Source organism: Peromyscus maniculatus, chromosome 1, assembly GCF_049852395.1.
Source record: "Peromyscus maniculatus bairdii isolate BWxNUB_F1_BW_parent chromosome 1, HU_Pman_BW_mat_3.1, whole genome shotgun sequence".
NCBI classification, from domain to species: domain Eukaryota; kingdom Metazoa; phylum Chordata; class Mammalia; order Rodentia; family Cricetidae; genus Peromyscus; species Peromyscus maniculatus.
Genome location: NC_134852.1, coordinates 129,836,651 through 130,319,112, shown reverse-complemented (window position 1 = coordinate 130,319,112; position 482,462 = coordinate 129,836,651). Strand labels below are relative to the sequence as shown.

Here is a 482,462-nt window from a genome sequence, read left to right as displayed (position 1 = left end):
CAGCGTTGGCTACGTAGGGATTTTGAAGCCAGTCTACTGTGAAGAGCTCTTACTGCTCTTCCAGAGGTCCCGGTTCTGTCCATAGCACCCATGTATGGTGGCGGCTTACAGCAGCCTGTAACCTCCACTTCCAGGAGATCAGATGCCCTCTTTTGTTCTCCTTGGATAACCTGCACACATGACACACACACACACACACACACACACACACCAAATGAAGCCTACCTGCTGCTGACTCTTTGGACGACCTTGGACAGATCCCAGAGCCTAAAATAATAAGGCTACCAATAGCACCTCCAGGCCTCAGCTGCTTTTGATGTAGTCAAATGAGACAGCTGTTGTTGCTGCTATTATTCTTTCGAACCCTAGCTTCTTTGCTCCTTCCTGACACCTTACCACCTGGGTTAGAATAGTCCCTTTTCTTTGACTTCCCGAAAGCACTTCCTCCACCACTGTTTGAGGGTTAGGCATCTGTACTCCATCAACGGTGGAGGGTTAGCTGTCACGGTCGTGGCTGATTCCCTTCCATTTTATGCATGTTGTCTGTTCTTCAAATACAACATGAACTTAAAAAAAAAAAAAAAAAAAAACCATTTGGCTCTTTATGTGACTGAGTTACTCTTGCCTGAGACTTTAAGGTGAAGGTTGTTTTGTTTAACCTGAGTCAACTATGTGTTTAAAACATCAGCTAATGTCTAGGTGTGGTTGTGGGAGAGAGATTGGGAATAGAAGAAACTCCAGAAGGCGTTAAAAGTATGACATAACCCTCCAAGCCTTTTTTCACCGGAGCAAGCACCAAGAGCGCCCTGTCATCTCTCCAGTCTTTCTCACAATACCAACCCCAGTGGAGCTGGTGTGGAGGGACGAAGGTGGAACCCCAAAGTCCTCTCCACACACACAGCGTGCCCAGGGGTGTGGCGATGGCTAATTACAGGAACGGAACAGTAGATTCAAGAATTATCACTGCAGCCTGCTGCCTTGATTCCAATCTGGGGAGAAGTGTCCGGGAAACCTAGGAGTTGGGGGTGGGTGGCGGGGGCGGGGCCGGGCCCGAGGGGCGGGGCCACGATGCTCCGCCCCGGGAAGCCTGCCCAGCGCTGCTGCGCTGCCCGTGCGCTCATTTAGGGGCTCGCCTCCGGGAAGGTGGAGTGAGTCTCGGACCCGGGTTCGAAGGCAGGTGGCGAGATGAGGCGGGCGCCAGCGTTCCTGAGCGCAGCCGAAGTGCAGGACCACCTCCGCAGCTCCAGCCTCCTCATCCCGCCTTTGGAGACCGCTCTGGCCAACTTCTCCAGAGGTCCCGATGGAGGAGTCATGCAGCCGGTGCGCACCGTGGTACCGGTGGCCAAGCACCGAGGGTGAGTGAAGAAGGGACCAAAAGGGAATGGGAGAAAGGGTTTCGAAAGAAAGACGTGGAGGAACACCAAGGGAAGAGGTAGGAGAAGGGAGGAGAGGTCTTGCTTGATCTCTGCTAATGACAGCTGCTGCTTATGGAGCACTACCCTCCGGCCCTGTGCCAAGAAGTCGCTTTACAGGTGCCACCTGCTGTCATTCAACTGGCCCGCCGTCCTTACTTAGCAGGGGAGGAGGTCCTGGGGTAGTCACTCTGCTAGCTGAAAACTGGGACTCAGAGAGGTAACGTGATTTACTGAAGCTTACACAGCTCAGAAGTGGCAGAGCTGTGATGGCTTTCTGGTCCGGAGCCAGGCTGGAAGTCCTGCCCCAGAGAAGGGCAGAAGGGCAGAGGAATGAGGGCACAGGGAGCGCCGTGCCAGCAGTGATGGAGGAAGGCAGATGAATGAGACTTTATAGATCACTTAGCATTGACTGGAAGGAGCTGAAACTTCTCTCTCTCTCTCTCTCTCTCTCTCTCTCTCTCTCTCTCTCTCTCTCTCTCTCTCTCTCTCTCTCTCTCTCTCTCTCTCTCCTTCAGCTTCCTGGGAGTCATGCCAGCCTACAGTGCTGCTGAGGATGCACTCACCACCAAGTTAGTCACCTTCTACGAGGGCCACAGCAACACATCCACCGTCCCCTCCCACCAGGCTTCAGTGCTTCTCTTTGATCCCAGCAATGGCTCCCTGCTGGCGGTGAGCAACCTTTTCTCCCTTGGGGCAGAGTGGGTAGAGCAAGTACCCCCTGGAGTAGAGAGGGTCCCTTAGGTCGAGAATTAAGCCTAAAAGCTAGTTATCCGTGAGGAGTAACATATGATTACAAGTGATCAGATGTGAAAATGCAAAGGTGACCTACAGCAGCGTCTGTTTCTAGGACTGCTTTGAGCCCACAGAGGCTGCAAGCGTGTGGCTGTGGAGATAACAATCCTGTTATTCGTGTTTGTGTTCTTGTTGCACACTCAGACACTCCAAACTCACAGCTTGAACTAAAGCAGTAGCAGAGGAAACATTTTTTTCATTGAACCCCACCCCCAGAGGACATCCCCTATCCTGTGGGTGTCTTTCTGACATCTGTTTTTAGCAAGGTGTGAAAAGAGCAGAAGCTCACATTTGTGTGTGTGTGTGTGTGTGTGTGTGTGTGTGTGTGTGTGTGTGTGTGTGTGTGTGTGTGTGTTTGAGGGAGAGAGAGAGAGAAAGAGAGAGAGAGAGAGAGAGAGAGAGAGAGAGAGAGAGAGAGAAAGAGAGAGAGAGAGAGAGACAGGATTCTACACATTACCTGTATAAATAAAACCAGCCAGGAAGTACATAATATTGTTCCCCCACTTTGGAGACTAGGAGTGAGTCACAGCCACTGTGCTCAACTTACCCTCCTACTAGGCAAGGCTGGCCTTCAAACCTCTTCGATCTAAGACAATGGTGTATCAAGTCCTAGGCTATGTTCTACTGCCCTGTCTGTCTGTTTACTATGTGTCCCAGGCCAGCCTCACACACATAATCTTCCTGCCTCAGCCTGCCAAGTGGTAAGTGTGAATAAGGTGTTTCCCCTTTAATTTTTGTGGAGGTCCCTGAGGCTCAGGTTAGTAGGGATCCTTGGCTTGAGGTCAGACAGCTGGTAAGTGAAGAGCACTCCTAGGTCCATCTGACTAACACTGGCGTGATACTCTAACTCTTAGCGGGCTTCAAGCAGGGTCTCGGACCCGCGACCCCTTTCCTTCTCCTCTGGATGTCCGAAGCCCTAAGGAGTCCAGCCGGACTAGCTCTTCTTTCCCAACCTGTGTTCCCCTGGTGGCAGTGGCATCTATGCTGCCTATGACAGTGAAGTCCCACTTCTGGAATCCCCACCTTTCACACTCGATGGCAGGGCTTTGGGGCTCTGCTGAATATTCTGTAGCTACCAGATTCGGATTCGTGCCTGTAAAATGAGAATAATAACACTTGCTTTTTGAGAGTCAGCTGAGGTGAATGAAAGGGTGGCAGTTATTGTTAGCCAGGCAAAATGTTCAGCCCTCCTTGGGCATCAGAACCTCCTGGGGAGCCTTGGAAACCAAGGATAGCTGGATCCCACCCCTGGGGACTCAATTGTCTTGGTTCTCCTTGTGCCAGGAATGGGTCCCGAGACCTTGACCACTGAGCTGCATACCCCAAGCCAGAGAGTCAGCCTGAGTCATTCTGAAGCCCGTGGGTTCTGGGAATAGTGTCTTTCCAAAGCTCCTGAGATGTGAAGTGACAATAATATCTCTGAAGTTTCACCTCGGCTTGGAGATCTGAGAATCCCAGGGCAAGAACACAAGAGGGGTGATGCTTGAGTGTTTCGAATACACAACGGCTTCCCCGTATGCAGATGGGTTTAGCGCTCACTCTCAGTACCCTCTGCGCTGTAGGCATCCTTTGTTTTTGCAGGTGAAGGGTACAATGCATAGAGATTAGTGCTCAAAGCCGCAGGGCTCCTAAGTGGAGGAATGCATCTGAGCTGACCCCAAGTCTCATATGCACTGTAGCTCTACAGAGCTGCCCGGAGCTGCCTTCAGGGCGGCTCCTCTGGGTTGCAGTCCCAGGAGGACACCTTCCTCACTGTCTGTCCTTCCTCCAAGGTCATGGACGGCAACGTCATAACTGCAAAGAGAACAGCAGCCGTGTCTGCCATCGCCACGAAGGTAAGAAGACCAGTGGCTGCACTGCGCTAGCCAGATTAGATCTGGAGAGGGGAGGAGTGTGGAACGTACTGCTGCCTCTGTTCATAGCTGGAACTCTGTGTACCAAATACGAGTTATGAAGAGAGCACAGTAATTCACAAAGTTACTGATTGTGTGCCACGTAATTCCAAATACCTCCAATGCTCAGTTCCCTATCTTCCCATCTCAAAAAGTCAAGTGGAAAGTGATTTGACTTTTTAAAAAAATTAAATGGCTCTTTAATATATTATATACTAATTATTAATAAATGTCACTATATGTTTAACTATTTCATAATTTTTTACTAATTGGTAGTATGTTTAGAGTTTGCTGAAAAAAATTATACCCTTCAAAATCTACATTGTATGTTAGAAAAATGAAATGAAACAAAATTAAAAATATTAGCATGGAAGTGACTTTTTATTTTTTGAAATGGAGTCTCACTATATTGCCCAGGTTGGACTTGAATATTTAGGCTCAGATGGCTCACTTGCCTCAACCTCCCACATAGCTAAGTCTACAGGTACACACTGCTATTTCTGACTAGAGAGAAGACATTTTCAGACATGACCTCACTGACAGGGTGACATTTCAGAGAGGACTGAAATCAGCGAGTGAAGCCCTGGAGGACCACACTAGCAGAAGGCCAAGCAAGTGGCACTGGTGATGTTCTCAGCAGTGTAGAGGCACCCTGTGAGAAGATGGAGGGTTTGTAGAGAGATAGTAAGGAAAGGAACTTTAGAATAGAGTATTAATCTAGGGTAACGGCGCAACTACAATCCCAGCAGTTGGAGATGAGGCAGGAGGATCACCATGAGTTATAGGACAGCCTGGACTACATAATGAGACCATATCTCAAAAGAGGACATGGAGGAAAATGGGGTTCTGTGGGAATGATTACAATTTGTTTTTGTTTTCATTAAGAAGGACAAGGGCTTAGAATGCTGCTTTTCCTAGGTATAACAGAAGTGCCATGGCCCAAGGGAGGGTCGGCATGGCAACTCAGGTGTCTAGGTTATTTAGAAGGTGGATGGCTCCTGAGTAACAACACCTAAGGTTAACCTGTTCTCCACAGGCATGTGCACACATACACACACACACACACACACACACACACACACATACACACACCAAATGAGATCATGTGAGTTGAGAACTGGCACACAGTAGGTCCTCAGTGAAGGCTCCTTCCTCTGCAGAGGGCAAATGGAAACAAAGTGATATCCCTGTGGTCAAGCCCACCAGCTCCTGAGGGTGGCTGAAGCCTCCTGGCCCCCTGACGTTCCGCTGTGTTTGCTTTCACCCGCTGACCTTTGCCACCCTGTTTCCTCTCAGTTTCTGAAACCCTCAGACAGTGACGTGCTATGCATCCTTGGGGCTGGGGTCCAGGCGTACAGTCATTATGAGATCTTCACAGAGCAGTTCTCCTTCAAGGAGGTGAGTGACAGTGGGGTCTGGGGAGGGAGGGGATGGGCCGGGGGCCTCTGGGTATACCACCCAGCACAGGCAAACAGCGGGGTGAGTCCGGTGTAGATCCCCTTTACATTTATGACTTCCCCATGGAGACAAGAACTGGGACGCCTGACCACCTCTTTTCAGACTCACGGCTCACAGGACACACACCTGGGCATGCCACCAGCCACCCAAGTGATTCTGTGACACTCCTTGGGTGTCAGCTGCACTTCCAGCCCCTCCCCGTGCGTCTCGTAAAAGGCTCTGAGAGGCTTTAAGAATTTAGGGCCGTGGATCCAGAATCAGATCGAGGCCTGGTGAGCAGAGGACGCAGCTTCCTTCTGCTGCTGTCAGCAGATCTCGCCACCTCCCACCTGCTGTGGCCCTCGCTTCGCTGGAAATGTTCAATGATATATATTTTTTTTTCATTTTAACGTTTGCCTGTGAGAGTGGTGGAAGTGATGTGAAGTGTGCATTTTTATGATAAAAATAATCCTGCTGTCTTGAGAAATATAGATGGTGAAGAAGAAAAAAAAGAAAATAACCACTTACCTGCTTGCAAAGACTGGCAAGCAGTTTCCAGGCTTCTCTCATCTGCGTCTTCCAGCAGCTTTAACCTTGCTGGCGGCACACAGTGTGTATCCCACGTTTCCGTCAATGGTTCCAACATCACTGTTGCAGATTACCTAAATTTTGCATAATATTTGCACATATCAGAAAATATGACATAGCAGTGACTTATTACTGGGTGTGTTGAGTCATTCATCCTACTTGATGAGCTTAGATGTAAAGCTAATTTTTCCATATTTCCTGATGAGAGAGTCTTGGGGCCTTATTTTTAGTTGAAGACTGGCAGCCTCTGACCCAGACTTTGAAACTCATTAGTAAACTCGCAAGAACACTGCTCTTGATGCTGCCAGCATCCATCTACCTCCAGCCCAGCACCTTCCAGGATTCTGTGGCTTTCATAATTGGTCTGTTTGTCAGTTACACCATTCACCTAAAATATGTTCGCTTTTTGATCCTTCCCTATACGTCATTGATCAAGCTCTTTCATGACAAAGCATGCTTTTCATGAGTCTTGTATCTGCTGACACTCCAATGCAGGGCTTCAAACATAGACTAGGTTCCACACTGTCTTTGCCCAGTTATCATTTCCATTTCACAGATGTGGAAACTGAGGCTGAATGGGAGGGGAAATCATTGCAGAGATAGCATAAAGGAAGAGTTGGTGCCAAGCCTGCATGGCTCTAGACCCTTCTTTGTAATCATTAAGCCATCAAGGCTGTGTCCTGGCCCAAGACTGGGAAGTACCCACTCTCTTTAAAGGAGAGGTCATTTTCATTTGTCTGAGCAGATATCGGTTCAAATTAATACTGTGTTCTTGATCAAATGTCCAGTCTTTAAAGACAGCTTTGTCACCACCTCAGAGCAGTGTCAGTTGGTGTGGCATACGCAGTAAAGAAATGCATCAGTGTGTCCCTTTTGTTACCCACTCTAAGGTGAGAATATGGAACCGCACTAGGGAAAACGCAGAGAAGTTTGCAAGCACAGTGCAAGGAGATGTTCGGGTCTGTTCATCGGTTCAGGAGGCTGTGGCGGGTGCTGATGTCATCATCACAGTCACCATGGCAACAGAGCCCATTTTATTTGGTGAATGGGTGAAGCCTGGGGCTCACATCAATGGTAAGTAGAAAGGCTTCGTGTTTGCAAACTGGACCCAGGCTCTGTTTGTAGAAGTGCTTTCTCCATCATACAGAATGCTCAAATCTTTTAGTTTTTCTCTGAGTCAGGGTCTCGCTATACATCTTGACTAGCTTTAAACTTGCTATCCTCCTGCCTCAGCCTCCCGAGTGTTTAGATTATAGTGTCTATCCCCAGTCCTGTCTATGCCTGCTTTTTTAAGGGTATCAGAAGTATATAAGCCTACACTGCAGTGCAAAGCGGCAAGATGGAGAATTGAAGGCTAGCCTAGGCAACTTACAGAGAATCTGTTTCAGAACCTAAAGGTGAGAGAAAGATGGGATAGGCCCAGAAAACTGTCTCAAAATGTGAAAGGAAAATTAAATGTAAAACTGATGAATAGTTCACTAATTAATGTCCTGTGGAATGGAACATTGCCACAAATGGTCAACTATAACTTCGTTCTTAAATGTGACAACATACAAATCCTAATGGACAAACAGTGTTTCATTTTGGTTTGTTTGGATGGACTATTCGAGACAAAGTCCCTCTGTGTGGCCTTGAACTTGTAATCTTCCATCCTGTGCCTCCCAAGACTTGCACGACAGGCCTGATCCACCACTCTGGTCTGAATAGTTTGTTCTTAACATATAGAACTATAAACAATTTCCAAAAATAACTACAGCACAAAAAGGATTTAACATATGGTGTTTTAAATATGTGTAATAGGAGGTGGAGTGGAGAGGGTATTCTAAACATAAGGACACTTGGGGCCTCTGAAGATCTTCAAATAACCTTAGAGATTATTGAAAGAAATGGCCTCTATAAAATACTTAACTATTGTAGATGTCTGTCGTGTGTGTGTGTGTGTGTGTGTGTGTGTGTGTGTGTGTGTGTGTGTGCATGTGAACCCTTAAGGGTTTGTAGTGTGTGTATGTGTGTGTGTTGATGTTGGATGTTCTACAGTTACTCTCCATCTTATTTTTGAGACATGTTTCTCACAGCATCCAACACTCACTAATTATCTAGACTGGCTGGCCAGAGAACTGCAGGAACCACCTACTTCTGTCTAGTGCCCACCCACCCAACAGTGTCACAGATATGAATAACCATGACCACAGTTTTTACATGGATGCTGGGTACATAATTCCACAGCAGGTACTTTACTGTTTGATCTACCTCCCAAACCCTCTTGATTGTGATATATAAATATTTCGTATGTATATATAATATATATATATGTTATATATAGTTACTTAATCCTTAGAGCAACCTTTTAAGATAAGAGACAATGATTATTATAACCCCTAGTTTATAGGTGAGTAAACCAAGGCAGGGAGACATTCAGTAACTTTCAAGAGTCAGAGACTCTTGGGGACAAAGTTGGGTTTGAACTGAGGTAGTCTGTCCTCAGAGCTGGCTCTGGGCTCTTGAACAGTACTCAACATTATCTTCCAATAAGAAGTCTGGCTTCGATTGCCAGGCAGCCATCCAGCCAATGACTGAGGATTCTAGCAGTGCCCCACCATGTAATGACAAGAACATGGTGTCATCTCAGAAGCAGAGCGCTCTGCACACATGGGCAGATGAGCAGCCAGGAATCAAGTCGAGAGATTGTGTGTTCATTCATAAATGTTTACTGGCTCTAGTCGAGAGATTGTGTGTTCATTCATAAATGTTTACTGACTCTACACCATGTGACAGCCATTGTTCTAGCTGCTGGGGGAATGCCACAGTAAATGGAGCATCTGAGGTCATGGCTTTCCTCTTGGCTTTATTCTGCTTGTGAGGAGGCTGTACAACAAACAGGATGCTGTAAGAGCCTGACAATGGAAGCAGAAGGGAGAAGTTGAGGTGGATCCTTTTGATCCACTTACCAGAAAAGCTACCTGGGGAGGTGACTTGGGGCTGTGACCCAAATGATAAGGAAGAGCAAGTCATGTCAAGGACTGAAGAGAGGGTGTTCTAGGCAGACAGAAGACTACAAGCAAGGGCTCTGAGAGGGTGTGAACACAGCAATTTGAGGACTAGGCCAAAGTGAAGTCAAGGTCTCAGTCTGCAGGGAACTGATGCCATGATACAGGTCCAGGAAGAAGCTAAGAGGTGGCTTAGTTGGCAGGTAAAAGGTGGATCGAGGTGTGCTTCTTGGAACAAAACTGTCTGGAAGGACTTGAGGAATCCAGAGGGACAGTTCTTGGTGAAATGTGTTCCCAAGGGCAGAACTGAAGCTGCAGCTGACTGACTTGGTTTTTATTTTGTTTTCAAACTTAACACAACCAGTGAGAATCCATTCAAGGTTAGGCTGGTCCTCTGCTTAAAGTCTCACAAGGATGAAATCTGTGTTCTCTGGGTTATAACCTCATCTAGTATCAAAGGTCCTCTTCCAGGTTCTTGTGGTAGCAGGGTCCAGCCCATATGCTATAGACAGAGGACCTGTTTCTGGAGGTTACTTTTAGTTCCTAAGCACCTTCTACCATCCCCAAAGCCAGCTACAATGAGTTCTTTAAATTCATTGTCTGTCTGTCTATCTATCTATCTATCTATCTATCTATCTATCTATCTATCTATCTACATATCTATTTCAATATGTATATATTTCTAGAAGGGGATGGTCTGATATGGAGTCAAGATACTTCTTTGTTCCCTTGACCTAGGGACAAAGTTTCTTTGTGTGTTCACAGATCTTTCAAATATGCTTTATTAAAGTGTGTCTCAGTGATAACAGTGAAACACCAAAGACATATTTTAGTTGTTTATAGCCCCGCTAAAGGGCAGGCCTGGCTCTAACCTCCCCCCCACATCACACTTCTTTACTCCTAGACCCACATCCCATTCGTTTCATCAGCAAGTCTTCCAAGATCTTTACTCTTTCTAGCCCCGCTGAAGCAAGGCCAAGTTCTGATCTGGGTCAGACTGCTGATTTGCTGTTTGGTCCACTTGCGTCTTCCTGAGTGGCCTCACACAGCCCTTTGGGAATTCATCCTGCTGGAGGCAGGGGCTGTCTGTAAAAAGCAGGGAAGGGGCAGCCCCAGAAACTGGGAGTTTTTCCCACCACCTTATGATTTATTTACAAGCTTCATTAGTGAGTACTGTTCTTCTATAGAATCCCTCACCAACAGCCTTCAAGATGAGCATTGTAACACTGCTCTCTGGAAATCAGAGCTCATAATGACAGGAAAGAGAACACATTAGGACATGGACAGCACTCTAAGGAGGCACATAAATGCTGCCTTGTATTTGGATAAAATTTTATAATATTTCAAAGACCACCTAGCTACCCTGGCGCTGGCTCCAGCCAGCAGCTGCTTGGTTTGGATGACAGAGTAATAAGAAATAACATATGCAAATAGATTTCCTGCTCCTCTTCATAAACAGTGGGGATGGAGGGCAGTCTGGTAACAGAGGATATGCACTCATACATAATAGTCATTAGCTGGAGCTGGATATGACTGTCCCCTGGAGAAATACGCACTCTCTTCTGTGTGACCAGGACTACAATATTTCCAGTCCCTCTGTTGGCTTTGTTCCTGTTCATTTCTTCCTGGCTCCGCAGGCATTTGGTTACAGCCTGTGCATTATCCTATGTCCTTGTAACAGGAGACATGATGCAATGGATTCATTGCTCCTGTCTGCAGAAGGACAAGGTCAATAACCAAGGCCTAACAGCCCGTTTGTGTTTTGTGGGGTGTTTAGTCTGTTTGGTTTTTTCTTCCTCCTCCCCGACCCTCCTTTTCATCCTCCTTATCCTCCTCTTCCTGTTTTTTTCTTTTAAAAAACATATGTGTACACGTGCATGACCCCCCCACACACACACACACATATGGAAGTCAGAGGACAAACTCTGCTATCGGTTCTGGCTCCTACTTTGTTTGAGACAGCATCTCTTGCTGTTCACCTGTGTGTTCTCCAAGCTAACTGGCCGCAGAGGTTCCAGGGATTCTCCTGTTTCTGCCTCCCACTGGGATGTGCACTATGGCATTGAGCTTTCTGCAGATTCTGGAGAGTTCAGTTCAGGTGGTCACATTTGCATGCTATGTGCTTTACCCACAGGGTCATTCCCCCATCATTGCTCTTCTTTTTGTCAAGACCATCTCAAGTCCAGGTTTTCTCTCTTCTCCCCCTTCTGCCAGTACTGGGGATTGATCTTAGGGGCTCACACATGCGGGGCAGGTGCTGTGCCACGGAGCTACAGTTACAGCCCTCCCGACTGTCTTTTTCTTATGGCTTCTTTGTGGCCTTAACACTGGCCTCTTTGTCAAGACTACAGAAAAAACAGTTTCGGGGGAGGAACAGGGATGACTGAGGAGCAAACCCACTGAAGATGAGGAGCAGTTGGTCTCGGTTGTGTGGCTTCTGCAGTTAGTGCCAGTCCTGGCAAGAGGAGACCCTTGAGTGAAAGCCTAGCTCTCTCTGACCCAGATTCATTGATGACTTGGGTAGCAGGCCCCTTCACTCTTCACAGCTTCAATGTGTGCATCTATGAATGGAATCAGACACTGAAGACTACGTGAGGTCCATAAATAGCATATCTGGAAAATACAACATGGACAGCATTTGCTTTAGAAGTGAGTGCTGTGCTGGAGAGATGGCTCAGTGGTTAGGAATGTGTACTGCTCTTGCAGAGGACCTGAGTTCAGCTCCTTCCATCCATGTTGGGTGGCCTATAAATCCAGTTCTAAAGAGCATCTGACCTCTGACCTACTCAGGCACCTGCACTCACATGCACATACCCACACCAGACACACACACACACACATAAATTTAAAATAATGAAAGTAAATCTTTAAAAAAAAAACAATGAGTGCTGCTAAGTGATCTTAAAATCTTGCAGGAATGAAGTAGGGTGTGAGATAGAAAAAAAGAGCTTTGGAGATGGCTCAGTTCATAACGGGCTCACCATGAGCATCAGAGCCTGAGTTTAATTCCCAGGCATGGAGGTGTGCACTTGTAATCCCAGTGTTGGGAAAGTGGAGATGGAAAAATCTCCACTGGGGCTCACTAGCCAGCCAGCTTGGCCTGACAGCAAGCTTTGTGTCTCAGTGAGGGGTTCTGTCTCACAAAACGAGATAGACAGCCATCTTGAGGACCAACACCCTTAATCTCTGACTTTCAGATGCACCTGTACATATATGCACATGTGCCTGCACACACACACACACACACACACACACACACACACACACACACACACGTAATTTTTAAAAGAATAAGGAAAAATTGTAGGTGTTTTGTTTTTTTTTAAACAAGTATTCTATCTTACTGATTGGAAAAAGCTTGGTCTAAGAGATGAGAAGGAATTCTGGTCTAAATATCCCAACTGGTCCCCTGCTCAACTCTTTCTGTTAATGCGTCCTAGGATTTTCCTGGGCTCAGAGTCTGTTTTGCTATCTTGTAGCCGTTGGGGCCAGCAGACCTGACTGGCGAGAACTGGATGACGAGCTCATGAAGCAAGCCGTGCTGTATGTGGACTCCCGGGAGGCCGCCCTGAAGGAGTCAGGGGACGTTCTGTTGTCAGGGGTGAGCCACTCATGGGCAGAACATTGACTGGCCCTGGCCTGCTTCCCAGGGTTTCACTGCTTTCCCCTTGGACCTTGGTCATCTCACCTTCTGGTGCGGAAGACATTCCTAAACATCTTGCAGCGCTTTGTAATCCCATTCTAGAAAAACATAGCCATATGGCTATGACATGTGTCTTCTTGTCCTTCTGCTTGGAGGGAGAGTTGATTTTTTTTTTCCAGTTTGCTGTGTGATCAGGCGGTGGGATGGGAAGTCTGTTGCAGCCTGGAAACCTTTCTAATATGACAGCACAGTAAGACTGTGTATCCCCTGGCTGCCTATGCCCACTTATAATCGGGATATGGAAGCAAGAAGAGGTGTCAAAGTGCATGGTCAGATACTAGCACACCAACTTCTTCACAGACAGGGACTTGGCAGGCAGCCTCCAGACACAATGATCTCTGTGTCCACGGAATAAAAAAAACACAAGTGCTGCCCCAAAAGGATACCAGAGGGCAGATGCTTCCTAACACCGTCCAGTTCACAGATGGCCTTTTCAAAAATTGCTTTTGTCCTCTCCTACTCAGGAAGGTCGTGTGCTGGCCTAGGGTGGTGGCTTCTGCCCTGGTTAGCATGCGTCTGTTTCACAGGCTGACATCTTCGCTGAGCTTGGAGAAGTGATATCAGGAGTGAAGCCTGCACACTGTGAGAAGACCACGGTGTTCAAATCCTTGGGTAAGACCAACAGATTGCCCCCTGGGCACAAATACAACCAGAGCACAAGGCAGATGAAAGGAGAAACGAATGGGTCACCAGGCTCTGTGGGTGAATGGTTGGGAAATCATGGCAGAGTCCATCATTTGGATCAATCATTTACATGTTCTGGTGGAGTAGGTGAGCCTATGAACTCTGGAGTTGGGCAGTCCTGGATTAGATTCCTTCTATAGCATGCACTGGGTATGTGACCTTAGGCAAGTGATCTAAGGTCACATATCCAGTGCACGCTATAGAAGGCCATAGTTTATTCACCACCTGTTACCTTGAGTTCTTGTGACATCAGTGAGCTATACAAGGAAAAATTTGCACACCGCCAGTGTTGTACTAAATCGCTCAGGTTAGACATAAATGGATTTAGAAGTCGATATCCCTCAGAGGAAGAGAGCAAGGAACAAAGCTGTTAACAGCTAGAGGGAAGTGATAGAGGCACCTGACCCAGCCGAATCAGTAAGCTCAGTGAGAGACCCTGTCTCAGAACAAGATGAAAGACAAATAAGATGAAGAACAATTTAGTTGAGGAAGATAGCTAACATCAGCCTACAGCCATCAACCACACAGACAGGGAAGGGCATGGAGTGTGTGTGTGTGGGGGGGGGGAATTCAAGTTGTGGTGTCCATAAAAAAAAAAATCTTATCAAAACACAGACAGACTCATTCGCTTACCTGTGACCTATGGGTACTTTTCCACTATAAGGACAGAACTGAACCGTTGTAACATAGACCATATGACTTATAGAGATTAGACTATTCACTGAGCCTCTACTGAAATGTTGCTGACCTCTGAACTAGACCTTGGAGGTTATAAAATGTGGGTATTTCTTGCTTAGTATCACATTTCTTTTCTTAACCAGCCCTTTGTATACCGAGTCTGAGTGCACCTCTGGATAGCAGTTGCTATTATCCCTATGGGCTTTAGCAGTATCCCCACACAGGGTATCAGAAGACAGCCAGGGTTCTTTGGGGCAAAGTTGTTCTGGAAGAAGAAGTGAATCAAATTTCTGTCCATTGCAGGGATGGCAGTGGAAGACTTGGTGGCAGCCAAACTCGTGTATGATTCCTGGTCATCTGGCAAGTGAGAGGAAGGAGCTGTGCACTGACCGCCATTACAGCTCAAAGGCTGTCTCATGATGGATGTCCAGATCAAAGAGGGAGCTTAGTCCCCGTGAACTGCAGTGGTTTTCATCTTTGAGTGCCGACATCCCTACTCGTGTTTGTAGTTGGGTAGCTAAACCAGGTAACTATTTCTTCTGTTACAAGGTGATGTCATCATTGCCTACTCTCCATCTCACTAGCTTTGTCTGTCTATGAAATAAAGCATTTCCATTTCTCCAGTGTGTCCTTTGATAACTTCCTGTGAAAGGGAAATGAAGGGGCCAAACGCTCACTCAATCCTTAGAGGAGGTGGAATAATATTTTCTCCATTTTAATTGAGTAGAACTTATTATAAAACGTGTGTGTGTGTGTGTGTGTGTGTGTGTGTGTGTGTGTGTGTGTGTTACCATGCTGGGAATCAGACCCAGAGACTCACACATGCTAGGCAAACACACTTCCTTATGACTTTAAGGTATATCATTCAATGGGTTTGGGTGAGGTTTGTACGGCCAAGTCCAGAATGATCCCATCCCCTGAAGAAACCTGGTTCTCACAGAATCATTGCCTGCTTCTTCCCAGTCTCTGGTTTATACTACTACAGATTTGCCTCTTCAAGAAATGTCACATACATCCAATCATATGTTACATAGCTTTATGTGTCTATTTTAAATGTTTAAAGAAACATAGGTAAGGAGGCTCCTTTGGTCAAAGGTAGCAGAAACCACAACATCATGTGATTCACTTGAACCTAGTGAATCCATGGTGAAAACAATCCATTGGTTCTTTATAACTGAGAGACCAGTGGCTCCATAAAGAGACCATGTCTCATGATCAATAGATTAAAAAAAAAAGTATCAGGAGTCTTCTATTTAGGTTCATTCCCCCAATCTGACTGATGAACTCTCCTTACTATGTAAGCTGTTGTAGGATATGGAGACAGTGTCTCAGGTGGTTTCTAGGGAACCAGAGGGGATCCAGGCATCTAGATGATAGGAGACAGAGGCAGGCTCAGAATTCCTTCCTATGACAGCTGCTCTTGTGCCCATTATTGAAGTCAAGTACAGCTTTAGTCCATAACAAAACACAGTATTTGTAAACAACTACCCCCTAATGTAACATATCCAATATGACATATGCTCCCTGAATCCACTCACAGAAGGAATGAGTGAGTTCATCACCTTTGAGCATCTGTATCATGCATGGAGCCTCCTGAAGTAACTCAGATGTGGATGGGAAATCAGCTGGCCAAAAAAGCTTTTCTAATATTACACATACAGTCAATGGTAAATTCTACCTGGTGGTCGTCTGGCTACAGAATTCCAATAAAACTTAGCTATGGCTTAGGAGTGGTTTCAATTTGAGACTGCCTTTTAACAACTGTCAGTATAAAAAAAAATGCAAGATTTTGGAGAGAGGATCTGTATACATTGCTGGTGGGAAGGAAAGTGAACCATGGAAATCAGGGTGGCAGCATCTCCAAAAACTGAAAACAGAGCTCTCATGTGACCCAGCTATCCCAGTCAACGTATCACACAGACCTGCACATCCACAGTTACTGCTGCACTGTTCACAGTAGCCAGGAAATGGGAGCAGCTGAGATGACCATCAACAGATGAATGGAAAAAGAAAATGTAGCACATTACACAATGGACTTTTATTCAGCTGTAGAGAATGAAATTAATATATTTTCAGGAACCAACCAAGGATTGTTAAGGAAAATAAGCCTCACTCAGAAAGACTAGTATCCATTATTTTCTTCTCATATGCACAATCTAGATGTGTGTGTGAGAGAGAGGGGGGGGGTATTTAAAGAGGTGTAGAGTGAAGAGAAACAATAGAGTAAAATGGAATATAGGTGTGTGCAACTATTACACACACACATTTATACATTGTGTAATATATAGAGATTATATAACCATCGTGTAGCTGCTTCCTCTGAATTGAAACATTACCTGTTGGAGGGAGGAGAGAGTCTCAGAAGACTCGAAGCTATAGAGAATCTGCCAGGCTCAGGAAGCTTATGAAAATGATAAGATTCACAAGCCCCCTCCCAAGGTTGTGAAAGCAGTTACTCGGGAGAAAAGGTTCTCTTTGGCAGAGCTGCCTACAACCTAAGGCAGGAGCTCCAGGACGCTCCCAGGACGGGAATCATCACTCAGGGTAGAACTGTTTCTCTGGTCTGTCATTGGTGCCCTATCCCGCGGGGAATAGACATTTGTTCATGATTAAGACAGAATGGTTTGTTTCACTTTTATCACTTCAGAGGCTTTGCTTGGACCTGTGGCAAGGGGATCCATTAGAAGCATGTGGCAGAAGAACCCGTTCACTTACGGTGGTTGGAAAGAAAAGAAAGGGAATATTTGAAATCTCAATATCCACTTCAAGGGCATGCCTCAATGACCTAACTTCCTTCTACTATGCCCTGCCTGGGGGATGGATGTCTACCTCTTCCCCATAGCTCCACAGGCAGATGGCAAAGCCATTAGCACCTGAGTCTTGGGGCTACATCTAAGATCTACACTATAACATGCACTGACCTAGAGAACAGCACCTCTGGTACACACTAACAGTGAAGGCATGCATGGCAAGCATGGGTATGTAAAACTAACTTTGGTCATCAATCTTCCTGAAAACTGAACTTTTTCTCTCCCTTTTTAAATCTCAGAAGGTGTTTAACCTCTAGAAAGACTGTGAAATGGGACAGGCATTGTTTTCCTGAATCCTTCTTGCTCTCTCTCCCTTTTCTACCCTCTTGTTTACACGCCACACTTGTCTGCCCAGGCTGCCATAACAAAACCCTGCAGGCAGATTGGCTCAAACAACAGAAATTGATTTTTCGCATCTCAGGAGGCTGGAAGTCCAAACTATTGTCAAGTTTGACTTCCCTGGGAGGTGGGGGCTGGGGGTGCTCTCATTGGCTGATTGACAGCTGTCTTCCTGTGGTTCTCTTTTCTTCCTATGTGAGCACACCCTTGATTTATCTTCCTTTTCTTTTAAGTCACGTGGAATTAAGAGCCCACCCTTATAACCTCACATAACCTTAATCACCTCTTTAAAGTACTAGTTCCAAAAATACTCAGAGGTTAGGGCTTCCATACATGAACTTTAGAAATTCATTCCACAATAGGCACCCCACATTTTCTTTCTGCCATCCCCCCACCTGCTACACTCTCCTGATTCTTAGACAGGAGTACTAGAAACCTAACCCTGTTGCTTGTAAATATCTGTTAGATTAGATCCATTTAAGTTGGGCTTTGCACTTTAGACCAGTGAGAGCCTTTGGTCTAGACAGACTGTAAACTCATGAAAAGAAACACTGTTTTCTTGTTCCAAGGTCTCCTGACTTTTATTTTTTAACTGATGGTTTGCTTGAATACAGACTATCTCCCAGAGTCTGGGCCTCTGTTTTGAAGGTCCTCTTTAAAACTTTAACACCTATACCCAGAGGTCTTTCACTGGACAAAGATCAGGTCCAGGGTGCTTCCTGTGGTCCTCCCAAGGGAACTCAGCATGACCACATGCTCAGGTCACCCTGCTCACCAGTGGCCTCCATCAGAGGCTGGTGTCCACCAGCTGCCCAGGCTGCTGGAGTGTCTGCTTCCTCTTGTCTATGGCGTTGAGGACTTTCTTTCTGGGGCCCAGCTGCATGTGGATATTCTGAAGGTCCTCGTCAGAGCAAAGCAGCAGGGCTTCTAGGTCCATCTGCTCTCTCATGAACATGGGAAGGAATTCCTCTAGTTGCTGAGACTGCAAGAACACTTCCAGCGGGGTGGCGTCCACCACATCCTCCTCCCATTCTACTTCTTCGTCCCAAGGAAGGTCACCTGCAGTACTGTTTGCCTCCCCCTCTTCATCCTCCTCTTCATCAGCTGCTCCTGGTCTTTGGAACAAGTCACTGGGTATTTTAAACCCCAGCTCCCTCTTGCTGTCTGCGATGTCCTCAAGGTCCAGTACTCTGTTCCTTCTAAAAACAATACTCCCTAGCCCTGGGCGGTTGAGAATAGACTCGTGTTGTCCGTCCCTGGCTTTCTCTGCTGACAACTGGAGCTTCTCTCTGACGTCCTCTGGAAATGAGTCTTCCTCCTCCTCTCTGAACACTTCCATTACATGCCTCTGCCCATTCCTGCCTTCCTTCTCCACCTGCTCTGCGGTATCTTTGTTCTTCTTAAATTTTATCTTAAAGGTATCTTTGATGCCTTTAGACAGTGACCCAAATCCACCAGCAGAAGCCTTGGAAAGCGACGAGCTGGGGAAGGTGCCATGGAAAGAAGAAAGAGTCCCCGAGTCCTCCTTGCTGTAGGTGCGGGCCATCTTGTTTTGGTGCCTCTCCTGAAGTCGCTCACATTCTTTCATCTGCCTCCTGGCATTCCTCAGAGCCTGCTCCTTCAGTCGGGTGACCTTCTTGGGGTTCGTGGTGTTCTGTATGGTGGCAGCCTTATCCAGGAGAGCAACACATTCCTTCTGCTCCCTGCTGGCAGCAGCATCCAATGGGGACTTCAGGTCATTATCTAGGGCAAAGATGTTGGCACCAAAGTTGACTAGAAATGAGATGCAGTGGGTGTGGCCATTGGAGGCTGCATAATGTAGAGGAGTATTTCCCCAGATGTCGCACTTATCAGGATCCCCACTAGAGATGAAAATACGAAAGATGTATGTTAAATTACTTTTTCACTGAACATGAGGTCTATAAAGAAAAACAAAAACAACCAACAAAATGCATGTTTATCCTGCCTTGACACTGACATATGATGGCTACTGAGTTTAGCTGTGTCAGAGCCAGATACCAGATGGCCAGAAGTAGAGAGCCATCTCCATGCTAGGCCTTCCTTTTAGAAGAAGAAAAAAATAAAAAATAAAAAACTTCCCAAAAAACTTCCTGGCAGAGTCACTTTCATATCACATTGGCCAGCGTTGGATCACATGACTCAGAGAAAGGAAATATAGTGTCATGCCTAATTCTAATTGAGCTCAGTTAGAAGCCCTGAAACCAAGAATAATATCACCCAATGGTATACTCTTGAATGTTTGGCAGTGGGCTCATTCATGGAAAAAACATCAAAGCCCTGATTTATAGCATGTATGATAATGTATGTCTGCCCACCATGAGAATCTTCATGTTGCCACATCACCTCACTGGATACAGAGATTAGAAGAGACAAGCAGTAGTATGCTATTTTACTTCCACCATAAAAATTTATAGAAATCTGTAACTTCAGAGCACACACACAAGAAAAATACTGAACTAACTATGAAGTGGTGAGTTTCAAGTGCTACATTTTAATAAAATGTGTTCAATTGTATGTTTAAATAATTTCAATGATTTCTGTGTTTTATTGGCTTTCAATTATCCTGACAACTTAGCAGTATTCTTGGAGGACTTGGAGAGAGCTGATTCTAGCCAATACATCAGCCCTCCCATGAGTCAAAAGCAGAAAACAAAAGAACAACAACAACAAAAAAATCAATCAGAAAAAAAGAGCTTCTATTTCCTGTGAAACCCTGAGATACAAGTACAGATCCTACTGAAGGAGAGCAGGGAGATGAATTGAAATAGCTCTCACCACTGCTGGTGGGAAACTAACACAGAAGCAGAAAAGATCTACACCCTTGCAGAGGATGCTAAGGTACCATACTGATTCTACTCTGAGGAGTGTTTTGACCCAAACATACTGGCAGCAGCAGCAACAGATTACCCATGGTGTCAATGAAATGCAGAATTTGGAGCCTAACCCAGACCTACCGAATCAGAAACTAGAGCTTGACAAGATCTTCAGGTGATTCACAGGCTCCCTATGTATTAACATATGTTTTACATATGTGTTAACATATATGTTTTACATATGTTAATACAAATATTAGCACGTATGTTAATACAAATGTCCCTATGTGGCACAACCTATAATTTGATAACTCAGACTTGGGTCGCCTCCCTGTAAACCCCTGGCTACCTCAGTTCTGAACCAACCACCATCCCAGGAGTAAAGTAAGACTCTTGGAGGGTGCAGTTGTTTTGAATGATGGTAATAGGCAGCACACTTCCATTTTTACTTTTGCAGCACTAAGGGTAGAGTCCAGGGCCTCATATGTGCCCGCCACGTGTTCTACCATGGAGCTATATCCCCAGTCCAACAGGTGGCATCCCTTGGATCAGGCCTGTCTCATGTTTAACCATCTGTGTCATAATAAAAGTCTTACATGAATATAACCCAGCTTGTCCACTTAACCAGCCACAAGTGTTCCATCCTGTTTATGGAGAATAATAATAATGCCTCTGATAGAGTTTTTGTGTGAATTTAAACACATACGTAACACAGAACAATGCTCGGTAAACTATGCATATATACATTCAATATACATTATCATCATTGCCCTTTTCACCACACTCATATATTTATCTTTTCTCGTGGCCACTTGGTCAGTTTCTACCACTATAACACTCTTTGGGGGTTTTTAATTTTTAATTTTTTTTTCAGAAATTAAGTGCGTTTGTTTCCTGTGTGCATAGGTGTGGGCACGAATGTCCCACAATGTGCATATGGAGGTCAGAGGGCAATTTTACAGTAGTTAGTTCTCTCCTTTCACCATGTGGGACCCAGGGGTCAATCTCGGGTCACCAGGCTCAGCAGCAAACACCGTTCCCCACAGAGCCATCTCCCCCGTCATGTGTTTGTTTATTTTTGAGGTAGCACCTTGCTCTGTGTCTCAGACACGCTGGAACTCACTATGCAGTCCAAGCTTGCCTCAGACTTGTGCTGATCCCTCACAGCAGCTTCCCCAGTACCAGGACTACAGGTGCAAACCACCATGCTGGCCTAAGTATTTACAGGGTTATTTTATTTATCAAGTTGATGTGCTCCATTTACCCAATTAATTTTCCCAAGAGGGAAAAGCCTGCATTATGTTTCTCCTTTTATCATCCATAGTTTCTAGCAGAAATCTCAAAATCTGCCCCAAGAGGACACACACCTGGGTTTCTCAGCAAAGACCGAGATATGCTCACGCTCCTAGAAACCTCAGCAGCAGAGCAGCTCGGGCTATGCCCTACTGAAGCAGAAACGGTGTTACCACGTCCACTTTTCAAATGAAGGCTCAACTCCAGAACTTCGTGGAATGTATTTAAATGTTGGCTCAATTTTAAAAGGAAACCACAGTGAAATCTAAGTAAAGCTATATCCAGCCACAGGCCAGCCTCCTGTTTCACACAGAGAACAGCATGGGCACAGACAAGAATGGATGATATCACATGGCATATTTGGGGAACCCAAAGTGTACATCAGTGTGACCAGACAGCATGGAGTTATGGGTAAAGGAATGGATACAGGATGGAAAGGAAATGAAATTGAATCTAAGGAAAGCAAATGTTAAATAATGCTGTTCTGTCAGGGAGCCTCTGTTAAGAGGGCCCTAGCCAGTTAGCCCAATTTAATTATTTTGGATCAAAGGAGACCCCCCTTCCAGCCTTGGCACATTCGAATCTTTGGGGAGCACAGTTCCTCATCCCCAAACACGTGGTTTCACTTTTTATTTACTTAACTGAACACCATATTCAAAGGACCCCTTAAGTACCCTAGACATCAAAGCAGAGCTGGAAAAGAGCCAAGATGAGAGTATGGTATAAACAAAAACACACTGATTAAATTTGCCTGAATTATCCTTGGATTGGCTACACTAAAGAAAAAGTACTGGGCAGGGTGGGTTGTAGCGGGAAGTAACAGGGTGCTAAGAGTCTGGGTTAAATCCATACACTTCAGGCAGAATGGAGTGAATGTTCCCAACTCAGTGGGTCTTCCGTGATGCTTTTAAGATACAAAGAGGCCTGAGATGGGGCAGAGGTGGATCTTCTTTAGAGACAATTTCAAATGCAAAATTCCAATGAAATTGCCAGGAAGATGATCCATTGGTTTCCCTAGTGCATCTAAACCCTAAGGACAGGTTTTCAATTGATATGAAAATGTATTAATGTCAAGCTTCATGAAGTCTTTCTAAATCTAATCACACTCTCCCCTGCCTCTATCTGTTTGTAAGGAGTCTTTCTATGTAACTAAAGCTGACTTTCAAGGCTGAATCCTCCTACCTCAGTTTCCTGGGATTTTTCTGGGATTACAGGCATGCACCACCATGCCTGACTCACACGTCTCTGTGTGTGTGTGAGTGTGAGTGTGTGTGTTCCAGTGTGTACACATAGAGGGCAGAGGTTAACCTGGTTGTCTTTCTCAACTGCTTCTCCATCTTTGTTGTTTTTGAAACAGGGTCTTTCACTGAAAGCAGAACTCACCAACCATCTAGACTGAGCGACCAGTGAGCCCCCAAGATGTCCTCTCCCTGCCTTTCCAGAGCTGGGACTCCAGTGCATTTTATTAAATGCAGCTTTCTGGCTCACAATTCTTAGCAGCACCATGCAGATACCTGCCCAGCCATCTAAAACCAGCACCTTTGTTGGATGGACTAAATCTAATGCTAATATCCTATGGATTCTTTAGGACAGATTCAATCTAGTGTTAGTATTTTTTCCCAAAAGAGAAACTCTCTGAGAAGCAATTTAAAATAAGCTATATTTTGCCCTTGATTTTTTAGTAAGCAATCATTTTGATCAATAATTTTTAAATCAGCTTGTTATTGTTGCTAAGTGGGTAATTTGCTTAAATTACAACACTCTAGGCATCTGCTCCATTCCAATTTCTTCTTTTGAAGCTGATTTTAAATATGTGTAAAGCTGTTCTCAGAAAATAGTAATTCCATCAAAAATGGTTTTTCTACATAAAAAGGAATTATTTGGACTTATAATAATGAAGGAAATGCCAATTAAAACCATACACTGCCAGTGTTTGCCTATCCAACAGGAAACGATTGAAAACTGTCAGTTGTTTGGTTTTAGTGGGATCACAAGGAGAGGACCGTGCTGGGAAAAGCATTATCTGGCTCAGATTTCTTGGCAGGATATACATCAAAAGACCAGGGCACCCCTAGAATCTACTGTTCTACTTTGAAGACTTTATCCCAAGGAAATGTGAGGCCTTGGACAAAGCTGAATGAGCAAGGTTGTTCCTTTCAACTCTACTTGTAACAGCCAAAAAGACAAAAAGTTAAGTCTCTGCACTGAATTGAGACGGAATAAAATGTTATGAATGGGCAGCTAATTGAATAAATTACAGAATCAATTTGCCTGAACCAGTAAATGAATGAAAAAAGTGTATATGTGTGTGCACATATGTGCACATATGGAATACTATTTTGCCTTAAGGAAAAAGAAAATCCTACATTTGGAAACATGGATGAGCCTGGGGGACATTATGTTCAGTGAAATAAGCTAGGCACAAAAAGACAAACACCTCATAATTTCACTTAAATGTGGATTCTAAAAAATATGGGACCTATAGAAGTCTCTTGAGTAGACAGCAGTTGGGGGTAGGAAGAGAAGTACAGTGATAGAGACTTAAAGATACAAAATGTCCATTAAGAAGGAAGAGTTCAAGCAATTCACTCTATAATGTGGTGAGGACATAAAAAAGACAATGCTTTACATACTTGAAAATTGTTAAGAAGATATATTTTAAATATCCTCACCACAAAAATGATAAGTGTGCAAGTTATCATATAATTAGCATGATCCAATCATTTCATAATACAAATGTATTTAAAATACCATATTGTATATCATAAATACATGCACAATTTTGGATCCAGGGACTTGCTATGAAGTCTGGGCTGGCATCAGTCTCACAACCTTCTTGACTCAAGGTGCTGGGAATATAGGCATGCACTATCATCATGTGTGGCTGTGCAATTTTTGATAGTTTAAAATAAATAAATAATGATAAAAACAATAGAATATCATGTAGTCATGAAAAACAGTGGTATGCATGTCAACTTTTAAGTGCACAATGTTAACGATATATTGTTATTTTATCATTATGCACTATATGATTGCCTTTTTAAAGAAAACAATACACTTGTGAAGGTGTGCAAAAGAAAATTTTGGAAGATCATATTTATCAGCTAATATTTTGGAATGAATGACCTTCAAGTTAGAATTATGTAGCAGAGATTGACACATTTATACATACAAAATATGTAACATATTCCTGTATCCCATAAGTATATATAACATATTATATATGTGTACATTTATACTTTATTTATAGTTAAAGTATCAATTGTTAAAATACTAATTGTAAGCATATTTATAAAATACATATATATTATATATGACAAATGGTTCAGATTGTTAGCTGTAAAAGCATTTTGAAGGCTGTGGGGATGGCTCAGTGGGTAAATTAGTTGCCCTACCAGCATAAGGCCCCAAGTTCAGATCCCCAGAACTGACATAAAGCCGGATGCAGAGGCATATCTGATGCCAGGGCTCCTCCGGCAAGATGGGAGGCTCATGGGCAGCTAGCCTGTGAGTAACAAGAGACTGCAGAAAACTCAAACACGGTAGAAAATGAGGACGGACACACGAAGCTCTGACCTCCACGTGTGCACGGTGGCATGCTGGCACCATCACTCACGCTTTACACACACACACCTTTGAAAATCAATGTTATAAACCAATGTTGAAGACCCCATTATAAAAGTGGGGCAGGGTTACAGATACACAGCTTGCGAAGGTGGAAATGCAATGGCGGTTCAGCGCTGGACTTTTCATCCTCACCAGGAACCCCACCTTTCACCTTGTGGAAGGGGTTCCTTATCAAGGGAGGGAATTTGCTTTTTCATTTTGTGTGTGTGTGTGTGTGTGTGTGTGTGTACCCCTTCTTCAGTCTCTTCTACTGTGTGAGGACTCCACCTTTCTCCCCTCCAGAGGCGGCAGCGCTAAGGAGCCATCTTGGAGGCAGAGACTGGGTCTCTCTAGGCACTGAACTTCTTGCCAACTTGATCTTGGACTTCTGTGCTGCTCTTAGAACTATGAGAATAAGTTCTATCCTCTAGAAATTACCTTGCCTGAGGCATTCTGTTATCATAACAGAAGTACTGATTAAAAAACTTCAGTTCTGCCGGGCGGTGGTGGCGCACGCCTTTAATCCCAGCACTCGGGAGGCAGAGCCAGACGGATCTCTGTGAGTTCGAGGCCAGCCTGGGCTACCAAGTGAGTCCCAGGAAAGGCACAAAAGCTACACAGAGAAACCCTGTCTCGAAAACAAAAAAAAAAAAAAAAAACTTCAGTTCTGAGAGTTGGACAAAGATTATATAGAAAAATAATCATCACAACACTGAAAATTAGAAAAAAAATGTGTATCCAACATAGGGATAACCTAGGAAGCAAATTTGCTGATTATAAAACTAAAGTGTCCCTATAAATTAAATTAAGGAAGTGTGTTCGATATTTTATTGCTGTAACAAATAACTGAAGCATTGACTGAAAAGAGGAAAGATTTATCTTGACTTAAGCTTTCAGAAGATGTAGTGTAGACAGTGGGCATGCTTTTTCTGACATGTCCCTCGATTCAATGAGGTGCCCATATCTACGATCTGTTTAATGAAAACATGGATGTTGAGCCTCTTCCCCTTTATTCGCCCACATCTAATCACCAGCCATTCGGCATCCAAACTGCCACTGGAACCTGCCTGTGTCTACCTATACCCATTGTCACCATGTGAGTTCAGTTCACCTTGAATGTCCTTAAACATTCTCTGTAACCACTGTGTAATCACTGGAACAATATTTATAAGCATAAATCTATCTGAAGGCTTCCTCTGTAAATACAGGGTGTGGTTTCCTGGCACTCAGGATGAGGTTCAAGTCCTTAACAGAAATTCAAGACTCCTGTTGTCTGGTTTTATCACTTAGGCTTGTCCTGTCGCTGTGCAAGTCAAGTCCAGCCAAACTCAACGTCTTCCATTCGTGGGGTGCACCGTGCTCTGTCTTAGAGGAAAGATGCTTCCTTCAGTCCTTGGTCATCTGCTTGTCTTTCTAATACAAGCTTCACTTCCCCTCTCTGGAACAGGCTCTGTTATGTCTGCCATAAGCCACCTGTTTGTCTTTCCCTTTCAAATCTGATTTCCACGACAGAAACCAGGACATTCTGTTGATCAGTGTCCTCTAGACAGCACCACAAATGAAGGGGAGAAGAATCAGAGGAGGAGGAAGAAAGAGGAAGAGGAGGGAGAGGGGGAGGAGGGAGGGAGGACTGTCACCTACCAGACACTAACTGTACGGAATGCATTCACTTGGCTCCCTTACCCCTCCCCTCCTCTTCCTCTTGCTCTTCCTCACTCCCTCCCTCAGATTTCTCTCTTGCTCCATCTCTCCCTTTCTTAAGGCACAGCTGCCAACCCTGACTAACTAGCCTTCTGATCATGGGCAGGACAAGCAGAATAAAAGAGTTAGCAAAGGCTTGAATTAAAATTTAGGGGTGGGGTGTGTCTGTCTGTCTGTCTATTTCTATTTCTCACTCTCTCTCTCCCTCTCCCCCTCCTCCCTCTGTGTGTGTCTGTTTCTCTTTCTCCTCTTCCTCTCTTCCATCTCTGTGTGTGTCTATCTGTCTGTGTTTCTCTCTCTCTCCCTCTCCCAGCTGACCCCTGTGTGTGTGTGTGTGTGTGTGTGTGTGTGTGTGTGTGTGTGTGTGTGTGTGTGTGTTGCCCACAAATAAAATTTAAAGTAAAGATGGACTGGAGATCCCTCTTACAGCTTGTAAAGCCAGAAATTTCATTCAAAAATTAGGGACTTACACAAAACTGAGGCCTCATAAAAGGTAGATTTTAATGACACAATTGAAAAAGTCAAATGAAAACAGGTCCTAACCAAGGAGGATGACTGAACTGAGTAGAATGGTGACCTCTTTTTAAAGAGTCAACATTTAAATCCATGGAAATGATTTTCAATGCATACAATTACAATACCCACCCAACCCCTGGCTGAGTAACCCCCAGGTGGCTGTTCTTATAGGGAAAGAAACCATGCCTAGGTTAGTCTTGTCTTTCCCTAAAAGCCAACTACTTAGGGAGCCTAGAAGGAGGCAAAACGTGTCCTCGGACTTCCCCGCCTCTTGCTGCTACTTGGGAGGACCCCAGGCTGCCCTGACAGAAATCACTCACCCTCTGCTGCAGATTATCTCCAGAGCCTCCAGGTTGCCGTGGTAGGCTGCCAAGAGAGTGGGTGTCATGCCATCGTCATCCGAGAGATTCAGATCGCGCTTGGTGGCCTCCTTCAGAAGTTCCAGGTAGCTGTCACTCGCTGCTTGGTGATAGCGGGTCGACATTTTTTTGGCCGCCCAGGACTCGGCCAGGTGTCTTTGTGTGGGGAGTGCTGGTGGTGCAGCCTTCCAACAAGGCTGGTTAATCAGTGACAGGGACCATCGCCCCAGGACAAAGCTCATTCCAGCCTCTCTCCCTGGAAGGCAGCCAGGAAGGCCCTGGACTTGGACCTTTCCTTTCAGAACCAGTCCTGACAATGAACACATCGTGTGCGTCATGAGGGTAGTGAAGCACATTTAATCTTTGGTGTCCATTGTGTCAGATGTGATACTGGTCACCTAGGCACAGAATGTAGAAAATACTCTCAATAAACTCAGAACTGTTCAAGTTGACTGGTGTGGGAGGATGGGATGTTTCCGTAGATTTGTACAGGTATAATTTGTATAACTTGAAACATAGCCATTTGAAGTATAAATAGAATGATTTTAGTAAATTTACAGTTGTAAAACCTTTACCATAGTGTGGAGAGAGGCAAACTGACAGACCAGAAAACAAAGAGGTCACCATCCGGGAAATGCCACAATACAAGCCTGGTCTAGAAAATGCCACAAAAAGGAAACAGAGCACTTTCTGGCTACAGAATGATGTAACCAAGTGCAACCAATCTAAACCAAGTACAACCCTGACCAGAGGCTGCACCATGTGAACCCAGAGGCCCCTGGGAATAAAATATCAACCAATCAGGATGCCCCTCATTTGCATGGTGGAGATTGCTGTGGGTCACCCTAACCACAGACGACAGCTTCAACGTATCCCCCTCCCATGCACCACTGTTTCATGTGGGTGATCTTTCTGTTGATGCTGCGATTGTCTGTTGAGTACTTGCAGCACAGTTAATAAATTCATTTTTTTCCTAGTCTTGTGAATTCAGATGCTGGCTAATTGCCCTCTTACAATTCAGTTTTGCAACATTTTCTCCACACTAAAACATCCCTTATGAGCCTATAATCTTAGAATTCATATCAACTCAGACTCTTACAGTCTAAATAAACAAATGTAAAAATAAAACTTTTAAAATATATCTTTTGTGTTTATTAGCAATGAATTCCTACTCTAAACCTTAGGAAACCATGAATCGATTTTCTGTCTATATAGCTGCATTTGTGAGCATTTCATATCAATGGAATCCTGGGCTACATAGCTTTTTGGGGGGCAGGGCTTTATTTAAAAGAAATATGTTTTGAAGTTCATTCTTTTTATTGCTGAATATTATTTCTCTATATTAGCATTTCAAATATCATTTATCCATTTAATACATGCACACACACACACATACACACATTCTCTGTCTCTCTCTCTCTCACACACACACACACTCACAGAGAGAGGAAGAGAGAAAGAGAGAGAAGTTGCCATTTTCCAAAGCGACTGGACCATTTCACATCATAGGAGGGTATTACACATGAGGGTTCCAATTTCTTCACATCCTTGCCAGCTCTCGCTATAACCTGTTTTTTCCGTGGCCATCTTAGTGGGTGTGAAATGACATTATTATGGCTTTCATTTGCATTTTTCCAACAAGCACCTTTCAAGTGCTATTTAGCCATTCTTATATCTGGTATTCAAATCTTTTCCCCATGTTTTCACTCTGTCATTCTATTACCAATGGCTTGTGAGAATCCTTTATATATTCTCTATGTAAGTTCTCTGTTAACTATTTGGAACAGAATGAAAGGCGAAACAGATCAAAATTTACAAGATGGTAGTTGGAGCAGAGTTTAGGAGAACATTTGTGGGTTTTATAACACCTAAATTGCAAATTTTTCTGTAACCAACCTAAAATTAAATGACTCAAATTCCTCAGTTACAAGACTCAACCATGTTTTATATTAATAGACAAAGCTAAGACATAAAATTGTCAAAAGACTGAAAAGAAAAATTATATCAAGCAAATACCAATAAAATGATATAGATAAACTTGTATCAAAAAACAAAGCCAAAAAGTTTGTACAGCTACCAAGACGTGGTACTAAATAGGGAAAGAAAATTAATTTAAAATAATAATTTGGAGCTTTTATATACCTAATGTGATGTTTTCAATGAGGTGTTCCTCATAACCTCACAAGTCTCAGGCATTGGAATACTTGGTCCCCAGTAGTGGCTGTTTGGGGAGCATTAGAAGGTGTGTTCCTGTTGAAGACAGTATGTCACTGGGAGTGGGGTTTTGAGGTTTCAAAAGACTCATGCCATTTCAAGTTAGATGCTTGTTTGTGGTTCAAGATGTGAACTCTCAGCTGCTGTTCAGCCTCATGGACTGAGCAACTGTAAGGCCAGAATAAACTCTTTCTTCTGTAAATTGTCTTGGTGATGGTGTTTTATCACAGAAATAGAAAAGTAACTAAGACACTCAATAACAAAGACTGTGGACGTGGGTCAGCAGGGAGAGGCCCTTGCTGCCAAGCCCGAAAACCTGATCCCTGGGACCCACAGGCTGGAGAGAACCAACTCCTACCTGTTGTTCTCTGACTTCCACACACACACAGCATGGCACATGCACACCATACACAAAGAAACATGCCGGTGGCCAGGTCAGAGGAGCAGCAGGTTGCAATTGAAGTTCAAGGTGTCAGCCCACCAGGAGGAAACTCTCTGATGGGTGAATCTCGGATGGGCAAGACCCCGAGACCAAAGACCCTGGAATGTCTTTTGCTTCTGCTGTGCCTTTACATGTTTGCTGCTGCCATCTATCTCTGGTATCTGGTATGGTGTAAATGGGTGTGGGGAGATCCCCACTGCCTGTAATGTAGTGTGTTTATTTCATAGAAACATCCAGTTCTACTGGGCATTTTTACCTGTAGATTATTATGAAGATGATTCCTTCCTAAGCTGTACTGTCTAACTAATAATAATAATAATGTTAGTTTATACAGAGTTTTGATGAATAAAATTAAGTACAAGGAAGTGCCACACAGCTAGAACACGAGTTTCTACTGAGGAGCCCTATAGACTGTGGCTTAGGTTAATAATTAGAAAAGCAATTGAGACCCAGTAGCCCAGCTAGCTTAAATTCCTTTAATTTCAATGTCAGGAGATGTGCATAGCTGAAACAAAGCTTTGAAAATAACTAAGTTAGACTAAGATGTTTTCATCAAATAGCTTTGAGGTGAAAAACTCTAGAAGATAATCTAGAGTTTTAGAAAGGCACATAGTTGAATGAGGAACTCGTTAAGGTCGGGGATTAAGAACAAAGCAGTCCAATTATTATTAGCTGACAAGCCTTTCTTGCTAGGATTGGTTGATGACCAAAGGAGATGATTCCTTGTGTCCATTCCTGTGGTCGTATTGTGTTCCCCAAAATATTGTGTACCTTAATAAACTTATCTGGGGTCAGAGAATAGAAAAGCCACTAGATACTTAGGATAGGCATTTATTTAGGACATGCCTTTAATCCTAGCATTCCAGAGGCAGAAATCCATGTGTTCAAGTATACAGCCAAGCATGGTGACTCACACATTTAATCCCAGAAAGCGAGCCTTTAATTCCAGGGAGTGATGGTAGAAAGCAGAAAGGCATATAAGGTGTGAGGACTAGAAACTAGAATCATTTGGCTGCTTAAGCTTTCAGGCTTCTAGCAGCACAGTTCAGCTGAGAGCCATTTGGATATGAGGACACAGAGGCTTCCAGCTTGAGGAAACAAGATCAGCTGAGAAGTTGGCCAGATGAGGTTAGCTATGGCTTGTTCTGTCTCTCTGATCTTCCAGTGAGACCCCAATAACTGGCCTCAGGCTTGATTTTATGAATAAGAACTTTTAAGATTCATGCTAAACATTCCTGCCCTCAATCTTCCGATATAAGAAACTATTGATGACTGGGTATGCACCCTAAAGGTTTAAAATAGAGCTGATTGATTTTTTTCATATATAAAAGTTTAGGTTTGTGATTCCTTGTAAGATTATCTTTCAAGATAAGTAATAAAGCAATTGGCCCTTTCTTTATAACTGCAAAATTCAGCCTGCCAGTAAAAGACCTGACTGAGAAGAATATCTTGCTTGCCTATATGATTAATCTATAACAAGTTGCTTGAGTATAAATGTATGTGGGTTCTTGAGATAATTGGTTTTTCACCTGTAACACAGAACATGTTTAATCATATAAGGGAGATGGAAAACATGATTTTACCTGTATTCATTATAATCATTCACTTGAAAATAGAATGTAATCACATAGTAATTCCTATGTTGCTTGAAAAATTTTATTGGGGTGGATAAGCTATAGGGAAAAAAGTATACAGTAGAAAGATCATAGAAGAAAATAGAATAAAGAAGGAAACCATCAAGGGAGAATATATGAGTGTCTTTTTCCTTAACCCCTCCAGATATAAAAGTCTAATACATTTTTGTGGAACCTGCATGGGACCAGACTAGGCCCTCTACACATGGGAGACAGTTGTGTAGCTTGGTCTGTTTGAGGGGCCCTTGGCAGTGGGATCAGGATCTATCCTTGGTGCATGAGCTGGCTTTCTGGAGCCCATTTCCTGATGGTGGGATGTCTTGCTCAGCCTAGATGCAGGGGGGAAGGCTTGGACCTGCCTCTACTGAATGTACCAAGCTTTGCTGACTTCCATGGGAGGCCTTACCCTTTTAGAGGAGGGGATAGAGGTGGGTCAGGGTGTGGGGAGTGAGAGGAGGGATGAGAGGGGGATCTGTGGTTGGTATATAAAATGAATTTTTAAAATTTCTTAAATAGAAAACAAAAAGTCTAGTATGCTGGACTCAGCAAATTTCCCTTTGAGGCCTTGCAACTGGAGGCTGGCCCCCCAGGCAGTGAGAGAAACAAAGAAACAAGTGTAATATATCTACCTAGTAACACAGCTTCCAAATAGAAGGTGGAATTAAGCAGAATTTAAAGAGAAAAAACTAATATACTCTAATACAGCAATAAATATTAGTGGTGATATAAAAGATTTTAATGCAATTGCCAAGCTTTATCAATAATTACATTTAGGGTCATATACCCAATAAAATGCCTATATGTTTACATACACGATATTTATAAAATAAAAATTGATCAAACAAAAAGTTTTATAAATACACATTCTCTGAAGATACAAGTAGCAATCTAGGCATATATATATTCCCTTATATATTTTCATTCTAAAATGTACTATTTATCATTTCCCCCTCTTTTACACACTGAAGTATTTTCCCACGTTGTTGAAAAAAGTCTTCATGAAACTGATGTGAAGATGATCTGTGTCTGTTTTTTAAATCAATAATTGTGCATTCTGCTTAACTCTTTTTGTTCAAGCCTTTATTCCAAGAGAATGTATTTGTTGCCCTACTCTGCAAGAGTGCACAACTTCCATCTACAAGTTCTTCACAGTAATAAGTGCTCCGATGGTCACTAGAGTTTCTTCCCTTTTCCCATTTCTTTGTGAACAGCAAGCTACCTGAGGGTAGCGCTATTCAGTTATAAGAAACAAGCTTTGTTTTCAGCAGAGAGAGAGGGGGGAGGGGGAGAGAGAGGGAGAGGGAGAGAGGGAGAGGAAGAGGGAGAGAGAGAACATTTTTAGGAAAAAGGAGAAAGAAAAGGTCAGATTGTTTTTCAATTCAGTTTCATATGAGCCTCTGTAATTTAGACACAGTTGTGTTGTTAGTGCAGTGTAGCATAGAAAAAAAATAACCAGAGAAAAAAATCTTCTCAAAAATGAATTATTTATGATGCAATCTTAAGTGTCAATCTTCTAAGACTTGGCTGTCAGAAGATGATGCTGACGATAACAAAGAAGAAAATGAGAGGATGCAGATGAGGATGCAGGCAGAGGATGAAGAGGACAGAGTGAGGGCTGGTGAGATGGTTCAGTGGGTCAAGATGCTTGCTACCAAACCTGATGTCCTGGGTTCAATCTCCAGGACCCACTGGTGGAAGGAAAGAACTGACTTCCTCCAGTTGTCCTCTGACCTCAACAAATATGACAGGACATGTATATGTACACATACACAATAAATAATTATTATCAAAGGAAGAAGAGGAGGAAGAAGAGGAGGAGGGAGAGGAGGAGGGAGAGAAGGAGAGGGAAGATGAAGAGTGAGAGCAGGAGGAGAAAGTAATTATAGAGGAGAAAGTTGAAAAGGTGAAGAGAAGTAGGAGAAATGTTTGGCTTCAGACACCCTTACAATTTGAATATAAACTCACTTGTAAATGGTAAAATGCTGGGGTCCAGCCTCAGCTTGGGTTCAGGTCCTGAGGTGGGGAAGGGTGTTGCCACAAGGAAAACTTCTGACCACCAAGTGGATCGCACTCAAGTGGCCCCAACTAGCTCGAGCTGTCTTTATTTATACTTAAATGGAGTTTTTCTTGCCAGGGTTACATGAACAGCTTCTATTTTTTACTTTAAGAAATACACCACAATTTAAGGAATACATCGTGATCACTATGAAAGTCCCCATTGTTCCCCTTTATGCTTTCCCAAATATACCTTCCCACCTCCTGTATAACCTTATTCTAGACATAGGGTTCAGCATTTTTGCAGGCTTAAATAAATATTAAGCCAGACACAGCCTACTCTTGCAGCACTTATATCAGCTGGCAGCTACTTGTGGTTAAAAAGTTAAAAAATAATAGACATGGGCACAGTGCTTTAAGGACAATATTCAAACCCAGACAATTCTTTTGTGTCTGCAAGATATGCTTTTATACAGTTCCTTTTTCTGCAAGAGGGTCTCATGTCTCAATCTCTTTGTAAAAGGCAGACTTTTCCCATCTCACTACACCATACTTCTTCTACCAATAAAAGCTCCTAAGTATGGTAAAGATGGATCTACCCATCCCACATTTTACATTGTATTTTTTCCTCTTGGAGCATACCAGATCCTACCAATGATTCTATGCTTGGTGTCCAGGGAACTTACTCTCAATAGTTGGCACTGTGAATTCCTAAAGCTTTTTTCCTATTCTGTGTATGCATGCCTTACTCTCCTTTCCAAAACTATGAGACATGGTTAATGTTTTATAAGTGTTGTTTTCTCATATATACTTAACTATCTCTATTGAATCAGAAAAGTTTCCAAGCTGGGCGGTGGTGGTGCACGCCTTTAATCCCAGCACTTGGGAGGCAGAGGCAGGCGGATCTCTGTGAGTTCGAGGCCAGCCTGGGCTACCAAGTGAGTTCCAGGAAAGGCGCAAAGCTACACAAGAGAAACCCTGTCTCAAAAAAATAAAAAAAAAAAAAAATCAAAAAAAAAAAAACCAAAACAGAAAAGTTTCCAAGGATTGGGAGCTATAATCAGTAATTCCAGATAAGAGATTTGAGAAACATTAGCCTCCTGTTGAATCTTAGGGGGAAATATTCAAGGAAGAGCAGAATTTCTAGGGAAAATTACAGCTATTGCATGTGTGACTGATAAAGTTAAACTAAAAACTACCCAAAGAATCACCAATATAATGAGAGAGAAAAGAGCCTGCAAGCTGCACAAATTTTGCAAATTCCTACACTGTCCCATGGACTACTGGTCCTAACTAAGTGAGAGTCCATTTCCACAGGTGCCTCACCCTGAGGAAACCCACTGGACAGTGTAGTCATATGCTGATCCAAGACTAGGCTGCACAGCTCCCAACAGTAGAACATTTGAACTCATGTTTTAAATGACCAAGATCCTGGTACCCTCTGACATTTCCTTGGGCAAATGTCCTTGTGAGATTGGGTGGGGATGAAAAAGAAACAGAAACACATCCTGCCGAAGGTGAAGCTGCTTCTCAGTCTCTCTCCTCGAGGTGAGGCTGAGAAGGAAGACTGAACTCAGAACTAGAAGAGTTGTGGCTTTGAGATCTGTGGTGAGGTAGCCATCTGAGTCTTCATTTTCTTGTGTATGAAATTGGAAGATGTCACTAATAATCATACCACCAGCAAACAACTTTACAGTACTAAGAACAGAAGGAGAATGAACAATCCCTTACAAAATATAAAGTATGGTTTTACATATTATGAGCAGGCAGAAAGATGAGAAGTATAGTCTAGGGATTGGTGCATTTTCTTATTCCCTGGAGGAAATAAAATGAATGGGAAATAGAAAATTTTGTAGGGAAATTAAGTGTGCAGAAGTTAATTAAAAAACAAAACAAAGCACAAACATAGACTTTCATATCATGCAGACATCACTCCTGAGGAGCATTTGCAACAGTGAGCAACTGTGGATTCTGGGCACATTTGGCTGCCCTGATCTTGTGGAAATGCAACATCTTTCCTCCCCAACAATGAGCTACAGGGCTCTGGGAAAGCTGGAGAAGAATATTTCCTATACACACACAGTAGAGAGAGTTGAGCATCACACTTGAGTGGCAGTGACCTCTGTCACAGGCCTCTTCTATTTTCTCACTGTAGCCACACCCTGTTACACCTCTTTATGAAGGTGTGACACAGCTCACCTCAGGGAAGTGCCCTGCCTGCCAGTGTCTTGTGCCCCCTTTGTTGTCACTGCCCTGTGTCTCCGGAACATTCTTGGGAGGTGGCCTGTTATCCAGAAGCCCTACCACTGAGTTATTTTATGTGAAAGACTTACCCAGACACTGTTTCATTTTGCCAACAACCAGAAGAAATGGGGTTAATAGACTCCCTGCCAGGCAACACCTGCTCCCACCCTCCACAGAACAACCATTGGCTACAGTCAACTGCCATTGTGTGTATGCTTTGGCTGCCTTGCCCAGGACACCAGCAGCTGCCTGACAGTGACAGTGGCTTGTGCTGATTGGGCATTCCACCTACCATGGAGTCCAACCCTGGCCAAGACGAGCCAGTACACAGATGAAGAATTTACCTAGCCTTCTGTCTATGAAACAGAGTCCCAGTGTCCCTGTGCATGGGAGAGAAGGAAAGCAAAGATGAGTGGTATTTGGCACTTCCAATCTATTCATAAGATGAAGCAATGCTACAAATGTAAATCGAACATCTTTGTTATTTTGAAAACCTATTCATGGCTAATTGGGAGAGAAATTAAATGGACTGTGTGGCCCAGAAACACATATTTTCAGTAACAAGTTTGGCCTCTGTATCTAAGAAATTTGGTTTCCAAAGCAGATTGTTCTTTGAGGCTATTCATGACTAATTACTATTCATGACTAATTACAGAAGAAATGGGTTTTGGTGGGAAGCACATTCGTGTGAAATAAAGAGGAAGAAAGATCGGAGGAACACACAGCTTTTAACAAGATTAGCCCACCTAATGAGGATCTTATGAATTGTAATGGAAATAAAAGCAATAACAAAAAAAAAAAAAGGTGATTAAAAAGGATAACAAAAGTGCTGTTGTTACATGGAAAACCCACAGGAACCCGTAAGGGCAAAGGAAGGCATCACCAGCAGCTTCTTATACAAACTTGGCTTTTGAGAAATCTTGAGAAAAAGATAGCCGATGCCTTGCCCAGAAAAATGGATGGTTTTCTCTATAGGATAGTAATAAAACTGTTTGAACTATTTGGTGGAAAGGATTTCCCTTTTCAAAAGAGATTTCAACATCTCTGCTTCGGATCTAAACACATACATCCCATGCAGCGAAGGTCACTGGCGATGTTTTCCTTAGAAACATTGCCTTTAAAAACACAGACATGAGCAATCAAGAGGAAACATTGTCTGCACTTTTGTTTTTTCTTCTGCAAATAAAAACACTGATGAAAATATTTAGGTGGGTAAGTTGCCTATTGAAATTGTAATGTCCCTGAAGTATTGATTGGGCTTAATTTAGTCCCATAAGATTCAAGCTACTGAAGCCCTATTTTTCTGCCACAAAAAATAAAGACAGAATTGTTATTATACCATCTGGTTTACATGAGGAATCTCTTGGCATTTCTTAACAGCACATTTTATAAATGCCAAATCCCAGATGGCATGCATTGTAACAGTGGGAAATTTTATAAAGGCTTCAAAAAACAAATTCTTTACAATTTGAATACCGGCTAGTCTAAGCAAGGGCTATCAATACAAATCTAATGAATGAGCTGGCTTTGTCAGCAGGGCATGGTTCCCCTTTCCCTTCAGACTTCTCTCCTTCCTCCCTTGTCACCTGCCCTATGACCTAGAGATTTCCATCAACAGAATTCTTCCCTGAGTGAGTCACCTGTATAAATCAATGACTTGAGTCCTCACCCAAAACCCAAACTCTAAACAAGCTTCGGGAACAATGGTTATTAAGAAAAACCAATATTAACTGCCAAATTAGTTCAAGATGGCAGAATTTACCACAGTGGAGATATTCCAACACCCTTTAGCAAACCACCAAATAATATTCAAACCCATCAACGCTCTCAAAGCTCGACTGGGGAAGGTGGGCAACCTTATACTGAGCACTGTGCTGAAATAAAGCCAGGCTGGAGCAGTGGTCAGGAACACCAACTCTAAAGTCGGAATTTGGTGGACGTTGAGGCCCCCAGATTGGATGTTACCATACACTTGAGCAAATTACTTCTCTGGGAGCCTCAGTTTCCTTCTCAATAATGAGAACAATTTTCCAGCTGTTCACAAGTTTATTGCAAGTAATTACTGAATCGATTTTAAATACTGAGCACTGTGTAGCATCTGTGGTGAGTGCTCACTGAGTATAAACGAACAAAAGAAGTACCTCTCCCCCATTTAGCCAATCACAACCCACAGCATTTGCTTCAGCATTTTCTTTCCTCTGCAGTTTTCTTCTCAATAACTACTTATTGAGATAGAAAATAACTATCTTACAGTCGTAGAGTTAGTCTCATTTGGGGCTTTGTGTTCACTTTGCTAGGGCTTCTGTGATAAAGTACCAGAGCCCGGGCTGTTTTAACAACAGAGAGTAACTTTCTCGCTATTCTGGAGGCTGAGATCAAGGTCCACAGAGCTGGTTCCTTCTGAAACAGAGAGCGAGCTGTTCTGTGCCCCTCCCCTTGGCTCAGAGAGCCCCCTTCTGTGCTCTGTGTACACACCCAGGTCCGAATGCCTTTGTCTCCTAAGGACACCAGTCATTGGATGTGGGGCTCACTGTAGACTCTGTTTTAATGCAGTCACCCCTGTAAAGATTGCATCTCTGTCATGAACTTGGCAAGGGGAGGCACATCCAGCCCATACTGGTTTTCTTGTGAGCGAGCTACCAAACTGAGGGGTTCATCTCAAGGAGGCTGGAGCTGCCATTCTGATTCCTCCCTTGATCATTTGTGGGTCAGTGTAAGCACAAGACCCACATGGGCCTTCAGAAAAATGCCCTGCTTCTTCCTACATTCACAAGCTCTCATGGTTTCTGAGAACTGCTTACTCACACCCAACCTGCTGTGTGAGATGGTCCTGGCTCAAATATGGCTCACAAAACTTACTGGAGACCCGAAGAGAAAGGGCTGGATCATAGAACTGTTGAAAGATCTTAACAGAACTCTGCTGTTACTTGAATACCAGGGTAAACCTCTGTGTGTGTGTGTGTGTATGTGTGTGTGTGTGTGTGTGTGTGTGTGTGTGTGTGTGTGTGTGTGTGTGCGTGCGTGCGTGCGTGCGCGCGCGCGCGCGCGCGCACGCGCGCTCGCGCGCATGTAAAAGATGTTTTAAAGGTAATACAAATGTGAGAATCAGCTTCTTTAAACAGAGGGAGCAGAGGAAGAGGCATGCAGATGGAGAGACTGCATTTCTGAGTGTCTGGAGGCCTCACACCTGTAATGTAGGGCTCACAAACATTCCCCCGAAGCCACGTGCACAGATGCAGAGCTGTTCTGGGAGAAAACGGGACAGGATTTATTCTCGGGATTAGATTTACACAATTACAGCAGTCGCCATATAAAACTGTTTGTTCTTCACCTGGTATCAGACCTGACTGAAGTCGGCCACTAGGAAGGGAAATGAACGGGAAACAATGAAGAGAACAGAGAGCTCCGAACCTGAACCAACCAGAACCTGGGAGAAAACGAAGCCCGGGTCTCACCTGCCACTGTGTTGACTGATGACGCTGGTGTGGGACCCAGCTGCCCTTTGGGATCCAGCTTACAGGCACCTGACTCAGAACTTAAAAGCTGAAAGGACCAGGAGGGGGTTGCAGCTGCTAACAATACACGTGGTCTCCATAGCGTTGGGAATCAAATGCCCTCGGTTGGTGGTGTAAATACGGCCTGTGGGCGTGTTTGGTGTGATGGGTGCAGGATTTTAAAGCTATTATGCAAGCAAAACACTAATCCTTAAATTGAAGAAATTTAATAGACTCTGGGTGTCCGGCTTTAAGATTAAAAAGCTGGAGGTCATAGCGATGACCTTCACCTGAGTGGAGCTTTGAGAACACCTGGGCTTCCCAGGCCCTTTCAGCCTCCACTGTCCTGGGCTGTGATCCCACTCTGGTGGGGCAGTTAGTGCACTGTCATTTTTCAGCATATGGAAGCTGTTACCTTACACCAAGCCCACTTCGTATCAGACTCTAGCCGGCATCAGGAAGCACAGTCAGATGCCTTTTTGAAGAGTTGTTTTATTTAGGGGATGGGAAGATGGCTCATTGTTTAACAGCAACTGGGTGCTCAACTAGAGGACCGGGGTTTCATTCCAAGCACCCACATGGCAGCTACAACTGTAGGTATTTCCAGTCCCAGGGGACTTGAAACCCTCCTCTGGCCTCTAAGGGCATCGGGCATGCACATGGTGCACACACACACGTGCAGGCAAAACATTCATATAAAAAGAAGTAAATGAAAATGTAAAGCATTTTTAAATTATTATTATTGTGTATGTGATGAGTGTGAGTGCACACTGGAGGTCAGAGTAAACCTTGCAATAGTCAGTTCTGTCCTTCCGCAGTCCCAAGGACTGAACTCTGGTAACCAGGCTTTCATGGCAAGCACGTCTGCCCACTGAGCCATCTTGCCACAACGTAATTGTTGCTTTTGTTTTTCTGGTGGTGCTGAGGTTTGAACCAAGGGCCTGGTGAATGCTAGACAAATTCTCTGCCACTGTGCTACCTGCAAGCACCAGGTGACTTCTGTGGCTGTTGTTTTGTGTTGGGTGTGGGGGTGATGGTGTGTGTGTATGTGTGCATAAGGAGGTCAGAGGTCAACCTTGAGTGTCCGTCCTCAGGAACCATCCACCTCATTTTTTTTTTTCTTTTTTGAGACAGGATCTCTCACTGAGACTGGAGCTCAACGATTAGGCTAGGCTGGCTGATCTCGGAGCTCCAGGGCTCCACCTGTCCCCTCCTCCCTGGCACTAGGGTTATAAGGATGTACTATATACCTAGCTTTATACCTGGGTTCTGAAAATTGGACTCAGGTTCTTTGGTTTGCCAGGGAAGCTCTTTACCAACGGAACCAGCTCCCCAAGTGTCTCAGATGACTTTTGAATGTTACCCCCTCAATACCTCTAACACCAGTTACATCCTACCTGCTCTGCATTTCCCTAGGTGCCAGTCCATTAGCAAATATGTGTTTATTATTCACTGGAGTAAAAATGCCTGTAGTTACCATTGACTGCATTGCCCAAATCCCAGACATAATAATGCTTGTCCTCCATGGGACAAGATGGTGTTGATACACACACTCACAGAAATGGGAGACTTGTATATCATACAACTGCAGGTGAGTCACTGTATAAGGAGCTGAGCTTGAACAACTGAAGATTTGTTTATCTTTGGGGACATACAAAGGGTAAGCAGGAGGTCCCTGAACTAATCCCTCATAGATACCCAGGGAAAACTGTATTTTATAGTCTATAAACTAAAAGAAATATGCTGCATTGCTAAGAAAACCTTGCCTCTGTTACTTTAATAACCATCACATCACTAACTACTAGCAACAGTGTAGTCTATGTTAATATTTATTATGTAAATTATTTAGTTAACCTTTGTTTATAAATGATTTTTAAGGGGGCTGCATACACATGCACATACATGTATGCCAGGGTGTTCCAAGGCACAAGTGTGGAGGTCAGAGGACAATTTGCAGAATTCATTCTCTTCTATCATATCCAGGGATTGAACTCACATCTTCAGGCTTGGCTGCAAGCACCTTTACCCACCAAGCCATCTCATTGGCCCTATAATTGAGCTTTTGTGAAGAAGACTAAACCTTCTCTGACATCTACTTATCAAAACTATCCTCCCTTTAATTTAGAGGGTGATCAACTTTTGTCCTGTTTGTTTCTGAATCCACACGGTCAGAAGGTTGATTCAACTTAGACCTACTAAACTTCCCACATAGACCCTGAATTAACATCCCATACCAGGCTGCTGGGGGAGCTGCCATAGGATGTGAAAGAACGTTCTCACTGCCGTTGGCTTATTTTCCAAGTTAAATTCATATTTGATATTTGAAAGCTATTTTAATCTGTATTAGCATAACTATATTTTTAATTTATCTTATGCTGCTAAGTTTTAATTAATGTCATCTTGTACTTTTAAAACTACATGAACTATAAGAAAAACTCATGTGGAGAAAGAAAGGGAGAGAGGGAGAGAGAAAGAGGGAGAGGGAGAGAGAGGTGGGGGAGAAAGAGAAACAAAAATCCAAAATGAATGAGAAGGAACAGAATATGGAGACCAGGCTTCTCCTGCAGCTCCTTCTGATACTAGCATGGGTAGATGACCTTAGGCCAGTCACCAAACCTCTTCAGACTCATTACCTTCATTTTATGGTAGGCAGCTAGACTTGTTTGGAAGCCTCGAGTCTACAGCCACTCTCTTGGGCGTTACACCATCTTACTGTTGAACTCCCACCCATGAGGCCCTGGTTCTCTCCCCTGCTCAGATGGAAACCAGACTTTAAAGTTGAAGATGGCCACCTTGGCAAACGAGCCAGTCTGAAAAGAAAGGAGGAGAGGGGTCCCCCATTCTTCTGGACGCCTTTTCCTATCCCCAGGGGGGAACATTACATATATTTAAAACCTGGAGAGGGCCAGGTGTGCTGGCTGCACATCTGTGAACATCACTCGGAGGCTGAGGGAAGAGGACCCAGAGTTCAAAGGGACCCTGAGCTACATAGTAGCCTCCTGACCAGCCTGATGTAGAGAGCAAGACCCTCTCTCAAGACAACAACAAAACAGATGAACAAAAACAGTCCCATCTCCCAAACCTGGAAAATCAGGAACACGAAACATGTCAGAGCTGATTAGTTGCAAACACCCAGTCAAGCCACATGAGCTGCCTAACCAAACTCCTACGCTGCCTCCTCCCTCAGGTGACACTTCACTCTGGCAGACCCTTCTAGACGTTTCTGCAAGTACACAGCTGTGTACCCACAGACTTTAAAAGGGAGAATCAGGGCCGGGCGGTGGTGGCGCATGCCTTTAATCCCAGCACTTGGGAGGCAGAGGCAGGCGGATCTCTGTGAGTTCGAGGCCAGCCTGGGCTACCAAGTGAGTTCCAGGAAAGGCGCAAAGCTACATAGAGAAACCCTGTCTCGAAAAACCAAAAAAAAAAAAAAAAAAAAAAAGGGAGAATCATAGGTTTCCTATTTCTCTTTTAAAAAGCAAATCAGAGAAACGTGCTAAGTAGGTACCTCAAAAACTCCACTTTTCATGTCATCTTTCATGGTTCTGACAAAGTCAAAGAATCACTCTTGGTAACTGAAGTCGCTGTCTCCTTCAGGCTGTCTGCAATGAATAATTTAATGATTGTAGAAAGTGTGACAAAAGATTCAATACTCAAGTGTTAGAAACTATTGCATATACAAATTATAACAAGGAGGGCTTCAGCCCAGGTATGGGAACAGTAAAACTAACGACATCCTCACTTGCATAGGACCAACTTAAAACACCCTCAAGAAAAAGTGATGGAGGGCTTCATGATACTCAAACGGAAACCAAGGCCTTCAGAGGTGAAGACTCCGGGGACATGAATAGCAATTTTTAGAAAACTCATTGTAGGCCAGGCAGTGGCACATGCCTTTAATTCCAGCACTGTCGAGGCAGAGCCAGGCAAATCTCTGTGAGTTCGAGGCCAGCCTGGTCTACAGAGCAAGATCCAGGACAGGCACCAAAACTAAAAAACAAACAAACAAACAAACAAACAAACCTCATTGGAAAGAGCATGGAAAATTCACTCTTGAAAGAGACCTCCCTGCTTTGTGAACTGTTAGGAATCTTTAGTTTTGTAAAGACTTTAGAGTTTCTGGACTACAGGAACATCTTCTTACTGTGGCACAGCCACCTCCTCCCAAACCTGTCTGCCCCGAACACATGTGCTTCCTTGTGTACAGATGCAAGGCTTTTCCAGAGCAAAATCCTAGATATTGGTTCCCAGGCCCAGGGACAGTTCAGCAGCTGTCCCAGGTGGGCACAGCATCAGTCTGAGTCAAGTGAGGCAGACAAATTTACTCTCTGGCCACTCACCATCTCCACAAAAATTCACAGTCGGACCCTTTCTCTGGCCCTCTAGACAGCCTCTCCATCGCCTAACAGTTCCCAGGTGCAGTCTCTTTCTAAGGCAAAACCCTCCCACTCTGGAGAAAGGCTGCAGTCCTGGGAAAGTGGGAGGCCTGGGGTGGTGGAGGAAACATACTGACCCTTCACCTCCTGACTGGCTTCTCCACAGAGCTGAGTCCAGGTCCTTTCATTGTCTCATCACAGTCTTAGCCTTCATGGGACCCAGTCACCTTCACACTTGTGATAAAGATGCCACATGAGGGAAAACACACTCAGGATGGGTTGCTAGTGCTATCAAGCATCTGCCCTTAGACAAAACCCTTTCCCCATCTCTGACGGTCTAACCCTGATTGTTCACATGTTGCTCCACCTCACCTCCTCCACCAGCACATAATCCGCTCTATTCATTCCCACACAGAGATCAACCACTGTAACTGTTCATTTCCATGCTTACCTCCCTCCAGGTATTTTCCTGATTTTTCTAATTATAACAAGCACCTGTGGCATTTGGTGAGCTACGCCACCCGGCCTCCACCCACCGGGATCTGATTCAGTGGCTGTTGGGCGGCCCCCAAAAATGATGTTAATGAGATGTCTACATGGGTCTTTTGATCAAAGGCACTGGGACCATGTGATTATAACCTGTACTGGTACTTTAGATGGACAAATAGAGATTACCCTTAAAATCACACTGGGAAAGGAACACAGACATCAGTAATTTCAAATGCCACACCATGATTGCCCAGAGTTTGCCCACTATATTCACCTGTTAGGGAACACAAGCTGAATATGTTTAGATGTCTCAAAGAGCAACAAGAGGTACCAAAAAGACCCGTCAACCAGGTTTCTGGAAATCTGAATTCTCCACTGACATTAAATTCTCAAAGCTCAGACAGGCTGTTCGGCCTCAGTTTCCTGACCTGTAAATGCCAAAGTGTTGCAAGATAGTCTGCTCTTATTTAGATTACTATACTCTTTGACCCATGAGATGCACTTTTAGGAATTATGCTAAGGGTTCGCCAGGCAAACGTAGAAAAATATCCATCATGTTAATCGTACCATGTGGGAGGTGGGGGCTGTAAGAGCTCTAATTCCAAACTAGCCTGGGTTACATAGCAAGACTGTCTCAAAAAATGAATTCACCATCTTGCTTAAAATGATGAAAAACTGAAAACCCCTTAACATCTATCAGTAAGGAACAGTTAAATAAGTACTGGTTATCTAAACACTGACTATATAACCCTTAAAATGAGTATGCAGTGATATGAGAATGAGTATATGTGATACAACCACATACAAGACTATATGTTATATGTGATGTGTGACTATACAAGCCTAAAAAAGTGACTACATGTCATATGTGAGTGTTGTAAATGGTAACAGGAGGTTACAAAACAGTGTTTAAACTATATCTGTAGGTCTGGTTTTTGTTTAAATTATATAATATTATGGAGCTTGTGACCCTTGGGAAAAGACCATAGATACAATCCAATTATAATTAAAGGAGTTCTTGATTAGCTGCTAGCAGGGTGTCAGCCTTAAAGCCAAATCTCAGGCATGTCATACAGGAAGAATATGGGGAAGGTTGTTTTAAAGGTGAAAACCACAAGAAAATCTTCGATTCCTACACAAGCTAACGAAAACCGGTCTGTTCTGCCACGTTAAGTGGTCAAGGTGATCCCAAACAATCTTTGGGTGTCTGCATAAGCAAGTTACAAAAGCCAAAAAAGCAGTTAGTCATATCATAATGGGTAGATGACCATGGCTGTTCATTTCAGGGAGTAGGGGGGTGGGGGTCACTGAATCAGGGTAACTGAGAACTTACCTTCCAGGGACTGGAGTCAGAGACAAATGGCTGGTGGGTGCCAAGATGGATGCCCAGCAAAAATGGAGTTTCTTTGGCCATCACTTGTGATATTTGCAGAAAAGGTCTGTGGCATTTTATAATGTGAATACTATCAGGAGCAAGTTTAAAAGTTACTGTCTCTTTTCTCTCTTTGGGAAGGATTGTTTTCCAGAGTAGGATGTCACGGTATAGATGACCTTCAGCCTTCTGCTTCAGCCTCTGAGTGCTGGAATTACAGAAGAATTACTCCAGGCTTCTGCACTCTTAAGCATCTTTTAAGCACCAGTAAGCTTAAATTTTTATATGTGGGCACGAGTCCATATTCTTTTTTTTTTAAATCCACTTTTTAAAAGTACCTCATGAGCATCATTGGAGTGACCTCTGGCTTCCACAGCAGTCATGCACTCTGGGAGCAAGGGTAAGGATGCAATGGCCTTATTTGCTTGAATTTATTCTTTCTTAAACTCTCTCCCATGCAGCACCTACAGCAAAGCTTTAGTGGTATGAACAAGTGCCATTCCTTAATGAACTCAAACCTCCTCCACTACTCTGGAATTGTAAATATCTTGCATAAAAGATCTGAAACCTCCCCCACCCCAAACCATGGCAATAGGCCACTAATTTACTCACCTGGGGCCAATTTCAGGGAACCCTGGTTTTACTTATTCCCCTCAAAAGCCGCTGGCAGAACATGGAGGCAAGTGTAAGGGAGGGCAGGTGGCACTTTTTCCCCAAATACCTCCTTCTCAGCTGGGCTGGGAGATCCAGGTGCCCCCAATGGTGAGAGGGTGGGGTCACATCCTACCTTCTGCTATAACAGCACAGAGCTGCCCACACAGCCTCAGCCCCGTGCTCTGGTGGTCTCTTCCAACATGGTGTGGAGGCGGAGGACAGAGTCTGTCAGCCCTCCATGCTGCGGGAGGTGAGGCATTCTGGGAATGAGGGTAGGGAGTGCAATGGCTTTATTTGTTTCAAGTTCACTTTTCCTTAATTCACTCTCTCTCTCCCCCATCTAGCATCTCCAGGTCGCTTTCTCTCTTATTTGCCCTTGTGGCTTCAATAAACTCAGTAAGTCTTCCTCAGCCGAAGGATCCTGCCTTCCCAGGTACGTCTCTGGTGAGAGAACCCTCCTACTGAAGGGTGCAGGCTGAAGAGGAGGAATAGTTCTTCACCCCTTCCTCCCTACTCTCTCCCCTGTTCTCTCCCCACCCCTCCCAACAGGGACTTGCTATGTAGCCCAGTCTGGCCTCAATCCAATGTCTCACCCCCCTCCCCGCCCCGACCTCCCTGATGCTGGTTTTCCGGTGTGTGCCTCTGTGCCTCGCTTCATTCCCTTCGTTCTTTCATCAAGCCATTAAAGAATTTCCCCTGCGCATCTGTGGGCTTGCTATGTCAGGCAGAGGCAAGGGCTCAAAACAACATCTGTGCTACTTGCCAGCCCCTTAGTGTTAGCACTTTCTGGTACCTAGTACAAGCCATGTGCTAGCTCTGTCTTCATAGATGGAGAGCAAGAGTCTCCATCTACGCCCCAAGCCTGAGCTATCGGAACCAGAACTCTTCTTGTGAAACAAAGTGCCCTGAGCCAGAGGCTGCAGAAAGACTGGTCACAGGCGAAGTTTGGTCTTAGGAAAAAAAAATCCCTGGGACTTAACCCAGGGTTTTCTTTCTAAAGCTTTAATTTGGAGGACAGCAGTAGAGCAACCTCCTGCTCTTGCGACCTACCATCCCCACAGCCGGCAGCTCCTGTGAAGGTTTCTGAACCTAGTCTACTAGCACTAAGCTGGGGCTCTCCGTGGAGCCCTGAGTGTTGAATAGGAACATCCTTAAAGCTCTAGTTTCTTGTGTTGGGTTTGTAAGTCGCAATCTGTGAGTTCCCTGAAGAGTGCTCTCCCTTCTCAACGGGCAGTGTTCCTTCATGCTGTTAAGGAAGATGGTGTTTCCACACTTACCTGTAGAAACAGTGTCCCCTCTAACTCGAAAGTCTTCCAAAGGCTCAATCTGTTCTCCAGGCGCCGTCATTTGTGATGAAAACCAAGTGAGAGTTGAGTTTCCCAGCAGGTTCGACATGGAAAAATGGCGACCTTCTGTGCCGGGTATGTTATATGTAATATTTAATCTCTTTTAAAATTCTTTAATGACCCCTTTTTTATGTGCATTCATGTTTTGCCTGCATGTATGTTTGTGTGAAGGTGTTTTATCCCTTGGAATTGGAGTTACAGACAGTTGTGAGCTGCCATGTGGGTGCTGGGAATTGAACCAGGGTCCTCGAAAAGAGCAGACACTGCTTAGTCTCTGAGCCATCTCTCTCTCCCCTGTACTGTTCAATCTTAATTTCAATTTGTAGAAATCAGGACCACCTCTACTTGGGTACACAAGAGTCCAACCCTTGGAACAACTGGCATTCATCTCCCCTGGTGCTGTGGGGGTCCCTGACTTGCCCAATGCCACATAAAGGGGAACACCAGTCTTTTCCTGGGTTGTATGACTTATTTGGGATCCACTTGGAAACTTCTGGGTGTAAGTCACAGCACACAAACAAATGAGTGTTTGGATCACATCACCAAGTTGTGTCAAAAGTGATAGAAGTGCCTTAAATGTGTTTGGATCACATCACCAAGTTGTGTCAAAAGTGATAGAAGTGCCTTAGATGTGGATGAGGAGTTCTGGCTCAGAGCCTGCATTTGGTTCTGACGCTGGAATGTATTTCTTATCTGTCTTCTGTAGATGCCTCTGGGGTTGACATTTTGAACTGCACTTATGCCCTGGACTCAGAAAAGCTCATTATGAAGTTCCCTTATGAAACCTGTACTACAAGAGTGGTGAGTAATTGCTTTTAAGGAGTAATTTGGGGAGTAGGAGCATAATCATTTCCTGGTATTCGACTTGATGGCTGAGGATTTAGATTTTGAAATAGAACTTTAGTCCTCAATCGGATTGGCTTGTTCTTTTGGGTTACTAACATACCCAGAGGACACTTTGATTATGCCTAGAAACATTCTGGAGATGGGATGGACTCTACTACTGACATCAATGTGGGTACAAGTCAAGGATCTTGTCAAATAGCTTATAATGCCCAGGGGAGGTGAAAAGGTCTAAAATATCAGTGTTGGAGAAGCCCGGTGCTTGAGCTATTAGTCCCGGGTTCGACTTGAAGTAAGCTCCCTAACCTTGCTAAGCCTCTATTTGCTTGTTGGAAAACTGAAAAGATGCTGCCATCTCCACAGGGTATAAAGACTGATACTGGGCACATGACTTAGACAGAGCGAATGCTTCAGCGTGGAGCTATTTTAACATAACCCCTCTGAGACTGAAGGCTATTTTTGGTGTTAGCAGAAAGAACCAGCTTAAGAACAGGTGGTAAAAAACAAACAGTTGCTAAGCAGTAAGTGCTACTCTATTGCCAAGAACCAGGATTGCCCAATCAGGGTCATTAGGTGCAATAAAGACCTGCCACATGGCAGAAGTTCTCAAGCTTCCTTGTGCAGACTCACCGAGGGGTTCTGGGCGTGTTTAAGGATTTCAGTTGATGTGGGTGTGGGGTGGGTACTGGGAATCAAATGTTTAGCAGGCCACATCATCTGGCCCTAACGCTGGAGCCTACAGTGTAAGCTTTGTGTATTCACAGACTCTGCTTTCTGAGCAGTCCCCTGGCCTACTAAGACCCTCTGTGATGGCCCAGAAAAGCAATCCTATCTTTTGTGAAAATCTGTACTGATGTAAACTTTACTGTTTATTCTTTAAAGTTTCATACAGGCATACAGTGTGTTTATCATATCTACCCCACACTCACCCCTTCCATCTTCTCCCAGGACTTCCCATTACATATCCCTTCCAACTTGATGTCTTCCTCCTATGAATACAGGCCTTCCCAACTTCAAGGAGCTTAGAACTGCATTCCCCAGGGCCTAGTTTCTGCTAACTACAAGCTGTGAATGGCCAAATCTAGTGTTATACCCTTAATGTGATCTATGAATTGAGAACAGTTTTTAAAGTTAAAATGACATAAATTCTAAGAGTTACTATCTGACATTTAGCATAAAATTGTTAGATAACAATTATCTTTCCTTAGACTAAGTTCTAAGGTCAGAGGTAACAAAGATAGCTCCACCCAGCTCTAGGGCATCTGCTTAGTTGCTGAGTGGGTATATTTGAAGAATAACCTGTGTAGATGTCGGGAAGATGACCGTGATTCCCAACATAAGACAATAGAACATAATGAAAATGTAACAGGAAAGCAGACTCTATCTCTAATGTTTGAACTCTCCTCTCCACCTGTAAGCCTTAGAAGGATATCTCATAGAGCTAGCTAAAGTGTCTTGGCAAAGGAATGAAGTACCTCCAGGAACTTGTATTGCCTAACTGAAATATGCTGCCTCTCTAATGGTCAGATTCACGGTCTTCTGGAGTTGCCTGTCCCACTGAGGAGCCAACTTCCTCACTTGTACTATGTTTGCACACAGGTTGGTGGCTACCAGGTGAACATCAGAGTCCAGGACAACACTACTGATGGACAATATAAAGATGGCGTGTATCATTTCTTCTGTCCAGCTATTCAAACTGAGATCTTTGAGTTTTCAGAAGCCGTAGTCTGCACGAAGGATTTTGTGTATGTAAGTGACATGGGATGACAACTTCTTGTACGGTTTTAGCAGGGGAAACAAAATGGGGTTGTGGACATGGCTGGACTTAGTAGCTGGGTGGATTTCAATTTCATTTTTACTGTATTTGCTTTGTGACTATGATGCATTTTCTCAAGCACACTTAGCCTTTGTTTCTAAGGCTAAAGTGGAAGAACATCATCATTTACCTGACAGGGTAGCTCTAAGAACTGAGTACACAGTACTGAGCACACCATGCCTAGCAATAAAAAAGGCTCAAATGATCTACAATTACACTGATAGTCATAGGATTGACTGATAACACATTCCAGGCCTTGTCTCCAAACTAAAACATAGTAAATAGACAAAACAGCCTCTTGCTTTTATGTTTATATTCAATAGGCTCAAGTTGACATTGTTGACACGGACCACTAAATAATAACCATACTTTTATCATGGCAGCAATGGCTTGATGTACTTGGTTCTGCGGGTATAATAAAGATTGTGTGTCTAAGAACCTAGTGTTTCAACTTGTAATTGGACCTAGTCTATCTCTTCCAATGCCTTTTGATACTGGAAACCCAAAGGGGTAAAATCCAAGGACAGAATGGGAAGATACATCTGGCCAAGTGCTCTTTCTACTGTGTGGCAGCAGCCAGACTTCTTGGAAGAATGGCATTAATTAACTTATGTCAATTAAACGGGGTGATTCTGCAACATCGCAGGTGGTGGAACTTCAGAAACTTTCTCCTAAATCTTTTTTTTTTTTCTTTCCAGTTTTCCTTCCCACACATTTTCTCTAGGTTTGCTGATGATAATGAGGTAAGAGTTTGGTCTTGGTTTTTTTGTTTTGTTTTGTTTCTGTGTGTGTGTGTGTGTGTGTGTGTGTGTGTGTGTGTGTGTGTGTGTGTGTGTGTGTGTGTGTGCGCGCATGCATTCATGAGTAGGTGTGCTGTTAGCATGCACATGTTGGTCAGAGGACCACTTGGAATTATCTCCATGTCTTTTGACTTAAGAATGCATCGGAGACGGGCTGGATCATTAAGCTTGGCAATGGTACAAGAGCCCACACCCTGCCCCTGAAGGATGCCTTAAGACAAGGATTTAATCTTCTGATTGACAGCCAGAAAATAACCCTCGATGTGCCAGTCAATGCTACTGGAGTTGCTCACTATGTGGTAGGTGTGAAAACCTTTATATTACCATCAGGAATTGGCCAGTTTTCTTAAGCCTAAGCATGGTCCCAACAATGTCTTCAAATGGGCTATATTGCCAATTAAAGAAGTATATTTAGCTGAGCATATACTTTGTAGTTCTAGTACATGGGACGCTGATGCAGGAGGCTTGTGAGTTTGAGGATAGCCTAGACTACATCATGAGAATCTGTCACAAACAACCTGTAAGTTCTGTTACCAAGTACTTCATCAGATGGTGGGAATGCAATGGTGAAGAAGAGACACAAGCCTTGCTATGTGTTCTTCCCTCTTTATAGTCTTATATTCAAGTTATAATGTAGAACAGGGATATTCTTGTGAGTCTTAGGAGTTAAGGTGTTCTGTTTGGGTAACACTATTTACTACTTTGCCTTTCAGGCCATCTGTGAGACATTAAATTGATATAGTCATGTTCTGTAAAATATTTAAGCCAGTATTGGACCATATGACAGTAGTCACACGAGACTGTAGTAGAGCTGAATTAGCCTGTTTTTGGTAGCTGTAGAAACATTATAGGGCAATGCCTTGTTCATGTTTGTAGTGGTGCTATATGAACCTATACTGACCACTGGATAAAGATTTCACACATACAATTGCATGTTAGGGGGATAATGGCAAAAGTGGGTGTTGTGTGACTACGCTCTACTGTGCAAGAACAATTGTCTGATGGTGCATTTCCTAGGATCTATCCCACTGTTAAGTCATGCATGACAGCGCTTGAGACAGGTCCTGGCAAGTGTTCAAACACTGGCTACTTTAATAAAGACAGTTTTGTTTTACCTTGAGCATCATAGGATTGTTGGTCTCTGTAAGCACTCTGTCCAGTGCTATATGATAGTCATAGAATATGGCCAGTTCTTGCTCCTGTCTCCTAGAAATGGGTCAGCTATTGGTCATCCTCACAGATAGCACTAGTCTTCCAGGCATTCTAGAAGACAAGGTTAAGACCAGAGCACCTTGGCAGTGGTTGGATAAAATACCTACATCTCATTTATGCCAAAGGGATGCCCAATGCTTGAGCATATTGGCTCTTATTGGTTAGAGACTCAAACTGATATCTTCCAAATCCTGACCCCCGCCCCCAGCAAGGGAGCAGTCATCTCTACACTGTGCAGCTGAAGCTTTTGTTCTCATCTCCTGGGCAGAAGATCACCTTCTCCTCACAAGCTGTCTGTGCATCAGGTGAGGCCTGAGAGACCACAGCTTCAGCAGTGGGAAACATGGTTCTTAGGGCTTAACCAAAGCTGATCGTGGGTATTCTATCCATTATTTTCTGCAGATCTTTCTGTGGCTTGTAATGCTACACACATGACTCTCACCATACCAGAATTTCCTGGGAAGCTAAAGTCTGTGGGCTTTGGAAAAAGGACCATCCCCGAGAGGCAATGGCATGCCAGTGGGATCGACAAAGAAGCAACAAATGGCTTGAGATTGCATTTCCAAAAACCTCTCCTGAAAACAAAAGTATGTTATTCCCTGAATGCCTCAAGAGCCTTCTGAAGTACTCTGTGGGTAATATGATATAACTCATGACTTGTCCGTAGTCTATTTGCTATAATGATGGATTTAAATGGTGCAAGGCGCCTCTTGATTACTTTACACAAATGAATTAAGGAAAGTTCTCTCCAATACCATCTCTTTAACTTCTGCATATGGACACTTTCTACATTTTTCACTTCATTTGAGAAGAACAAAGTACCTATCAACCATCTAATGATGAACCTTAGCTATGCTCTGTGTATATAACAGGGCAACTTGGTCTTTTTTTGTTTCAACCTTTTAAGGGTCTCCTGTTGTCCCAAGGCTAGTCTTGATGGATACAGTTGCCAGGGATAGAATGTCAGGGTGTGTGTAGCAATAACATTTCTTAACATCTGGAGTCCGTTTGAGCCCTTCTGGGGCTTGGCGAGGGACTCCACTATCATACTTTGATTTAATTCCAGCTTTAGTGACTAACGGTACAGAGAGCATGAAGTACTGGGCATTTTAGGACATGAGTTCAAAGCAATAAAGCTCATGCCTCGAGAAGCATCCTGATCTGAGGAGGTGACAGATTTTGTTTTGGCTTAGAAGGAAACTAAGTCTGAAGTGTGTTCTGCAAGTGTTGGGGACTAACTCCTACTTCCTGCTTCTGGAGAAGGCTAGTTGACATTCTCTCATTTCAGCCCTCTGAAAAATGTCCACCCTATCAGTTCTACATCTCTTCACTCAAGCTGACCTTTTACCTCCAACCGGACATGGTATCCATGGTGATTGATCCTGAGTGCCACTGTGAGTCACCAGTCTCTATAGGTAAAGATTTCTTTTTTAAATCGAAACTATCTGGGTTTTTGTCAGTGTTCCCCCCCCCCCTTAATGCATGTAGAAAAATGTAACAGAAGTTGAGATTCTGATTCATAGTTGTGGCTCAGAGACTGAAGATGAGCCATGTAGGAAACAGCAGTCTCTAAGTTATAGGATGGGGGCCTATGTGTGCTACCATTCTCAAACACTCATGCAGGTCATTGTGGAACTGCTGAATTTAAGTAGCCTGGGTATACAGAGTTATGAGGGTCCCACCACATATCTAACTCGGGTCCGGGGACAATGGCTTCAAGCTTCTAGTTTGAGTTTCCTGAGACTCCTACGCATCCTGGAAAGGAACCCTGAGTGGGCACCTTCTCTAGATGAGCCTTGCTCTCTTTGCTCCTCAGGCCAAGGTCAGGCCAATAATAAAAGCTACCTTCTCAATTCTCCTCAAATTGTCTGTGAGTCCAGACTGAGTATCCCCCACCAAAGTGTGGAACCCTCAGGTTTAGGTTTCAGAGTTCCGTTGGATTATTTTAATACTTGTGTGGCATCCTATATGGGCTTCCTTAGTTTAAAAACATTCTGGAACCCAAACCTTGAGAAAGGGACACAATGAAACCTGGCACTTGATAGCCAACCCAGATTGAATCCTTAAGACGGTCTAATCACTTATCAGGGTGTGGCCTCATCACCTAGTGATCTTTCTTCCCGTGTCTCCCGGTCTGTATGTTGATGACACTGATCATGGTAACTTCCGTCCCTCTTGTAACTAAAGGTGTTTTATCAGTGTTTGCTCAAACAGACTGAAGATGAATCAAGCCTAGCTGCTCGATGGATCTAAGACTTCAAGGCTGAAGGGTAATGTCACAGGGTGGGCTTAGTTTTTCTAAACCTTGACTGCTGTCCAGTTACAGATGAACTGTGTACACAGGATGGGTTTATGGACTTCGAGGTCTACAGCCACCAAACAAAACCTGCTCTGAACCTGGACACCCTCCTGGTGGGAAACTCGTCCTGTCAGCCTATCCTCAAGGCTCAGTCACAGGGGCTCGCACGGTTCCATATACCTCTGAATGGATGTGGAACACGTCAGAAAGTGAGTAGCAGCCAAGGCTAAGAAGTTAAGACTTATTTTTGAAGTAAGTGCTTTGTTGACCAACTTTATCTAACTTCTAAGTTTGAAGGTGATAAAGTCATCTATGAGAATGAAATACATGCTCTCTGGAAAAATCTACCACCAAGCATCATATTCAGGGATAGTGAGTTCAGGTGTGATAATTTCTACTTGGTTTTTTAAGCTTTTGTTTAAATTACAGGGATTTTGTTAACATAATTCTTATCTCTCTACCCACAATTTTCCAGAATGACAGTGAAGTGTCATTATATGCGAGACAGTATGCTACTAAATGCCAATATCAAAAGCCTTCTTTCTCCAGTGGCCTCTGTAAAGCCAGGTCCACTAATGTTGGTCCTACAAACCTACCCAGGTGAGGTGTTGCAACTTGAGCTGATGAATAATAACAGTGCATTTTAGGGGAAAATCCCCCATCCAACGCTGCCATCCAATGTTGCAGCCAGTTTGTACCTCAGTGCTGAAGAAATTTCTGTTAATTGCAGACAAATCCTACCAACGACCTTATGGGAAGGATGAGTACCCTCTAGTGAGATACCTCCGCCAGCCCATCTACATGGAAGTGACTGTCTTGAACAGGAATGATCCCAATATCAAGCTGGTCTTGGATGACTGCTGGGCAACATCTTCTAGGGACCCATCCTCTGTCCCCCAGTGGTATATTGTCGTGGATGGGTATGTATTCCTTGTACCGCAGGGTTGCCCAGGGAAAACATTAAAACTTAGAGTGATTAAAAATAATCCTCCTGGGACTTAAAGGAGCCCTTGGTCATGAATTCCCTGAAATAATCCTTATTCCATAGTCATCAGTCCTTGGTCTAATCAGGTGGCTCATGCTGCTTTTCTATTACCCTGAGCTCTTAAGAATGGGCTCCTGTCCAAAATGTCTGGCTCAGTTGCATCTTTATCATGAGAGGGAGCACTCTAGTGTCTACTGAACACCTACCATATGCCAGGCTGTCACGTATCCTGTCACATTACCTGAGAAACACTAGCCACCTACGGGAGGGAAGGCAAGTTTACTAAGTGTGGCTTTAGGTGAGTTACTTCAACAGTAAGTGATGGAGCTGGGATCAGAACTCCCATTCTAACCCTAATGGGACAGTGCTTTTGGCAATAGGTGTTTGTCCTCTCATCTCTACCTGAAGTGTCCCCGCCAGGGTTCCTTAACTGCAAAGAGCTATACTTTAGCTTTCTTGGCTCTGGGGGAATATGCCACAAGGCTCCAAACCCCAGCTAGACTTCGACAGACTCCTGCTTCAAAGAGTACATACAACCCCATTCAATTACACTACCCATTTCTTTACCTTTGGAGATTTGCCTGAGTATTCCTTCTGAGACCAGCCCTGACCAGCCTTGATCCCCCTATCCATCTATATAATTCTTCAGAGCTTTGTTCTTTTCCATTCTTAATGCCATCATTACCTATTAGTGTGTAAAGCAGAATGGCAACAATTCTCTACCTCTGTTGCAAACATTTACTACCTAGGACGTAATAGAAACCCATTTTAGTGAAATGATTAAGCTGGTATCTTAAGGCGCTCTCTCTCTCTCTCTCTCTCTCTCTCTCTCTCTCTCTCTCAGTGATCACAATTTGAATCTCTTTGAATTTTGGTAAACAAACACATACCCACATTATATAGTTCAATGCAGGTGTTATGCATAGGACTTCATGAATATTGATGACTAGATCCAGTCAGAAAGATATAAGTAAAGCAGAGGTGCTGTTAGGATGTAGACATAGTTGTAGCATAGGTATCACGTGACTCGACTTGTCCAAATGTACATGTACGGGTTCCTGTGACTGATACCCCCATCCTGGTGCCTGTTTCCTAGCTGTGAATATGAACTGGACAACTACCACACTACCTTCCATCCAGCTGGCTCCTCAGTGGTCCATCCTGCTCACTACCAGAGGTTTGATGTGAAGACCTTTGCCTTCGTGTCAGAGGCACAGGCGCTCTCTAGCCTGGTATGTGGTCAAGGAGTCACCTGGGGCAGGTTGACACTGAGTGCATTGGTTCCACCTGACTCTCTTCCTCCTCTTCAGATCTACTTCCACTGCAGTGCCTTGATCTGCAACCAAGGGTCCCTTGACTCCCCTCTGTGCTCTGTGACTTGCCCTGTACCACTGAGGAGAAAACGAGGTAATAATTCAATCCCTGCTCTTTTTGTTCAAAGCAAGTCTCAATTTTCTAGAATTGAGTAATTTTTAGGATAATAACTTAGTCCCGAGAAACATCTTCCTTTACCAATGTGGTGAGCCCGAGATGCACAGGTTCTCATTTAGGCCAATGAATCCATCCTTTGAGAATCTATCCATGACAGACAGAATTCACATCACAGGATACTCCATGGAGCATCTAGGGACTCTGGTAGTGCCTCTGGCACACTACTCCCGAGGTCAAAACACAACCTTGATTATCTGTCTCCCACCACAGAGGCCATCAAAGAAGACACAATGACAGTCAGCCTTCCAGGACCCATTCTCTTGCTGTCCGATGGCTCTTCACTTAAAGGTATAGATTTAAAGTCTGGGGTACTTCAGAATGCAAATTTTTGGCCAAAAATTTAATGTGCTTAATGACAAACCTAAATAAGAGCAAAGGAAAGTAAGCTCCCCTCCCACGGAGCCTTGAACTTCTTGTATGTGCTCCTGAAAATCTTGACACCAGCAAGATCATGTACAGTACCTACTGACAGACTTACTTTATTGTTTTGGTCTCTGTTAGAACCATGTAGGATGCGTGGGGCTCTTGGCCATGGTCTTGTTATGACCCATTCTGTTCTCACAGTTCTACTCTTGTGCTGGATGTTGTAATGTGTTCTTAATGTCACACTAGATCTTTAAGAGGATTGCCTACCATACCAAGAAATTCAGTGTGTATTGCTAGCAGATTGGTAGGTTGGCAAGCATGAGTATCCCTTTAACTTCTGCCAAACTGAAATCATAGGAGATTATGCTCCTATAATCATCGCATAGCCTCACCCAGAGGGCCTCAACTCCAGGCCTAGAGTGTAAAATTAAGTTATCTTAAATCTCTAGCCAATCTTCCTGTGACATCACACTTCCAGGGATAGCTAAGCATCATGGCATTGCATTAGTTAGGCTGAGAGGCTGGGGCTTTCTCCAGGTATCAGCCCATCTGGCTTGAGAGAGAGAGAGGGGGCAAATGGTGATAACAGTGGGGAGAGGAGGTGTGGAATGGGAGGGTAAAGGTGGCAGAGGAAGAGGGTGAGGCTGTATCCTATTACAGACTCCCAAGATCAAGTGATTGAGGCCTAACCTCTGTAGAGGGCCTCAGCACAACCATGACTTGAAAACCTGCTTTCTTTGTAGATGCTACCGTTCCCAAAAGGCACGAGATTGCCAAGGACACTATTTCTAAAGCAGTAGCTGCTGTGGCTGCGTTAGTGGGTTCAGTGGTGATTGTAGGCTTCATCTGTTACCTGAATAAGGCAAGAACTGGGAGGCTGGATCACTGATTGGACTTGCAAATAAAGAGGCTGCAGGAAAATTCTTGTCTTGTGTTTATCTGTGGTCTTGTGTGCATACACAGGTGAGGCCAGAGGAAAACCTTGAGTCAGTCCTCAGGTACCATCTACTTTTTTCTTTTGGGAAGAGGAAGAAAAGTGGTCTCACGGGTCTGGAACTTGCCAATTAGGCTAGACTGGTTGTCCAGGAGCCATAAGGATATGCCTGTCTGACTCCCTAGTACTGGTAATACAGTGTGTGCCACTGTGACTTGCCTTTAAAACACAAACCATGTGGAGCTCAAACTCAGATCCTCATGCTTGCCAGGCAAGCGCTTTCCTGGCTAAGCCATCTCCATTTTTCTAGCCCTTTGCCTTGTGTTTTAAGACTAGAAATTACTTAAGAACTGTTTCCTTTAGTCATTACTCCTTAGAACAGATCTGAGAGCTGTTCACAATCCCCTGTGTAGGACAGGAATAGGTAAATTTACAACCTGTTTCCTATGTGGGATTTTGTGACTTCCTTAGTCCTATCCCTGACACAATGTCACTTATGTTCAATAGGGCTTGGCAGCCCACCTGAAGGAGTACTCTTAGGTGAGTCCTTTGTGTTTGAGTCCCTCATTCAAAGACACAGGATTAGGGTTGGGGATAGGAAACCACTTGTGTCTAACTTGATCCCAGTGAAATACCAAATGTGGGGTACTTCAAGAGGCTTTGGGGATTGTTTCCACCTCCTAGTTGTAGAAGCTCAAGTCTAAGGCTGGATGGTCCCATGGTGTAGGGTGATGGTGGGAGTATGTGCCAGCAAGTGATCACATCTGGTCCTGTGGTGTAGAGTGGTGTTTGTGTCAGCAAGTGATCCACATCTGGAGCCAGGAAGACATCCCTCACAGGCCCTGGAGTGGCACATCCTCCATGGCCTAATGACCTCTTAAATGTCTATAGCATCTCTCAGGGCCACCACTCTGGAGGCCAAAATTTTAACACCAGTATCTTTGAAGGATGCTCAAATCAAAATACACCATCCTTAATCATTGACCAAAACTATTCCTTTCATGAAATTGTTCACAGCAGAGTATTTCCTAACTCAACTCCCTCAAATAAGACTTCTGAGACTTGAAAGTGATTGAGTCGCATCTCTGTAGCCCAGTTTAAAGATCATCTCCATATGCAGGAAAAATGCTGGGAGTTCCATCTTCGGGGCAGTCACAACATCCCTGTCTCCCAGCTCTGACCCTGAGCCTTGCTGACCATCTTGACTTGTGCTCACTTCCTGCGGGCCTAGTCTTCCCTAGACTGTCTGGAAGGATTCATCCACATGACCAGTCCACAACAACCAATCTAATGTTCAGACACCTCTCATATATCTAATATAAAAATTCATTTGTATCTTTTGACTAGAAAACACATGTCTTTTTTTAAAAAGCTTAATCTCCATATAGGGTTGATGTTCGAATAAAAATACAATTATTGGGGGGGGGGGAGTGGATTTGGCTTACATTTCCTAATCAGTCCATCATTGAGGAAAGCCAGGACAAGAACTGAAGCAGAGACCCTGGAAGAACAGTGCTTACTGAATTGCTTCCCATAGCTTGCTCAGTCGGCTTTCTTACAGTACCCAGGACCACCAGCCCTGGGGTGGCACTGTCTGTAGTGGGCTGGGCTCTCACACGTCAATCAAGAAAACGACCCCACAGACTTGCCTACAGGCCAGCCTGACAGAAGCAACCTCTCTAGTAAGGATCTCTCTTCCCAGATGACTTTGTGTCAAGTTGACATAAAACTAACCAACACAGTGAGTAAGGAAATAGTCCATGATCTACTTGTTTCTAGCCAGGAAGTACAATTTTTAACTATCCATTATGCTGTGGAAAATTTCAAACCTAACCTGGAGGTCAAAGCACGTATCTATTATATTGTAGCACACAGTGCGTCTCCAGTATTATGCTGACTTGTCCTTTTTCAACATGCCCTGTGTTAGACTCTACATGGCCATGACAACACTCCTGGGGAGACAGAGGACAGACATGTTTGGGCTCAGTTTCCAAAGTTAAAGTTGGTGCTTGGGCAGGAGGTCATGGCAGTGGAGGCCAGAGGAAGAGCTGGCCTGGCAGAGGACAGCGAAGGAACCCGGGACCAGGTGTAGCCTTTGAAGGCATGCTCCTTGGAGCCCTACTCTGTTCAGCAAGGCCTCACATCCCAGAGTTTTCCCAACCTACAAAAACCGTGCTACCAGCGGGGGATGAGGAGTTCACAGGAGCCTGTGAACTCTTAGACCACACCGCAGCCTTTCTTTTCCAGTCGTGTTAAGAGTTTTGCAGGGTCAAAATCCTGGCCTGTGGAATGACTGTCATAGACTGTGTGGAAGGTCTGGTGTGTCCAGAGTAATAGGGGTTAAAAGCTCAAGTCATCAAAGCCATTCTTTGCACCTGGCTTTACAAGGGTATAAGGAGTTACTTTACTGATAAAGCAAGAGTCTAATTTGAATTCCGCCTTTCCTGTATAGAACTTTATATCTCTGCCGCACATTTGAACCAGAAATAAAACTTTTATGTGCTGTGCCCTTGAAGTGACATTAAAACAAACACTGATTTAATAGCAGCCTGTACTACAAATGCAAAAATAAGTTGGTTGCTTAAGTGGTTCCGGCACCTCATGTCCACATCCTAATCCTAAAAGCACATCCGTATGTATCAGCATTGGTAGCTTCCCATGGAGACATGGACTGTAGTTGTGATAGATGGTCTTGATATGGTTAGATGATACCAGTGGGCCAGTCACAGAGGTCCTATTAAAACAGACACAGGAGACCTGGACTCTAAGATGTGACACTGGTAGTCAAAATCTGAGTGGTGCAGGGTCACAAGCCAAGGAGCCCAGGCAGCCACTAAGAGAGGAACAGGTAAGGCGACATTGATAGAGCCTCCCAAGGCACACAGCTCTACTGCCCCAGTTTGGACTTCGGACCTCCAGACTTGTAACTGCAATACTCTTTTATGGTGCTGAGTTTGTGTTCAGTTGTTGGAGCAGCCAAGGGAAACCAATCCATCCTCTAATGACTCATGTGCCACAAACTGGAAAAATACATCACTGAAAATGCTCGTTATCCATGAGTTACTCAAGCCCTACTATAGGTCAGGATGTCAGTCCCCTAAGCTCTTGTTAGACCCTCATCTGCAAGTTGGTACATGTGTGTGGGGATCAAGACCGCCTGGGCTTCTAGACTTCTCTATAGCACAACTCCCTTCTGAGTTGTTTGCCACAAGCCCCGAAGCAGAACTTGGAGGGCGGAAAGCAGAACTTGCCTGGAGCAGCTGCCGGGATGAACACTTGTTGCCATGGTAGCCTGGAACAAGTACAGTGAGCAGTAGATTCAAGTCGGGTTCTCAACTTCTGAAAGTACACATCCTACGGTATGTGGGGGAGGCAGCCTATTCAGAGAGGAACTGTGTGGGCTAGGAATCGGGTTCAAACCCCTAGAGGCTGCTCCCTCATCTGCACTGGGTTTGTGACCTTCCACAGTGGGTAGAGAAGGGTTGTAATTGTGAAACGGGTGTCAGGAATAGCATGAAGGCTCTTGGGTGGGTCTGAAGATGAAGGGTGCAGGGGCTGGGAACGGGCTTGTATACTGTGGAAAGAGACCTCTAACTTAACTTTTCTTCCCTGACCTGTTCTGTGGCTAGAGTAGTTTTTTTGAGTACACGGGATTTCAAAATAGGAAGGTTTGGATTCTGGATGTATATCACACTAGCTGTATGGCCTTGAGCAGACAGAACAATCTCTGTGCCTGTTTCCCACACTCCAATCCATGTCACTGTCCTAATCTCATGGCAGGGAAGCAGGGACGAATTCAATGAAATAATCAGTGCCCTGATACAAAGCTGCATGGTCAGTCCTGAAGTATCTAACCACAATACTACAAAACACTCTAAATGAAACCTCAGAGATCAATGAACCATTACTACAGGATGAACAAAGCCATAAACGCAATACTAAAACACTCTAAGTGAAGCCTCAGATCAGACAATGAACCATTACGACAGGATGAATAAAGCCAAGTGCTACACCAGAGGTCCTCAGATGCATATTTTACCAAGTACACATGCTCTAACCTTACCCTCTAAGTGAATAATGAAAGAGTGGGTAAATGATGGCCCCAGTGATATTTGCGTGCTAATCCCTGGGACCTGTGAATGTTCCCTACATGGCAAGAATGACTTTACTGTCATGATAAACTTAAGACAGTTGAGATGGGGAAATTATCTGGATTATTGAAGCAAGACATGAATACATATCCCTATAAAAGGGAAATCTGGCTGAGGAAAAAGGCAAGCTGAGGGGAGCAGAGATGGGAGTGGTCCATTTTGAAGATGGAGGAAGAGGAAGGTCTTGGATTGTCTCAGCTTGTCCTTTTAGGTAAGAGATCTACTAGGACAGTAATTAGTACCACAAACATTCAGGTGGTGTGATGGGAGGACTAAAGAGACGAATCAGGCTCCCTTCTTACAGGTTCAGAATATGGGGAAGGAAACAGACCAGATGTCTAAGCCTTAGGACTCTCCTAGGTCCTTCAACACACAGCCCTTAAAACTCCTCACTTTGTGAATAAACATAAGCAAACACGAGAGCCCTGGGGCAGATAGTATAGGGTTTAATCAAAACAGATCTTGCCTTTTCTTTTCCTCTTTCCTTCCTGCCAGACTCTCCTGCTAAGAGAACTTCGCCTTTCCTCTGGCACAGCTCTGCATCCCTCAGGGGACATTTCCTGACTAGCCTAAGATAACCAAAATAAAGCCCCCCTTCCCCCTGCCCATGGTTTAGAGGTGGGTGAGATCCATGGTTTCCGGTAATGAGATTTAAAAGGAAAGTGGTGGGGCCATCTCTGTCTTTCCCTATGTCCCTTTCAGCTAGCCCTTTCTTCTGTCTGCTTTTGGATGTGATTATGGGACCCTGGGATTCCTGAAACTGGAGCAGCCCTCTCGTGCCCAAGAGGAAATAAACCTTGGGACACTCTGGGAATGAGAGAGCAGAAACACAGAGAGCTTAGATCCTTAGTGAGTTCCTTGTATGGCCTGAATCAACCCATGAAGCACTCATCTCTGGAGCTCATGTTTTTTAATGGCATATTAAGGGGTCTTAATTTTTAAAGGAAGCCCAGTCCTTTTTACAAGTAATAGCATTCACACCGAGTCAGGCTTAACAAGCTCCCGGATGCAGAGAGATTAACTATTCCTTCTGCTTCTCTTGTCTTTTTCTTTCAGATGCTGGTCGGAACCTAAGTGTGCTTTTTTTGGTACTTCGGGCTTTCTCACTTTTCTAAAGCCCCCTCCCTGCCAAGTGGCTGCTTGTCCACCATGTGGGTGACTTCCATTCTGCCTTAACTCCATCAGTCAGGCTCTCCTGGCCCCTGGCCGCGTCCTACTCCTCCAGGATGAGATTTACAGCTAGCCCACCTTGTTGCTTTTCTTTAAACTCTAATAAAATTGCCCTCAGACTTAAACAAAGAACTCCTATTTTTATAATAAATCCTACATAACACATCTTTTAAAATACATATAACACCAAGTTTTGGGGTTTCCTCTGATTAATAAGCAGACATATATACCAAAAGTCAGAGTAGCTTTTGCTTTTGGTCCAGCCTGTCCAAAGCCTGGAAGGACCAGATCTAGCTGTGCTCATCTTTCTATTCCCATAGACATTTCTGCAGGGAAGTGGTTTAAGGGAAATGTGTCACAGTTGTCCTTTCCTAGAGGAAGTTAAAGGAAACTCAGAAAGTTACGACCACACAAGGCCCCTTCCCAAGGCTGTACAATCTATAACGATTGCCCGGGGGGAGGAGACACTCTTGTGGGAGATGACGGTTTGGGCAGGGAGCTCCAGGGAAACAGATTTCGTGAATCACTGGGATGGACTTTTCAGTGATGAAGTGGCCTGAGTCGTCCATGCTCTTGTAAATTATGGCTTGCCCTTGCTCCTGTCAGTAACCCCAGTAAATTCGTGGGTTCACCAAGCATGGCTATTTTAATCATTGATCTTGGTCTGTCATTGTCAGGGACTAGGAGTTAGACAGACGGGGGGTGGGGGGGCACAGATAAATGATAAAGATGGCAAACTTCTGGCCTCTTCCTTACCTTCTTGACCTGAGGAAAGGGTCTGGCAGCTTGAGACAAAAGCCTAGAGGTTTTTTCCTCTGGCCAGTAAGGCCCCCACCTCCATGACACACACATACCAGCAGACCAGTCCTATAAGTTCAAGGCATGGTTAGGAAAGGTTGTGGGCCTATCAGCATCCCTTTCTTTGTTTAAACCAACCAACCTTAAATTAAGGAAAGAATACTCGGCCCCATTCCAGCTAACCAAAGACCCTTAAAGGCCCCAGCCCTTCAGGAGAGGCAAGGATTTAGCACCCGACTGCCCCCCTCTGCTTTACAAAGGGTCTTCTGTCTGTGAGCCTTACTGTGATTGTACAGGTGCATGCACATGCATGCGTGCACGTGTGCTCTCTCTCTCTCTCTCTCTCTCTCTCTCTCTCTCTCACACACACACACACACACACACACACATACACACACACACACACAAACACACACACACACACACACACACACACACACACACACGTTTTCTCACCTTTAATAAAATTCTTTCTTCATTGACTGATTCTGCCTGCTATGTCTGAAATTTCCCCTGCTGCAACTGTTGAGCTCAAGATTTTTTCCTGCCTTCTAATTCTTTAACTGGCAGAGAAAATGAGCCCAATCCAGACCCCTAGAATGTAAGTTGTGTCCTAGCTGGAGGAATAGGCATTTGCTCATATCTCTCCAGAAAAAGTCGCACAACACCCTTATATAAAAAGGCATATTAGTATAAAACCTACACATACCTCCCTCCACTGCTTTAACACCTAAAAAATGTGAGTGCTATGTAAAGGCTTCGTGTATTGATTAGGAAATAACAATAAAAAGCCTGTGCATGTTCAGCACAGACGTGTTTGTTTTTCAAATATTTTTCATTCGTGGTTGGTTGAATTCAAGGACCAACTATGAAAAGAAGCTTGGTTCAGAACCGACAGTATCACAGTTTCTTACTTCTTGCCCACATTTATTAGAAGTCATCTTCCCTGAATACAGGAGATAGGAAACATGCCACAAAGTCAAAGCTGGATACAGGAGTCCAGGTTTCCAGATTGGCCATTGCAGACTCACAGCATGGCTCTGGGTAAGACGCTGTCCTCTCTGGGCCTCAGGTTTGCTGTCGACAATAGTGATTTTGGAGAAGATGCCTATTCCTGGCTGCTCAGAGTGTGTTTGGTGGAAAGCCTTATCTGGAAGCTCTAGTGCTGTCTGCCATGCTTAAAGAAGCAAGGTTCTGATGCTTGGTTTCTGTGCTGGGGAGTTTCTGATCTGCAGGCTTCAGTTGGCCTGGGTGTTGGCGCCCTCTACTGGCTCAAAAACAAACTTTTTGGTGGGACGAGGGGGGCATGACTGGAGTTCATTCCCTTCCGTGGTTTTTGTTGTTGTAACATTTCCAGGTGTGGCTGGAAGCTCCTGCACCCAATTGTCACAGGGACTCCCATTCCTCATGGCTTCAATAGAAGTCACAAGGATTTTGTGTTTGACACACTGCCATTATAGATACTACTCCATCTGAAGCTGAACATTTGCAATATGACACCAGTGACCCCTAGAGTCATCCTGCACAACCACAAAGGCCACGGGTACTCTGCTGCCTGGGAACCTCACAGCCCTGGGAACAGGGCTGACCCCAGAAGGTCTCACCGGCAGGTAGAGGAACTCATACTGAACAACATACTGGTTACAGGGTGAGTTTTTCAAATGCGTGACCTGGGTTTGAGTCCCACCTCCCAAACTGCCCTCATGCAGTTTAAGCTCTCAATCTTTCCACCTCCTCACCTTTAAAATGGACAAGAGTTTGGACTGACTGGAAGCACAGACTACAGACTGAAGACAGCACCTAGCACACGGCAAGTCCTCAAAAGGAAAGGAAACAAAGTTTTCTGGACAGCAAGATAAGCAAAATGTATTACCGCACAAAGCTACAGTTTTCATGGTGTGGTGCCAGTTACCTTTCCAATGAGCTATCCTTTGGACTGTGTCTAAGTAGCTTCTGTGGCATGAGGCTAAATCAACCTAGCCTTGATTTAGATATCATGCTTCCTGGCTGAATTCAGCAAGCATTTAATCTCCAAACCTTGGCTTCCTTTCTGCGATCTAGAAGCTGATGCTTAAGAACGTAAGCAGGTAGAGAAACTAATTGGTCTACCCATGAACAGAAGGGCCTAGTGCTTCTTCTAAGTGCTGTGGGAAAGCACTTTGCACTTGGCTGAGTTTGAAGCAAGAGTGTTTATGTAATCAGAACTATGTTTTGAAAAGCTCTTGCCTAGGAGCTGAAAAGCCTCCCCAGAAGAGTTGCGCAAAGCCCTGCAAATACTCCCAAATCTTGTGTCCCAGCTGAGACCCTCCTCCAAGCCAACTATCTACTTGACACATCCTCTTGGTGTCAAATGGCACAGCTGGACTCAGCAATTCAGGATGTGGATTTTTCCAGGCCCCATCTCCAGAAATAGCATCAGTGCCCCCCCTACTGGTTGAAGGTAAATATCTAGGGGTCAACTTTGTGTTCCCCTTTCCTTCTCTACCTACACCAACCCACCAACAAATGTCCACACAAGGTCTTCATCCCCTCCAACCTGGTTTCTGTCAAAGCCACAACCATCCTGTGTCCCCAGCCTCTGCAGACCTCTTAAGTGGCCTGCCTGCTCCCAACCCTTTGACTGTGAGCCAAAAAAAAATCCTCAATCTGATTGGGCAGATTATGGCCTCTAATCCAAACCCTTGGGAGGCTGGGGCAGAACACAGAGTTCCAAGTAAATTAGAGCAGTGCCCTATCAGGAAGGGGAAGAGAGAAAAGGGAGGGAGGAGGGGAGGAGGCAGGCAAACAGAAAGGAAAATACAGAAATGAAAACCCCGAAGTCTGGCCATGACTCTTCTCCATGTAAGATCCTGCATTACCCACACCCCATGTGTTGGTATAAACCATGTGCCTTACCGGGCCAGCCACACTAAGTTCCTTCTGGTTTTCAAGACTTTGGGACATTGTGCCCTCCTCTGGGAACACCTTCCTCCACAGTCACAACCTGTCCTTCTGCTGATCATAGAGTAGTCCCCAATCTGTAGCTGTAGTGGCCCTCATATATTTATCACTTTCACTTTTCTTCTGTGTACTTACCACAGTTTAAGACCTTACAGACTCTAGGGGAGCCCATGATCCATCTGTGGTTCCCATGCCCTTGTGTGATATATATATATATATATATCTGTGTGTATGTGTGTGTGTGTGTGTGTGTGTGTGTGTGTGTGTGTGTGTGTGTGTATACGTGGCTGTGTTACTCAAAATGTAATACCCGTCTCGTTAAGTCTCTTCCTTGGTAGCTTTGAAGACAGAGACTGCCACTTTGTTAGCTGTCACAAGGAGAGGTACGTGAAGCAGGGAACCAGGGTCTCTTCCATCTGTTGCCCTCAAGGAGGTAAATGTGACCCATGACCATGTGTGCTTAGATGTAGATCCTTTCCCAGACACACCTCAGAGAAGAACCCCCACCCAACCCTGTTAATATTGCTATGTCCTTTTATGCCAGTAGTTGCTGCAGATTGTCAATCAGTAATAAATAAATCACAAATACAACTGCTAATTGATCCCTAGTAGACAGTAAATCTTGAGAACAAGGCTGGGGACCTCTGTGTTGCCCAAAACTGAAGTCTCAGAACCCAGCAAACTGGACAGCAGGATACACAGGTCAGACCCTTGCATGAAGTAAAGAGCTGTTCAATAAACAGTAACTGCTACTACTACTTCATGGCGTGGGCAGCCTTGGACAATTCTTGTTCTCTAATGGATGGATCCCTTTTAGGGTCGGGTGAAGTGGAATAGCATAGGATGCAGGAAAGTTGAGAACTTTACATCCCGCTGGCCAGTGGCATCATGTCTCACCATTTGTTTCTCCCCAGCAAACTTCCTTTTCTTCTGGTATTCCTGTGGGGGCTCCTTCGTTCTCTCCAGCCCCACCCAACTGTGGGGCCAAAGCTGCTGATCTAGACCCTCTCCCAGCTCTTCCATATATACACATGCCATTTGAGCAAATGCTATTATACTGGCCACTGTGATTGGGGGCAATGTTGGTCACATGACCCAGATCCATCCAATCAGAGCCAAGCCTAAAATTTGCACGTACTACTGGTATAGAGCAGCTTCCTTGTGAAGCACAGGGTGCAAGGAGAGGTTCAGAAACCTCTTTGTGGGACAGACATGCCGGGAAAGCGGCTCGGTCAGGAAAGCCGGGTGAAATCACATGTGCTCCAGATCTTTATAATGCGCCAAGATCTTGCAGCCAGCCTGGACTACAGGGAGACCCTGTCTCAAACACAATAGCAAAGATCTCCGCACTAGGTTTTGGTTGATGAAATGATTACCTCTCCAAATTGCTCCAATCCTTTTGGAAACAGTTTTGAGATGGATGTTGTCTCTAGCAACTAAATAAGCTGTGCTTTGTAGTATAAATGTGAGAAGTCCTCCATAGACTCATGTGTTCAGTTCCTGGTACCTGCCAGGGGCAGGCCCTGAGGTTTTCAACTGGGCTCAATTTCCAGTCCTCTAAATGCTTCCTGACTACGTGTGCAACGTGACTTGCTGCCATTCCATCCCCACCATGATGGGCTGCAGCCCCATTAACTATAAGCCAGATGAACCTTTCCACCCTGAAGTTGCTACTTGTTGCGCATTTGATCACAATAAGAAAAGTAACTAATGCCCCACATTACACAGGATGGGCTGTGAAATCAACAGAGAACTTGCTTTGTTTTGTATGGCTTCCCCAAGGTCCACATGTCAGAGCCTTAGTCACCAGACCATGGTGTTAATGGGATAGAAGGAATGAGGAGGAATTCTTTAGAGAATGGGGCCTAATGGAAAGAAGTTAGGTCATTGGGGGCTGCCCTTAAAGGGACTGCTGGGACCCCAGGCTCTTCTTTCTGCTCCCTAGCCACCATGAGGTGAGCAGGCCCCCATCAGGAACTCCAGCCATGTACTATGCCATCTCAGGCCCAAATCAACAGGACTAAGGGGCTCTGTGCTGAAACCTCTAAAAGCACAAGCTGTGTTTTTTCCTTTATAAAGACAATTAGCTCTGGTATTTTGTCATGATAGCTGACAGAAATCTGATTAATGCATGTCTGACATATGAGAATGGGTAGGAAAGAGAACATAACAAGAACCAAATAAATATTTAATAGAATACCATAGTAAATGAAGAGGAAATCACACAGGCTTTTTTTTTTCTTTGTAGTCTTCAGTATGTGTTTGGTTGGTTTGTTTGTTAAGAAATTGCTTGATACTGCAAGCTCTTTTAAAAAACAATATAAACATATCAAGTGCAAATATGTCAAAGATCAAGGCACTCAACAACTAAGCCTTGAGACTTTTTCTAAAGGACTCCTGGCTGCAAGGTTAAGATTGCTTTTCAAGTTTAAAAAGGCCACGATTCCCAGATGTTGCTGCTCTTTCTGAGAAAAAAAAGTGATAAAAGGTAGAAGAGCTGGCTCTCTTTGGGTTCTTTCTTTTTACCTCTTATTTCAAACAACTAGGGGGAAACCCCTCTTCTTCATCCCCGCCCCCCCCCCAATAAAATGAAACTAAATTTCACAAACAAATCTACCTTACTCCCAGTTGGGGCCTGGGTCTCAACCCACAGTCCCTAGTGGTCAAGCTTCCCGGTTCAAGAAGCCTAGGACTCTGCGAAGGTCAGGACTGCATCCTGGGGAGCAGGGAGGGGTGGGGAGGCGGCCACTGCAGAACTTTAGACACAGTGAGTGGCGAAGCAGAGCAAGTCTCCAGCCCTCTCTCTGAGCTATGACGCAAGCGGTGACCGGAAGAGCTTTCCCGGCATGCTTAGAACGCAACCTCTGCTTCCGTTCGGCCCGTCATTCCTGGTAGAGGCCCTCGAAGTCCGTGGACTTCATAGCCAGCTGACAGTCGGTGTTGGCACTTTGCTGGGTCAGTGGCCTGTGGGGTGAAAACACAAAATGATTCGCTTAGGAGCAACATCGAGAATGGCCCAGCCACATGGGCAGCACTCTCGGCTCTGATCACAGCAGCTAAGAAAGAAAGCTGAACCTCCCTCCAAGCTGATTGACATCTAAGTTCTAGCTAACGATGTGTCTTTGGGGAGAAGGAAGAGCAGCTCGAAGGAGAGACTTTACTTGGTAGGAAGGGTCTCTTGTGCTCAGGAGCTCTCTCACCGTGCCCCAGCACCACCCCACCGAACAATGGTCTCCCATTGGCCTGGAACTCTCTGAATAGGCTGGGCTGGCTGGCCAGCAAGCCACAGCAACCCAGCTATCTCTGTCTCGCCAGTGCTGAGATTACAAGTGAATACCATGCCTGGCATGTTCATGTGGGTTCTGGGGTTCCAAACTCGGATCCTCACTCTCGGGACTTCCACCAGAGCTGTCTCTGGAGCACCTCATTAGGTTACCTTCTGCAGTATGATCTCTAAGCACGCAGCCTAATTAAAGCAGAGTTCAAGGATGGGGAGGGATTTTAGCTCCACAGCATTGGAGGAGTAAGCCAAATAGGACACCATGTGTCCTTTAAAACTGATAGTGATCAAAGCAACTTATGAGAATTTGGCTATGACTCCAGGGATTATCACTTAAGCAATCGTGTGAGAACAACCCCTGAGCGATTTAAGATCACAGATGCATCAACAGAAGATAAGAACAGGATAAACTTTTTGAGGGGAAGGGGAAGGCTGGGGGTCAGACCCAGAACCTTGACCAAGCTAGACAAGTGACAAGACAGCCTTTTGTGCTCAGGGTCTTAATGGTTTTTTTAGAGAGTGGACTGGCAATTCACTCATGGCCATAGATTTGAAGCCATCTGTTTTTGTAAAGTCTGAATAAAGTTTCACTGGAACACAGCCAGACCGGCTTATTTGCTTATTACCTGCTCTCATGGTACAGCAGCAGGGCTGAGAGGCTGGCCACGGGTTAAATGCCCTAGAGTATTTACTGTCGTCCCTTTCCAGAGATTGTTGATTATCTATGCTTTATAGCCACTTTATGTTTGGCTGAGAGTTTTACCAGACTCAGCTGACCTGGATTTAAGTCCCTTCTCAGCTAGTCTCAGCTTGTGCACTTGGTTTTCACGTCCCAATCACAGAATGAGGCTCACCCCAAGAGTTAAATGAGATGAGGCTGGAATGTGCTCAACAGAGACTCTGGCACTAAGCAATACGGGAAGCAAGTACCTTAGCCACAGTCATCAAATCAGCGAAAACTCAAGTACAAGAGAGACTCAGTACATGGGAACTTAGAATCTAAAATCTATACGCAGCACAAAAATCGAGTATCAAAACAGTGGCCTTTGAAAACCCCTTGAGTAGCAGGAGGTAGCACATTATGAAAGATTGTCTCCCAAGCACTCCAGCACCGCTGGGTCTCCCTCCAGCATCTAAAAAGGTCACTGTTCCTCCAGACCCAGGAACCACACTATGGGGGCAAAAACTCCACATAGTAAACATGAGCCACATTCACCATGCGGAGAAGCTCATACTGTGACAAGCAGAGGAGACCGAGGTAGACTGTGGGGATAGCTACTTCCCAGCTCCTGTACCACCCTGGGAGGTAGGCATGGCAACCTGACGAACAAGCCTCCTGTTGTTCACCTGCCTCCCAAACCACCTAAACTCTGCCCCCATTTGGCCTTTGTACATTAAAGATATCTTTTTAAAAGAGTAAGTAACTGCCTCACAGGCTACTACAGCCATGAGATGAGCTCTGTGGGTGATGGACGAGGGGAGTGATGTTTGTATGTATGTGTGTGACACTCTACTGTGAACATGGAGCTGACATCTAATGTCTACAGGCAGCTGTGAAGAACACCCATCTCTTATAATTTGGCTGCTAGACACCAAGAGGGAGCAGAGAGTTAATCTGTGTGAACCCCTCAAATGCCCAAGATTGAGTTGTTCCATTGGCGTGTATTTACCTGGGAGAAAACCAGTAGCTCATGAGGCAGGACACGACCACATAGGACACCATGGTTATCCCTGACATGGCAAGCGATACGAAGCCCAAGCCACAGAGGATGCAGAGCAGTGAGAGACCGCACACAGAGATGATCAGTCCTAGGAGGAGAGCATGGTTAGGAGGTGCCTTCATCTGAAACGGACTGAAAATGAGAAGACCCTGGGCTTTTAAAAGGGGATTTCAAATATTGGCAGCTAACCCGGATTTTTGAAGTCAGGAGGTTTCCCATAAAAATTCACATTTCTGACATCATTTATAATGGCAGGAAGTTCAACACCTAGGTCGGCCTCAGCTTCTGGTATCAACCGGCTGGGCCTCTGGTTGCCTCCATCCCCTACTGTTCACAAACCGTATTACACGTGGGGTCTCTTTGCTTATCTTGTTGTCTAATTTAAGGCTCAGAAGGAGTAAGTCACATCCCAAATCACAATGGTGGTAATGGATGGCTGATAGAACATAAGAGCCTGTGTTTTAATTACTCTGACAAGCTGCCTTGGACCAGAAAGACTTATCTTTGATAAGAATGGCAGATGTTCAATAAAAGCTGTCCACTCTATTGAGTTACTTCCCAATAACCTTGGACAGAGTACCTTCCAGTATTATGGCCCCCATAAGGGCACCCAGGGAGGTGAGCACCACGATGAGCAGGAAGAAGCCGACAGGGATGGCTGACATGCTAACAAACATCAGCACGGTGAGAGCCAGGAAAGGATGCTTGTCCAGGTACCGACCCACTGGGGACTTCATGAAGGCAACCACCTGCAGGCAAAGGACAAAAAGCCAGGGTTAAGCACTGGGTCCAAATCTCAGACTGAGCTGATCTGCCCCAGCTGTGGGAAGTACAGCCAGAGGCAGAGGCCTCTGGCAAGTCAGAGGCTCACATACATCAGTACAAAACATCTCCCAAGACATGAGGCACCTGGCAGCAACATAAGGAAGCTGTGGGGAGGGGGGCAAGTGTGAGGTTCCCACCCAGTGTCAAGTCCTGTGAGAGGAGGAAAGGTCAGGTTACCGCTCTCTTGCCTAACACACACCCTCTCTGAATAACACCCTCTTATGTGTGCAATGTGCCTACTGCTCTGCAGACAAGGTTGTCATGACTAAGGTCACCAAGGAACAGAAGAGTTAAGTCCTAGCTACTCAGCATCACTCACAGGCTTATTGGAGATGAAGAGCATTAGGCTCCACCTGACACCTACTGCATCCAATTCTGCTTTTCAACAAGAACCCAGGTGCTTCATGTACACATTAAAGTTTGAGATGCGATGGGCTAAATGGCTTCTTTGGAGTCACCCAGTTTCCTAGGGACAAAGCCTAGATATTCAAACTTTGGATCTTTGACTCCAAATGCCAAATGCATACAATGACTTGCAATCTCAATGCTTCCATGGTACCAAGCCGGATGCTATAGTTGGCCACAGACTGATGACGGCAACCATATAATGCTTTAATAAACAGATTGCCCTCCTTCACCAGGCTAAGGGATGGGGGAACCACACTCTATGGAGAAGGCTGCTCTCGTGCAGAGTTGGTCTTAGTCAACCTCACAAGGATGAGCATCCCCCTCAGTTTTCAGGTCTCAGGGTTTCACCCTCCTCATTACCGGCATTGGAGCCCATTCGCTGAAAGATCCCATCATTCAGACACCTTCCCGTAGAAAAGTAACCACCAACCCAGCTACCAACTCTGCAGTCTGCAGCAATGACTTGACCACATGTGCAGCAGCAGCAGCAGGAATTAGATTTAAGGCCCATGCCACAAAATGGAACCCATGCATGCTTCCCACTGCTCCCATGGCCAAGAATCTAGACTAGACGGGCCTAGGGGAAGCCAAATACTATTGTTCTGCTGGAGAAACAGTGATAAAATGACTCCTACTACATTCTGCTCTGCTTATAGATCAGTGCCTCACTCAGCCGTCAGCAGACGCTTCTTCTTGCAGTAGACAGGACGAATGCAGAGACACCCAGCCGGAAAACTGTACAGAGAATGAGAGATTTGGGAATATTCAGTCCTAAATGGGATGTCTTCATCAAACCCCTCCCCTTAGGGTTCACAGCGGGAAAGAGGAAGCAGAAAGATCTAAGAGTCAAGGGGAATGGAAGACTCCAAGGAAACAGCATCTTCCAGACACAACAGGACTACTGCACATCTGAACTCACAGAGACTGTGGCAGCATGCACAGGGCCTGCACGATTTCAAGGTGGACATCTTCCCAGCACTGAGAGGGTCAAATGCACATGGGCTTCCATCCCTAACTAAGACGCTATCCACTTGCAAAGGAAAAAATGAGTTTCTTTAAATGGAGTCTCACTGGCTTATGAGTAGGCTCCATGCCTAGCAGTAGATGGCCAACACGAAATTAACTCAATGGTATTTTTGTAGACTTTTTGTCTCATAGTGCTCTGTTTGGACATTTTTTTTTTTTTTTGTCTTACTGGCCTTTTGCTTGTATATTATGGTTTCCAATTTTGTGTTTTTATGGATTTTGTATGTGTATGTTTCTTGTGTTGTTTTCTTTTTGTTTATTATGCTTTGTTTTTTTGTTTGCCTGTTTTAGGATTGGTTGTTTTTTGTTTGTTTGTCTGTTTCTTGTTTTTGTTTGTTTGTTTGTTTGTTTTGTTTGTGTAGCCCTGGAACTCGCTCTGTAGCCCAGGCTGGCCTCAAACTCAAAGACCCACCTGCCTCTGCCTCCCAAATGCTGGGATTAAAGGTGTGTGCCACCACTGTCCAGTGTGCCTGTTTGTTTTGAAGAGAGAGAAAGAAAGGACATGGAGTTGGGTGGGTGCCGACTATCTGGGAGGAGAAAGAGGAAGAGGAGGAAACCAGGATGGAATATATTGTATAAAAATTACTTTTTTTCAAAAACATAACAGTGAATAAAAAGAAAAAAAAAAGCTGGGGGCAGGGAGCACTTCCTCCAAAGGAAAAACTGGTCTTTCCTTTGTCTCATTCCTTAGGACCTTGGAGGCCAGTGGCTGAAATGAAGTGCCATTATCAGAAGTGCCTTTTTCCAAATCACATACTTCTCCTGGAAACAGATTTCCATCTAAGTAATCCTATGGGTGGGAATTTGGAGGCAAGTTAGAAAGAGGAGGGTTTACAGGTCAGGTGATGGCAACCAGGCATGGCTCACCCTGCTTAAACAGAGGAGGCCATTGAGAGCAGCCACAGACACTGTCCTGGGCTTCAACACTGCCTCCTAAAACATGACAAACGTCACTTCCTGGCACACCACACAATGTCTTCTAGCCATGCTGCCTCCTGCCTTCCAAGATCTTGTGGTTTAGCTGTCTAGTAACCTGTAAGCACACCAGGAACCACCTCTGAGACCGTCCTACGTTAGGGCACTGAAGGAGAGGGAGGCGGATAAAGTTTGTGAATGCTGAAGAAATGGAAATCCGGCATCTGAATGAGATACGCTCTATGTGTTTGAGGGGAAAAAAAATCAAGGCTATCTCATTAATGGTTTCTTAAAATAACCACATACTTAAATCATAGTTTAGGCTATATTCGGTTTCATTTCATGGCTTCCTTTTTTATTGTTTATTTTTAATTTGAGATAGAGTGTCACTATTGCCTTGAACTTATAATTCACCTGCCTCATAACTGGAGTGCTAGGATGATAAGTAAGACTCACCACCCCTGGCTCATTTTGTTTTAAAATAAAAACATTTAAATTACGTATGTGACTCAGATTTGTCTATTGTACTATGTAAGTTTTATCGCAGGAAAAAATAAACAAAATAAGGGGTAAATTGAGAGCACGTGGCTGGGGCTGTGACATACACAAAGGAGAAATTTAAGTAAGATGAACCTGGGATGGGTATGCAAGAGGCAATTAGGGAGATTTACAGGAAACCAGGCAAGAGTATGAGTGAATGGCCAAATCTGGGCCAGTGTGGCAGGGGAAGGATGTAGCCTGCAGATTAAATGACAAAGGAGAAACCAATAGGACCTGGGGACAGTTTTGGCATGGGGAATCCAAGAAGCAAAAGGTAAGAATGTCCTACTTCCAGTCCTCAGAGAACCACCCTCTTTCAGAACCTCTTCTGAGTGTGGCCTCTAAACACCCCCCAAACAGATCATTCAGAAATGCAAAGACACTATTTAAAGAGTGTGCCAGTTAAAGCAGGAATGGTGGCACATAGATATAGCTAATTCCAGCACTTGGGAGGATTGAGGCCAGCTTGGGCTGTCTATCAAGATCTCACATTAGGAGGAAGGGAGGAAGGGAGGAAGGAAGGAAAGGAGGAAGTGAGGGAGGAAGGGAGGATGAGGGAGGGAGGGAGACAGGAAGGAAGGAGGGAAGGAAGGAAGGAAGGAAGGAAGGAAGGAAGGAAGGAAGGAAGGAAGGAAGGAAGGAAGGAAGGAAGGCAGGCAGTCGGGCAGGCAGGCAGGCTGGCAAACCATCCCCATCACCCATACATTAAACCACGTGGTGGTTTGAATGAGAATGGCCCCATAGGCTCAGATATTGGAGTAACTGGTCCCCAGCCAGTGGTGCTGACTGGGTAGGTTTATGAGCTGTGACCTTGCTGGAGGAAGCCTGTCACACTGAGGGCGGGTTTTGAGAGTTTAAAGACTTACACCATCATGAGGTTGTTCTCTGCTTCCTGCTTGGGGTTGAGGTGTGAGCTCTCAGCTATTCCTGCCACCATTCCTGGTGCTTGCTACCACGCTTCCCCGATGTGATGGTGAAGGACTCTTAGCCCTCTGGAGCCATCAACCCAAAATAAACCCTTCCTTCTGTAAGTTGCTTTGATCACAGCAATAGAAAAGTAACTAAGACAAAACAGTCAACCCAGGAATTGCTTTCTCTGGGAAAGAATGACCTTCATCAGGACAGAAAGTCGTGGAGACAGCATGGTTCATGTGTACCTAACGATTACACTCATTAAATACAGGTTCCAGGCACCTTTTTAATAGTCTAACCAATGGGCTTGCATCTTGCCAAGTGCAAAGCCAAAATAAGCAGGGCCACGAAGACTCCCTACCTGCAGCAGGTAAGGAGATTGCAGGGGTCATTCCCAAAGTAACACCCTCGAGCAAGGGAAGGGGGGGGGATCATCCAGAGAGCTACACATATCCACATAGGAAAACACTTTTTTTTTTTTTTTTTTTTTTTTTTTTTTGGTTTTTCAAGACAGGGTTTCTCTGTGTAGCTTTGCGCCTTTCCTGGAGCTCACTTGGTAGCCCAGGCTGGCCTCGAACTCACAGAGATCCGCCTGCCTCCGCCTCCCGAGTGCTGGGATTAAAGGCGTGCGCCACCAACGCCCGGCAGGAAAACACTTTAGAGGTTAGCACATTCCCCAGCATGTTCAGTTCGAGAAGGAAAGATTTGGGAACATGCTTGACTCAAGATCATAATGCACATGTTCAAAAGGTAAAAACAGCATGCAGGAGTACTTTAGGGCACTCTAAGCTCATGCTACTAAAAATAGTGATGTGAACTCCTCTGGAAACACCCAGTTCTCTCTCTCTCTCTCTCTCTCTCTCTCTCTCTCTCTCTCTCTCTCTCTCTCTCTGTGTGTGTGTGCTCACTTGGGTGCACATGTGTGTGGAACACATTTGAAGGCCAAAGGATACCCTCAAGTGTTGTTCCTCAGGCACTATCTATCTACCTGTCTCTCACTTCACTGGCCTGGAACTCACCAAGTAGGCTAGACTGGCAGGCCACCAAACCCCAGAGATCCACCTGTCTCCACCTCCCCAATACTGGCATCTAAGTATAAGCCATCACTCCTGTATTCTTTTTTAGTGACGGTTCTGAGAACTGAACTCACTTCCTCAGGCACCTTACCTGCTGACCATCCCTCCCCCCAAGCCACTTTTAACAGAAGAGAAACAAAGGCTACTTTGAAAGTATGCAGTAAGGCCTTCTCCCCTAAAGGTGCCTGGCTAGCTTAGCCGCTAACATGTCAGGCCCTCCATACACGTCTTCATGTATTTTCCCCTACAAAGTTGCAGGGCAGATATTGAAGAGCAACTTAACAATACCCAAGACCAAAGTCTTCAAACATCACCATGTTTCGCTTTCCTGGCAACAGACAGAATGTCACAATAGGAAGAAAGAGAGAGAGGTTAGCATGTTGTGGCATGCCCTGCAATTTTCCATTGCTAACCTGAACAACCCAGGATGCCAGACTTCGAGCAAATGGCACCATCGTAGCCAGGCTAGTGCAAGAGCCTTCTCCAATGGCATCCCAGATAATCCTCCCAGCAGCCCAAGGCCTGGTGTTGCTCATTCCAGATAAGAGGAGCTGGAAACGAACTGAATTAATGTACCCAAGGTCAGACAAGAGCATTTATTTATAAATGCACTCTGGCATGAGAGCTACTAGAATCAGGCCCATGTGGTCAGGATGTGTGACAAGATGGTTCCACCTGAGGCTATTCACAGCCAGGAAAACTCTCTACTGTGAGAATGTAAGACAATCGACTCACTGTTTCTCACTGCCTTAGAGGAGAAGGACCTGGTGGACAGAGGACAACGACAGCAGTAAGGATCACGACACAGTGATAACAAATCAGAGGCACTGTGCTACAACAGCCTCTCCTGGATTAGGCTCTGGGTGCCTGCTGGTACATGATCCAGGTACGGCATGTGGATTCCTGGGAGGTGGCCCTAAAATCTTCCTCATGCCAAGGAAGGTCTGACATGAGAAGAAAATCATCTGTCACAGAAAATTCACATCAGGAGATGCCAACCTGGTCACCCACCTACTGGTGTTCTACCTGTGTTCCGCTTCCCTGAAAATGGCTCCTTCCCCCATCAGGAGGGCACCCCTGACATGTGCATTTCAAACAAAATCCAAGGTCCCAGTCCAATGGGCCACAGGTGAATGAATGTACCAGCAACACTCGTGTTTCCACGGATAGGAAACTGAAACTCCTAGATCTTCAACAGGTGCTAAAGGAGACATGAGGAGAGAAGGGTACCAGCCTGGACAACCATGTTTGCCCATGTGAATGGAAACACCAAGGGAAGTAGGCTGCAGAGTCTGGGGATGAAGGGAATACACAAGGAGCTAATGTGAGAAGCTACACAGCCAAGGAAGAGGCATGCTGAGAGCGACTTCTGGCACCAGCCACCAGCTTGACCCTGGTTCTAGTCCAGAGACAGCCATGCTTTACTCCACCCACGGCTCCTGGGGACGTCTTAAAGTCTCTTAAAGCCATGGAAGGTCCCACCTGTCCACTTGCTTAAACTATTTTAAGCAAGTTCCTGTCTCTTGAATTCTGGAAGTAAGACAATTAAGACCTGGACAAGCACTACAGACAGGGTGGAACAATTTCATACCCATTCCATCTAGAGGCCTATGTAGCCTCATCTGAAGTTCAAAGAGCTCATTAAACCGTGAGAAAAGAGCACAAATTACATGAGGGAAAGAAGCAATCTACATTTCCCAGAGACAAGGGGTGGCTATATAAATTATGGTATGTCAATCTGATATCCTTTGTTTGATGTTCTAGTGATACGTGTAAACTATTCTGAAGTCCCGTGTAAATTATTCTGAAGTCCCACACTTCGGCATGTAAAAACAGCACCCCACCAAGTGAAAATAAAAATACATAATTACATCTGCTGTGGTTACACTCACTAGTATGTAAACATTACACACTGAAGGGTCTTACTGCTCACTGGGGTTACCACCACTGTTTGTAAGTGATGGCTTTTGTTACGATTTGAATATAAAGCAGCTCCTGCTGATTCACATGCTGTGAAGAAGCCTAGGTCCCCAGCTGATCCCGCTTGTTTGGATGGTTGTGGAAATTACAGGAGATAGAGCCTAGCTGTAGGAAGAGGGTCACTGGGGACATGTCCTTGGGGCTACATTTTACCCTATGTATTCCTGAAGCAACGTGTGTGTGTGTGTGTGTGTGTGTGTGTGTGTGTGTGTGTGTGTGTGTGTGTGTGTGTGTGTGTTGTCTGTCTGTCTATCCCCATCCCATCCCCCTGCTTACTGGCTACCATGATGTGAGCTACTCTGTTCTATGCTGCCCTCTGCCCCAGGATGATCTAAAACAGAGAATCTGACTGACACAGTTCAGAGGTGTTTTGTTCTCCTTTTTCTTTCAAAGTCACTTTACACTAATGTAACCTGTGGGCTGGAGAGGTGGCTGGGTGGTTAAGAGCACTCACTGCTTTTGAAGAGCATTTGAGTTCAGTTCCCAGAACCCACATAGGTGGCTGTAATTCCAGTTCCAAGGATCCAATGCCCTCTTCTGGCCTCTGCAGGGACTGCATGTAGGTGATGCACATACATGCATTCAGGCACAACCCATGTAGCACACACATGCACATACAATGAATATTTTTAAAAGGACAAGTAACATGACTTAATATACTAAAAACTTGTAAGAGACATAATTCCATCTCAAGACTACCTGAGAACCTCAGGCCATAGAGAACTGACAAGTTCCCCACCTTTCTGAGTGGAGCTAGCTGGGGAATTATCTCGCCCAAACCTACTCTGGTGTGCACAGCTGAGCTGTCAAAAGGAAAGAAGAAGAAGAAAGTTCATCTGCTTTGAAATGCCTACTTCAGAAGGTAGGTATAAATATTAACTAAGATGTGCTAGATGCCTGGTAAAAGGTTGGAGTTTAGTAAGGCCTCAATAAGGTTAATAAACACACAATCCTTATCATCTGCAATCCCATGTTTGAGGATTTTTCTACTCACTTAAATTTACTTGGAACTTAAAATGAGTCCTCTGAGCATCTTTGATGTCAAGACTGAGTCATCTGACAAGCACATCCCCAGCTTGTTTGGTTTGAGCCTGAAATTCAATGAAGTCTGAAGAGTCTACCTCCCCATAACCATGCCCTTGGCCAAGCCTTTAGCATGTGGGCCTCTCTGGGACACTGAAGAACCAAACTATAGCATCATGGCCTATTTAATGCCACAAAGTTTATATTTTTGATTTCTGGTTGGCAATCCCAACATTTTTTAATGCACATTGCCATGACAACCACCAGTATCTTTCTGTTATAGTTCCTTATGAAGAAGATGTGTATGTTTGTTTGAGACATGAATCAGCCTGCTGCTGGCCCAGCATTCAATGTCAACAATCAACAGTGTACATTATATACATTAATGCATCTTTCCAGAAATACACATAAGATAAGGACCATATCATCTGTTGTGACTAGAAGCTTGAAGGACCTGAGTTCCTTATTTCCTAGAGAACCAGTGGTCTGTTTGGTATTTTTGAATCCAGTGTCTGTTGATGCCTTTACAGAGAACATCTCCCAGAAGTCATGAGAATGAACTGTAAATGTGCAAAGGCCATGAGGACCTTTGTAACTGAGCCAACTCATTAAATAGAGTCTCGGCCAACTAACTAAAAGGCTGCTTGTCCATTTTAAAAATAGACTGGTACGTCAGCAATATGCCAAATGCATTCTGAAGCATGTCCCACAGAAGACTTCCGTGAAGCATATGACTTTAGATGGCAATGGATCTGTTTTATAGATGCTGGTGAAATGTGCTGTCTAATAGGAAAAAAATTACAAAAGAGTTCCCATCACTTTATATACATACATACTTTAAGTATACATGGCATAGAAGTCCAGAAAGACAAAATGATAATAGTATTAGCTAGCTAGCACTTTTTTAAAAAAAATCTTTTTGTATATATGTATATACAATGTAAGTGAATGTGTGTGTTTTCATGTATGTGAGTGCATACATGTAATGGTACCCATGTGGAAGTCTGAGGACAGCCTCAGGTGTGGGCCCTTGCCTCCTACCTGTTCTTTGTAACAGGGTCTCCTTGGGATTTCGTTTTATTTTGCCACTGAATAAGACAGGCTAGCTGGCCCACAAGCTTCCCAGGACCCTCCTATCTCCACCTCCCATGTTGCTATAGAAACACTGGGATAATAGAGATGTGCTTCTGCACCCATCTTTATGTGGGTATGGGAATTAAAACCTACGTGCTTATGATAGCCAGACAAGAGTTTCACCCACTCAACCTAGATTTCAGAGTCAGTACAAAAAGGAATGTAAAATATTTTCTTTTCTGTTAATTTTTTATAATGACTACATGCTGAAACAATACTATTTTTGATATATTAACTAAGAGATATTCTTAAAATTAACCCATTGCTTCTTTGTACTTAAGATTAGGTACCAAAAAATTTTAGTGCACATGTGGCTAAAATCACATTTCTGTCGGATGATGGATTTCTAATGAAATACAAAACACAGATCTTAAACTAGGTATTGGCTGGCCCCTTTCTTAGGGGAATAGATGAACCAAACTTTTCAAAGAAAAGAGTAGTGTCTGCCATGTGGACTAAGAGTGGCCTCTTTCAATCCAGGGGAAGTTGGCAGTCGCCATGACGGGTGACTATCCAACCAAAGTCTGCATTCTGTGGGGTGTAACTGGAAGTGGTCTGCAATTCTCTGTGACTTCCAGGAACCTTCCTTAGTTTGGAGGTGGCTTGAAAACAATTGTTCTTCCCGCTCCCCTGCTGTCCTGTCGCCTCGAATGTCAGTATGGTCGCTGATGCTCTAGCAGCCGCAGTGAACATGGCCACAACCCAGACATAGCAAGGAACTATGAGAAAGACTCCTGACTTTCCTGTAGATTCCTATTAGAGGAAGAAACAGCATTCTGTCTTGTTCAGCCCAGTGTTAACTTCCCATTATACATGGCATTGGAGACTGACCTTTGAGTTATTCTGGAAGGACTCCAGCAGCAAACACAGCTTCCTCTGCAGCTCCTGTAAGTCTCTGGAGACACTCGGGGGCTCTTCTTTGGCCATCTTGAAATGTCCTTCAGTTTCGCTCTAGATTATTTCTTCTACCAGTAAGTTCACTGATGCAGCATGTAGCCCAATCTCTCATGTCGCCTGTCTCTTGCTATCACTGAAAAAAACAAAAAGTTTCTTGAATCATTAGCAGTCTCCAAGGAGCTTGTACCATCCCCTACATACTGATGGTGGGCATGCGGATGGACATATCTTGATAATATTTATCAAAATTTTAAGCTGCACACACTTTGATTCAGCAATTTATTTATCATGAACCTAAATGAAGATAATAGATATATGAAAATATACCCAAAGGTATGTAAACAGAAAATCACATTCCTGTTTATAATATATAATGACCAGCAAGCTAGAAGGAAGAAGTTAAATCTATATATTATAAACACTTCACTGTTTTACACACACACACACACACACACACACACACACACACACACACACACACGGTATAGAAAAAGAGCTAGGAAGACATGTATATCTTTTAGCCTAAAGTTGAAAGAACATTTGACAAACAAGAAAACTGAATTACTCTCTTTTCTCCTCCAATGGGGACTTGGGATGCTCTCTCTTCTTTATTTGGCCCCTAGGCACATGACACAATGCCACCCTTTATTTATGTATGGTGAGGTCCTCACTAACACTACTCATCCTCAAGGCTGTGGCACAATTATTTTCTGTCACTCAACAGCCTAGAATTTGCAAGACTTCCCATTGTTTATGTTTTTCATGAAGGCAATGAGCCAAATTAGATACACCTTTAGCCCTGGTTGAGTTTTCAAATTAAAAAAAAATATATTATTCTTATTTTCTGTTTCCCAGAACATCTGTCTGGGTTGGACAGAACGGGATCTCTGCCTGTCTCCTGGCAGACAATAATCTCCTGATCTCACATAATTGTGTCAGTAGATTCTGTCTCGGTGCAAAAGGTAACTGAGAGGGCATCACATCACGCTTATTTACCATATTGAATACCCCACTTGCCTGTCCTGTGTTACAGTGAGGAAGCATACCTTACCACTGTCTACACTACAGTCTAGTGTGCACGGTTTCATCACACCAGCTGAAAAGAGATTCTCTCCTCTTGGCCAGGGGAGAACCAACTCCTGCACCCATATTTATGTCGTTATTGCAGCAGCTGGCACTGATGTTGAATTTAGGATGGTCCCAGCCTTCAGTTCACCTAATCTCATCTCTACAGCGGGCTAAAACAAGCCCAGCTGCCCCCTTACAAGTCTTCTTTGCCCTGGGAAAGAAGTGCTATCCAGACCTGTCTGGGGAGTCTGATAGAGGCAAGCGTGGGAAGAAGGCGGAGGACCACAGTTGGCACACGCATTTACCTAGCCACCAACCAATTCCCAGGCCCTCTACTCCTTCTAGGGTCCCTGTGCAGACAGGAAGCAGCGAAGCAGCGTCTTGGGGAAGGACAGAAGGCGCCACCCCAACTAGCCTAGGGCGCCCCGCCTACTCTGAGCTTGGGGGCCTCGTCAGGTTCTCAGAGAACAGGCCCCGCCCCCTTACAAGGCTCCAAATAAAGCCTTGCCTCCCGACTCCAGCGTCCCACGAGCAAACCGCCACCGTGAACGTTCCAGCTGCGGGTTGGGTCGAATCCCCAAGCTGTGGACAGGGCCTTCCGGACGCCTGGAAACCTATCCCGGTCCCCCTTTCCGAAGAGTGTTGAGACTTTCAATCTAAGGGCGGAGATCCAGAGAGAAGGAAAGGGTGTGATGCAGATGTAAATCTGACCCCTGACCATCCGGCCCCAAAACTAAGAAACGGAACTCAGGGTAGTTGGGCACCCTGTCACTGATCTTCTGGGCAAACCCACCTTTGATACCTGCAGCTCCCTCCTACTGTGGCGCATGGCCAGCCCTATTGACCAGTCCTAGAGAGAAGCTGTGGATGCCCAAGCAAGACTCCAAGTCTTCCCATTCAGGTTTCCCAAAAAGGAGGCAGGGCCTCGTTCGCGGATTGGCACTGGCGCCCCCCGCCCCTTTTCTAACCAGATCTAGCTGCCGGTGTGTAAGCGCGGGGATGGCTGGAAATGGATCGCCCCGTGACCTCCCATCCGCATCAGGTACCTTCAAGACCAACCCAGAGGCCAACAGCTGCAGGCGGAGGAAGCTAGTGCACTCTCCCTTGGTGGCCCCTGAACTCCTCCACTTCCCAGGGCCGAGCTTGGGGGATTCAGCCAGTCGAGGTCCCCTAAACTCCACACCCCACAGCTTTGCTCTCTCACCTGGTGCTAGCTGCCCCGACACCCAGCTCTGCAGCCACCGAGGGCGAGAAGCGAAGTGGGAGGAAGAAGAGACCCGACTCAGGCCTGATCGTGGACCGGAGCTAGACTTGACTTGCTCCTCCCCACCCCCAGCGCTCTTCCTTCAACTAGGCCGAAGCCACGCCCTTCTACCACGCCCCTCTCCCAGGCCCCGCCCCTCAGCCAGGATTGGCACTGGTCCTCCGCCCAGGCACAGGTCCCTGCCGTGCCTTTCCAGCCAGAACAGGAAGGATCGGGTATCCTGGCACCCAGCTGCGCGGCTGCCAGCTTTGCCAGGCTCATTCGCTTCTTCCCACACACTCTAAGAACAACCCCTACAAACTTCTAGACTCTAGAGGCTGACTAATGAGGAAATGAACGCTTGGAGACAGTCACTTCCTACAGCAGTGGCTTGGAGTGAAAGTTCTGGGGCCACGTCTCAGGTGGACTGGCAGCCAAATGTGGGTTTTTAGAGGAATTTAGGGTTTCCCCTTCTCCATACAGATCCAGTTCTGGATTCACCCCCGGAGTTCAAGTCACACAAGTCGGTGTGTGGAAAGTCTAGGCGTTACGTAAATGCAAATGTTGGCAGCCATGGAATCTTAGAGATGGATTATCTCCATTTTACGGATTTAAAAACAAAAACAACAACAACAACAACAACAAAGAAAAAAATGGAGAGCCAGAGGGATAAGTGTTGCTGGAGGGCTTCTCTCCAGGTTCCCCAAGGCCTGCAGTCCCACAATCCACTTATAAAATAATCACTCAGACGCTTATATCACTTATAAACTGTATGGCCGTGGCAGGCTTCTTGTTAACTGTTCTTTTATCTTAAATTAACCCATTTCTATAAATCTATACCTTGCCACGTGGCTGGTGGCTTACCAGTACTTTATCTTCCTTGTCCTGGCAGTGGCTGCAGTGTCTCTCCCCTCAGCCTTCCGCTTCCCAGAATTCTCCTCTCTCCTTGTCTCACCTACTTCCTGCCTGGCCACCTACTTCCTGCCTGGTCACTGGCCATCAGTGTTTTATTTATATAGAACGATATCCACAGCAGATAAGGTTTATGAATAAACTCAGATTCTCTTCTCAAGGATCCATGGTAGAGAAACCTATGTTTCCTGGTTCCAAATCCAGGCCTGAGAAGCACAATTACTCAATGGCAGTACTATTAGCATTTGAGTTGCGATGAGTCTGTTTCTGAGATGTCCTGAGAGCACTGAGGGGTGCCTAGAAGCATTCCTGGGTTCTACCCACGAAATGAATACAAATATGGTAACATCCCCTCCCAGCTGCGATGGCTGAAAATGTTTCCAAGGGACTGGGGGATGGGGTGCAATCATCCGGTATTCAGAAGCACGGCCTTTGAGCTTACAGTGAGAAACTATGGGCTGGGACTCTGGAGTCCCCATCTCAGGGCCCAAGTCTAGCTGTGGCTGTGTGATGTTGGTGACTTTACCTCTCATAGGGGAGCATGGGGAGACAAGGGTGTGTCTCTGAAGTTTTTAATTTCAGGCACTCTTGTCTGGCTGCATGCACTTTCTGTAGCTGCAGTATGACACATTTCCCACCCCAGGGGTGGGGGTGAGGGGTGGAATGGGCTTGTTTTCCTTAGACCATCAGGTCCTGGTAGATACTGCTGTGGAAAATGGGGACTTCTTTGGGATTTCAGCTTAAGGGTGCCATCTAGGGGCACCTCTTTGAATCCTCTGCCTCCTCCCAACTCCAGCGTTTATTTATTTATTTATTTTATTTTACAATACTATTCAGTTCTACATAACAGCCACAGATTCCCTTGTTCTCCCCCTTCCTGCCCCCCTCCCCTTCCCCCCAGCCCACCCCCCATTCCCACCACCTCCAGATCAAGGCCACCCCCAAGGACTGAGATCGACCTGATAGACTCAGTCCAGGCAGGTCCAGTCCCCTCCTCCCAGATTGAGCCAAGTGTCCCTGTATAAGTCCCAGGTTTCAAACAGCTATCTCATGCAGCGAGCCCAGGACCTGGTACCACTGCCTAAATGCCTCCCAAACAGATCAAGCCAATCAACTGTCTCACCTATTCAGAGGGCCTGATCCAGTTGGGGGCCCCTCAGCCTTTGGTTCATAGTTCATGTGTTTCCATTCGTTTGGCTATTTGTCCCTGTGCTTTATCCAACCTTGGTTTCAACAATTCTCACTCATATAAACCCTCCTCTTTCTCGCTATTTAGACTCCCAGCGCTCCACCCAGGGGCCTAGCTGTGGATCTCTGCATCCAGGTTCCTCAGTCCTTGGATGGGGTTTCTGGCACAACTATTAGGGTGTTTGGCCATCCCATCACCAGAGTAGGTCAGTCCTGGCTGTCTCTCGGCCATTGCTAGCAGTCTTTTGTGGGGGTATCTTTGTGGATTTCTGTGGGCCTCTTTAGCACTTTGTTTCTTCCTTTTCTCGTGTGGTCTTCGTTTACCATGATCTCCTATTCCTTGTTCTCCCTCTCTGTTCTTGATCCAGCTAGGATCTCCCATTCTCTTTCCCTCGACCCTCGCTGTTCATTGCTCCCACTCATGTCCAGGCTGTTCATGTAGATCTCATCCATTTCTCCGTCATTGGGTGATCCCCGTGTCTTTCTTGGGGTCCTGTTTTCCAGGTAGCCTCACTGGTGATGTAAGTAGCAGTACAGTCATCCTTGTTCCACATCTAGTATCCTCCTATGAGTGAGTACATACCATATTTGTCTTTCTGAGTCTGGGTTACCTCACTCAGGATGATTTTTTCTAGATCCATCCATTTGCCTGCAAACCTCATGATCGTTCAAAGGATTAATCCAATAAAGCCTTATGAAGCTTCTCCTAGGCTTTCCCAGAGTTTTCTACAGCAATGGACTGAATATTTTTATCCCTTTGTCCCTCAATGTGATGGTATTAGGAGGTGAGGGCCTTTGGGAAGCCATTAGGTAAGAAGATGAATAAGATTAATGCCTTATAAAGGGAGGAGAGGGGGAGAGTTTTCTTGCCTCTCTCTACTAGGGGAGAGCAGAATAAAAATCTGGCAGTCTAGAATCCTCCCTGTAATCTCGCCATGCTGACATTAAAACTTCTATCCTTTTGAACTATGAGAAATAGTTTCTTGTTTTTCTTTGTTTTGTTTTGTTTTGTTTTACGGTTGTTTATTTGAATAAGCCACTCAGACTTCAGCCCTTTGTGATAGTAACCCCAATGAGCTAACACACTTGTCCTGGTTAAGCAATTCTTCCTCAGTCCTCTAAGATCTGCTCTGACTGCTGCTCTGAAGAATAGGAAATGGGGTGGGGGGAGCAATTCTTTAGCAGTGAATTGACTCTGTTACTAGTCAGAGCCAGAACATGACCTAAATCCAGCTGACCTCTCCTCCATAGGTTGCCAGATTTAGAAATTTACCTGAAACTATAAGACTTTCAGTTCAATTCCTTTATGAGGCAAACAACCTATAACTTTTTGCTATAAGCATGTCTTATATGTACTTGGGATATACTTATTTTAAAAGGTATTTTTGCCTTAAAAATGCTTACCTGAAATTCTGAGTCACCTGGTCATCTTGAGTTTCATCTGGCAACCCTGGGGATTTGGAGCTGAGGACAATGAGGGTCTTAAGGCTGACATCATTTCTTAAAAATAAACAGACAAGTGCCCTGAGAGATTAGTTCTCTCTCTCTCCCTCTTCCTTCCCCTGCCCCTTTTTCCATTTCTCTCTCTCTCTCTCTCTCTCTCTCTCTCTCTCTCTCTCTCTCTCTCTCTCTCTCTCTCTCTCTCTCTCCCTTTCCCATCTCTCTTTTCTCTCTTTGGAGACAGGGTCTCACTTTTAGCCCAGCCTGGCTCTCATTGTTCCTCAGTCTACACATAAGTTTTTAACTAAAGCCATGATCAGTTTTCATAACCACATTCAAGTCCCAATTTTGCTGTTGACCTATTGGAGTGACTGTAGGCCGGTTGCTTGGTTAGTGAGTTGGTTGGGTGGTTGGTTAGTTTAGTGTCTACATTCCCAAACCAAAAAAAAAAAAAAATGGGAAAATGAGACTTTCTCTTATATTGTTAAGAAGATGCCCTTAATGTAGTGGGCATGAATATTAGCCAATCACGTGTCAGTAAACAGAAGGTCTTCTTGTTTTAATGCTCATGAACATAACTAGTTTTTAAAGCACATTGAATTTCAGATGGAGCCTATCTTGCTCCACAGGAGGCCATGGACTCATTAGTAACATGCTCTTCTCTTTCCATTCCTCACATACATGGATGAGAGTCTCTCAGACATGCAATCCACTGATACAAAGGGCTGACTCTATACACTCTATGTTTGTGTGTGTGCTGGGCATCAAATCCAGACCTTGTGTGTGATAAGCAAGTGTTCTACTACACTTGAGCCACAGCCCAGACCCTCTACATACTTTATGGTAAGAAATATGAGCATAAGGGACGAAGACAGTCAGGTTATGTGGTGATATTGTGTCCCCCAATATATTGTGCACCCTAATAAACTTATCTGGGGTCAGAGAACAGAACAGCCACTAGACAGACATAGAGGCCAGAAAATGGTGGCACACACATCTTTAATCCTAGCGTTCTGGAGGCAGAGATCCATCTGGATCTCTGTAAGTTCAAAGCCACACTGGAAACAGCCAGGCATGGTGACTCACACCTTTAATCCCAGGAAGTGATGTCAGGAAGCAGAAAGGTTTATAAAGCATGAGAACCAGGAACTAGAGCCTGGTTAAGCTTTTAGCAGCAGTTTAGCTGAGATCCATTCGGATGAGGACACAGAGGCTTTCAGTCTGAGGAAACAGGATCAGCTGAGGAATTGGCAAGGTGAGGCTAGCTGTAGCTGGTTCTGTTTCTCTGATCATTCAGTGTTTACCCAATACCTGGCTCCGGGTTTGTTTTTATTAATAAGACCTTTTAAGATTCGTGTTACAAGGTTATTTTAAAGTATGGAGAGCCAAGTCTTGACTGTAAAGTGAGAACAAAGAAACCGAAGTGTTTGGTGCTTTTAAAAGGGACTGCAAATGTTTGTGCCCTGGGCAGCTGCTCCATAGAAAGAACAGTAAAAAAGCTTCGTTCTGTAGCTGCTCTGATTAGGACAAGCTAAGGTTGGAACACTATGCATCTCTGCATTGGTTTCCTCCCTATGAAATGGGAGCATCATGGAGGAGGAAACCGGATGAAGAAACAGACAGGCACCATAGCATAGTGAAAGAGCTTGACAAGTCTAACTTGGTTTTCAGAGAATTTTGAAAGCAACCATGTGATAAGTGATCTGAATGTTGAGGCTGTGGTGGTTCTTAGGTACTCATGTGTGAGAGTATATGTGCTTGGGTGCCTGTAACTATAATATTGGTGCTAGTTACAACATTCACAAAGAACCTATTGCATTGAGTGACAAGAGTATCCCAACCTGCTCTGGACAGACAGCTACACCTGCTGGGGGTGTAGGTCAGTCAGTAGAGTGTTGTTAGCCTAGCAGGCACTGGGGCTGATCTTCAGTCCTACATAAACTAAGTACGGGGGGGGGGGGTCACACCTGTAATCACAGCTCTAAGGAGATGGAAGCAAATGATCAGAAGTTCAAGGTTATCTTCAGACTCTGTCTCGGAGTGTGTGTGTGTGTGTGTGAAAATCAGGGTGAATTTACAGTGTGCAAACTGTTAGATGTATTAGCTCATTAAACTTGCAAACAAACCTGATGAGGTGGGTACTGACAATGCTACCAGAAAATGGTAGGGAATTTGTGCATGAAAGCTGACACATTCACTTGACACAAGCTGCACATTACTTAATGGGAAGCTCAGGTTAGATCTGAGTTAGACCACTCCAACTCTAGATGTCAGGGACTCAGTCACCAGCCTGTGTGCCTTTAGACCTCTCCAAGATTGTGGTCTCTTATTGCTACATTGCAGGGCCATTACTAAACACCTTCTCAAATTCCCTTCTGTCACTACAAAGAATGACAGCCTCCTAAAGAGAGCCAGCAGGTCAAGCCCAGTCTTGTGCTGAAGCATGGAAGAGGCCCCTCCTCTTAGCAACGGACGCTAAAGCCTGGTTACCCACCACAGGGCCTGGGGACACACTTCATTACTGTTAAAACTGCTCAGGGAAGAGGGGCAAGAGTCTAGGCTCCCAGGGGTGTTATTTGGGATAGCAAGCTTCCTCTTTTGTATATTAATATGTGACGGTGCTTCAGTTTTGTCCTCTGTCCTCTACAGAGACTTCAGGCTGTTCTAGGAAGTTCCAAGAAACCTACTGAAAAGAAACGAAGACCAAATTCTGCAAGGAGTGGGGACTGAAGGAGGACTCCTGGAGAATGCCATGCTACCTTTCATTCCATGTCTTTCCTTCTCTCCCTTTCTGCCAGGGAACTCCCTGGGATACCAACATCTATGACCTCAGAGAAGCAGCTCTGTGTCAGAGCTTCCAGAGTGTATGAAAATTCTGCTGCCAGCATTGTCCCCATTCTGCTCTAAGGAATCACAGATTTCAAAGCAGCTGGATGGGAGAGACTGATCCTCGGAGAAACTGAGAACTCCTTAGTCTTTCTTTAATAGGTACAATTAGAACAGGCACCATGAGCTACACTGATTGCTCATCTCAGAAGGTGGGTGTGACATTTAAAGTGTGTTTTTCTGTACTTGTGTCTTCAACATGAAGGGAACTGAGAATGTGGGGGAGGAGGGACATTTCACACAGAGAGATTGCCATGTTAGATTCCTTTGACCTAGAAAGTGTGTTGATCACATTTTTCAATTTTACTCTGAAATTTTGCAGGTAGAACTCGTTGTGCATTTCCCTTCCAATGCCATCAGGCCACACACTCCAGTAGGCAGGTACCACCTTTGAGTGCGCATTCTGGAGTATACTCTAACATAGTCTTAGGGCTGGGCACATGATGGCTCAGTGGATAAGAGCGCTTACTGCACAGCTTGAGGACTTGAATTCATCCCCCAGACCTGTGCTTAAATAGGTGTGGATGCATGGAGCTTTAAACCCTGCACTGGGTGGGGGTTAGGGTCAGAGGCAGTCATTGCTGGGGCTTACTGGCCACCAGCTTAGTTCCAGGTTCAGTGATAAACCTGGTCTCAAGGGAATAAGATAGAAAGGGACAGAGCAAGATATTTGACACCTGCTCTGGCTTCTGCCTATACATGGGCATGCACACCCTCACATACATTACTAATTTAAAAAAAATGTTTAATTTTAAAAGTCTCAGATAGGCATGGAAGTACCTTGTAATCTTACCACTTGGGAGACTGAGGCAAGAGGATTGTGTATTCCAAGGCAGTCTGGACGATGTGGTCTCAAAACAAGAACAACCTTATGAGAAATCAGAGTCTTGGCCCTGATTTGGAGTGTCATGGCAGAGAGCCATGAGAGCTCTATTTTTAAGCTGGGGTAGAATGGTTCTGGTATAGCAGGTCCACGGACGCCATCATGTGCAATCTGAAATAAACTGTCTGAACTGGGTGTGCTGGATTATGCCAGTAGTCTCTGTACTTGGGAAGCCAAGCAGCTGAGAGACCAGCCTGAGGCGCATAGCAGACTCCACCTTAAAAATGAACAAATAAGCAAACAGACTGCCCCAGAGTAACAGTTCTGCCCAATCCACATGCAAGAATCTTGGATAAAAAAAAGCCAGGAAGCCAAGACTTGAAGTACCCAGAGGAGCACTTAAAGTAGGAACCTTATAAAATTAGATCTGTTACATATCCAAGCCCATGGTCTCAAATGAAAACTCCCCAAAACTTATCAAAGACGACACTGGGACATTCATGCTGTTAGCACACCATTTTGCATAGCTAGGAAGCTGTGACGGTACTCCCCATTTCCTCCCATCAAGAGTGCTCCCTCAGAGAATTCCTAGCCAGAAACAGTCGAGAAAACGCTCCATTGTGTTGTGGAATTGATTCCTTCCTACGTGTGCTGTCCTGTTCATCATGTTTCTGTCCCACGGGCTTCTCTGTGGATGTCTTGGTCTGAGCCCATGAACTAGCTTAAAGATGAACATGTTTCTGCAGAGGTTCTCATCTTCTGCCAACTGCCTCATATTTGCTTTTTTTCATAAGCCCAAGAATGGCTTCTCTGTCTGCTTGTGGGATGTGGTGTCTCTCTTCTCTGTCCCGAGCTTTCTGAGTCAGCTGTCTTCGTGTCTACCTCTAGACTGGCCCTTTCTCAGGATGGGAAGATAGAAGTATAGTTCAGTGTGCGTCACACCTCAGAGGATCTCTGGGTTCAGGCAACCAAGAAGTCAAGTTAAACTCCGGGTTTCCACTGACGTCACCAAGATGCTTCTCATCTGGTGATTTTGCCAGCTTCTATTTTGCATTATTTTAAAGCACATTTTCTCCATGTGAGGCGGAAATGACTGTGGGAGTTCTGAGCATAAGCTGCCTCTCAATGAATAACACGAACGAAAGAAGGTGTGGCTTTCTCTGGAGCTCTGACAAAAGTCTGAGGAAATACTCTGGTCAGATGCTTGGCTCACATGCTGCCCTCTAGCCAGTCACCATGGATAGGAAAATGGAGCCATCTGATTGGTCTCATGCCCAGAGCCAGAGGCTAGGACCAGCCACATTGTGCCACATGGATTGAAATTGGAGTAGACCAGGTTTTCCCACCAGGACTGCATTCTACTTCTGGTGGGAGGATTAACTTTCCCAAGTACTATTAGCACTGAAATCAGGTTTACTCCACAGTGAACAGAAACACAATTACCAAGACCCCTCCCAGATAATGGTAACATTCTCCCTGACTCCACAAGGTCAGGGCTTTTGCATTCAATTGCTCCTTCCTGCTCTTGTGACTTACTCAAGATGTTCGGGTTTGCTGGTGTTTGTTGCTCTTTGAATGAAGATTTTTATTTAAAATGGATTTTAAAATCTAGGCCAAAGGAGAGGTTGCCACTGACCACAAATTCCTCTTGCTTGCAATGACACAATGCAGACAGCCCTGTCGATACATGTCTTCTAGCTGGGACCTTGAAAGAAATAATGAATGCCTTCATAGCCTTGAAAGTGCCCTGACCAGACTCTTCTTTGGTTGGTACTGTACCTGCTTTGGATGACCAGATTCGTTTCCAGTTGACTCTGGAGCTTTTCCTGTTTTGTTTGCCTTGTTGATCAGATCTGGCATGGATTTCAGTCATCAAGGAGGGAATTCGTGGAGAAAACTGCTTAGCTCTCAGGTCCTTGAGGTTGAGGTTGAGAACAAAGAGGCTGCTGTGATTTAGACCATCATATTAAAGCTGGGTATGACAGTTCATGACTGAAATCCCAACACTTCAGAGGCTGAGACAGGAGGATTTTGAGTTTGTGGCCAGCCTGAGTTATGAGTCCCTATCTCAAATAAATAAATAAATAAATAAACAATAAAAAAATCAGTATACTAAATTCTGTAAGATGAAAATAACAAGGTCATTGGTTCTCAAGAGCATCAGGCTTGCAGTGGGGACCAAGCAGCTCTACTCTGAATAAGTATCCATTGGCTAACCACTGGTAATAAATAGTCTTTGAGAAACACTGAATTGGGCTGTGACATCAGTGAACCCGTTCCATGTTTTCAAAGATCTCAAGCTAAAAGTACCTCTATGATCATGGCTTTGCCTGTTATCATTTCATTTTTGGTCCCATGACCAAAGTCCTAGTAATTTGCCATGTAAGGGGTTCTTGCCATTCCTGATATTTCTGGGGTGAAGGGTGATGCATGTTTAAAAGCTACTGCCCTAGAAGGCAAGTCTGCCTCTTGGTGTCTGGGATGTGTTACATACCATTCTGGCTCTTGATTCGATCACATTCTAGGGCTAAAGTCAGAACCAACATTGGCCTTGAAAGTAAAGAACAGCAGAACCTCTCCATAAATACAGCGGCGTCTCTACCACAGCCTCAGATACAACGCTGAGTCTTCAGACCAAAATCTCACACAATGCTGGGCAGCCTACAGCCACTTTCAGCTCTGTTCAGGGGAGGCACGTGGGCACTGTGGCTGTTCATCCCCGTCTGAGGCTCACACCCAAATGTACACTGACTGATGAAGGGGACTCTCACACCCATGTTTTCAGAGGAAATCACAGAGAGTTGCTTACATGCTTGTTAAACATGCAAAAGATGACAAGCTATTGGCTGAATTTTAATCAAAACATTGAATATGTGAAATGCAAGAGTCAACTTTTAAAAGCTATTCACTTTGGGGGCCCAACAAGATGGCTCAGTAGGTCAAGGAGCTTGTCCTGCAAGCTTGGTGACATGGGTTCAATCCCTAGAACTCACATAAAAGTGGAAGGAGAGAATCAATTCCACAAAGTTGTCCACTGATTTCCAACACACAACAAACATGCCATGGCACACACACCCACATCATGCACACATACACACACACACACACACACACACACACACACACATACATACATACACACCATGCACACACTCAATACTACTACTACTACTACTACTACTAATAATAATAATAATAATAATAATAAATGAATGAATGAATAAAATTAAAAGGAAGGTCACTTTTAATCCTACCCAGGGTTGGATAGGAGGCACACTCAAAGCTTGAGGTTTTCCTGAAGGGTAGGGAAAATAAACAGATTGTCTGTAAAAGAAAAGCCAGAGAGGAGATGCTGTAGAACAGACAGATTGATGATTTAAAAACACAAATGTTCCTGTATAACGGATGGAGGAGCCTGAGCAGCACTGTGTGCATAAGACTTCTGGGGACCTCTGCAGTTCTCACCCTCTCCAGAGGCCCAGAAATCTCTCCCAATTCCTGAAGAGAGCCTTTGTTCCCATTTCCCACAGCTTGCCAAAAATGACTCCATACATCATATGAGCCACTCCCAGGCTCGGCCAGAGCTGCCCCCTCTGCCTGTGTCTGCAAATGAGGAGCCATCTGAACTTTATGAGGTGAGTACCCACGGCTGCCTGCTCTTCTGCTGAGGAAGAAGATCCGGGGAACATACCTCATCTGTGTAGGTATTCATTTGGGTTCTAGTGAATGCAAACAGTTTTGGCAAGTGGGACTAATAGCTCTCATCACTTTGTCATCAGAAGACGCTGCAGCAGCATGAGAAGAGAGGTTTGTGTTAGGATGAAAGTGTATTTGCATCTGGCCTTGCCATTTTCCCACCATGTTGCAGAGATCTACTTCAGGATCTTCACTTGTAAAGTGGGAGTGGTTACATGCCCCTCGCTACCATGTCCATGAAGAATAAAAGCTTATTGTCCCCTAGGTCTTGGGTATTGAACGCCAGCTGTTTTCCTTGGCTTCATAAATCTTCCACTGGGCAGAGAAGTATCCATGCACTATGTGTTTCCCCAGATGTGCAGAAGGTAGAAACACAGCACACAGCATGTGAAACTCCATCTTAGCGGGAGCAGAGCCCAGGCTCACAGAGATGTCTCTGACTGTGTCTCCTTTACATTATTCTCCTTGCAGACTGTCATGTCTCACAGTTTTTATCCCCCCTTGATGCAACGTACATCCTGGACCCTGGCTGTGCCCTTCAAAGAGCAGGACTGCCACCGTGGACCCAGTGACTCCATTGGCAACAACTATTCCTTGACGGCCCGGGACATGAAACTGAAAGACCTGCTGAAGGTCTACCAACCAGTCACCATCAATGTCCCTAGGGACAAGACCAGTCAGGGGCTACCATTAGGTACTTTTGACAATATGCTGTATTTTGTGCAGAATGGGGCTTTGAAGTGAAGCTTCTGCTCCTGGGTTTTCATCCTGGCTCTGCCCTTAGTTGAACCTAATAGCTTTATAGAGCCTCACTCTTGCCATCTATGAAGTGGAAATTACTGTAATAGCTATGGTTTATGCATTGTTTGCAGACACCAGTACTGTTTAATGTACTTAAACTACCGATGTCTGCATCACAGATTACCCCAAAATGTCATGACTTAAATCAAATCCTATTCATCATCTCTCTGTGTCTCTCAGGTGAGATCTTGGTGTTTGGTTTAGTTGAGTAGTTCAAGCTCAAGATCTCTCACAATCATGTGATCAAGGTGCAACCAAGACCATAGTCATCAAAATACACAGAAAGGCTTCTCCTCCAGGCTTGCATTCTTGAGTTCTTGTTGACTGTTGGCCATGATCAGTGCTGTGCCACATGGCCTCTCCAGAGGGTAGCTTACACCATGGCTTCTGACTTCCACTGGAGTCAGTAAAAGAGGGAGCAAGACAGAGCCAGTACCTCAGATACCACAGAAAATTTTTGAAAATTAACCTTAGAACTGACACTTTTACCATAGTCTGTTTGTTAAAAATGAATCACCAGGTCCAGCTTCACATCAAAGTCATATTATGGAGTGGGGATTATAGGAGGGGGTCCATTTTGGAAGCTGTTTACCACATATATTTGCTTACAGAACCCTTTTGTGATTTTTATTAGGTATATTTTGGAGCCACTCATTCTGTTCTGTTTCAAACCCTTTCATATTTTCCACTTTTCCCTCTGTGATATAAGTGAATTCCTCAGCTGTGACCTTCCAACTCACTAATTTTCTCTTCAGCTCTGCTCAATATTGAATACATGTCTAAAAAGTGCTGTTGAGTTTTTTTTCTTGTTTCTTTTTGTGCATGTGTCTGTGTGTATGTCTCTGTGTGTGTTTGTGTGTGTATCTATGTGTGTCTGTGTGTGTATCTATGTGTGTCTGTGTGTGTTTGTGTGTGTATCTGTGTGTTTGTGTGTGTGTCCTAGTTTTATTTCTGTTGCTATGATAAAAACACCCCAACCAAAGAACTCAGGGGAAGAAAGGGCTAATTTGGCTCATAACTCCAGATTACAGTCCATTATGACAGGGAGGTCAAAGCAGTAACTAAGAGCGTCACATTCACAGTCAGAACAAAGGGAGACTGAAACATGAGTCTGCTGCATCCTCAGCGAGCTTTCTCGACTCGTAAACAATCTGGACCAGCCCTCGAATTGGTGCTATCCACCTTCAGAGCTGGTCTTCCCACCCCTGTTAACAATCAAGACAGTCCCCCACAGACAAGTCCACAGGCCAGCCTGATCCAGAAAATTCCTTGTTAAGACTGTCCTCCAGGTGATTCTAGGCAGTATCACCTTGGTGGTTAAAACTAACCAGCAGAGATTGCAGCATCTTTCCATTTTCAGATTTCTAACAGGTTCTGTTGTGATTTCCCCCTAATTTCTTATTCTGTTTTTATGGCACTAGGCCTAAGGACATCATGTGGAGGATTCCTTGAAGTAGTCCTCATCAGTGTTATTCATTGCTCGAATACACACTCATGTCTCTAGGATGTCAACTTTGCAGATTACTGCTTCAAGGACACAGAGCAAACATTAAATACCCTGGGTAGGAGAGCTCACCTGGAAACTTAGACTTAATGTTCTAATTGCTAATACTATGATTCTTGTTTAAGCCTGTTTGAGTTTTCATAACAAAGTGCATAGTCTGGGTAGCTTAGAAACAACAGAAGTATTTTAATCACATTCTGGAAACAGGAAAGTCTAAGGCCAAAAGAGCAACAAATTCAATATGTGAAGAGGGCTTATCCTGGTTTAGAAATGCTATATCCTTTTTTTCTTTTTATTAAAAAATTTTCATACAATATATTTTGATCATTCCCTTCCCCATCCTCCCAGATACTCCCTACCTCCCTACCCATCCAACTCTTTATATCCGCCCCCTCTCTCAAAAGAATCAAAACAAGGGGCTGGAGAGATGGCTCAGAGGTTAAGAGCACTGGCTGTTCTTCCAGAGGTCCTGAGTTCAATTCCCAGCAACCACATGGTGGCTCACAACCATCTGTAATGAGATCTGGCACCCTCTTCTGGCCTGAAGGGATATATGCAAGCAGAAGCAGAACACTGTATACATAATAAACAAATAAATAAATAAATCTTTAAAAAAAAAAAAAAGAATCAAAACAAGGGCTGGAGAGAAGGCTCAGAGGTTAAGAGTACTGACTGCTCTTCCAGAGGTCCTGAGTTCAATTCCCAGCACCTACATGGTGGCTCACAACCATCTGTAATGAGATCTGGCACCCTCTTCTGTATACATAATAAATAAATAAATCTTAAAAAATCAAAACAATAAAAACAATAATAAACAAAAATAACAAAACAAAACAAAACAAAAAAAAAAAAACCCTGCACCCTGCCCCACCTTGTCCACCCCTCTTAATAGTCTCCCAGACATCATTGCAGAGAATGGCTCAAGGCTTCTCATCCCTGATGTCTTTCTTTTTCCAATCTCACAGTATCTAAAACCTCATCAGAGCCCACCAAGAAGAAAATGAAGTTCTCCTTCAAAGTCAAGGAGGATGCTACTGGGTAAGGTGTCACTGTGGGTGCCATGGAACAGAGAAGACTGGATTGAGCCAAGTCATATTCTGAAAAGCTGGGCAGTGGTGGCACATGTCTTTAATCCTAGCACTCTGGAGGCAGAGGCAGGTGGATCTCTGTGAGTTAAAGGCCCAGCCTGGTCTACATAGTGAGTTCCAGGACAGCCAGGTCTGCATGGAGAAACTCTGTCTCAAAAAAATCTAAAGAAAAAAAAAGTCATATTCTGCTTCTTGGCTTGAAGGCATTATCAGACAGACAGTAGTTCATTTCCCCCACCCATCTTTCAAGCCTCTATAGAGAGTACGTTAATGAACTGAGTAAAGCCAGTGTTCACAGCATGGGAAGTGTTACATATCTGGGTCACCCAAGGTGCATACATTAGATGTCACTAGACACAGGGAGAAGGGATTCCCTTACAATCCTAAGAGCAGAACTGTACCAACCTTTCAGGATGCCCTTGACCTCCAAACACCCGTCATCCTTGCCCACGAAGTGTAACATGGACACGTGGTCGATCCACCCAGGAAGCAGACCAATGAGTCCAGAACAACAGATGGATGTGATGTTGCAAGGGGAGATGGAAATAGAACGTAAAGAGAAAAAACCATCTGAGTTAGACCTGGAGGTACTTTCTTACTGGGACCCTCAACTTGATAAATATTAGCTTGGCATCTGAGTGATTCAAAGCAGTGAATGGCAGAGTCACCTGGGGAATGTTAAAAGAATCCAGAAGCCCAGATTCCACTACAGAACACTGACTGAGGATTTGTATGTGTGTATGTTTGTTTCCTCTATTGGAGGGGGAGGGGCATGTGGCGATGCAGATCTTTGGAACTGGTGGCTTGTGAGTCCCTAGCACATAGCTTCCTATATGGCAGCCCATGGGGTGGGGGGTGGCCAAATTTCTTCAAAACAAGGACACTCAATTAAATCTGAATTTCAGATAAACAATGAAGACGGTTTTTTGGTATGAGTAAACTACTGTGTTCTGTAGTGTTTCCGGCAACCCTGTCGATCATAAGCAGAATGCAGCCTGTGAATGTGTTTTGAAAATGGGGAAAATCCCTAATGAGTTAGCTGTGCAACTCCTCTCAGGAAAACTAAAATACTCAGAGCCGAGCAGTTGTCTTCTCCTTCAGTGAGGAGCACCTGCCCGGTGCAGGTGACCTTGTCACATGCGGTGTGTGTGAAGTGACTGGCCTTGGAAGCATGGTGGCAGGGGACCAAAGGCATGGGTGGCTGCTGTGTGAACTGGGGCTGTGTGAACTCCGCTGCTTGGCAGCCGCTTGGCTGGTGCGGGGAACGGGTGCCCACAGCCACGCGGTCGTGATCTTTCCTTGCTTTGTTTATGGAAGAGATATTATTACTACTTGACCAACGGCATCCGAAAAGACATGATTGCCCCCGAGGACGAGGAGGTCATGGTGCGAATTTACAAGCTGATCCCGAAGGTGCTGCTGTCAATCCCATCCCTGGAACCCCTGCAGGTCGCACTCAGGTCCGAGAAGGAGAATGACTACTACTGTAGCCTCATGAAAAGCATCGGTAAGGTTGGGCTTCCGTGGGCACGGGGCTCCTAAGGAGGGCACTGCCCTGGCGCTGTGTGTCGGTCACTTTGTTGTTGCTGAGACAGCTGGAAAAATCAGCTCGGAGGAGGAAGGGTTTCATTTTGTCTCGTGGTTTCAGAGGTCTGGGGACACGATCAGCTGCCTCTATTGCCTTTAGGTGGTGATAGAGCAGAGTGTCACACAGGGGCACATGGTGCCATCTGTGCGCTGCTCCCTCATCCCATCCAGGAAGCAGAGAGAGAAAGAGCATGCGTGTGCTAACAGGCTTCTTCCTTCGGCTTCTAGTAGGAGGCTCTATGGCCTATATCTGCATCCTCAGTTACTGGCTCGCGCGTGCCAACCACCTCTGGAAACATTCTCCCAGACACACTCAGGAGTGCACCGTACTCATCTCTCAGGCATCATTCAGTCCAATCAAACTGCCAATCAAGATCAATTCTTGCATGGCCAATTTCTTTTTAATCAGCCACCATCCTGATTTCACTGAACTCACCCCAAAATAACCATGTAACTTTTAATTCAAATGTCTCTCCAAGCTAGCCACCGTCACTAATGTCTCCTTTTGAACTAACCGCCTTTGCACAGGCATGCTCGTGCAGACCTTGCTAAAAAAAAAATTAAAAAAAAAATAAAAAAATAAAAGGCAGCTTCTGGTTTAGAATAAGTGCATCTTGGGTAATATCCAAGATTCAGCATGAATGACAAGCTTCAGGTGGCTCGGATGTGACAGGCATTGCAATGCAGACACCCACACTTCAAAACGTGGCTCCAGGCCTGCCCCCCTCCCCTACATGGCACTTCTCTGCTCCCCTTAGCTGTCCCCTCCTCTGCAGTCCTGGTGCCTCCACTTTCAGCTCATCCTGGCTCACCAGTCCTCCCCGCCCCCAACTCTGCACTGTGCCTTTGTTTCTCTGCTGCTGTCCTCTCCTATTGGTAGCTTTGGACTCCCTTTTCGGACCCTTAGCTTTTGTATAGTGATGGGTGTATCACTGCTCCTCCTCTGTCCTAAGCCCAGTGTCTTGTACGTCCAGTAGATCACACTAGGAGGCATTTAAGGGCAGGTGATATGAGAGAGAAAGGGGAAGGGTGATCCTGTTATTTTTCTGCCTCGTTGTCACACCTTTACCAAATGTCTAGCTGTTTCTGTTTTCCTCACTTTCTGATGAGGTCAGTGTAACAGCTCTTTGTCTGTTGTCGCACAGAACCCGTCTCTAAGAATAAACCTATAAGGTCTTTTGCTTCTAGCTCCAACTTGCTTGTCTAGCCATATAGCTTCTTCAGCATCACCACTTGCACTTGATGTGTCTACCAGAGCATAGCTCACAGCCCCTTGAGCAGACTGTCTGACACCTTACCTCCACACACAACATTCCCCTGTCCTCAGTGTTCTTCCGATACTAAGCTCGTATTCGTTCTTCATGGTGCAGCATAACTGTGACCCTACCAAGATTCCACCAGTCTTTCTTTCCTAACAGAACACATTTGCTAATCTAAATTTCCATTTGTAAGTGTCTGGTGCTGTTCACTGTATTGATTTATGTTTGTGTAATTATCTTGGCGAGAGAAATCAATTAATCACTAATGGAGTACCAGCAGGTGCTAATGCACTGTCGCAGAAAAAGGAGGACTCATCCTCAGAATCCAAGTGCTGGACACTGTGAAGTCACACTCCTTCCGGTGAAGTATCTTCAGGAAGAAAACAGCTTATACCAACAGAATGTCCTCTCCCACTCAAGTCACACTCAATGGATTACCCCTGTCCTGGCCAAGGAGGATGCATTTCCAGGTGTAAACGGACAGAGACTCATCTCCGTTCTAAGTGTATGAAAGTTAGGAGCACAGGGTGTTTAAAGACCCTGCCTGATAGGGTGACCTCTCTCTCCACTCTAGTTGACTACATCCTCATGGACCCAATGGAGAAGAAAAGGCTGTTCATCGAGAGCATCCCTCGCTTGTTTCCTCACAGAGTGATCCGGGCCCCTGTGCCCTGGCACAACGTCTACCAGAGCGCCAAGAAGTGGAATGAGGAGCATTTGCACACAGTGAACCCCATGATGTACAACCTCAAAGAACTGTGGTTTGCAGAGTAAGACATGGCCCTTGGCCTTTGGGTCCTTTTCTTTACTCTTCTGCACATAAGTGAACCTCTTCAGTATGGCACGGTGACAGGAGCCCTTGTTCTACAGTGGCGTGGGCCCATCAAAGATCCTAGACAGAAAGTGTGTGGGTTGTGAATGGGAACCTGTCTACAGGTCTAAGGAGCCCTCCTTTGCCTTCCCAAAATACATTTCCCCATCTGTAAGTGCTGGAGCATGGTGGGTATACATTTTGAGCCATTAAGTTCCTGTCCAAATCTTAGCTCTGCTTTGTAGGTAGATGGCTGTGCTACTTCCCACCTCTGGGCTTTGCTTTCTTGGTCTCCAAGGTTGAAATAATAAGAGTTCCTACTTTAGAGGGATGTTAAGAGGAATTAGTAACTCAGCATGAAGTACTTAGTACCTGATAAAACTTAAGTCCCCAAGAGGAATCACTTCCCCATCACCTTCACTGTAGCGCCTGTCACCCTCAATTACAATGCCATGCTTCCTTCTGTCTCTCCTTTCGAGAAGGATGAAGGTTTGGGTCTGTTTTTACTTTATGGAGTTCTTTTGGAAAGCTATGATCTCTCGGTTGTATTTATCAATAATTATATTCACTGCCAGAGTTACAGGAATCAAGATGAGATGGAAGAAGACACCTTTTTCTTTTCAAATTTCAAAACTTGAGATATGAAGTTGACTCTTGTTACACATAGAGATTGTTTCCAGGACCCCGGATACTATGGTCCATGAACTCTCAAGTCCCTTAGATAGAATATTCTAGTATTTTCATATAGTCCTATACTTTCCCGTATACTAAAACCATGTCTAGACCAACCAGGCTGTCTAGTACAGTGGAAGTGCTCTGTGAGTAGTTGTCATAAAGGGTTGCTTAGGAAATAATTTCAAGAATAAATTCTGTACCTGTTTAGTACAAAAGCAGGGTTTTTTTTTTCTCAGAATATTTCCCACATGCAATTGGTTGAATCCAAGTGGGCAGAACCCACAGAGCTGAAAGACCAACTATAAAGCTCACTGTATTGGCTACTTTGCTGTTGCCATGGCAGATGCCATGACTAAAAGCAACCTCAGAAGGACAGAGTTTATTATGGCAGTAAAGACAGGGCAACAGTCAAAGACAGCATGGCAGCGGGATCAGGAAGCTACCTGATCACATTTCACCTACACACAGGGAACAGAGGGAAGAGAAAATGGGGTGAGGCTAGACCTCTCAAGAGTCTCCATAGTGACTGTCTTAGTCAGGGTTTCTACTGCTACAGTGATACACCATGATCAAAAAGCAAGCTGGGGAAGAAAAGCTTTACTGGGTTTACACTTCCATAATATGATATCACTGTTCATCATCAAAGGAAGTCAGAACCAAAGGAGGGCAGGAAACTGAAGGCAGGAGCTGATGCAGAGGCTATGGAGGAGTGCTGCTTACTGGCTTGCTCCTCATGACTTGCTCAGCCTGCTTTCTTATAGAATCCAGGACTACCTGTCCAGCAATGGCACCACCCACAATGGGCTAGGCCCTCCCCCTTCAGTCACTAATTAAGAAAATGCCCTACAGTTAGATATGATAGAGGCATTTTCCTTTTTTTTTTTTTTTTTTTTTTTTTTTTGGTTTTTCGAGACAGGGTTTCTCTGTGTAGTTTTGGTACCTGTCCTGGATCTCGCTCTGTAGACCAGGCTAGCCTCGAACTCACAGAGATCTGCCTGCCTCTGCCTCCCAAGTGCTAGGATTAAAGGCATGCGCCTGTCTAGAGGCATTTTCTTTTTTCTTTTTTTCTTTTTTTTTTTTCTTTTTTTTTTTTTTTGGTTTTTCGAGGCAGGGTTTCTCTGTGTAGCTTTGCGCCTTTCCTGGAACTCACTTGGTAGCCCAGGCTGGCCTTGAACTCACAAAGATCCGCCTGGCTCTGCCTCCCAAGTGCTGGGATTAAAGGCGTGCGCCACCACCGCCCAGCCGCTCACAAACAAAAATATAAGAGGCATTTTCTTAATTGAGGTTCCCTCCTCTCAGATGACTTCAGCTTGGATCAAGTCCAGCACACTGATGAACTTTCTCTAGCAATTCTCCACCTCCTCAGTATTCCACATACTTCCAAATGGTGGCACCAACTGGGGAGCAAGTGTTTAAATACATGAGCCTATAGAGGAAATTCTCATTCAAACCACCACACTGACCCCTTTAAAGTGCATGGACAGGAAGTAGTTTTTAGGCTCTTCACAAGTTTGGCCGCGTGCACCACTCTAATTCAAGGATTTTTTTGTCATTCACACTCAGCACCTGGCAACCATAATCTTCTTTGCCTCAGTAGATCTGCAGATTATGGATGTGTAACATATACTGAATCATACATTATATGGTCCTTTGTGTCCATACATAAATACAATATTCTCAACATCTGTTCACAACGAAGCAAATATCAGTAACCAACATTTCTTCTTATGACTGAATAATATTCCATAGTTTGGCTATACCATATTTTGTTTATCCATTCTATTAGTTATTTGCGGGGAGAGGAGAGCATGTGATTTTTTTTTTAATAGGCTCCTCAAGAAAAGCATGAATCAGAAGGGAAAGTTCACTGAAAGGTCAGGCTAATGACTCACTGCAGCTCATTAGAAAGTCAAGGGCACAAAGTCATCATGGAGAAAGATTTGTCAAGGAAACAACATCATGGTTGTCCTGTGTGATACAAACTCATTCTAAGAGGACAGAGATAACCTAAGATGTCTTTGTGATTGGTAAAGTTTGTGGATTTGGAGGCTATAATGAGATTGGTCTGAGGGAAAAGTGGAGAACCTGGTTCTATCCATGTGAGAAGTTTTTCAGGATTCAAGTAAAGATGAGTGAAGTGGAGATGTGTTGGATGTCTGTGTGATGAGGAAGACTCTCAGGTCCACCGTTCCCTAGAAGTGCTTTGTGCTCAGTTACACACAAATACAACTAAATTCACTACCCTGGCCCAAAAGGACCATAGGCAGTGGCATTTTAGAAGGAAGCAAGTCTGGTGGATCATTAAAACAGATGATGGCATCTAGAGGCAAGCACTGGGGTGAGCTTAGGAAACTGGGCAAAGATACAGTTTGAGAAGTAACTGTGATGACTTAAAGGACTAACCTATGGAAGAGGGGATGCTGGGAAGATGAATAGTGGACCTTGTGGGGTTGGGAAGTGGCAGAGCTTCCCTGGATCTAGAGAAGTGGATTGGGACTGGTGGGGGGAGCAATGTAGGGAGGATGGTGAGTCATCCATTCATTCCACAAATATTCAGAGTGTCTACATGGTATAAGCACAGAAATATAAGGGGTGCCTGGTAAACCTGCCCACAGGGGGAGTGGTTTGGTTCAAGGTGAAGTCAGTCAGTTCCACCTAACTCATCATAAGAATTCCAGGCAGCAAGGCTGGGTTAGCCAGCAAAGTCCACACACAGCATAAGGACCAGAGTTCATCCTTCAGTGCTCATGTAAAAAGATAGCATACAGGTACATGCTTACAATCCTAGGAATGGCGTGGGGGGTGGTGGTCGTGGATTGGGGGAGAGGAAGTTCCCTGGTGCTTGCCTAACTCAGTTAGCCTAGCCTACTGAGTGAGTTCTAGGTCAATGAAAGACCTTGTCTTAAAAATCAAGATGTCATCCAAGGGAAGATACCCAAGGTTGACCTCTGATTTACACACACACACACACACACACACACACACACACACACACACACACACACACGAGAGAGACAGAGACAGAGACAGAGAGAGAGACAGAGAGAGAGGAGAGAGGAAATAGAAAAGAAAAAATTTCAAAGAGCTTCATCAAAGCTGTCATGAAGCCTTGGGTTTAATTGACTGCTGGACTGGAGCAGGGAGGAATCAGAAGTGGTCCATCAACATGCATGTTCTGATTCTCACATGTTGCTCGACTCCAGGGCACACCATCACATAGAACAGAATGTGAACAGTGCCCTCTGTCACTGTTCCGTGCAGCAACAGTGGGCAGTTGTGCTCTTAGTTAACCAACATCAGTGTTTTATTTTTATTTTAATTGCAAAAGGAATGGAGGGCTGCAGGTGCTGTTCATTACTTTGCTCTTCTCTACCCACCCCACTATCCATTCCCTGAAATCGCCCAGCATCACTATTTCTAGAAGGTGCTACTCTAACTTAAGAGTTAGAATTATGGGGGTTGGGGATTCAGCTCAGTGGTAGAGTGCTTACCTAGCAAGCACAAGGCCCTGGGTTTGGTCCTCAGCTCTGAAAAAGAAAAAAAAAAGTTAGAATTATGAGAACAAATCATGAGAACCCATGTCCTTTGACTTTGCCCCACAGGATGGATTGGTCTTTCACTCTGGCATTTCTCCCTCCCTTCTGGCAGATTTAAAGACCTCAGATTTGTTCGGACAGCAGACTTACTGGCTGGAAAACTGCCCCTGCTGCCTAATGAGTACCAGGAAGTGATCCAGAAGCACTGCCAGGAGGCACGGCAGGTTCTTCTCAACAAGTCAGTATCTCCGGCAGAACACTGGAAAGATTGAGAACTCCCACATCTGAGAGCCCATTTCTATCTGGGAAGGACAGGAAGTGTGTTGACTTCCTATGATACCTTCTGTCCCTGTCACGTGCCTATCCTCTAGCAACCTCATAGCCAATTGCTCTCTCTACCCCTCCCTCCCACACGCCCTCTGCCTTTTTCAGAACCGTGTTTTGTTATAACATCATTCTCATGTGTTTCTCCCTTGTGATTCTTTCTATCTATGGGTGCTATGAGACAATGTACACAAATAACTTGTATTGAAATGACCCAAAATGAATAGCCTCAAAGTCCAAAGTTTGGAGATTGCCAGACATTAGGCAACTTCCTTTCCTTTAGTGAGTGCATATAGGACTATTTTCAGAACAAAGAAATTACTGAGTGGCAAGTTTACTAATCAGATTATCTTTTGCTGTAACAAATTCAACTTAGGAAGAAAAGATTTCAGCTCACGCTTTCAGAGGTTTCTGTCCATCATGATGGGGTGGGTCTGCTTGAGCCCAGTGGCTCACAACATGGTGGCCAGGAAGCAGAGAGGGAGAATGTGCTAGCAGGCTTCTTCCTTGCTCTGTGAACTGAGCCTCCAGGCTGTGGGACTATGCAGCCCACATTCCAGCTCAGAAAGCCACTTCCTTGGCGTTCTCCTGTCTCTGCAGGTGGATCCCCACCTGTGCCCAGCTGTTTGTCTCCCAGAAGGAACACTGGGTCCACTTCGCTCCCAAGAGTGACTACGACTCCTCTAGAAGCATCGAGGAGTACTTTGCTTCGGTTGCCTCCTTCATGTCACTTCAGCTGAGGGAGTTGGTCATTAAGTCCCTGAAGGACCTGGTCTCTTTCTTCATGATACACAAGGTATGGAGGAGAGTCCATAGCCAGCCCTCTGGAGGGAAGACAGCCTGGTTAGAGCTCACCTACATCCTCAGCAGGGAACCAGGCCAGAAGGTGAAATTCTGAATTGAATACACACTGGTGACTATGACTTTACCTTTTTTAAATGCATGGCAAACTTTTGTCATATCATTACCCACTACTAAATTTATGGAAAAAAAATCTCTGGAAGCAAATTTTCAGGGACTTTTCTTAAGAAAATTAAAGAATGGTTACACAAGATAGAACATGTACCTCGTTCAGGGTGAGGAAAGGCCACTAGGAAGTTTTCAACTTCCCTAGTAAAAAGATGGAGGTGAGACTATTTGCTTTCAACCTTCGGCTTAACACTTGGGAGCTGTTAGATTGTTGTATGCATTTGTTGCTAGTAGCGATTTGTTGTTTGGTCTTTGAGAGGGAACCTCCAAGAATAAAAAGCTTAGTTGGGTCTAGTTAACAGCCTCATGGAACTGCTTCAGTAAAGTGGAAGGAAAAGCATAAAGCATGAAGCCCTGATTTTCAAAGCATTAAAGGCTCCCCTAGATTTAGACAGCCCAAAGATCAAGGGAGAGTGTCTGAAATTTTAGGCTGTGGACATATTTCACCTTTAAAAGTATAGTGATGGTACTGGAGAGATGGCTCAGCAGTTAAGAGAACTGACTGTTCTTCCAGAGGACCTGGGTTCAATTCCCAGCACCCACATGGCAGCTCACAGCTGTCTGTAACTTCAGTTCCAGGGTACCCAACAAACTCATGCAGGCAAAAACCAATGCACATAAATAAAAATAATAATAAAAGTATAGTGAATATTTTTTAATTTCCTGATTATAAAAAGGTCCAATTCTTAGCATTTTTCCAAATAAAGTAAAAGTGGTGACTCATACCTTTTATTCCGTGACTCAGGAAGTAGAGGTATAGGCAGGCAGACTTCTGTTAGTTGCTCCAAAAATATAAAAGCCAGTGCTGCTGAATTTGGACTCCAATGACACCCTGAGAGGACTACTCTATGGCAGTCATCTATGGTTCTACTTTGTGAGGAACAAAGGGACCCTTTACTTGATTCCATGTGTGGAATGAAATCTCACTGTAAAATTCCACACAAAGAAAGGAGTAACATATTTGTTTGAAGTAAGCAGAAATTTGTGTCTGATACACTTCCAGTCTTACCTTAGACAGTCTAAAAAGCTATCAAGCCAACCACTTGGACAAGTTTTTACAGCTGCCCTCCAAGGACCACACTGAGCACTGTAGTTATGAAAGGGATCTTGTGTTGCTTGGTTTCACAGAGGCTTAAGGATATCTCCTCATCAATATTTCTGTTGTAGGGAAGTTGACATTTTGGGTGAAATGCACCATGTCCTCAAAGAAATTGTCATTTGAAGTATACAGATATTCATTCTTTTGGATTTGGTCAATATGTTTTTATTAAGCACCTACTAGGTATTAATGACTGTCCTAGATATTTTGAAGCAAAGAGATGAATAAGACATAGATCCTGCCCTCCAGTTTATAACAGATGAAGTAAGGGGAGGAAAGATAAAATAACACGACGGAAGCAGAAATATGGAAATTAAAAAGTGAGAGAAACAAGGAGACTTCCTAAGGAAGGCATCTTTTGAGCTAGTTTTGAAGGTCAGGAAGGATTTGGAAGTTGGAATACAGGTGGCATTGATTAAAATAAGCTGTTCTGCCGGGCGGTGGTGGTGCATGCCTTTAACCCCAGCATTTGGGAGGCAGAGGCAGGAGGATCTCTGTGAGTTCAAGGCCAGCCTGGTCTACAAAGCGAGTTTCAGGAAAGGTGCAAAGCTACACAAAGAAAACTTGTCTCCAAAAACACCAAAAAAAAAAAAAAAAAAAGTGTTCTGTTCCGTTCTGTGGGAAGGCCTTGGGAACTAGAGAAAACATAAGCTCCCAATAGGATAGACTCAGTTTTAAGTATGCTGATATCCTTTCTCGTGCTCAGGTAGCACTATGAATGGATAACAGTGCTCCTGTGGTGTCCTGAAGCTGAGTTGTGTGAGGCCTGATGTTTCTTCTGTCTCCCATAGGATGGGAATGACTTTAAGGAGCCTTACCAAGAGATGGATTTCTTCATACCTCAGCTAATCATGATTAAACTTGAAGTCCTTGAACCTGCTATTGTCTTCAACCCAACCTTTGATGACTGCTGGGAATTAGTAAAGAATTCCTTCTTGGAAATCATTAGGAATTCTGATGGGATCCCCAAGGTACAGTAGTTGCCTAATCATGCATTTATATTTTTGTTCCATACTGAATAAACAATCAAGTGGCTGGTTGCACAATCGCAGTACATGTGGTATCCAGTTAGGCAGTTTCACCTTGGGATGCACCCTTAATGCACCCCCTTGTCCTCAGGAAGATTATTTAGGTCTTTCCTGTGTCTCCCCCTAATTCCCTGCCTTTGTCTCAAAAGAGACAGATGATTCCCAAGGCATCCGATGTGGGTTAATAATTCATTGAAGATGAACTGGCATGAATCAGCCAAAGATTTTTGCAAAAATGTATTTCATTTTGTTTTGAGGTTCAATGGGTTTATTCACCACTATAGGGTTCTAGGGAAAGAAAAACAACACACACACATACACACACACACACACACACACACACACACAAAACCAAAAAACCTTCCTGTCCCAGCTCAAGCTCTTCACAGTTTCCTTTCCAGGGAGAATTACTTATTAGAGACATAAAAGTAAACTTTGTCTACCAGGCAGGATAGTCACATGACCTAACATCTTTTGGGTGGGTGACGTGACAAGACGGCTAACATTTAGTTCCACAAAGGGAATGAACCTATGAGATTCTCTCTCTCTCTCTCTGTCTCTCTCTCTCTGTCTCTCTGTCTCTCTCTCTCTCTCTCTCTCTCTCTCTCTCTCTCTCTCTCACACACACACACACACACACACACACACACACACACACACACAGAGCTTAGGTTTGTAGAAAGCCTGTGACCCAAAGGCTCTATCTTCACCACTAATCCCAATGCTTGGAGTTTTGCTGTCAGCCAAGCTTGGTTTAACATGAAAATGAGTGTGTAGAAGGGGAAGGAAGTGGGCACCTCTCCTACAAGCAAGATCCCTAGGAAGGAAATGAAAGAGAAGACTATAGTGTGAAGAGATAAGTGTGGGGCTAGGGACACATGAAGTACATATGCCTTGAGTCTGTCTCTGCTGTTGACTGGCAGTGTTAACAAGCAGCTGGAGCTCCAGGACTGCAGGCAGTGCAGAGAGCCCAGCAGGAACTGGCACTGGAGTGAGTGCATTATTATAATGCCAAGATGGCACACTCACTCACGGGTCACAGTTTGTACCAGGTTGGAAAGCTAGCCCTGTTTACATACCAATAGTGTTACCAGACTATGGGAAGAGACCACAGGTGCTGAGTTCTCATCAAAGAATGGCCGCAGCACTACCTTCCTTCCAGAACCTCAGGCTTGCCTCTCTGAACTGAGTTGTGAAAATTTAATTATAGTCCCTCAGATTAAATGTCTAAGGCATATGTGTATGACTAGAAGCAGATGAATAGTCTCCAACATCTTACCTCATCATGGTAGCAATAAGTTGAAAACACATGAAGGTAAAATTCAGCTGCAAATGTGGTGTGTATGTGTGTGTGTGTGTGTGTGTGTGTGTGTGTGTGTGTGTTGCATGCATTTGTTCGTGTGAGGATGTACACATATCTGTATAAGTACACATGCATGTGTGTGCATGTCTGTGGAGGACAGAGGTAAATGTCAGCTGTCTCCCTAATCTCTCTCCACATTATTTTTGGGGGACGGAGTCTCTCACTGCATCTGGAGCGCTCCAGTTCAGCTAGGCTGGTTGGCCAATGAGCTCTACCTGTCTGTCTCCCCAGGACTGGAATTACAGGTGCATCACTGTGCCCAGCTTATCCATGGTGCTGGGGAGTCAAACCCAGGCCCTCGTGCTTGTGTGGACAGCATTTTACCCACTGAGCCATCTCCCCAGGCCCCAGCAAGAACTTAAAAAATAAATAGCATTCAAGCTTTAAAAAAAAAAAAAAAAAAAAAAAAAGGAAGCCTGTCAACGAGAAAGAGTTACTGAAGGAAACCAAAATAAATACTATGTATGGGCATTGGTCTTATCAGTACAATCCAGGAGGACAAGGCTGATGTAATCCAGACTGAAATAAAGGCAGTGAAGGAGATGCAGAAATCAAAGTTGAATAAAATGAGAGAGGAGATGTAATACACAGAATTTCAATGGGTGTTTTAACCATGTCACCACGTTACTTTTACTTTTTTTTTTATTCCTTGAGAATTCTGTGTATGTATACAACGAAATATGACTTACCCACCTCCAGGTACCCCTCCTAGTCCCCCTGAATCTCTCCTGCATTCCTTTCATAATGAGGAGAGCGTATATGTGACTATGGACAGGGACCGTGGGGCCAGCCTTTCCCCTGATGGAAGAATCCACTCACTCAGCATTGCAGGGCACACAATGACAGAGGAGGACATGGGAGAAAGCCTTGAACACGGTGGGGAGACCAAGGAGTGCAGAGGAGTCAGAAAGCCAGGAGGATGGGTAGAAAATGGCAGTTCCCTGGATAGGACAGGATCATTCTTGTTCCCACCTCACGGTGTCTGTCACACGGCATAGGAGAACCTCCACATTCAACCCTGCAAGAATTTCTTTTCCCTTTTGACGAGAGACTTCTTCCCAACGCAGGCTCGAAAGTCCTGCTCACATGGGATTGATCTATTGAAGGCCTGGGGATACCAGCTGTGCTTCCCCCAGGCCCTTTTACCCAGGCCCTGGACCAATGGCGGGCTTGTCTCTTGCTTCTAAACTTTGTCTCCAAACACAGTCACAGCAAAGCAGTTGCCCTCCACCAGTCTAAAGCTGTCAGGTCACCCAAAGAGGACCGAGGTCCTTTGCACTTGTTTGCACCCTTCCCAAACTGCTGCTCCCCCAGCAAAGGCAGGTGTGTCGTCTATAAGGCATGGGACCTAGGAGAGCAGTCTGGAGATCTTTGCTGAGGCCAGTCGATAAACATTTTCAAAGCAGGGAAGAAGGCCCTGAGATATGGTAGTGGGTCCCCAGGAGGGACTCTGCAGTCTGCAGGAGCCAAGCACATGAAAATACTCTTGGACACACACACACACACACACTATTAAAGAGTTGGAGAGTGGGCTGGAGAGGTGGCTCATTTATAAAGTGTTTGCCCTACAGAGCTGGGGAGGGAGTGTACAAACACAAGTGGTTCCCTAAAACTCATTGGTCGGCTATCTTACCTGATGACTGAGCTCCAGATTCAGAGACCCTGACTCAAAAAAGAACCCCGTCTCGGGCTGTGTAGTGGCACATGCCTGAATTCCCAGCACAAAAGCAGTGGATTGCTGAGTTCCAGGCTAGCCGGGGCTACAGAACAAAAACAACCCTGTCTCAAAAGATAAAGCTGAGAGTGATCAAGAAAAATATTCAGTATTGACCTCTGACCTCTGTGAACGTATCCTATACCCAGTGCACACCCACACAAGTGCATATATACTCCAGAGAGAGAGAGAGAGAGAGAGAGAGAGAGAGAGAGAGAGAGAGAGAGAGAGAGGAGAGAGCGCATAGATTTGTTTGTTTGCTTTTGAGCTAAGATTATACAATCTAGCACATCTCTCTGTTTTTTAGAGACTGTGGAAGTTCAGTGAGTAGCAATTTCCTAGCAGTGCAGTGTTGGTTAGTGACAGAGTCAGGGTTAGAACCCAGTCCTCGGCTCTCATTATAGGAGTAAAGGAAATAGTGGGGGAGGGAGCAGTACGAATAGACTGGTCATTTATCCTCATGCTGTTTATTGAGCACTTCTTACTAAGTACCAAGCTCAGTCTAGGCCCTGAGATTACAGCAATGAAGATGTCAAAGAAAAACAGCCGCTTGAGTTGGAGAGATAGCTTAATTTGTAGAGTGTTTGCTGCACAAGTGTGAGGACTGGAGCTGGAGGCCCAGAACCCATGCAAAACTCAAGGCATGTTGATACAAGGGGTGGGGGTGGGTTGCAAAGACAAGAGGATCACCTGAGTTTTCTGGCTAGCCAGTGGAGCCTAATAGGCAGCCCAGGTGCCAAAAAACAAGGTAGATGGCTCCTGAGTAATGACACCCAAGGTTGACCTCTGGCTTCCACAGACACACACACACACACACACACACACACACACACACACACACACACACACATAAACATGCACACACTTGCATAAACATGAACACACATAAACACACATGAATCAGCCCCTTACAATATTTATACTCTAGGGGTCACCTAAAATAGCTCATTACATAGTCATTTAATTGCAAGAATTGATGAGTGTCAAACAGAATATCAGATAGTGAACATCAAACACAGAAACCCACACCTCTTGGGAGCCCAGAGGATCTTAAGACTTGAAAGGAGCAGAGACTGAGAAGACAACAACCCAGGAGGGAGGGAGGGAGGGAGGGAGGGAGGGAGGGAGGGAGGGAGAGAGAGAGAGAGAGAGAGAGAGAGAGAGAGAGAGAGAGAGAGAGAGAGAGGAGAGAGAGGAGAGAGAGGAGAGAGAGAGGAGAGAGAGAGAGAGGAGGGAGAGAGAGAGAGGTGATGTAGAGGGGATAACAGCGGGGTGGTTCTTCCACTAGCCAAGATAAAATAAAGTAAAAACACAAGTGGTATCCCTGGAAATGAGTCCATTGCAAGAACCTGTGTTTGATGCCTTCCGCCTTCCCACTTCTGCGTGTGTCTTACAACACCTAAGAGTGACTTCTGCTCTTTAGGTGGAATCTATACTATTTCCAGAGTTGAAAGGCTATAGCATGATCCTTGGAACCGTTGATCCTGAAGAAAGCCTTGTTTCGGATTTTGTGAATGAGACTTTTGAGGTATTTAAGAAAAATCAAGTTGGACCTCACAAGTAAGTGGGTTTAGTTCTAGCTTTATAGCCCGGTTGGGCTTTTAATGTTGGTCCTTGGCTATCCCTGTCCCCACACACCCGAAACACACACAGCAATGGCCAGTGCTTACCTGCACAGGACTTCATCGCCATCTTACAGACAGGAGAGTGTAACTTTCCTGGTGCTAGGCTGCAGTAAATATGAAAGCCAGGATTCAAATTCAGGTGCAGAGCTTGCTCTGTTCTCTGGAAGCCACAGGACCAGCTATATTTAGACATTTCTGGAATTTAGAAAAATAAAATTCTGCAATATCTAGGACAACAAAGTCATATTTCTGCTGTGAAACTTGTATTTCAGGCATTTTTTTTTGTTTGATTTTGAGTCAGATTTTCACTATGTCTCAACTTGGCCCCCAAATCAAGATCTTTCTGCCTCAGCCTCTCTTTGTAGCAGGATTGCAGGTGTGTACCACCACACAGAGAGAAATCTGAGAACTGTCTCACTCAATAGTCTCATGCCGGTATAAGGACAGTTTTCAACATGAAATGCTTCCCTCTAAAAGCACCTTCCATTTTGAACTCACATTGTGAGATCACCCTAAACTAGTGATCATTCACCGTTTGCCACCAAATGACTTTGATGCAAATGTATTTACTTCACATTTTCAGTGGGAAGAATTCAACGTTGTGGGGATGAGGACTGCCCTGTGTATGGTGGGATATGTGGCAGACTCCCTAGCTTTACCACAATACGCCAGGAGGAATTGCCCCACTGCGACAACTGGACAGTCTTTCCAGATGTGGCCAAAACCTCCTGCAGGGCAAAACCATGTCCATTGAGAACATCAATCCATCCATGGGGAAATTAGCCTTGTGTTTGGAAACCCACCTCAGTGCATCTTATTTGAGAGTGTCCCTGCTGATGGGTCTTATACATACACTTCTTTCCAGACTGACAGTGTCCTGGCTTCTCTGCTTTCTCAGAATGTTTGTGGGGTTGCCTGTGTACCTTGGGGCCCCACCAAGGCACTCTGCACACTTACCTTAATGTTAATTCAGACTTATTTTTAGTCAAACCATCTTAGATGCATCTTCCAGTTGGGAGAAAATTATCCAACCATTTCTGCATGATCTGAAAACAGATGGGCCTCATTTCATATGCCATAGGTTACTTACTTCCAAATATCCATCTTAAAACTAAGCATAGAATTTGGGGGTTAGAAGGAAGGCTGGGTGCTGATGCTCATTTCACTTTACTATAAGTCAGCATAGTAATAATTGTTCTACATATTTTACTATAGCTAAGGTTTATGATAACCTTATAAAATTAGGTTTATTATAGCCACTTAAAATAAAAACACAACAGTGGTTAAAACAACAACAACAACAAAAAAATACCAGGCAGTGGTGGCACATGCCTTTAATCCAACATTTGGGAGGCAGAGGCAGGTGGATCTTTGTGAGTTTGAGGCCAGCCTGGGCTACACAGAGAAACTCTGTCTCAAACAACTAACTAAGTATCTTCTCTGAGTCTGTGCCACAAGGGAGTCACAAAATTGAAATTAGAAGCCCAAATCCTGAATTTCCAGTTGTATTTCTATTATAGTTCTCTTTCTTGGTTTGAGTTCATGTTTTAAATGCTATTAACTGTTTTTAGCTGCACCCTTGCCCATCCAACTCACTGACTTATGTTTGTGTGCTTTGTTTTATGTTCTTCAACATGAAAGATACTTAAATGTATACAAAAAGTATGATGACTTGCTGGATAACACGGCAGAGCAAGCCATCACCGAATTCCTGAAGGAAAACCATGAGATTGAGGACTTTGTGATGGTAGGAGATGCCACTCAGAGTTTCATGCCCTGGTAACATGAGCTACAGTCAATCCACTGAGCAATCGATGGATTGCTATGAGCACCAAGCTCAGTATTGGACTAGTGCTGACCAAGGGGAAGGCTGGGGCAATGGGTAGAGCTCAAATACCAATTGAACTATGAACGTACTTCATTCTACAGAGTATCAATCTCATAAAAAAGAGGAGAAAGGAAATTGCATCGATGCACATCACTGTGCCTCTGGCCATGTTCTGTCTTGATGCCATCTTCCTAAATCATGACCTCTGTGAGAGAGCCCAAAATCTTATAGACCGTCTGATTCAGTATCAAGTGGATGTAAACCGGGAAACCAATACCAGGTATAAAAATTCTGGGGGGAAATTTGGGCTGTAGAGATGGCTTAGTGGTTAAGTTCTTGCCACACAAGTATGAGGACTAGAGTTTGGATCCCTGGAACCCACATAAATGCCAACTGGGTGTGGTATCCCACCTGTATTTTTAGTCTGGGAAGGCAGACAAGCTGTAGAGGATGATTCCTCACATCAACCTAAGGCCTCCAGGTTGATGCAAATCCAGATGTGCATGTGGTGGTGGTGGTGATGGTGGTGATGATGATGGTGGTGATGGTGGTGGTGGTGATGGTGGTGGTGGTGGTGGTGGTGGTGGTGATGGTGGTGATGGTGGTGGTAGTGGTGGTGGTGGTGGTGGTGGTGATGGTGGTGGTGATGGTGGTGGTGGTGGTGGTGGTGGTGGTGGTGGTGGTGGTGGTGGTGATGGTGGTGATGGTGGTGATGGTGGTGGTGGTGGTGGTGGTGGTGATGGTGGTGATGGTGGTTGTTGTGACTATTTCTTTCTCCACAGTATTTGTAATCAGTACAACACCATCGCTGAAAAAGTCAGTGAGATTCCTGCCAACACCTCGGAGCTAGTGGCCCTCATTGAATACTTAAAGAAATCCAGTGATGTCACTGTGTTCAAACTCAGGAGGCAACTTAGAGATGCAAGTGAGAGGCTTGAATTCCTGATGGATTACGCGGACTTGCCCTGTAAGTCTGCACCATATGTGTGCACAAGCATATTTGTGTTCCTATGTAAATATTAAAATGTGCTGTTTGTTTATATTCTAGAAATAAAAACCTTGGAGAAAGTAGGTTAATAGCACCCCACTATGCACTATTGGGAAAGCTTCTTTCCAAATGCCCCAAGTACGAGAGGCACTAATTTACACTCTTAGACACAAGAATTTGAATCACACAAAAGGAATCTTGTTAGATTACGTATCCAGAGGCCTGGTTCTTAGCATACTATACTGGCATCTAATGCCTGATGTTCATGGACAGTTAGTTCTAAATGCAGAATCTTTTGATAAATGGGTAGGTTTCACTTGTCTATAATCTTAATAAGTCCCACCTTTGAGGGGCTAGAACTTGTTTCTGTATACTTTAGAAGGAAAAAATGTTCCAGGTCATTTAGACCCCTTCAAGTCTTCTTAGATCAAGTTGGACTTTTGAAGTAAGAACTAGATTATAAGGAGAAAATTCCTCTGTTCTTCACAAATCATTTCCCAGCTGAAAACACTTATGAACTACATGGGTCAAACTATGTTATGTTGGGGAGCATTGATAGAGACTGGGAATGCAAAGTGATTGGCTAGGCAGCCACCCTTACATTCAGGAGCCATGCCCTTGACTACATGGAGACATGCTAGACTTTCAGTTTGTCTCTACCTGTTCACTGGCCAGAGTTATAACGGACAGGGTGTATGTGTTACCGCCATTATTGCAGATGAGATGAAGTGGTGAGAGGTATGGAAGAGGAACTCCATCCTGCGTTTCTGACACTCTTTAGAAGCCATTAAAACAGGTTGACGAGAACATAGGCTCTGGGGTTGGTTGGGCTTGGAACTGGTCTGACCTCCAACAATGCAACGTTGACCATGTAGCTCCACTGTGTTCCCCATTTGTGAGAATAAGGATGATAATGCTGTCTGTGTATTAACATGGTCTCTAGTAACTGCCCAGTGAACTCTGGCTTTCATTCATCTATATGAATCCATTCATTAACTGCCCCCCCCCCCCCGCTGCCATCTACCTACTAGTGTTGGCTCTAGTAAATGTCCAGTGAGCACTGGCTTTCATTCATCCATGGGATTCCATTTATTTACTATCACCCCACAGAGGCGAGACTTCTGCTGACCCTTTCCCTGCTAAACTGATTCCCCACATCCTGAACTGTGCCCGGCAGCAGACTCCATATGTTTTGCAGATGAGGATATCAAACTTAACAGCACCCTGTTCCTCTGGCCTGACCAGATAGAAGATGTCTTTGAAAACAGCCGAAATCTGCTCCTTAGCAAGAGGGATCAGGCAGAGATGGACTTAATCAAAAGGTACAGGGAGCATCTGGGGTAACTTGGGGAATGAGGCCAGGCTTTCTGAACAACCACCCACTCTGCAGATCCTGGTTCTGTCTAGATCCTGTCACAGCAGTGTGGGGGCAATGGTTGAAGTCATTGGTGGAGAAGGGACTTCTTTTGATCCTTCTATGTGGCGTCACTGTAGTCAACCCCTCCTCCCAGGTTTGAACAGTGAGAATGTAATGGTACAGAGAGAAAACGGTAAAAACACTTGTAATAACAGCCTCCACAGTAATGACAGCAGAAGTGTCTGCCTTCCACTGGAGAGCAGATGCTGGAGGACATCAGGACAGGGAGAATAAAGGCATGGTAGGGGCTGGGCCACTGCCTCTTCTGCAGCTGCTCCTCAGTGCTAATGAGCTGTGAAACGTGTGTTCCTTCATTAGGTGTTACAGGTACTCATCATGGACTTTACTATGTGCTGTGCTCTGTTCTAGACATGAACGTGTATATGTCTTCAAAATTAATACTTTAGCCCAGTGACAGAGAAATACAGAAAACTAAGAATAGGCATATTTTTCTATCTAAAACCTTGTCCCTACCTAACTAGATACCATCTTCCAGATCCTAAAACCTAGCCTGCTGGATGGACTGATTTCTTTTTAAGTCATATTCAATGCAGTTTAGATTTTCAGAAAAATTGAGCCACAAATACAAGGAATTCCAGTACCCCCCCCACACACACACACACATATATACTTATGCAGCCTCTCCAGCCTGGGAAGTTAAGGCTAATCAGAAAGCAAATCCAGTTTTCAATAGTCAAATGAAAAACTCAAGCATGTTTTGTCATTTCTTTGAGCATCACATCTGTCACCTGGAAAGCAGGCTACAGTAGAGTCTACCTCACCGTGCTGAAGGGATGAAATGAGACGTTCTGATTGTGCCCACATCATATCCGTGCATAGGGTGGACATTCCAACACTGCATGCTTCCCCCTCCCGTAACAGCAACCTCTCTGGCCTGAGAAACGCTTCCTAATCTCCAAAGCATGATGGGTGTGCTGTTAGAATATTCCTGTCATAGCTGGGCATGGTGGCACAGGCCTTTAATCTCACCACTCAGCAGACAGAAGCAGGCAGAATCTCTGTGAGTCAGAGGCCAGCCTGCTCTCCATAGTGAGTTCCAGGACAGTCGGAGATACATAGAGGGACCCTGTCCTTAAAAAGATAGATTGTTACTGTAAGTATAAGTGTGAATGGAGGCAGTGCATATGCAGGGACTGGCTGTTGGAGAAAGAAGGGCTGCCGCTCGCAGCGTGGGAGGAGTGCAGGTTTCTTCTCCCTGGGCAGGGACTCTCAGTTGGACTCATCACCTAGTGCCTGAGCTCTAGCACCAGAGGCTCAGTGAGGCAGCCCTGGCTCGGCCTCCCTTTGGTAAATGTCGACTGCCCATTGTTCCACATGAGTGAGGAAGGCTGAGCAATGGCCATGTGTTCATCTATCTTCTTTGGAAACAATCTTGTTTTCTCTCCAAAGTAGTAGACCTCATTTTCCCAATTCACCTCAGTTCTGGGGTTCAGTGTCAAGTATTCTCCATTAGTTTCCCCAAGTCCTACTGCGGTCCATTCTTCTCTCACAGTGTCTAAGAGGCTGACTTCCAACCTACAGCCCCTAATTCCATGGTCTGTTGGATCCAGGCTGGGCTCCGGCAATGGTGAGTCCTGCAGGAGGCTGGAGCATGATTGAATTCAGTCTCTTCCTCCCTTGCCGTGTTTGGCCCGAGGCACCAGCGTCAGCATCCCTCTGAATGGCAATGCTTGATCTTTCATGGTTCCAGTGGATGAATGCAATTTGTTCACCATTAGGGTACTTTAAATGCCTCCCAGGGTCTCAAATAACAGCTTATTACAAAGCAAAACTAAGCAAAGGCTGTGAAGAGGAACCAAAGAGAAAGAAACAAAGGCAGGACGCCTCTCCCAGTAGCTCAGACAACCAGGCAAAGACCAGAGTGGCAAAGGCCCCTGTCTTTCTTCCCTTTCGTGGTCCCATTGACATTCCTCAGAGTCCTGTTCTCTTGTGGATGGCAGGCGGGGGTGGGGAGGTGGGGATGGGGGTGGAAGGCAGAGTGGGGATGTGTAGAAGCTCTACTGAAGAGAACGAGCTGGAACCAGCATGGTGGTTGTGCCTGATGCACGTCAGAGGACGGCTCACATCTGAAGAGACTTGAGAAGGAGCTGGGTGAGTGAGGATATGGAGAAGGAGAGAGCAGCTGGGTACAACCTAGACAGCATGGGAAAAGGCTCCCTAGTGGGAAGATCTCTACTAGGAAGATGGCTCTTCACCTGAGGTCATAAAGTCAGAGGATTGGATGCTTAAGGTCACAGTGATGAGTGTGCATTTTATTTCCATGGTAGGGAGTTATTGAAAACTTTTAACCTGGAACCAGAAAGGGTCTAATGTTTTCTTTTTATGTTCTACTTACTTGAATCAGAACCTGAATAATGAATGGCTCCAACATTGCATTCTATTGTTTCCCTCCAATTTCTTTTATTCTGTAAGTTTCCTGGCCCCCTTCAACTCCTATTTTTCCCCTTCCCATTTATTTTTTTTTAAAGAAACTGTGTTGTTTGGCACAACTCTAGAGCTCTCTAATTGCACCTCTAAAATGTTTTTTACTATGTTCTTCCACCCTCTTGCGTTTCCCATAAATTCTTAAAAATTGATTTAATCTTGATACTAATATGGTTTCTGTTCCTATCGATATCAGGGAAACTTAAGCTGTCTATAACCAAGACTATCACATGCCATACAAAGAAAAAATGGCCTGGCAGGATGGGTCAGTGGGTAAGAGTGTTTGTCACACAAAACCAATGACTTGAGCTCAGCACCCAGAACACACAGCTGAAAAACAGAACCAACTCCTAAAAGTTGTCCTCTGATGCCCACATGCACCTGCAGTTCTCTCTCTCTCTCTCTCTCTCTCTCTCTCTCTCTCTCTCAAACACACACACACACACACACACACACACACACACACACACATTTTTAAAAATGCTGAGGCTAGAGAGCTGTCTCAGTGGTTAAAATGCTTGCTGACATTTGGATCTCAAGAAGCCATATAAAATGTCAGGTGGGTGTGGGTGGCAGCCACCTTTAATTTCAGCCTCAGAGGTCTCCAGAACAAGCTAGCTATATTGTCAAACTCTGAGTTTGATTAAGAAACCTAGCTTGGAAAGGTGGGTGAGCACAGACGAGCTTCTGGTTTCCTGGACTAGGCCCTCTGGATATGGAAGATGGTTGTTTGGCTCAAACTGTTGGGGAGGCACCCAGGCAGGGGGATCAGGATCTGTCCCTGGTCTATGGGCAGGTTTCTGGAACCCAGTGCCTGTGGTGTGACACCTTGCACAGCCTTGGTGCAGTGGGAAGGGGTTTGGACCTGTCTTAGGCTCAGTGTGCTGGGCTCTGCTGACTCCCCATGGGAGACCTCAATTTGGGGAATGTGGGAATGTGTGGTGGCTTGGGAAAGAGGGCTGGGGGTAGGAGAAGGGAGGAGGGGGGATCTGTGGATAGTATGTGGAGTGAGTAGAAAATTTCTTAATAAAGAACAATGAAAGAAAAAAATTTTTAAAAAAAAGAAACCTAGCTTGATGAATAAGGTGAAAGAGCAACCAAGGATAATTCCTCACATCAATTTTGGCTTCCACATACATGGGCACACACACACACACACACACACACTTGTGTACATGCACATATATGCTGACATGCATATACGATACATAGAGGAAAATGGAAAATAAAAATAATACAAAGAAAAACAAAATGTTAATCAGTTAGAGCAGTGGTTCTCAGCCTATGGGTGAGACCCCCTTGTGGTTTTATGACCTTTTCACAGGGGTTGCATATCAACTATCCTGCATATCAGATATTTACATTATGATCATAACAGCAGCAAAATTACAGTTATGAAATACAAATGAAAATTTTACAGTTGGGGGTCACCATAACATGAGGAACTGTATTAAAAAGTCACAGCACTAGGAAGGTTGAGAACCATTGAGTTAGAGAAAAAAATATTAGTGGGGACCAAGATAGTAGTTTTGTCATAAAACCTATGTGACCCCATGCAGACCCTTTGAGAAATTGTATCTCAATCAGAAACTGAAGCTGATAGGCAAATATGGCCTACAAAGGTGAGGTCTGGAGGGTCAAATTTACCTTGGCCAAGACCCACAAGGCCACCCAGAAGCTGCTGACACTGGACTAATTAATAGGAAACCATGGCATCTTCTTGAAGGCAATGTCCTTCTGAAGCAACTCATTAGCACTGGCGTGCTGGATGAGGAAAGATGAAACTGGATTATATTTTGGCCTGAAGATTGGGGATTTCTTGGAGAGGCAGCTTCAGGCCTAGGTCTGATGGGCCTGGCCAAGTCTATTCACTGTACCTGAGTGCTCATCCGCCAGTACCATACCAGGGTCCACAATAGGTGGTGAACATCCTGTGGTGGTTTGAAAGGAAATGGCCCCTAAAGGGAGTAGCACTATTAGGAGGTGTGGCCTTGTTGGAGTAAGTGTGTCACTGTAGGGATGGGCTTTGAGGTCTCTCTTGCTCAAGCTTTTCTCAGTATGAATGTCAGTTGACTTCCTGTTGCCCTCAAGATGTAGGACTATAAGATATTCCTCCAGCACCACGTCTGCCTGCATGCTGCATGCCCCTGTCATGATGATAATTGACTGAACTCTAAGCAAATCACCTCAATTAAATGTTTTCCTTATAAGAGTTGCTGTGGTCATGGTGTCTCTCCACAGCAATAGAAACCCTAACTAAGACACATCCCATCTTTTGTTGTCTATCTGGACTCCGAGAAGATAGACTTCTCCCTCTGCTCTCCTTATGGTAATGGCCACCCAGGCCATGTGAAGAGGAAGAATGACAAGAAAGGACCAAAGTGGCCGGGCGGTGGTAGCACACACCTTTAATCCCAGCACTCGGGAGGCAGAGGCAGGAGGATCTCTGTGAGTTCGAGGCCAGCCTGGACTACAGAGTGAGTTCCAGGAAAGGCGCAAAGCTACACAGAGAAACCCTGTCTCTAAAAATCAAACAAACAAACAAAAAAGAAAAGAAAAGAAAAAAGAAAAAAAAAGGGACCAAAGTGGCACAAGAGCTGTGATGATGAGGAAGAGGATGAAGCCATACCTCCCGGGGCTGGAGATTGTCTAGTTTTCCAGTTGGCTAATAACACTTCGGGGGAATCAGTGAATCAAAGATGGTTACTTAGATAAGTAAAAGAAAATTAAGTCAGACATCAATTCTTATATATAAATTACATAAACTAGTGCATAATTCAAATAGAAGAGTAACTTGAATGAAGAGATAATGGAATAAAGAGTAATCTTGACTCATTGGTGGGGTGTGTCTCCCACTCTGTCTCCATATTGATAATGTGAACATGAAAACACAGCTTCTACCTCTCAGGGGATAAGACGAGTTTATTCTGGAACCCAAAGTGAGTGCCCGTGGCTAGGGAGCACAGACTGGGGTTACCCCAGACTCCATGTTCCCATGTGATAACAGTCTGATGAAGCTTTACAGCAGCAGAGAAAAGCAAGTTATAAATCAAGGCATTTTTCGGATATGCTGGTGGAAACATCAGGTGGTTACAGCAAGAGTAGAGAAATCTGTGCTGTTGGTCCAGGTGCTGACAACGGTCTTAGCATTTTGGATAGTGAACGTTAGTGATCTGCTAAGCTAATGCATTCCAAAAGGCCTAGTTACAGGATGTTAGGTCAGACACAGAGGTGAGCAGAGAACTAACGATAGCCCAGGAGAAATTATAATTAGACTTTAGACCTGCAATATCTCAACCTCTCCACCATTGCTGAGATTTCAATCAGTTAATCAGCTTTGCAGAGAAGGTTCAGCAAAAGGTAAGGCTCTTTCCAGGGGCTTCCATTCATGATTGCACATCAAAAACTTGACCCTGCAATGTAAAATATCTATTCTTAAATGCCCATAGATATTCATTAAAAAACTGACCATGTTTCAGGACTCATAAAAATAAGGAGCAGAAATTATATAATTGTGTATATTAGCTATCTATTGTGACATAATACAACATAGCATCTTAAAGCAATGGAGATTTCTCACAGTGTCTTTGGATTAGAACTCCCAAGAGCCACTTAGCTGTATGTCTCTGATAACAAGTCTCCTGTGAAGCTTGAGTCAGAATGCTAGCCCAAGCTGTAGGCTGGTCTGGGGGTCCCACTAGCTGATGATCCACTTCTGGGCTTGATCCCATGGTTATTAGTAGGGTTGAGCACTTTGCTGGCCCTTGGCTTCCTTCTGGCCACATGAACCTCCCCTCATGGGAGCTGTTTTCCTTCAAAGTAGGACTGAAAGAGTGAGTAAAAGAGATAGAAATTGGCCTTTCTGTGAACTTTCTTGGAGGGGACAACTCATCCTTTTGCCATATTTTGTTTATAAGAAGTGAATTACCATGTCTAGGCCAAACTCGAGGGAGCCAATTATATAGAATTTGAACCAGGAGGCAGGGATCATATCATACACTGTCTCCCACATGGTGCAATTAGAGATAAAATCCAAACCAAATCACTTGGAAAGTAACTCTCTTAAAGTACCATTAAGAGGAAAAAGAAAGAACATTTAAAATTGTTATAGTAGAATTAAGAATCTAAGAAGATAAGAGCAAAATTTATGGGCTATCACTAACGCTGTACTTGGTGACAAGAACTCTTGCTCATTCAATGAATATTGATTGTTGTCTGTATGTCAGACAATCTGCAACTGCTGGTAACGTGGAATTAATGAAGAAAATACATATATTTGCATCAATGAGAACAAATTCTTGTACAGTGATTGTGATAAACCAAGCTCAATTTGGGACAATTTTATATTAACTTCTACTTAGTTATTTAGCTATTAAGTTCATACTTTCTCTTTGTATATATTGACATACAGAGAATTTAAGTGATGTGCCCAAAGACCACATAGCTAATAAATATCAGTAGACATTTGGGCCAAGCACTCCTGGCTCTACATCCTGTCCACTAAACAGTAGATCATCTACATAAATTGGATAAAGAAACAAATGGAGACCAGATTTGTTGATCACATGGATGAAGTAGACAGATCTAGAAAGATCTCCCTAATCACTCCAGCTAGAGTGGATAACACAAGGCAGTCTGTTCGCTTTTCTCTGTTTTCCTTACAGCATTTGTTACTATCAGAAGTATCTTTATGGATTTATTCATCTATCTATAATCTGGGAATTGAACCATCTACCCATCCATCCATCCACCCACTCACCAATCCATGCTTCTTGTCTAGATTCCCTCCCAACTAAATTTCATGTTCCAATAAGGTATGGAAATTAATAGCATACTTCACAGATCCTTTTCTGGTGCCTAGTTCTGGGATGTATCAGGCCTCGATAATAAATATCTAATGGTGGAATGAATAAACATTGTATAAAATACATAACTGAGCATGTACTTACCTGGACAGGAAAAATTTCTAGGCATGTTCAATCACCAATAGGGTCATAGCAGCCCGTCTCCAATAGATGGATCATAGATGCTTTAACCTGTTTTTTTATTTCTCTTTCTTCGTTTGCTTTTAGATAGATGTAGAGTTTGGGAGTGTCAGAAGAACACATCCCTCCCAGGCTGATAATCTGCAAAGGACAGACAATGGAAATTCAGATGTAACGGGGCTGTCTTCACTTTCAGGTGCTCAGAATTTGAGTCGCGACTCGAAGGCTATGGCAAAGAACTGGACACTTTTAGGAAGCGTGAGGTGATGACCACAGAAGAAATGAAGAACAATGTGGAAAAGCTTAATGAACTCTCCAAGAACCTAGATCTTGCACTGACAGAATTTGAGGTTTGGAACTTGTGATGGGAACTTAGGATTCTAAGGTCTGGTCATTCGGGTTCTTTGCTTATGAACATGACACCTGTCGGGGCACACCATTGTTTGCTTGGCCCATTCTCCCACAAATATGTTCAGCTACCTTTTCCACTTAGTGTTTACATTTTATCAGGTGTTCATAAGTTGTGAAGTTACAGAAAGGTAACTGCTTGTACATGTTGCGTATCCATTATAAGCTGAGTTATATACAAAGGGCTTCATGTGCCCTTTGCATTCATCTCAATGCCTGGAATAAACTTCTGCAGCTTGTTATCCCTATGCATGCCCATGTTAGTGGGATAGAAAAGACGTGGAGCCAGTAAGCTACTTTCCCCAAAGGTCAATTAGCAAGCTGTTTAAACAACAAAACATTGAAGTTCTTCCCTTTGAGGCAAGTTAATGTAAGAAGGCTGGTAAACAGTCATATAAACAAGTAAATTTCACGTAGAAATTATGAAAATGGAGAGGTCTACAGTATGCTGGGAACAAAGATGAAGCAACAAGCATCACATCACAGTTTCCAGTAGCTAGATCTCAAGTACCATGGCCCTCAGAGGCAGCAGAAGGACCTTCCCACTAAGTCTGCCCCATTGAATGAGTGTCTGCCTCCTCCATTTGGCTTTCTCAGTGCTGAGGAAGTTGCCGTGGAGGTTTCCAGGGTTCAAGAGAACCACCTATCCAACAGACTGCCTCCTCTTTTCCTTACAGTTGATCAACAAGGAAGAAGAACTGTTGGAGAAGGAGAAGAGTTCCTTCCCTCTTCTGCAAACCCTGATGATCAACAAAGTGCCCTTTGAGCAGCTGTGGGTAACAGCCTACGAGTTCAGCACCAAGTCAGAGGAGTGGATGAATGGTAGGCCAAGTTCTAACCCTGCCCGGACAAGGAGGGGACGGAGGTGGGGATGATGCCGATCCACCCAGCCAGCTCGGAAATCAGATTTGCTGTTTGGATTCCAGCACTCTGGATTAAGACAGCAACAGTTTATATTTTCTCAATGTAATAACAAGGGGAGACAAGAAACCAAAGAGCGAGATACCTATTTCCAGGTTTAAATCACATCAGCACCCAGAGCCTTTGTCATGGTGATGATTTCAAGAAGAGGAGAGAGACTGAGGACAGCACCTCTGAGATGCTGCATTAAGAAGGGCCAGAGTGCTGCGGACATCTAAAAACTACCCTTCACTCCAGGCTCTGGAGCTAGGGAGGCAATGTGTGGACAGAATCAACAGAGTACAATAGACACATAAGACAAGGAAGATGAAGGAAAAACCCTGGGTGGCTTTTGAGTTTTGGGTTCTGGCAGTTTGGTAGGCCTTGTCTTATTGAACAGAAAAGCAACCAATTTGCTGATGAAATACTCCTTTAACTTGAATACACTGCAGCCATCCATATGGGAATATTAGTTATTCAGTATGGGTCATATTATATTACAATATTATATTGTAAATATATACACAATAGAATATATTATATTATTTTAGTTATTTATACATTATAATTTATATTAGAATATATAATACATAATACGTAGTAAATATGTAATTTATATATTATTGTATTAGGCTATAATATATATTATTATATCAATGTGGATTTTAGGAGATGGGTTTAAAGAAGGTGATTTATTGGGAAATAGTTGATTGGATTCCATCTCTGTGCAAGGTATTAAAAAGATAAAATCTGAAACTTTAATGTTCATTTCTAGGGCTTCAGTACAGTAAGCACAGCTGGATGAATATCTTCACTGAGGTTCTCTGGGGCAATTATGAGTGTTTTCTATTTTAAACCATTTTTTATTCATTCTTTGACAATTTCACATATGAATGTAGTGTGTTTTGGTCAGAATCACTCCTATTCTCCTCTATTACTGTTTTCTTAAGATGGATTCCTAAGTATAAAATGTCAAAGATCCAAAAGGCATGTTGTGAAAATTAATAAGATTCTGGCCGGGCGGTGGTGGCGCACGCCTTTAATCCCAGCACTCAGGAGGCAGAGCCAGGCGGATCTCTGTGAGTTCGAGGCCAGCCTGGGCTACCAAGTGAGCTCCAGGAAAGGCGCAAAGCTACGCAGAGAAACCCTGTCTCGAAAAACCAAAAAAAAAAAAAAAAAAAAAAAAAAAAAAAAAAAATTAATAAGATTTTAAAAATGATTCTTATGGAGGAAAATCTGACTTTCATGATTGTCTTCCAGAAAAGTGATGTTTTAATTCCTTCTTCCAGCAATTTGTGAGAGTGCCCGTTTCTTACTCTTCACAAACCTAAAGAAGACAGCTTTCAAAGTTGTGTTTGCTGATCAGATGTTTAAAATATTATCTTACTTTCATCTTTTTTTCTTTAAAAAGCATTTTTTTTTCCCTGTTTGCCATTGAAGTTGAGTGTGTACCGAGAAGCAGAATTCCTTGTACTACGCCCCCCTGGGAAGCTCTCTGAAAGAAGTCCTCCTCTGTGCCAGACTTTGCACCCTGTGGCCCGAGTCACTGCCTAAGAGAAGAGGGTTGCTTGTGTAGTTGAGAGGGAACAGTAACTTGGTATCTTAGCCTAAAATTCACCCTGCCTCTAAAGTCACCATTAACTCAGTCAACTGCCAGACAACTCCTCGTCCTGGAAGTGGCTTCTGTTCCAAGTATTCTGCCAGCCCCTACTTTTCCTTGTAAGATTTAATTTTTAGTGATTTGACAAAAAACACTGAGTTGCTGAGGCATATTAAGTGAATGGAGTTGCCGTTGGTCTAGGCGGCCCTGGGGAGTTGGAGGGTGTTTATGAGTCAGTTAGCTATACCATAATGTAGGAAGTAATGCTGGTCTAGAACGTTCCAACAGGAAGTAATGCATTACCATGAGAACATGGGGAGATTTGGGCTGAATGTGAAAGCCAATGCTAAAAACTCCCTACCAAAAAAAAAGGAGGAGGGACTAATATTTTGAAGTATTTTTTAAAGTGTCATTTATTTAAAATGTATGTGTTGTGGGGGAGCCTCTCACTGAGCCTGGAGTTCCCCATCTTGACTAGGCTGGCTGGCCAGAGAACCTCCACAATCTACGGTCTCTCCCACCTCAGTGCTGTTACACTCACATACTATTTCCCCAGCTTGGTTTGTTTGTTTTAACATGGTGCTGGGGATCCAAACTCAGGCCCTCAGTTTAGCCACTGAGCCTATACTCTCTATTTCTTTTTCTCTTTCCTTGTTTACTAATTTCAAACTTATGTTAATTATATTATATATTATACTCCCAGAACTCTAGAGGGCTCCCATTCCCGAACTGTTAGGTTACAACGCGTTGAAATCCTTTTAATACTGCTGACATGGCATTCAACACTAGTCAGAAGGACCAATCCCTGAGCGTGCCCACACTCTATGCCCGGTGTGAAGTTTGCTGTTTGGTTTATACCGTCTCACACTGACTCCAGTCACCCTTCCAGGAGTCTGTTGTTGCAGTGTATGGCGGATGACTGTGTGGAGGCCTGGGCAAGGCTCTAGGGCCTAAGCAGAGGCCAGTAGATCCAGGCCCAGTCCCGGAGCCTGAGCTCATTTTCTCAACTGGCACCCACTCTCAAGTCCGGGAAATTAATGCGGGCCGAGACACTCCATCCTCGTCTGAACTTCCCTTTGTTCCAGGCCCGCTCTATTTGCTGAATGCTGAGGAAATCGCGGAGGAGATTGGGAATATGTGGAGGACGACGTACAAGTTGACCAAGACCTTGCTTGATATGCCTGCCCCCAAGCGCTTAGCTGAGAACGTCAAGTTGAAGATTGAGAAGTTCAAGCAGCACATACCCATCCTCAACATCGCCTGCAACCCCGGCATGAAGGATCGGCACTGGCAGCAGGTTCTCGTCACCCCCTGTGTGGTCCGGCCTGCCCCATCCTGGGGACCCTAGGAAAGCAGGAAATGAAAATCTCCTTGAGGCCAAGGAGGTTGTAATTGGCATGTTGGATTTCAGGAAGGGAATAGGTGGATCCCTTCCTGAAATGGGATGAGCTTCCTGTCTCATGACCAGGTCGATCCTTTCGGTTGGACCCCCACTTCTGGTGTGTAAATATTCTAACACAGTGGTTACAGTCACACTGGGAAAGCTTTGATTTGCTCCTCCAGCATCTCCTGTCCCCCCCAGCCCCCCACCCCACCCCACCCCACCCCATGTGCCTCCCCCCTTTCTCTGAGACCTTGCAAATGATCCAAGATGATTCTTGTGCAGGCTGCCTTTGGTGTCGAGTTTTCTGGTCAAACAGGATAGGTTTTTTAAAGAGTTTGGTACATTGGGTGTGGTGACACATTCCCATTAGTCCAGCATTTGAGAAGCTGAGACAGGCTGCATAGTAGATTCCAGGCTAGCCTGGGCTACAGAATGAGGCCTGTCTCAAACAAACAAACAAACAAACAAACACACAAACACACAAACACACAAACACACAAAGAAGTAAGTTGCACTCTTTAAGCTCCGTAAGCCTATAAATTAGAACAGTAAATATTCTCTCTAAAATTAGTTAGGCTTTTCGTAAGCAGGAAAGTGCGAGGGTGAAAAGTGTGGTGTGAACAGGAAGCACGAGAAAGGAAGGCTTGCTGTGTTTCGAAAGAGTTGTCATATTCAAATGGCCTTGAAATGCCCTCTACCAGGGAGCTGCTATGTGGAGTGGCAAGGTGGCCGGCTTGACATGGGCAGATTCCTCTCTAAGGACTATGCATGAGATTGAGGTCACGACCCCTGAAAGAAGCCAGTCTCCCAACACACATCACATTTGGTGAACCCCCAAGCTGGTGGCAAGGAGCATATAGATCGCCACAGGAAGACAGGGTCTTGAGTGGCTCAGGGTCTGCAGGGAGGAGCTGTCTTCAATTCTGCAGTAAAGCAGGAGACCCAGGACCCCAGCAAGGGTTGGGATGCTGTGCAGGAAGGCAGGTGACAGGTCATCACGTGGGCCTCTACCCTAAAGGGAATCTGCAAAGGGCTTCTGGCCTTCTGGATGCCCCTGGGGCTTCTATCCCCATGGATGTTAATAACCTTTGATCTATGTGGGGAGCTAAGAATGTTGGGATTTGGGGATGTTGGGTGGACAGGTGACTTCTTTAAAATCTTTTTTTTTTTTTTTTTTTTGAGACAGGGTTTCTCTGTGTAGCCTTGGAGCCTTTCCTGGAACTCACTCTGTAGCCCAGGCTGGCCTTGAATTTACAGAGATCCACCTGCCTCTGCCTTCCGAGTACTGGGATTAAAGGTATGTGCCACCACCGCCCGGTGACAGGTGACTTCTTATAGGGCCAAGTTCATCCTTGAGATGGCATTATTCAAAGTGTTTTCATCAACATATAAAGAACACTCCTTAGGGCCAAGGGTGTAGCTCAGTCATAGAGTGCTTGTCTAACAGTGCAAGCCTCTAAATTTGAGCCCCAGCAACTTAAAAATATTATCCATAATTTTTTTAAAAATAGCACTGCAGGGGTCTCTATGCCTTCCCTCTGGTGCTTCCTCTGGCATCCTGCTGTCCTCCTGTGTAAGCACTAACACACCCCCACCCCCCAAACCCCCGGCATTCTTAGTTCTCGTCCTTCTTAAATCTTTCCATGGGCCACTTAGACAAATAAGCCCTAGACTTAGAACTGAGTGATGATCTCAGCTCAGGCACAAGCTCCCAGACATTGGGTCGCACACTTTATTTGAATTCTCCCATTTCATCTAACAAAAACTCTTTGAAATAGGGACTGTTGTTATCTCCAGTCCATAGGCAGAAAAACTGAGAATTGGAAAGATGAATTAAGTTGTCCTATAGCCAGTCAGTGGACCAGGAGGGAGCTGGAATCCAGGTCTCTTTGGCTTAAACAGAACAAATGACAGGAGAGCCCCTGAGGAGTGAGGAAGACAACAGGCAGAAGGAACAGTGGATCCAACCCAACGGTAGAATGCAGCCCCCAGGAAGAAGGAAGGAGTCTCTAAAGCATGCATCCAATTGGCCTAGCAGACAAGAAAGGACAGGAGTCACCAGATACACTAGGGGCTGTCCCCACTTCAGGCCCCAGACCTGTGACAGCCCCAAGGCTGGCAAAGCCAAGATCTGCCCTAATGGGTCCCCTCAGGAAACCCATTTACACAGATCCTGTTCTGGTTAAAAGGCTCTAAAAACTAAGCCACCAGTTACCCCTCAAGGCCTGAGGGCAGATCTGGGATCCTAGGACAGCTGGGCTGTGGTTGCCAGCCATTTGAACTGACGCAACAAAAAAAAATGGTGCCTTGTGTTGGGGTCGTAGACTTTACAGATCCCAACAAGGTATTGCTGTTTGGGTTTAAAACAAGATTGGACAAGGAAATGCACAGCCAGTGCTATGGACCCAAGCCGGCCCAAAAGCTCAGAGGGCGCTGTCCCTAAGAACAGAACCAGCTGTACACAAGTGCTAGTGTACACCTGTCCTTTCTTGTCTAGCAGCCACACTTTAGGACTGCAACTTTTTTCTTTGTCTTTGTCTTTGTCTTTTCTTTCCTTTCTTCCCTTCTTCCTTCCTTCCTTCCTTCCTTCCTTCCTTCCTTCCTTCCTTCCTCTCTTCCTTCCTTCCTTCCTTCCTTCCTTCCTTCCTTCCTTCCTTCCTTCCTTCCTTCCTTCCTTCCTTCCTTCCTTCCTTCATCTTTTTTGTGGCAGTGGGGTTTGAGCCTAGGAGCTTGCACGTGTGAGGTGAGTGCCCTTCCATTAAGCTATGTTCCCAGCCCAGCCATATTTTCTAAAGTAAAAGGAAATAAGTAAAATAAGTCTTATAGATATGTGCTGTCTAAACTAGTACACATTATCATTTATGTATCCATCAGCTTTGAAATCAGTAGTGTGAAGTATTTGGTGCTATATTCAGAACATACCTCAATTCATTCGAGCCATGTTTGCGAGGCTTAGAGGCCATAAGGAACGAGTGTCTCCACAGACAGCATTGCTCCAGGATCTTAAAATTAGAGAAACAAATGCCTTGTCAATATTTAATTTTAAAAGAAAAAGAATTAAAAAAATCCTGCCAATCTCCAAGTCCTCGCTGCAAGCCAGTTGCGATGCTGAGGGCTTTGTGTAAGTGTGCTTTAGCCCCAGAGATAGTCAGTGTGTTACTGTATTTTAATGTATAAAAGAATAAACGCACCAGCAAGATGGGTCAGCAGGGACAGGAATTGGCCACCAAGCATGACAGCCTGAGTTCATTCCCCAGAACCCACATGTCAGAAGGAGAGAGGCAATTCCTGCAAGGTTGTCCTCTGACCTCCCCATGTGTGCTATGATATCCAGGTGCCTGTGACACACAGACAGACAGACAGACAGACAGACAGATAGATAGATAAATAGATAGACAGACAGATAGATAAGTAGGTAGTAGATATTTTCAATAATAGTGAAAGGTCAAGGCTGCCACTTGTGCAGCTTGTGTTCTGCAGAATTCTGCCAAATACTACGTTTGTCCAGAACTGTTCAGTATATGACACAGACAGCTGTACATAGAGGACCTGTAAGAGACATTAGAGTTTGGAGAATAATATTTATTAGAGTCGGAATTGGATCCAAATCCCAATTCTGCTATTTCTTAACTTGATGGTCTTAGACAAGATAATGTTTCCAGCTCAGATTCTTTAGCTGTGAAGTGGGATTAACACATAAGTGTGTTCTTTGTGGTACTAGGAGACTAAAATAAGTGTGAGAAGCTCTTGAAACAATATGGTTCTTAGTAAGCCCCAAATAACTGCTCATTATTTTTAGTTTATTACCATACTGATCCTCCAGAGGTCCCCAGAACCCAGATTGGAAGCTATTCAAGTTCTATGATTTAGTCAGGCTTTTCCTCCATGAATACTTATTGATGTCTACCAAATGTCAGGTGCCAAGGACACAAGGTAAGACAGAGTGTAACATGGCACCCACACTCTTTTCTGCTCTGGTGTTTTCTAGTCCTCTGGCAGCCAAATGGAGGTAAAACTCAGCAATAGATTTTTTTTTAATACAGACACTCATTCCTGCTTCAGCCCCCATCTTTAGCGTGGGTGACCCTGGTGCTATCTAGGTCTTTCAGGAGCTTCCCTCAGAGCTTCCTTAGGGGTGTTTGTACTGAAGAGGTGAGCCTGGGCGAGTGTCACACCAGTGGGATGGAGACCCTGACAAGTAGCCCCCTGATGTGGATGGGAGCTCTTCTTTATTCTGTTGTGTTTTGAGCAGTACTGGGAATTAAACCTAGGGACACGCTGTGCCATTAATCACCTTTCACTTTTAATTTTGAGTCTCCTTATGCTGGCCAAGTCGGCCTTGAACTCACTTTGTAGCCTAGGCAGGGCCAGAAATTGATTCTGCTTCCTCAGACTCCTGAGTAGGCAGGATCACAAGCCCAGCATGGGAGCACTTTTGAAGGGGAATCCTTCTTATTCCTCAGCTCAGAGCACTGGAGAGTGTATCTGACAGACAGACAGACAGACAGACAGACAGACAGACACACACACACACACACACACACACACACACACACACACACACTCAGCAAATACTCACTACAGATTGAATCACAGGGGAGCTTTCCATAGGCCCTTGAAGCATAACTGAGGCTCTGTCTGGTCATTGTTATGCTCAGGAATTGATTGGGAGACAAACTTGGAAGAACCAGATACAGTGTGGCCCTGCAACAGCCTTCTGAACCCTCAGATCCACAGTGTCAGACTCAGCAACCATGTGGTCATTTCATTGAGTACTAGTTAGTTAAAACTAATTGAACACAAAAATTCAGTTCATCCCTCGCATTAAACCTGTTTAGCACTCAACTGCCTCCTGGGACTAGTGGCTACAATGCTGGACAGTGCAGACAATGAAATTCCCCATCCTTACCGAGGTTCCGCTGGACAGTGCTACCTTCCACAACTGCCCCTCGTCTTCGTCCTTTCTTTGCAGATCAGTGAGATTGTTGGCTATGAGATAAAGCCCACAGAGACAACGTGCCTCGCGAACATGCTGGAATTTGGATTCGGCAAATTTGTTGAAAGGTAAGGGTTATCCCTCATTCTAGACAGGTTTTGGTTCAGGGGGTCACTGTGATTGAAAATATCAATGACTCCCACTTGGGCTGACATACCCAAGTGGTTATTTCTTTTCCTGCTGTAGAGTTGGAACTAGAAAGAGTTAGGGATGTTATTTCAAAGGGAAACTAAAAACAAATTCTTTCTGGGAACCTGAGACTCTGCCCAACTCTTAGAACTTGGAACAAACCACTCAGCCTTCATGGGCCTGTTTCTTCTTAAACAGCAAACTAGGATGACCTCCAGCTACTAAGATCCATGAAGCACACTGTGATGAACAATCTCTTTGTTTTCTCCATCCCCAAGTGCCCTGGGATTCTAGGGCGATCATTTGTATTATCTGAATGGCTGTGTTTATTTCTGTTTGTTTTGGGGGTGAGCAAGTGTGTTTATGAGTGGGAGGTACAAATGTGGGGTGTGTGTGCATGCATGTGTGTTATGTGAAGTGGAGGACAGATGACACCTTGGCTGTCATTCCTTAGGAGCCAAGTAAGTTAGGCTGCTGAAAACTTATTTTTCATAGTTTTGGGGTCCTGGAGTCCATGACTATGGGCTAGTCTCCTTGAAGGCCTCTCTCCTTGGCATATAGATGGCCACCTTTCCCTTGTGTCTTCACATGATCCTGATTTCTGTGTGATTGCCATCAACTCTTCCTATAAGAACACCAGTCCTGCTGGATTAGGCTCAGCCTCCATGGCTTCATTTTAACATAATCACCTCATTAAACGCCCTTCGAACATAGTCACATTTTGAATGGTTGGGGATTAGAACTTCAGTGGGAATTTTGGAGAAACACTCAACTTATAAACAGCCCCAAAAGACAACAGTACTCAGAACAGGAAATTCATTGGAAGTAGCTGGCAAAGCTTAGAGAAAACATTTTGTTAAAATTAAAGCTTTTGGAAATCTCTTAAGACTGAGCTGAAATTCCTCCTCAGGTATCTGCCACAGCCTGTTGATGTCGGTGTTGGTGTGTTCTCTCCTCAGGCTGGAGCCCATTGGTGCAGCTGCCAGCAAGGAATACTCTCTGGAGAAAAACTTGGAGAAGATGAAGTCAGACTGGGTCAACATGACGTTCAGTTTCGTGAAGTACAGGGACACTGTGAGTCAGTCCAGTGGTAACTCCCTGAAAGCAGCCCTGTGTGTAATGTAGTAGATACAGACATGATTCTATATGCAACAGACCTCATAGAAGAATAACCCTCTGCATGGGTATTGCCTCTGCCTGCCTGTCCTCCATCATCCTTGCTCTCATACTCCACTGGAGCCATATATCTCAAAATCAAAGGGTCTTTTGACCTAGTGCAAAGGAATGGAGTGAGTCTCCTGAATTAACATGTCTCAAGAAGAACACAGGCTTGTGTAACTATGCATACACACACACACACACACACACACACACACACACACACACACCAACTCAGGTCCTTCAGAAGCAGGACAACAACACATTTTACTTCTTAAATGTTAATGCGTACAGGAATTCCTTCAGGACCTCTTTCAACTAATTTGTGGGGATGAGAGTGGGGTCTGGGGTTCTCCAGAACTAGCAAATTCCCAGACACTTACAAATCAGTTTGAATTGTAAGGGTGTGGACTGCTTTATTTTCATGGGTGTTTGCAGATAGACATGAGTTTGTGCAATGAATGTGGAGGTACATTTGCTTGGATAACCCCAGGCTCTAGTTTGGTCTTGTGGTGAAGCATAGGGTAGATATGGGGACTGCTGCCCAGTTCATTGTGGAAGGCACAGGTAGATATTCACATACTGCTCCCCATTCACACCTGGAACAGCATCCCAAATGCTAACTGCACAGCAGAATCATTTGGGATACTTAAAAAGAAAATCACAATAGATTTTCCCCCCTGCTCTCCCACCTGAACATCTGTCTGCACTTGCCTTCCTGGCTTTCTTTTCCGTAGCACTGGAGATTGAACTTGGGGCTCTGTTCTTGTTGGGAAAGCACTCTACCATGTGACCACACCCCCAGTACTCCATTTTTCGAATATTCAACATAGAACCAAAACCCTGGAGATCTGAGTACATCCCTTCTCTCTGAACAATGTATCCTCCTCCTCCTGTGACTTTTTTCTCTCTTTGATTTTGATGGTCATAAGGCCTTGGTTTCACCCTTGGGTAGGAACCATCCAGGAGTCAGTCAGAGGCAGGAGAACTGGAGGCAAATGAGCTCATTACCAGGTCTTTCCCAACAAGGCCAAGTCTCATGTGTTCCTTAAGCTTGGAGCTGTGCATTCTGACTGGGCCAGACACTGCTCTAGAGGCTGCTGGGCTGTGATGAAGAGTTCAGCTATGGGCCTATGAGCAGGTTCATTAGTCCTGATTTACCTTCAAAGTTTATGGCTGAAGTAGCTACCAACAAAAAGCAATAGCGAAATAAAAGTGAAGACTCCAGTCTATGAAGAGCTAGTCGTGCTTTTCAGACACACTGAGAAAAGATAGACAGAAGAATATATCCTAGGCTAGATTCAGTCCATATCTGCAATTACATCGTCTATATCTGTGTCTGCAAGCTTGAAGGAAGTAAAATCAAAGCAAGCAAGACCAGATTTGCTGTAGGTGGCAGACTATCAGCAGTCTATCTGCCACAATGGCTGAGGGAAAGTGTACAGCCCATAGGAACTGACTGCAGATGCAATACTCTTACATGATAGCAAGATAGAACTCACCAAATGTATAAGACAGAAGTTTCCAAGCTGGAGTTACAGGGCTATGTACTTTTATCATGTGACCACACATAGAACAAGCAAGCAAAGCTTTGTTTACAAGGGGATTAAATGTAATTAACTTAATAAGTATGTCCTGTTAGTAGACAGTTAAAGAGAACTCATGAATTGAAATTTAAAAAAATCTTTGAATTTCATCTCAAAATAACTACAAGAACACCTATTATTGGCTACAGTACATGAACCTAGGTAGTATCCATGGATTGGAAGCTGATGTTCCCTGAGGGAGCCAGGAAAGCAAGTGGTCAGAGAGGTAGGAAACTGGGGAAGGGGACTGTCTTTCCCCCAACAGACTCGAGGTCTGGGTTAGGTTGATTTCTGCAAATAAGTCAAACAGTAAAATGTTTCTTTTGTTTTGTTTCATTTTGTTTATTGAGACAGATCTTATGAAGTAGCCCAGGCTGGCCTCAAACTCATGTGTCCCTCCAGCTTCAGCCTTCAGAGTGCTGAGATGACAGACATTCCCCCACTGCTCCTGTCTGACAATGAGTATTTTTAGTAACCAATGTGAACCAGGTGCATTGTGCTTCAGAGGCTGAAGTGGGAACATCTGTATTGAGACCCTGTCTCAAAATAAATAAATAAATATCTTATGATGAAAAAGTCTTATGAGACATAGACACCTTCTGGAACCTTCTCGAATCAGCATGGATAATGGCATAGGCAAGGCAAATGGGTCTCGTGATTTTGACTTTGACTGGGTGGGCATCTTTTTTGGCAGGATACAAGCATCTTGTGTGCGGTTGATGACATTCAACTGCTACTCGATGATCACGTGATAAAGACCCAGACAATGTGTGGCTCTGCATTCATCAAGCCAATAGAAACAGAATGTCGGGTAAGAAAACAGCCATTGTATATCTTGTTGTGGCCTATTAGGTCTCAGTTTCTCAGAGGAGGGGTGGGGTTCTCAAGTTCAATGGAAAAATAAACTTCCCTTTCCCTGAATGGACGAACGAAAGGAGGAATGAACACAAGACAGAGAGCAGTAATGGCATAATTAAGATCATGGCTTCCCGAGCCGCTGGAGCAGTCTGCCGAAGGAGAAGATGAGGCTTGAATATGTCAAACAAAAATGTATTTGCCAAGTATTTTATAGTCTATAGTAATCTAGAATGTAACTAGAGTTTTCCTGCCTTGCCCATAGTCAGGACAAATCTTTGTCACCCGCCAGTCCCACAGCTGCTCAGACCCAACCAAGTAAACACAGAGACTTATATTGCTTACAAACTGTATGGCCGTGGCAGGCTTCTTGCTAACTGTTCTTATAGCTTAAATTAATCCATTTCCATAAATCTATACCTTGCCACGTGGCTTGTGGCTTACCTGCATCTTCACATGCTGCTTGTCATGGCGGCGGCTGGCAGTGACTCCTTCTGCCTTCCTGTTCTTTCTTTTCTCCTCTTTGTTAGTCCTGCCTATACTTCCTGTCTGGCTATTGGCCAATCAGTGTTTATTTATATAGAGCGATATCCACTGCACTAGAATATGAGCCACATGACCCTAAGAGTTTAGCCCCCCTTAATCATTGTCTGTAGAAGTGAGATAGGTTGGGAGGTGGAAAATGTCTTAGGGGTAGAGCTCAAGGGAAAAAGAAAAAGTGGCATAGGCCTCCTGGGTCCAGACCTCTGGGTCTGTATTCTGGTTCTGCCTTCACTGTTAGCTGTGTGACCTTGGGAAGCTATTTGAACTATTGTGTTCAGAGTCTGCATCTGTAAATGTGAGGTTTGTTAATATCTCCATTACATTCTGTGTGTGTGTGTGTGTGTGTGTGTGTGTGTGTGTGTGTGTGTGTGTGTGTCACTTGTGGAAACTAGAGGATAGTCTTGGGCAGCAATCTTCTTGGTTTTGTTTTTGAGACAAGCACTCTCACCAGTCAAGCAGGCTGGGTGGACTGCCAGCCAGCTCCAGAGACCTGCCTGTGTCTCCACCTCTCCAGCACTGGGGTTACAAGCTTATGTCACTACACCCAGTTTGTTGTTGTTGTTTGTTTGTTTTAACCTGAGTTCTGGTCTAGAGGAAAGAACTTTATCAATTTAGCTATCTCTCCAACCCACATAGATTTATTAATATCTCATAAGGTGGTTGAATTAAATTGCTTTCATATATGTATATAATGGTATATATATAAAGTTCCCTGATCATCACTCATCAAAGAATAAGCTTTATTATTGTTATCTAACTAAAATGTGAGCTTCACAAGGCGAAAGACTCTTTGTTTCATTATATCCATATTCCCTGAAACTGTAGCCACATGAGATACATTTCAATAAGTATTTTTTAAACAAGTGAATGGTGAGTCAATGAATCAATGAATCTATCCATCTGTGTGCTCACTCACTGGTGTGTGCTGCAGAGCGGCAGGTTACTGATTCAGATGTGGAATTCTACATTCACAGAAATGGGAAGAAAAGCTAGTTCGGGTACAGGAAAATTTGGATGCCTGGTTAAAATGCCAAGTCACTTGGCTGTACCTGGAACCAATCTTCAGCTCAGAGGACATCATAGCCCAGATGCCAACAGAGGGCAAGAAATTTGGCACTGTGGATTCTTACTGGAAAACACTTATGACTCAGGCGGTGAGTTTTATCTCTTGCATCTCACCAGCAAAAAATATTATCATGGTACATTGTGTCTATGTCCCTTGAAACTACAAGTGAACTTTAAATTTGACATTTTATATCATTGTTGTAATTTATTAAAACTTCAAATATGGAAATATGGGATAGGGAAAGGAGAAAGTTTTTGAAATCTTACCTCCCTGGAGATAACTCTTAGCAGTTGACATTATTTAGCTATCATGTCTAATGAGATAAAAGACCTTGTTAAAGAGTGATGCAGTACCATTTTCATAGGTTGGGAATCCTTTTAGATTTCAAATAGTGGTGCATACTGATACTCAGTTATTTAATGGGGTTTTTTGGTAAATATGATGACTCAGATATGATCTTAGAAGTCAGAAAATATTTGAGAAGAACAACATGATTTCCACTTTTTTACAACTCTGTTATGAGGTGCACAGGCTTGAATAAACAAAAGCTGTCATGTATGCACACGGTGTGTAGACAATAGGGAGCAATACACTTTTCTGGGAGTGTCAAGGAGACCTCCAAAGCAGGTGACAGTAGAACCAAGCCTGGAAGGATGAGTTACACATGTGTAAGGTGTATCTCCTGAGAGGATATATTTTTCCCTTTTTGAAAAACTCAAATTGTGGTACATGATCAGAGAATTTATCTCAATGAAGTATATCTGTTTGGATTACTTGTGGTCTGGATTCTAGGGGTGAGGTATGGGGGGCAGTTATAAGACCCAGCCAGTGGAGCAGATTTTACATTAGTTATCCTTCTTTGGTTGCACATAATAGAAACCTACTAAGTGTAAGCCAAGAAAAATCATTGGGTCATTCATAGAGCACAAGGACAGAAGTGTAGCCAGGCCTCCCAAGGGTCAACAGAGAGCCAAGGAAACCTTCTGGAGCTTACAAGTACTCTTTTTATACTCTTGCTGATACTCCTCTTTCCACTTTGGCCACCTGGGGCTCTCCCTTCAGACTGGCTTGCTCTGCCACAGAGTAGCTGGCAGGAGATGATCCTTGCATGGCCCAAAGCTCCTTGATCAAGGAAGGGTTCAGCACAGGCCAGCACAGACTGCTATGATCTATGTTTTAGACCCCCAAAATGTTCAGATGAAATTGACTCTGAATTTGTGATGCCCAGCCTCTACCCAGCTAGCCATGATTGAAGAAATGCAGTCATGCTTGGTGAGCAGCTAGCCCTGTGGGACTAGGAAAACATCAGGAAGTGGCTACTTGGGTAGGCAGCATCACTAGTTGGTGAGTTGGTCATGACTTCATTATCATGACCAACGTTGAGTACCCATAATGATTCTCAGTGTGTGTGTGTGTGTGTGTGTGTGTGTGTGTGTGTGTGTGTGTGTGTGTCCCAGGTGAAAGATACCAGGGTTCTGGTGGCAGCTGATCAGCCAAGAATGACTGAGAAGCTTCAGGAAGCCAACATTCTGTTGGAAGACATCCAGCGGGGACTGAATGACTACCTGGAAAAGAAGAGGCTCTTTTTCCCCAGGTATCCAGGATGGTTCTTTCATATACCCTTTGAGGGCATATGTAGGTGGAATTAAATTTTTCATGTTAGAGTTGGATTCTATTCCATTCCTGCTTCCCTGGTTCCCAAGGGATGACATCTAGGAGTTAACATGCCTCCACGGCCATCATCTAGAGTGAAGCTAAATGGATTTTGTAAGGATTACATCTTCACTTAGGCCAGCTAATAATATTGTTTCTGTCCAGTAAAGGGCATAGTAGTCATGATTAAGACCTGCTATTTAGAGCTAAAGAGCTCTCTCTTGGGATCTCAGCTTTTCTATTTATTCTCTTGAATACCTTCAGCAAATCTATCTGAGACTTGGGTTCCCTACTATAAAATTGAGATATGATAATATTAATGGCTCTCAGTTCAGAGGTTTTCTGTGCAGATCACTGAGTTACATCTAAATCAGAAATGTTTGAAAACCATCAGCTAATTTTTTGAGCATTAACATTTATAGCTCCAAATACAGCAACTTTCCCACAAAAGCTAATGCTGTACATAAAAGTCAATGTTTAAGAGGGTCACTTCTGAGTTCACTGTGGCTGGTCACTCCACGCCATTCAACTCCATTAGGATGTAGGTTTTCATGCCTATAACCCCAGTATTTGGTAGGTGGAGGCAGGACTACCAAGATTTCAAGGTCATTTTCAGCTACAAAGTTGGAGGCCAACTAGGATTACTTGAGACTATGCCTCAAAAGACGCCAACAAAAACTATAATGTGGCTTTATAGGAAGTTTAGCTCTCTAGTCTCCACCAAGAGAACAGTATAGGCTTTTATAGTCACAGTGGTGATAGTTCGGGGTTTTTCTATGGGAGAAATTCCCTTGGTATCTGTTTAGCACATGATTCTCTGATAAATCTTTTCTCAGTGACCCAAATATTCTTTATTTGTTCTGTCTTATAAAGTAGCCATTGGCCACTTAAGACCATTGTATGTTATTTTTAATTTTATTTTTATTCTATGTGCATGAGTGTTTGGCCTGGATGTACGTCTGGGCACCCTTGCATGCCTAGTGCCCAAGGAGTCCAGAAGAAGGTGTCAGATCCCTGGGAGAGTTGTGAGCTCCTGTGTGGATGCTAGAAATCCAATTGAATTTGGAAGAGCAGCCAATGTTCTTAACTGCTGAGCCATCTCTCCAGACCACCACTGAACATTTTAAAGTGTCTCAGAAAGTGAGACCCTTATGGCCAATGGGTCTTGCTTTAGATAACATGAGCAAACACAAATAGTGGAGGGAATACTAACTTGGAAGCACACCATTGAGAAGAGGTTAAACTCTGGAAACCCCCTGATGGTGGGCTCTTACAAACACTTTCAAATTTTTATTTTATTTATGTGTGTCATGTGTGGAAGCATGTACATGAGTACAGGTGCCCACAGTGGCCAGAAGAAGGGACTGGATCCCCTGGAGGTGGAGCTACAGGCAGTTGTGAGCATCCAGGTCCTCTGCAAGAGTAGGGCACACTCTTAACCACTTAACCATCTCTTCAGCCTCAGGGCCTTTGGCTCTAGCCTTTTGCTGCCATTCCTAGTACTAATAGCGACAGTCGACACTAATACAGCATTTACATCTGGTGCCAGAACACCACACTAAATGCTTTATACTTAGGTAATCCTTAGGATAATCCTGTAACATTGGGATCATTATTATTATCTTGATTTTATAAGTGAGAGAACAATGATGTTCCCCCAGGAAAGACAAAAGTGATATATGTCCAAACTGCAATTCAAACCCAAAGAGTCTTGATGTGATATTCAAATATTTAATCTCTTTGAGCTACATTTCTACCTAAGTTAAACACACATTAAACACTCATATGAATATCTCAAGTTCATGAATTTTTGTAAAATAAAATCAATCAATCTTACTGAATGCTTTGAACTGTTGGTGATTGCCACATAAATTAATTTTACCTTAAAATACAGAATGCTAAAATATTTTACATTGTTACTCTGCCTTTGGGCCTTACACATAATAGAGGTAACATAAGTTAACAGAGATCATCCATTTGAATATTACTTAGAAATGGTAGAAACTGGGTTGGGGATTTAGCTCAGGGGTAGAGTGCTTGCCTAGCAAACACAAGGCCCTGGGTTTGATCCTCAGCTAAAAAAAAAAAAAAAGAAAGAAAGAAAGAAAAAAGAAATGGTAGAAACTAACATCCTCACTAGGTACTGACTATTCAGTCAGCCTAAAAGTAGTTACTGAACTCTTCCTTCTTTCTCAATACTGCAGATAGTATATAAGTTTGTTTTACTACATAACAAACACTCCAAAACTTAGAGGCATAAAACAACAGCTATTTATTTAGCTCATAATTGTATGGTATGGTACATTGGGCTGGGCTTAACTGAATGGTGCTTCTCTTAGGAGCTCACTCAATGTGACTATAATCAACTGGAGTCAGTCCTAATCCTTTGCCTGGTGGTTGGATTCCTTCCTGTTGCTTGGGCACTAGGAAGGTTAGCCTAGGTTTGTTCACATGGTCACAGGAGCATCAGGAGTGTCAATGATAAGGTCTCCTAGAGTCTAAGGCTTGGGACTTGGATATACCTATGTTCACTAGATTCTGCTAGCCAAAGCAAGACAGAGAAATGGCCTAGGATCAAGAAATGCCTAAATCAATTGTTCCTCTTAGCTTGGGCTGGCTCTATGGTCTTCCCTAAACACTATGAGCAACTTGTAATTTATCATATTAAGTAAGACCATAAGCCCTTCTTTATACAATTTTCAGTCTCAGGTTCATGAAAGAGGTTGATACCTTGAACATTTTCTGAAGGTGTGATTTTTGCATCTTTATAGCCTGAGCAAGTGGGGATGTGGCTACTACCTCCACTTAAAAGACAGAATAGGTCTCTGCCTGCACATAGGTTCATTACAAACACATTGTTTTTGTCTGCTGTGCTGGATTACATAAGGGCATTTTTATGCAAGGGTATAACATACTTCACATGCCTTTTCATTTCTACCTTTAACATTTTCTGGCATATCTAGAGACAAAGAAGAGCAATCTCTTTCCTCTTTATCCAGAGGTTCTTGACACTGATTGCATGTTAAGGTCAGCTGGGATTTAAGACATCAAACATTTCCCCAGACCTTATCAGACATCAGATACATGGGACTCTCTGGGTGTTTGGACCTTGGCATTGAAATTCTTAGGAGCTCCCCAGGCAATCCTGAAGTACAAGCAGTGATGACAGCCAAGCTGTCATTCCAGTCCCCACCATATTGAGCTCAGAAATGCCTGCTCCTATTCTTTCTCTTGTTCTCTGAGTCAAAATGATCTTCACGGGTTGGAGAGATGGCTTAGTGGTTAAGAGAACTGGCTGCTCTTCTAGAGGTCCTGAGTTCCATTCCCAGCAACCACATGGTGGCTCACAACCATCTGTAATGCAGTCTGGTGCCCTCTTCTGTCTTGCAGGCAGACATGCAAGCAGAACACTAGATACATAATAAATAAATCTTTAAAAAGAAAAAAGTTCTTCACCTTTTGTGCACCAGGTGGGTGATGGAGGAGAGGAGCCAGGCCTAGAAAAGACCTTGGGATGCAGCTAGTAATCACCCAGGAGGATCCATCTGTCAGGAGCATCTACTTGCTGGAAATTCAGTCCTCAAAAGAGCTCCCTGTGACCACATTTTCTTTACTTTGAAATAGGTTCTTCTTCCTGTCAAATGATGAACTTCTGGAGATCTTGTCCGAGACAAAGGACCCACTCCGTGTGCAGCCACACTTGAAGAAGTGCTTTGAAGGAATCGCCAAGCTGGAGTTCACAGACAATCTGGAAATCCTGGGCATGATCAGCTCAGAAAAAGAAACTGTTCCCTTCATACAGACAATCTACCCAGCAAAAGCCAAAGTAATCCCCCTGTGTGTTTGAGGGGGGAGCTCTTTTCTCCACAGTAGAACAAACCAGAGCAGGGGTTCCCTGGGCTAAGCTTTTGGACTCTAGTTTGGAGTGTGGAACAGTTGGGTTCCATAACTTAATAACTAAATCATTTTGAAGTTACTCCAACTTCTGGGCCTCAGTTTATCCATCTCTAAGATGGGGATTATATTGTAGGCCATGGGACAAATAAAACCATGGAATGATCTTGAATAAAGTTGATGCAGTAGCAGAGATCAGATTCCAGGTGACCTGATGATGCTTTCAGAGCCCAGGTAGACAACAATCCAGTCACACAAAACATAGAATCAATGAGAAATCTCACACACACCCAACCTGGCTTTTCATATGTACATCTTTTGGGGAGGGGAATGCAGGGTCTCACTTATTTAGCCCTGGCTGGCCTTAAGCTTGAGATCCTCTTTTTTTGACTTCCTGGGTGCTGAGATTACAGAGGGTGCTGCCACTTCAAGTCATATGGCCTTTGATAATGAGTAAAATGTAAGTGATTCCCAGCCCTGTGGAAAAGAGGAGCATCCGAAGAGGGCATACTGTTCTTGCAGGGGACCGAATTGCAGTGCCTAGCACCTCTGTCCATCGGCTCACAACTGTCTGTAACTCCATTTCCAAGGGATGTCACGCCTCTGGTCACCTCAGGCATCTGCACTCACATGTACACATCCATGCACAGACATATGTGCATGCAATAAAATATAAAAAGGAGAAACTTATTTTATTAATAAGAATAAAGATTTCATTTGCCTCCTGAGAAGCTGTTGGCTTGAGAAAATTATATGAAGGGACATGTATCAAATATTTCCTAGAGCAGGCCAGGTGGTGGTGGTGCAAGCCTTTAATCCCAGCACTCGGGAGGCAGAGCCAGGCAGATCTCCGTGAGTTCGAGGCCAGCCTGATCTACAGAGTGAGTTCCAGGACAGGCACCAAAACTACACAGAAAAACCCTGTCTTGAAAAACAAACAAACAAACAAAATTTCTAGAGGAAACACACTTCCTAGACAACTGTTAATAAGCATAAAGCAATCAGTCAAAGAATATTGACTTGAAGAGGCGGCAACCCCCGAATCTGGCTCCAGAAAGAGATCTGGATGCCTGCCACAGTCTCTGTCCAGCTTTGATTGACAGTTGCTGCCTCCCGCTGTTGTATTTCCCCCCAGGGCATGGTGGAAAAGTGGCTGCAGCAGGTGGAGAAGGTGATGCTGTCCAGCATGCGGCAAGTTATTGGAAATGGGATTGAAGCTTATGCCCAGGTAAACAGGAATTAGGGTACTACAAAGGAAGCTTTGGGGAGTGGTTTGGATGGGTCAGGTCCCCCTTCCTCTCTGAGCCTCTGGGTCCTTTGCCTGTGAATCTAGGGCAATGGGCAGTTTTCTGGCAGAGTTGGCTGGTAGATGCAGGTAATGGAAGAGAAGGGTTACCTAGAGCCCTCTGGTGATGGGGGTGGGTGGGAGTAGGGGCTTTACTTCCTGTCACATGGGATTTGTGGCTTCATTTAGCTCCCCTTCCAAGTAGGCATTCACTTGGATCACCTGGGAGTGGCAGTCTAGTCCCTAAAGGCCTTAATGGACACAAGGATGACAGAAGGCCTAAGGAAAAACAACCTATCGGGACAAATCTTTGGCTCATCTGGACAGTATCTGAGTTTTGTCTCCTCTTTCAGTGTGTGTCTTACTCCCAGGCTCTACCCCCATGGTTAGAATCCATCTATCAAACAAACATGTGCAACCAATGCCTTTTCACAAAGGTCCTCAAGACCAACCTTGCTGTCCCATGTGGTAGATTTTGAAATCTAAATCAATGCCATTTTCTATTAAAAAAAAAAATTCTGAGTCACAGAGCAAGAGCTACCAGTGTGACATTGGCCATCAGGAGTCCACGCTTTTTCTATACAAGGCCAAGAGAACACACACACACACACACACACACACACACACACACACACACACACACACACACACACACCTCTGTGGGCCACACTCTGGCTGTGGTATCTAACTCTATCTTTTCAGCAGGAAAGCATTGTAGACAGTATATAAATGATAAACATGGCTGTGTTCTGATAAAAACTGTTTACAACCTCCAGCAGACTTGATCCACAAGGTCTCATGAAGCCCAGGCTGACCTCCAACTTGCTATGCAGCCAAGGCCACCCTTGAACCTCTGATCCTCCTGCCTCCAACTCCCACATGCTGGGATTCTAGGCTTGCACCACCATGCCTGGTTTATGTGGTGCTGGGGCTAAACCCTGATCTTAAGTTTAGGAAACAAAAGCTGGGGAGGAGGATTTGGCTAAGAAAGCATGCCGCAACACCACAGTCTAATGCAGCCAGTAAAAGGGGAGGTGTGAGCATGTACTGTCTGAGCATGACCCTGATTATATTTTTAAAAAAATCAGTCTTGATGCAATGAAATAATGCAGAGTTGAGACTGTTTTGTTTTTCTTTTACACAATACTTGAGGGACAAAGACGTAAATCACTAATCCCAAACCTGGCATAGTGCTGCATGCCTTTAATCCCAGGATTCTGGTGGCAGAAGCAAGCAGAAAACTTTGTGAATTTGAGGCCAGCCTGGTCTACACAGTGAGTTCTAGGACTGAGAGAGGACTTTTGTTTTACTATCATGATGAGGTGTGTGTGGTGGGGAAGGGGGAGGGCAGGTAGTTGTAGAAAGCCAGTTTAAAACACACACAAAGAACTGATTCTACAGTAACCCCACTGTTCCTTCCCAGGTCCCTCGTGACAGCTGGGTCTTGCAGTGGCCTGGCCAGGTAGTTATCTGTGTCTCCTCCATCTTCTGGACCAAAGAGGTGTCTGAAGCCCTAGTTGAAGGCACCATGCCAGTAAGTGAGCACACCTTAAAGCTTGCAGAGGAGAACCAACGTGAACTAGGATAGAGTAGCCATTTGGGGCATTTAGAACAGGGATCACAGAAGCCAGAGTTTCCATGGAGACAGTGAAGCAGGAAATCTGGATTTGAGAATCTCTTTGGTGCATACAGCTAGCCTCATGGTTTTTCCTATGTAGAAATTCTGAGCTGCAGGATGCTAAGTGTAACGAGCTCCTGCTTGCAGGAGTTACCTGAGAGACTTTCCAACAATTCTCCTTCCTGGGCCAGGAGGCCATGTTTCATGTTTGCCTCTCCCTCCCTGTATCTCTCTCTCTCTCTCTCTCTCTCTCTCTCTCTCTCTCTCTCTCTCTCTCTCTCTCTCTCTCTCTCTCTCTCCTCTCTCCTACTGCTCTGTTCTTTCCACCCCCAATCCAAACCAAGTCCACCCCCAGCTCTCCCTTCTGTTTTCTCTTGGAGACCTGGTGCACTTCCATCCTGCATATCCTCAGACCCAACCATGCATTTCCAGTTGATGTCAATGCTTCAGAATACAAGACCTGGTGGATGTGACACATAATCCCAGCACATTCACCTCTTGACTGTGTGGCCATGAGCAATTTACCAATCCAAGTGTCAGTCATCTCTCTAAAATTCAAGGAATTGTCACATCGAGTCATAGTCTAAGAGAGACCTAAACTATGACAACTGGCCAAGTAGAAAATACAAGGAGGATTGTTCCAGAGAGGAACTAGAAGGTGCACAGTAGAGTGGGATGTCGTTCAATAGTAGAGCATTTGCCTGGCATACACAAGGTCCTGGATCCATCCCCAGCCTTGGAAAGAGGAAGGAAAGGTGGAGCGCATTGCAGCAACCCTTTTAAACATTATTTTAATATTTGCAATATCATTCCACACAAAAGGAGTAGAAATCCAAGTTTTGACAGGTTTATTTGGAAGGGATATCTATATACATCATAACTTACATCAATAGTGCATGACAAATGAACTGGTTAGCTTTGTCTTCTTTTACAAATCCTTCCACTGCCTCAACTCTGAGTATTATAGATTGCAATCCTATCTTGTGCTAAGCACAAATTCCAAATTAAAACTATATAATTTACATAAAACCCATTAGTATAACAATTCAGTTTAACATGCAGGAACATAATGACTTAACATATTGATAAAACGGCAGAAAACAAGTTGCCACAATGCCATTGGCACTGTGTAAGCCTGAGGATGCTGTCACCTATCTGTAAAAAAAAAGGCTGACTCTGTCTTGAATCCATAACTAACCCATTTGACAAGCACCAAGGAGTCTCAGATTCTTAATGTGAGCCTGTAGTCTGGCTTGGAGGACAACTGTGGAGTGGGTAAGGGAGTTCCAGAGCACTGGGGGGGCATCCCCATCACCAAGGGCCTTTCAAACAGCAATTCATGGACAATGAAGGCTTGAGGAACCTCTTTATTTCTACATGCTGGGCACATTATTACTAACAATAGCACTACTATTTGCAGGGTGCTTTATTCACATCAGACATTGTGTCCATGCTTCTCAAACCCCATCTCAACCCTCAGGAGAGCTTTCTGGCTGAGTTGTAATCATACAGATTTCATACACCTGGACACTCTGAGAAGCTACAAACCACAGTGCTAGAAAACTGATATGGTGGAAGCTGAATTCGGGTGGTCTCCCTTTTTTTAAATTTCTTTTCAAGGTCCATTTTTTACTTTTTAACCTCTTCATTTTGAAATATCAGGCTTTTATATAATATCACAAATATAATACAAAAATTCTCCTATACTGTAGAGGGAAGTTTCTCCCGTCCTGCCTTGCCCAGCAGTCCAGATGAATCTCTCCCACCCCTGATCCAGCAGCTGCTTATAAAATAATCACTCAGAGTCTTATATCAATTACAAACTGTATGGCCTATGGCTTCAGCTTCTTGCTAGCTAGCTCTTTCATTTTAAATTAAACCATTTCTATAAATCTATATGCTGCCTATAGATGTATCAGTCTTATTATTAGATAAGAAACACAGAGCCAAATGCAGAGTCAAAAGCCCAAGAAGTCAGAGCAGTAGTAAGAGCTGATACTAAAAACCCTTCTTCTTACCCTTCTTGCCTCTGCTGTCCTTCGCCTCAGCAAGTGACCTACTTCCTGTGTATCTGGTTTTTTTTTATTGACTTTCTGTTTTGTCTTTTCATTGGTTGTAAACCCAAACACATGACCTCCTTGTCTCTGCCTGTCTATATAGACCTTCAGGTCTTTTATGGTTGGTATTGAGATTAAAGGCATGTGTCTCCATGTTGGCTATATCTTTGAACACACAGAGATCTGTTTGTCATGTGATCGGGATTAAAGGTATGTGCCACCACCCCCTGGCTTCTGTTATGGCTTGGTATTAGCTCTGACCTCTTGGGCTTTTAACTCTGCATTTGGCTCTGTGTTTCTTATTTAATAAGACTGTTCATCAACAGTTGCCACATGGCTGTGGCATTACTCCTTCAGTGGCAGCTCATGTGTCTCTCTCAACTCTGGCCTTCTCTCTGTATCTCTGCTTGGATTTCCTGCCTGGCTGTAAGCTTTCTTGCCACAAGCTCAAACAGTTTTATTTATTATCCAATGGGAGCCACATCATACAGCATACAGAAAGACATCCCACAGCACTGTATCTTTTTTTTTTCTAAGATTTATTTATGTATTATGTATACAGTGTTCTGCCTGCATGTATCCCTTCAGGCCAGAAGAGGGAGCCAGATCTCATTATAGATGGTTGTGAGCCACCATGTGGTTGCAGGGAATTAAACTCAGGACCTCTGGAAGAGCAGCCAGTGCTCTTAACCTCTGAGCCATCTCTGCAGCCCCTATATCCTTTATCTAGATCCTTCAGATGTGACCATCAGGGATAATCAAAATATAATGATCCAAATCAGGAAATCAACAATGATCTATTACTATATAGACCTTTTAACTTTGCCAATTTAATCATTACCCTATTAAAGGTCTAGCCTTTTCCTAGGCCAAGACTCTGTTCAGGGTTACATGCTGCATATTTTTCCTCCTCCTCCTTTTTGTAAGTGAGGTAATGTCTTCCTATGTAGCCCAGGCTATTCCCCTCCTGCCTCAGTCACCCAGGTGCTGTGATTCATGGATAAAGATGAATGTCCTGTCCATCTGTCCAGCATGTCCTATTCCCCGTGTCTTGTTTGATCTGAGAAAGTTTCTTTTTCTCTTTTGCTAATTCAAGATTACTGTACAATATATGTATAGTAAAACTCACAAAGCCGGGCGCCAGTGGCACACACCTTTAATCCCAGCACTGGGGAGGCAGAGGCAGGTGGATCTCTGTGAGTTCAAGGCCAGCCTGGGCTACAGAGTGAGTTCCAGGAAAGGTGTAAAGCTATACAGAGAAACCCTGTCTTGGGGAAAAAAAAAAAAAAAAAAAAAAAAAAAAACCTCACCTATTTTGGCAAACAGTTCTGTTTTGACAAGTGCATGCAATTCTGTAAGCACAGTCACGTGCAAGATGAGGAACAGCTCTTCATCAGCCAAATTGCCTTCACCCCCTCACAGTCAGATTTTCTTTAAGCATCTGCAATTGTACATTTCTGCCCCTAAAGTTTTGTCTTTCCCACAGTGTTACCAAAATAAAACAGGGTGGTGTGGCCTCTTTTGACTAGCAGAAGATTCACTTTGAGGTTAAAGTATGAGACGAGGGAAAGGATGATTTGGAGGATGACATCCAGGTCTGGCTTGGACCTTTGGATGTCAGATGATGTCAGCCTTCAAGATGGAAACTGCTGGAGGAGAATCCACCTTGACTGAACGTTTCTTCCTGTGCCCTGGCCAGGACTTTCTGAAGAAGAGTAATGACCAGATCGCGCAGATTGTCAAGCTGGTGCGAGGGAAGCTGAGCAGTGGGGCGAGGCTCACTCTTGGGGCCCTCACTGTCATCGATGTCCACGGTAAGAATACAGACTCTGGGTGTTGCTCAGTCCAGAAACAGCAGCTGGCTGGGCATGTCTCTTGAGTCTCCGGAATAGGATGCCTCAGGACTTCCCAGTCTGTCTGAGGGTAAGGAGGGCTCGGATGAGAAGCCAGGGCCAAAGGCCCCTCCCACCTCAGCCACTCCCGAAGCAGGCCTCTCATTTCCAAGAGACACCAGCTTGGTGAATGATTGCCTCATCAGCACAGGTGATGATGTTGAATATTCACCGGGTGTTGGGCTTTGTGCTGTTTACGTTTTTCTCATTTTCACAAACATTTCCCAAGCTCAGAAGCAGTTGTTAGAGAGGGCAATAATTTGCTGGCAAACACCACATTTGGAAGCGGTAAAGGCTCCTCTGTCTGCTTCCAAACCCAAGGGGCTGGGAATCGGCAGTGGTGCGGGGAGCGGTGGTGAGAGGAGCGGTGGTGAGAGACTGCCTTTGCGCTCTTCCTTAAACAAAACAGAGGGGGATGAGGAGGAGGAAGAATTGGGGTTTGTATGTAAAACAAACCACCTCCACACCCTTCCTCCGTCATCACCAAGGAAACCGGGGCTGGACCAGGCTGGTTGCCTGGGAACAAGGTCTTTCTTGCTCCTATACCAGCTAACTAGTGTGTCACAGCATCTATTCCCTTAGGACTGGTGTTCACTTCAGTCTGATTCCAGGCAGAGAGATGCCCATGAAATCAGGGAGAGAGGAGGGAGGATCTATTCCTCACATGGCCACAGACCCACCTGGTGGAGGTGATGAACACAGCCATGATTATGGCCTAGTGTCTCCTTGAGTGGCTAGGTTCTCAAATACACGCATGCATGAATGCACATACGTGTACTTGCACACACACGGCCTAGTGAAGATAGCTCCAGGTTGGTCCCTCACGCAGACCTGTAAGAGTCCACTCAGAGATCTCAACAGCTCTCATCCCATGAGCAACTAAAAGCCCACTAATGATTTCCACAAGCCTATGTCTCTCTTTGACTTCATGGATCATCACTGCAACTTAGCTTGGAAATTCTATGAGAGGAAGAAGGAAGCCAATAAATGTATTACCCAGCTGGTTCCTGAGGCTGGAAGGAAAGACGCCTCTAACCATGAATTCATGGGACACTTTCCCATGTGGACTCAGGTCAAGATGACACCAGTGTCCTACGGTATCCTAGAAGCCTGGAATGGGGCCCAAAATGTCATGTGTGACCTGACGTGTGAGCATTCAGGGTGTCTGTATTGCAAGCCTCTGGGTCAGTCCCAGCCCCACCCCCATGAGTTTCAGAACAGTAACATGAAGTAATACTTCTATAATATTTTCTACGTTGGACAGTTCTCTCTGGTGCTGGCCCTCTCTCACTCTCCCTGTATGTCTAGACACACAGTGTGTTTACATCGAGTCCTCCCAGCCATTCCAGGAGACAGAGAAGTTGAATAACTTTCCCAAAGTCACCAAGCTAGTTCATGGTGGAAGCAGAATTCGAACCCAAGTGTATCTGTTCTTTTCCTCACTGTTACAACAAAATATCTGGCCAAAGCAACTGAAGAAGGGAATGTTTATTCTGGCTCACAGTTTCGGGGTTCAGACTGCCCTGGTGGGGAAAGCACACAGCAGCAGGGATGTGGGACATCCACAGCGAAGCAGCAGTGAGCAGCAAGTGCTGGTGCTCAGCTAGCCGGCTCCTTTTTTATGCAGTCTAGGATAGGGCCCATCCCAGGGAGCAGTGCCACTCATGTTTACAGTGGATCTTCCACCTCTCTTAACCTCACCTAGATAATGCTTTTAGGTATGCCCAGAAGCTTGTCTCTTTAGTGGCTCTAGACTCAGTCAAGCTGACAGTATTAACCACTGCACCAGGCCACCTGATTTCAGAGCGCACGTTCAGTACCTCTACTCTACTTCCTGAGAGAAGGCAAAGTCCAGCTTGTGAAAGCTACTGCTGCCTGCAGGATGTTAGAGCCTGAATAGCAGAGACTGAGGACGTGGATAGCATCCTCTTCTGCCCGAGAAGTCGGTGAGGGTGGGTAATTCTGATGACTCCACGTATGGATGTCTCTGCATGGTATCCCATTAGCCCGTGATGTGGTGGCCAAACTGGCAGAGGATCAGGTCTTCAGTCTCAATGATTTCCAGTGGATTTCCCAGCTGCGGTACTACTGGGAGGCAAAGGACGTTCATGTGCAGATGATAACCACAGAAGCCTTGTATGGCTATGAGTACCTGGGCAACTCACCCCGTCTGGTGATCACTCCTCTCACAGACCGCTGCTACAGGTAAGCTCAGGAGTCCCACGCCGAAAGGATGGAAAGAGAATTTAGGAAGGAAAGGCACTGGGCAGGTCACAGTGTCTTAGGTCTGTTTCCTTCTATGTTTCAGTCTCACAGTTCAGAGTTTTTAGTTCTTAGCACCAACCACAAATGGAATTGGCTAGGAATGGGAACCCAGTAGGAACGCCAGTATGGAGAAATTCATTGGAACCAGTTAGCAGAACGCTGGTGTATGAATGAGATAGTCACATGTTGCTTCAGTAGAAAGCTCAGCAATAGCAACTTTCAGTGTGGTACCTGGAGAACACATGGCCATGGGATAGACCATGAAGGTCAAGACATAGAGAAGCAGGACTGGGGATCTGGCTGTGAGGGAGAGCATTTGACTAGCAAGCAGGCAAGGTCATTCTCAGCACTACGAGAAAATAAAACCAACACGATCCCAGGCAGGGCATCTCCAGCCTCTGTGTCCAGTCCGGTGGAGAGGAGGAGTTTCTCTTCACTTAGCGCAGTGCTTGGCCACTTTGCTCACAACTCCTTACATTAGGTACCTGCATTTCATTAACTTCCTAATGTTGTTGTGCTCGGATTTTCTGTGCTTTGTATATTTCCTTATAGTACAAATCTAGATTGTAAACATATTTCAAAGTATTATTCTTTAAGATTATTTAAATTTTTCCAATAATGTGTTTTCTTTTTATTAGCATATATTACTTATAGAATACAATGGTTTTGCGACACTTTCATGCAAAAATATACTGCATTTATAAGCATCCTTTCTTGTCTTTCCACCAACCTTCACTGACCCCTCTCTTCTTCCTAAGTAGTCACTTTTCTACTTTAATGTCTTTTTTTCTCCCAAATCTAAATCCCACACATGGGAGCAAACATGACTTTGTTTTCTCATTCTGTCTTTTTTTTTTTTTTTTTTTTTGCTTAACATGATAATCTCCAGCTCCAATCACTTTCCTACAGTTGACAGAATTTCATTCTTACTTAAGGCTGAATAAAACTCTTTTGTTATATATACTGCATTTTCTTTATCATCTATTCATGGACACCTCTGCTGATTTTTAATTTTGTTCTATAAATAGTATCATAGTAAACATGGATGTGCAAATATCTCTGAGGTACATTGTCTTGATTCTTTCAGGTATATCCCTAGCAATGCCATAGCTCGATTATACAGTAGTACTATTTTCAGTTTTTTTAGGAACCTCCACACTTGTTTCGAGAGTGGCTGCACAGAGTTAACGTTTCCTGCCAATGGTGTACAAATGTTAAATTCCCCACCTTCCCACACTTGTCCTTGTCCACGTTTGTTGTCGTTTGCGTTCTTGATGACAGCCATTCTGACTTGAGTGAATTTGGACTTCCTTAATGACTAAAGGCCCTGACTACCCACCACCTTTTTTTTTAAACATGTGTACCTCTTTTGAGAACTGTCCATTCAATTCATTTCCCCCTTTATTATCAATCCCTTGTTTTCTGATTTTAATTCATCATTCATTTATTCTGCTCATTATCCAGCAATTTCCTTTTGGAAAGACAGTCTATTGCACAGCCTTCAGATCTTCAGCATGATATTATAAATGACACACACGACAGAGTAATTATGACAAATGCCCATCATCTGACATAACCATCCATACTCCCCCTGTGCTGGGAGCAGCTATAATCTACTCATTCATCAAAAACCCTGACTACCACACACTATTATTAGCTATAGTCATAAAGAACAGTAATGGCTTGAACGCACCTGTGCACCATGCATGACATCAGCCAACCCTAAATCTAATTAGAGCTGTGGAAACAAGTTCAGAAAATAACAAGTTACCATGTCACTGAAGTTACAAAGACTCATTCCAAGGACTTTGGGATCAGTTTCCACATCATTCATTTCGAACATCTGCTTTGCACCTGTCGGATGCTGTGTTCTTTCACTGAGGATATGAACTTAACTAAAAGGTGGTTCCTAAGCTCAGGTCATACTCCAGTGGGACACATGTGTTTGTTGTCTCTATTCCATCAGTGCTGGTGAGCTCTGGAATGCAGGATTGAAGTCTTTTTCTCATTTCTGTTTGGTTTATTTAGATCCACCTAAGCATCCCATTATTCATTCAGTCATTCTTCTGGGCAACTGTGTATGGGTGGCCTCTGCCATGCACTAAGCTCTGTGCTAGGCTCTGAAATTGCAATGCTGAGCAAAACCAATTTTTTACAGTGATGATGTATTCATCACGTAATTGAAGGGGACATCTATTTGCAGAAGTCAAAATAAACAAAAGCCAGGACTGTATCTCAAGAGTTGCACACTGAGTTGCTGGTTTGGGTTTCGGTTTTTGTTGTTGTTTGTTTCCCTTTAGGACTCTAATGGGAGCTTTGAAGCTGAACCTTGGAGGTGCTCCAGAGGGTCCAGCAGGGACAGGCAAGACAGAGACCACCAAAGATCTGGCTAAAGCTTTGGCCAAGCAGGTATGGAAGTTCCATCTGTCTCTACCCTTTCTTCCTACCTCTCTCTGGACCCCAAGAGCAAGAAGTTCAAGATGATTTTGCCTAACAATCAAAGTGGGAGCCCAGTTCGCCTGGTAGAGTGGGGGAGGAGCCTTGCTCCTGGCTTCTGGTTCTGATTATTCAGCTATGAGGAAATTTACCCTGAATCCTTCCTCTTTCTAGTGTGTGGTCTTCAACTGCTCTGATGGTTTGGATTATAAAGCCATGGGGAAGTTCTTCAAGGGGCTGGCCCAAGCTGGAGCATGGGCCTGTTTTGATGAATTCAACAGGATTGAGGTAACTCTCCTTCTAGAGGATGTAACAAAGGGGTTGGACATGAAGGGGCCTTTTTCAGAGCTCCCAACTCTTAAGAACAGAGTCTGTGTCTTCTCTGTGGCCCTTGTGTGGAGTAGGTACTTATATACTAAACATAAACAGCTACACGGAGAGAGCATGTGTGTTTGAAACACATCCACCAACCTTCCTATCATATTCATCCATTCACTGATCCTTTCAGAATTTAGTTGGGCAGCTAGTGCATGCCAGTAACTGTATATGTTCATGAGGCAAAGGTGAATAAGATATGATCTTGCCTTTTAGATGGTTGTAACCCAATAAAAGGAATAAAAATTAAACAAAATATAATAGAAGTCTACAGTAGAGGTAAAAAAATAAAAAAAGTATAATTGATTCTATTTAGATAGAGAGTAGAAATCAGAAATATAAGCATGAGATTTGAACTGGTGGACAGTGAATGCCTCTTAGGTACCAGGAACCATGCTAAGATAAAGTACTATAGAAATGTCTTACCCATGCCGGGCGTGGTGGCGCACGCCTTTAATCCCAGCACTCGGGAGGCAGAGCCAGGCGGATCTCTGTGAGTTCGAGGCCAGCCTGGGCTACCAAGTGAGCTCCAGGAAAGGCACAAAGCTACACAGAGAAACCCTGTCTCGAAAAAACCAAAAAAAAAAAAAAAAAAAAAAAGAAAAGAAATGTCTTACCCACACACACTACACCATATATATAGCCAGATAAATCTTTCCCACCTGCTGGTACCCAAATAACCAGTCAGAGGCTTAATATTAATTACAAACTGTTTGGTCTATCACTCAGGATTCTTGATAGCTAGCTCTTTCATCTTAATCTATTTATATTAATCTATGTATTTCCACGTGGCTGTGGCATTACCAGTCTGCTGGCATGTTGCTCCTTGGGCAGCTGCATGGCATCCACCCTGACTCCACCCTCTTCTCTCTGTATCTCTCTTGGATTTCCAACCTGGCTATAGCCTGTCTTGCCATAGGCCAGAGTAGCTTCTTCATTAACCAGTGGTAGCAACACATATTCACAGCATACAGCAAGACCATCCCACAGCACACATATACACACAAACACACATTATTTTCCTTTTCTTTGCCAAAAGCCCCAAATCATACTTGTCATTTTGAGCATAAAAGTCTAGTTCTCAGGTGGCTGAGGTCCTTCCTTGCTGAGTGAGGGGGCATGCTGGCTGAGCACACCTCAGTGAGGTATTCTCTCCATAGGTGGAAGTACTGTCAGTGGTAGCCCAGCAGATTCTCAGCATCCAACAAGCCATTATCCGGAAGCTGAAGGTGTTCATCTTTGAAGGCACTGAGCTCTCACTGAACCCAACCTGTGCCGTCTTCATCACCATGAACCCTGGGTATGCTGGCAGGGCTGAGCTGCCAGATAACCTTAAGGTAAATGTTGGCACTGATTTATATAGCGTAGAAGTATTTATAGCATAGAAGCTTCTAGAAGCATGCTCCCAAAGATCTCATAGAGAGCCCAATAGAAGAAATAGCTAATAGTTCCAGGGTTAACATAATATTTGGTCTCAGAACACCTCCCCAACAAGATCTTACAGCAAGGAAGAATAAATGTATAAAGATGGATGGCAGTCAAGCTATAGTAAGAGTCAGTATTTCAGTTATCTGTGGTGGTCAGACAGCTGATAGACAGAGAAGTAGGCCAGGCATGGTAGAGACTGGTGAATGCTAAGGCACAGCCACCTCTTATCTCCAACCTACTACTGCCAAGAAGGAGTTGTTACATTTCATTGTTTTCTTCCAGGGAGGATAGAAATTAGTACTGTTACATGAAGTCATCTAATTTTTACATCTGGGCTTACAGCAAAAAGACAATTACTGAGGGTCAAACAAAGAGTGTCTATTTATGAGAGAACACCAAGTTTCAATGCAGAGAACTCTGGCAAACCTAGAATGAACATTATTGATCAACCCCTTTATTACTAAACTGATAAAACCCAAGTCATGTCCTTTCTAAAGCATACTGTTCTGACCCACTGGAGAAGAAGCAGAGTATGCATGTACCCAGCAGCTATTGTTGATCTGGCCTGAGCTACAGCCACTGTAACATCTAGAGGCCCTGTTGTTAGTGGAAGAAGGAAAGTGCCTCAGAAGGGGAAGAGAGAGAGAGACAAATAGGCTCTCTTCAATGGTAGATGGTCCTAGCTGGCCTTGGGATGCTGCTTTCATGGAAGCACAAATCCAAAGGATGTAAGATAAGATTAGGTCTTTTATGGAAACAATGTCTGCCACCCAGTTACTTGAAAAGAGTGACCAGAGAGAAAAACTTCTAGAACTGCTTCTTTGTGGATTTATCCACTCCCTTAGATGGAAATGATAAGAGGGATAGGATTGCATCCTCATCACTGACTTTAGTACATGTTGCTCTGTCGATGTAACCAACTGTCTTATTAACTAAGAAACACAGAATCAATGTAAAAGAGAAAGCCGAGAGGTCAGAGCTCAGAGCTAAAACCTTACCCTTCCTCCTGAGGTGCTCCTACCTTTCCGAAAAAGACCTACTTCCTGTGTGTATGTCTTTACATAGTCTTTCTGTTCTGCCTTCTCATTGGTTGTAAACCCAAACACGTGACTGCCTCGTCACTGCCTGTATGTACAGCCCTCCAGGTCTTAAAGCTGTGTGTCTCCAATGCTGGCTGTATCCCTGAACACACAGAGATCCACCTAGCTCTTCTACCAAGTGCTGGGATTAAAGGCATGTGGTGCCACCACCGCGACGCTCTGTCTATGGCTCTAATAGCTCTGACCCCCGGGCAACTTTATTTATTAACATACAATTAAAATCACATTTCAGTACAAAAAAAATACCACCATATTGCTCTACCTGCTAGAAATGCATTGTGATTACAATCCAGGAAATCTTATTCAGATAGACCACTTTTCTCTCAGAGTAGAAAATAGGCAGGAAGATCTTTCAAGTGCTCCTCCCCTGTAGGTTGAGGCCCCAGTTTGCTTTCTTTTACTTCAATAAAACATTGACCAAACCAACTTGTGGGAGTGTGGTGATTTGAAAGAAAATGCCCCACAAAAGGAGTGGTCCTATTAGAAGGTGTGGCCTTGTTGGAGGAAGTGTGTTACTGTGGAGACAGGCTTTAAGGTATCATATGTGCTCAAGCCATGCCCAGTGAGACAGACCACTTCCTGTTACCTGTGAGTCAAGATGTAAGAACTCTCAGCTCCTTCTCTAGCACCATGTCTGCTTGCATACAGCCTTGCTTCCCGCCATGATGATAATGGACTAAAACCTCTGAACTGTAAGTGAGCCACCACAATGAAATGTTTTTCCTTTATGAGATGCCATGGTTATGGTCTCTTCACAGCAATTGAAACCCTAAGACAGGGAGGAAAGGGCTTATTTAGCTTATACCTCCAAGTCATGGTCCATCTTTGAGGGAATTCAGGGCAAAAATTCAATCAAGAAACTGAGGTAGAAATTGAAGCAGAAATCGTTGGAGAAACACTGCTTACTGGCCTCCCTGGCTTACTCAGTTACCTTTCTTTTATAGCTCAGGCTAGGAATGGCCCTCTCACAGTGAACTAGGCCCTTTCATATCAATCAGAAATCAAAAAAATGCCCTCATACACATGCCCATAGGCCAATCTGATAGAGGCAATTCTTAAATTGAGATTCCCCTCTACCAAGGTCTGTCTAGGTTAATTGACATAGGCTAGTGAGTGTCAAATTAGAATTTGGACCTCCATTTCTCTTTTTAATAACCCAGGTGTGGTAGCTACTCTTTGCACTCACCCTAACCAATAGCCATGTTAGACCTGTACAAGAAACTCTCATGAGACAGACATTATAGGAAGTAGAAAGCAATGGTGTGAGGAAACCTGTTAGACCTCTCTCTCTCTCTCTCTCTCTCTCTCTCTCTCTCTCTCTCTCTCTCTCTCTCTCTCTCTCCCTCTCTCTCCCCAGCTGTAAATGTTATATAAGTTCTAAGATAAATATAGAATGGCTATTGTTCATTGGTTACTAACTATGGGTGTCTTAGTTAAGGTTTCCATCGCTGTGAAGAGACACCATGACCATGGCAACTCTTATAGAGGGAAACATTTTTTTTTTTCGAGACAGGGTTTCTCTGTGTAGCTTTGGAGCCTGTCCTGGAACCCACTTTGCAGCCCAGGCTGGCCTTGAACTCACAGAGATCCACCTGCCTCTGCCTCCTGAGTACTGGGATTAAAGGCATGCGCTACCACTTCCTGACAAGGGAAACATTTAATTGTGGTGGCTCACTTACAGTTCAGAGGTTTAGTCCATTATCAGCATGGCGGGAAGCAAGGCAGCATGCAGGCGGATATGGTGCTGGAGAAGGAGCTGAGAGTGCTTACATCTTGATCAGCAGGCAACAGAAGGAAACTGAGATACTGGGCGTGGCTTGAGCATATACAAGATCTCAAAGCCCACCTCCACAGTGGCATACTTTTTCCAACAGGACCACACCCACTCCAACAAGGCCACACCTCCTAATAGTGCCACTCCCTTTGGAGGCCATTTTCCTTCAAACCACCACAATGGGCTACATTTGTTTGTGAACACTTCACTGATACTGTATCATTTGTCCTCAGGATAGTTCTACAAAGGCCTAAAGCTATTAGTTCATTTTGATGAAAAAATATTGAAGTTTCAGATTATGAAACTTGCCCAAACTGGTCTATATCAGAACAGGAATCAAATCCACTTTTGCCTGATTTCAGAATTCTCATGTTGCATGGTGGTCTTACATTCCTAAATGACATCTGATATCTGACGGAATGCTGGGAAGCTAAGTGATGCTATAAGATGTCCTCATTTGATACAGAGTGAAGTATGGTTGTGAAACCAACTTCTAGAACCTTCCACACAGGTCTGAGAGACCCAGGGTAATAGCACATAACTTAGTCAAAGTCAGTGCAGAGGTTGTCTGCATTAACATTTCCTCTGACCCTCCTCCCCTCGAATGTCAATGGGTTGGCTGGATGATCACATGACTTCTCATTGTCTCCGTGGATGGGCCTCCTCTACGTATTCATTTTGTGTGCTCTATTTTAATTGGCTATTTCCTTTTCAGGCCTTATTCCGAACAGTGGCCATGATGGTGCCAGATTACGCTCTCATTGGCGAAATCTCCCTCTATTCTATGGGCTTTCTGGACTCTAGGAGGTGTGTCACATTTGTTTTCCAATAGGTTCTAGATGCCCTTAAAGAGAGACTTTGTGTATGGTAGATTCAAGGTAGATCACCGGGGGAAAGAATAAAAACTCACAAGACCTTATTTTAGCTGATTGGAGAACATATGGCCCTGGCTTTGGTCCTGACCCCGTTCCTGGCTGAGAAAAGGCCCATGAAAGGGCTCTTCTCTGCTTATACACACCCAAACACTGTAAAAACTGTAGCCTCTCATATCCTTCCCACCTCTCACGGTAACACATCTACACCCATATTACTAAATGGCTTAAAACAAGAATATAATGAAATGAGTCTAAAGCTGCAGAGAAAAATGTAGTATTAATTAATGAATTTAACAATTTAGTTAAGTGGCTAGCAATATAACATTTATTTACTCCAATTAATAGTGTTATTTCTGATTCAAGCATCCTCCAGTTTACCAAAACACACAGTAATCACCATCTTTATGTGTGATTGTATATACTCACAACAACACACACACCAGGAATTATGAATCATCATTGTAAAATGGCTTATATTGACCCAGCCCAAGTTTGACATTTTTTGATTTGTGTTTTTTGTGGGTTTTTTTTTTTGGTTTTGTTGTTGTTGTTTTACTTTGTTTTTCCTGCAATCAATAGATTTTGTTGTTGCAATAAGTATCTCTTCAGGGCAGTGTGTAAGTGTTCTTTATTTGTAACCTAAGACAATTTTTCACAGAATTTATCACCTGTCCTTGGCAAGAGGCTTCCTCTGAGCTATAGGGTTATTTTTTTTCCTATGGTAGACCCAGATCGCATGTGTTTGACTATTTTATTCACCATCTGCCTAATGATAAACCCTGTGCTAAAGTGTGATTGGCATGAAGTCTTTGTTTTCAAAGTGAATTCATTTTCTAAAGGGAATCATCACAAGAGCAATGTGCCTAAGTGTATTAGTTAGGGCAACCCTGATGCCCTAATCACAATGGCAGAGCATGACAGACCTTTGCTTTACACCTACTCAAAATCCCAGGTGTATATTTCTGGTCAGCGGGTGAGTCAGGAACCTGGGATAGTTACAGCATGGCTGCAACATGTGGCATGGGATGTGTCATGGAGGAGATTTTTATGGACCAGCCTTGACCTGACATATAGCATGACATATATCACTTGTTCACCCGACACTGGCTAGAACACATTAGTATGGCTTCCTCTAATTATACAGCAGTCTGAGAATTGTGGTTCTCAGCCATGTGTCCAGAAAGACTAAGGAGTAAATGTGCATGCACATATGTGTATAGCATGATGTGTATGTGACACTTTTGAATTAGCTTTCTTGAATTAAAAAGCGAAGCAGACATCACACAATGTTGTAGTATCACAGAAGTGGGGAAGGTAAATATACCCCCAGTAAACCTGACCCTCACTCTTCAGGGATTGACACAGCTAATAGTTAAATGCATTATTTCAAACTTGTGTGCGCCTGCACATGTATACATGCATGCATACACACACATAAAGCATATAATGTAACTTCACTTAAAGTGTATGTTGGCTCTATGTGCTTGCTTGCTTTCATCTTGTCTTTGAAAGAGAGTTGTGTTTCCTTAGCTCTCTATGGTGGGTCCGATCAAAAAACTTGCTCATGAAGTCCATGGGCAAGGCTAGTGTCTGAAGGGGCTGCAGGGAGGACTGAAGACATGTCTTTGCCCTTGTACAGTCTTGCCCAGAAGATTGTTGCCACCTACCGCCTGTGCTCTGAGCAACTCTCTTCCCAGCATCACTATGACTACGGCATGCGGGCTGTCAAGTCTGTGCTCACAGCCGCAGGCAACCTGAAGCTTAAGTATCCCGAGGAGAATGAAAGCGTTTTGCTGCTCCGGGCCTTGCTGGATGTCAACCTGGCCAAGTTCTTGGCTCAAGACGTCCCTCTGTTTCAGGTACACTGTCATGAGGCCTTGGCCAAGGACTCAGGCTCAACTTTGGAGAATGAAGTATTTTCGTCAGCACCTTCCCACATCTTCCCCTTCCTGACACCCTGGCTCATTCCAGCCATCCCACTTTTGAGAGTGGGTATGTCAGTGCATGGAGAGACCAGAGGTTCATCTCAGAGGCCATCATCTATTGCTCTCCTTTTTTTTTTTTTTTTTTTGGTTTTTTGAGACAGGGTTTTCCTGTAGCTTTGAAGCCTGTCCTGGAACTCACTCAGCAGATGAGGCTGGCCTCGAACTCACAGAGATCTACCTATCTCTGCCTCCCAAGTGCTGGAATTAAAGGTGTGTGCCATCACCACCTGGCCATCTTTTCTTTCTTAAGACAGATTCTCACTATGTAGATCATCCTAGCCTCGATCTCACAGAGATCTGCCTGCCTCTGTCTCCTGAGTTCTAGGATTCAAGATATGAATCATCAAGAGAGGCCTTCCACTTTATTTTTTGTAAGAGGGTTTCTCAGTGAACCTGGAGCTCACCCAATCAGCTAGACTGTCTGGCCAGTGAGTTCCAAGACCCCACTGGCCTCTGCCTTCCCAGAGCTGGGATTACTGGCACACGTCACCACACCTAGCTTTTCCCATGGATGTTCAGGATCCAAACCAGGCCCTAACACTTACATAGCAAGTACTTTGGTGACTGAGACTTCTCCCCACCCCATGACATCGTTTGCCCAACCCTTTCCATGTAAATAATAGTAAAATGCAGAAGTCCCTACTTTGGTCCAAATTTTAATAAAAAATCTTTTCACAATTTGCTTTTGATCTAGGACATGGTTTTTACCTAATGAAATTAGTTTCTTTCATAAGTAATTTAAGGCCTCTCTCCCTCATCAGGCTGTGAGCACCATAAAGGTGGGACCTGTCCATCTTGTTAGTCTGGGTCATGACTAGAAAACAGCACTATGGACCTCTTAAAGCTTTTCTGGCTTCTAAAATTATTCAGGAGGGAAATCATGGTTCATAGACTTGGCATATTTCAGTCCAGGGGAAAACAAGCTTTGCAAATTCTCTACCATTTCTTCTGTTTGTAGATCTCCGTTTAGGAAACGGTGAGCTAACCTGTCGGCTATCCCCACCTCCCCCTTTCTCTTGAATTCTTATTGGACAGGGAATTATCTCAGATCTGTTTCCTGGAGTTGTTCTTCCAAAGCCAGACTATGAAGTTTTCCTTGAAGTGCTGAATGACAACATCAAGAAGATGAAGCTGCAGCCAGTGCCTTGGTTTATTGGGAAGATTATCCAGGTTGGTTCCTTGTGCCCACGTGGACTGTACCTACTGTCCGCTGGAGTCAGGAATGAGAGACCTAGGGCAGATGTGAGATGGACTAACAGCAACCATAAAGGCCTGAGTAGCAAGGGCTCTAAAAGACCCACTTGGCAGTCTATCATACCATTAGCCTTTTATCCCTACAAGATAGAGTTTATAATCCAACGTTTGACCTAGGCATGTAATGGTGTGCATGTGTAATTCCCAGGAGGCCAGCCCGGACTACAATATTGAGGATGTGTCTATCTCAATGAAAACAACAAAGTAAAAGAAAATAAACACCGGCACTTTTCCGATGGCCATCTTCTTGGGGAAAAGCCTAGGGAAACACTAGTTCTTCATTACTCTGGACTCACAATTCCAACTCTGTGGAAGGTCAGCTCCCACCTCTTAAAAGGGTTCCTATGAGGAGAAGAAAGGGAAAAGAAAGAAACTTTTAGATAGGAAGATAGCGAAGAGGAGAAAGACAGAAACACGGGATAGGTTGGGGAGGACCTGGATTAAAACCCAACGGTCCCTTCTGTCACCTCAAAATTTTTAAAACAATGCCGAGGGGCAGGGCAAAAGACCTCCCCCTTGCTAGATCAAAGCACACCACACAGCCAAGTGCAGACCCTTCCAAACACCTGGTAACCACGCCCGTGGTCAAATCACCCCTTTATGCAGCCCTGCTGGGTAGAGCAAGCTCAGATTCTCAGACCCTGAGTAAATTCTTACTAGGAAATCTCGGTGGGTCTCTACACAACTCAGACTGCCTTAGCCTTCAGGAACAGGATTTTACTCAGCTAACCTGAAAAGCACAGGAATGTTTTAGCCTCAGGCACAGTGGGATCCAAGTTTCTGGGTAACTTCACTGGGAATGTTGCTCTTTTTGTCTGTGAGCCCAGCCTCCCTCCCTGTGTTTAAAGTTCATTTTCAGTTATCACCCCTCCACCTCAGGAGTTTCAGAATTGATTTTGTCAGAGAAGGGAAAAGATTGCCCCTCCCCAAGTAGCTCCATAAACGTTCAAAGTTGGTGCTGGGGAGGTGATTCTGTGGGTGAAATGCCACTGACAGGCCTAAGGACCAGAGTTCTGTTCCCCAGCACCCACGTAAAAGCCAGACCTGGCCGCAAACATCTGTAACATCAGCAGTGGTGGGGAGCCAGTAGAGATGGGTGGACCTTGGAGCCACTACAGCTGTCTATCTGAATAAGGGAGCTTCTGGTTCCAAAAGACTCCAAAGATAGTGGAGGGCAATAGAAGACACACAATTTCTGTGTCTGGCCTCCACATAAATGTCAACACACTGTACAAATATATACACCATACACACACCAAACTCTCAACATTTGGATGACTCTGATGGTGTCACGTGACCAATTCTGAAGCAATGACAGAGATAAAACCTAGACCATGACCAAGCAGAGATGAAATCAGCCCCACCCCAGTCACATCGGCTAGGATGTCACATCAGTAGGCCACAGACCGGATGTGAGTCAGAAATCATAGACTCTCCTTGTCCCTGACCTTGAGGAGCCTCCACAAAGCTTCATGCGAGTCCTGGAGTTCCTTTCTGGGACCACTCTCTGTGTAAATCTGGCTTATAACTTGTAATAATAAATCCAATGAAATACGCTCAGTAGGTTTCTCTGCAGACTCAAAGCTCAGAGTCACAGAGACCACAAATGCCATCTAAACTAGACCTCTCAAGAGCACTGAGGTCCAGAGAGGAACTGGATTTGGGATTAATACAGACCCAGGTTCAAATCTCACTGCTATAAGATTCTTCTGTGGGATCTGAGGCAAATTATTTTACCTCTCCGGGCCTCAGTTTTCTCACCTGTAAAATGGGAGGAGGAGAAGCTTCCCTATCGAGTAACTTGAGAGAGCACACGTACAAAGCACTAGACAGTGGGTGGAACTGTGTGTGTGTATGTGTCATCTCCTTTATCTGCCCTGTCATTTCTCACAGTGGTGATGTTAATTGAAGCAAAGGTCAAAGTAGGACCCAGGTCTTCAGACTCTAAGATCAGACTGACTTCTTGTAACAATAATTTTTCTCCCCAGTGTATCACCAGTTGAGCTCAGTTTTTGAAAATATATCATTTAATCTGATATTCAATCTGAATTAATTTTTTTATTTTACAGGTGGACTATCCTTTTCACTAGGCCTGGGCTTTCATTTTCAATTTTTTTTTTTTTTTTGGTTTTTTCGAGACAGGGTTTCTCTGTGTAGCTTTGCGCCTTTCCTGGAGCTCACTTGGTAGCCCAGGCTGGCCTCGAACTCACAGAGATCTGCCTGCCTCTGCCTCCCAAGTGCTGGGATTAAAGGCGTGAGCCACCACGCCCGGCTCAATATTTTCTTACGAAATATTTTAAACTTCAAAAAATGAAAAGACTTATTAATACAATACCCCCATCCACCTAGATTTTACAGTGAACATTTTATACTTATTTTATTACTTTTTCACCCATTATCATCCATCCATCTACCCAAGTATATATCTACTCATCCATACATCCACCAGCCAGCCATCTATTCAACCATACATATATCTGCTCATCCATCCATCCACCTAACTCTCCACCTGTCCACCCATCCAACCATATACCCACTTATATCATCTGCCTGTTTATCCATCCACCAACAGAATAACCATTTATACATCTACCCACCCATCCACCCAGGCATCTACCTATTCAACTATATATCCATCCATCCATCCATCCATCCATCCATCCATCCATCCATCCATCCATCCATCTGGCCATTCATCCATCCTGCTTTTAAGCTATTCCAAAGTAATTTGCAAAGGGTGAACTTTTATGTAGTTTAGTGCTGATTTTCACAAATAAAGTTACATCTTCAAAAATAAGGTATCTAGAATTACCTGTCTTTTTATATTTTGATATCTGCATAGTCATTTTTGGGAGGGCAAGAGGCTACTGAGTCATTACTGCCTTCTGTTTTTGCCTCTGTTCACTCAAATGTCTCCCAATCTACTTGAGCATAAAGCTTTCTTGGGGGATGGGAATCTATTGTTTTGTTCTTTCTCTGTCTACAGCACCTAGAGCCTAGTATACAGCAGATGCTCAGTAAATATTTGCTGATGTACATGTTTCTCTCCCTCTATCACCCCCATTATCATTGCCTTCTTTGGTTCTCCTCATTGCTCACCTCCAAAGTGAAACATAATGAGTACTTGACCTTTAAGATACAAAGCTTCTGTGTCTCTTTTCTCTGATGGGCTCAGTCTAAAGGGGAAAATTTTTCACATACATAAAAATGACTGGAGTATTTGTAGTTCAGATATATGAGCTATTCATCACAGGCAGAAAGGAATGGTCAGGAAATGGAAAAAAGGGAGGTGGGCTTCACCAGATAGTGATAGTGCACACCTTTAATCCCAGCACTCAAGAGGCAGGACCAGGCAGATCTCTGTGTGTTCAAGGCCAGCCTCCTCTACAGAGTGAGAGCCAGAACAGGCACCAAAACTACACAGAGAAACCCTGTCTCAAAACACACACACACACACACACACAAAAAAAAAAAAAAAAAAAAAAAAAAAAAAAAAAAAAAACCAAGAGGGGGCCTTCTATGAAAACTGCTGTTGAGGTTTGAATTAGTTCCTTTTCTGTTGCTGTGATAAAGCAACTGGTAGAAGAAGGAGTTTATTTGGGCTTAACAGTTCCAGATGGACAAGAGTCCATCATGGTGGGGAGTTGTGGCAGCAGGCAAGAGGACGAAGAAGCAGAGGTCTTACGTGTCAGCCGTGAGCACTAAACAAAGGGGGTGAACTAGAGGTGGCCCTAGTCTTTCAAGCTTCACTGCCACCTCCAGTGACATACTTCCCCGAGTCAGGCCACACGTAAAACCTCCCCCACTCAGCTCCATCAGCTGGGAACCAAGTGTTCAGACTCCATAGTCTGAGAGGACATTCTCATTCAAACCACTAGAGTTCTTAAGGGGAGGGGCCACATTCACGTGGAATGGGATCAATATGCTGCAGCCTGGCTCAGAAAATACCTTTTCATCAATTGAGAGCTACAGTCAGGTCAGAACAGTCGACCTCGTGAATGGAAATTTCCAGTAGAAAATACAGGTTGCTAAAATGACCCCCATTTCCTTTTCCTCTTTAAAGGTAAATGTCATATCTAAAAATTATTAAGATGGGTGTATATGTAAATGTATTTATAAGAAATAAAGTGTTGTGAACCATAGTTGCCCTGCTCCACTATAAAACACTATAACCTAATTTGGGGGGTGTCAATAATCTAACCTCTCTCTATCCCCCCACTTCTCACTCCCCTTCCTGCCTCTAGTGGCCACCGTCTACTTTTTAATTCTAGTGAGTTCCTAAAAATAATCAATGTCTTGGGAGATAGGAATGTAATCACCCTGATTTGGTCAATATACATTCTGTAAATGTGTCAAATGATTATAATATACCCCAAAAATATGTATAAATATTTCATGTAATTTGAAACTTTAATTTTTTTTATTTTGCTTATTATTTGTGTGTACGTAGGCGTAGGCATGGCAGTATTGAACTCAGAGGATAATTTTCAAAAGTTGGTTCTTTCTTTCCACCATGGGTTGAAGGCGTTCAATGGGATCATCTGAACAATCATGTGATAATTAGCATATAGACAGGTGAAGAACATATAGTACCTCCTATCTAGTAGGCAATCCAGGGCACATCTATTATTTAACTAGGGCATATTTAAACAATAGACCACTAAAAGGTCTGCAGCTCTGAAGAGTTAAGGTGACCTTGAAGATCTGCTATCTGCCCCTCCATGGTCTCTCGGCTGTAGTACAGGTCCATGTGCCAGGATTAACTCCCTGTATGATTTCTCTTCCCAGATCTATGAGATGATGCTGGTAAGACATGGCTACATGATTGTTGGAGATCCAATGGGTGGCAAGACATCAGCTTATAAAGTTCTGGCTGCAGCTCTGGGTGATTTGCATGCAGGTAAAGCTTGCACCCTTGGCTTCCAGGGAGTCAGGACTTCCTGTACAGTTGTCTGACTCTGTGGACACAATGCCAGGCAATGAGTTTTGCCAACTTGGATGTTGCTATATGATTTAAAAGCAGAACACACGTTGATAATCACTAATGTAGGTAAATACATGATGCCAACTTAACAAACAGGAGCTATGTGTTATCACCAAACGAACAGTGTGGGTTTCTTTTCTTCTGTTTCTGTAGAATATGCAAACATATAATTTTGAAAAGCAATCCTATGTTGCACAGTTTATACAAGAACTTGAACTAAAATTATTTTCTTTGGGACTGGATAAATGGCTCAGTAGTTAAGAGTGATTGTCGCTCTTCCAGTGGGCCTAGGTTCCATTTAAAAATATTTTCTTGCTAGGCATGGTGGCACATGCCTTTAATCCCAGCACTTGGGAGGCAGAGGTAGGCAGATCTCTGTGAATTGGAGACCAGCCAGATCTATATAGTGAGTTCCAGGACATCCAGATCTATGAAATAGACCTTTTCTAAAAATAAATAAATAAATAAATAAATAAATAAATAAATAAATAACATAAATAAATAACAAATAAATAACATAAATAAGCAAGTAAATAAATAAAAAAATAAATAAAGCTTTCTTTTCCTCATTATTTATTTTGGGGGTTTAAACTTTTATTTAATTTTTTAAAGACTGGATCTCACTATTATAGCCCAGACTTGTCTTAAAACTCATGATCTCCAGCACTCGGGAGGCAGAGCCAGGCGGATCTTTGTGAGTTCGAGGCCAGCCTGGGCTACCAAGTGAGCTCCAGGAAAGGCGCAAAGCTACACAGAGAAACCCTGTCTCGAAAAAAAAAAAAAACCAAAAAAAAAAAAAAACCTCATGATCTTCCTGCCTCAGTGTCCCAAGTGCTGAGATTATAGGTATGTACCACCCCACCTAGATAAAACTGTTCTCTAATAAACTTTAATGATAAGTTGTTACTGGGTTTTTTGAGCTTTTGATTCGAGGATTGATCTAATCACCTGCTTAATAGTTATTAACAATCTTAATAAATAACTTGGGCATTTCAAATTTAAGTACAGTGCTAGTTTTGGCATTTGAGTGACTCTAAATAGGAGCTGGAGAGATGTCACAGAAGTTGAGAGTGTTTGTCGCTTTCCCAGAGGACCTAAACTGGGTTCCTAACACCCATGTCTGGCTGCTCTCAATCTTCTTGTAACTACAGCTCTGTGGGATATGATGCACCATGTGGTATATACACAGGTGCATACACACACACACACACACACACACACATACACACTAAATAAACAAATAATAAAATTATTTTTAAAAGAGAAAAGAAACTAAGGAGAAAGGAGCCTACATTATTATCTTTGGTTCTTATTGGCATGTGAACTCTAACTTTTCCTTACTTGAAAGATTATGTACAATGAGAAAGTTCTGTATCTAATGCCACTGAACTGCATGCTCCACAGTGGTGATGAAGGAATGTTTTATGTAATATGTTTTTGTCACAGCAAAAATAAATAAAATAATTTTTAAGTTAAAATAACATAAAAAATGTTATTTCCTGTCACTTAATAAATGTGCTATGCCATCTGCCAGCCACTTGGCTTCTGATAACAATAGTGCTTGTTTCTCAAGGACAAATGTCAGTTATGAGCAATTGAGAAGATTGCTTAACTAGTCCTTTGGATGGAGAAACACAGTGATAGTTGCCCAGAATCATTTCACCTCTCAGGGTTTCATCATACCAGGCCAGAAACAAGGGTGGCTATGACACCAGGCACATAAGGAAAGGTGGTGGAGTACTGTTGGTTTATTTATTTGTTTGTTTGTTTGATTGATTGATTGATTGTTTTAATGTTTGAGTTCCCAGTCAAGTCAGTTCCTTTAGTCATGAATCTGACATTTGCCTAGTTTGAAACAAGACTCAGAAGAAAGTATGGTTACAAATTTGATAGCCCAAAATATAAGGCCTAATCTATTTAGATATCCCAATCTTTATAAGGACTGAGCATCATTTTACAGACTCCTTAGTCTGTATATTCACCAAGCTGGTGGTCTTTTGTCTAATGTTCTCTGGTCTCGCCAAAGCCTTTGTAATGGGTTGGACTTTCTCACCCAGCCAACCAGATGGAGGAGTTTGCTGTGGAGTTCAAGATCATCAACCCCAAGGCCATCACAATGGGGCAGCTGTATGGCTGTTTTGATGCAGTGAGCCATGAGTGGACGGATGGTGTCCTTGCCAACGCTTTCCGAGAACAAGCATCTTCCATAACTGATGACCGTAAATGGATTATATTTGATGGGCCAGTGGATGCTGTTTGGATTGAAAATATGAACACTGTCCTGGATGACAATAAAAAGGTAACTACCAAGCCCACCACTTATTCGTGGGTGGGGTGGAAACTCTTTCATGAATAATCGAAACTGTACAAAGTCATGAATTTGTTATCCTAGCATAAATGCCCCCTCCCCGCAAAATGATAGATATCAGTTCATTAACCATGCTTCCATTTGTACTTGTAGTCAGTAAGCTTTTTGAGATTTAAAGTATAAATAGAAAGGCTTGGGGTTGTAGCTCAGTGACAGAGCACTTTGCTCACAGAGCCTGGGTTCTGTCCCCAATGCCACAGAGAAAGAAATAGTATGAAAAGAGCCACAATCATGGAGACTCTAAACAGATAAGTCAAGCTGCAGTCACAGATGTGTCTATTTTATTAGTTATTTAGAGATGACATAAACTGATGGGGTGTCCGTTCTGCCACAGCTGTGACCTCTCTGGCGACACATACAGTGGCATGGGCTGAGGAACACACAGAATGTTTTAACCACACAATTGGATGAACCACAGGAATGACTGGCATTTGCTCTTCTTCCCTGAGTGACCAGGGCTCAGGCTTTGTCTCAAGGTTTAAATGTCTCACTTGTGTCCATGTTGCCCAGTGGCAAGTTAGGCCCTGAGTGGATGTTCTGAGGCTCACTCACCTGTCAGTCTTCATTGCATGCTACAGGGATGTGCCTGCCAAACAGAAGGCCCTCTAGTGGTCTCTCATTCCATCCCCAAAGGGATTTATGGAGCAATTCTTGTCATCCCAGTCACGGGCTAGACCGTGTGGGAGGTGGTAAAACAGCGGTTTGTCAGAGACCTGAGCAAACAAAACAAGCTGAAGATATGCAGGGAAAGATAAGCAGGTCAATGCTGTGTTCAGTTGGGCCTAGTGGTGCTGACCTGTGATCCCAACCACTCAGGAAGCTGAGACAGGAGGATCACCAGTTCAAGGTCTGCCTGGGCTAGAGTGAGTTCAAAGCCAGCAAGGGCAACATGGTAAGATCTGTCTCCAAGTAAAATGTAAAGTAATAATTATTCTGTGTTAAGAGACCAAGACACTTCATAAGCACTAATAATGCCTCACTTTTTACCTCAGGCTGCAATACATTGTGTCCTCCTCCCCTAGAATTACAAGTCTTTCAGCCATGACAGCAGTCCCCAACCCATCTGTTCCAAGTTTCACCAGAGCAATTTCATCACTCTGCATTTTGCTTATTAACCCCAAGAGGACAGGAATTATTGTCTGCTTTATCCTATGCACTTAAAATGATACCTGGCACATAGTAGGTTCTTAACACCTATGTGTAGGATTCATCAAGTCAATTTTGTCTCCCCTGCAACCCTTCATTTGCAGATGGAATTTAAGCCTGCCCCCTGCCCCACCCTTCAGCTGTGTTTAATGAGTAGAGTATCTAACCCTGTGCACCACCCCCACACCCTTGCATTTTCAGCTGTGTTTAATGAGTGGAGAGATCATACAGATGAGCCCCAAGATGAGTCTGATTTTTGAGCCAGCAGACTTGGAGCAGGCCTCCCCCGCCACCGTGAGCAGGTGAGCTGATGCTCTGGCACCTGGGAGGAAGTGGGGGTCCACTCACCCTAAGCAGTAGGGAGGGCGCTAAAAGTCCACAGGTGTGATCATCCATGCACTGTGTTTGTTATTCATTCAGACTGCTATATAGATCCTAAGACTCCTAGATAGTGGGAGTCTAATACCAAACCAGAATTCTGAAAAGAGTGTATCTCCTGAAGTTGAACTTTGATTTGCCTAGAACCCAGCAAATTCTCCCCATCAATTCTCTTCCCTGTCCTTCCATTCCCTCCCTCCTCCTCTTCTCCCTTCCCCCCCCCCATCCCCGCACAAAGCATCATACCTAGGCTTTGAGAATGCTGGGTAAGCACAGCACCCTTGCTATAGTTCAAGGTAGGAAAGCTGAAGGAGCAAGAGCTGCCATGTAGAGTTCCTGTGAAGGGTGGAGAAGCTGGACACTGCACTCATGTTAATTACAACTCCCCTCTGAAGACTATTATCACCCCTACTTTATACATGGGGAAACTGAGGCACAACTACTAGTAATACACTTGGCTTGTCTCGTTTCGAATCTCATAGTCCTTTGAGCAGGACTGTGCACATATGCATGTGTGTGCACCTGTGTGGGCTCACATGTGAGGCTGCAGAGAGGGCCACAGGAAGGTGGAATAGTCTGGCCTTGTTCACTAGGCGGCACATGTCCCCTGAGTATATGCCCCAAGAAGCTTTCACGGATGAGCGATAGGAGGCCTGTCAACAGACACGCAGAGCAGAAAGCTCTCAACAGCAAACGGGTAGAAAGAGCCCAAATGCCCATCAAGAGGAATGATTTAATAAGGCAGATCTGAAATTACAATATTAATATGTATGTCTCAAAATAAACGAGCTGCATTGACAAGCAGCTATAGAAATAAATCTTAATAACTGGATTAAAGATTAAATCTTGGAAACACTAAATACAAAAGTGAGCTGCAGACCAATGAGATGTCTCAGCAGGTAAAGTTTGCTACCCATGCCTGGTGATCTGAGTTGATTTCCCGAACCCGTGTAAAGGGAAAAGGAGAGAACTGACTCCAGAGTTGCCCTCTGGTCTCCACATGTTCCCGTGGCATGTGTGCCCTCACACACATCATATACACACATACAACAGCACATAAACAAATTTTAAAATTGACTATAATATAGTACTTCTGTTAAACGGTTTAAAGACTAAAACACATGCCGGGAGGTGGTGGTGCACACCTTTAATCCCAGTACTTGGAAGGCAGAAGTAGGCAGATCTCTGTGAGTTCAAGGCCAGCCTGGTCTACAGAGTGAGTTCCAGGACAGGCTCCAAAGCTACACAGAGAAACTCTGTCTTGAAAAAAAACCTAAAAAAACAAAACAAAAACAAAACAAAAAGAACTAAAACATTCTGTGCATTGTGTGTGTATATGCATGTTCACACATGAGTGAGTGTGTGTATATGTTACTGTATCAACATTATGACCAAAAGACCTGACAGAAGCAACATAAGGAACTGGACATGAGAAGAAAATGAAATAAAGTGAAATTAAACAGGAGGAGGAAGAGAAAGAGGAGGGCGGAGAAAATAGCTTAGAAAGGAAGGACCGGACTAGAGCATTGGCTCAGTGGTTAAGAGCACTTGCTCCTCTTCCAGAGGACCTGAGTTCAGTTCCCAGCACCCATGTCTAGAGGCTCACAGCTGCCTGTATCCAGGGGACACAACACATGCTCCTGGCCTCTTTGGGCCTCTGCACACACGTGGCACACCCCCAGACACACACAGACACAGAGACATACACACAGACATGTAAGTAAAAACAAAAGTAAATCTTTAAAGATAAGGGAGAGGATGAGGAAGAGGAAGGAGAGATCATTTTGGCCCACAGTTTGTTAGGGTTTTAGTTCTTCATGGCTGGAAGGGAATGGTGGAGCAGTCCTTATCACAGTGGCAGAAATGTGCAGCTGGGTGGTCACATCGTCGAAGTAGAGTAAGGCAGTAACCAGAGATGGGGCCAGAACCGTCAAGGGCTCTCCCTTAGTGACCTCTTTCCTTAGCACCACCAGCTGGGGAACAACATTCAAAACACGATGCTGTGGGGAACATTCAGGTTTAAACGGTGTGTGTGTATACGCACAGATGTGCACTTTATGAGCATATAGAATACTGCATGACTAAGAAGGAAAAAGTCAAGGTTGATGACACTCTATTCTTTCCGTGGGAAGGGTGTTTAACATAGAGAAATAAGAGGAGAGGGGGCCTATGGCTGGATGAAGGGCCCTAGACTACTGCACGAGTGTGTTGATGTCATACATGTCAGCCAGGGTTAGTAATGAGCAGGCGCACACCAAAACCCATTGTCTGTGCCGCCAGGTGTGGGATGATCTACATGGAGGCCCACCAGCTAGGCTGGAAGCCCTTGAAGGACTCATACATGGACACCTTGCCCTCCTGTCTCACCAGTGAGCACAAGGAACTGGTAAGAGTCTGGGACACCCCCGTTTTTCACGCCCATTCCACCCTTCGTTCCCTACTCATCTCACGGACCTTGTAGGCATGCCTCACCGCCGTCATTCCTTTCAACCAGTCCTTCATATTGTTCCCAGGCTGCCTGCCATGTTTTACTTTCTTCTTCACCTGGTGGCGATGGAATGGTACAGCCTATTTTTAATTCCCGTTCCACCTTTGCCCCAGTGGAGAATACCAGAGCCAAAGAACGTTCTTGGTGGTGACCACGGTGTTGGTTTTTTTCTGTTCCATCCCACAGGAAGAAATAACTATAGCTACAATTCTAGAGACAACACCTTAGAAGAGCCATATCCCATTCCACAACCCTGTGTCCACCCTCCAAACCTCCCATGAGGAGGGAGACAGTTAGAAATGTTCTCCTTGTGGGTATGACAAGTGACAGTCACCTTTCCATTTGTCCCATTCTAAAAGAAGTAGGAGAACTAGGAAGTTGGCTCAGCTGGTAAAATCCTTGCTTTAGCAATCATCTTTAAAAAACAAATGAACAGTGGATGCTGTGGCATACAATTATAATCCCAGCATTAGAGAAAGGGGAATTCTTGGAACTTTGCAGCCGGTCTAGTCAGACTGGTGAGTTTCACATTCAGAAAGAGACCCTGTCCAACAAGAAAGTGGAATATGACTGAGGAAGACTTTCAAATTGACCTCTGGCCTCCACATGCCTAAACACACATGTGCACATGTATCTTCACACATGCACCCATAGCATACACATATAAATAAACAAACAAGTATAACAGAAGTAGGAAAGTTCAGGCTATGTAGATAACTGACCACATTGTCAGACCAGGGAAGCCGAAGGAACAGCCTCTATTTCCGGTACCTCTTGTCCTTCTTTGCTGGAGTAAGCCTCCTTAGGAAAATCTCCCATGAAGGAAGTCAAAAAGGGTTGGAGTCCATCCCACTATGGAAATACTCTGGAGAGTTATGTAGGACAGTCCGATGTCTGTCACCATGCATATCCACATATAATATATATGACCACATGCATTTATAGAAGTACATGTTCACATACATCCCCAGGGACCAACACACACACACACACACACACACACACACACACACACACACACACACACACTGGAAGTAGCCAAGACCTCACCCATCAAGTCCTTTGGGGACGCCGCCATGTCCTCAGACCCCTTATCAGAGCCTGTAGTCCACTGTTGTCTAGCCTTGCCTGCCTCTACAGCCTGTGAGCTCCCTCCCCAGCCCTGCCTTGTTCCTGGGCCATCCTGTCTTGTTTCCACCCAGCTTTTGCTACCTGAAAGTACCTGTGCCTGTTATTCCTCATACAGATGTCTTGCCCAATTCAGACTTTTGTCATCCAGGTCTCAGTATATAATCTCCTTGCTGGGCATGTAGCCCACTGACTGAGTGCTTGCCCAGCATGTGAGATCTCCTGGGCTCAATTCCCACTGCCACAGGGAGGAAAAAGCTGTAAGTTTCCTCCTCCAAGAAGTCTTCCCTGAACCATCGTAATCCCTTCCTGTTAGTCACCACTTAAAATTTTTGTTTCCTTCTGAGACTTTCCATGACCTGTAATATATCTGGGTCTTTGGTGATTGTCTGTCTCTCCTCCTCCTAACAGGAGCTGAGTCTATCTTCTCTATTATTCACCCGCAGCACTATTTACCACAATAATATTTGTTCACTAAATGAATACAAATACTCTTCCATTTATGGTGGGGTTATGTCTCAGCAAACGCACTACACATTGAAAAGATTGTAACTTAAAAAGCACATTTAGTCTATCTAATGTACCAAATATCATAGGTTAGCATCACAGTACACTGTCAAGGATGAGCTGCTTGCCTTGGTGGTCATGAGGTAGTTATCAGTCCCTGCTGCAGTCTCGATCTTGAGAGAGCATCACGTGGCTGGCCCAGGAAACAACCAAAACATCGAATTTGAAGTATGTACATTTTGAAACAGCACTCCAAAGTAGCCAGCAATTGCACTAGCATCTCCAGCCTCTGAGGCAGGTCAAGCTCTTTGTCTCCACAGTCTCATGGAGCTTTCTCCTCTCAGGTTGAGGACATGTTCATGTGGCTTGTCCAGCCCTGCCTGGACTTTACTCGCTCCCATGGCAAATTCGTGGTGCAAACATCTCCTATCCACCTTGCCTTTTCAATGATGCGGCTGTACTCCTCTCTGCTTGGTAAGTATCCCCATGACTCTTAATCTGCATGGGCTGGGTATGCCTTGGCTCACGCTTACACTCTCATCCCTCGCTCCCTCCTTGGGTTACAGTGGAGCCAGATGTTCGTCTAGAACAAGAGTGCTTTGAATTGTAGATCGTGGAGTTTATGGACAGAACCTTGTGCTTTGTCTCATATTGATTGGTTGTTATCGCACAAAGTTTATCCCTTCCTTCCTTCTCCTACCTAAAGTTCCTTCCTTATCCACACAGAGAAGCCTCTCCTCCACATGGGGATTTTGATGATGCATTGGAATGTATCTCTGAAAAAAAACTACTTGGAAAAATAGAGAAGTTTTTATTTGTTAAGAAAAAATAGGGGGTCTGGAAGATAGTTCAGCCAATGCTTACTTAAAAATGCTTACCACAATAGCATGAAGTTCTTAGTTGGATCCCCATAAACTACATAAAAAGGTCAGGCATGGTGGTGCACATGTGTAACCCCAGCACTGGGAAGGTTTAGACAGGTGTAGCCACTGGCAGCCAGACTAGCAAAATCGACAACTTCCAGGACAATGAGAGACCCTACCTCAAAAAACAAAGTGGATGGCACCTGAGGAACAACCCCCAGGGTTAGCCTCTGACCTCCATGCACAATCACACACACATGCATGTCCACACATACACATGTGCACCTGCACACAAAGGAACACACACACACACACACACACACACATACACACACACATATACACACACACACACACAAAGAAAGAAAACGTACAAACATATAAATTTACAACACACAAGTGCATTAGAAGAGAACTAATCATATCAGTTTCAAAAGCAGGAAACTTTCAGGAGACAATGGTCCTGTGATGTATGTACTTCTAAGATGTAATCACACATTTCCATAACTGCTGTCACATGAATTAGATTTCACTGACATTTGGAGAACTCTTACTAGATGCCACTTCTTTTTCAAGATAGCAGATAACTCAAAATCAGACGAATTTTCTTTACAACTTTTGATATCTAAACATATTTTCTCATCTTATTTTTCCAAAAAGCGTTTTAAGTGTAAACTAAAAATATAACATAGTTGACAGTGAACTGGGGACTTTCTAAATATTGCTTGATTTTTATAAATTGAACTCTGTGTACTCGAGAGATGGTCAGTGGGTAAAGTACTTGCTGCATAAATATGGAGACCTGAGTTCAAATCCCCAGAACCCACATAAAGCCAGACGTGTAGCACCTGTAATCCCAGTGCTCTTGCACCTAGATGGGAAGTGGAGATGGGAGAATCCATGCATGCTTGTGGGCTGGCTAGACTAGTGTACACACAGGTGAGCAACAAGAGACCCCATGTCAAGGTCAAAGGTGAGGACTGAGGTTGTCCCCGGACCTCCACAGGTACCCTATGGCACATATACACCTGCACTCACACACATGAATATGCACATATGACATATATACACATCACACATAGATTATTTTAAAAACATAAGTTTGAGACTCTCTTTAGAAATATACCAGTTGTATTCAATGCCATAGATTTGCATTTCCCTTGCTAATGTTATATATTTTCTCAAGTTGGGTCTGCTGTCCTTATATAGTTTCTCTTAAGTGAAGAAGCACCAGCATGAGAAATAGACTCATTGTCTCCAGCTCCAAGTGACCTCATCTTTTGCCTTCCCAAATCTGCCACCATGAAACCTCCCTGAAGTACTCAACTACTGAAAACTAGAGACTGGGCCTGCATGTGCATGTAGCTCACTCCAAAACTCTAACTTTCTGTTCTACCAATGTTAAAATGTAAGAACCTGGTAGCTGCGATGAATCATTACCTAATATAAACAAAAATCAACTCAAAATGGATAAAAGATAACAGAAAGCAAAATCTATTATGAATTTTTAAGATAAAAAACATAAGGCAAAAGCTCTTGACTTTTAACTTGGCAATGAATTCTTGGATGTAGCACCAAAGACATGGGCCAAACATAAAAAGAATAAACATGCTGTACATCATTAAAATTTAAAATCTGTCAACATCAAAATGTGTTACCAACAGTAAAAGGTTAACCCACACAGAATAAAAGTTGTTTGCAAATTACATGCCTAATAAAGAATTAATATCAGGTACCAGGCATGATGGCTTACATCTTCAATCCAAGCACTTGGAGGCAGAGGCGGTCTGATTTCTGTGAGTCCAAGGCCAGCCAGGTCTACATATGGAATTCCAGACCAACCAGGGCTATATGATAAGGCTCTGACTCAAAACTTTAAAAAGTCATAAAAGAATCAGTATCAAGGACTGGGGAGATGGCTCAGTCAGTAAACTATTTCCCATACAAACAAGAAGACCTGAGTTCAATCTTCAGACATGATGTGAAAAAGCAGGGCATGGTGGCACAAGCTTGTGATCCCAGCACTGGAGAGGCAGAGACATTGAATATGCAGGACTCGCTGGCTGGCCAGGCCAGCCTCATCAGCGAGCCCAGACCAATAAGAGACCTTGTCTCAAAAAACAAGGTGGGTAGCACCTGAGAAGGGACAACCATGGTTGCCCTCCATCATGCCTGTGCACAAACATCAGAACATATAAGTATATGTCAGAACATAACATATTAGGAACACACAAATGCACATACAAAGAATTAATATAGAGAATATAGAAATAAATACTACTAAAATCACATTCATTCAGCACAAAAATACAAACATAGGTAAAGGACATGAATGGACATTTCTCCAAGAAGCTACACACTGTCAGGAATTACATAAAAAAGCTCATTGTCACTAACCACTGGGGACATGCAATCAAAGTCATGATGATGGAGATACCTTTTCACACCTGTCAGGATGGCTGCAAATAAAAAAAATAGCAAGTGTCTGAAAGGATGAAGAAATTGGAACCCATGTGGACTGTTGCTGGGAATTTAAAGTGATGCAGCTTGTCTGTCAAAATATTTTGGTGGTTTCTTTGAAAAAGAACCATAGACCTTCCATATGTGATCAATATCTTGGCTTCTACATATATACTCAAAATAACTGAAAGCAGGTATTTGACCAGATATTTATATGTCCATACTCATTTGCATTGTCCATCAACAGATGAATGGATAATCAAAGTGGTATAATCATACAATGAAACATAATTCAGTGTCTTATAAAGGAAATATTGGGGGTTGTCTTAGTTAGAATTTCTATTGCTATAAAGAGACAGCATGACCATGGTGACTCTTATAAAGGAAAACATTTAATTGGGGTGGCTTATATTTTCAGAGGTTTAGTCCATTATCATCATGGTGGGACATTGTGGCATGGAGGCTGTCATGGTGTTGGAGAAGGAGCTGAGAGTCCTACATCTTGACCTGCAGGCAACAGGAAGTGGTCTGACGCTGGGCATAGCTTGAAAAAGGAGACTTCAAGGCCCACCCCCAAAGTGATGCACTTCCTCCAATAAGGCCACTCCTCATAATCCTACTACTGCCTATGAGCTTATAGGGGCCAATAACATTCAAACTACCACAGAGTGGAGAGAAGGATCAGCAGTTAAGAGCATTTGTTGCTCTTGCAGGGGACCTGAGTTCAGTTTCCAGCACCCACACAGCAACTCACAACAATCTATAACTTCAGTTATAGGGAATCCAACACCCTCTTCTGACCTCTGAGATCACCAGGCATGTATATTGTGCATATACATACATGGGGGGAAAACATCCATGTAACAGGCTTTCTTGGACCGCCAGCTCCCAAATCATGATATGTAGACTTATTATTATTTATGAATGCTTGGCCTTAGTTTAGGCTTGTCCCACTTACTCTTATAATTTATTTTAACCTGTTTCTCTTCATCTATGTTTTTCCTTGGGGCTTTTTCCTTTCTTTCATTCTATGTGCCCTACTTTCCTACTTCTTCCATGTTTGGCTGGCTGGCTCCCTCTCTTTCTCCCTTGTTCTCTCTTCCAGAGCCTAGTTTCCTCCTACTACTTAGTCCTTCATCTTTTTATTAGACCAATCAGGTGCTTTAGGCTGGCAAGGTGAAACAAATGCAACACATCTTTACATAGTTAAACAATTATTCTGCAACACAACTGTAATACATCTTTACTTAGTTAAACAAATATTCTATTCCACAACATATCTATACACATAAAATAAAACAAATAAGATTATAATTTAATAAATATAAATTAAGGAATCATTGAGAAGTACAAAATTGATGAAGCCTGAAGATACTATGCTAAGTGAAATAAGCCAATCACAAACTATCTGACTTCTATAATGTGCTTAGGGTAGTCACACATGGAGACAAAGTAGGATGCTGGTCATGTAAGAAGTGGAAGATGAGTTATTATTAGTGGTACCAAGCTCCAGTTCTGGATAAAAGAGGACTGGATATGAATAATAATGATGGCTGCCCATGTTAATGTACTGAAAACCACTGAAATGTACACTTTAATGGTTAATATGGCAAACTTTGTTATGTTTAACCACAATAAAAGAATATATAGGGGCCAGGGAGATAGCTCAGTCTATAAAGTGTTTGCCATGCAAGTATGAGGACCTGAGTTCAGATCCCCAGTACCCAGGTAAAAAGCTAAGCATGGTAGGTAGTGCCTATTATTCCAGCACTCAAAAGGTGGAGACAAAAACATCCCTGGGGCCCACTGGCCAGCTAGTCTATCCAAATTAGCAAGCTCCAGGTTCAATGAGAGACCCTGTCTCAAAAAATGAAGTGAAAAGCAGTTGAGGCAGACACCCAGCATCAACCTCTGACCTCCATCTGTACCCTCAGACTTTTTTTTTGTTTGTTTGTTTGTTTTTGGTTTTTGGTTTTTCAAGACAGGGTTTCTTTGTGTAGCTTTGCGCCTTTCCTGGAACTCACTTGGTAGACCAGGCTGGCCTCAAAACTCACAGAGATCCGCCTGCCTCTGCCTCCCGAGTGCTGGGATTAAAGGCGTGTGCCTCCACCGCCCAGCCCCTCAGACTTGTGAACACACACATGATCCTGTATACAGACATACACAGCCAAATTAGCATGTCATCACTATGTGTGTGAATACATGCATATAATAAAGGGTTTGGTGTGGGATGAATGCTCAGCCAACATTGGTTGCCTTCCCAGGCTCTCCAGAGGCATCCCAAGCCAGTTCATCTCTTACATGCTGAGCATTCTGCTCAACCTAAGCCTCCCTCTCTTTCACTTTTAGATGAAATCAGGATGAAAGAGGAGGAGGAAAGCGAGTTATATGAAGGTCTGTCAAGTCAGCAGATCTTCCTCTGGCTGCAAGGGCTGTTTCTCTTCTCCCTGGTGTGGACTGTGGCAGGAACCATCAATGCCGAGAGCAGAAAGAAATTTGATGTGTTTTTCCGAAACCTGATCATGGGCATGGATGATCGTCACCCAAGGCCTAAAAGTGTGAAACTCACCAAAAACAACACCTTTCCAGAAAGAGGTACTTACATCCTGTTATATGAATTTAAATCATGTGCCCCAAACCCAACTTAATGTGTGGGCCATGGAAGTGCTTATCAAAAGCTAAGGGAGCGAGGTGGGTCCCTTCTTCACTGACCCACATAAGACATGAGTGGTTCTAAAATATGGTCTTCTGGGACATTTAATTACTTTTTAAATATAAAACTACAATGACAGTTTATTTTGGGAGGTGTTTGAGGGTGTCATTTTTTTAGGGTTTTATTTTTGTGAAAATTATCCATCATTTCACTACCCAGTAAAAATAAGAAATACCTCCATTTTGGTTTTTCTGTTTTCTAGCCCCATTCTATATGTTTACATGCTTCTTGTTTAGTTTAATTTGCCATTAATACTTCTTTAAACTTTGTATTATGATGTAATATATTGAAGTAGCTACAATTTTGCTATATTATCTTCAAAATAACTACAAATATTCTCTGATGTGAATATTTACTAATAGAGTAGTAAATGCTTAATATTGACTTGATTTTGGGTTAGCGAGATGGGCTCAGTGAATAAAATGCCGTGTTTTTTATTTTAAATTCTACATGTTCACTTCTGATAGATAGGAGAGCATCTATCTTTGTACCTGAAAACCTTGACATACAAGTTCCAGAAGAATTTTCTTTGGGGTCTCTTCCATGTCATCCTTTTATCATGTCATATAGCTTCATTTCTTCCTAAATTTTATCTCCTTATTTCATTCCATTATCTAGAATTTCTAGTATGACTTTGAACAGGAGTGATGAAAGGGGATCTTATAATCCTAGAAGGGAAAAAGCTCCAGCCTGGGAGAGAGATAGCTAGTCCTTGCCTTAAGTATGATGGCGTCTGTTCTTGGTTGGAGCATGGTCCATTTATTCCTAATTTGCTGAGATGTTTTATCACAAGTGAGTGTCTCAGTTACTTTCTGCTGCTGTGATGAAACACCATAACCAAAAGCAACTTGGGGAGGAAAGGGTTTATTTGGTTTACATATCCTGAATCACAGTTGTCTTAGGGTTTACTGTTGCTGTGGAGAGACACCGTGACCATGGCAACTCTTATAAAGCAAACATTCAATTGAGGGTGGTTCAATTACAGTTTCAGAGGTTCAGTACATTATGATCATGAAGGGGAGCATGGCAGTGTACATTCAGGAACACCCCTGACACATGCCTGGCCTCAGTGACTGTCCTTAGGCACAGAGGCAACTTCTATAACCCATTTCTTATGTATATCCTCAACTCTAAAGCCAGAACCATGGTTGAAGCTGCCAAGTTCTGCTGCTTACTGGGACTGGAACTTGGCCCCTTTGTTCAGTTACATCTTTACCAGCTTTCTCTTTTCCCTCAATGCCCAAGATTGGCTGTCCTTGAACTTGATCTGTAGATCAGGCTGGCCTCAAACTCAGAGATCTACCAGCCTCTTCCTTCCCAGTACTGGGATTAAAGGTGTGCACCACCACACTCAGCTCTAAACTTTTCTTTAATTCCTTTCCACAAGTTGGAAACTTAGCTGGACACCATGACCACAGCAACTCTTAAAAGGAAAACATTTAATTGAGGGTGACTCACTTACAATTTAAGAGGTTCAGTCCAGTCTGATCATGAAGCGGAGCATGGCAGTGTGCAGGCAGATGTGGTGCTGGAGCTGAGAGTGCTACATCTTGCAGCAACAGGAAGCTGACTGGCTGTGGCAATGAGGGAAGCTTGAGAAAGAAACCTCAAAGCCTGCCCCCACAATAACACACTTCCTCCAACGAGGCCACACCTCCTAATAGTGCCACTCCCTTTCGGAGCCATTTTCTTTCAAACCACCACAATAGTCCACTGAGATAAACCAAAGCAGGAACTCAAGCAGGGAAGGAACCTGGAGGCAGGAGATAATGTAGAGGCCATGAAGGAGTGGTGCTTAATGGCCTGTTTCTTATGGCTTGCTCAGCCTGCTTTCTTATACAACCCAGGACCACCAGCCCAAAGGTAGCATCAATCACAGTGGGCTGGGTCCTCCCCGATCAATCACTAATTAAGAAAATGCCCTACAGCTGTATCTTATGGAGACATTTTCTTAGTTGAGGCTCCTTCCTCTCTGTTGACTCTAGCTTGTGTCAAGTTGACATAAAACTAACCAGCACAATTGATGCCCTGACAACTTGACACATAAACACACCACTGTTAAGCCATAACCTTTCCTTTCTTGACTATTTCCAAGATCGCACATTAATGTCAACATTATAAGACATTTTACATACTTATAAAGTCCCACAGCCTTGCAAATTCAAATAGTTTAAAAGTTCAGTCCCTTTTAAAATCCAAAGTCACTTTTAAAATCCAAAGACTCAGTAAAACTCCAAAATCTCTTTAAAAGTTCAAAATCTCTCAACTGTGAGCTCCAGTAGAATAAAAAAATATTAAATGCCTTATTGAATGGGGGAAGAACCAGGGCACAATCATAATCTAAACAAAGAAAAACCAAATTCCAACAGTGTGAGTAACACAACGCCCAGTGTCTGTGACCGTGAGTGCATAATCTTTTGGACTTCTCCAAACACACTTTTCTGCCTCTCCTCTCTGTAGTACACACAGCTTTGGACAGCTCTACCTCAGGGCTGCTCCTGTTCTTGGAGGTCTTCCCATGATACTGGCATCTCCGAAATGCTGGGGTCTTTTGCCACAACTGGGCTGCATTTTCACCAATAGCATCTTTCAGGCCATCCTCATGATGCCAAACTTCTAATGCTCTCCAATGACCCCTTCATGTAAAAATGCATACTATCTGTAGGTCTCTTACACATTACCAAATTTGACTGCCAGCACAAGGTACAGCCTAGGCAACCTCTAGAAGAGAGCCTCTCTGCATTGTTCCTGAGCAAACACTTCCCAGGAGATTTCACCTCAATGGTGCTGGTCTCTTAATCACTGCTAATGTCTCAGCTCCAGTAGCCAGAATCAGCTGTCCCAAGAGAACGCAGGTTTCACTTCATGATGCTGGTCTCTTGTTAATCACAGCCCCACTTGACCAGATACCACAGATTCTTTATTCAAAATAGCAATGGCCCTGAGAAAGTTTGTAAACTTCCCTCTGAACTTCACTAGCCAAGTTTCCATCATTTGCATTTCCATCAACATTCTCACTATTATCTAAGCTCCTACAGCACAGCCCACTGAGCTCTCAATACTCAATGGATTTTCTAGCCCAAAGTTCCACAGCCTTTCCACAGTCCTCCTCAAAACAAGATGGTTAGGTCTGTCCCAGCAATACCCAACTCTCCTAGTACCACTATCTCTCAGTTACTTTTCTACTGCTGTGATGAAGCATCATGACTAAAAGTCATTTGAAAAGGAAAGGGTTTATTTCACTCACACTTCCATATAACAGTTCATCATCAAAAGCATTTGGGGCAGGAACTCAAGCAGGGAAGGAACCTGGAGGCAGGAGCTGATGCAGAAGTCATGGAGGAGTGCTCTTACTGGCTTGCCCCTATGGCTTGCGCAGCCTGCTTTCTTATAGAATCCAGGACCACCAGCCCAGGCATAGCACCACCCACAATGATCTTGGCTCTCCTACACCAATCACTAAGAAAATGTCCCATAGACTTGTCTACAGCCTAATATTATGGAGGTGTTTTCTCATTTGGGGTTCCCTCCTCTCAAATGACTCTAGTTTGTGTTGGATTTTATCAAATATTTACAAATACCATCTGACATATGAGTTTTCTTCTTTTTCATGCTAATAACTTGGTTACAGTCAATTTTCAAATGTTGAGCCAGCTTTACATACCTGTAGTCAGTCCCACTTGGTCAATTTGCTAATGTTTTGTGGGGGCTGTGGATGTGGATGTTACCCTTTGTAAGATCTTTGTTTTTGGCATTCGGATAATGTTGACCTCACAGGAAGAGATGTGTTTCCTAGAAGAGAAGATGGATACTTGGCATCCTTTCTGAAATCCTTTGGTAGAGATCACCAATGAACCCATCCTAGCTTGACGCTGGTGTTGGTTTTGTTTGGTTGCTTTTGGTTTTGGAGGCATTGACTGTGGATTCAGTTTCCTTAATGAACGAGGACATATGCAAATTATTTATTTTTCTCTATGTTGATTTTGATAAAGTATCTTTCAAGGAATCAAGCCTATCTTATTTAAAATATCAAATTTATGGGATCCCTTCATTATCCTTTTAATCTCCATGGAGGCAACAATGACCTCTCTTTCATTCCCAATATTAACAGTCTGTCTTTTTCTTTTGTTCTTGGTAACATTGGCCTGAGAGTATATCAATTTTATTAACCTTCCCAAAGATTAACTGCTTTAGGTTTTGTAGATTTTCCTCAAGTAATTTTCTGTTGCCAATTTTGTTTTCTGCTATAATTTTATGATTTATTTTGGATTAAACTCACCCTTATTTTTCTAGTTTCCTAAAATGTACTTCCATTGTTGATTTTTAGGTACCTCTCTCTTTCTGATACATGTAATCATCACTAAAAATCTCCTCTCTGAATCGCTTTCACGACATCCCATAGGTATTGAAACCTATTTTAATTTGTTCTTAGGTCATAATATTTTTAAATTTCTCTTGATACTTTTCTCCTCGTGTGTGTGTGTGTGTGTGTGTGTGTGTGTGTGTGTGTGTGTGTGTGTGTGTGGTGTGTTTATGTGTATACATGTTGACGTGTCTGTGGATACATGTGTGCCTGTGTGTATAGAGACGCACAGTTGATAATGGCTGTGTTCTTCAGTTGCTCTCCACTTTATCCACTGAGGCAGAGTCTCCCGCTTGCTCACAGAGCTTGCCAGTATAGCCAGTCTGTCTAACCTGCTTGCTGTGGGGACCCCATCTCCACCTTCTGAGTGCTGACATTACAGGCAGCCACCACACCCAACCTGGCATTCCATGGGTGCTGGGGATCCGAACTCTGGTCTTCACTGTTACTGGCTGTGCGGCAATGCTTTTAACCTCTAAGCTCCAAGCCATCTCCTCAGACCTTGGAACTTTTTTGATTGGTGTGTCGGCTCCATTTACTCTTGAAGGACTTCAAGATTTTCTAGCCATCTTTCTCTCACCGGTTTCCATTCTAATTCTGTGTTCCAGAAGTGTGTACTGTATGATGCCTATTATTTTAAATGTGTCAAAATGTCTTACAGCAAATAATGTGGGCTGTCTTGGTGAACGTCCCGTGTACGTCTGAGAAGAATGCACTGTCTGCTGTTTTCAGATAAAGTGGTTTATAAGTCCCATTGCGTTCAGTTGGTTTATGATGGTCCTGTTCATTTTAACTGTCTCTGACTCATTTTCTCACTATCGGTGACTAATAGAACTTATCGAATGGCCCCAGTTATAATGTGGATTTGCTCACTTCTTCTTAGCACTCTATCCATTTTTCCTTGTGCGCTTTGTCATTCTAGTCACATTTGAAATGTGAAAACAGAATGTGATTAAAATTTCTTCTCTGTCTAGTTAGAAGTGAGGCTGGATTTTATATATAGTGGTAGCTTGTTTCTCATGTGTTCTTTATTTAATGTTCTATTATAGGTTGTGTTTTGTTTTGTTTTGACAGACTATGTCTAGACATAGGTCTCCTTTTATTTATTCTGCCTGGAATGTGATGCCTCTGTTTAGTCAGCAAGGGAAAACTGTATTCTCAGGCGTCTGTATCTATTATATCAGATTTCCTTGTTTTTGTTGTTTGTCCTTCTAAGGTGGGTTTTTATTTTAATATCAGCCACTCACAAATTCAATTAGTCTCCTGCTCACCTTGAATAATATTTATCAAACCTTTGCCTATTTTGCTCCTGCCCTTTTTTTTTTTTAAGTAACAGTTAAAAACACAGAGTCCAAGCCGGGCGGTGGTGGCGCACGCCTTTAATCCCAGCACTCGGGAGGCAGAGCCAGGCGGATCTCTGTGAGTTCGAGGCCAGCCTGGGCTACCAAGTGAGCTCCAGGAAAGGCGCAAAGCTACACAGAGAAACCCTGTCTCGAAAAACCAAAAAAAAAAAAAAAAAAACACAGAGTCCAGAATGAAACAGTCGAGGCTGGAATTCTGGCTCCCACACTTACTAGTTGGCGGACTTGAAGCAAATTCCTTAGCCCCTCTCCGTTTCCACAGTCTAAGATATGTCCAGCAATAATAGAGCGTGTCTGTGGTGTTCCTGGAAGAATTAAATGAACAAATACATAAAAAATACTTGAGATTCCTTATAGTCTAATGATGTTATATAATATATAGTATAATTGTTACAGTTTCACAGAGATATCATGTAATAGCGTTAACCACGTGTTACCAGTTGTTATATATAATTATCACCATTGTCCTTGTTCCTGTTAGACTGGACATCTCACTTTGGATCTCATCTTTCCATTTCATCTCAGCTTATTTTCTCCTTATGATTTTCTGTTCCTGTTTCATTTTTGTTTAAACTGATACCTTTTGCACCCCCTGAGGATGCCACGTCATTTCCTGATGCCAGTCAGTCACACACTGAACACATTTCAGAGATACACTCCTCAGGTCGGCCTCCACACTGTTCTTTCCACACATTTCCAGATATTGTTCTGCTTTCCTCAGCCCTCAAGGCCAGTCTGTTTATTCTGTGTCTGCAGACATGGTTCATGAGTCTCCTTTGATTCCACTCATGGCCCACTCCTCATGACATCTTCCCTTCCTCTGCATCAAGAAGGCCAGTGACCTAGAGAGTTTCCAATCTTTTCCAAGAACCTCTTCCGTAATGTCCATGTGCACTCTGGTGACCTCCTCTCCTCCTCTTTGTCCCATCAACTGCTGTAACACACAAGAAACCAGAATTGCCAGCATACATGGTCAACTGGCTTCTTCATATACTCCACAGTTGTAACCACCTCATAGTGTTGATTCAGAAAGGGCTTTAGTGGGCAGGGCTATGGCTCAGTGCTTCAAGGATTTGCCACACAAGCAAGAGGACTGAAGCTTGGGTCCCCAGAACTCACATAAAATCCCCAAGTGAATGTGGCAGGTCATCTGTAATTCCAGCCTCAGAGTTGGAAACAGTGGATCACCAGAACGAGCTGGCTAAGAAGACTAGTCATATTGGAAATATCTGGGCTTGATTGAAAGTGTTCCTCAAAACCAGTGAGAAGAAATCAAGTATGATTTTCAATAGCAACTTTGGGCCATAGGCACACACACACACACACACACACACACACACACACACACAAGCACACACATATGTAACACACACATGCATATACACCCCACAAACATATACATAAAAGAAATAAGCAATAAAAAGCTGTTGGTAAAACTAAAATGACCACACACACACACACACACACACACACACACGCCAAGAGAACTGGGGAAATCCTGTCATAATGCTGGAGGGCCTCAGTGGGGGGGGTCAGTTGGCATATCATAAAATCATGCTGAAATGGATGTGAGTTGAACTCGTGGGAGTAGAGTACACTTTAACTAAGGTGGGAAACAATGAGTTCATGACTCAGAATCTGGGTAGGTTTCAGGGGGAAAGTGCAGCACTCAGAGTGTCTAGCAAAGGTGACTGTCTCCCTTAACCTGACCCTTGCAGCAGCCACTGCCACGTATTGATCCTTGAACGATCCCCAAGAAAGTGGGTGAGATGAACTGGTCCCAGGGAAGAGTTTACCTGGTTATATTACAGCAGGGAGATACGGCATTTGGAGGGGGGGGGGGATGGGAGAGAGGGAGAGGATGATCCAAGTTCTGATAGATAGAATGGGACACTGGTAAAAAAGATTATGCAGTTTAGCTGAATGGAACTGAGACCTAATATACACACTCATGTTTATGGTGACTTAATTTTTGACAATGGTGCCCAGATAATTAAATAGGAAAAATAATCTTTCAGCAAATGGTGTTAGCACAACTGAATATATGTGTGTAAAAAAATAAATTTAACCTTTACTTTATTCCATATCAAAATTTAATTAAAAATACACCAGGCCTAAATGCAAGAGGTAAATCTATAGAAATTTTAGAAGGGTCTGAAGAGAGGGCTCAAAGGTTAAGAGAGGGGCTGCTCTTCCAGAGGTCCTGAGTTCAATTCCCAGCAACCACATGGTGGCTCACAACCATCTGTAATGAGATCTGGTGCCCTCTTCTGGCCTGCAGGGACACATGCAGGCGGAACACTGTATACATAATAAATAAATGAATCTTTTTTTTTTTTTTTTTTTTTTGGTTTTTGAGACAGGGTTTCTCTGTGTAGCTTTGCGCCTTTCCTGGAGCTCACTTGGTAGCCCAGGCTGGCCTCGAACTCACAGAGATCCGCCTGGCTCTGCCTCCCGAGTGCTGGGATTAAAGGCGTGCGCCACCACCGCCCGGCTAATAAATGAATCTTTTAAAAAAATTTTTTTAGAAGACTCAAAGAGTGACTTGGATGTCTGGAAGACAGCAGTCGAAATGCCAGAGCAGTATTAGACTTCTCAGGGAGTTCATGGAAAAGTTGGATTGCAGCTATCAGAAGAGGTGGACAATGGCTGAAAATCTTTAACAGCAAAGCAATATAAGAAACTTGACCAAAACAGAACAAGGGGGAAAAAATGAAGTCTATCATAGTGGGGTTAGCATGGTGTGAGGATGCCAGTGAGCAGGAGTTATCAGAGCTGTAATTAAGAAAATAACCTCAGGGGGTTGGGGATTTAGCTCAGTGGTAGAGCGCTTGCCTAGCAGGCGCAAGGCCCTGGGTTCGGTCCTCAGCCCCAAAAAAGAAAAAAAAGAAAGAAAGAAAAGAAAAAGAAAATAACCTCAGAAAGTTGGTGCTAAGTTCTCAGTAACAGACATTTTTAAAATGAAAAAAGTCAAAGAGGAGAAAGAAATAAATGTAGCAGCAACAGAGGGAGAAGAAATGTTAGGAAAACTCTCTCTGCTCAGCACTTGATGAACATGCTAGAAACAGAAAACTGACTTCCATGCATTGTCCTCCAACCTCCATACCCATGCTGTGACATACCCTACCCCACAGGTAATTCAACAAATGCATGTACTTTTAAAAACAAGTTGTAAGCTAGGTTCGGCTACATAGCGAGTCCAAGTCTAATGCAACTGAACATTACTACAGAGCAGATTCCTGTCTCAAAGAATACAAACAAGAAAATTTTACATAATCTTATCTTTACTTCTCATTTTATATGGGTCATATAGACACTGGTCTTTTAAACTTTTCCCCCCAGTTTGTAGTTAGCAGTGACAGGTAAGTGTCACCACACTTCTTCTGGGACTGGTAGTTATGCGTTTTAGATGCCTATAGTTGGAGCAGTCAGATTCTTCAAATATGAAAGTTAACCTTGGTGTGCCAATGACATGTTCTGTTCTTTGGGTGCAGGAAGCATCTATGATTTTTACTTCTTCAAACAAGGTGGTGGACACTGGAGTGGATGGACAGAGTATATCACCAAAGAGGAGGAGACTATCCCTGCAAATGCAAAGGTAAAAGAAATGCTGTGGTTTCTGGAATTTCCCAAGTGCCCTTCCAGGTGGAAGAACTACGAGCTCCCTGGGAGCATTTCCAGGAAATACTTTGCAAAGATCAAACCCTCAAAGCATAGAGTTTAATAGCAGAGAGACCTAGATTCCTTATGGAGGCTTCAAGCTCCTTGCTTCAGTTTACCCAACCATAGATGGAAGAAAAAAAAAAAAGATAAGCAGGACCGAAGGTGGTATACACACCCATGTGGCACATAGTAGGAGTTAGATAGGTGTTTGTCACTATTCTGATTAATGCCATTGTCTATAACATCATAATTACCTCTTGGTCACCTAAGCCTTAAAAGTCCACTTTATATCCTCAGAGAAAGATTTCCTCCACAGACCTCTCAGAAAAACAGATTCTAGTCAATGGATTTTCTGGATAGTGGCTAATTCACATATATTTCAGTCCTACAGAGAATATGCAAAATGAGCACTCTGGTGCCTCCATCAGTATAACCTAGTAGATGTTATTTAATCTTCTGAGGTGAGTGTGCAGCTCTTCTGAATGCAGTCACAGATGGCAGATGGAAATGTGAAGCTATTGTTGGATACCACCCAGATGCTCTCATAAACATGCTTTAGGCAGGGTGACACTCTGCTGCTCTCGGGGCATACACCCTAAGGGCTGGTGTGGAAAGAAAGCCCAGTGCCGAGATCCTCAGCTTTAATTGTCCTTATACAGCTCTGCTGTGTGAATTCCAGGGATTTGAATTTGTACTAAATTCATATGGACAGGAGCCCGGTGTAGAAAGTATTTTCAGCTCCAATGGGTATTTTCCCCTTGTCAAACAATCGTTCAAGTAGCTGAAAATAATACTGGGTGAAAGCCAGCTGGCTTTAAGTTTCTGATCTCAGCTGTAAAATGGGCATCTTGAACATGGTTCTGCATTCAGCATCACTAATGGGGAGTGTGGCTTCATGGAGAATCCTGGCCTGCTTGCAACCTGTTTTATCATGTCTTAAAAGGTTCCAGGGAAGCCTTCAGGATGCTACAGGCATGACTGCATCCTCTTGCTAGACTTGATCATTCTCTTCTCTGCCTTATGACCATATCCATCTGCTTCTTTTCACCTGGCCAAATTGTTTCTCTAAAGAAGCCAAGCTTTTGTTTGCAAAGGCTTCCAAGATTTGTAGATTCGGTGACACCCAAGTCAAGGTCAAGGTTAGTTTTGGGAAGCAACGTGTATTTACAAACCACAGTGTGAATGGTACTCCAACACAGCAGCTCAAGTCCATGACTCCTTTTCAAACCAGACATATGAGACCTCTATGTCTAATAAACATCTTCCAATCCCTTGCCCTGACCCACCAAGGGATCAGTTGTAACAAAATGATTGAAACAGGGTTGGGGCTCAGAAAATTCAATTTAGTCTACCCAAAGTAATAAGGATTCCAGAAGCCATGATGGAGGTCTCCAAATCCACTTAGAATCCTCAGGTCCAGGAAGAATGTGTTCAGTTTTCATATTAAAAACATGAGGGATTCAGTGAGCACAGGTTTTCGGGACCCAGAATCTCAATGTTGGGGAATGTAGGCCAGGTATAAGAAAGGTCTCTGACTCATGTTGCATTAACTTTGTGTCACTGTGGTAGACTGTCTGGGAGAGTCAACTCAGAGGAGGAGGTGCCTATTATTTGGCTGATGGGTTTATGCTGTGCTTTCTTGGTCCCATCGTCACATGGCTGGTGTTAAGGGATAACATTACTGTGCAAGGGCTCAGCAGAGAAAACTTCCTCACTTCATGACACCTAGGCAGCAGAGAGAGAAAAGGAGGAGAGGGACAGGAGATAACCCTGAAAAATGAGCTCCAAAGACCCCCTCTACCCTCCAATAAACCAATGAGTCATGAACCCATCAAGGGATTAATCTACTGATAGGATCGGAGCCCTCAGGATCCACGTACTTCACAAAAACCCACCTCTGAACATTTCTCCTTTGGAAACCAAGCCTTCAGCAATGAGTCTTTTGGAGATATTCCAGGCCTAAACCAAAACATACCTAAACCTCCGAGCCAGAATATGTGGCACATGGAAGGTGGATCTTGCTTGAGACAAGGCAGACTACTTGGTTGAAAGGAAGTCTCAAAGGTAGAAGCTAAACACTGACCCTTATTGTTATTGATTTTTATGCCAGTTTAGAATTAAGAATGTAGACTATGGAATCATACAAGCCAGAATTCAAATCCCTTCCTTTCCACTTATGTCCTATGTCTCTTGGGCAAATTGAAGAAGACTTCTGTACCTCTGCTTCCTCAGGGATAATAGCACTCACCTTTGTGTTTTGGGTCCCATTTGATCTCTGACAACCGTGTATTGAATGCCATGATTATCCCCATTTCAGAACTAAAACTGAGGGCCCTTGAAAGTCATAAAGATAGTAAATGGAGCTATCGTTCAAACCCAGATCCCTTGAATCCCAAGACTCAGTCTTCCTGGTCCAGGACCAAGATTTTCTCATATCTTTGCGACACAGGTATCAGACCTCATCATCCCCACGATGGAAACTGCCCGGCAGTCCTTCTTCTTAAAAACCTACCTGGACCATGAGATCCCGATACTGTTCGTGGGCCCTACAGGCACGGGCAAATCAGCCATCACCAACAACTTCCTCCTCCGCCTTCCCAAAAATGTCTATCTGCCCAACTTCATCAATTTCTCTGCCAGAACTTCAGCCAACCAGACCCAGGATATCATCATGTCCAAGCTGGATCGTCGGCGGAAAGGCCTTTTCGGGCCTCCCATAGGGAAGAAAGCAGTGGTGTTTGTAGGTAAGGCATTGGCTCGGGTCCGGGTAGACCAAGTTCTTGTATCCGAGCTGCAGCAAGCCAGAGCTTCCCCACTCTCCAGCAGATGTTTTAGCCTTTCTTCCATCACCACTTCTCCTTCTCACTTCCTTCTGCCTTCCCTCCCTCTTTCCCTCCTTCCCTCCTTCCTTCTTCCTTCCTTTCTGTCCCTCCTTTCCTCTCTGCTTTTCCTTCTCCTTCTTTGTAGTGAACAGTATTTCTCGGGGACTGTGGTGATGGCAGCTAAAGTCTGACACCTCCAGAAGTAACATCTGTGTCCATTTGCATCAGATAAGTGAGTTATCACTAAGTGACAACAGATAAGTGGCTGTCACTAAGTGAAGGAACCCAATAGTTGCTAAGAAAATGTTTGTGAAGTAAGAACATAGACTTTTTCTCAGCGTTCACTTTGTGCAAAAAACTTCCTCTTCTTCTTTTTTTTTTTTTCTTTTTTTCCCATTTGGGTCTCAGAACCGAAAGAGATTAATCATCATTATGATTGTACTAGCCTGGCTGCTGACTCAGGAGGTACTCATAATGCCCCTGCTGTCTTGGGTCATCCTGTGTTCTGTACTTGAAACTTGTGTATTAATAATACACATTTCATGGCTATATTTATATCTTTATGGGTGCACATCATCTCCTGAAAGGCAGGAATCTTATCTGTTTTATTTTCCTTTCTTTTCTGCCTTTCCTTTTTTTCCTCCATCCAGGTCTCTCACCCTATTTTTATGATGTATCCAAAACCAGCCTAAGCCTTGCAGCTAAACCAAACTGGGTTGCTGTATCTATTTTCAACCCTAGATATAGTTTGACTTAGCCTCACTGATCTGAGGGTCAGTTCTTTACCTCAAACACATGGGTAATGTTTGCATTTAAATGAGCTAATTTGTCTAAAGTTCCTAAAATGTTGACTCACACAAGCTGATCATCCTATCAATAACTGTTGAAGAGAAATGAAGAGGACCTTCACTGGCCCGGTGTTTCTTATGCACCAAGACAGAGCAATGTGTCCCAGGAGGAAAATGTTCTTGCACTTAAGAGAACCTGTAACCCTTTCTTGCCATTTTGAGTCTCATGAGAGGCCCTAGTTCAAAGCCTTGCTCTGACCAGAGTTCAGCTATTGCATGTTGACTTAATGCCCAATCGGGAGAAAAGGTTCTTACTCAATAGTACAGAATTTCCTTAGCGTGTACAGAGGTTCTGGGTTCAATCCCCATCTCACTAAAAATTCTGTGTTAGCTGGCAGACAGCACCTGGCTAGTACCACAAGACTCCATCTCAAGACAGAAAACACAACAAAAGGAAATGTTTGGCAGCCCCTACACTGTTATATGCTTAGCAATTAACAAAATGTCTGTGGTACAGTAGTCAGCGTATGTTGGCTAAGGAAAATGGGGGAAAGTTAAATCCTCATGTGTTGATGTCAGCCCATGTATCCTATAGCATATGGGCAAGGACTTCAATAAGATAGCAAAGTCTAGACCCAAGAAGAGCCTTCCTTTCCCATCTAGTCAGGATATCTACTGACTGGGTCTGGAATGGGGTAGGGTCATTGGAAACAGACTTTCTCATGAAGGTAACAGTCATTGGTTACCCCTGTAAGACCAGACAATCCCATGAACTCACAGTGTGTGTGGCTGTGGCTTCCTTCTACAGATGACCTCAACATGCCAGCCAAAGAGGTGTATGGAGCCCAGCCCCCCATCGAACTGCTGAGACAATGGATTGACCATGGCTACTGGTTTGACAAGAAAGATACCAACAGGCTGGACATTGTGGATGTTCTGCTTGTGACTGCCATGGGCCCTCCTGGGGGAGGAAGGAATGATATCACTGGTATGTCTAGGAAGAGGGTTTATTCCTCTCTCCACTCCCCTACAGAGCTGGCCATTGTGGATGAACTGGTTCAGGGCCATCTGACAGGGGAAAATGTGGGGTATGCCTTTGTGCACAGCTGGGAAGGTTTGGGTTAGCTCCAGACTTCAAGTTGGAAGTTGTGTGCAGTGGGATGGGAAGAAGACAAGAGTCTGTGAGGAAGTCTTCATCTATTCACCTCCATAAGAAGAGGGGAGCTACAGGGCTGCATTTATTTGCCTTGGATCTAAGCACAGCAAAGTCTAGGGAACCTTGAATCCATAAGGTTTTTATATTACTCTTTTCCATGGCTTGTTCAAACAGGAATATGCTTCCAGAACACGTGGCAATGGGCAGTTTCCAAGTTCAACCATAAATAGGAACTCTGAAAAGTGTCTGTCATAAAAGCTAGTTCTCAGCATCTGCCAGGAACATGTCTGTAATCCCATGAGATCAGGTACAACACTGGTTCCAGTGAGAGCATCCACGTTCCATGGGAGCTCAGGGAGTGCCAGGAGGAGGGAGCTAAGTGGGTTTGTGGGGTGAGTTGAGGGAGTAGGGAAGCAGTGTTCTACTCTGGACTGGGTCCTCTTGAGAAGTTAGGGTGATCTGATGATTCAGTGTCTTAATTTTTATCCATAGTCTGGAAAAATAAAGAGAACCCAGTGTTGACACTTGGTAAAGAAGCTGAGTCACTCATATGAGCTGTGAGGGAGGATACCAGGTCATCTTTCATGGCTGGCAAAGCAATCCTGTTTCTATTGTAATCTGCCATTGTCGGGGAATGATGACATTTGACGCTGATGTTTTTAGGAAGATTTATTTTTATTGTATGGGTATGAGTGTTTTGCTTGTGTGTATATCTATATATGTACTGCATGTATGCCTGGGGCCTGAGGAGGCTAGAAGAGGACACCAGATCCTCTGGCACTGAAGTTATATAGACAGTTGTGAGCCTCCACCTGGGTGCTGGGGACCAAACCCGAGTCCTCCCCAAGAGCAGCAAGTACTCTTAACCACTGAGCCATCTCTCTAGCCCCTAATGCTGATGTTTAGTGAAACTGTATTCAGTAGGGAACCAATAACCTAGCCTATGATATCAGTTATTAGTATTCAGATGGAGAAACTGACGTTCAAGGCAATGGATTATGGTTATGGACAGCACAGTGATTGAGAACATGGCAACAAATAGCACATGTCTGGCAAACACAGAGAAAGCATAAACTTGTATTAAGTACTATTCTTTTTATCAAAATAGAGTGATTCACACACCTACCAATCAGCAATATAGAAAATATCAGTCTACCTCCACATGTATCCACATACACATTTACATGTACCAACATGCACATGTATATATACCTCTATGAACAGGTACATACATCACACACACAATAGTATAAAGAGATTTAAAAAAAGAAGATATCCAACATTAACCTCTGGTTTACACACAAATACACACATATACATGCCCACATATGAACACGTGAATACAAAACAGGCCCACATATACTTATTCATGCAAGAACACATTCATACCAGACAAACACACACCCCCATGCATGAATACATACATACCAGACACACATACACATACATATACATGAACACATGCATACTAAGCTCACACAGACACATAAAAATCAATCTACTGTTACTTTTTTAAACAAGAAAAATGTACATATGTGTATTTTAAATTTATTTACTTGTTTATTTATTTATTCTTATATGCATGGGTGTTTTGCCTGCATTTATGCCTGTGTGCCATTTGCATGTAGTGCCCAAGGAGTCCAGAAGAGGGTGTTGGATGCCCTAGGCCTGGAGTTACAGATAGTTGTGAGCTCCATGTAGGTGCTGAATATTGAACCTGGGTCCACTGGTTCAATTATTGAGCCAGTGCTCTAACCACTGAGTCATCTCTCGAGCCCCTCTATGTGCATGTTTCTAAGTATGTCCATATATATATAATTACAATGCATGTGTGTAGGCAAAACACAGAAACTACATATTTTACATACATGTGTGAAAAACTGAAGGAGGAGTTTTGAGAATTGACAGCAGTAATGGCACTCCAAGATTTGGCTCTTCCCAGATCCATAAATAAATGCAGACAATTTACAGAGTCCCGATTCCCAAAATGCTAATGATTAAGAGAAAACCCCTCACGGCTACAGGACCTGCAAGCTCTGCACACCGGCAAGAGAAAGGAGGAGGAAACAGTGGGCTCCACAGGCCTGAGAGGGTAGATTAGGAGACGGTGGTCAGCTCGGGGACAGAGAGGGCAGTGAGCGAGGCACTGTCTACAAATCAATTGTTTGATTGTTTGGCTATTCTACAGTAATCAGGTGTTTCCTTTAGTTTTTAAAAATAATATTGTGAGGCTGAAGAGATGGCTCAGCAGTTAAGAGCATATATTGTTCTTGCAGAAGACCTGGGTTCAATTCCCAGGATCCTTGTTGAGCAGTTCACAACAGCCTGTAACTGCAGCTCCAGGGGACCCTCTTCTGGAGACCTCAGACACCAGCATTCGTACATGCACAAACCCATACATAGACACACACAGAACCATGTAATTAAGAAGTAAGGGACTGGAGCAGTTAAGAACACTGGCTGCTCATACAGAGGATCTGGATTTGATTCCCAGCACCCGCATGATTGCTCACAACTCTCTGTAACTCTAGTTTCTAGGGATCCTGTGCCATTGGTCTCCAGGGCACCCGGTAATGCACATGGTGCACAGACTTACATATAAAATAAAGTAAAACCAATTTTAAAATTCAGTGAATAAAAGTAAAGTCCATCTTGTGTGCCAGAGGAGGCACCATGAGCATCACTTCTGCAAATCATGGAGGCAGTCTCTATCTGCACTGAGCAAACAACATAGCCCCCAGCCACTGAGTACATTTCATGGAGCCAGGAAAATTGAGGAAGCCCATTCTTGATGCTATAGTTAATATGAAGTATGAATAACTGCATGTGGCTAGGCTGACATGTTGGACGGCAGGGTTATAGACCATGAGAGCAGAGGGAAACTGACTCTGCTCTTTCCCAAGGTTATTAGGTCTGGGAAGTATGCATGCAAACTCAAGTGTCTGTGTTTCCAGGACGATTCACTCGCCATCTTAACATCGTTTCCATCAACGCCTTTGAAGATGACATCTTAACCAAGATTTTCAATTCTATCACTGACTGGCACTTTGGGAAAGGGTTTGATGTCCTATTCTTGCGGTAAGAAGCTCCTGTGGCTTCCTGGTTATTAACCTGGGGGTGGGGGATCCTCATTTCTGCTCGACTGTGTGACTGGTCTTCCTCCCAAGGTATGGGAAGATGCTGGTCCAAGCTACTCAGACAATTTATAGAGCTGCAGTGGAGAACTTCTTGCCAACCCCCTCCAAGTCACATTACGTCTTCAACCTTCGGGATTTCTCACGGGTGATTCAGGGGGTACTGCTGTGCCCCCACACCCACCTGCAGGTCAGCCGCTACTATTCCTGCCTTGCAAATCTTTTGGTAATATTCCTGGATGTGTACTAATAGTGTGCCTAATCGGATGGGCTTTTACTAATCACAAACTCTAGTCTCTGAAGTGTGTATGACATAGTAGTTTATATTGTCTTATTTATACCTCACATCAACCCCAAGATTTAAAGACCTTCTAAGAACCATCACCACAAGCACCATCTTTAATACATTCAAATGACTAACTCTGCCTTTAGGATTTGGAAAAATTTATCCGGCTTTGGATCCATGAGGTTTACCGAGTCTTTTATGACCGTCTGATTGACAATGAGGACAGACAGACTTTCTTCAACCTGGTGAAGGAAACCACCTCCAATTGCTTCAAGCAGACCATGGAGAAGGTAAATCTTTTTGGTTTTTCAAGACAGGGTTTCTCTGTATAGCCCTGGATGTCCTGGAACTGGCTCTGTGGACCAGGCTGGCCTCAAACTCACAGAGATCTGCCTGCCTCTATCTCCTGAGTGCTGGGATTAAAGGCATGTGCCACCACTGTCCAGATGACAAATCTTATTCTAGAATCATCTGGCCTCAGAAACAGGCCCACATTAGTCTCAGACTCTAGACTCCATTCCCAGCAAAGACCACTATTCCCCCTGAATCATGGGAAATGACCCATACATAAATTAGTCTTTGATTTGTTATTTTACTTGGTTCAATTTTGTTTCACTTCTGTGATAACATATAAGTTTCAGTACACACAAAATGCTTCATATATGATGCTATTTATTTTAAATGAATTTAAGGGGCTGGAGAAATGGCTCCAGTCATTAAGAGCAGGTATTACTCTTTCAGAGAACCCAGGTTTGGTTCCCAGCTCCCACACTGAGCAGCTTACAATAACCTCTAACAAAAGCTCCAGAGGATACAATGCCCCACCTCAAGCACCTGTACACACCTGCACACACATGCACACACATGCACATACCCACACATAAACACACAGGAATACACATAGTTAAAAACAAAAGTAAATCCTTAAAAATAAAACTAATTTAACTTAAAATACAGTCTAAGACCAATTCATTTGGATTTGGGGAGGAAAACATAAATTTTTATAATTAACCAAGACCCTGATAAAATTCAGCCAAAATATTCAGTGTCACATAGTTGTGAACACTTTCTTCTTCCTATCTTGAAAATGATTTTAAATCTTAATTTGCTTTACCAAGCAGTGACTATTTCCCCAGGAAAAACATAGAATGTCTTGTGCTGCACCTGAAGGCCAAGAACAGAGGAATTGACAGATCCTCATCTCAGGAGGAGGAAGCATCTAAAGCGCCCTATTTTAGGCAGAGTAGAGAGTAGGGATGTCACTCACACCTCTGTTGGGTACAGGACCAAACATGGGGAAACAAGGCCATCCTTCCCATGCCTTCTGTGGGATCTTACAAGCCAACCACCAATATTTATCAACTTAGGGAAGAGCAAATGTGTATATGTAGCACAGACATGTATGTGGGGCTGAGCTTGGTGGCATATTCCTTTAATTTCAGGAGGATCTCTGTGAGTCCATAGACAACCTAATCTGGATAGTTACTCCCAGGCTAGCATTGACTACCCAGAAAGACCCTTCCAACAAGCAAACAAGGAAAAAACGGTAGTCAGGGCTAGGGAATTGGCTCAGTTGTTAAAAGCATTTGCTGCTTTTCCAGTTTGCCTCCCAGCACCCACATGAGAAAATTCACAACTACCTGTAACTACAGCTCCAAGAGACCCGACTCCCTCTCCAGCCTCTGAGGGAGCGTACCCACATACACACGTGGCATACACACACACACACACAAATTTTTTTAATGTTTGTGGGTATATACTTTTGAGTATGGTGCCCTCAGGGGTCAGAAGAGGACATTGGCTCCCCTACAACTGAAGTCACAGGCAATTGTGAGCTGTGTGATGCTGATGCTGGGACCTGATCTTGGGTCCTCTATAGAGTTGTACATGCTCTTAGCCACTCAGCTAGCCCCGCTCACACCTGTACTGTTCTTTTATCCAACCATCACACCCATGTATTGTTTCAAATGTGTCTATTGACAAGCCATGGCTTGGAAGATGTACTCAGGAAAAACAAGCAGGTCTTCCTTTCACTCCCTCCCTCCTATCCACAGACAGCCTGGGCCACAAGCTAAGGGGCCGGGCTGACACTCACCTTTCCCACAGGTGCTCATCCATTTGTCACCTACCGGGAAGATAGTTGACGACAACATCCGTAGCCTCTTCTTTGGGGATTATTTGAAGCCAGAAAGTGACCAAAAAATCTATGATGAGATCACTGACCTGAAACAACTCACAGGGGTCATGGAGTACTATCTGGATGAGTTCAACAGCATCAGCAAGGCCCCCATGTCTTTGGTCATGTTCAAGTTCGCCATTGAGCACATCTCCAGGATCTGTAGAGTCCTGAAGCAGAACAAAGGCCACTTGCTCCTGGTGGGCATTGGGGGCAGTGGGCGGCAGAGTGCCACCAAACTGTCCACATTTATGAACTCATACGAGCTGTACCAGATCGAAATCACCAAGAATTACACAGGCAATGATTGGAGAGAGGATCTAAAAAAGATAATGCTGCAGTCTGGGGTGGCCACCAAGAGTACTGTGTTCCTCTTCTCGGATAACCAGATCAAGGACGAGTCGTTCGTGGAAGACATCAACATGCTTCTGAACACAGGCGATGTGCCCAACATCTTCCCTGCTGATGAGAAGGCTGAACTTGTAGAAAAGATGCAGTCAGCAGCCAGGACAGAGGGAGAGAAGATTGAAGTCACTCCCCTGTCCATGTATAACTTCTTTATTGAGAGAGTGAGGAAGAACCTTCACATTGTCCTTGGTGAGAAGTGGGAAAGTCTACCCACCCTTGGTCCTCTGGAATCTTTAGGGTCTTCCCAATATCTCTAATCCAGTCTCCTTTACTGATTTAACCGAGGCACCAACCAACAGTCACAGTCTGGGCTTCCTCTGGCAATTTTTTTCTCAGTCTTCTCCCAAACAACTGTGTTAAGTCTGTTCCTGTCTCTTCAGCTCTCTGAATTCTTCCAAAAAGATCATAGCTTAGTCATTTACCTGGTGCGGAACACCCGTGTTCTTCATGAAGGATCTAGACAAACTCTCCATGCTCCCAGGAGATGTGCTTACCTGCTCTCTCCTCTTCACCTTTCTCTGTCCGTACACCCCTCATGCTAGCTGAGACACTGTTGTCTCTCTCAGATCTCACCTTTGCACTGTCCTTTCCTGTCTCTGTTCTTGTTAATTCTAGACTTTTCAGATCTATTAATCCAGTGGTTTTTTTCCCCTGCATTGCAGATGGGATGATTGTATAACATAAATTAAAATAATCACTTTCCATTAGGATGAGGATCACAACTTTCTCACATATGCCTTATAAGGTCACCCACCAGAATGTCCCCTATATCCTCTCCCTCATCTTAAGCCATATTCCTCACATGGCCCTCCAGCACACTGATTCTCAGTGCTCCCTCTGAACACTAAATAGCGAATGAAATTTGAGGTGCAGAACCAAGAGTCTGTGACTGAATGGAGATGGGATCAGAAGTAAGCCATCAGCATTCTGTGGGTATCTAAATATGGTGCCTTATATTAAAGCACAGATAGACCTAATGGGACAAAGGGCTATATCCCCACTAAGGGACCCAAAGGCACAATAGTCCATGCAGGAAATTAGTTTTAAAAAAAAATGAAAGAAAAAAAAAGACTACTGTAATACATTGAGACTCCATCATAAAAATATCCCACAGTTCCTCTGTTTCCCGGGCCCTCGTCATGGTTATTTACAACCACATTCCCACAGTACCATCAAGAGGCATTGCTGGGCCCTTGGAAACCTCTCCCTTCCCTTTGCTTCTGTAAGCCTTGGTGGAAGGAAACTAACCAAGCCCATTTGTCTTTAGCCATGAGTCCGATCGGGGATGCCTTCAGAACCCGCCTGAGGATGTTCCCTTCCCTCATCAACTGCTGCACGATTGACTGGTTCCAGGCCTGGCCAACCGATGCCCTGGAGTTGGTGGCCAACAAATTTCTAGAGGATGTGGAGCTTGATGACAACATCCGGATGGAGTGAGTTTCATTTCATTCCGACACCCCCAGGTGTTCCAAGCTGAAGTTCCAGCTGGCTGTTTATGTTGTTTTTAAAGATGTCTCAGTGTACGGGGTAGAGAAGATCTTACCCTTTACAATCAGACAACACTTTTGTCAGCTGTTGAATACAGCACCTTTGCTGGAAAAGAGAAGGAGCAAGGGCCAGTGACATAGCTCAGCAGGTAAAGGCCCCTGACAACCTGGGTTCGAGCCCCAGAACCCACGTGGTGGAAGGAGAGAACTGACTTTTGCAAGTTGTCCTCTGGCTTCCACACGTGTGCTATGGTAAGGCACATGCACACAGAGACACAGAAAATAAATAAAATGTAATGGAAAACTGCTCTGCACTCCAGAAGTTTCTCCAGACGGCCAAAGATTGGAGAGTCCTACAGAAGCCCTGGTGGTTTGTAGAAGGGTCAGATTCATCCCAGTCAACTATTTACCTCCCTCCCTCTTCTCTCCCTCCTCTCTCCTTGGCTCTGTTTACCTGTTGGGTTCTGGTGGGCCAGTCAGTGTGCGCACCTTCTGATGCCCTGGTGGCTGTTACTAAGCATTGCTAGAGCTCCTCTGTAGGAAGCTGGGTCCCGGTTCACTTCTTTGATTTCCTTGGCAGGGTCGTCTCCATGTGCAAATACTTTCAGGAGAGCGTGAAAAAGCTGTCTACTGATTATTACAACACACTTCTCAGACACAACTATGTGACCCCGACCTCTTACCTTGAATTGATCCTGACCTTCAAAACGCTCCTGAATAGCAAGAGACAAGAGGTGGACACGATGCGGAACCGCTACTTGGCAGGCTTGCAGAAACTGGAATTTGCAGCTTCACAAGTGAGCACAGACCAGGGGGCAAAGGGCTGGGTGTGTCGAGATAGAGTGTAAGAGAGCGTCAGACAGGATCCGACCTACACTTGCACAGCTCACCTCATTAATTCACTTTCACCCCAGCTTCAGGTGGTCCTGTCTTTAAGATTTCACTTCTTCATTGTGGGCTTTTTATTTTGGATATTAACTGGGTCTCTTGAAGTACCACAGTAAGGAGGGCATGGTGGCACATGCCTTTAATCCTAGAGCTCTGGCAGCAGAGGTGGATCTCTGTGAGTTCAAGGGCAGCTTAGTCAAGCACAGTAAGTTCCAGACCAGCCAGGACTAACTTGTCTCAAAAGAAAAAAAAAAGAAGTCAGTAAAGTAGCACTCATCCTGAATACTGACACTCCCTGAAAGTTAGGATCTCGACTGTGGCATCTTTGTGAGCCTTGGGCAGGGGGAGGTGGGGCTTTGTAAGGGTAGCCCTGGACTCAGATCACATGGTCTGACCTGTCAGTGTGACACGGGGACAGGTGAGAACGTCCGCAGCTGACTCCTGCTCTGGTCCTAGGGATGCTGGTCCTAACGTTGTAAGCTCGAGTCTCTCTAGACAAGGATGAGAAAGCCATGTTCTTCGAGAGGCAGAAAAGGGACCTGAAATAGTCCAGACCTGGAAAGGGAAAGACAGCACCAGTTGGCACGCTTTGAGCCTTTTATGTCCCGTGCCTGGTGCCGTGTGCCAGAGAGCACTGCCATTGTCCCCTGTTACAAAGAGACCACAACAGAGAGGCCAGGTGACATGCCTGTGGTCCTTCAGCCTGGCGAGCAGTCACCAGAACTAGAACTCAAACAATCTTGACTCTGGGGCCAATTCCCGACCAGGCCAGCCTGCCATGCCCTAGTTTCCACGGGCTCACACGGGTGAACGTGCATGGAGAGAAATTTTAACTCTTCACTGGAAAAATCTAATGAATTTGGTTTTCTGAGAAGTTACAATCCCCTGAAAAGTCCTGAGGCCTCATCACTGAGAGTGCTCAAACACTTGTTAGAAATGTTCCCAAGAGCATTGGCTGGATAAGAGGATGGCTGTCTGGAGGCCTGGAAACAACAAACCTATGTTTTTCATAGTTTTAGGAGCCTGGGAATCAAGCTCAAGGTGTAGCTAGAGTTTTCCTGCCTTGCCCACAGTCAGGACAAATCTTTGTCACCCGCCAGTCCCACAGCTGCTCAGACCCAACCAAGTAAACACAGAGACTTATATTGCTTACAAACTGTATGGCCGTGGCAGGCTTCTTGCTAACTGTTCTTATAGCTTAAATTAATCCATTTCCATAAATCTATACCTTGCCACGTGGCTCATGGCTTACCAGCATCTTCACACGCTGCTTCTCCTGGCGGTGGCTGGCAGTGACTCCTGCCTTCCTGTTCTTTCTTTTCTCCTCTCTGTTAGTCCCACCTATACTTCCTGCCTAGCCACTGGCCAATCAGTGTTTTATTTATTGACCAATCAGAGTAATTTGACATACAGACCATCCCACAGCACTCAAGGTGATAGCAGATCCAATGTTTGGTGGGAGCTCTCCTCCCAGCTAGACAGTAACATTTTGATTTAAAATTTAGGGTTGTTTTGTTTTAGTGTGTGTGTGTGTGTGTGTGTGTGTGTGTGTGTGTGTGTGTTGACATTCACACACCACAGATGCATGTGGAAGTCGATGACAAATGACTGGAATGGGTTTTCTTCTTAACACATAATTTTTTTTTCATTCTTACATTTCCGTGGAGCAGAGAGAAGGTTGTGTGTGCTATAGCACAGGCACAGAAGGCAGAGGGCAGCATGCAGGAATCACTTCTTTCATTGCACCATGCTGGTTCTGGGTCTGAACTCAGGTTGTCAGGCTTGATGGCAAATGATTTTAACCAACATGAGGCATCTTGCCACCCCTTTCCTTCCACTTTCACGTGGATTCTAAGGAATCTAACTCAGCTTGGCAAGCTATAGAACAAACATCCTTGATGTGTCTTTACCTGGTACAAAGGACAGGTCTCTCGTGTCTTCCTCTTCCTAAGAACATTTATCCCATCATGAGCTTCCCACTTTCAGACCCTCATCTAACCATAATGACCTCCAAAAATCCTATTGCCAAATATCAATATCTCTGAATTAAGCTTCAACATATACATTTGAATGAGATAAGCATTCAGCCTGCAGAACTAGAAAAAGCAGCCTTGCAAGTTCCTTCTAGTTTGATCTGCTGGAACCCTCCTGTAATCCCAGGACTCTTGGAGACTGGAGCTGGAGAACTGAGAGCTCAAGAATCTGATTATACTATAAACTGAAGGCCAGCCTGGAATATAGATTGAGTGTGTGAATGTGTGTGTGTGTGTGTGTGTGTGTGTGTGTGTGTGTGTGTGTACAGTGTATCAAATTTAAAGTAGCTATAGGACCCACAGCTGTGGAAATGGATCTGAGATAAAAACACTTGCCATGAAAGTGCAAGGACCTAAGTTCAGTTTCCAAGAATTTGTACAAATGCCACGTGGACATAATGGGCCACCTATAATCCCAGAAGGTAGGAGGCAGAGACAGTGGATCTCTGCAACAAGATGGCTAGCTAGACTAGTCAGATAGGCAGCTCCAGGTTCAACTGTGAGATCTCTCCTCAATATGTTTGTCAAGAAAGAGACCAAACAACAACTTCTGGCCTACACACACACACACACACACACACACACACACACACACACACACACACACACACACACACAGTGGCTTTAAATGACTTTATGACTTGGTCTCTTTCTTCCTGTACCCAATAGTAGAACAGAAACTCAGTAAGGGAAGAAACTATATCTTTAACATTTTCTGCTTGCCATCATATGCCGGTGCTTTGCACAACTCTTGATAACTGCAACATTCAGTGTGGACTCAGTAACTAAGTGTTGAAAGGTTAAGGACATAAAACCAGCCGCGGAGTCTATGCCCAGGGCCAGATCAAAATCAGCCATCCTTCCTTTCTGCATTTGCGCGGTGTTGCAGAACCACGTCCGCTTTGATCAGCTTTTCACTTTCCGCCCTGCCCTGCTGACCCTTTCTCCTCGCTAGGTGGCAGTCATGCAAGTAGAACTCACTGCCCTCCAACCTCAGCTCATCCTTACCTCTGAGGAGACCGCCAAGATGATGGTGAAAATTGAAGAGGAGACCAGAGAAGCAGATGCCAAGAAACTTCTGGTGCAGGCAGATGAAAAGGAAGCTAATGCTGCTGCTGCCATCTCTCAAGCCATCAAGGTACGACCCGCAGAGAGACCCGCTAACACTGTGGAACATATGAGTCTGCCTTGCAGAAGAGACAGAGAAGGCTCAGAAAGGGTGGGGGAGTGTAGACCTCCCTCTTAACTACATGGGGTGGCCTTAATAATTTCGCCAATCGGGGAGTTTTCCAAACCCCCAGTTTGAAATGAATGAAGGAGTCTTTGGGGCCAAATATGCTCCATCCTACTGAGTCAAAACCAAGGCTCAGCACGAGCTGAGCTGATGTGTTAACTTTCCCCTTGTTCACTCTGTCCTGGCTACAGTGGCCTTGTGGCTGTTCCTTCCCCCAGGGCCATTGCACTGGCTGCTCTCTTTGCCTTTAGCTGTCCCCATGCTGTCTTCTTCACCTCTGTCACATTTGTTCAGTTGCGCCTAAAGTGTGTAGATATAGAACAACGACAACAAAAAAGTCTTTTGGATGGCAGAATATTGAACCTAGAGGGCCGCATTTGAAGGTGCTTCTGATACTGGAGAATAAGTCCTGAGAAGGGATGAGCACACATTCAGACAGCAGAAGGTAGCCTCCTTATTGATGTGACATAACAGGTCTCAGAACACCCTTGGTAAATGATTCCATTTGGGGATCACAGCCACCTCATGAGTGACTGCTGTCAGGATCTGAGAGTTGCTAGCATTGGGGTCCGTGGTGAACTGGTCTCACAGAGCAGTGTAGATCGCTAACAGGAATATACACTAAGGCTCAGGGCAGTTAGGCTAAGGCGTTTGTCCCTGTGCCTTAAGTGATTAGGGAGTTCCTTTAGCCATTTTCGAACATGAGTTTGAGCAAGAGGCAGTCTGTCTGGCATCCATCCTAAATAGGTCATGGGTCATTTTCTTGAAAAGTACAGGCCTTCCAATTGGCATTTCTCCAGTGAATCCCGAGACCTGACCTCTGGTAGATGTTTTTCAGAGAGCCTGATCCCTCCCTGTTCTCAGAATTCACAATGAACACCGAGTCCTAGATTGTGAAAGTTGGTTCAGTTGCAGTCTTGGTGGCTTAGACAGAGGACACAATGGAAATCATAAAAGATAGCCACTTCCAGATGCCAGGAACCAGATTCTAGCGGGTGATTCGTCAGTCAGTGGTAAAATGATTACACTAGACACAAATATTTATTAAACAAGTATTTTTAACAAATATTTATTAGACATCTATTATGCGCTGGCACATTCTTAGTCAGGGAAAATAGGAATGAATGGGATAAACCAAATCCTTTCCCTCCTGGAGATTATATTCTCTGATACTCAGTGTCTCAAGTCCTTCTAACAGCTCTACAATACACTACAGCACACACAGAATCATTCCCAGTTGAAATAAAAGGAAATCATGACACAAGATTTTTCCAAAGTTACATGGCCACCAAATGATGTGATCAGCATTCAAACCTAAAGCTCTTTGCCCCCCCCCCCCAGACCCTGGCATTGGACTATGATTTCAGAAGTTGCAAACTGGCAGCTAGGGACCACATGTATCATGGGATGCACAGATTATTCTATCGATTCATTCTGAGACAGGGTCTTGATATGTATCCCAGACTGACCTTGAGCTCAGAATCCTCTTGCCTCAGCCTTCTGGGTGCTAGGATTACAAGTATGCATGTCACAACCACACTCAGCGATGTTTTATTTTAAGTCAGAATTAGTTAACATTTAAAATGCAAACAGTTTCAAGTAAAAATTCTGAAATTTTTGCTTTTCCTTAGAAAATAAAATCGGGACTCTAGCAACATTGGCTCTGCTTTCTTGGGTTGTACTCATCCACAGGCATAAGAACATGCTGTCCTTCTGTGTTCGCTCACTGAGCTCCATTCAGCTCAGTCTCTTCTCTCATCTCAATGGCCTGGTCCCCGAATGTGTGGGACTTTCCTACTCTTCCGTGATTCTGTAATGTAACCAGGCAGCCAGAGCTCAGTGCCAGCTCTGCCCCTTCCTCAGTCTCTACATCAACAGATTGAAGTTACTAAGGAAGCAAACAAACAAACAAACACATGGACCGGAGAGATTTCTCAGTGGTTAAAAGCACCAGATGCTCTTGCACAGGACCTGAATTAGGTTCCCAGGACCTACATGGTGGTATACAACTATTTGGAACTTCAATTCCAGGGGCTCCAACACCCTTCTCTGGCCTCCACCAGGCATGTATATAATGCACATACATACATGCAGCCAAAAGACTCATACAAATAAATAAGTAAATAAACAAATTAGTAAATAGTACGTAAAGTGTGAGCATGTGCCAGAGGTCCACATTAGTTGTTCTCTGAAACAGCTGTTGTTTGTCCTCTGCCCAGTGTGGTAGGTAGTCTAGCTTCTCACCAAGTGTAGGAACCATCTGGCAGGGAATGTCCCAGCCAGGATTCTGCTCTGGAATGTCAGGGGAAGCAGCAAACCTGCTAGGTCAGGAGAGATGAGCAATGGTGTGAGGTTTATGAAGAGCTGAAAGGGACTTCTCACCACACCCTGGGCAATAAACTGCCACCTTGGGTTTCAGTGGGAAGGACAAGGTCTGTTGATGTGCCACCTGAGCTCCGCCGATCCTGCAAGTCCTGGAGGTGAGTCAGGTGGAGGAAACCACCCAGCGGGGAGAAGAAAGAAACCCAGGCTTGCTCCACAGTTTCCCTGAGACATTTTTGCGGCCAGTCTCCTCCTGAGGTTGCCAGGGCTGTGGTCCTTCTCTGTGTGAGGACTGCTAAATTTGTCCACTCTTGTAAACCTCTAAAGATGACATCGTGTGGGAGAATGTGGAACACTGGACCTAACACATACCAGAGGCTCCACATAGCAAGATTTGTACAGAGGAGACTGGGAAACTGCAAGAGGTGGAGATGGGCTCCCAACGCTTGATTCATGAGGACAGCAGTTTCTTGAACTGGCGGGTTCTTGCCAATCATGACACATGCCTGTCTGTCATCCCAGCATTGGAGAGGAAGAGGTAGGCTAGCCTGGACTGCTGCATACACCCATCAAACAAAGAAACAAGGACAACTAGCCAGTTCTTCTAAATCACTTCTTCCCCCTGCGTGAGGGTAATCCTCCAAATTACTGCAGCATGGATTTCCTTTCATCAAAACACACGGGTTGACAGCCTTGATGTTCTGTGCATTGCTGACACTCAAGGGCCATTTTAAACATACAAACACCTGTCATAACAACACATGTGAATTTTTTTTTAAAGAATTTAATTTAGAAACTTTTTCAAGTCTCAGCTCTAATTTGAAATTTCCTCCTCATAGCTGTCCATATGTTACTTGACACAATCACAGTGTGATTGTGATTTTCACAGTACTTTCTTTTATCTTAAGAGCTTACCATGAATGTTATGTCATTTAGACATTGTGTGTAGAGATATGTGTGATACATGTACTTGTTATTGTGGATATGTGTACATTTGTGTGTATGTGTGGTGCTCATTTGAGTGTGTGTGTGTGTGTTGTGTGTGTGGTGTATGTGCTTGTTTTGTGTGTGTGCAATTTGTGTATGTGTGCTTGTTATTGTGTGTGTGATGTGTATGTACTTGTTATTGTGAGTATATACACATCTGTGTGTATGTGTGGTGTATGTACTTATTTGATGGGTGTGTTCTCATTTGTGTGTGTGCATGTGTGTGTGGTGTATGTATTTGTTATTATGGGTATGTGCACATCTGTGTGTGAGTGTGTGGGGGACAAAGGTTGACATTAGCTGTCTTGGCTCAATCAGGCTCCACCTTTATTTTTTTGAGACACAATCTCTCACTGAACCTGGAAGTACCTGATTCAGCCAGGCCTGCTGGCAATGAGTTTGACCCCACTATGCCCAGCTCTGTATGTGGGTGCTGGGGCGTGAACTTGGCTCCTCGTGCTTTCACGGCAGGCACGTTAGCCACTGAGCTGTCATCCCGGCCCCTCACAGAGACAGCTCCGTGACCATGGAGAGGAGGTATGGTACACACCGAGTGACAGCTCCTCTGTTGGGCATGAAGTCCATTCCCTCTGTTCATGAGTTCAAGGCCAGCCTGAGCTACACAGCACATTTGAGGACACTAGGAGATACAGAAAGGGACCATGCCACAAACAACTGAGATTCCCTCGTGAGAGCCTACTTCAGCCATTTGATTTTAGTGTGTTCTGTCATGTCGAGTGGTATTTCTCGACAAAGCCACTGACAGAGTCACCCATGGAGTTAAGAACGCAGATGGCCAGACCCCACCTAGACCGAGTGACTCAGACTCTCTGGTTGGAGATGCTCTCGGTGACGCTTGGTGATGCACAGCCACTGCTGAGAGTCCCCACTGCAGAAATGTCCCAGTGAGAGGTCCTTTAGAGCCACCTGACAAAGCAGCTTGCAGAAAACTGAGCTGCAGGCCAGGCTTTGTCCCCTAGGAAGAGGAGCAGAGGGGCCAGGCCCTGTCACAGTGTGAAGTGTGGCGAGGCCACTGGCTGTGAGGAAGCGAAACCACTTTCATTTTGTTTGCTTACCACAATAAACTCGTGTTACAAAGACTTCAATGCATGCTGCTTTAACTTGCCTAGGAATTGACCTTCTCAGCTTTTAATACAAGTACTCAGGAGACAGAGGCAGAAAGTTCATGAGTTCAAGGCCAACCTGAGCTACATAGCACATTTGAGGACATTAGGGGATGCTGAGAGAGACTGTGCCACAAACAACTGAGATTCCCACGCGAGATCCTACTTCAGCCATAACTGGATGCTCACCCTCAGATTCGGTGAACTAATAGATAATTCATTAAATGAGGAATTATCTAGAAGCCCAGCTCTGTGACTCACCAACTGTATGACCTTAACTAATGCATTTTCACGTCTTGGGAATTTTGTTTTTCCTTAATGGAATTTGAGTTTCTAACTAACCCAAAAGAGCCCTCCTAGCTGTGAAGTCCTATCCTAGCAAGTTTCTTTCTTTTTGAAAGAACTGAGATATAATGCACTTGCCTTTAATGCTCTCCCTTTAAAGTTGTGCAATTCAGTACAATTTTGTACATTCACAGAGTTGTACAAACATTAACACTATGTAATTCTAGAACATTTTTATCACCCCGGAAAGAAATATATTCCCTTTAGCCATTTTCCTCCTCCTCAACTTCAGGTAACTAACTACTAACCTGTCTCTGTAGATCTGCCCATTTTGAACACTTCATAGAAATGGAGCCATGTAACAGATGGCTTTATGTCTGCCTTCTTTCACTTAGCATGGTATTTATACAGTCCATCTATGTTGTAGCAAGCATAGAGGCTTCATTTTATTTAATAGATGCATGCTGTTACATTACATGGATTTTATGTTTAAATTAACAGCGAGAGACTGGTGAGATGACTCAGCAGGTAAAGGTACTTGTTGTCAAGTCTGAGGCCCACATGGAGAGAACTGTAATTCCTATGAGGTCCATGGTACACACACACACACACACACACACACACACACACACACACACACACACACTTAATTAATTAATTTCTATTAATTAATTAGAGATAAATAAATAAATGAAGGATAAAATAAAATTAACAAATAGTAAAAGCCAGATAGGGTTAATGAATAGATCAAGTTTAGCAGACAGTGACCAAAGCGTACACTGTCCCATTTTCCTGACCTCAACCCTTTCTCCAGCTCTGATGCAGCTCTAACTGCCATCTCCATTTCCCATCCTTCGCTTGCCTAACAGTCTACCCTGTTCCCAGGCTTCACTCTATCCCTGACTCCACCATAGCCTATCTGAGGATCTGCAGCCCATTCCAGACCCACCCAAGCCTGACCTCCTGCCCCTCCTACCTCATTTCTTCCCTTACTTTACCCTAAGCTGGATCCCTGTCTCTCAGCCCATCCTGACCAGTAGAAGGGAAACCACCTCCCCTCTCTGGAGAATTTGTTCAAAACCACTGATTAAGTTTTTGCAGAAACAAACTATAGGTTTAAAATGAAAACGACGGATGCAGATTAGATATGCTAATGAGGCAGTAGTGTCAGGGATGTAGCTGGGTGGCAGACGGATTGTCTGAACTCAGTCCCCAACATTAGGAAAAATAAAAATCAAACTAAACAATAAGACCAACCAACATCCCAGATATGTTCAATTTGAATACTCAGGAAGGAGTCTTAAAAAAAAAAAAAAAACAAGAAGAATAAACTTTCCCAAGGCTCCATAAAAACCAGGTGTAGCAGCACTCCCAGCACTCCAGTGGCATGAGGGGAAGTGGAGACAGGAGGATTCCCAGAAGTTCAGGAGCAGATGAACTATAGGAGCCCTTGCTCAAACAAAGTGGGAAATGAGAACTGACCCCAGAGGTTGTCCATTGACCTCCACATGCATGCAGTGGTAAGCCTGCATACCCACAAATGGGAGTGTGCAAAAAACAAAGCACAAACAAAACAATTCCATGTTTTCAGGAATTAGATCCTAGGTACCAAATAGAGTCCAGTAGGAAGAATTGATTCTAGTGCTATACAGTCTAGAAAGGTAACCAGAGTCTATGACAATTTTTACATATTTCACAATGTCTGAAAGGGTTAAACATCTCGCGTCACATAAAAATAAAGTATTTGTAAAGATGTGAAATAAATACTTAATGTCCCAGTTTGAACAGTGCCTCATTTTTTGAGGTCACAAGCAAAGGTTCTCAAATGTCTAGGGCATCCAAACTACAGTCACAAGAGTCTAGGCATCAGCTCCTGTTGCCACTGAAGATCAGGACTTCAGGAACGGAACTCCCAGTGGGAGGCCCGACCCTTAAGGGCATCTGGTCACAGAGAACCTTTCCCCCTTGCCCTGTGTACCAGGCACTGATCACCCTTTCTTTTTGTCCCTATTCTCTACAGAATGAATGTGAGGGGGACCTGGCCGAGGCCATGCCAGCGCTGGAGGCTGCACTCGCTGCCCTTGACACCCTGAACCCAACCGACATCACCCTAGTGAAGTCCATGCAGAACCCACCAGGCCCTGTCAAACTGGTTATGGAGAGCATTTGCGTCATGAAGGGGCTGAAGCCAGAGAGGAAGCCAGATCCCAGTGGCTCCGGTAACTGCTCCCACTCCAAGCCATCTTGTTCCTGTTCCGGGCCTTTGGGTTTAATTTGGAAGAATCAGCATGTGCATATATGTTCAAAGAGCTTAGTGATGCTTCATGTGTGTACATGTGTATATGTGTATGCATGTATGAGTGTGTGTGTGTGTGTGTGTGTGTGTGTGTGTGTGTGTGTGTGTGTGTGTGTAAGCCAGAGGTTAACACTGGGTGTCTTTGATCCATTCTCCACCTTATTTTTTTGAGACAGGATCTCACTGAACCTAGAGCTTACCAGTTCAGCTAGACTGACAGGCCAGCAAGCTCCAGGAATCCTCCTGCCTATATCTGCTTCCCCAGCTGTATGTGGGACTACATGTGTGCACTGCCACACCTGGCTTTTCTCATGGGTGCTGGGATTCCCCCTGCTTTGTACAGCAAGCATTTGGCTGAGTGAGCCATCTCCCCAGCCCCCTTGTTAATGTTTCTTGACCAGTCTTTAGCCACTCAGTCAGTTGAGAAGATGCAGGTATCTGTGTGTGTGGGAATCAAGGCCTCAGATTGCAAATCACTGCAAGAATGGAGGTCAGGCAGTGCAGATATGCAAGTGACCACATACAAGAGAATGTAGGAAACTGAGAGGATAAGACACAGGACACACACAGAAAGGGTGGAGGGAGGAGAGAGAGGAAAAATAGAGACCCAGACATCATTGAAGACATGGTCCTTCACGTACATACATATGCACTGTATAATGTAGGCCCATTGGGCGTGGCTTCTGTGGTCCTCTCCAATGATGAAGGAATCAGAAGTGACATTCATCCAGCTCACAGTGGAGCACTTAGTAGGCTGAGGCACAAATTCAAGGCCAGTCTGGGCTTACATCTTAAGACTCTGTCCGTAACAGATAATCCCTGGAATGCTGGGGCCTATTGTTCATGTACAAGCTTGTCTGCTCCAACTGCACAGGATACGTGCTTGATCACATGTAGGCAAGAAGTACATCAGGATGTATGCTTGCTTCTGATTGGATGAATGTTAGAAGTACATACATAGTATTGTTGGTTTTTACCTGTATAAGCCCCTGACTAATGTAATTTGGTGCCATATTATAGCATGGGTCTTGGATATGGACCTGGCCAGTATCCATAGTACTGGCCAATATTTAATAAAGTGTGCTTCAAATTGGCTCAAGAAAAAAAAGACTCTGTCCATAGATAGATAGATAGATAGATAGATAGATAGATAGATAGATAGTCAACAAGACATAAAGAAGTCCGGTCTGATCTCAACTAGTTGCCACTTATAGCATAGGCAAAGGGCTCATGGGAAAGGACTTGAGATCATGGAGGAATTGAAGGAAAGTCCTTCAAGACCCAAGTCCAGAGAACAGAGTACAGATGAGAAAGATAAGATTTCCTGGATTTCCCTTGCACGGAGCGTAGAATCCTCCCACACCCCCGTATTTAAGTAGCAGCTACTTTAGAATTTTACATCTCAAACAAAATGTCTCAATACATCCCTGTTTCCTACACTGAACAGGTAAGATGATAGAAGATTACTGGGGTGTGTCCAGAAAGATCCTTGGAGATCTAAAGTTCTTGGAAAGTCTTAAGACATACGACAAAGACAACATCCCCTCAGTGATCATGAAGCGAATCCGGGAGAGGTTCATTGATCACCCTGACTTCCAGCCAGCTGTCATTAAAAATGTATCATCTGCCTGTGAGGGCCTGTGCAAGTGGGTGAGGGCCATGGAAGTGTATGATCGAGTGGCCAAGGTGGTGGCTCCCAAAAGGGAGCGACTGAAGGAGGCTGAAGGGAAGCTGGAAATACAGATGCAGAAGCTGAACCAGAAACGGGCAGAGCTGAAGCTGGTGGAGGACAGACTCCAGGCTCTGAATGATGACTTTGAAGAGATGAACATCAAGAAAAAGGTACTAGAGGGAAATATTGAGATCTGCTCCCAGAAGCTGGTCAGGGCAGAGAAACTGATCAGTGGTCTTGGTGGAGAGAAGGACAGATGGACAGAAGCTGCCCGGCTGCTGGGGATCCGATACAATAACCTGACGGGGGACGTGTTGGTGTCCTCTGGGACTGTGGCTTACCTGGGTGCCTTCACAGTGGATTATCGGGCCCAATGCCAGAAGGAATGGTTGGATTGTTGTAAGAACAAGGTCATTCCAGGCTCCACTGACTTCAGCCTCAGCCACACCTTAGGGGATCCCATAAAAATCCGTGCCTGGCAGATAGCTGGGCTTCCTGTTGACTCCTTCTCTGTTGACAATGGCATCATTGTGTCCAACTCCAGACGTTGGCCCTTAATGATTGACCCTCAGGGACAGGCCAATAAGTGGGTGAAGAACATGGAAAAAACAAACAAGCTGTCTGTCATCAAGTTCTCTGATACCAACTACGTGAGGACTCTGGAAAACGCCCTGCAGTTCGGCACCCCGGTCTTACTGGAAAACATTGGAGAGGAGCTGGATGCCTTTATCGAACCCATCTTGCTCAAGGCAACATTCAAACAGCAAGGAGTTGAGTACATGAGACTAGGTGAAAATATCATTGAATACTCGAGGGATTTTAAGTTCTACATAACCACGCGTCTGAGGAACCCACATTATCTCCCTGAAGTTGCTGTCAAAGTCTGTCTCCTCAACTTCATGATCACACCCTTGGGTCTCCAAGATCAACTCCTTGGTATCGTGGCTGCCAAGGAGAAGCCAGAACTAGAAGAGAAAAAGAATGAGTTGATTCTAGAAAGTGCCGAGAATAAGAAGCAACTAAAGGAAATCGAAGATAAGATCCTAGAGGTCCTCTCCCTGTCCGAGGGCAACATCCTGGAAGATGAGACTGCCATCAAGGTTTTGTCCTCTTCCAAAGAGCTGTCTGAGGAAATCTCTGAGAAGCAGAAAATAGCCTCCATGACAGAAACACAAATTGATGAGACCCGGATGGGCTACAAGCCTGTGGCTATCCACTCTGCCACCATCTTCTTCTGTATCTCTGACCTGGCCCACATCGAGCCTATGTACCAGTACTCTCTGACATGGTTCATCAACCTCTACGTGCACTCCCTAGCCAACAGCACCAAGAGTGACGAGCTGGATCTGCGCATCGAGTACATCATTGACCATTTCACCCTGAGCATCTACAACAACGTGTGCCGCTCCCTGTTTGAGAAGGACAAGCTACTTTTCTCCCTCCTCCTGACCATTGGCATCTTGAAGGAAAAAAAGGCGATCAGTGAGGAGGTTTGGTACTTCCTTCTAACTGGAGGTGTGGCCCTGGATAACCCCTTCCCTAACCCAGCTTCTGAGTGGTTATCAGAGAAGTCCTGGGGTGAGATCGTTCGAGCCTCCTCCTTACCGAGACTGAAAGGTCTGATGGATGATTTGGTACAACATACTGAAGAATGGAAGCGTATCTATGACTCAGCCTGGCCCCACGAGGAGGTCCTCCCTCAGCCTTGGAAGTTCCTTCAAGCACTGGAAAGGATGGTGATCCTACGGTGTTTACGGCCTGACAAGATGGTGCCGGCCATTCAGGACTTCATTAGTGAGACCATGGGAAAGGTATACATCGAAGCCCCGACCTTCGATCTCCAGGGATCCTATGGAGATTCCAGTTGTTGCGCACCACTGATTTTCGTACTGTCTCCAGGCGCAGACCCAATGGCAGGTGAGGGCAGAACACAGTATGGAAAATACTGAATGTCCAAACTGTGGTAGTTGACATCAGGTGTCGCTAACCTAGCTGGCCTTGAGTTGAAAGACAACTAACTGTGGTATTTCACCTTTCTTTCCTTCCTCCCTTCCTTCCTCCCTATACACAATCCCTCCTTTTCGTCTTAATATTTAGCCCAGGATAAATAATAATCCTCCTGCCTTAGACTCCCAAGTACTGGGATTACAGACATATGCCACAAGGCCTAGCTCAAGCAAAGCATTTGACTGAATAAAGCAAGTGAAAACTTCATTTCCCTCTTAAGGGAAACAGCCACTCCTCAGTACCCAGGAATCATGACATCTGGGAATATGAGCCCACGCCATAAGATCATCTGATTTTTCAAAAGAATCCATGGATGGAAAACTTAACCATCATTTTTAAATGTTGATAACTCTTTTAAATTTTCCCTAAAATACAATGAGGGTGGGCTGTGGAAACAGCTCAGTGGGTAGAGCACCTGCCATGCATGCATGAGGAACTGAACCTCTTATAAAGCTGGACAGTGCATCGTGTGTCTGTAATTCAGTGTCATTCAGTGCTCTTATGAAGAGGTGGGAGGCAGAGACAGGAGAATGCTCAGTGGCTGACAGGCCACCTGCACTAGAATACACAGTGGTAAACAAGATGGAGGGTAAACCTCTGGTTGTCCTCTGAACTCTGCGCGTGCGTGTGCACACACACACACACACACACACACACACACACACACACACACAGAATTTTTTTAATGTGATAAGGGCCAAGCCCAGGATTACATTATCTCTGAATTTATCTTTATCTTGAACTATTTTCTCTATTGTATCTTTAATTTAAAAAATTAATAATAACACTGCATATAGTATTTAAAAATCAGCAAGGTATAAGACTGATTCAACTGGGGTAGGATTTTGTTTCTCCCAGGCACATTTGACAAGGTATGGAGACATTTTTTTCTGGTTACAGCTAAGATGTGGGATGTTGCATCTTCAAGAAATAGACCAAGGATGCTGCTCACTATTCTACAATACATGGGCCATTTCTTACAACAGAAGGTGGCATAGCCTAGGATGTCAATTATGCTGAGGTTCCGGGTGCCTGGTGTGCAATCTAAGGCCCATCTTCCTGCTTGACATTCCCAGAGCAAACCCCTCTTAGCATTTAGATATATCTTTCCAGAAAGAGTTTGTACAAGTGGACTTGTTAGGCTGCTGACAGGAACCGAGCTGCTTTCTCTCCTGTCAGATTTTCATCCTCTTGTTTTCTCTGCTGCTGAATGAAAAAATAGTGCAAAGGATGCAAACCGCAAAAGAGATGTGTTCTGGGGAGTTTGGCATGTGCCCTTGACAATGAAAAACTTAGCACATCTGACCCTGGAAGGAATAGAGAGGAGGGAGCTGAGGTGAATTGGTTCCAGGTTCCTGGATGGACCAAACATTCATGTCAGCCCCTTCCCTGCAACCTTGCCTTCAGCACCTAAGTCTGTGGTTTTCTTTCCTTTTTGTTCCTTGAGAATTCCATACAATGTGTTTTCATCATCTTCCTTCCTCTTAGGTCCTACCCACCCGACTCTGTGTCCTCTGTCTTTTTAAACAAAACCCATTAAGTCCAACTGTGCTCCCTGTATACTCAGATATATGGCCTTCCGCTGAAGAGTGATTGATTCATTACCAGCTACGCTCTTAAAGAAAACTGACTCTTTTTCTCTCCATGCTGAGGTTTTGTCTGGTCTGAGCTTGCAGAGTTCTTGTGCATGCCATCCCAACTATTGTGAGTTCATGTGTGCCACTGCCCCACTATGTCTAGAAAGTACTATTTCCTTATGGTCATCTACCACCTCTGGGTCTTACAGTCTTTCTGACCTTGCTTCCAAAATGGTCCCTGACCCCCGAAAGGAGGGGATATGATGTAGATGCTTCATTTAGGGGGTGAGTATTCTGCAGTCTTTTAGTCTCTGCTCCTTAACTAGTTGTCTGTTTCAATCACCATTTACTTCAAAAGGAAGCTTCTCTGATGAGAGTTGAGAGATGTATTAATCTATGGGTGTAATGATATATCATTAAGAGTTAGTTTAATACTATGTCCGGATAGCAAAATAATAGTAGTGGGTTCTCCCTTAGGACCCATGATCTGTTCATAGCCTGGTAATGATACAAGGTGTGGGTTTCATTTGTGGAGTGGAACTTAAATACAGATTTTAAAAAGTGGTTGGTTGTGCCCATAATGTTTGTGTCACTGTTGAGCCAGTGGGCCTGCCTTGTCGGTCCAGTCTTCACTGAAGCTTGCAAGATCCATAGCTGGGTACGATTATTATTACTAACTCCCAGCACCTCCCCAGGTATCACAAATAGCACCTTCCAGCACTATTAAAGCCAGCCAGTGGGAATGAAGCTTCCAGGTAAGTACTTGCTTGATTTTTCCATGTTCTATGACCCAATATGTGGTGATTTGAGCAATAGGGTCTCGATGTCAGATTCTAGAGGGTAACCAATAGCATTGGCAGCCTGCAGTGTTTGGGGGTCTGTGGAATCTCACTGGCCAATAACTCCAAAACAGGTAATCCATTCCCAATACTAGGCTGTTTATTTGTTAGCCTGTGGTGTCTAATAGGCTAACATGTAGATCCATTATAGGATGACCCCAGTTAATTTAAAAGTTCTTTATGTGTCATTTTTATAAAAAGAACTAGTAAAGTCAAGAAAAATAAAGCAGAGAAACAGGTCAAAGGTCTACATATGGTCTAATGATGACAGTGACACTGGATGACTCTGGTGGGTGATGTTCTGCAGGTATAGAGGACAGGCTGGTAGTACATGCTGTCTGGTTGTCTTCCCTTTCCTCATTAAAACTATTGGTAGTTGGAGTAGAGCGATGGCTTGACCATTAAGAGCATTCACTGTTCTTACAGAGGGCATGGGTTTGGTTCTCAGCACCAACATGGTGGCTCATTAACCATCTGTACTCCAGTTCCAGGGGATCTGATATCTTCTTCTGACTTCTTTAGATATCAGGTACACATGTGGTACACATACATACATGTAGGCACTCATATGCATCATATATGTGGACTACTGGAAGGCCAGGAATGATCATACAAACTATCCGTGGGCCAGGCATGACCATAGGAGTCAGTTCTCCAAGCCTCCACCTTTTCCCTTATAAAGTCTCCTATCATCTTTTTATCTCATGTAATGGCTCTCAATTTTGGTTGCCCTCGAATTACATGGAGAGTTTTGAGAAATTTTTTGGTGTGACCTAGGCTAAACTGAATTAAAATGTTTAGGGTGAAATCCAGGCATCCTGTTTTATAAAGAAAGCTTTTTGGCTAATTCCATTGTGTGAACCACTGACTTTAATGGCATCAGCAGACTTTCAAAAATCATTTCCAGCATCTGTTATTACATTAGGGGCTGCAACATGGTAACATTTTAATTCTTTCCTTCCCTCCACATTCATTAGCTGAGACTCTTCTTTAGAGAAGCATTTTCCTCTGTCAACTCTCTGGTCTACTCTGAATGTAGTTCCCACGAGGTGAGCAAAACAGATGCTCTATTCTTTCTGTTCTTTTACTAGTGGTCTGGATTCTGAGTTGCTGCTCTGCTGACCTCCAAAGAGAACAGTGGACTAGGAAGAATTGTGGGGGTTTTTGGTGCCATTGTGAATATATAGAATGTAACTAGGTATTTCAGATGTGGTGTTCAACTCTACTTCTGTCATAGTTCTTTTTCTAAGTTGTTCTGTTGTATCTGATGCTCAAATTGGCCCTGTGGCTTATGGGAGTTCCTATTTTTCACATACTTTTCATAGATCTCAATCCTCCTTGCCTTCTAGAACTCCCATACATTCTAGACACATCTGGAACATTTTCTGTCCCAGACCCAGGAACATTTTTTCAGATGGAGTCTCTGTGGCCAGGCTGACCTCAAGCTCACTATGCAGCCCAGGCTGCATGGTCACTCTGTCTCAGCTGTCCCAGTGCTGGGATTGCATGCATACACCACCACACCTGGCTTGGGGGCTAATTCTTGAAGGAACTCCAGATCTTTCCACAGGTGACGGTATGCAGAGACCAACAGTCAGAGTGCCAGAGGTGTTCATGACTCCTGAGAGACCCACCACCTATACACCTTATTGTCCACGCCTTCTTTCATTGACTGTACCTAATGTGAGAAACAATGCTTCACAATGCAAGGTCGGGGTAGCAAAATAAAATATTTACCTTTGTTTCTGGAGAAGCCAAGCATCAGCCTGAACAAAATGGAAAAAAAAAAATAGTGGGCTTTTCCATTCCTAATCACATGTCCCTGACCTCTTAATTCCTCATTAGCTGAGTACTTCAAGGAGGTGTGATTTTTCCCACTTACCTAGTATTGTTCCCACCTCAAATTCCTATCCTTCTGGGGCTCAAATTTTGCCCTTCTCTTTCCTGACATGTTGGCTCAGTCATGCTGCAGACTCTCTGTAACTTTTCAACCCTAACAGAAACATAAATACACCCAGGCACCAGCTGCTGCTAGACAGGGACAACTGGCCTAGAACCTTCTGCTTATCAGTGGTTCAGAGTTGGGCTCTTAATACTGAAAATGGACCATAATGATTTATTTCGTATACTAGTCCACTCTGTCAATCAAAGCTTTGAAACTTTTCCTCAAAATGACTATGCTTTTCTACTTCTAAAAGCTCTATTCGATTTTTGTTTGTTTGGTTGGTTTGGGGTTTGTTTGTTTGTTTACTTGTTTGACTGGCCTGGAATTCAATATGTAGACCAGGCTGTCCTCTAACACACAGAGATCTGCCTAACTCTGCCTTCCCAAAACTGGGATTAAAGGTGTGCACCCCCATGACCAGCCTTATAGTTCCACTTGTTTTGTTCCAAATTTGTACATTACTTATAATAGAATTTTGGGTTTCACTGTGGCCAATACGCCACCTTTATTTATTTTCAGATGTATTTCTTCCATGGTAATTTCCTGAGACTACTCATTTGCTAAGGCTGTGTAACAAAAGTACAATGAGCTGATGGATTAACAACAAAACTTATTTTCTTACAGTTATAGAGGCTCCAAGTGTGAGACCAAGGTGTTTGGAGTGATTTCTTTCAAGGCTTCTCTCTTTAGATCATTGTTTTACTTTTAAAATGTTTTTTGTTTGTTTGGTTGGCTAGTTTGTTGGGTTTGGCTTTTTGAGACAGTTTCTCTGAGTAACAGCACTGGCTATCCTGGAACTCTTTGTAGACCAGGCTGGCCTTGAACTCACAGAGATCCACCTGCCTCCCGAGTGCTGGGATTAAAGGTGTGCATTACCATGTTCAGCGCCTGTTTTTATTTTAAAGTAATGTAATGCATTTAAGATGATATTTGTTTGCCTTTTTAAAATATTATTTTATGTGTGTGGATGTTTTGCCTGCATGCATGGCTGTGTACCACGTGTGTGATGCCTGTGCCCGAGGAGGCTAGAAGAGGACATGGGATCCCCTGGGACTAGAGTTACAGATGGTTATGAGCTGCCGTGTGGATGTTGGGAATTGAACCTGGGTCCTCTAGAAGAGCAACAAGTACTCTTAACTGCTGAACCATTCTCTCTAGGCCTCTGCTTGTTTATTTTTAAGAAAGGGTCTTTCTAGCCTAGGCTGCCTTAGAATTCACTATGTAGCTCAGACTAGCTCTAAGTTTGGGATACTTCTGCCTCAGCCTTCAGACTCCTGGGGTTGCAGGCATGCACAACCATTCTGTTCTCTTTGGCTTATTGATGGCCATCTTCTGCTTTCACAGTCTTCCCTCTGTGTAGCCACGCCCCTACCCTCTGCTCTCATATACTTCTTCTCCGAAGGACGTCAGTCAGTTATATTGGATTAGGGTTTACCTTAAAGATATTATTTTAAACTAGTTGCCTCTATAAAGACCTACCTCCAGTCACAGTCACGCTGTGAGAAACTGAGATTAGCACTTCAATGTATGAGTTGAAGGAGCATCATTTGGCTCACTCAGAGATCACACCTAATCCTTGGAGTATTAATTCTGATTGTTCTATGTGCTGACTATCCCTTATCATGATAAAAGATAGACTTCCTGGTGTGGCTTATACTTTTATAGTGACTTCTCCATAACCAAATTTTTAACCTTGTGGAAACCTCATTGAGTTTTAAGAGTGTCCCAAAAAGAGATGGCCCCAACCTTCACCACAGGCTTGGGAGCATGGGCCTAGGAGAGCTGACCCTGCCCCTCACCTAAGGGGGCGGTTCCAGTGGCCCAGACCAACCAGCCCAGCTGCCACCGAGACCCACATCCTGGGCCTTGGGTTGGCCTACCCTAATATCTGCCCCTTCTATGACCTGCTGGAGTGCATGAAGGAACTGGTCTTACAGAACAATAACCGCAGGATCTCCATGACTCAGGGCAACAGCAGGATGTCCGAGAGGAGTTTCAGTGAGGGTCCAGTGATGATGGTCGTGTGCCATAGGCCAGAGGCCTTGAACCAGACCAATGACTCATTGCAATGAAAATTTTGCGGGTGGGGCTGATTGGACAAAAGGGTATACTGCATGACAAACTGCAGCTCCCAACGGCATTGGGATGAATGAAGAGGTGTTGGAAAGATGGGAGAGTAAGGTGGATTTTTTCTTCATTTTGTTTCATTTTTTAAATTAATTTTATGGGGGCATACTGCAGGAGTGAGGGGCAAAGATGGAGGGTCTGGGAGGAGAGTGGGATTGGGGTGCATGATGTGGAACTTCCAATAATCAATAAAGAATTATGTTTTTAAAAAAGTGTCCCCCCAAACAGAACAAGTTTGCACATGCAGACACTGATGCTCCAGGGATTTAATTTTATGTGAAATTTCTCAGCTAGGGACTCCCCAACTAGAGACTACTGTGGATTCATGCCCCTCATCTCCATGCAGAATGAGCTTGGTGTTTTGATTTCCCACTGCAGATCTATTCACTTTTCCACTCCAGCTCCAGTTCAATAGCTCCCATGAGTTAGGAGCCAGATTTTTGGCCTTTTTAGTCTGAAATCACAGCCCATTGAGGATTTTAGCTTTATACAGAAGTCTTAGTTGCAGCTTCCTGTCCCTTAAGAGTGCAAAGCTAAAGCCAGGCATCAAGGGGCATGTTTGTAAACTCAGCACTTGGGAGGCTGAGGGAGAAGGATCACAGACTTGAGTTAGCCTGGACTACATAGCAGGAAACACTGAATAATAATGATTAATAATAATAATAATAATGATGTGTTTAGAGAAAATGCCAAACAGAAGTCATTGCTGCTCCATTTGCAGACCTCCCAGATCTCTAAACCTTCTCTAAAAGAGATACTGATTTAGGATAGAACATCACTGGAATAAGTTCAAAGAGAAACAACACATGGCTCTTTTGGGTACAAGAACACAATGTATGACTCTTAGAGTTTGGGTCCATGTTTTAAGAATTGAAATGTCTGTGTACTCAACCAATAAAGTCTCAGTGAAGTAGAGAGAGAGAGAGAGAGAGAGAGAGAGAGAGAGAGAGAGAGAGAGAGAGAGAGAGAGGAGAGAGATACTAATTTAGAAATTAACAGAGGCTAATGAATTTATTTCTAAAGCTAAAATATCAATATGTCCCTCCTTTCACATCATAACTATTAACTAGTCTTAGCTGGCTCTTCTTTCAAAAACTTCTTTCTTCCTGGTCTCAGGTCTGCTGAAGTTTGCAGATGATATTGGTATGGGAGGTACCAGAACACAGACCATCTCCCTTGGTCAAGGCCAAGGCCCTATTGCTGCCAAAATGATCCACAAAGCCATCCAAGAAGGGACCTGGGTGGTCCTGCAGAACTGCCACCTGGCTACCAGTTGGATGCCTGCACTGGAGAAGATCTGTGAGGAGGTTATTACCCCTGAGAACACCAACACGGACTTCAGGTGAGATGCTGCCCCAGCTGGGCAAGGCCCTGGGACCCAGCTCAAGCTCTAGACAGCATTCTGATAGCTGGCAGTAAAAAGAGGGAAGGGATGGATATTCCTGCCCTTGAGAAACTCCCAAGCTAGTAGAGAAAGCTCCTGGGAGAATCGTGTTGCGGGCAAGTATTCTTTGCTTTCCTGTTGCTATGATAAACACCATGACCAAAAGTAACTTGGACAAGAAAGCTTTATTTCAGCTTAAACTTCCAGGTAACAGTCCACCATGGAGAGAAGCCAGGGCAGGAATTCTAGGCAGGAACTCTAGGCAGGAACCTGGAGGCAGGAACTGAAGTAGAGGCTGTGGGGGAACATCGCTTATTGGCTTGCTCTCTCTGGCTCATGTTCAGCCAGCTTTTCTATATACCCTAGGTCCCCATGGGAGTAGCCCACAGTGGAAGTGGGGTGCTCCCACATCAATCATCAATCAAGACAATCTCTTACAGGCATAGCCACAGGCCAGTCTGATTGAGGCAGTTCTTCAGTTGAGGTTCACTCTTGCCAGAGCTCTAGACTGTTTCACACTGCCAGGAAAAACTAAGTAGCCCGCCAGGTCATAACTGAACAAGAACCACAGGGCACAGAAAATGGACAGGAGTGTTGGGGCAGGTCTGAAGAACTGATGACAGTCTGGGGTTTTGTAACATGAATAGGAGTTTTCCAACAGGACATTCCAGTCAGAAAGGACAGCATTTCTGAAAGTGAAGAATAGCGAGAAGTTAGCCTGTGAGTCTGGGAGATATAGGGCAGGAAGTTGTTAGAAAACTTGATACAGATGTGTTGGTGAAGGTAGATTGACTGTCAATCTGGGTTTTTTTATTTTTTATTTTAGTAGGATTTAGTAACATTTGTTGTTACATGTCACTGGCATTTGTTTTGGTATAGAAGCCTGAATAGGTCAAAACAGAGCATGACTTCAGATGTTAAAAATGCTTTTGTTCAGGGATGTTCATCATCACAAGATGCTCAGGTCAGACTGAGCTGTGCCAGGCCAGGGCCTGGTCCAGGGACATAGGAGCCACCTTTCTTCCTTCTACTTCATTCTGAATTCCCTCTTAGGGCTTTACTGCCATCAAGGGCCCTGGATCCTGGGGACAGGAAAGTTCAGACTGAGACAGGAGACAAAGTGGGATCCAAGCTGCTTAAGAGGCCGTAGCATATCCCCGTCTAGAGCCAAGCTGCTGCTCACTGGTGGGCTACAGCCCGGACCAAGCCAGGTGTTCCAGAGACAGCAAGCCAGATATGCCCAGAAGGAGGGTGACCACATGGTCTTGTCAAGTCCCCAACAAAGTCCTACATGTGGCCCAAACTCACCTGCAGCTGCTTCTCCCAGGAGAGCACACAGAATGCCTGGGCCATGGAGGCTGCAAGGCAAAGACCACTGGGCAGGCTGGGGTGTTGCGGCTTAAGAATCACATGGTATGAAGGCTGGAGAGGTGGGTCAGCAGTTAAGATCACTGACTTCATTCCCAGAGGATCTAGGTTCAACTCCCAGCACCCACATGGCAGCTCATACCTGTCTTTAACTCCAGTTCCAGGGGATCTGGCATCCTCACACAGACATGCAGGAAAATGCATATTAATAATAATAATAATAATAATAATAATAATAATAATAATGCATATAAAATAAAAATAAAAGTTTTTTTTAAAGAGCATGGTGTGCCTGGCATGGTGGCACATGTCTTTAATCCCAGCACTGGAGGAAAAGAGGTAGGCAAATCTGTGTGAGTTTGAGGCCAGCCTGTTCTACATAGTGAATTCCAGGACAGCCAGAGCTACATAGTGGGACAAATGTCTCAAAACACACAAACAAAAAACAATCACATGATGTTTCACCAAGGCATGTCCCCGTGTTGGGTAGGATGGCACAATACCATTTTACCCTGAAGGTTCCGGCCCTCTATAGGGCTCAGCTAGGGTCCCTGTGTTTGAAATCACAGGCCAGCAAGAGTTAAAGGAGGGTCTTTTTTTTTTTCATAGCATCATGTTTATTTAGGCACTAACTAAACTTTCATTTACAAACAAATATTTTCAGGGCAAAAAAAAAATAACACAAGACGATAATTTCAAAAGTTATACCATTGCATAAAATAAACTTTGTCTGCTCAGAATAAAGGAGGGTCTTTAACAGATGTCCTCAGCAGGAGTGCTGCCAGTTTGGGAGAAAGGAAGCCATAGTTACCAGAGAATTCCCGATTTAATTTTGGTGAAAATGAGAAGTTCTGGGCAAGCTCCAGCCAGCTGTCCTCCCTCCAACAATAGCTAGAGGGATGGGGCACTGAAAAGGTCACACCCCCAAACCCTCCTTCCCTGGGATCCTGCAGATGGTGAACATGTTTTCACTCCAACCTTAGAATGCTTAACTTGGAACTCTTCAGGCCAGACAAAACCCTTGAGCTGTGGGCTGTAGAGGTCAATCAGCCCTTAGAGCTGACACCTGGCAGATAGTCCCTGGAAGATTCAGCAATTGCACAGGGTCTAGAATGGGGGACCGACATGATCCTTGGAGGTTAAAAGAAGAGGCCAGAGTTGAGAGGACAGTACAGGCTTGTTTTCTAAGGGGGAAGCTTGCAGACCAGACACCAAGATGTAAGAGCCTTGCAGTTAACATTGTTCAATAGAGGAGATGGTTTTATATATATATATGAGCAGAAATTCCTATGATGCTCCCTATGAGGAGCTTTACCACCAGCTGCTGTAGTTGAGGAAGAAGGTTCTGGACAGCAAGAAAGGGAGGCCTGGTGTCTGGCCGGTGACCACCCGGAGGTCCTGAATGCTGTGTGTGGCCTCAGATTCACTGGCACAGATTCTCTCACACAGTCCTTCATGACCAGCATCAGACAGATGAAACCAGGTGTCTTGACAAGCTCATATACCAGTGTTTCTCAACCTTCCTAATGCAGTTCCTCATGTTGTGGTGACCCCCAACCATAAAAATATATCATTGCTACTTCATAACTATAATTTTGTTACTGTTATGAAATATAATGTAAATATGTGGTGTGCAGGGTATCTGATATGTGACCCTCTGAGGGGTCGAGACTCACAGGTTGAGAACCATTGTCCTATGCAGGGGACCCAATCAGGCTTACCCATAGGACACCCAAGAAGACCTGTCCTCAGTGATGGGTTCAGGACAGAGACACAATGCTGTGGGTAGTGACTCAGATGGGCTTGTCTATAGATTCAAGCTTGGCAGAACTGACCCAGGTCTCGAGGCAGAAGTTTTTTTTTTTGTTTTTTTTTTTGGTTTTTTCGAGACAGGGTTTCTCTGTGTAGCTTTGCGCCTTTCCTGGAACTCACTTTGGAGACCAGGCTGGCCTCGAACTCACAGAGATCCGCCTGGCTCTGCCTCCCGAGTGCTGGGATTAAAGGCGTGCGCCACCACCGCCCGGCAAGGCAGAAGTTTTACACTCAGCGTGAACAGTGTTCAGTCATGTTTACAATGTCGTTGGCCTTCTCTGGCTCACATACCAGCAGACTCTCTGTGCATGCCCCTGCTGTCCAGCCCACCTAGATAGCAGAGTGCTTCCTGTGGGAGTGTGAGACCCAACCCAGGACCATAGGAACTGGAGAGAAGACACAGAACCTGGTGTCCTTCTGTAGCCAACCCAGGCTCAGGGTCACCTCTTAGAACGCCCACCACCTCTTCCTGGCACAAACGCCTTAGTTCTGCACTGAGGTCCTGAGGACCCGTAGCCTCAGACATAGGTGCAGTGTCCTGTCCTGAGACCGACTCCCCTAGCAATCACATTGGCCTATAAGCCTCCACTCATAAGCAACAGCCCAGAGCATGTCACCTGCACAGCATTAGACAAGTCACTGCTCTGCCTGAGTCCTGGGGCCCATGCTCAACCACCAGATAAGACCGAGCAAGACTGCTCTTAAAATAATTACGTGTTGTCTAGTGCCATTGCTTACTCCTTTAATCGGTATTTCTGGGCTTTACGGAGTTTTCGTCAAACGGAAGTAGCAGTTGCATTCATAGAGTGAAGAGTAGAAGCAGACAGGCTTCCAACTCACTTTCAAATTATTCCAGGCCAGGGAACAAGATTGGCTTGTGAGCTAAATCCAGCCTGTTGCAGTTCTGATATGGCTTGCCATCTAATATTTAAATATCTGAAAAAAACTAAAAAATTAATATTTTATGACACATGGAAATTTATATGAAAATCAAATTTTGTTGCCCATACATAAAGATTTATTGAAAAATGCTCATAAATATTCATTTATTATCTATGTCTAGTTTATTTGAGCAGGCATTATATAAGCCTACCAAGTCTAAAATATGATAATTTGTGATAATTGTCACTTATGATAATGGTTAATAGAGGAAGCTACTATTTTGTTACTATTTATCAATATAACTTATTGCATCACTCTGAAAGCTGGGTCTTTTGTATTTCCAGACTCTGGCTAACTAGCTATCCATCAGAGAAGTTTCCTGTCAGCATTCTCCAGAATGGGATCAAAATGACCAACGAGCCCCCGAAAGGGCTCAGGGCCAACCTTCTTCGTTCCTACCTCAATGACCCGATCTCAGACCCTGTGTTCTTCCAAAGCTGTACAAAGCCAGTTATGTGGCAAAAACTGTTGTTTGGACTTTGCTTCTTCCACGCCATTGTCCAAGAGAGGAGGAACTATGGAGCCCTAGGTAAGACAGCATCTCCAGGTGACCTGGGGAGGGACCACAGGTGGAATCTACAGCTTTGCACTGAGATGGCATGGCCAGAAAGATAATCCACATGCTCTAGGAATGACTTAGCAAATATTTATGCTAAGTATGAATTGTTATTTGCCTGAGATTCAGTTTTGACTCACTATCCTTTTTTCCCTCTCTAAGCCTTATAACCAAGTCAGTGTGGGGTGTGGGGATGGGGAAAGAGTGGTACTTGGAGATGGGAACACAAGGACCTGAGTGCCATCCCAGCACCTACACAAACAGCTGACATGGTGGCATGCATTTGTGATCTGTAATCTCAGTGCTGGGGAGGTGAAGTGCATGACCTGAGCTTGCTGAACAGCCAGCCTAGGGAGCTCCAGGTTCCAGTAAGAGACTTTATCTCAAAAAAATAAGGTGGATGGCATCTGAAGAATAACATCCCATGTTGACCTCTTGCCTCTACATGTGTGCACACAAGTGAGGTTCCAGAATTAGAAGATCTCCACCTAGTGAGGTAGATAATGAGTGGAACATATTCATTTTAGGCATGATCTCCATTCTCCAGAGCTGTCACGGAGGAACCTCCAGCATGTGGGCTAACTGTCTTTACATGTGCATAATTATGAAAGACAGAAATACACCCGGGCACTTGCCTGTACTTTAAAAACTCATAATGCACTTATTTATCAATGGAAATTAACTAGTGAGTAACTAACGTTGTTAGGAGACTATCGGACTGCCATGGTGGATGGCCTGTCTCACCTGTGGGCTGCTTTTGATCTGGGTAGCAGGCTTGGAAGGACCGCTGTGGGGACTCCTAGCAGAAACTGTCCTCGCGGTCGTTCTTTGTGGTTCTTCCTTTCCTTCTTTTTTAAGAAAGTAATTTCTGAAGTTAGTATACACGGTAACTAATGGGTTTCATAATGGCATCTCCACATACATGTCTCATGCTTTGTTCTTGTTTGTTCCCTTCCCCAACGGCCCCACCGACTCCTCTGCATCCTCTTGGTGATTCCCTTCCTCCAACCCCAGGTAGCCCTACAGGCCCTGTGACTGTCCCTGGACGGTGGAAAGGAGGGGACAGCCCTGGGCCTGCCTTTCATGCATCATCTCCTCCACCCCATCCTCCCCCTCCCACCCCTAGCCTCCCTCTTTCACCCCTCCCCCTCTGACCTCATCAAGCCCCTCCCACTTCTACCCCTATCCTCCCCCCATACCATCCTCCTCCTCCCACTCCATCTTCCCTCTTCTACCCCATCCTCCTCCTCACACCAGAACTCCAGAAATCTATGCAACCATTTGTCTCAAAACCAATGATCCCATTGTTCATTTTTCAGCATATGAGTTTTATTAAGTTACATTTTTAATTGGAATTTGATTGTTTAGGAGGGAATTAAATTTCTTTGCAAGAGGCTGGAGAGAGATGGTTCAGTGTTTGATAGCGTTTGTTCCTCTTGCATAGGACCCAGATTTGATTCCTCGCACCCTCATGATGGATCACAAATCTGTAACTTCAATTCCAGGGGTTCCAATGCCTCTAGAATTCTGACCTCTGAAGGCACCAGGCACACACATGGTACACAGACATATATGCAGGCAAAACACTCATGCACATGACATAAAAATTTTTTTTTAGAATTGAAAAGAATTCCTCTGTGAAATCATTGACCCCAGTGCAGTGGCGGTTTCTGTAAGACTGGCCATGCAGTTCTTCCCTGAGTGCAGGAAGAAGCCCCCAGACCAGCTCCACTGGCCGCCCAGCCATAACTCCTGCTCTCAGTTATGCTGCCCATGTTGTTTCTGGAGCCCCAGGCTGTGGTGGTATTGTGTTCCCCCAAAATACTGTGCACCCTAACAAACTTATCTGGGGTCAGAGAACAGAACAGCCACTAGATATAGAGGCCAGAAAATAGTGTCACACACACCTTTAATCCTAGCATTCCAGAGGCAGAGATCCATCTGCCTGGATCTCTGTGAGTTTAAGGCCACACTGGAAACAGCCAGGCATGGTGACACAGGCCTTTAATCCCGGGAACTGATGGCAGAAAGCAGAAAGGTATTTAAGGCGTGAGGATGAGGAACTAGATGCTGGTTAAGCTTTTAGGCTTTTGAGCAGCACAGTTCAGCTGAGAGGCATCCAGTCTGATGAAATAGGATCAGCTGAGGAATTGGCAAGGTGAGGTAGCTGTGGCCCGTTCTGTCTCTCTGATCTTCCAACATTCACCCCAATACCCAGCCCGGATTTGATTTTATTAATAAAAACTTTTAAGATTCGTGCTACAGCATGCTTTACCACAGTCTTCCAGATAGGCTGAGTAAATCCTGTCTCACAGATCCCAGGATGTTAACATCTTCCTTCACAAATGGGGAAATCCATAAGGAAACCAATTTTAGAACGGATGTTTTCTCAGGCAGAATGGCTGCCATATTGGCAATAAATCAAGGCAAATGGTTGGCTGGGTGCTGGATGCTCACAGGGCTGGAAGATGCCCTTGATCCACAATGATGCTTACCTTCCATGCTCAGTCGCTGAGGGGCGATTAAGAGCTCTCGGCTCCTGAGCCTGTAATTCTCTGCCTCTTGCAGGTTGGAACATTCCCTATGAATTCAATGAATCCGACTTGAGGATTAGCATGCGGCAGATCCAGATGTTTCTCAATGATTACAAGGAGGTGCCCTTTGAAGCTCTGACCTACCTGACAGGTATTTATGGACAGAGCTTTGCTGCCCTAATCATCTGGTACCATTTTCCATGCTCTTGCTCTTCAGTCCTTCCTTCCTTAGTCACTCCCTCCCTCATTCATTCAAAAAATACTCATCTTTTGCTAGTGCTTGTTGTCATGTTGGATACAGTAAAAAATAAAACCAGAATTAAGATACAGGCTTCCATAGTCAGGTGGCTCAGTCTAAGAAAATGTAAATAAATAAATGACAATACAGCATTAAGTACACTGATAGAAACATTTATGGGCTGAAGAGATAGCATGGTTGGTCCATCAAGTGCTTACTACACAGGAAGACCTGAGTTCACACATAAAAAGACCCAGAACACACATAAAAAGTTTGGTGCTTTGGCATGTGCTTGTAATCAATCCCAATGCCAGAGAGGCAAAGACAGACAGACAGCTAGAGTTTGCTAGCCAGCAGCCTAGTGTAAATGGCAAATACCAGACCAATGAGAGATGTCTCCTCAAAACAAGGTGGACAGTGCCTGAGCAAGCATGATATCTGAGGTTGACCTCTGACCTTCACATACATATGCACATACATGCACATGTAAAAGAAAGAGGGCCCGAATAGGTGCTGCTCTTTCTCAGTACTGTAGAGGGCACAAGTGCTCACAGCTAAGCATGTGAGAAACCAGGAATGTTAATCACACAGGGTTGTCTTTTCAATAGAAGAAATGTATACCTGTTTTCTACCAGAAGGCTGGGAGGGGATGTTGTTAATGACCCGATGACCTTTGCTATCTGTAGGGCCAGGCCTTACCCAGATCCACCATAATGTTTATCCCAGACTCTCCCTCCCTAGACATTTATCTTTATCTTTGTTTCTCAGGCAACAGGGGAGATGTCACATGTATTTTATAGCCTGGTGACCTCTATGCTATCTCTGTCAGGGACCAGACCAGATCTTAGGCCTTTAAGCTATAGGACCCATCTTCATGGTAGAGGTCACATGTACTTTGCAAGAGTTTTCACACCTGAAGCGTTATTGTGCAGATGGGATATGGATAATTGTTACCAGGAAACTTTTGTCCAAAATTGTAACGGACTTAAATATGTCTAAAATAATCTGGTTTGGTGTCAGACTCCAGAAATTTGAATGAGCACCGGCCTACTTCCTCCTTACCTCACACGGATCATTTGATGCTTTCAGAGACCCTTGCCTCCACAGGACCTGGGTTTGATTCCCAGCACCCACATGGTGGCTGACACCTGTCTGTAACTCCAGTTCCAGGGACCCATTGGCCTCTTCTGGCCTCCTCAAGCACTGCACACAAATGGTGCATAGACATACATGCAGGCAGAACATCCATGAACACAAAGTAAGAATTCTTTAAAATTTTTAGGAAAGAGAAACATCTCTAAAACAGAAAGCCAATGCTATGATTACATCTTGGAGCCGGGGCAGACAATCCTGGAAAACTTCTAAAAGTTTTAAGAAGAGTTTGGGAGTGAGAGTTCAGTAGGAGATTTACAAATGGGAAGAGGAGGAGGAGAAGGCCGAGGGAAGAGGAGTATTTCCAACGTAGGATCTTGAAGTGGGGGTGGCATAGGCTGCTTGGATCAAAGCAATTCCTCAGGGATTTTTACCCTGCTCACCCAATACATACTAGTTCACAATATGGAAGAATTCAGAGGTATAAATTTGCTTGCTGCCCTCAAAGAATACACAATATAATCCTAGGGGCATGAGAGAAAATGAGCTGTATTAACTGATGTAACATGGCCAAAGGTCTACACATAGAAAGACTGTGGCATCTTCAAGATCACACGTGTCCAGATCCTCTCACCAAGTACTAACACAGCCTTTTTGCTCATGCTCCAGACACACCAACGGAAATCTCCAGGTTAGTAACCACATTGTGCAATGAAGGAGGCCAAGGCTTGGAGTAGTAATGCTGAACTCTGGGCATTTCTGCCATACCTCCTTGGATATTTAGCAATATTTGAAGGTGTTTTGGTTTTTCACAATGAATAGGGAAATGCTACTCACATCTAATGACTAGAGGCAAAGGATGTTGCTAAACATTCTATAATGTCTATAGGATAGCCCCCAACACAACACAGAACTGTCCAGACCAACATGTTAGTGCAAAGCTTGAGAACCCTTCATTAGAGTGGTTCAGTAATACAGTGCTACCTTGACTTTAACTCAGTGCCCTAAGACAAAACAGTGGGTCTTGGTTTGGTAAAAGAACTTCTTCAACTGGGAGGTGGTGGCACAGGCCTTTAATCCCAGCACTCGGGAGGTAGAGGCCAGTGGATCTCTGTGAATTCGAGTCCAGCCTGGTCTACGGAGTGAGTTCCAGGACAACTAGAGCTGTTACACAGAGAAACTCTATCTCAAAAAAAAAAAAAAAAAAAGAAGAAAAAAGAAAGAAAGAATAAAAAAAGAACTTCAGAGAAGTGGGCTTTGCAGGGAAGGCTATCCCAGGGTTCCTCACCCATAGAATGAGTGCAGAATTGTCTTGTTGTAAGATGGTCTTGGTAGAACACTGTCTGGGCTCATAAATTAACCTGTCTTCACTGTGCCTGCCGGCTTAGGGGACAGCCCTTTCCAACTGTGCTCTTGAGCATAAGCAGCATAGGCTAGGGAAACCATCCCCAAATCTCAAGGGTGAATGACATCAAAGGTCTACTTCTCGTTCACTCCCATGCACATCAACAGAGGTCTCTGCTGCTAAACTTATGTATTGGCTACACAATTAGTAAAGGCTTTACCAGTGTTGTTTGCTGTCATCTTGATACATATGCTTGTGTGGTCACACTAGCAATTAAGACTCTACCCAACTCCATGGAGCCCAGAAGCTAGTAGCCTTCCTATGGACCTGGATAGAAAAAAGAATAACCACCAGGTATATGAGTGAGCATTGGAATCTGCCACCCATATTAGCTAAAGACGCAGGTTTCATCTACAGAGAAGTTAAGTGAGATGGGTTGAAGTCATCTACGGAATTTAGAGGAGGACTGAGGTATATCCTAGCCCTTCTAGGAGCCTGTGTACTTATTATAAAAAAAAAATGTCGGGCTGGAGAGATGGCTCAGAGGTTAAGAGCACTGGCTGTTCTTCCAGAGGTCCCGAGTTCCATTCCCAGCAACCACATGGTGGCTCACAACCATCTGTAATGAGATCTGGTGCCCTCTTCTGGCCTGCAGGCATACAGGCAGAACACTGTATACATAATAAATAAATAAATCTTTAAAAAAATGTAGTTATAAAGAACTGGACATGCCTTAATCAACGTAAAACCCAGAGCCTGTAAGTGTATCCCAAGCAGGAAAATTCGCTGGTGAAGACATTTGATGAGACCTGGTGCCATGATTACAGGTATATCAAGCACTGAGCATGGGAACAGGAGGATGCTATTCTTGTTTATTTGCAGGAGAGAAGGGGGTTGTTTGTAATAAGACTGGATCTTGCTATGCAACACAGGCTGACATTGAACTTGTGATTTTCCTGACTTAGCCTCCAAAATAAAAAAACGTGTCACCTTACCTGGCTCAAAGACCACCATTCTTTTTAATACTGTATGTAGTTTGAGGTTTGATATAAAGCTCCTTATAGCTGGAACTGCCTGCAGTGTGTTCCAACTGAACTTTACTGCAGGCCTGGAGACACTCACAGAAAGTATAAGAAATCCAGATGGCCGGTGAAGCTGCTCCTGTAGGGCTTACCTTACTTAGTGTGAGTTTCTAGGCCTTTAACTACCTGTCTGGGATTCACCTCCTAGGCACTGAGGCTCTTCCAACTTAGGCCACTTACCTTCCCCTTCAACTTGATTATAATTTCCCCTTCTTGAAATGGTTGAACTTGGAAATAATCCCACCTTTCTGGGTACCCTTGTATGTGCCTGTTTATTTATTTATTTATTTTTTGAGATACAGTCTCTCTGTGTAGCTCTGGTTGTCCTTGAATTCATAATGTAGACCAGACTGGCCTTGAACTCAGAGATCCACCTGCTTCTGCCTCCTGAGTGTTGGGATTAAAGGCATATACCACCATCTTTGGTAAATTATCTAATTCTTTTTTATAGAGATCTGAGTACAGAAATCCAGGTCCCATAGAATGGTGCTTATGAGGAGGGGGTGGCTTAGAGTTGAGAAAGTCATACCTCCCAAGAGTATGTGTAGAAGATAACGTCTTTCTACAGTCTGCATTTCTAATGCCATCTCATCTTATCCACAGCTTTATAAATGTCGTCCTGCAGTTATCACTGCTTCTGACCTAAGAAAAAGCTACTAAGTACCAGGATGGAATTAGAACTCATGACTCTCTCATTCCAAAGTCTTTAGCTTAAATCACATTTCATATATACACATTTAAATACTCAGGGGGAGGTAAACTGTCTGGAAAATTCCTTAACATGAATTGTTATCTTTGGTAGAATTTTTGATGATTTTATCAGTATCTTCCAGATAAACTCTCTTTCTTAATTCTTGATATGGGGAACATGTATTATTTTTGAAAACCACCATGATACACAAACAGCCTTTCCAACCATGCTGAGTATGGTGTCAACAACCCTGTGTTCTTGGACCACCTAAGCTCCAACAGGGCTTCTTAGCTAGAAGAAACCAATGCTCGAAGCTAATGCACATGTTCATGACCACCTTCCCTGTGCTCAGCTCCTTCTGCTGTCTGTTGTCCCCAGGGGAATGTAATTATGGAGGCAGAGTGACAGATGACAAAGACAGGCGTCTCCTGCTGTCCCTCCTGTCCATATTCTACTGTAAGGAAATTGAAGCGGAGCCCTACTACGTTGCTCCTGGAGAGACTTATTACATCCCTCCCCATGGTGCCTACCAGGTAAAGGATACCCTATCTTTGCTCTCAGACTGAAGCTAGGGGCTACAGTATTTCCAAGGAAAGCCCAGCTATTCAGCCTTTGGCTTCCTTATTTGGGTCCATAATCTGTTCCTGCTATTCCATGGAGCCTTCAAGAGAGATGACGTTGTTTGATGAATGCTGGGTATTTGGGGCAGATAGGGTCTTTAAGATTTGGATTCCATCTGGGGTAGTGGGTGGAGTGAGAAAGGGATAGTGAAGATGAAGGCTTGTAGGGATTGGGAGATGCTCAGTGGATGAAGTGTTTGACATGGAAGTGTAAGGATCAGAGTTTGGATCATCCAGAATCTACATACCAAGTTGTACATATACCTATGATCCTAGCACACATATGGCAGGATGGAGGCAGAGATAGGAATATCCCTGGAAGCCTGTGGACCAGCTAGCCTGATGTACACAGTGATGAAGAACAAGAGACTCTGACTCCAAGAGGGTGAAAGTTGAGGACCAACACCCAAGGCTGTCATCTGACCTCCACATGCACTCCATGACACACACATGCCTGCACTCACACACACATGCACATATGTTACACATACTCCATGACCCACACATGCCTGCATTCATACACACGTGCACATATGATACACACACACACACACACACACACACACACACACACACACACACACACGTAAAGGCTTAGTAGTAAACAGGTTGATAAATGCAACTCAAATAATGGTTCAAAAGGTAACTACAGCAGTTGAGGAGAGATATGGAGGGCTTCTGTGACAACCCCTTCCCCCATCTCATCTCTGAGAAAGAGTAGCAGTCTAGACAGGAAGTCATCAAGGGGAACTCTTGAATCAAAATTGTGCTGGGTGTAACTCTCCACAATTGTTGGGGGTGCGGGTGGAGAGGGACTCACTTTTCTTTGGTGGGCTGGTCACTGGGAGCTTGACCATGCTCTAGTGACTATGTGGACAATGCAAGTTGAACATTTTTTAAAATCTTTTTTTGGGAGGAGAGGCTAAAAGGGTGGGGGACTAGACCTGGGATGAATGGGAGGTAAGGGTGGTTGGGGTGCATTATGTGAGGTTTTCAAATCAGTAAAAAATATTATGCTAACAAGAAGAAGAAAATAAAATAAGGTGAAACATAATGCCAAAGAAAAAAGGTGACAACAGAGAAGCTGGGCACGGTGGCATAAAGCCATAGTCCCAGCCCTCAGTGAGCTAAAGCAGGACTTTAGATATGAGGCCTACTTGAGCTACATATTAAGACCCTATCTTTAAAAAAAAAAAAAATGGCTAGGGGCTGGAGAGATGGCTCCGAGGTTAAGAGCACTGGCTGTTCCAGAGATACTGAGTTCAATTCCCAGCAACCACATGGTGGCTCCCAACCATCTGTAATGAGCTCTGGTGCCTTTCTCTGACCTGTAGGGATACATGCAGACAGAACACTGTATACACAATAAATAAATAAATTTTTTAAAAAATGGCTAACAAGAAAGGGCAGAACAACTAGATAAGGAAATAAAAGGAAATATGAAAACAAGAACCATGCAAAACACCCTACTCTTCCCGCTACGGGCCTTCTTTATGAGCTTGTCTCTCTCCCCATTTACAGAATTGGGATTTTAGGTGACTGGCTCCAGGTTACAGTTAGTTTGCAATTGAACTAGGACCCAGACTCAGATCTATGTAATTCTAAAGTCAGTTACTCAGGAACAGAGAGAGAAGGCCAAAGGTGAGAAGGAAAATGCTAAGCCTATCTGCTCTGATACTCTCCAGAAAGCAGTCCGAGGAATAGCCTGGGGTTTACTCACTGTCCTGGCCAGGAAGTGGAGGCAGAGCTACTACTAACACAATGAGATTTCTTTCTCTCTTTCTTTTTTTTTTTTTTTTTTTTTTTTTTGGTTTTTTGAGACAGGGTTTCTCTGTGTAGCTTTGCACCTTTCCTGGATCTCGCTCTGTAGACCAGGCTGTCCTCGAACTCACAAAGATCTACCAGCCTCTGCCTCCCGAGTGCTGGGATTAAAGGCGTGTGCCACCACCGCCCGGCTGAGATTTCTTTTTGAGATGGCTTTAGCCACGCTGAATCGCCTGTAGGACCCCAGGGTCCCTACACTGATAACAATTGAAGATTTCCTTTCCAGACCTACATTGAGTATCTCAGGACCCTTCCCATCATAGCACACCCTGAAGTATTCGGCCTCCATGAGAATGCTGACATTACCAAGGACAACCAGGAAACGAACCAACTCTTCCAAGGGGTGCTGCTGACCCTCCCAAGACAGTCAGGAGGGAGTGGAAAGTCCCCTCAGGTAACCAGGCTTCCAGTTAGTAGGCCTTTGAGACTGTGGGTGGTAACCAGGAAGGCAGGAACACGGAGGCCTGGCATATATCTCTGGGGTGAGGCTCTTTGGTCCTACTGCCAGGTCCTCAAACACAGAACACAAAAGAAGCAGGTCCCAAGCCGGGCGGTGGTGGTGCACGCCTTTAGTCCCAGCACTCAGGGGCAGAGCCAGGCGGATCTCTGTGAGTTCAAGGCCAGCCTGGTCTACAGAGTGAGTTCCAGGAAAAAAAAAAAAAAATCAGGTTCCAAAATGCCAGTTATTTCTGAAAAAAAAAAAAAAATTCATGAACTTTTCTCTATCGTATACTCCCTATATAAATGTACTTTTGCTTAGAAATATTTAACAATTGCAAGTCAAAACCATAAGTGGAGACCTAATATAATTTCCATTAAGCTGTGATTGGGACAGAAGGAAAGAAGTCAAACTATGTTTTAAGTTCTTCCTGAGTGAGATTGCTAGCCAAAGTCCTAGCGCTGAGGCCTTGCTGGCTTCTTGTTAAAGGGAGGGAGGGACCTGCGAGGGTTCGAGAATTGTCAAATTAGCACCACTATGAGGCCTTCTGTTTGAAAGAGTCATTTTCCCACTGTGTAAGTGATCATTGTTTATTCTGTGCTCTGGAGACAACCGCGGTTCTTCTAGAAGTCCCAGTGCAGACTTTGTGAAGCACTGGTCAAGACTATACTATTCAGTGTATAAGTGAGCAAAAAACCCAAAAGCCAAAAAACCACCACCAACAACAAAAACCCAAAAAACCCTCTCAAGTGAGTCTTGAAAGAAGTGACCAGACAGCTTCATGTTCTTCATGAAGTCAATGGGTGAGCCAGACTCAGAAATGTGTCTCCTGTCTGACTCTGAATCAGTCTCTCTCTCTCTCTCTCTCTCTCTCTCTCTCTCTCTCTCTCTCTCTCTCTCTCTCTCTCTCTCTCTCTCTCCTCTATCTGAGCTGCCTCACATCCAACACTTGTCAGGTTTGAACCTTGATGACTGGGTTCATTTACTCTAAGTGGTAATTGGTATGGTCACCAGCCCGGTTGGTGTCCTAATAAAGGGGTAGGAGAGGAAGTAATTTTCAGTCAACCAGCCCCACTGGGTAGGGGAGCTATTTGGCTCTGCCATATTCACAGTCTGTCCTCTTTGGTCCACTGGGTTTGTCCCCTTCCCTACTTGGCTAATCCCAGTGCCACAGGCTTGTCTTGCTCAACAGTAAAGATTGACCTACTACCTTCCCAAGTGCCACTGGCATTGAGAAAGAGCTCCCAACTATGAGAGCTACAGGGGGGGGGGGGATTCTCACTGGGGATGACCTTGACGATAGGGCCAGTGTTCTGTACTGCCCTGGGGCTACCTGAGCAATGAAGGATGCCCTGTCTGGCCACAGCTGCAGGACAGGGCTGTCATTATTACTCATTATTTTCACATTCTGGACAAAGGAGTGATGTCCTCTGCAAGGATGGTGAGTTGATGGGTGCCCTCCTTCCCCTCAAAGGCAGAACTGGCTTCTCTGGAAGAGTCCCCAGGAAGGGCCAATGCTTACATCAAGTGTCCCCAAATAAAGCCCCCTGTCTGCTGGCATTACTTCTCATTCCCTCTCTCTTGTCTGTACTTAAAGGAAGTGGTTGAAGAGCTGGCCCAGGATATACTGTCCAAGCTTCCCAGTGACTTTAACCTGGAGGAGGTAATGAAGTTGTACCCTGTGGTCTATGAGGAGTCTATGAATACCGTCCTAAGGCAGGAACTCATCAGATTCAACAGGTGGGCCTAATGATCTTGCTTGGCTCTTGAAAGTTGGAGCCTATGGGGTAGTAACTAAAAAGGACACTTGATAAGATATTGCTGTGCAGAGAAAGCTGTTTGTCCTACCTGAGGGGAGAGCTATAAAATAGAGTGACCCCAGCATGTGTTGGCCACATATTAAATTACTCCCACTTCTCTCTCCTTCATTCCCATGATTCTATCAAGTTCAAATCAATACCAAGCATAGCTAATAGCGGAAGAAGTCATCAGAGCTCTTTTGAATGAGCCTCTAGTGTAAGGTATGGCTCCAAACACTATTCATAGTTCTCATTAGAACCTTACACAATTAGTGTGGTATGACATTATTCATTTCTACCACTACTTTACAGATGAGAAAACTCAGCAAGATGCGCCAGTCCTCATTGATCCAGACACCAGCTCTAGTGCCTTCCCTTTCATGTTTCAGTCTCCCCTCAGACCACTGGGGCCATTCCTTGATGGTTGCCAGGATCTTCTCTGGCCTTCATCAGTGGCTGTTCTCATAGCAGGGAACAGGCAATAACAAATCTCCATCTTCAGCAGGGTCCTAGCATCCTCCCCCACTACCTGTTTCCATGTCTCTATCCAGTGGCAGGGGAAGTCCAAAATGGTTAGGTGACAGTTTAGCTTCTGATTTAGGGGTCTGTGATTTGTGTCTTCTGGGGCAAGCATGCTTTAGGTATTAAAACCTTGAACTTGGGGCTGGAGAGATAGCTCAGAGGTTAAAAACACTGACTGCTCTTCAGAGGTCCTGAGTTCAAGTCCCAGCAACCACATGGTGGCTCACAACCATCCCTAATGAGATCTGGTTCCCTCTTCTAGCGGGGCAGGCATATATGCAAGCAGAACACTGTATACATAATATAAATAAATCTTTAAAAAAAAAAACCACCCCTTGAACTTAAAAGAGATTTTAGTTGCAAGAACAGAATAGCACAAGACAATAGGAAAGCTGTAATTATGTCTTTTTGGTGTACCAGAGATCTGTGATGCAGTCCCTCAGGCAACAGTTTTACCTCTTCACCTCCTCAGCAAGCATGTGCATCTGATCTGAATCTTGAATTCCTCCTGCTATGAAATTCTACACTTGCTCATCCTCTTCCCCATTGGGTTGAGATTCTACAAGCCCTGGTGGCAGGTGCTTTTTTTATACTCAACTGAGCTCCTCTGGGCTGAGCCAGGTCTCAGAATGGAGAGGTCAGAAAGAGGCAGAAAGAGGCAGGTGGTCTTGCTTACTTGCAGGTTGCCCTTGAGCTGCCCTTTCTCAGGTATACACCTCATAGTGTGTAAAAAGAACAACTCTGCCAATGTGGATTAAAAGTCCTTAACCATAGGTATCCTTTTATCAAAAACCCATTACTAAGTAAGTAAGTAGAAATTCACACAAAAGCAGATATAAATGGACTTTTCTAGCAATGTTGTTTATAAATGATAACAACCTACAAATAATCCTTTTATCTCTTCCTTTCCCCCCCCTCTTTCTCTCTTTCCTTCCTTCTTTGTTCTTTCTTCCTTTCTACAGTATCTCACTATGTACCTCTGGTTGCCTGAAACTCACTCTGTAGACCAGGCTGGCTTTGAGCTCACAGAGATCCACCTGCCTCTGCCTTCAGAGTCCATGGATTAAAGATGTGTGCCCCCATGCCCAGCTTAAAAATAATATTTCAATAATAATAATAATAACAATAATATTTTAATGGTAAGGAAATAGTTGAATAAAATAGAATGTTGTACAGTCATTGAAAAGGACAATTTAGCTGGGCATGGTGGTGCATGCCTTTAATCCCAGCAGTTGGGAGGCAGAGGCAGGAGGATCTCTGTAAGTTTGAGGCCAGCCTGGTCTACAAAGTGAATTCTAGGACAGCCAGGGCTGTTACAAAAAAAAAAAAAACCCTTGTCTTGAAAAACAAAAATAAAACAAACAAAAAAGGATAATTTGGGGGCTGGGGAGATAGCTCAGTGGTAAAGTGCTTTCTATGCCAATATGGAGACTGATGTTTGGATTCTCAGTACCCACAGAAGTGGGCCTGGTGATAGATAGCTGTAATACCAGCACAGGGAAGCAGAGAATTTCTGTGCTCAATGACCAGTCTAGGCAATCAATGAGCTCCGGGTTTAGTGAGAGACCCTGTCTCAAAAATATAAGGTGGACAATGATAGAGGAAGACACCTGAAGTCCACCTCTGGCTTCTACACGTGTGCACACTCACAAGTGCATGTATCACATGCACACAAAACAGCAACAGGACAATCTAGAATTGTGTTGTAGTGGTGCATGCCTGCAATTCCAGCACTTGAGAGGCTGAGGCAGGACTCACTGAACTGGAAAGATTTCATAATGTGCTCAGAAAGAAAGACAGATTCCAAAAAGGTGATACAGAATGACTTCATTAAAAATACGATTTCTAAAGAAAACAAGAAAGATATACATGAATGTTATTTTTAGGTGGCAATGTTATGCGTGATTGAATTTTCCTCTTTATCGTTGACTCTGAAAGGGGGGAAAGATAAAAAGGGACATGTTTGTTGTACTCGGGGAGAAGAGACCCCTGTAAAGCCAGGCTCAACCTGCTCCTTTATCCTTGCAGGCTGACCAAAGTGGTTCGCAGAAGCCTTATTGATCTTGGCCGGGCCATCAAAGGGCAAGTCCTAATGTCCTCAGAGCTGGAGGAAGTCTTCAGTAGTATGCTTGTGGGTAAAGTGCCAGCCATGTGGGCAGCCAAATCCTACCCATCACTGAAGCCACTGGGGGGCTACGTGGCTGACCTATTGGCCCGCCTGGCTTTCTTCCAGGTACCTGGGAGTCTGGGTAATTGGATACCTGGTGTGCTCACTCAGGTGGAGATGACATTCTGAGATAGCAGAATAGAAGTTGGGAAGGAGGGCTGGCAGCTGTGTAGCACCCTGGGTTGGGTATTTGAGAATGGCCTTTCTAGACCTGGGTCAATGGGGAGAGAGAGACTTTTCAGAGTCCTTGGAGACATTAATCTATAAAGGTAGGAGTAAAAACTAGAAAAAAAATGTCATAAGCTGGAGGTCTAGGGGGCATAACTGGCCAATGGATATACTTATTAAGACTGTTCAGTAATGTGAAATTTTTTGAGCTGATACATAGACATTGGATTTTTACACATAGGGGCTGGGCTATAGCTCTATGGTAGAGCACTTGCTTAGCATTTTTGAGGTCTAAATTCAACCTCTAGTATGAGAAAACTAAAGAAAAACAAACAAACAAAAAAACCCAGACTGGGGGTGGAGGAATAAATCTACATGTTTGTCTTGCAAGACGTAGAAGGCCTGAGCAATGGACCAGCATCAGCATCTCTGCAGGGCCACTTTTGCTGGGGATGGCAGCTGTTGCTCAGTACAGAGGAGACATGCATTGCCGGCTGTGGTCTTTACTGCTCCCTGCTGTGTTTCCAGGATCAGCTTGGCACCCGTGCTTAGAGTAGAGAGATACATCGTTTGTACCTCCATTTCAAAAGTAGGAAAGTGCAAGCCAAGAGGACTCTGCTTCAAGAAAAATGAAAAAGCAAAGAATATATTTTTTTTAATGAGGCTCATTTCCATATCCTTCTTAGTTCTTTTAAGATGTATTTTATTGGGCTGGAGAGATGGCTCAGCAGTTAAGAACACCAGTTGCTCTTCCAGGCGATTCAGATTCAATGCTTAGTACCCACATAGTGGCTCACAATAGTCAGTTACTCCAGTGCCAGGGAATCTGACACGTTCTCCAGCCTCTTCAAGCACCAGTCATGTATATGTGGGACACAAATAGATATACACACAGTCAAAAAACCCATACACATAAAATGTTGCCAGCGGAGGTGGCACATGCCTTTAATTTCCTTATTTGGGAGGCAGAGGCAGGTGGATTTCTGAGTTCAAGGCTAGTGTGGTCTACAGAGTGAGTTTCAGGACAGCCAGAGCTACACAGAGAAACCTTATCTTGAAGAAGAAAGAAAGAGAGAAAGAAAAAAAGAAAAGGGAAAAAAGAATTTATTACTTGTGTGTGTGTGTGTGTGTGTGTGTGTGTGTGTGTGTGTGTGTGTGTGTGTGAGTGAGTGTCTGTCTGTTATACCCATGTGTGTGCAGGTGCCTGAAGACAGAACTGGCCCCCCACAGACAGTTGTGAGCTACCTGACATGGGTGTTAGGAATTAACCTCTGGTCCTATGCAGGGGCATCAAGTGCTCTTCACCACTGAGCTCTCTCTCCAGTCCCATGCTCACCTTGATTTAACCTATTATTGATGTGTTGTAGATTCTCAATTTTGATTTCTATGGCTCTACAGGAATGGATCATGAAAGGGCCCCCTGTGGTCTTTTGGATCTCTGGATTCTACTTTACACAGTCTTTTTTGACGGGAGTGTCTCAGAATTATGCCAGGAAATACACCATCCCCATAGACCACATCGGATTTGAATTTGAGGTAGGGAACTTGTGAACTGGGACAGCTCAGGGAACCAACCTACGAAAATGGTTTTGCTCATTTCCTTCTGCCTGCAAACACTGGGACGGATGCTTCTGAAGTGGAACAAGGAAAGAAGTTGGCAGGGCTTCCAGCAGCTCCAGAGCCATTTTTGACACAATCACCGCACTCCCAAGCCTTTGTTCCTGTACACAGAGAAAGGAATTTGGTGCCAGTGAGATGGCTCAGCAGACAAAGGCTTGCATGCAAACCTGGTAACCTGTTTGATCCCTGGAGACCCAATGAATGTAACAGGAGAGAATCGACTCAGCAAAGTTGGCCTTTGATATTCACATTGATACACATTCACACACACACACACACACACACACACACACACACACACACACACACACACACACACACTAATAAATACATGTTTAAAAAATTCATCTTTCCAAGGGAAAATTCTGTCACCATCTATTGGTGGAAGTATTAAGACTACTCTACGTAGTTGAAAGGGAGGTTTATTTTGTGGGGTAACTTACAAGTAAAGGGATAGGTTACAAGGTCTGGGAGAGGTGAAGTGCAGTCCAATGGTGTTCTCTGGAGAACTCTGCTCCGTCTACATCCAGCATCCAGGATCCAGGAACCAAGAGAGCCGGCATATCCAGATCTTGGGTCTTAAGGGCTCCTGTCTCGGCCTGCCTCATAGGTATCACAGTTACTGGAAGCCTTAGTGAGGGTAGTACTTGCCGGTCAAAGCTGGAACAGCTACCTACTACAACCATCATGGAAGGAAAAATGAAAATATTCCTGTCCACCACCACCCACCCACCCCCGCCCCCATCCTGCATCTTTACTTTGAAGAATGCTAATGTCTTTGGATGGTCCTTATAAATGGAAAAACCATTCCATTCAAAAAAAAAAAAGATTTAGAATAATGATGAATGGAGCTTGCAACCCTTTGGTCCATCATGATCTCCATCACTCCCTACTGTCCTTAGACCATTTTTGGCTTTATAGGGAGGAATCCAAGGAATCACCTCTCTACCATTGCTGTTGCTGTGACAAAACACCCTGAGCAACAGCAGCTTTTAGGGAAGTCAAGGCAGGAGCTTAAGGCAGTGGTTCTCAGCCTTCCTAATGCTGTGACCCTTTAATACAGTGCCTCATGTTGTGGTGACCCCCAACCACACAATTATTTTTGTTGCTACTTCATAACTGCAATGTTGCTACTGTTAGGAATCGCAATGTAAATCTCTGTGTTTTCTGATGGTCTTAGGTGACCACTGTGAAAGGGTTGTTTGACAACCCCCTGCCCCCGGAAGGGGTCCCCACCGACAGGATGAGCACCTCTGATTTACAGCAGGCATCACATCCACAGTCAAGTGCGGAAAGAAACACATGGATCCTTGCCTGCTTGCTAGTACTCAGGTCCTTCGCTACTCTTTTTTTCCCCTACAAGACAGGGTTTCTCTATGTAGCCCTGGCTGTCCTGGAACTCACTCTACAGACCAGGCTGGCCTCAAACTACTCCCAGCACTTGGGAGGCAGAGGCAGGTGGATCTCTGAGTTCGAGGCATTCTCTACTCTTACACAGTCCAGGACTCAGCCCATGAAGTGGTGCTACATACATTCAGTGGCCTTCCCACCTCACTTAAGACAAGACAGTCCCTCACCGACAAGCTCACAGGCCAGCCCAACGTAGCAACCCTTCACTGAGGCATGGTTGACATTTAAAACTAACCAGCACACCAGCTCATCAGAGCCATGCCCTTGCATTTTCAGGTATTCTGAAATGAGCTGGTTCTTAGTCAGGGCAAGTCTCTAAACCACAGAAACTGGGTTTTTAAAAAAGTACATCAAAAATTTATTCCTCTACTTCACCTCTCACCCCAGAACTGTTTCATCAACTTGCCCTGATTCAGAATCTAACCTTTTACTTCCTAGATATAAAGTGTCTCCAAAAGGGAGATGCTACAGTCGGTGTGGCCTCCTGACTCCTACTTTATTGCATTCTCTGTGCCTACCACATATAACTGCAGGCAGCTGCCTAGGAACCAGACTTGGCTCACATCTGAAGATCCATCACAGAAGCTCCAGTTCTAAGGAGAGGCGGACCTGGCAGCCAGGTGGTGCCTATTCTTACCACGTGCAGGGAAACTAACAGATTATGAAACTCATAGCTTTCCATTCTTTCAGGTAACCACACAAGAAATGACTATGGAGAATAGCCCAGAAGATGGGGCCTATATCAAAGGGCTTTTCCTTGAAGGTGCCCGTTGGGACAGGAAAACGATGCAGATTGGAGAATCTCTCCCCAAAATCCTCTATGACCCATTGCCCATCATTTGGCTGAAACCTGGGGACAGTTCATTATTCCTGCATCAGGACATTTACGTGTGTCCAGTGTATAAGACAAGTGCCCGGAGGGGCACCCTTTCTACCACTGGCCACTCTACCAACTATGTCCTGTCCATTGAACTTCCGACAGACATGCCCCAGAAGCACTGGATAAACCGAGGCGTGGCTTCATTGTGCCAACTGGATAACTGATGGCGGGTGTCTCAAAACTGGGAGTAATGTAATGGCATTTCATTCTCCATTGCAACATAGCCTTTCTTTCCTGAGTTAAGTGTATGAAGGTGATGATGATGATGATGCAATGATTACATCAATAGAGCCAAACATTTCACAGCAACCCTACAGAACAGGTTACTATTGTTACTGTCACCATGTTATGGCTGCAGAAACCATGAGAAGATAGGTAATACCCCCAGATCAGATAGCTACTAAATTGGAACACAGGTAGTGTGACTTTCCACCTAGACTTGTGGTCATTTGACTTAGCTTGCTTGGGGTTATTTTCTTTATCTTGTGTTTTGCTGTAACTGTCACAGAATTTCAGTCACCACTTCCCCTGACTGACACACTTGTACAGCCATCAAAGCCCCATCCGAGGTTTAGAAGAGATTAGATTCTTTTTTTTTAAGGCTCTTGGTATATTTTATTAAGACTTTTGGTGTGTATGTGTCTGAATGTGGGTATGTATATGTGAGAACAGGTGCCCAAGAAGGTCCGAAGAGGGCATTAGATCTCTGGAAATAGAGTTACAAATAGTTGTGAGCCACTATATTCGTTCTGAGAACTGAACCCAGGTCCTCTGCAGGAGCAACAAGTGCTCTTAACCACTGAGCCACCCCAGCCTTTGCTTAATTTATTTTAACCACACATTTTACAGCACCCTTAGGTGGTAAGGATTATCATCACTACTTTACTGGTGCTAATTAGGTTCCAGTCAGTCAGTGGCAGAACTTCAGCTACTGTTTGGTGCCAAGGACTGAGCCCATGGCCTTAATCACTGGAGGGAGCACTCCACTAAACTGCAATTCCCAGATAGGCTTCAGTTGCTTTTCTATCAGTCACATGAGTGGGCTAACTTCTCTCATCTCTCCATCTTGGAGTAGCCTATTTTTTGTTTGTCTCTTGTTTGCAGGTTTTGTGCCCAAACCTTTGGCTAACTTGCTCACACCCACGGGCTGGGAATAACTGTCCCCACCATCTGGTTGCTCAGGGCAAGGAAAGAGTCTGCCTAAGAGTACCACCCAGCTCTTCCCATTGCACACCAGGTGGAGGTTCTCTGGCTCTTGAATCCGTGTGTGTTTCATGGCCACATGCTGCCTCCTGGCCAAGGACTTGGCTCTTCGGATGCTGACTCCTGGAAGAGACTATAGTTCTAGCCACATGATTATGTCCAAGGAATTTCCATCTCTTGTTTCTCGCCAGAAAATCCACAGAGAGACAAAAACATCAAATTCCTGAGGTATTCTTCTCTGCCTCTCTCATGGAGCTTTAGGCTCCAAGTGGCTTTTTGAGTCTTAGTGTGTATGGTCTGGCTTCTCTGCCTCTTTGCTAGAAACAAATGCCTTGATTTAGGACCTGTGACTTTCCCTGAATGTGGCAAGCCTCAGAGAATGAAATAGAGGTATTCCAGAAAACTTTAGTTTCAATTTCTTCACAGTGCCAAGTAAATTCTGAGATGAGGAAGCTACCCAAGTGTCCAGAAAGAGTGAGTGCATGGGAATAGAGCCGGTGAGAAAATACACTCCTACTCAAAGTAGGTCACTAAAGGTATTTTTTAAAAAAAAAGAAATATAACTTTTTCCGATATGTAGATAAACAGAATGAACTGATAGCTAGGACTGTATCATTCCAAATCAGATCATCAGTCACGTGAGATAGAAAGATGGTTAGGATCCAAACCCATAACTCTCAGGATGGTAGGTCAGTCATATTGCAGGCTGTTGAAGAGCCGGCCTGAGGGGGCTGCTAGGAGAACAGATGAATTTTCATTATAGTTATCTAACTCCAACTTCATTCAGCACCAGAACGCTGAGAGAGGCAAGGGTTGTCTCATTCCTCAAGGGTCAAGGGACAGAATGTTTTTGTATGATGGATTACATTTTTGAAATTTAAAATATTTCCTCTACTTTGAAAATAAAGATTGCCCTAAATTTGAAGTCACTTTCAGTTGGAGTCAATGTGGTAATGATGTTTCCTCCTGGGAAAGGGATAATGTTCTTCAGAAATCATGGGGAATTAGAGGCTAGAGTCTTGGGCAAAGATGGCCAGAATTCAACTGAGTGAGAAGCAGCAAGCTCTGCTTATAAATAGCTAGCAGATGACATCAGGCAAACCTGGTATATTAGTCAGGGTTCTCTAGAGGAACAGCCCTGATAGAATGAAAATCTCTCTCTCTCTCTCTCTCTCTCTCTCTCTCTCTCTCTCTCTCTCTCTCTCTCTCTCTCTCTCTCTCCATATATCTATCAATAGTAAATACACACACACACACACACACACACACACACACACACACACACACACACACACACAATGATTTATTAGAGTGGCTTACAGGCTGTAGGCCAGCTAGTCCAACAATAGCTGTCTCCAACGGAAAGTCTGAGAATCCAGTAACTATTCAGTCCACAAAGCTGGATGGTTGTCTCAGCTGGTCTTCAGTGTACGCTGGAATCCCAGACAAGCAGGCTGTAATGCCAGCAAATCAAGAGTGAGGGCAAGCAGGCAAAGAGTAAAAGCTCTCTTCTTCTATGTCCTTTATATAGGTGCCACCAGATTAAAGGATCTTCCTACCTCAAAAGGTGTGTCTTTCTACTTCAAATGATTTAATTAAGACAAATCCCTCAGCTGGGTATGGTGGCCCATGCCTTTAATCCTAGCACTTGGGAGGCAGAGCCAGGCAGATCTGAGTTCAAGGCCAGCCTGGTCTACAGAGTGAGTTCCAGGACAGCCAGGGTAACACAGAAAAACCCTGTCTCAAAAAACCAAAGAAAAGAAAGAAAAAACTCCCTCACAGATACCCAGATGTTTGGGCTTAGTTAATTCCAGATGTGGTCAAGTTGACACCAAGAATGACCATCAGACCCGATCACCCAGCTAGTCCTTGACCTTAAAATTTTTTTAGCTATTGAGCAGTTGTGTTCAATTCTTGTTAGTGACAGAAAAAAATTTCATTGAGGGAGGGGACATAGGAAAGTATTTTCTGTTTTTAGGAGACAGAATACAAGAATTTAATGGACTTGAAGAGAAAGTGGGGAAATGATATTAAGAACAAGAATAATATAAGCTGGACATGGTAGTGCACATCTGTAATCCTAGCATTCAAAACAGGCATGAGAACCTTGAGTTCAGTAAAGGCCAGCCTGGACTCCTTGAGTTCAGTAAAGGCCAGCCTGGACTACAAAGTGAACCCACCTCAGATTCCATCCACCCATCCATCCATCCATCCATCCATCCATCCATCCATCCATCCATCCAAACATGTTATATAGTTTAGCAGCAAATTGATGTTTTATGTAATAGTATATACATCTTTGCAAAAGAAGCTAGTCATAGAAAAAAAGTTACATTAAAGCTTACTGTCATGTAGAAGGTTCTCAAAGGTTGGCATAGCAATTAATCAGTCTTCCACTATGAAAAAGGCTGGTGGGAAGAGTAATTCTTAATGGTCAATAGACTAAGGCAAAATTGGACATAGTCAAAATCACTTTGTCTCCTTGAGCCACTTAGAAAGGGAGCATGATGGAGATGGGCAAGCTGGGTCTCACCTGGTTCAGCACACCCAGCTTTCTTCTTATGTCCCACTGGCTGATTACCACATGAAGCTGAGTTGCTTGAGTTCACACATCCCATCTTCAATGGGAGATACTTAAACATTAAGTCATCCTCCATCAGGGTAATGCTTCTACACTGAGACTTACTGGAAGAAGAGGAACCAAGCAGATGGCAGGTTGTTCTCTTCCAGTTCAAGCTAGCCTAGGATATGTCCTCACAGAATAGTCATGAAATAGTCAATATGCCTGCTAACACATTGACATTTCTTCCCTCACCAAGGCCTATCATCACATTTGTATCAAATATGCATATACTATTTATGACCTCACTGATTGTCACGGTATACAATTTGTTACCTCCACTATTGACAGTCCCTGAAGTACTTTCCCTGAACATGAGAAGGATGCTTTGCACACACGGCACAGCCCTTCTGCTGTTCCTAAGGCCACAAGACCATTATGGAAAAGAACAGAAAAAGGCCCAAATAAGTGGGGATTTATCTTTATTAGTGAGGGCCACGCTCTGCTGATGTGCAAACAGCTTGCTGTGAACTCCCACCTGACTCCACACATGCTCACTTTGTCCCATTTCCGTTTGGATATAACTTGGAAGTCAGCTTGGACCTTGTGCTTTTCAATTAGGTTAAAGTAGAACAAAGTGAGTGCAGTATAAATGCCAAGGAAGCTGTTTAGATCCTAAGTGCATCTTAAACAATCGCATTTAAGATAAATGTGATGTATCAGTCATGCACTTCCATTTATCAATAGGGAGAAGAAGGGTGTCATACCATATTTCCATTAAAAAGACCACATGATCAGCTGGGTATAGTGGCTCAGGTCTGTAATTCCAGCACTTGAGTAGCTGAAGCAGGAGGATCCACACAAGTTCAAGGCCAGTCTGGTCTACATAGAGAATTCTAGCCCAGCAAGTGTTACATAGGAAAACCCTGTCTCAAAACAACACCCCTCCCCACCAAAAAACCCAACAAAACAAAACAAGGTATGATGAGTCCAAAGATGCCCTTATATTATAATGGAGTATATCTGGAAATTACAAGAGTCAGGAGGCCACAAAAAAGCCTGTACAGAAATCACGTTTAAGCAAATGCATAACTTGTGGATAAACCTCTATTCGGTATTTTGGAAGCAACACAGTTTGGTAGGCATGCAAACCGGCAGCCATCAGCTAAGCCCTTCTCATGGGTTGATGTGTGCTAAAGGGCCGTCCCAGGAACTGCCTCAGTCTTCCCCAAGCCTCAGACCTGCTTCCAAGGATGACTTCAGTGAAGATGCAGTGTGATCCATGACCTCTAGGGCCAATGTCATCAACTCAGGCAGCAGCAGGACCCTGAAAAACCCAAGGGATGCTTGCAGCTGTGTGTCATCAGTGAGGACCAACTCTGGAGCTCTAAAGGAAGTGTTCTTTTTGTTTCTAATCAAGAAGGGCAGGTTGCCTGGTTTACATTCCAAATTGAGTCAGCTCACCAGTCTCAAAAGTCAACTGTCCTCTCCCTTAAGAAACTTCGTCATGAGACTGCAGATATACTGGTTTGGAAAGTTTTCTCAGTTTCTCCTGGCTTTGAAGTCTCCGGCCTCGTAGTGGGGTGAGAGCCATTGGAGGCAGATGAATCTGAGTGAGAATAATGACATGAGGAATCAATCATTAGTGCATCTTATATTCATCGAGGATTTACTGTTTCCAACCACAGACTCAGTGTTTATACGTCTGCATTCATTGATCTAGCCTTATGATAGCCTCTTAAGGAATTATAATTTTTTTGTTTTTTGTTTTTTTGAGACAAGGTTTCTCTTTGTAGCCCCACTGTCCTAGAACTTGCTCTGCAGACCAGGCTGGCCTACAACTCACAAAGATCCTCCTGTCTCTGCCTCCCAAGTGTTGGGATGAAAGGCATTTGCTACCACTGCCTGGCTAGGAATTATAATTTTTTTTTTTTTTTTTTTTTTTTGGTTTTTCGAGACAGGGTTTCTCTGTGTAGCTTTGCACCTTTCCTGGAACTCACTTGGTAGCCCAGGCTGGCCTCGAACTCACAGAGATCCACCTGGCTCTGCCTCCCGAGTGCTGGGATTAAAGGCGTGCGCCACCACCGCCCGGCGGAATTATAATTTTTATAGTTGAAAAAAAAATGGAGGCTCAGAGAAATTAAACACTGACTTGTTCGAGGTTATACATTAAGTGGTGGAACTAGATCTGAAACCAGAATCTGGTTTAGAGCTTGTACCCATCTATGCCATTGTGTCCAGACACAGGAAAAGAACTACAGATCCATTCAGCAAAATGGGCACCCAAAAAAGAAAGAAGTGAAAAGAAAAGCTGCTTGCGTACTAAGATATTTAGTGCATGATGGGCATTGGTGCCAACTCAAATGCCTACCAAGGTAGAAAGCCCCTACATTATGGCTGTGACTGCTAATTATATGAGTAAATACGACTGACCAGCATTAATAATCATTTCTGGGGGCTGGAGAGATGGCTCAGAGGTTAAGAGCACTGGCTGCTCTTCCAGAGGTCCTGAGTTCAATTCCCAGCAACCACATGGTGGCTCACAACCATCTATAATGAGGTCTAGTTCCCTCTTCTAGCCTGCAAGTCTGCATGTAGACAGAACACTGTTACATAATAAATAAAACTCTAAAAAATATTTATAAAAAAATAATTTCTGGGTGTATGTGTGAGGGTATTTCCCGATAAGATCAGTATATGAATTATTGGAGTCAATAGACTGCCTTCCCCACTGTGGAGGGGCATCATCCATCCTCGGAAGGCTTGAAAAGAGAAGAGGCAAAGGATAAATTCCCTCCTTTTGCTTTTTGCTCACCTTATTTGAGCTGAGATACCTCATCTTCCCCTGCCTCCACCCCAGATTTCTACCATCAGTCCCCTTAGTTCTCAGGCTTTCAGGCTCAGACTGGATTGTGCCACTGACTTTCTCCTGGGTTTAAAGCCTCCACAGCTGTATGAGCCAATTCCTTACAAGAAACATCCTTTATATATATCCAGATTTGTCTGTCTGTCTTTCTCTATCCATCCACCTGCCCACCCACTCCCCACCCTACCCACTCATCCATCCATCCATCCATCCATCCATCCATCCATCCATCCATCCATCCATCCATCCGTATCTTCTGATCTCCTTTCTACTGGTTCTGTTTCTCTGAGGAACCCTGACTTGCACGATGATGGCACATTCTTACAATAGCATTCACTGTAAACATTTTGGAATGAGGTAGAGTTGTATACAAAGATGCTCAGAAGAGAGGAAATAAGTAGGTAATAAAAACAGCATACCTAGAGTTCCATGTATGAAGGAATGTGTGTACACATGTGTGTGTAAAACTAATATTACCAGATAATTAGCTTGAATTGATAAAGTATCTAATTGCTGCTTTTCTAAGTCAAAGAGTTGAAAACTGGTAATTTAAAAATTACAATGCTCTCTTCCATGAGGTGAGAATTTTTGACAATTTTCACTTTCTACTTTCTGTAACCTTTAAATATTTTAACTTTACTTTTTTAGTATTTAAAAGTTTGCCTCTTATAATAAGAAAAAGAAAAGCATTTCATAAAAATGGGTAAAGGCCCAAAGTAAAGCTTTATAACCATGAGCTGGTTTTCTCTTCCAGCTACAGGGAAGCTGCCCAAGAAGAGACCAGGTATTCACTGACATAGTGATTTATTGTGATAGGTTGGTGGCATACAAGGATAACTTACTTCCAACATGCTTCCCACAGTGGCTCTTGGCTCCTCAGCCAGTATTAGCCCCCATGGTAGCCATTCTTAGAAATAACTGGGTTGACAAGGCTAAGTGCCCAATACCTGTTCAGCACAGTCACACTTACTGGTCTTGGATAAGGAATCTGGTAATGCAGTCCGATCTCGATCCTGGCTGTGCATTCATCTATACACTGTTTAATCAGGTCTGGGTCTGTGAGCTATATAAGGGGAAAATAAATGTGGCATTTAGTATCTTTATAATAGTATATAAAATATAGTACAGATTTTCTTAAACTTTTCAGTTCACTACCCAGAAAACTCAGTATTGGTAAAGAAAAGTCTCTCCTTCTCTTATCTTCCAGTTAACCTTCTTAAGTGTCCCTCCAAAGTTACTCTGTGAATACATAAACCCAAACACAGAGAATTAGCCTTTTGAAATTATTTCTCCTTTTACTTATTGTTTTGTGTGTATGGTGGGGGGTGTGCATGTGCCATGGAATACGTACATACCATGGTGCTTGTATGGAGGTCACATGGAGATGACAAGTTTGTGGAGCTGGTGTTCTCCTTTGGTCTTTCTGTGGGTTCTAGGGACTGAACTCAGTTGTCAGGTTTCAGTGCTAAACACCTTTACCCATGAGCCGTCTCACTGACCCTCGCTTTTTCTTATACAGATATCTTAATCTATAAGTTTTGCTTTTTAATTAACATTATTTGAAGCTCTTTTGGTATTCAGGCATCAAGAGCCAATCTTCCTGAGAACAATCAAAACCCCAGCATAAGGCTTTATTATAATTTAACCACTTTGCTACTGATGGGCATTCCAGGTATTTCCAGCCTGTTGTCATCTTAAACAATTCTGCTACAGATCTCTATGCAATTATTTGCTCACATGTCGATGTATCTAAGATGAATTCTCAGAGTGAGAATGCTAAGACAAACAGGCTACCTAGGTTAATGCATGTTTAATTCTCACAATATTCCCAGGTTACTTTCTATAGTTTACACTAATTTATATCCCCACCAACAATCTGCAAACTTACATCCCCACCCATACCAAACAAGAGATACTTCACACCCTCCCTACACTGACTCTAAAGCAGTGGTTCTCAACATGTAGGTTGCGACCCCCTTGGGGGTTGCATGTCATATTACGATTCATAACAGTAGCAAAATTACAGTTAAGAAGTGGCAACGAAATCATTTAATGAGATCACCACAGCAGGAGGAAGTGTGTTAAAGAACCACTGCTTTAAAGGAACCTGGCTTTTCAGTAAGAGTAAGACACTGGAGAAGGAGCTACCTAGTATTTTAAACTGTAAATTGTCTTCTCATTAGTAAAGGAGGAAAAAAGGAAGTTTTGAAATCCCAAATCAGGCCAATTGTGATCATGTACTTTCAAGTTAAAAAGTGAGATGTTTAACGCCAGGCGGTGGTGGCGCATGCCTTTAATTTCAGCACTTGGGAGGCAGAGGCAGGCAGATCTATGAGTTTGAGGCCAGCCTGGGCTACCAAGTGAGTTCCAGGAAAGGCGCAAAGCTACACAGAGAAACCCTGTCTCGAAAAACCAAAAAAAAAAAAAAAAAAAAAAAAAGTGAGATGTTTATTTGGAGGTGGGGGGAGGACACAGACAGACGGACACAAAAACAAAACCCAGAAAGCCAAATCAGAGAAGGGAAAAAACTTTCATTTAGAGGGTGTAAAAAAAATCAGCACCTGGATCTTCTAAGTTTGTGAGAGTGCTTCAAGGTAGCGCCAGAATTGCATCAGCCTCAGATGATACCCAGGGTGAAGTCTGGGCCCAGATGGCTTGGAAATTCCAAGAGAGTTCTTGTCCCCTGGTGCTTCTTGGAGTTCCAGGAACAGCAGCACAGAGAACTCGGCTGGGTCCCTTAGGGCAGAGGCTCAGCTCCCTGACCTGTGGCCTCAGAAGCTATTGCGCTACTGTCCACACTGGGACCACATAGTCATGTTGCCATTGGCCTGCTGGGATTCAGAGCAATTACCAAGATAGCTTTGGATTATTAAATTTTTAGTGCAGCTAGGGTTAGAACAAAATGTTTATGCCTACATGAGGAACTAGGGGAAAAGAAAAGCCCCCCGACAAAGATGTGGCTAAAGGAGTTGGGCTTCTAGAACTCCAGCCATCATATAAACGAGCTTGGGCTAGAGTTCTCCAAATTCAGCCATTCACAGCTACTGCATGATGGTGTGACATGCACACACCACCCTCTGTCTCATCCTTGGCCAATCCAGGTCGAAGCTCAAGAATGACTTTGAAATAAACAAAGACCTAGTCTTGAGTAGTTACCAGACAAGTGTGCCTTCACAGGTGTACTGGGTACATGCCACAATATCCCCAGCACCAGGCCAGACCCATTGGGTTATGATCTCTGCCTTCAGCTATCAAAGACATTTTCTGAGCAGATACGTGATACGTGAAGACACAAAAAAGGCATAATGGGAAGCTCAATGGGTGGCACATGCCTATAATTTCAGCACTCAGAAGTAGAGGCAAGAGGATTTTGAGTTCAAATACAGTGTCTTCTGGATATGACAGGCCTGCTGCATTCATGAGCTCACTGCGGCTGTCCTTGCCTGTATAAGACCTACACCAGATCAAGCCAGTCAACATTCCAGCATAGATGGGAGAGGCGTTCACAAGGCTCCGCCCCAGCTGAGGAGCTATTGGCAGCTGAGGGCGACTAGGAGACTGTGAGTCACTTCTCTTTAAGGGTGTGGTCCTGTAGGTCAGACATGCTCAGGTGGACAGCCCCACACCCACGAGTCCATGGGCAGCACAAACTGGGCTCAAGTTTATTGAAAAAAAAAAAAAAGACATGAGGTTGGGGTGGGTACGGTAAATCTGGGAAAAGTTTAGGGGTGAATATTGTCAAAATATATTGTGTACATGTATGGGAGTTTTAAAAGTACACACACCTTTAACCCTATCACTGGGAGAAGAGGCTGGCTGGTGGTTGGATGTCTGTGAGTCATAGGACAGCCATATATATGTATTAAATATAAAATTACATAAAAATATATTTAAAAACTAAATACAAAACAATAAAGCATGGAGCCTTCAGGCATTCCTAGAAGAGAAGTTACTTTAGAATATGAGGGTTTCTTTGGTGGCTTTTGTCTTTATTTTAATTCTATTTCTTTCCATCTAACTGAAATCTATCCGACGGACCTTATTTTGATATATATATATATATATATATATATATATATATATATATATATATATATATATACCAAATGTCTAGTCTAGTATTAGGACGTATTGAACGAGGACTAAGAACAAAGAATTTCCGAGTGACAGCAGATGACAGGAACTACAAGAAAAGAAAAAAGGTGGGGGGAGGGAGATAGGGGACAGGGTTTGTAAATGGATGACTAGACCCAGGTGAGGTCCTTCAGGTGGGTGGTCAGAAACAGAGGCTGGGCCAGGCCTGGCGGAGCACGCCTTTAATCCCAGCATGAAGAAGGCAGAGACAGGGGAATCTCTGAGTTCGAGGCCAGCCTGGTCTACATAATGACTTCCAGGACATCCGACACTATTTCCAAAAAAAAAAAGAAAATAAAAAAAAAAAGAAAAGAAAAACAAAACCAAAAGAAAATAACCAAGTCTGGGCATTCAAAAGTGGCTTCAGCACAGAGGCTACCCTTTAGTCGGCATGCAGGTAGTAGAAGGTGGTGTAGAAAAAACACAACCAGAAAGACATAGGACACTAAATTGTTTGAAAGACACCAAGCAGAAGTGGGCAAAGAGGAGCTGAGTGCTGACAGTCACCTTCCGTCCTTGGTCAGGCAGTTCTCCCAAGGGGATGGCAGCCAGTGCTGGATGATTTGTCAGGGTGACTCGAAACTGGATGGCTGGTGTCTGGGTGATTGGTTCTCTTAACTAGGTAGTAGAAGCCCTGTTTTCAGTGCTACCACGCTGTTGGCCAAAGAGTATGTAGCTAAGTTATGGAAGGAGCCCTGTGTCTTTTTCCACATTATAAATGGGTTTATAGTCAGAAGGCTTTGATTGGTTTTTGGATTGAGAAAAAACATTTTACTGCATACCACCTCTGGGAGTGGCTGGCCATCTGTATGTGAGGACCAGCTCTCACTGGCATGACTTCTGTCACCTGGCTCACAGCGTCTTCTGAGGATGCTTAAGCTATTTACTGGCTGGACTGAGACCTGGTTCATCCAAAAGAGAGAAACGCTGGCTGGGCTTGACTTTCTAGGAGTCGGCTGAACTGGCAAGCCTACCCAAGCTGCATGATGGACCCTTCCCAGCTCTGGGAGTTGGATGAGTCTTCTTCAGTTAAGGTAGGAAAGAAATGAACAAATACCACAAGAAGATTCTCTGCTCCTTGCCACCTCCAGATGGGCCCTACTTACATTTTTGTTTTTCTGGAACAGGGTTCTGGCTTCACTTAGTATGTACTGTTTTTCTTTGACGGTGTCCTCCATCTGCCCTGATGCTGCCCGCCACTTCCGTGCAAGCCTGAAAATGCTCCGGTAGAGGCCAAGGACTTCTTGTCGTGTTGCTGTTGTCATCTTCAGACCTTCCCGAAGAGGAGGAGGAAAAGCTGCATACAAACGCAGTTTGAAGGAGTAGGCAATGAGATGTACAGTTCTGGAATCAAGATTTTAGAAGAGTCTAGACATAGCTGCTCCTTCTCAACAGGTCTGTGGGTAGCATTACCAGAATGACATAGTAGAAACATCAATGAGACATCTCCTTTGCTCTCTCCTCCCGGCTTTATGACTTTGAGACAGTCTCACAAGCTAGTCCTGTTTGGCCTGGAATGCCATATGTAAGCCAGATTGGCTTCAAACCATCCGTCTCAACCCCCTGAGTCCTAGGATTGCAGACCTGTACCTGAAGTTGAGGGCTGCCTAGTTTGCTGTCTGCTATGAACCCATTTTTACAATCATGGCAAGACCAAATTCACATTTATTATTTTTTAAAAACCAGGCTGACCAGAATACCTCGGAAATGATTTTAGTTTCTGTTCTGGGAAATTTACATCACTAACCTGAATGCCTGGAAGGCATATTTTAGTTTGTTTTGTTGAGACAGGGTCTCACTGTGTGGCCCTGGCTGGCCCAGAACTTGTTCTGTTTGGTTGTAGAGATGGAGGCTCGTGACTTCTAACTCCAGATCCTCCTCTCTCCACCAAGCAAGTAAAGGTAGTATTTGGTAGTCAGCGCTGAGCAGCAGCAGCCACCAGGAAAGGAGGGCCTGGAGATGGCAGCCCTTCTGTCGTGTAGGCAGCAGGACCAGGCAGGGGAGCACAGGCCTGTAGTGTAATCTCAGCACTTAGAAGGCCGAGGAAGATCGTGAGTTCCAGCTAGCTCGGGATACATCTTTAAAAACAGTGGCATTTCATGCTTCTATAACATGAAATCCTAAAATGACAGTTATCATTTTTAAAATTGTGGTTACCAAATAAGTCAAATAGGGTCAGTCTCAAGTCTCAGCTTTACCCAGACATTGCAATTTCTCTTAGTTTAGAAAACATTTCTCAAAACTACCTTCTTGACCAATAAGAACTGTACAACTAAAGATCTTTCTCATGGCTGAAGATCTTCTGACCCCTCTGGCTTTTTCTACGAACACCAATTTTAGTTCCAGTGGGTGTTGCCAAATGAGAACTGAGTAACTGAGTACTTTTATTTTTATGAAATATTTCATAGAATATGAATGGACACAAAAATACAAGAGAATAACATGATAGCTACATACAATAAGCCTTGAAAAACAAATTATGGAAACCCATATCATCATGTGTCATGTCCTGTCCCGTGCCCCACCCCCACCCCCCACCTCCAGACTCTTTCTAAATCAATTCTCTCTCTCTCTCTCTCTCTCTCTCTCTCTCTCTCTTTCTCTCTCTCTCAATCTCTCTGTCTCTCTTGAGACAGTATCTCATTATTTAGCCTTGGCTGGCCTGGGAGACTCTATATGGATCAGGCTGGCCTTGAACTCACAAAGAACTGCCCCTCTCTGCTTCCAGGGTGCTAAGATTAAAGGCATGTATTATCATGTGCAGCCCTCTCTTTTTCTTTTGTTCAAAGTACTATTCTCTTGTTTACCATTGTCATGAATCCTTTACATTTATTATACAAGACAGTTTTACAAGTTTAGAACTTCATATAGGTTCTTCAAGTTTGGGTGTCCATTGTCGTCCCCCCCCACCATCCCCGCACCCCCCATCCTTCAGTTGAATTTGCAGGACTCATCCACACTGAACTCTAGTTCTGACATCACTGCTGCAGGTCACTTGACTCTACCAAGAAATCCCAAATGCACTTGTCTATTCTGTTGATGGACATTTTGTTTGTTTGTTTGTTTGTTTTATTGAGACAGGGTTTCTGTTTACCTTTGGCTGTGCCAGACCCCTCTCTGTAGACTAGGTTGGCCCTGAACTCAGAAATTTGCCTGCCTCTGCCTCCCGAGTGCCGAGATTAAAGGCATGCGCCACCACCGCCCGGCTTTTGATGGGCATTTTTATAGCTTATGCAAAACTTAAGCCTATTTCTTCATATTTCTGTTTGTAAAAATTGAGAGAAAATACCAAGAAAAAAAAAAAAAGACAAGTCCTTGGAGTTCTCAGTCTGATTTAGAATGATGACTATTATGCTGTCTTAGACAGGAGGACAGGCTGCGAAGACAGATCTGGAGAGTAAGCAGCAGAGCCAGGTACTCCGACACATCTGTAAGTCCAGAGATTTTTTTTTTTTTTTCAAACAAGCTTATCAGGATCAGGGAGGAGGCTGAAGGCTGCCATTTAGGAACATAATCCATTTCCAACTCCCTACCTGGGGCTGAAATGCTAGAGGGATGGTCCTTAGCTTATGAGAATCCCAGCTATACAATGATGGGAACAGGATTGGGTATGTACATCTAGAAATCCCAAGTGCCTTCAAGGAATCCACCTTATAGAGAATTTCTTCTTTGAAGATGACTGCCCCTCCTATTTACTGGACCCTGGTGACTTTTCTTGAGCAACAAGGAGTGAACCAATGCTTACCCATTTGATGGAAAGCTTGAAAGCACCACTTCCCCCACCCAAGTGTTTAAAGAATCAAAGTTATACTAACACCATCAATGATGCTTCACAGAAAAAATGCTTAAAAGGAATTCATAAAAACCAAGTGAGAACATCGTGGGTAATAAAAAGCCAGATGAGATGATGACATTTTTCCTGGTAAGGAAACAGGTTTCTGAGTTTCTGGCTCTCCCTAAAACTCCACAGTTTCATCTGAAAATATGTGAGTCAGTTCCTGTGAGGGGCAGTCGCATCAGTTAGTGATTGCTTCACTTCCCTGTCATTAACAGATGAAACTTCCTTGGCTTTCAGGTACTGGCAGAGGAAATCGAAGGTCAAACGTATTAAAACCCTAGCAAATTTCTCAAAGCCTGACTTTAATTGGTTTTCTTATACTACTTTAAGAACTCTGATCATAGGCCTTAACATGACACACAAGACCTACAATTAGGTTACCCAATGAGTGCTAACAATTGACACTTAATAAGACTATTTTGAAAAGACTTTAATTAGTGTGTGTTTTGAAAACTAATCCAAAGAGGAAGATAGGTGATGATTCTCCAACATCAGGTGACCCAGAAAACTCAAGTAACAAAGACTGCCAGAGAGAAAAGTCAAAAGCTATCTTTACTACCAAGCACATGAGCAGGTCTAGCCTATCACTTCTATGTCTTGAAAGAAAAGTCAAGAAAAGAGAAAAACATCTTTCATCATTTTCTGTTTTCTTACTGGGTTTCTTTTTTTTTTGGTTTTCGAGACAGGGTTTCTCTGTGTAGCTTTGCGCCTTTCCTGGAACTCACTTGGTAGCCCAGGCTGGCCTCGAACTCACAGAGATCCGCCTGGCTCTACCTCCCGAGTGCTGGGACTAAAGGCGTGCGCCACCACCGCCCGGCTTCTTATTGGGTTTCTATCAGTTCTTGGGGTGGAGGTGGGACTATGATCTTCTTGACTTGGGGTGCACACCCATATTGTTCCCTCTTTACTACCCCCCCCCTCTCTTTTTTAAAAATTAAAGACAAGGTTTCAGTATACAGCTTTTGAGAGAAAATACCAAGAAAAAAATGCCCTAGGTAGACCTGGCTGGCATGAGATTCACAGAGCTCTACCTACCTCTGCTTCCTAAGTGCTGAGATTAAAGGTGTGAGCTACAACACCTGACCTGATCTTTTTTTTTTTTTTTTAAACTTGACCAATTTCTATTCATCCTTTAGCTCCTCATGAAAACATAGATGTCTCAGAAAATTCTTCACACTCCGTAGTCTCTCCTTAACCACACACTCTGGGTTAGGAATCAAATGAATCTTGATAGTTGTTCTTTATAGGGCCCATCACTCAAGTTCTAGTTTGTTAGTGTCTATAGTCCTCCAATAGACTCTCATTTTTATGGGGACAGTTATTACATCTATCTTATTTACTGCTGGATTCTCTGCACCTAGAAAGGTTACATACTAGGAATTCAACAAATGTTTCCTGAAAACATGAAATATCTCTCATGCTACAGAAAGCTTCAGATTCTCAAACTGAACCAGTCATGCATAAAAATTTTATTAAAGTGCTTTTCTTTTTGGGTTTTTCTTGTTGGTCTTAGAAAGCAACTTATTTACAAAAGTTGCCATTTCCTGAAGGTTTCCTTACCCAAGGATTTGATGGCTTGGGACCAACATTCTTCTCATGATTAATGCAATACAGCTTTTATCCTTATTTATGGTTGGTCAAGGGCTGATCTGATACAGTAGTGAGGTCTGCTGGGAGTTCCCCTTTGGCAAAATAAGGGATATTCAGCTTAGAAGTCAGAATTTGAATCTAAAATGGTCATGAAGTCTATTCTTAAGGAATTTCTTCAAAGTTCTATGATATTTATTCTTGATACTACTTGAAATATTTGTTCCTTTTCATCTCTTTAACTTCCAAATCCAAGGATGAAAGAAGAAAATGTAGGTGTGACAGAAATAATTGTGACTGGAAGGTGACTCCTTTTTCAAAAGTTCCACTGCTTGTATAAGCAGAGTACTAAGATGAAATTTATCATTGAGTACATATTTTATATAAGTCTGGCACATTTTGCTGCTAGTGTCTTGGCCTCTAGTGCTCAGTTGAGAGAGGTCCCTAATGCACATATCTCAAAATTTGATTGTAGAGGTGATTTTAGATACATAACACTCATATTCATTAGTTGACTTACTTTAATATATACTGGAATGACCCATTACACCCATGATATAGATTTTTGTGTGATGTAGGTGTAATGATACAGCGTGCAAGCCTTGGCACTTAGAGCCAAGGTGCCCTGAAGTGGGTGAAACATGCCATGCAGACACAGTGGCTGGTGGCGGGCATGATGAAAGTTACTCACACCCAGGCACATGTCCACGTGGAGAAGAATTTATTACAATAGAAAGAGAGAGAGAGAGAGAAAGGAAAGGAGAGAGAGAGGAAGAGAAAGGGAGGGAAAGCGGAGGTGTGTAAACCTAATGGCAGGGAAGGAAGGAAGCGGGGAAGAGGAAGGAGGGAGGGGCTTTTCCTTAAAAGAGGCTTTACATCAGGACTCAGGGTGGGTCCCTAAGGGGAGGGTCAGAATGCTAACAGTAGGTAGGCTAGGAATAAATGTATTCAGAAAATTTCTAACCAGAGCATTGTGCTCAAACCTGTAATCCCGACATTCAGAAGGCTGAAGTAGGAGGATTGCCACAAGTCTGGGGCCAGCCTGGGCTACAATGTGAGTACCAGGTCAGCCAAAGGTACATAGTAAGACTGTCTCACTGTCAAGTCTATGCTTGTCTTGGCTCACCCTTCCACTCAGAGAGCCTCTTCTAGTCCTCTCTGCTCATGAGAGGTACCTCTTCCCTACCAAGTACCCCAGGCACTCTCTCCCTAGGGCCCAGCATAAACCACCTATTGCTCTTTGCAGTTGTTTTGGGTCTTTTTCTTCCTAGATTTTTCTGCTAACTCCTAGAGAGCAGGAACTTTGTCCTGCCATTACAATAACAATAGCTACATTTGCTTTGCATTTACCATGGGCTTTACACTCTACAAGGTACTTTACATACAACTCTGTAAACATCACAGCAATTCTATTGACAGGTGCTACTTTTATCCTCATTCTACAAAGGAAGACCCTGATAAAAAGAGAAATTAAAAGGTGGCGCACGCCTTTAATCCCAGCACTCGGGAGGCAGAGCCAGGTGGATCTCTGTGAGTTCGAGGCCAGCCTGGGCTACCAAGTGAGCTCCAGGAAAGGCGCAAAGCTACACAGAGAAACCCTGTCTCAAAAGAAACCAAAAAAAAAAAAAAAAAAAAAAAAAAAAAAAAAAAGAAATTAAATGTGTCCAAAGTCAAAGTCACACAGCTAGAAATAGGCAGGGCCAGTATTCAAACCCTATAATCTAGAGTCAGAGCCCAAGTTGTTAGTAAGTAAATAAACTGCTTGATCTTGATAAATGTTGTTGAATATCTGTTGCATGCTCTAAAGGGCTTAGTCATTACAACAAAGGAAGCTAAATAATTCTATTAAAAGAAGCCATAGAATTCTATTATCTTCCCATACAACGAGTCAAGTGAATGTTCTGCACCTTGGTATGTTTTATCAAATCTCCACTTGCCCCGGTTACTTCTTCAAAAAGCATTTTATACACCAATACCCTTAAAAGGAGGCCGTGACCCTGGCTGGCATGCTCTGCTCTTCAGTCCTCTGTGATAATCCTTCTGACTCTAAGGGGAGCTGGCATCACAGAAGAGAAAACAAAAGACTCACCACACTGGCAACACAGAAGAGAAAAACAAAAGACTCACCACACTGTTACAACCCTGTAGACCTTAAGTCTCCTTCGCCAGGGATCCCATCTATTGACCCATTCAGCATTTATTGGCTATGCCTACCATGTCCAAGACCATGTGGGTCTGGGGAAAGCTTATCTTCTAGTGGTAGAGACATGATATACAAGAAAACCAAAGAATTTCATATAGTAATATGTTCTGAATGAAACAAACAAAAACGGAAGCTATTTTGGGGTCAATATATTTGACCCGGGCTCTGAATGAAATGAAGGAGACTAATAATGGGAAGTGAAGAGGAGGGTGGTGCAGGGAAGTGGGCAGCAGAAGCAAAGCTGTGGGGCAGGTCAAGAGCAAAGAGAAATGTGAATTCAAGTGAGGACTTGTCAGGGAGGCCACAGGTCAACACAATCCAGCACTGACGGGAGAGGAGGCCTGGAGGAGAAAAGGAAGACACTAACACACGTGAAGCAAGTGGGAGCAACATGTTCTGCTTTACATTGTTACAAATGTGCTGGAGCCAAACGATATCATCACTGCTTATGATTCCATCTCTCTTATAGAGGAGGAAATGTGAGATTGGTCTAGCGTCACCTAGCTAACAGGAAGAGTCAAGATGAAGAGCCTCAAAAGTTGAGTGATTATTTCCTTGTCTGATCACAAGCCTTTGTTTTCATTTTGGAGTCAGTATGGGGACTTATCATGGGCAGTGATCAATCAAGAAACAGATAAAACAAAAGCCGTGAAAACATGCACTCATCTTGCTGTTGGCTGTGAAGGATTTGAGTATAGTGGAAGGATCTGGGGAGGCTCCAAAAACATATTCTATCAGGAATGCTTAGGGCCTTGGTATGTCCCAATCTAGGTTTACAGGAGGCCAACAGACAGATTTGCTAGCACTAGGAGCCTCATCAACTTCCCTGTTTTCTTCATCTCTGGAGTACTTTGGAAAGCTCACTGCAGCATGAACATGTAAGAGTTTATAAAAAGTGTGTGTGTGTGTGCACCTGAGTGTATATATGTGCATGGTGTGAGCGCAGGAGCCCAAGGTCAGAAGAGGATTCAGATCCCCGGGAACTAGATTTAAAGGTGGTTGTGCGTCATGTGTGGGTGCTGGGTCCTCTGAAGAGAAATGCTTTTAACCCCTGAGTCATCTCTCCAGTTCCCATTTAGGAGTTTAAAAGACAATTCCCCTTCTGCAGATGAAGTTTATAGAAGTGTGACTCTGGTCTCAAGAATGTCAAACTTCCAGCTGCTGGATGAGGCTTTGCTTTCTCCTGAATAAAAAGTACTGAGGTAACAAACAGGAACAAAAATGGAAAGGGGAAAGGGCAAATTAACCCGACTTTCAAGCCTAGGAGGTAAAGAGAAAAAAAAATCCATTCCTTTTATGAAAGATCTGACTCTAGTATTTTTTTTTTCCTTCATCACATTGCACTATAGTCAAAATTTCACTCTGGAGTACTCCATGATTTAGGGTGGGTGTAGGTGTGGGCGCCATGGGCCCTGGCCCCCGACTGGGAGTGGCTGTGGCCTTGCTTGCTGACCTCGATCAGATGTCCTCCCTATTCAGATTCCCTGCCGGTATCCACCCTTCTGAATGCTTAAGGGAAGTTCCTTGTTTGTGTATTACTTTTAGATGCAAGAATGTAGAACATTGGGTCTGGAATGTAGACCATTGGTAGAGAACTTCTGCCCTCCAGGGGTTCCTCCATTTGTGCTGTAAGCCTGTATGTATTTAAGGTTTCTTCCATCTTTCAATAAACGGCATTCGACATCCAAACGTACGAATGACTCGCTGTCTCTTGTCTCTATTTTTTAATCCGCAGCCCTTCGCTCGGACATGGTGAACGGGTATTGGTAATGCGGGCATTACCGCTACATGTAGGAGACCAGCTCTCACTTTTTCCCAAGGGTACTCTTGAGGAAGGAGAAGAGGGAAATATTTAGATAGAAATATGGAGGGAGAGAGACAGATAGAAACCCACCAGCCCTTTCTGTCTCTACTAAAGGGCTTTTAAAGGAATGCCAAGGGGTGGAGCAAAAGACCTCTGTGGTGATATATTGTGTCCCCCAATATATTGTGCATCCTAATAAACTTATCTGGGGTCAGAGGACAGAACAGCCACTAGATAGACATAGAGGCCAGAAAATGGTGGCACACATACCTTTAATCTTAGCATTCTGGAGGCAGAGATCCATCTGGATCTCTGTGAGTTCAAAGCCACACTGGAAACAGCCAGGCATGGTGACACACACCTTTAATCCCAGGAAGTAATGGCAGGAGGTAGAAAGGTATATAAGGCTTGAGGACCAGAACTAGAGCTGGTTAAGCTTTTAGGCTTTTGAGCAGCAGTTCAGCTGAGATTCACTACGGATGAGGACTCAAAGGCTTTCAGTTTGAGGAAACAAGATCAGCTGAGGAACTGGCGAGGTGAGGTTAGCTGTGGCTGGTTCTGTTTCTCTGATCTTTTGGCGTTCACCCCTATGCCTGATTCTAGGTTGTTTTTATTAATAAGACCTTTTAAGATTCGTGCTACAGACCTCCACCCAGCACAGCCAAGTGCAGACCATCCTAAACACCTGGTAACCACGCATGTGGTCAAGCCATCCTCTAATGCAGCCCTGCTGTGTAAAACAAGCTTGGAACCCACTAGGAAGCCTCTGTGGGTTCCCACAGGTGGGGATGGGGAAGACTGTGAAATTCACCCAGACAAAATCAGTCCTGCTGCTCTGCCTCTTTGGCTATGGCATCCCTTCTTTCCTTGTGAAGCCCCCAAATCACACGGGCAAAATATTCTTTGCCCACCTGCTGCTTTCTCCGCCTATCTCTTAGCCGGGTATCATTGCATCTTTTTAATGCAGGGACGATGGCAGTGTCCCTGTGTGCATCCCTCGCACCTCCACCTTACCCCATACATTACACGCTAATTTTTTTTAGTTTTTGATGCCTGTCCTGGATCTCACTGTGTAGATCAGGCTGGCCTTGAACTTACAGAGATCCGCCTGCCTCTGCCTTCTGAGTGCTGGGATTAAAGGCATGCGCCACCACTGCCCGGTGGCTTATGGTTCTTAAGAGAGTTAAGTCTCACACCTGTGACACAACCCTCACTTTTTTTTTTTTCTGAGACAAGGTTTCTCTGTATAGCCCTGGCTGTCCTGGAACTCACCCTTTAGATCAAGTTGTTTTAGAATTCAGAAATCTACCTACCTCTGCCTCCTGAGTGCTGGGATTAAAGTCATGCACCTGCCTGGCTACAACCTCACTTCTTTTAAGGTCAGTCATGGTTTGTCACTAGCCCCAAAGGCCCTATTTCCAGGAAGCTTAGTCAATGAAATGGTACATTGCATCCAATGATCTAATTTTAAAAACAACCCAGAAACCTCTACTTTAAAGTACTTGTCATTTGGGGAACTGAAATGCTGGGTTTTGTTCGCGGGTTTTGAGACAGGATCTCTCTATTATGTAGCTCTGGGTGTCCTGGAACTTGTTATGTAGACCAGGCTGGCTGCAAATTCACACAGATCCCCCTGCCTCTGCCTGCCTCCTGAGTGCTGGGGTCAAAGGTGTGCACCACCACTCCCAACCCTGAAATGCTTTTGATAATGCCCAAATAATCACTTTCACTGAGCCTGTGCCTCAGTTTCCAGGAGTGTTGAAGTTTCTTCTTTGGCAGCACTGGGGATCGCACATGCAAGGCTTTGTGCGTGTAGGGCACACACTTCAGTACTGAACTATATCCCCCAATGTCCTTTGACTTTTCATTCTGAGATACGGTCTCACCAAGTTGCCCAAACTGGTCTTGAACCCAAGAAGAGCCTTAACTTCTTGCTCCTCAAGAGCAGCTGGGATTCTAGGTTTGTATCACCAAGCTTTACTGGTGCCTCAGTTTCTTAAAATGTAATATACAACCACAGAACAGTTTTCAGAGTTGGAAGGATTATTTATGGGCTACTCCATTAAAATACTTAGCACTGGGAAGTGAACACATAAGCTACCTGAATAGGAGGAAATGAGAGTAGTGAGGCCTTTTATCTATGGTAAGCTTTGTCTGTAGAGAATGGAAAAGTATGTAGCCTGTTGGTGAATTTGCTGCTTTGTGGTAATAATGGATTTTCCTAAAGCTACTTCCCTCTGATCATTAATAATCCCCGTGCAGTAAAGGGCTATTGTTCTTCAGCATGAGTAAATAACCCTGCTGGAGACACCGCTTATCTTCAGACCACAATGCGTGCTTCTTACTGGAAATATAACACAGGTGCCAACACTAAGCTTTCCTTCCTATGTCTCTTCCTTGATCTCGTTCTCTTTACCATCGATGCTCTTTTCTCCTACAGCTTTTCTAGTCACTGCTTTTTGTCAGACACTGGCTGGTACACCGAATGATTTTATTGTTATAAATGAACAATCTTCAAGTCAAACTGTGCCCCACAGGTCCCTGGTCCCCAGGCTTCACACACACACACACACACACACACACACACACACACACACACACACACACGACGGTTTCCTGTCCTACATTTAGTTTTTTGTTATTTGAATCTGAAGAGGGAAGTGATACCACACAGTTGTGCAATTCTCAGGATACGTTCATTGTACTTCATACCACAACGATTCTCTGAAACGGCATTTTTTATACAAAAAATTACAAGAATATGGTGTATAAGAGATGGACCCAGGGAAGGAACTAGATAATACATTTATCAAAGGGAAAATGAAAACAGGTTAGATCCTGAAACATGGGAAGTCATCAGAACAAAGGGGAAATTCAAACTACCCACACCAGAAGGATTTTTAAAATAACTATCCCAAGGAATGCAATAGAGGCAAACGTGCATCCTACTGCAGGTGTTCCCAGACTTGCAGGTAGTGCTAGGTCCTGACTGTCCTGACTGGGCGCTGGGCCTGGAAGCTGCCGAAACATCGGGACTATATCCAGCTCAGGAAAAGATTAAAATTCAAAGTATAGTCTCTAGTGAATGTATCATTTTCACATCATTGAAAAGTTGAAATTATTTTTATGTTGGGAACCATTAGTGGTTCATGACAGCACTGGAGCACCCATCAAGATTATACGCATACATGAGACCGACCCAGAATTGCAAGAGAGATATATCAATCAACCAGTCAATTTATACTTTCCTATTCAAGGCAGAAATTCTAAGTGGAAATCCATTTATGGTTTCTCAATTCAAAATAAATGGGTACAGTATTCCTCACCAGAATGCTACATCCTGAATGCTGGGATTATAGGCATGTGCCAGCACATTTTAAGAAACAAAGACAATGGTTAGCCAGAGATGTTCAAAACCAGTTACCCAAAGTCAGCTGTGTGAGAGATATATGGAAGTACTGGGAACATGTCAATGTTAGAGGCTCATTCAAAATTCTCCAGCCAGTATCTTCAACCCTTCATAGCAAGTAGGGAAGTCAGAGAGCCCAAACACTAACTTAAATTCCTGCTTTGTGACATTCTTCTAAGAGACTGGATTAGAAACGTGCAAAAAAGGCTTTGGTGGATGTAGGGCATGGTGGTGCACACCTTTAATCCCAGCACTCAGGAATTCAAGGCCAGCCTTTACAGAGCACATCATAGGACAGCCAAGACCACACAGAGAAACCCTGTCTTGAAACAAAACAAAACAAAACAAGTGGGTTTTGTCGACAACATTGGGCACAGTTGGAGATCTCTTGCACCTGACTCTACATCCAACTATTAGAAAGACAACAGCATTATGCATTGGGAACCATGTTTTCAGAACATTCTCCAAGGACTCTTTAGTTATCAAATGAGTAACTTTATATGTAGGGCCCAAGAGCTCCTTACTAGACTATCCTGAGATCAAGAACAATGGCTGCCTGGCTTTATTTGTGAGGAATGATTGGCACCCAGGGTCCTTAAATCCTTTGGTGCTTCAATCCAACACTGAACAAAACAACTTTCTATGATAATACTTTTTTGTCTGTTCTATCCAATAGGGCAGAGACTAACCACATGCAGCTACTGGACATCTGGAATATGTGTCTAAGGAACTGTTATTTAAATTTAGTTACATGTGACTAATCACTACCTATGGATAGCACAGTTCTTAAGTCAATTACAAATGAGTGTCAGTTTGGGAGTGGGAGTAAGGAGAGATGCTCTAGCTGACTTGGGACATAAGCCACATACAAAATGCAAGCAACTCTTCGGCTTTGGCTGCTGCTGTGTAGGTATCTCTAGTAACTTCAGACTGGTGTTGTTAGACTGTCCAATTTTTCAAACAAAGCCAAAAATCTCGATTCTGATGCTCACGTTTTAACAACTGGCAAGCAGATTTAAAAAAAAATAATTTAAATCATGTTGTGTGGACTGAACAATAATATGCTTGCTGGCATTATCTGTCAGCTTTTAATCTAGGCCAACCCTATCAGCTCGAAGAGAAGGAACTTTTCCAAGGCCAACCTATTAGTTGCAGATCCAAGAATGAAACCGAGGCCTTCTGATTCTGCTGATAGCCTTTCCATTGAGATTCACTATAATGGTAGTGCCATCTGCAGCAGCAGGGACAAAACTCCCTTTATAAGAATTCCAAGGCTGTGAACCAGCCATCTCCTGGAACCAGGCAGGACTTCCAGTGGAGGGACTAACCCTTCGACCTACAATTTGTCCTGCCTACAAAATGTGCTAAGGTAAAGACAGCACAGAAACTGTGGGAGTGACCAACTGAAGACTGGCACAGCTGGGGACCCGTACCCTGAAGGAAGCTCCCCCCAGAGGGCTAGGACCCAGAGGCAGGATACCGAGAGACCTAGGATAGAACCACACATAAATGGTAAAAAAAAAAAAAAATAAAAAATAAATAAAATAAATAAAAAAAAAAGTCAATGAAATGATCTCTAGGGATATTCTGCTATATTCATAGATTGGTGTCTGGCCCAACTGTCATCAGAGGGGCTTCACCCAGCAACTGATGGAAACAGATGCAGACCCACAGCCAAACATAGGAGGAATTCAGGGAAACCTGCAGAAGATGGGGAGGCAAGATTGCAGGACCCAGTGGTGTCAAGGGCACCACAAGAAAATCCACAGGACCTACTAATATGGGCTCACAGAGACTGAACCAACAACCCGGGAGCCTGCATGGGACTGACCTAGGCCTTCTGCCTATGTTACAGTTGTGTAGCTTGGTCTTGTGAGACTCCCTAATAGTGAGAGTAGGGGATATCTCTGACTGTGGTTTCTTTTTTTTTCTTTTTTCTTTTTTTTGGTTTTTTAGAGACAGGGTTTCTCTGTGTTGTTTTGGTGCCTGTCTAGGATTTTGCTCTGTAGACCAGGCTGGCCTCGAACTCAGAGATCTGCCTGGCTCTGCCTCCTGAGTGCTGGGATTCAAGGCATGTGCCACCACCGCCCAGCCTCATCCATCCTTAATAGAGGAGGTGCCTAGTCTCACTACAACTTGATATACCATGGCTGGCTGATATCCATAGGAGGCCCTCCTGTATCTGAAGAGAAACAGAGGAAAGGGAGTAGGTGGGGTGTGTGGGGGAAGTTGGGAGGGGGAGGAAATAGAAAAAGGGGGAAGAGGGGAAACAAAAAAAGAAAAAGAAAAAAGAATTCCAAGGTTGAGCAGAGCCATGTGTGGTGGCCCATGCCTTTAATCCCAGCACTCTGGAGGCAGGGGTATGTGGACTTCTTGAGTTTGAAGCTAGTCTGGTCTACAGAGTGAGTTAAGTTCCAGGACAGCCAGGGCTGTTACACAGAGAACTCTGTCTCAAAAAAACAAAACATAAGGCTGGTATCTTATAAGGTGTTCCTATCCAGATACAGCAAAACTGTTGGACCCCATGGGCAAGTCTCTGTATTAGGAGCCACAGAGACACAAAGAGGAAGCAGTATTTTTGGAAGACAGACGTGTAAACCAACATTTATCAAGAAATCGGGTAAAGCACACAGATTACTTGTATATCAAGAAATCAGGTAATGCACACAGACTACTTGTATACAAATCCCAAAGCACTGACAGCTGAGAGAGCAGGAAGATAAAAGTCAGGGCTTCATGGGACGATCATGAGAGCTGATCCTATTGTTTAAGGATATCAAGCGAACCTCCTCATCTTTGAGGTGTTATTCTTGTTGAGCTTTCCTATCGGCTTCTACCCCTTCTGGGTGGTCTTTAAATGTGAGGAGACCTAAGGAATTCGTGAACTTTCCTGTCTACTCCCCATTCCTAGCTCTAGGAATAAAGTCTACATTTATTATCTCCACCCATGACTTTTCTTCCAACTTGTCTACTTCATTTCTGGACATCTTCATTCGGGCTGTAAAATAACTTCTGACATACCTTCAAGAGAACTTAAGACTATTCCTTTCCAAACTGTTTTCTCTAGGGAAACATCTCTGGTTCCACCCTCTTCCACACACTTCCTATCCAGCTCAGCAGTCAGCCCGGTATGCCCAAGCTCCCCAATATTCTGAGTCAATTTTCTTCTTCCAGCACTGCTGTCCCTCTCCTATGGCATCAGCAAACAGCCTCTTCAGAGGTTGAACTACCTTCTCTATCCAGCAGCAATTTTAAAAAAATGTAAATAAGGTCTGGTCAATCTATACTTCAGGAAGTAGTAATACAAAGGCCAAACCCTTGTATTTCTGCAACTCCAAGCCTTCAATCTCTTCGGTCTTTTGTTCCCAACGTTATCCCTTTAGCACTTTTTCCCACCAAGACAGTTCTTCCCTTCTCCCGTCCTCTCTCTTAAACTCCGGAGAGGCTTTCTTTCCACTCCATCCAGCCTTTGGGGCAGCTGTATCTTCTGCACTCATTTACTTATTAATGACAAGTTCACGATCAAGGCTTCCTTCTTTTTCTCGTTTGCTCATCGGTAAATGAAACTAGCCTTCATGGTCCCCTGAAGGCTGACTACTACATCCGGGTTCGTTTGGGTGGCCCTTCTCAAGGCAGGAACCTCTCCAGCCTCCCAGAACTGCCCCGGTCGCCTTCCATTTACATTCGAAAAGTCTGAAGGGTCCCATGCCAGGGCTCGCCCACGTGCCACTTCCCTTAGGCAGGTCTCCCGAGGCCAGCAGCGAGGCCAGCGAGCCGCCCTCGCGAGGCTGGGGTCACACAGGCGCGTCTCCTAGCAACCCCACACCCTCACCTCATCCCTGCCCCAGGGGAGCCAACCCCTTTCCCCAGTCCCCCGCGACCGGAGCCGGCGTCTCCATCCTTACACTCACTCTGCGTCAGTCCTGCCTTCCCCCACCCACAGGAGCCGGCTGGGAGGAGGCGGTGCCAGGAGCTCTGCCGAGCCTTGGCTACACCGAGCTCCATCCAGCAGGTCCGGTAGGCCAGGCCGGGCCAAACCACCGGGGCGGACCGCTGTGGAAGCATGAGACCCAGGTCAGAGGTCTTCTCCAGCCTCCTCAAACTTCCAGCTCCAGCCCACTCCTCGCCGCACTCAACAACAGCCGACCTCCCTCTCCCCCTGCTTTCCCTTCACCCTTTCGTTATCCCCTTCCCCCATTTCCAGTTAGAAAATGGCCCGGCCCAGCTCCTCGTAGCCCACCCTCCGCCGCTCCTCTCCTTGCCCTTACTTGGAGACGGCTTCGGACGTCCGCGCGTGCGTCGTGACGTCACCCTCCTCGCTCCCGTCCCCGCCCCTCTCCCATTCTCTCCCTCCTGGAGCCAGCGGCCGGCGGGGTTACCGGAAGTGATGATGCAGGAGCCGATGGAGGGGGCGGGGCTTCGGGGCGGCCGCCGCCGGTGGGCCGCAGATGAGGAGGAGGCGGCGGCCGCGGTGGCAGAAAAGGCGGCGGCGGCGGGGATAGGGAGCCTGGAAACGCAAGCGGGGATGGTAGGTGGTTTGGACCCGCCGGGCCGCCGTCGTTTCCAGAAAGGGTTTGACTGGAGGAACCTCTGGAGCAGCTGTGAGTTTGGATGGGGGGGAGGGAGTTGAGGAAAAGGGGGGAGCATTGAGAGATGAAGGGGCGGGGGTTCGGTTCCTTCGAGAAAGGGGGTGGTGGTGGAAGGGGAGGAGTGCAAATCAGCGCCTTGTCTGGACTGGTCCCTCTGGAAGAAGAGGCTGTGAGGGGAGCCTGTGGCGTGTCAAGCGCAAGGCTCAGAAAACTTACCTACTGTCCCCGCCTGCCCATCGCCAGCACCCCTCAATCCCGGGCCTGGGGACCTGGGGCCGTGGATGCCCGGGGAGAGGCTGCAGACTCTGAACTGAAAGTCCAGGGTAAGAGCCGTGAGGTAGGAGCCCAAGGGGGAGGTGGCGGGTGAATCTCCAGCTCCCTCCCTGATTTTCCTCCCCACCCCCATTCTTCTCTATAATCGTTAACAGCCCTGGAATTAAGGGGCTCAGACCTGAAGGCCTTTCTATGCACCTTTGCAACAAACGATAACCATCTGTGTCTGAGGTAAATGGGGTCGGAGGCTTTGCCTATATCCTGTTTAGGAAGTGGGACGGGGTGACAAATGTATTGTTTTTTCCATTCCCACCTCTTATCCTCCCCTATACACACCCCTGGGTCTACTTTAATTCTCTGAGGTTGGGTGACAGTCGTGGTCACCCTCTCCCCTTTGTGGCACTTAGTGCCTTGGTTACCTCTTTTGAATTTTGTGTTCAGCCTCTATCCCAGCTCCGAACTGCAAGCTTTGTAGTACTTCAGTTATGGTCTGTGTCACATTGGGGAGTACCTCACAACGCCGCCTGGCTCCTGATTATAATGAGCATTTTCTTTTATGAATACTGGAATTCCAGAGCTCTTGCAAGGATTCATAAATGGCATCATAGCCCAGGAATCAAGGTCTCTCGCTCTAAATACTTTATGTGTGAGGAATTTACATGTTGTCAACTCTTTCCAAAAATGATTTGATGTTAGGCTAATTCTGGATTTCTGTGTTTCTCTCCACCCACACTTCATGATGCACTTCTGAGAACAGAAAACCCCATATTACTTTTTTTGTTTCTACAATTGGACAATAGCTCTTTTATCTCCTTCTTGATCTGTGTGTCTGGCACACTTGTCTTTAGTGACAATGGACTTGTACTGATTTTTATCTTATTTAACTAATGCTTTGTGTATAGGTGGTCTTATAGGAGACAGTGTGATGTATAGTTTTGTTTTTAGCAGAATGCAAATCCATAATGGTATGGAAATGTTTGAAGAAAGAAAGAATAATTGGAAAGATTTATTGTTTATATTGTTTAAAAAACAAATAAAAAACCACCGAGTAAGTAGTGCCTCCTCTAGCCTCTCATAGGGATCTCAGAGTAAAGTGTTAATGATTCTTATTTTACACTTGATACATTTAAAAAAAAATCCTGTTGATTATGGAACTGTCTTATAAGAAACTTTATGCTTTAAAAATAGTGCTAAATTTTTGACTAGAAAGTGCATACATTTTGCTCTGTCACTGAATTTGATGTGTAGTATCACTAGGATTATCATAACAGATGTTCTTCTGATTCTGGGAAGAGAGTCCCATCATATTTGAGGGCCTTCAGGCCTGATAAAACAGAGTACTTAATGCCTTGATTGTGCAGTTATAGTGTTTAGATGGTTTACAGGAATAAAAGAATTACCTCTAGTTGCACTTTAATTCATTTGGAACCTAGTTTGCCATTGAATGAAAAGTCCAAAATTCATCCATTTAAGACTGGCTATTAAGTACTAGTCAGTGTTTCAGATGCTGGGTGTACAAAGATGAACACAAGGAAAGGGTGCACTCTCATGAAGTTTATCAGAGTGGGAGGTGGGGACAGAGATAATAAATAAGCAAATCTGATTTTGATTAAATGCTGAAGGAAGTGAGTGATGGGATGGAAAGTGTGACTGGGATGCAGTTGTGAAGGGAAACCTTCCTGTCAAGTGACACTTAACAGAACTTGAAGTGCAAAGGAGCCAGCCATGCAGAGATGAAGGGAGGACTCTTGGAGGTGTAGGGAACAGCTTGTGCAGAAACTTGCTGGAATGAACTTGGCAAGTTTTAGGGACTGGGGAGAAGAGAGTGGGGGTGGAGTGTAAGTTTAGTGAGTAAAAGGTTGAATGAAGTAGGGTCAGAGAAGCGGAGTTGGGACTCAGGTAGACAAAATATGAGTAAGTAGGAGGAAGAAATAGAAAAACTATTTTTTGGCTAATTCTGTTGCCTTTCCTAGGGCCTTTATCATTATTTTTGCAGGTTCTGCTGGACTATTGTAATTAAAAACAAAGGCAGCTCACCCAGCTGAGAGCAGTCGAGAGGTGCAGCAGTGGTCACTTGGGCTGTGTGTTTAGGAATAAGCAGGATGTTTAATTGAGGGCACACCTGTTCCCATCAAATATTTTGCTGTATATGTGACTGTTTAAAATTGCATAATAAGTACTCTGAATGTGTGCTGGTATTGACCTCTTCCATCTCTGTGTGAAATCAAGGTTGAAGGATTGGGCATGTGTTAATAATATGTTGATCTACAAATGACCATCCGGAGCTAAGTTTCATTTTTTTTTTTTTTTTTTTTTTTTTTGTGGGGAGGCAGGATTTGTGTTGCAATAGTTCCGCTCTTGCCTGGGCCTCCTGGTGAGTAATAATATTCCGAGAGGTAGGTTGGTGCTAAAAGTTCACTCAGGATCACATTAGATAAAGACCATTGTGGGGCCCATTTCCCTGTGGCACCATCTTTGGGTTGGCATATATAGCTGAGGGATGTAACGTACTTTTGCCTTCATTTGGGGGCATTCATCTTCAATTTAACCTTATCTTGGACAGATTGTCCACTTACTTGAGAGGCTTAAGATATCACCTTGAGCCGGGCGGTGGTGGCGCACGCCTTTAGTCCCAGCACTCGGGAGGCAGAGGCAGGCGGATCTCTGTGAGTTCGAGGCCAGCCTGGTCTACCAAGTGAGTTCCAGGAAAGGCGCAAAGCTACACAAAGAAACCCTGTCTCAAAAAAACAAAAAACAAAAAACAAACAAAAAAAAAGATATCACCTTGATTTAGCCCTCTTGAGCTGTATCACAGTAGGCTAAAATGGAAAGAGTATTTTTTCCTTCTCAACATCACAAAAGTGAGGGGAGTGTTAATCAGTCTTTTGAGCTAGGCAGTTGAGAGACATAAATGTTGCTTAGGCTGTAGTAAACTCAGTCTTATAAATGCTAAATAAAACCTTTTGATGTTCGGTAAAGGCAAATCAGAAACGGTGGACTTGGTTTAGGTTCTAGTACTGTAATACTACCTGCAGGTGGCTCCTCAGAACTAACTTGGGTAGAGCTTTCTGTGTTGTCCTGGGTTAAGGAAGGTACACAGCTTGTTACCGGAATGCTAACAGCAAATCTTCGTTTGTAAGTAGGTGACTAATGTGAGCTGTGAGGACGTGGCAGATGAGAGAGGCCTGTACATCTCTATGACTTAGGCCAGGCTGAAGAGCTTGCCCCTGACTTCCGTGTCCGACTGCCGGCATGCAGTGCTCATTTGGTAGTAAGCAGTCTACTGTTTCTCTTCATTTCAATGGTTTATTACAACTCAAGTATGAAAACATTGTCTAGGCTGACATTTCATCAACCAGTTTGGAGTCTACCTTTTTGTTTTTGTTTTTTTGTTGTTGTTTTTCGAGACAGGGTTTCTCTGTGTAGCTTTGGCTGCCACCTTTCCTGGAACTCACTCTGCTCTGTAGCCCAGGCTGGCCTCGACCTCACAAAGATCCGCCTGCCTCTGCTTCCCAAGTGCTGGGATTAAAGGTGTGCCCCACCCGCTCAGTTGGAGTCTACCCTTTGGAAGGGGATAGAGATGGGTAGGAAGGGACGTGAACACTGGGAGAAGCCCTTAATCCCTACATTGAACAGTAATTGTGTTTGGGAAATGAATCCAAATCTAAGTGAATTTGGAGTCTTGGAGCTGAGTTGGCCTTTTGACCTATGGTGCCAGTCAATTTGTTTCTTAAGGTTTGGGAGGCTTTTAGACACATTCCAGTGAAAGGCGAAAACCTAAAAAACAGCTGGTGCCACTTGCCTTTGAATTTGTGAGTAAGTTGTTTTGCATTGCCTTAGATGGTTTAAAGTTAATCTGACTTTACTACTGTCTTGATACGTGTTCTGTGGTGAGGAGAGTTAATTGTACACTGGCTGCCAGTTGTTTTGAGGTGAAGAAGTAGTAACTCAGATTGAAACAATGGTCATTATGTGGTGACTACCATTTCTCTAACTCTTGATAACTTACAATTACTCTTTGTGTCTGTTTACAGATGTTCAGACCAGTGTACCAGGATCAGTTCTTCCTAATGTTGGAACAGTGTTCTTAGCTCTTCCCACAACAGACCAGGTCGATTGACTTGAGTCGATGGTCCCTTAGTTCACATCTAGTATCACGAGTTCTTGTACTTCTTTTTCTGACAATGAAAGGTTTTATTTCTTTGGGGGCCAAAAAGGAGATTTGAGTGAGAGTAACATCAAAAAGTGATGCAAACTGATTCTTTGGAATCATGCTATGTCGAAAGAGGGAAAAATGTCCAGTCTGTAAGATATATGCAAATGCGACCTTATTTAAACACCATACATTGGAACATGTGGATGATGACGTCTACTTCCTTGAGAGTTTGGCCTTGCCCACATCTTGAAGTTGTGAGTTGAATTGTTGGGTTTGGGGCTGAGATGTAGATAGCACAGGAGCCTACATTGTACAGCAGTGTAAGCGTCATTGGTAAGCATCATCATGTTCCCTTTCCGTCCTGCTGCACATTGCTGAAGCATTCAACCTCAGGACCTGTTGACTGGAAATAATGCTGTCACTGAGACTGTTAGATCTAGACCAGCTCTGATGACTGGCCGATCTCTGATAGTACTCTGCAGGAGGGCAGGACTTCATTTCCAGGGGCTATTTAGCATCTTGTCGCCGTTGTTGGTCTTTCTGCCTGTCAATCCAGGAGACAGTGTGTTGGAGAGATCTGCCCCTTGTTGTAGTTGTCAGAGCATGTACTGTATTGAATGCAGTTAATTCTACTTCATCTAGTCTGGGAAGATGAAAGAAAAAGTGAGACCCCTGCAAAACCTTAGAGTATCTGGTGTAGCTCTGGCTTGGCCTGGATCTCTGTGCAGCCCAGGCTGTCCTGGAACTTACAGGGATCTATCTGCCTGCTTCTGCCTCCTGCCTCCTGAATACTGAGATTTAAAAAAAAAGCATGCACCACCTGGCTACCACAATGCCCCTCCCTGCTTTTTTTCCCTAGCTGAGGTTTGAGGAGACCCCCTGGAGCAGGAGCATGTGGGCATTTTGCTCTTCTTTTTCCCTTGCCCCAAAGTTTCATTTTACAAAAAGTTCCTATGAGACTGTTGGGCTTCCATATGCGATTTCATGGTCTGAGGATGAAATAAGTGAAAAGCAATGATTTTAGTTGGAAAACAGAAATTGAGAAAATTAGAGCAAAGAATGGGAAGCAGAATTCACTCACTCTGGTCTTAGTTGGCTTCACAGTTTCTTTTAGGTCCTTATAGGCATTAAGTAGAATTTGAGTCTAATTAAATTCTTGATATTTGGTCTTCTGTATTCCTTAGTTCTAAGCATTTTGTTACCAATTCTTTTTTTTTTAAAGATTTATTATTTTATGCATACGAGTGTCTTGCCTACATGTGTGTATGTGTACTACCTCCATGCCTTGTGTCTGAGGAGGCCAGAAGAGGTTGTCAGATATCCTGGGATTGGAGTTTCAGCCCATTGTGAGCCATTATATGGGTGCTGGGAACTAAACCTGGGTCCTCTGCAAGAGAACCAAGTGCTCTCAACCAGTGAGCCAACTCTCCAGCCCCTTGTTAACCAGTTCTTAACTCTTTCTTCAAGAATGCCTTATAATGTGGCATATATGAAGCAGGATTCAGTAGTGAAATGAGAGTACCCGACTGTAGCAGAGGGTATGGGTGTGCAAATGGAAAGCGGGAGTTTCCTCAGAGTGTGTTCTGAAGGCACCAAATTATATTCCAGTAGGAGTGGAATTCAGCACCCTGAATTCTTTCAGTTTACTGAGACAGGGTCTTCATATGTAGCCCAGGCTGGCCTCAAACTCAAAGATCTCCTCTCTCACCCTCCTAAGTGATGTTGGAATTGTATGGTATCACCATGCCTTGCTTCTAAGCTCTTAGATAACTAGTGGGCATGGTTTAATAATAGCTGTGCAAAATGCTGAATTGTATATGGTTGTATTCCTAGTGAGCTGCTGAAGAATCCAAGGAAAGCCCAAGCATCCTTATTGACAGCAGTTTGATGTTAATAGCCATAGTATTTACACAAGCCATCGTTTCTTGTTAAGAAGTGCTGGCTTCAGCTGGACATTTGCTTTAACCAGACATAGTATCACACACTTGTAGTCCCCATGCTCATGGGGCTGAGGCAGGATTGTTACAAATTTGATCCAGCCTGGAGGCAGAGCTCTATAGCATGACTCTGTTCCAACCCACACTTGTAGTTCTGTACTCTTCAGTACTCAACTTAGGTGGAGGCAGGAGGATCAGAAGTTCAGGGTCATCCTCAGCTACAAAGAGCTTTTGAGGCCAGCCTGGGCTATGTGAAATCTTATCACAAAAACCAAACACACCTCCACTCCTTCACATTTGCTTTATATCCACTGGGTACTGTTTAAACAAGAGGAGAAAGTCAGGACACCTCAGAGAAGATGCTGAGACTAGCAGCATAGGTCCTAGGAGGCAGGACCAGGGATATGATAATACTCTTAGTCCCTTTAAAGGGACAGTTTTTCCTAACTGTGGTGGTAGTTTCAGGAGTGGTGAGTTACATGGTGAAAGCTCTATTAATTTTTAAGAATATTTTCATGGTTCTTTTGACTTTGTAAATCAGTTTTTTGAAATAACTAGTCACTTACCCAATAATCATTTACTCAAAACTGTTGCTGAAAGGCTCATGCTCATGGGAAGAATTCTACTTTAGGCTTCCTAACTTTATGAAGTCTGCAAGCTTTTCTGGAGGCATTGAGTAGTTCAGTTGAGGTGGGTGAAGTAGCCAGAGTTGTAAGTGGGGATATCCTGGAAAGGGTATGGATAGTGGGAAGAGACTTGTCTAACTCCAGGGAGTATCACTCACTAGGAGGGCTGGGGACCTGATCTCCATGAGAACGTGTGTTTCTGCTGTGGAGAAGAGTGTAGGGATGCAGTGGATGGTGTGACCATACTAGTCTGCAGTTGATTGGGCATTTGTGATGGGCTGCTTATGGCTGCTGGAGTCATTTTTTTTCCACTATTTTTTTTTCTTTTTGTCATTTAGGACTTGATATATTTTTTAAAAAGATTTTTATTATTTAAAACTTGAATTCACAAATCAGAAGCTGGTGAGATGAGAAATATAATAATGTCCTTGGACTCGTTAGTCTGGATAAAGTGCATAATGAAAAAGACACTAGGTGTTGGTTATTGTTATTTAACAGCATTGCTGTGGAGGTGGCAACAGTTCCTTGTGAATGCTTGAGATAACTCCTGACTGACCTTTTGGGAACAACTACAAATGTGAAATAACAGCCAAAGCTATTGAAGAAAATCATTTTAAACTCTGTATTTCTACAACATCTGTGTTTTCTTTGGCAGATCCAAATAGTTCTTTAGTGTTTTTACCCCTATGGTTTATTTTCATTTTTGTATGTGTGTCTGTGTAATTGTATTTGTGTGTGTGTGTGTGTGTGTGTGTGTGTGTGTGTGTGTGTGTGTGTGTATGAGTGGGTGAAGAGAGCATCCCTGGAGCTGGTGTTACAGGCAGTTGTGAGTAGCCCAATGTGGGTGTTGGAAATGAACTTAGGTACTGTGGAAGAACAGTATATGCTCTTAAACTACTGAGCCATGTCTCCAGCCCTAGTTTTTCTTCTAAAAGATTTTTATTCTACAGGGTACTTGTGGATCTGACTGAAGGACCTGATTTCCTAGTGTTGAAAATGGCAAACAGTACTCTTGAACTGGTGACAGGCATAGATTCTGTGATTACATCAAGCAGTAAAGTGTCTTGTGAGCTTTGGTGAAGTTGGTTTTAATGTGTGCATCTGTTTCTGAGGTTACTAACTACATTGTTCCAACAGTTTTCTGGCAGTAACTGAGTGTCCAGCAACTCAGCTCTGATACTGTCTGGAATTAGCACAGACCCCACATGCCAATGATTCAGTCTTACAAGATTGTGCCACTTAGATGCTAGCTATGGGTATTCCCAAGTTATCCTAACTTCTTTTAGACTACAAGTTCAGAGGTTCCCACAGCCACTCCCCTGTCAGGTTTCACATTATGCTAGCATGATTCATAGAACTCAAGCAGTGTATGATAATTAGGATTCCTTCTCCTCCTCTTTGTTTTTTTGATATAGGGTTTGTCTGTGTAACAGCTCTGGCTGTCCTGGATCTCGATTTGTAGACCAGGCTGGCCTCGAACTCAGAAATCTGCCTGCCTCTGCCTCCCAAGTGCTGGGATTAAAAAGGTGTGCACCACCACCACTACGACCACTGCCTGGTAGGATTTCAATTTATTTATTTATTTATTTTGATTTTGATTTTTGTTTTTGTTTTTATAAAGTCTGTAACAGCCAATGGCAGCAGGAGCAGTAGCTATAGCCCTGTAGCATCCAGAGAGGTTCTTTTCAGGAGTCTCTGGTCAGGTGAAACCAAGTGCTGTAGAAAAGAATTTCAGGACAAGTTTGTATGAAGCAGATCTAGATTATTAACAAAGAATTTAATATAGACTCAAGAATTGGCATTGAAGAGGGAAGAGGTGTTTGGGGAAAAGATGATATATATACACACACAAGTGTGACCATGGACTTTTCGAGAGTCTCCCCAAAGTGTCAGCAGTAGCTGTATATATAGTTTTAGTGGTTTTGAAATTACATTGTTCAAAAAATTTAAAAATTAAATAAGAATGTTTGGGTATACTTATTCCTAGCCAAGCTTGCAGTTAAAGGGCACTTGTTGCTCTTCTAGAGGACCCAGGTTTGATTCCTAGCATCTTAACAACTGTTTGTAACTCCATTTCCAGGTGATCTGATACCTTCTTTTGCCTCTTGGGCACTAGGCACACATGTGCTCATACATGCATACAGGCAAAACACCTATAAACTTAAACAAATTAAGCAACAACAACAAAACAGGTTAAAAAAAAAAACAGTCAGTGCTGGAGAGGTGGCGCAGTAGTCCAGAGCACTTGTTGCTTTTACAGAGGACCAAGGTTCAGTTCCCAGCATCCATATGGCAGCTCACAACTGTCTTTAACTTCAATTTCGGGGCTCCTCTGCCTCCTTCTGACCTCCACAGGCACACATGTGGTATACAATACATATAATAAGACATATTTTTACTTTAATATGGTTTGTGAGATATTTATTATTATTTTGGTTTTTTTGAGACAGGTTCTCTCTACATAGCACTGGGTGTCCTTGGAACTCACTATGTAGATCAGGCTGGCCTCAAACTCTCATAGAGATACTCCTGGCTCTACCTTTGCCTCTGGAGTACTAGGATTCCAGGCAAGTGCCACCAAGTCCAGCTACTTAATTTTGATTTTCTCAATCCAGGGGCTTGGGGGCCTCTTTTCCTTTCCATATTCCTTTAATGTTTATTGTGTTTCTATTCTGCCTTAATTTGGCTGGGAATGTAGCTTGTGTATGCTTACTCATATAAAGCCTTGGGTTGAACCCATGCTTTCCCTCAACCCTCCAAAAAGAAGGCAGATGCTTTTGGTCTATGTATGTAGTTCTCTTAGGAGACTGAGGCAGAAGGATGACTTGAGCCCCATTGTTCCAGAGCAGCCACATTGATGTAGCGGGCAATAGATGACTTGAAAGTGCACTATCTATTGCTCTCCAGATGTGTGCTGCCTTTATGGACTTAATCATACCCTGTGCCCCAACGAGCTAATAAACTAAATGATCAAAATTAATAGTGAAAAGCAAAATGAAATACACAAACAAACAGGATATTTATTTAGTGTAGCCACATTTGAGAGAGTGAAAAAGATCCAGCAACCTCACACCACCTGCCCTCCTGCAACCCCCATTCAATTGGTCCTGATTTGAGGGTAACCTTTAATTAAAAAGAAGACCAGAGATATGCATAACTAAACAAGTTGTGGTCCCCTCCTCACTGTTTTCACACTCTAGTCAAATGAAGGGTTGTAATCTTCCCTAGAACAAGTTTCTTTTTTTACCTGAAAGTTTTCCCTCTGGCTGCCCTTGGAGCTTCAGATATTACCCCCTTTAAGATTCCTAGGGGAATTCTAATTCCTTGGGATCCAGGCAGACCAGTCACACCACCCTTCCAGCAAGTGTCTGTGCTCACCAACTTGAAAATTCTCAGTCCTCATTGATTGATTGTGCTTCGTAGTTGTTGTTGTTGTTGGTGGTGGTGTGTTTGTGTGTGTGTTTCCTAGCTGGGCATGGTTAGAGACATTACTCTGGGTTTTGAGATTTCATTATATATGCATGGTTATTGGCTCTTGGTGGTTGAATTCTTGTCTCCCACTGCCCATCTCTGAGAAAATAGGACCTAGAATGAGAGTTCATGCTTAAGTTTTCCTGGCTTGACTAGTCCTCCCTTGAAACCTCTGAGGGTCTACCCTGAAATCACCCTGTAAATTCAGGTGTGATCCAAGGTGTCTTTCCTCCATAATGAAAGATATGTCAGGAAATTTCAAGGGTTTGGAAAACTGGAAGAAACCAGAGATAGCCATTTATTATTGTTGTTATTATTATTATTCCACTTTAATTATCCATTTGTGTGTTTTTCTTGTTTTCTGAAACAGAATTTCAAACTGTATCTCAGGCTAGCCTGAGACTCACTATGTAGTCCAGGCTGTCAAGCCTCAATCAGAATAAAACAGAACAATCTTCCTGCTTCATCCTCCCCAGTGCTGGGATTACAGATATGATCCAGCATACCTGGCTTTGATCTCCCATTTTGTAGGCTAAGTAATTCTGGAGTAATGCTAGCTATTCTTTGTTTGGGATTATAAGAAGCAGACTCAGTATAGTATGAAAAGCATTCCTAGAGTGTGCTATATTCCTGAACTTCACAGATGCACTCATGCTAGACCTCCCAATGTCGGAAACAAGGTGACTTGTTAGTACAGCTTTCATCTTACTCTTAATTACATTTATTTGTTTATTTATTTATGTATTTGAGACAAAGTCTCACTATATAGTCCTGGGTTGCCTGGAGCTTACTATTTAGATGAGGCTAGCCTTGAACTCAGAGATCCGCCTGCCTCTTCTTCCCATGTGATAGGATTAAAGGCATGTGTTCCATGTTACTTTTTTTTTTTTTTTTTTTTTTTTGAGACAGGGTTTCTCTGTGTAGCTTTGCGCCTTTCCTGGAACTCACTTTGGAGACCAGGCTGGCCTCGAACTCACAGAGATCCGCCTGCCTCTGCCTCCCGAGTGCTGGGATTAAAGGCGTGCGTCACCACCGCCCGGCCTCCATGTTACTTTTTAATAAGAAAAATGTTTGGATATACATAATCATTGGTTAAAAGCACAAATCTAGAGTTAAGCGCTCTGGTTGTAAATCTGAACTTCCCTTGTCACTTGGAATTTGGGTGAGCCACATCTCTAAGACTCAGGTCTATATGTGTCAAGTGGAATTCATCACAGTAAATAGTTGTAATGATTGTTAGTGCATTCGAATAACATGATACATGTGTCATATAAAAAGCTTTATTATTATTATTATTATTATTATTGCTATATGACATATGTAGCTAATCTTATCTGGATTGCAGTTCCTAAGAAGGGGCTGTATTATTCTATCTCCTATAATTGAGTCTGTAAAGCATTGCTAGGTTAGTAGTTATCTATCACTTGAAAATAAAACCTGTCCTCTGGGTATCTGGAAAATAAATACATGAGTGACTCTAATGGAAACTTCCAACTTGTTTCCAAAGCTGTCCTAAAAATTAGATATGGAAAATCTTTCCCTGAAATCCTATAGAGCAGTGGTTCTCAACCTTCCTAATGATGAGACCCTTTAATATTGTTCCTCATGTTGTGGTGGCCCCCAACCATAAAATTGTTTTCCTTGCTACTTTGTAATTTTGCTACTGTTATGAATCATAATGTAAATATCTGATATACAGGATAATTTTAGGTGACCCCTGTGAAAGGGTCGTTTGACACTCCCCTCCCAACTCCCCGAAAAGGGGTCTCAGCCCATGGGTTGAGAACCATTGCGACAGAGCCTGTGTGAGTCTAGCAGTGGGGACAAAGGTGGAAGATATTGTTGGGTCTAAAATTGGGACGCTGATCCAGGAGACATTTTTATCTTTGGCCATATGCCTTGAAGTTCAGTGAGTTGGACAAGCCTTCTTGAGACTTTGGATGGAAACAGATTTGTTTTAGCCAGTCCAGATTATCTGAGAAGATCAGCTGCTAAGTACCGTGTTGTGCCTGTTGTTTGTAGGGAAAAGTGAAAAGCCCAGGCCTGCTTCAGGCTCACTTATTGGTGAACTGAGTCCAGGTCCCTAAGACTCCTGCAGAGTCTGTCCTAGGAGACCACTGATGTACATAGTGTCCTTTGCTCTGTCTGTACTCTGCTACTAGTTGCTGTGTCTTTATGCAGTCACATCCCTCTGTGCTTTTTTAACTGGGATGCAAAGGATTAGGATTAATTTACTGGTTTTTAAGTGTAGCTTTGGCTATACTTTTTTTAGTTAAAATATTTTTTCAAAATAGTTTTTGTGTGTGCTCAGGGCAGGGTACATGTGTGAAGGTCAGAAGACAACTTGAGGAAACTGGTTGTTTCTTCCCACTCTTGGGAGTTACAGGGATTGAACTCTGATCATTGGGCTTGGAGGCAAGCACCTTCTCTGCTAAGGTTTTGGAAGTCTAGACTCAGCCTCTTTTAAGAGGTGACCTGGTGGTGACTGCATTAAAGGGACACTGTAACTTGTGCCCTAAAATCAAGTCAAATGCCGAAACAGTGTTAAAGCCCTACCTTACTTGTTCTCATAATTCCAGGCAAGGAAGTCCATCTCCAGGGCCCTGGTTGTATATATATGTACATGTACTGTTGATGATTCTGGGGAGTACATGGTGAATGCTTTCAGTTCTACTTTTTAATGTGTAGTGTGAAAATGGAACTAACATGTCACACCTGTGACTACATGGTACTAAGAATAGTCAAAAATCCCCCCCCCTTTAAGACACAGAGGTGCTATGCCACAACCCCAATAAAACTATGAAATAAAGTTTGAATTTCTGTGGAATAATAGAAGGCATATTTTGGCTGGCTTGGAACTCACTATATAGCTAGACCATCCTGGCTTCAAATTCACAGAGATCCACTTGCTCTGTCTCTCATGCTACTATGCCCAGTAGGTCTAATTTTTTTTTTTAAAGCTTTTAAGAAAAATACCAGGTGGTCATTGGTAATGGGCATATAAAAGAATAAGGGTGGGATAGGAATGGCTGCCTTGTAACTTCAGATACTGAGTAAGTGTAGTGCAGAGCCACACCTTACGTCATGGTGTCTTTGTGGAATTGGCAGGTCCAAGTTTGTGCAGATTTAAAAACTTGCCTGACTCAAGCAGACTGACAAATCTGACAAAAATACCCATAGATAGATTGTGTAGAATTTAAAATAAAGATATTGCCCAAATCCCATGGATGCATTGTGTAGAATTTTAAATATCACAGATGTTAGTAAGTGGTACCTTTATTTTTTTTAAACAATGAAACAGTGAATATTGTCATTTTCTCCTCACTTTTAGCAGGTCCCTCACTCTCAGGATTGCTCAGTCCCTCTGATGTTGGGACTCCCTAAGGCAAAAGTTTAGGACCTGGGGAAGGAGAAAAAGCCTGACTATGGATCTGGCAGCCAAATTTAAGGTTTTAGAAGTCTAGACTCGGCCTCTTTTAAGAGGTGACCTGTACATTACTTGTTGGTGGTGACTGCATTAAAGGGACACTGTGCCCTAAAATCAAGTCAAACGCTGAAACAGTGTTAAAGCCCTACCTTACTTGTTCTCATAATTCCACACAGATCTTGAGAGGCAGGGAGGTAGTGATGGGAATCAGCCTGTTGTGGGAGGTGCTGTCCCTTAACCCAGGAAAACCCCATATAAATCTCAAATTTCTGTGAAACAATAGAAGCTGAGAAAGCTGCATCCACATGTAGTCTGTGTTCCTTGCGTTTTGCTTATGCTTTAAAGCCTCAATTACCCATAATCCCTTGACTTTTTCCTGATGTTTTAACACTATCATATTTTATCAGCTGCCTATGGTGGTTGGTTGGTATTTTGCAAATGATCTTGTTCTTTTAAAAAAGTTTACATTTTGTTTGTTTGGTGTGTGTGTGTATGTGTGTGTGTGTGTGTGTGTGTGTGTGTGTGGTGTATTCATGTGCCAAAGTATGTTAAAGTCAGGACAATTTGTGGGAATCAGTTGTCTTTTTCAGGCTTGACAGCAAAGGTATGGTCTAGTTTGCTTTCTGTTGCTGTAATTAAGCAATGACCATAACCAATTTGAGGAGGAAAGGGCTTATTTAATCTTACTCTTTATGTCTGACATCCAGGGAAGCCAAGGCAGGAACCCCTGGAGAAATGACGTGTACTGGCTTGCTCAGTTACCTTTCTTGTACAGACCAGGCCAACTTGCCTAAGAGTGGCACCGCCCCTAGTGAGCTGGGCCCTCCCACATGAACTAGTAATCAAGAAAATGCCACAGGTCAATTTGATAGAGGCAATTCCTCAATTGAGCTTCCTTCTTCCAGGTTTGTCAAGTTGACAAGCAAGATTAGTTATCACATGCACATAACAGCTAAGCTGTCATACAAGAACCCTACCACTGAGCTGTGTCCCCAGCCCTCTGTGTGATTTCATAATGAGAAACTCAGGTGTTTCCCAACTGAGGTGAGAGCTAGTGCTCTGTATCCATTTTCATATAATTTTGATTTTGTCATTCATACTGTTCTGTCTCCTGAAAGGTTGTGACTTGTATTAAGGCAGGCTAGGAAAGGGAAAAGGCTCCAGGCTGTAGTTTTTTGGGGGATTAAAAATTTTAATTTCTACTAAGATCTACTCTAAGCAAGTATCCTTTGAGCAGATTTTAATTTTCTTGGATTCCAAACCAGGCAATGTGCCCTTTTTCTTGGATGTAAAAATCCCAAGACCACCTTTTGAGGGTAGAGATTGCATGTCTGAAATAGGCTATATTCTCTAGGCAGTCATTATATAGAGGTGACAGCTGGTGAGCCTGGATAAATCTGAAAGAGGATGCAGGGGAGTTGTAGTGGTTGCCTTTGCTCTACAGCAAGACTTTTCGAGGCCGAGACACTTGTTCATTTCCTTCTGTTCTTGGAGAAATTGCCATTGGATCAATATGTCTTGATTTCCAGCACCATTTACTACGGTCTTCTCACTTCATCCAGAATCTTTTCATTCTGAGAGAAAGCTTGGGGCTTACTGAGATGCCCAAGTGGGTAAAGCACTTGCCAGCTTGTGGTAGAAGGAGAGAGGCAACTCTAGAAGTTGTCCTCTGACCACCGAGAAGTCAATAAATGAATTAAAAATAAGTCTTTTCGAGATTTTGGAAACTTGAACTTTTGTGGCAGTTTCAAATCAGACAAAAACATTAATTGGAGACTTAACTGTCACTTTGAACTCTTCCTTAGCCAAGAAATAGAGTTGCTTAATTTATCAGAGAATTTGTTTTTGAAGTATCCAGTGCTCCGTCACTGCTTGACCCAGCAGAAAATACTAATAAAGTTATGCAACAGGTGAAAACCTTTCCAGTTGCCTTTTCCCCATTTGTAAGGAAATGTCCCGTCCCATGCCCCCCACCAGTAAGTAACTCATCCTAAGCCCCTCCCCTTCTTACTTGCATATTTACTATTTGCACACAATACTTGGCTCCATACAAATTTAGAAGGACCCTGCATTTAGTGCTTGTCAAAATCTGAGTAAATAGAAGAGATTTTGATGTCACAGCAGTTTAACAAAATAAGACTCTAACAGTGCTTAAGGTTTCCAAACAGATGCAAGATAATTTCTCCTTAAGAAGAAACAGATTTTGTAGTTTTCCAGTTAGAAATATATGAGCAAGGGACTGACTTTCCCAGATGGAATGTGTATCATTCATAGGGGACTTCTGAAACTCAAAACCAATCTTGTAAGCTAGAAAATCTTGGCCTCAAAAATGTTTTTCTCTCACCATTGTGTTCAAGGGAATTATATGTAGCTCACTGTTCTAGTTGACAGGCTCTGTAGTGGTTGAATACTTGGTGTTGGTGTTTCAGGAAGAGAAAGGTGCTCATATGTTGCCAGGTATTTTTCCTAATAGATTCAGTAGATCTTGTTCTCCAAGGACCTTATAGCATGGTAGAAATACCAGACACGGTAACAATTAGACGGTTTGTAAAATCAATGCTCCAAAGACTCAATAATATCAAAGCAGGTGCCAGCGGGTCAGCAGCAAGGAATCCCGTGAGGGGAAAATCTGAGCTAGGGCTGAAGAAACAAGACCAGAGGATCAGGAAGGGGGAGGCATTCCTAGCAATGCTAACAGTAAAGTAAAGCTGTAGAGACAGGTAAGGCCATCGCATCTTGGGGAATACTTTAGTACATTAATATGCCTGAGCAACTGAAATGAAAAGAGGGGAGGAGGATGACAGAAGCTGAGTTTAGGTCCAGAAGAGTCTTGTGTGCCTTCTTGAGTTTAGATGTGAGTCTGTAGTGAACAGGATCTATAATCGGGGGAGGGGAGTACTAGGGATTGTACCCAGTGGCTTGCACATGCAAGGTGAGGACTATATACCAATGAACCATGTCTCTAGCCCTAGTAAATGATTTTAAGCAGGTGCATTGAATGTCTACACTGTTTGTGTGTGATCACTCCTGTGCAGTGTGAGATTGGAAGTAGGTAAAGCCCTTGTGAGAGCACTGCACTCAAGAAGCCTGAAGTTACTGTAGTATTACTGAGGAAGTTTGACATAATCTGACAAAATTTACTACATGTGTGTCCTATAGTCTGTAGGTGAAGCCCCACAGAGACCAGGGCATGCAGAGTCTACTGGCTTGTACTGCACTGTCTGTGTTGTCTTGGTTATTACCTTGGTTCACCCCAGCAGATGATTAGATGGCAGCCGTGACACTTACCAATCCATTGCTTATACCTGAAGAATCCCGCCTGCCTGAACCTCCTTGCATCATTTCTGCTAACAGGCTACTGGCCAGAAAGTAGATGCCTCTCTCTACCTACGTGAAAGGAAGCTGGGGACCAGGGGAACAAATGGAATGTTCGGTTACTGTCCCTGTTCTTGTCACACAATAGGGGCTTATATGAAGTAGTCTGCTTTTCTTCTTCTTCTCCTTCTTCTCCTTCTCCTCCTCCTCCTCCTCCTCCTTCTCCTCCTCTTCCTCCTCCTCCTTCTTCTTCTCCCCCTCCTCCTCTTCTTTCTTCTTCTTTTTAGAAGGCAGTCTCTGTAACCTGGAACTTGAAGTCCTGCGTTAGTCTTCCAAGTGCTCGGATTGTAAGACTGTGCCACCATACCTGGCAAATTGCTTTATTTCTAAGTTTATTTCCTCACCTATGAAATAGAGACAGCAGACACACCCCGTTTATGGGTATCTGGGAAGATGAAATGGTATGGCAACTGGAAATTACTTAACATGTCTAACACATAGGGAAGCTTCAAGCCTGGCCTTGAGATTTTCCAAACTGTGTTATTTCTCCTTGGAGGGTCATAACTGACACATGAAAACAAACTAGAAACAGAAATAATCAGAGCACACCACAGAAGCAAGAGTCAGTCAGTATTGTGTCATGAAAGCATCTTTGTGCTACACATGTATTACATGTGTGTATTAGGTCAGAATATAGAGTATATATGTATGTGTATGAATGCTTGCCTGGATGGTGCTCCTTGTACCCAAGGAGGCCAGAAGAGGGTTGTAAAGTCCTCTGGAACTGGAGTTACAGATAGCTGTGAGCTACCACGTGGGTGCTGGGAATCAAACTTGGGTCCTCTGGAAGAGCAGCCAGTGTTGTTAATCCCTGAGCCATCTCTCCAGCCCCAGAATCCATTTCTTGCTGCAGTTTGCAGTTAAAGTTTGAAAGCTGCTACCCCCCTTTCAAGCTCACCTCAGAGGCTTAGGAACTTAGGTGCCCCAAATAAAAAACAGCTCTTGTTTGGGAGGTTTTTGTTTTGTTTTGTTTTGTTTTGTTTTTAAGACAGGGTCTCACACTGTGTAGCTCAGGCTACCCTGTAACTTACTGTGTATAGCATGCTGGTCCTGAACACACAGAGATCTACCTGCTTCTGCTAGGGTTAAAGGCAGGTGCCACCATACCCAGCTTGTTACTCTTACTTTTGAGAAGCAGTAAAACACAGGTCCTTTGGACAGTTACTTAGAATTCGTACCTCAGTCTTCAGTCTGTGAAGTGGTGAGAATAAAACCCAAGATACTAGTGTTAGTGTTGTATCATTGTTTACTGTGTGTAAAATGTTTTACACACAGTGCTTGGTGCATAGAGAACTTTAGGGAAGTATTTGTGGACAGTTTGGGAGAGTACCTAGAGTCACAAGCCTGAAGACAGATTGTGCAGTGCACCAGATACATAGTAGGTACTTATTTTTCATTTTTTTCTGTAGTTGCTGTCCCTTTTAATTTTGAGTTAGCATGTGAAGTAATGGGTTTCATTATGGCATTTTCATCCATGTTTGTCATTTTACACTTGTTCTTATTTGTCTTCTTCTTAACTGCCCTCCCTCACCCCCTTCTCTTGATCCTCTGTCTCCTCCCAAGTAGTCCTCTTTTGTGTTCATATGTCACATGTGTGAACATACTTCCTATGAAGTATTCTCTTGTTTTCTCTCCCCTACGCCTTCCCCTCTCCAGCTCCCTCAGAGTCTCTGTTGGATTCTTTAGGAACCTATCCTTGGGTGTCAGATGGCTCTGTTCATGTACTACACACACTTCTTCCTTCTTGGGGGTTGCAGTCTAAGACACTGTCACCAAGACAGCAGTGTTCTTTCTCTTCTACGTACTGGGTATGATCTTTTTTTTTTTAAAACAATTTATTTATTTTTATTTTATGTGCATTGGTGTTTTACCTGTATGTATGTCTTTGTGAGGGTATCAGATCTTGGAGTTACAGACAGTTGTTAGCTTAGTTGTTAGACAGTTGTGGGGTGCTGGGAATTGAACCTGGGTCCTCTGGTAGAGCAGTGGGTGCTCTTAATCACTGAGCCATCACTCTAGCCCCTCTTTTTTTGTTTTTGTTTTTGTTTTTGTTTTTTAAAGACAGGATCTCTCTGCATAGTCCTGGAACTTGCCATGTAGACCAGGCTGTCCTCGAACTCACAGTGCCTCGAACTCTGCCTGCCTCTGCCTCCTAAGTGCTGGGCTGATTATGTTTGACTGTCATCATGGGCCATGAATTCCATGAAAGTAAATCATATAAAATGTACCCATCTCTGCACATGTAATAGACATAATCATCTGTTATAGTAAGATGTCATATTACATCCTTAAAAATTCAGTCAGAAAAACTTACTTGGGGTGGGAGGGAGTAATGACATTTTTTTTTAACTTGTAAGATTGATTTTTCTGGCTGAATAGTTAATGTCAGCAAGCTGTTACACACTGAGACCAATCACTGTGTCTTCTTCGCTCAGCTGTGGTGGATAATGAGCCTTCCATTTGATAAGCCCATTGGCAATACTGGGCCGGATGAATGGGAGTTAATCCTGGCTGCCTCACAGAATGGATTTGTTATGTAATTTATGGCACCCACAAACCTTTGGAGGCCTTTATTATCATGATGGTGTCTTTCTGGGTCTTCTGTTGTTCTCCCCAGTTCTGCCAGAGTGATTCTCATACCTGAAGAGCTACCATCTTGCTGTAAAAGCAGGCATTTGGCTTTTGCTTCGACATAAGGTGTGTTGATGAAGAATGGGTGTTAAAACCCAGAAATCAAAAAGTTGGTGAAGTTTAGAAAATTAGTTTAGAAGATACCCCTACCCCCGTTACACTGACTAATTTCTGAAAAATGAGTCGTTTCAAACATTTCTTCTTTGACCAACCTCAAAAAAGGTTTATTAACTTTTTTGTCTTGTAAGTTGCTGCCGAGATTCATTTGTGTCAGCTCCGGCACTGTGGACAAGCACAGGAGGAGTCAGTTTGGTTTCCCATCACCGCACATGGTAGACTTCTCAATTCTGTCCCTGGTGGATATGCACTGTTAAACAAGCCTTACTGTTTGCTGACTCACTGAGGAGCGCTGTGGTGGTGTGACCTCCTCCTCAGCCACCAGCACTTAAACTTGTAATACTTGAAATTTTCGATGTATTGTGTTAAAACAAACTTCTAATTCTGGCTATTTTTCTTTTCAACTTTAGGCCTAAAATTGGAAGCTCTATTTTTATACAACATCTAGAAAAGTCACCAGTGTTGCTATTCTCTTGCTACCCCAAATATCCTAAGTGGGCCTGGGGGTGGGGAGAACAAGAGTCGGCTGTTTCACATGGCTAAGCAGAATGTGTGGGCCTGCCTGCCAGCCAGTGGAGGTGGAATCTGCTCTTTGCTTCTTGGCAAGTATGTCTGGCTTTGGAAGCTTTGTTTAGGACTTTAGTTTTTGGTCTTTTCTTGCTGCCATATACAGCATAGCTCATTGTCTCTAGGGGATCCAAAGAGGTAGAGCTGCATTGCTCTCATCTTTTACTTTGACAAGGTACATGCCATAGTAAGATAAATCAAACGCCACTCTCTCATCAGGGGAAAAATTTTTTTTTGAGACAAGATCTTTCTCTGTAGCCCTGTTTGTCCTGGAACTCACAGTGACCTGCCTGCCTCTTTCTGGACACCACCACGCCCAGCATCAAGGAGTTTTGTGAGGAACATAGTGGCAGCAAGTATCCCAAGAACTGTAAAAGTGGCACTAGTCCTTCCTGTTTTCAGTAGTTGAGTCCCTATTAAAGTAAGTATATACAGTATTCAAAGCCAGGCTCTCGGTCTCGAACTTCTTTAAATAAGATATTTTCACATATGAGCTGGGGAGGGTGGCCAGTCCCTGAAGGTTTCCACCAAATCTTCCTAGAGTGTTGTGTGTCTGTGGCTTCACTTAACCTTTGGCCTTGCACCTTTGGTAAAAGAAGAGGCAGGAATGATTTCTGTGAATACTGTGATACCCTCCCCTCATCCAGGGGAATGAGGTATGTATGGATCAGAAGAGACAGATGGAACTCTGTGTTTTCAGTCTCAAATTCTCTATTTTACTATAAGAGGTGAAAATTAGCTTATGAAGTGAAGAGAGAGATGGAGCCATATTACTACTGGTTAAGAAGCTATTTGTATCACATTATTCGAGAAACTGATGAGGTGGAGAATAATTGGAACAATAAGACAACCACTCCCTCCTTTTTTTCTGAAGGTGATAGAGTACTGGTGGGAAGGGGTCTCAAAGAAATATGACCTTAAGAACCAGCTCTTGACAAGTGAAATTGAATTTTCTATCCATAGGATTCAGTTCTCTTTGTTATTAACATCATTTCGTCAGAATTGGTTTAAATATGATTAGTTGGGCATAACTGTTCTGGGGCAAGAGCTAAGCATGCCTGATTCATCATGAGTGAGTGCAGTAAAGTGACAGACTAGTGCTTTGTGCGTTGTGAACACTCACTATTTGTCTTGGTTACTGTTTTATTGCTGTGAATAGATACCATGATCCATGATCAAGGCAACTTATGAAAAAAAAAGCATTTAATTGGGGGCTTGCTTACAGTTTCAGGGGCTTAATCCCTGATCAGGGAGCACAGCGGCAGGCAAGCATGTTGCTGAGAGCTCACATCTGATCTGTACATTATAGGCAGTGATAGAGACTAGGCCTGGTGTGGGTTTTTGAAGCCTCAAAGCACACCCCTAGTGACACACCTCCTTCAACAAGGCCACACCTCCTAATCCTTCCTAAATAACTCACCAGCTGGGGACCAAGCATTCAAATATATAAGTCTATGGGGGACATTCTTATTCAAACCACTACACTATTAGTGGTTCATCAGCGGGCACACAGCAAACACTTGCTGTGTACCTAGGAACTGAGGTACACAGGATAAAATTTGTTCTGTTTGGAGGATCAGATAAATCAACAACGAGACTCTCAGAGAATGAAACCTGACTGGTGTTGCAGTCCTGTAATCACAGCATTTGGGAAGCTGAGGCAGGAGGATCATGAACTCAATGTCAGCCTGGACTCTAATTATATCTATAAAAGCAAACCAAAAAACCAAAGCAGCTGAGCATGGTGGCACACACCTACAATTAATTCCAGCACTTGTGAGGCAGAGGAAGGCAGAGATCTCTTGAGTTTCAGGCTAGCTAAGGCTACATCATGATACCTTGTCTCAAAAAGCAAAACAAAACAAAAACAAACAACAAAGCAAAACAAATGAAAATCCAAACTATCAAAATGAAGAAAACCAAGACGAAACAAACAAAAGTGTTGTCCCAGATTAGCATACAATGACATATAGATTGATTGAGTCCATCGCAGTATTTGAATTGAGACACATCTGGTATGAAACGATCTTTTGATTTTTCCCAAACTTAAGGTGAGAACATGAGTTGCATGGTGTCTGTGGAGATGTGTAAACCCAGTTATTTTTCATACAAAGCATGTCCTGTTCTTTGTAGAAGGCACAGATAGGACTTCAGGAATGATAGGATTGGATGTGGTTCTTGAAGTACATGCAAACTGATGACAGTTCAGAAAGCTGCATGCAACTCAATGAACCCTCTGTTAGTAGATGCAAAATGTGTGTGCACTCACATATACAATTTATTCTGGGTCTGTAGCTGCCCTTAGGTTGTCCAACATAGTGATGACCAGAAGAGAGAGCCTTTGGTTCTATTGCTTTTTGGAGTTTTCTCATGTTGGATTTTCCTAAAATAGGCCCTGTCAGGGCAACTAAAATAGCATTGCATTGACGCTTAGGTAGGGGTGATTTAGGCAGGAAATAGACAAGAACTGAGTAGCCTCTTTTTGTTTTTGTTTTTGTTTGAGACAGAGTCTCACTATGTATTCTTGGCTAGCCCTGAACTCACAGAGATCCACCAGCCTCTGTCTCCTGAGTGCTGGGATTAAAAGCATGTACCACCATGTCCAGCAAGAGATACCTTACTTTGCAAAGCCTGCAGTACCATGTTGCTTGTTGCTTTCTATCATATGTTAGACTCTCTTGATATAAGTATGTTTATCTCTGCATGTTAATGTATCCATGTGCCACATAAGCATTTGTGAAAATAAATGTTATAAAAATAAAGCAAAATAGTTTTAACCCGTGTGTGTATATATGTATGTGCACACACACACACACACACACAGCTTTATATAACCCTCATAGGATGGAGGTATATATATATTGTGTGTGTGTGTGTGTGTGTGTATGTGTAAAATAAAGACAGACAAACCACAAGCATTTCTAGTCTCTGTCTTAGAAACCCGAATTCTTCCTAAATTGGCTCTTAGCGTAGGGAAATTGTTTGGGTGATAGTAATTGAAACCAAGAATTCTGGTCTTGTCTGGTTTTTCAGTTTCATAGGATGTGGTTTAGATCAAATACCTTTGAGCTAGAAGAAGATTGGTTATGTCATTATTGTACAGAGGCTTCCAGGAGAGTTTGCTTTACATCCCATTACCTGATGCTTGGATGTTAAGAGGGGTTCTTCCTTAGGAACATGAAGGAGAGAAAATGTTTCTACAGTAGAAGGCAGGAGTAAATACTCTGTAACTTTGTATTTGGAGGAAGGCTAAGATAGTTCTTTTAGCTTGTTAGTCATGCCATCTTATATAAATAGTACCCTAATGGCTCACCTAGTTGTAATGGAATTTGTCAGCTTTCATGGGCCAGGGATCATTGCTCCTGTTGTTCAGCTGAGAGTACCCATGACGTATTGGGTTGAAATTGTGGCCCTGTAAGCTGGTCCAGGAACATTAATCAGGAATCTAAGCATTGGATCTTCCTTTCTGGGCTGCTAAGTAGGAGATCTGAGAAGCATTAAGTGTCTTTGTAAGAACTCTTTCAGTTGTGATACAAGCTGATATCTGGGGAATGTAAAAGGGAATTTACTGACTGGCATGTTCATGAAAGTTAGGCTTTGATCTCCATTCTTGAAGCCATTGGATTCCAGGTGTGAATGATGTTGTTAAAACTCAGTTTGTAATTGCTCAGTATTACTTTCCACCTAAGAATCTCATTCTTGAGTTTTGTATGTGTTAGATTTGAAACTCACCCAGTAAAGAGAGCCTGTTTAATCTTCACATCTACCCTCTTTAATAGACATTTTACTTTCCCTGGTAGCTGTGGTATGGTGACCATTTTCATTGTTTGGCTTGGGTGCCTGTGTACCCCTGGTAATACCAGGAATGTATAAGGCAGTGGTGGGCCTAGGTCACATGCTCCATTATGAATCCCACATATGCACAGTCTTATCCCAGGAGTTAGGGAGAGAGGCAGGGAACTTCTTAGTAGTGAAGCTTGAACAATTATCTGATAAAGACGCTAGGTGGTGGGGAAGCATACATGGTTCTGTTAGGTTCTGTAATGTCCTTTGATTCCATCTATAGCTCAAAAGCCCGTATGACAGGTCTGTGGGCTAAATGCAGCCCACTTTCTGCTTCCAAAGCTCCACAGCCCCATGTCCATAAGAGTCCCTGTGACTCTGGTTAGTCTAAGAGCCAGATTCTCAGCCCAGTGCTAAGAGGACGAGGATGCATTTGACTTTCAGATGGTATCATCTTAACTTTTGGGAGGGTGGAAAGGGTAAGGTTTGTCTAATACTTAAAAAAAAAAATACATTGAGGAAATTGAGATGAAACTGAAGGACGATCATTTGATGAACCTCTTGTTTCTTGTCCCATCATTTAACAAATCTCTTAAGTCCTTGTGCTCACAGTAAAGCTGACGCTTCTTTACTTGCTGCCTGGATGTTTTTCTATAAATATAATATCTTCTATGCTTTCAGCAAAGTTTTTTTTTTTTTTTTTTTGGTTTTTCGAGACAGGGTTTCTCTGTGTAGCTTTGCGCCTTTCCTGGAGCTCACTTGGTAGCCCAGGCTGGCCTCGAACTCACAGAGATCCGCCTGGCTCTGCCTCCCGAGTGCTGGGATTAAAGGCGTGCGCCACCACCGCCCGGCAAAGTTTTTTTTTTTTTTTTTTTTTTTAATCTTTTTTTTTTTAAGGGAAACTGGATTAGTTGGCAAATACAGTATGTTGAAAGTATCCATTGCTAGAATAGACTTTATATAAAATGTTTTTGCATATTCTTTGATCCATTAATTTCCCTTCTTAGAATTTATTCTCAGGAAATAATTATTACTGTTTTGGTTTTTAACTTCATTTTCTAGTATGCCTATAGTAGTGAATTATGGAGAGCAAGTTAACATCTGAGAGTAAGAAATTAAAACAACAAATCATGGTGCCCGTTCATTGAGATACTAAGCTACACAGTGTTTCAACACAGGGAGTCTCAGTCTCTTTGCTCCCTCTGGAGTACAATACAAGAATTTGGACAGATTGAATAGTAGGATATAACTAACCTTATGAGTTATGTGCGGTCTGGAGCATTTGTGGCGATAACAATATTTAAAATTGTTGTTGAGGGGTTAAGGTGGTAGCTTAGTCATTAAAGTTCTTGCTTTTCAAGCTTGGGGACCTGAGTTCAATAACCCCAGAACCCATGTAAAGTTCATTGACTTTCACCAACACACACGTGTGCATACACATGCACAGATTTGTCTCCATTTTCTGGACTTTCTAGAAAATGTATATAGTACTTCTGATTTGGTAGTAGTCAGAGACGTTTCTGACCCGGTTACTCATGTGGTTGAAAGGAAGAATTCTCATGCTGTGCAGGTCTTTTTGTCCCTCTGTCTTCCTGTCTGCTGTGCATTAGCAGCCAGCCTCCATCAGGGGCTTCTAGGAAGAAGTTGGTATGTGTGGTCTTATAATGGATTTAGATTTTCTTTATAAAGAATGAGCAAGCATTAGGAAATTGATCAGTTACCGTGTGATAAACTTGAGGCTTACTTGGAAACCACATGACTCTAGAAACCTCAGCTGTATATTTGTGATCATTCAAGTATTCCTTTAAGGCATTTGCAGGCAGTCATTTATCATTTTTTGTATCAGGTTCTTTCCTCATCTTTTGACTCATTTCACAATTTCCTTTCTTTTCTTTTACTGAATGCAAAAATCTAATCTCATCTTCAGTTAACTACTTTTCAGCTGAACTCCTTAGAAGGTGACCAGAAAGTGAACAGTTCATGTGGTAATTGGATGTTTGAGGACTAATTAGCTATAATATGCCAACCTCCTGGGTGGCAAATATCTGTACGCTATCTGGAAGCGGGGAATGACTGTCTAATCAGCAGTTCACCTTCAGGGAGGTCTACTGAAGTACCATCCCCCGGAAGGAAGGAAACCATCCATAGAGCCAGAGTATAGCAGTTGGGCTATTCTCATTATAGTACCTGGGAGGACAAACTCAAGACAGCCTTCTGCCTTTAAACAAGCAATGCCATTGGGAAAGCAGGGGTGTCGGCAAGGGACACTGATGACAAAGGGTGACTGTTACAGTTGTCCCCCACAGGCTCATGTATTTGAATATGTGGTGCCCAGCAGGTGGCACTGACTAGGGAGGTTGTGGAACCTTTGGGACTGCGGCCTCTCCAGCAGAAGGTGGTCCCTGGGGGCAAGGCTTGAAGGTGATATGTGTTCTGGATTCCAGTCTAACCTCTTTACTTCCTCATCTGCCAACATATGAGGAGCTGCTATCTCACACTCCTACTGCAGTGGTGGACCATATCTTCCGGTACAGTCAAAATAAATCTTTGAGTTCCTTCTTTAGGTATTTGGTAACACCAATTAGAAAGGTAACTAATACAATGGCCACCCTAGAAATCCACTGCCTCCCTGTGCACTTATGGGGGTAGTTAGACCTGCTTTAGAATAGTTGTGTAGGGGGGAGAAACAAAAGACCCAGTTGTGGGCCGGTGACATGAGATGGCCCAGTTTTGGTTATTTTGGGTAAACATGCCACTCAGTTCTAAAGCTTGGAGACCAAAATGCTTCATTATTTCATTTTCGAAAGTTTATGTGGTATGTGTCTATGTTGGCTTGCTTGTATTTGGCAAGTAGCCCTCAGACTAGCTAGTAACACTGGTTTTAGTCTTCAGACCTTAAATAGATATATAGTCTCAGTAGTATCTAGTCATTGGCTGCTAAGGGATGGATTCTGAGTGAGTTTGTCATTGTGTGGATGCCATTGAGTGTCCTTATGCGTAGGTCATATTTCATGTGGTATCTTTTTTTTTTTTTATCTTTTATTTTTTTGTTTTTTTCGAGACAGGGTTTCCCTGTGTAGCTTTGTGCCTTTCCTGGATCTCACTCTGTAGACCAGGCTGGCCTGAATTCACAAAGATCCGCTTGGCTCTGCCTCCTGAGTGCTGGGATTAAAGGCGTGCACCACCACCGCCCGGCTTCATGTGGTATCTTGATGCAGTCAGGGGAGATGGTACATGTGACATGTATGATCTTGCTGCCAGTCACACAACATGCCGTTTTATAGTAATCTTTTAACAACAAAAAGGTAGCATTGTAAATATGTAGCCCAGTAACATAACCTTTTTATTAAATGTTATATACTATACTTAATTGTATGTGCTGTACTTTTTTACAGCTGGCAGTGTAGAGTACTTAATCTATGCCAACATGATCATGAATAAGTGAACACTGTTTCTCCACAGCATTGGGGTGGGTCTTAGGGGACCACCATTGTGACATTGTCCATCACAGATGAAAACATCATTAGACAGTATGATTATATTTCAAGTGTGACACCTAAGGACCAGTGACAAACTAATAAAAATAAGTGACTTTGCCAAGCTGGATGGTGTTAGTCATGTGACCCAGATTATTTACTAGACATATAACTAGTGTGTATGTTTCCTTTTAAAGATATTTTCTCTTTCCTTCCTTCATGCCTCTTCCCTTTTGCACTTTTGAGATTGGTTGATGTCCAGGTCCTCCCAACCCTGACTAGAGCTGCAGTTTGAGTTTGCTAGTGTAGGTCATTTTAGGACAAAGACACGTTTAAAACACGAACATAGAAACAAACAGGTTCTGTTTGTTTGGGCGGAGGAAACTGCTTTCCCCACTAAGTGGCTCTGGTAAGACCTAATCTCTGAAGGTGATCTTCCTTCAAGCCCCAATTTCCTAGTGCGAGGAGCAGTCCCCTCAGTCTTTCCTCATTATCTCTGCAAGTTTCTAGAAGTCATTTACAATTGGACAGTGCCCACTTTTCAGTCTTTTTTGAAAAGGTCACTCGAAACCTGTAGCTGCCAGGTGGGACTAAGAGTCTGTCTCCTGTAGTCTTGTCTAGAGACTCCCTAGGGCTTAGAGGATGGCTCACATTCTTTTCTTCAGTGTCTGGCATGTTCAGTGAGAAGTAAGACCATGGGCCCAGCTAGCTCTCCAAACTAGATAGAAGTTGGAAACATGAATTTCGTATTGCTTACGTGGGAATGCCGGTGTGTACTGGTAGCTTCTGGCTGTAGAATAGACTGACTCTAGGTGGGAACAAAATGGGGAAGGGCATTGCGTTGTTCCCTTCTGTCAAGGCAGTCTTAGGGCAGGGCTGACACACCTTGCTGACACTGTTTTTTGGTATAGGTTCACCTCCTGTTTTTTTAGCTCCTCATTTCACAGGCTCCCTATGAGCAGCCAACACTTCCTCTGAGCAGGCTTTCTGACCCAATCAACTACATCAAAGAGACAGTTTGCTCTGGGCTGTTTACCATGGAGAATACTGACCCTGAAGAGTTAGTTCAAACAAAAGTGATGAGGGAAGGGAAGGCTGCAAACTCCAGATGTCTGTCACCCCATTGTTCAGATTGGAGTCACCTATTCTTCTTTTGGGCTTGACTCTGAGAGTATGAACAAGAAGAAGCAAGGGAGCCATTCATTAAGGAGGACAAGTTCTTGTCTTCAGAAGGTTCCAGATTTTCAACTTCAGTCTCTTTTAAATGCTAAAAAAGACAAAGGTAGCCCCAAAATATTATACTTTGAAAAGACAAATTTAGACCCCTTATTTTAATGTCAGAGTCACAGAGAGGCCAAGTGATTTGTTGAAGGGATGCATTGTTTATGGGAGTCTTGGATGAGTCTCCAAGGTGTCCTCAACCCCTGGAATCCACTCACGTGTTGATAAAGAACATTTTCCTCTCGGGGCATTGTCATTGCCCTGGCACACATCATATCAGAGAAGAGTAAGCAAGGCCAGGAGAGGGATCAGGATAGAGATCGAGAGCCTGGAGTCAGACTGGTTACCTCAAGCCTACTCCCTGAATTTTATTTACTTCTTTTATAGAATGAAGAAAATGTTATCTAACTTACAGAGATATAATGAGTTAAATGTAACGGTTCATATCATTCTTAATAAATACATGCAGTGCTTTGTGTAAGTGTGGGTGATGTATATGTGCATGTGTAAAGGTCAGAGGTCAGTGTCAGGTGTCAGGTGTCATTCTCCACCATATTTTCTGAGATAAGGTCCATCATTGAACCTGGAGCTTATTGATTCACTTAGGCTGGCTGGCCTGGAAGCCCCAGGAAGTTTCCCTGTCTTTATCCCCCAACACAGGGGTTAGACATGGACTACCATGCCCAGCTTTTACATGGGTACTGGGAATCCAAACTGAAGTCCTCATGTTTTTGTGACTGTCACTTTACTGATGGGCCAATCTTTCCAGCTCCCTGGAATAATTTTTTCCCCCATTTTTCGAGATAGGTTTTCTCGGTGTAGTTTTGGTTCCTGTCCTGGATCTTGCTCTGTAGACCAGGCTGGCCTTGAACTCACAGAGATCCACCTGCCTCTGCCTCCCCCACATGTTGGGATTAAAGGCATGCACCACCAACGTCCAGCATGATTTTTAAAATATAGTTATTATTCTATGTTAATTACACAGAATAACCATATTGGTCTTCTCTCTTCCCATTTCCTGCCTATCGCTATTTAAGAACCCAAACAAGATCTGCCTCTCTGTGAAATCCCAGTGAAGTCTGGCAGATTGGTTTTATTTTGTAGTCCTATTGTGTAGCAATTAAGAAGCCTTAGTTTCCTAATATAAAAGTTTTAGCAGTTTACTTCTTAGGCGTGTTATAAAAGTGCAACTGTTGCCGGGCGGTGGTGGCGCACGCCTTTAATCCCAGCACTCGGGAGGCAGAGCCAGGCGGATCTCTGTGAGTTCGAGGCCAGCCTGGACTACCAAGTGAGTTCCAGGAAAGGCGCAAAGCTACACAGAGAAACCCTGTCTCGAAAAACCAAAAAAAAAAAAAAAAGTGCAACTGTAGCCCCAGGCCCACAATTACTATCTTTCTGAGTCTCTCTCAAGTTTTCTTTGTAGTTCTTTTATCTCTCCTTTTTTCCTGTCTCCATCTGTGGGTTGGTCTTCACTGTGGGTCGGCTCAACAACCAAGAGTAAGTCACTTGAAGACGCTTGCCTGGTTCTTACCTCATGGAACTACCAAAGAGATAGGCACAGCTGGAGCTAGAGCACTCCAGGGACCCAGGCCTCTGAGGATTGCCCTTGGGGCCTAGTAGTGTCTGCTTCACGCCTGGGGCTGGGACTGAACTGGGCAGGCAGCCAAGCCTTTCCTCAGGAACAGCAGCCAGGGCTGGCACAGAGGGAGGAGGATTCTGGAGGCTGATGTGGAGAGAAGGGAGGGAAGGAGTCAGAAACAGCTGGAGCTAAGACTGAAGGAGAAAAGCTGGGGACTGATCTTGATCAAGTGTGAGCTGAACCCAGTTCTTGTCTGGTAAATAAATACCCAAAAGAGTATAAAGGCTTCAACTAGGTTCCCCAGTTAGTGCATGTGTGAACCGTTCCTCCACCTCCACTTCTTCTTCCAGCCCTGCTCCCACCTCTCCTTGTCCTTGGCTCTGGTTGACCCATTTGTGCCACAATAGCTCAAGCAGGAGAGCAGCCACTTATGAGACACACTTGACTTGCCATAGTAGAGCTGGGCTGGCTACTGAAGAATACTTCCTGTGGTAAGGGAAGCTTGAGTCTGTCAGTGACTTTGTGATAGCAGTAATAATAATGATTACAGAGAGAGGCGGACACTTCATTGAATGCTTCTATGTACCAAATACATGGATTATCTCATTTCCTCTGCTCAACAGTCCTCTGAAGTGCAGTGGAATGAGCTGCTGACAGGTTTGGTTAATAGATGCCATCATTGTGATTCACTCGGCCTTTCCATTACTGTACTTTCTCCCTCCCTAGATAGGCTCCTTGACCTTCGTGTGCCGCCATTTAATTTCCCGGAACTCATTAGTTTCACAGAGCTATGTTTCTATGTGGCTGTTACCATACACTAACAGATAGAAAAGAGTATTCATTACTAATAATTGTGTTGTTTTTGGAAACTGGGCACTGGAGTATCTAGATTGTGCAGAGGCTGTCAGCAGGTGGCAATGGGAGGGAGGAGAGCCACCTGGGAGGACACCTCCATTAACAGAGTGTAATTGCCTAGAAAGCTAGAGAGCCTGTCTTTGCAGGACCTACAGAAGTGGATGAAAGAGGAAAGAGAAAGCCTACTTAGGTTAGGAACAGGGTATGGCTAACAGTTTAAAGTATTCACCCAGGCACAGCTTGATTTTTATTGAGGATCAATCCCAAGGAAATCACTTCCTGTGGAGAGCCTGATTCTCCACATGGTGGGGCTTTGGAGCTTTTGAATAGTCAGTGATGTGGTATTAGAATGTTTTTGTTTTTTGAGACTGGGTCTCAGTATGTAGATCAGGCTGGCCTTGAACTCAGAGATCCACCTGTCTCTGTTTCCCAAGTGCTGGGATTAAACACATGCATTACTATGCCTGGCCTTTTATTATTATTGTTGTTAATAACATTTTAAAATTGTGTGTGTGTGTGTGTGTGTGTGCGCTCATGTACCATGGCTTCTGTGTGGCAGTCTGGGACAACTTTTAGAAGTCTGTCCTTCCTCTCTACCATATAGGTCCTGGGGATTATCCTCAGGTTGTCCCTAACCTGGTGGCAGGCACCTTTATCACTGAGCTATCTCAGTAGCACTTGTGAGACTGCTTTTTAGAAGGACTTGAGCTAATGACTTTGGAGTAGGGCTGGCTGTTTGTACCACTTACGTTATCTGTGTTTCTTGACTGACTATGTGCAATAATCATGTGGGTAGATTTGAGAAATTCAGTTAGTTACAGAGCTTTCACTACACTGATCTGGTGGAGCAGGTCTGGAACAAGTAGACTAGTTAGTTCTAGCACATCTCCTCCCTTTCTGGGATGGGGAGCTGTGAGCCCAAGGGCATCATACTTGTTGGAATCATGGCAGCTGTGCTGGCCTGGCCCTGGGGAGGGCAGTGCTAAGGATGTCTTTGATCATGCGTGCAGATAGTGTAGTGTTCTTTCTGGTGGCTGATGGTTAATATCTGCAATTCTGAGGTTGTTGTACTGTTGCTTCTGAACATTACTCAGTGTGCTGTCCCATGATCCTTTGCCAGGGGTGGGTTCAGTTATACAGGTTGTGATTTCTTGAACTAAACATTCCAGGTTCTGTTTGTTCTGTGATGTTGGATAAATTTACTGTATGTACGCAGAGCCTCAGTTTCCCTGTCTTTAAATGGAATTGTGGTGAGGAGGGCACATGAGCTAATAATGTTCTTAAAGTGCTTAGTTAGTATAGAGCTTGGCTCCGTATCAAAGGCTCAGTTAACCAATAGCCAGTGAGATCTTCAGCTTTGAAAGACTGAAGAAGGTTCTGCCAGCCTCTTGAACACAGGGCTGGTTGCTGTGACCTGGCCTGGAGAAGCCCAGAGAAAAGAGAAATCAAAGAGCAACCCAGGAGCAGCACCCACCAGAAGGTAGAAAATACTGGCTCTCACTGGAGACCACTACTCCATCCCACTAGAATGGGAACTTTTCAAAGAAAGGAGCTATGATGGAAGAAAGCCGACCTTCTGTCACTGGGTGATTGATCATCTGTCCACATTGATTTCTCCCTCTTTTTCTCTGAGTATGTTAAAAGCCTTCAGGTTTCAACTGGTTCCGCTGTATCAGGTCATCTAAAGACATGGAGACCCAGCAGAGTAAATGGGATTTAGGCTTCTATGGGAGCCCCATCTGTCCTGCCCTTACCTTTAGGCCTTGGTGCCAAGCTCTGGAGGGAGCTGCAGTACTGAAGCATCTGTCCAGTGGGGGCGGGGTGAGTGGTCTGGGTAGGTGGGTCAGATGGAGGGCAGGAAATCCTCTTATCGCACCCGGGGGCTGGGTCTCCTGCAGCAGGAGCTGAGCAGCAAACACTGGTGAGTCAGCGAGCCTGGGAATTAGAGTTGCCAGTCTGTGAGCATGTGGGGTTTGTGTAAGTTTGGGCCTTTTGTTTCTTTCAGCAATCCAGTCTTTAGAAACACAAATCTGGAAACCAGACCCTCCACATGCTACAGTCCTTCTTGTTTGGAGAGAATTCTGCTGGAACAGTTGCTTCTCTTGTATGATGGTCTTCCAAGAATTAACCCCTTGCCTTTTGAAATTTGAATAGGTTTCACTCTGGCTTACTACATGCCCAAAGTATGAACAGCCTGTGAGAAACCATGCTTGGGTCTGTCACTTTTCACAGCCAAAGCACTTTTAAGGGTTTCTTTGTGTGTGTGTGTGTGTGTGTGTGTGTGTGTGTAAAGCAAACTGAAGCTGCAGTTCTTTTGAGGACATGTGTAGACATGTCTTTTGTCTCTGAGGGTGGAGAATAGGACACACCCTGATAGGAGTCTGCCTTAACTACAGGAATGGTTGTGGTTCCTTTTAGATGACTACACTCACTGCTTCCTTTTAGAGAGAATTCCTCTTGAAGGTAACTCATCTAGACACTGTTTGGTAGAAGTTGTTTTGTTTTTATCTTTTTAGCCTTTCTTAACAACTACCCTTTGCCCCATTCTCAGACTCTGAAGAGCTCTGAATTTGAACCAAGGAGGGCCTTGGAGGCTCCTTAGAAGTGGGAGGCCCATGCTGGACTGCCACTGAGTTTTGTCTGGTGTCTGCTTTCCTCGTTACCCTTGTGGCTCCTGATCCAGAACTAACAGCAGTCAGTGTCAGTGGCTGCCCTTGTTCTAGCAGTTGGCAGGATTTTGCAAGTACTAAATTGTAAATGGATTTTTTTTCTTATAGCAAACTAGTTAATGGCTAAGCACGAGTCCTGAGTAGACTGTATTAGAGAAGCTGCTTCTGCTTTTGTCATAGATTTCTAGCAGCTCATATAAAAGTTACAACAAATACAGTGAAGAATTTGCTCAGTGTCAGTGTAGCCTTTTGATCAAGCAGTTCTATCTCTTAGAGATTGTATTGGGTGTGGAGACACACCTAGGTTGGGAAAGTACCTGGAGTGGAGGCTCCATAGAGGTGGGTGGAGCAGGGTAGAGCTAGGAAGTACACCTGTGTGAATCCAGAGATCAGATGCGCTTCCCTTGGGCATTTGGCTAGGTCCCTGCTTGAAGTTTTGACATTGTAACTCTTTACCTCCCCATCAGACCATTATGAGATTACAGGTGGCTTGGATATGGTCTCTTCTCCTATTCCATCAGAAGCCAGCCTGACAAACCAAACAATGTATTTATTATGTGGAAGCTTCATCATGGAGTCTTGCCTTCAGTTAATTTTCTACTCCTTATGTACCCTAGCATCTGAGGGAGAACAGGGAGAAGAAGGAATGGCTGCCGTGTGGTGAGGCCTGTGAGGCGAGGCCCCTCAAACTCTCCTTGACTTCTACTAAGGAGTGTCACCAGCGCCATCCATTATTTGTGGTGGTATTGTGTTCCCCAAAATATCGTGTACCCTAATAAGCTTATCTGGGGTCAGAGACAGAACAGCCACTAGATACAAAGGCTAGAAAATGGTGGCACTCACACCTTTAATCCTAGCATTCCAGAGGTAGAAATCCCTCTGGATCTCTGTGAGTTCAAGGCCACACTGGAAACAGCCAGGCATGTGACATACGCCTTTAATCCCAGGAAGTGAGCCTTTAATCTCAGGGAGTGATGGTAGAAAGGAAAGGAAAGATATATAAGGTGTGAAGACCAGAAACTAGAAGCATTTGGCTGGTTAAGCTTTTAGTCTTTGGAGCAACAGTTCAGCTGAGATTCATTCTGGATGAGGACTCAGAGGCATCCAGTCTGAGGAAACAAGATCAGCTGAGAAGATGGCCAGGTGAGGTTAGCTGTGGCTTGTTCTGTCTCTCTGATCTTCCAGTTCACCCCAATACATGGCTCCATGTTTGTTTTTATTAATAAGAACTTTTAAGATTCCTGCTACAGTTATTGTAGACTTAGCTACTTCTGTATTTTTCTGCTCAATGGCTACCAGGACAAGGTAATTTATACTCCAATGTGTTGCTTATGTTATGCTGGGAGGAAAAGACCTACTGTAACAACAATCTTTGTTAAAATTTGAACGTGTAGATTATTAGGTGTAGAGCCAGGTGATGGACTTCTGGTTTAACCTAGGTCCAGATAAACTTTCTTATATGAAGGCAAAAGTTGACAAGACTTATTTCCCCTGGAACACTCTGTCAGAACTGTAGTCTCCAATGTGTTCTGCAAATGAATCAGTTTCTTGTAGCCCATGCTACTTTTAAGATTTCTAGGAATTTCCCATGCTTGTTCTCCATATATCCCTTAGCCACCATTTCCAAGGAGCACAGAGATGATTTACAGGAGAGGTAATGGGGGAGGGGTGTCTTTCCCTTGGCTCATTGTTAGCTGGGTAAAATATGTTCACTGGTGGACAGTTCTGGAGTGTGGTGTCTATACCCTACTCCTCTGCATATAGGTGACTACTTTGTAATTTCCTTCCAGGTTGGCTGGCTCCTCTAACTGATGGCATGTTGAAGTACACGGGCCAGCAGCAGCGAGGGCATCTGATCCAGAGGGGGCCACTCTAGAGGCCAGGCCATCACCACCATGGGCCAGTGTGTCACCAAGTGCAAGAATCCTTCATCAACCTTGGGCAGCAAGAATGGAGACCGGGACCCCAGCAGTAAGTCACACAGCAGGCGCGGAGCTGGCCACCGTGAGGAACAGGTGCCACCTTGTGGCAAACCAGCTGGGGATATCCTTGTCAATGGGACCAAGAAAGCAGAGGCTGCTGCTGAGGCCTGCCAGCTGCCAACATCTTCTGGAGATGCTGGGAGGGAGTCCAAGACCAATACTGAGGAGTCTTCCTTGCAGAGGTTGGAAGAACTGTTCAGGCGCTACAAGGACGAGCGGGAGGATGCAATCTTGGAGGAAGGCATGGAGCGCTTTTGCAATGACCTATGTGTTGATCCTACGGAATTTCGAGTGCTGCTCTTGGCCTGGAAGTTCCAGGCTGCTACCATGTGCAAATTCACCAGGTTAGTCCCAGATGCTTTCATGTCAGTAGGTGAACAGAGGAGGAAAGAAAGTGACATTGGGTAGTGTTACCAGCTAGGACAGAACTGGACTGGCTTCATATGTTTGGGGCAAGTGGTTCCCCCTCCCTTTTCTGGCCATTTTCTCTAAAGCTTAAGTTCGGAGTTTTAGTTCTGATCCAGAGAACTCCCTAGACTCTCCTAAGGGATTTTTTTTAAACACATACCTGGCACTGTAGCAGAATTACTGAATAGATTTCTCAGTAGGTAAGACTCAGGAATTTGTGTCTTCGTAAAGCTTCTTTGTCTGATATATGCTATCCTGTTTTTTTCCTCACAGAACAAAGCACTGCCTGATTGATAGGTCACAGTTGAATTTATCATAGCAGTAAGAGGCAGCCTCACTGGGTACCAACCCTCTGCCTGAAGTTAAGCAGTGTGAACCCTGTTGCTAAGTTGCTGCTCAACCCCACTGACAACTGCCCGGAACTTGTCTCTTATTCCTTTACACGGCAGTTCACTCATTCGATGTTTATCTGTAGTCTGCCAGGCACTTTAGTGCCCATAGAGTAGGTGCCTCTGGGGATACACCTCTACAGCCAGGCTTGTGTGCATCGAGGACAGCTAGCCTTAATTATCAAGTGGTAGTTGTACAAATTGTCATAGTTATGCATCCATATTGGGGTTGTTTGTGTATCAGGATATGGCAGGCTGGGCGGCGGCGGTGGTGCACGCCTTTAATCCCAGCACTCTGGAGTCAGAGCCAGGCGGATCTCTGTGAGTTCAAGGTCAGCCTGGTCTACAGAGCGAGATTCAGCACAGGCACCAAAACTACATGGAAAAAACCTGTCTTGAAAAACCAAAAAAAGAACTTTGAAGAAAAAAAAAAAGAAAAAAGAAAGAAAAGAAAAGAAAAAGAGAAAAGGCAGACCGGGGCTTGAAGAATGCAGGGTTAAATAATAACTGACATTATTTTGTTGTTGTTGTTAATGTTTTGTTTTTAAAGATGGGGGTCTCACTATATATAGCCCTAGTGGTCTGGAACTGTATATGTAGACCAAAGTGGCCTCAAACTCTCAGATCTGCTTGCCTCTTAAGTGCTGGGATTAAAGGGGTAAACCACCATACCTGCCCCGGCAGGATGGACTTTAAAATGCAGCTATATGGCCTGTTCAGTAGATCAGATGCCTCAGACTTCAGCAGCTTGTATAGTCTCTGAGATGATAAGTGTGAAACCCTGTTGTAAACTGCAAAGTACTGTATACATGTTAAAAAAGACATATGCAGCTAGGTGTGGTGGTACATGTCTATAAATCCAACCCTTAGGAGGCTGAGGCACAAGGATAAAGAAGTCAAGGGTAGTTTGGGCTACATAATGAGACCCTCTTATAAAATAACAGAAACAAAAATAGTTAAAAGAACTTTTAAAAACTACATATTTTTGGGTTTGTTTTTTTTTGTGTGTGTGTGTGTGTGCATGCACATGTGCCATGCTTTGAATGTGAGGGGGCCAAAGGACAACTTGAGGGAATTGATTTTCTCTACCTTATGGGCTCTTGGAATCAAACTCACGTTATCAGTCTTAGTGACAAGTACATTTACCTGCTGAGCCATCTTGCCAGGCTCACAGCCACGTGTATTCGTTTGTTTCTTCCTCTCATTTTTTGTGTGTGGGTGTCTTGCCTGCATTGTATGTGTCTGCACTGTATGCATATCCGGTACCCTCGGAGGCCAGCAAAGAGTGTCACATGCCCTGAACAGGACTTACAGGTAGTTGTGAGCTGCCATGTGGGTTAGAGGAACTGAATGGGCTCCTTTGGAAAAGCAGTCAGTGTTCTAACCCGCTGAGCCATCTCTTCAGCTGTTTTTTTTTTTTTAAATCTATCCATCTATCTCACCTGTCTATCTGTCTATCTATCTCTATTTATTTTTGAGGCAAGGTCTGACTACTCAGCCTTAGCTGTAGAACACTGCGTAGACCAGGCTGGCCTAGAACTCCGAGATCCTCCTGTCTCTGTCTCTTGAGGGCTGGGGGGTTAGCTGTTGTTACTAGGCTGTCTTGCCTCATCATCCATGGTATCATTTTTACTTACTAATTGTACCTTTTCCTACCTGTCGCAGGAAGGAGTTTTTTGATGGCTGTAAAGCAATAAGTGCAGACAGCATTGATGGGATCTGTGCACGGTTCCCTAGCCTCTTAACAGAAGCCAAACAAGAAGATAAATTCAAGGATCTCTACCGGTTTACATTTCAGTTTGGCCTAGACTCTGAAGAAGGGCAGCGGTCACTGCATCGTGAAATAGCCATCGCCCTGTGGAAACTAGTATTTACCCAGAACAATCCTCCTGTATTGGACCAGTGGCTAAATTTCCTAACAGAGAACCCCTCGGGAATCAAGGGCATCTCCCGGGACACTTGGAACATGTTTCTTAACTTCACTCAGGTGATTGGCCCCGACCTCAGCAACTACAGCGAAGATGAGGCCTGGCCGAGTCTCTTTGATACCTTTGTGGAGTGGGAAATGGAGCGAAGGAAAAGAGAAGCGGAAGGGAGAGGTGCACTCAGCTCAGGGCCCGAGGGCTTGTGTCCAGAGGAGCAGCACTGAGGATCTGCCTGCTGCCCTGCAGCCAAGTGAGGAATTGGACCTTTCTGGAAATTACTGAAGATCCGGATATTTTCTACTTTACACCTTTCTCTGCCTTGTATTTGAAAGGGCTCTAAAATGCTGTATCATGTTTTAGGCACTTTCTTCATTTTTTGGTTATTTTGGTTATTTCTTTTTTGGGCGGGAAATCCCCCAAAATATTTGAACCTGGCTACATGTTGTGTACCTTTTTTTGAAGCCTTCAGATAGAATAAGCCTGCCATTTCTTGCACAAATTTATTAGATTTGTTTTGTTTTTGTTGGGGAGGGTGTAGGCCCGGGTGGGGAAGTGGGACTGTTAGGTTGAATTAACATTACAAAATGATACAGTGCCAGATCTCAGTTTTGCATATGATTTTTCAGGGCAGGTCTGTACTGTGTGTAGTGCTGTTTACATGGTTGACTTTAGGTTGTAATAATTATTTTAAAATTTTACACAGATATGAATAGCAGTGTTAACTGTTAGCCACATTGCATTAATTTCCAGACAGTTGGGAGCTCTTGGAGAGCCAGAGCCAAGGCTAGTCAAGAGCATTTGCAGTCTGATGCCCCACCCCATCCCTTTAAGCTAATTTATCCAAAGCCCTTACCTCCCTCACTTCTTGCTCATTCCTTCTTTGACCTATTGCATTTCATATTTAATTTATCCATCACCATGCTGTACCTGTCAGTCAAGTGAGCAGTTTTGTTTTGTTAGAACACATTGTACTGAAAACCACTTAAGCGTTGAATGCAGAGAAAGCAGTGCTACCTCAGTTTTGCTGGAAGTAGACTTCTTTGATAGTTTTCTTTGATGTTTTTGTATTTTCATGTCATAAGTGGAAATACTGTTTTGTTTTGTTTTTTTCTTTTTCTTTTTCATTTGCCTTGGAGCCAAAGTTTCCGTTCCGGGTGGTGAGAAAAGTGTGTCTGCCGGCCAGCTGACCTAAAAGAAAGCTATGGCATGGAACTCTGCTTCAAACTGTTTTGGTTTTTTTTTCTTTAGTTTTTGTTGAGTATCATCAGCTTACTTGTCTGGCAAGTTGCAGAAGCCCGAGGCTGGCCTGAACTCTGCCAAACCAATGATCTGAGTGTACTGAATCATTACATGTGTGCCCCCTCCCTCTTTGCTGCGCCCACGTTGTCACTTACCCCCCAGGAGTTATTTATTCTCTTTTTGTTAATGTCGAGCTCATTTGGGGTAATGTGATGACTGTTTAGGTTTACATGACCCTCCTCTCCTTCCCTTACCCCAGGTATGTATATATACATATATAAGATATGTATATATTTTACCTTTATAAAATATATATATACACATATATGTATCTATATCCCTTTATTTGTCTGCTAAAACTGGCCATAAGAGGGAGCTGCCTTTGATCTGTAGTTTAAGAAGATGCCAGGGAGTGTCATAAATGGAGGCTATTGTATATGAATTTGGACATTTTCACTAAAGAGAACTTGAATGAATTTGCCTGCAGGAAGGAGGAACCAGTTCTCTAGACTCTGCATGTTCACTCTGCAAGGCCAGCTTTGGTCAAGCTGCCACCAGGGCCTGAGGAGCTGACTCTGTCCTACCTAGTTCCACTAGAGGACCCTCTTGATAATTTCCCATTAAGAAATATCCTCAAAAAATTGTACTGGAAGGTGGGTGACAGGAGCTTGTACAGTTCAGCTTCCAACACTTCGGAACAGATTAAAAAGGGAATCTTTTAATAAAAGTTACAAAAATATTTATACTCTTGATACAATGAAAAATGTCTATTAAATATTTGGAATTTTCTCCCTTAATTAGTCTACCCCAAATCCTGGGTATATGTTTCTCGCCATGGGCTAGAGTTGCATGCTTTGAGTTCTTTACGAGTCTTACAGCTCTGGGCTCCTATCTTTATAAAGATGATTATTTAAGGAGATGACAGTCCTATTTCCTAAAATTGGTATTGACACGGAGCATTTTTGTAGGCCTGACAATTGTCTTTTCTTGAGGGACAGATGAAAAACCTTAAAGTCAGCCACAGACTTAAGATAGTGTGCTTGAGGCCGAAGAGGCTGTTGGGCCAGATGTTGCTCCTTTCTTCTAGCCATAGTAAGACAAAAGTCCTTGAGTAAGTATCCAGGGGCCCAGCAGTTTCCCAGGGCATAGCTACACTGCAGCCTTTGGGGAAGATCTCATCCAGCCAGTTGTTCCGAATTCTGAATTAGGTAGAAGTCCAATGAGGGAAGAAGTAGCGGAGTGTTCTAGGGGAGACTTTGTGCCCCAGGTAAGAAAGGGTGTATGTGCAGGGAAGTGCCAGGAGAGGGAGGCAGCCAAGGGCCCCATGGACTCAAGGATCTACTAGATTCCTTCCTCACTGGGTAGATTTTAACTGACTGCTCAGTTTCTCCAACCCCAGTCATTTAGAAATTATTTGTGATTGTATTTTTAATGACCTGTTGTTGAGAAACCAGAGACAGGAACAGTTAGGGACTTGGGCTTCTCAGTGTGGTAGGTTTTGTTGTTTGTTTTGCCAAGAGATTCACAGCGAGGTGTAAGGGTTGTAGTTAACACTTCACTCAGCCTCAGATAGGCTTGCTTCAGCAGTGGCTGGAGGCCAAATGTCTGCCCTCAGGTAGCCAGCTTTGTGACACTGGGGTGATGTAGGGAAGTGCGATATATGGGTGCCATTTTGGAATTCTGCAACATCTAAGCATTACTACACAGAATCTGTTGGGAAACTGCTTACTTTGGGCAAGTGGCTTTTTGAGTTTCCATGGTGTTTCTTTAGTAATTTATTAGCAAGCTGGTATGAGATAAAGGGTTGCTTTACTGACTTCTTTCCCCTAGCCTTGCCAAACTTGAATGTATCATTCTTAATGACACTTTGCTGTACTTCTAGGGGTTGCCTCAGCAGCTCTCTTTACTGTGGCAGATGTGCCAACATGTGTGTGGATGGGTCCAGAAGTTTGTATGTACCCATTTGATAAAGAAAAAAATCTCCAGAGCTGGCTGAAAATTCAAATTTCAGTCAAAGCTTTGGGCTAAGGGAAAGATACAAGAAAATGTGCAAAGCAGTATTGTTCATATTGGATGGACACAAAGTAAAGAGTTAAGCTGCACACAGTATTAGCTTGAAACAGTACTGTCTCCTAGGGCCTGCTCTTCAGGCCAGATCAGGTCATGGGACCCCATAGATTATGTACTTGGACCACTGGTGGGAAGTTGCTGAGATAAAAGACTAGTCCAAAAACGAATGAAGCAAAAGACCTGTACATTGGAATGTATTGTTTGCTATATTTCAAGTGGGGTCTTCAGTGCAGCAGGTAGACCCAGTTATACAGTTACATAAGGAACAGAAAGAAAACTACTGTTAAAAAGTGCCCCCACCCTCCACTTTCTTTAGACTTCTTATTCTCCTGTGTATGTTAGGATGGCTAGTGATGACCTGAACAACTTGGTAACTGATAAAGGTCTTACTTGGAGGACTCAAGCAGTATTTGGCTTAAATACTTGAAAGGACAAAATTATCAAAATATGTCAATTAGGGCTTTTTAAGGACATGTGACATTGATCCTCCCTTCTGGGTCATATAGAGGGGAGGTTTTTGCCACTTCTCTTCAGAGTACATTCCAATGTTAAGCTGTAATAGTAGCCCATACCAGTTGGCCCAGGACTACATGCTGGGGATGGTCCCCCCCCCCCCTTTTTTAAAAAAAAAAAAAAAAAAAAAGAATGATGCTTGAGCATAGGATGCCGATGCTGAGATGGTTTGATTAGCTGAGTAATCAAGTTCTGATTCATTCTAGTGTTGGAGTGGTGTGTTCTGTTTCTCTTGGAAACCCAGCCTGCTCTCAGATACCTACTTCCATCACATATCTTGAACATTGCCAAGAGAAGCCATTCAACAGCTGTTCTTTTTCTCTCAGCACAAATATATTTGCTATAGAAGAAGTATCCTCCCTCTAATACTGATCCCCAGTCCTCAGAATCTGATTAACTGCTCTTCCCTGCTGCACTGAGTATATGGTTCTAGGTTTTAAAGAGGGAATTTGAAGCAATAGGTAAACAGGGCTTGATTGAATTGGTCTCATATATATCCTGTCTTAAGCCGATGAGGTGATGAGTCCACTGCTCATGTGACCCTCCACCGTTGTGGATCCCTCTTGGTTTGTGACCAGCATATGTTTCTTGAGGTTGTACAAACTTGACAAAAGTTAATACTTTTGTATTCTCTGCACTGTTGCACTCTCAAATAGCCCCTTGAATAGTAACTTGATATACACATTTTTGTCTTTGATGTCTACAGTATTTTTTTTGTTTTTGTTGTTGTTTTTAATTTGAAGGTTATCTGCTGTTGGATTCAATAAATTTGTTTACCTGACTATTGATATTTCTGCAGAAAACAAAAACCAGTGAATTTATTCTGAGGCTTAAGTTATCCACTTTTCCTATGATGCTGTGATCTACTAACAGCTTGGGAAAATGACCCATATAGGATAGGAGCCCAGCTCCAGCCAAACACAGGTAATAATCTCCATACACTGTGAATGTTTATAAGCCTACTATTGAAATCATCTTTCTTACCTTAAGTAACTCAATTCCCATGAGAAAAGTCAAATCTTGAGCCCTGTGTATGACCCCCTAGGTCTATTCAGACTTGCAGTGATTAAGCTCATCTTTTATTCATCTGCAAAATAAAGGCATCTCCACCAGGGTTAGGGTTTAAGGAAAAGTTTATGAGACACCCATGATACCTCATGGTGCTCAACCATCCCCTATTAAGATTCTCTAAAATAATGTTAGGTACACTGGGGGGCAGGAGCAGAGTTTAGTGTGTGGCATGACATTTGATCCTTTATCACTCATTGCTCCCTAAAAGGGCTCAACTTTCTATTGTGCCAAATTGGGAGAGGAAAAATTGTAACAGGAACTCTGAGACGGCCATCAGCTTCTTAAGTTCTAGACTTAAGACCCTTAGTTCCTTTCTTGTATTTTCTGGTTGTCTGTTCAAGAATGGCACTGGTCAGCCATCTTGCTCATTTCTTTTGTGGAAGTGCTGATGGTTCCTCAAAGGTTCCTAGCCTCTTGGTAACTCTTAAAATGTAAGTGCAGGATGGTGATCAGATAAGCCTTTTCAGTTGGAAAGGGCTTAGTAAGCATGATATTCCTGAGAAAATGTGTAGTTTTACCCTTGTTCCACACTCCTCCCATTGACTCCTGGGTTTGTCCTTTTTAATAAGCACAGAAGGAACCTACAGATTGGAGAGTAGCAGAGTGGAATGGAAAATAGCCAACTAGGGTGCTGTTAACAGTGCTGTATGGATTATAAGCAGATATTAAATGATTGGCAAGTCATTGTTATACAATTACCAGATGAGCATTGTTTGCATGGACTTCTACTAAGAAAGTATACTAAAAAGTAGTCCAGAGGGATAGAGAAGAGTCTCTTTAATCAAGTTGTGTAAAAACCTCCAGTTGCCTTTTCCTGTGGCGTTGCCTTTTTCCTGCTCCTCAGACAGCTGCCTTGGCAGTTCAGCATTGGCTGCTAGAAGGGTGTGGGAGGAACAATGCACAAACGCACTTATGAATGGAATGTGTGTTTTGCAAGAGGCCAAGTTGGCAGCTTTAGTTTCCAAAAGGTGGGACATCAGCTGGAAGAACACAGTGTGCAGAAGTCTCAGAGGTTTGAAGGCTAGGTCCATTTAGTTCTGTAGTGGGGGCCCAGGGGGAAACCCTCATCCATGCTGAAGAAGATAACCTTGCCCAGTTCAGAACGCCTTAATAGCTTCTTGCAACACTTTGCAAAGGCCACTAATGCTTGCTACTTACGCACTACTCATGCTGGACTTTTGGTACTTAATCTTCCTACCAACCATGAAGTAGGTACTGATTTCCCCATTTTAAATGGGGTCTTAGGAAAATAGTTCCCAGTCTACTACTATTCTTGAGATTTTTCATGAGCTAGATCTTTGAAGTCTCATAATTCTTAAAAGTAGGTATTTCTTCAACTTACACAGCTGTGGAAATGGACTCAAAATGACCCAAATACCCAGCAGCAGAACTGAAGTTCTAACCCACACTTTTCCATGTCCATTAGAGGGACTGTCTTTCAGGACAGAAGCCTCAAAAGGTAGATCTCAATTGAAGCCCACTGCTTTAGAGCTCAGCTGGAAAGGAAGCTCAAGTGGGCACAAGTTTCCTCCTGACAGAAGAACTTCAGGAAGCAGTGTGTTGATGTCAAATCAAACTCTAGTGCTTGGTTCCACTTATGGTCCACTCTTATGGAGGCTTCATTTAAGGGCTGAACACTGCCCTATGTACCCAACCCTAAATTTTCAGAATTATTTCTTTCCTAACTATAAAAGTAAGTAATAATGCTGAACTGCTTTCTTTTGTTGTTGTTTTGTTTTTACTGGAAGCAGGGTCTCACTATGTAGCCTTCAGTGGCTTGGAACTCACTACATAGACTGGCCTGGCTTTCAAACTCAGAGCTTTCAAACTGGAGACCTGCCTCTGTCTCCAGAGTGTGTGCACCACCAAGCCTGCCTGCTTTTTGTTTGTTTTTTGTTGTTGCTGTTGTTTTCTTTTTTAAAATAGAACCTTCCATTAAAGCATTTTGTAAAACATGATTTGCCAGTCCTACTAATCAGAGAGAAATACTGTTAACATCTTGGCATACAACATTCCAGGCTTGGTTCCAATCCTATGCATAGCTTTGTACATTTCCCCTATGCAACAGGAATCAAAACTATAATACTGTTCTATAGCCCTATGCACACACATGCATGACTATGAACTCAACTTCATTTATCTCTATGGTAATTCTGAGAGCCAAGTGTGCTGACAAATGGCTTTGATCCCAGGAGGCAGACAGGTAGACCTCTGAGTTTGAGCAGTCTACATAGTGTTCTAGGACAGCCAGGGCTACACAGTAAGGCCCTGTTTCAAAAAGCCAAATACTAATTCTATGAGATACTAGCATCTCTGTGCCTGGACTAATAATATTTAACTTAAGTTGAGCAATAACTTAAAAAGTTGGGATTAGAAGGGGGCACATGTGCACAGCACACTCATCACTTTGTGCACTTTTTGGTACAAGCATCTTATCTTCAGTTCTTCTGATGGAATTTGTAAGATCTGAGTGTAGAAAGGAAGATTTTAGGTGTGACTGACAGATTAGTTGACTTCCTCTGGAGCAGATTTGCAACCATGGACCTGTGTCTCATCTTCCAACAATGTTACTAGTTAGTCACATTAAAACATCAAAACTGGCGTTTCCAAGTGCTGCCCTGGTGTGATGGCGACACCTGCTGGTGAAGAGTGATGCTGCAGCTGTAGCAAAGGAAGGAGGGATTCCCATACATGGAAGTGGGTTCTAACTATAAAAGCTAAGTCTTCCACTGTCTTTGCTCTGGCCAGATGTATAGCAGATGCCAGAGAATCAAAAGTGTCTCCAGACAAGCTGGCTGGATTTTCTTTTCTTGGTCTTTGCAGTATATGCCATTTTAATGGCAGTACTACAGCAATCAATCAGTATCTGTGTAAATAAACTCAAGATACAAAACACTCATTTTCCCTCCTCCTCATGTCTTAAGAGGAAGAAATGTTTTGAGTTTTAGGCATTTATTGAAATTTTTCACATGACAATATACTTCAGCTGGTATCCCAACTTTTTACCATAGCTGTCTGCTAGATGGAAAAGCTTGTCACCCTCTTGAAGGGGCTGTAGCCTAGTCACATTCTCTATATGGGAAAGTGTGGGGAGACTCACACTCCCAGGCCTGGGATGTCACTTTCTTCCTCCTTTATTTTCATCAGTCCTAAGCCAGGGTGTGATCCAAAAGTGCTGCAATAAAGAATGAAGGCATGTTTTTATTTAGAGGGCTAAATGAATGGCTGTACGCTCCTAAGACAAAGGACGTAAGGTTTTAAGTAAGTGTGTACAATACACCAAGAGGCAGGTTCATGGAAAGCTGCCTGCTGGAGTGGGCTCAGTGAAGAAGCCTGATTCAAATCCTAGAGATAGATGGATGACACATTTCAAATAAGCCTCATTTTCCCCCCTTAACTATAAAATTCTAAAACATTTAAGTTACTAAGCCACTAAGGCTTAGAGAAGCATAGTAATGACTAGTATTTTCTGGGCACTTCTTACAAATCAAGTATGGGCAGTTTAAATACCTGTCTCTTTAATCCTTAAAAGCAGCTCAGTGATACAAATGTTCAGTCCATTTTCTAAGCAAAGAAACAGACTCAGACATAACTCGTTTAAGTCATACTGCAAGGAACAGCCAGGTTTCAGTAATGAAATGTGTCCTCAGAGTCCTTAGAAAGTGGGGTTAGTATTTCGCTTTATTTAAAGACTTTGTTAGTGCATCTGAAAACTTTATACTATTACTTAATTAATGATGCATGCCATTAAAAGTGCTTACAACTGAAGAGGCATCGGATACCTCTTAGTTTACTGCCACCTTTTGTGAATATGCATGGGATGGATTAAGAGAGCTAAAGGAGCTCTTGGAGGCAAGGAAGGCAGAAAAGGAGCAGAACACAAACTGTTAGGCTGCTGTCTAACAAGGACTAACCTTTAATGAATGGCTCTGGAGTCAGATCATTATGGTTCTAAGCGTGAGTAGTTACACTTACTAGTTGTGACCTTGGAAAATTGCTTAAAAAGAGTCATTACCTTTGGCTTAATAAGGATTCTAAGAATTCTGACCCAAAGTCTATGTACGTAGCACAATACTTGCTTATTAAGGGTCTGACAGATTCCCACGTGCCAACCCAGTCTAGTGAGTCTCCTGGACCCTTGCCTGCCTGCACCACACCAGACCCCTGGGCCTAGACTAGATAAAACATCCTGTGCACTGGCCCAGTCTGTTGAGTCCCCAGGACTCTTGCCTGTTTGTGCCATCCTCCATTGCCTAGCCATCCTGTGTCCTAGCCAAGTAACCTGAACTGCACCTGGCTGCCATGTTCCTAATCCTCAGGCCCAGCTTTAGTTACATAGCTTATACTCTGGCGAGTATACACAGCTTAGCCTGGTAAGTACCCAGGACCCTGGCTTACCCAAATAGAACAGCTTGCACAATAGCCATCCATCCTGACCAGCTTGCCAGGCCAGCTTTTACAATAGCCATCCATCCCATCCACATTTCTTGCTTACCACTGAATTGGAATCACCCCTGTTTGTCGAATCCAAAATCAACATTGAGTATCTGAAGGATTAACTACCAATTCTTGATACCTGATCTGAAATCAACCAAGCTTGGGCAATAACAAAACCAAAACAAAACTTCCAATCAACAGAGGCAGCCTAGAATCCGACATACAGCCAACAAACAATGTGACCAAGTCACATTGCAAAATACAAATATGAAAGGCCAAGACATTATGTCTCTTTCATAACTCACTAGCCCTATAGAATTGTTCTCCAGTAAAAACTACCTAGATGAATTCCAGGACACAATTTAAAAGAACAATTATAAACATCAATGAATCCAAAAGCTTAAAGAAGACAAGAGGAAATAACTCAATGAACTTAGGAGGATAAGAATAAATCCAAGAAAACATAAATATGTGGCTGAATGAAATGACAAGACAGTTCAAGATCTGAAAATTACTGAATTTAGTAAAGAGGTAGATATAATGAAATTGCAAAACTCAATAACCCAATTAGAAAACTCAGGAAAGCCCTAGCAGTAGAATGGATCTAGAAGACAGAATATTCGGATTTGAAGATAAAGTATAGGAATCAGGGATGGAGAGAGAGCTCAGGCATTGTGAGCACTCACTGCTCCTGCAGAGGACCCATGTTCAGTTTTGGTTCCCAGTGCTCACATCAGGTAGCTTAGAACTGCCTGTAACTACAGCTCCAGGGGTTCCGCTGCCCTCTTCTGTCCTCCAATGCAGTCAAACTCGTGGCATATACATACACAAACTCATGTATATACACATGAAAATAAAAAGAATTGGACCACACTGGCAAAGAAGATGAAGAATTAACAAAACTACATGAAAGGTATCCAAAAAATTGTGAGACACCATGAAATGACAAAATCTGGCCATGTGTGGTGTCGTGCCTTTAATCCCAGCAGCCAGGGCTATGTAGAGAGAACCTGTCTCAAACAAAACAAAAAACAAAAAGGCCAAGGCTACAACTTATAGGTACAGATGAGGGACTGGAATCCTAAGTCAATGGCACAGACAAGAACTTCAACAAGACCATATAAGAAAACTCCCCTAAATTAAGGAGATATTACTTAAACTATCATTTGTACTACAACATCTCCTAGAATATCAGAATCTTAAGATATTTTTTACTTTTTGACACAGAACTTTATGTAGACCACAGTGGCCTAAACTACTTATGTAGCTGAGACTGGCCTTGAACTTTTTTCTGCTCTATCTCCCAAGTGCTGAGATTATAGGTGTGCACTACTAAACCCAGTTTTTATGATATGTTTAAGAAACAAAACAATTTGAGCTGGCAAGATGGCTCAATGGGTAAAGGCATTTGCCAGTGAGCCTGATAATTTGAGCACATGTATGCACACCCCCACACAACAGATAAATGAATAAATCTAACAAAGAAAATCTTAGAAAAGGAGAATCTTTCTATATAGTTCTATAATTTTCTAACTAATCCAAAAAGGCCCTTCACACACATACACACATACACTCATGAACTATAATGTATGTTTTAGGATTTAATATTAATTTTTCTTTAAGTAAAATACTTACCATACTTTATGTTTTGAAAGAAATCACTGATTTACTGAAAATCCCTCACAAGAGGATTTTATTTTGAGACATGTTTTCACAATGGACTACAGAACTGGGTTTGAACTCATACTCTTGTTTCAATCTTCCAAATACTGGGATTATAGGTATGACACCACCCATGGGATTATAGGTACCTTTTCCAGCTTAGACTTATGATGGCCACTTGTTAAAAATATATAATAGGAGCTTGAACCAGACCCACACAGCCTATCTCAGTATTTGTTAAGCTTAAAATTAGAATTGAGGAATGGAATTGTCCCTCCAAAGCAGAGATGGCAATGGGGGAAAGAACAGGGAAGTCAAGAACATACTTCTGATATGTAAGGAGGGTAGGCCTGGTCACAGCTGGCTGGGCCAGTGTTGGGATATCTTGTCCTTCTGCTGTCATATGTAGCTCTTCTTATCCAGCTTAGAGGACCTCTGCCTCTGATTTTAAGGTGGGATGAGCTGCATCAGAAGGACCAATAAGTTTAAGCATACAAGTGAAATAGAAATGTAATGTCTACCTTTTGGAACTGTGATGAGAACTCATGTAAATCCTCATTATGTGTCGACATCATTTAACTAAAGGTCTCTTCTTGAGAACAGATGAATTCCAGGGATCAAAATCCCAAGGACAACACATCAAATCCTTACTTCTTAGTTCCCGGCAGCAGGATGAGGCAGAGGGTGCCTGGGCTCAGGCTGTGGTAGAGCTTTTCAATCCTCCGGTCATAGCGCCAGGCTACTATCTTTGGGTGGTTCTCCTTCAGAGTCTAGGATCAAAGTTAGTGTCAACATTTAGCCTCCTGTTCACCTTTAGAGAAGTTAAAGCACTTCCTCTGGTTCTAAAGCCACAAGAAGCTCTGGGAAAAAAATCCCTTTCTGAATAGCAGCCCTCTACAGACCTCAGTGACTTAGGACCTCTGTGGCAGAGAGCAGCTGCTGTTGATTCTTTCAAATGGGTCTTCCAAAAGGGCCCTAAGGTAGGAAGCCATATCACTGATGAGGTTCCCTGCCTGCCTTTGCCATTAAGGGTATCTGTGATCTTGGCTGAGTCACTGACCAGCTCTAATCTCTACCCCTCATCTGCTAAGTATGAGACTACATTAAGGTTTACTAAGCTTTAAACAGCCTACCTCTACTCTCATACATATGCCTTCTTTATACATGCATTCCCTTTAAAATGAGAATTCTGCCTTAGTCTTGCCTAATCTCAGGTCTGATGTTGTACGGTTTAATGTAAGTCCTAAACTTTAGAAGTGGAAATAACAAAAAAAGTCTTGCCAAGACAGCCAAATTTACCTTGTGTATGTATCACACTTTGGGAAGCCCTGAACGAGTTCACCTAAGACTTATCCACCTCTCCAGTCTCCCACCCTGGTCCCTCAAAGTTCCTTACAGAACCACCTTGAAGAATAAGAATGGGATTTTAGTGGTTATTGTCAAAGGGACAAAAGTATTTGAGCTGAGAGAAGAACCAATATGGCTAGGGCTGGAGGAGGCTGGAGAGTGACATAAGATGGGGGCCAGGGCAAGAAAAACAAACCAAGAAAAAGCTTGAAGGATGTAGTGCCAATGAGCAAGTCTTTCCTGGCTATGATCCAGAACCAGAAGTCCAGGGTCCAGAACCAGAAACCCCAGCAGCTACCTTCCCTGCTGACTCCAAAACACACTCATTACCTGAAGACCTGCTTCTCCAAGAGAGGCGGAACTATTCCAAATCCTGAAGGCATTGCTGGTTCAGGATGTATGTCCTTGAGTCATGTCTGGAGGTGCCCAGGGATTAGGGCATATCTGCCTTTCAACTTCCAGTCCTTTCCTTTGAGAATTTCAAGGGCTACCTGGGCACTGTCACGAGTTGTGAACTCTGAAAGTAGGAAAAATCCCAACATTTGTTAATGAGGGCCAAGAAAGCAGATCAACAGATAAGCTAAGGTCTGGCTAAGGTGTGAGAATAGGGTAGATTTAGAAGCTCCACCCTGGTCTACTCCAGGAAAGCTTGTTTGGTGAATCCCTTCTTTGACCTCATTTACTACCATCTATAATCTCCTTCAAGGCTACATTTAATGGTATAAACTTACTCAAAAAACAGTAGTTTTTTTTTTTTTTTTTTTTTTTTTTGCTTTCTGCTTTTAACATCTTTAGGCAGGATCACAGCTTCCAGGTCAGGAAAGAGGCTGGAGTGCTCCAACAGGTGTTCTTTAAAAGTTTTACCTAATCCAGCCACATATATAGTAGCTTGGTTCTCAGAATCTTGCTCTAGCTCATGTAGTGGCCAATTAGGGTTTATTTACATATAGCGATATATATCCACAGCAAGCTCATGCATAAGGGTGTCACACTCAAGGGTGAATTCTGTCACATGCCTGTGCACCTAACCAAGGAAAGATGGTATTAGTGGTACAAAGTCACCATTTTAACTAACCCTCTGTCATGCTGTATATCACTAAGTCAATATGCATCTTTCTAATCTAGAAGGAGGCCAATAAGTGCTTCACAGAACTGATTGTGGATTTAATTGATAAAAAAAATACATACTTTCATATAAATCTATATTCTCCAGTTCCCTGTCTGCTGCCTCCATTGAAATCTTGTTTACTTGTACAAAAAGAACTTCCCAATACCACCATCTCACCCCCTTGAAAGCTAAAGGAATGGGCAGACTCAGAATAGCCACTCACAACAAACCATCCAGGGATAAGGATACTTGATAAAGAATACAATGAAGACCCTAGTCTAGCCAGACAGATTTTTATAAAATTGAAAGTTACTTAGTCTTGACTAAGGGCATTTATTACAATGTCTCATGACTGGGCATCTCCAGGATGTCCCTACATCTGGGCTGTGGTAAACCTCAATTAGATGAAGGGGTCTGCCTCCAGCCTTGGCTCTCTTACCCTGATAAACAACAACCACCACCACAAAAAAAAACAAAGAGTCTGTACTCAAGGATGTCCACTCCAACATTATTTACAATAGGAAAAATTAAAAACACAAACACTCTCAATAATAGGTATACCACACAGTGGAATGTCTTACATATCTTAAAAATAAGAAAAACTATGTAATGACACAGAAGATACATTTTAAATTAAATTAAAAAAAAATAAAGTCGCAACAAGGGGCTAGGGCAATGGCTCAATGGATGAAGTACTTGCTTGAGGACTGAGTTCAGGTCCCCAGCACCCACATGAAAACGTGAGTGTCTCTAATCCCAGTGCTGGCAGTAGAGACAGAATGTCCAAATCAGTGAGCTCCGATTCAGTGAGATACCCTGTCTCAAAAAAAAAAAAAAAAAAGGCTAAAAGTGATAAAAGAAGATATTTAATGATGGCTTCTGACCTTGTCTCTGCCTATGCATGCACAGGCATATGAACCCACCCACCTACATACCTGTACATATATACCCTAAGCACATACACAAAACAAAGTTGCAAAACAGTATACTCAGTCTCATTCCTATTTTTATAAAACATGTTTTTCAAATGTTCATGTATATTGAAATAATTTGGAGAAGTGGATGTGAATTTAATCCCGTGTGCATTACTGTCCTTAATGAAGGAAGGCTGTAAGTTATCACGGTTTAGCAGAACCCACCTACTTACTCTTTGCTTCAGCTCCTCAGCAGAGATGGGTGGAAGGAAGGGTTCAGAAGAGAGCGGCACACTGTTGAAGGGAAACAAAGGGACTTCCACTTGGCTTGCTCAAGTACCTGAAGAGAGCAGACAGCGCAGACCAAATGAGTTAGGAACCCAGTACTACTCAGCTCCCTCAGGGGCCACATAAATATAAACAACTGCCTTTTACTTATACCATAAAGTAGTAGTACACAGCTGACTTGCAGGTCTAGAGAAAAATGGTAACAGCACACAGTCTCCTAGAAAAGCCATTAAATCACTGCTTCTTGGCCTTTCCAGTTTCATATACTATGTTGTCTGTCCAAGAATAACATATGCTAGGAATCTCTGCTGAAGCAGGGAGATGGGAGGGGAGCTTGTTATATCCACTCCATACATCAACCTGGTACTGTAGAACCTCGAACCCTTCTAGGGATATAAGACTTGCTTGCTTTCTAAAGGCAGCTTGCAACAGGGCCCGGAGGCACAGGCTTATAATCCCAACCACACAGAGGCTGAGAATGATAGCAAATTGAAGACCAAGTTATGGATTGAATTCAAGGCCAGGCTGGACAACTTAGTGAGACCTTGTATCAAAATAAAAAGGGCTGGGAATATAGAATAGTGCAACAGCTCTTAACATACATAAGAACTTGGGTTTGACCCTCTAGTATCACATAAAAGCCATGAAGGTAATACATAACACATATGACCCATACTTTAAATATTTCTAAGAGAGTGATTACCACACAACCTTCAAATCACTTGTAAACAAATTCCAAGAGAAGCCTTCATCATTACACATTGCTGCAAGTCAGTAAATAAAGAAAATAAAAAAGGAGGCTTAAGAGAGTCACTGATAGTAGGGTATGTAGTGGGAGGAGAATCAATGTGCCTGAAAGAATTAGATGAACTGTAAATAGAAGCACCCCTAGAAAGAAGAAGTCCAGCCAAATGCAAAGAATGTCACAACTTTGATATTCCATAACACCTGGCTATAAGACCGGTGGCCAGAAAGCAGCATGGAATATACAGAAAAAAGGTAGTGCTCTTTGTAGACGTGTCGAAGATGAAAATAAAAAGGTCAAGTAAAGCTCTTGCAGAGAGAGATGACAAATGCCAACCTTTCCTAACAATATTATAAATTCCTCTCTTCTTCCTAACACCATAAAATTAGTCTCAAACGGGGGCTGGAAAGATGGCTCAGTGGTTAAGAGTACTGACTGCTTTCCCAGAGGACCTGGGTTCAATTCCCAGCATTTACATGACAGCTCACAACTGTCTGTAACTCTAATTCCAGGGGATCTGACACCTTCACATAGACATACATGCAGGCAAAAACACTAATACACATAAAAAAAAAAAAAAACTAAAAAAAAAAAATTAGTCTCAAACAAACAACACCCCCACCCCACCCGCAACCCCAAGTATTGGAAAGCTGAGAGTGGTGGGGTATATGCCTCTAGCCCCAGCCTTGGGAGTCAAGACATGCTAGTAAATGGGAAATAATTTGTGTTCCCATCTCTCTCTCCCTCGGAATCAACAGCGGCTTAATGGGGTGGGGGTGGGGCTTAATGGGATGGGTGGTGGTGGTGGTAACTTCCCATTCCAGAGAGAATTCTCTCTTGGACTGTGTGCCCACTATTCTAGAAAACCTGTGGGCTGCCAGAGAAACTGGTTTCTTCTCATCTGACTGAAGAGCTGACAGAACTAGAGGACTTATTTAGAAATCATTAAGGACAGATTCCCAGGACATACTAGAGATGTGGTTCCCCAGGAAGATGCCGGCCGGGAGGTAAGAGATTATGGGCTGTGAACAAGAGGCAGCAACAAACTGCCAGGATAATTTGAGACAGTTAGAAAGGTACAATTCCAGGCAACGCAAATCTTGAGTTGTGTAGGGGTGCTGCATGAAGCAGTCCAGAAAACCAGTAATCTCTCTCTCTTTTTGTGAATGTATGTGTGTATATATGTTTTCATGTTATGGTATGTATGTGTGCAGGTGCATGTACACGCGTGTGCATATTGGTGTGGAGGCCTGAGGTTGATATTAGGGTGTCTTTCTCAGTCATGTTGAGGCAAGGTATTTCACTGAACCTGGGGCTCTCAGTTTCAGCTAGTCTGGCAAGTCAGCATGCTCCAGGCATCTTTATCTCTGCCTCTCCCCATGTCCCACTAGGACCACTTGGCTTTTCCATGGTGTTCTGTCACCTTTTATCTTCAGTTTGACGTAGCCTATAGTCATGAGAGGAAAACTGTGAGCATGTCTGGAGAATAGTCATGCCAATTCCTGTAGGAGGGCCCAGCACACTGTGGGTGACACCACTCCTTGGGCTGGTAGTCCTAGCATATATAAGAAAGCTAAACATGAGCTAGAGAACACCAGCAAGAAACCTTCCTCCAGGGTTTCTACTTCAGGTTCCTGCCCTGACTTCTCTCAACAATAGACTAGAACCTGTAAACTGAAATACAAAATCACCTTCCTTGGGTTATTTTATGTCAGAGTCTTTTATCATAGCAAAAGAACAACACTATACTACAAGAATCTGGGAATCTGAATCCTGGCAATTACATTTGTGTGGCAAGTGCTTTATATGCTGAGCCATCTCCTCAGACCAGAAATGTTTGTTTTTTCAAATGTCTAAGTCTCAGTAGTAAAATCACAAAGCATACAAAGAGACAAGGAAACTTAGCCTAAGTAAACGAAGAAAATGTAATTCCATAAAATGAATCTGGAGATATATGAAGACCTGTGAATGTCTGTCTTCTGAGTGCTGAGATTACACCACTGTGTTAAGCTCCAGGTCTCTAATATAAAATGGCATGGTATTTGCACTCTTGATCTATATAGACTTTCTTGCATACCTTTTGAGTTCCCATCTCTAAGATTTACTTCTATTATTTAATATAAAATGACATAATATTTGCATTTGATTTCTTGTATACTGAGTTACCATCTCTGGAGGACATATTATTTAAGAGAATATACATGCTGTGTAAATAGTTTTTCTACTGCACTGTTAAGAAACAGTAAGAAAGAAAAAGTCTGCACATGTCCAGTTATTCTTTTCCTTATTATTTCCAAGTCATGGTTGGTTGACTCCATGGATATGAAAACTGCACACTTGTAAGGCGAATTATAACGGTCTAAAAGATGCTTAAAGGGCTGAAAGAATTGTTATAAAGATGCTTGAACCCTGATAACTAACTAAATCATGAAAATGATACATTAACAAATGAGAATATCAACAAAGAAAAATGATTAAAAAAAACAATGTTCTGGATTGGAAAATTAAAAAAAAAATAGCACTGCAAAATTATACTGGAATGGATTTAATCAAGCAGAAAAGAAAACATCAGTGGTCTTAAAAACAGGTCATTTATAATGATTGAATCAGAGGTCAAAAGATAATAAAGAACAATTGAGGTGAGCTTAAGGGATTTATGTGACACTATCAAGAAACTTATAAGACACTATTAAACAAATGCAATTGTCTAACTGTATTATCTTATGGCCATCCAAAAGCTGTACACAGATATTCTAGCAGCTTTCTCCATAAGTGTTAAAACTTATAAACAATCGGCTATCTCTCTTATCAGTGGGTGAATGAACAGTATAGTATTATTCAGACATTAAAAACAGAAACCAGGGCTGGAGAGATGGCTCAGTGGTTAAGAGCACTGGCTGCTCTTCTAGAGGACCCAGGTTCAATTCCCAGCACCCACATGGCATCTCACAGCTGTCTGTAACTCCAGTTCCAAGGGAATGGACATCCTCACACAGACATACATGCAGGAAAAACACCAATGCACATTAAATAAATAAATCATTTTAAAAAACCATTAAAAGCACTGAAAAGACATGGAGGAAATAAGTACATTTCTAAAAAAAATAAAACAATCTAAAAGGTGTCCTGATATGATTACAACTATATGGTATTCTGGAAAAGGCAAAACTATTGAGCCAATGATTTCCAGTGGTTTCTAGAGGGAGAGGGAAAGGGAGAAAGAATTAGCAAAGCACATTTATCCTAAGATATTTAGGGTAGTGAAACTACTCTGTATTATAGTGGTACATGTATGTCATCAAACATTGGTCAAAATTTATAGCATACTTACAACATCAAGAGTTAGCCCTAATATAAATGATGGACTTTTCGGTAACTAGGATATATCGGTGTGGATTTATTGATGGCAACTGTTGATTGTGGCAGAGGTTGTGCACATACAGACAAAGGGCAAATGGAAAACACACTTTCCATGCAATTTTTCCATGGACTAAAGCTTCCCTAAAAATCAGTCCATTAAAAAATAATGAAGGCTGGGAGATGGCTCAGTTGGTAAACCACTTTCCTTGCAAGTACAAAACCCCAAGTTCAATACCAAGAACCCACATAAGACACTAGTGACAGTGGCGCATGCCTGAGAAGAATCCTAGTAATGGTGAGATGGGAGGCGGAGAGGCAGAAATTTGGAAGCTCAGCAGCCAGCTAGTCCAGTCTACTTGGCAAAATTCTCATGCACCTTGAAATGAAAGAGACTGTCTCAAACAGAAATCCACAACTGGTCAGAATACAGAGAAAAACTGACCGTGGGGTCCCAGCACCAGTTCATTCATCTGCATCACAACCCTTATACCCAAGGCTCAGGAAACATTGCAGAAGAGGGAACAGAAAAACCGTAAGAACCAAAGACCAGGATGCTTGCTGAAAACAGTGTCTTCTAAACATGACCGAAAAGCTCACCTATGAACTCTCAACAATATGCTGCCTGAACAGTATCTGCACATTGACAGTACCAGCTGACATGCCAATTTGGATGGGGGAAAGCTGGGAGAAGTACAATCAGTCTTCTCCAGGGATGAGCTCCCTGATAGGTTATCCAATCCCAACGGGTCATGCCCTCAACACATATGAACAACACTAAATAGAAGGGAGATACACACACATGTGTGTGCACTTAAGTTTGTATATATATAAAACGATAATATTAAATAAGAGGTTATTAATTTGATGGGAGAGTTGGAAGAGGTAGAGGGGAGGATAGAAATGCAGTATTTTCACAATTGTGGGGCTAAAATGGTGGCCTAGTTGTTAAGAGCACTAGCTATTCCTCTAGAAGCCCTAAGTTCAATCAGTTCCCAGCCCTCACATGTGAACCTATAACTGCCTGTAACTCCAGTCTCTCAGGATTCTGATACCTTTTTCTAGGCTCCATAGGCACTAGGCACAGGCAGACAGACATACACACAGGCAAAATATCCCCCCAAAAATACCTAATAAAATGTCAAGTAAAAACATTTCAGGGGCTCAGGAGGGTAAACAGCTTGCTGAGCAAGCACAAGGACCTGAGTTTGGCCCCACATAAATAAAAGCCAGAAACGGTAGTGTATTTATAATCCCAGTGCTGGTAGATAGGGAAGACAACTGAATACTGGGGCTCCTATTACATACACACAGAACAATGACAGATAAAATACAAAAATATAAAGCCAGGTTCAAAACAAACATCTCTATATACCAGAAACAGAAGTTCTAAGTGGCGTGCAAGGCCAAGCGTGCTGGTCTCAAAGCAGACAGACTATGAAGTGACAGTGCTCCATGAAAGATCTGAGACAGAAGCCAGACTTGGGCATATTCACCAGGGTTACTGGTGCAAAAACCTTGGCACTTCCATAGGTTGTACAAAGGGTTACATCTTCCTCTTTTGTGAATACATACTACAAAGGTACAATAGGTCATTCACCTCTTTATTTGAAGAGCACTTAATAGTTTGACAGTTTCTAGAAGAAGAAAGCTCATCTATATCCCGAGTCAAGAAAAGGAGTTTCTGACCCATTGAGTCCAGGCAGTCTAAAACACTGTAAAGAAGTAAAAGAGATTAAAATAAGAATAGTCATTTTTAGGCTATGACTTGCTAGTTAATTTTTGTGCCTATAATGCTGTCCAATATAGTAGTCACTAGCAACATTTAGCTATATAAATTTAATTAAAATTAAATTAAAAGCCCAGTTAATCAACTGCATTAGTCATATGTGATTAGTACTTCCCATATTCTCCAGAGTATTTTCATCATTGCAGAAAATCAAGTTAGATGGTGTTACCGTAACAGGGGGGGAAATGAACAAGAAGTATACCTAAAGCTATCTGTCAAGACTTAAGCCACAGTCCTAAGTACCTGACACACTCATTATGGTCAGAAATCAAACCCTTTTTGAGTGTGTGTGTGAGTGTGTGTATGTTTCTCCAATCTACATTAAAGGCTACAAGCTGAGTTTTCTAACTTCAAAATACCAACGAGTCTAGCATTCTCTTCTCCCCTCCCCTTCCCTCAAGATAAAGAGTCTCTCAGCATAACCCTGGCTGTCCTGGAACTCGCCCCATAGACCAGGCTGGCTGCTAACTCACAGAGACCTATCTGCCTCTGCCTCCTGAATACTAGCATTAAAGAATCTAGCATCTCTTCTAATAATCCTTAGTCCAAAACAATGTGTTTTTTTTAATGAAAAATATCGTTTTAGACATTGGTCATATTCAGAAAATTAGGAAATACATCCTTTATTTTCCTTTGCTCTTATTTGAAATGGAAACCCACCTCATATTTGGGTGCTTAGTAGCTGCTCCCTGGTTTCCTGATGCTTGACTAGCTGCTCTCAGTCTTTATGATTAGCTAGTGCTTCCAGACTGAGCTCTGCAATCTATAAGAAAATAAAGTGGTAAAAGTTTTTGTACAGATTTGAGGTGAAAAACATCCACTGAAGTGACATTCTGTTTCTCTGGAACTGTGATTGTGCCACTGCCTCAGGCACAAGCTAGCACCAGTAGTATCAGATGGTTTATGACTGCTTAGCCAAGAACAGCAATCTGTCCCCAGCTACTAATGTCACATGAACAAGCTTTAAAAGAGTGGAGTGAGGCTGAGTAGAAAAGTGATGAAAATTTTGGCTCATCATTCCTTACTTAGCCCTTTAAAATATATTTCTCTGAAAACCTGTAACTTTTAGAAATGAAAAATAATGACTTTTACTGCAACATCAAAAAAGTCAGTATATTAATACAAAACTGTCAAAAGTCTAATTGATTTTTTTTTCTTCTTCATAAAGTGGGAGTCTACTTGGGAAGTGAGATACATTTTTTTTAAACAACCTATCTTGGGGTTCAACAGATGGCTCAGTGGTAAACAGCACTTGTTGCTCTTACAGAGAACCTGGGTTCAGTTCTTAGCACCTACATGGTACCTCATAACCATCTGTAACTCCACTTCCAGGGAATCCCATCCCCTTTTCTAGCCTACATCAGCACCAGGCATGCACATGGTGCACACACATCCATGCAGGCAAAAAACACTCACACACATAAAATAAATAAATCTCAATGATAAAACAAACCAAACCAGCAACCTATTTTAGAGTCTCCCTGGGTCCCACCATTCCCAGAGGAGCCACTCCTGAGCTCCTCTATGAGAACATGTGTCCTAGTAAAGTCTGTTAAAAAATCATAACCATTCTTAAAGAGTGAATGTGGTGATATTTTTATTTGTGCACCCCAATAAAGCTTATCTGAGGATTAGAGGAAAAAGCCAGCCACTATATTAAACATAGAGGTCAGGCAGTGATAGCACATGCTCTTAATCCTAGCATTCGGGAGGCAGAGATTCATCTGGATCTCTGTGAGTTCAAGGCCACACTGGGAACAGAGCCAGGTGCGGTAGCAAAAGCCTTTAATTCCCAGCACTAGTTAACCATAGAGATCTGGAGGTCTGTACAGACAGACAGGAAGTGATAAAGCTGGGCGGAAAGGAAATAAGAGGGCAAGGACAGAAAGGCATATAGGTGTGGGTATACAATAAGTAGCTCTCTCTGTAGGCTGAGGAATTGGTAAGGTGAGATTGCTGTGGCTTGTCCTTTTCCTCTGATCTCTCAGTTTTCACCCCAGTATCTGGCTCTGGGTTTGTTTGTTTGTTTGTTTTAAAATAAGATCTTTTAAGATTCGTGATACAAGTGAAGGGGGTGCAATTCAGTCAGGTGTCCCAAGAGGAGCTGGCACATTGAGAGGCAGAGGCAGTTTCACCATGAACAGTAGGTAGGTCATGGATTGATGGCTCTGGGAAGAACTTATCCTGATTTCAATTGTAGAAGCAAGTGATGAGAATACTGGGCAGCAGGGAAGAGTTGGCAAAAGCTGAACCTGGTTTTTGTAAAGCCATCAGCATAGGTCAGTGCCTCAGCAGCCTACAGACAACTCCAGAGGGATAAAAGGTCTAAAACTCAAGAACTCTACAACACTCATCATTCCCCTACCACTGCTATTGTCCCACAGATCAAAGGACCCACCAAGACCTCAGGAAGAGTGCAGGGCAGAACTTGGAACACAACGCAGCACCTGGATCAGAGCAGCCGACCCCAGGCAGCAGACTGTGGAGACAGCAGTAGTGCAGAGTCTGAAGCTGAGAGACTCTCCGTCACCTCCACCTTGGACAGAGCAGTAAGGAACGATATGGATCCGGGAAATTTTGTGACAGAACCTCGTACAATATCCTCACAGACAACTAAGACTCCAAGCAGACCACCAGACATTGGAAGGATTATACAGCGGTGACCAGAACTGACAACCCCAAAGTTAAAAGAACACACAGAGGTATTACTAGCATTTGCGTTTCCACTTGTGAAGTACTGCCTACAGACAGAGCCAGCACCTGTAATTCAACTATCTAAAGAAAGATCCAGGGCTGGAGAGATGGCTCAGTGGTTAAGAGCACTGGCTGTTCTTGCAGAGGTCCTGAGTTCAATTCCTAGCAACCACATGGTGGCTCATAACCATCTGTAATGAGATCTGGCGCCCTCCTCTGGCCTGCAGAATAAAGAAAGAAAGAGAAAGAGAGAGAGAGAGAGAGAGAGAGAGAGAGAGAGAGAGAGAGAGAGAGAGAGAGAGAGAGAGAGAGAAAAGGAAGGAAGGAAGGAAGGAAGGAAGGAAGGAAGGAAGGAAGGAAGGAAGGAAGGAAGGAAAGAAAGAAAGAAAGAAAGAAAGAAAGAAAGAAAGAAAGAAAGAAAGAAAGAAAGAAAGAAAGAAAGAAAGAAAGAAAGGAAAAAGAAAGATCCAGAGGGGAGAACAGGACCTCTTATCATGATGGAACTACCAGAGGCAGCATGGGGTTCTGAGAGCCAAGAAATGTGAGAGACTCAAAACTGAACCCAGCTATCAGAGTTTTCATATTCTATATCCCCATCCAACTCTCTCTCCTGAACCCCAGCTATCAGAGTTTTCATATTCTATATCCCCATCCAACTCTCTCCCCTCATGTTGATTCCACCCTTATTTAATGCTTAGTATCAACTTGGCATGACAGCTGGGCCCTGCTTAGTTTTCTCTTGCACTGCTTATTTTCCCCCTTCTTTACTCTTTCCCTTTTTATTTTCCTTTCCTAAAGAGTATAGTTGGTCTGCGGGGTCTGTCTGGCTTAGCCTCCAAAGAGATGGGGCTGTACTATTATTATTGTTTTGTTTTTTGAGACATGGATTCTCTGTGTAGCTTTTGGAGCCTATCCTGGAACTTGCTTTGTAGACCAGGCTGGCCTCAAACTCACAGAGATCTGCCTGCCTCTGCCTCCCGGGTGCTGGGAATAAAGGTGTGTGCCACCACCACCTGGCTATCGGGCTGCACTATTATTATCTGATTACGTATCGTTACCTTTCTTTTTTCAGTTTACCTTCAACCAACATTCTGTCCCCCACATTTTTGTCCCTTCAGGTCCTTCTATCCTAGCAGTTGGATGGTAAGGGTAGTAGCATCATACAGATTTGAAGCCAGTCTGGGCTGTATCTACACAGTACATTACAGGCCAGCTGGGTTTATAGCAAGACAGTGTCTCAAGGAAACCACCACCAAAAACAATTTTACAAAGTCTTTCAGAAACTGTCCTCTTTGAATCTATAACCACTGAACTGCTGCTCAAACAATGGAATGTGCACCTACTCCAAGAGAGTACAATAATTACCATAAACAGTATCAGTTCAGTGATCATCATCATCTGTGTGGTGCTCAGTATATTCAATGCAGTGTGTTAAGAGCTTTATCTATAGTTATCTGCCCTCAATACTATTCCAGCAAACTACATATTTCCATTTTACAGATTTAGAAACAAGTTATTCAGAGCAACTGCCAGTTGATATAACTAGATACTGAGTAGCCTACACTTAAAAATAGATAAGCCCAACTTCAGAGGCTGTATATACTTAGTATATTATGTTAGTGATACAGGTCTTAATTCTAACCTTAATCACATTGCTAGTTTTATAAAGAAAGGTAAGCACAGAAATAATGATCTATGGATTCCTGTGGGATGTTCTGTATGCTGTGAATGTATTGCTCTAATTGGTTGATAAAATGCTGATTGGCCAGTAGCCAGGCAGGAAGTATAGGCAGGATAAGCAGACAAGGAGAATTCTGGGAAGAGGAAGGCTGAGTTAGGAGATGCCAGCCCGCTGTCCAGGGAGCAGCATGTAATGGCAAACAGGTAAAGCCACAGAACACATGACTTATAGATTAAAACAGAAATGGGCTGAGTTTAAGTATAAGAGCTAGTCAGTAGTAAGCCTGAGCTAATGTCTGAGCAGTTTTAATTAATATAAGCCTCTGTGTGTTTACTTGGGTCTGAGCAGCTGCAGACAGGGTGGGACACAGGAAAACATTTAGCTACAATGGATGTCTGATCCAATCCCATAATATTAAGAAAGCCAAAAGTACTGGTCAAAGATACTAACCTTCTTTGGCCCATACTTAAGAAAATACCGAGCTAATTCAAGAGTTGTTCTAGCATCTTCTATGGTATCATGACCAAGCTTGTCTGGGCACTGTGTGTCCTTCCTAGAAATGAAGATGAAATGTATGTATCTGGGAATATTTTTAATGATTATTTCTTTTAATCACAGTATATAAAATTTCACCATTGTAATAATCAGATTTATATCACAACTATCAAGATCCCTTTTCTCCGGCTCAACTCCCAGGCCTCAAAAGAGGTGCTGCACATCCAGAACAACCTGGAATGGCTTTGACCACAGGAAGTACACCACAGGAATGAAAGATTAGCCAATGAAGTCTCTAGCCCACTCTTAGATGTATCAAGTTTCCTTCCAGAAGATTTTTATTCATATGCAAGTATTTATACATTTAAATATCTTCTTGGTTGTATATGAACAATCTTAAATATGCATATATTTATGTCACTATACCTACTATACTTAATCTATTATATCAATATCTATATAAAGATCCTTCTCAGCAACTCTATTTTATTCTAAATAATATCTGGTTTTCCACATTAGCATACACAGATCCATCACATTCCTTTGAATAATAACACAAATAACTGTAATTTAATCAGTCCTCTACAATTTTTCTTTTCATTTTGAGCCATGTTATAATGAACATACACTTATAAGCTTCAAAACTACAAGATATATTCAATATAAGTATGCTACATTTTGAAATTCCATGGTACTAGGGACTGAACCTCGACCTTATAAATGATATGTAAATGTTCTACCATCAACGTCCTTCAAAATTTTTTAAAATTACATTTGTTTGTTTATGTGTTTAGGTGTGTACCGTGTGTGTGTTTGGTTGAGGGATGGGCAGAGGACAACTTATGGGAGTCATCTTGCCACCCAAACACATTTGTTTTTAAACTTTTCATATTTAGTCAGGGTCTCATTAAGTTGCTCAAGATAGCCTTAAACTCACTTTAGAGACGAGGAAATCCTTAAACTTGAGAATCTCCTACCTCTGCCTTCAAAATAGCTGAGATTATATGCCTACCCTGTCATGTCCAACTGTATTCCCTTAATTTCTTCATTTCTTAAGAACTGGAGAGAGTAATGTTTATAAATTAAGAAGACAACCAAGACTGAATTGGATAATGCATATTAATTTATGTACAATGTATCAGGACAGCATTATAACATGAATAAACCTACCCCAAAATAACTTTGGCTAAGAATCTTAGCTTAAACCTTCTGCCCTGCTTCCAGATATAAAGCAATGAGGAATCAATAACATATGGATGTATCACCTGGAGAGGAAAGAGAATGAATACATAGCATCTTATGCTAAAGGAAAAAAACAGGGAAGAGGGTTGGGAGTCAAGAGCCCAAGTCTTTACATCTTAGATAAATGGAACATGCTTTTTTATTAGAGAATAAAATCTTAAAACAGATACACACTTTCAATACTCTGAGATCCAAAGTCTAGGGAATGGTCCACTAACACAGCATCAGGAGTAAGCAGTTCTCTTAACAGCTTCTGTGCATCTTTGAGTTTGGTTGTCATTGGGTTAAGAATCTTCTTCGTGATTCCTGAAAAACTTTAAAGAGAAACAGACAGACTAAAATATCAGCTTTTTTCTAAGGAAACACTTTGATAAATTATACTTAATATACATCTATTATAGAAAAAGCTGAAGATCCAAATAAGCAGAGAAGTTAAAAAAAATCAACCATAAACTTCTAGAGGAAAACATGGGCAGTACTATATATATGATGTAGATGTAGGCAAGGACTTCCTGAGTAGGGCTCCATTTACCCAAGAATTAAGGCCAACAACGGACAGTCAAGACTTCATAAAACTAAAAAGCTTTGCAGAGTCAAAGAAACCATCAACTGGGTGAAGAGGAAGCCCATAGAATAAGAGAGAGTTTTTGCCAGCTATATATCTGGAAAGGTTTAATATCCAGAATATACAAAGAAATCAAAAAATAAAGACTGAAAAAACAAAACAACAACAACAACAACAACAAAACTAGGACCCATTTTTAAAAAAATGAATAGAGAGTTCTCAAAAGAATATCTTAAAAATGTTCATCTGCCCTAGCAATTAAGAAAATAAAATCAAAGTAAGTTTGAGATTTCATCTTACCCCACTCACTCAGAAAAGCAAATATCAACAATGGACAACAAATACTGGAGGAGATATGGGGGAAAGGGAGCCCTCATTCACTGCTGATAGAATTACAAAATGCTACAGTCACTGTGGAAACCAGTGTGGAGAATTCTCAAAAAGCTAAAAATAAATCTACTACATGACCCAGCTATACCACTCCTTGGAATATACCCAAAAGACCTGACATCCTATTCTACAGATATTTGCTCAGCCATGTTCATTGTTGCTGTATTCACAATAGCTAGAAAATGGAAACAATCTACATGCCCTACTACTTACAAATGGATAATGAAACTATGGTACACATCCACTATGGAATATTATTCTGCTGTAAAGAAAAACAAAATCATGAACTCTGCAGATAAATGAATGGACCTAGAAAAGATCATATTGAGTAAGGTAACTTAGACTCAGAAAGACAAACATTGCACAATCTCTTTTATTGGAAGCTCCTAGCTCCAAATCTTCAGATGTGAGTACATAGCCTTGTACTAATTACAGAAACCAGGAGAATAAAATGGGACTATTACCAGCACAGGGAGGTTGGGGAGCAAAGGGGAATAGCAAGGTACAGGTAATCTGATTGGGTAATAAAAGGCACGGGGGCTCCTTAGAGAAGGAGAGGTAAATACAGAAGAGGATGGGAAGAGGGTAGAGGGGAATGGTAGATACAAATGATGTGATTGAGGAAATGGGAAAGGGAAGACCTCCTTAGTGAGGGGAAGGGAGGAAAAATAACAATATGGACAGCTGTAAAGGCCACAAGGAACCATCTTATTAATTATTTACCTAAAAAACAAACAAACAAACAAACCTATAATGCACATAATTCAGTGTATAAATATAACTTTTCTCATTTGGGCTGAAGGTGCTCCCTCCTAAGATCACCTAACAAAAACCCCAATGCAAGACATGAGCAGCCCTTTTTTAAGTTGTCAGCCAAAGCTGTCTAAAAGACCCCAATAACATACAGCCTATTGTTGTTGCCCCTGATTACCCCTTGAGACAGGAGGTAAGTCCCTAGGGCTGAAGAAACCATGTACTTCAGAAACAGGGCCCAGAAGCCCCTGAGCTGGAACTGACCTGAATCCCCATTCCTGAGGACCAGCTTTCATGGTACCAGAAGGTGCATGCAAGCTGCCAAGGGAGAGAGGCAACCAACCGTCCTACCGAGCTACGATGCATGTGAACCAACAAGGAGCATGGCAGAATAACCCTGGGTGTAGTCATGCCACACAGACTTTGGCGGTAATCAACTGCTCTCTAATTGACTTAAGACCCACTCAACAAGAGGGATATCATGCCTGGTACTGGAAACCTAGCTAACTAATCGGTGCTAGTGATGTCATGGTTATTGGAGGAGAATCTACAACCACTAATTTACAAAGCCAGCATAGTCTCTGACAAAAATCTATAAGTATTTGTCCTTATACCCACAGATAAGTATAGTCTTCACCTCTAATCAAGGAAACTTCTCTTTGTAAGAGATAGAGACCACTCTCAAAACACAGAGTTGTGGAGCCCTGTCCCAATGGAAACATCTATAGAACACTCACATATCTAAGCTCAGGGGACATTGTGGAAGAGGAGGGTAGAAAGACTGTAAGAGCCGATCAGGGATTTTGCTGTGAGATGTGCCTCTGGGTAATGTCAGAAGCTACACCCATCAAGTCTCACCAACATGACTGACCAAATGTGAGTTTAACAAGAAGGTACCCATGAACATGCCAAATTGCACGGGGAAAAGATCATGAGGCCTTAACGCTACACAAAAGGCAAATGAGGAAAGCTGGGAGTGTGCTGTGGAACAATCTTTATACACTGTAAATATATATTGCTCTCATTGTTAATAAAAAGCTGATTGGCCAGCCGGGCGGTGGTGGCGCACGCCTTTAATCCCAGCACTCGGGAGGCAGAGCCAGGCGGATCTCTGTGAGTTCGAGGCCAGCCTGGGCTACCAAGTGAGCTCCAGGAAAGGCGCAAAGCTACGCAGAGAAACCCTGTCTCGAAAAACCAAAAAAAAAAAAAAAAAAAAAAAAAGCTGATTGGCCAACAGCTAGGCAGGATTTTGCAGAGAGAACACTGGAAAGAAGGGCAGAGTCAGAGGAGTCATCAGCCGGAAACAGGAGGTGCAAGACGAAAGTGAGGCAACGCCATGTGGCAGAATGTGAATTAATAAAACTGGGTTAACTTAAGTTGTAAGAGCTGGCTGGAGACGAGCTTAAGCTATAGGCCAAGCATTTATAATTAATACTAAGTCTCTTGTGGTTATCTGGGAATGACTGCAGGGACACAGAAAAACTCCACCTATAAGAGTGGAAGAGATGGCCCTTTCCAGGGAAGAGCTTATGAATGGGTTGTCTAGTGCCCAAACAGACAACCCTGAAAAAATACTTACAGATAACATTATATGGACTCAACAGGTTATATTTGAGAATTTATAGGTATATACAAATACATATATGCACACATCAGTAACAACTGATGAAAAAAATAGGCCAAGAATTTGAGAAGGAGAGCAGAGAGGGCACAAAGGGAAGGGAGAAATGCTAGAATTAAAATAAACAACAACAATAATAAAAAAAGCCATAACTTAATTATCCAAGGATTATAATTTTTTCCATTTTAGTAAATATCCTTCCACTTTTTTGGTATGTATATATTTATAGATATATTTCATATGTGCTGTTTTGTAATTACATTCAAATGTCGATAAATGAATTTTAGTATATCCTTTTAAATGGTAAGATTCTATTTTGCAGTTGTTTAAAAACTTATCCTCTAATTTGACATTTGCAATGTCTTTTAAAAAGATTTATATTCTCATCTTTTTACAATACTATGACAAATATGCTTTCACCTATCTTTTTGCTGCATATGACTATTCTCTAGAAATACTATCTAATTATCAGGTCTGCTAATAGAATAGCCTAAATCATTAACATGGTCTCTCTATGCCTAAGTAAACATGAATGCATGGGTACAACTTCAGCCAACAAAAGTAATGTTACATTGGTTGTTTCTTTGCCCAGTCACCGTATATTTCTGAAGTTTTATGCTGATTTTTGCAAAAATAAAAATTAAAAGACTAAAATTGGTCATGTGTGGTGGTACATGACTTTAACCTCAGCACTTGGGAGGCAGAGGCTAGTATATCTCTGTGTTCAAGGCCAGCCTGGTCTATGTAGCAAACGCCAAGCCAGGTGTGGTTTGAAAGAGAACGGCCCCCAAAGGGAGTGGCACTAATAGGAAGTGTGGTCTTGTTGTTGGAGAAAGTTTGTCACTGTAGAGGCAGGTTTTGAGGTCTCATATATGCTCAAGCCACACCCAGCTGCCTTTGGATGAAGAAGTAAGGAATCTCAGCTCCAGCACCATGTCTGCCTGCATGCTGCCTTGCTTTCCACCATGACGATAATGGACTAAACCTCTAAAGTTAAGCAAGCCACCCCAATTAAATGTTTTCCTTTATAAGAGTTGCTGTGGTCATGGTGTCTCTTCACAGCAACAGAAACCCTAACTAAAATACCAGGCTACATAGTGTGACTCTGTCTTAAGAAGGAGGGTGGAATACAGACTAAATTTAGGGTTTCAGATTTTCGGTTATGGAAAACATTTGCTGAGGAGTCAACATAGATAAGCATTAGGATCATTTGACTGCCAATTAATTGTTTACAGATACTTAAGCAAGGTCTGGCCAGAACACAAAATTTCTTCTCCAACTATGTGGCAGTTGCTAGAAAACAAGTATAACTGCAAGAATCTAAGATAAGCCAGATAATATTCTGCTGACTTATCACAATAAGATTAAAAGAACAAGGTAAAAGTATAATACATTGACATAATGCAATTTCAGCATTAAGATATATGCAGGTGTTGACTTAACCTTTTATGAGAAAATAAAGAGATAAAACCCAGGAAGCTGAAGTTGTGGACCATTCCTGTTAAGTCACATTCCATTCTGGAATGGTTATAGGAAGAACCAGAATTGGGTGAGGTAAAAGAATACCTAGTGCCAGGCAGTGGTGGAACATGCCTTTAATCCCAGTACTTGGGACGCAGAGGCAAGTGGATCTCTGTGAGTTCAAGGCTAGCCTGGTCTATAGAGCAAGTTCCCGGATAGCCAGGGCTGCTACACAGAGAAACCCTGTCTTGAAAAACAAAACAAAATACCTAGTAAGGTAGTCCAGAATCTTGAAGTCAGGTTTAACCAGTTCATCCATAATACAATGGCCTTCTTCAGCAACCACTGAGATGCGTGTTAGTTCTTCCCCCTTGGATGTAAGGCACTAAAACACAAAATACTGCTGAACTGCAGAAGCCATTGCTTCCCCTTATTATGTACACTGTATCAGCTACCACCTACCATCAGCTACCAAGAGTCCTGCCAGCAACTGCAAAGATGCTTGCTTACTAACAGATCCAGGATGAATAAAACTGAAGCTGGGATATTTGCTGAACATTACGTTTAATGGAAGCAATGCAATATAATTGCTCTGGAATTTTTTTTTTTTTTGAGGAAGATAAATGGCTAGGGAAGCTAAAGCAAAATCAAAAGTTCAAAGTCAACTTTAGCTATACAGGGGGATCTTGTTTTACTTATTTTTTAAACGAAGATAATAGTATCAATCATAATTGCACCTATCATCGATAGAATATGTATTACCCAGCATTATGGCTAAGAACCACCACTTTTACTAAGCACATTCTAAATTTATAGCATAGCCTTAATTGTTACCGACTTCATAGGAGGAAAAACTAAGGCAGAAAGGGGTTAGGGGACTCAAAGTGACAGTCATTAACAGACAAGACTAGTATACAAACTAACAAGAATCAAAACTATTTGATAGTACTACAGGAAAAGGATGTACTTGTCTTTGGAAGAATTACTAAATTAGCAGGGAAATCCTGCTTCTAATCTTCAGTGTGCAAAACCTAAGCCCATAATTGCTGTGGGATGTTCTATATGTTAAATGTGTTGCTCTGATTGGTTAATAAATTAAATGCTGATGGGCCAGTAGCCAGGCAGGAAGTATAGGTGGGACAAGGAGAGAAGAGAATTCTGGGAACAGGAAGGCTGAGTCAGAGAGATGCTGCCAACCGCCAACATGACAAGCAACATGTAAAGATACCACAAGCCATGTGGCAACTTATAGATTAATAGAAATGGGTTAATTTAAGATATAAGAATTAGATAACAAGAAGCCTGCCATGGCCATACAGTTTGTAAGTAATATAAGTCTCTGTGTGTTTACTTGGTTGGGTCTAAGCGGCTGTGGGACTGGCGGGTGAGAGAGATTTGTCCTGACTGAGGGCCAGGCAGGACTGGAGAAAACTCCAGCTACTCATAGTAATTAAGGCAGAATCTTCATGGCAGCCACAGAATAGAATATCTGTTCAAAAAACCAATATTTTCTGGTAATGTGTTAGAAACTACTTAAAAAACTTAAGACTGGTCGGGCAGCGGTGGCACACTCCTTTAATTCCAGCACTCGGGAGGCAGAGCCAGGTAGATCTCTGTGAATCCGAGGCCAGTGTGATCTACAGAGTGAGATCAAGGACAGGTACCAAAACTACACAGAGAAACCCTGTCTCAAAAAAGAAAAAGAAAAAGAAAACTTAAGACAATTTTTCATTTGGAATATAGATCCAAGTATTTTCCCAAGGGGCCTACTTTCAGTGATTTAAACTAAGAAAGGCGTAGGTTCACTGGTTCACTGAACTCAAGAAATCATCTTACACTATAGTTTGCAACATGCTCCAAAAAAATCAAAGCATTACTTACCATTTCAGAGTCAAGTCCAAAGAGGGGACTACTATCTGTTATGGAACCATCACACTTGGTAAGGATAAAGTTTTCACAGTCAGGAGAACCTAGGAAGAAAAGGAAGTAAATACTTACTGGAGCTACCTTTTTTTTTTTTTTTTTTTTTTTTTTAATCTTTTGGTTTTAGAGACAGAGTTTCTCTGTGTAACAGCCCTGGCTGTCCTAGAACTCACTTTGTAGACCAGGCTAGCCTCAAACTCACAGAATTCTGTCTGCTTCTGCCTCCTGAGTGCTGGGATTAAGGGCATGCACCAACACACCTGGCTTACTGGAGCTATTTATTGAATATAATAAACACTACTCTGATAATCCAGGGAAACTCAAATAACATATTTACTGGGAACGTTCTCTGTGTTACTTGAATTATGAAGACTAAACAAGAAGCAACCTCTTTGTTTAAGTTTTTCTCCATTCATTGTTAATTCTGAATGAATATTGTAGATGCTGTTTTAGGGGGTCTGGGACCTAGACTTCCTGGTTACCAAGCAAACATTCTTTCTTCTTATGAGAAAGAATTAAAACCAAAGTTACTGGACACTTCCCATGTAGGTACTAGGAGAGAAGGAATAACATATGCAAATGACTCCTTGTAGCATTTTTCTTTTCTAAATTAAGCAAGTGAAAATAGGAAAGAGATTTATTCACCATAATGGGCATCTACAAAGAGTATGTAACAGGCAGAAAGTCTGAGTAACTTTCAGTGTGTGCACTTAAACCCAACTCTACCCCTGAGATTTCCCTGAAGTCACTATCCAGAAATGTTCTTCAACTTCTTGGAATTATAACCTGAAAATTCCCTCTAGAGGTTCAATGCAGGTTCAGGGAACTCTTTCCATTACATACACTAAGATAACAACCAGGCACACACAGCTCAGGGATCCAAAACATTTGAATCTTTAAAGATTTCTACCTTCACACAGTTACTGAAGCAGCTAAAGTAGTATGCAGATTTTATTTGACAAGAATTAAAGACTATGAAACCTTTGGAATAGTTTTTCTGCCTCCTAATAACCAGAAATTTCCAACTGATTGAAAATAAAAGTATTAAAATGTATCCTCCATGAAGATCTACAGGCAGTTAATATTTGCTAGGGGAGGGAGAGACATTTTTTCAATTGTGTAGCCACTAGTAATGTTCATTTAAATTTTTTTTTTTTTTTTTTTTTTTTTTTTTTTTTTTTTTGGTTTTTCGAGACAGGGTTTCTCTGTGTAGCTTTGCGCCTTTCCTGGAGCTCACTTGGTAGCCCAGGCTGGCCTCGAACTCACAGAGATCCGCCTGGCTCTGCCTCCCAAGTGCTGGGATTAAAGGCGTGCGCCACCAACGCCCGGCTAAAAATTTTTTTTATTGAAAATAGTTTATTTTTTCAACAATATATCCTGATTATAATTTCCCCTCCCTCTACTCCTCCAAGTTCCTCTTCACATCCCCTCCAGATCCACTCACTTTCTTCCTCTCATTAGAAAAGAACAGATTTCTATGAGATAACAACCAAATATGACAACATGAAATACAGTATGATGAAGGAAAAGCTATCATATTGAAGTTGGATACAACAACCCAAAAGGAAGAAAAGAGTCCAAAAGGCAGACCCAAGAATCAGAGACCCACTCATTCTTGCAGTAAGGAGTATCATAAAAATACTAAGCTAATAGCTACTATATATATGATTATTTTATATATATATAATATGTACATACATATATGCTGAGGATCTGTTATAGGCCATGTTTGCTGCTTCCATCTCTGTGAGCTCATATTTGCCTTGCTTAGTTGATTCAACAGAAGGTGTTGTTCTTCTGGTAGACACCACTCTCTCTGACTCTTAGAATCTTTCTGCTTCTTCTCCTGTGGGATTCCCTGAGCTCTGAGGGGAGGGATTTGATGGAGACCTCCAATTTAGACTCTGTCTCCACATAAGAGAAGTCAGTGCTCTTACTCACCGAGCCACCTCTTCAGCCCACATTAACTGATTTAATCCTATGGCAATCCTATGATATATGAACTAAATTTTAACTCCATTTCACAGATGGCTTGTTCTTTTAACTTAAAAGTAAATTTTTACATCCAAAATAAATAAAGAATTCCAGGAATTCAGTAATAAAAACAGAGTCCAATTTAAAGTTGGACGAAGATCCCCAATAGATAATTTGCCAAAGATATATGAAAAGATGCTCAAAATCATCAGCTGTCAGGGCACTGCAGATGAAGCTCACAAGGCAGTACTTCACAGCCTCAATATGAAAAGGCAGATAATAGTAAGTACTGGTAAGGATGCGTGGAACTCAGAGCACTCACACGTTACTAAGAAGAATGTGCAATGGCATAGCAGCCGTTTTGGCAAATCGTTTTATAATTCCTCAAAACAGGTCAGAAAGCTGCCGTGTGGCCCAACAATTACACAACGAGGTACACAGCCACGAAAGTCCTGTACCTAAATGTTCAGAGCAGCACTATTCACAAAATCCAAACACAGGAACAATTCAAATATGTTCCACATGATGAATAAATGCATTACAACATGATTATGCTTGGGTTATCATCAGGAACTCAAGTGAAATGAAGTACCAATACAGAGTACAGCACAGATCAAACTTGAATACATATGAAGTGAAAGAAACCAGTTTAAACACACACACACACACACACACACACACACACACACACACACACACACACATTGCACTACTCCATTTATATAAAATACCTAGAATAAGTAAATCTGTAAAATCTATATAAAAAGAAAATTGGTTGATGGCTGTCTCAGGGTATATGGTTTGAATGAGAATGGCTGCCACAAGCTCATATTTGAATGCTTAGTCCTCAGTTGCTGGAACTATGTTTGAAAGCTTAGGGGTGTCGCCTTGTTGGAGGAAGTGTGTCATAGGGGGCAGGCCTTGCAGTTTCAAAAGCCCCTGCCATTCCTAGTATCTGTCTTCCCTCTTTCTCTATTTCTATTCCCCTCTCCGACACACTGATCTTCAGAAGCATACTCTTTTAGGCAGCAGACAGACTTACCTAAGATTCAGAGAGGGTAACAGAAACCAAGGATGGAAAAAAAAATCACCCAACAAAAACATCAACACCTAGTATCACCTCAATCATTCTAACTTCAGATGCCAAAATAGCATCACAAAGACCTAATAATTAATAGTCAAGATAATATGCCTCCACCAGAACCCAGGAACTCTATAGTAGGTCCTGAGAAATGCAATATGACTAAAGCATAAAGGCTTTAAAGCAGAAAGTATGAGTATGTTCAAAGACCATAAAGAGTATAGGAATAAATCCTCTAATGAAGTCTGTGAAAACACAAATAGTGGAATGAAGTAATGGAAACTATTTACAACATGGAAGTAGAATCTAACAAAGAAACTGAATCACTAAAGAAAACCTAAACTGAAATAAAACTGGAAATGAAAAATTTAGAAAGTCAAACAAAAACCTCATAAATAAGGCTCACCAACAGATTACAAGATATGGAAAAAAGAAACTCAGGTGTTGAAAACAGGGTAGAATACTTTAGTAAAAGAAAATGTTAAATCAAATAAATGAATGAATAGATAGATAGATAGATAGATAGATAGATAGATAGATAGATAGATAGACCTAAAACATATAGAAAATCTGGGACACCATGAAAAGACAAAAGCTACAAATAATAGAAATAAAGGAAGAAGAAACTCAGGCCAAAGAGATGGAAAATATTCTTAACACAATTATAGAAGAAAATTTCCCCAACCTAAAGAAAGACATGCCTATCAAGGTAAAAGAAGCATACAAAATACTGAATAGACAGGACCAGAAAAAAAAATTCCCCACAACACATAATAATCAAAACACTAAATGTACAGAACAAAGAAGGCAGTTCTAAGAGGCAAATTCATAGAGGACTGAGTACCTACATAAAATGTTTGGAGAGATCTCATATTAGCAACTTAGCAGCACACCTGGAAGTCCTAAAACAAAAAGAATAATGCCCAAAAGAAGTAGAGGAGTATACAGCAAAAAATAATCAAACTCAAGGCTACAATCAAGAAAACAGAAACAATACAAAAAATGAATGAGTTGTTTCTTTGAGAAAAAACAGTAAGAATGATAAATCCTTAGCCAAATTAACTATAAGACACACAGAGAAGATCCAAATTAATAAAACTAGAGACAAAAAGGGGGACATGCAATAGACACCAGGAAAATCCAGAGAATCCTAAGGACATACTTTACAGATCTGCACTCCACCAAAGTGGAAAAATAAAAGGATGAATTTTTTGATGTATACAACCTATAAATGTTTAATCAAGATCAGATAATCAATTTAAACAAACCTATAACCCTTAGTGAAACAGAAACAGCAATTAAAGTCTCTCAGCCACTAAAAAGCCCAAGGTCAGACGGATTCAGCACAGAATTCTACCAGACCTTCAAAGAAGAATTAATGCCAATATTTTCCAGATTTTTCTGCAAAATAGAAACTGAAGGAACATTTCCTAACTCTTTTTACACAATTTTTACAATTACCCTGCTACCTAAACCACACAAAAACTCAAGAAAGAAAGAAAATAGACTAATCTTTATGAATACAGATACAAAAATTCTCAGTAATACACTTGCAAACAGAATACAAGAACACATCAAAAAGATCACCTACCATGATCAAGTACACTTCATCCAAGGGATGCAAGGATAGTTCAATGTATATAAATTGATAAACATAATCTACCAAATAATCAGAGTGAAATACAAAAATCCACATGATCATCTCTTTAGATGCAGAAAAAGGCCTTTGACAAAATCCAATATCCCTTCATGATAAAAGTTCTGGGGAGACTAGGGACACAAGAGACAAACCTCAATACAATAAAGGCAATTTACACCAAGTTCACAGGCAACATCATCAACCTAAATGGAGAGAAACTTATTAAGAGCTTCTGGCAGCAAAAGGCCATGGGAGTATACAGCAGGTGACAACTAGTATTCAAAAGGTCAACCCACCAGAGTCAAATGGAATCAGATTCTGATGGAGGAGTTAAACCCAAATGGAAGGCGTTTGGTGTTATTACCTTTGGAATGTACTGGCTGTTTCCTACATCGAATTTCTTGTGTGAAGTTGTAGCCTTTCCATCTGTTACAAACTTAGGATTCAGCTCCCAAAAGCTTTTAGCAGTGTGATTGATCATTTATTTGGCACAATTTTCCCTATGCATTTGAGGTATATTGATAACTTCTTCTAGTTATGTGAGAAAACAGTTATGCAGTCAAAAAATCTCCTTCCCACAATCAGGTCTTTGCTCCTTTTTACCAACATAAACTCAGAGTCTGCCTTCCTGCAATTATCTTTATTAGCAGGTATTTGGTCAGTGTTAGTTTCCTATGTGTTAAAAACGATAAAGCTTTTTATAGAAGGTCAAGGAAGAATATGCTTCAGATCTAATGTGGTCAAAGATACTTAAAGATAGGAAACAAGGTGCCAAATCTTGAGAAGGCAGAATAGAAATAGTTGGTATGTTAGACCTCTGTTTTGGTGCCTATCCATTCAAACAGCTCGTTTTCTCTTCATCTACTTAAATCTCCTGCCATCTACTCAAGCAACACCAGCCCTTAACCAGGGGAGATCAGTGAATATGTTAAGTACATGGACCTTCTTAAGTGGGACTGCATTCTGAAATGGGACGATGGTAATTATGTTGATCATACTCGCTTGTGTCTAGAATTTTAACTAAAATATAAAGCGAACCAACCACTTTGAAAACTTCATCTGTCTGATGCTATGAAAAGGGACAGACAGTTCCTTCACTGGAGGCACTTAGCTTGCAGATGGCTTTCTAGTCAACATGTATCCTCCAAACACTATCCTTTTTGATTAAGACAGACATTTGGCCCTTACAGTCCCAAAAGCCAACACAGTAGAAGAGGGCACACCAAGTTAGACAAGAATGTACAGAACTTGGCTTGCCAATGATAGTTCAGTAAGAAAGAAACAAATCTATGAGTCAAGTTGAGAGTGGAGATAAATGATACACCATTGGTATGCCAGGGTCAAGAATTTGAACTTTTCATCACTCAATATATAGTGGAGAACAATAAAAGCTTCTGATAAGGGAAGCAACAAAATATAAAGAGTATCTTAAGAAATATTAACCTCAAATACTTGTGAAAAATAGAGCAGAGCAAAACTAGAAAGGTGTTACAGTAATATTAGCAAAAAATATTTCAACTAAAGCCTATGCAGTAAGAGGGCCAAAGAGATAGGAAAGTATACAAAAGAAATGTTAAATATAAACTAATTCAATCAAGAAAATATATGAGTGCTTATCCGCATTATTCTAGCTATGTATACAATAAAATTTGCTGTGGAATTTAAGTTCCAGTTGGGAAGATGGACAATGAATAATGAAATAAGTGTTCATTTATAAACATAAATAAAAATAAATAAATATTCAATATATCAAGTAGGGATAAGAACTACAGGTAAAAGGAGAGGAGGAAGAGGGATTACTGGACAAGGAAAATGGCCATTGTCATGTTTATATGTCAGGGATGGTCTCTCTGATCAAGTGGTATCTGAATAGAGATTTATAAGAGTAAAAGGAATGAGCCATGCAGAATGGAGACAGAGAAGCAAAACAAAAGGAAATGTAAAATTCAACACAGCTAAGATGATACTCTCAGACAGTTACAGGCACACAGAAGACAAACAGGAAACAGAATGACTGACAGCTAATACAACTTTTCACCAACCACTGACTCTGTATAACTCTATAACTGGAAGACAGTCCTTACTAAAAGAATTCAAATAAAAATCTTTGTGATAGGGCTGGAGAGAGGGCTCAGAGGTTAAGAGCACTGGCTGCTCTTCTAGGGGTCCTGAGTTCAATTCCCAGCAAACACATGGTGGCTCACAACCACCTGTAATGAGATCTGGTGCCCTCTTCTGGCCTGCAAAGACACATGCAGGCAGAACATAATAAATAAACCTTAAAAAAAAAATCTTTGTGACAAATATTTGTTATAATAAAATCAAATGTCAAGTGAAATGCAATACATTTATTAATAAATGCATTGTCCTATTAATGTTTATTTAAAGCTTTAATTATACTTATTTTATGTATGACAGGGTGGAAGTTAGAAAACAACTTATGGCAGCTGATTCTCTCCTTCCACCTGAACATTTATTTTAAATCAGAACTCTGAGCTCATTTTACAAAGGTTTATCTCCAACATATTCTGAAACCCTTCCTAAACCAGCACATCAAATGATGGCTGACTTCAGACTAATGGCAGTCTTCCTTTCTTCCTTCCTTCTTTTATTTTTTATTTTTTTATTTTTTTTTTTTTGAGACAGGGTCTCTCTACATAGCCGTGGCTGTCTCGGAACTCATTATGTAGTCCAGGCTGGCCTCAAACTCACAGAGATCTGCCTGCTTCTGCCTACTGAGTGCTGAGATATGCCACTAGGCCCTGCCAGATGGCAGTATTTCTTGACAAAGAAGCTGGTGAAAAATCTAGACAATTTATAACAACTGCCTCAGGGAAATGTGTGCATCTACTAATCTCTCGATGGGTATTGTGCTGGATAGTTTTTTTCAACCTGACACAAGCTAGAGTCATCTGAAAGGAGGGATCCTCAATTGAGAAAATGCCTTAATTAAGATCCTCCATAAGCATTTTCTTAATTAGTGATCAATGGGGGAGGCCCAGACCATGGTGGGTGGTGCCATCCCTGGGCTAGTGGTCCTGGGTTTTATAAAAAAGCAGGCTGAGCAAGTCATGATGAACAAGCTAATAAGCAGCATTCTTCCATGATGCCTCCAGGTTCTTGCCCTGTTTTGAGTTCCCATCCTGACTTCCTTCAGTGATTTACTGTGATGTGGAAGTATAAGTCAAATAAACTCTTTTCTCCCCAAGTTGCTTTGGTTATGGTTTTCATCATAGCAATAGAAGCCCTAAATAAGACAGATATAAAAATATAATTTTCATAAGTCATTAGTATCACTGACAGCATTCAAACAATATCATTCCTTATTTTAACTATAAGAGAAGTAAAAGACTATCCAGAATTATTAAGATAGTATTAATTTATAATAAAAAACAATAATTAATGAAATTTCTATCAAGTCCACAGTAGGGGAAGCAAGCTACAGTAGTCAGACAGAAATAAATGAATAAAGTAGGTATACCAGGTGGCACAGAGATGGTTGCCAAATTTTTAAGTTTTTTTGAAGAAATCACCAATCTGGATTTTTAAACAGAAATTCCCAAATAATTATTGACAGCTGTTAATTAAAAAAACAAAAAACAAAAAACAAAACTGGATACTCTACATGGCTAACAAATGTCATTAAGCTACAAACCAGTTTGAAACCTCTGGTCTATGCATAGTTTATCTCATACCTGGGGTTAGGAACAGTGGATTTACCCAGAACTGCATACTTCAGCAACTCACACAGCTGTCTATGGGTTACTTCATAATTTTCAGCAAATAAATTTTCAGCAAGTTTTCTGCAAAGACAAATTAGAATATAGCATACCAAATGCTCACGAATGGCAAAAAGGCAATTATTCAAGTTTCTGATTATTTTAACATACATATCAACACAAAGACTGTTCTAATTAATTGAAAATAAAGGTCTAAGAGAGCCACTTGTGGTATGATGTCATTAGAATATTTTATAAACATTGGTAAGTTTTGTATTATGCATGTCAGTGTGCTAAAAATAGGAGGATGATTACAACTCCATTCATGCTTTCAAGAACTCTACTCCATTTAGGGAATATAGGATGGGTAATTCTAACACTGCAGGGGTCAGTGCTATTATAATTACAGAGGAGCAAGGGTGTATTTGCCCTAGGGTTTAGGTCAGTGGTGCTCAACCTTCCTAATGCTGTGACCGTTTAATACAGTTTCTCGCATTGTGGTAACCCCCAACCATAAAATATTTCATTGCTACTTTATAAAAGTAATTTTGCTACTGTTGTGAATCATAAACATCTGATATGCAGATGGTCTTAAGTGACACCCATGAAAGGGTCATTCAAGCCCAGGTTAAGAACCACTGGTTCAGAGTTTTAGTGAAGGCTTCTTTAAACTCTGGGGTCAAGCCATCTAGTATGGCTTGGCTGGAGCCAAAATTTCATATTGCAAGCTGTGGCAGTATTACAATTGGGACAAGGTAACCAAATCACAAATCAGTGACATCTAACCTATCAGAATCCGAATTATACTATGGTTACAGAAAATTTAAGGAAGCTCCTTGTTTGCTTTAAAAAGGCTTTGTCAAGTACTTATTTTATAAGGAGATGATGAATGGATGATGAATGTTTTTCCAAAAAGAGTACATCTAACTAAAACCAAAGCTTTAGTTAATTTTGACAATTTATTAGTATTATTTAATAGGCCAAATTTTATAAATAGATTTAAATACTTGTCCATTAAAAATATAAAAGGTTTTGAACTTATGCCTGATTATTAAGGTGGTTCTTGTTTTTTTTACAAAAGAGCTTTGATAATATAAAAAGGTGAAATAAATACATAATAGACAAACACCTATATAACTCAGAGATTATTATTTTCATTTTTTCCCTGGGAAACAGCAGAATATTATGGTTAGGAGTTCAAGCATCATACTATCTGACTTCCAATGTCTTGAACAAATTTCGTAACCATTCTAAGACGCAGCTTCCTTACCTGTAGAGTAACTATAATTCTATATCATGAGATTATTGAGAGATCTGATAAGAGACTGCTGGTGCAACATATCAGTGCTAGCCACCAACACACCTTAAGTACTTAATAAATATCAGATATTACTGCTAATTCATAGCTGTGCTGGCTAGTTTTATGTCAACATGACACAAGCTAGTCTTCTGAGAGGAAGGACTCTTAACTGAGAAAATGCCTTTATAGGACAGGCCTGAAGGTAAGCCTGTGGCTATTTTGTCAATTGAAGAGCAGTGTGGAAGGCCCAGCTCATTGTGGGTGGTGCCCTGCCTCCTGCAGGTGGTCCTCAACAGTGTAAGAAGGCAGGCTGAGCAAGTCCTGAGGAGCAAGCCAGTAAGCAGCACTCTTCCCTGGTGTCTGCATCAGTTCCTGCCTCCTGGTTCTTATACTCTGAGTTCCCTTAGTGAAGGAAGGATTATGATCTGGGCATGCAACTGAAATAAACCCTTTCCTCCCCAAGCTGCTTTTGGTCATGGAATCATGGTGTTTTATTACAGCAATGGAAACCCTAATTTATACAATGGCTTTAAGCCAATGTTGAATATTCACTTTTTAAGGAGGCTGTACTAGGGATTGAATTCAGGGAACATGCAAGGCAAGTGCTCTACTATTCAGCCACATCACCAGCCCCTAGTCAAAGTTTTGAGAAATTTATTTGTGATAACTTATTTAATTCTTATAACTTTTAAGTGAAGACTACCATCATTTCCATTTGACAACAAAGAAAAGAAGTAATAGCTTATAGAACCACAACTGGAATGCAAACTCCAAAGACCAAGCTCTTTCATCTCTGTACTACACTTCCCTAAGGGACTTTACAAACATCCATTTTTGCTTTGTAAAAAATCTGTATTTTTTCCCTATCAGTTATAGAATACCAATTTTAACATGTGAAAATGGTTCAGGAGAAATACATTTTAAAATGTATAATAAAAACTTTATACTAAAAACTCCTTCTTGGTGAAACTTTTTTTTTTTTTTTTTTTTTTTTCTGAGACAGGTTTTCTCAGTGTAGCCCTGGCTGCCCTGGAACTCTGCTCTGTAGACCAGGCTGACCTTGAATTCACAGAGATCTACCCGCCTCTCCCTCCCGAGTCCTGGGATTAAAGGCGTGCACCACCACTGCCTGGCTGGTGAAATATTTTTTAAAAATACAAATATTAGGATGAACATTCTTATTATTGATATCATTATTTATCTATCTACTTATTTCCCCAGGATAAATTTCCCATTAAAATGTCCATACATATTTTACTTCTTTATAAATACTGCTAATTTTGACTTATCTTTTAAGCCAAACTGTATGAAACTGATAAAGACTGAGCAAGATAGAGGTCTATATATGGTAATAAACAATTATTGTTCCTAGGCATTGGATACTAAGATCCTAAGTAGAGTAAGAAGGATGTCTCATGAGAAAGATCAGACTATGAACAGAAGCCTAGTATATCCTCATAGGACGGTACCTGAACAGCCGGAGGCAATCCATTATTGTGAAGGGGAATACACTTTGGCCTGGCAGTGGATGTTAGGAGCTATGGTATGCTGAAAGTGTGGTAGTGGCTTAGTACAGGATTTAGAGCCTGAACAGGGTAAGTGTCTATGTAACAGGGATGCTGGCAGAGCCTGTTACAATAATGAGGGCTCTTCAAATGTATTTGATCTGGATCTGAGCAGGGCAAAGATGTGGGAACAAGAGGTGGTGACAGTGATTAAAAATAATAGGAGTTGTAGTTCTATCAGAAAAGGAAGCTGCAGATACAAAAAAAAAAAAAGGAGAAACTACAAAGACTTCTGACTAGAAATAAATTGATTGGAAAGCACACATTTACTGTGAATTCAGGAAACTAGACGTAAATGCATGTTTGTATATATTTACAAATACACAGGCATACCCATTAACATGATCTTTTGGGACTACTGACATCCTGGTAGAATAAAGCCATCTATAATACCCCCATTTTAAATTTACAAATGTCATTCTTCACTAAGAAGAACCAGGCTGATTCCAGGGGTCCAGGATAGAGAAAGCAGATGCACCTTCTCACCAGAAAGCAGTAACATTCTCAGAGTGATACAGCTATGTCATAACACAAAAGCTAGTTAATGATCAAATCTTGGCTAATTAGAGCATCAGAATAAATAGCCAGAGGGAGAGAGATTTCAGCAGTTAAGAGCAATGGCTGCTCCTCCAGAGGACCCACTTCAATTCCTAGCATCCATACAGTGACTCAAAATCAGTTACAACTCCTGTTTCAGGCGATTCAACACCCTCTGCTGGCCGCCTCAGGCATCATCAGGCATGCACATAGTGCCCAGACATGCATATAGGCAAAATACCAACAGCGTAAAATAATAATTAAAAGAATAAATAGTAAAGTCTGGTAGTGTAGGACTGTAATCTTGGCTACTGAGGAGGCAGGAGAATCACAAGTTCAAGACCTACTGGGCCACAGAGCAAATTGAAGGCCGAACTTCATAACTTAGTGAAACAGCATCAAAAAAAGGTGCAGGTGTGTGTGTGTGTGTGTGTGTGTGTGTGTGTGTGTGTGTGTGCGCGCGCGTGCGTGTGTAGTTCAAGTGTAGAGTACTTGTATATAGTGCACAAGGTTCTAGATCCAATACCCAGAACCGAAAAATAAATGAACAGATGATAGCTTAAGGAGCAAAACAGATTCCCTGTGAGTTCATATTGATAAACTGAAGTGGTGAAAAAGAGTCCTCTACAAAATTACAACGAGAGTTTAGACAGCTTGGTAGACACCATCTTACTATCTTAAGTAATCAAGGTTAATAACACCAACAATGGGACTAATCAAAAAGTCATACACAAAACTCCAAGAGAAGACTATCACTTCTGTCATCAGCTTTACTTCTGCTCAATAGGAATGCAAATTGTATGGAAGCAGAGAATTCTGTTTAGGTGTACAAGGATATTCCTAGAATATTTCCTGTTACACAGACCTTAATAAATATTCTGTGTACCTGACATTTAAATCAGTTTTGTGGTTTTTGTTGGTGATGGTTTTGGGGTTTTTTTGAGACAGGGTTCTCTCTGTGTAACTGCCCCGGCTGTCATGGAACTCGTTCTGTAGACCAAGCTGGTCTCGAACTCACAGAAATCCGTGCCTGTCTCTGCCTCCCGAGTGCTGGGACTAAAGGCGTGCGCCACCACCGCCTGGCTCCTAAGTTCTCACTATTTTACAGATCAGAAAACAGGGTTCAGTGCAGTCAGATGGTGAGCCCTGATCCTTTTGCAGGGGCAAGTGACTCTGAGCCATAAACGACTTCAGGCCGCCTGCTGGGGCTCTCCTTTGCTCACCTTGGCTTTAGGCAGCGTGTCCTCAAGATCCCACAGAGACCTACCCAGCTCTGTCGCCAGGGCCGAGGTCGGGGCCTCCTTCCTCTTCCTGGAGATCGTCTCCGTCTCTAGCTCCATCAGGCTGCAGGGAAGGATGAGCTGGAGCTGAGGACCCCGCAGGGTCCAGGAAACCACGCCTCCGCTTCTCTCCAGCGGATCGCTGGGAAAGAGTGACGGTTTATAACTTTCTCCCTCGAAGCCGATCAAACCGGTTTACCGCGCTTTGCCCTCGCAGACATTTCCCTTAGCGAGGCCTCAGCGTCCACGGCACCCCAAACGAAGGCATCGCGGACTTCGAAATGCTACCTGAAGCACGTCGGGGGCGGAGCGAAGCTGCTCGCCCTCCTCCAGCCTCGGTCTACGCCCTGCCGGTCCGGAACCGCCCCAGGCGGGCCTCACAGATCGCGGACGACCGCCGCTGCCGCTCTGAACGCTCCGGCCCGCTCAGCCGCGCCGGCTTTTAAACGGACCGGAAGTGAGGGCAGACGACTTCCGGCGGTTGGACTGAGAGGACGGAGTGTCGGGCATGGCGACCAAGCGCCTGGCGCGGTACGCTAGGGGTTCCCCCGCAGGGTTGGCGGCGGTCTTCCGCAGCCGTTGTGTCTGGGTCTGGAAAGGCCCGGGGTGGAACCTCGGTCTCGGGCCTCACGCCGCCATCCACGCCAGGTTGCAGGAGTCCGAGGGACCGGGTTCTCTCCGAGCGGCGCGCTGTGTCCGATCTGTTCCTGCTAGGCTCTGGGAAACGCCTGGAATGGGACGACGGTGCTGTGCAGATGGTCCTCAGGCAGGTGCCACTGCACCCATTGCGTCCGCGTGACCTACCTAGTCTGATTTTATTGTAAGAACTCCTGCGGACTCTGATTTTTGGAGACGCTGTGCACATGTGAAGTTTGTTGACCCAGGGTGTCAATGCCAGGCATAGTGGAGCGCGCCTACAATACCAGCGAAGCAAATTCGAGGCCAGCGTGGTTGGTGGTCATGTTCTGGCAGGCCGGGGCTACATAGCTAGACTATCTCAAAACAACAATAAAACTAAATCCAAAACAAAGGAAAAGCTATGTGATGTATTAGTAAATAGCATGGATTTCAGGGTTGGCGAGTCCTACCAAAGGTTAACACACTATAGCTATCTTTAGCAAATTGCCTAGTTTTCTCATGCATAAAATAAGGGTTACAGACATATCTACCACCTGGAATTGTTTAAAAGAAGTTACCACCTTAGTTTAATATTTGCTGGTGAAATAGCCAATAAATGTTAGCTTTTAACCCAAATCCCGACACTGGCATCACTTCTTGTCTTTTTCAAAAAGCCAAAGTAACTACTCCAGGTATCCTCTCGTTAAAGCTGTATGCAACAGATTTTTGTCTCACCTGCATATGAGACCATGGTTAACCCTTTTTCCTTCTTTGGACTCAGTATCTTGCTATTGGGGGTCCTTTATCATAGATTGCCTTCCAGTTGTACTCTGGTTGTCTTACTACCTCCCCTAGATTTTAGGAACAGGCATCATCTCCTGAGAAAATAAGCAAGGCCTTGAAAAGTACAAAAATAGCTGAAGGTTTTTAGTCATATTTACAGTCGTTTGAGTTCCTCAGGGCTGCTATAAAATGAGAACAGATAAAATTGGTATTTGCCAAGTCACTTGACCCATGCACGTAAAATGGACACCCAAGAGAGGATGGCAGTTACCACAAGAACCTGGATCTTGTAAAGTCTAGCTCTAGCTTCCCCCAGTCAGTATACAGCTGCTGTGTGAGACAGGGTCTTGCTATGAGCTCCAAGCTCTTCTTAAGCTCAGTGCTGCCTTGGCCTGCTGAGCGCTGAGCTTGCAGGTGTGTGCCCCACACCCAACTCCAGTTACAGTACACTAATGAGGACTGTGCCATTTGTTCGGTGCTGTTAGTTTGAGAGCTTGTTCTAGCTGGAGTATAAATGTGTTTATTGATCTTATTGGATTTTGCATTTTTAGGCGGCTTGGATTAATTAGGAGAAAGTCAGTTGCACCAGCAAGTGGGAATCCAGGAAGAAGCAGATTCAGTAAGTCCCATGTTTAGTTTTCATTTTGAAGCCTTGGGTTTGGAACATGGACAAAGCCTAAGATACTCTGGTCTTTTGCAGAACAGACGTATGACTACTTAATTGTCATTGATTTTGAGTCTACATGCTGGAAAGATGGGAAACACCACAATAGCCCTGAAATAAGTAAGTTTGGACTGCCAGTGGCTAAAGCTAGTGCTCAATGAGTCTTCTCATTCTAGATATGAATGTTTCTAGATATGAATCAGCCAATACGAAAACAGAATGCTGTAAACTGGCAGTTTAATACAAAAACTGTCTGGCCTAAAAATAGGATAAAATGCCAAATACCTGAATGTGATCATGCAAAGAAGCTAATTGTTTTAAGATTATATTTAAAACTTTGATTGGATAGAAACTGGAAAACAATGGCTTTGCAATAATAGAGTACATTTTAACGCTCATGTAGTCTTCATATTTAATTGTGAAACTAAATAGATACATAACTTTGATATTTTGACTTATTCCTTGATAATAATATAGCTTTATTATAATTTTGTTTCTCACGGCTTTGGTTATTCTAATAAGCTTTTACTGGAATTGATTATTTAATAATGCTGTTATGAAAGCAGTGCATGTTTAGGATGATTTGTGTATTCAGGCTGGGTGTGGTGGTACATATCTTTAATCCCAGCACTCAGGAGGCAAAGACAGGTGGATCTCTATGAATTTGAAGCCAGCTTGGTCTATATCAGTAGTTCTCAACCTTCCTACTGCTGCGACCCTTTAATACAATTCCTCATGTTGTGGTGACCCCCAACCATAAAATTATTTTTGTTGCTACTTCATCACTGTAATTTTGCTGCTGTTATGAATTATAATGTAAATATTTGAGGTGCAGAATATCTGATATTTGACCCCTTTGAAAGGGTTGTTTTACCCCCCCCAAAAAGTGGTTCTGACCCACAGGTTGAGAACCACTGATCTATATAGATTCCCAGGACTACATATTGAGACCCTGACTCAAAACAAACAAACAAACAAACAAACAAACAAATAAATGTATTTAAGTGTTAATCCATGATTCTTTCATTAGTTGAATTTCCAGCAGTTTTGTTGAGTACAGCAACTGGAGAGATTGAATCTGAGTTTCATGCTTATGTCCAGCCTCAAGAACATCCAATCCTTTCTGAATTTTGCACAGAACTTACAGGGATAAAGCAGGTATGATGCAAATTTTAAAAGTTCAGAAATCAGTTTCAAAAAGAAAAATAAAAGCTATATACTACTGGGAATTAAATTTATTCAATGTTAAGAGAAAATGTCCCCCCGAAAGTCCACTGGACTCTTGAAAAAAATCAGAATAATGCTATAAACATAAAGGTCAAGGGTTGTAGCTCAGTGTGAGATGTTTATCTAGGGTGCATGAAGCCCAGGGTTTGAACTCCAGAAAGAGAGAGTTTATTTTACAGAGTAATGAAACTCAGTGTTTTACTTCTATGAGAGTAAACTTAAAGATTATACTTCTGTGAAACTTTCATGTACCAGCCTCGTTTCTCTGACCTTGGTGAATTCAAGTCACCACAGAATTACATCTTACTATACATCTTAATGTCTTTATAGGAGATAAACTCTTTTTGTTCTGTCCCCCCATAGTGCAGAGCTGTAATAAATGCTCAATATCAGAAATTCATTTGTTGACTTCAGATTTTGTGGCTCTCAAATCAGGTTCAAGTTGATGAAGGAGTCCCTCTGAAGATTTGCTTATCTCAGTTCTGTAAATGGATTCATAAGATTCAGCAGCAGAAGAAAATTGTCTTTACTACTGGGGATTCAGAGCCTTCTTCTGAAGTAAAATTGTGTGCTTTTGTTACTTGGTCAGGTAAAAACATGAGTTATGACTATAAATCACAATGGGTAGCATTGAGGCTGAGGAGGTGGCTCAGCAGATACTGTGCTTGTTACACAATCATGAGGACCAGAGTTGGGATCCTCGGAACCCATGTGAAAGCCACATGGGCACAGTGGCCTATCTGTAATCAAGGATATGAGGTAGAAACAAGGAATCCCCAGAGCAAGCTGGCTAGCCACACAGCTAAAACAGCAAGTCTTAGGCTCAGTGAGGAACCCTGCCTCAACAGATGAGGTGGAAATTCCTGATGTCAGTCTTACCTCTGCATATATGTACATGTGCATATACACACACACCCGCACCCCCACACTTGTGAACATGTGGCACATACATACCATGTATACATATACCACCCCACTTACCAAAAAAGCAGCAGTATTACCACAGTGTAGTCCTTTATTTCTAGTTTTTTCTTGTTATCCTAGAATTATTCTTGTTGACCTCATTGACATGGGAAAGAAAATCAAGGGCCACACAGATGCTAACCAAGAAAAGCAAATTCATTCATACTTTTAAAATCATGATTCTGCAGGCCAATAAGAAACCCTGTCTCAAAATGAGATGGGTGGCACTTGTGGAATCATCTGAGGCTGTCCTCGGAACTGCACACCCACTCACTCGCACCAGCACACATGCACACCCACACACATAGGAACCTGCACACACACGGAAGATATTATTTGGAAACAGTCACCAACTTAATTTCTTAGTGGAGAGTTCTATGAGGTGTAAAGTAATATAGAACACATGAGCATTAGTTATTAGCATAGCAGTTAACTCTTACTGCTCTACTGTATCATGTTTTGTATATTTTATTTGTAAGTGGAGAAGCGCTGACATCACTGTCCTTTGTTCGAATCCCCTTAATTCAGACTGGGACTTGGGGGTTTGCCTAGAGTATGAGTGTAGAAGAAAGCAGCTCTTAAAACCCGTGTTCCTAAACTCCTGGATTGATCTTAGAGCAACTTACAAGGTAAGATCAAAGATGGGAGCGTGTTCACTTTGTTTCTGGTGAAAGGTGGCTGCATTTTATCTTATTGGTGCAAGTTTCTACAAATAAGATATTCTTATTTTGGAATGTTCACATAAATATATATCTTAAAATATATGAGACAGCACAGCGGTAATAAATTCCAAATCTGATAGAACTAAAAGTTATGAGAAATAACTTCATAGCCTCTATAATAGTCATTTTATTTTTTAATGTGTCTTTTTGTTTTTTTATTTGACTAGCTTTTTTATAAGAGAAAACCCAAAGGACTAAATGGCGCCTTGCAGGAAGTGGGAATAGAATTTTCAGGACGGGAACATTCTGGTTCGTATAAACTGATAATCATTTTGTTATGTAAGTCATTTGAGTTTTGTAAAATCTCTCATATTAGTTTCATTTAGGGGTAGTGCCATTATTAAAACCTTTCAGCCTAAAAAATGTTCCTAACCTATATAACTCAAATTACTTTTGATTTTTGAATTACCAGTTTCTTTTTTCCCTTTTCCCCGGTTTTCTGAGACAGGGTTTCTCTGTGTCACAATCCTGGCTGTCCTGCAACTCACTCTGTAGTCCAGGGTGGCCTTGAATTCACAGAGATCCACCTGCCTCTCCCTCCCAAGTGCTGGGATTAAAGGTGAGCTCCATCGCCACCTGGCCGCCCAGCTGAATGACCACTTCCTTGAATTTAGATAAAGAACCAGGGAGTGGTTCTAGTTGGTTTAAAAGTAAATAAATAAATAATAAGCACATCAAACAGAAACATAAGCGCCCAGATAATCTGATGGACTAGTGAAAAAAACTGAACAAATGATGGTCTGTACAGAATGCTGGTCACAAGTTTGGAAGCTGTCTAACAAATTTTCACCTGTGTAAATACAAGGCATCTTGCATTGGCAATGCTGTCACACCTTCCCACAGACCAATTTATGATTTTTCTTTATTCAGTAGGTGATCATAAAATGAAGAATATGCCCCAATTTCTGTTTAAATGTGATTTGTTTTCTGTTATTTCTTTGTTAGTACCACGACATTCAGTGTTTGATACTTTTATTTCCTCAGGCTTAGATGATTCTCGGAACACTGCTCTTCTTGCTTGGAAAATGATCAGGGACGGTTGCCTAATGAAAATTACCAGGTCCTTGAACAAGGTTAGTGTGTCTTGCCTCTTCTGTCATTTTGAGCTCTAGAGTAGTAGTCATAGGTTCATTAAAATGTTGATTTCAAACCAGTTGCATTTCTTTTTTTTTTTTTTTTTTTTTTTGTCATATATAATGTCTACTGAAGAAATTATACAGTTTCTAAAGCAGTGGATTTGTCTGTGGAATCATAGGTTCTCACTAAGAAGAATCCCAAGATTTTGGTGCGAAATTTGGGTACAGATCAAGTTGAAGAAACATCTGCCTGCAACGTTAGCATCCAGGGTCCCAGCATATATCAGAAGGAGCCCAAAAGTATAGTAAATACCCAGGAAGATGCTCAAATGAATTTAGTTTGTATGAATTCGTCTATAAAGGAACAATTACAACTAAAGAGTAATACTAAAGTGGATCTTCACAATAACAAACATTGCATTCCTCTTTGTACTACTAAGCCCTCAACTTTTGGGGAACAACTGGGTTCCCCCACTTTGATGCAGAAGCAAAGAAAAAGTGAACAGCTTGCATTGAATGACAAATCAAAGTCCTCAGCACTTAACTCCAACTTGGTACTTGTATCTACGACCATTCCATCTGTTAATGTTGTTTCTAATGGAGAAGTGGGCTATACTTTTGACTGTTTACCTATGTTGGCTGAGTGGGAAGATGTAGTTTTACTTCCATCATCTCAGGCTGAACAAGATAAAGATTGTGTGCCTCCGATTAGTGACACAAATGTAGATACTTCTCTTAATTCTGGAGAGAGATCGATGGTTTTAAAAGAACCAGAAATTCTTAGTTATGAAAACTTTGAAGACCTCAAGGAAACTCCTCAAAACTTTGAAATATCTAAGTCTATTGTGTATAAGAGTCCCCACAGTACCGTCTATAATGTAAAGGGAGCTAAACATTCAGGTTCAGATGCTTCTGCTTTTAAATTACCTGGATGCAAACCATTTACCTTCAACAGTCTTAATGCCAATGCATCGCATCCTTCAGCTTTGAGGAAACAACCTCTTCCCTTAGGTGGTACTAAAAGGAATTCACCTAGTCCCCTACCTTTCCCACGAGCGAAAAAGCAGACCTTCAGTATTCATGAAGAAAAGCCTGCATCATCTACTTGCTCCCCAGGAGCCTCTTCCCGAAAAGTTCTTTCCTCCATATCAACATCCACAGTTAATCTACAAGAGCCTTGGGAGAGTGGGAAGATGACACCTCCCTTATGCAAGTGTGGCAGAAGATCTAAGCGGCTTATTGTTTCTAATAACGGGCCAAACCATGGGAAAGCCTTCTACTGTTGCCCTGTTGGGAAATACCAAGAAGACAGAAAATGCTGCGGTTATTTTAAATGGGAACAAACACTTCAAAAGGAAAGAGGCAATAGCAAAGCTCTATCTCGTTCCTCAGAAGGACTCGCTTTCAGCTCTCCAGAAACAAGCCATATTCGTGACAGAAATTTAAGTTTTCCTGTTAAAAATCCTTTACGACTCAGACCGTCAATGAGAAATTGATAAACTCTCTCCTAAATTGTCTTTTACTTCAGTATAAGCTTTATGTGACTTTTACACAGGAAAGATCAAAGTGTCAGGTTTGAGTTCCGAGGTCTCAGCATACCTGGAGCTATAGCCACACTGAGGCAGTTCACACTGACGGAAGGAAGCAGATTGCATGACTTCCACTCTTGCCCAGAAGTTGTCTATCAACTGTCTGTTGTCTGTTCCTGTCGGAATCCTTGTACCTTAAATTCCCTAGCATGTGTATTTGGATTATGTCACATAACTATATTTCATATATTAACATTTGCTGAATTTATCAAACTATCATGAACCACAAGGAAAAAATACTTTTTTTATAAACCATTTATTAGGTTAAATTTACTAAGTAGCCATAGTGCGTGACAGCTGTCTCTTATAGATAGAACTTGAAGCAAATTTCAAACTACTTTCAAATTACTTGAATAAAAATAGGACTAATAAAACCCTTATTCAAATTTCAGGTAAATATTCTAAGAATTATGACAATTTTCTAAAAACAAGTCACTTAGTTTTTTCAAAGCTTGAAGATTTGTTCTGATTTGTATATTAACATATTAGAATTATTCAGTTAAGTTTTGAAAACCAGTGAGGCAGAGATTTGCTTTAGAAACTGCTCCTAAAATAAATTTTAAAACATCTCAGCAACTGATGACATTCATTTTGCCAAATTACAGGAACATTTACATGAAAGCATAAGGATTGAATGTTTAATTTCAGAATTCAGTCTCTGGTGTCATTACTTCAAAATACTTTAAATTCAATTTAGAAGCAATCTACCCATATAACCGGTGGTTCCTGTAGACTTGTAGACACTTCGTTTGTTTATAGATATGCGGATGATTAGTGGATAGGTTTAAATGGTTTTCCATTCTTTTTTCCTCAGTTCATTTCTTTTGACCTTCCCACTGACAGTCTTTGGCAGCTCTTCAATAAATTCTACCTGTTAGCATTAAGGGGAGGGAGGAAGTTAGTCCAGCGCTTGGACGCTTTAGTTGATGCCAATTATTTAATAGCTCTTTTGGCTTCTAGGTGAAAGGATGGTTGAAGATTTTCTTTACATATATATACACAGTATTATGAGCTAATTGAATTATATTAGGGGCTTCAGTTTAACCTCAAAAATTTTGATTCTCTATTATCATTAGTTCTATTTGGAACCTCTTGTGAAGCATATTTAAGGGTCATTTAAAAGGGAAAAAACAAACAGTTGAAAAATTTCTAAAGCACTGACCAGATACAGTTGTGCCAGAGATGCCTACCTTTCTGGGGTATTTGTATGGCGCTGTAGTCTTTTTCACATGCTCCTGAATCTCCTTTTTCAGTTGTTCTTGATCATGTAACTTGTAATCAGGCCTCAGAACAATAAAAGCCTTTACTACCTAAAGTAAATACGTAAAACATCCAATGAGTTATTCCTTTGGTGCCCTGATGTGTTTTGTCTGCTTTGGCTCACTGTGAATCTGCCTGGGAGGAGAGTGAACTGGTGAGGGAGGGCGTGCTGTGGTTTAGTACCCGCTGTGTGCTCTCATGCTCCTAAATACCCAGGAAGATCTTGTCTGTCTTTTCAGTACCACTGAGCTGGTGGGACCTGCTTGGCTCAGGGTCACCCTGAGTGCCCCCTCTGACTACATTTTGAAATGTATGTTCTGATCTGAGTCTGATTACCTGTGTCCTTGGCTTCCTGTTGGAAACCTGGCAGTACACTAAGTACCACCTCTGTGAACAACCAGCTTCTAGGGCCTACTCAGCTCCAACCCTCATTGAAGGAGCGGCTCACTCAGCCCAGGGATTCTGGGGAGGAGTGGGGGAGGGTTTGAGATAGAGTCTTGTCATGTATATCAGGCTGACCTCGAACCCACAGCAGTTCTCCTTCCTCAGCTTCCCAAGTACTGGATTACACTACTCCACTTGGCTTAATTTTTCCTCCTCAGTAAGGATTAAACCCAGAGACTTATGCATACTCTACAAGCATTCTCTCTCTGAGCCTCGAGCTACACACACAGCCCTTTCCATGCGTCCTTTATACGAGGCTGTAGCAATTCCATTCGCCACTTTGCTATTATTGTTCTGACCCTCTTACATGACTGAGAAGCAGGAGTAGAAATGAGGACTGTGGCTATACCCACAAAGCCTGTTCCCTAAAGCCTGTTCTCCCCAGACTGTTTGGGACTTTACAGTGAGATCCTGTCCAGTTTTGTTCTTTCCCAGGCACTGCCAGCACTGCCAGCACTGCCACTCACTGCTTCTTCCCCGAGATGCAACACTCTAGCTGAGGCAATAGTATTTACCACCAAATCCAGAGTCCCAACATGGTCTAGAGTTAGGCCCTTACAACTCTTGTGATTAACTACCCTGTACTTAGGAAACTGAAAAAAAAATTTTTTTTTGTTTTTGTTTTTTGAGACGAGGTCTCTCTGTGTAGCCCTAGCTGTCCTGGAACTTGCTTTGTAGACCAGGCTGGCCTCTAACTCACAGAGATCCACCTGCCTCTGCCTCCTGAGTGCTGAGATTAAAGGGATGCACTACTACCACCTGGCTAGGAAACTGAAATCTTATTAAACTTATTTTCTGCATTCCTTAATCTAACAGGAAAGCTTAATCAAAAATTATTTGAAACAGTCACTTAGAAAAGTCATTTGGTGAGAATTGACAACTTGTAACTAAAATATTTTCAGATTGAAAATTGTTTACCGGGGGAAGTTTTTTTTAAAACAATGTATGACCAGTTACCTTTTTTTGTCTTTATCAAAAACCCAAATATTACTAATTAACAAGTTGATGTCATTGGGAAATTATGCTGCGGTACATGTGTTTGTTGTGGGTAGAATTTTATCCTATTTTTTTATTATTTTATTTTTGCAGCTTTATGAACATTTTTGTTAACTGAAATTAAAACCATTTACAGGCATTAGTTCAGACGTTAACTTTTATAGCTTTGATAACATGTACTTTATCTTCCTAAGTTTTTATAAGTCTTTACAGAAAATACTAACTTCACAAAAAACATTGTAACATTATGATTGAGAGTATGAACACTGAAAAAAAAAGTATGAACAGTAAGCTGGGTGGTGGTGGTGGCACAGGCTTTTAATGCTAGTACTAGGGAGGCAGAGACAAGTGGATCTCTGAGTTCCTAACCAGTGAAATCTGCAGAGTAAGTTCCAGGACAGCCAGGGCTACACAGAGACCCTGTCTCAAAAAACCAAAGACCCAAATAACAAAACAAAAAAAGATTATGAACACTGAAGTCAGACAACCTTGCCCTAAAGGAGTTTGTTGTGTGATCTTGATAACCTAAGATTGTCTCTCTGTTCCTCAGTTTCTTACTATATAAGAGTGCAGATTTGAAAAGCTAGCCTAAATGTGAGGCTTAGGATAGCATCTGGAGTACAGGAAGCCATCAAAAAAATGACAGATCTCAGGTACAGGAGTGAAAGTACAAAGACTAGGGGGTTTGCATTTATTTGCTTTGCTTTGGTGCTTTTTAAAGCTAAAAAACCATCATGTTGGGCCGGCAAGATGGCTCAAGGAGGAAAAGCACTTGCTTCCAAGTCTGACGTCTGAGTTGGGTCCCTAGAAGTCACATGGTGAAAGGAGAGAGCCGACTCAAAAAAGCTGTCCTCTAGCCTCCACATGAGCACCATGGCACAAGCACACACACATGCACACACAGTAAATAAATAAATGTAATTCTGAAAAAAATAATTACATAAGCTTCTAAGTTTCTCTGAAATAGAAGTGTCTGTGGCTGGGCCAGTTCATGTAGCAGCCACTAGCAATGTGGGGCTATTTAAATTAGGTCTCTTTAATCAATCTAGCCATGTGACTGGTAGCCCTGTATGTTTATTTACTAAAGGATGCCAGTGTAGAGCATGTCCATCATTGTGTACATCCAAGTCCAACAGTGACCTGTGACCTTTGTCAGATTCTTAGAGCTATACAAGCTAAGGAATGGGAGGGCCTAGCCATCTCAGCGAACCTTCCTTTGTTCCTTTCTTTTTTAAGGATTTACGTATTTCTATTTAATGTGTATGAGTGTTTTGTCTACATGTATGTGTGTGCACTATGTGTGGACCTGGTGCATGGTGGCCGGAAGAGGGCACTGGATACTGTAGAATTGAAGTTACTGAGTTTTCTGAGCCCTGTGTGGTTGCTGGGAACTGAACCCAGGTCCTTTGCAAGAATAGCAAGTGTTCTTAGCCTCTGAGGTGTCCTTGCTTGCATGCATGCCTTAGTTCCTTCCACTGCTCCTTCCTTCCTTCCACATTCCTGTGGTTTACAAATAGTGTTTAAAATATTAAACATCATTTTTAGAAATAACAGAGCTCATCCAATCCCTTTGTCCCTATTGGAAATCATGTCTTTTAAGGAAGATTTACCCTGCTAAGCATAGTAGTGCACACTTGTTCTTCCAGCATTTTGTTATTGTTATGTCTTTGTTGAAGGGGCTGGAGAGATGGCTCGGCGGTTAAGAGCACTGGCTGCTCTTCCAAAGGTCCTGAGTTCAATTCCCAGCACCCACATGGTGGCTCACAACCATCTATAATGGGATCTGATGCCCTCTTCTGTAATGCAAACATACATGTAAATAGAACACTCATATGCACAAAATATATAAATAAATAAATCTTAAAAAAAAAAACGAATAGAGGGTAGATTATTGGATCTACTCTGAAAATATCCTTTGATTTAGAATAACCCCCCAAGCTTTCTCTTTCTCTTGTGACATTGATATCCTGTGGTGATATTTTATTTGTGCTGATATGTGATTTTATTTGTATGTTAATAAAGTTTGCCTGGAGATCAGAGGTCATAGCGAAGCCATAAACAGAAGTCAGGCAGTGGTAGCACATGCCCTTAATCTGATCACATGGCAGGCAGAGTCTCTGTGTGGTCAAGGACACAGCCAAGCATGGTGACACACACCTTTAATCCCAGTACCAACCATAGAGGCCTGGAGGTCTGCCTAGACAGGCAATGATGAGGAAGTGATGTGGCTGGGCTTAGAGCCAATGAGAAGGCAGAACAGAAAGGCAATAAAAGTGCAGGTTAGACAGGAAGAAGCTCTATCTGGGAAAGCTATGGCATGGTGGTAAGCTAAGGCTAGTCGTGGCTATTCGCCATTTCTCTAATCTCTTCAGCTATTACCCCTGTGTTTGGCTCTGTGTTTCTTATTTAATAAGACTGTTTAGAAATTTGTCTACAATATCCATTATTTCTAATTGTATTATTACATGATTAAATGTATTTTACACAAATTTGTTTTAACACATATGTTAGTCTCATGTCAGAATGTGAACATAAGTGCCTTCTTTGTCAGTACCTGAGGTTAGGGACCAGGAGCAGGGGTGTGCCAGGTGGTAGAGCACTTGCCTAACATAGGCAAGGCCAGTCCCCACACTTTTGAAGCAGAGGCCAGAGGATCTTTCTGGAACTACATCACATGACCTATTCTTAAGCAGGTAAGTAGATAAATAAAATAGCTTATAGGAAGCATACACTTCACACATTTTAACTTTTTTGAAAGTGTAATTAGGGGCTGGAGAGATGGATCTCTCTGTTAAGAGAGATCATTAAGAGCATTGGCTGCTCTTCTAGAGGACCCAGATTCAATTCCCTGCACCCATATGGCAGCTCACAACTGTCTGTAACTCCAGCTCCAGGGGATCTGACATCCTCCCACAGACATACATGCAGGCAAATGCACACAAAATACAAATAAGTCATTTTTAAAAAGGAAAATGTAATTAAACATAAACCATGGGGAGCCTGGAGGGCAGGGAGACTGGGAGTCAAATCTCAGGCCTTGCACATGCTACTCAAGCTCTCCACTGTTAAGTTACATCTTCCCTGAAAACAGTATTTTCAAAGCAAAGCAGCCTGTGAAATCCCGTAAAAATTTAAAGTATGAAACTCAACTGGGAAGATATCAACATAGCAGCAGTTAAGAAAATGATCATTTAAAATCTTTCTTACTTTTAGATAATTCACCTTGAGAATAAGCTAAAAATTAATGAAGACTGTCAGATGTAGTTTGGCTCAGCTGTGTTAGGAATTCTTAAAATGGGTAGACAGTGCACAGTAAGCTGCAGAATGGTCATAGTAAAAAAAAAAAAAGCAATATTTGGGATAGTGTCTCTGAGTCTTCATTTTATCTGATTTGGATCAATTCTTCTGGAACTTAGTACCCAATCAAAGATCTAGTTAGCCTTTTCCTAGAACAAGCCAGCCACAGAAAGCAAAAGGCTGCCTGTGACATGCAGCACATTGCTGTTTTGTACATGGATGCCTTGAGGCACCCACTTTTATCCTCTGCCAGGAGGTGTTACAGCCCACCAGTGTTGAGAAGGTCAAACTTTTCCCCCTCACTCTGGCTAATGTCAACACTCCACCAAGACTCTAGAACTATAGAGGAACTGTAACCCACCTACAGATCTTGGCTGTATTGTATTCTGGGATTACCTGGTGCCTTCCAAGCCAACCCTGGTCCTAAAGTATCCACAGCCATCCTGTCTCAGATGAGCACTTGTCTAGGTAGATAGAAGCGAAGATGACAGCAAGGTGTGGGAAGAGTTAAGAGCCTGTGAGTGAAACTGGTCATCTGTGAAGACAGCTTGTTATCCTCTGGCATCAAAGACCTCTTAGGAAAAACATTTCCAGAAGGAGAGCCACCTGTGTTTTATGACAACATTAATAAGTAAAGTAATTCGTTTAAGTGAAATACTGTTTAAAAGTGTGTGTTTAGGGGCCGTGAAGATGGTCCAGTGAGTAAAGTGCCTGCTGCTTAAGCATAAGAACTTGGATTTGCATCCCCAGCCTCATGAAGTGGGAAAAAGCCATGCATGGCAGTGCAAATCTGCTGCCCCAGCGCTGCTTGGAGGAGATTGGTAGTGGGCAGGGACTTACTGGCCCACCATTCAGCCCAGCCTAAACAGTGAGCTCCAGTTTCAGGGAGAGACCTTGTCTTAAAAAAGTAGGGTGAAGAAGTGACTAAGGAAGGTATCTCAATATCCACATGTGCCTACACAGGGAAATCACACCCACATATATGCTTATAGCACACACAGAGCCACACACATAAACGAAGTATGTGTTTGGATGATCAACACAATTGAAAGTCAAAATGAATCAGTTCTTTTACCTCTCCTCTGATGGGGTCTGGGCTGCTGACAACAGCTGACTCTGCAACGGAAGGATGCTCTAGTAGAGCACTTTCTACCTCAAATGGTCCAATTCGGTAACTAGGGAAACATATGACAGGGACTCATAAGGGTGAGTTATAGATTCATCCCAGAATGCTTGATGAACAGGCATGCACACACGGAAAGGAAAATTACCCAGAGGATAGTATAACATCGTCTGATCTTGCAACAAACCAGAAATAGCCATCTTTATCCATATATCCTCTGTCCCCAGTGAGGTAGAAATTCCCTCGTAGAGTTGAGGCTGTTTTTGAAGGATTATCCTGCAAAACAAATAGCGTTTTGTTAATATTATTATGAATGTGATTCTTTTGTTCTGTCATTTTTAAATGTTCAAAGAAAAAGAGAGCTTGGCTCCCTTGAGGAGCCTTAGAATGAAGAGGAACCAGAGTGAAGTAGGAATGAATTGCCAGCAGGGATGTAGCCCGGCATAAAAGAAATAAATTACAGTTCCAAAGACTTGGTGCAACTCCTGGAGAATGTTTTATGTAGATCATACGATAAATGTTGCAGCAGCCCAAAGCTCTGGAGAGTAGGCAAAATTAAGCCTTTTTCTAAATAACATCTAACACTGGCAGGAAAAAAGAGAAGGGTTAAAAGAAAGCACAATGCTTAATTCAGAGCAGATGTGGTATTTGCATTGGTTTGTTTTACATAAGAGACCAGTTCCATAACTGGCATAAGAAGAAAACAAAAAAATTGCTACCTTCCATAAAGTTCACTGGCAGGTATGAGCTGGACTGCTTAGTATATTGATATAAACTTTGCTCTAATTTGTATACCATGATTAGAGATAAGAAAGCTTCTAGTGAAATTAATTTACTTAATTCCATGGCCCCGTTCCTTGTTTCTCTAGTTCCACTGGAGTGGGTAGAGAGCTAATCAGATGTCAGGAAAGTAAGTGTGTCCTGTTTGCCAGTTGAAAGGGATCTACAAAGGTTGAGAAAGCATAGACAAGAGCCCCCTTTTATGGTTCCCTTCCAGGGAGAGAACACCAATGTGTTATTTGGCAAGAACATTATTTTTTTAATTGCCTGAGTGTGGGGGTTATTATTTAGGGCAATGAACCTCTCAAGGAAAGACAAAGTTCCTAGGCTTGTTTTGTAAAAATAAGAATGTTACCAAGTACTTTGTTTGGTTTTGGTATAGGTCTCTTGTATTCTAGACTGGCCTCAAACTTGCTTTGTAGTAACTGAGGATGATTTTGAATTTGTGGCCTTCTTGCTTCTCTATCCCACACGCTGAGATTACACTTTTGAAGAATAAATAGAAAACAGATTTTTAAAATAAAGTTCTTACTACATAATGAGTAAAAAGGCCAAATGGTCGATCAGGAAGAACTTGAATACCAATATCCCCTTCTTGTCCAGGAGGAAGAATAGTGCCATTTTCATCTAAAATCTAGAATAAAACAGGACAGTTTATTTAAGGGAATTTTAATTGAATACCACATCTGAAATTTTATCTTTGAATCATTTTGGCCAGAATATATACTTTAAAAACATTTTAAGCCGGGCGTGGTGGCGCACGCCTTTAATCCCAGCACTCGGGAGGCAGAGGCAGGCGGATCTTTGTGAGTTCGAGGCCAGCCTGGGCTACCAAGTGAGCTCCAGGAAAGGCGCAAAGCTACACAGAGAAACCCTGTCTCGAAAAAAACCAAAAAAAAAAAAAAAAAACATTTTAAGTATACATTAAATTCTTAAATATATTATTTACCTAAGTTATCACCCCATAAAATATTATAAAAATGCAAAAGCAAAATGTGAAAGGATAGTAAAACATTTCCTCACTTCTACCACCTAGTAATGTCTTGGTAATGTCCTTTGGGACAATTATAGACAGAAAAAACTGGCATTGCTTTGTGGTGATATATTGTGTACCCTAATAAAGCTTGCCTGAGGATCAGAGGACAGAGCCAGCCACTAGATTAGACATAGAGGCCAGACAGTGGTGACACACACCCTTAATCCTATCACTTGGGAGGCAGAGATCTGTCTGGACCTCTGTGAGTTCAAGGCCACACTGGAAACAGAGCCAGGCAGTGGTGGCACACACCTTTAATCCCAGGAAATGATGGCAGGGTGGAGAAAGGTATATAAGGCTTGAGGAAACAGGAACTAAATCAGTTCAGCTGAGACCCTTTCCGGTGAGGACTCAGAGGCTTTCATTCTAAGGAAACATGATTAGCTAAGGAGTTAGCACGGTGAGGTTGGCTGTGGCTTGTTCCGCTTCTCTGATCTTTCAGCTTTCACCCTGATATCTGGTTCTGGGTTTTTTTATTACAAGAACATTTAACATTCGAACATCGCTTAGGAAGTTTTACAACCTGCTTTTATTTAGCAATATGTCTTTGTCAAGCATGGATTCCAGAGTTCTGTGTCATGTTATTAAGTCAGATGTTCCAGGGAAGAGAAATGAGAGTGAATATTTCAAACAAGTAACCTTGTGATTTGCATGATGAACCTGAGAAATATTGATCCTACCTACAACTAAACTTCAATTAAGTATAAGTCTGAGCCCTGTCTTCTGGAAATTGATCCATTTTCCCCTTTTTGCCACTGTTGCTGTTTTCCTTTTTTTTAAAATATGATTATTATTGCAAATCCTTTGTCTATACCCAGCTTTGAAGCTGGTTTGACCTGAGAAAACTTTATCTCTGTGCAAAGTGTACAGATGGGGAAATAAAATGCTTTCCAAAGCCAGGCATCAGATGGTAATAAGGGCTGTAGCTAAGGAAAGCTTGGAAACAGATGGGCAAGCAAAGAGAGAAGTGTGTGCTGCAATCACTATGAACTTGTGCCACTTTGGGCCTGGTTGATACTCTCAGAAGGTCCAATCCTCCCTCACCGCATACTGTGGCCAAGAGTGTGGATGCTGGAGCCAGATTGTTTGAGATTGTGTTTCCATCTGGGGCTCTGGCTGCATGAGTGAGTTCTTTAATTTATCTACATAGTCACCTGCAAATGGTCCTATGATTAGTATAGCTTCAGGATATTTCTGGAAATTAAATGCCCAGAATTCATGGCACAATATAGGTATTTGCAACAACAGTAAGACAGTATTAAGCCAACATTCCTCACCCAGTTCTCTTTTGGTATAGAATTTAAGGTATAGAATTAGCATGGAATTATCACATTAAAAAGAGTGTGGGTGGGTGTAGTGAGGAAACATTCTCCTGGAAGGGGACATGCAAACCTTCACATCAAAAGCAGGAGAAGGCTTTCCCATTGAGCCAGGCTTAATTTTCATCCCTTTGAAATTTCCACAGATCAGCACCTGGTTAAGGAGAAGAAAGTAAGGTAACTCCATATGTAATGTAAAATACTACTTCATCTATCATGCCTTCATTCAACAGAACTTAGATGTGAAGCAGGGTCAACATTAAACCCATAAAATCTCTGCTCTCATGGAATATAGATATTGACAGCTTACAACTATACACAATAAGATGTAAGAAAATAAATTATATGATTACATTAACATTTGTACTTAGATTAGTACAATGAATTATATGCTAGTTGTGTTTAAATAATTTGTCAATGTTTATTGCTATTTAGTTTTGGAATTTCAACATTTCTAAATAATAATTCTCAGGGTTTAGAAGTTCAAACACTAAAAATAAGACACACCCAATGAAAATGTCAACTTTTCTATTTCTCTGCTGGTCTTATCACCCCTTCTATTACAAAATAAGCAGGTTGTTCTTACTTTATTAGTTTTCTCTAGTGCTCTTTGGTGGTGCTGAGGCTTGAACTGAGGTCTCTCATGTGCTAGGTAAGTGCTCAACCACTAAGATACACCCCCCTATAATTGTTTTTATCTGCATGAGTTCTTTTCTTTTTTTTTTTTTTTGGTTTTTCGAGACAGGGTTTCTCTGTGTAGCTTTGCGCCTTTCCTGGAGCTCACTTGGTAGCCCAGGCTGGCCTCGAACTCACAGAGATCCGCCTGGCTCTGCCTCCCGAGTGCTGGGATTAAAGGCGTGCGCCACCAACGCCCGGCCTGCATGAGTTCTTTAAAGGGTCCATTTTATTTTATCTTATCTTTTATGTATTTGCTCACATAGCCCAGGCTGGTCTTGAACTCACTATGTAGCTGAGAATGACCTTGAACTTGATCCTCTTCCCTCTACCTTTAGAGTACTGGGATCACAGGAATGATTTAGCATCTGCTTTCTAAGGACTCTCCCAGCAGACTCAATACTTGGGGAACTAGAAACTCACTCATAGCTTTCTATTTTTGAATCTTTAGAGGGTTCTCTGTCACATAAGGCCAATACTTCTCTCATTAAAAATATTGTGACATTCTCACCAACCAGTTAATCATTTTTCTCAAAAATGTGATCGAGGTTTTTTTGCAGTTAGTTTTTCTCAAGCTTTTCTTTATTAAAAAAAAAAGTGTTTCCTAACCACACCTTTCCTTATCCCTCCAGCAATCATAAGGACACATTAGACACTTTGGCTTTTATTTATCTGACTAATCCCATTCAGCCCTGTCTTCAACGGGGCAGGTACCGTTTCTGTCTGTCCATATCCTTCGTAGATGTCTAGGCCTGTCTTCCTTCTCCATTGTTCCATCACTTCAGGGTTGATCGGTTCCCCAGCACTCACACAATGCTTCAGACTTTTGAACTTATAGCTTCTCCAACAACATGGAGTGAGTTTGGTTGAGAAGGAAAAATGGTGAGACATGGGAATTAGGACTGTTGTTAATACAAAATAAGCAGATTGCTCTAATATAAAGTAGCATCCTGATACCAGAAACAGATTGCTCTAATGCTAGTTTCTCTCATTCTCTCTCTCTCTCTCTCTCTCTCTCTCTCTCTCTCTCTCTCTCTCTCTCTCTCTCTCTCTCTCTCTCGGGATTACTTGTTGCAAAGAAATACCATGGCATCTTTAGGGAAGGTACCCCCTTATGTGCGCACGCGCGCGCACACACACACACACACACACACACACACACACACATTTGTGACATGTAGCTCTGGAACTTGCTGTGTACACAGTTCTGGCTTCAAACTTGGCTTCTGCCTCCCAAGTGCTGGGATTAAGTGCACTACTATACCCAGTTCTATAATGTTATTTTAAATCATCAATTAAAAATCACCTCACAATTGTGAACTGAAGTTCTCTGTGAAGACCTCACAGGCTGAGGGGCAGCACTTCATGACTGTGGTGAGATAGAGGGCCAAAAATATTCTTGGCACTCTGTAGTCATTTATTACCAATCTATGTACCTAATCTTATCCTCATTTTATTAGGTAAAAATTTTTAAAAATATATTGTTAAACTTAGAGGACCACTGATTTACACAAACTCTAAAACTGAGACTGTTATAACATCAGAAACCTACAGAAGAGGTCCCCTTCCAGCTCCCCTGTAGGCTGCCAACTTGATGCTGTCACCAATGTGTTGGGCAAAGGCATTGATTCATGTCTTCCTTTTGTTCTGTGACTATAAAAGTTCATGTAATTGCTTCCACAGTGAAACATGTCATTCAAGGTCATCAGAATCCATGTCTCTGACCCATAGTCAGTAGTATTTGGCTCAGAACCAACTATGTCTTACTCTCTTTGGAGCAAGAGCTGTGTTTTGTATCAACACAGGAGACCAGAAGTGCTGAGCTGTGAGCACAGTGACAGTGTCTTCTTTTCTGAGCAACAACCAAGCATTTCAAATGGAATCACAGTAGATTTACAGCATACATTCTCATTTCTGTTTTCTGGGAGAATTTGCAAAAAGGAGCAACCTGTCTACTATCTCAGCTCAGGTAATAGCTGTCACCCCAAAGATTAAATACCCTCCCTCTTTTTATCATAACCACTGCATTTAGAGCTCTAGACATGGTCTAATCTTCCCTTTCCTCTCATGTTAATGGGAGCCTGCCTGCTTTGGACACAGCAACCATCTTTAAAATGTCAGCAATAAAGCAAAGAAGGAAGAGAAGAAAAAAAGAAGGAAGAGAAGAAAAAAAAAAAGACGTTAAATCCTATACTGACTAGTTGGATCTGTGGTTTGGACAGACAAGTGTTTCATTTCCTAGCTTCCCCTTTCTCCTCTTTCCCCTGACTGAGCATCCATTTACCAACACGTCTTACCTGGTTGCATCATTCTGCACAAGCATTCGGTAGGCAGTTGGCGCAGAACAGAAGACGGTGATGGGGAACTCAGAGAGGGTCTGCAGTTCAGAAAGAGCAAAGTGTCTCAACTGAACTATTTCATCTGCTGGAGGCACAGCACAACGTAAAACTTTCTTTCATGTTAAAGTATTCCGATCTTTTCCTGTCTTTGTGGACTTTGCAGATGTAGTTACCTATCCCATCAGTGACACCACTAACGCTAACACATCTCTAACCATAAACCTCTTCTAGTCTGCCTTACTTGAAAGATAGAAGCTGACTCAAAACGGGGCAAATGGTGTGCAAACACACATGCTCCTTGGCTCCATGGAGAAAAAACACTACTCCATGCAGACTTTGCCCAGCCTGTGTCTGAAGTATTCCACATCACGTCCGAGTCTGTCAAATCCAGCCAGAACCTGGAATACAAATAGCCTTGTTGTATAAACTGGTAGGAATTGAATGCACATAAATCTATGTAGAAATTTAAATGTATAAATTTTCAAAAATGTATAATTTGTTGAAAAACAAATTTAAAGGGCCAGTCCACAAATCACTCTGTGGAAGTACCTTCCATTGACAGATAATCCTAAACCAAAACTGCTGTGGGTGTGTCCGATCATCTTAGGAGGCCCAGTTGTCCCACTGGTGAAGTAAATGGACATCATCTCATTGTGCTTCGTGTTCACACAGGTATGGTTGTCACTGGCATATCTGCAAAAGACAATCTACAGTGTTTCTATGCCTGACTGTGACCTCTGAGGAAGGTTTGAAAACCCATGTGCTTGGGCCTCTTCAGCATATGAATCAATAACTTGGATTCAGTCCTGAGATAACACTAACTCTATCTCTATCCTCTTACTTGTCTGATGTGAGTGGCTGCCTTCACAATCATAAGTCTGCCAGGGACAGCCCCCATCCCAAACTGATGATCACTGTGGGTGTGTAGGAGCAAGGTCACCTACTGTAGATTTTCACAGCCCTAAGAATCCATGCAAGGCCAGGATTCCCAGTGTGTTAGCTGAGAGCTTCATAGGGAATACATAGAAAATTAATTTCTTCCTCTGCTCAATTCTACATCCTTTCCTTGTTCCACAAGAGAACTCCCTAATAAGTCTCTTGTGCACCTTTCTCCATCTTAGGGAATGCTTTTTAAAAATGTCAACCAGACTCATTACTTTAAAGCTTGGCACTGTTAGTTCTGTAATGGTCACTGATTATTCTTGTTGATTATTGTTTCCATTTGCATTTACCTCACATCTACTGAATTGGATATTTTTTTCATGATTGCCTTTCTTTGTAGGGCACTGGTCTAAAACTGAAGCTACTCACTTCATCATCTCCTTGAGGTTCCCCCACCCTTCTCTGGAGTGCTGAGACACAATTAGTTTGGAGCTGAGATTTTCACATTTAGCTGCCACATTGTCTACTGCTGGGGCTAAAGCATCATCAGTAATAATGCACTTTGCTTTTGAAGACTGTAGTCTGTAGAGGATGTCTTTCTGGGTCAGCTGAGTGGTTCCTGGGATTAAAACTGTCCCTAAAGGAATAGAAAAGGAATAATGTTTAAAAGCAAGGTTAACCTCTATTATAACAGTTAGGATACTGTAGCTAATAATTCATGTTCTATGTGTCTCAGAATGAGTTAGTGAATTAACTAGGGAAGATATCTATTTGTCTTTCATTGTTCTGATTTTTGCCTTTGAAGAGGTCTCCAAGTCTATGACCCTTTTGCCCTAACAAGAGTGCATTAAATGTTGAGTGATTTTCTTGTGTTTGAAGATCACCCATAACATTGAGATTGAAGGAATTTTAATTGAAAAGTAATATTTGGTATTGGTTGTTGGGCTCGAGTGCTGGGTATTATTCTATTTTGTATATTTAACTCATTCAGTCCCTGCCCAAACATCTCCAGTGTAAACAGCTATTCATAGCATGTCTCATAGCTTATGAATAACAAGTGGAATTACAGAAATCCAAATCTTCAGCTGGACTCCAGAGCTGTACATGTAACCACTCCAGTCCAGTGCCTCTTACAATGCACTGATTGTTTTAGTTTTCTTGAAGTATGCATATTTTCTGTGGCCTCCTCTTGCCAGTAGTTAATTACAATGTAAAGCATAGTGTGTCGGTGTCCAGGAGCCAGACAACCCTAAACTTCATCCTCCGATAAGCCTGCACCTCTGTAAGCCTCAGTTTCTGCATCTGTAAAATTGGGATTATAAAAGTACATTCCTTATAGCATTATTCCAGGATTAAATGAGTTAAAGCATGTAATGAGTTTAGAATAAAATTTAATACATCTGAACTCTTAGGTTTATTTTTTTCAAAGAATGAATGGATATTTTACCTGAATGGGCTTGCTAATGTGGAAGGGGGGAAGTCTCATCAACTCCCACCCCTAGACAGAGAGCTACAGGCAACTAATGAAGAGTGGGAGAATTAGCTCCTCCCAGGAATGAACACCCAAATTGTTATCCAATACAAAGTGGTCAGCTCTGAAACCATATAGTCACAGACAAAAACAAAGGACTCAGCAGGCTGCATTATATGTTTGTGCATCTATCTATACATATATGTAACACTAAAGAGGCCATCACCTTGAGAGTCTGGGAGGGGTGTGGGAAGCATTGGAGGGAGGGGATATGGGAGGGCCTGGAGGGGGGAAGGAAAGAGGGAAAGCAATGTAATTACGTTTTAATTAAAATGTATGTAATGGCTATTATTGGTTGTCAACTTGACTACATCTAGAATTAACTAAAACCCAAGTGACTGGGTATACCTGTGAGGGATTTTTTTCTTATTAAATCATTTGAAATAGGAAGACTCACCCCAAATCTGGATCTTTTGAGGTGGGAAGATCCACCCTTAATGTGGGTCACACCTTCCAGTGGCAGTCTATATAAAGGACATAGAAGAAGGAAGCTCGCTTTTTTCCTGCTTGCCCTCACTCTTGCTGGCAAGTCCATTCCTTCACTGGCATCAGAGCCTACTTCTTCAGGATTTTGATGTATACTGACGACCAGCTGAGACATTCAGCTTTGTGGGCCAAACAACTACTGAATTCTTGGACTTTCTATTGAGAGACAGCTATTGTTGCAATAGTCAGACCATAACCTGCAAACCACTCTAGTAAATCCCATGTATATGAATATATATGAACATTTGTATCCATCCTAACAGTTATGTTTCTCTGACTAATACAATATATTAAAAAAATTAAAAATAATTAATTTGAAAATAAAAGAATCTATTGCCTGAGCTGGAAAGATTGCTCAGTGGTGAAGGGCACCCATTGCTCTTGCAGAGGACCTGAGTTAGTTCCTAGCACCCACATCAGGCATCTCACAGGGCTCATGTAACTCCAGCCCTTGTACACACACACACACACACACACACACACACACACACACACACACACACACACACTAAATCCTTGAAAAAGGAATCTGTCATCTATCTGCTTACGTACCTACTTACGTATTTGTCATACAGCTGTCTTCTGGACCACACCATTTTTAGCCCCCAATCTTCAAGAGATGGTAGATGGCATTTACCTCTGGATGATTTTTACCCTTCCCAAGTGATATATGTAAATCAGAACCCCTGAAAGCTATGTGAAAACATGGATTTTAGGCTGCACCCCAGAGTTTTAGATTCAGAAGGTGTTCAAAATTTGTGTCTGACAAATTCCCAGGGATACCTACGCCACTGGGCCAACGTCCCACTTTAGAACTGCAGGCGAGCATTGCTCTTCTTCATTGCCAAGTACTGTCCTTGTTCTGAAAGCACATTAAAATTCATTGGACTACTCTGCTGTCCAATAGTTCTTAAATGCTTTAAAATTCCTTATGGGCCAGAGAGATGGTTCACTGGGTAATAGTGCTTGCCATTCAAGCATGCCAACCTGAGTTTAATCTCTGCATCCCATGGTAGAAGGAAAGAACAGACTCTTGAAAGCTGTGTGACTTCCACATGGCACATGGCACCTATACACAAATGCACCCCCCCCACACACAAAAAAAACCATAAACACAAATAGTGGAAGCAAAAATTCCTTTAAAGTCACCTTATGATTACACTTCTCTAAATTTGCAAAGTGTACCACATATGAAAGTGAAAATAGAAAAAAATATATGGACAGCTTGTTTCCAACCTTCAAATAAGCAATATATGGCACTCTTTGTAAGAAACGGAATTTAACAATATGTTGAAGTTCCCTTCTCCCAGTCCTTCTCTCTGTCCCATAGTCACAGGCCTTATCCAGAATGATGTGTCAACCATATCTTTGCCTTCTTTATCTTGTTATCATCTATGTATAGAATCCTAAGCAATATATAAGTCCTATTGAGTTAAGACTTCAATTTTCAACTAGCTGTTGTGGAATATTCTTTACGCTATGTGAAGATGTGTCAGTGTGATTGGTTTAATAAAGAGCTGAATGGCCAATAGCTCGGCAGGAAGAGGTTAGTTAGGTGGAACTTCTGGGGACAGAGAGCTCTGGGAAAAAGAAAGGAAAAGTCACCAGACAGAAGATATGGAATAACCAGGATGGGCATAATGGAGATGATGTAACCAGCACATGGAAGAACATAAATTAAAAAATATGAGTTAATTTAAGTTATAAAAGCTAGTTAGAAACAAGTCTAAGCTTAGGCCGACCTTTTATAAATAGTAATAAATCTCCACATCATTATTTGTGAGCTGGCGGCTCAAAGAAAAATCCATTTACAACTAGGTGTGTGTGTGTGTGTGTGTGTGTGTGTGTGTGTGTGTGTGTGTGTGTGTGTGGTTTTTTGAGACATGATTTCTCTGTGTAACAACCTTGGCTGTCCTGGAACTCTCTTTGTAGACCAGGCTGGCCTTGAACTCATAGAGATCCACCCACCTCTGCCTCCTCAGTGCTGAGATTAAAGATGTATGCCACCATGCCTGGCTTTTAGGGTTTCTTTTAATGTGCATGTGTGCTCGTGTCTGTGTCTTTATGAGTATATGTACATATGAATGTTCAGGTGCCTGCAGAGGCCAGAAGAGGGCATTACATCATTTGAAGTTGGAGTTCCAGGTATTTGTGAACTGCCTGAACTAGGTCCTGGGATCCAAAGCTCAGGTCCTCACAGCTAAGCAGCAAGCACTCTTCAGTCCTGAGTCATTTCCCCAGCCTCTATGGGAAAAATGACCAGGAAAACAAATGACTATGTGCCATTAACACTAACATTCTTAAGACTGTTGGATTTATGGTTCATTCTCTCCCTCTCATCCATCTAAGATAATTTGCCTTCCTTCCTATGGAGAGACCCAGGAATCACGTAAGAATCAGGAAAAGTTGCCTCGGACCTATATTAACTGGCTTATCCTAAAGTTGTACCAATCAGATTTTGCCTAAACACATAAGATGCTGAGTTGATTACCAGATGGGTCACACGGGATCCAGAGCCTGAAGCATCTGAACAGCAATCAAAGCTGCACACAGCCCAGTTGGAGAGGAATGTTAGCCAAGAGGAGTGAAGAGGCAACGCAGGAAAGATGCAGACAGACAAGAGGTGCAGTGGCTTCAGGACAAACAGAGGAAGAGGCTCCTGGCTAGAGTCTGCCTATAACCCCCCCTTGCTCCTTCTGTACTGTTTTCCCTCTCTAAGATTCTCCAGCAGCCATTCAATTGCCTTCCTTTATTGTCTTAGTATGAATGTATACCTGATCCTGCCAGTTTAACAGTGCTCTACTAAGAAAGTGAGCTTAAGCAGTGTTCATGAGTGCACTCATTTTGTAAAATACTGTTTGAAAATAGGCTCTGCTTTCCCAATGTATAATTCATATGTGTATATGAAATGAATATACTAGCTATCCTCTAATAAAAGAGTGGCCACTTGATATAGTGATGTATTGCGACAACCAGAACATTAATTCAACAAATATTTTACTGAACATTTACTATATGCTAATCACTGAAGGTTCTAGATATGCTATGTTAATGCCCTTTTAGGGGCATACCTAACCCATGGGAACTGCAGGTTACATGTAGACAATTACTATGCCCAAAAAGTTTAAATAGTCATATATATTACTGTAGGGTGCTGTGGTGGTTTGAATGAGAATGGCCCCCATAGACCAATGAATATTTGGTTCCCAGTTGGTGGACTATCCAGGAAGGATCGGGAGGTGTGGCCTTGTTAGAGGAGTGTGGCCTTGTTGCAGGCAGTGTTTCAGTGGGGATGGGCTCTGAGGTTTCAAACATGCCAGGACCAGTCTTGCCCCTTCTCTCTGCTTCCTGCTGTGGATCAGATGTAAGCTCTCAGCCACTGGTCCAGCACCATGCCTGTTTCCCACCATAATGGAAATGGACTAGCCTCTAGAACTGTAAGCAAGCCACCAATTAAATGCCTTTCTTTCATAAATTGCCTTGGTCGTAGTGTCTCTTCCGGCAATAGAACAGTAATTATAACAGATGCCTAAAGAAAATAGCATCCAGGTTGAGACATCAGGGTACAGTTGTCTGAGAAGATAACATTAAACTGAAAAGTGAGAGAGCTAGAGAGATGGCCCAGAGGTTAGGAGCACTGGCTGCTCCTGCAGAAGACCCAGGTTCTATTCCCAGCACCCATATGGTGGTTCACATCATCCAGGGATCTGATGACATCCTCTTCTGGCCTCTGAAGGCACCAGGCGTGCATATAACACACAGACACACATGCAGGGAAAACACTCTTACACATTAAATAATTACATCTTTAAAAACAAACCAAAACCAAAAATCTTGACACCTGACACTTGAAAGTGAAATAAGAGTTGGCTATGGACTTAGTTTTGAGGGAAAGATATTCTAAGCATAGCAAACAGTATGCAGAAAAGTCAGGAGATGGGAAAGACCACAAATGTTAACAGAAAACATTAACCACGATAGGGTCATGAAGTCTAATGGTGGAGAGATTAAAGGAACGTTGAGGAAATGGCTGTAGCCTTCTAAGATGCACCTATGTATGACCCTTGGAGCAGAGTTATGAAATGCTGCCCAACAGCGAACTGTACCCAGATAAATGTCTCATGGTTACTTAAATGTGTGGATATGGGGTCAGGAGTGTGAATATCACCAACCTGTTCGCAGACAGGCCACATTTGCAAGCCACCACTCTGGGATCTTGGGCAGAAGCACCATTACTCTGTCTCCCCTTTGCAGGGAACAGGCTTCTGTGAGTATGTTGGCAAGTTTCCTGGATAAAGATCCGAGTTCTTCAAAACTCCACCTCACTTCTCCTCCATTTCCATCTATCCACCAGAAGGCTGGGTTGGAAAGTCTCTCTCCAGCCTGAGGAAAGCGCAGTGATCATGGATTTAGAGGTTGCTATACAGTTAAATTATATTTCAGCTGACTTAATGAAACATATTCTCTTCAGAAACTCACAAATTATTTATTAGTCAGCATGTACATGGAGTAAGTACAAATCACTCAGAGGTTCCTATTTCTACATGCTGGAAGCCATGTCCGGTTTTTTTTTGGGGGGGGGACCAGTCCTTTCTCATTTATCATGATTATTTTTTTCTCAAAAGTTAGAATTCATATACCCCATCATCCCCCAAGGGATATAGCTATACTTTGTTTCTTTCTATTTTGACTCTTGAAATTGCTTTTTACTCCTCTTTGTTTAAAAGTAGGAGAAAAAAATAAAAAGGGTCCATTAATATAATGCAGGCTTTCTCAAGCAGCCATGATGGCCTTGTAGGCCAGATAAGTTCTTGTTCAGGGGCTGTTCCGCACTTCAGAAGTGCCCCCTCTATCCTTAGATGTCAGTAGCAACTACTGACTTCCACTGATCACCCCTTCATTGCAGCAGAACTCTCTACAGCCATTGCTAACCACACCTAGGGCTGTGATCACTTGCATTGATAGTCTGACTGTCATTTGCTCTGTACCTTTTCCATACTGCTCCATTGGTCCAGGACATCTTTTGCAAAATTGAAATACTCTGGAATCTCTATTTTGAAGTCCTGCTTTATGGACTCGTAGTTAGAAAAGTTCTGAGGAGTTGCTGCTCTATACTCTTTATACAAGACTCTCACAGGACTGGTAATTGCTAGACGCTGAAAACACTTAGCATGAAGTAGCATCGCCATGGTGACAAGCACTAACTAGCATCAGTGTTGGTGGATGTTTTAGCACTTGGGATTTCCATGCAGACTAATCCAGCTAAAAAACAAGCAAAAATGAAATGCATTTAGTTTTGTTTGCAGTAAGTAGTAAGACCCCCAAAGCACCTAAGTTTTATCATAATTATTCATCTTTACCCACTCACCATCATTTTCTGGGCATCTCTATGTGCCAAACATTGTGCTTTGATGCTTTGTGTATTCTTTGTCATTAAATCCTTAGAGAAGCCCTGTAAAGTATGTAGTTATTATCCATGTCTACAGATAGAGAAAATAGTAAGAGCCATGGGCTGGATTCAAGTCCATAACTGTCTGGGCCCAGTCCATTCTCCTGATTACCCCACACTATTGTTTTCTACATTCATTTCTCAACTTTTTGTGACTATACAGATGCTTATACTCTAATGTCATATCAAAAGTCACATCAAAACACCACAGGTTATCTACACATGAGGAAACTAAGAATAGCCTAGTATCAGCTTGGCCTGAGAGCACTGTCTATGTTTAGGGTCTGTCTGGTTTACAGGCTGCAGTTCCCATGCTCCCAGTAGAAGCCCACACTACCATCGAGTCCAGGCTTGGAGATATAATAACAGGGCTTCTGTTGGGAGGTCCTTCCCAGCCACCTACTCCTCCTTGCTTCTGTGGGAAGTCATTTGATCACAATGTCATTTACTTGGTGGAGGCTATTAAAAATACAATTTTAGTGTTCCAGGGATTGTGACTGAGTTTCTCCACCTTATAATGCCTATAATTTTCCTGCAATAAAACAGATACTACTCTCATAATCATTAAAGCATAATTTTGACTGTGATTCTAGCTGTGTGATAGGGCAGCCTGACTATGTAGAATCCTTTCTGTAATGATAGAGTGTCCAAACAGGACAAGATAGCAGATATCAGCTAAGCTTTATCCTCCATGGACCTGGTGGTTGGGCATCATGCTAATGCACTGGATGCATTTGAAACCCAGGCAACCCCTCATGTCTTACCTCTTTGTGTGAGCCTTCCAAGAGGTCATCCAGCTTGGGTCTCCTTCGATTTCACCTTCAAAGAAAATGAACCTCAAACAGAGGAAGCATCAGCCTTTATCCTATTGTGTCAGGGCTCAAACTTGGGTCTTTGGATTCTCATTGTAATGGTTTTACTTTGGGCCAACAGGATTCCAGCAAAGCAGCAAAGTGACTTGATATCTTATCTATGCATTACATCACTAGGAAAGCTTTTTATAAAAACTTGAAGGCCTGGATCAACGGCCAATAAGTTAGCATTTGGGGGAGTGGGTCTATGCTGCTTTAAAAAATTTCCTCAGAGTTGTAATGCGTGACCCAAGTTGAGAGTCACTCATTCAGAGGCTGGGATCTATGAACCATCAACACCACTTGGAAGCTTGTCATAAATGCATAGTCTTGGGGTCCCACTAAAGATCTGTTGAATTAGTGGATCTCAATCTTTTAATAAGATTTTCCAGGCAAGTTTCTACGTTCAGGTGAGAGAAACAATGGTCTTTAAGGTGTTGGCTTAGTCTATTGCCTATTGAGTCATACAATCATGGAATAGCTCTATTTACCACAATAGTTCTATTGTGACTCAATTTGAATAATAAACCATTATGAATCTCAGTTTACATTTTATTAGTAAAGAGACTGATAGAACCTCTGACAGAGAAGTATGTTTACCAAAGATTGAATTCAACAATGCAAGTGTTCCTCATGGCACCTAGCCTACTGCTTTTCAATAAAACAAGGGTTGGTAAATGTTGGGCTTTATGAACCATATTGTCTGTGTTGTGATACTTGACTCTGCCACAGATGTTGGTAATACATAAATAAATAAACATGGTCAGATTCTTCCAAACACCTTATCACTGAACACTAAAACTTGAATTTCATGCACTTTTCATGTGTTATCAAGTATTGTTCCATTATTCTTCCCCAACTATTTAAATAATGTGAAAGCCATTGTTAGTTCACGAAGTTGTTAAAATGGGCAGCAGGCTGGATAAGCTCATGGCTATAGCCAGCTCATGGTATTAGATTGTAAATTCTGTGAGGACCAGAGCCTTGACTGTCATACTCATGCTTCTATCCCTGGGAGTTGTAACATTTGATTCCTAGTATATGTGTTTCTGATCCAGTTTTTTGATCCAATTGAAATTAAAATCAATTAAAAAAATAATCTGTTAGTCTTTAGCCCCCAAACTTGCTAAACAGAGGCAAGCAGATTTCTGTGAGTTCAAAGCCAGCCTGGTTTATATAGTGAAAGCCTGTCTCAAAAAGTATGTATAAAAATAGAAAATAAAGGAAAAAATTTCTTAAAAAAAATTGTGAGCAAGGTGGCGGTGGCGCACACCTTTAATCCCAGCACTTGGAAGGCAGAGCCAGGTGGATCTGTGAGTTCCAGGCCAGCTTGGTCTACAGAGCAAGATCCAGGACAGACACCAAAACTATACAGAGAAACCCTGTCTCGAAAAAAAAAAAAATGTGAATAAATGGCTTTTTCGGAAGGAAGAATTTTTAACTACAGGGTTATAGTTAACTCAAGAGGTGCCTCTACTGCTTTAACCAGAGCTATGTGACTACCTGCATCATCCACATGAGGCAGTTTATGTTAATATAAGTACAGTTTTAAAATCAGTTCATTGCTGCCTGGCGGTGGTGCCGTATGCCTTTAATCCCAGCACTCGGGAGGCAGAGCAGGCGGATCTCTGTGAGTTCGAGGCCAGCCTGGTTGTCTACAAAGTGAGTTCCAGGAAAGGCGCAAATCTACACAGAGAAACCCTGTCTCGAAAAACCAAAAAAAAAAAAAAAAATCAGTTCATTGCTAATAACTCCTCAGCTGAGGTTCGGAACCTTGTGCCCACCTCCTTTCTCCACGCTGGGGTTTTTGAGCTGGTCTTGTGCATGCTGTTATAACCACTGAGAGTTCATATGTGCACCTGCCCTGCTGTGTCCAGAAAACAGTTTCCTCATAGATCTGGGAGGAGTGGCAGGTGATGGTAAAAATAATCAAAACACACTGTATGAAATTCTCTAAGAACTAATGAAAACAAGGAAATAAAAAAGAAAAACCAGTCCATTGGTTACAGTAGTTGTTTTTCAAGTGCTTGTTAGGCAAGTGTGGCTGGGATCACTGTGCCCTGGTCAGAGGTGACGGAATGCTTTTCTCTTGTTGCAGAATATGCTGAGGATCTGTCTGGCTAAGAGCTCAGAACTGAACTCACAAAAAATATTAAAAGGAAAACTGAAGGAGGAAATTTCTCAAGGTAAGACTTTTCTTCAGGTTCAGGGTTGAAAAGCACTGCCCAGAACTTTCTCTGACCTAATAGATGTAAAGAAAAAGCGATGACAGAAATCCAAGCCTGAAAGAGCAGCCTTCTCTTAGAACAGAGACACACTGAGGCTGTTCCCCTGGGGTGAAGTCCTCAAGGTCTCAAATGTTCTATTTGGCATCAGGACCAGGTAGCAAGAGAGCAGCAGGACTGGCCTGTGTGCTGGCGAGTAACTACCTGCCCTCTTGGCTGTACTCCAACTTCCTAACAGAATTAGGATCAAGTTCTTTCAACTTTACCAACCCCCCAACCCCGCCCCCAGTGCTGAAGACTGAAAGTTTTGACTAAAGGAGACCCTCAGCACTGAGTTCTTAAAAGCAAACTCTTCTCGGTTTTTACTTCTTGGTATAATACCTCAAATGGTTCAAAAAACCATAAAGGACACACATTGAAAAATGCCCCCTTCCTGTCTTGAAGGTTTTGTATTTAATCCCAGTCTTACCTCCCAGGAGACACTGGGCTTCTTGGTATCCCAAATATGACTCTCATTTCTCCACCAGCCGTACACAACAGGTCCTAAATTCTCACCGCTCCACACACCCAATCCACTCTCACTAATGTGGTTTTAGAGGCCTCTTCAAACAAGTACAGAGAGCTCTTTCCTCTATCTTTAAAAAAGCATAGCTGCATTGCATTGTACCAAAGAGCTGCTGGTTCCCAGTTGATGACCACTTGAATTGTCCTTATTATTTTGCAATTTAAATGAAAAATTGAAACCAATTCTTCAAGAGAATTGATTCTTTCTCCCAATACAAATGCTATTTTAGATTAGTTAAGAAGTATAACAAACATTTCCTGGTCCAGTTGAAACAAAGGTCAAGAATTGGTTCATTTATTTACTCAATAAACACTGACTGAAAGTTTGAAATGTTGCAGATATAGACAATATATGGGGGGATGAAAGATACAAGATCTTCAGTACTGTCATGGACTGGCACATGTAAATGTGGTAACAAATGAATGTGTTGTTACATGAAAAGGAAAAATGGATAACAAGAGGGAAAAAAGGCTATTTTGGAAGGTCTCTTCAGGGATGCACCATTTTTGCTGAGATCCAGCAAGTGAGTGGCTGCACTGTGCTAAGCGTTTTGCATTAATTTATTCCACACCCCAGAGAAACACCCCCCACTCAACATACATTTACCCAACTGAACAGTACATCTGTTTATCCACCAGATACCTGAGACAGGCTTATATCAAATGCTGAGAATATGTCTGTGAACATGACAAGGCCAGGTCTGCCCCCTCCACACAGAAGTTTACAGACTATTAAGCAGCTATGCAAATGTTTACACTGGAGATGAACACAGTATACTAACTGTGCTGATAGCAAGCAGAACCAATGTTCAGTGTGGTTTCTCCCTAGCCCCATACAAAGTTCTTCTTTATTCAGAATCTCTCATATATACATGGATGTAGCCACTGATAAGTTCCTCAGGTTCCAGCAAACAGCCAGCCACTCACCCATGCTCATGCAAGAACCTTCATTAAACTCACTGGGTACAAAATAGATGTGAAGTGGGGGGCTTGCTGGGGAGTAGCGGGGCTCAGCAGGAGCAGGAGGGGGATGGGAGAGATAATAGAGGGTGAATATGATCAAAATACATTATACATGTATAAAATTATCAACAAATAGATTTTCAAAAAGAACTTTTTTCAAATTAACATTAAAAAAATTCACATTAAAAAAAGAACAGAAAATTGACCAGTCAGTTGGAATTTAACCATTTTTTTAACCAAAAAGAAATATCAAAACCCCCTCATCAAAGCCATAATATTTCTTTCTTCCCAATAAGGCTCAGTCAGTTCCTGTCTTTTCAATGATCTCAGCATCTTACAAAGCCTATTTTCCAGGTTCATAAAATCCCTTGCAGATGAAAGAAAAGATCTCTTCTGCACAGTAAATTTGGATTTTACACCAAGCCACAGAAATGTTAAGAAAATTCCAAGCAAGGCTCCATTGGCTGACCAGATGGGCTTTTGGAAGTCTTTAAAGTCTCATCTGAAATATAGCTTTAGGTCCATGTAAATGGCAGTGCAGAGGGCTCTTCCATCTCACATTTTATCATGTAAACACAGGTACACAATATTAAAAACTCAAGCCTCACCAAAAAGCCTAAGCTGAAAACTCAGCTGCTCTGCTTGCAGCCTGCTGTGAGTGCTCCCTCCCCACGAATTCCTCAGCTGTGTCCCCATGGCAGCTGAGAAGTTCTGAAACACCTTTGCCATCCATGGCTTCACAGAGCATTTTCTGGATTTGCTGGTTTTGTTTGCTGAACATATATTAAGCAAGAATACATAAACATATATTATAAAGCAAGCCTGCATCATTGCAGGAAGTCTTACACAGGAGAACAAATGGAATACTCACTAAAGATAGAGCTCCCCACACAGCTGGAGTGATAGCAGATCTGCTTTGTGAAAGAGAAAGTTGATTGCTCACCTCTGATTTAGTGTTGGTAGTAGATCAAAGTGGAAGGAGTATGACAATTAGAGACTCCAGCTGGCCCAGAGTGCCTTCTTCTGCTTGATTGGTGGACACACTGGAGGGTGGAGCATGAACATTTACATAACCCTGACCTGTCCTTTTTAACAGATGTAAACACAGTAAGCTTCTAGTAGGCTGGAAAGCTGCGTGCACAGGATGGAGAAGTGTCCCAAGAGTTGCTGAAAGGCAGCTGGAATTAGAGGCCCACCCATGTAGTCCCAGCCCTTCAAAGGTGTAGGCACGAAGTTCAGGAGTTCAGGGTCATTTTCATCTACATTGTGAGTTTGAGGCTGGCCTAAACAAGTTATTGTCAGGGTTAGTCCTAAGAGTGGCAGGAGTTCTCAGAAAGAGGAAAGAACAATTGAAAGAGATATAGAGGTATTTTGAAATGAATAAACCAATACCAAAGACTGTACAGCTTGGGTAGAGTTAATAAGAATGCCCAGGAACTGGGAAGAACTAAGAATCAGCACTGTCAGGTCATTTCTCCCCTCAAAGATGTTGGTGTTTCTCTGCTTGTCAGTCATTTAGAGGACTGTAAGAAGCTATGGGATCTTCTCTGCCTCCTTGCACTTCAGCCACAGCAGCCCCCTACTTGCCTCAGACACAGCTGTATTCCAGCCTTAAGACCCTTGCACCCCGACTGCCTGTACCTCTTCCCTCAGAGAGCCCGGTGGCCAAATCCTCCTATGGTGAGATTATCTTCTCAAAGGCACTTTCTCCTCTACTAAGCTGGCACTCATTCCCCCCGCCCTCTTTTAACTTTTTGCATATCTTATCACCAACTTTGAAAATAAGAACCTTGTTTTATTTGCTGATGGATCATCATTGTATACACCAGCTACTGGCAAAAGTTAGCCATTCGATAAACATTTAATGTGGTAATGTGAATAAATGACTCATTCGATTGTGTCACACACAAAGTCCAACTCAAATTTAGTTAAAGCAGGAATTTATAAGCTTGGCATGGTGGAACATATTTTTAGTCCCAGCACTTGGGATGCAAAGGCAGGTGGATCTCTGCTGAGTTAGGGGCTAGCCTGGTCTATACTGTGAGTTCTAGGACAACCATGGCTTACATGATAGACCCTGTCTGAAAAACAAACAAAAACAAAAAAGAAGAATTTATTAGTCTTCTTTATAAAAAAAAAGTTCTCTTTTTAAGAATTGATTTCTGAGATTTCCTTATAAATAGTCACAGTTGTTTGGATGAGAGCTCCACCTCAACCCCTGGCACTCTGGCATCCCTATACCCAAAGAGTCTGGAATGTTTGGAAGGAGTCTGGTTGAAGATCTACCTCAACTCCCCTCCCCTATCTCTTTTCCTAAACCGGCCTCTTCAAAGCCCACCAAACACAGCTCCTCCCCCAGAGAGGCTCAAGACCACTCCCACAGGGTATATAAGCGGCATCCCCAAAAACAAACTCGTGGTTCTTCCGATCTTGCATTCAGTCTCCTCTCTGCAGGGCCAGGGAATCGCCCAGGAGTGCTTTACCCATTAAACCTGGGCTTTTCCTGATTTGGTCTGATTTGGTTTGTTGTGATGGTAGAGAGGCCTTCAGGGAGGCCTAAAACTTATCATTTGGAGGTTCTACCTAGGGGGTTGATTTTTTCCCCACTGGTCCAGGGCCACTTGGTGGGAAAACACCCTTCTCCTCCACACCTGCTCTCCGCTAGACTAAGAGTGGCTCTTGGCTGGGTAAGTTGCCCTTTCCAAGTCCTTGCCTAGGAGGTCCAGGGTCTCTTCATTTTGGGGGGTGTCTTGCCAGAGATTCAGGTGCTCCAGGCTGTGGTGATATTGTGTTCCCCAAAATATTGTGTACCCTAATAAACTTATCTGGGGTCAGAGAACAGAACAGCCACTAGATATAGAGGCCAGAAAATGGTGGCATACACCTTTAATCCTATCACTTGGGAGATAGAGATCCATTTGGATCTCTGTGAGTTTAAAGCCACACTGGAAACAGCCAGGCACGGTGACTCATGCCTTGAATCCCAAGAAGTGAGCCTTTAATCTCAGGAAGTGATGGCAGAAAGCAGAAAGGTATATAAGGCGTGAGGACCAGGAACTAGGCTGGTTAAGCTTTTAGGCTTTTGAGCAGCACAGTTCAGCTGAGAGGCATCCAGTCTGAGGAAACAGGATCAGCTGAGGAATTGGCGAGGTGACGTAGCTGTTCTGTTTCTCTGATCATTCAGCATTCATCCCAATACCTGGCTCAGGTTTGATTTTATTAATAAGAACTTTTAAGATTCCTGCTACACCTGGTCCCTGACCTCTTCCAGAGCACAGGGCTGCCTTTGCTCCACCCCAACCCATTCCAGTGCAGAGGGCTGCCTGCCTCTATTCTACTCGACCTGTTCCGGTGTGAAGGGCTGCCTTGCCTCTGCCTGACCCATTCCGGAGCAGGGGGCTGCCTTTGTTCCATGGGAACCCTTTTCTAGAAGATGTTCCATTGAAGAGAATTTCCCACAACCCCCTATTTTTTTTTGATCCAAGACTTTCCACAGTGGACTCATTGTGCTAAGCTTTGGATCCCCAGCATAGACTTGAGAAACAGCACTTGCCATTCAAAGCCTGATCCCAAAATGTAAATGAACGGTCTTGTTAAATAAGAAACACAGAGCCAATGCAGAGATGAAAGCCCAAGAGGTCAGAGCTAAAAACCTTACCCTTCACTGCTGCTATTGTCCTCTTCAGCAAGAGACCTACTTCCTGTCTGTCTTTTTTATAGACTTTCTATTCTGCCTTCTCATTGGTTGTAAACCCAACCACATGACCTCCTCATCACTGCCTGTCTTTACAGACCTCCAGGTCTTCTATGGTTGGTATTGAGATTAAAGGCATGTGTCTTCATGCTGGCTGTATCCTTGAACACACAGAGATCCTCCTAGCTCTGCCTCCCAAGTGCTGGGATTACAGGTGTGCACCACCACCGCCCAGTTTCTGCTATGGCTTGGTTTTAGCTCTGACCCTCAGGCAACTTTATTTATTAACATACAAATAAAATCACATTTCAGTACAATTAAAATATCACCATATTCAAATGCCCCTGCAGGGTCTTTTACAAAATCTATTCAAAGTGGGGCTGATATAATTGGACAGAACTGCCCTACGTCCACAGTTTTTGGGTTCTGCATTCCTGCCCTCCCTACAGGGGCCAATGTTTCACAGCACCAGTCCATTCACTGCTGGAGAAACTGACACATTTCCCACTTCCCCCAAACTCTACCTACCGACCCCCTCCTCCAGGGCCACAAATCTAAGACCAAATTCCTCCTACTTACCTTCCTTATCCTCCCTCCTGTTCTCCCTTCCCCCACTACTTCCCCCATCTCCCTAATGCCCCCAAATCTTCCCTGGTTTCTTCTTATACTCAGTCTTCTTCTTCTTCTCAGTCAGTGCCAGATACTAGAAAAAAAGGCTGAGGTGATCCCCAAACTCCCCTGCAGGAATTGGTGAAAATGGCTCCTAAAATTCTTAATGCTCTAGAATGACAGCTGAGTCAACCGACAGACAAGGCTGCAACAGAATACGCTTCAAGCCCAAGCCTTAGCAGCTACTCTGAGGCCACCAGGGTCCCCCACAAGGGGTACAAGGGAAGTCGGCCATGAGGCTCCATCCCGCTGGAGCTCAGCCCAAGTCAACTCTGCCAAAAACTGGCTTCAAATGTGGCAAGCAGGGCAACTGGTCACAGTATTGCCCTGATCTCCAGCCGCCCAGGAGGCTGTGCCCTGTCTGCTGATAGCCTGGGCACTGGAAATCAGAATGTCCCCTTGCAAGCTCGTCCTTTATGCCATGCCATGCCATGGAGGTCCAGCCTCACCAAGCTCTTTGTCTACTTTATTCCTCTGGGATAAAATTCTATCTGTACAGCTTCAGTTCTGTTCTCGTGCCTAGATCCTTTCTTGCCTGATTTCTCTATACCTTTATCTACTGTTCCCTTTAAGTTCTATCTTAATTCTCTCATCTTAATTCTGCCTCATCTAGGTACTTCTCATCTAGTTCTTACCCAGCTAGTACTCCCCCATCTGACTCTTCCTCATCTTCCATCTTGTCCACATGTTCTCTCTGGTCAAAATTCTCCTTATCCTTCTCAGTTCTCCGTCCTCAAGTTCTCCACTCCCCTCTTCCTCTCTATTTCCTTATCCCTCTAAGTCCTTCTCTGAAAATAAAACTGCCTTTTTATCCCTTTTATCCTTATCTCTCCAAGCTATCTCTGCTCCGGCTGTTTCTGGCAAGTGTGCTCTGTCACTGGACAACTTGGCTAGGCAACTTACATCACAGTGAGATGTACCTGTAAGTTGGACCCTTTAGTTCTGAGTTAATTGTTAAGGATGGATCTAAAACTAGAGAGGATTTTGGAAAGGAGAAAGTTAAGCTTAATTAGCACATCTGCCAAGCCTTCTCAAATAGGTAGTCTGATCACTTACAGAGGTATCTCTGATAAGGTACTTTCCTCTGTCTGGGGATGGACCTGGCTGGATGCTGCCAATGACGATAATTACAGGGAGGCTTGAACTGGGGTTCTGGCTGTGCATAGCTGTCAGCACATAAGGTTATCTAAATATTCCTAGAAGTGGTTAGGTAAGGAGTTAGAGGTCTATAAAGTTAGTAAAGCTGTAAGAAAAGAGGGCCCTAGCTAAATTGCGTGAAGCTATTACTTAAGGTCCACCTGACCTAGGTAGTGTCTCCATTTGGAATTTACCTTAATTCAGGAGACTTATTATGTGGTGGTGTGGACTGTTATTCCTTTTAGTCCTTGAATGTGGCTAAGGGAGATATCAGATTCCAGTGCTAAAAGGAGAAGAAACAGATGGGCCTGAGGGAAGGCCCTTGGTGGCTTTGAAGGGGCAGGTTTAGGGAAAGAGATAGGGGAGAGGAGTTGAAATGCTGCCTGAGGTTGTTCTCCAAATACCTGGAACATATATGTCCAAATAGTGATCAGTCCACACTGTTAGCAATTCTTAGGAAAAAAATCTATTGGGAAAGCTATAAAGGCACACATGATTTTCATAACAGAAGACAGCTGATATATAACAAGCCAAATAACACCAAATGCTCCCTGGAATTTGGCTTCCTCTGAAGGAATTCCTTGATCCCTTCAGGTAGTGGCTTTGCCATAACCAGATGAGTTCTTATAATAAATATATTCCTGCGTCCCGCAGCACTGCACCAGCTTTGAGGACACCAACCAGGTGAGATTGACAGATGGATTTCACTCACTGTGGAACCAAAATAAGACCAAAATGCTCTCACCCCAAAAATAAAGGTCTAAGACTGCTCCTTTTAGCTACAGGCCATAAGTTACTGGAACAGGCCAGAAGTTACTGAGACCAGTCAGTTCAGATTCCAGAAACCAGGAAGTGTAAAAGTACAGAGCCACAAGATAGTCACGAGGTAATGCCTGCCAGACTATGGAATGTCCTCTCCCTGGTTTCCAGGGTAACTGATCACAGAAATGCCTCCACCTGAGGGCAGCCAATGAGAAATGGTGGCGGGCAACCACTCCCTTAGAAGTAATTTCTAGAAGTCCCTAGAAGCGAGCCAATCAGAATTGTACCTGTACTAGCACCCCTAAATGATGTAACCTTGTGACTTTTCCCTTTAAAAACTGAGCTTGCAGACAGGTGGGCGCTTTCCTCCAGCCTCCACTGCGTTGGATGTATTGGACGAAGTCCCTGCCTAGGCTTGTATTGCTTTTGGATATCCAGAATTAAACCTTGCTTTTGCATTCCGGCATGCTCGTCTTTGGTGGTCTCTCTGGGGGTCACAATCTGGGCACAACATCACATGCCCACATCTAAGAAACTCTGTTACCTCCAAACTATGGTTGACACCTTTATCCTCAAGAAAGGTTGAGAAGGCCAATGGACTCAAACGACAGCCCACCAAGCTCTGCATTGAACTCAGGTTATCTTGGCCCTCCCTTCTCCCCATTGCCCTTACCTGCCTCTAGGCCACCCCACGCTCTCCTATAGGTTTGAGCCCTTTTGAGCTCCTTTACAGAAGGCCCTTCCTCCTCAATCATCACCTCCCAGCCCCAACTCCCCCACTGACCGGGTACGTCTCCTACCTCTCTCTTCTGAGGTCCCTTCTTCGTTCATACTGTGATCCTCACACCCCTCAGCTGCCGAGCTCCTGGGACATCCATGCTGGTACCATCTCTCCAGGCTCAACTGGGCACCTATTCGGGATACATGGTCTATCCAGCAGCTGGGAACCTCCACCCTCCGGTTTTCCAAGATGTCCCAATAAAGGGCCTATCTGTTCTTCTGCTCTATAAAGTACAACTAGGGCAGATGTTAATGATCTACTTTTCCTAGAAACTTGCCTTCTTTGCTTTCTCAAGAAGCAGATGCCCGAGTTCTCCAGAATGACAATTAACTGGATGCTCCTCCCCTCACACCTCCTGCTGAATGTGAGTCCACCAACTCCTGACTCCTCTTCCCCACATTGCTCTATGCCCACAAGAAGTAGTTAGACTTGAACAGGCACCCCTATACCCAAAGAGTCTGAAATGTTTGGGTGGGAGCTCCACCTCAACCCCTGGCACCCTGGCATCCCTATACCCAAAGAGTCTGGAATGTCTGGAAGGAGTCTGGTGGAAGATCCACCTCAACTCCCCTCCCCTATCTCTTTCCCTAAACCCGCCTCTTCAAAGCCCACCAAACACAGCTCCTCCCCCAGAGAAGCTCAAGACCACTCCCACAGGGTATATAAGTGGCATCCCTGAAAACAGACTCATGGTTCTTCCAGTCTCAAGTCCAGTCTCCTCTCTGTGGGGGGCGAGGGGGCGGAGAATGACCTGTGAGCCCTTTACCCATTAAGCCTGGGCTTTTCCTGATTTGGTTTGTTGCGATGGCAAGAGACCTTCAGGAGGCCTAACACTTATCAACAGTATGTGCAAATAGTGAGTTTTATTTTGTCTTTTCAGCTCTTTATGCCTTTTTTATTTGTTTTCTCAACTTATTTCACTGGCTAGCATCTGCACTGAAATGGGGAAGTGGAAATCCTGCTACTTTACTAACACAGGAAGTATTGAGGCTTCCACAGTGAGTTCCAATGCTAGCTGTAGGCTTTGTTATGCATAGTCTTTATAGGTGAAATCTAGGAAGACCAGTTTTTTATTTGTTTGTTTGTTTTTATTGTCAAAATAGCTTTATTTCCTACCACAGTATCCTATCTACTCAGCTTTGTCTCTTCTTCTGATATATAACAAAGCCAGGCAGGAACACTCTAGAAAGAAAACTAAGAGCGAATTATGATACCCTGTGACTATAATCAAGAAATCCAAATTGTTGTGCCCAGATCGTGACCCCCAGAGAGACCACCAAAGACGAGCATGCCGGAATGCAAAAGCAAGGTTTAATTCTGGATATCCAAAAGCAATACAAGCCTAGGCAGGGACTTCGTCCAATACATCCAACGCAGTGGAGGCTGGAGGAAGCACCCACCTGTCTGCAAGCTCAGTTTTTAAAGGGAAAAGTCACAAGGTTACATCATTTAGGGGTGCTAGTACAGGTACAATTCTGATTGGCTCGCTTCTAGGGACTTCTAGAAATTACTTCTAAGGGAGTGGTTGCCCGCCACCATTTCTCATTGGCTGCCCTCAGGTGGAGGCATTTCTGTGATCAGTTACCCTGGAAACCAGGGAGAGGACATTCCATAGTCTGGCAGGCATTACCTCGTGACTATCTTGTGGCTCTGTACTTTTACACTTCCTGGTTTCTGGAATCTGAACTGACTGGTCTCAGTAACTTCTGGCCTGTTCCAGTAACTTATGGCCTGTAGCTAAAAGGAGCAGTCTTAGGCCTTTATTTTTGGGGTGAGAGCATTTTGGTCTTATTTTGGTTCCACATTTCCCCCTTCTCATGTGCCTAATGGAACCCAATCATGGGTTTTGGACAGTTAGCTCCTAAGTATCCCTCTCTAATAATGGCCATGTATAGTTAGCCATCTTGTCTCTATGCCAGGGAGTTTTCTTTTGACCCAGCATTTCAGCCTTTTCTGAACAGGGAACATGGGTGACGTTCTCTTCTGGAACTGCTTCAAGCTGGCATTGGGGCGCCGATATCAGGGGGCCCCAAAAGGCTGAAAAGCTAGTCAAAGACTGGGCAAGGGGGCATTTGTCAGAAGCATGTAGCTGCCTGACCCCATAGGGACAGACAGGGAAGAACCATGTTAGCTGGGCTGGTCCATGTCAGCTTTTAGCAAGTTTGGAGCTCACAGTCATCTGGAGCAGTGGAGTCAGCAACTGAAACCTGGAGGTGACTGCCAGCCAAATGGAAATCTGTTGAGACAAATTTAAACTAGGAACAGAGGTTAAAATTTATGAACTTATTTGGAACCCTTAGGTCCATACCCTTAGTAATGGGAAAATCAGTAGTCCCAAGACCAGGAGAGAGGAAAAATACCATCTTTAGGAATACTTATCTGGGGTCCTTTTGACCTCTGCGAAGTGGGTCTAGGTTTTTATGACTCTTTTGATCCTTTGAGGCCTACTTACAAAATGACATAAAAGTTTTAGATACATTAGTATTACCAATCTATACTGAAATCCATATTGTAGACAAAGCGGGTATCTTGTAAAACAGCAGAAGTGGACTCATACCTTTGAGTCCCAACAAGTTACATTTAAATATGACATCTAAAACAAATCCAAAATATTGAGCTTGTAACTGAACAGTAAGTAGTCATTGCTCTACCAGCTCATCAGTACTCCTAAATGTTAAGCTCTGAACCATAGAACAGGAGAGTAATCTGAAACTTATCTCATTTTGGACTCATATCTGAACCTTTATGACTTAGAACATTTTCCTAAAAGTGAGCTAACAAGCTAGCTATGGCCTTGCAGAAAGATCTGGTTGTCTGATGCTGCCATGCTGACAAAGTTAGAGCTTGCCTGGCCATCAGTACTGTCAGAGATCTGAGAAGGATAAACTATATCTGAGTGCAGACCAAGAAGCTTCCAATTCTATAAATTACAGGGATCAATCCCTACCCAGGTCTCCATATGTTGGAGGCACCAGTCAGAACAGCATCAATCTTCTTCCGCCATCAGGTCCATAAGGCAGAGTATTTTTCCTGTGGAATCAGGACATGGAAGACTGACCTTGATCACGCAAAAGGGTGCAATCAATTCCAGTGTCCTACTGCTTGTCCACAGTCTGGGCTGGGTCCTGGCGGCAGGCGTTGCATTGGGGCATCTTGCCCTGTGATCAGCGTTGTCATATTTCAGGCAGAGACGTTGTGGTGCCTCATATGTAATCTTCTTTGGAGACCTTGGGTCACTGCTAGGATCTGGAAGCCTGTCTGATATAGTAAGCTTTTAGATCAATATTTAAATGCCATATTCTGCAGATCTCTGAAGTATGAGGGCTGTCCAGGCATATCTGAATAGACAAACTTTGTTTCTAATTGCTTGTTTCAAGCTCAACCCTAAAAACATATGAAAGAGACTGAGTAAATGAGTAAACTTACATCAGTACTTATTTACCCTGACTACAATTAAAAAACTTGATTACTTATGACTGACTATTTATGTTCTCTAACAGTCTACAAAAGTAGCCTAAAAACAATGCTTTTAAGCTGAAGCTCTTCTAGCATCAAATACAGGTTCAGTAAAGAAACCAAAACAAAATATCATTATACAACATTCTTAAGCCTGAACGTACCTTGGGTAAGAAGAAACATTTTTTTAAGCCATTGTTTTTTAACTATAAAAACTGTTCTTAAAAGATTGAGATCTCTCAAATGTCTTCCACCACTGCAACTAGACTTTTTTGGAACTCTAGTCCTGCCATACATTTGCAAACCTCAGCTGTTTCCTATGATTTCTTTATGTTGCTAAGTTTGACTGCCAGAGCAAGGTATATTCCTGTGAATAAAAGCATTGATGTGCAGCTTTAATATTAATCAAATACCTTATTTATTAAACATATGTTGCCATCTATTTAAATTCTCTAGAAACTTGCTGTTGAACACTTGGTAAAGACATAAGTATTAGGTGTTAACCCGAGTAGATCTTTATAACCTTAGTAAAAGATGGCTGCTAGCCACATGGCTGCCCATGTGCCCACTAGCCAAGATGGAGGGAGCCACGTGGTTGCTGTTTAAAGCTCGTTTTTCTAAACAATAATTACTTGCACACATACACACAGTTGGATCCAAGTTACTCACATACATACATACAATTAAAGCTTGCTTACATTTTCAAGTCACATGCCTGTATACATACACACATAAGCCGTTTGCAGAATCATTAGGCATTCTTGAGATGAAAACCAACAAGAATTAACTTTAAATTCAGTATTTGCAGGTATAAGAAACCATAACAAACAGTTTACATCACATCCCCTCTGACCTTCTACAACCTTCCATGTACCCTCAGACCGTTCCTTTGATCCCTCAGACATTTACTCCAGACAAATTGCGCTTTTTCTTTTCCTTTAAAACAGAAACTCTTACCAAAGTCTTTCTTGTGATTTCCCTCAGTACTCTAGAATATATTGTAAAGTTATAATATTTTAAACAAGAACAGAAATACATGCATATACCATAACAAGAATAACTCAATTTGCATCAGCACTGTACCACAGACAAGAAACTGTTGGTGACATTCCATTCTTGGAGCCAGACCTTGACCAGGTTTTAGCCTCAGGGCAGATCTTGGGAGCCCCACCCAACAGCATGGAAGAGAACAGGGAAGGCATGCACCATGGAGACAAAAGATTGCTGTTACTGAAAGTGACTTCATGCCCTGGCTGGGCCCACAGACCTGTAGGCCACTCCTCAGCTGTGACCCTGGAGGGGCAGTTAGTTCTCCACCAGCCCCCTCACTGAGCTCCTTGAGGCTCCTGCTGGCTCCCGCCAGTTCCGCCCCATGTCCACACAGGAGCCCAGCCAGAACCTGCCCGCCATATCTGAGCACCACAGTGCTCACAGCCCTCTCTAGCACAAAGCCATGCCTAGTTCCCATGCAGCCAAGCCTCTACTCCACAGCTCTTTGAGCGAGCTGGGGCCCGAACCCGCTGCATCTAGGCCCCGTGATGCTCACAGGCCACCTAGCCCTCTCAGCGGCGCCCTGGGTCCCCGAAGTAGCAGCTGTGTAGCCACTACCTGCCGGACTCATTGCAAGCTTTCTGCTGCCTGCTGCCTATGCTCTGGTCAGAGAGAGCAAGGAAGCAATGTTAGGTTAGTCTGTGCCAGTTCAACCACCGAAGGGGTCTCCATCCCTTCGGCTGGCAATCCGGCCCACAAGTCCCAATGCACACACAAGCTCAGGCATAAAACACTCACACATGTGGCCACAATTCTCACACATTTATACATTTATGAAGGTATAACAAATAACACTGACGAACAAGATAGGCAGACAAAAAGGAAGAACAAGGGCCCTACAGATGGTCCAGGCAGACAGACGAGAGTCCGGAGAGGGAGCCTCAATAATGCCAAAGACCTACAGATGGGACAGGGACAATTCTCCCGATCTCCAGATGGATCCAAACAGACGGACCCCTCACGGGCATCCTAACAGACGGACCCCTCTCGGGCGTCCTATGACGGGGGGACCTGTAAGGACCCCCACGTCCTGATGAGGGGTTGGAACGTCTTCCAACTCCTCCAGGTCACCTTACAGGCGCATCCGCCAAGGTGAGCCTGTCAGATTCAACCGCCGGCTTCGGATAAGAAAAGGAAAGCAAAGACAAGAAAACGGAGCGCTCTTACCGATCGGTGCAGATGGACCTCCGGAGCTCTTAGGGGTCCCGGTGGGGGGGTCTCTGGGGATCCCGGACGAGCCCCCAAATGTTGTGCCCAGATTGTGACCCCCAGAGAGACCACCAAAGACGAGCATGCCGGAATGCAAAAGCAAGGTTTAATTCTGGATATCCAAAAGCAATACAAGCCTAGGCAGGGACTTCGTCCAATACATCCAACGCAGTGGAGGCTGGAGGAAAGCGCCCACCTGTCTGCAAGCTCAGTTTTTAAAGGGAAAAGTCACAAGGTTACATCATTTAGGGGTGCTAGTACAGGTACAATTCTGATTGGCTCGCTTCTAGGGACTTCTAGAAATTACTTCTAAGGGAGTGGTTGCCCGCCACCATTTCTCATTGGCTGCCCTCAGGTGGAGGCATTTCTGTGATCAGTTACCCTGGAAACCAGGGAGAGGACATTCCATAGTCTGGCAGGCATTACCTCGTGACTATCTTGTGGCTCTGTACTTTTACACTTCCTGGTTTCTGGAATCTGAACTGACTGGTCTCAGTAACTTCTGGCCTGTTCCAGTAACTTATGGCCTGTAGCTAAAAGGAGCAGTCTTAGGCCTTTATTTTTGGGGTGAGAGCATTTTGGTCTTATTTTGGTTCCACACAAATAATTACTAAATATCGACAAACTAAGATCAGAAGCATATAAGGACTAGAAATCCATTATGACCTGTTTGAGTTTATTCAAGAAGAGGTAAAAGGGGAAAAACAAGTGAGGATTTCAGTAACCCTTTGGAAAGATAATGAATTTCAGCACTCACTCATGACTATCTACACCCTATAAAAATGAAACCTAAGTGAAGAATTCAGTTACTATGATAAAAGTTATTATGGCATTCAGGTCATGCTACCCTAAACTATAGCATCTTGACATCTGAGAAATAGCAGAAATAAATTCCAGTTTTACACCCTGCTTCAACTTCCCTCATTAATCAAGTTGTAAAAGACCCTCTTGTGGGACATCCGTGGTTTGAATGTGTCTCCCTTTCCCTCTGCCACAAATTCATGTATTGCAAATGTAACCACCAAGTTCATATGTTGATGGTATTTAGAGGCAAGACCTTTAAGAGGTGATTAGGATGAGATGAGGTGGTGAGGATATGGGCCTTCCCATGATGTTATTAGTGGTTTTATAAGCAGAGGAAAGGAGACATGAGCTTGCATGTCTGCTTGTGGCATGCTGTCCACCATGTTGTAATGCATGAGGAAAGTCCTCACCAGAGGCCAGCTCCCACTCTCTAGAACAATGAGCTTCATAAATCTAATCTTTCTGACTTATCTGGACTCAAGAATTCCATTATTACAGAGGACATGTGTGGGGGTCCCTACAAATACTATGGTCAGCAGAGAAATGAACCATGAGAGTAAGAAGTAAATCAGGTTTGACATGGCTTAGTAAGCCAGGCTGGTTTAAACTTCTGGAGTTTGACCACCAGGCAGTTTACATTAGACATATTTAAGCAAAGTATAATTTTGGAAAAAAGTTCTTTGGTAACAATTATTCCAGTCCCACGTGTACAATAAAGCTTAAGGTGTGACTACATCGAAACTCTTTTGCAAAGTACATGTAACAACTACCATGAAGATAGGTTCTATAGCTTAAGGGAATAGGATCTGGTGTGGCCTCTGACCAAGACAGAATAGAGGTTATCAGGCTATAAAGTGCATGTAACATTTCCTCTAAGGATGTGTTCTGTTGACTTAAGAGCAGTGCTCTAGATAAAGGTCTAGGGAGGAAGTATTTGAGATAAACATAGTAGTCTGGGGGATTCAGGTGTGGCCTGATCCAACAGAATAACAAAAGATCACCAGATTTTTAAACTATGTCCACTTCAGGCCTTTTAGGTGGAAAATTGGTGTAAAACTCTTGTATTGAGGAGTAAAGCTTGTATGTTTAACATTTCTGGTTTCTCTAGTGCTTATCTGTGAGCACAAGGACCTTGTGCCCTTCTACATCTCCCTATTTTTTTTTAAAAGAAAAAATAGTGACTGTAACAGAGGCCATGATTGAATGAATCACCTCTATGGGTAGTTGCAGGGTACTACGGGGTTGTCCTGGCCTAGCTGCCCTGAGAGGAATGTGTTGGAGGTTTTTCAGATTAGAGTCCTTGGCTCCTGGGCACTGTATGGCTTCCGATTCAAGAGAGACTGGCACACTTCCTCAGGCAGCGAAGCATTCAGGCTGCTTTGTGTTTCTCTGTGTGTTCCCTCAGAAGTCAAGGAAGCATGGGAACCTGACAGGACGATTGATCTTAGGCATTAATGTGCCCTATGTAGCTTGCAGATTTCATTGTATCCTGGCAAGTTGACATTATATTGCGTTTTTGATAAAGGTATAAAAAATCTGATTGCTCTCAATGTTGGTTAAGCAGCAGCACTTGTGGCTGGCCACTGCCCACGGCAGCCACATTGACAGAAGAGAGCACTGGATGTCGTGGTGGCAGAAGAATCACGAGAATCACGAGCCATGGTTACCTTTCTAGAGCTTTATTGAGAGAGAGAGAGAGAGAGAGAGAGAGAGAGAGAGAGAGAGAGAGAGAGAGAGAGACTCTGTGGAGGGGGGAGAATATGGAAGGAGAGAGTGCGGAAAGAGAGGGCACAGAGAGGGCATGCCCGATTTTTAGGCTGGGATGTAATTAAGGACATAATCATTACACTCAATAATAAGCTTAAGGTTTGCTGTGGGTCCTCCAACTGACTTGGGTTTATCAGGTGACCTTGGCCTGGTAGGTAAGTGTGGATGCTTACAGGTAGTCTAATTAATATAACCAAGCACAAGAGAATTATAAGAATAAGTAACAAGGGACCAAGGGAAAGGGGAAAGTCATCTTAAATATGACGGCCATTTAAAGGTCATTTGAGAGATTTTTGTCTATCTCTTTATATAAATCATTAATTTGACCATCAATCGTATGAGGAAAATCTGACACATCAAAGCACACATACCAGGAAATTGTTGGCAATCAAAATTATACTTGAGCAACAAATAATCTATAGTAGCTCTATGCTGTAAAACTGTGCTCTTCAATCCATCCATCTCTCTCTCTCTCTTTTTAAAAAGATTTATTATGTATACAGTGTTCTGCCTACATGTATGCCTGTGGGTCAGAAGAGGGTGCCAGATCTCATTATAGATGGCTGTGAGCCACCATGTGGTTGCTGGGAATTGAACTCAGGACCTCTGGAAGAACAACCAGTGTTCTTAACCTCTGAGCCATCTCTCCAGCTCTCTTCCATTTCTTGATTATTTTCTGCTAATATTTTGCTGTAATATTAGTAGTTTTACTAACCATACAGGCCATTTTTGAGAACTTTTTTTGTAATCCTGTAAGCATTCCTGGGACTAGCAATAAAAGAGCCATTGTGGCTGCAACCATTACAGGATCCAGTAGATGTAAAGAATCACCACAATTTTCAGAGAGAGCTCTCTTAACTCTGTCAATTAATTGCACTTATTTACTGAGCAAAATTGGTGTATGTAATATGGTCTATGCTGCACAAACCTTTATAACTTCGGGAAGGGCAATGTAAGTAGCATTTCCACATACAAACAAAGGTCCATCCCAAAGGCAGTTGTTTACCAGAAGAAAGGGTGTGATTGGAGGTGGAACTGCAATGAGTATGGATATAAATACCTTTAAAGTATAAGCAATATGATAGAGAAATGCCATTGAAAGGAATATCAGGGAAAGCCCCATGAATATGGATGTAGGTGGATTTTATTTTTTTTCTCTGTTATTTGTGCCCAGTGAATATGAGTAACTCCTATATCACATAAATTTCTTTTTAAGAGCCCAGGAATAGACAGGACTCCTCTGATACAAAAAGATTGTTCTCATTGACTGCTATGCATCAAATGAAGCCAGAGGTTATTTTCTAGACTATTGGCAATAGGTAGCACTATTTTAGGTACAATAATATCAACTTTAGTAATCAATACATCAGGTATTCACCTTTTAACTTACATACAATTATAATTTGTACTATCAAAGTTTTCTAAAGAGTAGTTAATTATGCTAAAATCTGTATTCTTGCAATTGGACCGATCAGTTAGATTAGTCTAAATAAAATATCCCTCATTAATGTGACTAAATAATTGTGTACCATCTTTTATCCAGACAACTGGTATTAAAGGATAAAAACAATTTTCAGCATGGCAAAACAACATTGTACTTCCTCCTATTACAATTGTGTCTTTTACGCCCCCTGACCAAAAAAAAAAATTGGATTCCCTATTGACAAGCTGATAATTAACATGAAATATAATTAGTAAACATAACAGCATCATTTTTGGTTCAGTAGAATAATGTTCCTGTTTCCCAAAGTCTCAGTTTGGTGAGTTAAAGTTTTGATGTCTTCCCAAGTTATCAGCTTACTCTTCCTATTGGGATATCTCCTTTTGATGGATTGGCTATCTACCTCATTGGCCTGGTGGTCTCTGGGAAACTGTCCTGTCCAGATTCATCAAATCAGGAGCTATCTGGGATTTTATTTTCTGGAAAGACATAAGCATAACCTTGCTTCAGTGTTAGAGGAACAGCAAGCCCTTTCCATTCATTAGTTTCTAGATTTTTTTAGTTTAACATATACTATAGGCTTTGTCTCCTTTAGGGCAAAATGCTTTGGGGCAGCAAAAACAGCATTATCTTTTAAAGTGAAAAAATTAAAAAAATTTATAGTTAGCATAGCTAAATATAGCATACTATGTTTATAAATAGTTTAAAAATGATATAAACCTGTGTGTGTTTACTTGGGTCTGAGCAGCTGTGGGACCACAGGACTGGGGGAGCCAGGTGTAACCAGGAAAACTTTCAGCTACAAATGGCATCCAGTGGCTCAAATTTCCACCTAAAATCTAAGACTACTTAATAAGTAATTCTAAACAAAGCCAAAAACAGGTTCCTGCTTCATGTCTTATGCGGGCGGCTAGACACCACAGCATTCAGGCTTGAGTGCAACATGGCAGATTCAGGCCATGTTATACAATGGCATCTCCAAGTCACACAGCACACTGTGTGACAGATATAGCTTTCACATTAATTAAAAAAAAGAGGTTTCTGGGCTACACACTGCTTTAATGGAGGCATAGACCCACTGCTTCCGAGAGCTGATGGTACACATGGCCCAGAGCTGGAGGTGAATTACCTCTACCATGTTGAAAAGCTAAAATAGGTGGAATCAGGAGCCAAGGCTGCTGCTTCAGTTCCAAGAACACAGTTTAGCAGTTTAAAATCTCTCCTGGTCAGAGAAGGATTATAGATTCACAATAAGGCAGATTCAGATGGAATAAGATGCTAAGTGGTTTACAATGTGTGTAAAAATGTATGTAGGCTTGGAAAAGAGAAGAAAACAAATATAGATAGTTATATAAAGAAATAGGGGCTGGAGAGATGGCTCAGAGGTTAAGAGCACTGCTTGTTCTTCCAGAGGTCCTGAGTTCAATTCCCAGCAACCACATGGTGGCTCACAACCATCTGTAATGACATCTGGCGCCCTCTTCTGGCCTGCAGGCATACATGCAGACAAACACTGTATACATAATAAATAAATAAATCTTTAAAAAAAAAAAGAAATAGTTTTAAAAATAAAGTCTTTAAAGAGACAGTAAAAGTAATATAAAAAATAAGGCACATAAAGATGGAAATCACACAATTTAACTGAGAGTCTCCAGAAAGCAATTTAAAGAGAGGAGCCACATCCTTAGTAGTGATAGGCAAATCAGGATGTACCCAACTGACATGGCCCAAAAATTTAAGTTTTGCTCTTTTAGTTTATTTAGCATGAAAATTAAACATTAATTTAAATATTGATTAGACTAGCAGTAGAAGAGAATTTCATATAATAATCCATATAATGAATGAACAATACCACAGGAAATTTTACCAGCTTAGGTATTTTATGTCCTAGTTGTAATTGTTTCTGTATTAGAAGTCATGCTTGTTTTTATTTTTTCTCTCATGACTATTGATCAATCTATATTGACTGCCGAGGACAATTTTAAGAGCCATGCCATATTGCCTGCCTGAGTTAAGTTTCTGTGGTCCAGTATTGGGCCACTAACCAGAAACTTTTGACATGCCTGGACAAGTCTTGAGTTATTAGAAAATAACTTAACATTTCCTTATCTTTCTGCTACACTGACCATTAGTAACAATGTTTTGTGGTTGGGTTGCTTGGCAACTCAACAGTCCCCTGATCTTTTCCCAAAGAATGTTTCCTGGTCTGCTTACTCTAAAATCCACCTGAGAAAAATAAAATTTTGCAGCTTGATCAGAATACTGCCCTGCTGTCAATTCTTTGTGTCTCTTGTCCCTTTCATTCACCATTCCTCCTTCTAGGGTCTCTGCTGAAGATCCCGCTGGCCGGGACAATTGACTAATTTCTAGTGTGAAGAAAAACAAACAAACAAAAAAAAACAAACCCTAAGTTCTGGGGTAGCTGAGACCTAGCTCAAGCGGCTTCCAGCAGAGCCCCGTTTGCCGTTCATTGGAACTTAGGTAGGTGTTGCATCAGACACTGCTCCCAGCTCTGCCAGACCCCAGTGGCAAGGGCTACCAGGCAGAGAGCTTGGAGTTCCAGTCAGGTCTCTTGGGAGGGTAAACCTTTAACTCAAGTGAGTTCAGTTGGCCCTCCCTGCCAAGACCTGCCAAGATGTGTCCAGCAGAAAATTTTTTCTCTCTCTCCTTTTATTGTAGTTTTAAGCTGTAAATAAAAAGCTTGAGAGTACATTTTCAAGACAGCTTAAATCTGTGTTTTCCCAGATAGAAATCATTATTAGTCCTAAATAAATGTAATTTTAATTAATTAATTAGTTAATTAATTAATCAATTATTTCCAGAGTTGAGGACAGAACCCAGGGCCTTGTGCTTGATAGGCAAACGCTCTACCACTTAGCTAAATCCCCAACCCCTAAATGTAATTTTAAAAAGTTCTTGACTAGATCAGTTTTCTTCTGTTTAAACTCTTGAATTAGACACTAAAATAAGATACAGACAATATTCCCCAGCCTGTTGGTACTCACTTTGGACTTGATGCTCAGTACTTGTAGAGGGCATGAGGCCCTTGTGCTCACAGATAAGCACTAGGAAACCAGGACTGTTAGCATACAGGGCTGTTTCTTTGAAGAAAGAGGTGTATGATCTGTTTTCAACCCAGAAGGCTGGGAATGGATGTGGTTAATTAATATCCTGGTGACCTGTGCTGTCTATAGGGCCAGGCCACATCTGACTTCCCCAGACTCTTATGTCAGTCACTCCCCTAGACCTTTATCTTGAGCATCATTTCTCACTTGATAGAACTCATCCTTATGGGATGTCACATGTACTTTACAAACGGAGCAGAGGTGGTTGATAGCTTGGTGACCACTGCCTTATTTGTATGACCAAAACCACACCAGATCCTCCCCTAGGCCCTTAAGATAACACCTATAGTCAATCTATAGAACCAGGGTCCTGTGTCCTTTGCAAAGAGTTTTGATGTACTCCTGCCTTAAGCTTTATCATACATACAGGACTGAGTTAATTGTCACCAGGGAATTATTTTCCAAAATTGTACTGTACTTGAATACGCTTAAAATAAACTTGCTTGGGGTCAGACTCTGAAGTTTGAACCGACACCAGCTAACTAAGCTGTGTTGAACTGGATTTCCTTCTTGCCTCACAAAGACTGTTACGGATTGTCGCACTGCTGACTCTGGTGTTTGCAGAGACCACACACGCACTGGACTGGACACACTGCATCTTTCTCTTTTCTTGGACATTCCTGGGCTGTAAGGGTCAGTTTTCCTAGTTTCAACCTCCCAGTCTTATTTTAGTTGCTGTCTGAAAGCTTTTTTTTTTTAAATTATTAAAATACTTTAAGAGATTTTCTATTCATTTTACATATCAACCACGGATTCCCCTGTCCTCCCTCCTCCCACCCCCAGCTTCTCCCCCCCCCCCCCAACACCCCCCCCATTCCCACCTCCTCCAAGGCAAGGTCTCCCCTAGGGAGTCAGCAGAGCCTGGTACATTCAGTTGAGGCAGGTCCAGGTCCCTCCTCCCTGCACCAAGGCTGAGAAGTGTCTCAGCATAGGCACTAGGTTCCAAAAAGCTGGCTCATGCACTAAGGACAGGTCCCGATCCCATGGCCTGGGGGGGGGGGGGAGGGCTAAACAGTTTAAGCTAAACAACTGTCTCACTTATCCAGAGGGCCTGATCCAGTTCCATGGGGGCTCCTTAGCTATTGGTTCACAGTTCATGTGTTTCCACTAGTTTGGCTAGTTGTCTCTGTACTTTTCCAATCATGGTCTTGATATCTCTTGCTCATATAATCCCTCCTCTCTCTCATGGATTGGACTCCTGGAGCTCTACCTGGGGCTTGGCCATGGATCTCTGCATCTGCTTCCACCAGTCACTGGATGAGGGTTCTATCATGGTGGTCTGAAAGCTTTATCTTAATGTTTTGTGTGTGTGTGTGTGCATATGTGTGTGTGTGGGTGCATGAGTAAATGAAGGTTAGAGGTCAATGTCAGTGTCTTTCTATATAGATAGCTCTTGATATTATTTTTCTTATTCTTTAAAAAATTCTTTTGGTAGACTTATTTATTTTATTTTATGCAGATGAGTGTTTTGTCTGCATGTATGTATGTGTACCACATGAGTGTCTGGTGCCTTTAGAGTTCAGAAGAGGGAGTCAGTTCTCCTGGAACTTGAGTTATAGATGACTATAGACCATGTGGATGCTGGGGCCAGAACCCAGATTTTCTGCAAGAACAGCAAGTCCTATTTGATCTCTGTCTTTTCAGCACTCTTCTAAGCTAAGGAGGTCTAGGGCACGCTGGAGAGCATACTTTACCTGTACTGAAGCTGAGCCTCTATGGAAGAATTCCTTGATGTGCATGTCATAAGCCCAGTAGACTTTGCTAAAAAATTGAATTTAGGGGTTGGAGAGATAGCTCAACTGTAGAAGCCCACAAAGGTTTCCTAGTGATATCTGAGCTTGCTTTACAAAGCAGGGCTGCATTAGGGGATGGCTTGACCACCTGCATGGTCACCAGGTGATTGGAATGGTCTGCCCTTGGCTGTGCTTGGGAGGAGGTCTTTTGCTCCACCCCTTGACATTCCTTTAAGAGCTCTTTAGTAGAGACAGAAGGGGCTGGTGGGTTTGGACCCAGGCCCTTCTGAGGCTATCCTGTGTTTTCTGTCTCCCTCTCCTCTATATTTCTATCTACATATTCCTGGTTTCTCCCTGCTCGAGAGAACCCTGGGTGAATAAGACAAGACGGAGCTGTCTTTCTCACGGCACCACCAGAGGAACTTGTATTGAATATGCAAATTTGAAAAGACACAAACCCCAAGTGGTTCGGTGACTGCTAAGAAACCTTGGCATATTATTAGGATAATAAACTTCAAGTTCGGCTGATGGCCCGACCTCCGCACTTTAGACAGTGACTAGCACGATAAACATTAACTTTAAAAAAAATCAGTTCTTCCTGAGCAAGTTTTAAGTCTATCTAGAGTCCAAATTCTACATTTACAGGATGGCTGGGCCTCGAAGCCCCTGTCACTCCGTGCGAGGGGCGGGGCAGGCCAAAGCCACCGAAGGAGAGGGGGTGGGATCACTAGGGCAGACTGTCGCACACGTGTGACGCAACCACCGCGCGCCCATGCAGTCGCCAAGGAGCGCGGAGCAGGGACAGCATGGCGGCCCCCGCCCAGCAGTCCTCTCAGCCGGTCGGCGGAAAGCGCAAAGGCAAGGCCCAGTTCTTCCCGGCCAAGCGGGCCCGGCGCTGTGACGCAGGCGGGCCGCGGCAGCTGGAGCCCGGCCTGCAGGGCATCCTCATCACCTGCAACATGAACGAGCGCAAGTGCGTGGAGGAGGCCTACAGCCTGCTTAACGAGTATGGCGACGACATGTACGGGCCCGAAAAGGTACCGGCCTCGGGGAGAGCGAGCCGCCTGCAGGCTTCTTCCGGGGAGCGGAGGCGGCAGTTGCTTCGAGGCGCCTGTACGGTGCTTGCATGACCTCGCCTACCTTCCTGCCCCCCGGTGTGGCCGCTATTGAGGTCACCTGCCTGGTGGGTGTGTACTTATGATGGGCTGGCTCTTTGGGCTTTTCTTGACATCACTAATGACGGTGGCTCCCACGTATTGATTGCCTCCCTTGGACCAGGTAGTGTGCTGAAGAAACTTTCAGAAGCGTACTTCTTGCGACCATGTTACGTTGGTACAAGCTAAAATCTCTCTGAGGTAGTGGAAGTTTGAGAGGGATGCTCTTTTCTAAGTGCACTTGAAAATACATATGAGAAAATAAAAGCTTGTGAACCCCAAATCTCATTCTGTGGCAGTTTGGAAGCCGTGATGTTATTCGCTTAGACTCCGAGCACACCTGCACACCCCGAAGTGTGGAGAAAGATAGTGCAGCGGGCCCCATTATTTGAGAGGAGGGGACAGAATATGAATCTGTAGAGGCTCCTTCAATGTGCACCGTTATTTTTATAACCTGATTGAAACGAAAACCCCTTGGTAGGACAGAGAACTGGACAACAAACACAGGTCCTGTCTATGTTGCCCTGTGTGAGTGCCTTTTTGTTGTTGTTGTTGTGTTCCTTTTGTTTTTGATGGAAGACTGCTGGATGCTGCAGGCTGGCCTCAGCTTCCCACATGTAGGGATTACACTGTGCCTGGCTGAAGCAAGTTCTTGACCTCCTTCTGTGCCCTGTTTCTTAGCAGAGTAGGAGTAATGGTTTTAGTTCTCGTGTGCATTTGGCTCTAATCTTACCAAAGAGAGAGTATCCTGCCAGCCACAGTGGTATGTAATGATGGTGTTAAAGTCCACATGCTTTATCTGATGAACACATTGCCTGCCTGGCTCTATCAAGATATTTCTGAAACCATTTTCAGACGACACATGCCACACTCAAGGAATTCATTTTGTAATCTGCATTTTGGAAGTGGTGTGATTTTAATTTCCCAATAAAAACATTGATAGTCACCACTGAGACCTCTGCCATTGGGGGTTTCACATAAATAGTTAATTACAGGGTTGGAACATGAGCTGTTGTGTCGTTTTTTTTTTTGCTTATTTGTTTTATGTAAACAGTTTATAGACAAGGACCAGCAGCCCTCTGGAAGTGAGGGAGAAGATGATGATGTGGAGGCTGCCTTGAAGAAAGAAGTTGGTGACATTAAGGCTTCTACAGAGATGAGGCTGAGAAGATTCCAGTCAATGGAGAGCGGAGCAAATAATGTAGTCTTCATCAGGACCCTTGGGATAGGTATGTCTAAATAACACCCCTGAGATTACTGATCCCACAGTATCTGGGCATCTGTGTCTTAGCAGATACTGCTTCATGGTATGGCTGTCAGTCACTCCATGGTAACATCCCCCCTATCCCATCAGCTGTAGATCAGTGCCCAGATGTTTCTGAAACCATTTTCAGATGACATATACCACACTCGGGGAGTTTGTTTCTTACTCCACATTTTGGAAGTGTGTTATTTTAGTCTCCTAATAATGTGGAGAGGTGGAAGGTGGTGAGGATAGCATTGGCTTAAGAGTGGGGACCTAGCTGTATACGTCCTTCCTTGGTATGTAGCGTAAGGTAGAATGAAAGTTTGCATTCTGTCTCCAAAGAGCTACCTAGTATAGGCTTAGTTTCCACTTAGGAATGGAGGGCTTGATCCAATTAGTTAAAGACCTGGAAATAGAGTTCCTTTGACTTTCAAATCTGATCACTAATTCAAAAACATTAACACTGATGTCAGGCAGATGTGTGTATAGTTGAGAAGTAGCCGTGATTCACTGTGTCATGGTGCTGTGCTACATGGTGCTGGGATTCTTTCCCAGCTGAGAGCTGGACTTCTGCACGAAGTAACTAGTAGATTGAGTAAATCTTCAAGTGATGTACAGATTTTGTGTTTGTAAAAGTGTGCTGTATGATTCTTGTTTCTCTAATTTGTATTACAAGAAAACAACAATGAAGTTTTGTGACTTATTTAAGTTAGGACATCCCCAAAGCATTGGTTCTGGAGACTATCAACGTTTATATTATAGCAAAAGCAGTAGAGATGATGAAAAGTTAAAATGCTAGCTGTGTGATAGACGCCAGAGAAATACTAGTTGTTACAAAACTTTGTTTTTTCCCGTGTCACTTCATCTTTTCTTTTTCTCTTAGAACCTGAGAAATTAGTGCATCACATTCTCCAGGATATGTACAAAACCAAGAAAAAGAAGACACGTGTTATTCTGCGAATGTTGCCCATCTCAGGCACCTGCAAAGCTTTCTTAGAAGATATGAAAAAATATGCAGAAACATTTCTGGAGCCCTGGTTTAAAGCCCCAAACAAAGGGACATTTCAGATTGTCTACAAATCTCGAAATAACAGCCATATGACTAGAGAAGAAGTTATTAAAGAGTTGGCAGGTGGGTTCTCCTAGTGACTTTATAGCTATGAGGCAGAGTCTCTGGTAGAAAGCCTTTGCAACTCAAAATCAGACAGCTGGGAAAGTAAAGTTGTCTGCCCTTACCCATGAGTGATTGGTCATTAGGGCCCCTAGGAATACCAAAACCTGTGAGTGTTCAGGTAAATCTTACATAAACTGGCTGTTTCGGTGTAGTATTTGCATATAACCTGCACATATTTTCTTGTATATTTTATATCGTTTTTGGATTACTTAGAATACTAAGTCTGATGGGACTTCTATGAAAATCGTTAAATTGTCTTGTTTAGGGATAATGACAACTAAAAACAGTCTGTTCATGTTAAGTACAGATGTTGTTTGCTTCCCTAAGTATTTTGATTCATACTTAATTATGTTTGTGCACACGAGTGCAGTGCCCACAGAGGCCAGAAGAGGCTGTCATAGCCTGTTGAGCTAGAGTTAACAGGTGATTGTCTAGCCTTCCAGCGGGCTGGAGTTAACAGGTGGTTGTCTGTCTGTCTAGCCTTCCAGCGGGCTGGAGTTAACAGGTGGTTGTCTGTCTGTCTAGCCTTCCAGCGGGCTGGAGTTAACAGGTGGTTGTCTGTCTGTCTAGCCTTCCAGCGGGCTGGAGTTAACAGGTGGTTGTCTGTCTAGCCTTCCAGCGGGCTGGAGTTAACAGGTGGTTGTCTAGCCTTCCAGCGGGCTGGAGTTAACAGGTGGTTGTCTGTCTAGCCTTCCAGCAGGCTGGAGTTAACAGGTGGTTGTCTGTCTAGCCTTCCAGCGGCTGGAGTTAACAGGTGGTTGTCTGTCTGGCCTTCCAGCGGTTGTGCCAGGACAGATGGGTCTTGTGCAGGAGCAGTGCATGTGCATAGCTGCTGAGTCATCGCCACCCCACCACTGCTCCTATCCAGTGTCCCAAAGCTGCATTTGTATTTAGTTATTAAAAGCATTGATGGATCCGTGCACTCCTGCCCTTGATCCCACAGTTGAGAGGCAGAGGCAGGTGGAGCTCTATGAGTTCAAGGCCACCCTGGTCTACACAGTGAGTTCCAGGCCAGCAAGGGCTACCTAGAGACCCCATCTGGAAAATAAATAAAACAAAAGTATTAATGGAATTTGATTGATGGCCACATAGAACAACAAATTCTTATAAACCCTGTTTTAACAAATCCCAGATAGTAAGGGATGAAAGCCTGTTTGACTCCATCAGGTATCATATCCTTCCTTCTTAGCCCATTTTCCTATTTTTGTTACAGGAATAGTGGGCAGCCTCAATTCAGAAAATAAAGTGGATCTCACTAATCCAGAATACACGGTGGTAGTCGAAATCATCAAAGCTGTGTGTTGCCTGAGTGTTGTGAAAGATTATGTGCTATTCAGAAAATACAACCTCCAAGAGGTAGTGAAGAGTGCAAAAGACTCACAGCCTCACCCAAAGCTGGGAAATGGCAAAGAAGCAAAATTGGAACCCGATGGCAAGTTGAATCAAAGTGATCCTGCAGAAGGGAAAAATAACCAGCAGGTGGCACCAGAGAGCAGCGAGGAGCTGGGGCAGAGAAATCCAAGGTCTGAAACCCCAGCAGGGAGTGAGGAAGAAGTTAAACCTGAACTTGAAAGTCAAGTCTCAGAAGGACCCACGTCAAATGAAAATGAGATCTCATAGGTCATTCTCTGGGGAAGTGGGTCTCAGATGGGGGTCTGCAACAAGCTATTGGGGTTCCTTGTAAAATTGTGATAATATATTTTGGCTCTTGTGTGCTGCTTAATGCTGATCTCACAATTGCTGTTGACAGTTTTGTTAGAGTCCTTCCAGGCCTTCATGTCAGTGTGTACAGACCCATGCACTGTTGTCTAGGGGAGGGCGGTAGGAGGATGGCATTGGCCTCTGCCTCCTGGTAACTTCTTTGGTTTCCCTTTAAGCACTGCCACCTGATGTGGAACTGAACAGCATCTTAGTGGGAAATCAGCAGGACATTCTCATTCTGAGGGAGTTATGTGCCGCACACGGCTCAGCTGTCCCTGCCACTTCACTGTACACAGAGAAGTGGCACCGGATTATATGGGAATCACTTTGTGGTGGCTTCGTACATTTTGTGTTTTTCTTGTTATGTTTGTTTTAATGTTCAGAGCAAATCTGATGGCCCATCGCTGCAGTTTCTTACAGAAGATGTGAGGTAGAAGAGGACTGGTGTAGGTGCAGACCCATGGGTGTTTCTTGTAAGTTAGGGATGAGGACTCACTCTGCTGAGTCCCTTCGTATACTAGTACATAAATGACCACGGACATCTCCTGCCCCAGGGTTTCACTGGACTGCTGTCCAAGCTGTCCTTTCCGTTTGTTGTGCTTTCAGGAATTCCCCACAGTTAGAGATGGTAAAGGGTGGAAGCGACCTGTGAGCATTGCAAAACTGTCCAGGTGGGGACTGCGAAGTGGTTGTAGCGTTAGGTTGGGGAAAAGGTTTGTGCTTAACTCTTAAAACAAGTTAGAAAGTAGTATAAATACTATGGTTCCTGGCACAAGTGGCTAAAGAGCCAGTGACGTGAGAATATATTTCTTCTCAGATAGCTAGAGCCTTGCCAAGAGGATATGGGAGAAGCAGAGAACAGGCAGCACCTCGATAATGCAGACGGGGCTGGAGCATCCTCAGGGGTTTTGACACGTTAACTCAGGTCTGAGATTGAAACCATCTTGAAAGGATATGCCGTAGTATCACTTAGGGGAAAAGGGAAGAGAAAATCCTGGTGCCTTCTTGAGGCTTGCTCCTAAATAACGAGGCTTTTCTTAATAGTGTAGGACGAAGGGCCTGGGGATAAATTACCATTTGCTCAGACACAAAGTTCTGGAGCTTGGCAAAGTTGCTGCCCTTCAGATTTTGATTTGTATTATGGTTTTGATTGTCTTTTTATTTATGTGTGTTTAGTGAAACCCGAGTCTGACTGGGTGTTTGCAGGTTGTACAGTGCTGTGTGCTCCTGGAATTGAAGCTCACTTACTCATCTGGCTTTGCTTTCAGATCTGACGCCTTTATTTTCACTGACATTTCAGTGTGTTAGTTTACAGACGATCCCAGGGTGGGAATTGAGTGGGTTTTTGTTTGTTTGGTTTTTGTTGTTTTAAGCTAAGGCAGTTAAAACAGAAAATAAAGAAGCAGAAACCAAACCCCAGTGCTGTGGGCCAGTGTGCCTGCTCTACTCTACAGACAAAGGAGGTAAGCCTGGTACTGTAAGATACGTTTCTCCAAAGCTGAACACAGTTTTCAAAATTTTTTACTTGCATTTTGTTCTTGGTACAGCTGAATGTTCAGGTTGTTTTCAAAGTTCTGATATTTTAAAAAATAAAAATGAATTTGTTCAATAAAGTTTGATATCCTGTACTTTTTTTCTGCCTTATGTTAAATGGCTTCCTATGTGTATAGTATGTTTATCATAATAATGATACCTGTATGATTATCAAAAATCCAGGTTGATAGTCCTAAAATGTATTCATGAATAATTAATTCTAAAAAGAACAAGTTTAAAATATTTTGCAAGATTTACTTCAAAGCAAACCCCAGTCCCATACTGAATTTCATTAAACGCACAAACTGGCCTTTGAGTCATTTATACTCCTGGTTTGGGCAGTATTTTAATCTTGAGCCCATGATCTCATGAAGACTGGTTATACAGACGTCTTAAACATTTCTCTTAGGACAATCCATCTTTATTTTGAATTACTCAGGACAAGAAGAACAAAGCACAGATTCATGGCATGCAGTCATTTGATCTGGCCATTCTCTGTATTGGCTTGAGCATCAGAAGAGCATCTCAAACATGTTTAGGTTTTGCTTTTTTTGTTTTTTTTATTGTTTAGGTACAAAACAAAACCTATTTGCAAATGGGGAAAAAACAAATCGTAAAGCGTTTTAAGAATGTATAGTCACTGAGTTTTGAGGAAACAAGTACTAAAACAATTGCATCATTACGTAGTCCCGCCTCATTCTCATCTAGCTATGCTCGGCCCCACTCCTGGTCTCTTAACACGTTGCGTTTGATTTTCCCAGTGATTGTCTTCGGGAGTTCTTGAACAAATTCCACCTAATTGATAGAGAACACATCATGAGGCTTGGTTCCATTTGTCTCATCCCGGCTGTCAGTGCAGCAGGAGAAACTGGCTAAGGGTTACGTTTGGAGGCTTGGTGTGTCCTGCCAAAAGGAAATAATCTCTTCATCCTTTCTTTAGCTTTCTCTGTCTGGACCTGAGACTACTGCCTTCTACCTCTGGTTCGGAGAAGAGGCCTTTTTCTTAAAACACGGTTTTTAAGAGCTGGGACCTAAAGAATCTGAGGAATTTAGGGGTGATTAATAGAGTATTCAGAGTTTTCACCTTACACCCTGCCCGTAAACTTCTGTCTTTGATTTCTTCTCTTAAGATAATACTGTTACCTTTAGATGCCTTCACATCTCTTGTCTGAAAGTCAAAGAATTACCAATTTAGTTTTTTTTAATGGAGAAAGTGTGAGTGAGGATGGTTGGATCAGATCACACAAACTACGTATTGGCCCAAATGATGCCAATGGAGATGAGGTGGTCTTGTTTGTACTCATCCAGCAGCAGCTGGTACTACTCCAGTGCTGGAAGGTACTGCAGCAGCCATCTTTGTCTTTACATGTGCTGCTTCTTTGTCCTTTGAAGAGAGGTTCAGGAAGAGCTCTCTCTCTCTCTCTCTCTCTCTCTCTCTCTCTCTCTCTCTCTCTCTCTCTCTCTCTCTCTCTCTCTCTGTATGTGTGTATGTGCGCGTGCACGCGACCGCACACGTGCCACCTTTTATGGAGGCCGTGTCTCTTAATCAACCCCAGAGTTCTCAGATATGGCTAGTCTTGCTAGCCAGCTTGCTCTGGTGCTCTCCTCCCTTCACCTTAGTCAGGTTGCTCTGGTGTTCTAGTTCTGCCTTCTAAGGCTATAACTATAGGCAGGTGGGCCAGCATACCCACCCCACATTTGCACGGGTTCTGGGGGTCCTCACACAGCAATGAGTCATACCCCTAGCCCCTGCAGTGTTGATTTTAAAACGTTCTTTTTTTTCTTCTTTTTTAAAAAGATCATTTGTAGTATCCTAAATATAAAACACTTTAAAACAAAAAACTGTCATAGTAAACAAACTCAAAAGGTATCTTGTAGGATACATAGCAAGTGTAAAGCCGAAACCAGACACAGTCAAAGGTAACTTGCACCTGCCTTTCTTGGGTACTTGTAAGGTGCTGTTGAGTTTTTCACATGATCCTGAAGTTCGGCAGTCAACTTCTCACGGTTGGAGGACTTGAAGGGTGCCGCTAACACCACGAACGCTTTCACCACCTGTGGCAGGAAAGGCATCGGCTTGTAAGACACATCCAATGGTTTGGAACCATTGCTGAACACAGGCAGGACTGTTCCTAACAGTGCAAACCCCAGAGATGCTGAATGGACTTGGGTGCAGATTGTAAAGATTATAAAGTGCATCTGGAGAGCTCTTTCCAGAGGCGTGGACTACGAATGTGGGGAGTGCTGAGTTCTGTTTATATCACAGGAGCTTAACATTTCTGCTCACTTGATTGTATCGGGCAGTCCTTGATTTTGAGGTGGGCATTTATGCTATGATACTTCTACAGTTAGAAGCATGTGAGCAGGACAAATGGAGATTCTAAAGAATATGATATGAAGGAGATCTGACAGAGATTCTGGAATTCAGTTGAGATCAGTTACGTTGAAAAGATGAAGATGTGGTGGCAGGAGAAAATATTTTGGAGATTGGAATAGATCCAGAGTGGAGGGGCAAGAAGATGCCATTCAGAATACCCCTGTGGTAGGTCATGATATGTGAGGGGAGGCATAGAAGAAGGTGTAGGAGGGTACTGATAGCCACACCGACTCAACATTTTTCTATTTGCTAAGTCTTCAGAAAACTTCCAGGAGGAAAGGGAGATGTGATTCCTAAACAGACAAATGGGAATTTAGGGGGGACCCTGGGTACAATTTCTGTTCTGAATTCAATAAGAAATGTATTTTGAGCTGTAATAGTTGCATAGGAGATGAGTCTGATGCTTTTGCTTACACAGCATCTGTTCCCCATGGAACAGCAGTCTCTGAGTTGTCTAAGCAACAGTCCCCTCACTTCATTCTGGTAGAACTACCAGTACTTACCTTCCTTGATAGCCTTTGACCGGCATATCATCCAGGTCGAGCCAGTTGGCTGCATCAATTGCTGAACCACACTGGCTAGAGATGTGGTGGAGTTTACTTGAAACAGTTGCAAAAAGAACTCACTCCTTCCTGGTAGGGTGGGTACTTATCTGTGTCTGGAGCTGATTGCTATGTGATGGGAAGAACTGTAGTGAAGGATCTTAGGCAGACAGGAGACTGAGCCTCCATAACATCACAGGAATGCTTGGATGAAGCTCAAACCCCTGACTTGAGGGGTGTTTCTGTCATGGGCCACTCAAAGGACCCCAGACCTCTTTGAGATAGAAAACTCCTTTGTAAAGTAGATTACCTGCATAATGTACCCTCTGATGAGAACTAAAGGAGTGTCCCTGAGTGGGCCTTTGCCATAGACACATGGACAGAACTTAACAATGAAATTGATGCTTTGGTTCTGACGTCCACTCTACCTCTCCTCGGATGGGATCTGGGCTGCTGACAACAGCTGACTCGACTACTGCTGGGTGCTCTATCAGTGCACTCTCCACTTCAAATGGCCCAATCCGGTACCTGCAGAGGAGAGGAAGCCTTTGATCACCACATTCTTCAAGTAGGAGATCTCCCACCCTGCCATGTCATCACTTTCCAAGAAAGCAAATGTACAAACCCAGAGGATATAATGACATCATCTGCTCTGCCGACAAACCAGAAATATCCATCATTGTCCATTACTCCTCTGTCACCAGTGACATAAAAATTTCCTCTTATTGTGGCATCAGTCTTTTCTGGGTTGTCCTACCAATCAAAGATGACATTTGGGGGTTAGTCTGGCCAGAACAGACGGGGTGTGACATCCACTGAGGGATGTTCACATCATATTTATAAAAGCAATCAGGGTTTTTATAAAGGGCACTAGAACACAAAGGATCTAAGATATAAGAGCTAAACCTCTCCTGTGAACGCCAGGGCTTTCGTGCAACTTCTCCCTCAGCCAGTCCGCCTTTCCTCTCCGAGGACAGCCACTGTGACTGGCTTCTTACATGGAGAATTTGTCTTAATGTTACTCTCAAGAAATGGATGTCATTCTCCCTATTTTACAGCTAATGAAACAGACCTGTAATTAACACTTGCCCAAGACATAGCAAAGTATGGTGGGTATGAAATTTGGGCCCATTTCTGTATTCAGACATGGCTAGCATGTTCTTCATGCTCATACCACATATTCAGAGAAGAAGCAGAAGGGCCGAGTAGAATCCAGTCTGAGGGCAATTTCCCCTTCTTTGCCAGATGGTAGGACATTTCCATTTTCATCTATAATCTAGAATAAAATAAATAATTTGAGTCTTTACCCCCCTTTTTTTTCTTTTCAAAAAATGAAAGCAGATCATGAACAGTAGTTCAAAGAGGAGAAAACCAAAGCATTTTTTCTTCTTTCTTGAACCAGTTGTCTTCTCAACTCACCTGGACATCGTAGGGCACTACTCCTTTTCCCATGGAGCCTGGTTTAATTTCTTGTCCTTTGCGATTGGCACAGATTATTCCCTGTGAAGAGGACATGCTTTATATAGGTTTAAAAATTCTGACAACAAAACAAGATTCAGGTTGGGAGGCTGGGGAGATGGCCAAGTTAATAAAGCACTTGCCATCAAATGCGAGGACCTGAGTTTTGATCCCCAGAACTCACATAAAAAGCCATGTGTAGTGGTTGTGAGCTTGTAAGCCCAGTGCTGGGGAGGTAGAGACAGGCAGATCCCTGGAGATCACTGGCCAGCCAGTCTAACGTAATTGATGAGTGCTAGGTTCAGTGAGAGAGCCTGTCTCAAAAACAAACAAGCGTACAAAAACCATGGAGAGGGCTGGAGAGATGTCCCAGTGTTTAACAATGCATACTGCTCTTCCAGAAGACCCAAGTTCAGTCCCTAGCATCCATGCCTGGCAGCTCACAACTGCTTATAAGTCTAGCTCCAAGGCACTCAACACCCTCTTCTGGCCTCTGTAGACACTGCACCTACCCTCGACTGTTTTGCCTGATTTTCCCAGAAAATCAAGGTCATCTTCTGGGGTGAGCCTCACTCCCAAGGTTCTGATCCAGTGATGTTGGATAGGATCTGAGGATTTACATTCTACCACATTTCTATGTGACATCTCTGCTGCTGTTGTGAGAACCATACTTCTTTCTTATTGTTATAGTTTGGACTTTAGAGACAAGGTCTAAAGGAGGGTGGAGGTGACCTTAGATCCATGATGTAGCTGAGACTAGCTTTGAATGTGTGGTCCTCTTTTCTCAGCTGCCTGTGTACTTGAATCGCAGGCATATTCTGCCACACCTAGTTGAGGACCACTCATCTGTGAACCATGCCTACTAGGCTCCATTGTATGCACATTGGAATAAATTCTCCCAGAGGCTCTAGGGGCTGGGGAGGTCCTCAGTGAAATGGAAAACCCCATAAGGCCCTAAGTTTGCGGAGATATCTCCTGTGCATGGAGGAGGGAAAAAAAAAGGCTAATAACAGCCCCCTTTTAGCCACACTTAGCTGAGCAATTCACAAATTATGATAACTATTTGCAGCAAGGTATTCTGAGAAATTCCATAAAGATTTGGAGCATGAGTGGGGCGCTCAAGGACTCAGTGGTCAATCCTGGGGCTGAATAAGCCCCATCGTACAGCCAGGTCTCCATATACATAGAATCTCAATCCTTAGAGGCAACTAATCAAGGATTTGAAGTATGTGGTTGTAAAAATTGTACCTGCTGGGAGGTGTTGGCACATGCCTTTAATCCCAGCACCCAGGAGGCAGAGGCAAGTGGGTCTCTGAGCTCTGAGTTTGAGGCCAGTCTGATCTGCAGAGGAAGTACCAAGACAGCCAGGGCTATACAGAGAAACCCTGTCTTTAAAAACCCAAATAAAGAAAAAAGCAAAAATTGCACCTGTATTGGGTATATACAATTATTGCTGTCCTGTTTTTTCCAATTAAAACAGCAGAGAAACTATTTAAATAGCAGTTTTAAATAGTCATTTTGCATTGTATTTGGTACCATACATAATCTATCAATTTAAAATATAAAGAAAGATATGTTTACGTTCTGTGCAAATCCTGTCCCATTTAATATAAGGAATATGAACATTTGAGGATTTGGGTATCTTCTAGGGTCTGGGGCCCAGTCTCCCATGGCCACTGAGGTAAAACTTGTAAACTTAAACTTGGTCCTGCAAATGTACCACTTCAGTCTGTCCGTAGCCTTCGTACAGTTCCAGCCCGGTTTGCACCTTCCACTGTTCCAGCACCTCTGGGTTGAGGGGCTCCCCTCCTGTCACGCAGTGCCGCAGCCTCTTGAATTGGTATCTGGGGAGACAGAGTTGCATGGTCTTTGGGGGATATTATTTCATCACAAGTTCAGATGCTCAAGCAACAGAAGAGCTGGGAGAAATGGATCTTAGAAACGTTCAGGACCTAAATATTTTCGGAATATCTCCCATATTGCTGGGTTCCTTCTATTTGTGTGGGGCACAAAGGTGGCGAACAGTAAGTTCCTGGAGAAACTCATATTTGGCAGGTGGGGAGCATAGAAGGGAAGGGAAAAGGGTGGATAAAAATGCTAATAATAATACACAGTATTATAATTATGAGATAAATGATATAGCACAGATTAGGTGGTGGCTGTGTGATAGTAGCTCTAGGAACACTTAGATTTCTCAATGGTCCTATTTCATAGAGCAGGGGAGCCTAGAGAGACTAAAGAAATTGTAAAAGCCTCCCCAGTAACAGAGCATCAAGTAGGACACTCTGGACTGTGAATCTACTCAGGCGGATTGCCCAAGCATGCCACACTGAATCCTTGTTACAGAGTCATAAGTGAAATTAACGGGGCTTAGGGAGGCCAAGTAGGCAAGTAGCAAAGACCAGCCTGCTTGACTTTTGATCTTTTGCTTTTAACTAGTGGCCTATTGAATCAGACAAGAAAACATGGGACAGTCTGACTCTCATACATAGTGGGGCCCCAAACAAGCAGGAGGCTACGTGGGCAAAATGTACCTTATGTCTTCAAGTAACCCCTATATAGCTTTGCCTTATGCTTGAAATGTGAGGCAAGATGTTCACATTGATAACCACAAGGAGGTAACTCTGACAAGAAAAGAAGGGACGCCTCTCCATGTCACAGTCTCTCACAGCACTCCTCCCTCGGGCATCTAGCCTTAGTCGGGAAGAAAGATGGCCAAGCCTACAAGACTGAAATACTCTCTTCTTTCTTTTTCCATGTGTTGTGTAACTGTTTCCTCCAAGATTGAAACATTGCACCCTGCAGGGAAGCTTCTTAAAACTCTAAGGAAACAACTCAAAAGAGCTTAGGAAGTCCCTGAAACTGACAAGGTCTGCTCCGCCCATCCCTGCCAGAGGAAGCAATAAAAGTTGAAAAGACTCGAACAAAGCTATCTGCAAAGAAGACTGAAACCAGACCAGCTGCCTGGAAGAAGCAGAAAACATCCCAGCTGCCTGCAAGAGGTTTAAACCAACGGAGTTACTTGGAAATGACACTCTCCAACCTGTTGAGCTGCCTTCAGGCTGTGCAGTGAGCTTTTGTGAGTTGTCATTGGTGCTGGAGTAGGCTTTGGTGATACTGCTATTTTTGAGTCATTTCTGTTCCTGTAGGTAACCCCTCACCCATACTCAAGTAACTGGAATAAAAGTCATTGGTTCACCAAGTTGGACTTTGGTGGTGTCTGTACTTTGGTTTGTTGTTAGCTGCCTATGTGGGGTGAGTAGATGTGGGTATTGTGTCTTTCCGGGAAAAGTTTTGTCATACAATACCATGTGCTAAATTTTAATTAGTTACATAGAAATACATTACAGCTCTACCTAACAGGCAGATGGTTTGGCTAAAACATTTATAACGCTGAAGTCATAAGTTTTATTAGCTTTTCTTTAAGGATGCAAAGGTATGCTTTTTGCCTGTCTTGCTTTGAAGTGAAGGGGCTCATTCTAAAGATTGTGTGTGTGTGTGTATGTGTATATATATATATATATATATATATATATATATATATATATATTCCTATAGGTGTGGGTGTATGTGTGTGTTCAGATGCCCATGTCTGTGTAGGTCAGAAGGCAACTTCAGGTGTGATTGCACAAGTATCATCACATTGGTTTTTTTTGTTTTGTTTTTTTTTTTTTTTGAAATAGGAACTCTCCCTGGCCTCAAATTCCTCAAGCAAGCTATTCTGGCTTGCCAGTGAGCCCCAGGAATCTGTTTGTCTTTGTCTTCCCAGTGTTAGATTACAAATGCTCACTACCACACCTGAATGTTCATGTGGTCCTGGGGATCAAACTCGGGTCCTCATGCTTGAGTGACAAGCAGCATGTGACTGATTGAACTATCTCCCCAGCCCGTCCCCTGGATCCTAAGCTGCCGTATGATTTTGTCCCCATAAGGTACCAATAACATCTTAGGACATTTTGATTGCCATGAATGAAGGAAAAGGGGAGCACGATGCTACTGGCCTCTGCTCAGTATCACGCAGTGCACAGAATAGCTCCAGACACAATGTTAACTGGTCCAGATGTCAATACTCTGAGATTCAGACTCCTGGGCCACCACAGGGAAGCTCTGCCATGTTGGATGGCAGCTTCTACTTGTGCTTCAGATGGAGAGTTCTGTCCAGTACCTCTTAAGGTCCTTTTGTACGAGCATCCGATACACAGTGGGAGCACTGCACAGGGTCGTGATGGGATAAGTGGTAAGCGTCTGGATGAAAGAAAGACAGACATGTCAGGAGTGGTCAGCTAGAGGCCGTGGCTAGAGATGACACTTTACAACCTTTCTTTTCCATTTCTGCCTACTAATCACACAGAATAAGAAAGTCAATATTCACCAGCTGTCATTAGTGACATGTTGGGGGTTTCTAGTTAATAGAAAGAGAAATGCGCCGGGCGGTGGTGGCGCACGCCTTTAATCCCAGCACTCGGGAGGCAGAGGCAGGCGGATCTCTGTGAGTTCGAGGCCAGCCTGGGCTACCAAGTGAGTTCCAGGAAAGGCGCAAAGCTACACAGAGAAACCCTGTCTCAAAAAACAACAACAAAAAAAAAAAAAAAAAGAAAGAGAAATGCACACATTGCATAAAAAGGACCACACTGTCAAATTCAACAGGTGAATTGCTGAGTTGGAGAACAATCCAAAATATGAACTGGTCTACTCGACTTCAGAACTTCACATGGTGAACTCACACCCATTTTTGCCTATGTGTCTGTGTTGCACTGAGCTAGTCTACCAGGACCTTTCCACACCACTCCTGTGAAGGACAGCCACCTTCAGAGAACACTGAGCAAGTGCAGAAACAGGCACTTTAGAGGGGCGTAAATTTTGCCGGGCTTACTGCACCTCTAGTTCCTTAGGCCGGCCCTGTAAGTCTAGTGAAACTATCATGCTTCAGAGGAGCCCCTAACGGAGGAACAGGCTCCACTGCATCATTCAATGTGTTCACGGTTGGTATTAAACATGCACATTCTGGACAATGTTGTCCTCGTGTGTGCAGGCCAGCTGCACTGTCATAATGTTGAGAATAACTCTTAATTCATAAAGTGGCCTTTTTCTCTGTGCACCTGCTTCAGAGGCTTTAACGTTTTGGTAAGTGCAATGTATACGTCTCAGAATGACACAAGTCCTCTAGAGATTTTCACAACTATATTATCTTTATAAAATTAAAAAATGCTTTTGTTTTGCAAAAGAAGTCTTGAAATTGTGGAGTAAACAGTTCTTTTTCAGGACACTTGTTAAACTTGATGCAGAGAACCCCCTTCCTTTACCTCACTGTATTTCTCTCAAGGCCTTCAATCTATCTTGTTAGACCAGGTAGTAAAAAAATAAATAAATAATCACAGATTGAACACAGCTTTTATTCACACACAGGTGTGATGCTTTATAAATGCTATGGATTTCATAAAGATTAACTGATTTTTTTTACTGTTGAATGTAATTGGCTTTAATCATGTTTTCATCAGGCCAAAGCTGTCAGATATTTTTATTAGTATATAAATTAGCTTTGTTTTTAATGAATTGTGAAATTACATATATATCAAAGAATTATTTTAAAATAAATTCTTTATGATTTATTGTCAGTAATGTTGGATTTGTATAGCAGGCGGGTTACATTCTTGGGTGAAAAAAGATCACAGTGGCAATGTTTAAAGAGCCCTGATTTATGGAGTATAATAATATACATATATATATACATATATATATATATATGTGTGTGTGTGTGTGTGTGTGTGTGTGTGTGTGTGTTGCATACAACCAAATCAAGGCAATTAGCATGTGAATATCTCCAAATATAATCACTTCTGTGTGTTGAGAATATCTTACCCTCTAGTTCTTTTGAGATGTGGTGTAGACTACAGTTAGCTTGCTGTGCTATTAGATATCTTAATGTAGCCTTGTCTGGTGGAAGATGTGCATATCTGGTTTGCAGGAGTATTGGGGTCTATGAATTACAATGGGGAACACAGGATGGGAAAAGAGATGGGATTGGAAAGGACTGCTGTAAGAGAAAGGCAAACTCCTGGGGTCAGCTATTGCCCTTTTTTCATTAGATCAGAAACAAAATATGTTTAAACTGGAGCCTTCTGTTATTTAGAAATATGTTCCTAAGCTGCCATGACTTATCCACACTTGTGAACCCTGACTGATTTGCAGCTGCAGCCTCTGAGGGTGTGGGTCCCCTCCACTCACAGCATTCCTAAGACAACTCCCTGAGAGTTTGCTTTAAAAAAAAAAAAACCATGATTTCCAGAACCTTGGGAAGCCCTAGAGTCTGAGGAATCCCTTCCTTATGATTTTGTGGGATCAAGACTTACATCTAGGAAGGTATCAGTGTCGAACTGGGCCATCCGGTGCACAAAGACACAGGCACCTTGAAGCCATGTAGAAAACACGCTACCAATAGCAGCCTTGACCCAGCCAGTGTCTGACATGTTCCACATGATATCTGAGGGTGTCAAGTCCAGCCAGTACCTACATACAGAGAAGCAGCAGAACAGAGCAAAAAGAAGCATAAAATTGGTAAGCAAACACCTGTGTTTCTGAGGAGTAGCCTTGCCCTGCACCACAGTGGAAGCAAGCCTCAGAGCACGTGCAGAGTTGTACAGCCCCTTCTCTTTAGAAGGATTTCCTGAATCTTACGTCATCCGGGAGTAGAATGGGGGCTGGGTTTGGTGTACTGGAGTATGGGTTTGTCCATCACTATAACAAATATTTAATGAGCAACTATTATGTAGAAGGCACTGTTATCATGAAGCACACAGACAGATCTCTACTTTTATTTTAGGGAAACAGAGTAGGAACAAACACACAATAATGTGAACTAAGTATGTAAATGTTATAGAAGAGGTAGATAAGATATTTGTTTTTAAAGTGCTGTGATAAAATCCTCTGACAGAAGGAGGAAGGGTTTAATTGTGCTCACAGTTCCAGGGTAGATTCCACCATGCTGGGGAAGTCCTGGCAGCGGGAGCCTGAGGGAGCTGATAACATGTTGTTGACAGTCAGAAAGCAGAGCCTGACAAACGACTGTGCTCAGCTCACTTTCAGTCCAGGACTCCAGCCCAGGAATGGTGACACCCACGGTGGGCAGGTCTTACCATCTCAGTGAACCTAATCAAGAGAGCAATCCCCTAAGCATATCAGAAGATAATCCTTGGATGTTCTAGATCTTATGGCTTGATGATTGAGATTGATCATTGAATGCTTTAAGTATAAAGAAAATGAAATAGAGCAATGTAACAGTTTTAGGTAGACTTATTTTTAAAGACCCTTCTGGGTAGGTAAATTCACCTGGCAATAAAGAGAGGATGGCAGACATGCTAGGAATCCAGCTCCAGTCCTAAATTCTTGCTTGATCAGTTAATTAGATGGCACTATTTACCTAGGGTGGACAGGGGCACTGAGTTCTATTAGAGATACCAGAATAGCCATTCAAAGAGAGGTGTCCCATGGACAGTTGGACACCCACACTGACAGCCTGGGAAACTGCATACAAAACAAAGAAGCGGGTGTGGTGGTGCACTCCTGCGACACCAAATTTGGGGGTGGGGAGACGAGGATTGCTGCAAATTTGAGGTCAGTGTAGGCTATATAAGGATTTACAGTCCAGAGCCAGCCACAGTGTGAGACCTAGCTGCAAACAAAACAAGAACAAAACCATAGTTTTTTTTTTTCTTCCTACCTTCCACAAAGGGTATACCCAATGCCAAGGCTGCTCTGTGAGTGCTGAGCCATCTTGGGGGAGCCTGTGGTCCCGCTGGTGAAGTAAATGGCCATTGGGTCTTGACTTCCTGTCTCCACACAGCTGTGCTCTTCAGAAGCCGATCTGCAGATGAACCCCAAGATAGAGGCTGAAGACAGACCAGTCAACTCTGCTATTGTTCTGCTCTCACTTCCCTCTTACCACAGGGGAGTCATGGACTAAACCTACCACAAAGCTTCCCTGAGCAGAAACTCCCAGGAAATCTTCCAGGGACTCTAAAGAACAGGGCAAAGATTCAACAGCGTAAGTCCTCGTTTGTAAGCTCATTTAATTGTAGGCCAAATAGACAGCCAAGGGATCTCGCACATATCAATAATGAAAGCACATATACTTTGTTTCAATGTCTTTCTAATTTATTAAAATAAAAATAAAAATAACACTGAATCTTTGTAAATTGATACCATTTCAAGAATTGGGGCTTAGAGAAAGACCTTTAGACTCAAAAGCCAAATACATTGAGACCAAACTTTAAAAAGTTTTTGTTGTTCAGAATTTTCAATATCTCTGACAGAACTAGCTAGTAGCTGACCAAATAGCCATCCTCTCCTTTCCCTGAACTAATAAAAGTCTGGTTTTGTTCAGGTACTAGGTAGCCAGGTGCTTCGGGGAAACTGCCTCCTCAGTTAGCCATAGTTAAGCAAGCCAACCAGGATCATTCTTTTCCTTTCCAGTGCCTGGTTTAGGAACGGGCCTGGGAGAGTTATAGCCAATAGGTGCAAAGCCCTACTTGCAGGAGACATTTGCTTGCTTTGAAAAAAGAGTCACGAGGGCTGGGAAGACGGCTCATGAGGACCAGAGTTTGAATCCCAGCACCCCTGTAAATGCCAGGCCAGTGTGGTGGCCCATCTGTGATTCCATGGCTTGGAAGGTGAAGACAGGAGCTTTAGATCAAGTTAGCTACCCAGAATAGTGACATTGATGGGCTCTGGGTTCAACAAGAGAGTGAGTAAGGTAATGAGAGAGTGTGTAAGGTGATGAGAGAGATTGAGGAAGACATCTGATGTCAGCCCCAGGCCTTTACATGCAAGCATGTACATGTGGACTCTCACATATATATGTGCCCATATGCATGGGAACACACACACACACACACACACACACACACACACACACACACACACACACACACCATGCATACATCTACATGAGAAAAAAAGAATAATGGAGACAGGATGCCACTCTCCATTTCCCATTCCATTCCTCCTGTCTCACAGCCCATGAATACTGTGCATGTATGGAATGTATACAATGTTTATGTCTGGAACTCTCTTAGTCATGCTGGCATCATACCAAAAATGGGACAATGAAAGACAGCTAAACTGGGATCCATGCTAGCCAATTAGGCAACCCTCAGTACTGTTCGGGTCATCAGTTGGATTACTAAGGTGGAAAGCATTCATCTTAGGTGATAGCAATCTGTGGAAGGCTGTGTAGACAGCTCTCCAGCCCCTCCCATCCCTGCACAAACACGCCATTCCTGCACTGAGGGATGGAGCAGAGGGCCTCCATCTTTAAATGTGGGTGAGACTTACGACTTAACCTGGTGCAAACAGTGTGCCAGGGATTCTGGGACTTCTTCAGCTTGCAAAGGTGTCACAGTTGTTTTTCCTGTCCTTGGAGACCAGAGGACCCAGCCCCAGATGATTTTCAGATTGTCTTGCTTGACAGAGGGGCCACGTGAATGGAACTCAGGTGCCTCTGCTGTCAGTCAGCACCAATAGCTTAGGAATAAACCTGTTCTCTTATATTCTGACCCCATCAAGCTGATATGACACAGAGACCAGCTGCCTTTGGTGAACCGTGTATGAACTTCTGACTCACAGCATATAAGCAAATAAAATGCTACTTTTGTTTTTATGTCAGTAAATATTGGATAGGCTGTTAGTCAGTGATGGATAACTGATACAATATTTCAGATTTTTCACACACACACACACACACACACACACACACACACACACACACACACACACACCTCACCATGTAGCCCCTAACTGGGCCTGGAACTCACTATATAGACCCGTTTGGCCTCAGACTCATACATATCTGCTTGCCTCTGCCTCCTGAGTGCTGGGATTAAAGTCATGCATCACCATGCCTGGCCTCATGCATTATATTTTTAATTTACCTTTTGGAAAAAATCCAAGTAAAAGGTTTCATTTCAATGAATTTCATTTTATATTATCATTTTGTTTTGAGGCATTGTCTACAGAGCCCAGGCTGGCTGAAAACTGTGCATTTGAAGATGATGTTAAATTTACTCCTGCCTCCACTTCTTGAGTGCTGACATTATACTCACGCACCACCCCACCCAGATTACAAGATATTGAAGAAGTTCAGGACTTCACCCATGTTAGCCAAACTCCATTATCTGGGTTACATATCTAGCCCTCAGCTAATTTTAATGATGAAGGACGCTATCAGAACTGTAGAGACCATTATGTAATAAGCATATTCAGGCCACAATGCCAAAAATAGTTTCACCAAGTATTGGGATAGTTTTGGTAACTCACTTTCTTCAAAATGGAAAAAGATAGTTGAATTTTTTCTTTCAGTACAAATATTGGGTGAAGTTGGATGTTGTGGGTTCCAGACTTGGGTGTTATGTTACTTTATCTAACATCCTAGGTTAGGGGACATCTCTTGTCTCTGCACATTTCTCAATGGAGTAAGGAAACCTACTAATACAAGGCTTTTATTATGTGTTTACTTTTTCTAGAAGCAGAGACATTAGTATCTCTGAGAGGCAGGCAGATGCGCAGGGGTGATGCTGAGGTCTGCTTTTCTCTCCCCTGAGTTCTGAGCTCTGGAGTTTCAGAGCTGACTCTTTCCTGGTAACTTTCAGATTTTTATCTTTATACCTGAGACTCACATGGTCTTCACCTGTTAGACATCTGGATATTCTTGGATCCCTGATCTGATTATGGCTAGTGGTTAACTTACTATCTTAAAAAAAATTGTATATGGCTGCTTTATCTACATGTAGGTCTGTGCACTACATGCATGTAGACCCATGGAAGCCAGAAGTGGGCATTGCAACTGAGCTTACAGATAGTTGTGAGCTGCCATGTGGGTGCTGGGAATCAAACCTGGGTCCTCTGAAAGAGTTGTCAGTGCTCTTAACTGCTGAGCCATCTCTCCAGCTCTCCTAAACCTGAACTTACTTTCTTATAGCAGTCTCTGCTGGTTCTCTTCCCTCTCTCCCTCCCTCCTTCCTCTTTCTCTTTCTTTCTTTCTTTTTCTTTCTTTCTTTCTTCCTTTCTTTCTTTCTTTCTTTCTTTCTTTCTTTCTTTCTTTCTTTCTTTCTTTCTTTCTTTCTTTCTTTCTTTCTTTCTTTCTCTTTCTTTCTTCCTTCCTTCCTTCCTTCCTTCTCTCTTTCTCTCTCTCTCTCTCTCTCTCTCTCTCTTTCTTTCCCTCCCTCCCTCCCTCCCTCCCTCCCTCCCTCCCTCCCTCCCTCCCTCCCTCCCTCTCTCTCTCTCTCTCTCTCTCTCTTTCTTTCTTTCTTTCTTTCTTTCTTTCTTTCTTTCTTTCTTTCTTTCTTTCTTTCTTTCTTTCCCTTCCTTCCTTCCTTCCTTCCTTCCTTCCTTCCTTCCTTCCTTCCTTCCTTCCTTCTCTCTCTCTCTCTCTCTCCCTCTCTCTCTCTCTCTCTCTCCCTCTCTCCCTCTCTCTCTTTCTTTTGGTAGTGCTTGCTGTGTTGCTTAAACTGTCTTCTAAGATCTCCATTCTTCTGCTTTGACCTCCTGAAGATACTCCACACCTGCTTTTAGTTTCCGATTTTGTAGTGTTGGGAATGGAGGCCTTGTCATTCTAGGCAAGCACTGTGCCACCGAGCTGCATTGCCAGTCTCATCTTCCTCCAAATGACAGTTCCCCAGTTACCCCATCTCCCCACACAAAGCCAATCAGACCCACATCTGCTCCCTTCATCCTCTGTGTGAACCCAGCCTTCCAGTACAATTGCAATTACTCCGCTATTTGTTCTTGGCATTATGCTGAGCATGTCTGTGGTAGTTTGAATGTGATTGGCTCCCATAAGCTCCTAGGGAGTGGCATTATTAGGAGGTGTGGTTTGTTGGAGTAGGTGTGGTCTTGTTGGAGGAAGTGTGTCACTGTGGGGGGCGGGCTTTGAGGTCTCATATGCTCAAGATAACTGCCCAATGTCACTGACCACTTCTTGTTGCCTGCAAGATGTAGGACTGTCAGTTACTTCTCCAGCACCATGTCTGCCTGTTTGCTGCCATGTCCCACCATGATGATAATAGACTGAATCTCTAAACTGTAAGCTGCCACCCCACTTAAATTTTTTTTTTAATAGGAGTTGCTGTGGTCATGGTGTCTCTTCACAGCAATGGAAACCCTAGCTAAGACAATGTCATATTACCTTATCCCATTTGTCTTTTCTGCAACCCCATACTGTCATTATCCTGATTTCATAGATTAAGAAATTTTATTTAACTTATCTGGATTCACAACTTACAAAAAAAAACGGACTGCATTTTTAAATTTTTTTTTACAAATTATCAGCCACTTAAATAAGTATAATGCTATTAATAAACATTTTTTCTTATTTTTTAAAAACTTAGGAGATGCTTTCTCGTAGCTTATTTTATCCTCAACTATCATTAGATGTTTGCAGTACAAATTATCCCCATTTTACATAGGAAGAAAACCGAGGTTAAGAAATCTGTTTGTTCAATTGATTATTAAATATTCTTTCAGCACCCAGCTATGTGTTGTTAGGTGTTGAAGATAAAGGTATCAACCAAATGTGTAGCAAAGTTTTGTCTTCCTTTGAGCATATAATTTAGGATAGGAGCTGTAATGTTTTCTGCAAAGGGCCAGATGGCGAACATTTTAGGCTCTGTATGTAATAAGGTCTCTATTGCAACTGCCCAAATTTGCTATCATTACATGAAAGCAGCCACAGACAATAAAACCAAATGAGCCCTCCTGTGTGCCAATAAAACTTTATTTACAAAGCCAAATGGTGGACCAGATAAAACTAAACCTATGAGAACAAAAGACTAGTCTGATCCCTCAGAGGGACCAGCGATGTGAAGAAACAGTGGTGTGAAGGGAAAAGAGCCTATGGCTCTCATCTAGCTGGTCAGGGGCAGCAACACTTAATGATAAAACATTTTAACTGAAACGGGACAAGAAGGAACAACTATGAAAAGGACTAGGAAAGAGCATCCCAGGCAGGAGAACAGCCAGTGCAAAGGCCCTGAGCTAGAGCATGGCCAAGGAATAAAAGGAAGACTGGTAATAGTTGTGACCCAGGAGCTGGTCAAAGGCCTTTGCACACTCATCACTGGCCACAGAGGAAACAGGAAAGTCAGGGCAGAGCTGTATTTCTTCCTTCTGCCAGTAAATCATTTAGTAAATGATTCTTTGGGGGGCTGGGGAGATCGTTCTGTGTTTAAGAGCACTTGTTATTGCAGAGGACCCAGGTTCAATTCCTGGCCCCACATGGCAGCTCACAACTATCTGTAACTCCAGAAGATCAAACGCCCTCTTCTGGCCTCTGTGGGCACTGCATGCATATGGTGCACAGACTTACTTGTAGACAAAACAACGTACACTTAAAAAAATTCTTTTTGGGGAAGGAACCTAGATCAACTCAGGATACTGCTGAGTCATTGGACAAGCAGATTCAGAGCTGTAGCTATGATTTGTGCTGTTGCTAGTGCCTCCCACCCCAAATACTCACGGAAGTAACTCCTGAAAGCTGAGCCATCCGTCCCAGCGGTGTGGAGACACCAAGAGTTTAGTCTTCAGGTTGGGACACTCTGACACGATGGAGTCCACCACAGGGGCCACTTCCTCACTGGCCACAATGCACTTGGCCTTGGATGCTTGCAGCCGGTAGAGGATGTCTTTTCTGGTCAATTGCGTCGTTCCTGGCATGAAGACAAGCCCTGAAACATAAAGCAATTCCTGAGCTAACAGCTCTGGAGTCTATGGGGGAAATGTGGGCTTTGCACCTGGGTAGGGAAGAACTTCAGCCCTCAGCCACCCGTGCCTTGGTTCCCTGGGACACTCCACAGGCCCCTGGCATGTGGGATCATTAGAGCTCTGGCTGTGGAGTCTGACAGGCCTTGGGTCTAGTCCTGGCCTTGCAACTTAGTCTCTCTGGCCTTCCCTTCTTTACCTGTAACATGGGGATAATGACAGCTTCTGGTTCATTATGATGGCCTAATCCTAAGAGCCATTTAATGTCATGTTTGATGTGATTATGCAACAGTTATGTAACATTTATTCCTCATGTTACATTTTATGACATATTTTCATGAACATTATCTTATTCAATCTTTTCAACCAAGGTGAGTGTTGCAAGATAATACATTGTGAATGAGAGGAGAAAATAATAGAAATTTCAAAGGTACTGAGACACTATAATTCTTATCATGTGCCATCTCCTCTTTGCAATTGTTTTATAATATACATACTACATCAGTGCAACAGAACAGAGTGAAAAACTATATGTAGATGCAAAAATGCCTGCTCATCATTTTTGATAGATTGCATAGACCCGGATGCTTAGAGATGACTTTTCAAAAACTTAAAAAGATATATTTATTTATCTATTATTTGAGTGTGTACATGCATGTGCATGTGTGTGTTTTGTATGGAGGTCAAATGATACCTTTGTGGACATGGTTCTTTCCTTCTCTTTTTAGGTCCTGGGAATTGGACTCCTGAAGCTAAGCTTGTGCAGTAAGCACCTTTACTAACCGAGCTATCTCAATAACCCATGGCAACTGTTCAAAGCAGCCCGGGGAAGGCACATTCAGACTTTGGTGATAGCTGGTGAGTGGCAAAACTAGCCTTCAAATCTCTGATGTAAAGGTCTGGTATCACCAAGATTTGCTTAGATGACTAGGGTAACAATTTATCCCACTTCATTCTACACTCTAGCCAGAGACAGGTTTTCAAAGCTCCTCACAAGTAGAACACATGGAGCAGGATTAGATGTAAGGCTGAGAGAAGGTGGTTTGACTCTCCAGAGTGACCCCGTGGGAAGACAATGGCATGCAGAACATGGCAGTAGCCACCACCTCACTGAGCGCATATCACATGCCAGTGGATGATAACTCACCCAAGGGTCACAAAGTCAGTCAGTGGCAAAGCCAATAAGACATTTCCATTATTCCCCAAACCGGTTCTGTATAGCTATGTATTCCTTGCTGTGTATTCTGAAATCAACGAAATAGGAAGGTGTGTGTGTGTGTGTGTGTGTGTGTGTGTGTGTGCTCGCGCGCGCGTGATTCTCATGCTATGGTGTGCATGTGGACAGAGGTCAACTTTCGTGAAGTCAGTGCTCTCCTTTCACCTTTAGGTAGGCCCCAGGGATTAGACTCGGGTTTCTGGGTTTGCACAGCAAGCACCTTTACCTGCAGAGCCGTCTTGCCATCCCAAGGCTATTTTACTGAATATTTTTCAACTGATTAAGCTTTTATTCTCCTAAGAAAGCACATTAGAGAATCTCAGAATGATCAGTCAACATAAAAATATAAAATGGTTTCTCTTACAAATCATTTGCTCTTACTGATTCACAAGTAGAGTCTCCTGGTGGATTTGTGAATCTGTTCAATGGCTAGTTTACCACCTTGGGAGTCAGGGCAGGTTCTGCTAATGGATTTCAGACAGCAAATATTTGCTGGACGGCAAGTATCTTAGGCTTTCTTGGGTATGCCTTGAAGCAAATCAAAACAGTTTGCCAGGTGGTTAGTGCAAGCAGTTTAAAAAATTCACATAAAGAATTTGACATCCTGGGGAGAAAGCAGGTCCGTAGTTGTTTTTTTTTTTTCATTTAATGAACTTTTTTTTTTAACATTAGCTTGTGTGTTTGTATTCATGGATTTCATAATTTAAATAAGTTATATCAAGTAGTATGAAGTGCATATTTTCTGACAGATAAAACCGCTCTTAATCTTCTTCCAACTATGGTTGTGTTCCCATTTGTGTCTCCTTTTTATATAGTGAATGCAAATATTTTATATGTCTGTTTTCATCTATTTTATTAGTATCTTAAATTCTAAGAAATTCTCCTGATTATATTAATATTGTTAGGTTATCATTAGAATAAATTGTCTTTTAAGTGCTACCCCATCAGGACCAGACATTCAAGCAGCAGTCAGCACCTCAACTAAACTTACATTTTAGTAGGCTATAAATTATTTAATCATTTTTATTCAAGTTGTCTCCATTTCTGTATGATTTTTTTTTGTTTTTTGAGACAGGGTTTCTCTGTGTAGCTTTGTGCCTTTCCTGGAACTCACTTGGTAGCCCAGGCTGGCCTCGAACTCACAAAGATCCACCTGCCTCTGCCTCCCGAGTGCTGGGATTAAAGGTGTGCGCCACCACTGCCCAGCCATTTCTGTATTATTTTTAATAGCATTGCACAAACATCTTTCTGTTCCCTGTAGTAGTCTGTACTTAGGCAATCTCATTTATTTTAGTTGGTGTCTGAAGATTGGTGGTGTTTTTTAGAGTGATTAGAGAATTCTTTAGGAGAGGACCCGGTGAGAATGTTAGACTCTGTTGACTGCAGGATTGATCTTGGTCTCAGTCAGCAGGCTTGCTGCAGAGCAAAGAATTCTATTTACCCCAACAAGGGGAACCTGCAGTCTGTGGCTTACTGACCCCGTTAGAAAGCACAAGATTTTACTTGGGGTGCATTATATTACTACTTTGGGGAAAATGTGTAATTGGATATGTCAATTCTTTGGACTGGATGTTTTTCCTACTTGCATCCAGAGTACTTTATAGTCTTACAAGTTTTTGCATCCCCAAATACTCGCTTTTCTTTTCCTGTGGCAGAGAATCCAGATACACATGCAGAAGAGAGAACTTTGGGCCATGGGCACAGCACTCTGCACTGTAAAGAAGGGCTGACATTCACATTTGCTTCTGTAGAGCTTTGTGTGTAACTCTGAATAGTGTAACTCTTGCCTTCATTTTTAACTTGTGTGTGGGGGTGTATAGGTGCGAGCCTGGAACTTTCTGTTTTGATGGATGTGGCTAGCTGGTGAGCCCTGGGGATGTGCCTGTCTCTGCCCCACAGTGCTGGCGTTATAGACACCTGTCTCTCTATGCCAAACTTTTATGTGGGAATTAAGATCCTCATGTTTGCACAAGCACTTTGCCTGCTGAGCTATCTCCCCAGATCCCTAATAGTGAAACTTTCAAGTGGTGTGACTTTCGGCAAATGCCTTAACAAATGGTTATCACAATAATACCAATTTCTTTCTTAAGGTTGTTATTATTACACCACGATTGCTCTTAATTTTAACTTTTCTCTGCTTTCTTTAAGGGTAGCTTTAGTCAAAGCTGGAATCTCAGAAAATTCTCAAGTTTTGGTCTCTGTGTTTTACAACTGTGACATTTGTGATACTGACCTGTTCTCATGCAAGCCACATTGATGAGCCACCATTCAGGGATGCGGGGCAGAATCACGGCCACCCGGTCTCCTCTTTGCAGGCCGCAGGGCTTGGTGAGCACGTTAGCAGCCTTCCGGGACAAGGAACCCAGTTCTTGGAAGCTCCATTTCACTTCGTCTCCTTGGCCGTTCACCCACCACAAGGCGGGGTTGGCCGGCCTCTCTCCAGACTGGCCAGGACACATGGGAAGGAGAAAGTAACATGCCATGGTTTGGAGATGTCACCCAAAGACACACGTGTTAAAAGGTATGGTCCCTAAAGACCCCGATGTTAAAAAGGGTGCTCCCTGTCCTGTGGCTCTAGAGCTTAGTGGTAGGAAGAGAATAATCAAACCCCAGGCCCTCCCCCCTCCCACCTCAGCTGCCCTGGAGTGAGCAGCCTTCCTCCCCAGGCACTTTCCCTGTGACCCCCCAAGGCTGCCACAGGGCTAACTGAGCATACGTTGAAATCTCTGCACTCATGAACCAAAAGAAATCTCTCTTCACTTTCGCTTGCGCATCTTAGGTATTTTGTCACAGTAATGGAAAGCTGCCAGACCCAGCGGGCAGATCAGGATACCTGCCACCACTCCTTTTCCACACCTGCTCCCCAGTGTGCCTGCAGAAGACACTCTTCGGCAGTTCAACCGTCTTGGAAACACACCCCTTCAGGGGGCTTGCCCTTTTTCAACAGGGAAGGAGCATGTTTCCAAGGTTGAGTTAATCTGACCCCATCTCCCTGGACTTTGAGTTGTCCGAGAGGAACAAAAAGATAGACACTGGTCGGAATGAAGCGTGTATACAGGCTCTTGGTACTGGTAAGTCCCCATGGAGCCATCCTCATTCCTGCCCTTGCTGAGACAAAGAATCCATTTGAGCCTGACAGGTGAGAACTTGACACAGTCAGAGGACATGGCAGACAGAGCAACAGGATCAGTGGAGACCTACTGCTGTCTCGTACCTTCTCCTTTTGGGACCACTGGTCCAGCACATCTGCAGCAAAGTTAAAGTTCTTGGGTAATGGCTTCTCACAACGATTTATGGCTTCAAAGTCAGCAAGCGTCAGAGACGTCCAGAGCTGGGGGCCTCTGTGGAAGTGCCGACCGGCCGGCTTGGCAAGCCAGATAAATCTAAGTCTCTGATAGTGGAGGAGAGCCTTCATGATTGCCAGAGGACTTTACCTTCAGATAGGAGATGCCTGTGGGGACAGTGAGTGGGGAGTGTCAGCTGGGGATTGGGATGTAGATTCCTAAAGAATGCTCCATCCTCATATAGCTCCGTCACCACTAGACACTGATTGGTGTCACCCCTACTGAATGCTTCTTCATTCTGCCTGTGGCCAGTTTAGCCTTAAGAACCTGGACAACTGTAAATTTGTCAAACTCTCAATTTCTGCTCCTGTCTTCTCTCCAAAGAAACCACGAAGGGAATATTTGCAGTTTGGATCGGCTTCCAAGGTTGTCGCCCTGTTCCTCCCCGCCCCCATCAACCCACATTCTTACCATATCCGCTCACTCCTCTGCTTGAGTTTCTTCTCCCACTAAAATCATCCCATTCATTTTTCAAAACATCCACTTCCACCATGAAGAGACAGCCTGCCAGTCCCTCAATTCCAGCTAGCCTGCTCTCCTCTGCCCATCATCCTCCATCATGATTCATTGATTTCAGCTAGCCTGCTCTCCTCTGCCCATCATCCTCCATCATGATTCATTGATTTCAGCTAGCCTGCTCTCCTCTGCCCATCACCCTCCATCATGATTCATTGATTCCAGGTAGCCTGCTCTCCTCTGCCCATGATCCCTCCATCATGATTCACTGAAACTTTCACTGAAGCTCTGAACTGCATACTTTATGGCCATATGACTTTGGAAAAAAATTTATTTTCCCATATTTTGGTGTTCTCATTGATAGTAGGGGGGAGATACAATCCATTACTCCTTATTATGAATATTTAATAAGATAATGCATGTAAAATGTGTGACTTGTCAAAAAGGACTTTCAAGTTGTTAATTACTGCAGTTCGAGTAGTGTCATGACATAGTTTCACGGAATACTATTAGTATGTGAGTCAGGATACCTGGATTGTATTCCCAATTCCTTCGAACTAGCTTGTGATATCAGTTAAAATTACCCACCTTTTCTTCCATTTGTATTTTTCATCTAATTCTGTAGTTACTTCTCGCTTTGATCTTCTGTAACTCGCACTCTGGGTTACTCAGGTGACAGCAGTCTGCCATGTGCTGTCATTTCTATCCATGAGCCCTGGCTGTCTAACCTAGCTGCTCTGGATAGACACTATGTAGCTGTGTATTCCATTCTTAGCACCAGGGGTGACTTAGAGCCAGTGAAAAGAGCCGCTGTTCATGAAGCTCTTGCTCTAGAGAGGCCAGCCCCACCCCCCACCCCCCACCCCCCGCTGTTATTGCCCATGCGCAACAGAAGCTTGTGAGGTTGAAGCTGCTGTTGTTTCCACTTTGCAGGCAAAGACATGGAGGCTGATGCAAACTCTAGTAGCTTGCCCAAGATGGTCTTCCTCATGGTGGCAGAGCCGAGGCTAGGAGCTCCTGTTACCACAGGACCTTGTGGACAATGTCCTTTGTGTTTCCTTCTCAATAGGCATTCTTGTCTATGGTGAGCACCCCCACCCTTCTGCCTTTTAGCTCCAGAAAGTTAGTTTACATAGAGTGGAAAAATGCGCAGGTGCAAAGGGAAGCTGGGTCTGAAGTCTCGTGACACCGAACAACAGCACACAGGGCTCAGGGTGCTGCTCCCTCTTGTTGTGTTCACGCCCCTTTGCCCCAGAGTGACATCTGGACCCCTTGGAGCAAAAATGAAGTTTGTCCCAGCCCTTGAAGAGCTATGTCTGTTCGTCCTGTTGGCATTAAACTCTTGTGCCAATGTGGAAAGAGGGATCATGCACGGAAACATTATAATGAAGCTAATTAACTTATATAATTAACATGCATTGCTGATTATCAATATGATTTAAAAAAAGAGAAGAAACAACCACAAAAGAGAGAGTTTGTGCCTTCCCCGGGCAATTTTCTGGAAATGTAGTGGAGGTATCGCAGTAGAGAGGAGAGAAAAGGAGAGCGGGCCATGCTCACAATTTAACATGCTGCCAAGTGGAGCCGTCTTTCACTCTCCAACATGCATGCACACGTGGGCATGCATGTGCACACACACGACTACACATGTTCAAACATACGCATATATATCACACACACAGTTGCATCCACAATTTTATAACACACACACATACACACTCACAATTTTTTTCTCTGAATGACTTTTCCCAGTTCCTTAGCTTGTTCACTTCTCACTCTCATCAGTACAACACAGTAATGATAATCCTGTCTTTGCTGGCTAGGTGGAGGGCTTCTGTAAGTCCCTGCCTTCTGCCTGGTACACAGCTAAGACTGAAAGGTGCCGCATAAGAACAACCCAATGTCATGCAGGCATGGTGGCTCATGCTTTGATCCTAGCATTTGGCTAAGGCAGGAGGATTTTCATGAGTTTGAGACCAGCTGGAACTACATGAGACCCTGTCTCCACAAAACCAAAACCATAATAAAACAAAATATGAACCTCAACACCATTTATCCTGGAAGACTTTAGTGAAAGAAAAAAAAATCCACAAAGACAAAAGCTAAAGGATTGGAGTCACGGCCATTCCTCCCTGACTGTTCTAATGCTGCACCCTGCTCCACTGCCCAAAGCATCCTCACCATCACCTCCGTTCAGTCCCCCTGTTCTTGGTCTCAGTCTAATGAGCTGAACAGACTTTCAAGACACGGACACCCAAAACACTCTTCTGCCTACAAATAATATCAATCTTAAAGGAAAAAATTCTCATCTTCATTCCTTTCTCCAAAGTAAAGGGTAATGATTTTTCATGGAGCATTCTTATTTCTCATACCACCATGGAGAAATGTCCCATACCCCAACTAACGATTACATTAATATGCAAACAAATCTAAAACTGCATGTTGTAGGTAGATCTGAACTGACTGCTTCCTGGTGTCTTCTGCACTCTGAGCAGACATAAAGGCGTGAATACTGCAAATGTGCACATGATTGAGTCAGTTTCTCCGTTGACCTTGGGATACCTTTTGCTAATAACATTTCTTCGTTTGCATCGTTTTGGTCCATGTTTGATTTTGGGGTTGACTTTGGTACAGATGGCCCTTAAAAGAGAACACAGAACTCTGGAGAGTCACCATTTTTCTTTGAATGATGCCATTTCCTGACGTGGGATTCTGTGGGGAAGGGTATGGGATTCCAGGGTCAAATCTGAAGGCTGCCGAGTGTTTTAAATTCAAACAACACCTTTGGAGAAATTGGTACATAAACATGCTGTTAAAAATGTCTCCAGAAAAATCTCTGCGAAATTGAGAGAGTGGAACTAAATAAATTCTAAACCCTTTGTGGTCTCCAGAGTTTAAAAAAAAACACTTAATAGTGGGAAAAATTACCGAGCAACAGTTGGCCGCCACTCGGCTGACTACTTCTATGTTATATGGCGCTGAACTCTGAATTTTGCCTTTACTAAGTAGAAATATCAAAGATGGTTGTTCAGCCTTGGGTCTGTAGGGTCTATCATGGTACATAGCCTGCTTCCTTACTCCAGCTTGCTAGATAAAATCCCCTCCAGGTTGCCACACGCATCGACCTTACCAGCAAAGGCAGTGCTGATCCAGAAGGCCTCCCGTTCCTTCTCAAAGGCTGTTTCTGCCACGAAGTTGCTTCCTTCCTTCCCGCCTTCTCCTCTTTTGATGGTGTCTATGTCACTGTGGCCTCAAGCCTCTGGTGTACAGTTGGGAGGATCATAATCCCTTGGGAGGAGAGTTTTTGTTTCTCTGGACAACCTGTGGTTAAAGGGACAGACACCTGTAAGACACGCCTCTTCCCCTGGCTCAGTGCCGAACAACAAAGACCAAGCCTGCTCATTAGCGGATTATTCTTATTTCCAAAGCTGATATTGAGATCTACAATGCCTATTCTGAGTGCTCCAGAATACTGGCATAGCTGGATCTGACCTGAAAACCTGCCAGCTTAATACAACCCAAAGAGATGATAAGAACTGCTTCAAACTTCTTTTACTGAGCACCTACTGTGGACCAGCCTCTATTAAATGTCCTGATATTGTCTTACTTGGAAAACATCTTGAAACAATGTCACTGACTGGTATGTTTATATTTTCCAAAATGGTGCAAACTTTCACAAGTACAAATTGCTAATGTTTTAAAATAAAATTATAAATTATTTCTCCTATGCATGAAATATATAGTGAAGTCATCTGTGAAAAATAACAATCTTCCTTCTCTACAATGGGGCTGTCACTTTCAATCTTGAACCCCGATTTTGCTTCAGAATAGAAAACTTGAGGTAGCCACTGCTGAGGAGACTCCTTCACATTAAATTTTAAAGTTTAGTCCCAGTTTTTTAAAACCCTTTTTTATCTTTTCGTATCCTTGGAGATAGAATATTTTAAGGGCTTATGTGTTGTCTTGGGATCATGGAACAGAATCTGATTATAAACATCCATGGTCCATAGTTACTGATATCTGTCTATGGATGACTTCCATTGAAATGTCTCACCCTTGATAATGTTTGGTACTCCTGCTGTGAGATATTCACAGATATATTCACAGTGAGACATTTGCGTAATGACCTACTCCAGGGCAACCATGGTCAATGGTCTTCTTCAGGGCAGCCCCAATTCTCCAATCTTCTCTAAGCTACTTCTGACCCCCTCTCGGTATATTTTGAGATGCTTCCCTGAGTCATGTTGCAGGTTAGGGGTGTCTTAGGCACTTTACTATGCTATAATGCAGTGACTGAATGTTGGTGTGTTTCTTTGGGTCTTCACCCCAGAAATGAGGTATAGAGCTTTATACTCCATGTTCACTTTTTGTTTGCTTTTGGGAGTGTCTGACACCGGAATAACTGGAGACAGAGTCCTTTCTTGATCAGTATTCTTCAAATAAACTCTATATTCAGAAGATTGGCCCACACCCAAAGTACCTTCTAGTTAACCTTTATATTCTTTGGGGCAGAATAAATGTTTTTACACAGTTACAGCATTTCCCTCTGCCCCGCCTGCAGGGCTTCAACGGGTTCTCGACCACCCTAAGGAGGGAATGTAGGGACAGGAGATACAAAGGAAAGACACCAAGTCTGGATTCTGATCAACGTGCCACTTTATTTCTCTTCCACAAAGGTTTATATAGTTCCGAAGGGTGGGGGGAGCAAGAAGCTGCCATCTGCATAAGGTGGAGCAAGCTAACAAGATGTTTGTATAGGATGTTTACAGGATGAGAGGGTCAAGGGCTCTGACTCAATGTCCTGTTGCTAGGCAACCTGACTGTAAGATGATCTAGTTCCCCGTCTTATTGGGGGTCTGTATTTTTCCACTGACTAGAGATTCTGTCCTTGTCCCTGACATCCCTCACCTTATGCTTTAAGTTATTCTGAGTTTTGAGTTTTGTTTTGTTTTGTTTTTTATATTCACAGCCAAATTTCTGGACAGTCTTCTCATACTTTGGTGTCACAAAGATACACAGTGTTTATAGAAAGCTGCCTCTTCAATTGTTTTCAAGATTATTGATGCTGTTAGAATTTCAGGAGGATGAAAGAAAGAAAGAAAGAAAGAAAGAAAGAAAGAAAGAAAGAAAGAAAGAAAGAAAGAAAGAAAGAAAGAAAGAAAGAAAGAAAGAATTTAAGGAGTTCATTTAGAACTCTAGACAACTTCTGCCAGGATCTCCAGTTATTGAGCAAGCCAGCATCTAACAGTTTTGTAAGGAAAACAAAGTCTTGATTTATAGGTTCCAAATAGTTTGTATAGTGATGTCTCAGAGGGAGGTGAAAGTTCCTACCCCATGGCCTAATGCTTTGATTCTGAAGTGTAGAATGTGGGGAGGTGGAGGGAAAGGAGGAGGAGGCATGGAGTGTGATCCCATAGGCTGGAGAGTGGGGTTTAGCATGGTCAGTGTCAAGCCAGGCTGATAGCAAGTCCGTCACTCCATCTCAACAGCAACCTCAGCCCAAACAAGAGGGAAACACCAGACAAACCAGAACTGAGAGGTACTCTACAGAACAAAAAGCCAGCTCCTTTTCAAAACAGAGGTCAGGGCTGGAGAGATGGTTTCATGGTTAAGAGCACTGGCTGCTTTTCCAGAGGACCAGAGTTCAATTCCCAGGACCCACATAGTGGCTCACAACCTCTGTAACTCCAGTTCCAAAGGATCCAACACCCTCCTATGGCTTTTATGGACACTTCATGCATGTGGCATACAGCATACATTCAGATAAACATGCAAAGTAAAAATAAATAAAATCTCACTCCCTGCCCCACAAAACCTCAAAACATTAGAGATGATCAGAAACAGGGAAAGTCACAGACCAAAAGGAATGAAGGCTTCAGACCTGATGGATGTCATGCGATCTCCTGGATGGGAAGACATCCCATCCTTGCTGGCTTGCTCAATAACTGGAGATCCTGGCAGAAGTTGTCTAGAATTCTCATCCCAGATGAGAAACTAGGGAAACAGGAACAAAGTACAGAGTTTACTTAGTAAGGTGCTCTGCCTTTGCCATCTTGGCCATGAGCAATGCATGACAGTGAAATAAGAGGCTGACAGTGGGTGAGGGCTGGAATCAAACTCTTTTTTCCATTTTTGCACATTTCCTCTCAGTCTATAACTAAAATAAAAATTATGACTAAAATTATGTTTGTGGAAGTAGAATAAAGAATGGATTGTGTGTGTGTCTATGTGTGTGTGTGCATGCATATGTGTGAGTGTGTGTGCATATGTGTGTTTATGTATGCTCTCTGTACTTCCTTATCAATGGAACCTTCTCCCCGGTCCCAGGAACAAGTTTCTTTTATTTCTGTATCTGAGCCATTAGAAAATCTGCAGTGTAACATCCCGATAAACTCACCTTCTATGGAGATTTAGGAACAGAGATGTGGGTGGATGACATCTCTTCAGTTCAAAGGCTCTGCTGAGGTGGGGATCAATTCTCCTTAGAAAGCCAAGGTAAGTCTGTTGAAGACTGTACCAACTACATACTGATTGTCAGGGGAGTGAATACTCTGTGGACAACTGCAGCATCTCAGGAATGCACTAGGAACTGGGGTGATACAGATGACCAAGTCATGGCATCTGACCCAGAGAGTGTTTCATTTTGGCTGGAGAGAGATTTGAAAAGAAGTTGGTGGACGAATTGTTACATGTGATGTGATAGGCAGGAAAGCAGGTTTATGAAAGGACACTGTAGTAGTAGTGGGGAAGGACATCGGGTGTGTGTGGGAGGGGTCAGGAAGTGTCTTGCAAAGAAGAGGCATTCAGACATGGCCAGGTGCATTCAGGGTGGCCTGGCCATAGACAAGGAAAGACATTTATTCTGGCAATGACGTGAAGGTTGCACAGCAAATGAAGGGTCCGGAGAGAGAAGGGAATTAGAAATTGTTACAAAGGTGAAGTAGAAAGGTTAGTCAGCGATTGCGTTCCATTTCTGCCCCACAAATGATATTTGTAATCAGTTAATAATGAATAATATATTATTTAAGGGGAAAGAGAGACATCCAGTGGTTAAAGACACTTGCTGTTCTTGCAGAGGACCTGGGTTTGATGTCCAGTACCCACATGGCAGTTGTAATTCCAGTTCCTAGGTACCTGGCATCCTCTTCTGTCCTCTGTGGGCAACAGGCATTCACATAGTGCACATACATAAATGCAGGTAAAACATCATCCAGGTAAGAAAAAATGAACAAATCAATCATATATATGTATTGATTAAATTTGATGGTTATAAGTTATAGAAACCCAGTCTACACAGCTTAGAGGAGAAAAGAAGCTACGGTTTGCCAACTCAAGAATGTATTGGTTAGTCACACTATAGGATGATCACGGTACCTAAGGTGGACTTTAGGACATGCAGGGCTCAAATATCATCTAGAGTCCTTTTGGGTCTCTTTCCCCTTAATAAATCTTGATTGAATTTGCTTTCCCTGAGCTTTGATTTTCCTTACATAGCAGAAAACATGAGTTCTTGTTACAATTCCTATTTTTGTTTTCTTTAAGATCCCTACCCCAAAGAGGTTGGCTATTCAGTCTGTAATTTGCGAAGACCTGTGAATGAGGTTAAGTGCCACCCACAAGACAAGTCAAGAGAATGAGGGGAAAGAAGGAGGTCAGCCGGAGACAAGGGTGGAGATTCAGACAGAGCACCCATGCTAGCGTGGTGATTATATTGTCGACAACAGACTTTTTCCCAAGAACTTGGTTGCTGGGCAGACAAACCGAGGCATACAGCTCCATTAGTAAATGATGGATGTATGCCACATTCAGGTGCAGGAGATGGGGATGTGAGACAGCATCCAATTTTCTCTCTCAGGGTTATCATGAAAAAAATTACTAACTTTTGGGTGACTTGCTCCTAAATATTCAACTTCTTGTATATTTTCTCTTGTCAGGGCTTTCCTGCAGCCCCGAGGTTGGGGTGGCTTGGCGTCTTCTAGCCTCTTTGACTGTGACTCACATCTTTGAATTAGATTTGATCCTCTCTCCTTACGAAGGACGGGCTGGATTCTGTTTCCTTGGCTGCGTAGTCGTCGGGTGGGGACTTCTTACTTCGACTATGTAGGTAAGATAATAAGTCACAGTTGGATTGAGGCCAGCCCTCAAGATAGCATCTGAAGGGTGGGGATTTCTACCAGGGATGATAAGCCACAGGGACCTCATTAAGCAACAAAGCCTAGGGGATGTACAGGACATGAAGTTTATATCATTCTCTGGGCTTTGGGGAGTTTCCTCCATTTCTGGCAAGGTGGAACTCCGGTATCTATAAGGCAGCTTAGCTTTCAAGGGGAAGATGATAAGTTATAGCAGGATAGAGAATCTACACTTAACCCCTTAAGGTGAGTCATCTCTCTGACAAGAGACTGAGAGCATTGAATCGCCTCCAGTTCTGCACGAGTTGCCAATCCTTAGATACCTGTTTCACTTACAAAGTATCTATATAGTAACAGCATCCTTTACATGGATGCACTGTTTTCTAATCCTCTGGGATCTCTTATTGCTCCATTTTAATGCTCGCAAAGATCTTGCCGAGCAAGCACAAGTAGTGCTACTATTGCATATAAAGAAGTAGGTTCGGAGAGGCGCATTCACTGCCGGAGCCATATCTTATCCTAACACTTGGTTCTTTCTCTTTGTTATCACCAGTCTTCAGCTTGGTTGGTACCCCTGAAACATCTAATAATAACAAGCGATCTGGGGGGATTTATCTATTTTATGTGTTTGAGTGTTTTTTCTCTGCATGATTGTCTGTGCACCACATATGTGGCTGGTGTCCAGGAAGTCAGAAGAAGGCGTCGAATCCCCTGAGAGCCTGGAGTTACAGATGATTGTGAGCCACCATGTGGGTGCTAGAAATTGAAACTAGGTTCTCCGAAAGAGCAAGAAATGCTTTTATTTCTCTGTCTGGAACTGGACCAGGGCCTCTGGATAAGTGAGACAGTAGATTAGCTTGAACTGTTTGGGAGGCCCCCAGGCAGTGGAGCCAGGACCTGTCCTTAGTGCATGGGCTGACTTTTTGGAGCCTGGGGCTTATACAGGGACACTTTGCTCAGCCTGGGTGTAGGGAGGAGGGGACTGGACCTGCCTTGGCTGAGTCTCCAGGCTGGGCTGACTCCCTAGGGGAGGCCTTGCCTTGGAGGAGATGAAGTGGGGGGAAGGGCTCGGGGGTGGGAGGAGGGAGGACTGGGGAATCCATGGCTGATATGTGAAATTAAGTTAATTATAAAATACTATAATAAGGAAATGCTTTTAACCGCTGAGCCATCTCTCCAACCCTGATTAGTGAATTTTAAAATTATGATTCTGAGTTCATCAATATGGTAATATACTTATATATATATACGTAGTATTTAAATCCAGTATATTCATCTTATTTTAAATGTTCAAATTGTTCAAAAAGCCTTCTCAGTTTTATTTCATGTCCGTTTCATACAATCCTATGGACTTTTGAAAATTTATTTTCTCTCATGAAAAGATGTTCCAGATTCGTCTTGCACATTTTCTATCCCAATACTAAAATAAGCCTTTTCTTCAAGGAATGGCTTTTCAAAGCAGTGGTGGGAACTGGGGCAGCCTAGGCTACCTGCTACACACCACCTTGGTTTCTTGGAGTGAGAAATGGTTTTGGTAATCAGTTAATCAACTATCATTTGCTATAGTGCTTTTCTATATGAGAGTGACTAGCGTGGCATGGCAGCTCATGCCTATTATCCTAGCATTTGTGAGACAGAGGCAGAACTGTTAAGTTCAAGGCCAGCTACATAATAAACCCAGCTAAATAATGACACCTAGTCTCAAAAACAAACAAACAAAATGAATAAAAAGAATAGCTAATCATATTTAGTCTTACAGTGTTTAGGAAAGTGACTTTTTTTTTTTCTTTTTGAGAGAGAGAGTCTCTATGTTCTTGGCTGACCTGAAACTCATTACATAGATCAAGCTGGCCTCAAACTCACAGTGATCTACCTGCCTCTGCCTCCTGAATGCGGGCATTAAAGGCATGTGACCCCATCCATATCCAGCTAGGAAAGTGATATTTCAGCCCACAGTATAGAAATGATCCATCGAGCAGGGCATTGAGTCAAGTGGTCTAGCGATAGTTATCTGCACTGCAGTCTGTATCAGCTCACCTAGCCAGATTTTTCTTATTTAGGATTCATTTGTGCCTCAAATATTTACAAATGAATATGCTAGGAACCAGAATGTGTGCAGAGTCCCAGAGATCCACAGAGACGGATGTAAAAGCTCATGGTGACAGGAGCAATGGGGGAGAGCTGGGAAGTCCTCCCTTTGTCGCTGCTGGGACTAAATAGATAATGGCACATTGCAGTCACCTATGAGTTGCATTTTTTATTCGGTTAGAGACAAAGTCTGTGGTACCACAGACTTCCGGCTCTGTCTGGTGAACCTTCTTAGCCTTAGTGACCCATTGCCCAGGAAAGAATGCTCTGAATCACTATTTTTATATCTTCAGAGACATCCAAGGGAGGAGGAGACTCTGGGATGCTACACTAGTTCATCAAAACACCAAGTTCACTTCTTTTCCAGCCCTGTGGGCAGTATTCCAGGTGCAGCCAGAAGAAGAAAGAGCTGTTGTTTCCTATGAATGGAAATAAAAAACCAGTATTTAAGTATTTAAGGAAAATCAAAAGCTCTACATTCCAGGGCACCAGGTGCTGTAGGTTGGATTACCATATTTGTTGCTTTAGGTATTACCCTAAATATTGCCAAGAGGGTGGCTGTTGGCTTGACACATTTCTCGTTTATTCAGCTGGATGCTCAGCTCATGAGAAATGGCCAGAGCTTCTACTGGCACCATAATTACACTTAGAGCCATGTTATCATGTTTCCTCTCTCCATGGAAACACAAGCTAGAAAGGAGGAACTTTTGTCTGTTCCATTTATTATTCTTTCTTTATCCTATTGGGTAATGCACAGTCCTCAAACACTATTTGCTAATTGCTGATTGAATTGACATATTTGTCCCACAGCAACACTGATCTGTGTAGGTTCTTGGGGGGACTTTTATTTTTTCTCTTGCCTGGCTCACATATGGGAAATGTCTATGGCAGTAATATATCAGTCAGAATAAATCATGCTATGATGCAAAATAAGTAAGTCCCTGGATGCTCATGATCTGAAAAACACAACTTTGTTTCCTGATCTCAGTACTTTACAGCCCAGGTCAGGTGACTTGGATGAAGGGACAACTGTAGTGAGTGAGTGTGAGTGTGTGTGTGTGTGTGTGTGTGTGTGTGTGTGTGTGTGTGTGTGTTGTAGGCCAGAAATGACATACATCATTCTGAGGTGAGATAGAAAGGCATGAAAAAATGATGGGAACATAGGAAGGAAAAGGAACCATTCACTCCAGTGTCTGGCTGCTGAGATATAAGAATTGCCGTACAATTAGCATTGCAGACATAGAAGTAGCATTCCACTCATGTGTAGATATTTTTGTTGGGAGATTTTTGCTCATTGGTAGAGATCACAGCCTCTCCATGGCCTGGCAGCTTAGCTCAATAGCTGGGCAACATGGAGCTCCCTCCCTCCAGCAGAACTTCCTGTTCTCTACCTGCCCTTATCTGGAGAATGTCCCTGGGCCTGGAGGACTGAACTTGTCTAAAAGCTGTCTCTAAACTAGATACCTGATTCATCTTTAGCTTGACCCTTGGCGCAGATCTCTGCTAAGAAGATGTGCTAGGAGCTCTACTATAGACCCTACTGCTACATACAAAGTCTTGTGATAGGAGCCTGCCACTTAATGCAAATTAGGGTTTGTCTCCAGGCTCCCCAATCCTATATATTATTTGATACTCTGAAATAAAGTTGAACTGATTCACCGAAATCGGAGGGTTATCTCCATTCACGCTCATGGGCAGTGTACACAACTTTCTGTCACCCCTTCTGTCTCTTTTCCCTCTCAGATTGATGGCCAGCAGGCCAAGAGGGAAAGAGGACCCCCACACATTTTATGTTAAAGTAGCAGTGAACCAAGCTCATGGCCTGAATGTATATGATTGAGTAAGACTGCATTCTTCTCTTAGACATTGAGAATTTCAAATAAGACTGTTCACTGCGGCAATACCCTGCCTTGCTACATCCCCTGGGCCTAGCCCAGAGCTTCTGGGCTCTTAAGAAACAAATACAAGGTCTAAGTCAGCCTTACCATGTCTCAATAACAAATCTTGTAGCCTCCTTCTGGGTCCCCTCCCAACTTGCCCAAGATTGTGCTAAATCTCAGCCAATTAAAAGTATACTAGTGCAACTGCTGCTGGCTTAGCTAATTATGTATGAGATGACCCAACTCTCACCGAAACTCCCCTCAGCTGTGCCTGCATGCTCCTTTCAAGGTCGTCAACCTTTTGTACACGCGAACAACCCCACATTTGCTGGAATGTTAATAAACACTCCTTGCTTCCACATACTATTTGAGTCTGGAGTCTCCCTCAGCATTTCCTTGGACCTTACAACCCGAACAAATAGATAAGCTGAGTATGGTGGTGTGTTCTTACTCCTAACACTGGGGAGGCAGAGGCAGGTAGATCCTGTCAGCCAGCCTAGCCTACTTGATGAGCTCCAAGAAAGTAGAGATCTCCTCTCAAAAAAACAAGGTGGTTGGCACCTGAGGAATGAAACTGTAAGTTGCCCTCTGTCTGCCATATATGTACACACACACACACACACACACACACACACACACACACACACTCATATACACACACACACACACAGAGTCTTTTAATGCCCTCCAACTTTGCTTCATGCTGGTTCCTTGTGAAATTTTTATCTACATTGAATCCAAAAATTGTAGGAGCCCACAGAAGTTTCCTAGTGAGATCTGAGCTTGCTTTACCAGCAGAGCTGCATAAGAGGATGACTGGACCACAGACCTGGTACCAGGTGTTTAGAAGGGTCTACACTTGGCTGTATCTAGCAAGGGGAGGTCTTTTGCCTTGCCCCTTGCCATTGTTATAAAAAGCTTTTTGAATAAAATTCTGGGCCAGTGGATAGGGATCCAGGCCCTCCCGAGGCTAACCTGTGTTTCTGTCTTTTTCTCTCCCCTCTGTCCTTCTATCTAAATCTCTATCCCTTTCTCCTCAAGAGTACCCAGGTCAAGGTGAGGGCTGGTCCCCCACAAAGGATACAGTTTAATGACTAAGAGAATGCTTCAGGCTGTTGTGAATGGCAGCTTGGAGCTGTGTCTCTAGTCCTGCTGTGTACTTCATAGTTCCAGGTAACAGCAGTTCATTAGCTAAAGCTCCCTGTATAGGCTGAGAGCAACTTCCACCCCTCAGTGTGGGATAGATAGCCAGGTGATAACTAAGAAAAGTATTTTACCCAAATGGTCTAGGTTATTAAATTTCTAGAAGTTTTTCATGACAGAAGCTAAGAGTACTTTCCTAGAGAGGCAATATTAAAAAAACCAACTATACTGTGGCCGGGTGGTGGTGGTGGTGGTGGTGGTGGTGGTGGTGGTGGTGGTGGTGTGGTGGCGCATGCCTTTAATCCCAGCACTCAGGAGGCAGAGGCAGGTGGATCTCTGTGAGTTCGAAGCCAGCATGGTCTACAGAGTGAGATCCAGGACTGGCACCAAAACTATACAGAGAAACCCTGTAATAAAACAAAACAAAACAAAACAAAACAAAACAAAAACAAGAAACAAAAAACAATGCTGTGGAGCCAGAGGTGTAGCTCAGTGGTAGAGCACAGCATTAGGACCTATTGTGTCCCGATGAAAAAGGAAAAACCAAAATAAAAGAAAACCCAACACCTCAAACTGGTCATTTGTAACCTCAGCAACCTTGGTGTCACATGGAGTTCATCAGCAATGACTGTAGGTTTTTGGAGTTGGGAACCAAATCCCAGCTGTGGAGCCTAGAGGCTGTGTGGCATACTGGAGCTGTGGTTCCGGGGTTGCATGCTTGTCTAGGCTCTGAGTTTTACCCCTAAAACTTCAGAGGAACAAAGCTGTGTGGCCTAAGTGAAGACATGCATCTCTCCAGGGATAGCATTACCTCTGAGCTGGGTCCATGATACCCCAGGATGAAGCTGGAGGGAAGAGAGGATGAGAAGAGCACACAATGCCAGGCACACCCTCCATGTCCAGCGTGTTTGCTAGCTTGGAAGATGGAGAGATTCATATTGTATTAGCTGGAGTCTCTTGGGCCAAGTTTTCTTGGCAAGCAAAGCATCCATGTTCTCAGGAGGTCTGGCAATTAAGGTTGCTCAAATTTCTCTGCAGGGGAATGCTCTTTGATATTATTTCACTCTCAGGGATTCTGAATCCACACATGGTTGTTCTCATATGTCCTTACCACAGATATTCTGCAAGTCTCAATCTAGGAGAGTATCAACCTTGGGTAGCTGAAGAATCCTCAAAGATTTCAGTTACACTTGAGCCTGAGTCCCACCTCAGAATGATCTAGTCACCCATTCTGTGTGGGGTGGTGCGTGGAGGGTTCTGTGCTGGGGTGGTGTGTGGAGGGTTCTGTGCTGGGGTGGTGTGTGGAGGGTTCTGTGTGGGGTGGTGTGTGGAGGGTTCTGTGCTGGGGTGGTGTGTGGAGGGTTCTGTGTGGGGTGGTGTGTGGAGGGTTCTGTCCTGGGGTGGTGTGTGGAGGGTTCTGTGTATGGAGGGTTCTGTCCTGGGGTGGTGTGTGGAGGGTTCTGTGTGGGGTGGTGTGTGGAGGGTTCTGTGCTGGGGTGGTGTGTGGAGGGTTCTGTGTGGGGTGGTGTGTGGAGGGTTCTGTCCTGGGGTGGTGTGTGGAGGGTTCTGTGTATGGAGGGTTCTGTCCTGGGGTGGTGTGTGGAGGGTTCTGTGTGGGGTGGTGTGTGGAGGGTTCTGTGTGTGGAGGGTTCTGTGTGTGGAGGGTTCTGTGTATGGAGGGTTCTGTGTGGGGTGGTGTGTGGAGGGTTCTGTGTGTGGAGGGTGATGGGGTCCAGGCGTCTGCAATGCGGACAGACACCAGCAGCCCTTGCAGCTTTATCCGAACCGCTGTTCTCCCTCACGCTTCTGCTCTATCAGGTGTGGAGCTGGGGGCTGGCTTTCTCTGGTTGTCTCTTTTCTCACTTGAGCTTTTTTTCTTTGCTATTAAGAGTTTCTTAGTTTAACAGAATCTCATTTTTTGTTTTTTGCTTTTGTTTCCTGTGATTTGGAGGTCCTAACCAGAATATCACTGTCCATGCCCGTACCCTCAAGTGGTTCCCTATGTTTTTCTCTAGTAGTGTCAGCTTAAAGTCCTACATTAAGTTATGATCTATTTTAAGTTGAAATTGTTTTAATTATTTCTTTTATTTTTTGAGATTGTAACACAATTACAACACTTCCTTCCCAATCCCTCCAAACCCTTGCCTATATCCTTTCTTTCTCTCTTCAAATTTATGGCCTCTGTTTTTATTATTTGTTCACATATAATATATTTGTAATATGTAATATATAATATACTAAATGGAAAAAAAGAAAGAAAAAGGAAAGGAAACATGACTGGTTCTAGGAATGGTGAATGAAAAAGTTTACTATAGGTACGTGGGAGCACAGAGCCAGAGGGACATCTGGGAGAGTCCAGGGTGGACATGGACAGACTGAGCTGTGTCAAGTGAAGAGAGGGGGAGGGGGGGGGAGAAGACAGAGAGGTGGACCTGGTGCAGCAGCAAGGAGGCCAGCGGTACAGAGAGAAAGAGTGAGCAGAATGGCTGGATTATATAGGGAAGAACAACCCAGCATCCTGGCTGGAGAGTGCAGGGTAGAGGGTGGGTATGCCAGCCAGGAGGGCCCTGTAACAGGTAGGGACTGAGGGATGCAGGGAGAACCTGGCTGCCAGGTCCAATTTGGTATGTTAAATAGGCACCTCAGCCTTTGTCCCAGGTTTGAAACCCCACATAAACATAAATACAACCTGCTCAGTCTGTGTAATGTTACTTGTGTGTATTTTTGCAGTGCTGACAATTTTGTATAGGAAAACCAATTGGTGAGCTCTGCCCTGGAGAAGACTGGTTCTCCCACTCCACACTCCTCAGTTTCCCCATTCATGTTAGTGTGTCTGTTGCTGTCTTTGTTCATCTCGTGATCAGGCAGTCAGGCTGGTGAGACTCCTGACGTTACCAGCAGAGACAGTCTCACAGCAAATGTTGTGGGCTATCCAACAGAGAAGACTACTAGGACCAGGGGTTAAACCAACAGAAAGTCTTTATTAACCAGTCAGTGACAACACTGGGTGTTTGGGATCCCAGCGTAGCCTGGAGCCTTTTTCAGGGTGAGCTTTTAAGCACAAAATCTTTATCCTGGCTTGACATACTTCAGTCAACAAGAACAGTTAGCCAGAGGCAGGACTCCACAAGCCAAAAAGCAAGGTTAGTACATTTAGAGACTTTCCCAGAACTATAGACTTTGATGGATTAGGTCTTTATTTTCATTTTGGCAGATGATGCTGTCTCCGTGCTGAGTTTTATGGCTTGAATGATACTTCCATCATGGAGTCAGTTGTGCTAAGGTCTGGGGGGCCTGTTACACGAACTTCCTGATCCTCTGGCTCTTAGAATCTTTCTTCTCCTCTTGCACAATGACCTTTGGGTCTAAGTGGGAGCTGTATGGTAAAAGTATCCTTGAGCTGACTTTAAAAAAAAAAAACACTCAGTTTTCTGTCCTAGATTTAGGAGAAGAGGCAAGATGATGGTGTTCTGACTTCTGCTTCCTGTCTCCATAGATGGTTCTTGCACTTGAAAATCCCTTTTACCTCCCGCCTCTCCCTCAGTGACTCCTTCCCATGAGCACATAAATACATGGAATTTTTTAAAATTCTAATTTTTAAAGCTGATGTATCACCCTCTGGATCTCTTCTTGCTTCTATTTCTTTGCATTAAGCTTGAAACAGAAAGGTTGAATGGAGCCTTTTCTTCTAGTCAGTCCTTGACGCTCCCTCCACACCACTGTTAGCCTTCTGGCCTAGAACTCTCTTGAGACTGTGCTGGCCATAATCATAGAGACTGTGTTTGTGCCAAACTCAATCCTTTCTCATCCATCTTCATGTCAGCACTATTTGATGCCATTGACCTGTTCTTGCAACTTCCTCTTTCCTGTTAAATTTCTCATGTCAGAATGACTGATAGAGATAATTTACAGGAGAAAGCATTTAACTTGTGGTTTCAGAGGGTTTGGTCTATGTTTTTTGATCCCATGGTGGCAGGTGTGTGATAATAGAAAGTTCTCTACCTCATAACAGAAAGAGAGCAAAGGAAGTAGGAGGTGTCCCTATAACCCCAAATGCATGGCCCTTGTGACATATTCCTTCAGTGAGGTGTTATGGGATGTTTTGACTGCACTCTGACACTTCTGAGACTGCCAATACAGTTTACCTTGTATTGGAGGGTGGAGTAAGCTACTAACTGACCAGAATTAGCCATAGAGGTTTTGGAGGACCCAAGACATATAGAGAGACACAGGAAGTAGTAGGGAGGGGTTTAGAAAACTTTGCAGGCCCTTTTGGATTGAGGAAGGAGAGAGAGAGAGGAGGTCATTGGTTGTTTCTCTGCTGCTTCTCTGATCAATCAGGTTTTTACCCTGATATCTGACTCTCAAGTTTATTTAATAATAAAACAATATAAGTGATGGTGCTTCAGTGAGGCATAACTTACCAAAGCCTTCCCCCACACTACCATTATCTGTAGATGAAGTGCTCAGTCATGAGCTCATGGAGACATTTCACATTCAAACTGTGACAGTGTTCATCATTCCTATGTAGGCTTTCTCTTACCTGTCTGAGTCTTCCTACTTCTCTTAAATGTTGCTGTTTCCTAAGGTTTCCACCTTCAGCTTGTTTTGACATAATATGCTGTACATGGCTGACCTTAGTCATGTTCAACAATCTAATCTCTTCTTATATGCAGAAGTTTGCCAAGGTCTATCTAACTTCCATATTATGTCTGGGATTTAAACTCAGTGATCATGTTAAAAACTCATCTGAATAATTCTTGGATTTTTTTTATTCTCCAGTTCTTAAAAAGATCACTCAAGAAGAGAAGGATTTTTTAAAAAATATTATTTTATTTTTCTATTATAATTTACATACAGCATTTCCCCTTTTACCCTTCCAAACCCTCCCATATACCCCTCTCCACAAGAGACGCAATCTTGCTGCTATTATTCATTACTGTGTCTCTAAAGTCTTCAGCATTTTCAGGCACATATATGATTAGTATTATTAGTTAAAGAAATGAATACACGCTGCTTCCCTCACCAACCTTTTATGAGTGGGGGACAGGACATGGACAGGATTGACAGATTGATAGCTCTTTCTCGATTCCACAAAGGAGACTGGGATCCATGGAGCTGCCTGCAAGTCATGCAGAGTGTTCCAGGGCTCCAGCTTTCATGAGTGTCACTCTCCCGGGGGTGACTTTAGGGGATGCAGCTGTCTTTGGATGTCTGTGCTCCTGTCAGTAGTCCTGTAAACTCATTGTTTCACCGCGTTGCACTGTTGTTATGAGTTTTGCTGGGAACATAAGCATCCAGAGCTTAAAGCTCTGTCAGTCAGGTCATTCCCCTGTCTGCTTCCTCACTTTTAAATCTACCTTCTGTCGTTTGACTGATGGCCATGGCCAGATGGATGCCGCTCCCTTTCTGTAAGTCCCTATTAATGTTTCTGGCAGGGGGTGAGTGGGTAGTCCTGAATATTTTGGGTCAGATCAATGATGTTTCTGTCTGGGGTGAGTAGGTGTTTGCTCATGTCTCCCCAGGAGCAGTGTCACACAGCACCTCATAATGTCCATTTCCATAGTGTATCATTCCTGGAAGCTCACCAATGAAAATGAATTTTTTAGCTTGCCTTTCCCTGACTGCACCCTGAATATCACTATATGCTCATGGAACTGTAAAACTGGAGTGTTTCAAGGCCTGCTTCCTTTGTCACTCCCGTTTGATGTGCAGCTGATTTCAGGTTTTCCCACTGGGAACCCTTTCACATCAACCTCTGTGTCCTCTGGCCATTTCCCTGCCAGTCTTGGATCCCCCTCAGTTTGACACAAGAAGCTCAGGCTTACTTGGCGTTTTTTGTGAGCCATAATTTGAACACATTGGTCCTAGAGCCTTTTCATGGGGAATGATGCTTAGAAATCAAATTCTACAATCTGGATGGAGTCACTACCACTAGAAGCCATTGCTGCTTCTAATGGTATTTAACCCTGTATTTAAAGCGTTAAATACAGAATGCAGAGCTAGGAAATAGATCTGTTTTTGAAAACTTTGAGTTCATGCAGATATTTTCCAATCAACATTTTTTTTTTTGGTATTTTTCATGCTTGGGGATATTTAACATTCTGCATGAGCCCCCAAGCTATCGATTTTGTCCACTTTCCCCCAGTGGAAACGTAGCCTTTCCTCCTTTAAGAATTTATATAACCCAGCTATTGGCTTTCAGTTCATTGTGTAAGTTGCAAACATTTCTTAGGCAGTCTTTCATTCACAATATCTGGCTTCAGCTCACCTGCCTGGGGACTTCTGAGAAGTACTCCTTGTTTACCTAGATGAAAACACATGCGCGTAGGAAGAAGAAAACAGATCCTCTCTTTTTAGGGTGCTGTGAAGGTGCTTTCTGAGCCTTTCCCCAATTGCACCATTTGGCAAATCTTCAAAGCTTATTTTTTTTTAACCTAAAATCTATATGGCTGAAATGTTTCAGAGGTCAGACACATATGGCATACAGAACTAAGTTACTGCTCTAGCAAGGAACCATCCTGAAATCAGAATACATAAAGGTTTTTGTAACGAAATATATGAATGTCCTCACTAATAGGGTTCTGTAAAGACTACAGTTTCATATCCTATCACATTAGGGTTTCTGCCAAAAGAAATGTGAAAAACAATTGGTTTTCATATTTTGAAACTATGGATAAGAGATAGTGAACTTCTATAATTCTTTATAAGAAAGAGAAATAAAAGAAATTAAACTAAGATTATGTATCTGGCAGGGGGAGGGAGATGGGTAGGATGGGGAGGCATGATGTGAAAGACACAAAGAATAAATAAACAAAGTTAAAAAAAGAAAATATGTCTGACATTCTATTTTTTTTTTAAATAAGAAACCAGACAAGCATTACCAAATCTAACAAACTGAGTAAGTGACCTGGAGGAGGCATTTTAATGATATTTTAAAAATTGATTCTAGTATGATGGAAAATTTTAAATTTCACTTTGTGGATTCTTCATTGATCGTATACAGAAATATAATTAATTTTTATATATTTCATTATGTACTATATCTTTGTTGAACTTCCTCATTGGCTCTAACACTGATGTATGTTTTCTAGGAATACACACCATCATATCTGGGACTGGAGAAAGTTTTACTTTTCCCTTTTCAACTTAGATACGGTTTTCTTTTCTTGGTGAACTCCTTGTCAGTTTTCATCTAAGGAAGGACACTTTCAGTCCTCTGCTGTTGAGGATATTTCAGAAAATGAACAGCAGACTCTATGGTCAGAACATCAGTTGAATTAGAAACGAATGCAGGAGTTATAAAGAGGACTTTCCTAAGTTTGGAAATGGTGTGATTACTTTTTAAATGAAAAGCTAATGCACTGCACCTCCTTTTGGCTTGGGGATTCCACTTTGGGTTGAAAAGTTGTAGTTTTCAGATCATCCATCGACAATGCCCTAAACAGCTGCACATTGTCCCCTTGGTATGTCACGGCTAGCTTGGGTTTTATTTTATTTATTTTAATTTTTTTCCTTTTATTTTATTTTACAATACCATTCAGTTCTACATGTCAGCCACGGATTCCTTTGTTCTCCCCCCTCCTGCCCCCCTTCCCTTCCCCCCAGCCCACCCCCCATTCTCACTGCCTCCAGGGCAAAGCCTCCCTGGAGGACTGAGATCGACCTGGTAGACTCAGTCCAGGCAGGTCTAGTCCCCTCCTCCCAGACTGAGCCAAGTGTCCCTGCATAAGCCCTAGGTTTCAAACAGCCAACTCATGCAATGAGCACAGGACCTGGTACCACTGCCTAGATGCCTCCCAAACAGATCAAGCCAATCAACTGTTTCACCTATTCAGAGGGATAGGAGACCATGGCAAATGGCAAATGAAGACCACATGAGAAAAGGAAGAAACAAAGTGCTAGAGAGGCCCACAGAAATCCACAAAGATACCCCCACAATAGACTGCTGGCAATGGTTGAGAGACAGCCGGAACTGACCTACTCTGGTGATGGGATGGCCAAACACCCTAATAGTCGTGCCAGAAACCCCATCCGAGGACTGAGGAATCTGGATGCAGAGATCCAGGGCTAGGCCCCGGGTGGAGCTCTGGGAGTCTAATTAGCGAGAAAGAGGAGGGTTTATATGAGCGAGAATTGTTGAAACCAAGGTTGGATAAAGCACAGGGACAAATAGCCAAACGAATGGAAACGCATGAACTATGAACCAAAGGCTGAGGGGCCCCCAACTAGCTTGGGTTTTAAATTATTCACTAGGGCACTGACCAGTCTGGTTTCCTGAGCCTAAAGCTCCCCAGTGCCCTCTTGTGACTCATTGTGTAGCTGTGGCTCTGGCTGCATCTTGCTGTTCATGTGGTGATGGGGCCCTGAGATTCCATTCTGAGAGTCACCAAATCCCATAAAAGAAATATCATGAGTCACACCAATTACATACCATGAACATGGGCCTATACTATGAGTACGTGTTAGGAGGTCTTTACTGTGATGGCAAGATACAGATGAAATCGAAAGAATGGAGTCACTTCAAAGTTTTGACCGCTCCCTGTCTTTCCAGTTCTCTTTTGCATAAACCCTGCCCCTATTGACTAGCCCATCCTGAATCAACTGGATTCACAAAAGCAATAGTTGTAAGAGGGGAAAGGCGTGGCCCATAGCATCATTAGCATGTAGACCCACCTGCTTTCCAACTTCAAGGAGGGATTCTATGTGTCAAAGCACAGCAGCATCTTTGTGTCAAGATCATCTTTGGCAAGGTGAGCCACCCTACTCAAACCATTCACCAGGTCACCAAGCAGGTTCCTAGGTATAAGAAGGGACAGAGACCAGCTTTCCTGCAGCTTGTGCTGTTGTAGGATAAACACATGGAATGAGGGAGGATGAAGAAGGGAGGGAAAGGGAGATGAGGAGAGAAGAGAGGGGAGGAAAGGAAACGATCATTTCTTCCAACCACGGGGCACCGCACTTAGGGATTCAAAGTTGTCCTGGGGGCTGGGAGATGGCTTCATTAATAAGGGGCGTGCTCTGCAAGCATGTGAACCTAAGCTCAGATGCCCGACATGTTCAGCATGCTTGTAATCTCGGTGCTGGGAATGGAGACTCACTGGCCAGCCAGTCCAGTCAAAACAATGAACCACAAGTTCAGTGAAGAGACCTTGTTTCAAAAAATATGGTGGAGAGTAATTGAGGAAGACAGACAGCATTGACCTCTGCCCTCCACATACGTGCATGTGCACATGCATTTGCACACACATACACATGCGCTTGCACACACACATGCACACACTGTGTTTCATAGAAAGGAACATGAAGTGAAGTTGAGACAGCAGAGAGGGGAGGGGCCAGATCTCACAGTTCTTTTGAGGTCAAGTAACCCAAGGACCTCCAAGAAGGGCCTACCTTTGTAAGGTTCACAGTATCTCTCAATAGTGCTATGTAGGGGACCAGTCTTTAACACATGGACTTCAGTGCCTGTAATCTGAACCATAGCAGCTCTCAAGACCATGAATTATGCCTGGAACAGCAGTCAGTTAATGGCATTTGTTGAGCAAGTAATTATGGAGTTGCTGAAGGATAATGATATTTTTTATGTGGTATTGTCTCATGACACCAAGTTTTCCTATTTGAATAGGAAATTGTTTTTGCTTTTTCTTTTGTTTTAAAATATGCTGATAAACTAGGGAATGGAATGCAGAATATTCATGGATGCTTATGATTAAGTTGGGAGCTTCAAAGACCTCAACTGTTGAGGAAAACTTCCTGGGTCAACCACCCAGGGCACCTGGAGGTCACAGTACTCCTTCCCCCTTTGGTTGAGAACATCTAAGTCCTGTAGCATTAGAACAGAGGGAAACTGTTTACTGTGGCATTATCAGGAGCCTGTTACTCAGTTTAAGATGCAATCTCCTTTTGTATTTCTCCTTACCTTCCTGTTTTACACAGAAGGATGCTTTCTGAATCCCTAACCATATACTAATCTCTACTTAGTTATTTATCATTAATCCCCAGCACCATTACTTCCCTAGAAACATGTTTTGTGACTTCATTTGCTCTGTGTCCAAAGTAAATGGGATTCTTTTTTTTTTTTTTTTTTTAAGTGTTCTGCAAAATTGCAAGGAAACTTTACTCAAAAGCAATGGTACAGATCAGAAGTATGCTATGGAGAGTTACAGTGGACCACATGTGTGAGTATATACTGTGGATGTTTTGGACTTCAGTGTCTCTTACAGCCGTCATACAGATTGAAACATAATAGATGGATATTACAAAGTTTGCTTTTATAATCTACACTTCACTGATGTTTTATCTGCTTTGAATATCCGTTGCTGGGATCTGGGTGAGTCCACATGTTTGTATACTGGATTCTTCTTGAAGTTCAGCCATCATTTGCTTTGTTTCTTTCACAGTAAGACAAACTCTCCCCTGTGTTGCCAAGGTACCCAGTGGTACCCACCATTCGCAAGGGCAGGAACTGGTGAAGAGATCACAAAGCATCCAAGTTGCTAAGGCAACAAGAGGAGGTAGAAACAGCAGGAGGAAAACAGAGGTGCTTATTTTCTGCCAATTCCCGGTGCTTGCACTTGCTGATCCACTGGCCATCTCACTCCTGATTCACACCAGATGTGTCCCTGAACACTCTAGACTTGGTCTGACATTGAGAACTTCCTTCACTCCCCTCTCTTCACAAGAGTCTCGCTGCCATACTGCTGCCTCTCCTCTTGTCCTTCCTCAACCGCAACCCTGTCCCTAATTCAGTCCCATCCTTGTATCCAGTCACAAGGCTGTCCCACTCAAGCCCCAGCTCTGCTTCTGTCTGATGCTTTCGGGTGTCTTGAGATAGCTCAGGAGAAGGAGCTGCAGAAGAAGCTGGTACTCTGGATCCTGCTGCTGTGGTCTACAGACTATTGAGCTGTCAATGTGAATAAACATTGAACACAACCCATGATCACTTCTGTTTGGTTCAGCTGTGTCACACTGAAGTTTCACACAACGGAGGTTTTCAGGGAGGTCTTTGATAGGCACCGAGTCCTCCCTGCAGATGACAACTTAGAACATATGTCTTGAGCAGCCTGCAGGGTTCTGGCTACATGATTTGTTGTTTTGTTTTGTTTTGTTTTGTTTTCCACTTTAAGATCTCCTTGTTCAATATACCTAAGGGGGCAGAGTTCAAACCTGAAAATACTAACTTCTAGCACTAGAAGGAGATGGATTTGTGCTCATACTAAATCCAAGATTTGTACCCTTTAGTGGTGAAGATTATATGGTAAGTGACTGTATTTCAGGGAAAGTTAAAAATACATATACTGTTTTTATTTAAAAGAAATCTCAGGGAATACACTCAGATTGGAAGCACTGTGTGACCCATTTCCAATTGCTGCAAGTTTTTGTTGTACTTGGTATATCATTGTTTATTGTGATATTCGTGATGGGAAAAGGTTGGTGGCCTTGGAATCTGTAATTGACCCTTGATGCATGTTCTGTTCTGGTCTGTTGAATATGCTTGTTTCATGCTGTGCTTTTTCAGTTTGTTGACTTTAGCAGCTTGTAAGTCATCTGTTCCCCTGCCCCTACGGACTCTGCACCTGCCAGTTTTACCGGAGCTTGGAGAAGCTCCTCAGATCCAAAGAAGTGAAGGTTTCTGGAGGGCTGCATTAGGAGCAGCTTGATCAGAAAGTGAACTTTTGTCCTTTGTCTTGTAAAATCTGTCATGTGCAGAGCGTTTGATGTAGCCAAAGCAGAAAAGGCTGTAGGGATGTTGAGAATAAGCAGAGGCTCATTTCTTACTGTGAGGTAATTCACTTTACTACTGAAATGTCACACACATCCTCCAGTACAGAGACACACAGGTGTGAGTATATATATATATATGTGTGTGTGTGTGTGTACATGTACGTATGCATGCATGCATGTGTGTATGTGTGATGGTATTATTTGTAGAGAAGATAGAGAGAGGGAGAGAAGGGAAGAGAAAAAGAGAAGGGGTAGAAGAGACCACAGAAGTGGTCATATTTGTTTTGGCTGACCTGCACTAGATTACCGGACAAGGGATCCAGAAAGGTCCAGTGCTCGGGATGAACCCTTGCGTGAAGGCAACATCATCGCACGGAAACACTTTCAATTAAGTAAAATCTACTCTATTTATCTAACACCCACAAGGAGGAAATGTCATGATGAACCTTGTTGAAACATTTTTTTTTCCCTCTTTGTCTGGCTAACTTCACATAGTCAGTCAGACTTCAGTCACCTCTGAGCAATTCTGTGTTCTATCTGCCTTGCTTGTTCTAGCAGTCAACTCTCTAAGCTTGGCCTTCAGAGGGAGGTTGTTCTAGCAGTCAACTCTCTAAGCTTGGCCTTCAGAGGGAGGTTGTTCTAGCAGTCAGCTCTCTAAACTTGGCCTTCAGAGGGAGGTTGTTCTAGGTGTCAACTCTCTAAGCTTGGCCTTCAGAGGGAGGTTCCACTGGGCTTCATCTCACCACATAAGCACTATTGATGTCCCGCCAGCTACGGAGTGGAACAGGACGCCCATGACTCAGGATATTTCACCAGTTAGTGTCAAGATGGACTTTGTTTTCATGCATATTTGACCTGTGTCTTTGGCCTGTACAGTCGAGGGTATTGCTCTCTCTTAGATAATGGTGCTTCCAAGAGGCACACTCTGTACTTGCCCCAGTTTTGAGGGTCAAGGGAAAATGTTCCAGAATTCAGAGCTTGCTCTTTGGAAAGGGATTTTGTTGTTGTTATTGTTTGTTTGTTTTGCACAAAACTAAGCCTAGGAGTTCGGCTTAGTTGGAATTATATTTTAATTCATTTTCTCTTGTAATAGTCATAAATATCAATTTTGTAAAATGATGATTGTTGCACTTGTTGTGACCATAAATTTCCAAATATTGTGTTTATTTACATATTAACTTGCAATATTGTTATTGATTGACTTAAGGACCATATTATGAAATATAAAAGTGGATTTTTATCACTGATTACTTGGAATCATATTACTATAAAACTTTAGTTTTCAATGTTTAATAATACACATGATTACTTTGACACACTCTTGGTATTTCCATCAGAAATATGACCTTAAGTGTCTTCTTTAGAACTGACATGACGGTTGAAAGAAAACTTCAATACTTTAAGAAATTTGTGTTAAGCAATATTCTGTACATAATTAATAACCTAGGTATTATAAATCAGGAGCCCATTTCTCTTAGTCATGTTCATAAGTATAAGCACATTTTTGTCTACTGTGTTCATATTCTCACATCTTATTATGCTTTTCCCCTCAGTTTTTCACATTGTTTGAGCATACTTCTGGATATTTCCTAAGGGATTTTAAGCAAGTTCTTTATGGAGATTCAGCATAAGGTCTAGGTTCCCTAGCCACTGTAAGTTCATATTTATTCGTTTCTCAATTTTAAGTGATCTTTAAACTTGTGAATAAAATTGTATTTATAGTTTTTAAAATGTGGAGCTGAGGATGCAGCTCATTTGTTAGAATGCTTACCTATCAGGCACAAAATCCTGGTTTCAACCCTAGCTCTACATGGACTAAGAATGTACATCTGCAATTCCATTACTTGGAGGTGTAGGCCAGAGGAGCAGAAGTTAAAGGTCATATTTAGCTATATAAAGACCAGTCTGGGCTACATGAGACCTTGTCTAAACAAACAAACAAAAACAAACCTAAAAAATTTTTACTTATATTTTGCAGTAAAGTAAAAACATGAGCATTTTAGTTCCTATATTTAACATTCTGGTAAAGTGTGATATAGTCGTGCATGGTAAACAGAATCCTTTAAGAGTTCCCATTGTTCCTTTTATACTTATATGCACAGCAATGAATCACCCCTCTCGGGAAGGGACCACATCTGTCAGTCACAATTCCTTGTCTGTCTGTACTCTCCCCATTGCGAATCTCCAATGCTTATCTACCTGTCAGATCCAAGGGAAACTCCATTTCCCCAAATTCCAAAAGGCAGAAGGGACAAATGGCTGCCTGTGCTGCCTACTAGCATACCTACCAAAGCACATGCTGGCTTCCAGGCTCCCTCAGTATCATGAGTACCTGTTACACATTTCAAAGTCCACGCTAGCCTCCTACCATAAACTCCCAGCTCACAGGCTTCCCTACCCTCAGGTACTCATCCTCCTTATAATACTGCTATTTTTGATATGCTCTCTCTCTGTCTCCCTCCTTTCCTCCTCCTCTCTTTCTTTCTATCTCCCTTCTTCCCTATCTCTAGCTCTCCCATACTCCCCAACTCTCTCTCTCTCTCTCTCTCTCTCTCTCTCTCTCTCTCCTCTTGCTTCTCTCCTGGTCAGGTCCAGTCTGCTGGCCATGTTCAGTCTACTGCTTTCTTTCTCTGCTCTGGACTCTTCCAGATGCCTCTGGATGTTCTCTCTTATATGTTCAATTAAAACCTTCCCCTTCACCATACCATGAGCAGCCATGTTGTGAGTTTATACACTACCTTTTGTATGTCTCTGAATCTTGTGAGGATGGGTCTCTTATTCTGCACCCCAGGAGTCAGTATCATAATTTTGAGATTGATCCAGATTGTTGTGTATGAACAGTCTGAGCCTTCTCTTTGCCAATGGAGCCACCTGTTTGATACACACTTCCTCTTCTGCCTTCCAAAGAGATTGGGGTTGTTTTTCCCCTTTACTCTTTACCTTCAAAACAAAAGCTGGTACACCAACACCCCTGCGAAACATCCCAGTCCATCTCTCTGCAATCTGAATTGACTTGGAAAAAATAGCCAGATGAAGTGTGGCTATGTGTACTCCAACTTTAGGAAATCGAGGACTAGTTTTAGGGTTCTTGTTAAAGACAAAGAATTCACTGCATGAGGCATTTTGGTTACTTTTCATGATCTCCTATTTAGGCTTATATTGTTGATTCATTCAGGCTTCATTCAATGACATTGCTCTACTTCCCTATTGCTGGGACAGATACTCTGCTAAGAACAACTTTCCCATCCAATGTGGTGAGGAAGATAGAGTAGCCATAGGCAAGAGAGGCTCAGTGTCAGGACCACCTTCTCTTCTCCCTCCCTCTCTCCCTCCCTCCCTCCTTCCCTCCCTCCCTCCCTCCCTCCTTCCCTCCCTCCCTCCTTCCCTCCCTCCCTCCCTCCCTCCCTCCCCCTCCTTCTCTCTCTCCTCTTCTTCCTCTCCTTCCCTCCTTCCTCTTCTCCCCCTCCGTCCCTCCCTCCCTCCCTCCCTCCCTCCCTCCCTCCCTCCCTCCCCCTCCTTCTCTCTCTCCTCTTCTTCCTCTCCCTCCCTCCTTCCTCTTCTCCCCCTCCGTCCCTCCCTCCCTCCCTTCCTCCCTCCATGCATCAAGTATCATATTTTGGGTATATCTCAAATTGAATCTCAAGTCTTTTTAAATAGTTAATGACTTTCATTATTTATAATTCATTTTTACATGTCTTTTTCTATAAAAAACTCACATGGAGCAAAATTTACAAGCCTTTAATATATATCATGTTTCAGAAATTCACATT

At 43.3% G+C, this 482,462-nt stretch overlaps 12 protein-coding genes and 1 long non-coding RNA gene across 39 annotated transcripts; 6 read left to right on the top strand and 7 right to left on the bottom strand.

Moving 5' to 3' along the window:
* The first annotated feature begins 1,096 nt into the window (after window positions 1-1,096).
* On the top strand, window positions 1,097-14,795 carry Crym (crystallin mu). The gene is made up of 8 exons (XM_006985719.4): window positions 1,097-1,355; window positions 1,931-2,084; window positions 3,980-4,042; window positions 5,396-5,497; window positions 7,015-7,198; window positions 12,591-12,712; window positions 13,342-13,426; window positions 14,480-14,795. The coding sequence occupies exons 1-8, from the start codon at window positions 1,186-1,188 to the stop codon at window positions 14,542-14,544; spliced, it is 945 nt and encodes a 314-aa protein (XP_006985781.1). The 5' UTR covers window positions 1,097-1,185; the 3' UTR covers window positions 14,545-14,795.
* A 3,084-nt stretch (window positions 14,796-17,879) lies between these two features.
* Window positions 17,880-39,674, bottom strand: Anks4b (ankyrin repeat and sterile alpha motif domain containing 4B). Of its 2 annotated transcripts, XM_076551341.1 has the most exons (3): window positions 39,619-39,674; window positions 27,596-28,032; window positions 17,880-19,187 (listed from the first exon to the last, which is right to left on the bottom strand). In XM_076551341.1, exons 2-3 carry the CDS (start codon window positions 27,988-27,990, stop codon window positions 18,113-18,115), a joined length of 1,470 nt encoding a protein of 489 aa, XP_076407456.1. In that variant the 5' UTR covers window positions 27,991-28,032; window positions 39,619-39,674; the 3' UTR covers window positions 17,880-18,112. The 2 variants fall into 2 exon arrangements, with proteins under 2 accessions (XP_076407456.1, XP_006985780.1); XM_006985718.4 differs by lacking the exon at window positions 39,619-39,674 and having other exon boundaries at window positions 27,596-27,817.
* A 6,891-nt stretch (window positions 39,675-46,565) lies between these two features.
* Zp2 (zona pellucida glycoprotein 2) lies at window positions 46,566-58,627 on the top strand. The gene is given in 20 exon segments (XM_076551334.1): window positions 46,566-46,798; window positions 46,893-46,981; window positions 47,886-47,969; window positions 48,601-48,695; window positions 50,337-50,486; window positions 51,252-51,296; window positions 51,491-51,652; window positions 52,774-52,870; window positions 52,968-53,152; window positions 53,854-53,980; window positions 54,886-55,073; window positions 55,155-55,246; window positions 55,340-55,464; window positions 55,595-55,758; window positions 55,760-55,784; window positions 56,946-56,963; window positions 56,966-57,081; window positions 57,160-57,256; window positions 57,551-57,628; window positions 58,450-58,627. Coding segments are annotated over 20 exon segments (2,133 nt in total). The 5' UTR covers window positions 46,566-46,748; the 3' UTR covers window positions 58,596-58,627.
* An 11,239-nt stretch (window positions 58,628-69,866) lies between these two features.
* Ldaf1 (lipid droplet assembly factor 1) lies at window positions 69,867-86,671 on the bottom strand. 6 transcript variants are annotated; one of them, XM_042282700.2, is made up of 6 exons: window positions 85,709-85,864; window positions 85,013-85,160; window positions 83,371-83,569; window positions 73,281-73,449; window positions 72,650-72,788; window positions 69,867-70,663 (listed from the first exon to the last, which is right to left on the bottom strand). In XM_042282700.2, exons 3-6 carry the CDS (start codon window positions 83,464-83,466, stop codon window positions 70,582-70,584), a joined length of 486 nt encoding a protein of 161 aa, XP_042138634.1. In that variant the 5' UTR covers window positions 83,467-83,569; window positions 85,013-85,160; window positions 85,709-85,864; the 3' UTR covers window positions 69,867-70,581. The 6 variants fall into 6 exon arrangements, with proteins under 6 accessions (XP_042138634.1, XP_042138636.1, XP_076407441.1 ...); XM_042282702.2 differs by lacking the exon at window positions 85,709-85,864 and adding an exon at window positions 85,551-85,694; XM_076551326.1 differs by lacking the exons at window positions 85,013-85,160; window positions 85,709-85,864 and adding an exon at window positions 86,612-86,671.
* A 5,110-nt stretch (window positions 86,672-91,781) lies between these two features.
* Window positions 91,782-256,906, top strand: Dnah3 (dynein axonemal heavy chain 3). Its single transcript, XM_042282688.2, has 61 exons — window positions 91,782-92,325; window positions 96,527-96,631; window positions 97,164-97,386; window positions 99,963-100,035; window positions 100,498-100,672; window positions 101,403-101,592; window positions 103,506-103,701; window positions 108,066-108,191; window positions 108,878-109,073; window positions 111,137-111,316; window positions 115,874-116,010; window positions 117,717-117,822; window positions 118,005-118,183; window positions 118,686-118,870; window positions 120,090-120,213; window positions 127,935-128,088; window positions 128,824-128,968; window positions 131,732-131,943; window positions 137,003-137,094; window positions 138,115-138,229; window positions 140,594-140,710; window positions 142,272-142,451; window positions 143,821-143,957; window positions 147,641-147,842; window positions 149,046-149,138; window positions 150,619-150,729; window positions 154,570-154,684; window positions 156,769-156,967; window positions 159,328-159,436; window positions 159,638-159,751; window positions 160,999-161,175; window positions 164,856-164,947; window positions 166,655-166,874; window positions 168,036-168,170; window positions 173,043-173,154; window positions 175,296-175,537; window positions 176,954-177,054; window positions 179,411-179,516; window positions 181,598-181,727; window positions 186,926-187,171; window positions 196,508-196,611; window positions 199,126-199,420; window positions 201,095-201,274; window positions 204,397-204,520; window positions 204,610-204,766; window positions 205,009-205,152; window positions 206,969-207,635; window positions 208,714-208,879; window positions 209,514-209,730; window positions 212,810-212,992; window positions 219,827-220,025; window positions 221,550-223,691; window positions 231,386-231,611; window positions 236,060-236,304; window positions 238,900-239,016; window positions 243,692-243,846; window positions 245,984-246,151; window positions 247,794-247,936; window positions 250,546-250,750; window positions 252,251-252,388; window positions 254,573-256,906. The coding sequence occupies exons 1-61, from the start codon at window positions 92,296-92,298 to the stop codon at window positions 254,924-254,926; spliced, it is 12,210 nt and encodes a 4,069-aa protein (XP_042138622.1). The 5' UTR covers window positions 91,782-92,295; the 3' UTR covers window positions 254,927-256,906.
* On the bottom strand, window positions 196,280-198,943 carry LOC121831448 (uncharacterized). The gene is made up of 2 exons (XR_013044473.1): window positions 198,572-198,943; window positions 196,280-196,597 (listed from the first exon to the last, which is right to left on the bottom strand). It is a non-coding gene; the product is annotated as an uncharacterized LOC121831448 (long non-coding RNA).
* A 2,603-nt stretch (window positions 256,907-259,509) lies between the features above and the next one.
* On the bottom strand, window positions 259,510-283,243 carry Lyrm1 (LYR motif containing 1). Of its 5 annotated transcripts, none has more exons than XM_042282681.2 (5): window positions 282,635-282,735; window positions 266,632-266,822; window positions 262,362-262,454; window positions 259,990-260,134; window positions 259,510-259,852 (listed from the first exon to the last, which is right to left on the bottom strand). In XM_042282681.2, exons 2-4 carry the CDS (start codon window positions 266,788-266,790, stop codon window positions 260,018-260,020), a joined length of 369 nt encoding a protein of 122 aa, XP_042138615.1. In that variant the 5' UTR covers window positions 266,791-266,822; window positions 282,635-282,735; the 3' UTR covers window positions 259,510-259,852; window positions 259,990-260,017. The 5 variants fall into 5 exon arrangements, with proteins under 5 accessions (XP_042138615.1, XP_076407405.1, XP_076407413.1 ...); XM_076551290.1 differs by lacking the exon at window positions 282,635-282,735 and adding an exon at window positions 282,272-282,499; XM_076551298.1 differs by lacking the exon at window positions 282,635-282,735 and adding an exon at window positions 283,172-283,243 and having other exon boundaries at window positions 259,510-260,134.
* Dcun1d3 (defective in cullin neddylation 1 domain containing 3) lies at window positions 282,300-326,425 on the top strand. 5 transcript variants are annotated; one of them, XM_016004141.3, is made up of 3 exons: window positions 282,300-282,440; window positions 318,909-319,444; window positions 321,563-326,425. In XM_016004141.3, exons 2-3 carry the CDS (start codon window positions 319,014-319,016, stop codon window positions 322,044-322,046), a joined length of 915 nt encoding a protein of 304 aa, XP_015859627.1. In that variant the 5' UTR covers window positions 282,300-282,440; window positions 318,909-319,013; the 3' UTR covers window positions 322,047-326,425. The 5 variants fall into 5 exon arrangements, with proteins under 5 accessions (XP_015859627.1, XP_006985772.1, XP_015859628.1 ...); XM_006985710.4 differs by lacking the exon at window positions 282,300-282,440 and adding an exon at window positions 282,776-282,967; XM_016004142.3 differs by lacking the exon at window positions 282,300-282,440 and adding an exon at window positions 282,802-282,894.
* Window positions 326,426-329,650: 3,225 nt separating this feature from the next.
* Rexo5 (RNA exonuclease 5) lies at window positions 329,651-368,550 on the bottom strand. Its single transcript, XM_076562570.1, is given in 19 exon segments — window positions 329,651-329,890; window positions 333,466-333,584; window positions 334,500-334,678; window positions 334,893-334,923; window positions 334,925-335,103; window positions 336,430-336,523; window positions 342,174-342,288; window positions 343,023-343,086; window positions 343,089-343,125; window positions 347,188-347,290; window positions 348,403-348,497; window positions 348,649-348,669; window positions 348,671-348,788; window positions 353,534-353,649; window positions 355,146-355,234; window positions 356,886-357,052; window positions 363,577-363,684; window positions 368,270-368,442; window positions 368,536-368,550. Coding segments are annotated over 19 exon segments (1,902 nt in total). The 3' UTR covers window positions 329,651-329,811.
* Window positions 368,404-377,244, top strand: Eri2 (ERI1 exoribonuclease family member 2). 4 transcript variants are annotated; one of them, XM_042282631.2, is made up of 10 exons: window positions 368,404-368,813; window positions 368,931-369,048; window positions 370,235-370,302; window positions 370,384-370,467; window positions 371,378-371,505; window positions 372,010-372,163; window positions 373,066-373,166; window positions 373,427-373,508; window positions 374,244-374,332; window positions 374,515-377,244. In XM_042282631.2, the coding sequence occupies exons 2-10, from the start codon at window positions 369,038-369,040 to the stop codon at window positions 375,829-375,831; spliced, it is 2,034 nt and encodes a 677-aa protein (XP_042138565.1). In that variant the 5' UTR covers window positions 368,404-368,813; window positions 368,931-369,037; the 3' UTR covers window positions 375,832-377,244. The 4 variants fall into 4 exon arrangements, with proteins under 4 accessions (XP_042138565.1, XP_076407307.1, XP_042138554.1 ...); XM_076551192.1 differs by lacking the exon at window positions 368,931-369,048 and having other exon boundaries at window positions 370,389-370,467; XM_042282620.2 differs by lacking the exon at window positions 368,931-369,048.
* On the bottom strand, window positions 376,165-409,407 carry Acsm3 (acyl-CoA synthetase medium chain family member 3). 9 transcript variants are annotated; one of them, XM_006985708.4, is made up of 17 exons: window positions 409,207-409,407; window positions 403,016-403,187; window positions 398,306-398,360; window positions 397,461-397,544; window positions 397,081-397,354; window positions 396,265-396,475; window positions 390,505-390,712; window positions 389,743-389,886; window positions 389,435-389,591; window positions 389,152-389,231; window positions 387,569-387,692; window positions 386,253-386,333; window positions 384,357-384,458; window positions 383,193-383,320; window positions 382,997-383,096; window positions 377,115-377,234; window positions 376,165-376,795 (listed from the first exon to the last, which is right to left on the bottom strand). In XM_006985708.4, the coding sequence occupies exons 5-17, from the start codon at window positions 397,279-397,281 to the stop codon at window positions 376,709-376,711; spliced, it is 1,743 nt and encodes a 580-aa protein (XP_006985770.1). In that variant the 5' UTR covers window positions 397,282-397,354; window positions 397,461-397,544; window positions 398,306-398,360; window positions 403,016-403,187; window positions 409,207-409,407; the 3' UTR covers window positions 376,165-376,708. The 9 variants fall into 9 exon arrangements, with proteins under 9 accessions (XP_006985770.1, XP_076407330.1, XP_015859625.1 ...); XM_076551215.1 differs by having other exon boundaries at window positions 398,306-398,377; window positions 403,088-403,187; XM_016004139.3 differs by having other exon boundaries at window positions 403,088-403,187.
* A 14,051-nt stretch (window positions 409,408-423,458) lies between these two features.
* Thumpd1 (THUMP domain 1 NAT10 acetyltransferase adaptor) lies at window positions 423,459-430,660 on the top strand. The gene is made up of 4 exons (XM_006985707.4): window positions 423,459-424,809; window positions 425,981-426,155; window positions 427,056-427,304; window positions 428,560-430,660. Exons 1-4 carry the CDS (start codon window positions 424,579-424,581, stop codon window positions 428,964-428,966), a joined length of 1,062 nt encoding a protein of 353 aa, XP_006985769.1. The 5' UTR covers window positions 423,459-424,578; the 3' UTR covers window positions 428,967-430,660.
* Window positions 430,651-457,047, bottom strand: Acsm4 (acyl-CoA synthetase medium chain family member 4). Of its 2 annotated transcripts, none has more exons than XM_006985706.4 (14): window positions 456,853-457,047; window positions 453,137-453,373; window positions 452,156-452,366; window positions 448,465-448,672; window positions 442,675-442,818; window positions 441,308-441,464; window positions 439,123-439,202; window positions 436,678-436,801; window positions 434,919-434,999; window positions 434,674-434,775; window positions 434,125-434,252; window positions 433,928-434,027; window positions 432,516-432,635; window positions 430,651-431,375 (listed from the first exon to the last, which is right to left on the bottom strand). In XM_006985706.4, the coding sequence occupies exons 2-14, from the start codon at window positions 453,335-453,337 to the stop codon at window positions 431,289-431,291; spliced, it is 1,743 nt and encodes a 580-aa protein (XP_006985768.1). In that variant the 5' UTR covers window positions 453,338-453,373; window positions 456,853-457,047; the 3' UTR covers window positions 430,651-431,288. The 2 variants fall into 2 exon arrangements, with proteins under 2 accessions (XP_006985768.1, XP_042138539.1); XM_042282605.2 differs by lacking the exon at window positions 456,853-457,047 and adding an exon at window positions 454,311-454,483.
* Between the last annotated feature and the right edge of the window lie 25,415 nt (window positions 457,048-482,462).

What these genes read in the sequence shown, in the direction of transcription:
- Crym (XM_006985719.4), top strand. Translation starts at nt 1,186, where the DNA reads ATGAGGCGGGCGCCAGCGTTCCTGAGCGCAGCCGAAGTGCAGGACCAC. An exon ending in GCAATGGCTCCCTGCTGGCG is followed by an intron (nt 2,085 to 3,979) that starts GTGAGCAACCTT and finishes CCTTCCTCCAAG; the next exon opens with GTCATGGACGGCAACGTCAT. An exon ending in GCCTGGGGCTCACATCAATG is followed by an intron (nt 7,199 to 12,590) that starts GTAAGTAGAAAG and finishes GCTATCTTGTAG; the next exon opens with CCGTTGGGGCCAGCAGACCT.
- Anks4b (XM_076551341.1), bottom strand. Translation starts at nt 27,990, where the DNA reads ATGTGCTTCACTACCCTCATGACGCACACGATGTGTTCATTGTCAGGA. An exon ending in GAGATAATCTGCAGCAGAGG is followed by an intron (nt 19,188 to 27,595) that starts GTGAGTGATTTC and finishes TTTCATCTCTAG; the next exon opens with TGGGGATCCTGATAAGTGCG.
- Ldaf1 (XM_076551326.1), bottom strand. Translation starts at nt 83,466, where the DNA reads ATGGCCAAAGAAGAGCCCCCGAGTGTCTCCAGAGACTTACAGGAGCTG. An exon ending in CCTTCCAGAATAACTCAAAG is followed by an intron (nt 73,450 to 83,370) that starts GTCAGTCTCCAA and finishes CTTTGCCTGCAG; the next exon opens with GTGGTTGCCTTCATGAAGTC. An exon ending in GGGGGCCATAATACTGGAAG is followed by an intron (nt 72,789 to 73,280) that starts GTACTCTGTCCA and finishes CTCTCCTCCTAG; the next exon opens with GACTGATCATCTCTGTGTGC.
- Dnah3 (XM_042282688.2), top strand. Translation starts at nt 92,296, where the DNA reads ATGAGCTACACTGATTGCTCATCTCAGAAG. An exon ending in AGCTGCCAGATAACCTTAAG is followed by an intron (nt 161,176 to 164,855) that starts GTAAATGTTGGC and finishes TTTCCTTTTCAG; the next exon opens with GCCTTATTCCGAACAGTGGC. An exon ending in TCAAGCAGACCATGGAGAAG is followed by an intron (nt 205,153 to 206,968) that starts GTAAATCTTTTT and finishes CCTTTCCCACAG; the next exon opens with GTGCTCATCCATTTGTCACC.
- Lyrm1 (XM_076551290.1), bottom strand. Translation starts at nt 282,431, where the DNA reads ATGCTTCCACAGCGGTCCGCCCCGGTGGTTTGGCCCGGCCTGGCCTAC. An exon ending in AGGACTGACGCAGAGTGAGT is followed by an intron (nt 266,823 to 282,271) that starts GTAAGGATGGAG and finishes GTTTGTATGCAG; the next exon opens with CTTTTCCTCCTCCTCTTCGG. An exon ending in TGTTCCAGAAAAACAAAAAT is followed by an intron (nt 262,455 to 266,631) that starts GTAAGTAGGGCC and finishes CCCCTTATATAG; the next exon opens with CTCACAGACCCAGACCTGAT.
- Dcun1d3 (XM_016004141.3), top strand. Translation starts at nt 319,014, where the DNA reads ATGGGCCAGTGTGTCACCAAGTGCAAGAATCCTTCATCAACCTTGGGC. An exon ending in ACCATGTGCAAATTCACCAG is followed by an intron (nt 319,445 to 321,562) that starts GTTAGTCCCAGA and finishes TACCTGTCGCAG; the next exon opens with GAAGGAGTTTTTTGATGGCT.
- Eri2 (XM_042282620.2), top strand. Translation starts at nt 368,791, where the DNA reads ATGGCGACCAAGCGCCTGGCGCG. An exon ending in TGCTTTTGTTACTTGGTCAG is followed by an intron (nt 372,164 to 373,065) that starts GTAAAAACATGA and finishes CCCTTAATTCAG; the next exon opens with ACTGGGACTTGGGGGTTTGC. An exon ending in TTACCAGGTCCTTGAACAAG is followed by an intron (nt 374,333 to 374,514) that starts GTTAGTGTGTCT and finishes GTGGAATCATAG; the next exon opens with GTTCTCACTAAGAAGAATCC.
- Acsm3 (XM_076551220.1), bottom strand. Translation starts at nt 397,281, where the DNA reads ATGGCGATGCTACTTCATGCTAAGTGTTTTCAGCGTCTAGCAATTACC. An exon ending in GGATTATCTGTCAATGGAAG is followed by an intron (nt 389,592 to 389,742) that starts GTACTTCCACAG and finishes TTTGTATTCCAG; the next exon opens with GTTCTGGCTGGATTTGACAG. An exon ending in GTGCAGAATGATGCAACCAG is followed by an intron (nt 387,693 to 389,151) that starts GTAAGACGTGTT and finishes TTGTTGGAGAAG; the next exon opens with CTATAAGTTCAAAAGTCTGA.
- Thumpd1 (XM_006985707.4), top strand. Translation starts at nt 424,579, where the DNA reads ATGGCGGCCCCCGCCCAGCAGTCCTCTCAGCCGGTCGGCGGAAAGCGC. An exon ending in ACATGTACGGGCCCGAAAAG is followed by an intron (nt 424,810 to 425,980) that starts GTACCGGCCTCG and finishes TTATGTAAACAG; the next exon opens with TTTATAGACAAGGACCAGCA. An exon ending in CATCAGGACCCTTGGGATAG is followed by an intron (nt 426,156 to 427,055) that starts GTATGTCTAAAT and finishes TTTTTCTCTTAG; the next exon opens with AACCTGAGAAATTAGTGCAT.
- Acsm4 (XM_006985706.4), bottom strand. Translation starts at nt 453,337, where the DNA reads ATGAAGGCTCTCCTCCACTATCAGAGACTTAGATTTATCTGGCTTGCC. An exon ending in TGTGGCTTGCATGAGAACAG is followed by an intron (nt 448,673 to 452,155) that starts GTCAGTATCACA and finishes TTTATGTTTCAG; the next exon opens with GGCTTGTCTTCATGCCAGGA. An exon ending in GATGTCATTATATCCTCTGG is followed by an intron (nt 434,028 to 434,124) that starts GTTTGTACATTT and finishes TCTCCTCTGCAG; the next exon opens with GTACCGGATTGGGCCATTTG.